The sequence below is a fragment of the Bos grunniens genome, chromosome 14, assembly GCF_055505025.1.
Source record: "Bos grunniens cultivar Pamir isolate PY7600 chromosome 14, Bosgru_T2T1.0, whole genome shotgun sequence".
NCBI classification, from domain to species: domain Eukaryota; kingdom Metazoa; phylum Chordata; class Mammalia; order Artiodactyla; family Bovidae; genus Bos; species Bos grunniens.
The window spans coordinates 56,974,472-57,551,187 of NC_141178.1; the positions used below are offsets into that span (position 1 = coordinate 56,974,472).

Genomic DNA, 576,716 nt, shown 5'->3' on the forward strand with positions numbered 1-576,716 from the left:
GTGCAGTGTTATTAAATGCAAGATCAGTAACTCTAGATTGATTGTCTATGTGTACACATATGTGAGATAAGAGATATTTGAAAATTTAGGATGTGTTAGCATATAAGTCTACATATGCCAGCAATCTGAAGCAATCTGAGCTATAATATAACTCTGAATTCAAAGTTTTAATCAATCTCAAAGTGCTATTTCAATAGTTTGTATTTTGGTTTTGTTTTTTTTATTTTCCATGTGCTTCAAATACACAACACAGGAAAGCCATTTAAATGCAACACAAAAACCATGCCTTAGTATAATTTGTGAATAACCAAACTTATATCCTTGTTTCAAAGCTATGGTGCCTTCTGTTCCTGGGCAATTTAAAATTGCCTTTGGGGGAAAAGGGTTGGGCCCTTTAAGTATGAGAATTAAGTATGGATATGAAACATGAATTCCATGTATATTAGCAAAGGCTACTCTATGTTTCAAGTTCAAGCCTCAGTTCCAAAAGGTTCAGAGCTGACCAGGAGTGAGCAGTACTAATACTTTCTCCAGGTAGAAAATGAACATCATTTTCTATGGATGTGCATATGGCATGGTCCTCATAGCACAGCATCATCTCATTTTAGCAAGGGAGAAGATTTAGGGGCTTTTCTATTGTCATGCCTACTTCCAGTGTGTGGGATATGCTTAACACAGTAAGTAATCTGAAGACACGTTTGGTAACTCATCTCACCCTCAATTGGGACTTGACCTTGAAACAAAGTTCCAGCTATGTCCCTCTCTGATTCTAGACTTGCACTGTCACATATGGCAGCCACATGTAACTACCGAGCCCATGATATGTGGCTGGTCTAAATCAACAAGCATCCTAAAGATAAACTGCTTCAAAGCTTGGTATAAAAAAACTTGAAAATATCTCAATTATTTTTATATATTCTAACTTTTAAATAGTATTTTTGAATGCATGGGGTAACCAAATATTATTAAAATTAATTTTATCTGTTTCTTTTTGCTTTTTAAATGTGGCCACTACAAAATTTTAAATGACCCATTTGTGACCTACATTATCTTTCTATTAGGAAACCTGTCTTTCTGTTATGCAGCATCATTCTAGGGTCTAAACTGGTTTCTCAGATTCTGTTCCCTGTACCACCTATATCAGAATAAGGGATGCTTGTACCCCCATATTCATCACAGCACTATTTATAATAACCAAGATATAGAAACAGCGTAAATATCCATTGATGGATGAATGGATAAAGAAGATGTGGTGTGTATATATATACATACACACACACACACACACACACACACACATATATACACAACGGAATACTACTCAGCCATAAGAAAGAATGAAATTTTGCCACTTCAGCAACATGGATGGACCCTAAGGTCATTATGCCAAGTGAAATGAGTCATACAGAGAAAGGCAGATACCATTTATTCTCACTTTTTTGTGGAATCTAAAACAAACAAATAAAAACCAAGCTCATCTATCCTTCCTAATAGATTGCCCTGAGAGTTTCAAACTGAACTAGCCAGCCCCAACAATCACATAAGCCAACTCCTTACAACAAATCTCTATCCTACTGATTCTGTTTCTCTGGTGAAACCCTAGCTCTGAGACACTAAGTATATAGCAATAAAGATGATTTGGGGGAAAAAAACAAAATTCTGCTCTCTCATACAGAGAACAAATGGGCAATTTCCTGAGGATAAGGGATAGAAGTGGGCCATATGGGTAAAGGGAGTCAAAAGATATGAACTTCCGGTTATAAAATATTTATTTCATGGGAATGTAATGTACATCATTGTGACTAGTTAATAGTGCTGTATTGCATGTTTTAAAGTTTCTAAGAGGGAGGGGACATTTGTGTACTTATGGCTGATTCATGTTTATGTATGGCAGAAACCAACATAATACTGTAAAACAATTATCCTCTACTTAAATATAAATAAATTTAAATTAAAAAATAAAAGTTGCTAAGAGAATAGATCTTAAAACTTATCATTGAAAGAAAAATCTGTAGCTGTGTACAATGATGGATGTTAACTAGACTAATTGTGGTGATCCTTTCACAATATATACAAATATGATCAAATCATTACATTGCATGGCAGCAGCTAATAAAATGTTAAATGTTAACTATATTGCATTTTTCAGAAAGGAGGAAAAAAAAGAACCAGGGGCGCTTGTTACTAATTTAGACAGTCAGACTCCATCCCAGATTACTGAAGCTCATCTTGAGGAACAAGTTCCCAGAATACGCATTTTAACTGGCTCCTGTGCTCATTCTTGATGTACTGGCTGTATATTGTCACCCTGCTTATTTAACTTCTATGCAGAGTACATCATGAGAAACGCTAGGCTGGAGGAAGCACAAGTTGGAATCAAGATTGCCGGGAGAAATATTAATAACCTCAGTTATGCAGATGACACCACCCTTATGGCAGAAAGTGAAGGGGAACTCAAAAGCCTCTTGATGAAAGTGAAAGAGGAGAGTGAAAAAGTTGGCTTAAAGCTCAACATTCAGAAAACTAAGATCATGGCATCTGGTCCCATCACTTCATGGGAAATAGATGGGGAAACAGTGGAAACAGTGGCAGACTTTATTTTTTTTGGCTCCAAAATCACTGCAGATGGTGACTGCAGCCATGAAATTAAAAGACACTTCCTCCTTGGAAGGAAAGTTATGACCAACCTAGATAGCATTTTAAAAAGTAGAGACATTACTTTGCCAGCAAAGGTCCATCTAATCAAGGCTATGGTTTTTCCAGTAGTCATGTATGGATGTGAGAGTTGGACTGTGAAGAAAGCTGAGCGCCAAAGAATTGATGCTTTTGAACTGTGGTGTTGGAGAAGACTCTTGAGAGTCCCTTGGACTGCAAGGAGATCCACCCAGTCCATTCTGAAGGAGATCAGTCCTGGGTGTTCTTTGGAAGGACTGATGCTAAAGCTGAAACTCCAATACTTTGGCCACCTCATGCAAAGAGTTGACTCATTGGAAAAGACTCTGATGCTGGGAGGGATTGGGGGCAGGAGAAGAAGGGGACGACAGAGGATGAGATGGCTGGATGGCATCACTGACTCAATGGACGTGAGTCTGAGTGAACTCCGGGAGTTGGTGATGGACAGGGAGGCCTGGCGTGCTGCGATTCATGGGGTCGCAAAGAGTCGGACACAACTGAGCAACTGAACTGAACTGAACTGTGCTCATTCTTCTACCCAACAAAGCCTAGAATCAACCACCTAAGATAAGCCTCAGATACTCTTTAACTTCCTCTCCGCTGGTCACAGGGCAAGCAGAATGATGAGTCCAGAAAAGGAACATTAAAAAAACACAAAACTGCCTTACTGTCATTAATCTTACCCATTTAGTGACTGCATACATGAAATGGCCCACAAAAGAGTTGGATGCTGAGATGTAGTGAAGTCTCAAAGCATCAGAACTACAATCACTTTCCCTGAAATGCTTCCAACCGTAGGCTTGGAGGTAATGTAGTATGTAGGTGGTGGGCAGGAGTGACTGGTGGCTTTTGCATAGACTTATCATGTAGATGTGAATTCAAGCCTCTGCCCCTCTAATCAAGAGCTGTTTCCACTGGGAATTGACACTTCCACTTCTGAGGCTCCATGCTTTTATTGTGCATGGGTTCTCAGTCGTGTCCCACTCTTTGTGACCCCATGGACTGTAGCCCAACAGGCTCCTCTGTCCACTGGATTTTTCAGGCAAGAATATTGGAGTAGTCATTTCCTCCTCCAGGGGATCTTCCTGATCCAGGGATCAAATCCATGTCTCTTGCATCTCCTGCATTGGCAGGCAGTTTCTTTACTGCTGTGCCTCTGGGGAAGCCCATGTTCATATTAGCAAAGCAGAGAAAGTAATGCCTACCTCTTAGCTGGTTGTAAGATTTAAATTAAAGCATATAAACAAAATGCCAGACAGATGTATAGTAAATAATCCAGAAATGCTAACAAATTTTATTATCATTAATGTAGATTACAGGGTGAATTTCTTCATTTAGTCTTAAACATAAAAACAGGATTAAATACAATTAGAATAAACAGTAGCTTTGAACTATTGATATTCAAAATAAAGATTCAGATGATACCAGATATTTATGCTTTAAAAATATTGCTCTAAATTGTGCATCATTTGTTTTAAAGTTTAACAATTATAACTGAGTATTCTCTGGACTTTACTGTTTGCATAAAATGTCTTAATTGAAAGATGTAGCTGAATGACTCGTATTAAATTCCATTTTATTTATCCACAGTGACATGAAAACTGACAATTCAAGTCATGGAAGCATTTCCAGTTTTACCCTTCATCTGGAATTAATTGACAAAAGTTTAAGCAAGTCTGGGGAAAAAAATAGTGTCTATAAATCTAACTTTGCTAACTAAAAGCAGCAACCATCATTATTGTATATATAAAGGAACACAAATCGACTTTTGCACTTAAAAAAAATGCAGTAGCATCCAAAATCCAAATTGAGCCTCAATTCCCTTTGATCTCAATGGAAGTAAAAGAGCCACAAAATAAACCTCTTCCCTCTTCAATCTAGATCAGCACAGCAACTGAGGTGTCAATCATAAAGGCAGGAGTTGTGAGACTCTAAAAAGTAGACAGGAGGCCAGGAGACTCACAGAAGCTTACTGACGGGAGAAAACTAAGAGTGAGGTCCAGGGGCAAAAAATAGACCTCGAACAAGGCCATGAAGTGTGATCTGGGGTAGAGGTGATGCTAAGATGGGAAGATGAATTGGGGTGGGGCCGGGTTGATAGCTTTGAGTCTGAAATGTTGAATTTTGTTACCTTTTGCAAATATTGGGTTGGCTGAAGCATTCATTCAGGGTTTTCCCATAACACTACAGAAACAGAACAAAAATTTTGCCCCGTCCAATACTATGTCTTTTGCCCAATTGATTTTAAAAAAACACTTGATCAATTGCATATGCCTTGTGTATTTTTCTATCCTTTTAATTTCTATTTCCTGGTAATTAAGTTGCCTCACCTTCATTCCTGCTGATTCACTCATTCACTTGTTCATTAAATAAATATTTATTTTGCTTACCTCTACTATTTTTTAGGTATTTTGATTGATGCTGGGGACATCAAAATAAATGAAACATGGTCCCTGTAGAAGAGAGTCATCGAAATACATGGAGTGGAGGCATGTGCAAGAGTTTACAGGAGCGCAGAGGAGGAGGTCTCTAGCTCTGTGAAAGGAGGCCAGGCACATTGAGATGGTATTTGAATTGAGTCCAAAGGTATTGGCAATAAAGACAAAACAGAACAAGTCACTCTACGCATATAATGCAGCAAGGTCAGTGACATGGAGACAAGACAGGTCAGAGTACATTCAGAGAAAGACAGATGGCTCGTGTGGCATCCGAGATGCACACAGGTGAAGGGACAGCAGGAATGCGGGCAATGGAGACACAGGAAAGATTCTTTCATATGAGGCCAGCTTATCCAGCTAAGGAGAGGGGCTTTACCCTACGCCAGTGAAAGAGTACAAACCAGAGTTAACAAAATGGAATTTGCATTTTAAAAGAATCACGTTTTTGTTCTACTGCAGAAACTAATACAACATTGTAAAGCAATTATGGGCTTCCCCAGTGGCTCAGAAGTAAAACATCTAACTGCAATGCAGGAGGCACAAGAGACACTGGTTCAATTCCTGGGCCTGGAAGATTCCCCTGGAGAAGGAAATGGCAACCCACTCCAGTATTCTCTCTGGGAAAATCCCATGGATGGAGGAGCCTGGTGGGCTACAGCCCATAGAGTCACGAAGAGTCAGACATTACTGAGCCATGAAACACACACACAAAGCAATTATACTCCAATAAAAATTTTAAAAAAAAATATACATGATGATATCACATATATATTGGAGGAGGAAATGGCAACCCACTCCAGTATTCTTGCTTGGCAAATCCTATGGACAGAGGATACTAGTGGGCTACAGTCTATAGGGTCACAGAGTTGGACATGACTTAGTGACTGAAGATGCATCACATACACATAAATCCTTTAGAAGAGAGAAAATGATTGTACATACACAAAACACATATTATTTAAATAATTTAATAGCTTAGTACATCATGCAAGTATTGGTCATAAATATGATTTAGTAATCAGGATTAAGTATTTGTGTCAAATATACTCTAAACTTGTCATTATTATAAAAAATAATAGTGCCAAATGGTAAAGACTAAAGAAGTCCTTTTCACTTAGTAAAAGAATGGATGGGGAAAAAAAGGATTATACTAGTTGCCGGTGATAATGAATCAGAGAGAAATGAAAACTGGAGAAAGAGAAATAGTTTAGTCAGAGGTTGTCAGAAGGATTTAGGAAAGAGTAGATAGAGCTCTAACCTATGCTGGCAGGAGGAGTAAGGAGGAGCAGAAAGTACGGAGAGATGTTTTTAAAAGTAGCCTTGACATGGAATGGGTAACTACCATCATTATCTATTTCCCTCTAAGATACACAGCCATGAATCCAAAGGTCCTTCCATATGCAGGACACTGTCATAGTTAAAACAGAGAATCAGGTGCATGCTTTGAAGAGAAAAGGCTAATAAGACTAAGGCAAACAGCAGTCTGGTTATGTTTTCTTAAATGCAAGGCAGTAATGGCCAGAGGACCTGGGGGAACCCTCACTGTTACCCACTCCGCCTTCACCTTGCTGGTGATGGGCTGGCAGCAGAATAGGAGGTGGAGGAGAGGAGTCTTTATGAGCTTGTGCATCAGTCAAGTGTTTAAAATGTGGCGTTATTCTGTATTGTGTATTTTAAGAGACAATAAAAAAGAAAATTGTTGTAAATTGAAGTTACTACTAAGAATAATAATGACTTACAGAATCCCAAGAAAAAACACCTAGGTTATTTCAAAAGAAGATATAGATTTATTCATTTGGGGGCTATTTAACAATTTCTTAAAAGCAGAGAAATTGATAAATTCTTAATATATTAATTCTAGAATCTTAGAAGCCCCAGGAATTAGGTTTCAAAGGATTTTAAAATATTGATTTCTTATAAATCATGTTTTATTCACACTTTTAATATACATTCTTTGTTAGCAAACTGGAAATTGAGCTGCTTTGTTTGAATTACACTGCCCATGAACCATTGCTGTAATAAATTAACAGCAGCATATGAAATTGGAGATGGATGAAAGGCTCATATTCACTCTTTTCTAAATACAGCAAAAGCCCCACATTTCCCATTTGATGGAAGACTGCTCCCTCTAAAATCCTTTGGCACAATGAGCCTTGAACCTTCCAGTTTCTCTCTCCCAAAGAAGAGGACTCAGAGAGATGGCCATGTGTGAATGACAGGGGTGCCATCCTCCTAATACCTTGCTCACACACATCTCAGGAGTAAAAGTACTGGCTCGATTATCAGCACTGGACACCTACACACAGGTAAACGTGTCTCTGAGAAGGAGGTTTACTTCCATTCTTGTTCTCTCACATCTCATGTCTTCTCTTTGTTGGCCACAGTTAGCCTTGTAAATATGGGTTAAAATTTTCAGAACTCATCAGTATTGAGTCCAAAACTATATGCAGACTGCTGCTTTAATGAATGACAGAACAGTCCAGACCAGGAGTCTTCCAAAAACATGACATTTAGTGGTTGAAGAGAATAACTCACAGAAGCATGTTTTGCCCAACTGGGTAGATGGTGACACCTACCAATTGCTAAGGGTCCACAAGGGAGGAGCATGTCTGGGGAGAAATCTTTTGTTTGAAGAGCTTGTAGTACCTGCCAAGTTGGATTCAGGACTAGAGGTTGAAAAAAACCTGGAACAAATATATAAATTGGTGAATTATTAGATAATGATTGAAGAAAAGGATGTGGATTCCACCCTCCATAAATTCTTTCAAAAAGGAGAGAGGGAAAATGTGGATCAAGGTTTTTCTTCTCTAAGCCTCAAAAGTAGAACATCTATTTCAGCTGGATGCTTTTGAATGACAACCAAGAGTAAAACTATTGTTCTTTTTTTTCCTTTGCTAACTTTTTAATGTGGAGATTTTGAAAGAATTCTTCAAAGCAATCAAGTGTGTGTCTCTCACAACCTCTAGGTTATATGTTCTTAGGGAGAAAATATTTTCTCTAAATGAAGCTTGGTAAGGCAAACTTGGAGAAGGCAATGGCACCCCACTCCAGTACTTTTCCCTGGAAAATCCCATGGACGGAGGAGCCTGGTAGGCTGCCATCCATGGGATCGCTAAGAGTCGGACACGACTGAGCGACTTCACTTTCACTTTTCACTTTCACTCATTGGAGAAGGAAATGGCAACCCACTCCAGTATTCTTGCCTGGAGGATCTCAGGGACGGGGGAGCCTGGTGGGCTGCCATCTATGGGGTCGCACAGAGTCGGACACGACTGAAGTGACTTAGCAGCAAGGCAAACTTACTGCAGAAAAAAAAAAAAAACCTATGAATAACTAACAGACACATTTTAGTGTTAGCCTGTCTACTATAGCAGACACATGTGACAATAGCACTCCACTAAGGACATGAAAGGGCTTCCCTGGTGGCTCAGACAGTAAAGAATCTGCCTGCAATGCAGAAGGCCTGGGTTCGATCCCTGGGTTTGGAAGATCCCCTGGAGGAGGGTATGGAAACCCACTTCAGTATTCTTGCCTGGAGAATCCCCATGGACAGAGAAGCCTCGTGGGCTACAGTCCATGGGGTCACAAAGAGTCGGACATGACTGAGCAACTAAGCACAGCATAAGGACATGAAACATCCCCCTTCAGTACCCTTAAATGCTTTTAACTCCAATTAAATTGTTAATATAACTACTATCCTGCTGTAATCTAAAAACAGTAAAGATCAAGCAGTCTGATCACATAGAGATAAGGTTAAGTTTGAGTTATAAGAAGCTCACCGTCTTGATGTAAACACTTCTCTGACCTCCTTTAACCAGCATCTGACTTCTCCCTCTAGAAATATAAATATCTTCAAGCAAAACAGCCAAAGAAGTGTCCTTTCTAATTACACTTGCTATTTTGCAGAGAACTAGTCTTTAAAATCATTTTTTAAAAATAAAAATTTAAAAATCCTTATAATCTCCTAAAACAAGAACCATAGCGATTCTGAGATAAGAATTGTTGTTGTTCAGTCACTAAGTCATGTCTGACTCTTTGCAACCCCATGAACTGCAGCATGTCAGGCTTCCCTGTCCTTCACTATCTCCAGAGTTTGCTCAAACTCATGTCCATTGGGTTGGTGATGCCACCCAACCATCTCATCCTCTGTCGCCCCCTTCTCCTCTTGCCTTCAATCTTTCCCAGCATCAGGGTCTTTCCCAATGAGATAAGAATGCTCTTGGCATTTCCCTGTGCTAAATGATGCATCTCCTGGAAAGATGTCTGTTTTGGAGTTGTTCTAAAAACAAGCAGAAGGATGGGAAGAGAGTGCTGTGATAGACTTTTCCACCAGCAAGGGATCACGATTCAGTGCAGAGCAACCAGAAGATCTCTGAGGCCAGCATTTCATTCACTCTCCCCTGACCAGCCATGAAGAGAGGAAGCAACTAGAGGAGGCAGATCAGCAGTTAGCTTGAGGGCAAGATTTGACGTCATATGGTTCTAATTAAAGTCCAAAAAAGAGCTGATTTCACAGAGTTTAAAAATCACACTAAAAATATCCTTTGAGACTTTTTTTTCTTGGCAGCTTGGAATTACTGCAAAATATTTAGTATGGCACAACACATTAAAAAAAAAAACAGTAAACATAGACATATTTTATTAACTAATAACAGACTCTAATATGTTTAAGCAGCCAATTAACTCTCTTCCATTTTCTTCACATCTAAAGGAAGAAACAAAGAACTTTGCATAAGAATTTGTGCATTTTCCTGGACAAAAAATTTTAATAATCTTTGTACTGGTTGCAGACAGGGTTCTTGGCAAATTCTACTGTATTCAATATCTTGTAGTAATGTATAATGGAAAAGAATCTGAAAAATATGTATGTATTTTATAGAAATATGTATACATAAGAAGAAACATATTACATATATACACATATACTACTATATATAGTAATATATGTGTGCATGTTCAGTCACTTCAGTCGTGTCTGATTCTTTGAGACCCTATGGACTATAGCCCACCAGGGTCCTCTGTCCATGGATTCCCCAGGCAAGAATACTGAAGTGGGTTACTGTGCTCTCCTCCAGCGGATCTTCCCAACCCAGGGATTGAACCCTCTTCTCTTGTCTCCTGCACTGGCAGGCAGGTTCTTTACCACTAGCATCACCTGGGAATCCCATAATAATAACATTAATTATATATATATGTCACTTTGATGTATTCTTGAAACTACACAATATTGTAAATATTGTAAATCAACTAAGCTTCAATTTTAAAAAAGAGAAAATACAAACAGGACTATTCCAAAGAGAGCCGTGTTATGAGAGGCCGTGTGTGTGTGTGCACCCATGCAAGCGTTTCTGTGCTTTCTTGCTCTTGCTCTGGGGATGATGTGAGAAGGACAGAGTCAAAGGAAGAGAGGAAGTATAGGGGACTGCATCTGCAGGGCGGACAATCATTTTCTCTGATGCTCCCTTTCCGAGAAGGCAGTTGGGTCCTCGGATCTGGAGGCAGGAGGCTGTGCTTTCATGGGCCAGATACCTTAGTGCTTAAAGCCACTCTGGGGAAAGGTGGAGGTGCCTGGACGTGCTACTCAGAGACCTATCATCTAGTCCCAAGTTCTCTGAGTTTCAGTCGCCCCGTCCATGTAAGTCAAGGCCACAAATACGACTTCATATGATTAACTTTAGGCACGCTGACATAGACTGAAGTGCGAGGAAGAGCGATTATCAAGTCTTCTTGGACAGAAATTATAATGGAGTCTTGAAGGTTGGGGTCACATTCATGGAGGGCTTGTAGGACACTGGGTGGCAGAGAGGTACGCCTGCTCCTGCCTTAAAATGAATGCAAAGAATGTAGATTTTTACACAGAGTCTGCATTTAACTCTTCCTCCTTGAAAAAAGGGGGAAAAGAGAAAACAAGACAGAAGGAACGCAGTGTGTCTCATTTCTGAGAAATCACCATGGTTCAGCCATGCATACTTGTGGTCAGGAGATGTCCCAACCTCTGTCACAAAAATGCCCCGTCACTGGCCCTTGCAGCATCTCCCAGGCTTGTGGTCCTTCTCAGAATGCACCAGGCAACAGGGTTTCAGTTATTGCCAAGCAGTCCCCAAGAAAAACGTTAAAGTGAAGGCCGCAGAGGACATAAAACTTTGAATAAAGAAAGCGCCTCACCTAGCTTGGGGTGGTGGAGGAACCAGACTGACCCAGAGGACTTCCTGAAAACTAGTAAGACATGGTCATTGCTTAAACCAGGAACTAGACTCTAAGACGTGACTTTTCTCCTTGGTTTTGTTTCAGGAAGTTCTTAGGGGAAAAAAGTCATCAACAATGAGTTCTATCATTTAGAATGCTTACAGTGACAGAAACTCCTCTCCAAATTGATTTTAGGATTTAAACAAAAATGAACTAGGTACCACAACCAAAAAAGATCAAAGATACAGTCGGCTTCAGGGTAACATGGCCTAAGGCACAAATATTGCTATTGTTGTTGTTTAGTCACTCAGTCGTGTTCAATTCTTTGCAGCCCCATGGACTATAGCCCCCCAGGCTCCTCTGTCCACAGGATTTCCCAGGCAAGAATACTGGAGTGTGTAGCCATTACCTTCTCCAGGGGGATCTTCCCAACCCAGGGATCGCACCCGCATCCCCTTCATTGGGAGGCGGATTCTTTACCACTGAGTCACCAGGGAAGTCCACAGATATTTTTACCAAGTCCCAATTCCCATCCATGAGAGCTTCATTTACAACAAGAGTTCCCTTCAAAGGCATAATTTCATACAACTACTTTATGCTTCATTTCCTCACATTCAAATCCAGTGAGAAACTATATTTCCCAGAACTGGCTAAAATTGCCTTTGCTTTACAAATCTAGAACAATAAGAATGATAGCAGTCTCTTATTTTGCTCCATTCATGACCTGTATAGGACTCACTCTAATATCACAGAGGCTCAATTATTTTTTATGTTGTAATACTGAAACTTCTTCTATAAATAAAATATGGTTCAGAACTGGAAAAGAAGTCATTATGAAGAGGCTTGCAAAACAGATGTAAATATTTCATTTATTTGCCTAGAAGCATACATCTCAGGTTCGTTTTTTTTTTTTTTTTTTTTGCCTGTTTGTCTAAACATTTAATCCCCCAAAATCTCCTCATTAAATCAGTGTTAAAAGTCAATGAAATTATTAAACCTTCATCTGTTTATTGAAACAAATTTCAGAATTTAATCTCCCATTTCAAACTATATCTCTAATGGTCTACTTGCTGTAAACATTGATTAAAAGCACAGTCTGAAAAGAAGGAATAAATTGGCTGGGGTACATACATTTGAGAGTCAAACTGTAGGAAAAATTTCCAAAGCAATCACTTATAATACCTATTTCTTTTAATATCTACATAATTGATGACTGATGGATCATTTTATGCATTACCCTTATGCTATATAATATCCTTGATGTAGAAAACTGTAGCTTTTTAAGATTACTATATTTTAAATAGCCATCTACAGTAATTATTTTCTAGCTGAATTATATACTATAACTAAATTTAAATAATAAATTAGAAAATAGATGGAAGTAGTATTTCAGATTCTAGAAAATTCTAACTTCAGCCTTTTATTCATCCTCCAAACTCTTCAAAGTTACCATTCAATACAAGGGAGCCACAAATATTTATTTCTATTTAACTTTATTTCATTTCATTCCCAACTAACTTCTATACCCTTCCACCTAGACATCTCATTTGAACCTCAAAGTACAGGTGCAAAATTTAACTCATATTTTACTCCAGGTAAGTTCTTCCTCCCAACTTCGTGATCTCTACTATTGGCGCCTCTTTCTTCCAGACAACTGGCTTCTATTCATCTTTGACTCTTTCTTCCCTTCCTGGCTTTCAAATAGTTGCCAAATCCAAAGAAAAATGTTTCTGACAAGATCTTTCACGTTTTTCTGATAGTTCTTAAAGAGATGAAATGTGGAATGCAATATGTTATTTTCACTATATGAGATTTACAAATATGGAGAAATAGCAAATAAGTCAGAGAATATGCAGTTATCTTGATATATTGGATATGCAATATTAAGTAAGCCGGATTAAAAATGGAAACTCATCTTGATAGTTGCTGTTTTTATAAACTCAAACATCTTTCCATAAAATAAAATTATCTCAATAAAAGAAAATTCAAAAAAATTTTTAGCCTGCTTCTATTATTACACACAGAGAACTATCCTTTTTGTGAAATTAATAGATATATAAATATAATATACTTATGAATATATGATATACATTTACACACCTGGAAAAGGTCAGTTTTCATTCCAATCCCAAAGAAAGGCAATGCCAAAGAATGCTCAAACTACCACACAATTGCACTCATCTCACACGCTAGTAAAGTCATGCTCAAAATTCTCCAAGCCAGGCTTTAGCAATATGTGAACCATGAACTTCCAAAAGTTCAAGCTGGTTTTAGAAAAGGCAGAGGAACCAAAGACCAAATTGCCAACATCCGCTGGATCATCAAAAAAGCAAGAGAGTTCCAGAAAAACATCTATTTCTGCTTTATTGACTATGCCAAAGCCTTTGACTGTGTGGAACACAATAAACTGTGGAAAATTCTGAAAGAGATGGGAATACCAGACCACCTGACCTGCCTCTTGAGAAACCTGCATGCAGGTCAGGAAGCAACAGTTAGAACTGGACATGGAACAACAGACTAGTTCCAAATAGGAAAAGGAGTTCATCAAGGCTGTATATTGTCACCCTGCTTATGTAACTTATATGCAGAGTACATCATGAGAAACACTGGGCTGGAAGAAACACAAGCTGGAATCAAGATTGCCAGGAGAAATATCAATAACCTCAGATATGCAGATGACACCACCCTTATGGCAGAAAGTGAAGAGGAACTCAAAAGCCTCTTGATGAAAGTGAAAGAGGAGAGTGAAAAAGTTGGCTTAAACCTCAACATTCAGGAAACAAAGATCATGGCATCTGGTCCCATCACTTCATGGGAAATAGATGGGGAAACAGTGCAAACAGTGTCAGACTTTATTTTGGGGGGCTCCAAAATCACTACAGATGGTGACTGCAGCCATGAAATTAAAAGACGCTTACTCCTTGGAAGGAAAGTTATGACCAACCTAGATAGCATATTCAAAAGCAGAGACATTACTTTGCCAACAAAGGTTCGTCTAGTCAAGGCTATGGTTTTTCTTGTGGTCATGTATGGATGTGAGAGTTGGACTGTGAAGAAAGCTGAGGCCAAAGAATTGATGCTTTTGAACTGTGGTGTTGGAGAAGACTCTTGAGAGTCCCTTGGACTGCAAGGAGATCCAACCAGTCCATTCTGAAGAAGATCAGCCCTGGGATTTCTTTGGAAGGACTGATGCTAAAGCTGAAACTCCAGTACTTTGGCCACCTCATGTAAAGAGTTGACTCATTGGAAAAGACTCTGATGCTGGGAGGGATTGTGGGCAAGAGGAGAAAGGGACGACAGAGGATGAGATGGCTGGATGGCATCACTGACTTGATGGACGTGAATTTGAGTGAATTCCAGGAGTTGGTGATGGACAGGGAGGCCTAGCGTGCTACAATTCATGGGGTTGCAAAGAGTCGGACACGACTGAGCAACTGAACTGAACTGAACTGATATATTTTAAACTTTATATAGTAAATAAACTTTATATATGATATTATTAAGATATCTCTTTAACATTTTAATTACATGTTACTGCTAAGTCGCTTCAGTCGTGTCCGACTCTGTGTGACCCCATAGACGGCATCCCACTAGGTTCCTCTGTCTCTGGGATTCTCCAGGCAAGAATACTGGAGTGGGTTGCCATTTCCTTCTCCAATGCATGAAAGTGAAAAGTGAAAGTGAAGTCACTCAGTCATGCCCAATTCTTAGCGACCCCATGGACTGCAGCCTACCAGGCTCCTTCGTCCACGGGATTTTCCAGGCAAGAGTACTGGAGTGGGGTGCCATTGCCTTCTCCAACTATATGTTATGTACATAATATTATTTATAAAGTTTGGTGTTCTGCATCCTAGTATACTGACAAATGGATGAGGTGGTAAAAGAAGGGAAGGGAATCAAAGATCCTGGAACTTCTTCCATTGATTCAATACAGGCTTTGCTAAAACACACCTAAAAAGTACGAGGAGAACAAGTGTGCCTCCAACAATTCCAGCCTTCAGTATCTTCATAAATCCAAGAATAATGGGTAAAAGTGATGTGTCAAGCAGAATAATAAATTGTGCGTATCTAAAAATACAAAGGAAGATTTAATTTTGCATCTCTCAGAGAAGAGATGATTCAAACCTTCTAACAAAGGTCCATCTAGTCAAACCTATGGTTTTTCCAGGAGTCATGTATGGGTATGAGTTGGACCATAAAGAAAGCTGAGTGCTGAAGAATTAGTGCTTTTGAAGTGTGGTGTTGGGGAAGACTCTTGAGAGTCCCTTGGACTTCAAGGAGATCAAACCAGTCCTTCCTAAAGGAAATCAGACCTGAATATTCATTGGAAGGACTGATGCTGAAGCTGAAACTCCAATACTTTAGCCACCTGATGTGAAGAGCTGACTTAATCTTTTCTAGGAAAGATTGAGGGCAGGAGGAAAAGGGGATGACAGAGGATGAGATGGTTGGATAGCATCACTGATGCCATGGACATGAGTTTGAGCAAGCTTCAGAAGTCAGTGATGGACACGGAAGCCTTGAGTGATGTAGTCCATGGGGCCGCAGAGGGTCATATATAACTGAACAACTGAACTGAATTGAATGGATTAAAATATACTTGATTATTTACTTTTAGTCTGTGATAGTTTTATATAGAGCTTTACTCTCACATATTTTGAAAAGTGAGGGGAAAATTGTATTATCATCGAGTAAAACTTTCCTCCTGAAACAGCCATCTCTATAATGGTAAAGACTTTGGTTTATAAAATTTTAATAAAATCCATCTGTAAGCCATTGTTATGGTCCACCTGGGAACAAAGAACAATGGGATTGGTTGAACGGTGCAGGAGCCTTTAAACACGTCGCTTGTGTTGTCACATTTCACTATTGAATTGGATTCCTTATGAGATCTGAATTACTCTCTTCACCAATAAAAATATGATTTTCTCTTCATTTGTGGTAGTTATGTGAGTATCAGTTAGGTTCTAGACAATTTCTAAACACAAAATTCATTTACTGAATTGAAGATAGTATGAATTTACACAATGTCAAACAACACACTTGACTGAACTGTTATCTGTTCCACCTGTTCAGAGGCACTGAAAAGCAGTCCAAATGTCTCTATTAAGAGTACTCTCATACCAAAATACATTACATTACAAAGTCTGAAGCAGGTGTTTCTGGGTTTATTAATAATTCAGCAGACTTGAATGGCCATTATATTTTGTATCGAAGACAACAAAGACAAACTAAAGAGGGCTGGGCCATACCTTCATGGCCATTACACTCCAGTAGTGGACACCAGTAGCATGAGGTTGACCAGAAAAAAGACACACCAAATCAACATGAAATAACAGAAGTCTACAAACATGTTATCACAGCAGAGAGACCAAGAGAAACCCCAAAAGCACGTGGAAGAGTGAGTGGAAATGAGGGGTGAGGGAACAGTCTAAGACTGCCCACAGGTGTTGAATCACATTTTGTGATGGCCGGAAGTTCATGTCTGCAAGTTCATGTCTGTGGATCAAGAGTCTGGGGAGGAGGGAGGAGTTGGATCTTGAGAAAAAGGGGAGCACTTGTTCAGGAGCAGACATGTAAGACTTCAGTTTAAAAGCAGGAAGAGGCACAGTAAGTTCTAGAGGAGGAAGTATACATGTATAACTTGTATTTAAGCGTGTGATTCAGGCAACCTTGTAAATTAATGATGATCTATGAGACATAAAACCCTTGAGTATATTTCCATAGTCCCAGTGAAAAATGAAACCAGTGAGAAAATGCTATCTTTTTCTATTGGGATATAATTGCTTTACAGTGTTGTGTTAGTTTCTGCTGTACAACATGAATCAACTATTCAGTTCAGTTCAGTCACTTACTCATGTCCCACTCTTTGTGACCCCATGAACCGCAGCATGCTAGGCCTCCCTGTCCATCACCAACTGTCAGAGTTTACCCAAATTCACGTCCATTAAGTCAGTGATGCCATCCATCCATCTCATCCTCTGTTGTCCCCTTCTCCTCCTACCTTCAGTCTTTCCCAGCATCAGGGTCTTTTCACATGAGTAAGCTCCTCACACCAGGGGGCCAAAGTATTGGAGTTTCAGCTTCAACATCAGTCCTACCAGTGAACACCCAGGACTGGTCTCCTTTAGGATGGACTGGGTGGATCTCCTTGCAGTCCAAGGGACTCTCAAGAGTCTTCTCCAACACCACAGTTCAAAAGCATCAATTCTTTGGTGCTCAGCTTTCTTTACAGTCCAACTCTCGCATCCATACATGACCACTGGAAAAACACAGCCTTGATTAGACAGACCTTTGTTGGCAAAGTAATGTCTCTGCTTTTCAATATGCTATCTAGCCTGGTCATAACTTTCCTTCCAAGGAGTAAGTGTCTTTTAATCTCATGGCTGCAATCACCATCTGCAGTGATTTTGGAGCCAAAAAAAATAAAGTCTGACACTGTTTCCATTGTTTCCCCATCTATTTCCCATGAAGTGGTGGGACCAGATGCCATGATCTTCATTTTCTGAATGTTGAGCTTTAAGCCAACTTTTTCACTCTCCTCTTTCACTTTCATCAAGAGGCTTTTTAGTTCTTCACTTTCTGCCATAATGGTGGTGTCATCTGTGTATCTGAGGTTATTGATATTTCTCCCGGCAATCTTGATTCCAGCTTGTGCTTCTTCCAGCCCAGCATTTCTCATGATGTACTCTGCATATAAGTTACATAAGCAGGGTGACAATATACATCCTTGACGTACTCCTTTTCCTATTTGGAACCAGTCTGTTGTTCCATGTCCAGTTCTAACTGTTGCTTCCTGACCTGCATATAGGTTTCTCAAGAGGCAGGTCAGGTGGTCTGGTACTCCCATCTCTTTCAGAATTTTCCACAGTTTATTGTGATCGACGCAGAATCAACTATAGGTAAACATATATTCCCTTCTTCTTTAGCCTCCCTCTCACCCACGCATCCCACACATAGCACTGAGCTGAGTTCCCTGTGCTATATACAGCAGCTCCCAACTGGCTATCTATGTTATGCATGGCAGATTGCTCACCTAGAGCCAGACATCCTGGAATGCAAAGTCAAGTGGGCCTTAAGAAGCATCACTACAAACAAAGCTAGTGGAGGCGATGGAATTCCAATTGAGCTACTTCAAATCCTAAAAGATGATGCTGTGAAAGTGCTGCACTCAATATGCCAGCAAATTTGGAAAACTCAGCAGTGGCCACAGGACTGGAAAAGGGCAATTTTCATTCCAATCCTAAAGAAAGGCAATGCTAAAGAATGCTCAAACTACTGCACAATTGCACTCATCTCACACGCTAGCAAAGTAATGCTCAAAATTCTCCAAGCCAGGCTGCAACAGTACATGAACCGTGAACTTCCAGATGTTCAAGCTGGATTTAGAAAAGGCAGAAGAACAAGAGATCAAATTGCCAACATCTATTGGATCATTGAAAATAGAAGAGAGTTCCAGAAAAACATCTATTTCTGCTTTATTGATTATGCCAAAGCATTTGACTGTGTGGATCACAGCAAACTGGAAAATTCTGAAAAAATGAGAATACCAGACCACCTGACCTGCCTCCTGAGAAATCTGTATGCAGGTCAAGAAGCAACAGTTAGAACTGGACATAGAAAAACAGACTGGCTCCAAATTGGGAAAGGAGTATGTTAAGGCTGTATATTATCACTCTGCTTATGTAACTTATATGCAGAGTACATCATGAGAAATGTTGGACTGGATGAAGCACAAGCAGTTATCATGATTGCCAGGAGAAATATCAATAACCTCAGATATGCAGATGACACCACCCTTATGGCAGAAAGTGAAGAGGAACTAAAGAGCCTCTTGATGAAAGTGAAAGAGGAGAGTGAAAAAGTTGGCTTAAAGCTCAACATTCAGAAAACTAAGATCATGGCATCTGGTCCCATCACTTCATGGCAAATAGATGGGGAAACAATGGAAACAGTGTCAGACTTTATTTTTTTTGGCTCCAAAATCACTGCAGATGGTGATTGCAACCATGAAATTAAAAGACGCTTGCTCCTTGGAAGAAAAGTTATGGCCAACCTAGACAGCATATTAAGAAGCAGAACCATTATTCTTCCAACAAAGGTCCATCTAGTCAAAGCTTTGGTTTTTCCAATAGTCATGTATGGATGTGAGAGTTGGACTATAAAGAAAGCTGAGCACTGAAGGATTGATGCTTTTGAACTGTGGTGTTGGAGAAGACACTTGGACAGCAAGGAGATCCAACCAGTCCATCCTAGAGGAAATCAGTCCTGAATATTCATTGGAAGAACTGATGCTGATACTGAAACTCCAATACTTTGGCCACCTGATGTGTATAATTTACTCATTGGAAAAGACCCTGATGCTTGTAAAAACTGAAGGCAGGAGGAGAAGGGCACGACAGAGGATGAGATGGTTGGAAGGTATCACTGACTCAATGGACATCAGTTTAAGTAAGCTCCATGAGTTGGTGATGGGCAGGGAAGCCTGGTGTACTGCAGTCCACGGGGTCGCAAAGAGTCAGACATGACTGAGGACTGAACTAAACTGAACTGAGTGTACAAATGTTAACCCTACTCTTCCCATTCAAAATGCTAACCCTCAAAAGCATGCTGATAGCAACAGTGTATATATGTCATTCACTCATTCATTCATTCACTCATTGGGCACCTATTGTTGACCAGTAACTCTGTGTCAGGAGCAGTACTTTCTGCTTTCAGGCTGCAAGGATACAGCAGCTGCAGGTGGATAAGGGGGAAAGTTTGGGCTACTGACCCAGCAGTGAACAACAGCCCTAAAACACAGTCCCCGGACAAAACATTACACAAAGAGATAAATAAGTATGCATTTATAAATTACTAAAGAGCATTTCAGGGAAAGACTGTGCCCTGAGAAAACAGAATGCAGCTCTGTGCTCTAAGCTGGAGGAAAGAGAATGAAGAAAGAGTGAGCCACAAGGGAGGGGCCCCACAGCAGATGGTCTAAAGGAGACAGGCCAAGCAAGCGGGAGATGCTGCAGAGACTGTCGATTATCCTAAGAGGACACCACCAAATTTAGAAGGAAGAAAGTGAATTCTCAGGTGGTGCTAGTGGTAAAGAATCCACTTGCCAATGCAGGAGAAACAAGAGACATGTGTTTGATCCTTGGGTTGGGACTATCCCCTGGAGGAGGAAATGGCAACCCACTCCAGTATTCTTGCCTAGAAAGTTCCGTGAACAGAGGAGCCTGGTGGGCTACAGTTCATGGGACCAAAGAAGTTGGACTGAGCACACATAATTTCCATACTATCCAGAAATCACACTCGTTGGAATTAACTCAAAAGCGTTGGAAACTTATATCCACACAAAAACCTGCACATGGATGTTATAGCAGCTTTATTCATAGTTGTCAGAACTTGTAAACAATCAATTGTTCTTCAGTAGGTGGATGGATATACAAAGTGGTATGTCTGGACAATGGGATATTTATTATTCAGCACTGAAAAGAAATGAGCTACGAAGCCATGAAAGGACATGGAGGAAACTTAAGTGCATATTATTAAGTGAAAGAAACCAATCTGGAAAAACTACATATTTGTATGATTCCAACTATAGTACATTCTGGAAAAGGCACAACTATAGAGACAGGAAAAAACATCAGTAGTTGTCAGGGGCAGTGAGGGTCAGGGAGATGGGTAAGGAACACAGAGGATTTTTAGGACAGTGAAAATCCTCTGAGTGATACTATAATGACGGATGTGTACTTAGTCGCTCAGTCATGTCCGACTCTTACAACCCTGTGGACTGTAGCCCACCAGGCTCCTCTGTCCGTGGAATTCTTCAGGCAAGAATACTAGAGTGGGTAGCCATTTCCTTCTCTAGGGGATCTTCCCAACCCAGGAATTGAGCAGGCAGACTCTTTACCGACTGAGCTGCATATCCATAATAATGGATACGTGTCATTGTATCACTGTTCAAACCCATAGAATGTGCACCAAGAGTGCACCAGAAGGCAAACTATGGACTTTGGGTGATGATGATATGTCCTTGTAGGTTCATCAATTGTAACAAATGTTGCCTCTGGGGATGCTGGTAGTGGGAGAAGCCATACATGTGCAGTTGCAGAGAGTATAGGGGAAATCTCTGTACCTTCTTGTCCATCTTACTCTGAAGCTAAAATCGCTCAAAAAAAATTATTTTAAAAATGCTAATTTCTGGAGCATAGAAGAGAAGGGAAAAAAATATAGTGAGGAAGTTAACATTTCCTGGAGACTTAATTTGCTCTGGAAACTAGTACTTGGCGCTCTGGTCCAGTGAAGTAACCAGAGGTGAAGAGAAGGTGAGAACAAAAGCTTAGACTCATCCAGTTTGAAAGATTGGAGGTGGTGGAAGCTGTCAAGACATTATTTTTGTGGGAAACTAGAGCATATTGAGGAGAAGGCAATGGCAACCCACTCCAGTACTCTTGCCTGGAAAATCCCATGGACAGAGGAGCCTGGTGGGCTGCAGTCTATGGGGTTGCTAGGAGTCAGATACAGTTGAGCGACTTCACTTTCACTTTTTACTTTCATGAATTGGAGAAGGAAATGGCAACCCACTCCATGTTCTTGCCTGGAGAATCCCAGGGAGGGAGGAGCCTGGTAGGCTTCCACCTATGGGGTCACACAGAGTCAGACACGACTGAAGCGACTTAGCAGAGCATATTGAGGAGAAGGCAATGGCAACCCACTCCAGTATTCTTACCTGGAAAATCCCATGGGTGAAGGAGTGTGGAAGGCTGCAGTCCATGGGGTCAGGAAGAGTCAGACACGACTGAGCGACTTTACTTTCACTTTTCACTTTCATGCATTGGAGAAGGAAATGGCAACCCACTCCAGTGTTCTTGCCTGGAGAATCCCAAGGACTGCGGGGCCTGGTGGGCTGCCATCTATGGGATCGCACAGAGTCAGCAGCAGCAGCAGCAGCAGAGCACATTGAAATGGCAAGGAAGAGGGCAAATGGAGGAACAAAGACATCAGATCAGATCAGATCAGATCAGTCGCTCAGTCATGTCCAACTTTTTGTGACCCCATGAATCGCAGCACGCCAGGCCTCCCTGTCCATCACCAACTCCCGGAGTTCACTCAAATTCACGTCCATCGAGTCAGTGATGCCATCCAGCCATCTCATCCTCTGTCGTCCCCTTCTCCTCTTGCCCCCAATGCCTCCCTGCATCAGAGTCTTTTCCAATGAGTCAACTCTTTGCATGAGGTGGCCAAAGTACTGGAGTTTCAACTTTAGCATCATTCCTTCCAAAGAAATCCCAGGGCTGATCTCCTCAGAATGGACTGGTTGGATCTCCTTGCAGTCCAAGGGACTCTCAAGAGTCTTCTCCAACACCACAGTTCAAAAGCATCAATTCTTTGGCCTCAGCTTTCTTCACAGTCCAACTCTCACATCCATACATGACCACAGGAAAAACCATAGCCTTGACTAGACGAACCTTTGTTGGCAAAGTAATGTCTCTGCTTTTGAATATGCTATCTACGTTGGTCATAACTTTTCTTCCAAGGAGTAAGCATCTTTTAATTTCATGGCTGCAGTCACCATCTGCAGTGATTTTGGAGCCCCCAAAAATAAAGTCTGACACTGTTTCCCCATCTATTTCCCATGAAGTGATGGGATTGTATGCTATGATCTTCGTTTTCTGAATGTTGAGGTTTAAGCCAACTTTTTCACTCTCCTCTTTCACTTTCATCAAGAGGCTTTTGAGTTCCTCTTCACTTTCTGCCATAAGGGTGGTGTCATCTGCATATCTGAGGTTATTGACATTTCTCCCGGCAATCTTGATTCCAGCTTGTGTTTCTTCCAGTCCAGCGTTTCTTATGATGTACTCTGCATATAAGTTAAATAAACAGGTGACAATATACAGCCTTGACGAACTTCTTTTCCTATTTGGAACCAGTCTGTTGTTCCATGTCCAGTTCTAACTGTTGCTTCCTGACCTGCATACAAATTTCTCAAGAGGCAGATCAGGTGGTCTAGTATTCCCATCTCTTTCAGAAGCGCAGGCGGCTGCGACGGGTGTGCTAAAGCGCAGGCGGCTGCGACAGGCGCAGCCGAGAGGAGCCACCTCACGTCCGAGGTCAGGAGCAGAAGCCGGGAGGACCCCATGCCCGAAGGGCGACGGCCAAGAGGAGTTACCCCACGTCCGAGGTCAGGGGCAGCGGCTGAGAGTACCAGACTGCGACGGTGCAGGAACGGCAGAGAGGAGCTACCCCACGTCCGAGGTCGGGGGGGCAGCCGAGAGGAGATACCCCGCGTCCGAGGTCACGGGCGGCAGGCGGGAGGAGCTACCCCACGCCCGAGGCCAAGGGCAGCGGCCGGGAGGAGCAACCCCACGCCCGAGGCCGGGGGCGGTGGCCGGGAGGACCAACCCTACGTCCATGGAGCCTTGGCTGCGCGGGAGCAGGAGGGCCTAGAGGAGCTATCCCACGTTGAAGATCAGAAGGGCGGCGGTGAGGAGATACCCCTCGTCCAAAGTAAGGAGCAATGGCTGCACTTTGCTGGAGCAGCCGTGAAGAGATACCCCACACCCAAGGTAAGAGAAACCCAAGACGGTAGGTGTTGCAAGAGGGCATCAGAGGGCAAACACACTGAAACCATACTCACAGAAAACTAGTCAATCTAATCACACTAGGACCACAGCCTTGTCTAACTCAATGAAACTAAGCCAGGCCCGTGGGGCAACCCACGATGGGCAGGTCATGGTAGAGAGATCTGACAGAATGTGGTCCACTGGAGAAGGGAATGGCAAACAAAGACATAAGAGCAGGAAATGTTTAGTCATACTGAGAGCTAACATTGGGGGAGCTGTTATTACTACCAGTCCTACTTTAACATGAGGACCTTGAGGTTCTAATAATTTAAGTGACTCTGAACAGCAAATGAACCATATCTTTGGTCTACAGTTAGATTCTTTGAGAAAATTCTATGTATTTTTCTTGAAACATTTGTTAGTCACTAAATAAAATTAAAAAAAAAAAAAAAAAGATCTCTCATGACTTGGGTCTGAGAAGAGCATGGGGTGTCATGTGTCTCACCCATGTAGATCTCTGAGCATCCCCAAGCCAGAGACATGTCAGCACAACACCTGGGAAGCCTCTGAAACTTGAATGCCCTGGGGAATATTGCCCGCAGATAGTGAGAAAGTATCCAGAGTTCCCCCTAATTGCCAAAGGGTCCTGCATCAACCCTTGTGGAAGAACAGGCCTGAAAGATCAGTTGGATTAGAAAACATCAAGCTTGATGAATATATGTGGGGGGTCTCTCTGTGACTCGATGGTAACTTTCCATCTAGTACATTTTGTCTTAGAAAGCACTTTATATTCCTAGTCCCCAAATACACAGTGACAATTGATATATTTGCTTATTGAAGTTGGAGATCACAATATATTTCCTGCCCAGCACCCTGTTCATACCATATGAAAATTAAATATATTCCTTAGAAATTGAGAAGCATTTAGAGCATAGGGAGTTAACATGGAAATACCTCCAATAGGACTGTGAGTGTGCAGTCCACTGAGGATGTCAGGCAAAACCATATAAGGTAGGAGGCGAGAGAAAATAATATGAGAACATTTTTTTGTATCACATTTTCTCTAAAGTATCCAAAATGACTCTGTCTAGAGAATGGAAGAGAAGAAAAACCTCAGTCATGCTCACCAGCCTTCTGCCAGTCTTCCACTAAACCTGACTCTTGTTCACAGAACAAAGAGTCAATCTGCTAAGTTCATTGGTCTCTCCAGTCAGTTAACCTGAACACTGTTCTGTGCTAGTACAGAAAGAGCCTGGAGTAGTATCCTCAAAAGATTTCAAAGGTCGTGAGGAGGATGCTTAGCAAGACACATAGCCAGGGCCTACACCCAGCAACCCCTCAAAAATTCTCATATAATGCAAAAGGAGGATGAATTAACCTAAGAGAAAGAGATTGCTTCTGTCTTGCTTACTCTGTGGCTCACAAAGTCTCCCTGAGTTATGGGGAGTTGAGTTCCTGGTTAGTAGCAGGGTTTTTGATGATAGTCTTTTGTTGTTGTTGTTCTTTATAGCTGTGAGATTACATTCAGTGTTACCTGCTATTGTAGTTACCTGTGATCTTCACTCTTCATGCAATTAATATCTAATCCTCTAAGTGCAATATGGTGAAGCAATGGAGGAGGTAATTCAGCAAACACAATGGAAAAGGACTGAAGAAACAGTGGGTCAAGTGCTCAACATAAAATGCATATCAAATATAAGAATTTGCAAAGGGTAAATTAATTTGCATGCTCTGAAAATTCCATTTTGCAGCGAGGCATTAATTTTTGACCTCAGGAGAAAGGTTTCTCAGAAAATGGAACTTAAAAAACTACTCGTTGTCTCTCTCTTTTTTTCTCTGCCTTTTTCTTCTCTTCTTTTCACTCTTCATTCCTCAACAAAACAAGAAAAAATAATCATATGGGCTTCTGGCACAGCGAAAGAAATGTGAGATTGGCTCTTCAGGGAATTTTTATTCTCAAGTGGATGTAAATGTATTCATCAATTCAAAGAAATGCATAGTGTGTTATATACACAATACATTAATAAATAGCCATGCATTAAAAAATAATGAGGTTTCCATAAAACAACATCCTGGGGTGCGTAGGGTCATAAAAAAGATACTAAAAGATGGAGAAAAGATTATGTGTAAAATCTGATTAAAATACAGAACCACTATCATATATGTAAGATGTAATAAATATTTTATTAGTTAACTATAAACAAAAGAACAAATGCAGTAGAATGTAATTAAAAATGTAAAAGTGAAGGATGTGATTTATTTCACTACAATCATATTAATATTACAAATGGTATGTAAATGGGGATCAAGCCTATATTGTAGAAAGAGTGGAAAGCAGCCATTCATTCTTATAATGAGATTTCATCTCTCTCTTTTTTTTTTTTGATTTACATTTGTTTAAATATTTCAAATAGTGAATGAATAATGTTGCTCTTAAACCTTACACAGCTTAGCACATTCTCAAATTTCCATCAGCCCTTGGACGATATTTGCATTTTGGCAGGCAGTTTCCAGGCAGAACAACTAATTGTGAAAATACAAGAAAATTGACTGGCAGAAACCAAGAGTATTTTTAGTGCTGTTGGCTGAATGAGTTTGGCTTTGAGTAGTAACCCTGACTAGTGAGTGTGCTGGAACCAAAACCAGCATTTTACAGAAGTTTCCTCAATTAAAACAGGTGAAAAGACCAAAAGGTAATATTCATCAACTTCTATTGGCTTAAAAACCATCAGGAAGTCTAAACTGCTAAGATTATGGGAACTGAATTTTCCTACCATGGCCTCCGAAACTGAGCAGAAAACCAGAAGCTTTAATTCAACATTGTTGAGACCCAAGCACACAAAACTACAAAAGATTCTGAGCCTTGAGGTATACCTTGTATTAAAAACCATCCCTTTCTCTGGCCCTCAAAGGAAAATTATATCTTCAGGGATTCTCTTCCACATCCCTGTAAAATCCATGCCATGTAAAATCGCCCTCAGATTGGACTACAGTTTATTATCAATAAATGTTATTTGTTTATAACTTTCCAATGCTCCCTATTTGAATAATTATTTCATCTCTTTCTTGAGGTGCATACCTCACAAAAGGTAATAAAACATCTCTTTTTAGACAGACAGGAGACTGAGCTTCAGAAAGGACATGAATTCACCAGCTTGTTCAGCTGGTATGTAGCAGCGTGAGCTTTGAATTCCAAAAGGTTTTAATTCCAACTTTCTGAACTTGTAGGCTCTGAGCTCTTACTATACCCCACTGCCCCAAATCTCATAACGTCCCCAATGGTTTTGGCAGGTTTCCCCTTTCTTTCTTAAGATGTCCCTGCTTCTGATCTGCCTGCCACATTATTTTTACCTAATTGCCATATTTCCTTGTCCTGTTATGAGTTGGACCTTCCTGTGGCCAGATGTTCAAGTTTTACATTGGCATGGGTCACTGTCCTCATCTCTGACATCCCATAACCCCTCCACCGGCAGATCCCAGAAATAAGCTCCTCTTACATTGCTTATTTTATCCCCATCTCCAGACAGCATCTGAAGCAGAACTGCATGTGGGAATTTCTTCTAATTCAAGTATCCCAGGTCAGTTCTCCAACTCAAAAATGATCATGAAACACCCTCTTCTCAGAGAAGCATTTCTGAATAAATCAAAGAACATTTGCTTCTCTGATCTATCAGAGTATAAGTCAAGAATATTTTATCTGAACAGGTAGAAGGATGTCCAGATACAATGGTTTATACCAATTTGTATTTGTTTTCTTATATAGCAAGATGCTCAAAAGTAAATAGTTCTTGGTTTTGCTTTTTCAGTTTAAAACTGTAAAGATCAATAGCAGTGCTTTTCTCTTATCTATCCTTCATGGTATTAAAATGGCTGCCGCAGCCCAGCCATCACCTCTACATCCGAGGCAAAGAGCTGGAAGAAAGCACAAATTCAGTGGCTATAGGAGAAAAACAGAAAATTTTCTCAGAACTGCATATCAGACTTCCCCTTCTCTTTCATTAGCTAGAACTATGTCATATGCCCAACACTAACTGGAAGTTGGCTAGAAAAAAGTTGGAAATGGTGACTTGGTTAGCCATCCAAGAGTGTCTGCTACTGTCATTGAACCAAAGTAACTGTGATTCCTCACTGTGCAAACATTGTACCAGATGTTTATCTGCTCACTCAGTCAATAAACAAAGCTAATTGAAAGCTTTTTATGTGCATGGCATTATGTTCATATTACGGCAGGTAGAGAAATAAATCAAACACAGATGCTACCTTCAGAGGACACAGTCCTAATAAAAAATATATAGAATATGACATATGTAACATTTAAGAAGTCAACTTTGACTACCTTAAAATCTAGATAAATACGCTGGGCCCTGAAGCATGGTAATAAATGAAGGTGCTTTTATTAATAAAACTAGCAAATATGGGACTCCCCTAACGATCCAGTGGTTAGGACTCCACATTTTCATTGCTGAGAGCCCAGGTTCAATCCCTGGTTGGCGAACAAGATCCCATAAGCTGCAAGGTGTGGCAAAACAAAAATAATAATGATCAAATAAAATATTTGAAAAAACCTAGCAAACAGATGAAGCAGTCTATTTCAAATACATACATACAGGTCCAAAAGAGTATAAAATGTAGATAAGGGGAAATTATAATGGAAAAGAGTCAGCAATCGAAGTTTTCTTGTAAGAAACAATGGGGAGATATCCTGTTAAGCCTAAGGAAGGAAAGGAAATAGAACAGTGGTTTCTGAAACAAATTTCATCAGAAATCCCTATTGATTAAAAAAAAATTGAGCATTTGAGCACTATTTGTATAGATAAGTTGTTTATAAGTTATATACATTCACCATTTTGCTAATATAGTATACATACAATAAAACACATAAAAATTGAAAATTTAGAGAGGTGAGATTCCAAGGTATCTCTGTATAAGATACTTGTCAATTACAGAGTAACCTGGCAGATGTCATCTTAAATAAATGACAAAAGTGAACATTACCACTAGTAACTGGTAGTGGTGTTGAGTCACTAAGTCATGTCTGACTCTTTTCTGACCCCATGGACCTTAGCCTGCCAGGCTCCTCTGACCATGGGATTCTCCAGGCAAGAATACTGGAGTGGTTGTCCTGCCCTCCTCTAGGGAAACTTCCTGACTCAGGGATAGAACCCGCATCTCCTGCATTGGCAGGTAGATTTTTTACCTCTGAGCCACCTGGGAAGCCCAGTAATTGGTAGGGGTATAGTAATACGATCTACCTTCTAAAGGACAATATCATTTACATGCTATTCCTGCTAAAAATGCATACCTTGATTTTAATCACAAGGAAACATCACACGACCTCAAATTAGGGAACATGCTGCAAAACACTGGGCCAGTGTAATTAAAACTAAGTCAAGACCACGATAAACAAAGGCAGCACCCTAATCTTTCCCATATCAGAGACAAAGTAGGAGAAATGGGCACATGTTAATTTCTTTGAATCTTGAAATTAAGCCTTGTTTTGAAGAAGATAGGGCATACAATATAGAAGCTTGTACAAGGGTAGGAGTAGACCAGCAGGCAAATATTTTATAGAGTTCCATTACTTTAGTATCATACTCATAATTTTTATTTTTGTAATCATGTGCAAGTTCTCCATGGTGATTGCAACACCATGATTGCAAACCTAAGAGCTCACATGGCTGGGGTGCCTATCTTCAGCACCAGGAAGGAAGCAGTGAGCTGAGGAGACTGTCCTTTCCCACCAGCAGGCTACGGGAGAACACACAAATCCAAGTGTGAGAGGCAGCTTGAAGGAGGAGACAAAGGGCAGCAGAGTCCCTGGGTCATGCCACCAGGAGGAGGTTAGAGCAGCAGGGCCACCCAAACCATGTGCAGGAATCCTATGTGTGTGCTTAGTCATGTCTGACTGTTTGTGACCCCGTGGACTATAGCCTGCAGGCTCCTCTGTTCATGGAATTTCCCAGGCAAGAATACTGGAGTGGAATGCCACGTCCTTCCGCACTATAGCCATTTGAAGGGGATGTGTCTGCAACAATGGAGAAGAAAATTCACATCTCATAACATCACTTACTGGTCTGACATTCTACATCTCAGTCTCATTGAGTCCTCCTTAATACTTTTAAAATAGAGACACATTTATTATGTTGTTACCTATTGTAGTGTTATTATACTATTATTTTAATATTTCTGTTACCACTAACTCAGTGAAGTGCATTTCACTTTTCATTTTTTTAAGACAATGTGTAAGAATGAAATTAAGCCAAAATTACTCCCATAAAGCCACTTAAATTGCACTTGTAATGTCTAGGAGTAGACACTTAAGCAACCATTATTAACTTCCTCTCTCTCTTTGCTTTCAGTCTAAGCTTTTCTTTCCCTCCTCCCCCGGCCCCCTCTCCCTACTCCTCCCCCTACTTCCTCCTCTCCCCTCTTCTCTCTCCATAGTTGTTTTTATTTAAGTTAAATGTACACATGAAGCAAGTACATTTTATGCACTGAGCCTCTCATATGGGCCAAGAACTGTGCTAGATATTTTGAACATGTGTTATTTCTAATGCATTAAAAAATCTGAAAACTGTGAAACTTTATCACAGTTATGCATAAGAGAAAATAAAGCTCACTTCCCAGAGGTTAAAAAATTCATCCATGATTGCACACCTGATAAAGTTCCACCCTAAGTTTTTCTGAAGACAAAACAGCATGATATCTTCTGGTCAAATGTGTTGGTTAGTGCAGTGACAAATATTGTTACTTTCCCTTCAAAATCTTGTTTCCTCTAAAATTTTGCAAGTGAAATGTCTTCTGTCGTTGTTCAGTCGCTAAGTCATGTCTGACTCTGAGACCCCATGGACTGCAGCACGCCAGGCTTCTCTGTCCTCCTCTGTCTCCCGAAGTTTGCTCAAATTCATGTCCATTGAGTTGGTGATGCTATCTAACGATATCTTAATTCATGGACCTAACAATCCAGGTTCCTAAGCAATATTGTTCTTTACAACATCAGACTTTACTTTGACCATGTAAAATTCTTCAGTTCTGAAATAAACAAAGCCTGTAATGTGGGTACATCGACACTAGGTGACAGGAGGTCTTCAATTGTAACTTCATGATCTGAATGGCAATAACCCTATGAATTTGAAAGACTCACCACTTGCTAGCAGTCTAATCTCACAAGGATGTAACCAGTCCAAGGCCTGACTGCCCTGTTTGAAAATGGAATAAAATTAGTACCAACTTCATAGATTGGGTTGGAGGATTAAATAAAGAGACACAACAAGTGTTCGGTGTATATTAACCTCCTGGAATACTTGACCTCCTTTTAATCCAATAGTTTACACAGTATTCCAGACTATTCTTTAACAAGGAGTATATTTCAGCCCTTTCTGCTGCTCTGAGATACTACATCCTGTTTGCCTGCCCATAAAATCCAGCCTCTCTCAGCCGAGTCCCACACTTTGCTGCCCACATTCCAGTTTCAAAATCAGATGTGTATGTATATAATTTATGTATGAAATATATGATACTATTTAGATGTTATATATCTAATATTAAATATAAAAGTGTTAGTCGCCCAGTCGTGTCTTACTCTTTGTGACCCCATGGACTATAGCCTGCCAGGCTCCTCTGTCCAGGGAATTCTCCAGGCAAGAATACTAGAGTGGGTTGCCATTCTTTTCTCCAGGGGATCCTTCTGACCCATGGATCAAACCCTTGGCTCCTGCATTGGAGGCAGATTCTTTACTGTCCGAGCCACTAGGAAAGCCCTAATATTTAAATACTAAGTCGTGTCCGACTCTTGCAACCCCATGGACTATATAGCCTGCCAGGCTCCTCGACCCATGGGATTTTCCAGGCAAGAATACTGGAGTGGGTTACCATTTCCTTCTCTAGGGGATCTTCCCGACCCAGGGATCAAACCTGGGTCTCCTGCATTGCAGGCAGATTCTTTACTGACTCAGCTATGAGGGAAGGCCAAAAATACTTAATATATATCTTTATATATACATATGTGTGTATGTATATATATTTTCACATATATATATAGCTGCTGTTGTTGTTGAGTTGCTAAGTTGCATCTGACTCTTTGCAACCCCATGGACTGCAGCATGCCAGGGTTCCTTGTCCTTCACTATATCCCTGAGTTTGCTCAAATTCATGTCCACTGAGTCAGTGATACCATCCAACTATCTCATCCTCATTTGGATTATAATATTTCTATGTATAATCCAAATATTTTCATATTTATAAAAAGAGCATTTAGAGAAACTTCTAAAGAAATACTCAGGATTATCAATATGCATGGAAGACTTACAGGGTACCTGGCGTGACACTGTACTAAGTCCTTTAGAAGTATGATTTTATTTCACTTACACTAGTTTCTAAAGTTGTTTCATAATAATAATATCGTTCCCAATATTATTTCCAACTTACATCCAGGAGATGGAGCTTAGAGGGGTTAACTAACTTGTGCAAAGACATGTAGTGAGTAAGAGATCAACTTCGATGCAAACGAGCAGGCTAACTGCACAGCCCAAGCCCTTCACCTCTCACCAGTGATATTATCCTTGACTTTACACCACTGTGTCTTGGGGAGCATTTCTGGAAAGCGCGGGAAGCTTTCCACACCCATGGAATTAGTATCTGAAGATCTTCATTTTCACAGGCAGTTGGGTTATGCAGACAGACCTTCAATCAACTGTGTTATACTTTTCTGCTTCCCACTATTAACAGCTAACTTGGGGCACAATTCTATACTTCTCTCACTAATCCTGAAATTTTCTCTCCCCTGAAAATGAATTCTAAATGTGCAGGGAGTTTATCCTCAACCCCCTGAAAGCCCATCTTGCTGCTTATCTGACAGAAATGCACCTCCCGCCCTCTCTCACTGTTATAAGAGGAATAACTGCCAGAGAGCAAGATAAAGAAACAGTTTCTCTTCTGTGGTTTCCTGTTCCTGGTCTACTGCATCTTTTTCTGCTACTCTGTCTTTGCACCGCTTGAAAGAAATAAAAAGAAAAAAGACAGAGTAGCATAATCACTTGGAGACCCCAAAATGGCCAGGGGTCGAGCATTTAGAAGATGGTAAAATAATTCTACACTTTGATGTTAAAGAAATAATCAAGTTGCCTTTTGCCATGCACATCTCTAGCTGGATATAACTTACTTACATTTGTTTAAAAATGATAATGATTAATGTCAACTTGTGGGCTCAACCAGTTTGCTTTACTAAAGGTCAGTAGATCATTCCTTTTCTGTCTTAGTTAAGGAGGTATTAGACAATATTTCTCTTCTCAGCAAAACCAAAGATTGAGGACCTGGTCCTACCTCAGCACATAGTCACATGCTCTTTGCTCAATGCACTTATATTCTCCAGACTTTCAAATTTTTGTTAAGTTTAAGGATTGTATTAGATGACTTCCAGTAGTCTCACATGTATGGATGTGAGAGTTGGACTGTGAAGAAAGCTGAGCGCCAAAGAATTGATGCTTTTGAACTGCGGTGTTGGTAAAGACTCTTGAGAGTCCCTTGGACTGCAAGGAGATCCAACCAGTCCATTCTGAAGGACATCAGCCCTGGGATTTCTTTGGAAGGAATGATGCTAAAGCTGAAACTCCAGTACTTTGGCCACCTCATGCGAAGAGTTGACTCATTGGAAAAGACTCTGACGCTGGGAGGGATTGGGGGCAGGAGGAGAAGGGGATGACAGAGGATGAGATGGCTGGATGGCATCACCATCCAGCTCGATGGACGTGAGTTTGGGTGAACTCTGGGAGTTGGTGATGGACAGGGAGGCCTGGTGTGCTGCAATTCATGGGGTTGCAAAGAGTCGGACACGACTGAGTGACTGAACTGAACTGAAAGTTGTATCTAATCCCAAAACATCATGATTTTATCATCCTAGAAAAATATGAACAATGTCCTTAAATAACTATTTTTCCCTTCAAGTGCTTGCGCTGGTACAGAGGAAGGAAGATGTGCTGATGTGTCAGAAGTTCTTGGTGGGAAGCACTTGGATTTTTAGATTCTTTTGAGCTCATTTAGCAGTGCTGAAAAGAGAAAGATATTCTAGGCTACATCATAAGAAGCACAGTTTTCAGATTAAAGGAGGTGAAAGAACCATCATACTCTGTTATTCAGATGATATTTTGATACATAGTTCTATCCAGTGTACTTTAGGAAGACATTGGCAATCTAGAGAGCATTCAAAGAGAGCCAAAAAAGAGAAGTCTCACAACCATTACCTGTGAGGAGCAGCTGAAGAACCTTAGAATGTTTGATTTCGAAATTCAGCATGCCACACATATGAATGATCTCCATGTGAAATTTAATTTGATGAAGTTTTAGAAAGTGGAAACAAATGTAAGGGTTGGAAATTATAGGGAAAGCAATTTGCGTTTGATCAGAAAGAATGTTCTAACAGTAACAATTATTCAAAAATAAGGGACTTCCCTGGTGATCCAGGGGTTAAGACTCCACCTTCCCATGTAGGGAGCCTGGCTTGATCCCTGGTTGGAGCGCTAGATCCCATATGCCGCAGCTAAGAGTTTGCATGCCAACTCGAGATCTTGCATGCCACAACTAAGACCAGCGCAGCCGAATAAATAAGAATAAATATTTTTAAAAAGAATTATTGAAAAGTAAAATGGATTTCCTTGAAAAGTAAATAATTCCATACCATTGATCATGTATAAGCAGAGGCTGTTTGCCCAGGTACCAGGGATTTCGTCAGTTGAGTTTCTCCATTTGGACCACACTCAATAAAGGATGCCATGGGTCCCTGAAAAATCAAGATTGTCTGAAAATAAAAGTGTGTCACCTCCCAGCCACACTGTGATAAAAAAGATACATAAGTCAATTATTTTGCTGAATTGAAGAGAGAGAGACGATAGAAAAATATCTTTTCCTGTTTTGTTCTGAAGAGTTTCTGATGAATATTCACCCAGTCTGAAAAGAGAGAGCAGGCCCATAAATTAACATCCGGTTCTAAATTTCTCAAAACTGTGTCCATGAGAGGAGGATCATGGTGCCTTTCTTCTCTTCCATGACTACACCTAATGTGTTCTTGATTCTAATAATTTTTTAATTTTTCATCAGATTAAATCCATAAAGTGATTTTCATAATAAGGTGAAGATCCCTTAAAAGTGAAAATTACTGTGCTAAAGAGCTACCCCATAAGCCAGATTCTTCAACATTATGTTTCAAGGACAATCTCTAAGAATGTGGAAAGATAAAGGTCAATTGGAATATTTAAATAAAATTAAGGCAGGAGATTAAAACAAATGGGCACGTACTAAAAAGTTGCAATCTCTAAGCGTTCGTACTGGCTTTAAAGGTATTGAATGGGACTTGGCCTCCTCAAGGAATTCCAGATCGTATCGGAATCTCTTTCATGTAGTTTTACTTTCTGCTTACTCTCAAGATGTTATGGGTGCTCCTGCTTCTGCCTCAAACCCAGGGCCACCCTAATAGTGATATCCCCTTAGGCAGCTGATGTACCCAACCTTGTTTGTGAATCATGCTTTCTAAATGACAAAGACAAAAACTGACATGCCTTAAGAACATCAATTAAGAATATAAATGCTCTTTGCAACACTTAAGAGGGCTAAGAGAGAAAAATGCTTCTCCCTTATAGGGCAGAAAGATTTCAAAGATAAACGAAAGCACACATTAGACTTTCCTGGTTTTGAGCACCTCTGGGTGAGTAGTTGGTAGTTGTTGGTAGGTGCTCGGTTGTATCTGACTCTTGTGACCCCATGGACTGTAACCCGTTAGGCTCCTCTGTCCATGGGATTCTCCAGGCAAGAACACTGGAGTGGGTTGCCATGATCCTCCTCCAGGGAATCATCCAGACCCAGAGTTTGAGCTAGCATCTCTTATGTCCCCTGCATTGATAGGTGGGTTCATTACCACTAATGCCACTGCACATTATATACCAATTATACATAAATAAAATGTTTGACATTTTAAAAAACCCAAGGCATTGTCCCTTCCTTCAAGGAGCTAACAGTCTAAATTCCAGCCAAGAAATTTTCCTGTTTATTCATCTTGTGATGGCAAACTTAAAAGTATAATGCACGTAGGAGTTTGCCCTGAACTTTACTGTTCTTTTCCAAGTCTGTGTATTCCAGAACTTGCAGGGCTTGCTTCTTTTGTTATATAATATCACGCAATGTAAATACCAATATAGCATATGGACAACCATTTTGGAACTAATGTTTATGCTTAAAGCTAAGATTCAGCCTTGGTCTTTGAGGATATTCCTGAAAATGGAAAAGCAACCCCACATTGTCTGGGATAAGTAAACTTAGTGGTCTCAAGTTGTGGATGATAAATCTGCTGCTCTTTGTTCAAAATACTCATATAAAACCACACAAAAAATCTTAATCAATCAAATCCTTGTCTTTTGAAGTCTAGAAGTCAGTCTGTTATTGATTATTCCTTCCCAATATGTATAAGACTAATAAAAAATCATAAATATGCCATTTGCAACAGCATGGATGGCCCTGGAGGGCACTGTGCTTAGTGAAATAAGTCAGATGGAGAAAGACAAACACCATGTGATCTCACTTATATGTGGAATCTAAAAAAAAACACACCTAAATTCAGAGATACAGAGGATATCTTGGTAGTTGCCTGAGGTGAGTGATAAGGGGTGAGCAAAACAGGTGGAAGGAGTCAAAAGCTGTAAACTTCCAATTATGAAGTAAGTAAGTCCTGGGGGCGTAATGTAGAGCATGGTGAATGTATGTAATAGTACTGTAGTGCATGTATGAAAATTGCTAAGAGAATAGATGTCAAATATTCTCAGCACAAGAAAAAAAATTCTGTGACTGTGTATAGTGATAAATGCCAACTAGATTTACTGTGATCATTTCAGAATATATACAAATATCCAATTGCTATGTTATATACCTGAAACTAATATAATGTTATATTTCAATTATATCTCAATTAAAAAAATCATAAATACAAGTATAAATATATATGACTCTACTTCTTTCTCTTTTTTTTTGTTGTTATTGTTGTTGCAAACTTCAGGCAAATGGACAGTGCATTGGCAAAGAGTTACTGGAGAGAAGTAGGCCTGCAGAGGCCAGGACCACACAACTGATTGTAAATATTAAGTGAAAAGTGAAGTGAAAGTCACTCAGTCATATCCAACTCTTTGAGACCCTGTGGACTATACAGTCCATAGAATTCTCCAGGCCAGAAAACTTGAATGGGTTGCTGTTCCCTTCTCAAGGGAATCTTCCCAACCCAAGGATCAAACTCAGGTCTTCTGCATTACAGGCAGATTCTTTACCAGCTGAGCCACCACAGAAGCCCAAGAATCCTGGAGTGGTTAGCTTATCCCTTTTCCAGCAGATCTTCCCAACCCAGGAATCGAACCAGGGTCTCCTGCATTGCAGGCGGATTCTTTACCAACTGAGCTACCAGGGAAGCCCTAGGTTGTAAACATTAGGTACATGGTAAATATCTAAGTATGTAAATTATTAAGTTAGAGTGCTAGTGCAAAGGTTTTTATTTTATTGCTTGTTTTGTTTCTCAATAAAGGCATAGCAGTCTTGAGATATCACTTGGTTTCCCGATTCAATTATTACTATAGTAATAATATCTTAAGTATCATACATATTGAAATATCACTTAAATTCACTTTAAATTTGGGAAGGCTACTGCTGTCCACTACTACTTCTTAACAATTTTACTTAACTCGGTTTAATTCAACAGGGATTTGAGTGCCCTACAAGCTTCAGCTTAGGAGTCTGTGCTAGAAAACGACTCAGAAAAAAAAAATAATAATAGTGAGTAATTTGTCATCTGTTGTCACAGAAAAAAAATAATCAATATATTGTGTTCTTTGAATGACCTAGTTACAAGTTCACATGTACTTAGAAATCAGTTTTGTTATTTACATAATTAAAAGTTCACAGATATTTCAAAGGCAATGTAAGTATAGAAATAGGATTCCTGTTTAACTCTATGTGGTTTATCTGCAGACCAATTTTACCAGACTTTTACTTCAAACCACCCACATTCTGTAATTGAGACTTGTCTCTCCCTTGGGTGGTCACCTAAATGTTGATTCTTCTTTCATTATGCTTCACTCTTCCTTTGATTTTTCTCCTCCAGCTTCAGAATTCTCAAGTTCAGCTCCCAAGTGGGCACCACAGGAAGTTACTTTACTATGATTATAAAGAGAAAGGGGAAAGTGTGCACTATTTTCATTCCTATCACAATCATTGTCACATGAATAGATTCTTGATCCGACATTTTCCATTCTTATGGCAATCTTTGTCACAAGAATACGTTTTTTCTTTAAAAATGTGTTTCATCCATGCTGTGAAAGCCAGTGGCCGAGACTCCAGTCCTGACCTTTCTAATGTTCTTCATTTGATTAGGCAGCCATTTCTCGTCTTTTCTTTTAGCACCATTGGTAACTTAGGAGAAAGAGACAGAATAGTGAGTCAATCAAAAGAAGACTGCATAAAAGGTGAAGGCAGAATAGTTTACTGCCTTTCACAGATCACACTTGCCATTGAGATTCTCATGTCTTGTTCTTGTGACAAAAAAAAAAAGCAAAGGGACAGAAAATGGCACGACGTGAATCCATTCTAATAACGACAGTTGTAACAAGAATGAGAACGAGTACAAACAATCTGTTTCTCGTCTCATCTTGAACCTGGAAACTTGTTGCTCTGTATGACGGTAGCTGGAGTTATCTTCCATTGACTCAAGACAATTTCCTTTTGAATGGTGAATTAATTTAAATGAATTCCACTTTGGGAAAATACCAACCACAGATGAATCATAATCATTTTATTTCCACTCATCTACCTGTAATTTCATACCCTTCTCTCGAGAGAAATCATTCCCATGTAATAGGCTAAATTCACCAAACGCCCCCCTACCCCCAAAATAAAGATTCAGAATTTTTTTCTTTTCTCAAAAGTAGATAGAAATAAAACATTTGACAATAAAAGATACCGCCAAGGTTGAATCAGTCTGGAGAGAATTATTGACTAGTTGGCCTGATTTCTCGACAGCCTATATAAATTGTGATTTGGAATGTCTTTGATTAGCTTAATTGATATGGACAGCCAACGCTGGTCATCACCTCTGATGCCCAACTCAGACTAGGAGACCTAGATGGTCTTCCCTGACTTTCTGGTCAAATTTATTGGCAATTCTTACCTTTATTTTTAATATATAGACATCATCTAAGTAATCTAAAGAGGCATTATGAGACAGTTTTAAGGTGAGACATTCAGCCATTGAAATATTTTTATTTCAAAAAAAATAATTTTATCTATATTTTAAAGAAAATCAGAGTTAACATTTTGATCAGATTTACTGAATTTATTGCATATTTGATACTGTGTAGATGTTACTTCCTTTCATGCATTTAATATGCATTCAATACAAGATGAGGAGAAGACTTAGTAAAGAAATGCTTAATAGCCCTTCTAGGGCATGGCTTCATTCTTAGGAAATGGAGCCAATTTCAAACCTTGAGCACTTAATCCAAGCAGTTGCTGGCTGAATCTAGCACACAGAACTCCCTACAACAAGGTGAAAACATTTGCTTTGATAAGTTCAGGGGATAGCTCAGATTTGGTCCTTCCTTGGTCTGCTGAACAGAATGCCAATTCCTGTTTCCCCATCATGGACTCTCAAAGAAGAGAGACATTAAATTCAACAAATGTTAACAAAACAGTAGCTGGAAGTATATAAATATGCCCTTTTGAAATCTTTGTTTTCAAAGGGTAACACAGGTGTTTAACCCCTCTGGTAACATTTAACTCATGTAGTTTCTTCAAATACTCTGAGGTAGAAGCTTCAAGACAGAGTTAATGTATTCTCTGGATGAGTGACATAAAGAAGGTCAAAGCTATAGCCATAACCAGGTAGATGAGAAATAAGGAAAAACCTTCTGTGTTAGAGAGAGCTCACATCAAAACTTTACAGCTGTTGTATAATCACTTGGGGTGTAGGATTCTTTTCAAGGGCCGTAATAAAATTAGTCCTTTATTGTAGCTGACTGGTGTCAGAGTTAATATCCTTTAGGTGTGTTATAAAAACTATGTCCAGAGAGTGGTTTTAGTTCAGCATTTTTCTTGTTCCTCTAGAAACACATACTCTCTTTTGAAGCAGTCTACTCTTTCCCATGTTATATTTTGAAATGCCTATGTGAATATATTAGTATCCATGTCACTTTTTATAGCTTTTCTACATTAAATGAAAAAGTAAACTGGTTCTTGGTATTTTGTTTGTCTGAATTTGAATTTGTCTTAAAGCAGAAACAGGAATATAAAACATTTGAAAAAAAAACACAAATGAAAAAACACAGTTTACCAATGCAAACTCATTTTGGAGGTTTCCTTTAAGTCCAAAGGAATCAAACCAAAGCAGAAAGAAAACAAGAGTGACAGCTGTATAATCACAGCAAAAGCAGGAACATTCTAGAATCAGAGCCCCCACTCTGCTGGCTGAGCCTCACCAGATTCCTGATAATATGATAAGGACCAGGGTCCCACTCTGTGCAGTGTGCTTGGGCTGAGTGGTGTTGCAAAGCTGTCATGAGTCTATGGAAAGATGGCCCCTTGTCATTGCAGGCAAGGGGGCACGGTGCCCTCAAAGCAAACTCGGACAGAGCTCCTCTCTGGCTCGCCTGTTGCCGTCGTCCCCTCTGGTTTGCCTCCATACCACCTGTGTGCCTTCGTTTCTGCCTCACCTTCACTTTTTTCCTGTCCTTTTCTTTTACCTAGATAACTTCCTTGGACTTTTCATAACTCACCCTAAATGTCATTTTATCATGAAACCTTTCAAGACTCTCTGCAGGCTCAGGTTAGCTACTCTTCCTGGTACCTCCTTATCACCTTGGACATCCCTAACCACCCCACTTTGGTATTATAATTGCTTATCCCCTAGTTTCCACTCCTACTGAGTTTGAACCTCCATGAGGGCAGGGGTCCAGCTATGTCCTGGTACCATGTTCTGTGCTCACCAGAGAGTATGTACCCAGTAAATATTTGTGGGAGAACAAAAGAACTTTGGAGAGAAATAATTTCTAACTATGCAGGTTAGCTTGGGTTACTAAAGATTAAGAACCATATGACAGAAGATCTTAGCCCTGAAGTCAAAGACATGTCCCATCAGCACAGATGTGACCATACAGGACACCCAGAAGAGGACGCTGGTGCATGAGCTAAGACACGAGGTTTGAATCTAATTCCCTAGTTGTATCAGAACATGTCCTTAACCTTCAGAGTCTGTTCTAGAATACATACATATTTGCTTAGTCGCGCAGTTGTGTCCAACTCTTTGTGACCTTATGGACCATAAGCATCCAGGCTCCTCTGTCCATGGGGATTCTCCAGGCAAGAATACTGGAGTGGGTTGCCATTTTCTCCTCCAGGGGATCTTCCTGACAAAGGGGTTGAACCTACCTCTCATGCATCTCCTGCACTGCAGTGGCTTCTTCACTGCTGAGCCACCAGGGAAGCCCCTGCTCGAGCATTGTAAATTGAATATTATCCTTGTTAAAGAGTGAGCTCAGAAACTTTTAACAAATTCTTTGTCATTTCCAAAAAAACCATCATCTTAAATCCACTTAGGTATTATGATAAAATGTCTTATAACAAGAAAGATGCCACTTGATACTCAGCCATGTCTGATGTTTTGCAACCCCAAGGACTGTAGCCTGCCAGCTTCCTCTGTCCATGGGACTTTTCCAGGCAAGAATACTGGAGCCGGTTGCCATTTCCAAGTGCAGAGGATCTTCCCAACCCAGGGATTGAACCCACGTCTCTTACATCTCCTGCATTGGCAGACAGATTTTTTACCACTAGCGCCACCTGGTAAGCCCAGCTGAGCTTCCCAGATGTGGAAAAATGATAAAAAAAATCATCCTTCTTAAAGAAAATATGCAAGTCTACTAGCTATTACAATAATTCAACATTCAAAACCATCCTCAGGAGTTTCTAAGTGATGATGATACAGTGTTATATTCCAGTTAGAGGGCAGTTACCCAAATCTGTGCATAAGATAAATTATATGGAACTATTAATCAAAAAATTCACTTTTGCAATCATTTTTGAATTGCTTTGTATAAATTTTTCATTTTTCACTAATTAAGGATAAATGTGATTTTTCTTGAGCTGTTTTCACTATTTTTGCCACTTCTTGTTGCAAAATTTAAAGTTGTAGAAATGAACTTTGTGATATAAACAATTACCTTAGTGTGTCCAGATTAGATAACTAGAAAAGCTAGCCGTTTACTCCAAGGTCACCCAGCTGGGGCACAGTTCTGCTGTGCTTTTATCATTTCAGCAAAAAACCTGCTTAAATCTAGTCTTCCAAGTAACCTATCAAGTACTATTTTGAAGGCAGTGGCACCCCACTCCAGTACTGTTGCCCAGAAAATCCCATGGATGGAGGAGCCTGGTAGGCTGCAGTCCATGGGGTCGCTAAGAGTCAGACACGACTGAGCGACTTCACTTTCACTTTCCACTTTCATGCACTGGAGAAGGAAATGGCAACCCACTCCAGTGTTCTTGCCTGGAGAATCCCAGGGACGGAGAAGCCTGGTAGGCTGCAGTCCATGGGGTCGCACAGAGTCGGACACGACTGAAGTGACTTAGCAGCAGTAGCAGCAGCAGAAACTTTGCTTTGGGAATCCCTGGGCAGTCCAGTGGCTAGGACTTTGCCTTCCAATGCAGAGGGCACAGGTTTGTTCCCTGGTTGGTGAGCTAAGATCCCCGACACCTCTGACCAAAAAACCCAAACATAAACAACAGAAGCAGTATTGTAACAGATTCAATAATAGACTTAAAAAAGGAAAATTTGCTTAACCTATTTGATGCTTTCTTCCAAATAGAACACACCTCTTTAGCTATGTCAATATCACAGAAACACAGATTATGCATGGGCGTGTGCGCACGCACACACACACACACACACACACAGTTCTATCTCCATGTTCACTGCCATCAAGTCAAGCAAAGAGTAACTTGATCGGCTTAATGGGACAGATCTAGAACCAGAGGAAATCAGAAGTTGACAAGGATAAGAAATCTCCCTCTGTGATTTTGGTAGAACAACCACACCCTCGGACACCTTAGTGGCGCCATTTACATATTTGGAACTGGAACTGGCATAACGGTGGGGGGGTGGGTAGAAAACTGAGACCGGAGAAGGATTTTTTTTAGCAGGATGCGATTCAGAAATGTGTTCTTCCATATGTTCTTTAGATAAGGCCAATTTTTTTCACTTTTACATTTAAAAATAATTCTATTTTTCCCCATCTTAAAAATTAGTCTTTATAAAAGTATATCAGTTCCAAATTTTCTGTAACATCTTAAGCAATTACCCTTCAGAAAATTATATAATTTCAAAATTTTCTGTGACAAGTCAGACACCACGTTTGCCCTCTACATAGGACACACTTACTTAGACAAAGCATTTGCTGAACCTAATACATCCCAGAAGACCAGCCCTAAATGTATGCAGTGGTGATTATTAACAGCCTCCAATCACTGTGCCATCAAAGGGAGACAATGCCAACAGAGGCAACGCTTGGCAGAGACAGGATGATGGCGTGTTTGTTTATCTTCAATGTTCTTTGCTTCTCACTCCCACTTGAGGTTAGGGCAGAATGTTCTAACGACTTTAGAAGGTACTGAAAATGCTCTTCTATTTTACACAGCCTTTTTTTGTTGTTTGTTTTTTCTGCTTTCCCTTTAAGGTCTCCAGTGTTGTACTTTGTTCTTTTATATGACTTGTCTCTAGAGATGTAAAACCCTTGCAATCTGGAGATGAGAACTGAGAAAAGCAAACGCAGTCAGTCAATCAGACTCAATGTGGTTAGAGTCAGTAATAATAATAGAGAGAATCCAGTATTAAAGCACCGCCTAGTGTGGCCCGATCTGACAATAAAAGCATGAACATTATGCTTTGTCACCCCTTTCTACTCCAGGATATCAAAATCTGATTTAAAAGGGTGCATCCTAAAAGTGTGTGCTCAGCTGTGTCTGAATCTTTGCGACTCCATGAACTGTAGACCACCAGGCTCCTCTGTCCATGGGATTCTCCAGGCAAGAATATTGGAGTGGTTGCCACTTCCTACCCCAGAGGATCTTCCCCAGCCAAAGACTGAAGCTGCATCTCTTGCCTCTCCTACATGGGTAGGCAGATTCTTTACCACTAAAGCTACCTAGGAAGCCCCCCAGAAGCATATCCCTTGTTATATATTATGATTGAATTATGTCCTCCTGAAATTCGTATATGGAAGCCCTCACCCCCACTGTGACTGCTTTTGGAGGTACAGCCTTTAGGGAGGTAATTGTGAAAGGATATCGTAAGGGTGGGGCCCTAATCCAATGTGACCAGCGTCCTTATGAGAAACAGAGATACCATGGCTACTGGCACGTTGAGAAAAGGCCACGTGAGGACACAGAGAGAATTCAGCATCCACAATCCAGCAGAGAGGCCTTCGGAGAAACCAACCTCACTGACGCCTTGCCTCAGACCTCTAGCCTCAGAACCACAAGGAAACAGATGTTGTTTTTTAAGCCCCTGGCCTGTGGTTCTGTGCTGTGACAGCCGAAGAAACTAATACAGCATTCATGATTCTACAGGAAACTAAAGTAATACATTTGACTCAGTTAATTCAATGAGATGCCTTCGAGGATGGCATCACCAATTCAATGGACATGAACTTGGGTGAATTCCAGGAGATGGTGAAGGACAGGGAGACCTGGCATGCTGTAGTCTACGGAGTCCCAAAGAGTCAGACAAGACTTAGTGACTGAACAACACACAATGACAATTCAAGGAGAATTTGTCGTACACTCAACAACTGTGATGGAAACCATCAGTGGAATAGAAGTTCAGAGAAAGGAGAGCTCACCAGGGCAACACAGAGAAACGCAGGAATGAGCACCTTTCTCTGTGAAGGGGCTGACAGAAAATCCGTGGGGCTCTTTGGGCCACATGGCCTCTGTAACAGCTGTTCGATTCTGCCATTAAGAGCGGCCACAGGTAAAACAGAAATAAATGAGGGTGGTGCGTTTCAATATGACTTTATTCATGGACACTGAAATCCAAATTGCATACCACCTTCATGCTTCATGAAATCTTAAATTTTGAGCTTTTTAACTATTTAGAAATATAAAATCCAGGAAGACTTCCCTAGTGCTGCAGTGGTTAAGACTTTGCCTTCCAATGCAAATGGCGCCAGGTTCATTCCCTGGCCAGGCAGTCAAGATCCCACATGCTTCACAGCCAAAATAACATAAAACAGAAGCAATACTGAAACAAATTCAATAAAGATTTTTTTAAACAATGGTAACTAAAAATTTAAAAAAATAAAAAACGTAAAATCCATTCTCAGTTTATGGACCATACACACAGGTGGAGGATCAGATCTGGCCCAGAGGCCACGGTTGGCCAGTCCCTGGTATAGCATATGCACGCATGCTCAGTCACTTAAGTCATGTCCAGCTCTTTGTGACCCTATGGACTGCAGCCCGACAGGCTCCTCTGTCCATGGGATTCTCTTGGCAAGAATATTGGAGTGGGTTGCCGTCCCCTCCTCTAGGGGATCTTCCCAACCCAAGATCCCCTTACACCCTCTGGTCTCCAGAAGGTGCCTCCCATTGGCAGAACCCAACTAGACACCAAGCACAGGAAACCCACTGATACCAGTTCATAATGTCCTTTGTAGCAGGGCACAAAGCAGAAAAGATAAGTCAACAGGAGGAAGAGAGAGGGTGGGGAATGAAAAGTATCAGAGATTATTCAAAGTATGGAAACTGGTATGAAGAGAGTCATGGTAGAGAAAACTCATATGATGCAAATGATCCAGTATGTTATTTAAAGCAGGGTCTGGGGCAGGCTGAGATGAAAGCAAGAACCCAGAATATTTAGAAGGGTCAAGAAGAAATATTTTCATCTCTCAGGATTCAAAATAGAGCTGTGCAGCCAACATGCCTCTAGACGTTTCTAGATCATTCCTCTTCCTCTTTCTAGGTCCACAATGACAAGCTTTGACAGTCAAAGTAAATACTTCTCTTTGCAGTAATGCCAGGCAATCCCTCTAAATAATTCAGTTACTTTCCCCTCTAAAGCCATTAGTTCATAGTATGCAAGTTTCCTAGGAATTGTTCACACCACATTTATTTGCCAAGTGTAAAGAGCCATTCAACTAAGACTACAAAACTGGTGCAAAAAATTTGTAAGTATTGATGTAGAAATGGGCTTCCCAGGTGGTGCTAGTGGTAACTGCTGCTGCTGCTGCTAAGTCACTTCAGTCGTGTCCGACTCTGTGCGACCCCATGGACTGCAGCCTACCAGGCTTCTCCATCCATGGGATTCTCCAGGCAAGAACACTGGAGTGGGTTGCCATTTCCTTCTCCAATGCATGAAAGTGAAAAGTGAAAGTGAAGTCGCTCAGTCATGTCTGACACTCAGTGACCCCATGGACTGCAGCCTACCAGAATCTGCCAATCCAGGAGACGGAAGAGACCTGGATTCTATCCCTGGGTCAGGAAGATCCTTTGGAGGAGGGCATGGCAACCCACTCCAGTATTCTTGCCTGGAAAATCCCATGGACAGAGGCCTGGCAGGATGCAGTCCATAGGGTTGAAAAGGGTCGGACATGACAGAGCATGCATGAATCATGCTGTAGAAATGGATATGAAAATATATTGAAATACATTTATACTTTAAGAGCCAGAACACCTTCCCATCTCCACCAATGACTTAGAAAGAAAAAAGGCTAAAATTAATGGACTCCACCTTTTTCTACATGTCTGTATACATATGGATACCATTCATCTCACTGCTTCCAAATAAATTTATCACCACCCACAGTATTTTTGGCATTGTTCCATATTAAATTATTGCCACACTTGGCAGAATAGGGGATAATTAATAAATATTTATCCTTTAAGGGAAGATTATCTAAGAACAGACTCAACACGCCTAAAGTTGGGGGAGGGGGTGGAGAGATTATTCTGTTGAAAACTAAATGTGCTAATGGTGTATATTAACAGCAAATTAAACCACAACCACCTCCACAACAAAATAGCACTACGTGCCATGGCTTTCCTTTCAACATCTCTGAATCCCAGATACATGTTACTTAAGCAGGGTTGCCTCTGGTGTGTATGGGAGCATATATAGCATTACTTTGTGGGGACTCTGCATAGACAATTTTGGTCTTACAAATTCTTTGCAAAATTCGTGGGCCCATGTGAGGAGTTGGGATTGACGGGTGAAGAATTTCAAATCTCCCTCTGCAAGAAGAGGTTGCAATGCCAAAACTCTCAGGAACTTGCTTGTATTAAAACAGTATCAATTTTTGTGTTTTTTTAAGTTCCTTAAGGCCACTTTTGACACTGTTAACATCAAGAGTAGTGATGGAGTTCTATTCACCCATTCATCCCAACAAGCCTTTGAGAAACTGAGACCCTCTGACTTGGACAGCCCTGCAAAATTAAATCACATCTTCAGATCTTCAGCCCGGTAACCACCACTAGGTGGAGAAATCCTTGCAATCTTCACATTTAGAAATTCCTTCTTTGTTTTTCTAATGGTCACTCTTAGTGATGCTTTTCTTCAATAATCTTGTGTTTGAAGACACATACGCATAGCAACAATGCTCTATGTTTGTGAAGAAAATGAAGGGATGTGTCCAAGGTGTAAGACTCTATAGTTAGTTACTCCAGCTGTGGAGTCAGATGTGATGTGCCAGGTCCCCCAAACATCATGATGCTGGAGCATCAGATCTCATGGACTAGAAACCCTGGGTTGAGGTTTTAAGCTTATTTTATATATTCATTCTTAGCTAACCAAAGGTACTGTAAGAATCGCATTCAAATATTAATATAAGGCATGACATTTATGGGCTTCCCTGGTGGTTCAGTCTGTATGTGCCTCAAGAGACTGCCTGCAATGCAAGAGACCTGGTTACAACCTCTGGGTCGGGAAGATCTCTTGGAGAAGGAAATGGCAACCCACTTCAGTATTCTTGCCTGGAGAATCCAAGGGACAGAAGAGCCTGGGGGGCTACAGTTCATGGTTTCCCAAGAGTCAAACACAACTTGGTGACTAAACTACCATCATGATACTTATACCAAGAAAGAAAAAGATATGACCATCAATACAGGGAAGGAAACACCATGGGAAGAACAAGTAGAGGCTGTCTACTCTGCTCAGATTCACCAAATGACTGCTCAGCTCTTGGACACATGTTAAAATTCAGTTTTAAGTTAATTAAACATGGAATGGAAGGGACAGCTTTATCAGTCTAGCCCCTGCAGGTATACTACAGGGTGGGCTTTAAGAGAGAGAGTTGTGGGTTTCCTAGGTAGCTCTGTGGTAAAGAATCCACCTGCCAATGCAGGAGATGCAGGAAATGTGGGTTTGATCCCTGGGTCTGGATGATCCCCTGGAGGAGGGCATGGTAACCCACTCCAGTATTCTTGCCTGGAAAATCTCACAGAGGAGCCTGGTGGGCTATAGTCCATGGGTTGCAAAGAGTCGAACACGAATAAGGGACTGAGCATGCACATGCACAGGAGAGAGTTATAATATGGAAAATTAGCTGTGGCCCAAATATAGATGATGAGCATACACACGTGGCCATGTCCCAGCCGTACCCAGGTGCCCACGATGAAGCTGAAGGGTCACTCAGGGTGGACTCTGAACCGAGACTACGTGCACCCAGACTACCGCCACTTTTGCACTTCAATCAAGATCTCTTTACATTCCCGGCTTCTCATAGAAGGTCTTCTGGGAAAGTAGTGGAATGCAAGCCCAGAATATTTCATCAGCTGTTCCGTGCCAGACCGAATTTCTTCAGTTTATATTTAGAATACTTAGGTTGGCAAGAAACGCTGAAAAACAACACTGAAGTAGTTCTTGTATAAATTACAGTACATCAGTGTCACACCAATCACCAAAACTAAGAAATTCTAAGAATTTTATTTATAAGTTATACTTTTAAAAGTCAGAAAATGGGAACACAGAGAAACACAGAGAGTTTTCGTGGTTGACTTCTCCCCTCTTTAAGTTGACGAGAGTTGAAAGACACTTTTCCATTCTCCTTACTAATTAGAAAAAATTAAAATGTGTCCATCTGTTTTTGGTATTTGGATTGATGGCATCTCTTTCAGGGTTTCTTCCTAGACTGGAGAAAAATCACAAATTTTTGTTTTCCAAGCATAAAGGTACCCTTTTAAAATATATTTTTCATCACATGCCATGAAAGGGAATATCATAGACTCCCTTACTTTATTGGCAAATATTCTTGTATTTCATCTACGCTTTCAAGTGCTTCATTGGCAATCTGTGACAAACTGTAAAATTTGCCACCTCTCCCCAGAACAGCTTATGAAATCTGTCAGCAATCTGTGTAATTTACAAGAGCCTTAATTATGAATCGGTGTTACGATATGAGTAGAGATGTTTGTCGTTAATACCAGCAAAACTCAGTAAGCAATGCCACTGTCCCCCAAAACATTGTTTCTCTGCCCAGCACTTAATTCTGGACAACCACTTCTGCAAATTGGTGCACACAGACTCTTTGCCTGATCTGATGGCCAAGTTAAGGGAAAATGATGCATGACCTAGGGAATTTTTACATTGCAAATAAGCAAGGATATTCTTACTGGAAAAATGAATGTCTCCTGAGACTCTTGGTGACTGACACTATATTTTATCTGCACACTGAAACAACACACTTATCAAATGAAAGAGAAGAAGAAAAATTACTTGAGATTTGATCTCCTTTATAGCTTCTAATAGTAAAATACACTGTATGATTAATGAACCTGTCAGTTGTAATGGGAAGAATATGTAACAAGTAACTGTGCATTGCTCGTTTGTGATTTTATCTTTTATAAATTCAGCCATGTGTAGTGTGATAAGATTAACTCTTTACAATTTTAAGGTAATGTTATAAAGTAAGTTGAAAACCGAGTCTGTTCTATTTTTGCCTCTCTGCCAATTGTTAATGTGACTTTTAAGAACACATTTCCGGCAATCGATAATTACTCAATTAGCAGCTTATTAAGTTTATATGTCAATAAATTTCATTACCAGGTGTTTGAGGAAGGGGAAAAAATGCTCTGGCACCCTTTGAGTATGCAATATTTCTATAAGAAAAATTATTTTTTAAAAGTGTTCTTTGCTAGATTTATTAGCCTATATAATATTCATAGAATTCAAGCCTAGACATGTAACTACCATTACTCAGAAATATGGGTGAGGCTTAAGTTAGTGAGCATATGGGAGTCAGAATAACATTTTATAACCGATGTGGAAAGAAAGAAAGGAGGGAGGGAAAGATGATGCAGTAACAGAGGCAAGGAGAGAGAGAGAGCACTAGACTAAGCAAAGGACAGAAGGGACAAGAAGGAGGGAAAGAAAGGGACAAAGGAAGCAGAGGAAAGAAGAGGGGAGGGAGTAAAGGAAGCTCTAAAGGCATAGAAAGCTCAGAGAAAAGGAGCAGAAAGAAGACTGAGGAAAGGGTAGTGTTATCACTGAAAGAGCTTATGAATCTATCTCTTTCTCTAAACTTCCTAATAAATGAGCAAAGTGGTCTCAGTTGCATTCTTCATGGAAAATGCTAACCCTATGTGAGCATCTCAACATTTAAGTCCTAAATCCATGACATGAGGATGTTGTGTTGTTTGTCAGATGCTAAAAAGCAAAAGAGTACACGAGCCTTCTCCACTCTTGATCTACTTGTCTCTCCCCAGTCCTGGAAACTAGCCTGAATTCCCACTGTTGAGCTATTTTAACAGACTACAGAGGTTGGTTGCAAAGAAAGAACTGTCGTTTTTAAAATGCATATATGTGAAGATGAGAGAGAGGGAAGACAAGAAGAAGGAGGATAATAATTTATGGAGCTTACTGTGTGTCATTTTGCATTGTATCTTTACATGAGAGTGAAAGTGTTAGTGGCTCAGTCGTGTCCAACTCTTTGTGACCCCATGGACTGTAGCCCACCAGGCTCCTCTGCCCATGGAATTCTCCAGGCTAGAATACTGGGGTGGATAGCCATTCTTTTCTCCAGAGTATCTTTCCAACCCAGGGGTCAAACCCAACTCTGCTGCATTGCAGGCAGATTCTTTACTGTCTGAGCCACAGAGGAAGCTATGTTCGCATGTATTGTCTTATCTTTATGTGTATTGACTTATTTAATCCTTCCATAAAAATTGTGTCAGTTTATTGTCATTTGACCCATGAGAAACAAGGCTTAGAACAGACATGTCAGTCGCTCAAGTTCACAAAGCTACTAAGTAATTGTGATAAAGCTTAGACTTAAATGAGCCACAGTCAGCAAAATGCGATTCAAGAGAAATCTAGTGTGTATCAGGAAAGAGAACAAGTCTGCAATAGGTTATTTCAAGTTCCAATCACAGAAATAATAAGAGGTAATGGGCTCCCAGGAAGATAAAGTGTAAGCCCTGTGGGGATGGTGGTGTTAAGCCTACTCCAGGGTGCTGTGAATAAAGTTTACTTACTTCTTCTTCAGACCTTCTTCAGACCATACTTGCTCACAACTACATGAAGTCACAGTTGGTTCCACCTCTCCCACAAAGGAGAATAGGTTCCATACTGCTCCCCAAGGGCACCATAACTAGAAAGGAGTTTGGACATAAAGAAAAGCCCTGAGTTGTATCCTGGAGGCTTCCCTTGTCTACTTGTGCAGGTTGTACCCTGCACAACTCTAAGCCATTGTTATTCTGCAAAATTATCATGGCAGCACCTAACCCTGGAACTATTCAAAAGGAGATATGTCACATTAGACAATGTATGTGATTACTCTGAACCCCAACTCCTCAGATGCAAAAAAGGGCATGAAAATTTCTACCTCATGGAATTCTCTGCAAAATTAACAGGTATTACATCTGGCATGGTCACCATGAAAGTGAAAGTTGCTCAGTCATGTCCAACTCTTTGCGACCCCAAGGACTATACAGTCCATGGAATTCTCCAGGACAGAATACTGTAGTGGGTAGCCATTCCCTTCTCCAGCAGATCTTCCTAACCCAGGAATCAAACCCAGGTCTCCCACATTGCAGGTGGATTCTTTACCAGCTGAGCAACAAGGGAAGCCCAAATTGGATGCATTGGCCAAAGAATTGATGCTTTTGAACTGTGGTGTTGGAGAAGACTCTTGAAGAGTCCCTTGGACTGCAAGGAGATCAAACCAGTCAATCCTAAAGGAAATCAGTCCTGAATATTCATTAGAAGGACTAATGTTAAAGCTGAAGCTCCAATACTTTGGCCACCTGATGCCAAGAGGCGACTCAATAGAAAAGGTCCTGATGCTGAGAAAGATTAAAGGCAGGAGGAGAAGGGGACGACAGAGGATGAGATGGTTGGATGGCATTACTGACGCAATAGACGTGAGTTTGAGTATGCTCTGGGAGTTGGTGATGGACAGGGAAGCCTGGCCTGCTTCTGTCCATGAGGTCACAAAGAGTTGGACATTACTGAACAACTGAACTGAACTGAACATCTGGCATAGAGTTGGCTGTTCAGTTTCTGTTATCAATATGACTGCTGAGAGAGTCTAATGTATCAGATTGAATTCAGCTGAGTTTTTTTTTTAAGATCTTCAAAACAAAGAAGTGGAAATTCAGTTTAAAAATAGGACATTCCTACATGCATTAAATTATAATTTGGTATTTATGCAATCGACTAAACAAAATGTGGTCCCACAGTATGAGGAGAATTATTTCAGATTATATTTTGACCACATAGTGAGGGAAGGGGTTTATCTGTAAGGTCAGGGAATATTTTAAGGATAAGATGGGATTTAACTATTGAAATGTTGCCAACTTATATCAGGGTTGGGAGGAGAGGTTGAATGAGAGCATGAATGAGTAAGTTGTAAAAGCCAGACAAAAGAAATCAGACAAGAGAACAGTGAATGCATGCAGTAAATACCTAAAGGATGTAAGGGGTACTCAATAGGGAAAAAACAAAAACACAAAAAAGCAGACTCTGGGGAGCACTTTTTTTCTGGATGGGAAAAACACCTTTGATTCTGGTCAAAATTTTTTAAAAGAAATGACTCACAAGCACAATATTTCTTTGAGCAAAATAATAATAATAACTTGATTTATAAATAACTTGCCTATATTTATAAATTATGTATATCTAATCTTATTTTTGGGCTTCCCCGGTAGCACTAGTGGTAAAGAACCCGCCGGCTAATGGAGGAGATGCAAGAGACACAGGTTTAATCCCTGGGTCAGGAAGATCCCTGGAGAAGGACATGGCAGTCCACTCCAGTATTCTTGCCTGGAGAATCCCATGGACAGAGTAGCCTGGTGGACTACAGTCCATAGGGTCACAAAGAATTGGACATGACTGAAGTACTCTTGCCTGGAAAATCCCATGGATGGAGGAGCCTGGTGGGCTGCAGTCCACGGGGTCGCTAAGAGTCAGACACGACTGAGCGACTTCACTTTCACTTTTCACATTCATGCATTGGAGAAGGAAATGGCAACCCACTCTAGTGTTCTTTCCTGGAGAATCCCAGGGATGGCGGAGCCTGGTGGGCTGCCGACTATGGGGTCACACAGAGTCGGACACGACTGAAGTGACTTAGCAGCAGCAGCAGAAGTGACTTAACACACATGCATGCAACTTTATTACTTATCTTGTGCATGCAACTTTATTACTTATCTTGTAAATATCCTACTATGGTATTCAAACACTAAAGAATTTTGCTTACCAGAAGTAAAAGAATTTTTAAGCCACATTCATAGAAGATAATAATAATAAAAACAATAATAATACCCCTCAGTGGGATATTAATTTGGGATTAATAAACTTGAGTTTAGTTTTACCTGTGATTACTATACTACCTGTGGTTTTAGTGCCAGAATTTCCACATTTGAGTAATCCATAGATTAAGATTTATCAGAGGTTGGTATGTGTGACATATAACATTAAGTTAAGAGCTCCAAACTCAAATATGTAACTTATGACCTTATCATTCCCCACAAGTTTATATGGAAACTACAGAAAACATTGCCAAGAACAGTTGCTCAGTGAATGATAACATTCCTATGCCAAATATCTATGAGCAAGTCAGAGCTTCCATGTGCTCATAATTGGTCTACCTGAGATTTATTATTGCACCCCCTGTGGTACCTGAGGATACGGGTGAGCTGTGGGCTCTACAATTAGAGGCTATAATTTACACTCAGTAGAAATCTTGATTCACAAAACAATTCTGCTTGGAGTCTTTGTTGCAGCTTAATGAGTAACATATGGAACACAAGCAGTATCTTTTTTAGCCTCCACTTATCCAAGTAAACATGAAACTATGGTTGAATAAAGACCATCCTTTTATTAAAACCCAATGTTTTCGATTTGAAACTGAACCTCCCTTTAGGACAAACTAGAATCAGGTTTCTTTTTATTGTACTTCCTTCCTTTTTCCTTTCTTTCCTCCTTCACCTCATTACCAAAGATTCTATTTTATGATCTTTGCTTACCTCCATTTTATACATAAATTAAAGTAAGAAGTATGCTGTTTAATTCCACAGGTGGAACAGTGATAGGTACTGCTTTCTCTTTTTATCAGCTATATTATTTGATAAGAAAACATTCTATTAGATGAAAGTATCAGTCAATATACAAGTCTCATGATTTCTAGGTATCTTTGTATTCCCAAGTGGTACAGTGGTAAAGAATTCTCCTGCCAGTGCAGGAGACGCAGCTTGGATCCCTGGGTTGAGAAGACCCCCTGGAATAGGAAATGGCAACCCACTCTAGTATTTCTTGCCTGGAAAATCCCATGCATGGATGGGTTAGAGTCCACAGGGTCACAAAAGAGTCAGACACCATTGAGCCATTGAGCGTGTGCGCACACATATACACACACACACACACACACACATAAAAAAAAAAAAATATATATATATATATATTTTAATGATGTGCTATTTTTTAAGGTTTATAACTTAGGTTAACAGATCTTTCAATTCTTTCACTGGTTTTTCCCCTCCTGAAAAATCTTGTGTCTTTCTCTTTTTAAGAACTCTATTCAGGTCTATAATTAATAGCAGTGGTTTTGCAATAAGTTGTCAGTTTCTAAGTTTGCTAAGAGATAGGAGTACATCCATAGAAACATTCAGTTTCTCAAGAATTTTAGCTGGTCATTTTCAGTTAAGTATAAACTTGATTTTATGTTTATTTACAATGAGCATCAATTTTTGATAATTACTCTCAGTTGGGGCAAGAATGAACTATGAAAAATCAGAACCATAGAATTTTAATAGTCTATATTACTAAATTCATTGTGCTTCTACATAAGAAGTAGTACTTTCCGTTATGGAAATTATACAAATAGGTTGTACATTTCTCTGAATGTGTTGAGCTTGCAAAAAAAAAAAAAGCTGTGAAAATTATGTCACATTTCCTCCCACAGAAACCTCTAAGCTCTTTACACCATGAAACAGTTAACAAACTCTTTACATTTAGATTGGACTGATGTTCTCAATCATAGAAATGAGTATACTTTTGTAAAGGAGAGCCAATCCTGGACTCCTAAACAAAATTTCCGGAGCAACAACATTCAAAATCTCTTATTCTGTGTTCACTTAACTTATGATGTCACGTCTATGAGAGAAGACAGTTAATTCGAGCTAATCCTTCTGTTAGGACACTGCTATTACTCAGCTTCATCAAACTATATTAATACAAAATTACTTTTCAGTTGGAACCCCAAATATAATCATTGTGGGATATTTATTGTCTTTTTTCCTCTTTCTCTGTATTTTCTAAATTTTATAAAGTATATCTCTGTTTTGAAATATGTTTTAAAACTTTTGTTTTGGATTTTAAAGAAGCCAGCAAGAACCTGAGAACTGCTTATAGGTAGATTTAGGAGGAAAACCGACTCCTGTTTGACATCTTTCACTAAAGATATTCTACTAAACTAATTCTTCCTCATGGCGTACAATGAGCCTGATTCGAGGGATCACACTTTTAAATCTGAATTTTCAGACAATTCAGTTTACAATCAAGTTAAACACTGCTACTCATTTTCTCATTTTTCATCTAGCATTTAAATGCCACTTTTACTCAAGATGAATTCATAGCATTAAAAAGAAAGACTGCAGGACAGGCATTCTGCCAGGGTTATCTTAATCACGACAGGACGTGAAATACTGCTTGGCAGCGGGCACTGTTCAAAGCATGCCAGACATGGACACAGCCTGGTAACGAAAAGCATTCTGATAAAAATAGGAGTGAGAAGAAAAAATAAGGGCCAGGTAGATAGGGGAACTGCAACACATAGTATCTCCTTCAAGGGAATACTTGTGTTGCCAAGAGAGATAAATCAGATACACGATCAAACTCAGACCTCTTAAGACTGACATTTCAGAATTAAACTTCTCCCTGTTCCCTTCAGCCTTTTCCAGCCCCTACCATCCTACAGCCAATCAGGCCTGACACCTACCCTAGCATCTTCCCTATTCCTGGATCACAGCAGTTAAAACTAAATTTAAGGCAGAATATGTATTGACCAAAAAGATGTTCAATATCTGTGACTATGCAGATTCCAAAACTTTATGTGCATGGTAATAGGGATATGTAAAAATATATATATTAACACAGACACACTGAAAAAAAATTGCTAATACATTTATACATAAACATGTATGTATGCACATATAAATCCACCTCAATTTGTGATAACATCATCTCCTGATAAACCCCTCATAAGCTGAAAATGCATTTAATGAAATAAACCTATATCGTAGCATAGGCTTGCGTACCTTAAACATGCTCAGAACACTGTGTATGTGCATGTGTGTATGTGTATTTAGTCGCTCAGTTGTGTTCAACTCTGTGTGACCCCATTGACTGTAGCCTGCCAGGCTCCTCTATCCATGAGATTTTCCAGGCAAGAATACTGGAGTGGGTTGCCATTCCCTTCTCCAGGGGATCTTCCCAATCCGGGAATCAAACCCAGGTCTCCCTCATTGCAGGCATATTCTTTACTGTCTGAGACACCAGGGAAGCCCCTCAGAACACTACATCAACATTTAGTTGGGCAGACTCCTCTGACAGGGAGCCTGTGTAATAAGGAAGAGTTGAATATCTATGTAATTTATTGAATGCTATACAGAAAGTGAAGAACAGAATGGCTGTCAGGGTAGTAGCTGTTTTCTCTTGATTGGAACTCACTTCCACCGCCCAGCATCAGGAGAGAGGACCCACCCACATATCCCTACCCCAGAGAAAGATGAAAATTCAAAATCTGAAGTGTGTTTCTAATGAATGCATATCACTTTCACACCATTGTCAAGTGGAAGATGGTTAGGTTGACCATCTAAATCAGGGATTATCTGTATTCATAAAAGTACATATGTGTTTTACATTTACTTTTATATAAACATATCTGTATCCATATATTTCTTCCAGGGGGTTAAATCTTCATGATGGAGTTGTGATGATTTATACTGTCCTCTTTTTCATTTCCCATAGCCTCCCCAATAAATGAAATTCACTTGTACAATAAGTAGGGGGAAGTCTATTGTTAATTGACTCTCCATTACCTTGAGATAAAATTCAGAACTTTTTGGCTCTCACACAGAGTCTTCAGGATCTATCCATGGCCACACCACACACTTTCATCCCTATCACATGTGCGTTCTTTCCTGCTTCACTAACTTTGCATAGGACTCTTTTTGTCTAGAGTGATCTCTCTCTACTTGGTTACCTAACATGCTCATTTTTCTCTGTTCATGACCCAGAATTTGCCAGGCACATCCCCTGCTTGGTTCCTGTGCTGACTGGAACAGTCATAGACAGTCATGCTTGCCTACTAGCACCTTGGCAGTTACCCGCCAGAGGGACTGTGCCTGTCACCTTTGCTTCACAAGTGCCCGGCAGTAGGCACTTAATAAGTGTCAAATAAATGAATGAGTGACTGATGAGTTAGTAGACTTCATAGGGTTATGTTGAAGGTTAGATGTAAAGTATAGAGCACAGTGCCTGGAACACAGCAAGTGGTCAGGAGAGAGTAGCATCCATTACCACAGTTACTGTATGCTCCACCCATCTGCTTTGCTTTGAGTGTTGACTCTCTGAGTTGCTCAACAACCTCCTTCGAGGCCAACATACCAGTATGTTCCATAGAGTCAGGAATTCTGCCATGGGCACTGCATGTTTGGTCTTAGGCTTGTCTGGGCACAAGCTAACCAGGGCAAGACATCTGATCAACAAGTTTAATTGTTCAGTTGTGTCCAACTCTTTTGCGACCTTATGGACTATAGACCACCAGGTTCCCCTGTCCATGGGATTTCTCAGGCAAGAATACTGGAGTGGTTTGCCATTTCCTTCTTCAGGGGATCTTCCCAACCCAAGGATCAAATAAATCTGTGTCTCCTGCATTGGCAGGTGGATTCTTTACCACTGAGCCACCAGAGAAGCCCATCTGGACAACAGGGAAGATCTAAAAATCTGACAATTCTAAAGTTTTTTTTAAAAGACTGAGAGCCTGAAGCTTTCATAATTAAACAATAAAAGGAAAAACAAGAAACAATGCCTTTAATTTAAAAGTGAAAGTGAAAGTCGCTCAGTCGTGTCCAATTCTTTGTGACCCCAAGGAATTCTCTGGGCCAGAATACTGGAGTGGGTTGCCTTTCCCTTCCTTCTCCAGGGTATCTTCCCAACCCAGGGATCAAACCTAGGTCCTCCCACATTGCAGGCGGATTCTTCACTAGCGGATTCTTCTCCAGCCAAGAATACTGGAGTGGGTAGCCTATCCCTTCTCCAGAGGATCTTCCCAATCCAGGAATTGAACCAGGGTCTCCTGCATTGCAGACAGCTCCAACTGAGCTATTAGGAAAGCTTTAATTTAAAACGTCTTCCACATATCACTTGTATACTCATCCTTCAGGAAGCAAATTGCCCATCTGACTAACTTTCCCATTCTTTTTTCCTTTAACCCTTCCTTCAGTGCACAATAGGTATGATATGTGTGTGTTACTATATGATCCACCAGTACCCACTCCCCCATCTCATATGAAGGCCAATCCTATCTAGAGTCCCTCAAAAATACCTAACATATACCAGCAATAGTTATCTGCTGAACTCAAAGAAAATTTGACAGGAAAAATAAAGAGTAAACGTTCAAGCTAAAGCTGGATAATGAGCTCTCACATGGTAGATATAAAGGTGCCTAATGTGTAATCTTAAAGCCTTTTCTTTAAAGCCATGGGTAAGATGGAGTTTTTAAAGGAAGACCCAGGGATATGGCACCATTCACATCATTTTGAAACAAGTGCTAGCATACCCACAAATATGCTTACAAAATACTTTTCCAAGATTCTTTCTGTCTGTTGTAAGTCATAAACGTATTCTCTTTTTTTACAGTTGCCTTTGGCCTCTCTATTTGCCACTGAATTCAGTAGCAGTTTATTTAGGCTCCGTTCTGATACAATCCAATTCTTAGAGGTCATTTATTTTAACATTTTTGCTGCTGCTGCTGCTAAGTCACTTCAGTTGTGTCTGACTCTACGCGACCCCATAGACAGCAGCCCACCAGGCTCTGCCGTCCCCGGGATTCTCCAGGCAAGAACACTGGAGTGAAGTCTTAGGATATTTTTCACTCATGGAAAGAATTTGTTTTTCTACACCAATTTTCATAAATGTCCCACCTATAATTTATCTACTTCTATTAATTTTCTTGCTTCTCTTTCCCCTAATTTTTCAGGAGTATTCTGCAATGTCTAAAACAGAAGGTATCTTTTATTTGGCATATCATTTCACAATATAGAGTCTGAAAAGCAAAAATCTGTAGAATATATTATCTTTAACCAGCTAGTTTTATTTTAAAGAAAAAACCAAATTAGATTAATCTGGAGAGATTCTCATTACGTTCTTCACATGCCATACCAAGGACATTGTTAATACTTGTGCGTGTTGATGATTGTTTTATGTAATTACTCATGTTGTTGTGTAAAAGAGCCCCACACCATCACTCTAATTAAGATTCTGACAGCATGTCCTTTTGGTTGCTGAAATGCTTATTGGACAAAAGTCACTGTTTTTCAGGCTAAATTCCAACAGGAACAAAAATACCTAAGTCACACATGTGATCAAGGTGAGATTCTCATTCCAAAAATGATTCTCTAGCATCTGTTTAAGGGCAATAAAAAAAAGTCCTGTACATACAGAAAGGTATCATCATTTGGATTGACACACAAGTAGATATGTGCATGCGTGAATGCTCAGTCGTATCCGACTCTGTGACCCCATGGATTGTAGCCCACCGGGCTCCTCTGTCCATGGGATTTCCCAGGCAAGAATACTGGAGTGGGTTGCTATTTCCTTCTCCAGGGGATCTTCCTGACCCAGGGATCAAACCCACATCTCCTGCATTGCAGCAGATTCTTTACCACTGAGGCACTGGGGAAGCCCCTCATCTTACCTACAGCCTCTCATAAGCTCACATACCAACCACAGAATATTATTCCTGGGAATAATAATATACATATAACTTACATTATAACTTATATATATATATATACTTATATATAACTTATAGCTTATACATATAACTGCAGAAAACAACTTAGTTACATGTTGAATCAAAAGTTAAGTGTATAAGTGAATTGAATGATTAAATAAATGCATGGTGGCTGGTGGGGGCAGGTTTTTCACTGTTGGAATGGGAATTTACAGGTTAGAAAAGACTTCCATACTGAAAGCTAAAGAACACTGATAAGAGAAATTTAAAACACATAAAATGCTAATTATACCTCAATAAAGTTGAAGAAAAGACAAAAAATTACAAATGTACCCGTGTTTATGGATTGAAAGACTGAATACTCTTCTGATGTCCATATCTCCCAAAATCAATCTACAGATTCAATTCAGTTCTTATCGAGATCACAATGGATAATGGTTGCAATTTACCCAAAACTGTATTACTTGTTTAACTATGTACATGGACAACCTGCTTTCTATAGATCAGTTAGACTGCTAACTATAGATCAGTAATTATTGGTTTCAATAAGCAAGAGTCAGCTTCTGTGTTACAGAATCTAATACTTGTGGTCTTCTCAAATATAATGAAAAGGAGATATACAGCTTTTGCTATCAGACAGACCTGAATGCAAACCTTAGAATTTCAGCCTGTGACTTAGTGCAAGTTAACTTTAACTCCAAATCGCATTTTCCCTTCTATAAAAGGTGTGTGATGACATGGCAAACTTATCTGGCTTTTTTATGTCGGACTATAAAGACTCTGACGCTGGGAGGGATTGGGGGTAGGAGGAGAAGGGGACAACAGAGGATGAGATAGCTGGACAGCATCACTGACTCAATGGACGTGAGTCTGAGTGAACTCCAGGAGTTGGTGATGGACAGGGAGGCCTGGCGTGCGGCGATTCATGGGGTCGCAAAGAGTCAGACATGACTGAGCAACTGAACTGAACTGACTGATACATACCCACAGACGTATACATACTTACATACACAGATATATAGATAGATATAGATTCAATGTATAGATAGATAGATAGATAGAGACGGAATGTATCTGCTGCTACTGCTAAGTCACTTTAGTCATGTCCGACTCTGTGCAACCCCATAGACGGCAGCCCACCAGGTTCCCCCGTCCCTGGGATTCTCCAGGCAAGAACACTGGAGTGGGTTGCCAGTTCCTTCTCCAATGCATGAAAGTGAAAAGTGAAAGTGAAGTCGCTCAGTCAGGTCCGACTCTTAGCAACCCCATGGACTGCAGCCTACCAGGCTCCTCCGTCCATGGGATTTTCCAGGCAAGAGTACTGGAGTGGGGTGCCATTGCCTTCTCCAGAATGTACCTAAGACATTATAAATACTCAAGAAACAAGTTGTGATTCTATTACTATCCATGAGATTCTTAAATGGCTTTGCTAATTACCCACTGACACATTTTAGTTCTAATTCTTCCCAAGTTCTACTACAAAGACAAGCCTTGTGGGTGTGCAGAAGGGCAGGTTTTTGGAAAGTATTATATATTTCTTCCATGCCTCCTACCAGGCAGCACATCTTAAAATTTTCCAAGCAATTCAGTGAACTGGTTCCCTTGATCAAAGGGCTTTGCAAGTACACATCAGTGTGAGACCACCTCCATCCTAAAGGCACAGGACCACCAGCCAATACTGAGCACTTCGGTTCTTTGGAAGGAAGGTTGCATCACAATCAAGTGATAACTGCCTGGGAGGGACGCCAGTTCTTAGTATCAGGAATACTCTGAGTACCTTTGCAGCCCAACAGGCTAACAAATGGTGGGCATCACATTGTAGAATATTGGAATAAAACAAATTCTGGTTCATCTGTGCCTATAATAATTCTCATAGTTCTAGTGGCCACAATTCAAGAAAGGTAAAAAGGAACTGGAAAATGTGCAAATATATATATATATATATATATATATGAATTTAAATGGTAAAGCAAAAACAAAGATTTGAAGCCAGAATTCATTAGTTACTGAAGTCAAAATAACCTTATTTTTAAGCATTTATCTCTAAGATAATCTCGGAGACTATGTTCCAGGGACCATTGCTAAGTGAAAATGCCATTAGAGGTTTAAATAATAGTGCATAAATACATTTATTTAGACAGATATGTCATGCTTAATTTATCAGGTTATTTTCAGATTATACCAAAAAATGGTTTTATGGACTTTTTTTACTGCCCTGCTTCTTAATTCCTATTGTGGTTACACTGAAGCCACTTAATTACTATGTTTCCACTCCACACATCTCTATACCACATCCCCACAAGTGGTCTATTAATAGACTTTTATAAACAGGATTTCTACTGACTTCCATTAATGCTTAATATTTATTTTCATTGTAACTAAATACTATAAAATATTAAAAGGAACACTCAGTAAGAAATACAAGGACATTTCTTTCTTTGTAGACACAAGCATATACAATGAACTGTACAAGAATAACTTCATCTCCAGAGAATTACCTTTGCAGCCTCACCCTGATGGTATGTATAGAGTACAGAACAACATTCTTTGGGAGAAGATCTTATTTTCTAGTATTATTTCACTCCTGTACTCCCTACAGATGACAAAGAACTTGCCTGCTTTCATAGTATATGACATTAGCATCACATATATGAGTACCATATCATTGAGGATTTTTCTTTCAATGGGCTTGTATAACCATTTAAAAATTCTATTCTTGAAGGTCAGTTCTTTAAGGTGGATTTCTTAAAGATCAAACAGCTGAAGGATTTAGCTTTATTGTTGCCTATTCCATGGTGAAAAAGGTAAGGGTTGGAGTCTATGACCTCCATTAAGATGTTAAGGACTGAGATATTTCTTTAGACGTGGCTGGATATCTGTAGAATGTGTAATCCTACGAGAAGTAAATTTCAGACCTAACAGCTTAGCACATGCCTACCAACTGAGCAGAGAACGTGGAAGGAGGCCAGTGCCTGGAAGAAAGTACTTTCCTACCTTAATATTTATTCATTCTCAAAACATCCCTTGAGTGTCTATGTTGCAAGGCACTAGAAACACATCATAATTTTGTAAGATTAATTTCTCCCACATGAACTGTATTGAAGCAATATTGAAATCTGACTTTGAAACATTATTTCTCCTATTTTTATGTGAAGACTCACGCTTAATTCTAGTCACCAAATTCACTCGCTGTCCTTAGAACTAGGGTCAAACATGCCCATGACTGCTTTTGCCAAGGCCGTCTAACAAGAGAATCATGACAGGGAGGAGCTGAATGAGGGTCTAGAGACTGGCCCAGTGTCCTCATTGTGCCAGGGACTACTTGTTATGTGCTGTATTTTGTAGCCTTGTAGATTCACCCTGGTTTGAGTCCTGTCTCTGTGGGGACATGAGGTGTGGATACAGGAAACAAGTGATTCTAGAAGTGATCTCTCAGGAGTTACTGGGGGAATAAATAGGAATGTCAGAAAAACGACAGCGCACAGCACATGGTCTAGGTTACCATATTCTTGTACGATCACTATTTTTATATTTCTATCATATTATTATCTGTATGTGATTATTCTTACTGAGAAGCAGAATAAAGCAGAGTTTAAGAGGAGAAATTCTGGAGCCATACTGTCCTGATTGTGATCCCTTCTCTGCTACTAACTGTCAAAGTACTTAACCTCTCTGAGCCTTGATTTCGTCACCATAAAGACAGAGATAAAACTAGGACCTCTGTAGAGGACTATATGAGGATTAATCTAATTAAAATTATTTTAAAAAGCACTCAGAAGCATGCCTGGCATATAACATGCACTATTTAGCGTTCGTCTCATCCGCATCCAGTCGCTCAGTCATGTCTGACTCTTTGCCACCCTTCACACTATAGCCCGCCAGGCTCCTCTGCCCATGGGATTCTCCAGACAAGAATACTGCAGTGAGCTGCCATTTCCTTCTCCGGTAATAAATAATAGCTATGGTTGGTTATAGGTGAGGAAGCTGAAGGCTCAACTGGGGGAGGTGACTTGGGAATGCTCAGAGATGACAACACTGGTCCTTACAGTCTTCACTCACTTTGAAGTCTTATTAAATAACAAAAATAGAAATGCTAAAACAAAGTAAGCAGCGGTATGAATTTACATGGCACCTTTCTTTCTGCTAGTGCCTTTCTTTCAAATTTACATTTCTATTTAAATTGCTTAAAAATAAAGTTTGAAATGAAGAAAAAGCACTCAGGGACAGATGATTTATGAAAATATTTACTAAAATATTTTATTTTAGAACATCCCTAGCAGTCCAGTGGATAAGACTCCAAGCTCCCAATGCAGGTGGCCCTGGTTCAATCCCTGGTCAGGCAAATAAGCTCCCTCATGCCATGCAACCAAAAATAAAAATATTTTATTTTAATATGAAATATTAAAAGCACATTTATCAAAATATGATTTGCTATTGTTGTTGTTCAGTCACTAAGTTGTGTCCAACTCTTTGCAACCCCATGGAATGCAGCACACCATGCTCCCCTGTCCTTCACTATCTCCCGAAGTTTGCTCCAACTCATACCATCTCATCCTCTGCTGCCCTGTTCTCCTCCTGCCCTGGATCTTTCTCAGCATCAGGGTCTTTTCCAATGGTTGGCTCTTCACATTAGGTGGCCAAAGCATTGTAGCTTCAGCTTTAGCATCAGTCCTTCCAATGAATATTCAGGATTAATTTCCTTTAGGATTGACTGGTTTGATCTCCAAGGGACTCTCAAAAGTCTTCTCTAGCACCAAAATTCAAAAACATCAATTCTTTGGCACTCAACCTTCTTTACGGTCCACCTCTCACATCCGTATATGACTACTAGAAATACCATAGCTTTGACTATGGTTTGTCAGCAAACCATATTTCCACTATTATACTCAATGTGGCAGTAACAATGTAATGAATTGTCTATGACTTTTGCAAATTGCTAGATACTGAGAACTAATTATATGAGCTTTTCGTTGTGTTTGCAATGAGTCATTATTCATTGGTGTCTCACCTTTCATGGTGGTCATTTATTTGATGGACTTGTTTTGCCAAAAGATAATACTTCATCAAGTAATTGTTCTCTCATTGCCTCAAACTACTCCTTGTCTCTCACACACACCCAGAAAGCTGTTGTTTTGATCTTTTTTTATTTGTGTACTTTATAGTGGAGTTGTAAAATCTAATAAAAATATTTGTAATATGTTTTGAAATGGTATTAAAAATTATATTAAAAATAGCATTAATCTTTTTGATGTAGCAGAACATTTTAATTCTTTTCCTTTTTTTGTTGTTTAGTTCATTTCATTTTTAGCTAAAGAAAAGAACCATATGTCTTCCAATGTTTTTTCTCATTGGCTTCCCAAGTGAAATTTTTCTTAAAAAACAGGTCAAATGGATAGAGGAAAAAAGTTTGTCTTTGTACTTGAGAAAATTATACCACTATTTTCTTAAAACACTCAAATTTCCAACTTATCTTTCTTAATATTTACTCAGCAATTTTTTTTTACTACTCCCACTTAATTGTAGCTTACAAACTATATAATACAAAATGGAAAATATCTGCTTTTTGAGTCATTTATTTATAGTCTTGTTGCTTTTATTGAATCCTTTGAATCTAGGCCACACAATAGTTTTGTAGAGAAATCAGTTTGCATTTCTTGAGAAAAATGCTTTGTTAAAACCTATTCAAATGTGTTTTCAGAAATTAAATACTTGAAAAGTAAAAATAGTTTTTTTTTTTCTAAAAATGTAATCTATGCCAGAAGCCAATCTGCAAAGGATCCAGAAAATTTTAGACTGTTGGTAAATATTCCAGTGACATTTAGATTAATCAAGTTACCAGAAAGAGGAAGGTAACATTGAAACAGTACTTAGGTAGGAGGAAAAAGGAAGAACAGCAGCTAGTTTCTAAAAAACATCTAATAAGAAAAAAAAGTGTCAAAAAGTCAAAGACACAGAAAAAGCACAAAGTCAAGAAACTTAAACCAAAATGGATCTTTTCTGTAATTGTTATACATCAAAAATGCTTAAGGTTTCTCTCATTCAAGTCAAAAAAAAAAGTTTTTAAAAATCTTTAATGGAAAAAAAAGTGTGAATAAATAGTTCATTATCCAGGTATGCTAACTGGAATGTTTGAAGCTTCATCTAAGCCAAAAATGATACACAGGAAGCTAAATTTATTCAAGCCTTGTGGGAAAACACATCTAGACTAACCAGTATTTACAGAATGTAACCATTAGTGGAACAGGTACTTTACTGTATCTTAGTTCCTTTATTTCTTTGTATCAAACTCCAACTTGGGTTTTATCTTCTTAAAATATAATAAATTAGTATAAATATAGTTATTTAAAATAACTATAATTACTTAAATATAGTTTAACTAAAATATAGCCATTTTAACAAAATACTATTTTAAAGACCATCAGCCACAACTAAGAAGTCATGGTACAATTTTGACTCAACTGATTATGCATACCTAAAAAAGTCTGTCTATTAGAACTGAATACTTAACCTGGCAGAATCAGCCACACCATGCCACTTTGCTACATTGCCAGCTCAGGAGGAAATAAATACAACATTGTATTGTTGGATTGTTGGCCATGACTTTTTGAATCAAAGAAGAAATGGCAGATATTAAAAATTCCATAAATTACTTGCTCCAGTGGGCCTTATTTGTGATCTATCTTCATAACAACAACAACAAAAAAATCAACTTCTTAAGGAACATGTGTGTGTCTACATCTGCTGAAAGATCCATCCTAGTCAGAGAGGAATATAACCAACTCCAGGTTTCCAATCAGGAGATTGAAGAAGTCAAATAGGTACCATCAGATGCTAATTTGGTAGCCACACAAGTAGAAACTCTAGTGACCATATTCTCTTAGACATATGTCACATGATGCCAACTTGGCACTGCCTTTACTATTATGCTTATTTACTTGATCTGAAATGGGCTGATTTTACTGGACCACATTTCTTCGTAGATGCTGAATTCCCAACTAAGTGAAGAACCCTTCTGTTTACCATTGAAGTTATCATCATTCTGTTTATCATAATGAAGTCAATGGGAGCTCTGCGCACACAAGGTATGAAGCAGCCAGCAAAATCAAGCCCTGAATGCTAGAGATCTGGAGAGAGGCCAAGGATGAACTGGCATGAAAACAGCATTGCCATCTTGCCTTTACAGCTGGTCTTTGAAAACGAAATGGGAGAGTATCAGAGAATGAGCTGCAGAAATGGTACCTCTGCATGGCATTCAGGCTCTGGGCAAGCAGATGACAGAAGTTGTGTTGTCCCCAATCTGCTGCTGGATCCAGGAGACCACTTTCATCAGTTCTTTATGAAATTAATTAATCAAAAAAATCAAAGTGGAGCAAAGCTATCTTTGGACCAAAAAAACGTGCATCTCATTAAAAAAAAATCAATAATTAAAAGGAAACAGTGGCTGAAGAGATGATCTTAGCCACATTACATCACGATGTCCCCTCCACCTCACCCACACCCACCACAAACACTCATTTTCTGAAGGGCAAGATTGTCTCAAGGTCTTATCAGCACTAACTGTATTACCAAAGCACAGAGAATACAATCAGATCTCTCTCCTTCATAATGTAGATGTTGTCTTTTTAAAGCAAGCTTGATTATATTCTGAATAGGTCAGTCTGTGTGCCTGACATTTCTCCTCAGTTTCCTGTGACCTTTTAATAAGAATGACTTGGTTTTGCGCTGCACAAAATGGAACTGTCCCTTTTCAATCAGTGAATATGAGAAGCACAGTTTGAACAGATCACATTTTCTGTACCAAGTTATTACTCATATGACAACAAAGTAAATGAAACCCTATCTTTCTTTAAAAACATGTGTCCTATTTGGCTTTAGTTTTTACCTTCTTCTGCTGCTCATTCACATACATTTGTAAATATTTAAACAAATGTGCAGTCACATTTGCTCAGGGAAAGTAACAAATTAATAAAGTCTCTGTTGAGCAAATCTGACTTTTATAATGTATGCTTAAACAGATGTCATCTTTGAATAGCACTGCAAAGAATTATTAACACGGTCCTTCCATGGTTAGAAAGAGACAATTATCAACAGTAATCCAATTTCTAAAATTTCAGGAATGTTCTTCTTTATTAAGTTTCAGTAACAGAAGATGCAACCAGACAGATCATCTGTGCCTTGACAAACAGGAGACTGGTTGCCACCTCAACTTGAAAGACTGTAACTGCAGCACCCTGGGGGCCAGCCTCCTGATCTCCTAGAATACCGATCAGTCTATGAAACCCACAGTAGGAACCCATTATATGCAATTTGGGGATGTGGGATCAGATTCTCTGCTGAATAATCATGTTATAAGGCATGGCTCTAGGCTTTATTCACACAGCTGAACTGGATTTCCTGATGTAGAAATTACTGGGGACAATTTAGAGGAAGATAAAGCAAAGATGGTAACTAACCTGTGTAATGCGAGCAGGGACTGCCCACCATAAATGGATCCATCAAAGTGAGCAGCAAGGATGTGTTCAATGCTCATAGTGGCAAGACACAGGTGAGGCACTGGGTTCTGTTCTTGAAGATTTTACAGGGATGATCCTGTTCCTTGTGGGGGCTGGAGGAGAAGCAGATGAACAGCAAGTAAATACATTCATTAGCTTATAATTGCAAATTGAGGTACATGATGTAAAGAACATCAAGAATGGGCTGGTAGGAAAAAATGATCTCAATCAGGAGTTAGCACATTCTTTCTATTAAGAAAAACGATAATAAATACTTTGGGCTTTGCAGATGACATTTGATCTCTGCCACATATTTTTATAACCTTTTAAAAACATAAAAATTAATCTTTCTTTGTTTAAGGGTCTTACAGAAGCACAACAAAAGCCAACCAGCCCGTGGGCCATACTTGCCAAACCTCTGATGGCAAAAGAGGACAGTGGCAGCTGGAGAAGAATTCTGTAGAAAGGCTCAAGGAGGAAAACCAAGGTGAGGTTAGGTGAAGTGACAGAGAGAGAGGCTGGGGAGGTGTGCTGGGCCCCGCGGTCACAGTGAGAAGTTTAAAGGTTATTGTAAAGGCAGTAGGAAGCCACCAAAGAATTTTGAGCAGGGGAGATGACACGATCCAATTTACATTTTTAAAGAGCCCTTTGCTCCCCATGCAGAAACTCAGCATCAGTTTTGTGGCAGGGTGGTCCCCCAGAGCCTGTAGAGAAGAAACAGGGCAGGAGAGAGGGAACAAGTGGGGAGAATGGGACAGTGGGGCTGAGAAAGATGGACAGGTGAGCTAGCATTCCTTGATCTCCACCCCTTCCCCACTTCAGGGGTTGGAGGGCCCCTTGCACAGAGGTGAAAAGCATGTCTCATCTGGCTGCTTCTAAGGCTCTGCTGGTTGAGCTACTGCTCTAAGACGTCATTTCTTTCAACTTCCAAGAACTCGATTTTGAATGAAAAATATTCATTTTTTCATTATTTTTTTGCCTGCTTATTTTTCGTCTAGTTATTTTAATGTGGTTGGTCCAATCAACCTTATTTTAAAAAGTAGGAATACGTCTGTTTAGGGGAAACCAGCATGAGTATGTCAGTCCAAATGAAGGAGAATGAAAGATTTAGGAGCTAACTGGTTGCCTTCTTTACCCTATCCTTTCCTCTCTCCTATAAAGGAGCATAAACTTGATTAGACCTGCCTGGACAGAGGAAGCAGAAGTGAAGTATCTGCTGTGTCCAGGATGTGACTCACCATTTCCACCCTCCTGCTCCCTGCCTTGCCTGGAGGACTTCTTAGCACACTTCTGCCAAAGTCACCCCTCCTATAACATTGAGCTCAGGACTCACCTTTTCCATGAAGCCTCCCCAGAAGACAAGAAGGACTCACCTGCTTTAACCCGTGACAACAGACATGCACACCTGCATTCTGAACCTCGGTCACGGATTCAGCCTCTCTTTCTGGCTTCAGGTTCTTGTTCTTCCTTTCCTGTCCCTACTTTCAGCCAGGAGCACTCACATATCTTAGCATGATGTTTATTCTACACAGTCCCCCTGAAAGGACTGCCTGGTTTGATATTAAGGAAAGTATCAGGTATGGGAGCAGCCTTGTGAACAGACCTCCTAAGTTGATTGGTCTTCCCTGGTGGCTCAGTGGTAAAGAATCTGCTTACCAGTGCAGAAGACACAGGTTTGATCCCTGAGTCAGGAAAATCTCCTGGAGGAGGAAATGGCATCCCACTCCAGTATTCTTGCCTGGAAAATCCCATGGACAGAGGAACGTGGCAGGCTATAGTTCATGGGGTCGGAAAAGGGTTGAACATGGCTTAGTGACTCAACAATAAACAGCAACAACTAAGTTGATAATGACTCAAATATTACAAAGGGAGAGTCTTTCCGATTATGGCTCCTACTCACCTCTCCAGGGCTTAGGAAAATCCCACCGCTTCATTAGTTTAAATCAACAATGTCCAAACTGTCTCATATAGAATACTATTCTCCTTAAAGGGCTCTAGAAAAAGGAATAGTGAGATGTGATCAAACACATCTGGAGCACTCTGCACACGAACGCTCCCCCTTGGAAACTCATAAAGCGGCTAGCACATTAAAGACTAGGACCCTGTTGAACTTCATTTCACCAATGGTTTCCACAGCTCTTTAATCACAAGACCTACTACTTATTGGCAACATGCCAGTTCCTCAAAACACTTTTCACCTGCAGAAATTAGGCTGCCCTCAGCAGGCCTGGGATGGTGTTGTGACCCCATGGACTATAGCCCACCAAGCTCCTCTGTCCATGGAATTTCCCAGGCAAGGACACCGGAGTGGGTTTCTGTTTCCTCCTCTAGGGGATCTTCCCAACCCAGAGATTGAACCGAGTTCTCTCACATAGAAGGCAGATCCTTTACTGTCTGAGCCACCAGAGAAGGCCCCAACTGGGTGTTGTGACTCAAGTCAAATAGTTCCTTGAATTTTGAGTTGGACTGAGAGGAGGAAAACAGTGTGTCCTACCCTGGACCATTTCCTGGGAAGGGAAAGCAGGGTCAGATGGTGATGTGTGGCCCTATGAGTAGACAGGTAACACCGACTCCACAGAAGGACGTCTGGTCATTCAAGAGTAAGCAAATGGCCGTGTCTGCGTGAGCCCCAGTCCTAAACTGAAAGGTATTGTTGAAAAGAGTGACTGGACTGCAGATCAAAACAATTAACTCACCTGGGTTTAACATATACACACCACTAAATATAAAACAGATAACAAGGACCTACTTATAGCACAGGGAATATACTCAACATCTTTTAATTTCATATAGATAAAGGGTCCGAAAAACAATATATATATATAACAATGAATATAATATACATAGAAAATGTTTTATATATGTATATATATATATGGAATATCACTTTGCTGTACACCTGAAACTAACACAACACTTTAAACCAACTATACTTCAATTAAAAAATAAAAAGCCTAATTCATTGCAGGGGGTGGTTTCTTAGAGTGGAAAGCACAGGCTTTTTGGTTCAAACAGAACTGGATTAAAATCCAGCTATACAACATGTCCTTTAAGTCTTGTTTTTTTTGTGTGTGACATAAGATGAATAATATTAATGTAGGATTTATAAAATTATAAAATAAACTAATTGTCTTAAAATAACTAATATATTATTTAACAAGTAGGAGAAACTACATAATAATCTCTGACAGAGAGTTTAGGAAGTGTCTTCATGGACATCCCTAAATTTAGCCAAACATCACTTTTCATCTCAGACTAAATTTTCTCCTAGTGCAAATTTAAATGAAGTATTGATTTCCCTCATCATGTCCTTATCTAAAGGTATATTTATCCCAAACACCTAATTTTTGTAACAGCAGAAAAAATATCTAACTGTATGTAAATCTTTAAAATTAATGACACTTTCTGGTGGAACTTAAAGATGAACCTCTGGCCCAAAGACACATAGATAATTACTGGCTTACTTTCAAAGTATTTGTGCATTTCTTAAATATAAAGCTTTTAAACTAGACATTGCTTCTATTTCATTTAGTTTTGTTTCTGTATATTTATTTCATCAGTAGGAAAGAGATGACACTTTTTATATAAAGTTAGACTTAAGATAGAAAGTGACTCAGTTTGGGCAGTGAAGAGATGAAGTGCCTGGTGGATAGTCATCAGAATTCTGCAGCTGCCCAAAATACTCTTAAAAGTCAGCTGTGCTTACAGTCTCTAATTCTGACGGTGAAATGTTTTTGGCCCAGATAACATAGTATTTGCTACACAAAAGCAAATCAAAACACATCTCCCATGTAAACGCCACTAAGGAAGGCATATTATATGGAGGTGTTTTGTTCATATGTCTAGCTACAGGCATTTTAAGTTGAAAAGAATCTCATTATCTCAGGCCTACCATATGTACATGTGTATATAAGTAAAAGGAAAACAAACTCGAAATACAGCCTCTGCTGGTAGGAATGCAAGGGCCAATCTCAGTCCTTTAACCGAAGTATTGCATATTAACTTTAATACTTCAGATACACATACTCCAAACACAGACCCTCATGTCAAGAGATGTGTGTGTGTGTGGGTGTGTGGGTGTGTGTGTGTGCTCAGTCCTGTCCAACTCTTTGAGACTCCATGGACTGTAGGGCACCAGGTTCCTCTGTCCATGGAATTTTCCAGACAAGAATACTGGAGTGGAGATACCTTAAATGATTATACTTAAAAATAATTAATAATTAAGTAAAGAAATCACAAAACAGAGTTGCAAAACTTATAGTTTAGTTTAAATGTTTGTATTTAACAAATTAATATTTTAACATAAAAATGCAATGCAGTATAAATATGCTTTCCACAGGATAGTCATAATATTCATTAAGAATCTATCATAGGGCTTCACTTATAACTCAGTTGGTAAAGGATCTGCCAGCAATGCAGGAGACACCGGTTCGATTCCTAGGTCAGGAAGATCCTCTGCAGAAGGGATAGGCTACCCATGCCAGTATTCTTGGACTTCCCTGTGGCTCAGCTGGTAAAGAATTGGCCTGCAATGTGGGAAACCTGGGTTCAATCCCTAGGTTGGGAAGATCCCCTGGAAAAGAAAAGTTAAGAATCTATCATAACTTACAAAGAGTGTGGTCTAGTAGTGAGAGAGGAAAAGAGCTCCATGGTTAGCACTTTTTTCATTTCTGTCATAGCTTCTCTGAGGTAGTATGTTTAACATAACTTGGAAATAAGGTTAAATACATAAATTTAAGACCTTAGTGAATATGAAGGCCAGGTGAACGTCCCTTATAGAGACCTACAGGCCAGGCTTTCAGCAAAACTGTTTTGTGCATTTATCATGACCTAAACAAAGCTAGTGGAGGTGATGGAATTCCAGTTGAGCTATTTCAAATCCTCAAAGATGATGCTGTCAAAGTGCTGCATTCAATATGCCAGCAAATTTGGAAAACTCAGCAGTGGCCACAGGACTGGAAAAGGTCAGTTTTCATTCCAATCCAAAAGAAAGGCAATGCCAAATGCTCAAACTACCGCACAATTGCACTCATCTCACACGCTAGTAAAGTAATGCTCAAAACTCTCCAAGCCAGGCTTCAGCAATACGTGAACCGTGAACTTCCAGATGTTCAAGCTGGTTTTAGAAAAGGCAGGGGAACCAGAGATCAAATTGCCAACATCCGATGGATCATGGAAAAAGCAAGAGTTCCAGAAAAACATCTATTTCTGCTTTATTGACTATCCCGAAGCCTTTGACTGTGTGGATCATAATAAACTGTGGAAAATTCTGAAAGAGATGGGAATACCAGACCACCTGACCTGCCTCTTGAGAAACCTATATGCAGGTCAGGAAGCAACAGTTAGAACTGGACATGGAACAACAGACTGGTTCCAAATAGGAAAAGGAGTACGTCAAGGATGTATATTGTCACCTGCTTATTTAACTTATATGCAGAGTACATCATAAGAAATGCTGGGCTGGAAGAAACACAAACTGGAATCAAGATTGCCGGGAGAAATATCAATAACCTCAGATATGCAGATGACACCACCCTTATGGGAGAAAGTGAAGAGGAACTCAAAAGCCTCTTGATGAAAGTGAAAGAGGAGAGTGGTGGCTTAAAGCTCAACATTCAGAAAACTAAGATCATGGCATCTGGTCCCATCACTTCATGGGAAATAGATGGGGAAACAGTAGGAACAGTGTCAGACTTTATTTTTGGGGGTTCCAAAATCACTACAGATGGTGACTGCAGCCATGAAATTAAAAGACGCTTACTCCTTGGAAGGAAAGTTAGGACCAACCTAGATAGCATGTTCAAAAGCAGAGACATTACTTTGCCAACGAAGGTCTGTCTAGTCAAGGCTATGGTTTTTCCAGTGGTCATGTATGGATGTGAGAGTTGGACTGTGAAGAAAGCTGAGCGCCAAAGAATTGATGCTTTTGAATGGTGGTGTTAGAGAAGACTCATGAGAGTCCCTTGGACTGTAAGGAGATCCAACCAGTCCTTTCTAAAGGAGATCAGTCCTGGGTGTTCACTGGAAGGACTGATGCTAAAGCTGAAACTCCAATACTTTGGTCACCTCATGCCAAGAGTTGACTCATTGGAAAAGACTCTGATGCTGGGAGGGATTGGGGGCAGGAGGAGAAGGGGACAAGAGAGGATGAGATGGCTGGATGGCATCACTGACTCGATGGACATGAGTTTGAGTGAACTCCAGGAGTTGGTGATGGATAGGGAGGCCTGGCGTGCTGCAATTCATGGGGTTGCAAAGAGTCAGACATGACTGAGCGACTGAACTGAACTGAACTGAAAGAAGAGACATAATTATGCACTTCAAATTTCACAGTTGGAGTTAATATGAGATATTATCTAATTCAATGCAATTTAATGACAGATGGGAAAACTAAGGCTCAGGAAGACTAAATGACTAAATGTAAACACAGAGTTAATGAGGCTAATAAGACCAAAATCTATATTCTTTGAGCATATTTCCAAAATATTTTTCTTATATCTAATTTTTAAAACACAAACTGAGAACCTGGAACTATTTCAGCATTATGAAGGAAATGAAAAAAATCTCAATTTGATAATTTAATAAAGTTACAAAAGAAATTCATAATTAATATTTAAATATAGAATAAGCTACACACATTTAATCAAGAAGAACTATTTATGTGTCATTCTAATCAAAGAAACTAAATGCATGTAATACAGTGAGATAAAAAGATATATCAAAACTTTCTAGTAAAGTCCAAGAGTAGTACCAAAAAAGTATAACAATATTTAACCTTGGGCAAGGGCCTGGTCATATATTAACCCAATGAAAAAGAAATTTACTTTGCATTTTATTATTTCTGTTCTCTTTGGAGTTTATAAACATGTGCTTTTCTTAATTTTATTTCATCAAAATTAGCCAAGCTATATTATCATATAAGAAACTTGCATGCATGTGTCCTCAGTCATGTCTGACTCTTCAGCTCCATGAACTGTAGCCCATCAGGCTCCTCCGTCCTTGGGATCTCCCAGGCAAGAATACTGGAGTGGGTTGCCAATTCCTCCTCCAGGAGATTCTCCTGATTCAGGGATTGAACCTGCGTCTCCTGCATTGGCAGGCAGATTCTTTACCACTGAGCCACTAGGGAAGCTACCTACCAAGATAGTCAACTGGAAATGTAAGCATAGTGTTCAGAGAAGTAGTCCTGGCTACATAGGTGAATTTGAAACTTAGAGCCTTGAGATTTGATGAGTTCACACAATGAACTGAGAGTGAGTCCAGATGTGTCCTGATGTGCAAACGCTGTAAAGATGAAGAAACAAATACTAAAGAGATTGGGAATAAAAAGCTAGAAGTGTGGGAGGAGACCAGAGAGTGGTGTCCTGGGATTCAAATGAAACCAGTTTCAAGAAGGAAGTAATTAACAGATGTGCCAAATCCTGCCTGAGAACCAGTCACTGGATTTAGAACCAGGGACTTCATTTGTGACCCAAATGACAGCAATTCAGGGTGCAGTGTAATGATGACGGGGCTCTGGAGAGAATGTCAGAAAAGAATTTAGAAACAGGAAGGACGACTCTTTTGAGGACATTTTCTGTAAAGAAAAGCAGAAAAAGAGGTCAGTAGATAAAGAGGGGATATGAAATAAAGGAAGAATTGGAATTAAATCAAAATTTTTACCTTTGATAGAATGACGACAAGAGGGTTTTTTTTAACCCTTATTTGATTTTGTCTATATTTTCCAAGTCCCTAGAATGAGTATATGGTGCTTTTATAACCAGAAAACAAAGGAAATATTTAAAAGAAGAAATATATGTTAAGTAATTTCTCCTCCCTCTTATGCATCATACTCCCCCCTACACAGAGATAGTATCTGTTAACAAGATAGAGAAGCATTGAAATACAAGTTTTTTTTAAATATCCCAGGCTGCTCCAGCAAGAGACAAGCTATAGATAGAGCTTCTACAACTGCATCAAAATTCAGGTGCCTTGGCTCAGCCTCCGGTGCCCCAGGCTATTACCAGAGGTATGATCGCCACCCAAGAAGCACTTTCAGAGACTGGGAAGCGTTTCATGCTAGTTTCCATCTGTTTGTTACTGTTCAGATTGTTTACGATCATTCTGGATTAGAAATTGGCTTTAACACAAAGTAACCCTGAATACTCATTGCAAAGACTGATGCTGAAACTGAAGCTCCAATACTTTGGCCACCTGATGTGAAGAGCTGAATTCATTAGAAAAGACCCTGATGCTGGGAAAGATTGAAGGCAGGAGGAGAAGGGGGCAACAAAGGATGAGATGGTTGGATAGCATCACCAACTCAATGGACATGAATTTGAGCAAACTCCGGGAGATAATGAAAGACAGAGAAGCCTGGCATGCTGCAGGCCATGGGGTTGCAGAGAGTCAGACATGACTTTGTGACTGAACAACAACAGTTTTGTTTCTTTTTCCATGTGTTAAGAAGCTATGGAGGTGGGAGGGAGGTTCAAGAGGAAGGGGACATATGTATATCTATGGCTGATTCATGCTGATGTATGGCAGAAACCAATGCTATACTGTAAAGCAATAATCCACTAACTAAAAATAAATAATTTTTTTAAAAAATAAAAAAAGAAGCTATGGAAGTAAAGAAAACAATCTCATTTGCAGTTGCATCAAAAGGAATGAAATACCTGAGAACAAATTTAACCTAGGAGGTGAAAAACACGAACACTGAAAACTTAAAAGATATTAATGAAAGAAATTGAAGAAGACATGAATAGATGGAAAGATATTTCATGTTCATGGGTCTGGGAAGATCCAACATGCCGCAGAGCAACTAAGCCCAAGAGCCGCAACTACTGAAGCCTGTTCGCCCTAGAGCCTGTGCTCCTCAACGAGAGAAGCCATCTCAATGAGAACCCAGGGCACCACAGCTAGAGAGTATCCCCTGCTTGCTTCAACTACAGAAAAGCACACACAGCAACGAAGACCCAGCACAGCATAAATGAATAAGTAAAACTATTTTTAAAAATAAATAAAAGGAAACATTTGATCATTCAGATATTCATATGACATATCACCAAAGTTGGATAAAGAAGAAAGAAAAAAAAACAAAATGCACGCTGCTGTTAATTTATAGTTCTTATAACAAAAATTAGGATAGGTAAACTAAAAATGTTGCATTCTTATGTAAATTATTGAATTACTCCCATTTTTACTTTTCTATGTTTTTCATTTTGCTCCTGTTTAGTACAGATTATTAAAAACTGTGAGCTTTCCTATTGTGTGACCAATAATAGTGAAGCCAACTAAGATGCTCCCTACATTTCTACTTTTTCCATTTGTCCTCAAAAATCTATACCCTGTCTATTCAGATTAAGCCATGTGGTTGTGCTTACAACAGTTGATTGCCATGTTTATTATTGTCATTAATATTTGTGAATCTGTGAATTTATGTCCACTGTTTTACATCACCCAAGGTAAGCTATTTCTGACCATGCCTCTCCTTCTGAAGTTGCTCTGAGTCATATTCACAACTTCTCCAGTTCTCAGCTTCCATGGAAGGTCCTGTCTACACCATGTCATCTGTGAAATGCCAAGAGAACTATCTAATCAATTCATGTAAATTGTTATTATTAATGAAAATATTTTCCCTATAGACTTGCACATTGTCTAAAATTCTTACTACTGTGTCTTTTTTATAATGGCTGTCCTTTGAAACGTTCTCTCAATGACTTCACCTGTTTAGTTCAGTGTTAATTAGCACAACCTAGGACAAATAGGATTCAAATAAAGGGTGAATAAATTTTGATGAAGATACAAAAAGGAAAGCAAAAGAAGCACACCAGTTCCAAGAATACAGCTCATAGTTGGTCAACACACATCCTGACCCCGCTATGGACTGGGTACTCTTAGGCAATGGGAATCATGTGCTGAAAAAAAGGAACTAGTTTCTGATCTCATGATACTGCTGAAAATAATTGGAAGGTCACCAGGGGAAGGTTCAGAGAGAAATGAAGGCAAGTTTCTTGTCTTCTAAGCAATTTCCTGAAAATCTCTAATCAAGTTTTCCAGAAACCTTGCTCTGTTTAAGACAACAGTGAAAACCTTCCATCTATCAGTTGCCTAAGAATGACATTGCTATGTGCTTAGTCGCTCAGTCATGTCCAACTCTTGGCAAACCCCAAAGACTGTAGCTCACCAGGCTCCTCTGTCCATGGGGTTTTTCAGGCAAGAACACTGGAGTGGGCTGCCATTTCCTTCTTCAGGGAATCTTCCCGACCCAGGGATCGAACCGGGATCTTCTATGTTTCCTTCATTGGCAGGCAGATTCTTTACCACTGAGTCATCTGGGAAGCTCTCAACAATGACATTGTCCCTCCTAGTAAGTACAAAAACTTATTCCTACTCCTGGAATATTATTTTCATTAATGTACTATTTGTATTAGTATAATAACATGGACTATAGCGCAATAATGCATCATGCAGAGAAACAAAATCTTGACTGTATCTCTCCCATGGAGGAATAATGGCATTCCATTGATTGTGCCTGGAAAGAATCAAGTACTCCGTGTTCTAAATGGTTTTGAGCTTATATAGTAATTTACAGGAAACTAATGTTGTGTACTCAGGTTAGAGCAGAGAGCTAATTCTGTAATACTGAAGTGTTTTTTAAGATATCAGTGAGTTGACTCATTTTAAGATAAACCACAAGCCAGTAGAGCTAATGTTGCTTAGAAGGAAATGATTTCCAGCATCACATTAAAGCTGCTGCTGAGACCAATTTAGGAAATTTTGAAAAAGCAGGTACTACTTGTCAGTTCTTCAGCTCATTTTCCTTAGTTTTAAATCCTGACTAAGTACTTGGAGGAAAAGACACCACTAGACGGAGGTCATAGAGTTGGGAGCTGGAGAGTAATTCGACAGACCGCCCTCACTCTCACTTTTCCCTTTGCATCATTTTCCTTGTTATGGCTGATCAAAAACTGCAAGTGGCTGCTATCACAGAGGGACCCTCTGTCCCTGGCCTGAGAATCCTGATTTCTCCCTTCTTTATCTGAAGTCATTCTGATCATAAACAGAGGAAAAATAGAAGTAAGAAGAAAGAGACAAGAAAGACTACATTAAACAAAAGCACCCAAGGGCACATTGCCCCACCAAAAGTAAACACACACACAAGAAATTAAATGTATGGAGACTTCTTTTTAAATCATGTCATTTCAAGTGGGGAGAAATAGGACACATTATTTTAAATATTTTTAAGTTGTGAGTCAAAAACTTCAAGTAAATCAACTTTGAGATTTGCCTCTTGCCGATGATTCTAGCCTGGAAAATACAAATTGGTTTGTGTCTTAATTGCCTTCTTGTTATTGTTTAGTTGCTAATTTGTGTCCAACTCTTTGAGACCCCATGGATGGTAGTCTTCCAGGTTCCTCCATCCATAGGATTTTCCAGGCAAGAATACTGGAGTGGGTTGCCATTTCCTTCTCCAGGGATCTTCTTGGCCCAGGGGTCAAACTCAAGTCCCCTGCATTGGCGATTACTTTACCACTGAGCCATCAAGGAAACGAATTGCCTTACTGTAATGGAGTAATTCCTTAGACTACTGATGTCAGGCAGGTTCCCAGTTACCTAGGGGACTCCTTGCCATCTTTTTTTTTTCCTTTTGACGGATCAGTGGTTGTTCTACTAAACAGTTTCAACCAGCATCTGGTCAGGCTACATTTGACACAAGAACCTAATTTTAACAAAGCCTAATTTCAACAAAATGTGAATCTGAAGGTTTGCTCAGTCTCCATTAGTGCATTTACTCCCCCTGTTTTTTTCACCATCTTTTAAGACTCACTTCCTATTTAATTTCTTGGGCAGTCCTCCCTTCACTTGACTCCTGAACCCTTGAGCACTTTGTGATATGTATTTGGTACCTATCATGGGATTCCCATAGCATGGGAATGATGCTAAAGCTGAAACTCCAGTACTTTGGCCACCTCATGCGAAGAGTTGACTCATTGGAAAAGACTCTGATGCTGGGAGGGATTGGGGGCAGGAGGAGGAGGGGATGACAGAAGACGAGATGGCTGGATGGCATCACTGACTCAATGGACGTGAGTCTGAGTGAACTCCAGGAGTCGGTGATGGACAGGGAGGCCTGGCGTGCTGCAATTCATGGGGTCGCAAAGAATCGGACACGACTGAGCGACTGATGTGATCTGATCTGATCTGATGGACTACATTGGTAGTTCTTAGTGCTTTTGTCTCCCCAACTTTACTGACATCTCTTTAAGGATAGAGTACCTCACTTCTGTGTCATCCATAATCCACACCATGATTCCTTGCATGATCATCATTATCTTTATAATAATGAAATAATGCAAAGTGCTTTCATGAATAAGATCAACTCACCCTGGGAACAATCCTGCAAGGAAACTGATAGAGAAGTTAAGCAATTCACTCAGGGTTAAATATTAGTAAATAACAACTATCAGCTCATGTATTCAACTGTTAACCTCCAATCAGCAATTCCTAATCATTACCCCATCACAGCACACATGTTTGGATGGCACTCTGGAGAAAAGGCAGCTGGTGACTGGGAGAACTGGCTGAGACTGATGGAAATCCACGTATTGGCTTGACCGAAGAGTTTGTTGGGGGGTTTTTGTACCATCTCATGGAAAAACCCAAAAGAACTTTTTGGCCAACCCATTATGGTGGCACATCAGCACATCATGGCCACTGTATCAGTTCTCGACAGTTCAGGCATAATAAGGAGCAATAGAAATTGTAAAGTGAGTACTTGTGCTTAGTTGCTCAGTCGTGTCTGACTCTTTGTGACCCCATGGACTGTAGCCCGCCAGGCTCCTCTGTCCATGGGGATTCTCCAGGCAAGAATACTGGAGTAGGTTGCCATGCTGTCCTCCAGGGGATCTTCCCAACCCAGGGATCGAACCCAGGTTTCCCACGTTGCAGGCAGATCTCTTTAAAATCTGATCCATGAGGGAAGCCCAGTGTGAGTACTTACATTTATTAATCTACTAGAAGGTGGGAATGGCAGGAAGTCAGCAAATTGAGGCTGGGAAAGAGAAGCCATCACAACTGAGAAAGTGACAATGGACATGGGAAATGTACAGAGACTGAATCAGGATTATATCACCCAATGGATGTAAAGAAAGCATTCTCTAGAAGGCAAGGGGGTTTGGAGCAAGTCAAAGAGAAAAGAGATCAACAGCATGGCCAGTGTTGACTCTAGCCAAGTGGATGTAGACATTTCTGGAAACAAGATGTAAAATCGGTTTTAACAGGATCATCGAGACAGATGATGAAGGTGCCCTAGATGGTTATTGGAAATGAGATAGAAAACTTAAAGTCATTGAGATTTTAATTTTTTTTAAAAAAAAGTCCTTACTTATATGTGGGAAGTAAATCATAGATTCCAATGAATAAATGATTAGATTCTCACCTTTTGTGTGAAAATATTCTCCAAATGTCTCCAAGGGTTGTGACAGCTCAGTCTGCCTGGCAACAACCAAAATTTACCCGTCTATTTACAGCTTCCCCGTTCTGTTTTGATGCAAATGTTTGTTTCCTACTGAAGAAAAGCTGCATTTTCTTTCCAATGATAAAGAGTCTTAGTTTATGGCAATCTGTGAAATGCATTAGGTGAAATGAGATTTTTTTTCCTGCTTTTTCTCGCCTTTTATGAAAAAATTCAATAGCTTCACATTATACGTGAACATTTTCTCACAACTTTCCTATTTAGAAGCTATTATAAAATAGTCAAATGGGAAGTAAATGTTCTCTTTATTTCACAAACCACTTACAGGAAGGCAAAAATGTACAGATAACAGATTTGAGAACGTGTGAGAAGAAATGCAGGGGATGCCAAGAACTGAAGCAGCATTAGTAACGAAGAGTCGCATCAAGGTTTACATTATTGCATTTAATTCCATTTAAAATGTCTCTAAGTTTACCTGTCTTTAGATGATCTTTATCTAGAGAAGTCACCTTAGTTCTTATATCTGTTGTCATCAGCAGAAAAAAAATATTGGCAGTATTTGACAACTCTGAAAGAAAAGAATTAAATTTGCATTAAAGAATGCAAGTTTTGTGGGGTGAAAGGTTTGGGATATTACTAGAGAGGTATCTCAAGCTGAAATCCAGCCTAAAATGGAGTGTACCATTAACAGAAACTGTGATAATGTCAAAGGTATGCTGCAGATTTTACTAAGATTGATTCTTGACTACTCAATTCCATGGCCACCCTACCTGATGAAATTTTATCAAAAGTTCATTTATTGTGTAATGAGGTGCAATTTAAAATACTGTACACATCAATATCCATCCTGTGTTTTGCATAAAAATTATCTACAGTTGTAGTCATAAATGCCCAGCGATATGGAATTGTTACCCTATAGTATATCCATACAACACAATACAATGGCTAATAAAAAAAACACACTGCTGAATAATATCTGATAATGTGAAATTGTTCACATTATATTCTTAAGTAGAAAAAAAGAGTAGGTTCAAAACCAGAATCGTTGACTTGATTCCAATTGATAAATAAAATATATGTGTGTACCTATAACAGACAAAGATATTGAGCAGTAAAAAAATAAATCATAAAAATAGTGTTCTCCAAACTTGTGAAATTTGAGATGATTTTTATTATATTTTTCATGTTTCTCATTGTTTTCCAAATGTCCTACAGTAAATGTTTATTAATCATTCTTAATACTGAATCCAAATGGTACAATATTTAATCTGAGTTTTTAAAAACGTTTTGTGAGCTCAAGCCTGGAGCTTAAAGAAGTTTGGAAGCTGACAGCCAGAAGTGTGGTAGTTGAAGGCACAGCACGGATGAGATGGATTGCCTGGGGAACCCATATTTCAAAAACTCTACTATTAAATTACTGCATCCAATTATCCTGGGTAAGCCCCCATTAAAAATTGAATAAGGACAGCAAAGAAAGGAATAATACAGTAAATGTTCAACAATTAGATATATGTCAAACTCTGTACACCTCTAATAGGAATTACATCTCCTTGAAAGACACTAATTTGGTAAAAAAGGCATCAGGCTTCAGCGTCTAGCACACCCAGCTCAGCTCTAGCACTACACTCTACTAAGATGTGATCTGGGCAGGGCACTTAACTTCCAGTCTATTTTTCCATTGCAAAAAATGTGTAGATTATCATTCTTACCTCGCTGGATTGTTGGGGATTAAATGACATAAATATTGGAAGGATTTTTTTATGGTGGTGGTGGTTTAGTTGCTAAGTCGTATACGACTCTTGAGACCCCGTGGACTGTAGCCAGACAGGCTCCTCTGTACATGATATTTCCCAGGCAAGAATACTGGGGTGGGTTGCCATTTCCTTCTCCAGGGGATATTCCCAACTCAGGGATGGAACCCAGGTCTCCTGCATTGCAGGCAAATTCTTTACCCACTGAGCCACCAGGGAAGACCTTTTTCTATGGTAAGTACTTCAAAATCACTAACAACCTTCTCCCCCACTGTCCTAATTGTCAAGTGTCCACAGATAATACACAAACACTGATACTGTATCATGCCAAAAAAGGAAAAATAAATAGCTTCAAAACACTCAAAAGTTATATGGATAATTGTCTCAAGATCCAGCATGATAAAATCGAATATTTCATGCATCATAAAGTACAAAAATTCATAAAGACATATTTCCCACAGTAGCAATTATTCAAAGAAAAATGCAAGGTCGCCTTCTAGAATATTTCAGGTGAAAATACTACAAATCTGATCACAAGAGATACAGGTAGAAGAAATTTGAGGAATTTATTTCTACATGGTTGAGTATAAATCCAATATTTTTTTTATAAGTAAAAAAATGTTTCCTATCTACGCTACCTCTCCTTTTACAAGTCAGCGTGTGTGTGGTGTTGGCCAGAGTAAGGGTTTTTAAAATTTAGATGTTTGAGTTGACGACTGAAGAATCACAATATTTTCCAGCAATCTATAGTTGGGCCACACCATTATTTCTAGAAATGTTGATGCTTATAGTAGGATAAAATGATTTAGACAGTAGAAAAATAATGGATGACAAATCTAGAAAGTAATTTTGCAGGTCAATCAATAATATAAAACTTAAATGGCAAATCTAATAATGGAAGGAAGACAAATCTAAGTTAAAATAAGAATGCAAAAGAAGATAAGATTTTTTTTTAAGATTTTTCTTGATGTGGACTACTTTTAAAGACTGTATTGAATTTATTACAATATTGCTTCTATTCTGTGTTTGGCTATGTTCTGTGTTTTTGGCTATGAGGTATGTGGGGTCTTAGCTCCCCAGCTAGGGATCGAACTTGTACTCCCGGCATTGGAAGATGAAGTCTTAACCACGACAGCCAGGGAAGTCCTGAGACTTTTTTTTTAAGTATTACCATGTAATAGTCGCACTTAATTTTAGTTACTCCTGCAAATGGTTTAAATTCTATAAAGTATTACGAAGTGTAAAAGTTGACAAGTTAAAATATCTATATGCTGCTGCTGCTGCTAAGTCGCTTCAGTCGTGTCCGAGTCTGTCGATCCCATAGACGGGAGCCCACCAGGCTCCCCTCTGAGATTCTCCAGGCAGGAACACTGGAGTGGGTTGCCATTTCCTTCTCCAATGCATGAAAGTGAAAAGTGAAAGGGAAGTCGCTCAGTCGTGTCCGACTCTTAGCCCATAAATATAAAAGAAATGGTGACACATTTATTAAAAATCAATATATATACCAAATATTGATAATATAAATATACCAAATATTGATAATTTACTAAATAGTTATTTGAGATGACAGAAAATAAAATATTTTAATCTTGGGTAATTACAAACACTGAAAAATAGTAGGAACCACTTATTTATTCAATGAGAAAAATATTAATACAAACCTTAAGCTTGATAAAAATATCAAACAAATTATCTATGAATATAATTAAAATTAATTAATATATCAAGCAGAGAAATATAGAAACAAGCATTTTAAATTCTAGAAAGTTAGAGTTAGCTTGTTTAAAATCTAATTTTTATTGTACTAGCTTGTCTTTTAAGAAAAAGGATATTAAAAAAAGGAAAAAGACGAAAATGTAAAAAAAAAAAAAGCAACACCCACACCTGTGTCTAGACTAGCTTGTCTTTTAAGAAAAGAGATATTAAAAAAAATTAAAAAAGGAAAAAGACAAAAATGTAAAAAAAAAAAGCAAGTAAAATCTAATTTTTAATATTGTTTCATGTGGTTTGGTTCAAGATGTATTTCATTCTTGTTAACAATCAATTTCTTATACCAATTTCTGTTCTGTGTTGTTTATAATAATTAAAAGTTAGGAAAAATACAAATAACTAATAGGAGAATGACTAAATAAATGATGGCAGAATGGAATACAATATGTGTGAGTGGATTTGCATATAATTATTAATAACTATCTTGGAGAAATTTACCCATTGCTCTGAAAACATAACCATGAAAACAGACCCCTATATACATTTGATATTCATTCCATGTTTGTAAAAAATAATAATAATAATGTGACTGTATGTGCACTGGAAAGAAAAATATCAGGAAAAGCATACAAGAAAATATTAACAGTGAAAGACTCTCTGTGGGTTATATCATCTTTTATTTCTGCACTGAAGAAAAAATGAAAATCTATGAAAAGACATTTAAAACACTATATAATTCTAAGTTTTAAGATTTTTAAAGCATTTTAAATTCAATTAATTTCAATTACTTATGCTTCTTTTCCTTTAAAAGTGTTTTTAATAATTTGCCATTTGCCAACAATTTCTTTTTTTTTAATTTTATTTTATTTTTAAACTTTACATAATTGTATTAGTTTTGCTAAATATCAAAATGAATCCACCACAGGTATTTCTTTTAAATTTTTATTCTCAACTAAAAACATACTAAATATTTTAATTATTTTATGTGAAACGTGTCATAAAAAATTTAAAAATGACTTACTGAAATTGATGCAGATTTGAACATTGACACTCAGGATAAATCCTACTTAAAATAAGAGTGATGGGGAATATTTATTTTATGGCTAATTTTATTTTCATGGACATTTCATTAATTGTTTATCATCAGATTACTTTCAACCAAACGCTATGTTATACCATGATCAAGAAGGTAAGTTTTATCCTAAGAATGTAAGAATGCTGCAATTTTAAGAGATCTATCAGAATAGTAGTTTATTCAAATACATACTCCAATTTTTTTTTAATTTTAATGAGAACAGAATCTTTTTCTTAACAAAGAATATCTTAAACCAAAAGTTCAACATTAAAAACTCTAAAAGCAATTTCACCAAATTTAAAATCAGCAACAAAAAATGGTACTCACTCATCACAATACCATGCATCATTAAAAAATTAGAATTCTTAATCTTGGGAAAGAAGACACAGTATTAAATTCATTATCGGATGACATTAATGTGTATCAACAGGAGCTGTAAGAATTTGTTTAAAAAACAAATACAGTAATAAAGCAGAGTGTGCACACTTGGTTAGTTCTTTGGGGTTGAGTTGTAACATTCTAGTTATACTGCTGATAAATATACAAAAATCAATATATTCTTCAATTTCTACATACTTGGCTGAAACACATGTCAGAACCCAAAAGGTCTTACTCATGGAAATAGGAAAAAATTTTTAAACATTTTAGGGATAATTTCAGGAATATGTATGACATTATAAAGAAAGTCACAATACTTTGAAGATATATAATTTCTGCTGAATAAGAAATAATATTATTTGATAACTGTTCTTAGATAAAATTATAAAATTTTATAAAATTATAAAATTATAAAGACACAAAATTCATTAACACACAGGAGAATATTTCTAAAGTTTATAAGGAAGAGCCCACAGGAAATGATATTTAAGAAATTCCTAAAGGAAAAATAAATGAGAGGAAATTGGCCCATGTAGGAAATATATTTCAAGACCACAATAATTCAAAGCATGAATTTTTCAATTAAAAATACACAAAAAATTGATTTGTAAGTCTGTTATTAATTCTGTGACTTGTACCAATTTTTAACCCAAAGAATATACTTTTAAATGATACCTCTAGCTTTGTTAACTTCTCCATGTTTACTAATAACATTTATCAATTAGTACTTATTCTATTTCAAAATACTTTACTAGGCTCATCACTGCTTCTTGTTTGCAAATGATGAGAGAGCTCACGGACTCCATCATAGGACTCAAGAAAGTTTCCTAATGGACGAGAATAATTCTGAATATTTTCCAAGTGCCGAAGAATTGATGCTTTTGAACTGTGGTGTTGGAGAAGACTCTTGAGAGTCCCTTGGACTGCAAGGAAATCCAACCAGTCCATTCTGAAGGACATCAGCCCTGGGATTTCTTTGGAAGGAATGATGCTAAAGCTGAAACTCCAGTACTTTGGCCACCTCATGCGAAGAGTTGACTCATTGGAAAAGACTCTGATGCTGGGAGGGATTGGGGGCAGGAGGAAAAGGGGATGACGGAGGATGAGATGGCTGGATGGCATTGCTGACTCAATGGACTTGAGTCTGAGTGAACTCCGGGAGTTGGTGATGGACAGGGAGGCCTGGCGTGCTTCGATTCATGGGGTCGCAAAGAGTCAGACACGACTGAGCGACTGATCTGATCTGATCCGATCTGATCTAGAACAAATGTCTCTCTAACCTGTGAAGCCATAGAGGATATCACGAAGGAAAACATTCTGAAAATTTGAAACATATTGAAGGCTTTTGTTTGTAAATATTTTACAAAGTCATTGGAAACAATAGCCAAAAGAACAGCTAATCCAAAATGTAGTTTTCAGATATTATTCATTGGTCCTCTTATGTGTATTTCCCAGATGGTTGTTTATGCAGAAGAAAGAGAAGTGGGAAGGGAAAGAGACTGGAGGGAGGTAGAAAGGAATGAAAGGAAGGTAGAAATGTATAAAATTATTAGCAATTATTTTGGGTCACTTATCTATTTGGCAGTCCCTATTTTCTCATTATCCAGGAGTGTAAATTAGTTAACCTAAGATAAAAGTACTTCTGTCCATCAACAGATGAATGGAAAAGTAAGTTGTGGTACCAAAAACAATGGAATGTTAGTCATAAAAAGGAACAAATTTGAGTCAGTTGTACTGAGGTGAATGAACCAAGAGACTGATATAGAGTGAAGTAAGTCATAAAGAGAAAAACAAATATTGTATATTACCACATATATATGGAATCTAGAAATTTGGTACTGATACCAAATTTGGTACCAAATCAAATATCAAATTTGGTACTTGTCCTGAACCTATTTCCAGGACAAGAATAGAGACACAGATATAGAGAACAGAATTGTGGATACAGTGGGGCAAGGAGAGGGTGGGATGTGGGACAAATTGAGAGAGTAGCATTGAAATATATACATTACCATATGTAGACTAGATAGCTAGTGGGAAGTTGCTGTCTAATACAGGGAGCTCAGCCTGGTGCTCTGTAATGACCGAGCAGGCTGGGATGGGGGTAGGGTGAGTGAGAGATTTCAAGAGAGAGGGGATATATGTATACTTAGGGCTGATTCACATTATTGTATGGCAGAAACCAAGAAAACATTGTAAAGCAATTATCCTCCAATTAAAAACTGACTTTAAAAAATTTGAAAAAAGACAAAAAAAAAAAAAAAAGAAGAAGAACTACACTTTTCTTGGGAAAGTAGCATGCCCTATTCTATTTTATACCCCAAGCTAGACATGTAGCAGGACTTCACATACTAGTTTAATTCATTTTCTCGGCCTGCTGCTCTTTTCATTAAAGTTATTTACTCTTGAATTTTCATCTTCTAGAGACCCATTTTTCTCTCATCTACTACCTATGAGGGAAAATGATCAAGAGAACTTGAACAGGACTTATGACTCAGACCCTTAAGAGAAAAGCTTAGTTGAAAGGGTTGGAACTTTGTGCTCCAGCAGAAATGTGTTTGTTTCTTTTCACTTTTCAGCAGCTGCATATGGGAGAAGTAATGGCAGCAACTCAATTGCCTGCCCTGACAACAGTGAATCAGGGTTCACCCGATTGTTGTTGCTCAGAGCAGGAGCTGTAACTTTATAATCCATCCTTTTGAATGACCCTTAAGAACAAGGACAGAGCTGACTACATTTTCTGAGAAGATTAAAAATGAAATCTATTATCGGTAAGAGCAGTCAGTACCACAAAGATTCCCTGTTTCATCAAATGGTTAATAGTTGAGGTTTATTACAGATAGAATTAAAACCACCTGCTTCTCCACTGTCTACCATTGTACTACTACTAATAATAGTATTGAATTTGGAAGTGGGAACTTTCAAAAGCTGCACTTTGTTGAGAATAAACAGTTCCTATAGCCCAAATCTTTAAAATCCAACTCTTAAAACTATTTCTTCCTCAAATCCTGCTTGATTAACCTCAGCCTACTCTGAAAACACTCTTTTTCCACTGTATTTCTTCTGTATTCCTTGGGACCTGTTGCTACCAACTGACACTTTTTAATTCAATGCCACTACTGTAATTAAGTCTCTTTCACATAAGTGTACTGGATACCCATTCATTTATTTATATAAGAACTGTTTCTTGAGCCGCTCTTGTGTGCCAGACACTCTTCATGGTGCTGGGGTTAAGGCACTGATCAATCACATACAAGATGCTCCTTCTTATGGAGTTCGAATGAGTAAATGGCTAAACCAATAACAAAATAGATATGCTTATATTACAATAAGTACTGGGAAAATAATAAAAGATGGTGGTATTATAGATAATGACTAGGAAGCCACTTTAGATTCAATAGGCAGAAAGTTAATCTTCCAACAAAGAAAACTCTGATTTGATTCTGTTCTGATTGACAGGTAGAAGTTAGCTATGAGAAGATTTCAGAAGAAAATGCAAGTATAAATGCTTCAAATTCAGAATGGACTTGGTCAAATCCAGGAATAGCGTTAAGTCTCACTCACAGAGAGTGGCAGAGATGAGCTCATAGAAGAATTAAAGGCAGTGATAAAGAGATAGGATTTTTTTTTTTTTTCCTAAATTCAGTGAAAAACAGAAGAGCAACACAACCTGATGAAAGTTTCTAGAGGATCATTCTGGCTTCTTAATAGGCCTCAGATTGTGTCAAAACAAGAATGAAAACTAGGGAAAAAAAAGGTAAGGAAGTTATTCAATTAAGCCAATAGCTCTTGGTGAAGCTCTAGACTCAAGTGGAATATGGGACATATTTTAGTGGTAGAGATGTATTTTTGGTAATATGTTAGATGTCAGGTGTGTGAATGAAAGGGTAGAAGAGGACAGGACTCCCAAGGCTTTGGCTTGAGTACCTAAGTGGATGGTGGCACCACTGAACTATTAATAGACACACAAAAAAATCCGGCTGGAAAAGTTTGGGTAAAGATTGTTGAATACATGCATTTGGAAATTACAGATATCCACATAAGTATACGGGAGAGGGCAATGGCACCCCACTCCAGTACTCTTGCCTGGAGAATCCCATGGACGGAGGAGCCTGGTGGGCTGCAGTCCATGGGGTCGCTAAGAGTTGGACACGACTGAGCGACTTCACTTTCGCTTTTCACTTTCACGCATTGGAGAAGGACATGGCAACCCACTCCAGTGTTCTTGCCTGGAGAATCCCAGGGACGGTGGAGCCTGGTGGGCTGGTGGGTCTATGGGGTCGCACAGAGTCGGACACGACTGAAGCGACTTAGCAGCAGCAGCAGCAGCAGCAGCAGCAGCAACATAGGTATACACTGAATCCTTTAAAAATAGAAACCATATCATTTTTCCCATTTGTAATAATTGCAGGATAAGGAGAAATGCATGAAAAAAGCTAAACTCTGATAAAAGTCTTCAAAATGTTGTCATTAATAACCATGCAATCAAAAACCTAATTCATTAGGTCTGTAAAGGCGGAGGTGGGGGTTTTGGGAGGGGGAGGAAATCTCTAGTCACAGTGGCTGGATCTTTTTATGCTTATATTCCAAGTATTGTGTGCATGTTTTGGAACAAAACTTCTTCACCAAATAGATAATCTGATTTAGAGTGACACTACCCCTAGAGATACACCCCACCCCCAGAACCCTCCTTTCTCACCCTCAATTCTGCTTTGTCCAACCCTCCTGATGAGGAGGGTTTCCTTAATCTCGGAGAGTAAACCATGTGTGTCATGACTCCCACCCCCAACTTAAGCCATGACACTTGACTCTTTCCACTTTCAGAGAACTTGCAGACATGATCAGGTTTGCCCACCTGAATGTAGAGATTGACAGCCTGGCTTGTACATTCAGATTCTATTTCAGGAGGTGTCTCAGGCCATCAAATAACCACTGCCAGACCAACAGCGGCCCAGAGAAGCAGGGATTAATAAGAAGCAAATTCTTTGGGCTTGTCATGGGAAATCTTCCCAACCAGGCATTTGTACGTGTAACTCAAACTGACCTAGGATTCATCTTGACCCAAATATCATCCACAGTTCAGAGACTGAGAAAAAAAATCTTTATAAATCATATCTCTCCTCTCTGTAAAAGATATGGAAATTTGCCATGTACCTCTCATGCTCCTTGTGGCTCAGCTGATAAAGAATCCGACTGCAATGCAGGAGACCTGGGTTCGACCCATGGATTGGGAAGATCCCTGGGGAAGGGAAAGGCTGCCCACTCCAGTATTATTCTGGCCTGGAGAATTCCATAGACTATATAGTCCATGGGGTGGCAAAGAGTCAGACACAACTGAGCGACTTTCACTTCACTTTTCTCAAGTTCAATAATTAAAAAAAAAAAAAAAAACTTAGTCCTGGTAAGTGAAAATTTTCTTGCTAAAAACCATATTGTGAAAAATAAAACAAATGCTAGAAAATGATTCACTGCCAATATCTTGTGGCTTCTAAGAGTTGCTACTGCATATGTGCAAAGTCAACAAAGAATTAGAAGGGAGGGGAAATTCCCTGACAGTCCAGTAGTTGCTGCTGCTGCTGCTAAGTCGCTTCAGTCGTGTCCGACTCTGTGCAACCCCATAGGACTCTCAATTTCCACTGCAGGGGGCAAGGATTCAATCCCTGATGAGGAAACTAAGATCCTGCATGCTGCAGTGGAACAACAACAACAAAATTGGAAGGGAGGGAAATAAAGGAAAGGGTGTAGATAGCTGCTATATTAGTTACATACATTTCAGGCTACTCTGGAGACACGACTGAGCAACTGAACTGAGCTGATCCAACTAGCCTGACTTTATTATTGAAATTACAGGTGCTGCTATAAGCTAAATAAGTAATTACAAAAATTACTTATTTGCTTGTTTTTCCAATTATATTCAAAGTGCAAAGAATGATTTATAATTTTTAAAAAGGCAAGATAAAATCATGCATTTGAAAGTAATTATTAGCAGATGTTGAATCCATATTGGGTTCTAGAACAGTTCTAAGAAGCAATAAACGGAGTAAAGGTAAAGAAACAAAAACTTCAAGTGTATTATCCCGTTTATATTACACTCCTGAGGAAGAGTTAAGCAGAAGGAGAATAAACATTGGCTGGGAGAAGATGAGAAATTAGTGCTGTGAGTCTGCCAACAAGCCACCTACCAAGAACATTGAAAAAACTGAGTGTGCTATAAAATAATTTGTTTCAGAATGTCAGAGACCTATCCAAGAAAGAAGGATTATCAAGATGGAGAACCAAAGAGATGTCTGCTAATGACTTGCAGCTTCTTTTTCCCTAAAGGCATTTGCTGATTCTATGTGCTAATAATGTGGGCTTCATCCCAGCAGAGTCCAGCTCTAGGAAGAGAGAAATACCAGTGCTTTGGGCAGTTTCATGAGGTGAGAGAGTCAACTGAAGATTGGAGAAGCATCAAACATCTGGCCATTTTTCCTTCAGGATTTTTACAAAATTATGAAGAAGTGCAGATAGAAGGCAAATAAATAAACTGAAAAAATAGGATTCAAGACCCCACTGTAGGAGGGACTCATTCATTGCACCATTTAGCCAATTGAAAATACTGGAGAGCTACACCCTAGAATCATAGCAGAAGCCAGGAGAAGACTGAACCTAACCCAAAATTCAATCCTGGACCGACTCCCACCATCCCTGATTGGATTAAGATCATCATCCAAGCTAGGAAAGAGGTGTTACATATCATCTGGAGCTGTTACCATTTTACATACCAAGAGACAAGACTAAATTAACCAAAATCAAGAGGGGGAAAAAAAAGATAAGAGAAACAGACTTACAAACAATCATGATGCTGAGGAGAACAAACAAAAATATTAAAATAACCATGTTTAACATATTCATTAAAATGTAGGGAAAGGTGAAGAAAATAAAATAAAGAGGGAGAATTTCACCAGAAGTCTGGAATAAAAGAAATGGATATTAAAAATTAAAATGTACCATATCTAACATGGATTTAACAGCAAACTGAAGAAAGAATGGCCAAAAACTTATTTATGAATTGTTGAGGAATATCAACCCCAGGTTGAAGAACCTCTGTAAAGTTCAGCAGGATAAGAACAAAACATTCTTCTGAGGTATCACAATATAAGAGCTGAGAGATGGGGCAGGTAGAAGGCAGAGGCAGAGACACAGACAGAAAGTGATGTCTTAAAAGCAGTAAGATTGTAAAGCAATTATCTTCAATTAAAGATAAATAATTTGTTTTAAAAAGCAGCAAAAAAATAAGGAGAAATTGCCTTCAAAGAAGAAACAATAACTTGGAAAGCCAAGTTCTCAATAGAAATATGAAAATAAAGATATTTTCAGATAAACAAAATGTGAGAAATTTTTGCTAGGTAGAAAAGCAAAACCATACTAAAAAAAATTGATGATGCTGATTTTTAATAACAAAATGAAGATACATTTAATTAAAATTTTAGAATGCTCCTTAGGAGACACATATCTTAAGTATAAAAAACAAAATATTTAAAAGAAAAGAGATGAAAAATACATGCCATGACAACACTAACCAAAAGAAATATATTATTTTTGTCTTAATATCAGAGACTACTTTAGTACAAAAAGCATTTCTAGAAAGAAATAGAAATATGTCATAATGATAAAAGCACCAATCCTCCAGGAAGTTATACAATTCAAAATCAGTATGTATTTCATAACAAAATGAAAATATATGCAACAAAATTAATGAATTAAAACAGAGTAGACAAATTCACACTTATAGTGAGAGACAAAATATTCGCAATATCTGATAGAACAGGAAGATAAAAAGATATAAATAGAAAACCTAATTAACAAATTAACAAATTTAAGTTAATTGAAATATACAGAACATTGCAACACCAACCACAAAATACATATTTTTCATCTATATATGGAGTACTTACCAAATAACCATATGCTGTATTATAGAACAAGTTTTAAGAATTTCAAAGGACTGATTTCACTCTGAGTATGTACACTGCCAATGGAGGAAATAACAGCTTCTGCTGCAAGGAGCCCAGCCAGACCTCCGGCCTTAGAGCTCTGCTCTCGTCACCCAGCACAGACAGAACTGGCCTGGTGTGCAGCCCTGCTTCCCAGCGTGCTTCCTACCCAGTCCTGTCTGATCCCCGTGGTGTGTGCTCAGTTGTTCAGTCACGTCTAACTCTTTGTGATCCCACGGACTGTAACCCACCAGGCGCCTCTGTCCATGGGATTTTCCAGGCAAGAATATTGGAGTGGGGTTCCATTTCATCCTCCAGGGGATCTTTCAGATCAAGGGATCAAACCAGTGTCTCCTGCATTGGCAGGTAGAGTCTTTACCACTGTACCCCCTGGGAAGCCATCCGATCCCCAGTAAAACCTTAATCATTTAAAACACGTGCACATTCAACACAGCAACAACAACAAAACAACCTTGGGGTTTTGACTGAGATTGCATTGAATCTATACATCAATTTGGAAAGAATTGACATTTTAACGATATTGAATCTTCCCATGATGAACATGGAATACCTTTCACTTAACATACTTTTAATACAAGTTCCTCAAAGAGAAGACACAGAGCGGGCAGAGGAGAAGACAACATGAAACAAGAGAAGACAAGAGAAGGGAAGAGAGGAAAAGTTAAGGTAATATTTTGAGAAGTATTGAGAATTTTCCAATAATTGATGGAAAACACCAATCTCTAGATTCTATGGTTTGTTTACAAACCCTAACAAAAAGTTCTTTAAAAATAAAAAAATTAATCTTAGATGCATGCTAGTGAAATTACCAAACACCAAAGATGATGCAAAAATTTTTATGCAGTCAGATAATACTTTTTAATTGCATTGAAAGTAATGACATCTTTGCTTCTCCATGGGGAAGACAACAGGGGAACCCTGGGGAGGCAAAGTTTTATTTCTTAAAGTGAATGGTAGTAACATGAGTAGCCTTTTCATAATTATACATTTAACCACACACACACATACACACACACATATATAAGACTGTTGCTGGGAAAGATAGAAGGCAGGAGGAGACAGAGGACTAGATGGTTGGATGGCATCACTGACTCAATAGACATGAGTTTGAGCAAGCTCCGGGAGTTGCTGATGGACAGGGAAGCCTGGCGTGCTGCAGTCCATGGGCTCACAAAGAGTCGGACATGACGGAGCAACTGAACAACAACAAATATATACTTTGCTTTTTCTATTTTATGTATATTTTACAATAAAAAAAGAGGAAATACGTGAAAGACTAAAAAGAAATTGACTGGTCCTCACGTTACGGGTCCTCATGTAAGTTAGTTACATCTTTGTCTGCATATTTTACAATGAAAGAAGAATCTTTAAAAAAAAAAGTTGACTCTACTTCTGCAGTGAACTTTTAAGTAAGAACTTCCAAAGCAAATAATTAACTTCCTCTCTTTGTGCCTTCAAATCTGTTTTCCTTCTTATAGTCCTTTCTCCCACGTGAACCTTGCCTGCTCTAACTTTCCTACTTGGCTCCCATTTCCTTGTTCTGTAGAGTCTCATTCTTTAGAGACCTCATAACACGTTTTCTTTCTTCCCCTTTATGATCATCTGTAACATGTAATCCACAATGTCTACTTGCATTTCCTCATCATGTAGCTACTCGGTAAGCCTACAGAATCTGGTTTATGCCATCACCAACCAACTGTGAAACTGAGCTGGAAGTTCAGTATTCTTCTGAAAGCCATGGTCAATAATTTTATTCGGCATCCTAGATCCTTGAGAGTTTTGGCTGAATTAACTTGGTTTTATTGTATTTTAAAAATACATAAACCAAAGCTTGCAATGGACACACAGACTGATATCATCAAGATAAAGAATAAGGGAAATGGAAGCAAAGATACTGTGGTACAAGAAGACAAAGGAGTAACAATGTGTGTGAATTAAACATAAATAAGGTTTAAAGTGAAATCAAGGGTAGCGTGCTGGACTTGGCCCTTCCCATATTTTTGCCTCATATGATCTCACTATAACCTGTGCTACAGGTATCATTATTCCCACTGTGTATTAGGCTTAGAGAAGTTAAATATCTTTCCCAAGATGAATACGGAAAATCATGATGATCACCAAGCCCATAATCTTGGTATCAGGGGTTCTCTGTAACTGAGGAAGGACACATCAATTGACAACCTGGAGAGAACAAAGGGAGCTACACAGCTTCAAATTTTCTCATCTTTGCTTTACTTAGACCACCTAACACACTGTCATTCATAAAGTAAGCATCCAATGACCTATAAGTAACATTTACCCAAGGGTCACATGGATCAAAAACATCTTACTCAGGACTTCCTTGATGGTCCAAAGGTTAAGAACCCGCCTTTGGATGCAGGGGATGAGGGTTCGATCTCTGGTTTGGAAACTAAGATGCCACGTGCTATGAGGCAACTAAGCTACTACTGAGCCCATGCACTCTAGAGCCTGTGCACCGCAACAGATAGGCCATGTGCTGCAACTAAGGCTCAATGCAGCCAAATAAACTAATTTTAAAATAACATGTTATTCGTTATTTATTCAGTCGACTATTGCTTAGTGAATATTTATTAAATACCCACATGTGCCAGATTGCAGACATTTTAGGATTTTATTTCATGTGAAACATGACTTACTTTTGGTGAGATGGAGAAAAAGAAGATCCTTCCATAAATATAAATTATATCATGATTATGGTGAACTTGTTTAGGAATATTACAAATCAGATAAGAAAAAGATACCCAGAGGTATCAGAGAAGGGGGATATCATTTACCAGTTGTCCTAAAATTTGATCAAGAGTGACTTATGTAAATCACGACTCACTGAAAAGTAATTTGAGGAGCAAGAAAGTTATTTACCATTTGGGATTATATTTGCACCTCTACTGTATTCCATTTATAGGAAAATCAGAAGTATTAAAAAGAGCCCTTTTCCACCCAGTCAATTGCTTTCTAAATTACATGAGTTATTATGTAAAATGGACTTAATCTTTTATCATCCATTTGAGATATTACCATTCATTTGAGACTGCAGTAGTTATTACATATCTAAAGTGACATTTTTATCTTCAATAATTTCTAATTCAGTTCATATATTATCTGAAGAAACACAATTTTAGTGTGCTTAATCAAAATGCTTTATGGATTCTTCCTTCCATACGCATAACAGTATGATGCTTTAACAAAAATAATAATTAAAGTATTCATTTGAATAACCACAAGGAGGCTTTTCTCTTCTGTCCCTTTAAGGAGAACCCGTTAATGGCGAAGCTTGTTTGGCAATTTCTACTCCTCAAAGGTGCCATGATAAAAATTTAATTATTTCATTAGTTTCTTAATTTTCCATTTTCTTGGAATTTCTCTCTAGGTATCATTTGGCAACTTCACTTTAAATAACTTCCATATAACTTATGGTTTCATAGCTAACTGATAAATGCACTTTTATTTTCACTCCTGTGAAAAATACACTTTTGTAACCCAACATTCATTTGATTTTAATATAACTGGCCAACAGATGATTAATAACAAGCAAAGTGTTATTTTAAGCCTCTAACTGTTGAAAAGCAGAGGGTACACCTTTCCATAGTTATAATGCCATTTGCACAATGGCATATTCTAAACATTTTGTGAAATGAAAATTAATATTTTATTTATATATTAGCCTTTACATGTAATTTTGGTATATAAGATTTATTTCCATCTTATGTATAGTTTTTGTTTAAATTTTCTTTTTTAAATTTTACATGCCCTTTTTATATTGATAATAATGGTCCTTCATCAAAGATTTACAACCTTCCCAATAACATCAACAGTGAGTTTAATGAACTCACATTTACTGCGTATATTTTTAAATCGAATTTTCTATCTCATCTTTCAATCTATTCACCTCCATGACCATATAACCACTAAAAGGTTTTTGTCTCTAAACTAACATGCCCCTTTGATCAAATTTTTAAAGATTCACTTCAAGGCTGACCTTTATCTACAGTTGGATGCTTAAATTACTTTTAAAATTCTCCACAAACACACACACAGTAGCAATAGTTTATCAAATATCCTCAAAAGTTTGTTTTACTTCTACATTCTTTTCCTGAAAACAGTTTTTATTCAGTAAATGGAAACCACATATTTAATTCTTCTCTGGCCCTAATAGAGAAAGTGATAATCAACCATACTCTTCTTCAAGAACTCAGATACTTGACATAATCTTTGAGGCATTTCTTTTTTGAGAAACCTTTTTATTTTGCATTGAGGCACACCCGATTAACAGCGTTGTGCCAGTTTCCGGTTCACACCAGTTAACAGTAAAGGGACTCGGCCATACGCATCCGCGCAGCCACTCTCCCCCAGACTCCCCCCATCCAGGCTGCCGCATAACACTGAGCAGAGCTCCATGTGCTATACAGTAGGTCCTTGTTGGTTATCCATTTTATAAACAGTAGCATTTACATGCCTATTCCAAACTCCCTAACTATCCCATCCCCCCATCCCCTCCTCCCTGCAACCATAAGCTCGTTCTGGAAGTCTGTGAATCTGTCTCTGTTTTGTAGGTAGGGTCATTTCTATCATTTTTTTCTAGATCCCACATATAAGGTATATCATATGATATTTCTCCGTCTATATCTGACTTACTTCACGTAGCATGACACTCTCTAGGTCCATCCATGTTGCTGCAAATGGCATTATTTCATTCTTTTTTATAGCTGAATAATACTCCATTGTATATATGTACCACATCTTCTTTATCCATTCCTCTGTCAAAGCACACGTTGGGTTGCTTCCATGTTTTGTCTACTGTAAAGAGTACTGCTATGAAAATTGGGGTGCATGTTTCTTTTCAGATCATGCTTTTTCCTTTGAGGCCTTTCTTAACCAAAATAATGATAACAGGACTGAATTTTGTGAAAACAAAATTCCCTATTTTTCTCAGTTCTTTTAGTTTGTTTTTTCCATTTAAAGCACGTAAAGTTAATGTTTATGTTAGTACACAAACATACTCCTAGTTTTGTTTTTTTGTCACACAAATGACATATATCCATTTTCAACTCTGAATCTCTTTTTGACTGTTAATATCATTTAGGGATACAAATTAAACTTCAAAATGAACCAGCTTTTAGTAATTTAGTTATACCTTAAGGCAATTCTTTCCAAAGTGTTCACAGAGGACTTCAGGCTATACAGCTGGAATATTTTATTTTAAAACATGTTTTGAATGTCCTGTCCAGAGCCATAAGCTTGAATTTTGACAAATACTTGTTCTTAAGTAAGGTAATTTCAGTGTTCATGTCTAGCCACTTTCCTTCAATCTTTTAATACTTTCAGGATGTCTGGGTCCAATAATAGTTTAAATTTTAAATACAGGTTTTAGCTACTCTCCATTGCATTAATCACTCATTTGAAGTATTTTAACAAGTAAGGAAATAAATCAGCATGAAGTGGAATAAACTAAAATCTTGCTACAGAATTAATAGAAAGCTGGATGCAATTTGGGGAAAATCTGCACAGACCCAAATTTGTTAATTATAAGAGAAATTGGAACATAGAAAAAAGCACATTGGTAAAGGAAAGGAAAGAATGTGAAAGAAAAAAATGTGTTTTTTATTTCTTTTTATAGCATCTTATGAAACTAATTGGACTAAAATATGTTTTAATATAGAAAATACTGTATCCCATTTACCTCACACATAAAAGTCATTTATAAGTAGTATATGGTGCATTTACCTGTATGTAGTTAGAATGTATGCTGTCTATTCATCATGACTTTGACCACAGTTACTGGATTCGTCTTCCACCATTAGCATTTCCATCATTCCATGGCCTTGAGAGAGACTGAAAAGAAAAAAAATGTTTATAAAACCAATTTCAATCTTAAGGAGTACAGTTTTTAGGATTAATGTCTTTTCCTTCCTTATATAACAAGACTATCATAAATTCTATTCTCATAAACTAAAGAGGTTGGAGATGAAATCCATATTTTTATATTGATGAGAAATCATAGTAGAATGTTAACTAAATTATCTTCAAATCTACATCTTATTTGAAGTGATGGTTTATAAGCTAAATGAATTTTTCTGGGTCAATTACTCCAATGCTCAGTAAAAATACAATTCTAGTCAATGGCAAAAGTTGAAATTAAGGAAAGAGAAAAAGTAAGAAACTCTCTGTATGATTAGTTGTCTACTCAAAGAACAAATTTATGGAGTTAATGTAATGAGCTAGTCTGAGATCTCTTCCAAGAACATTTGCTTGTCTAATTAGGTTTTTGGACAATTTGCCAACTGTAAATAAGTTACAGGAAAAATTTCTAGTTTCTGTGAGTAATATATTTTCCTATCCTTCTATATCATGAAATGTGACCTTTTCTCAAATTCCTCATTTACTCTTGAATATCTTTAACTGGTAATTACTCTTTTATTGATGACAGCATCATCTTTTTATTGCAAAATAAATTGATGGTTGACTGGCACCTTTTCTAGAACTACCTCTTTTAAAATGGGCTTCCAAGGTGGTGCAGTGGTAAAGAATCCACCTGCCAGTGCAGAGGATGCGAGAGACACAGGTTTGATCCCTGGGTTGGGAAGATCCCCTGTAGAAGGAAATGACAACCCACTCCATTATTCTTGCCTGGAAAACTACGTAGACAGAAGAGCCTGGTTGTACAGTCCTTGGGATCACAAAGAATTGGACACAACTGAGCACATATACATCCTTTAAAAATAGTTGTGGGTTCATCATAGATTTTTCCTGTCTGGCTGGCTTTCTAGTGGCCAGGGAAATCTAATCATGTGGGTCCTTTTAATGACTCAACTTTTCATAAACCTGAAAAAACCTGTGTTTGTTTTAATGGTTAACAATTATCAAAATACAATAGAAAATGAGTGAATGTTATGTAACACACCTTATTTAACTCAGCTCACAGTATTCTTACAGTTTCTTTATATACCATATAGTTTCAATACGCTTCCCAAACGGCCAAGAAGCAGTAAACATATGGTGAAGTACAAATTCAAATTTGTCACTTTATTTTGACATTAAGGATATGAAATACAAGTTATGATGGAAATGAGCATTTGTGTGTATTCACACTAAGTCGCAGTAGTGAAGATTTGATGCTTATGATCCTACTTTTGTTGCATAGGGTCATTTCAGTCTGTGTGCATTTGTAAAACAGAGGCTTTTCAATTTACCTTATAATTCATAGGTGGCATTCAATTAAATAATATACAGAGGATCTCCTGGTCCTTTTATTTACAGATAATAAACAAAACCTGGGTGAGCGAATTCTCCTCCCCTCCATTTTGACAAAGGAGGTTTATGGTAATTAAACATATTTTAACATCAGCTTTAACCAAGCTCTCTACTCCATGCCTAGAGGAGCCCTGTGGTCCTTTTGCTTTTCCCTGTGTTTATTTTTTCCCAGTTTCAATGAGATATAATTGACATATAGCATTGTATTCAAGTATAAAACATAATGACTTGATATTTGTATATATTGTGAAATGATTACCATAATAAGTTTAGTTAACACCCATCACCTCACAGAGTTAAAATTTTTTTGTGGTGACAACTTTTAAGATCTGTTCTCTTAGCAACTTGCAAGTATACAATACAGTATTGGTAACTATAATCAGACTGCTGGACATTATGTCCCAGAACTTATTCATAACTGGAAGTTTGTACTTTTGACAACCATCATTCATTTGGTTGCCAGGTTGCCTATCATGGCAACCACCAATCTGTGCTCTCTCTATGAAATTTTTTTTTCTTTTCTTTTTTTTTAGATTCCATATATAAGTGATATACAGTATTTGTCTTTCCCTGTCTAACTTATCTTACTTAGCATAATGCCCTCAGGTTTCATCCATGTTGTTCAAATAGCAGGATTTCCTCCTTTTTTATAGCTGAATATATATGTGTATGTGTGTATTTTTTCACATGTTCCATTCATTCGTTTATGAACACTTAAGTTGTTATCATGTCCTGGCTATTATAAATAATGCTCAGATGAACATGCGGGTATGGATACAGCTTCAAAATAGCGGTTTCATTTCCCTCAGATATATGCCCAGAAGAGGAATTTCTGGATCTATATAGTAGTTTTATTTTTAAATTTTTCAGGAAAACTAATCTTTCCCTTATCCTGTTTTCCACAGTGGCTGCACCAATTTACCTTCCCATTAACAGTGCGCAGGGATTCCCTTTTCTCTGCCTGCTTTTGTGAGGTAATTTTAATTTTAACTTCATGAGGTGGTAAAAATGTGGTGGTATAAATCTTTTTTAAGTAACAGTTAAACCACACTACACGCTTTTCTCACCTGCCACACCACACAGCAGATGTAGGTGAAAGAAAGGAAAAGAAAGTGGGTTAAAGCAAGGGTAAGCTTCTCAGACTTGGTACTCGTGAAGAGAGCAAGAAAGCTAGTCAGAGCAGGCTCCTAGGTGCCCAGCTTAGCTCTCTCCAGCTCTAAAAGAAATTTGAAGATCTGCATGAATATTTTAATGCATTGTATTTAGAGAGAAACTCATTGTCAGGGCTGTGCAGATTGAATGGGTGAATGGCGATCTAAAGATGGTTACACTTAAGTAATGCTGTGACAATGATCATCATGGCATGAGGAAAGGACCCTCCAGTGCAGAAGTGTTGCCAGTCATGTCTTGTTTTTTTTTTTTTTTTCCAGTAACCTGGAAGACCAGGATAAAGGGCAAGTAGTAATCCTCTCTCGCTTTCTCCCTTTTCCTCTCTCACCTGTTTTCCTGTTTCCTTTGAAATAGGCTTCTTACAATAAATACAGGCGAGCCATGTGATTATTTACGGGAAGAAAACCAACTAAAGAGGTTGGTGTTCTGGAACGTAAAGCTCGAGTTTCTAAGCATCTCCCCTGAAGGCTCCGTCCGCTTCTCCATCATGTGGTTAAATGATGCTAGTCCAGGCACTCATCACTCTGCTCGGCTCCCATCCTGGTCTCACCCTCACCCTCTTGCCATGTTAATAGTTCCCCTGAAATCCTATCACTTTGCTGGAGGATTGATGTAAGTCTCCAGCAATTAACATAATTACAAGCCTGATTATCTTCTAATTACATTATGAGTATTTGGTTATTCACTACACAAATTAGAGAAAATTAAAGAGGAGCAAGAGCCCGCTGTGTGGGAGACGAGCTTGCTAAAACAGTTATGAGCATTTGAATGCAAAGCAAGAACCCAAAGGTGAAGACCTTGTCATGCTCCTGTTGGCTCACAGTTGCTATGTTTCATTTTGGAGAAAGACAATTTCTTCCTTTTTCTCCCTTCTTCCTTTCTTTTTCTTCTTCTTTCCTTTTTTTTTCTTTTTAAATTAATGGCACACTAAGTTCTTCCTGAATAGTTTGTAACTTCCCTCCAAAATATCAAAACCATCAAATGAGATGCAACATCTCCATGCTGGTCCGTGTTGGGGCATGCAATAAGATAAGTGATTAAAAACTGCTGAATAAGTGACAGTTAAACGTACTCTTGGAGAAGGCAATGGCACCCCATTCCAGTACTCTTGCCTGGAAAATCCCATGGACAGAGGAGCCTGGTAGGCTCCAGTCCATGGGGTTGCTAAGAGTTGGGCACGACTGAGCAACTTCACTTTCACTTTTCACTTTCATGCATTGGAGAAGGAAATGGCAACCCACTCCAGTGTTCTTGCCTGGAGAATCCCAGGGACGGGGGAGCCTGGTGGGCTGCCGTCTATGGGGTCGCACAGAGTCGGACACGACTGAAGCGACTTAGCAGCAGCAGCAGCAGCAGCAAACATACTCTAGTCAGATATTTCAGTTGCAACAAAAAGCATCAGTAATTTGTTAGTAATTTTCGTCATCATTTCAGTTCAGTCGCTCTATCTTGTCCGGCTCTTTGTGACCCCATGGACTGCACACACCAGGCTTCCCTGTCCATCACCAATTCCCGGAGCTCACTCAAACTCATGTCCATTCAGTCGGTGATGCCATCCAACCATCTCATCCTCTGTTGTCCCCTTCTCCTCCTGCCTTCAGTCTTTCCCAGCATCAGGGTCTTTACCAAGGAGTCAGTTCTTCACGTCAGGTGACCAAAGTATTCAGCTTCAGCATCAGTCCTTCCAATGAATATTCATGACTTATCTCCTTTAGGACTGACTGGTTTGATCTCCTTCCTGTCCAAGGGACTCTCAAGAGTCTTCTCCAACACCACAGTCCAAAAGCACCAATTTTTTGGTGCCCAGCTTTCTTTATATTCCAACTCTCACATCCATGCCTGACTACTGGAAAAACTATAGCTTTGACTATACGGACCTTTTGTCAGTAAACTAATGTCTCTGCTTTTTAATATGCTGTCTAGGTTTGCCGTAGCTTTTCTTCCAAGGAGAAAACATCTTTCAATTTCATGACTGCAGTCACCATCTGCAGTGATTTTGAAGCCCAAGAAAAAAAGTCTCTCACTGTTTCCATTGTTTCCCCATCTATTTGCCATGAAGTGATGGAACTATATCCCATGATCTTTGCTTTTTGAATGTTAAGTTTTAAGCCAGCTTTTTCACTCTCCTCTTTCACTTTCATCAAGAGGTTCTTTAGTTCCTCTTCGCTTTCTGCCATAAGGGTGGTATCATCTGCATATCTGAGGTTATTGATATTTCTCCTGGCAATCTTGATTCCAGTTTGTGCTTCATCCAGTCCAGCATTTAGCATGATGTACTCTGCATATAAGTTAAATAAGCACGGTGACAATATACAACCTTGACGTACTCGTTTCCCTGTTTGGAGCCAGTCCATTGTTCCATGTTTGGTTCTAACTGTTGCTTCCTCACCTGCATACAAATCTCTCAGGAGGAAGGTAAGGTGGTCTGGTATTCTTATCTCTTTAAGAATTTTCCACAGTTTGTTGTGATCCACACAGTCAAAAGCTTTGGCATAGTCGATGAAGCAGAAGTAGAATTTCTTCTGGAATTCTCTTGCTTTTTCTATGATCCAATGGATGTTGGCAATTTGATCTCTGGTTCCTCTGCCTTTTCTATTTCCAGCTTGAACATCTGGAAATTCTCAGCTCACATACGGTTGAAGCCTGGCTTGGAGAATTTTGAGCATTACTTTGCTAGCATGTGAGATGAGTGCAATTGTGCAGTCATCTAATTTCATCATCATCATTCTGGGAACCCTCTTTGTAGTGAAGAAAATAAGGAGGCAAACTGCAGCACGTGGTCTTCATAGATTATGCTTCAATATCAGACTTCAGAGATCAAATTTTTCATTAACTGGAAGGCAAGAATTATCTCAAATTGAACAAATTTTGGTGGAGCAAGTAAAGTTGACTCTTCTTTACTCTTTCACTGTGTCCTAGTCACTTGCTTTAATTTTTACTGCTGTCCTTCTGTTTGACCACCCAGGAAAACACATCACTTCTCATATCATGCCCAGATCTGATAACTCATATCATAACAAACAAAAGAAAACACTGTTAAATAACTAAATTAGGATGTCATTTAGAGCAGGATGGCTCTAACACCCCAGCAGCAAACTGAAAACTCAGCCAGAGTCAATTTCTATAAATGCCTCCAGGCTGAGAAATCATAGCTGAAGAACAACCAATCACAAACAGCCAACCAGGCTTTCCCAGAGAAGGCGACCTGGCTGCAGCCAGTCAAATCGCCACCTGCTTTGTCCTGTCTATAAAAGCCTTTCCCAGACTCCTGTTGGCTGAGGCCCCTAACTATTTTCATTCTGGTGCTGCTTAATCTAGTCAATGTTTGCTCAAATAAACTCCTCCAAAATCTGAGTTACCCCAGTTTACCTTTTAACAACACAAAACACACTCTTCTGGGGTTCCTCATTATACATTTTGGACCAGCTGGCATCTTCAAAGTGAAGTGAAGTCACTCAGTCGTGTCCGACTCTTTGCAACCCCATGGACTGTAGCCTACCAGGCTCCTCCATCCATGGGATTTTCCAGGCAAGAGTACTGGAGTGGGCTGCCATTTCCTTCTCCAGGGGATCTTCCCAACCCAGGGATTGACTCCTGGTCTCCTGCATTGCAGACAGACGCTTTACCATCTGAGCTACCAGGGAAGACTTCTTTTCAAAGAGAACATCATTAAATGTCAACAGGGAATAAAGTGAAAATGATCAGAGAAAAAACAAATGTGGAAAGAGCCAAGTTTCCCAAATCTAGGTACCCAAGTCTATAAGAATTCTCCCAGCACTATTTAGAGTCTCCTCCGCCCATGGCTCCTTACTGACACTTATATGGTATGTGTTGACCTGTTTCCTGTCTCATAGACACCTTATTTTGGGTATCTTTGTGTTTTTCAAGTGAGAAATTGCACTCAAGTTTCCCAGAGCCTCTCAGGCTCTGTCAGTGAGAAAAACCATTTCCAGGGCCATTTCGCAGGACTGGGCGATTAATATGATGGCTTCCAACAAATCTCAATTTGCTACCTTACCTGGTTTTAATGAGATATGATGTGACCCTAGGCGGTCAGGGATAGGAACACCAAAATATTTATCCCTAAATTGTTTCTTCCCAGGAATCTCTAGCCTTTTACTAATACCCAGCCTGGAAGGGTGGTGGTAGGAATGTGATAGAGAGGATGTTTGCTGATAGCAGAGTCTTTGCTGACAGTAATAATGGCCTCCAATGGGGAGAACTCAAACATTGGCAATTGTAAATCTGCTTTTGACAAAACTATAGCACAACGCAACCTTTTTTTTTCTGGTAAAATAAGACATCTGCTTCATAAATCATTCCTCGCATAATAACATCCCTGGACTCAGAATTCCCATCCCACTTTGCTCACCCATTCATTTGACGCTCAGCCATTCACTCTATCAAGATTTATTTATTGAGCACCTATGAGCACCTATCGTGTGTTTGACACAGGAGCAAAGCAGATGCAAGCCTGTCCTTCTAGGGCTCAAGTAAGAGACACAGAGCTGTAGGTGTGAAGGTAGTGGAAGCACAGGTGCCCTCGGAGCTCATAGGAAAGGGAAGATTGGAAAGATACTAATTTCAGTAAGAAGAGCGAGTCAGGCAAAGGTGGGTGGGAAGTGGGGAAAGGACAAAAACGAAAGCACAAGTGTGCTGATCTAAGAAAGACAAGGGAGAGCATGTGCCAAGACCACAAGACAAGTGCCTGCAGTGTGGGCAGGAAATAAAAGTAACTTGCGATGGCCTCTGGCACATAAAGTGTGAAGGAAGCGCTGTTTTATTACTTATATAACATTCAGTTCATCAAAATTGTCATTGTTCATTTAGCGTTTGTCCTGGACCATAAGCTCCATAAGCATCAACACAGCGTCTGTCCTGTTCATTGTTGAATCCTCTCTCTAGCACCGTGTGGTACTTTCTAGGTGCTCAGCAAATATGTGTGTAATGAGACTGAATTGAGATGAGGTTGGGGACGGACCAGGAAGCAGAGCATGAGGTGAATCACAAGCCATATTAAGGGATTTGAACACTATTCTGACCACAGTGGAAGGTCAGCTAAAGGATTTGAACATGAGGGGAACATGATCCCATTTGAATTGGAAATGCATTCATTTATTAAGTTAATAAATAGTGACTGAGTTTCAGGCAGTGAGATGGTGTCTGGAAACACAATGGGAACAACATCAGATAGAGCCTTGGCTCTCATAAAATCGGTTTAGAGTCTGCAGAGGGTATGAAGGAGATAAATGCCGAGAAGAAAGAAACAGCATCCACTCAAATCAGGCAGCAAAGGAACCTGAACTAGATAGCTGTTCTAGTGCATCCTGGTTCATTGTAACCTGAATGTGGCTGCCAGGAACTTGGAACATACGAGGAAGAGAAGGAGGGTTAGCAGTGTGACAGCCCAGACAGCATGGAGAGCTGTGAAAACACAGGAAAAGAGGAAGTTGACCCCATTCCTCTCAAGCTCCTCCCTGGATTTCTCCAGAGCAGAAATAGACACAGGATCACTCGTCTTTCTCCTATGTGCTTCTTCTGTAAGCTAGAGGTTTGTAAAGGGAGCTTGAACAAGGGAAACGCCATCAACATCAGGAATCCAAAATTCAGCCTTTCAAAAGACACTATGGTTGTTTTAACAACTGTGTTCTTACCAGATCTGTTCCTGTGTCCTGTTACTTGCTAAGGTCTTGCTGATCACTGCACCTTTCCCCAAATTGAATAGCAGCACATTTTATTTTTAGCATGTAACTTTGATAACTTTTTTTGCCATGGTAAGTCATTTCTATGAATACCACCTTGGAACCAATAGTGATTACTTTTCATATACGAACAGTCTGAAAGTCTCTTTTTCATTTTTTTCGTTAAAGATGTTTTAAGATAATTGGGTACAAGGATATTGTTTTCATTTTAAACTTATATTTTGCTTTCTTTTATTACTATGCAAAAAAAATATAAATTTTTTCAAGCAATAGAGACTTCTTGAGTGCAAGTTTCAGATCTTCCCTGTTGACTGCCTGGGGCTGTGAGGAACAGGTGAAAAAATATAGTTATAAATATCTGAAAATGGCAAGTGACCTTACAAATTAAGCAGAATATTATTTTTAAAAATCTCTGCATTTGCTGGAGCACTTGGCATGGGACCCTGGGAAATCTGGATTCTAAACTATTGTTTATGAAACAAACTGATTATTTAATTAATAGCTGGATTTATGTACCCAAAATGTACTATAGTTTCATATACCATTTTATGCATTTATTATAAAATGAAACTTATAATTTCTGGGAAAATAAAAGTTACAAATTTTTCCATTGTAGCTGAAATGATTAAGCCATTATACCAAAGATGGAAAGCAAAAGAGACTTTGTTTATTAATTTTCCAGGGGAAGTGGTTTTATTTTATAATGTTCAGTGGAAGATTTACCATGAAGTTATCATCAGGTTAACTTTCTTTTTTAACAAACTATATTTTTTCGAGCAGTTTTAGATTCACAACAAAATTGAACAGAAAATACAGATTTCCCAAAATACCCCTGCCACTCCATGGACAAACTTGCCACCATCTACATCCGGTACTTGAGGAGTGAGCTCGTTACGATCGATGAACTTTTACTGACACATTATTTTCACCCAAAGTCCACAGTTTACTTTAAGGTTCACTCTTGGTACTGTACACACAATGCATATTAACAAGTGTACCCACCACTGTGGGGCTTCCCTGGTATCTCAGCTGGTAAAGAAGTGAAGTGGAAGTCGCTCTGCTGCTGCTGCTAAGTCGCTTCAGTTGTGCCCGACTCTGTGCGACCCCAGAGACGGCAACCCACCAGGCTCCCCCGTCCCTGGGATTCTCCAGGCAAGAACACTGGAGTGGGTTGCCATTTCCTTCTCCAATGCACGAAAGTAAAAAGCGAAAGTGAAGTCGCTCAGTCGTGTCCGACTCTCAGTGACCCCATGAACTGTAGCTTGCCAAACTCCTCTGTTCGTGGAATTCTCCAAGCCACAATACTGGAGTGGGTAGCCATTCCCTTCTCCAGGGATCTTCCCAACCCAGGGATCAAACCAAGGCATCCTGCATCACAGGCAGATTCTTTACCATCTGAGCCACCAGGGAAACTGGTAAAGAATCAGCCTGCAACGCAGAAGACTCCAGTTCGATTCCTGGGTCAGGAAGGTCCCCTGGAGAAGGAATAGGCTATCCACTCCAGTATTCATGGGCTTCCCTTGTAGCTCAGACTATAAAGAATCTGCCCATGATGTGCAAGATCTGGGTCGATCCCGGGGTTGGGAAGATCCTCTGAAGGAGGGCATGGCAGCCCACTCCAGTATCCTTGTCTGGAGAATCCCCATGGAAAGAGAAACCTGGCAGGCTATGGTCCATAGGATCACAGACAGACACAACTGAGCGACTAAGCACAGCACAGCATCCACCACTGTACTGTCATTTAGAGTACTTTCTCTGCTTTAAAATGTCTCTGCCTTTTCATCTCTCCCTCCTCCCAACCCCTGGTCACAACTGCCATTTAGCCAAACTTTTATACTAGTAACACAAGTTTTACAAAATGTTTTAAAATGCCTTTTTATACTTTCCCTATTGGTTACGTAAACGTCTCTGTGGCTGCTCCTCCCATCACCACAATCCCCTCTTCTCTCTCTCCTTTTGTTTCTAACATTTATTATTGTACAACATCATTTTCTGAAATAAAAACCTACAGTTGTTGTTGTTATTGGTTAGTCACTGGATCATGTCTGACTCTGCCACCCCAGGGATATAGCCCACCAGGCTCCTCTGTCAATGGGATGCCCCAGGCAAGAATACTGGAGTGGGTTGCCATTTCCTCCTCCAGGGGATCTTCCTGACCCAAGAATTGAACCCACATATCCTGCATTGGCAGGCAGATTCTTTACTTCTGAGCCATCAGAAAATCCCACAAGCATTAGCACAGGTAATATTATAAAATATTAAAATTAAAAAAACTGTGATGCACTCATTTGCTGGAAAATTATGAATTGAAGGCTTATTCTGAGGCATGCTCTTGGGACTTGGAAATGAACAAACAGGTGTAAGTCCATGCTCTCATACTACCTACTTCCAACCAAAAACATCTGGCACATCAAGGTTCTGGATGGTGAGTGGACTGGTACCTACTTCCATCTCTTGATCCTGCTTTTTATGCCAACCTTGAGAGGACAACAACAAAGCGTGAGAAATATAAGATTCTTTAGTCCAAAAATTCTCATTGCTACTGCTTTAAGAAATGTCACAATTAGAATCGGCATCCCAAAGAGGTTAGGGCTGAAGTGATTTTGTTTTCCTTGTATTATTTATCAAAAGGTTCCAAGTAGAAATTTCTAAGGTAGGTAACTGTAAAAAACAGAAATAGCTGAGTTTTCTCATTATTGCAGCCTACTCGGCAGTTGCAATAAAAATAACAGTTACTATATATGGGGGATGGGCTTCTCTGGGAGTTCAGTGGTACAAAATCCACAGGCTGCAGTCGAAGGGGTTGCAAAAAGTTGGACACAACTCAGGTACTGAACAACAACATATATGGAGGTTAGGCCAAAAGCTTCATATATGCACTTATGTAGGTTTATGTGTGTGTACTTCTATCACCAACTCAATGGATATGAATTTGAGCAAACTCCAGGTGATAGTGGAGGAAAGAGGAGCCTGACATTCAGTAGTCCATGGGATTGTAGAGTCAAACACAACTGAGCAACTCAACAACAACCACAATTTCTATCACATCCTTATAAAATAAGTATATTGCCCACATTTTACTGCCTCCCCCAAACCATGAATCAAAGCATACTTATTTAGACCAGCACTGTTCAAAAATGTGATAAATTCTGACATATGAAAAATATTAGATGCTACTATTTTCAAATCTAACAGTGATCAAGGTATCAGCAGGAAGTACTGCAAACACAGTCACTAAGTCATGTCTGACTCCGACTCTTTGTGACCCCACGGACTGGAGACCACCAGGCTCTTCTGTCCATGGGTTTTCCCCAGGCAAGACTACTGGAGTGTGTTGTCATTTCCTTCTGCCGGGGATCTTCCTGATCCAGGGATCAAATCCGGGTCTCCTGCATTGGCAGGCAGATTCATTACCATCTGAGCCACCAGTTAGAGGTAAATTTGCTAGTCTCTCTCTGACTTCCTCAGTCCTTTCTTTCAGCAAAGAAATAACAAATGCCCACTTTGTACCAAGCCCAGTGCTAATTTTAGGAGATACCATGCTAATAAGACATAATCCTGCCTTCCAAATGGACTGTCCAGTGCTCAAAGGCAACAAGTAAATAAGCAGTTAAAATCATGTTTGCTAATTGCTAAGCTATGGGTATTTACAGGGTGGTCAGAGAGTCAATATGCATATGAAAGAGATATTTTCTGCATATGTTCCTCCGACCTCCATCCAACTGTTAAATTCCCTTATGTCCCTCTGAATATGATGTTGGAAGTCATTATGGAAATCGCTGATAGTTATTTTTAAATCGTCTACTATTGTTAGCTATTATTCAGCCTTGAAAAGAAAAGAAATTCAGTCACATGCTACAATAAAGATGAATCTTGACATTCATCTATTATGCTAAATAAAATAAACCAGTCATGAAAGGAAGAATATTTTATGATTCCATTTATTTGAGGTACTTATATTAGTCAAATTTATAGACAGTCAGAGTAGAATGGTGGTTTCAGGGACTGGGGTAAGAGGAAATGAAGAGTTATTTAAATGAATATAGAGTTTCGGTTTGGGAAGATTAGAAAGTTCTTGGAAAGGATGGTGGTGATGGTTCCACAACAACATGAATGTATTTAATGCCACTGAAAGGTACATTTAAAAGTGGCTTAAATTATAAATTTTATATTACATATATTTTATCATAATAAAAAATATTTTGAAAACACATTAAAAAAATAATAACCACAGACAGATGTGACAATGCAAAGACTTATCTTTCATAATTGTGTCTTTGGACACAATTTTAAAAATTAAAAAAAGTTTTAAAAATACTTAACTTTTAAAAATTGTATCCAAAGACAATTTAAAAAATAAAATGTGCTAGAAGATTATATTCATATACATTAATAAATATATCATATATATAATGTGATGTGCCATAGGCTTTAAAATAACGTATCTTTTAGAGTCTTACAATTTGATCTTAAGGCCTTATAGTTTGGACCTAAAGCATTTTTGGAGAAGGCAATGGCAACGCACTCCAGTACTCTTGCCTGGAAAATCCCATGGACGGAGGAGCCTGGTAGGCTGCAGTCCATGGGGTCTCGAAGAGTCGGACACGACTGAGCGACTTCACTTTCGCTTTTTACTTTCATGCATTGGAGAAGGAAATGGCAACCCACTCCAGTGTTCTTGCCTGGAGAATCCCAGGGACCGGGGAGCCTGGTGGGCTGCCATCTCTGGGGTCGCACAGAGTCGGACACGACTGAAGCGACTTAGCAGCAGCAGCAAAGCATTTTTAAGACAAGGAATATTTAAGTAGGAACTAAAACAGTAATTGTAGGTTGACTATATGAGTTAGAAACAGACAATGATATTACATTTCCTTCAGTTCTAGAGTTGAAAGCTGATTTCCCTGGAGATATGATTCTCCCACAATAAAGGTAAAAAGTAAATAAAGTATAGCTCTGTTGTTTCATCACCTTATTAAGGAAGATTGACTCTGTGCTTAGCTAGCAGGGAAAATAATTTATTTCCCTGTCACTTTATTTATTCACCTGCAGCAAGGTAAATATAAGATGTTACTTGTTATTTATTTAGCTCTTATAAGACACCTACACCATGGCAGAAAACATATCCAGTTAGGAAAGCAATTCTCTTCTTCTGATTGTAAGTGTATCCGAATTATTTATAATAAAAGTTTTCTACATACAAAATGTTAACACTTCTAAGGAAATGTATGAAAACCCTAAGTAAAATCAATCAATGTGCAATATTCCATTATTTCAGTCATGTAAGTAATTACAAGATTCTTCCCTTATAGCTGAGTTAGTAAAGAATCTGCCTGCAATGCAGGAGACCCCAGTTCAATTCCTGGGTCGGGAAGATCTGCTGGCAAAGGGATAGGTTACCCACTCCAGTATTCCTGGGCTTCCCTTGTGGCTCAGCTAGTAAAGAATCTGCCTGCAATGCTGGGGAGTCATGTAAGTAATTACAAGAAAATCAAAAGCACAGGGCCTCCCAATACTTACATAACTCTGGCTCTCAATTTCACATGGTTTTAAAAGACGGAATAATTGTGCTGAGTCAAATAGATACTTTTGGAATACATGGGTAAGTACAGATTCAACTTCACAAAATTTTTGAAGGACTAGTTAACTTTAACAGTTTAGGTATAGTTTATAACCCAAATTGAATGCCATTTGAGGCAGAAAAAGAATCCTGCATATTTTTATAACTGAGACTCAGGTTCAGTCCCTGGTCAGGGAACTAAGAGCCCATAGAATTATATTTTCTGTGTCCTTTGCAAAGCTCTAATTTTAAAAATATATATGGAAATGTATATATGTACAAAGGGCTTCCCAGGTGGACCTAGTAGTAAAGAACCCGCCTGCAAATGCAGGAGAGGTAAGAAACGTGGGTTCGATCCCTGGTTTGGAAAGATCCCCTGGAGGATGGCACGGTAAACCACTCTAGTATTCTTACCTGGAGAATCCCATGGGCAGATGAGACCATGAGGCTATAGTCCATACGGTCTCAAAGAGTGGGACACAACTGAAGCAACTTTGCACACACACGCATACATATACAAACATGAATACATAATCCATATATAGTATATATTTTACATACTTATATTTTATATATTTATAATTTTTGTTTACCTACCTTATGTATTTTTATTGTATACACATATACTTAGGGCATCATCTCTAAGAATGCAATATTTTGTGGAACTGTCTCCATTAGCGGGGCTTCCCAGGTGTCTCAGATGGTCAAGCTGCCCTCAGTGCAGGAGACAAGAGTTCAATCCCTGGATTGGGAAGATCCCCTGGAGGAGGAAATGGCAATCCACTACAGTGTTCTTGCCTGGAGAATTCCATGGACAGAAGAGCCTGGGGGGCTACAGGCCATGGGGTCCCAAGGTGTTGGACATGACTGAGCGATTAGACACACACACACACACACACACACACACACACACACACTGACACTCCGTTAGCAAGGGCTTCCTTGGTAGCTCAGTGGTAAAGAATCTGCCTGCCAATGCAGGAGAAGCAGGAGATACAGGTTTGATCCCTGGGTGGAGAAGATCTCCTGGAGAAGGAAATGGCAACCAACTCAAGTATTCTTGCCTGGAGAATCCCATGGACAGAGGAGCCTGGTGGGCTACAGTCTGTGCTGTGCTTATTCTCTCAGTCATATCCAATTCTTTTTGACCCCATGGGCTGTAGCCCACCAGGCTCCTCTGTCCATGGGGATACACCAGGCAAAAATACTGGAGTAGCTTGCCATGTTCTCCTCTAGGGAATCTTCCCAATCCAGGGATTGAACCCAGGTCTCCTGCATTGCAGATGGAATCTTTACTGTCTGAGCCATGAGGAGAGTCCATGAATACTGGAGTGGGTAGCCTATCCCTTCAAACCAGAGTCTCCTGCATTGAGGGCTGATTCTTTACCAGCTGAGCTACCAGGAAAGCCTGGGCTTCAGTCTATGGGGTCACAAAAGAGTCAGACACAACTTGGTGACTAAACAATACCACCATTAGGAAAGATTGTATTTTTGGCTATTCACTGAATTTTCACATTCACTACATAGGATCTACACTGAGTCTAAATAACCCAGTATGTTTACATGAGTCTTTAATACTTTGTCCCCCATACGGTTTACACCACATTCCCAACAGTAAGGGTGCTGTGTCTGAACCCAACAGTCATTTAAAAGGGGTAAACCACCAACATACTTAAGTGATTTATTGGATCCGATGTTGTTAAACAGTAAAAACTCATTCAAATTGAAAAGATCGTCTTTGTTCCTTTCATTTTCAGAATTCATTAACTTTAATGACATTTAGAAATGCAGAATGGCCACAGAATTGGGCCATTAATTCTTCTGAAATATGAATTTTCAAAATTAACATTTGAAGAGGAAACAGTCACTATCTCACAAAAACCCTTATTTTGAGCTCTCAGGTTGCTGAAGCAGAGCCCGACTTATTTTTACAGTATTATAAAGAGGTGTAGGAAGTTATCCCTACAAGAATTCATGGCTAATTAAAAATTTCAAATTGTATAATCTGAAAATTAGTGTTTGCAGCAAAATCAGGCACTCAACCTTGAACATGGCATTCAGTGTGTGCAGCTCTAACGAGCTGCTTTCCTGCGGTGTGTGGTCCTTGACATTTGTCATAATCCTCAGACCACCCAAATATAGCACTCTGCTATTTGGAAGAGACACCCTACAAGTTTCTCTTTTCTCTTCTTAAGGCCATATTTTTAAAGAGCCATCAGTTACTTGTAGCCTTCAGTCATCATGCTAATGGCTTCTATAAATACTCTAACAGATCATTCTTCTCTAAATTGTCCAACAAAGAGAGGACAAGAAATGTGTCATCAGAGGCTGCAAAGGAGGCCATGAGCCTACTTCCCATCTCTGGTGAGTATGGTTAGAAAGGCACTGAAGACTCTACCCACTAGAATATCCCATGTGCAACAATGCACAAGAAATCCCAGGTGAAATGTGATTAAACATATGTGGCCACAATGGTTCTCCTGAATATTTTTTAGCCTTTCACATCACAGTGTTTAAGTGATGGGTTACACTGCATTTTTCTTGTCTTCCTCAAGAACTCTACTGGGATAGAAGGTATCTGCTTTATCATTCCTTTGGATAAAGCCAGGTCGTAGAAAGAGACAATCAATTAGCGCTTTCATCATCAATCAAATCTCAATACCTACACTCTCTTCTATTCAGAATAAAACTAGGAGTTCCAGTCACCATCTAAAATCTGAGTTTACCAGAAACAGGTAGCACGACTTTTGAAGTCTAATTTATGCCAATCATCTCAACAATAGGCAATAAAGTCATGGTGAATGCAAACTAACACTGTTTTATTTTATTTTTGGAGTATAAATGCTTTACAATGTTGTGTTAGTTTCCTCTGTACAACAAAATGAATCAGTTATACGTACACATATATCCCCTCCCTCTTGAGCATCCCCCTCACTCCCTCATCCCATCCCTCTAGATCAAGCTTCCCCACTAGCTAGCTATCTTACACACCAGTTCAGTTCAATTCAGTCGCTCAATCGTGTTCAACTCTTTGCGACTCCATAAACCACAGCATGCCAGGCCCCCCTGTCCATCACAAACTCCCAGAGTCCACCCAAACCATGTCCATTGAGTCAGTGATGCCATCCAACCATCTCATCCTCTGTCGTCCCCTTCTCCTCCTGCCCTCAAACTTTCCCAGCATCAGGGTCTTTTCTAATGAGTCAGCTCTTCGCATCAGGTGGCCAAAGTATTGGAGTTTCAGCTTCAACATCAGTCCTTCCAATGAACACCCAGGACTGATCTCCTTTAGGATGGATTGGTTGTATCTCCTTGCAGTCCAAGGGACTCTCAGAAGTCTTCTCCAACACCACAGATCAAAAGCATCAATTCTTTGGTGCTCAGCTTTCTTTATAGTCTAACTCTCACATTCATACATGACCACTGGAAAAACCATAGCCTTGACTAGACAGACCTTTGTTGACAAAGTAATGTCTCTGATTTTTAATATTCTGTCTAGGTTGGTCATAAGTTTCCTTCCAAGGAGTCAGTTCAGTTCAGTTCAATTCAGTCACTCAGTCGTGTCTGAGTCTTTGCGACCCCATGAATCGCAGCACTCCAGGCCTCCCTGTCCATCACCATCTCCCGGAGTTTGCAAAACTCACATCCATCGAGTCGGTGATGCCATCCAACCATCTCATCCTCTGTCATCCCCTTTTCCTCCTGCCCCCAATCCCTCCCAGCATCAGAGTCTTTTCCAATGAGTTAAGTAAGCGTCTTTTAATTTCATGACTGCAATCACTATCTGCAGTGATTTGGGAGCCCCCCAAAATAAAGTCTCTCACTGTTTCTACTGTTTCCCCATCTATTTGCCATGAAATGATGGGACCAGATGCTATGATCTTAGTTTTCTGAATGTTGAGCTTTAAGCCAACTTTTTCACTCTCCTCTTTCACTTTTATCAAGAGACTCTTAAATTCTTCACTTTCTGCCATAAGGGTGGTGTCATCTGCATATCTGAGGTTATTGATATTTCTCCCGGCAATCTTGATTCCAGCTTGTGCTTCTTCCAGCCCAGCGTTTCTCATGATGTACTCTGCATATAAGTTAAATAAGCAGGGTGACAATATACAGCCTTGACGTACTCCTTTTCCTATTTGGAACCAGTCTGCTGTTCCATGTCCAGTTCTAACTGTTGCTTCCTGACCTGCATACAGGTTTCTCAAGAGGCAGGTCAGATGGTCTGGTATTCCCATCTCTTTCAGAATTTTCCACAGTTTATTGTGATCCACAAAGTCAAAGGCTTTGGCATAGTCAATAAAGCAGAAATAGATGTTTTTCTGGAACTCTCTTGCTTTTTCGATGATCCAGCGAATGTTGGCAATTTGATCTCTGGTTCCTCTGCCTTTTCTAAAACCAGCTTGAACATCTGGGAGTTCATGGTTCACGTATTGCTGAAGCCTGGCTTGGAGAATTTTAAGCATTACTTTACTAGCTTATGAGATGAGTGCAATTGTTTGAGCATTCTTTGGCATTGCCTTTCTTTTGGATTGGAATGAAAACTGACCTTTTCCAGTCCTGTGGCCACTGCTGAGTTTTCCAAATTTGCTGGCATATTGAGTGCAGCACTTTCACAGCATCATCTTTCAGGGTTTGAAATAGTTCAACTGGAATTCTATCACATCCACTAGCTTTGTTCGTAGAGATGCTTCCTAAGGCCCATTTGACTTCTCATTCCAGGATGTCTGGCTTTAGATGAGCGATCACACCATCGTGATTATCTGGATCATGAAGATCTTTTTTGTACAGTTCTTCCATGTATTCTTGCCACCTCTTCTTAATATCTTCTGCTTCTGTTAGGTCCCTACCATTTCTGTCCTTTATTGAGCCCATCTTTGTAAGAAATGTTCCCTTGGTATCCCTAATTTTCTTGAAGAGATTTCTAGTCTCTCCCATTCTATTGTTTTCTTTGCATTGATCCCTGAGGAAGGCTTTCGTATCTCTCTTTGCTATTCTTTGGAACTCTGCATTCAAATGGGTATATCTTTCCTTTTCTCCTTTGCTTTTCACTTCCCTTTTTTTCACAGCTATTTGTAAGGCCTCCTCAGACAGCCATTTTGCTTTTTTGCATTTCTTTTTCTTGAGGATGGTCTTGATTCTTGTCTCCTGTACAATGTCATGAACCTCCGTCCGTAGTTCATCAGGCATTCTGTCTGTCAGATCTAGTCCCTTAAATCTATTTCTCACTTCCACTGTATAATCATAAGGGATTTGATTTAGGTCATACCTGAATGGTCTAGTGGTTTTCTCCACTTTCTTCAATTTCAGTCTGAATTTGGCAATAAGGAGTCCATGATCTGAGCCACAGTCTGCTCCCAATCTTGTTTTTGCTGACTGCATAGAGCTTCTCCATCTTCACCGTCGGTCGCAGCTGCCAATTTTACACATGGTATGGGGTTGCACAGAGTCAGACATGACTGAAGTGACTTAGCAGCAGCAGCAGCAGCAGTGTATGTATGTCACTGCTACTCTCCTAATTCGTCCCACCAAACTAAAACTTGATGATGCTTAGAATAAACCTACAATTTATCATCCTGATTTTTTAAATTGAAAGAGAATATATTAACAATTATTATAATAATCAAGTACTAACTAATATCATTAAGGATAAACACTGCAGGACAAGAAGCATAAGTCAAGCCTGTCCCTCGTGATGACCTTGGAGGTGCTATGCTGAGTTCAAGATGCACTTTGCCATATTTATTTATTTCACACTCGCAGCAGAGATGGAGAGCAGGTACTGTCATCCCTATTTGACAGATGAGAAAACAAAATCTCAGCAAAATTAAGTGATTTAGTAAATCAAGGAACTGGGGTTTGAACACAGCTGCCCATCTGGCTCAAAACCTAGGCTTTTCTTGCCATGTCGCTGCCTGTTATGAATTACAGAAATCGTGTCATTCTCTTAAAAATTGACAAAAGGAGTGTGCTACTCTCATGTCCTCCCTCCATCTGTCTTTGTCTCTCTGTACTGTAAGTAAATATAAGTACAGCTATAGAAAACAAACGTGTTAGAGGTCAGAGAGATGGAAGACAGTTTTGCATCTAGATAAGACCATATATTTAGAATTTCACAAATCCTTTCTAAACCAAGTGACACTATTGACTTCCGGTTCAAGAGAACTTTTCTTGGACCCCCTGCAGAAGCATTCTTCCTTTTGGAACCAAGGCATCTAGACAGCAGGACCTTAAGTAGCAGAATGAGAAGCAGAGCTTTTGCTAGTGGACACCGTGGTGTTACAGTGGGTGGAGGATTTCCATCTTCACCCCTGGATTCCGGATGCAGGACTTTTGGTTATGGGAGAAACAGCACCGTGTACTGGATGCCAATTTAGGTCATATATCACCTCTTGGAGGACACTGCCCCTCCCCCAACACTGTCACCTACTTGATGCCATCACTCAGGCTAGTAAAGGTTACTCCACCTGCCAACTGCTCCAGGAAGATGGGGAATATGGTAAGACCAGAAAAGCCCAGATCATGGGCCTACTGGCTCCCTTTTTTTTGCTGCAAATTAGTTCCTTACTGGGAAGTGAAAATGTGTGTCATGCTATCACAGTGAATAAGACATTCCAGTCACAAAAGGTGGGTTTGGCAGAAGCATTGCAGCAGAGGAAGCAAATCTATAACCAGAGTAAGAATCTATTCCAGCAAGAACAAAATGCTGCCCCTTCTGTGATGGAGGAGCTCCAGCATCATCATCCTGCACCTGAGTAGCTGGCTGGTCACCTGGGGAGTGGTGCCACACTGCAGGCTCTGTGCCGGCCTCTGCTGCTGGCAGACAGAGTGCTCAGCAGTGGCCGTGGCCAAGTTAGCCTTGGTGAGTAGACACCTATGTTGCTGTGCCCATGAGTACTCTTGATCCCTTCTATCATGGCCATTTTGTTAATGAGCCAATGGGCAGTAATGGGAGTAGCTAAGGAAAGATGACTGACAGCAGCAAAACCAAACCTGTTGTCCACTTTAGCCGACGTCATGTGGGACATAGCTGTCTTTACACTTTAGGACCACTTGGAGATATTTATCCACATATTTTCCCAAACATTGTTGTCACCCATTTTCTAATTGCCTTCCTTCCAAATCCCTAGATCTGCCTTAGGGTGAGAAAGCCAGGCCCTTGGGCACCAATGTTGATTAGTCATTGGAAGGAGATGTGTTCTTCAGGGAGGCCATTGTCTTGAACCAAGGCAACCCCAATGAGGAGCTATACAGAGAGCCCTCTTCCTGCAGCATTCCTAGCAGCCGAGGGAATAAGTTCTTCATTGATGAAGGGGTCGGGTCGGGGCAGTGCATCCCAGGCCATCATGGCATCCACCATCTAGATCCTTAACACTAATTGCTGAGCAATTTGACATGAAAATGAGAATTAGAAGAAACAATATTTAACATAAATTATTAAGTTGCTATTTATATGAACAAGGTCAACATCAGCGATTTGAATTATAAAAAAAAATTTTTTTAAGTCAAGTATCAGTTAATTCCTGTAATTCTTATCCTCTTATGTTGCTCAGTCTCCCATGCCAATCATCACTGGAATGCTGGCCAGAGCTTATTTTCCAGCCTTCTGACCACCACCACCCTGCCCCGCCCACCCCACCAATGGCAGATTTCTACAAAATGAAAAGACCTACCAGCTCCATTCTTGCCACCTGGGCTTCCTCCAGATAGCAATGATGGGCTGGCTTATTGTAAGAACCATCCCTCAGCTTCTTGAATACGCAGCAAATTCCCCCAACCCTCATGGTGTTTTGAAAATATCACACGTAGTAGATTGCTCTGCAGTTTCTCTGCAGCATGTACTAAATGTGTATGGTGGAATGATTTGCAACACTATTCTCTTCTTGAAATGATACACACACCCGAAAGATGCCTTTATTAACCAGATTAAATCTTAGTACGAAACTGAAGGCTTCTGAGATTCTCGGCCAGCTCAGTGGTGCTCTCCTAAGCTCTGTGTCCAAGAGCGATGTGCCTTCTACTCTCAACTCTTCATTGGAAAGGGGGTAGAACTGTCCATGGACAATATCCTGAACCTATTATTTGATGTCCATTTAGCACGAATGAGCCGTGTGTTCCTTTACTCAGTGAGCTCAATACAGCTTACTTAAATGCTTTTTAAGAGACGATTTTGAGGAACTTTCCTGGTGATCCAGTGGATAAGAATCCACCTGCCAATGCAGGAGACACAGGTTTGAGCCCTGGTCCAAGAAGACTCCACATGCCTGGGAGCAACTAAGCTCCTGCACCAAAACTGCTGAGTCCAGCTCTAGAGCCTGTGCTCTGCAGCGAGAGAAGCCACCACAGTGAGTAGCCCGAGCACCACAACAAACAGCAACCCCCACTCGCGCCACAAATAGAGAAAGCCTGTGTACGGCAACCAAGCCTCAGCACAACCAAAAACAAAATCAGTAAATTCGAAGAAAAGGAAGTGATTTTGAAAACAAATTGGGCTTCAGTAACAAGTATTTGTTATTTTATAAAACAATTTCCGACTGGTCTTCCAAAAGGAATCAATTATTTACCTCAGTCATTACTTTTATAGGATTTACCTTACAAAATCAGCTGAAACGTGTCACTGTGACTATATCCCCTTATACTCAAATTTAATTATTGACTGTCTGCAAATCATTAAACAGTGAATGTCCTGGGCATTTAAAGAGTTGCACCTGTAATGTATTTGGTTTATGGTCACAATAGGTTACAGGGAGAACCTGGGTTACTTCTCAGTCCCCAGCATTTTCTCAGGCAGAACTGCATTTTCTGTAGGGCCACTGGGTCTCTACAAACAGCATTCTTTCTGCCAGGCACTTTGTAATGTGCAATGAACGGTGTCATTTATTTTCATTTCCTCATACTTAATTGCATGCTTCTTGCTTCCAACATTAAGCCAGAAGGCAGGTGGCAGAAGCAATGAACTAAGCTGGGACTAGTGTCCTCATTATAGGCTCTGCTCCCTCCCTTAAAAGCAAGCCGACAGTTTACAACCCAGCAGAAGCCGGTGGGCTGGAAAAACGCTCCATTCCATTGCAAGCTCTGACTTTGTAGAGGCTACTGTCAAGACTAGCACCCAAGCAGGAAAAGGCACCCAACTGACTCTATCTCTCCCTAGTATCTACACAGAGTGCTGAAGATATTAAACCAAAAATAGACATCAAAACTAAGTAAATAACCTTCTAAACTACAATAGTTGACTATAGGTTGATGATGAGAGAATCAATTGATCAGAGTAGAACTCTCATTCAAATGATACACATCACTCCTAAACAATCTCTCTCCATAAATATTGAGCACAACTGCTTAAAATGGATCATCCTAAGGAACATGGTGAAGAACCAATGCAGGAGACATGAGAGACGGGGGTTCGATTCCTGGGTTGGGACGATCCCCTTGAGGAGGAAGTGGCAACCTACCCTAGTATTCTTACCTGGAGAATCCCATGGACAGGGGAGCTTGGCAGGCTACCATTCATAGGGTGGAAAAGATTCAGATGTGACTGAAGTGACTTAGCACACATGCAGCGAACAGGGTAAGTTAATTGAACATATTAAACATCAAATTTATATAATTATTTACAGATCATTCAGCAACGTAGTCAAAGACAAGTGATCATTTTCAAAAGCTAAGTGATATCTCAGTGCTATGCGATTTTATAGCCCCAAACAAAATTATTCAATACTGAATAAAGCTAAATCAAACTAAAATGAAATCAAAATAAAACTAGAAAAATTGTGTCCCTTTTTGCCAATAAATGCAACTAGTAACTAAGATTTATGGACATCTTTCTCCAAATGAAAAATACTCATCTTTTCTGTTACTGTTTTCAAGAAATGTTTCATGACCCATAAGTTGTGCTTTTTCAATGATGTCATCCACGTGTTGTTAATCGGATGGCCTTTAAAATTTGAGAATGCACACTGTTTCAGTGATAAAGAAGAACAAATGTCACAAGAATCTGATTTCTTAAGGCTTTATTCTCTTTCCTTAGGGAAAAAAGCAACTATATTGTATGAAATGCACATTTTGCTTACTCTCTATCATTTCCATACAAGCGTCGGAAGGAATAGAGTAGGGGCTCCCACTCTTGTTCCCTTGCAATAAGACGCAAATCTGGATTCTGGGTGCATATCAGGAATGAAAGCATTAATTATGTTTTTTTCTTAACCCTATCTCCATCCTTTCCTCAATCTCTATTCCTTCTCTATTTACCATTTCCTTCAAATTTTGTCTGTCATGACACCCCAGGCCCTCTTCTTTAGTGTATTTAAGTGTTTATTTTTCCACCTAGGTTACATATCTTCTATCCAGACATCCTCAATCTTTTCTACTCATTCTGCTGATATTCTACAGTTTGCTATCACTAATCATTAGGGTTTCCCGGGTGGCGTTAGCGGTAAAGAACTTGCCCGCCAATACAGAAGCTGCAGGAGATATGGGTTTAATCCCTGGGTTGGGAGATCCCCTGGAGGAGGACATGACAACCCACTTCAATATTCTTGCCTGGACAGAGGAGCCTGGCAGGCTAGGGTCCATAAGGTTGCAAAGAGTCCGACACAAGTAAAGCAGTTTAGCAAGCAGGCAAGTAATTCTTTGTGAAAAAATTAATGACTCAATCATAAATGACCACAAACTGATCCTGATGGCAGCATTACCTGTGGGTAGCATGATTTCCCAGAGAAGGCAATGGCACCCCACTCCAGTACTCTTGCCTGGAAAATCCCATGGACGGAGGAGCCTGGTAGGCTGCAGTCCACGGGGTCGCTCAGGGTCGGACACAACTGAGCGAATTCACTTTCACTTTTCACTTTCATGCATTGGAGAACGAAATGGCAACCCACTTCAGTGTTCTTGCCTGGAGAATCCCAGGGACGGCAGAGCCTGGTAGGCTGCCGTCTATGGGGTCGCACAGAGTCGGACACAACTGAAGCGACTTAACAGCAGCAGCATGATTTCCCAAAGTTAAACTGATCATTGATTAAAAGGTGCTGTGATCAAATACATTTAGGAAATTCTGTGCGCCAAATTTGAAAATTGAAACCCATGATGCAATCCCATAATAAAGAAACCTGCTTTATTCAGAAGCTCCCAAACTTACATGAACTAGGACTCCACATTTTCACGAAATGCCTGTTAACATTTCTTGGAACATTTTGAGAAACATGAGCTTAGTAGCTACAAGTTTAGGCAATTTTCAGATAATAATTTAAAAGCAATCAATAGTTACATTTATGCAACCACAGGGCTAATAAAGCAAATCAAGAACACATTCCAAGTATGATTTATGACATTAATATGAATAATGTATTTTAATAACCATTGAAAATAGTCACAAAGACTTGATTTGCTTATATTCTGAATTGCAAAATATAATTAGGCTGGAGTGTTGGCTTTTTATTTATGTCTCAGCATCAAAGACCTTCTATTTTCAGTAAAGTTCCTCTGATTTAGATTGGAAAAATAATGCTGGCCATTCACAAGTTTATTGTCAGTCTACATATTTTTTGTTTTCTGAATCTTTCTGTGATCTGTTAGACAATGAATTATTATTATTATTTGTATAAATAAGATCAAAGTCACTAATTTTTAACAATTAGAAGTTATCATTTTTGTATCTTTGATGATGATTTTAATTTTTTCAAATGGAAGATTCATTTATTCACTCATTTAAGAAATATATATTTAGCATGTATTTTGTGCCAGGCATTGTCTCGGGTTCTTGAATGCACCAGTGAACAAAACATGCTAAAATTTCTGCTCTTGTAGAAATTATATTTCTAGTGGAGATGGGAAGAAGGGGAGGCTGTCAATAAATAATACATATACTAAACAGACAAGTTATAGAGTATATTACAAGATTATAAGTTCAAGAATTTTCCAGGCAAGAATACTGGAGTGGGTTGCCATTTCCTCCTCCAGGGAATCTTCCCAACCCAGGGATTGAACACTTGTCTCCGGCATCTCCTGCACTGGCTGGCAGATTCCTGACTGCTAGTGCCACCTGGGAAGCCTCAGCATTTAGGTGGTTTTAAAGACATGAGACTAGGTGAGAACAACAAATATGTGAGTAAATATGTGAGTGTAAATGGAGAAGGAAAGAAGATCAAGAACTAAAATTAAGGTACTGTGCTACCAAGACATTGTAGAGCCCACTGGGGAATGGCTAAGACTAAAAGGGAGTAGCCAGTAGCCTGGATGAGAGCAGAGTGTGGGTGAGAATGGACACGTGTATATTTTGGCTGAGTCCCTTCACTGGTCAACTGAAACTATCACAACACTGTTAAATGACTCTGTGCATGTGTTTGCTCAGTCATATCTGACTCTTTTCTACCCCATGGACTGTAGCCCGCCAGGCTCCTCTGTTCATGGAATTTTCCAGGCAGGAATACTGGAGTGGGTTGCCATTTCCTACTCCAGATCTTCCTGACCCAAGGATCGAACCCACATCTCTTATGTCTCCTGCATTGGCAGGTAGATTCTGTATCCCAATACAAACTAAAAAGTTTTTCTTAAAAAAAGATTGACTCTCACTCTGTGGGAAGAAAATAAAAATTAAAAAAGGATATGGTTAGACAAGATGATTGGATGGCAACACCGACACAATGGACATGAGTTTGAGCAAACTCCAGGAGATGGTGAAGGACAGGAAAACCTCATGTGCTGCAGTCCATGGAGTTGCAGAGAGGCAGACACAACTGAGAGGCTGAACAACAAAGCCAATAACTTAACAAGAAAATAAAAAAAGACTGATGTCCTCAAAACCATACAAGTGTATCAGTTAGGAAGGGAATCACAGCACAGAGAGCTGACAACTGAATTTAGTTACATGGATATTACTAACCTTGACAAGAGCTCAATGGGCAGGTAGGAACAAAAGCCTGACTGGTGGGAGCTTAAAAGAAAATGAGACCAGGATAAATGAAGGAAAACATATATAAGCAACTCTTTGAAAAGTTCTCTCTCCCAAAAGAGCTGAAATATGGGAATATAATTTAGCATGTTGGTATAGTGATAGGAAGGTCCATCAAGTCCAAAAATATTGATGATGCAGAAGAGAAAGGAGAGAATTGGTGGGAGAGTATCCATGAGTTGGGAACAGGAAACGGGGTCTAGTGCAAGAGACTTTTCTAAAAGACTCAAAATGCCGTGTGTCACTAGTTTCCAGGCAACTTTTGGCATTTTCAGAGAAGTCTGTGTAAAATTAATGAACACACATAGATTTCTATGACATTTTCACTATTATTTAGAAGTTAAGAACTCCTTAGGGAATACATACCCACTACACGGAGTTTGGTTATCCCATATAGAATTAAAAATTAATAAATATTTATGGCTTCATTATTGTAGAGATTATAAAATAAGAATAAGAGAATTGTTGGTTATTCATCATTCTTAAAATCATGTTATATGCCCAGGGAGATAGTAATCATGAGGGTACTTGGCTAAATAATAAACATGTATTAGTTAAAATCTGGTAATAGCTGAAAATAACCAACTCAGTGTATTTCAGTGTGGACTGAAAGGATGGGGGATGGGTGATCCAATCCATTCAAGGTTGTTTCACATTGTATCTTCACTATCTTCATCATATAGTTTAAAAGCTGGCCTCTTTCCAGTAAGCTGGAAAGTGGTGGGAGTAGAGTTGATTGCGGCAGGGGTGGGGGGAAGGGGGGGGACCGTCACTGTTATCTCCCTTCGTCTAGAAGTGATTTATGTCACTTCTCAAACTCTGTTCGTCAGAACTATTCACCTGCTCCCCCTCCCAAATGTTAGGAAGCTAGGAAGTGCAATTTAACAGTTAACCATGTGCTCAAACTACCGCACAATTGTACTCATCTCACACGCTAGTAAAGTAATGCTCAAAATTCTCCAAGCCAGGCTTCAGCAATATGTGAACCGTGAACTTCCTGATGTTCAAGCTGGTTTTAGAAAAGGCAGAGGAACCAGAGATCAAATTGCCAGAATCCGCTGGATCATCAAAACAGCAAGAGAATTCCAGAAAAACATCTCTTTCTGCTTTATTGACTATGCCAAAGCCTTTGACTGTGTGGATCACAATAAACTGTGGAAAACTCTGAAAGAGATGGGAATACCAGACCACCTGATCTGTCTCTTGAGAAATTTGTATGCAGGTCAGGAAGCAACAGTTAGAACTGGACATGGAACAACAGACTGGTTCCAAATAGGAAGAGGAGTTCATCAAGGCTGTATACTGTCACCCTGTTTATTTAACTTATATGCAGAGTACATCATGAGAAACGCTGGACTGGAAGAAACACAAACTGAAATCAAGATTGCCGGGAGAAATATCAATAACCTCAGATATGCAGATGACACCACCCTTATGGCAGAAAGTGAAGAGGAACTCAAAAGCCTCTTGATGAAAGTGAAAGTGGAGAGTGAAAAAGTTGGCTTAAAGCTCAACATTCAGAAAATGAAGATCATGGCATCCGGTCCCACCACTTCATGGGAAATAGATGGGGAAACTGTGGAAACAGTGTCAGACTTTATTTTTCTGGGCTCCAAAATCACTACAGATGGTGACTGCAGCCATGAAATTAAAAGACGCTTACTCCTTGGAAGGAAAGTTATGACCAACTTAGATAGCATATTCAAAAGCAGAGACATTACTTTGCCAACAAAGGTTCGTCTAGTCAAGGCTATGGTTTTTCCTGTGGTCATGTATGGATGTGAGAGTTGGACTGTGAAGAAGGCTGAGCGCCGAAGAATTGATGCTTTTGAACTGTGGTGTTGGAGAAGACTCTTGAAAGTCCCTTGGACTGCAAGGAGATCCAGCCAGTCCATTCTGAAGGACATCAGCCCTGGGATTTCTTTGGAAGGACTGATGCTAAAGCTGAAACTCCAGTACTTTGGCCACCTCATGAGAAGAGTTGACTCATTGGAAAAGACTCTGATGCTGGGAGGGATTGGGGGCAGGAGGAGAAGGGGACGACAGAGGATGAGATGGCTGGATGGCATCACTGACTCAATGGATGTGAGTTTGAGTGAACTCCAGGAGTTGGTGATGGACAGTGAGGCCTGGCATGCTGTGATTCATGGGGTCGCAAAGAGTCGAGCAGGACTGAGTGACTGATCTGATCTGATCTGATGTGCTCAAAAAGAAGTAATGGGTTTGGTGAGCATCTATGCAGTCTACCATAAAACAGATACAATTTCATGACTTCCCATGAATTGTTAGACTTCAATTTCTCCTTTTGGCTCATATATTAGAATGAAAACCATCAGATATTATACCAACATTTGATAGTCTGCTGTAGCCATTGCCTGAAGATTACCCCATATCATTGTATAATAAGCCAGTGTTGATCACATTAATGATTCAGATTCTAAAAGTCATCCAAGAAAAAAATTTCACTAAAAAAAGTTCTAAGTTTTGATAGTTAATGTACTGGTTAATGAGGAAATTACACAAAATATATACAAAGCAAGATAGATCTTTTTTGAGACTGAATAAAGATGTGTGGATGGATATTTCAGGGACTTGGTATAGGATGGGGGAAAGATTGAGGTTAAAGAAGAGTGTGGGAAATGCAAACAGTTCCTCAAAGTAGGATTATGAGCAAGTAGAGGCTGGAGAGATATGCTCAGTCTAGATTACAAAAGCCTTTGTACACTAAGGAATAAATGTTTTATCCTGCTCTGGGACATCACTTTTCCAAATGAAGCATAAGCCCAAGATAGCACAAAATGTCTACTTTGAATACAGTGCTAATCTGCAGATAATGCAAAGATAATGTCTTTACATTCCAAACACGCCTGTCTCATCCTTTTCTGTCAAATACACATACAATGAATACTCACCCATATTACAAGATTTCCGCATTGCATATAAGGGATTCACAGCCCAGCAAAATTTAAGGCAATGGATTCTCTGACAAACACCTTCCTGGGAATCTGTACACTGACTGGCAGTGCAGATTCCTAACAATTGTAACGGGGACCTGAGAAGAGCCACAGCATTGGGAAACCCTAGTTCTCATTCTAGAGTGAGTATCACTGCTTTCCCCTCCCCATGCACCTGACAAAGTGGTGACTGATGACACTTCCCTTTGTCAAAGGAATCCAACTGGATTGGAACCTAGAAATGAGATGTTTCTTAATAACTCATTGTTACCCCATTCATGACCTGAGATAATGTCCATTAAGCAGAAGATAAATGGGATGGATCAAGCCCCCAGAACTACATTGAAATGACCCAGCCCCGACTGCTCAGGTAAGTAGACCCAAAGATTAGATGAATTTATTAGGTCACTTTAGAAGTACTTACCAGGTAGAACTTTCAGTTTAGACTAGATAACATTAAACCAGGTTCCCCTGCTCCTCTCTGCTAAGCATGAGTATAAATCCTTGATACAGTGCAAGAGACAACCAGAGGAGAACTCTAAAAGATGATAAGAGAAAGATGAGCTAAATCCATGGTCACGAAGATTTATCCATGTTTTCTACTAAGGGTTTTCTACTGAGTGGTGATGTCTAAAGGATATGGGATTTCCTTTTGGAACTGCGAAAATGTTCTGGAAATGATTGTGGTGATGTCTGTACAACAGTTTATACCAAAAACTATTGAATCAAATGAATTGCATGATGTATGAATTACATCTCTTAGAGCAATTAGCAAAAAAGGAAGAAAAAAAAAAAAACCAGAAGTAGCTACACTGATCTATAATAAAATAGATCTCAGAACAGAGAGAATAACTAGATACAGAGGAACATTACACAATGATAAAAAGCTTAGCCCACCAGGAAAACATTATGATCCTGTGTGCTATTTTGCTAAGTCACTTCAGTCGTGTCCGACTCTGTGTGACCCCTTAGACGACAGCCCACCAGGCCTCCCTGTCCCTGGGATTCTCCAGGCAAGAACACTGGAGTGGGTTGCTATTTCCTTCTCCAATGCATGAAAGTGAAAAGTGAAAGTGAAGACGCTCAGTCGTGTCCGACCCTCAGCGACCCCATGGACTGCAGCCTTCCAGGTTCCTCCATCCATAGGATTTTCCAGGCAAGAGTACTGCAGTGGGGTGCCATTGCCTTCTCCGAATGATCCTGTGTAGGTAGTGAAAAAAAGAGCTTTGAAAAACAAGCAGCAGGGACTTCCCTGGTGGTCCAGTGGTTGGGACGTTGCCTTCCAGTGCATGGGGTACAGGTTCAATCCTTGGTCAGGGAGCTAAGATCCAACATGCCTCATGGCCAAAAGACCAAAGCATAAAAACAGAAGCAATGTTGTAACAAACTCAACAAAGTCTTTAAAAATAAATCACATTAAAAAAAAATCTTTAAATAAATACAGAAAGCAAAACCAGATAGAACTCAAAGGAGAAACACATGAATCCACAATTCTAAGTCTTCCCAACCCACTCTTAGCCACTGAGAGAACTGCTAGACAGATCATCAGCAAAGGTACAAAAGATATGAACAATACAATCAACCAACAGCGTCTAGTTAAAATATGTAGAACACTTCACCAAACAGCCACAGAATACATATTTTTCCCCAAGAGCCCATGGAACATTCACTGAGTTGGAACACAGCCTGCGCCGTAAAACACACCTCAAATTTAAACTGAAACCAAAAAGCATGTGTTTTCTGATCACGGTAGGATGAAACTAGACATCAATAACTAGAGAGACAGGAGGACATTTTTTAACCCCTGGAAATCAAAGACACACTTCCAGTCCCCAGTCAAAGAGGGAGTCTCAAAAGAAATTTAAAAATACATAGAATGAAATGAAAATGAAAACAAAATTTATCAAAATATATGGAATGTAACTCTAGTGGTGCTGAGAGGGAAATTTATAGCAGTGAGTGTTTACATTAAAACACAGGAAAACTATATCAATAACCTAAGTTCCTACTGAGAAACTAGAAAAAGAGTAAAATAAACTCAAAGAAAGGAAAAGAAAAGAGCATAGATTAAAGCAGAAGTTAGGGAAACTGAAAATTTCCTATTAGGAATAGGAAATCCTCTATTATAAGAATATAACAAAGAATCAGGGAAACTAAAAGCTGATTTATGGGGGGGGGGGAAAATCAATGAAAAGTAAAGTCTCTAGCAAGACTATCAAGACCAAAACCGAAGAAGATATAAATTCCCAGCATCAGGAATTAAATAGAGGATATCACTATCAGTCTTGCAACCTTGAGAAGATTCATAAGAAAATACTATGTCCCTGGACTTACGGAGTTCATTCTATCTTATGGGTTACACAGTAAACAAGCTAACTGGTTAAGAAGCAAGAAATAATCAGGTAGCACTCTGGCTATGACTAAAATATTTCCAGGTGATGTGAGACAGTGACAAAGCAGTGACTTGAGATGGAGAAGACAGGAGACCCCTGTGCAGTGTTGATGTTTAAGCTGAGAGCTAAATGGAGAGAAAGAGACAGTTCTGAGAATCTCTGGACAGAAGGAGAATCTCTCAGGCAGGGGTGGGGGTTAGTGAAAAGGCCCTGAGGCATAGAAGAGCTTGGTGTGTTTTAGAATTAGAAGGTAGGTGTGACTGGAGTCTAGTGAGCAGGAGATGCTGGCTGGTAAGAAAGTTCACCAGGGTCCAGATCAGATGAGACTTTCCAGGCCAGGGGCAGGGATATGAGCTTGCGTTTTGGTGTAAAGGGGATATTAGGGGAAGTTTGAAGCAGGAAAGTGACTTGTTCCAAACCATGTTTTTAGATGACCACTATGGTTGCTAACAGAGGTTTCCTAGTAGCTCAGTTGGTAAAGAATCTGCCTGCAATGCAGGAGACCTGGGTTCTATCCCTGGGTCAGGAAGATCCCCTGGAGAAGGGAATGGCAACCCACTCCAGTACTCTGGCATGGAGAATCCTATGGACAGAGGACCTGGTGGACTACAGTCCATGGGATCGCAAAAAGTCGGCTTCCAGATGGCTCAGAGGTAAAGAATCCACATGCCAAGCAGGAGATGCAGCAGACACAGGTTCAATTTCTGGGTCAGCAAGATCCTCTGGAGGAGGAAATGGCAACCCACTTGTTTGTATTCTTGTTTGGGAGATCCCAAGGACAGAGGAGCCTGGCTGGCTACAGTCCATGGGGTCGCAAAGAGTCAGATATGACTGAGGGACTAAATGGCCACCACTTGGTTGCTATTGGAGAGTGGACAGTAGAAAGACAAGAGTGGAGGAAAAGACAAGTTGAATGACTCTTGCTGTGGAGGTGGTAGAGACTCTTGGCTGCAGAAGTGGAGAAAATTATATTCAAATAAATTTTGACAAGTGATAACTTCTTACCTCAACATTAAAATTTAGAATAAGAGATTCCACTGCTAAGCTTTTATTCTCAGTATAGACTTGCTAACAGTATAATGAGTGCTTCTGTGTTTTTCCATCTGTAGTTATTATGTATTTTCTTGACTTCATCATGAGTCATAGTGATACAGTCCCAAAAGAGAAGCAATGTAATAGGAACCACATTTATTATTACAAAAGAAAACATCCCAAAATGCTTGGAAGAACATTTCACATCTATACCAATTTCAGCACTCAATTTAAGTTGAAAAAGTTTGCTTTTACCAAGTCTGTATGTTTTTGGAAACATTTGCTTTTTTCCAGTTGGGTTGTTTAGTTTTCATCTTAATTCTCAGGTAGAATTTCATATGCTAAAACTAATATCACAGTCATGACAGTGTTTTTCACATCTAAAAATTTTTTTGGTTTTATCATTATCAACAAAGATTTATTTCATGTTCATTTGGCATCTGTATAAATAAAAAGAATTAACAGAAATTATTTTAGATGCATCAAAACTATGATTTTAAAGCAGATTCACAGTGAATACTAGCTGTGCTGAAAATAATACTAAAATCTTTTAAATGTCAGTCATTAATGGAGTACTTTTGGTTTTGACAACATGTGTATGTGTGTGAGTGTGTGCGTGTGCTCAGTCCTGTCTGACTCTTTGCGGCCCCATGGACTGTAGTTCGCTACACTCCTCTATCCATGGCATTCTCCAGGCAAGAATACTGGAGTAGGTTGCCATTTCCTACTCCAGGGGATCTTCCTGACTCAGGGGTTGAACCCACGTCTCTTGTGTTTTCTACATTGACATGTGGGTTCTTTACCACCTCCGCCAACTGGGCAGCATGAGATTTTGTAAGTGATCTGGCTGAAGACAAAAGTGCTAAAAATATTATTGAACAGCAGTGTGATCTTATTGAACAACAAGGTGTTTCTTAAGGTTTGGGCATGTAACTCTTCTTAGACCAAGAGTGGAGATTGTCTCTACTTCCTTCTAGGTCACGTGCTATCTTTCCTAACTGGGAAAGATATAAGGCAGGAGGAGAAGGGGACGACAGAGGATGAGATGGTTGAATGGCATCATCGATTCAATGGACATGAGTTTGAGCAAGTTCTGGGAGATGGTGAAGGACAGGAAAGCCTGGCATGCTGCAATCCATGAGGTCGCAAAGAATCAGACATGACTGAGCAACTGAACAACAGGTCAGTGCAGGCATGTATTAAGACAAGAGGGCTGAGTGCTTGTAGATACTCAAAATGATTACCTTCTACTGCCTAAAAGTGCTAGAAATTGGACAAAGTAACTGGCCTTCCTCAAAGCATGATACAGACCCTTTTATGCTCATGAATTCTGTCAGTTCCAGTCCTTTGATCCATGAAGACAATGACTTCTTGGAGCTTCACATCAGAGTCCAAAGCTTAATAAACTACCAAATGACATTCTTATTATGGTTTAAGTGCTTTCCTTATGCTTCCTAATTCAATCATGGTTAACAAGGGAAAAATTATTTCCTTGGTTGGAAGTTTTAATTAATAATTATACTGAAACAAAGCTTAGACTTTGATGCATTTTCACAAAGAAAAGTCTTGAAGTTGATAGAATTCTCCTTTTCATGTTTTTATTATCACTAGAAGCAAACTGTCTTGAAAAATATCTCAACAATAGGGCTTTGTGTTGAAGTGATACTGATAAGATATGACTGGAAAGAAAGAAAGAGTTGGCTGTGCCTTATACACATATTGACAATCTGGAACCCTGTAACTAAATTAAAGAAGAATCTTCATTTCAAAAATGATATTAACTCTTATATTCCCAGTCCACACTAGTCATAGGAAAAAAAATCAGGGCTCCTAAACTATCATTCTTTTATTTGTCAATTTGATGCACATCTATTGATATTTATTTACTGAAATATTATATGTCAGGTACTGTTCTGGGTACTGGACATACAGCTAGGAATGAAGCGAAGTCCTACCCTCTTGGAGTTGCCTTTGGAGAGAGTCCACTCGTATAGACCGGAAAAGGTCATGTTCTATAGGTGATGACTCCAATGGCAACTTCAAGAGGGTAGGACTTCGCTTCATTTCTAGATTCATTGTTTCATTCATTTCCTTCAACTTCCCCAATTCTCTCCCTAATTATGATCTTAGCTTTGACTCCTTTCTCTCAGATCCTCACATGACTGCCTCCTGCATGACCCATATCTCAGTTCAGACAGCACCTCTTCCAAGAGGGCCTCCTTGACCATAATATTAAAACCTATGCACAAGATACACTATATATTAGGTAGGATTGTACCACAATTCAATAAGTAGACCCCGCCCCCTCCTGACCCAGCCCCTCTCCCCACAGATCCCACTTCAGAGTAAGACTCTTGTCTCAGAGGAAAAAAATCTGAAAAATGAATTTAGTGGAAGACTTTAACCGCTTCTCTTGGTCTGTGTGAGATCAAAAAACAAAGGAAATAAATGAAACTGATGTGATACAGAATTTGCCCTTGTAGTGAACGTCTGTATTAAATTTTGTGCTCTTCAAATATTATATTTTGTTTTAAAAAGTCCACGGACTCTCTACAAATTATTAAGGAAGTGAACAAAATTTTGAAATTTCAATTAATTCCAGAATTATTTAAATAAGTAAAACTGTAAATTGAGACAGAACTACAAAATGAGAGGAAAAGATGGTGTTTAAAATTTACAAAAGCATGTTTTTTAGCATAATACATGCTTAAATTTTGTAATTGTTCTCCATGTTTTGATCTTTAAATGTTCATTCATTCAAGCTTGTGACTTAATGTTGTTTAAATCTTTTATATCCCCAATTTTTGTTTTGGCCAATTGTGAAAGATGGGTGTTAAAATTTCTCATTATAACAATTGATTTGCACTTTTTCCTTGAGGTTCTGTTGATTTTTATTTACTTTCACTTGATGCTGTTTTATTGAGCTGTGCTGTGCTTAGTCACTCAGTCATGTCCAACTCTTTGCGACCCCATGGACTGCAGTCTGCCAGACTCCTCTGTCCAAGGAATTCTCCAAGCAAGAATACTAGAGTGGGTTGCCATGCCCTCCTCCAGGGGATCTTCCCAACACAGGGACCAAACCCAGGTCTTCTGCATTGCAGGCAGATTCTTTACCAACTGAATCACCAGAGAAGCACAAGAATACTGGAGTGGTTAGCCTATCCCTTCTCCAGGGAATCTTCCCAACCCAGGAATTGAATCAGGGTCTCCTGCATTGCAGCCAGATTCTTTACCAGCTGAGCTACCAGGGAAGCCCGCTGTTCTATTCAGTTCAGTTCAGTCACTCAGCCGTGTCCAACTCTTTGGGGACCCCATGAACTGCAGCACCCAGGCCTCCCTGTCCATCACCAACTCCTGGAGTTCACCCAAACTCATGTCCATCGAGTCGGTGATGCCCTGCAGCCATCTCATCCTCTGTTGTCCCCTTCTCCTCCTGCCCCCAATCCCTCCCAGCATCAGTCTTTTCCAGTGAGTCAACTCTTCGCATGAGGTGGCCAAAGTATTGGAGTTTCAGCTTTAGCATCAGTCCTTCCAAAGAACACCCAGGACTGATGTCCTTTAGGATGGACTGGTTGGATCTCCTTGCAGTCCAAGGGACTCCTGTTTTATTAGATGCATACAAATATAATTTTATTTCAAGTCAATTTACTTAAATCAAATTTAGTAGCTATCACTAGTTATCATTTCTTCATTTCTGGCGTTAAACTCCTTTTATTTCCTGTTAACAAAGCTACTCTCTGTGATTTTTATGAGCAAACAAAAACATTCTTGTTATTCCAATCAGGTAATATTTAATCTTTAAAATTGTTTACACACGTGATTGAAGAGCTGAACAGCAAAGAGGGGCCAGTGAGGCAGCTTAGGGCAGCAGCAGCAGGAAGGTGTTAGCATCCCCAGGACTGGAAGGACAAGGAGAGGAGCAGGTGCTCTGGAGCCCAGAAGCTGGTTCTATCAGAGCAGTAGCTAGATCACAGCAGGAGCTGCCCATCAGGAGATGAAAACACAGGGAGGGGCTTTCCAAAGGAAGTTGCCGAGAAGAGAAAGCTGCTAGAGCACAGGTGAGAAATAACTCTCCCCCCATTCTTTCTACCCTCTTGTCCTGTCAAGCTTCACACTGGCCAAAACAACACAAAACCAGAGGGCAAGGGAACCTGGGAATAGTGGCTGTGTGATAAACAGCAGGGCAACGGAGTGAGGAGCAGATGTGAGAGCAAGCAAGCTGTCTCTTGGCACTGTTAGGCTTGCCCGGAATATATTTTTCCATCCTTTCATCTTTCTGTGCCTTCTGATTAAGATGCTGACTTTTTTTTTTTTCTTGCAATATCCTATATTGCCTATAATTTTGTTTTTGTTGTTGGTCTGATAATCCCTGAATGAATGTTTGTATCTTTAAATGTTTTTTCATGTGGTTATTTTAAATTTATTGAGTTTTTTTTTGAATTATCTGCCCTCACCCCATGTTTTCCTTATGCTAGTTTAGAAATATACCATCTTTCATCATTGTCCTTGATCCATCTTGAAGAATGTGTTGTTGTTTGGGCCTTTTTTTTTTTTTTTTTGGTTTTTGTGTGTGTGTTTATTGTATACTTGTTAGTAATAAATTCTCTTCATTTCTATTGGCCTGAATGTCTTATTTTACCTTCACTCTTGAAAGATAATTCCAGATTGAGGGTTATTTTTTCCAAGCATTTTTGTTTTGGTTTCTGTTTCCATTGAAAAGACAGTTATCTAGTCATCTTTCCTTTGTAGGTGATCCGACTTTTCTCTCCTGCCGCTTTTAAGATCTCACTACTTTTGGGTTTTGTCATCACATTAAGATGTTCCTACTTGAAGCTCTCTTCAAGAGACAGTCTCATATAAGTATTAATAGCATGAACTCAGCAGCCAGATTACTCCTACAATTTGTGAGCTATTAAACCTTGGCTATATTAGTTAAATTTTCTGTGCCTAAATAATCTCCTACATTGTGAGGATAGAGTTAATACACGCAAATTGTTTTGAATTCTGTCTGGCTTGTGTTAAGCAATCTTTCTTTGTTTGGCTTTTTAAGTCTTTTTAAAAAATCTTTTAAACCTCTTTTTCTTATGATTCACTGGGAGCCATTGAATTTTCTGAATCTGTTTCATTTATACATTTAAATAGTTCTTTTCCTTCATTCTTCCTGTTAGATTTTGAAACCTTGATGACACATTTATTGGAGGATCTCACTCTATCATACAAGTCTCTTAACCTCTCATTTTTTCAGCTAGCTCTTCCAGTTTGTGAATTCCTTCTACAACTGTTTCTAAATCACTGTTTAGTCAGTTCATTCAGTTTCTAATTTCATTTCTAGAATCTCTATTTACTTTATTTATCAAATTTCCCTGGTTAGTTTTCATAATCTCTTATTCCTCTGTCATATTTCTATGCTATCTTTTAAAAGACATTGTTTTATATTTCTATCAGATAATTCTAATGTTTAGAGATTAAGGATTTGATTCTGTAGTTCTTTGTTTAATATGACTTCATTTAGATAGCTTGGTTTCTCTGGTTTCTAGATATATTAATACTTTTGGAATTTCAGCTGTGGGTGGTCCCTGGGGCTGGTTTTAGCTGTATTTTTCTAGAGATGATTTGCTTTTGCTTTGTCTGGGAATGGTTAAAGTCTGAAATTAAGATTCAGTAGTATATACTGCCTTAACATCTGAGACTGGAGGGCATCAAATGGACGAATCACAACTCACCTTCCCTCTGTACTGTCTAGAAAAGGTTCTCTAGCTAAACAACCCTCCTTATGATGGAGACCAGACACAGTGCTTATTGATCCCTGAAAAGCAGGCTTACATTTCCCACCAGCCTGCAGAATTATTCAAACAAGCCAATCATCAATTCAATTCAGTTGCTCAGTCCTATCCAAATCTTAGCAACCCCATGGACTGAAGCACACCAGGCTTCCCTGTCCACCACCAACTCCTGGAGCTTGCTCAAACGCATGTCCATTAAGTCAGTGATGTCACCCAACCATCTCATCCTCTGCTGCCCCTTCTCCTCCTGCCTTCTATCTTTCCCAGCATCAGGGGCTTTTCCAATGAGTTCACTCTTTGCATCAGGTGGCCAAAGTACTGGAGTTTCAGTCTTAGCATCAGTCCCTCCAATGAATATTCAGGTCTGATTTCCTTTAGGATTTGCTCTCCTTGCAGTCCAAGGGACTCTCAAGAGTCTTCTCCAACACCACAGTTCAAAAGCATCAGTTCTTCAGTGCTTAGTCTTCTTTATGGTCCAACTCTCACATCTGTACATGACTACTGGAAAAACCATAGCTTTGACTAGACAGATCTTTGTTGGCCAAGTAATGTCTCTTTTTTAATATGCTGTCTAGGTTGGCCATAGTTTTCTTCCAAGGAGCAAGTGTCTTTTAATTTCATGGTTGCAGTCACCATCTGCAGTGATTTTGGAGCCCCCCAAAATAGTCTCTCACTGTTTCCATTGTTTCCCCATCTATTTGCCATGAAGTGATGGGACCAGATGCCATAATCTTCGTTTTCTGAATGTTGAGCTTTAAGCCAACTTTTTTTAACTCTTCTCTTTCACTTTCATCAAGAGGCTCTTTAGTTCCTTTTCACTTTCTGCCATAAGGGTGGTGTCATCTGGATATCTGAGGTATCCTCCCACAAAAACCAAGGTCCCCTCAGCCTCTTAATACCTCAGAGACGGCCTCTCATATCCCCTGTATGTTCACTCTGTTTGTAAGGTCAACCTCTGAATGAGCCTGCATGACGCGGTGTTCTCCTCCCCAAGGCTGTGAATATATGTGGCTACCCATCTTCACGTCCAGTGTTGAGTGTCCTATGTTCAACCACCCTCATATCCTTAAGGTAGAAAACTCTTATTCACCAACAGAATGAAGAGGAAGCAAATAAAACATGGGTTCTGAGGTCATTACCAACATATAACGCACTTCATCTAAGTTTAGAGATGCATCTTGTAATGTAAAGTGTTAGTCACTCAGCCATGTCCTACTCTTTTCAACCCCACAGACTGTAGCCCTCCAGGGTTTTAATGTAAATTCAGGCCCAAATCTCCAGTAAAGTGTGAGAAAAGTTTATACCTCTCTCAATGAATGTTTCTCTCTCTCTCTCCCTCATTCATTTTTCTTTTTCACTCAAAGATAGGATATACATACATTCCCACCATCTCTCTAGGGCATATTTTTTCCTATCTACCACTGAGGAAGGTGTTGTAATCCTTTAGGAATTTCCCTGTTTATAGGAGCTGCAATTTGACCTTTTTTTTGTTGAATCACTAACTCATGTCCAACTCTTTGTGGCCCCGTGGACTATAGTCCTCCAGGTCCCTCTGTCAATGGGATTTCCCAGGTAAGAATACTGAAATGGGTTGCCATGCCCTCCTTCAGAAGATCTTCCCAACCCAGGGATCGAGCCTATATCTCCTGCGCTGGAAGGTGGATTCTTTGCCAGTGAGTCAGCCTGCTCAGTCCTCAGGTTTATTTCTTAAGCCCCTACACACAAGACTTCTTAACACTAAGTGTAAACCCAACACTCGTGCTTCTTTACTGCATACTTTCCTTCTCTGTAAAATTCAGTTTTTAGATTCTGTGAAAGAATCCATTATCTTTTACAGAAGATTTATCATGCTTTAAGAATATTTGTTCATTTATGTTATATATCTGCACTTATTTTTTGCCTAGCGCAAGAGAGATTTTCTAAACCATCGCTCTCTTTCTCTTTTTCACACACACACCACCCCCCCACATATACACACAATGCAAACTTAACTTGAACTGTTCTGCATGTCATTAAATATTCTGCAAGCATGTGATTATTTTTGCTCCACCGCATTTAATCATAGAAATGTAGCATAATTTAGCTAACTCTATTTTCAGACTTTAAGATTTCAGAAATCTTAATATTTTTACAGTTATAAATAGTGCTGCAATGAATATCCTTGAATAAAAATCTTCGTATCTCTGATTGTTTCTGTCGAATAGATTCTTGGACGTGTTATTATCCTGACAAAGGGTATGAACTCTTTGAGGGCTCACAGTGCATTTTGCCAAATTGCTTTCTAGAAAGCTTGTAGCAATTTACAATTCACTGCAGTGTGTGATAGGTGAAAAGCAATGTATCATCGATGATTTAACGTGCATTTCCTGATTACTCATGAGGTTAAACATTAACTGACTGTGCTATATGTTTAACCAATTCACTTATAAGAGTATCAGGTGACTTTAATTATCCACTTTGGAGATTTGTTCATTTTTTCACTCAAAATATTTGTGAATCTACTATAAGCATAGCACTGCATTAAAACTAAGGATTAGCTCAACAGCCCTGCATACTTCAATACCCATGGAATAACTGGCATACAAGGGAACAATTATGTAATGATGTAAGGAATTGTAGCAGTAAATGAGAACTTCTACTCACCCAACCCTCTGTACAAAGGGAAAGGTCTTTATTTCACTGTTTTCAATAATCAGAATGAGCCTTAGTATAATCTCATGCTTTCTATTGAAAACGAAAACGCCATATTGAAATCTGACTTTAAATGATTTTTAATTTGGCTATTTTACAGTTAATATTGTTCTTCCACTCCAGAGTTGTTTTGGAACGATTCAGCATTCGCTATTTTCTGTACCAACATCTATTTCAATTCTATTGCTTGTTTCCATTATCTCTGGGAAGGGATCTGCTGATTGTTACCTAAGCAATTATATTCCAGTAAAAACTATATAAATAAAAATAAAACTGAAAATACTTTGAAATGAGCTACTCTAGCAAGCTGTTCAACGTTTTCTACCCATACCTGACTACATTTTAAATATATAACAGAGACCCCTTAGTACCTACTCTGTCTCATTTAATGTTTATTAAGTGTGAGTAATTATTTTAAAATTTAAAAAATGCATCTATAAAAAAACAAGGTAATTCTAAGATATTATTTAATGAACAATGTAATACGATGGTGAAGCCATTGGCTTTTTTTTTTTTTTTTCCTGGGTTGTATTCGTCACATTCTTATGAAATTAACCTTTTCCTTCAAAAAAATTCTTTCCATGGGCTACATCCCTTGGGACAGTCATTCATTTGTCTTCTTGTTGTATTACTGTTTATAATAATTTCTCATCCTAGTGAAGGCCACTTGTGAAAATTTGTCCATCTCAAAACTGTGTGATAGCCCCACCAGGACATTTCTTCAAACCCCAGATAAAAGGATTTACACCTCTTCATTCCCTTTACATCCAAAGACAAAGGGTCAGTTGAGCATGTATGCTTCAGGCAAGAATAAAAACATGCCCACACAGCTCATTTGTCTGTGTGACCAGCACCAGAGGACAAAAGGGAAATATATATATATATTTCCACTTCAAACACTAGCACCAGGTAAAATTGAATGCAGGGGAAAAGTAGAGTATATCTACTATGTCTAAAACCAAGAAGCTGTTTTATTTAGGACATATCTTTTGTTTTGTTAGGATAATTTTTACACTAATTTCCCCAGTGCACTAGCTTCATGAAGAATCCGTTTGCTTTGAAGGTTACAGAATTAAGAAGTGTCTTTCCTCATAGAGAACAGAGTCATGGACACAGTGGGGGCAGGAGAGGGTGGGACAAATTGAGAGAGTAGCATTGACATATATGTACTACCGTGTGTAAAATGATAGCCAAGGGGAAGTTGCTGTATAACACAGGGAGCTCAATCTGGTGCTCTGTGGCAACCTAGATGAGTGGAAACGGGTGGGGGGTGGAGGGAGGGAGGTTTAAGAGGGAGGGAACAGATGTATACTTATGCCTGATTCATGTTGATATATGACAGAAACCAACACAACATTGTAAAGCGTTATCCTCCAATTAAAAATAAATGTAAAAAAAAAGAGGAGTGTCTTTCCTACTCTCGGTCACTGCAGGCCTAATCCTAGTAGATGTGATGGGCTAGCAGAGTACGGCAATTTTAAAGAAAACCTTATATACATTGAAAAAGAAAGGGGTGAGGGGAAGAAAGATGTAATGGAAGGAAGGAAGTGGGGAAGGAGAAAAGGAAGAGTCTGCTGGCTGACCAGGCAGCCCTCCGGTCTCTGCTGGTGTTGCTAGTACATCTCGACTCAGTCCTGTTGCTCCTGTCGGGGTCTCAGCAGGCTAACCCGAGCTTCCTCTCATGGTAGTGGCGCAGTGACAAAAAAAAAAGATAATACATGCGTGCCAAGGTCACTCTAGTCCTAGTCTTGAAACTAGCATGCTGTAGCTGCCACTGTTTGTAATAGTCCAAAGCCATTTCAGTATTAATCCAGACTTAAGGAATAAATAAATGGCCTCCACCTCCTGAGGGGGCTTCCCTTGTGCCTCACTCGGTAAAGAATCCACCTTAGTGCAGGAGACCCTGGTTCAATCTCTAGGTCGGGAAGTTTTCCTAGAGAAAGGGAATGGCAACCCACTCCAGTATTCTCGCCTGGAAAATCCCATGGACAGAGGAGCCTGGCAGGATACAGTCCATGGGATTGCAAGAGTCAGGCATGACTTAATGACTAAACCATCACCATTGCAAAATACTCTGGATAAGAGAGAGGCAAAGAAACGGGGCAACTTTTAAAAAATTATCTACTCAATAGATAACAATTGTTTGGAATAAAGTTGTAAACATTAGTCTTGCTAATTTTTCTCAAGTTTATCACATCTTTAAGTGTAATTTTAATAAAAACAAATAATTTCCAAGTCTGTTATATAACTATGTGATAAGCATCTTTCTTCCCTGGAGATCAAATGGTAAAGAATCTGCCTGCAACTCAGGAGTCCAGGTTCAATCTCTGGGTCAGGAAGATCCTCTGAAGAAGAGAATGTCAACCCACTCCAGTATTATTGCCTGGAGAATCCCATGGACAGAGGAGCCCAGTGGGCTACATTCCATGGGGTCACACAAGAGGCAGACACAACTCAGTGTCTAAACAACCACAACATGCTAGCTGCTACAGGACATAACATGATAAGAAAGTAAGAATTTCTGCCCTCAAGAAGATTACAGTCTTTTGGCTGGATGAGAAGGGTATACAAATATGCCTAAACCATAGCCAAGTAAGGAAGACATCGTGAAAAGAGAACATACAGTCAAGCTGGGGCAAAAGAGGTGAAGACTTAAAGAGCAGTGTGTGTGGAGCATATTTAAACATGCGGCGAGCCAATAAAACATGTTAACTAACACTAGAGGCATGTTTATTGAATCCTCTCCAACCACAGGAGTTAAAAATAGCAACCCCAAGAGTATTCCTTTAATTCTTTGGCTGGTGATGCTTAAGGATAATATGAGAGGGGGGGGGAATAAAATATAAAAAAAAAAATTAACAGAAATGTTAAGAAAAAAACAATCTGAAGGAAAGAAAATTGATCCCCCTTCAGGCTTCAGGGAAAATCTCAGAGCAGAGCAGACTCAGCAAGGTGGCAGGGATGTAACTCTGGCGTCTGGGCTCCTCCTTCTCCCAGCACCCACCCAAGACCTGCACAGGCAGGTCATGAACTGTGAGACGCCTTGCCGCACAGCTCAGGAGCACTCTGTGAATTAAACGCACATGTGTCCACTTGTCCAGCAGGCACCATAAGTCACATTGCCCACGCCCATGAAAGACTAGCTTTGCTTAGTGAAGAATACACCTGTAGTACAATCGTGCCTGGGCCAGAATCCCAGCTGGCACTTCCCTACAGTGGGGTGTCCCTACTCAGCTACTTTACCCTCTGTGCCCCCATCTCTTTCTCCCTTACCTGTGTGCCTGCTCAGTTGCTTCAGTCGTGTCTGACTCTTTTCAACCCTATGGACTGTAGCCCACCAGGCTCCCCTGTCCATGGGATTCTCCAGTGAAGAATGCTGGAGTGGGTTGCCATGCTCTCCTCCAGGGAATCTTCCTGACTCAGGGATCAAACTGGTGTCTCCTGCGTTGGCAGACAGATTCTTTACCGTTGAGGCACCAGGGAATCCCCTTCTCCCTTGAATTGGGATTACTAATAGAGCCAACCTCATGGGGTAAGACATGAAGTGAGATAATATCCATAAGAAACTTTAATCAGTGCCTATGCCTAGAACATATCAGAATTACTATTTTACAGCCTTTGTGAGCAAGTGGATTCATTGGCAAAGACCCTGATGCTAGAAAAGAGTGAAGGAAAAAAGAGAAGGGAGCGGCAAAGGATGAGATAGTTAGATAGCATCACCAACCAATGGACATGAACTTGAGCGAACTCTAGGAGACAGCGGAGGACAGAGGAATCTGGCGCGGGTGCTGGAGTCTGTGGGGTGGCAAAGAGTCAGACACGGCTTACAGACTGAACAACAAAAACCACCATAAGGTATTTTTACTCTTATTGGGATCCTTGTCTTCAAGATGAGGAAATTGAGCAGCAAAAGATGGACTCAGTTGCCAGAGTTGGGCAAATAGCAGAACTGGCATTTAGACCCAGCTTGGTAGATCCCCAAGCACAGGCTCTTAATCCCCACAGCATCTTCTCATACCACCAGAAAACATGCACTACCCCAGACAGCAGAGGTTTTTCAAAACCTTTGGCAAAAAAAATTGTTGCTTGCATTGGGGTATTTTCAAGTTAAGAAGAAGCAAAGCCAAATCATGCAAACTAAAGAAGAGTGGAGGAAAAAATAAAATGTTTGCAATATATTCTCCCAAGCTTATATAATTATCCAGACAAATGAAACCCTAGACCAGCCTTTATTTGCCAGTTTCCACAGAGCAAATATAAGAGCGATCAAGATCAAGACAATTGCTGAAATTGTCTTGATGGGATCTTTCTTGGACTGAAGCAGGAGACCAGCATTCCTCCAAACAGCCCAGAAGCTAGTGCTCAACGGCCACTGGAACTGGACTCCTTGTGAGCATCCCACAGAGTGCCACCTAGCAATGGTCAGAGTGTCATTAGTTTTCATCCATACAATTCTTTCTCTGTCTGATCACTTGGCAATTGGTGTTGTTTAATCTGATTTACAGTCCAGTAGTCATGTATGGGATGTGAGAGTTGGACTGTGAAGAAAGCTGAATGCCGAAGAACTGATGCTTTTGAACTGTGGTGTTGGAGAAGACTCTTGAGAGTCTCTTGGACTGCAAGGAGATCCAACCAGTCCATCCTAAAGGACATCAGTCCTGGGTGTTCTTTGGAAGAAATGATGCTAAAGCTGAAACTCCAGTACTTTGGCCACCTCATGCGAAGAGTTGACTCATTGGAAAAGACTCTGATGCTGGGAGGGATTGGGGGCAGGAGGAGAAGGGGACAACAGAGGATGAGATGGCTGGATGGCATCACTGACTCGATGGTCGTGAGTTTGAGTGAACTCCAGGAGTTGGTGATGGACAGGGAGGCCTGGCATGCTACAATTCACGGGGTCACAAAGAGTCGGACACGACTGAGTGACTGAACTGAACTGATACTGCCAGAACCTCACATTCTCAAAATATTTTAGAAAGGAAACGACACAGTTATAAAGCAGAAAATCTTAAACTTAAGATATTTTAAGAGAAGGCTGCTGAACGGAAAGGCAGTTTTCCATCCAGAAGATGGTGGTGAAATGCACATTGATCTGAAACACCTACTGGTAAAAGTAAAGTAAACTCAACTGCAAATAAGGAAGAATTTCAACAGTTCAGGAGAATTTTGACTCAGCTATTGAAGGGCATTGTAAAATAATTTCTGCTGTTTCTGTCCCCCAGAAAAAGCCCAGCCACAAAGGAAAAATCAGTTCAAATATATCACCAGAGCAGAAGGGTAATTCATTGTTGCTTCATTGCTTCCCTCAGTTTTATTTTCCCTTCCTATTCTAAAAATAAATTCAACAGTGCTTTCTACTAGAACAAGTGGTTCCTTTATGTAGGGAGAGATTAAGTTGGTGTTATTTTTTTAGACTTGTTTTTTAAATTTTCAAGTTCCATCACTGAGATTAAAAAGATGTTTTGTAGATTCCATATTTCTTCCAGCATATTGAAGCCCCAAAACCCAGAATAAACCCCTGAATGCTAAGCCAAGTTTATTATAAAGCCCACATCCTTGGCTCCAAATACTCCTGTGCTACCTTTGAGCCACTGAAGTGCACAGAAGTAAACAGTCTTCCAACTGGGGACAGACAATCCGTTATTATGGGCACTTCTCTGATGGCTCAGTGGTAAAGAATCCACCTGCAATGCAGGAGATGTAGGTTCAATTCATTGGTCAGGAAGATTCCCTGGAGGAGGGCATGGCAACCCATTCCAGTACTCTTGCCTGGAAAATCCCATGGGCAGAGGAGACTGTTGGTTTATAGTCAGTCCATGGGGATTCAAAGAGTTGGACATGACTGAGCATGCATGCATAATCCAATATTATATAGTAAACTTGATAGTATCTATACATCTGTGCATTGTATCTATAGATCCTGAAAGAACTCAGAGGGATATCATAATAAACTTATGAAAGGAATGCTCTTAAATTGCTTTACGTTCCCATTCTGTGAAACTGGTGTCACAGAAAAATAAAATCATTTTTTGTCACACTGTCAGAGAAAATATGTTCAGTAGTATCAGGAAAACGTTTACCCTTTAATGATTAGAGATAAATTTTATAGCCAGGCCAACAATTTTGAATACATATTCTGTCTATTGTAGGGATAACAAAGTTGTAGGGGTTAAAGTACAGTGAGCTATTCATGTTCAAATCCTGGCTTTACCATTGAATGTGATTATGGACTTGTTATAATTGTTTTGTCAAACATAGTGAGGAGAGAGCTGTTTGAACATATTTGAATTCAATTCAGTTAAACAAATAGCTACTGAGTCCTTGTTATGGTCAAGAAATTGTGCTCGGCATTGCAGGCATCTCAGAGATGAACAGGGCACGGTAATACTGCCCCAAAAACTTATTGAGAAGGGAGATGGGATAAAATGCATAGAATGGTAACACAGTGGGTGAGAGAGACATCCCATGAAAGAATCACCAATAGTTGCTCCAGGAATGAGAGTAGGACAAGCCTAGATCGAGACAGAAGAATCAGTAGTAGTTTCATCGGGGCAGTGGCTGTTAAGAACAAAAGCAAGAGGGTGATGAAGCTTCTGGGAGGATGTGGAGGGCAGGACAGTGCTTAGGAACGTACACGCAGAAGCCAGAGTCAGGGCACATTAAAAAAAAAAAGGTGACCTGCCCTGGGAGAAATACAAAAATTGAGAGAAATAAACTAGAAGTAAGTAAGCAAGCCAGGGTCTGGAATGACAGGTGTGGAATTCTTGCTTAACTCCAAAAGCAATAAAAATGGGCAACATTCACCTATAATGTACGAAGCACCTCTGGAAGCTTCTAGAAAGAGATTAAATACTGGCTTAAACTCTAGATGCAAAGATAGTAACTCAATAGGAAGCAACCTTATGAGTTTTCTTGTGTGAAAATAGCAGATTAAACTTTGAATGGAAATTTATAAATTAATTTACAACTTTTAAGAATGTGTTGGAACTTTATCACATTTTACCAAGCAGCAGGCTTTCTGAAAGACCTTTTTTTTGCAGGAATTGAAATAATTAAATTGAAGATTTAGTGTACCTGTTCAATCATTTTATTAAAAAACTCATTCTGGTTTTCTCTGAGGGAGAGATAAACCACTGCTAAGGGAGTGGATAAATCTTTTTTTAAAAACTGTATTCACCATAAAATATATGACACTATTCCCAAATAACACCTAACAGAAGCAGGTCACATTAAAAAAAAAAAAAAAAACTTGCCGTGTCGTACTAGCCATTTGTACTCATTTCTATACCAAAGGTTAGAAGTATAAAGATGATTGAGATATAATCTAAAGCAGAAGAAAAATAGCTTATAAACTAATGATTACAACACAGTAATGGAATACACATCATGCCTGGGGCTGGGGGGGAGGTGGGTGGCGGGTAGGGAGAGAAGCAGGGCTTCACGTGGAGGTAATACTTGATTTGGATTTTGGAAGTGATGTGATTATGTGGCACTACTGATGCTTTTTCTAGACCAAGGGAGCACTAGGTGTAAACGCTTGAAAATAAGGCCAGTGACATGTGGCTGTTTTCGGGAGAGTTACCGGTTTGGTATATTTGGGTATCAGAGAGCTGGACCACCAGGGAGGTCCCAATCCTCTGGAAGTCTAGAGATTATAGGTGTTTATAGACACCACATCAAAAGCATAAATGGGTAAAGCAGTCAAGAGAGTGGAGGAAGAGGGGGAGAAGGAGCCACAAGAACTAACGTATTATTCCATGGGGACACTTAACATGTAAAGGGACCTTAATAATTTATGGTTTCCTTAGTTATATTAATAGATGATGTGCATGCTCAGTCGCTTCAGTCCGACTCTGTGTGACCCCAGGCTGTGTAGCCTGCCAGGCTTCTCTGTCCATGGGATTTCCCAGGCAAGAATACTGGAGTGGGTTGCCATTTCCTTCTCCCGGGGATCTTCCCGATCAGGAATCGAACCCGCATCTCCTGCACTGGCAAGAGGACTCTTTACCACTGTGCTGCTAGGGAAGCCCTAATTACAGGTGATATTCAAACGTAGTAATAGAGACAAGGCAACATAGATAATATAGTACAATTCTAACTCTTTCCTACTTGTCTTAATAAAATGGAAGTGTTTATATATTATGACATCCTGAATCTTTACCAATAGCTTCCTGAATTAAATCTCTCCAGACCAAGAAAAAATATGCTAAGTTAAGTTGTTTTCTTGCAGAGAGCATTTTTTAGGCATTTGATATTTGAGGACCATCAATCCCATCTAAAGAGATTCTGTCCCTTCCCTCCAGGAGCTTAGAATCAGCATCAAACACGTTAATACAGACAGGTATATTGGAATGCCACTAGGAACGAAATGGAAACATTAAAGCAATACATGGATAGACAGGTAATTGCATTACGTAAAGGTCAAGTGTAAAGAGATTTATAGTGGAAGGAAGCAGGGCGCACTTAATCAGGGCAGAGATCAGGGACTACCTGTGGAAACAGGGCAGGTAGAGGGTAGAGTCACTTTCCTAATCAACCATGGACGATTTCATGGGAGGAGTAGGGATTTGGCAGCCACCATCAGCCTAACTTGGAGCTGAAGAGTCTCTTGCTATCTTGAAAATGTGTGATTTTTGAATTAGTGAATTGAAGGCTACGCATTATAATCCAGTCTAGTGAAGCAGGAGGATTCCTTTTCTTTCATCTTTGGCTCAGGGATCATTTTAAAAGGCCATCTCTCTCATGTGAGAGTGTTCTTTTAAAAAAAGTAAACTTCTAAAAGTATATTAAAGATTGTAATGCCTAGTTTTACATCACATCTTAAATTTTGTCTACAAAATCAGATGTTGCTATTTTCCTTTGTGACCAACGTCCTTGACAATACTCAGGAACGAGAACTAACGTTAAAGAAAGCATTTTTCAGATTTCAAAGAGCCACGGGAGACATCTTGGTTCATTGTCTGGCTGAACTTTATCCTATCTAAAATTTATGAGCACGGAAACCCTTCAGATAATTAGAGCTAAGTTCAAACCCTCTGCCCACTGGGTCTTTTATAAAGAAGGAACATTTCAAGAAGAGGAGGGGTGTCAGGAGATGTTTGGGTGACTTGACAAGTATTCATTGGGTGCTGAGATTTTAAAAAGCAGTCCTAAGGAGAGCTCATACTCTCTTTTGGCAGTACATTCAGGATCACTGGGGGAAATTTTTTTCACGTGAGATGAAATGCTCACTGTTCTAGAATTACATACAATTCCTCATGTCATATCTCCAGTGGAGGTGTTGTCTGGTTGTTCTGAAAGAACTCTTAAGATACACAATTTGAAGATATTACATTGCCTCTCCACATTACCCTCTCTGGTCCTTTCATCTTTCTTAAAGATCTTATTTTCCAATCCTTTAATTATCTTTATGGTCAAAACTGAAGTGCCCTTCCATTTGTCTTGTCATGGAGGTAGGCGCTGCCTAGCGTTAAGTCCTATATTTATATTTCTCCACCCAAGGGCTACCTTTCTTGTTTAAATCAAAATGTTGCTGTTGACTCATCATATCTTTTGGAAAAGCAACAATAACAAAATGTAGCTTTAAACACATTTCAAAATAAGACACAGAGTGTACAAATGAACCAGAATTATCTTTCCTTTGTGTTACTCTGGTCCCCAAGTGGGCCCACTTTATGGGAAAGTAGGAGCCTTGATAATTCGTTCGCAGCAAAATATCACTTACCAAGGTAGTGATATTAACTCAGGTAAGCAAAATGCGTGTTCTTTTCATCTCAGCAATTCCACGCCTACTCACCTTGCAGTTGACTTTTTATAGAACATGTGTGCATTAAAAAAAAAATCCATTTAATTGCATTGGAGAAACACTTCTCTGCCACAATCCAGGCCGATACCATGTTGCAGCTGCTCCTATTTAAAGGATAATTGTAGCCTCCCTCTTCTACAAGGAACTAATTCTGATTTTGAAAGGATTTGTCCTCACAGTTTATCCTGATGAGAGAGGACTGGATTATTGCCGTGTGAAATAGCTGAATAGTCCTATTATGGCCATTATGCCACAAATGTTGTATATTGTTGAAGATCAAAGTACTGTACCAGACTCAATGGTGACATGTACAAGCATGGCGCACTTTCCATAGTATGTAAAAAATACTGCATTTTATGAGTCATTGAGTACCATGTGAGGTATCTGTGGACCCTCTATCATTTCCTTCAAACTTTCATCATTCCAAAAATCCTTTATTTTCTGGTTGAAAGGCTTCCAGTCTAGTCATTTCTCACCAGTCTCCCCAGGAAATAAACTTCAGTACTCTGTGTTCTCTTGTGGCATTATATTACGAACTGCATATCAGCCTAGTTTACATTTAAATTACTTTAGAAAAATAGTGAATGACTCTGGACAACACTAAATTCTAACTGGCAAGTTGAGAAAATGTAAACCTTTCCCAACAAAACCCTTAATGATGTTTTTTGAAACTTTAAGTAGGACTCAGGGTTGGTTAGGTTCTAAGGGGACAGGCACAGCTATTTCACCCCATAACCTTGTTAGGAAGGTCAACCTATATACGCGTGCATAATGAGATAGGTTAAAACAGAAGGTGGCCCAATGAGGTTCAAATGAATGGTCTTTTTAAAAAATGAGGCTTTTCTTCTATAGGAGAGATTGAGGCATTAGCTTTGCTGGAAAACTCACCCTTACATAAGAGGCCAGGGAAAGACTGAATATTAATTTAATTATAAAGTATGGCATACTTCCATTTTAGCTTAAAAATTTAGTATTTCAAAATGAATTCCTACAAGATGTTTTTCACAGTCTATCTGTAGAGGTAGTCTGCTGTGGTTGTTGTTGTTTAGTTGCTAAGTCATGTCTGACTCTTCTGTGACCCTGTGGTGGACTGTAGCCTGCCAGGCTCCTCTGTCCATGGGATTTCCCAGGCAAGCATACTGGAGTGGTTTGCCATTTCCATCTCCAGGGGATCTTCCTGAAAGAAAAACTAACTCCCCAAACTAACAAAAAATGTCCCTCAGGAAGTACCACTTTGTTGTTGAATAATTTCTAATAAAACTCTAATATATCATAGATAGGATGAACTTTCTAGGGGATATTTTCCCTAAAGTAACACATCCTGTGTGTAATTTGGAGATCTTACTCCAAGATTTAGGACTTAGCATAGTACAAAGAATCAGTAAACATAAAATGTGGTCAAGGAAAGCAATTGCAAATTTGAAAACATTACAATGTATGGAACCATAATTAAAATGATGATGGGTAATGTTTAGAGAACCAAATCAAATGCTAAGTGTGGTTTGTAATTACTGGTTAGGGTTTCCAATGTCATTTGTAAAACTAAATGAGACAGTGAAGTTAAATGTATAAAAATGAGGACCAGGTCTACAATAGAGGAGGCATTTTATAAATTGCAGCTATCCATGTTATTACATCAATTCTAGTGGGGAGATGTTTTGCTTATAGACACATATTTTCTGGTGCACAGGCTCAGTTGTTCAGTCATGTCTGACTCTTTTGTGACACCATGGACTGTAGCCTGCCTGGTTCCTCTGTCCATGGGATTTCCCAGGCAAAAATACTGGACTGGGTTTCCATTTCCTTCTCCAGGGGATCTTCCCAACCCAGGGATCAAACCCATGTCTCCTGCATCACAGGTGGATTCTTTATCACTGAGCCACTGGGGAGCCTATTTTCTGGTAATGAGGTATGTAAAATTCCTAGTTCAGATGACCAAATTGTAGTCTGGCTACACAACAATTTATTCATGTTTTGTTGCCACACTCAGTCTCTGAAAGGCAGTGCAGGTGATGGGATCCTGGAAGTCAGGGTCCCCAGTGTCTCCTTGTGATTTTCAACCCCAAGAAAAATGCAGCCAATTTTATTTACTAAAATATTTAACATTACCTCTCTGCACGTCTTATCTTTCCTTCTAGAACAATTGACCTCAATCTTTTTAAAAGTTGAGAGATTTTAAAAAGTCCTATGCCGAGGCCCTACCCCAAATGAACTGAATCAGATTCTTTGCAGGAGGATCCCAGGCACAAGTATTTTTTGAAGCTTCTAAGGTGATTTCACTGAACAAACAGTGCTGGAAACACTGCTCAATAAGACTCTAAAGTCATTTAAAGAAGAAAGTGTTTTGAAGTAATTTGTTTTTATATGTTAACCTACACACAACATACAGCATAGTGCTTTCCCCCCAGCTCATAAACCTTTGATGAAGAATGTACACATGTATGAATAAATGGACAAATAAATGAGAGCCTCGCTGGTAGCTCAGTGGTAACGAATCTGCTGCTAATGTAGGAGACAATGTAGGAGTTTGATCCCTGGGTCAGGAAGATCCACTGGAGAAGGAAATGGTAACCCAGTCCAGTATTTTTGCTTGGGAAATCCCACGGACAGAGAGGCCCAGCAGGTTATAGTCCAAAAGTGTCAAGATATGACTTAGCGACTAACAACAACAAAAAGCCATGACATAGAGTTGAATGCCGCAGAAATTGAAAAGTAACGTAATGACTGGGCCAGAATTTGGGGGAGATTGGATACATGTATACGTATAGCTGAGTTCCTTTACTGTCCACCTGAAACTATTACACCATTATTAATTGGTTATACTCCAATATAAAATAAAAAGGTTTTCTTTCAAAAGTTATAATGATCCTCTATTTTATCTTTCAAATCAATAAGATTTACTCAGAGGTCTTGCTTTTTAAATTTCCCCAAGTTTTTCTTGGTGGAAGTGCACCTACCCATTTGAGACATGATCATGACCAGTCCTGGGTGGAGCATTATCAAGAGAGTATTTTTTCCGATTACACGGAGACGACACTCCTGGTCTTCTCTCTATATATGAGTGATTAGAGTATAGAACTTAAAATTTTTTTGCCAACAGCTCAAATTTGCACCTGAGTTGGGAAAAACTTGGTCTGCTTCCTGTCTTTCTCCTTTGCTCTTACACTACTAGACACTCAACACTTCTGACGCCAGACGTGTGGGTTTTCTCCACATGAAGCAATTTTGTAACACCAGCTGGGTGTCCTACAATTGGACTCAATTCTGCCATTATTTACTTGGAGATAACATCAGAACTCACAGGATAAGGGCTCAGTCCCACAAGACTGCCCCCCCGCACCTCCCCCCTCCCCGCAACGCCAAAGACATACACACTTCCAGTTGCAAGTCTAGGTTGTTACTTGTGCTTCTCCTTTTTTTCAAACTTCAAACTTTTACTGTGTATTGGAGTATAGCTGATTATTTTCCTGTGGTCATGTATGGATGTGAGAGTTGGACTGTGAAGAAGGCTGAGCACCGAAGAACTGATGCTTTTGAACTGTGGTGTTGGAGAAGACTCTTGAGAGTCCCTTGGACTGCAAGGGGATCCAACCAGTCCATTCTGAAGGACATCAGCCCTGGGATTTCTTTGGAAGGAATGATGCTAAAGTTGAAACTCCAGTACTTTGGCCACCTCATGCGAAGAGTTGACTCATTGGAAAAGACTCTGATGCTGGGAGGGATTGGGGGCAGGAGGAGAAGGGGACGACAGAGGATGAGATGGCTGGATGGCATCACTGACTCGATGGACATGAGTCTGAGTGAACTCCGGGAGTTGGTGATGGACAGGGACCCTGGCGTTCTGTGATTCATGGGGTCGCAAGGAGTCGGACACAACTGAGCGACTGAACTGAACTGAACTGACGGCTGATTAACAATGTTTCGGTAGCTGCAGGTGAACAGCTAAAGGACTCAGCCATACATGGATATGTATCCCTTCTCCCCCAACCACCCCCCCTTTATCCAGGCAGGCACATAACACTTTAAAAAAAAATTATTTATTTCACTGTACCAGGTCTTAGTTGCAGCACACAGGATCTTTGATCTTTGTTGCGGAATGTGGGATCCAGTTCCCTGACCAGCGATGGAAATCAGTTCTCCTGCGTTGTGAATGCAGTTTTGAGCTACTGGGCCACTAGGGGAGTCTCTATTTACCTATGCCTGTGACCAATCAGTTATAAATCAGACGTTCCTATGGCACCTCCTTGGGGTTGCTTAATTTTCTGGAGTGGCTCATAGAACTCAGGAAAAGGTTGACTTACTGTCTATCACTTGATTATATAAGGGTATAATAAAGGACATAGAGGAACAAATAGATAGAAGAGCTACAGAGGGCAAGGTATGAGAGAGGCCAGCACCTCTACTGTTCACCACTTTGGAAGCTCTCTGAACCCTGATCTTTGGGATTTTTATGGAGACATCATCACATATGACTGATCAATCACTCCTTGAAGGACCTGGAAACACAGAGGTTCTTCTGAATCCAACAGAGAAAAATTCTTTTATCTTACAATTCTCTCTCCCTACAACAATTCGCACCGTGTTCATCTGGAGGTAGAGAGGAAGCTGTATTCTTGCCACTTAAAAAATGATGAGGGAAGAAAGAAAACAATGACTTAAGATGAAAATGATGTAAGAAATATAAAACAATGCCTAACAAAATGTTCCTAAAGGAGCCATGTATAGACCTCAAGGGATGTTCATTTTATCCTTCCTTATACTGTCCTCAGACAAACCTAGACAACATATTAAAAAGCAGAGACATCACTTTGCCAACAAAGGTCCATAGAGTTAAAGCTGTGGTTTTTCCAGTAGTCATGTATGGATGTGAGACTTAGACCATAAAGAAGGCTGAGTGCTTAAGAATTGATGCTTTCAAACTGTGGTATTGGAGAAGACTCTTGAGAGTCCCTTGGACTGAAAGGAGATCAAAAAAGTCAATCCTAAACGAAATCAACCCTGAATATTCACTGGAAGGACTGATGCTGAAGCTGAAACTCCCAATACTTTGGCTACCCGATGCTAAGAGCCAGTTCATTGGAAAAGACCCCGACGCTGGGAAAGATTGAAGGCAGGAGGAGAAGTAGAGGATAGAGGAGGAGATGGGCATCACTGACTCAATTGACATGAGTTTGAACAAGCTCTGGGAGTTTGGTGATGGACAAGGAAGCCTGGCCTGCTGCAGACCATGGGGTGGCAAGGAGGCAGACACGACTGAGCGACTGAACAACCACCACCACCACAACAACAACGCAGCCTTAGCCTTCGCCAACTGCCCTCCCTTGGGGTCCCTGGGACAGAAGGCCAGTTAGAGCGCGCAGAGGGTTGGCGCTCCCCGAGGGTTCCCGGCCCCCACAGCAGCGCAGGCAGGAGCAGTCACTTCCACCCAAGAGCGGGAACTGGGGTGGGGAGCGAACAGCTGGGTGGGGACGGCCGCGCGGCTAGAGGTGTTGGGCGCCAGAGAGAGGTGGGGAGGGCCGCGGCAGGGGCGGCGGGAGCGGGGCGGGGCCGGGGCGGGCCTGGGGGCGGGGCCGCGGAGCGGGATGCGCCACAGCGCCCCCTGGCTGCGTGCTCCCCGCTGGGCCCCGTGGCCGCCTCAGGCTCGGGCTCGCCGGCCCCTTTGTGTGCGTCGCGCCGCGGCCAGGAGAGCGCGGCCCGGGGCCCAGCCACGTTCTCCTGGTCCTTCTCCGCTCCACCCTCCTCCGGCCCCCGGCCTCGAGCGTTCGCCATTGGGCCGCCAGCAACCCGCGTCCCGCCGCGCACCCCACCCCGCCGGGCCCGGGGCGCTCACCGCCCCCCTCTACACACCACACCACACACACACCGCCCTGTCCCCCTCTCCGGTCCTCCCCACCCTATTCCAGGCCTCCAAGGTGGAGAAAATAAACTCCAAGCAGAGCAACTCAGAGACTTCAATAAAACGCCCAGGACCTAGAGCCCGAGCGCGTGTGCCGGGCGGCGAGGGGCGCGGGAGGCGGGGAGGGGGGCGCGGGCGGGGGGACAATGAGCGCATGAAGTTACCTGCCCGGCGGCGGAGCGGGCTGCGCGCTCGGCGCCGACGGGTGCGCGCCGCGGCTTGGGGGAGAGTTGAGCGCTTTTCCCCCCTCTTTTTTTTTTCTTTCTTTCTTTTTTTTTTTTTTTTTCTCCTCTTCTTCTTAAACAAACCACAAACGGATGTGAGGGAAGGAAGGTGTTTCTTTTACTCCTGAGTCCAGACACCTCTCTCTGTTCCGTCTAAGCTTGTTTTGCTGGACACTTTTTTTTTTTTTTTAAGGCACAGAAAAGGAGTTTGCTTGATGTGAGAGTGAAATGGACGTAAGATTTTATCCACCTCCAGCCCAGCCCGCCGCTGCGCCCGACGCGCCCTGTTTGGGACCCTCTCCCTGCCTGGACCCCTACTATTGCAACAAGGTGAACGCTCTGCTTTTGTTTCCGCCGCGTTCTGGCTGCTCGGTCCCGGGAGGGGGGCGGCGGCAGGCCCGCCGGCCGGCCGCGGAGGCCGGTCTCCCGGGCGCGCTCGGCTCGCAGCCCCGCGGCTGCCGGGGCGTGCGCTCGGGGAGTCAGTTTTGCGGAGCAGCTGCCGGCTTTACCCTGCACCGCGATAGTGCGGAAAGTGACGCGCTTTGCTCCATCGTTCCCTTCCCGCTGATCGCGATTCAGTAGTCCTGCCTAGGGTTGCCGCGGGCGCTGGGGGGAAAAAAATTAAGAAAGAACAGCAGAATACTTTGGGGGTGTGTCTGGGGTCCCGGAACGCAGGCGGAGAGTGAGAGAATTCCGTTGATTTTCTCGTTTCCCCTTCTCCCTCCTTCGTTCCTGTGCGGGCTGCGGGGGCTCGTGGTACCGCTTCCCGGCCCAGAATTAGTTGCCAGGGGAGCCGCTGGGAGTCAGGGTGCCGGGGACCCGGAGAAGCCCTCCGCCCGGGAACGGCGCTCCGCAACTCTTTTGTTTTCCCGAAGCCGATCGGCGGTAGAGCCCAGTATCCGGGCTCGGATCTGCAGGCCGGGGTGCCACGGGAGCGCGGGGTCCCGGGGACAGCTCCCGCCCGGAGGTGCGCGCAGAAACCGCGAGTTTGTTAGGAACTGGGCGGGCGCGCCGCGTTCACGTTCGGAGCAGCAGCACTCGGCGCGGGACGCGAGCAGGTCCTGGACTGGACTGTACCCGAAGCCCGGGGACCCCAGGTGCTCAGGCCGCGGGGTCCGGGGCGAAGCCGGCCGGGAGGGTGAGCGGGGCTTCTGCGGAGCTCCGCTTGTCCCAAGGATGGAACAGTCTGGGGATACATAGGAAGGGGGCGACTCCTGCGCTTTCCCGAACTCTCACCTCCCGGAGGGAGGACGCGTGGGGCACCGAGTCCGAGAGCAGCCGCAGGGCCACGGCTGTCCTCGCCTCGGGCTTTTTGGACATGTCTAAACAGTCCTGCCCGGTGAAACGTGGCGGGGAGAATTGAGTTCTCTGCGACTCTGGGGGAGCGGTTTAGACGCCCAGCTCCCGCTCGGTGGACACCGTGCCTCTGCCAGCAATCCCGCGTCGGCCCCTCGGTGAATTCCACTGGATAGAGCGTTGGGACTGGTAACATTTGCCCGGTGGCGAGTCATCATCAAGCAGCTATTTTACGTGAGCCGGAGGTATTTAGCGCGTTTCACCCTCAGCCCCGGGGCCCCAGCACGCTGCAGACTCGCAACTCAGAGTCTTGGTCAATCCAGGCGCGCGCCCGCGCGCATGCACACACACACACTCACACACACACACACTCACACACACACACACTCACACACACACGCACTCACACTCCAGACACCCTCCAGACACACACCCCACAGAGCTGTGAGTTATAGCATCCCGTGGAGAAGTTCCCTGATGCCCTGTGTATACAATGTGTAAGACCAACGTGCGTGTGTTGATGTCTAGGCAAGTTAGAAACCAGAGGAGTCTAGTCTTGGACAAGGTAGAAAGGCTTTTCATCCCGCAGGAAGCATCTCTGTAGCTAGGGACAAGTTGGAGGGTAAGGGAACTTTGACCAGAGAAGTTTCTGTGATGAAGTTTCATTATTTGTTGGTAACATAGCTCTTTTACTCTAAAGTCTGGTTTGCCTTAATAAGGAGGTGTTTTGTGTTTGTAATATTTTATTTTTGCTTATAACACGTCTACTAACAAAAATAATAGAAAGGTAGCAGCATTCTTGATAGTAAAGACCTATTCCGCAGTATTAATTGGAACCAAAAGGTCAGAAACATTTTGTCACTGAAACTGGACAAATCTTATTAAGTTTATCTGTGATTTTATAATGTCTTAGATACACATTTCACTCGTCATTCTAGTGATAGGAGGGTCAGATTTAATTTGAAAGTTAAATGCTTTGGAAAATCAAGAATTGCTCCAATATATTAAATCATTTTCCAATTAAGTGCTTTAAATAATTTTAGTGGGTTGTACTGTGCATTGAATAAATTAATTTAGAAAGTCTTCAGAATTTTTTTTTACTAGCTCATTGAAGTTCCTTTTAAGTCATCCAGTGTACGGGGAGCAAACTGTTCTTTTTAAATGCAAATCAGCCACCCTTTCTATAGACTGGATGCAAGTCTTCTATTTTACTTATTCAGGGAATAATGGATTTTTAAAGATACACAGTCATAAGATACACTTTTCATAGTAGGAAGAGACTTCATGGAAATGTTTGCCTCAGGATGTCTGCTCCTGCCCTTCTCTGGGTAGCAGTCTATCAACTATGTTTGTCACTCATTCTTGATTATATTTCGTGTACTGAGTAGATTTGCTAGGCCCCAGAAAGCCCCGGCACTAATGTTTTCTACTCCACCGTGATTAGCATTGGCACAAAATTTCTGTCCGGTTCCACAGTTTGAGCTGCTTACAGTGTAGTCAGCCAGCATTCATTTTTGCAGTGACTCAAGTAGATTTGCTGGGATCTAAAAGGTGGACAGAAGTTTGAAAGAGGTGAAATAATCTTTATCTACATTAGTAAAAACAAGTTAGCTCTGACTCCCCCCAAAGAGAGAAGACTGCAAAGTAAACCTTGTCTCTTTCAGAGGTGTCACTAGTGTGTAGTTGATTACAAGAAACAGTCACTTTGTCAGGCTATTTGTTTTCAGTAGGATGATAAGATCATAAATTACTAATTGTCTTTATTTGAAATCTGTCGACACTTTACTAAAGTCAGTGTGCTAAATCCCAGCGGAACCAGTATCTTTCTGTGCTTCAGCACCACACACTGTGACTAGACTTTCTCCAGTGACATTATTTTTTTCAATGTCAGGAGAGACCCTAATCCAGAAAATGAATATCCTCTTCCTGGAGCTTTTCTAAACTAAAACGAGGTTGTTTTACTTTGCTGACATTCTCCAGCACTGCTGCTCTATAGATTGCCAAAACACTACTTATATTGTTCAGTTAATAAACTCTGGAGGAGCAATTTTTTGGAAAACAGTTTAATTTAGTATCGCTCTGTTGCAAGAACACATTAGGTTATGAGCACATCATCATACAAAGTGGCCTCCATTTTCACGTAACCCATTGAGGGAGAAAAGTGAGAACAATGCATCGATGTTAGTTATGGCAACTGTGCGAAGCATCTCTTCTTATACAAACAGCCAGAACTGGATGGCATGTTGCTGTATATAGGTCAGCCTTTGAAATAGCAGTGTAACTCATAGACTGGACAGGAACCAGTAGGCTCAAAGTAACACTGTTTACCTCTGGCAACTTAAAGCATGGCTTTGTTTGAGACATTGAGAGATGGGTACCATACTGGAGTTTCATCTAATGAAGGCTATTTTAAGTAACATTGTATCCCTTAATTGAACTGAATGTTACCAAAAGAAATTGGATTATAGGCACTCCCAATTGGAGCTTAGTAGTAAAATAGAGTCCTCTTTTTTGTTCTAGTTGAAGATGTCAGAACATTAGTTTAAATATATACCCACAGAGTAATAACAGTTCCTTTCAGTTTCTAGTGCAGTGTCATTTCTGAAGATTGTTTTCACTGATTTTATGCTAAATTGGGACGAAGAAGTGGCACTTTTTCATTTCTGCAATGATGTGATGTGTTCAGTTATTGCTCAGTATCTGCCCACATAAGGAGTAGTAATACAATTATGTTATGACATGGCTAATGACAGGGATGCTGACCTCTGCCAGCAGTGGGAGAGGAAATAATGGTCTTTACTGTTCTCAGCGGTTGCTTTTGTGGAATCAGGCCCTGAATCTTTCTTTGACTGATTTAGACCCAAGGAAGTTCATAACACAAACCCATGCTTAATACTGGCTATATACAGAGTGAAAAATAATGGGCGTTTGGAATATTGGGCTTTTGTCATTGAAATGAGGAAGGAAAATGTATCATCTTTTCACATAAACACAGGAGGAAGAACCTGTTTGTGATGAACTCTGACTTAAAATGTCAGGGCTAACATTAAACATTTGATGACTTCTGAGGAAAACAAGATTCATTTTCATCTCTGCAGAATCTCCTTCGAGCTTATTTTCCTGTTTAGAGTATTATGTGTTTTCTTGAATGTGGCAAAACTCACCCTTCCTAAAATACAGGATTTGCAAGCACATTATGATGGAGTCATTATTTCTGCTTTAATACATGTAAGAAAAAGGAGGAGGGGAGAGAGGAGGGAGGGGAGGACTATAAGCAATTTAGAGCATCATGCTTGATTAGTTCCCTCCCTACCCCCAGAACTTCTAGGACTTTGGGAAATTCATAGTCAATACTTTGAACATCATTAGTGTAATTAAAAACTCCCATGGGAGTTTTATTAAGCTGGCATCTTTCGTAAGTTTTGAGGTCTTTAAATATGTTTTAAATAAATTTATAGGCAAGAGCTTTGAGCCAAGCAATCATATGGTTTTGGCCACTAAGTCAGATGTCATACAAAAACCTCAAATGTAGCTATTAATATCTTGATTTTGTGAGATATCTCAGTGTCATAAACTCCAATTTTAAATGTCTATGCAAAAATTTTAGTTTTGAGCTTTGGAGCTCATAATGTTATTTTTAAAATAGTTTACATTATTTACTATTCTCACATTTTACCATTTATTTTAAAGTTACTGAGTGATGATATTAAGGAGCATTTTGATATTTCTCTTAGCTGGGAAAACCAAACTAATATTTAAATATTATCTCATCAGCTGCTTATTGTTGTTTTTTTAAGTGACATGATTGCAAGGGGCTTAGAACAGAGAAAAATGTAAGGCACTTGAATCTGAAAGAAGTAGGGAAAGTTCCAAGTTAACAGTGGTTTTCTTAGGACCAGAATGGGTCTCAAATGTTGGTTTTGGTGTGTGGGGCTATTTCTTGTGGTCGTATTTTTTTGTGTGATGGGCTCAATTCAAGAAAGGGATAGGTTAGGGGACTGGGGCTATGGGCATAGAGGAAATCTTACCACGAAGGATGACTTATTCTCGTGCTTTCCAACATTTTGCTAACTTACTAGAAAGTTGAAAAAGACCCTGGGGATATTTCTCAATTACTGGAGATCCTCCTGTCTTGATGGAAGCCTACCCTCAGCAACTGGTCTGTCTGTGTGTCTGGTGCCTCCTCCCTCCCTCCTCCTCATCCCCTTCCCAAACACCCGCAATCCTGGAACAACTCCCCCTCCCCTGCTTTTCTCCTTCCCAGTCTGGGTCTGAACGTGGAAGGTCTATGTTTTCTCACCTGAACTTGCTCTGCTCAGATCCTTGGCTCACCATTGTGTTCATCTTGGCCACCTTTGGTGCTTGTCTTCATTGTCATCATTGCCATCATAGCCATGTTGGCAAGTCCATCCTTCTCCCAGTACTTGACCTTTCTTGGGCACAGAAATTGGAAACTTCTAGTCCGTAGGCCCAGGTCCACTTCCTAAAGTCCTCAACTAGGCTGCTATCCTTTTCCCCAGCTGAGTGAATGACCTAGGGTCATAGAATAATAGACTAAGAAAACAGATGTGATCCTGAGAGGAAAGCCATGGTGGGTATTTCTAAGCTCTCACTGTTCCTTTCTTCCAGCACATTTTAAGCACAGTGTATCTAGAGCTTGGGATCAGCTCCTTGAATATCCCTTATCAGTGAGAAATCTTAATTTAGACTCTAAAATAGTATGTAAGTGGGACTATGATCTTCTGATCTTTAGTTGCACATGGTAAGTTAGGTAGTTACATTTATAGTGATTATATGGGTTGGCATGTTTATGTGTTCTCATCAGAATATACATAGATAACTAAGATTGGAATAGTTGGAAATGAAGAACCTATTTAATCACTTTTAGGTAACTTGTCATCCTACATCTTAGCTTATCCAAAGGTGAATCTCAAGGTTTCTGAGAAGTCATAAGGTAGAATATTTAACTTATATTTCAAGGAAAAGTAATATACTACTTATCATGACTCGATGAACTGTTATGAACAATTGCATTTTTAAAATATTGGATCAACTGTTTAAGATAAAACTTACGTTGTATACAGCCAAATATAAGAATCTAACATGTATATCTTTGGGAGAAAACAACATTGTGATACACCATAATTATAAATACTGTGGGCCCCAAAGACATAGCTATAATCTTGGCTGCAAGAAGCTTCCCCATGAAGCATCTGAATATATGAAAGCTGCCTTGTTTAATTGAATTTAAACAAAATTTTAACATGGGAATGTTTACTTTTACCAATCTTAAAGATAGTTTCTTTTTTCTTATTTATTTCGATTTTCATGTTATTAATATACATCAGCTTTCCACGGGCTTCCCAGGTGGTGCAGTGGTAAAGAATCCACCAGCAATGTAGAAGATGCTGCTTCAGTGCCTGGGTTGGGAAGATCCCCTGGAGAAGGAAATGGCAACCCACTCCAATAATCTTGCCTGGAGAATCCTGTGGATGGAGGAGCCTGATGGACTAGTCTATGGGGTCGCAAAGAGTCAGACACAACTGAGCGTGCGTGCACGCAGCTCTCCATATATGCAGGTTCTGCACTGGCAAGTCATCCAACTTCAGATAGAAAATATTTGGGGGCGGTAGAGAATCCCAGAAAGTTTCAGAAAGTGAAACTTGAATTTGCTGCACACCAGCAGCAACTATTTACATATCATTTACATAGTGCCTACAGCTATTAGCATAGCATTTACATTGTTTTAGGCATTATAAGTAATCCAGAGATGATTTAAAGTAACGGAGGATGTGTGTAGGTTACATGCAAATACTGTATCACTTTATATAAGGACTTGAGAGACTTCAGATTTTGGTATCCGAGGGGAATCCTGGGCCCAGGCCCCTGAGGAGGCCCAAGAACAACTATTATTCAGTTGATCATTTTCTTTGAAGATGCACTTCCCAGAATCAGATAGCCTGTGGTCTCCAAGGGTTGACAGGACCAGCAGTAGATAGTGAGTTGTGTTAAATGGACTGTCCTGCTAGGAAAGCAGCCCACCAAGATGCTACAGCTTACATCTACCCTAATGAAGTGGAGCATTTTTTTTGTTTTAAACCATGCATGCCAAGTTTCATCCTAAAGAGTAATTTCTCATTAAAAACAGTTGAGTTATAAACTGCTTAGAAATGTGGTTTATAATGGAAGTGCCAACAGACTGTTAATTATAGCAGTTCTTCCATAATACTTTGAGACATGGAATTCACATTAACCTGAAATGAGTCTTTCCTGGTTATAACATGTTCCTCCCTATAGCATTCATTTTGAAAATGGGAACGTTATATTGCTCTGTGCCTGGATGCAGCAAAAAGATCAGAGGAGGGGTGATGCCAAAGAGAACCCCCCTGTTTTATCAAGAGGTATCAATATTTCCCTAGATCTCTTTATTTGATCTACAGCGAGAGTTTGCCTAACTTTTAAAATCTATCTTCAGATTTCCATTGTATTTATGAAACATCATCACTGATTTATTTTTATGCTAACAAAGGTCATGAAACCCATGTCACTCTCAATGCTTTTCTGTTTGTCCATTTTTCACTTTGGAGTTTTTAATGGTTCAGCTTTAGCCAAGTATTTATTGTTTTTCATTCTTGAGTTATGTGCTTTTATGAAGCTGTTTTGAAAGGACTCCTAAATAAACTAGTGCTATGGTTCGTTGATAAGAAGCTTTGCTAGTGGCCAAGAAAATATAAAGTGTTTTGAGTTACTATGTGGGCTTATAAGTTACATGTATCTGATCCACAGTTACAACACCATCAGTTGCTGCATGAACACTTTTCCATTCAAGTCTTTGAGCCCCTCTCTGGAAGTCAGTTACCTGGTAGAGAAATTGGCCTGCGCACATACACGTGCATGTGCGTGTGTGTATGTGTTGGGTGAGCACGTGTTTTACTGTGTTTCACATTGTCCTGGATATATTTCTTCCCATAAATGCAGGAGAGTTTACCGCAAGTGGCAGAATCAGTGTGTACAACAACAAAGGCAATCATACTAGCTAGCAGGAATGCCTCATTACCACTCCTTTTTAAGAAACTTAGCCGTATTTCACATGTGACACTTTTTCACAATGATAGGGCTTTAATTGGGCAAATTATACCTTAATAAGACTAAAGAACTGAATCTTTTCTGAGGAAAGCCCTAGGCCTCACTGAAGAAAAGACTTGCTGAAGATTTCACATAAAACCTGGGCTCTTGAACCTATGTTGACTTACCCCCTAGGCAAAATAAATATAACCCTGAAAGGATATGGTTCCCTCCACTTGTTTCCCATTCTGTTTAGAAGCCTGACTCTGTTCTATGTCTGGTAAAAGTTCTGATACCTAAAAACCTTTCATCCACCTGTGTCCCAATCTTGCCTGCATCCACTAGAGGAAATAACTTATGTTTGTATCAAGGCACCCTTTTGAGCCTCAAGGAGTCAACAGAGGTAGATTATTTTGAAACCATGTGAGAAAAGATGTTCAAAAATTCAAGCCATGGTAGACCTTAGAAAAATACTGCATTCTCAGCCCATTTCTTCTATTTCTGCTACCTTAGTGGAATGACGTTTTCTCCCAAAGTCATAGATTAGTGATTCTTTCAGGAAAGGAGCGAAAGGAATAACCTTTCTAGCGGGTCAGAGGTGAATTGGGGAAAATGAGGTGTGTGTCTGTACAGACTGTAATCTCCATCTCTCAGATATTGATAAGCCCCCAGGGAGTGTCTTTTTCGCTTTCTGCATTGTGAGTCAGTGCACCTAATGAGAGATGTTAGGATGGAATCTGTTATCTATGGGGCAGTGTAGGGAGATAAAATAAAGTTGAGAATGCCTGCTCCAGAGGGAAATGACCTCTTGTAGTTCCTGACTTCAGGGGACTAAGCTTGCCCCTCACTCCCTTCCTCTGATATATGGGCCAGAGATGGGCAATATAATATGCAAGATTAATTAAACAATGGACCAACTGGATCTAAAGATAGTCCAATTACACTGAAAGCATGTCTGCACACCACCTGATATTCTTAAGTCCTTTAACTCAATTAAATGGTTAATTTGAAAAATGATGGGTAAAGTGTTATATGCATTGGCATCTCCAAGCTCTTGTAAAAAACTAACTCTTTCCTTCTACACCAATATGCCTTCACCTAAAATGCCAGGAACAATTGTATAAAGAGAAATGTTAATAATAAAGAGGCAGGATAACCTTTCAACAAAAAGTATATTTTATCATTTGGCAGATGCAGTCATGAACATTAATCATAGAAACCTGCAGATAGTAGAAGCTTAATATCAAAGCTAATGATTTATTTTATGTTAATGACTTTCTGCCAGGGCATAAAAGACTGTTCATAATGGACTCTCTGCACGGTGTTCAGTTACTAAGGCTGATGGGATAATCTTTTTCTCTCTCCAAATTAAGCTTTTTGAAATACATTATGCCGTTATTTTTCAAGGTAACTCCAAAATTTACTGCAAAACTAATCTTTTAAGAACTGATTAAAGAAATAAAGAAGAAGAAAAATCCCAAAGCAGCTTTTCTAGTTCTTGAACAGTTTGACTTAAAGAGAGAAAGTTTGCATGTATGCTAATATCCCTGAACTTGGAATGCCAAACAGTTTTCAAGTCAGCCTTTGGTGACAAGGTCTGCCTTTTGGAGATTCAGTTCCCATAAGTACATTCCCCAACAGAACCTGTTTTCATCGATTACTGGCCAATAATGAACTGAATGGTAGTAAAACCTGGAGTTGTGCACTGGGAAGTTTTAAAAATTATGTTTACAGCTAGTTATAACCAACATTATATTTCAATAAGAGATAATTTGCCTACTAAAGTTCACATAATGTGCTAATCATGTCTAGTGGTTAATAAAGGCCTCCCACCTCACTCCCCTGATGGCTATAAAAGGCTATTATATTCATGGCAACAGTTCAGGTACAGCTGCTGTGTGTTAATAATGTAGCATTGTCCCACTAATCAACACAGCAAAGGTCAGCACCCCTAAGCACCTAAACTACCTATTCTCTCTCCAAAATATTTATTGACACCCTAAAAGATTATCTGACCTGAAGTTTTCCTTAACTTAGAATTAGTTAATTCCACACCAAGCTAATTGGGTGATAAAGGTTTTGTAACCTAAGCTAGGTTGTGGAGGAGATGAATATAGATTCATACTAATCTCCCATAAACATGTTTCCCTTTCTGAAGTCATTGACTGAATTAGTGTGAGGTTGTTAGAGCCATGAACCCCTTTATAATTAAGTAAATGTGTTCCAAAGGGAGACTGTTTTCAGATTTTACATGTTATTTGAAGAGACGTTTGGAAGAAAAACAACTTTTCAATAACCAGAAGCTTTTAAAGTAAACAGAGCGAATCGGAAAACGAGAAGGGATATTTAAAGTCTAAACAGACAGGAATCTGTGTTAGTTTATAGACCTGATCCAGTAGTGAAATATTATTTGCTTAATTGTTCTTTTGGCATAGGGAAGCAATAAGAGTAAAAGCTTCTTAAACCATATTTTCTGCACACAAAGAACATATTCACGTGGGATTTCCATTTTGCTAGAAAATCGCACAAATCAATAAGCCAGCACTTATCTGCATTAAAATTAGGCAGACAACAGTTTACAGGCATAGTGATAGTGTAGTTCTCTTGATACCCTTGGTTACTGTTTCAGATAATCCTTGCCTTTGTGTCCTCAGCAGCCAAAATGTTAAGTGAACAAGATCTCCTTTTCTCATCTTGTATTATTGTCTTCTGTTTTCTGTTACTCATTTGGATAGCTTTGTTTGTGTGCGTGTGTGAAAGTGTCTTCTTCCTTGAGGACTTGAGAACCTTAAATGTTTTCAGAAAAGAAAAAGAAATGAAACTCAACTGTGTTTCCATCACCAGGAGAAACGTGAAAGGCGATCTGTGGGAGGAGCCTCTGTGTAGCACATAATGTAGGACGATACATTTGTCATGCTTTAAATATATAATGCCTACAATGAAATATGTACAGGCACAGTTGTGATCTATGAAGTCCCTGGCTCCAGTGCCATTGTTTGTAGTCTCTACGGTTGTCATACATTGTTCTTTGCACATCATACCCTTACAGCAGAATTTGACACAATTTCTAGCTTTCCGTCCTGCACCATTTTTGTTGCACAATATACACGAGTTTGACAGGGTGTGTGGAGGAAAATTCTGGCAAGCAATTGATATTTTGAAGTGGCAAGCGTTTCAGCAGCTGCTTGCTTGTGAAAAAGGAATGATAAGATATACTGTATTGTTAGTTTCAGGGAAAGCATTAAGGTTTAAGCTCTGTAAAAATGTACACATTATTCGTCAGTGGTGAAGCAAGTCTTTTATGTTTTTAGAGCTTAGCTCGCTGGCTGATGTGAACTAGAATGACATTGGTCAGTAAATGAATAGGAGTACTTTGAATTTGAACTGCTGCCAATTTTGCACCAACAAAGGAACTGACAAAAGAAAGATTTTATGTGAAATGCAAAGCACACGCGATGTTTTGGGGGCGGGGAAAGGGAAGGAGGGAGAGAGGAAAAAAAAAAAAAAAAACACTCACACCAGAGAATATTCTTTAATACCTACTTGCAAAGATATCAAATAGTTAAAACGCATCCATTTTTCATGGCTCATCAGCTCCAACCTAAGCTGTTTTATCTAATGTTCTTTAAAAACCTGTTGTGTACACATAGGCTTCTAGAATCTGTTCATATGGAATTTAGAGTGTTTTCCAAAATATCACACAGTGGCCTGAAGGCCTGTTGGCAGAATATCAGAGTTGCCCATGCTGGAGTCCCCAGCTCTCTCTCTCTCTCTCTCTGGTAGTGGGAAATTGTAGTTTAATCAGTTATGGCACTTTCAGTGTGTAACGTTCATTAGCAAGGCAATTTGTCATGACTGCTAATGGTCAGAATGCATCTGCTCTCTCGGTTACAGAGCGTGATAAGTAAAAAGACAAATATTTCAATACCTGATAGTATTAACTTGTTTCAAATTTATAATCCAAGGTTAGTTGCTCAAAACAGACACAGCAGCCGATTAACAAGCATCCTGTATTCAATTTTAGTGGGCCCTGTTTTTATGGATTTATGACTTTAAAGCAAACTAATGTGCTATTACGAAGGGCACAGTCTTTGATTAGATGTTCAACAGAAACTAAGTTATGAGCAGAGTACCTTCTGGGTTCGTCTGTAGAGAATTTATGTGCATAATATTTTCTGTGGAGTGCTATAAATTGAAAGCTTTAATGCACGCAGTGTTTCTGACATGCCAAATATTCTTCTTTATAATTAAAAAAATGTCACTTTCCTATTGGTTTATAAACTGGTCAGTCACTTTTCAAGTGAGATAGATACCTGATCTCTTTGAAAAGTTTGAAAATTCTAGTAAAAAGCTTCAGAATGAATTAGAAACGTCACAGCTCTTCCCAGAACTCTGCTTTATAAGATCATTGTTCATTGTTCTACACAGGAAAAGTTAAAAGATTCCCCCCCGCCCAGTTGAAAAGGCTAGAAATTGTTATGTATCTCTTATTTTCTAGATATTACATCACATTGCTTGCTATACAAAATCTTGACACATTTTCATTTTTAATGAAAGCCCATAAAATACAGAGCATAATGATTTCTTAGAAACTGAACCCAATCTTGGTTAAAAAAAAAAAAAAAGAAAATCGTTCTTGCTAGTAACAAAAGCTGTTACTGTTTAAGTTCCTGTTGAGCGGTTAGTTGGTACGCTTCGCTGAATGTTGTCAAAAAGGCTTTCCTCATGATTGACAACCCGGCAGGAATGTGAATGGAGATTTTAATTGCGTATCATGTGTGCATATCAGAGCGAGTGAATTCATGACTCTGCTTAGCTCCACATCTCTGCAGGTCAGCTGTGCCAAAAAAATGCTCTTTTATGTGCAATATCTCCAAAGAGAAAGGTGTATGTGTACTGAAGTCATTCGTTATTCATTTCTGAAGTAAAGCACTTGTGTTCCCTTAGCCTTGGAGTTTGAAAATGGAACAGAAATCCATTTGGAGATTTCTTTCTTTTACTCTTTGCACTTATACTTGGATGATGTAAATTCTTTTCTGTTACAAGTTGGGAAAAGTGCCAGAACATATTTTTCTTATGGCACTTGTTATATGAAGTGTGTTTATCTTTTTTCTTTTTCCCTAAGGAGTACTTTGAAAAGAGAAAAAAAAAAATGTAAGCCGATGGAAAAATTTACTGAGGTCAATTGCCTCTCTCTAACTTGAAATCTTTAGAAAAAAAAATTTTGGGGGGTGGTTAGTGGAGGGAAGAGAAGTAAGGCTATGTATCTGAGAGGGGGAGGGACCATGAAGCTGTATCTGAATTTTGGTTAAGAAGAGCAAGAATACAGTGTTTATGGTAAAATGACATGAATGAATATATGAATGTTCAGTTCTTAGAAAAATAACTCCTAGACTGAGAACTTAAAGGTCAAAGTTTCATTTCTGCTATCACCTCTTTGCCAAGATGTAACAGTGGTGATAAACTATTTATCTTAGTTAGCTGTCTAAATCTAACACATGTGAAATCCTTGGAATCAAACTTACTGTGTGAGGTAACTGGCTACAGTCACCCCAGATTGATCAGGAACTCAAAGTAAAAACAAAACACTCAGCAATGGATATGCTATATATAAAATTTTTCATTTGATGTGATGTGAAAATTTGGCACTTGGGTTGTAAATTTAACACCTACCTACTTTTCTGTGTCATTTTGAATGGGTGAGAAAAAGATTAGTGCCAGGGTCATTTTAAATATAATCCTAGTAATAAGTAGGGTCCTGTTGAAAAGATGGTGACTTTATAGCCATAGGATATCCCATGGGGCCGTAACTTTATTCTAGGCTTATTGTGTTATCCCAACACATTTTAGAAGGTGTCAAATTGCAGGCTGATGACTCAGCCTTTAGTATAGAAGGCCGTGGGGTTCCACTGTGGCTCAGAGGTAAAGAACCCACCTGCTAATATAGGAGACACAAGTTTGATCCCTGGGTTGGGAAAATCACCTGGAGAAGGAAATGGCAACCCACATCAGTTTTCTTGCCTGGGAAATCCCATGGACAGAGGAGCCTAATGGGCTACAGTCCATGGGGTCGCAGGGTCGGGACTTAGCAACTAAATAGCAACAATAGTAGGCAGTACAGGGTTATGGCTCTGGGAAGACACTGCTGTACCTTTAAAAGGCTAAAGAAGAAAACTTATTTTAAAAAATTTAGCTTTATCTACGGGGTGACATTTTTCTAATGTTATGGAAAACTATTTTGTACTTTATATTGAGAGCTCGGGCAGGAAAAATCTATTTACAAAATGAAAAAAAGTACTCAGCTGAATGCATTTCACTTTTAAAGATGATATTCTGGTAATGAACTTTATCAAGCAGAGAACATTGCAGTAAAAGTATTAAAGTAGTTCCTATTTGGGTTGCCTCACTTAAGGCTGTGTCACTGTTTCCATTATAACTTCTTATTTTCAGGTAGCTCTAATGCAGTCCCCACACAGATATTTGCACAGGGATGAGATGAGGATATTCTCGCCTAAGAAGCAGACTTTTTTTTTTTTTTTTTGGACTACACTTGTAAAGAAGCTGTAGGCTTTGTTAATAAGGCACACTTAATTCATTTTTAGAAATGAAAAGCATTTACTGAACACCCAACTGTGTGCTGAGCCTTAGGCTGAGTGTTCCAGGGGCGGAGACAGGCACAAAGATCAGTAAGTACTGGACTCTGCCTCTGTGTGACTAGCCAAGAGAGGAATGCAAATAACTGTGGCCCAGCTCTAGTGTAACTGATGTGATGCGGATGGAGTCTGTAGTCAAAGTGCTGGTGGTATAGAAGGAGTACTAATGGATTGAAGTTCAGGAAATCCCCGTTGCTTCCTGGAGGAAATGGCATTTTAATTGGCCTTAGAAATCATGCAGCGAGAGGGGGAAAGGGACTCCTATATTTTGAACTATTTTTTAGACTTCCTACCTCTTTTCAAAATGACTTGAGGCAACTAAAAAAAAAAAAAGGCCAACACCTACCTTAAGGCTATTAGTATTAATGCAGATTATGGTAGCCAGAAAAAAAAGATGCCACGTGTTTCTTAGCTCAGGTGTGATCCCTATCTGTGCTTAGTCGCTAAGTCATGTCTGACTCTTGGTGACCCCGTGGTCTGCAACCTGCCTGGCTGCTCTGTCTTTCAGATTTTTCAAGCAAGAATACTGGAGTGAGTTGTCATTTCTTCCTTTTCTTCCTTCCCAACTTGGGGATTGAACCCGTATCTCCCACATTGGCAGGCGGATTCTTTGCCACTGAGCCACCTGGGAAGCCCAGATTACCCCAATAATCAGACATTAAGTTTGGCTCTTGCTCATTCATGGAGCAAAAAATGGAAACCCACTGAGTGACAGAATGCTGATTATTTGAGAGACTTGTGAACCCTAATCATTCATAAGTTTTCCTCTCATGAAAGACTGCAAAAGACATCAAATGAGGAAATAGATGGAGGTGTGACATCACAGGATGTCTGAGGCCCCACCCAATATGGTGCCTGAGTTGAGGCTGAGGTGTCGATAGTGAGAAATATGGGCCTAAGGAGGAGAGCTTCACTCCCAGGCAAACAGGAATTGCTTCGCAAGTCAGGCAGGTAACGGTTGCCACGTGAGAGAGGGTTGGGAGCAGTTGGGGTGGAATTCAGGTTCTTCCTGAAAGTGAACTCATGCTCAGCGCTTATAGGAATGTACCAGAGAAAACTGCCTGGAGAGGGAGTTCTGTGGTAAAATGAACCTTAAGATATTCACCTATTTTTTTGAAGACTTTGTCTCAGTTACGATGAATAAGCTTTTTTTAGTGACTTCCCAGGTGGCGCTTGTGGTAAAGAATCCACCTGAATACATTTGAATCAGTTCTAATGAGATGGATGAAACTGGAACCTATTATACAGAGTGAAGTAAGCCAGAAAGAAAAACACCAATACAGTATACTAACGCATATATATGGAATTTAGAAAGATGGTAACAATAACCCTGTGTACGAGACAGCAAAAGAGACACTGATATATAGATCAATCTTATGGACTCTGTGGGAGAGGGAGAGGGTGGGGAGATTTGGGAGAATGGCATTGAAACATGTATAATATCATGTATGAAATGAGAAAAAAAAAAAAAAAAGAATCCACCTGCCAATGCAGGAGACAGACACGGGTTCGATCCCTGGTTTGGGAAGATCCCCTGGAGGAGAGCGTGGCAACTGACTCCAGTATTCTTGCCTGGGGAATCCCATGGACAGAGGAGCTTGGTGGGCTACAGTCCATACGGTCTCAAAGAGTTGGGACACAACTGAAGTGACTTAGCACGAAAGCTTTTAGAGGCTTTATATGTCGGCCAAAAGATTCAGTTATATTAAATGTAACTTCTTGAGAGACACGCTAGAGTCTTATAGTCTACCTGCAAGTTCTTTTTTAAATTGATCATCCTGATAATTAGAAATTAATATGAATGTTTTGCTTTGTGTGTAGTTGCAGAAATGCACCGGCTGACTTAACTTCTAAAATTAGTAGTCGCTTTGCTGAGATTTCTTGTTTAGTGACAGATAGGCACACAATTATAAGTAAACTGGGAAAATACAGTGAAGTGTCCAAACATATTCAGAAATGTCTTTCAGCAGTTTTAAAGGGATCTCACAGTCTTCAAGTAGTTTTTCTACTGAGATACATTAATGGAATTACACCCTGAGGGGGTGGAGGAAGACTCCAGAAGTTCCTGTGAAATCTACGGAGTTATTAGAAGGATGATGCTTCATCTTTAAGAAATATGTAAATTTTATAATATTTTCCATATCACATTCCTTGTCTGTTTTCATGTTAGTATAATACTTTAAATGACTTACAGTTGAGTCCACTCTGTTCCAGAAACCAAGTCTCTGTTATTCTAAAGTTCTGCTGCCTTCATGTATCACTCTTTGCTCTTAGGGTTATGAATTTGGGGAGCATGAAATAGCATAACAGTCTTTCATTCTTATTAAGAAATAGACTGGAGGCCTTGTACAAGCTGATTTTGTTAGGTTATCTCTCTCCCAGAGATCAGAATATTTTGTTCACTCTTAATTCTCTTTCTGACTTCCACTAATTCTGTTTTTGATAAGAAAGCTTGACAAAGTATTTGATCTTGGTTTCAAATGGAAAGCAGTGTGGCTAGGGCTCAATCATTGTTGGTCCCGTGGGCATAGTGACCTTATGCTTAAAGGGAGGGAATGGGAAAGAGGGAGGAATAGCCCATGGTCGGGAAGATACTCTGGAGAAGGGCATGGCAAACCACTCCAGTTTCTTGCCTGGAGAATCCCATGGACAAAGGAGCCTGGTGGGCTGCAAGTCCATAGGGTCACAAAGAGTCGGACACAACCGAAGCAACTTCGCACGCACGAACGCAGACAGAAGAGAATGGTCCTGGAGTTCCTGGCAAAACCTGAGTATACTTAGTGATGGGAAAGGTGGTCAAATGTGGTACTATGCTGTTAGACATTAGTACATAGCCTCACCTGAGAAGAATTTGGAAAATTCAAGAAAAGAAAAGGATCATGAAGAATTGAATGGTTATGGTGATGATTTAGGGTGCATCAGGATGGAGCAAGACCTATAACATAACAGATGGCTGAAGTTTGAGTTCCTTTTTGCCCATCCTCCTTCCTTCCATTTCAGAGAATTTGTAAGATGACTGACATTATTTTCAAGATTCCTTTAGACTTACATTGTTTTACTTGTTTTCTCATCTGCCTAAAATGGGCTTCTGTTTTGGGGCATCCATCCTTGCCTGCCTTCTCCATCATCATTAGGATCCCCTTCTTGGAAAACAATAGTTCTAGTTACACAGGACAACATGGATAGATTTTACGTGTGTATGCAAGGTTTCAACAAATACTGATCTACTTGATGTCCACAGCATAGCATTAAGTCAGGCTTGGTTTGTTCATTTTCCTTAAATTCATTTAAGTCTTAACCTCACTTTGAAATGAGTTCTTTGTAAACCAGTCAGGCATATGTAAATAACAGCTATTCTCTTTAATGACAAAAATGTGTGTTTTCTTCTAGAAACTTCATTTAGGCAGATGAGCATTTTAGCTGTTTCACTTATCCGAATCAAGGAGCTTTTCCCTTATTTAACGTCCTTTTGAAGTTTTATCTGAAATGGTAGGCCAGGGGAATGAATACATGTCTGCAGTTTACACACAGTTATTTGCAAGGTCCTGTAAAAGTGGAACAAAAAAGTAATGAAGAAGCAGATTCCTTATATTCAGTTCCATTGCCTATTTCACCATGGGTTTCAGAGCCCATGCCACAGGCTTGCTATAGACCCAGCTTCCCACTATATGGCATTTCCAAATACTGGTTATTTTATTCACTAAATATTTTCCAAGTGGTTACTATGCACCACAAACTGTGCTTAATGGTAGGAATAGAAAAAAAAATTGTCACTTAACAGAGGTAATAATCTTAGATGTGATATGAATAATCCTATTAATAGAAGATGGGTGAGGTGAGAACCAAATAGACAACTTTCATATTTGACCTCGGCGCTATTCATATTAAGTGCTGAACATCCCTATGTTCATTCACGCATTTCCCTTCCCTCCTCCTTTTCCTAATTTTAGTCCAGATGGTTTGACTGAGGGTAGACCCAACATTCCTTGCCTGTTCTCAAGTCTTGCTATGAGAGCAACTGATAGCCTGTGGGATACGATAACCTGGTAACTTAAGCCAATAGTGATTGTTTCTGAAGTAGCCCAAGGAATGAATTTTTTAAAATTGAAATTCTAATCTTACAAATATTTAAATCTTTGGAAATGTAAACTATCTTTCAGAAATAAAGAACAAGATTTATGTGCAATTCTTTTTTTTTTTTTTAATCAGGGCTTTAAATGAGCTGAAATCAGTTGTTTAGTATTATCCAATACTACTTTTATATTTGAAGTTGCTTTTAAGTTCAGGGAGCATTTTTTTGAAATGGTGAACTAATCAATGTTCATTTAGTTCAGGTTCATCATAATGGATTTCCAAAGATAAACACTACTGTGTACTGAAAATGATTTTTCTGACAAATACTGCATATTCTAGGAGACAGTCATTGCAAAATTGCTTACAATATAATTCTGTGAATCTCGTATTTTCTTAACCATCTCATTCCTTACCCTTATATGGTATGGAAGCAGACTGCAATTACGCTTTCACAATTACTTTATTATATGGGTTGAAATATACTCCTGAAGCTCTTATTACCTTTTCCATACACCGTTTGCACAGACCTGCTGATGGCTGTCAGCCGTGCTTGCCTGGGACAATCAGCCATTCTTGGTGGTTGTGTTTGAATTCAGCACCACAAATAGAAAGCACCTCTCTCTGCTTGCCAATGAATTTTTAATGTTCGAGCATTTATAATAATTCAAAGGGCTTCATTATAACCACTTGCAGAATTAGGCATGTGTGTTTTAGGATGTCGGGATATTTATTTGTGGTCTTTGTCAAAAAGAAAGAGAAACAAAGACACACGATATCATAGTGTGTGTTTGTGTCTGTGGCAACAACCTCAGCATCATATCACCCGATGTTAGAGCTCCTTTTTCCTGAGAGGGGTTGTTTAAGATTTTCTACTTCAAATAATTCACTCAAAAGCTCTTTTCTCAGTAATTGCATTTTAGGGGGAAAAAAGACGCAACTCTACTCTATGTCTTTAAATGGAAACTGGAATGCCATGTATTCAAATATGGAATACATTTACATTTAATGACAAAATCAAGAACCTTTCTTTTACATTACAAAGAGAAATGTTCGCCTTAAAAAAAATGAAAGCCAGTTCTTAGGGTCTTTGAGAGTTATCCAAAAGGAGATTTGGTTGACTTTGAGAGCCATATGGTACGGTCTGTTACCATCTTCAGTGAAGTTTTTCTTTATCATTTTATTTCACTCCCAAACTTTACTTACATTAGAACAACTACATTAGGCCATCTTTTCTAAAGTTATGACATTTAAAATATATATACTAGGAAATAGTTAAAATATAATCACCTTATGTGTTTCCTGCTGTCAAATGCCACCATAGACTGATTGCTTCCCTCTCTGAAAAAATTAGAGAGATTTGAGCCAAATGCTGATACTCTATGGGCATGTGTGTTCATTTAAGTCTATAATGTCAAGTGTTCAGGAATACTCAGGTAACTGATTATATGCCTGGATTTTATTCAGTGATTACATTTATCAGTATAGTTTTTGAAATAACATAATTGTTCACTTATTTGGTACTAAACCATTTGATGTCTGTCTTCCAGGTAACCTCTTACATAATTCTGATGATTAGTAATGGTGATGAAATGAGTTGAATAAATGGTCTGTTTATAGCTTAATGTGGTAGAAAGGAGATGGACAAGGAATTCCAGGATGTAGATGCTAATTAAAGAGCTAACCACTCGGTGTGGGATACGTTACTAACGTCTCATCTTTTCTCCAAAACAAGGAGCTCCATCATCTGCAATATTCTTTCCTGCCTAAAATGTCAGGGATATCTGCTGATTTGTTACACAGTAAAGTCTATAATGGACTTCCTCAATGGCTCAGTGGTATAGAATCCACCTGCCAATTCAAGAGACAGGGATTCATCCTTGGGTCAGGAAGATCCCCTGGAGAAGGAAATGGCAAGCCAGTGCAAGTATTCTTGCCTAGGAAATCCCATGAACAGAGGAGCCTGGTGGGCTTCAAGTCCATGGGGTCACAAAAGAGTTGGACACAACTCACCAAATAAACTACAATAGCAACAAATTCTATAATATGAAGAGATTCTGTGACTAAAAGCAACCGGAGGCCTTTTTATCAGAGACATCAAACTTACAAACTTGATGGTGTTGTCCTTCATAACATACCATGAGGATTCATTAAAATCTGATCAGTTTAATAACTAAACAACACAACACAGTGAGTTTCCATTCAGCAGACCTTAGAGCTAACTTTGAACATGGTTTTAACCAGTTCCAACTTGACATCTTAGGAAAATGTCACTTTTTAAAAACTGAGGTTTCTTTTAAAAAAACTGAACCATCTGGGCTCAATGGGAACTTGAGTCTATTAAAGTGGGAAACTGACAAGCGTTTCTCTGATGCTTCATTGTATTAATAGGGTAAGTTAGGAAACGCATTTGATAATCACAGGCCAAGGAATCCCAGAGAGTTGGGAATGGTTGCTCAGATGGTAAAGAATCTGCCTGCAATTCGGGAGTCCTGAGTTTGATCTCTGATTCGGGAAGTTCCCCTGGAGAAGGGAATGGTAACCCACTCCAATTTCTTGCCTGGGGAACTCCATGGACAGAGGAGCCTGTCAGACCCTGCATGGGGTCACAAAGAGTCGGGCAAGACTGAGTGACTAACACTTTCACTTTCTTTCAGAGGTTTAGCTCAACCTGAGTGAGCATTGACATCTATAGTCAGGGGTCTTGCTGAGCTCAGTTTCTTGCCTGGCTCACACAGGCTTATTATCATCATTGTTATAGTTCTTATATCACTGGGACAAATCCTAGCTTTGCTGTTGTAGACTCCTTGAAAGTTCCTATTTTAAGTGGAGAGTGTGCAGGCTATCCAAATGGGCCTGCCTGCTATCAGTCTGCTCTCTCTTTAACCAATAAATTATCAGCAAGATTTAAGAAGGCAGAGTTCCTGACTTCAAGAAGTTTTTGGGTTGAAAAAGAAAAGAGTTTATACTTAAAAAATTAAACATTTGGAGAGAATAACATAAAAGGAAAATGTATTCTTAGGGCTCGATTTTCAGTCATCTTTAACCCTTTTGCTTCACATGTACAAGCCCATATTCTAGACTCTCAGATGCTGTACTTGAAGGAATGAGTAGGTCAATACCTTATAGACAAAAGTCTCAGGAAATTGAAAAAAACATTTTCTACAGCTCTCTTGGGCTGCCCTGGTGGCTCAGTCAATAAAGAATCCTCCTGCAATGCAGAAGACCCGTGTTTGATCCCTGGGTCGAGACGATCCCTTGGAAAGGGGAATGGCTACCTACTCCAGTATTCTTGCCTGGAGAATCCAATGGACAGAGGAGCCTGGCAGGCTACAGTCCATGGGGTAACAAAGAGTCGGACACAACTGAAGCAACTTAGCATGTACCTTAGCTGCAGTAAGGGGGGTGCATCTGTGCTGGTTGCTTCACGTGCTCTTTTTCTCTCAATGTGCCCCCTGACCAGATAGAGCCATCAGTAATTGACCTCAGCTAAGGCAAAGAAGAATTTTACACTTTGATCAAAATGAAGTAAACTGGAAAACTAAAATGTGCGTTGACAAACTGGTTTGACAACCAGTAGTTGAAGAAGTACCAAAGATAACTTTTATGTTTAAAAGACACATGGACACATACTAGTAAAGTCATATGTTCCTGAGATACAATGTTTACCTATTTTAAAACCCTTTAATTAGTTTATTTTCAATTCCTCAAGAAAGCACTAGAGCCTTTCAGTGTCAACCTGTCTAGCTATGCAGTCAAAGCCACAGCAGAAAGCAGAAATTGAGTAAGTGCTAACTGTGGATTTATTTGAATTTCATACATGGCTTTTCCCAGCAGCTCTAGTGTAGAACTGAAGAAGGAAATAGTAACCCACTCCAGTATTCTTGCTTGGAAAATTCCAAGGATAGAGGAGCCTGGCAGGCTACAGTCCATGGGGTCTCAAAGAGTTGGACACGACTGAGCGAATAACACACTGGTGTAGAATGTGCCCAAATAAGAATTCTAAGCAGGGAACTTTGTAGAGGCATCAGAGAACACTTAGGGCAAGTTTCTGTTCTTCTCTGGGCCTCAGTTTTCTCATCTGCAAAATAGAAGCAATAAGGACTCCTTGGGTGGTCCAATGGTTAAGACTCTGTGCTTCCAATGCAAGGGATGTGGGTTCGACCCCTAGTCAGGGAACTAAGATCCCGCATGCCATACCACATGTTGCAGTCAAAAAAAAAAAGCAAAAGTGAAACCATAATACTATTTCTTTTATAAAATTTATAGTAAGGATTAAATGATAGAGATTGTAAAACACCACCCTGCCAGCCTGGAACAGAAGTGTTCAATGAACATATATTGCTACCGCCTCAAAACTCACTCCGTCGGCATCAGCATGGCCAGAGGGCCTCATGTTGCTTGTAAACATCACTTCTGAAACTCATTAACTAGTCTCCTTTGGAGTACCTCAAACTGGTGTTGAAGCTGGCGGCACTGCTGTAAGATCACACAAGTGCCGTCACATGCGTGCACTTCTCCTCGTGGAGAAGAGGACTGTCCCAGACATGGCATCCTGTTAGGGACACCAGTCCTGAAGGTGCCAGCAGGCCTCCTGAACCCCAGGTGCTCCCCTACACGTGGCTCTGGGCACCTTCCAGCAAAGTCAGGTCCCAGAACAGAGGCTGACGACACAAGGGCTGCAGCTGGCCACAGTGAAACGTGTGTCTCAGCTGGGATGGTGCTTTAGCCTCATGCCCTGATACACTTGCTGAGATGAATGTATCCCATGAATAAACTGCCACATTAGGCCCTAAGAAGTCAGGCAAAGAAGTTCTAACCCAAGATGCCCCTAGAGTTGTACCAGTTGGGTACACCAGTTGGGTGCAGATGAATAGAACAGGAGGCCTTTCATGAAAAGAAGTGTTGCAAAGATACCAGTTACACACTTCGCCTGGCTCTTAGCTGTGTTTGCCCTGCCGTGGCCCCCGGAGGTGTCAACAAACCCACAAGGGTCGACAGGACACTCCTCCTCCTGTGATCTTCTGTGCCTTTCCCAATCTTTTTTATTTTCTCCGTAATTACCTCAAATGATATTATGACCATTATCTGCAAAGCGGGAGCCAGATTATCTTTGTTTTGGATTTCTAGTGGCGTTTTAATTTCTTAAATAAAGATTTGTAATTTGTGTGTGTGTGAGAGAGAGAGAATTTAGAGAACTATTTCTAAGATACTTTAGGGCAATCTGGGTTTCATTGTCACAGTTTGACTATTACACATTCCATGAAAGGTGAGAGGCACTCACTTTTATACCAGAGGAATGCACTCTGTGTGTGTGTTGTGACTTTCAGCTTTGGTATGAAGTTAGTAAAAAGTGAATAGACAAAAGTACAAGGAAGTTAAGATGGCTTAGTAATGACTTGCCTATTAGGGCTTGAACAAAAGCTCTCATACTCCTAATGTTAGGAGTGCTAATGGGTGTTAGAAAATTAAACTAATTAAAGTCATTTTTAAAACCACGTTTAGTCCATCTCACCAGGTGATAATAAGAGTGTGGAAGAGACATTACCATTCCATTTATACTTTTAAAGTAATTTGATAATGAGCAATTATCCTTTAATTGGTACTCTCCCTTATTGTTTTCAGGGCGTTTGTACATATATTTGAAATGTTTAACAATTCTTGGGGGCAGAGGGAGTTGGCGATCCCTTACATAGTAAAGGAAACTGAGGGTCAGAGCATTTAAGTGAAATATTTAAAATCATGTGGCTAGTAAATGACAGAATTGTGTGTGTGTGTGTGTGTGTGTGTGCGCATGCACGCTTAGCGGTGTCTGACTCTGCAGCCCCATGGACTGGGGCCAGGTCCCTCTGTCTATGGAATTTTCCAGGCAGGAATACTGGAGTGGCTTGCTATTTCCTATTCCAGGGGACTTTCTCAACCCAGGGATCGAACCTGTGTCTCTTGCATCTCCTACGTTGGCAAGTGGATTCTTTACCCCAGAGCCACCTGACCCAATAGGAATATACTAATAAGTGAGCTGATATAAATCCATCTCCAGACATCTACTCTATAGTCCACTGGTTCTGTTGAATTCCTGAAGTTAGGAGGTAACCAGCATGTCTGCCTAAACAGTCAAATCATGGTTCAGGGAGAACACTCAAGGAAATGCTAGTTTATTTCACCTTATGGAAGTCTTATTTTTAAAGAATGTGCAAGAATCTGCTTCTCTTTCATTATATTTAGTATAACTTTTCTTTCAGGGTATTCTTGGGAAAACTAACTACATGAAAAGTCAATAAGCTCCCCTTGAAGTAAATATTAGAAATCTTAAGTATATTCTTTTAATGTGCTAGACTATATCTCTGAAATATCTATGGAAAGCTAAAAAAAAATGACTTTTTGACTTTTAAAGTAAATATTTTCTTTATGTATGTAATTGCAAAATTAAATTATGCCCTAAAATGAGTGACCTCAATTACTTACCAAAACAAAAATTGACAAAACCATGGGAGGTACAATTATGATTAGATATAATTCCTACCCTTGGGCACTTAGAATATTATAGGCTGTATAAGATATTTGCATAATGAGGATATAAGTTAGTGATGGTTCTGTAAAAGAGATGCAAATGTTAGTAAATGGTGAATAATGGTATTCAGATATTAGGAAAATAAATTATGATCTAGTTTTCACTCATACCATTATTTGGGATACAGTGTAGCAGTGGGCTTTTTGTGCTGCTACCATGCATAGTGACATCAGTAAGACAAAAAGGCTCTCTGAGTGTCCTTTCTTTAGAAACCAGGATGAAAGGTGACTGAAATATGTGTTTCCCTTATAAAGTTGTCCGCAAAAATGTATACCTCCTTGGGGACATAGATAACTTTGAGGAATACTGCTCATTCTTCAGAACTGTCAAACCTGTTAAAAGTACAGTCTATGTATTTATTTCCAGATTCTGCACTGCTTCACAAACGCTTCTACACTGTGACTCATGCCAATTATTGGTTTTCTGTTTTAAAATTTTAATTACAAAGTCTTTCAAACCCAGTTATTATTATCACCCATAGTAATAATTAAAAATTTTATGATGATTATAAATCTTTCAAGCCCAATATTATGTAATAATTATACAACTTATTCTTGTGTTTATATTATAAATTATGCAAACATAAACAAAATAAAAGGTCAAAACATTTCCACTTTCCCATCCAATTCTACCTCCAGAAATAACCTCTGCCAACGTTTTAGGATGTAACTTTCCACTGTTTTTACTATTTTTATTTAAGAATAAATGTTTATATTATTAGAGACGCATTTAACATATATTGAGTACTACACAATCTGGAGAGTATGTAATTTTAACCAAATGGGAATCATGCTCTGTTATACTGTGTTTTAGTTTATCATAATTTTTCAGTAAATAATTTCTGATCACTTTTTTAATACTTTGATGTCATGATTATTTATCTTGTTTAGTGTAACAAGGCTATGAGTAAATGATGTGATATTCTCTGCAGGAGATTTTGTTATTGGCACTTAGCAACAGACCAATAAAAGTTGATCAAATCTATTGATTCCTCCTGAGTTATTTTTGAAAGGTTGAATTATTTGAAATAAAATAGGACTTGTAGCTAAGACATTCAAGTTACCACATAACTCTTTTATTTAATTAACCATATATATACTGAAGCAAGAATGTATTTTCAGGCAGACAAGTCCCCGTTGCAAGTGCAACTGAGCAGAAAAGTTTGTACCTTACAGTAGAAAGAAAAGACTTTATGTAGATTTTTAGACAGGGACTCCCACATTATGAAGGTGTACAGGTAACTGTAAATGTTTGTTTACTTAGCCAGGCTTAAAAGAAACATTTTTGAAGTAACACCATTCCCAATAGTTGACTCAAAAGCACTTTTAGCAACTGAAAAATGTCAGTTAGAAGTAATTGAAATATGACAGAGCACTTAGGCAATGGCAAGATATAATGAATATCATGATAATATATATGATAGATACAATGATAGATATATATGATTGATAGTAACAATGATAGATAATCATTCATTAGATGTTAACTGAGCATTTCGGAGAAGGCAGTGGCACCCCACTCCAGTACTCTTGCCTGGAAAATCCCATGGACAGAGGAGCCTGTTAGGCTGCAGTCCATGGGGTCGCGAAGAGTCGGACACGACTGAATGACTTCGCTTTCACTTTTCACTTTCATGCATTGGAGAAGGAAATGGCAACCCACTCCAGTGTTCTTGCCTGGAGAATCCCAGGGACGGGGGAGCCTGGTGGGCTGCCGTCTCTGGGGTCGCACAGAGTCGGACACGACTGAAGCAACTTAGCAATAGCAGCAGAGCATTTACCACCTTTGCTTGATTCTGTTAGGAATTAAAATAAGACTAAGACTCAGTTTGTTCAAGGACTTTCCACTTCTGTAAATGGTTGTATCTAAATTATTTCTTAGCAACTATGATAGAATGGACACAGTTACAGAGAGATAAAGCTCAGGCATAATAAATAACTGGTAGCTCGTAAGTGATGAAGCCAGGATTGGAAGGAGATTTTCCCCTTGGAGCCTATGTAGCAAGGACAGAAAGGTCTCAATCACAGGAGGTCTACTGTGACCCCATTCCATGCCCATGGAGAAAGTGCTAATAGGTCTTCTGGTTTCCTGACTTGGCTCAGAGGTAGCCTCCATCCCTCTTCTAGATGCAGTGATCACTGGTTTTGGTGACGTTACCAAAATGTGCTCACCACCTGTTTGCCGGTCCTGTCCAATGCTCTTTCTGCTACACCTGTTGCTTCTCAAGAATACACAGTTTATATTAGAACAACAGACATTTCTAGTATACTTATCTTGACCTAAGCATGGGGAGTTCAGGATAAACAGGATACAGTCATTGTCCCTAAAAGCTCACAATCTGGTAGGGTAGAGAGACACATAAATAGGTGATTATTAATACAATGTATTGTGGAAGATGATATAGTAGAACAATGCATAGGGAGGACAAAGGGAGGCCCTGATTCAGCCTGGACTTAAGAGTTCCTGGAGAAGAAGATGGGAAATGAAGAATCCAGTAAGAATTAGCCAGATGAAAGGTGGAAACTGTTTCCCAGATCAAGAGACCAACATAAACCGAGAATGTGGGTCATGCTGGAGGAGGGCATGGCAACCCACTCCAGTATTCTTGCTTGGAGAATCCCATGGACAGAGGGCCCTGGTGGGCTGCAGTCCACAGGGTCGCAAAGAGTTGAACACGACTGAAGTGATTTAGCAGCACTCACGTGGTTCATCCTGAGCCCTTGGGGAAGTGCTTGCAGATTGGTTTTGCTAGAACAAGAAGGATCGAAGCTGGGCTTAGACTCTGGCCTCACGGATTGTGTTAGAGAGGTTGACATTTATTTGTTGATATTTATAAGAAGCCATTTAAACGTTTTATTGAGGAAGTAGCCTATTCCATGTAGATTGTAGAGAGAGTACTCTGGCTTTAATGCAGTGAATGGATTTGTAAAGACAGGATGGAAAACAGGAATGCCAGCTAGTAATCTATCAGACCTGATAGACTTCTGACTTTTTATACCAACAAAAGCTTTTTTAAAAAGTATATACTGAAATTTAATAGAGTAGATATAAATAGAGGAATCCTAGGAGTTCTTGGAAGAAGTTTTGAAAACTATTGATCTTCAGGTAAATGAAGGGAGAATGAAGTGGCAACATTGATCTAACATGGCAGAAATCAATGGAAAGATTTGTGATGAATACAAGAGGGAAAATCAGATATGGACGATTGGTTAGATGACAGTGACTGAGAAAGAAAATCATTCCCAATGTGACAACAACATTTATTGATACCCATGTACCAGATATGTATGTATACTCTACATGGATTATGTAATTATTATAACAACCCTATAAAAGAGCTGCTATCATTTATTTACAGATGAAAAAACAGGCTAAAGAGCTAAGCAAAAAACTAAGTTAGATTAAAACCCAGACCTGTCTGTTTGTATTATCCAGGAATAGCTTATTGTGAATGAAGAATAACAGACCAACAATGGAATCATGGGGGAGCCCAAGTTTTAAGTGATGACCAGAGGAAGAGATTTTAAAAGAATCAGAATTAGGATAGAGGGATGTCATTGGAAGAACTGACGTTGAAGCTGAAACTCCAATACTTTGGCCATCTGATGCAAAGAACTGACTCATTGGAAAAGATCCTGATGTTGGGAAAGATTGAAGGTGGGAGGAGAAGGGGATGACAGAGGATGAGACGGTTGGATGGCATCACTGACTCAGTAGACATGAGTTTGAGTAAACTCCGGGAGTTGGTGATGGACAGGTAGGCCTGGCATGCTGCAGTCCATGGGGTTGCAAAGAGTCGGACACTGAACTGAATTGAATTGATGTCACTGAAGCCAAGAGAATAAAGAGTTCTAGGGAGTATATTGTCAATAGTGAATATTATAATAAGATAAAGATGGATAAATGGCCACAGAATTTGCCAATATGGACATTATCAGCAACTTGATGAAAGTAGTTTTAATAGAGTGATGAGTCTTGAAGTCAGATAATGATGGACTTAGGAATGAGAATAATTGAGGCTGTCGAGACTGAGAGTGTGGGTGGCTCTTCAATACATTTATCTGAGGAGGAAGGAAAGAGATTGAGTTGTGCGTGAGGGAGGCAGGCAGCTGGAGTGGTTATTTTTGAGTATATTTATATGGAGAAGGTAGTGCTGCTGCATAAGCAGAGTGAGTGGTGAAACGATGGAGCCAGATCTTGTGGAAACAATCTAAGGACCCACTGAGGCCAAAGTGGAGCTGGTTGGGTGCTGCCTTCAGTGGAAGAAGGGGCACCAATGCTTTGCCACTGGACAAAGCAAGTAAGGAAAAATATAGAAGGTGATTGATTTATTTTACAAGTCTCGAACTTGAAGATGTGCCCACCAATGTTCCTGGTTACTTAGTGAACAGAGCAGGGTCATATGCTCAGAGGGGTGAGATGGAGTTGGTTAGCAGCTTTGAAAAGATGAGTGAATAGGTGCAGTGAAATAAGGGAAGGAGCCAGTCAAGACAAGAAAGAGGAATTGTGGACAATGCTATGGACTCATCTAAAAGCAGTTCTAGGAATACCCCAATTTCTTCTTTAAGGAGCACATAACCTTGGGAAAGCTGTGTCTAATCCTCCTTGGCATCCAGGACCCTTCCTATCTTTGGAAAGGCTTCTGTTACTATCGGGTGCTCTTGGCATTCTCTGGTTTGACCTTGCAAATTTCATTAGAGATGCACAAAGGATACACAACGTCCATCTCTTGATGTAGATGATATTACGCACTGGAAACAACATGGGTACTACCAAAGACAGAGCTCTCAGATCTAGGAAAAACTTGAATTACAGAGCAGTAAATATGCTGATAATAACTTTAGTTCAGTTACCTACAGCAAAGTTTTCCAGACTATTGGCTGAAAATATGAGTGTTTTATGAAGTTTTTAATAGGTGCTCCATGAAAGAAAAGTTGTCCTAGGTGGGAAAAAAAAAAAAAAGAAAACGTAATTGCGTACATTCTCAAGAGATTCACTACATGTTAACTTATGAAAGACTGAGAAGTCCTGCTGGATTGTTATTTGTTTAACTTTGTGTAACCCAGTAGAAGATGTGAGGGGAAAAATGATATCATATTTGGCCATAGTGTACAGAAAGCACTTGATCACATCAATGGCCAGTAAATTGAGTCTGGTGGGATCTTCAGTTTGTTGTGCTATCACTGGAGCTTGCTGGTCATAGAGCCTTATATTCTCAGAGGGGATGGTAGTATTAACCATAGAACTTATGGTTAATACTTCGAATTAAGTAAGGCTGGTCTTGCTTCCCTGAGGCTCTTACGAGCCACCAAAGAGTGAATGGACTCCCCTGGTAATCACTGAATCTGAGAAGTCACTTGTGACACCCCAATTCTTAAAGTAGGAGACACCTAAGGGACTTTCAGGAACTCTAACTGAATCTCGACCAGACCACTGAAGAGCTGAAAGAGGTCGCTATGGTGGTAGCGTGAACTCAAGACAGGCTCCTAGTGAGGAAACTCAACAGGAAATTACGGAAGGATAAGGGCTGTCCCACACAACCCTCACATGCTACATCCTGAACACGCACACATGCTACATCCTGGGAATGTATAATACGTCCTGAGCACGCACACATGTTACGTCCTGGGCACGTATATTACGTTCTGGGCACATACACAGGCTACGTCATGCGCACGCATGCTACGTCCTAGGCGTGCATATTACGTTATGAGCACGTCACACATGCTACACCCTGAGCTCCTGCTGCGTCCTGAGTGAACTCGTTACCTTTCCTGTCAGCCTGAGGCACTCTTCGAAATCCTTCTGCAAAGTAAGTTCCCTCGAGGTCAAACTTTATTGCGATTTGGATTTCCAGTTTGTCATGGATACCAGTTGTAAGTTGTTTTTAGGTTTCAAGGTGTTTTATCTTGGTTTTGCCATCTATGTTTAGGGTGACCCCTCACTAACTCCTAACAGTATTCAATTCAGTATTATTTTTAGTTAGTGGGAGGCTCTTAGGGCCTCTTTAACCTGTGGATAAGTACCTGCTAGAAACAAACAGCAGCGTCAGAGCAAGGGTACCCAAATGTCATGAGCTTGTTTTGGTTCGCGAGGGTGATGCATTGTCTGTGAATGCCCCAGCTTTTCTTACACCACGGCTACCTCATTTGCCAAATATGGGGATGATCCTTTGTTCCCGTTAATTGAAAATGACATCCTTATTCATCATATGCAATTTTTTTAGTCATTAAAATTCTGTCCAAAGCCTACCCAACTGAAGGGAACGGCTGAGTAATACCAGGGCCTTGTTAATCTATTGTTATCAGCCTTCTGCTTTATCCTCCTGACATGAACAGCAACAGGAACTCTGAAGTCTACACTTTGCTTCGATTCTGCACCCAAAGTGTATTGCTGGAATAGTTATATTCATGATCTAGAAACATATTTGTGACCTAGCTCGTCCAGATAATGTCTGGAGGCTTTCGTTTTACTCAGAGGGTCAAAGACTCAGGCCTGATTATATTCCCATTGGAAATATAAATTCCTATGATAAATTTTCCTTTACGTGGCTACAGTTGAGCAACTTACCACTACAGTTGATTAAGATAGTGAGTGGACATGAACTTCTGAAAGTTAAAAAAAAAAAAAAAGGCTTTAAAAATGTATCTGGGTCTAAATTATATGGCTATAATCATCACCTGAATTAAGATAGTCATAGACTGTGTCTGTTTAATGTCTTATTCTTTCTTTGTGACCTTCTGAAAAGTAGTAACAAAACACATTAAAATAATTTATATTCGATGTCAGAAGTGTGTTTTATTTTTTTTCTGCAATAAAGGTTTCCAGACCTTTGATTAAATTTATGTTTATATTTGACACTTTCTTGAGGTGCATAAATTCACATGACAATGGAAGTCCACACACTCGCAGCACCCAGGGCCAGGTTGAGTTGAATTTGGACACATGACATAAATAAAAGTGGTTTTATGTTTCACCTTCATCTGGTAGGTGAGCACTCTACCTTTTCTTGTGAAACATAATCAGTTGTGACATGGCAAAATTAGATCCTGGCTATTTATTATCTTCTGAAATCAAACCCTATAACTGGGGAAGCATGTGGTAGGTCTGCAGGGGCAGCTTGCATGCAGAGAGGAAAAGGGGGGCTTTCCAGTTTTATAAGCTCAAGGTGATTTTCTCCAACATCTCGAGCATTTTAATTAATTACCCTGAAAGATTGAGTAAATTATTATTTGAATACTTTATGGCATTACATGTTAACTTTTCAAGGACAAAGTGCTGTACTTTGCTTTTCAATAATGCTTCATCTGTCAGAATATATCTTTGAAATTTATGTAGTTTGCTGCAGAGTGAAGGGGGAAACAGACCTGGAATCCTATGAATTATTAGGAGACATCAGAGTCAAGTGTGATCTATCCCACAGCAAAAGGAGTATTTATCGATATTTGATTTCCAATTAGAAATTAACAAAATGAATGGTGAAATTGATTAGCTGCATTTTCTCAGAACATGTTAAATAAAATTGGCTTTCTTTTTAGTGAAGTGAAGTTCTTCTATGTTTCTTTTTTTGGTAACCCTTGGCAGAGGTGAAAGGCTAAGCAAACACCTTCAAGTCAAAATAAAACAAATTTTACTATTAATAAAATGGATTTGGGCATGTCAGTTTCACCCTGTGTGCCATGTTTCACAAAGTAAGTTGTGAGAGGTGTCCTATTTTGTTTATGCTTACAGATAAAAGGTGTTTCAACTTGGATGTTGAAATCTTTAATATATGTGTGAAAAAGCATTCTTTGGCCTGCAGAAAGCCTCCATGCTGAGTTTGACAAAGTCTGTTTAAACGTAGAAAGTGCGTAATATGTCATAGACTGTTTAGTTGATCTTTGTAACCAGTAACAAGCTTCTCTCTGCAGATATAATCTTTCTTTCTCCATAAGGGCACTCAACCTTTTACTAACTTCATCCTACCATCAGTAGATTAGATTAAATCCCCATTTACTGCATCATATTAATATTTTCAATGGCACACTAATCCAAGAAATAAATGTGTCAGTTTCTATGGCTACATTGTAATGGGCATAGCCATCAGAGAGTGCCTTAGGCCACATAAAAGACTTAATGTACAGCTTGAATAGAAAGCACATTATTTATTATGAAGCTATCAAGTTGAGAAATTTAGCAATCTCATTTAAAAAATTTGCTCATTTGACCTGGGCCAATTTGCCTGACTGATAATATTGAATATTTAGTATCACAATGTTTTTGCAATCTTAAGGATAAAGTGTTTTGAACTAATTTGATTTGAAACAGTTGGCTGAATGGAATGATTTTATGTCCCTAAAATGTTTATTGATGCTTCTTTTTAAGTTTTAGTGACTAAAAGTTTAAGGGGAATAAGGTCTAGGCAGGCCTCTGATGAGGGAAGTCAATTCAATTAAGCAAAAACAGTACCAGAGATAGAAACAAACCCATTTGGCCTGATTCTGTCATCTGACATGAATAGGTGGGGAGAGATAAGAGCAGGGATGGAGTTGGGAGTGGAAAAATGTGTTCCCCACAGCTCCCCACATCCCAGAAGGCAAACGGATTTTATTCTCTGTGAGCTTTGGTGGAATGGTTTGATTCAACCTGAAAATTTGTAACAGGAGATTCAGAGGAGGGAAAATTTGTAGAGAAAATCCTCTCTCCATCTTGTTCTCCTAAACCTCACACCCTTAGTCTCGCTTCTGTAATAATACGAGAAGTGCTAGGATCATTTGATAAAATTGGAGAGACCCTCTCCCAACACAGAGCCTGCTGCCTTTCTTTAGTGTATTTCCATCTGCACTGAAAACAAAATGGAAAATGACAATTTCAAATTGGTTATTTTGGTGTTATATAATTAAAAAAAAAGAAAACCAAACATTTGACTGGATTTAATTTTTTCTGAAAGTGAGTGTAGACAAACATTTCAGTTAAGTGTACCTTTTGATGGCTGGTGGAATATATAATTGGAATCTAATTATTGTTGATTCATTGATTCATTCACAGATGTTTGCACATAAAAATTGAGGGATTGTTTTCCTTAAAGGTTGCTAGTAGAATATCTCTCAGATCAAAATTTGTCTTGGTTTTTGCTATCGTGTAGTATCTGGAGGAGCCTGACATTTTTCAGGGAGATGTGTAGGGCCTACTTCTGACTATCCTTTTTTCATATGTCATTGCTTACTTTTTTGTTTCCTTATTATTTGGCATGATTTATCATTTAAACAGATGTGAAATCTGGAGTTATTACTACAGTATTCATTGGCATATACAGTTACATTTATACTTGGCATTGCATTTGGAAAACTATATTTCAGTTTGGGATTTGGGTAGAAAATGCTTTAAATTTATGGATATTTTACTGTCTTCTAAAAATCTGTTGAAAGACAAAATTGTTTTCTAGTATCTCTTTATGCTTTCTTAAAAAGGTATTAATAACAGTGTAGACTGTAATGTTGACAAAAGCTGACATTTCTAGAATTTCACACGTCAATAGAACAGTGCAAGGAGCAGTGGGAAGACAAGAGAAAGGCAGCAGAGCATGGTAGTGGCTTAAACTGAGCCCTCCAGTCTACTGAAGTCTTAAACCTTATGTTTAGGAAAAGTCAGAATAACCCTCATGACACATTTGGTCAGCCTCAATACTAAGAAGCAAAAGATACTAAGAGTAGGTGGTTTAAAATTGAGAAGAACTGTTACCTAAGAATTAGCTTGAAATACAGTGTCTGCATGAATTGGTATATTTTTATTTTATTAGAGAATGTTATCTGTCCTTCCAGTAAGAAATGGCTAATACAGACTTGTGTGGCTATTTTCCAGTACAGAATTAGCACAATCATCCTCAATTTTCTGAGAAGTGAATAAGGGCTCTTTGTTCTTAAAGCAGCAGGTATCTCTATCTTTTGTTTCTATAGCATTTCGTTTATATTTTGATAATAAAAACATAGTATTTTAATACTCTCAACATTCAAGTACAAATACCTAAAAGGCCTAATTTAAAATAAATATATACTTTTATAAACTTACTAAATGGAATGCTCTTATTTTAGTAAGAGCATTCTGTGGGCTAGTCATATTAAAAGTTATTTAAGCCTGAGAGTAAAAAAAAAGTTCCTACCATAACATTTCTTTATAGGCAGAGCTTTAAAAGGATTATATGTATTGTATGCCTAAAACATTGAGTATATAACATTGTTTTCATAAAAACTTTCATATAGCAACAAGTGTCTTCTGTATCAACAGTATTTTTCAATTGACATTTTAAAATGTGAGTTTTTTTCCCTTCCTATTCTGCTACTGAGGCTTATTGGTGAATTTAGAAAGGCTAAATGTAAATATTCTAGCGTCAGAACATGTGAAAGAAAATTTCTATGGCGTTTTGCCCTCTTAGTTCCTGAAAGAGTGAGTTATCGTTTCTCTCTCGCATGGTCATTAATAATGACAGATGTCCATGGTGCGGAGTTCACGTACATTATTGTCAGTAACAGGGCTGGCAAGAGAATATTTATTACAAGAGGAGGAGGGACAGAGACATAATGTGGAAACAGAAGACAAGAGCAGAGTTCAGCTGTTTTTTTTCTATTGAATAAAATATAATCATTCCCTAAGCTTTCTTAATAGCGTTTATTTCTAAGCACTGTTATTACAAGTATATTTCATCTGCGTAAATGTTCCTTGTAGTGTTGGATTAAAAACTGAAATGATTAGGCACTCATTTTTATTTTATTTTTCCAGTAAACCTGTCTAATAACCAAATATATTGGAATGACTCTTAAAATGTCATTTGAGTTGTTGATCATAGGACAGTTTGATTGGTAAGCTCTCTTTCCCCGCCATGATATACAGAATTAAGAGGCTTTAATGTAGAGACAGCAGCATTTAAATACTTATTTAAAAATTTGCTTAAATAAATATAATAATAATAATTGTAGGTTCCAAGAGGAAGAGTTTACAGAATACATTTATACAGCCTCTCCTTGCTTCTCTGCCTGCTTTTCTGTTCTTTCATTCTCTGTCCTACCCCTCGTTCTAATTTTAGCCTATTAAGGCAACTATACTTGGAATTCCTTTCCTGACTTAGTCTGTTGATTGTCCATCGAGGTACAAAGGAAAGCCTGTACTGGAGTCAGGTTTTCTCTGCTTACCCACACTCCCTCACCCCAGATACAGCAACAGAAGCCCAGAAATAGCCTCTTAAGTGCAAATCTCTAACTGACTGTGAGTTCTTTTAAGAAAATAATGAAGGGGGTGGGTTAAGGAGAAATGAAATTGGATAAATGTGAGGTTCTTTTCCTCCCTGACTTCCGACTAAAGAAAGGGAAGGCATAAGGGACATAGCTTCTTTCTCTCATTAATTTATAGAGAAAGCATACAAACTCACAAGTATGGAGATATAGTAATGAAGATACATTAAAAGAAAACTTAAAAGCCTTTTTCTCACTTAGCTGACAAAAGTCATATGACTTCTCAAGATTATTCTTGAGGTGGTTGTAACAAAGATACAGTTTAAGGTATGGCACATAGTAGGTGTCCCACAAATTTTAGCTTTCTTTTCCCTTGAGGACAAGATCCTATATTGTTCATCGTTCTATCCCCTTAACAGTGACTGTTGTGCACACACCTAGGAGGCATTAAATGAATATGTTTAACAGTTGTGTAAAGGGTAGATATGTACAGGACATAGAGGCATTAATTAAATAAAATTCATATCCATAAATATATTTTAAGATAGTTTTAGTTGTGCGATCATACTCTTTGAGGCAACCCCCTACTGTTGGTTGTTAGTAGATTTCACAGTGCTGTTTGACTCAAGAAAACCTCCCAGCTTATGTCCTCAAGGTCTCGTGGATGAAGTCTGCCCAAAGTGACCCACTGACAAATGATACTTTCAATTCCCTGATTCTCTGTAAAAGATTTTCTTTTTTTTTTTAATTTTATTTTATTTTTAAACTTTACAATATTGTATTAGTTTTGCCAAATATCGAAATGAATCCAGACTTTTACAGCATTAGTGGTTTTCCTTTAATTAAAAAACAAAATATATATATATATGTACCTTTTCCAAATTAAAATCAATCTGAACAAATATAAATTGTTACAAAATAAAATTGAATATCCAAAAATTACTAGTTATGGGCTTATCAAATGGTATTAACAAGCGTAAGGCAAGATGAGAACTCAACTGAAATGATGTTGCTATCTCAAAAAGCTATTCTCATATAGTCACAATGAATCAAATCACTGCTGGGGTTGACTGGAAACATTCAGAGTAGAGAACCAAATTAAAATAAATCTCTTTGATTATTATGGCTCAAGGTAAAACAGTTTTATTTTTTCTCTCCTTTATAAATATTCAGTGATTTGATTTAAATTATGGGAAAATGGAAATAAATACATACACACTTTTTTGGTAAAGGTATAGAATTACAGTAGCCATGGAAAGCCTGCATGCAGTATTTGCCTTTTCAAATAACTTCCAGTGTCAGTTATCTGGCTTTTTAAAATAGGATGGAATTACCTGTTATTCCTTTGCCTCAATTTTATCCTCTCCTTCACTGTTGCTTTGAACATGATGCCAAAGGATGCTTCATTCTGCCTGACAAGCCACAGTTATTAGAGCTTTCCCAAGTAACATAATCAATACCTTCAGAGGTGTTGCATTCTACTTTTCTTAGGAATCATGTAAAAATATTTTTCCAAGTGCTACTTTTCACGGATATTGAATGGTGCTCTGAAAATTCAATCAGAATGTGGAACTTGAAGTCACCATAGATATTTTGAGTTCCTCTTCTATTGTACAATAACAGGAAAAAAAACAACTTAAGCAAATAAGGGTATAGTTTAAGGAGTTGCAGGAATCTTGTGTGGGAGCTAACCTAAGTTTGCTGTCTCAGCTCATTTGTGCTGTGATCCTGAATTAACTTGAAAACTCCTTTTCTATGCAAGAATCAGATTTCTTCCATTAAAAAACTTTCCAAGTGCACTGTCAAATGCAGCATGTAAAAATTTCTAATTTCCACCACATCACAGGTGTCCTCCTCCCAGTGGGAGGGGCTGCTGTCCCAGGTTCCTGGAGGAAGAGTGATGACTGCAGATATGACAGCCACTCAGGCCACTTGCTTGCTCTCTCTACTCTAGTCCCAAGGCTCATGAATTGGCCCATGAAACTTTACCAGTGCCCAAGCTTGGAATATAGCACAAGTAGAATTAGGCTTTATGATCCTTGGTGATAGTACTAATAGTTTTCATAATTTAACTGTTGTGTGGATACTACTTTTTCCTCCATTTCCTTTGTCTTCCTTTCTTTCCTTCTGAGTTGACTCACCTTCCACTGGCAATGACTCTAGGCATTCCCAAGTGCAACCAAGGCTGCCCTAGAAGGCAAAACTTACTATGTTTAACATTTGTCTTTACCATGAATTAAAGGGACAAAACGATTATTCTATATGTAGGATTGTCAGACTTTCAATTACCTCTATTCTTTATAGTCCAATAAGTACATTTTCTTTTTTTTTTTTTTTAATGGCACATTTTCTATATCATGCTGCTGCTACTGCTGCTAAGTCGCTTCAGTTGTGTCCGACTCTGTGCAACCCCATAGACGGCAGCCCACCAGGCTCCCCCGTCCCTGGGATTCTCCAGGCAAGAACACTGGAGTGGGTTGCCATGTCCTTCTCCAATGCATGAAAGTGAAAAGTGAAATGGAATTTGTTCAGTCGTGTCCGACCCTCAGCGACCCCATGGACTGCAGCTTTCCAGGCTCCTCCATCCGTGGGATTTTCCAGGCAAGAGTACTGGAGTAGGGTGCCATTGCCTTCTCCATTTCTACGTCATAGCCCTTAGCAAACAAGCAAGAATCAATAAGTATTGAACTTCATTATCAGCCATGTAAATAAAATGTCAATTGTTCAGGCCCTTAGTCTGGACATATTTTAATCTCTCATCAAGACTATCTAGAACCTTCCAATTCTCACCAGGAAAGAATCAGTGCAGGAGCAGTACTCTGTGCCAGAGTGATAGCACTTTTGTGCTTGTATATATTCTGTATGTTTGGGGAGCTCTATAAGTGGGGCTCTCAGAAATCCAGGGATCAGGGCCATGAGACACACATTCTTGAGTACCAAGCTTCATGCCTTTCCTGGTCACGTCCTAGTGAGGAAGTGAACGACCTCACTGTTACAGAGACTTCACGATGAAAAAGATCTGAAAGAGATACGGTCAAACTTAGATGGAGCCTCGAGAACAGATGAACTATCTCCATCCAAACTTTCAGGAGACAGACGGAGCTGGGGTTGCAGCATAGACACTGGGCCTCCGGGAACGTAGGAGGAAGTACGTGCTCACTGGCAGAACCAAGGGTACTCACTTCCATGGTTATAGGGTTTAAATTCAGGGGCATATTTTTAACTCCAAGAGAAGTGGTCATCTGTGACGGCAGTAGAATTCCTCAGACGTGTTCACCCCGGACCAGAACTGCCTTGAGCAATCGGTGGGTTTTTGATACCCTAGCTCCTGATGGTACAGGAGCTGTGTGACTCCGGCCCATTCCGACTCTCTCCGCTTTTGATTTGTTTGGGAAAAATAAAAAAATTCTATGACTTTTTGGACTGTTGTGAGGATTTGTTATTGTTGTTGCTCAGTCCCTAAATTGTGTCTGACTCTTTGTGACCCTATGAACTCCAGCACGCCAGGCTTCCCTGTCCTTCACTATCTCCCAGAGTTTGCTCAGACTCATGTCCATTGAGTTGGCGATGCCATCCAACCATCTTATGCTCTCTGAGGATTTAACTGTAAGATAATATATGTGAAATTGTTTTATAAAGTATGATACAAATGATATTCTAGTATTGCTCTTGATGGGGTCAGAGGTGTTGTTTTGTTCCTATTTGATTGTTATTTTTCTCCTTCCTGAGAAATGGAGCTCTGTCTCCCCTTCGCACAGACTCTTCATGACTCCTTAATAATAGGTAATCCATTTGACTTGACCCTTGTTAAAGAAAAGATTATTCTGAAACTTGTCAAAATGATAAGGAAGGCTTTAATCCAGACTATTGTGACAGGTGGAATCAAGACTGTTGCAGTGGGGAAAACCTAGGCTCAATTCTGAATACAACAAGAATAAGTGAGGATTTATAGTCAGGGAGCTAGCTTGCAAGAGAGATTGGAGGCTAGGAGATTATTAAGGGTAATTGTTGGCAGGGGTCATTCTTGTGAGACTGACCTCATAAAGGGTGATCAGATACAAAGGACAGGATGATGGGAGACGGGGAATTTTATCAGATATTGAGGATGGGGGGGATTCTCTCTAAACTGGCTTAGAAGAATTCTTGCTGAAACTGGACACTGCAAAGACAGAGCTTGCAGCTCAAGGTCGAGACATGGTTGGAAGAGGGCTCAGAGGAGTCTGACTAAAGTTTGGTCGAGGAGTCTTTGTCAGACTTCAACTGCTGCCTTTCTCTCTTTGCCTTTACTTCTCTAGTCGGCACGTCTGCGGCCATGGTTTATGCAGTGACTATAATGCTGACCAAAATTCTAACATCAGTAGACATAAAATCCTATGATTTTTATGTATTATTTTTACAGATTTTTTTTAGGCTAACATCTCCAGAATCAAACTTATCAACTCTCTTTCATCAGTTTTGCCATTATCATCTTTGTTCTTCTGGGTCCTGGCTAAAAATCTGGATTTCTTCTTTGCACACTTCATCACATCAGTAAATGCTGTCGATTTGTCTTCTTGGAATGCACTGGAATTCCTGTTTTCACCAGTACCATCTCATGGCTGTGTCCCTGAAAGAGCCTTTATCTGCTGTCCCTGCCTTCGGATCTGCTTACATGTAACATGTGATCTTTCTTAGTCACAATGTGATTTCCTTGTTCCTCTACTGGCTCCTTACTTTCTCTTGCATGAAATCTTAAACCTGGCATGGCCTCCACATGATGCTGGCCCTCTGCTTCCAAAGGCCTGGCATCTCATGCTCCCTCTGAGTGTTGTACATAAATTCTTGTGTCTCCATCTTTTCTCTGCCCCTCTCACCTCAAATGCTCACACTTGACCAGGTTTTTTGCTTCCTTTGGGGCTCAGGTTCTAGGGTCAAATCTTCCTTCTAAACTTTTCCTGATCCCAGTTCACCTTCACTTTTCTCTAATTTCAGTCTCTGACATTCAGAGGCAATCTACTATATTTTAGTTCTTGATATTGCACTATTTTTACACTATATTTCACTGTCGCTTCATCTATTTTTTTGTGTAAATAAGTAATACTTCAGTGATGGGGTACAGCTTTTAGGGGCTAGACATTTTTCTTCTGGATCCATCTGGATATCTTACAGCGTACATGGTAGATAAATGTTCGTTGAAAACTTATTTTTTGATTGATGATTAGTTTTCTTACCAGAGGGCTTCCCTGATAGCTCAGTTGGTAGAGAATCTGCCTGCAATGCAGGAGACCCTGGTTCGATTCCTGGTCGGGAAGATCTGCTGGAGAAGGGATAGGCTACCCACTCTAGTATTCTTGGGCTTCCCTTGTGGCTCAGCCTGCAGTTCGGGAAACCTGGGTTTGATCCCTGGATTGGGAAGATCCCTTGGAGAGGGGAAAGGCTACCCACTCCAGTATTCTGCCTGGAGAATTCCATACAGTATAGTCTGTGACGTCACAAAGAGTTGGACACGACTGAGCAACTTTCACTTTTACTTTTCTTACCAGGAACATGTTTCACTCTTTACCTGCTGCTTTTTCTCAATTCTACAAATATTCAGCATTTTGCTAAGATAGCAAGTGTAGGAACTATATTTTCTGGTTAGTTACCAATGCATTTCTTGGGTACCCACTCTGTGAGCACTTGAATAGCACTCTGAGCAGAAAACACCAGTTCTTTGCCTCTCTTCAGTGGAAGTTTGATAGATATTTGTTCAGAGAACTGATAAATGACATGTTTACAGACAGGTTTACTGTTGGAGAAATTAGGAATTGCGAGGTAAAGAGACTTGCCCAAGGTTACTTATTTCTGTGGCAGTGTTTGTTGCCATGATTGATGTGGAGAATTAAAATTATTATCTGGACAATTCAAGGTATAAAAAAAAGTGGAAAATCTATAAATAATAAGGGCAGTGAGGAAATAGGAGAATGGTTTATAAAGTTTGAGAATTAATGCTTTATCTTTGCGTAATAATATATACAAGCCATATTATTTAGGTGAAGGAAGTGCTTGATCACAACTCAGGGGTGTCTTTGGGGGTCCTTTGGAGTGTAGAGGGGTGAAGGGAGGAAGTTATGTTGTGTCATTTCTAGATGGAACACTTAATATTGTTTAAGTCAGGTCTTCCACATTTGTCCAAGGGAAGGCTTGAGTTCCATTAAGTAGATTTATGGAGACCATGAACATTCTTCTCTAGCTCAGGGATTTGTGTTTAATTTTCTGGGATACTGTCCAATGATAATGTCTTGAGGACTTGAATTCTGTGAAAGAAAAACTTAAGATAAAAATATTCTACTATCCATGCTGGCCTCAAAGTAAATCGGACCCTGAATACTATGGCCATGATCCCCACACCCTCACCAACCCCAACAGCTATTTGGTTTCCAACAACATATTTAGTGTGGTTTTGCTCAATAAAGTTTTGGATATTTGTTGCGGCTGTTGTTATTTTTATTCATTTTCTGAGGTTTTCTTGATGGTTTCTAGAGCTAGTGAAGGGATATTTAACAAAATGCAGAGGTTATAATGGTAATAGAAACTGATGAAGTTTATATGTTGCTGATCTCTGAGATGCTTCTAGCTCCTTCTAAGATTAAACAGAAGCATGGATAGAGGTTTGCATGTTCCCAGGTAGAATCAGTTAATGGGGTTGTTTTTTGTTTTTCAGCTTTTTTTAGTATAAATTTGAAAACTTAGTTTAGAAATTCAACTCTATTTTGTCATTTTGTCAGTGTAAGACACAATAGCTGGAAAAGATAGTCTGATGGTCCACAAAGATTTCAGTAGTTTCAAATTTTCTGTGATATGCAGCTCTGTGACTGTGTTCAGAGCAAGATACCATACAACTAATTCTTTAATCATTACTATGTAACTTGCCAATGATTAGCATAATTCATTTCTCTAAATGTCTTCTATGTAAGGCAGTTTATTCTTGAGTAGGAAGCCTTCCTGCATCATTGGTATGTGATGATGTCATTGATCTGTTACAGTCCAGCAGTGGCAAAACACCGTGATAAGAAACGAAAAAGAAATTCAGTGTTTTTTCTACCCGTAGGGCAGTATATTTAGGAACATTATTGCAGAGAGTCCCTTTTCTTTCTTTTCCTTTTGTGTCAGAATGCCTGATGATCAAGGAAGGATGCAGTGGAAACTGGTATTCTTGTATTGGTCAGAAATGCAGAAGTCTTATTTCTGTTTTAATTAGTGTATTGATTTATTTGTTTATATAGTTACAAACTAAAAAACAACAACCACCGTATACTTGAAATACCTTGGATTTCAACTTATTCAACAATTACCTGAATACCTATAATGTGTAATCCACTGGTTCCTGAGGAGAGTAAGAGAAAGGGAGGGAGAATACAAGAAAATCAGAAGCAGCTCAGACCTTTAAAGAGACACCCTGGGAAGAATTCTGACATGCTCCTTCTTTATCATCCTCTGCATCCAATGTGCTACTAACACCTCTCTGTTCTTGCAATAAATCTATCCCCTATTCACCACCACCTTTTCCTTTGTACTTCATCTCTCTGATGTCAGCCCTCATCATTTCTCACTGGATCACTTGAATATCCATCTTTCTTGCTGTCAGCTCTTTTGTGTGGCACAGGGGCCCTCCTGGTTGCACACCTGGCTTCCTCCCACGTATCTGCCCTCCACACTACTTCACGTTTACCATACCCTTGAACCTGCCAGTACCTTGCTATTCAAGCCATCATGAAATAACATGGGCTACTCTTCCTGCCTCAGATGCTCCCCTTTTTGTCTTACCTGGCTAACTGCTGCAAACTCTTCCCATATCACTCTCAGAAGTCATCTTTGCAGCCTCACCAGACTCACTTTAAGTTCGAAGTGCTTCTTCTGGACGCATTGATGTCTATAAATACCTTATACTAACCTTCAGACAGCAGGAAATATTGTCATTGTTGGTGAAGTCATCACAAACCTAGCGTCCACAATCCAGCTGAGTGGCTGGGTTCCAGCAGTCATGTCATGACAGCAGGTTAACCTCACCTGTCTATGCCTCAGCTTCCTGATCTTAAAGTAGAGATAGTATTACCCAGCATTTTGGGCTGTTGTTAAGATTAAATGAACAAAAATATGCAAAATACTTAGAATGCCTGCCACACAAAAGTAAGTTTTAACAAAACTTGGTTTGATTTTTATTTTTCCTCTTCTTTGCTTTTCCTTCCTCTCCCCTCCTCCTCTTTCTTCTTTTTATCTTCCTCTTTCTCCTCCCCTTGTCCCCAGTCCTTGTCTTTTTCATCCTCTGCCTCCTCTTCCTTTGAACCATCTCTCCAATCTGGCCTCTGTGGAAGCTCTGTGGATACTGGGACTATGCTGTATTCAATTCTGTGCCCCATAACCTATTGTGGAGAATACTTCTTATTGGACAGTGGGGAAAAATAACTGTGTTTTTTCCACCTTCAAAAATTATTTTCACTTTTCAGAGTTAGAAAATGTTTCATTAAATTAATGATTAAATCCAGAGGTCACTAGAAAACCTGTGTGAATACTAGATATCAAGGATGAGGTCCTAGGAATATTAGTAAATAACTGGGGTCTTTTTGTTAGTCATTGTCACAAATATTCAATATTATGGGATTTAACTTGTATTTGTTATTTGATTTTTGTGCTGCAGCTAGTTAAGATTGTAAACATTTAAAGCATTATTAATCTGTTCTCAGAAATAATGTCAAACATTTCTATATCACTTTCTGTGTGTCAGGAATGTATATAACTATTATTATATATAATAATATATTATTATTATATATAATAATAAAAATATATAACTATTATTATAATTGTACCTTTTCCTACTAGAAAAGAAATGACAGATATGATTTTATTTCTTGGAAAGTCAAAGAGAGAAATGCCATTTTCCATCAGTGAAAGATGTGTGGAAAACCTTTAGGTGTCTGATATGCAAATTAAATAGGTAAAATTAAGTCTTAACTTTTTAAACTAGTGCCCACAGTTCTAATCAGGGATGGAGTTTTTCTTTTTTAGCAGAGAAGCATCTCCATCTTTGGGGGCCTGATCCTTGGTGTGAATTCTTATGTCCAGCATTTACAAAGAGTGACATCGGGACAGCCAAGCTTGTGAAAACTGTAAGGTCCAGTTTTTCCACAGTGTCTTTAGAAATGGAGGAGTGTGTTTAGAAATAGTAATGTATTACAGTTATTATTGTAGTTTTAAATTAGAACATTAGATTAGCTATATCCTGGAGATTTTTTCCTTTTCCACAAATGAGAAATTTCAGGAAATCTGGTTTTCTGTGCTTAAATAAGTTCAGAAAATGGTAGCACACCAAACTCTGCTTCTTTTGGGTCTGCAGTGAGATTAACAGCTACTCAGAGGGTCTGCAAAAAGGCACTTGTTCAGTTGTTTACCTCACTATTTCTGGAACCCTATCCTCCCCTACCTCAATATCTACTAACATTTTCAGGCACAGTAGTGATCTGTGGGACAATCTGTGTAATATTGGTGTTTACCATTTGGGATGCAAAGATGTGAAATGTAGTGCATTATTTTTATTAACATTAAGTTTATCATATTTTAGTCATCGCTTACTCCTTGGAAGAAAAGTTATGACCAACCTAGGTAGCATATTCAAAAGCGGAGACATTACTTTGCCAACAAAGGTCTGTCTAGTCAAGGCTATGGTTTTTCCTGTGGTCATGTATGGATGTGAGAGTTGGACTGTGAAGAAAGCTGAGCAACGAAGAATTTTTTTCCTTGAAGGTACCTGGGCCCTCTGAGTTTAAATGATATTCATAATCTACATTACACAGAGCAGAAAAAGTAGTAGATTGATACTGAAAGAATCTTGGGAAAGGTTTGAAATGCAAAGAATTTGTGGGATTATAGAATTGAAATGTAAGACATAATTTCAGGGAGTATGACAAGCAATCCATAATTAGTAAAGAACAGGGCTCTTTTTGTTAGTCATTGTCACAGATATTCAGTATTATGGGATTTAACAGCATTTGTTTTTTTATTTTTTGCTATAGCTGGTAAAGATTGTAAATGTTTAGAACATTATTAGTCTGTTCCCCAGCAGCAGTTGTTGGGTTGCTCACTCACTGTACTTTGATTTGACCTAATAATGGAGAAGGCTGCTAATGAAAGCTCACTGGAGTTTCTTTTGTACAAGTGAAGCAAAGTTCCTACTTGTTTAGGCTTCAGCCACGACAAAGTTGTTCAGAAATTATCCTGCAGCACATGTATACAACTTGTATACAACTACTGTGAGTTTTTTAATTTGGCATAGTTATACCACGTAATGCTTTCTATTCTTCACAAGACTGGCATTCAGCAATATCCGAGAAGAAAGCATGTTGTTCCCCATGGTTTGTTATCCTTTCCCTCTTCAGTTAAATGTTCTTTCTTTTTCCTGTATAGCTTTCGCCACTGGGGTTTATCATTTGACCAATTGGGCCATCTTGTTTCTATGAGGAGTTTAGCGTTCAGAATTATTTTATCTATAGAAAATATTGCTGCATCTGAAGCTATCATTGGTAAACCCTGAAAACATATTCACGTATTGATTTTGTTAACACATGAAACTTAACTTGATTATTCAGCAACTTTTGTTCCTTTTGGAACATGAACGTTGATTCTCAGGTGAACTTTTAGAAGGAGGGAACCAGAAGTGGAAGAAACTGAACGTTAGTTTGGAATGGAATTTTGTTTCTACCATAATTCATATAGATATGCGCCATTTTCTTTTTCCTTCTACCATCTATGAAGGTATAAATGTTTCAGCTCTGAAAAGGAGCTATGCACTGGAAACCTGATGAGTTCCAGAATAATCTTTATAACTAACTGGCTAAATGGTTACAAACAAGACGTTTAACTTTTCTGAACGCATTTTGGGTGTGCTGACTCTTTGCAACCTCCTGAACTGTAGCCTACCAGGCTCTGTCTGTGGGATTTTCCAGGCGAGAATACTGGAGTGGATTGCCATTTCCTCCTTGAGGGGATCTTCCCAACCCAGAGATCAAACCTGTGTCTCCTGCATTGGCAGGCGGAGTCTATAACCACCGAGCTACCTGGGAAGCCCTGTTTCCTCATTTGTAAAAGGAAGAGGTTCCATGATAATATCTTTAGTCTAACATGCAAGTAGTAAAAATATATGATATGAAACCTGTACTCAGTTACTTCTACAAAATCATTAATAACAAAACTTGCTATCTACTTTGTATTAACTTTACATGGCAACAAAAGATAGTAATGGCTTCTGCATCACTGAAAACCACTGAACTGATGCACAATTGTAATCCAAATTAGTCACTTTTATTCCAACAATCTCATTACTCCTTTGCCCACTTTAAGTTATTCTGATTATATTTTGCTAGCTCTTTGGGAGAAATGGGTTATTTTTTTAATTATGAAAATGTTATTTCAGTAAATGTAATTTAATTAAAATGAGAATTTCTGCCAGCTGCTTTAAAATAAATACAGTATTTTCTCGCTAGTATGAAAGGAGTTACTATTGCTGTCTCATTTCCTCACTAATATGCTGGTGTATTTAGCTTGAACCTGAGCTGGTGGAAGTTTATTCTTAACCAAAGCAGTTCCTTTTTCATGTAAGTAGGTTAAATGTGAATTGGGCAGCCTCAGGGTGCTTTTTTGTTGTTGTTGTTCAGTTTTAAAAGTCCCCTCAAGAGGGCCCCTTTTGGAAACCTAGAATCATATGTTTGGAAAGTTGATCCAAATTAACATTAGAATGGTCCTTTTATTTTTAAAAATTATACAGACTATTTAAAATATGCTAAACTGACATAGACCGAAATAAAACTGAATAAGGGAAGTAACATTTCTTGTTTTATTCTTCCTTTGGGATGAAAGAACTGAAAACAGAAAAAACAGAGTGTGTGTTAAGTGTAGTACAATTTCTATCCCCAGAATACAAGAGGAAATGTATTTGTACAAAAGGTACAAATTAATGTCATTCATTTTCTTGTGACTTTATATGCCTAGAATGGTGTAAGCAGATCAAGAGTTTATATGTGTTTTGACTTCTGAGAAGTTGTTTATTTATTTTTAAAGAAATATTACATTAATAAATTACTAGAATTGCAATTTTAAATCATCTCATTGATAGAAATGCAGGCAGTTGATGAAGTATATTAATGTTTCTTCTCTTTTGCAAATTGTATAGCAAATTTTTCCAGAGTCAAGACTGTACAAACACTTTAATTTGTTGGAAAAGACTGAGCCATTAAATATGAGTAAAATTGCTTAAACTGATTTTTAAAAATACCCTGGAAAACTAGAGAACTACAAATTACGCTTTGGCGGTAATTTAAGTCTCTACAATAACCCAAGTCCCTAAAGGTCTTAAAAGAGTGACAGAGAAACCATGATTTTCAGACATGTGCATTATATATGCTAATGGCTTTCAGTGAGAAAGGTTTATATCCTTGTAATAGAGGAAACATTCATTTTTAGCATTTCAGACCATGGGGAACACAGTAATTACAACAGGCACTAATACCTGTCTCCTTTCTACCCTCGCTTTCATCCACCTCCCCTTCCATGTACTTGAATTATCTCAGCAGAGTTAGTAAAAGAACTTTAAACCTGTGTCATTTCCAAAGCCTTTTTTATTCTCTCTATAGTACGTTTAGTACAACATTGGTCCTCCAGGAATGTGTGACATACCTTATGTAGATATATATCATCACAGCTAAAGGAATTAAGGATATTTTTCTTTACTTAAAAGTGTTCATAGACATTCCCATTTATATGATTAACAATGATGATTTTCAGAAGCTCAGTACTGAAGTACTCTTTTATAGTTAAGTTTAGGTCTAAAGCAGTAAAAATCTGTGTCCGTCTTCAAGAAACTTTATCATTAGCTAGAACAGTCTGGCCAGTGTCCAGTCTTTTGGAATAAAATAAATCTGCCATTTTTTTTGTCAGATGAAAAATAGAAAAATAAGCAGTTAGCACTTGACCTGTGGTATATTCTATACAGGTTTAGTTAGCAGGCAAATCCTGTCTCAGCCCCATCAGAGACACAGTCTTGGCAGTGTTTGATCAAGATTCTGACATTCTTAATCCTCTATTAATTAGTACTTTTATTGAGGAATGAATATATAGGATTTCACTAGAGAACTCCTTGTAAGTAATATCAGCTAAAAATGTGCATTGTAAAGCTAAAAACACCTTTTCTAAAGAAGTTTTGCAAGTTTATTTTTACTAAAAACAGGCAAGAATAAAAATATGAAATAAATCCTTAAGTCTTTCCCCCTTTACTGTGAAGGATTCATATGGCTTAATTTTCCTGATAAAGGCATTAAATTAAATCATTTAGAGAAGTTAATCTATATTATAAGGGGGATAAAAACTAACTTACTGCAGCAGTCTTAAAGCTTGATAATAGGTCTGATTTCCTTTTATTCTCTAATCTTAACTCCTCTCTGTCTCTATCACACACAGGCACACACAAACATCCTTTATTTCTTAGAAATAATTGTCAGAGATTGTGTAATTTTTGAGGAAACAAAAAGTTATAGAGGGGGACTTGACTTCAATAGTAAGGGGCAAAGGTTTGAGGAATTTTATGGTTGTTTCAACTTCTGTAACTGGGGAGCAAGTATAAAACAAAAGCACCAGTTCTTGACTTTGTTTTATAAATGGAGAAGATGAGCAATCTGCAATATCCCTTTAAGCTGTATACTTAGAACAGGTAGTAGTCATCACCCAGAAGAGCCATTCTGGTAAAGCACACTGATAATAAAAGCTGAAACTGCCTCCTTCCTTATTCCCATGCTGCCTTCAAACTCAATTCATATTAAATTATCCAGTTAAATGTTCCGTATTTATAAAAGTATTATGCTTTCTTGAGTAATCACCCTGCTCCCCCTTGTGTTGATATTTGCTCTAAAAGCTAATTTATTTGGACATATTCTCCCTGGCCCACATGACAGACTTGTATTCATGCTTTGAGTCTTCTTTAAGGATTTTTTTCCCAGCAAAGCTTTGCTGGGGCTTCCCAGGTGGTTCAGCGGTACAGAAGCAGCCTGTAATGCAGGAGACTCAGGTTTGATCCCTGGGTGGGGAAGATCCCCTGGAGAAGGAAATGGCAACCCATTCCAGTATTCTTGCCTGGGAAATCCCATGGACAGGGGAGCCTGGCATGCTATAGTCCAAGGGGTTGCAAAAGAGTTGGACACAACTTAGTGTAACAGCAAAGGCTTTCCCAATCTCTGGGGAGCTAGGACATCCTTCTCCTCTCCACCAACCTCCATTACAGCACTTATCACACTGCTTTGTAGCTATTGGTCAAGTTGTTAAATCTTCCTGATGTGAATTCTTAAGGCTGGTCATATTTGTCATATTTACCCTAAGTTCCCCAGTGCTTGCAAGGTGCTTGGTGAGTGGTAAGTACAGAATGAATATTTATAAAAGCCTAGAGAAAGTGTTTGTGGTGGCATGAGCTGAGACCAAGGGAGAGAGGGAAAGAAGGAGAATGAATGAACCAGGAGGAGGAAAAACCACATTGCTGTGAGGGTATATTACTTCTATATTTTAGCCCCTTTTACTTTACTTTTGCATTTGAATTTTAACACAAAAACCTTTGCTTCTGTTAAATAAGGATCATGTGGGTACTTTGGTACCTTTTTCTGGGGTTGGAGGACATAATGGAAATCCCCAAAGTGCTGTATTGGGGGTAACTTCTAGATGTGTTTTGTTTAGGAAAAATAATAGTCCTCAAGGTGAAATTTTGAATTCGTAAAATATACATTAAAATAAATTAATAAAATTTAAGAAGTTTAAAATACTAACCCTAAACTAGAAAAGAGTTAAGAAAGATGAGGAAGAGCGATGCAAATTTGCTCTGCCATTGCTTTCCTGGCCTTCCTGACTGGGGCAGAGGACTGGAGTCTGCTTTTTGCCAACTCTGCCTTCTTTCTCCAGGTGATGTCCAAGAGGACCTAATTCCAGACCTCTGGGTTGCTTGTTGGCTAGATCCCTTGTTTTATGTAGGAAAGTGTCAGATGGTGCAATGGTCAAAAGTAAAGTTACAAGCTCTACTCAGGGACTCACTGTCCTCTCATCAGGTAGATGGATCACTCGGCCACTAACTATGAAACTGGTGAAGAATCTTAGAGGCCAGGTGGGAGTTCTGCTGGTAGTGGGAAACTATGGAGTAGGGGAAGAGAGGGGAATTTTTTTACCAGATAAACATTTTTTTTTGGTTATTTAAAAATTGTGGTAGAGGAAATTACAGAAGACAGAGACCATCAAAGAGAGGAAATGCCAGGTAATTACTAAACTTTTACTGCACATTATCTTTTAGAGATATGAGGATGTATCTCTGTTCACAGGAGGTAAAATGGTTCATGGTACTGTTTTCGTTTGTTTTTTTTTTTTTCCTTTATCAAATGCCTTTTCTCAAAGCAATCAGTACGAGGTGCTTTAGTTGCATTTATTGTTGATGATCCACACTGATAGTTCAGAAGCCGAAGCATCACCATTCATAATACCTTGATCCAGTCATTTAATAACATATTTTGATCGTACACATACTCAAATGCAGATTTGCTTTGCAATTTTGAAAAAAATTTTGTTTTCATCTTCTATTTTGCATTGTTTTACAATCTGTCATATTTACGGTACAATCGCTTGGTAATCTCCTGTAATCCTTGCTGACTCAGTTCTTAGTAAATCAAAAAAGATGGAGCTTTATGGTAGACTTTAAGTGGGGAGTGACAAAAGTGAAGGACGTTTAGTGTGAAAAATTCCATTGTGTTTTTCAATTAAGTTTTTCCCCCAAGAGTAGAATTGTTCACCAGCTAGTCTTGATAGGCTAGCAGTGGGGTAATTTCTCATCCTTAATATAGACAGTGAAGGAGACTAAACAGCACAAAGCAATTTGCCATCATGGAGGATCGGTCAGCACCGTGCATCAGAAAGAAATGTCCTCCATGTACCCATTCAGAGCTCTGTGACATTGGTGAATTATAGTCAGTCTCTCTGAGTCCTGGTTTCCTCTTTTGTAGCATGGATAATGGTATTATCTAATTGACAGTGTTGCTGAGAAAATAATATGCAAAATTTGCTTCAAAAAGTTACTTGCACTGAAAAAGATTTGTTGTTAGTATTATTGTATTACTATTATTCTATCAAATGATAGTACAAGGGACAGTAGTGAGATTGGGAGCCAGAGGGATAAAGACAAAGAAAAGAGTTGTATGTGGCGGGGGGCGGTTCCATAGTGGTCCTGTGGCCAAAACTCTGTGCTTCCAATGCAGAGGGCCTGGGTTCAATTCCTGGTCAGGGAACTAGCTCCTACATGCTGCTATTAAAAGATTCTGCATGCCACAAGGAAGATTGAAGATCTCACATGCTGCAACTAAGACCTGGCACAGCCAAATGAATGAACATAAATATTTTTTAAAGTTAGGGTAAGTAAACCTGTTGAGATAGACCGAGTAATCCATAAACAAAGACAGAGATACATGAGGATATCAAATTTTGCCTTACCAAAATTAAACACTATGTACAAGAAGTGGCAGTGCCACTTGAAACAAAGCTGAATGATAAAGTAATAACATCCTAGTAACAGGGGAAATGGTTACACGATTTTAGAATTTTAACAAAGAATGAAAGCTTATTATTTGTCTTTGATTATGGAAAAAGTGACTATGGTTGATCTTGGGAAAAAGATAAACATACATTAAGCCAGTACTTAATTACCACCAAATTCTTTGTTATTACCTAACATAAAGCATGGAAACAAGAATTCAATCACTTCCCAGCACTGCAATAAGAACTGTTTTCTAGATGTTCCCTACTCATTTCTGGCTACAATACTGAGAGTTCTTTTGAAACAATGCCACCAAGCAACACTAAATATGTTCTCTCCCACACACTGCATGTAAGTGAAATCAAGTAGAGAACAATTTCACTAACTGTTTGCCAAGGTCAACTTTTCTGTTTTACAAAGAGTAATGTGTTTTCCTTGACAAATAATGTAATACTTTCTGCATTGAAATATGGGCCTCCCGATAGGGAATTCTTCCTTGAATAATAATATAAATCCATGTTATCTAATTTGACAGTAGACTACTGTAAGGACATTTAAGAATCAATATTAGTGTTAATTTGTTCAAAGGAAATACATTTATTGCTAGTTCTTTCTTTTTCCACACTGTATTTTTACTAACCCAGTAATATCTTTTTCATAAAATAATTCTTTAAAACAGTAAAAAGATTCCTTCATTTTTTCCTTCCAGTTAAATTGTTTTCTCCCTATACCTGAAACAGGAGGTCTTTGGGGGCTCACCTTATCTTCAGTTGAGCATCAAAGATACCTTCACCTTCTTTCTTATTCTCTTAGGAAACCTGTATGTGTACTTATTCAATTTGATTTTGATTTTGGTGACATGGGGAAAGGGGAGTAAGAAGATACAATGCTTCAGGGAATTATATTCAATATCCTATAGTCAACCATAATGGAAAATAACTTTTTTAAAAAAGAAGATACTGCACTTTTGCAATTCTCTTCCTTTTATACTCCAGAAAACTACTAAGAGCAAACTGGCTCTTACTTCCCTAGTGAGCCATCCTCATTATTTAAAATTCCTCTACCTCTTCCTTACTACAAACCAATTGGAAGGCTGCCAGTGCACTAGAGCCAAGAGAAGTTCAAATCCTCTGGCCAGATTCCTCTTGCTGCTCTTAAGAGTGCTTTATTTCTTTGCCTCCTATGTTCTAGAAACACCCAGCCTTGCTAGAAGTTGACCTTCAAGGTATGTTTGTTGAACTAGACTGAAGGCCCAAACTCGGTATCTCCCTCCGTACCCTAAGCTCTCTGCTCAATTTCTGTTTCAGAGGAAACCTTGACTTCTTTAACTAATACCCCCTCCCTCTTCTGCCCAGAGCACGGACTGACCTGACTTTGGTCTACATTCTAGGGGGCCCTGTGGATATTTACAAATAATATTAAAAAACAATAGTTCTACTGTTGACCGATGAGAAATTAGGACATCTGGAATGGTGTAAGACAAACTTCTTTTATCTACTATGGTGCCTTGTAGTGCTTTAAGAAATAATTTGCTATAGTAATCGCTTTTACTAAAAAAGATTCTTTGCTGATATTGTTGGTAAATCATATGAAGCACTTAAAATTTCTTAAGGTTTTCACGATTTAAGTTTTTTGAAGATGTTTGAAAAATAAATGATTATTAAAGGCATACATATTACCTGTAGAAAATATAGAAAGTGAAGCTATAAAAATGTATAATTATACCACTCAGCATGCATTTTCTTCCAGCATTTATATGTGTGTAATATACAAATATATGTCATTCATATACAAACTGTTCATTTATGTAGACTATATGCTGAGAGAAAGAGAGAGGAAGGCGTCTATGTACTGTTTATATTCATGAAGAGTGCCGTTAGGAGCATAAGCTCTGGAGTAAGATGATGTAACTTAGACAAGTTATTTAATATCTCTGGGCCAGCTGTGCTTGTTGAGAGGATTAAATGAGATACTAGGAACTAAATACTTACAGAATGTTTTCAGTGTCCAAGACATTGTTCTGTTTTTCATATAATGTCTATTTTTAACTCTCGGAACAAACCCATGAGGTGTGTATTTAGCACTTAGTGTGTTGTCAGGTATAGTAAATGCTAGCTATTTGTAAAGATTTTTTTTTTACAAAATGTGGCTGGTTAGTAATACGTTTTGTAATGTATGTTTCATTTTGTGTTTAAATATTTCCCTGAATAAGGTTTTTATTTAAAAATAAATTGACTAGTTTATATTTTAAAGCTTAAATCTAAGGACATCATTCATACTCTTTCTTCCAGGGAGAAAATTCAGATTCCTACATTAGTAAAAGCTAAGGAGTAGCTTGTCATATATTATCTGTTGTTCCAAGTCAGATTATACTTTTTCTAAATATGTCATGATCTTATCAGTTCTTCCCAAGTAATTAGTTAAAATGTGGAAATGAAACTTGTTGCAAATACTCACTGCTTTGCCTTTTCCTAGTTGCTCCTCACATGGGAACCCAGACTGTGCACAGTTGGTGTCTTTATCAGATATGCCCCAAGCCGAGGGAATATGGCTTTCCAGTTAATAAAACCTGTGGTGGGAATTTCTGCACTGCGTGCATTTCCTTTATATAATAAATGACACACGACAGCAAACATTTCGAGGGGTTTCCATGAGATTTAGTCCTTTAATCAGGGAAGACTACCAGTGTTCAGAGATTGTTTTTCACCTTAGAGGTTGAGATTGAGGATAAGTGTAACTACAGTCCTAGGGACATTGTAAAGAGCATCACCTAATCATATTAGTTTCACTGTAGTAACATCAGTACATTTCTTGGGTCTCATGGTTTGGGAACATTTCCAATGAAAACTTTACAAATTACTCATTTTTCTTGATTTTTATAGGCTTTCTAACAAAATGTTTTGATCTCTTTGGCAAAAGAAATGTATATGAAGAGTGTCCTGTTTCATAGGGTCACTTGACAGTTACTTTAAGTAAAATTATTTTAAGACTTCTAAAGAATAACTCGAACTTTTGCATTTTGGTGCCAGTTCTTTCTAGGATGGTGTCCAGCAGCCACTGCTGTCACATCCTGAGATGGCTTTCTGGGCAGTCTGGTTAAAGTTGCAGGATGGAATAGACAGTCTTGGAGATTGGACAGTCCAGATAAAGTGAGCGAGTACTAGCAGTGCAGAGACCCAGGTGCTGACTTGGGAAATTCAGACTTTTAGAGAGAACTTTGTGTGATACTTAGAAAGGCCTTCCCCGCTGTACTGTACTTCCCCACTAACGTACTTTCTACTTGATTTTCTTTGAAATATTTGACTCTAATGATTTGTTTTTGACTAAGGTGTGGGGCAGGGATCTAACATTTTTCCCTAACAGCATTTTATCATGTGTTCAATTTCCCGCATGTAGTAGGATCAGCTTCTGGCCTTTGCGTTTGGTTCAATCCATTTAGGCTGAAACATGTGCTTCTCTGTGGTGGCTGCACTTGAGTCCTCATTTCCCATCCCTGGCCTCCTGGCTGCAGCCTTTCTTGTTGCCTGGAACTCTATACTGGACTAAGGCTAACAGGTTAAACAGAGGGGCAGGACACATTTGGCTCTTATTCTTTATTCTCAAGCTCAGACCTGAGAAAATGGCACGGTGGAGGGGAGTAGGTAGAGAAAGCCCTCCCCGGGTTTGCCTCGAGCCGAGTAATAAGCTCATCTGGTCCCTGTGTGCTACTGTTGATTCAAGAGTAGAGCTCCTGTTGGTTTACAACAGTGCTTGTCCCCAGGGCCTTTTTGCAGCTGATCTGAGCATGGCTCCCCCTTTGAGATCACAGCAAGCCTGGCGTTTGAATCAACTCCAGAGTATACAAAGTAAATCAGCAAACTGGTCATCGTATCAGCTCCGTGGGCATAATGCAATCCAAGAAATGTCCCTGGAAAACTGGAAAAGCTCTTACAGTGAAGCCAGTTAGAATTTTATTTCTTTCCTCCTTTTTTTTTTCTCACTATCTGTGAGCTTGTAGTGGCTAGTGGTATGTAGTAGAGAACATCTCTATAATTTATGAGAGAGTGTACATTTAGAGGAATGTATTTGGTTTGTGGTGAAGAAACTTCCTTTTGCAAAGTTTTAACAGGCTAGTCTTTAATATAATTCTCAGAACTATGTTGGGGTTTTTTTGTTTATTGTTGTTCCTGGAAAAGTTACTAAACATATTTCTGAAACAATGTATTTGTCTCTGTCAAAATTTTAATACCAAACCCCAAACCTTTCTTCCCTTTTAATTATCAAATACTGACAATGTTAAATTACATGACACAAGTCACAAAAGCCATTTCCAGGGAACTCATAACTGTAAGGATAGATTGGCAGGATAAAAGAAAACAGTTCCTCATCTCTGACATTTGGGAACACTGGACAAGGCTTTAACATTCTGGTGTAGTTAGAAATCTTTTCTTGTTTTCTTTCTGCTAGAGGAAGGAAAGAGTACCCCAAAATGGGGATAATGCCTGTATACTGATAACCTCTGTACTCATGCCTACTCATGAACTGTGTGTAAGAGAGTTAAATATAGCTTCCATTATTTATGCATATTATAAGTATTTGATTAATAATTAACATAAGATGCTATAATGCACATGTGGCTTTAAAACACTGGAGAGTTTTATTAGATCATTTTGGTCATTCATTTTCACAAATTGAGCCCTAAACACTGAACAGATGATTAACTTTCAAGTTAGTACAATTAGTTGAACTAACCTCTCTTTTATCATATGTTATTCTTTTTCTAATATGAATAAAATTAATCCTAGATTTCATATGCAAAGTTGGAAAACAATGTTTAACAAAAGTACACGTGGTTTTTTGAGATATGTGTGTATGTGTGTATATATATATAGAGAGAGAGAGAAAGAAAGCAAGAATATTGCTTGGTCTTGAATGACTGACTATAATTCTAAGAAAAGTGACATTAAACCATCATTAAAGAATCGTCTTTTTATTTTCCTTTCAAATGGAAATAGGTTAGGTGTTTGACTATCTCCAGACCAGTGATAGGGCTTCCCAGGTGGCACTGATGGTAAAGAACCCGCCTGCCAATGCAGGAAACTTAAGAGAAATGGGTTTGATCCCTGGGTCAGGAAGATCCCCTGGAGGAGGGCATGGCAACCCACCTCAGTATTCTTGCTTGAAGAATCCAGTGATAAGTTCTAAATCCTTGAACAGTGTACATGTGTTCTCAGTACCACTTACACATTGATCCGAATTCCCTAGATTCCTTAAGGGAAGCAGTTACTTATGAGTAATAACTCTTAACTCTAACGCCATTTGAAATATATGACACTTTAGAAAAATGGCATAAAAATGTCAGTACAGAAGGGAACATGTTATAAAGACTGCTTTTCTGGATATAAGACAACTGAATTATTAGTCTTATAAAACGAATGAAACAACAGTCAAGATTATGTTTTATGTTTTTTCTAGTTGAGGCAGACCAATATATTTCCCCAGGCAAACTTGCTGAGATAGAGGCCGTGCAGTGGAGAGTGGATTGCTGTAGAATGTGGGCAAATGCAAACCATGTGTTCTGTTGGTCTTTCCACTAGGGATTTTAAGTTATTACTGTTTTATGGACAAGGCATTTTTTTTATTGTAACATATTTAAATGATAGAAAGGGAGAAGGAATTTCTGCAATTTTTTTGGTCAAAATACTGAGCACTATGGTTTTTTATCTTAATACTGAATGGCTTAGACAATAAGTTTGTGCATTAACCAAAACACTTTTGGAAAAAAAAAACTTTTGAAAAAAAATCGTGGAATCAAACAATGGTTTGGTCGATAGTATATGTGATTTTTCTTCATTCAAGAAATGTCGAGGACAATCAACTATAATTCAGTTTAAAAAAAAGAAATGTCAAAGTCATCCTCTGAAACTAATAATCATCATTAGCTTTATTGTCACATGAATTTCAAGGAAGTGTTTAGGCTTGTATAAGTCTTGGTCTATTTATCAGTCATTTTCCCTTAATAGGTATTTTTAAAGCATCTGCTGAAGGCCCAGATTGTTTACATAAGTTTTTGAAATTCAAAAGAGATTTTTCTTTCTTTGCTAGGACTGAGGTTGAATAGAGATACTTAAGATTTACAAGGAAAAATGGTACAAAGTTTAACTAAAATGCAAATTGTGTTTGTTTTAAAGTTATCTGTTCTATTTATATCCTGAGGTTACCAAGCTCTGTAACTGTTTGAGGTGTCTGACATAATCCCAAAGTTTCTGTGGATTGTTTTAGAGTTACTAATTGTCCTCAATATTTTCTTAAATCAATCTCCTGCTTTCCTATACATTAACTAGAGCAAGCTACATCCTCATAAGACAGTAGGAAATTTTGTCATTGTCAAAAGGAGCCAAACCTGTCTCATTCTCTTCAGTATAATGCCCCCAGTAAGTGGTATGAAGGATCATTTTGTAGATGATAAATACCATCTGTATGTTGGTATCAAACATTAAGACTTTACTGAACCAGCAACCCTTCTTCCTTTGTTCTTGAAGTCATCTAAAATCATCCTGACTCTGCTGATAATTTTATGCCCCAAACCAGTAAGAATATATATATTCATCTTAATCTTTGTATGACCAGTTTCTAGTGTGGCGCCTTGCATATAATAGCTTCCCATAAATATTTGATGATGAGTGATTGATCTTGAAAGCAAAGAATGATTTAGTTCCTTTATCAGAAACAATGAAAAGATTTCCATATTGGTGAAATATTGCAGAATGCAACACACAGAATGCAGCTGAGCTGTTTCAGTTTTGCTCTTACAGATATTTCACAGCAAAAACATAAACAATTCAAACTGTCAAAATGAAGGTATAAAAGTAAAAAACACTTATGCTCCAGATGTTAAGTGAGGCAAATATAAGATCCAGAAGGTCAACTTGAGCTTCTTGCCAGATGCCCTGAGATTTAGAATACATTCAGGTTTTTATATTAATATAAGAATCAGAAGGAAATGAGAGCATCGGCTTTCCCTGTTTACGTACAGTGCTTTATGGTAAGGAAGAAAACTCAAAGATTATACCATTCTAATTTTACTTTATTAATCTAATGACTTTTTAAGTACTAGGTCAAGGAAATAAAAGTGTTGAGCCTAAGGAAGATGGAATACATAGGTGTTTTACTCTCTGGTTTATAATTTCTAATATTTGAGTAGTCTTCCGTTATTCTTGAGACACTTTCGCAAACGCCATCTATGACTGCACTCACATAGCCTGAAAGGGAAACTGAAATCTAGCCTGGCTGTACAACTCCAAGTCCAGTTCCACTGTCAACTCTGAGATGTTGCTTCCTTATATCTGCCTTCCTCATGCACTCACATTAATCATGACTATATATAAACTTTATAATAGGGCATAAGTTACAATAAATTGTCACAAAACATGAAATTCCAAACTCTCCTATATCTAGTGCAAGACTTAGGAGAGTGAGGTGATAGAAATGCACCAGGGGACAGGTTATAGCAAGGCAGCCTCCCTTGAAAAGAATCAGGGGATCGATACCAGGCTTATGAAACTATTCATGTCAGGCATCCCCCGGATGTGTTTTTTTTTTCCTTTTATTAGAGTGACTATATAATACAAGAACATATACTTCTTTGCTTTTAATTTTCAAAGCCCTCTTAGTATAGAAACCCCTACCACTCTACTCTGCTCTCTTATTTGACTACATTCCGCAAGAGAGGCGAACTTTCTAAATACTCATATTTCAAACAACTTCACTTTCTTTGGGGAAACTATAAAGCACTCTGTGATCCACAGAAGTGGTTTAACTCAGGAGTTCATAAAGGTATCAGTAGCCAGCAGAAATGTTCTTCTACATGAGTGTTTGAAAGCCATTGTTTGAAATCCTATTGAAATCTCTTTACAAGGGATTTAAAATAATTTATAGATTAGAAAAACAGAGAACTGGGAAGTTTCATCACACTGCTGTTTTCAGTAGGCTGAATAATTGCTTAGCTATTGGTCTGCTTTGCTTATCTTATTCAGTGAAGGGATTTTTTTTTCCCTAAACCTAGCTTCTAATACTTAATACTTTGTTATATTGTAGATATCATCATTAACACATAGAATTTAATCTGTATTGAAATGTTGAAAGACATTGGAGTTTCAAGTCTTTTCAGCCTAATATGTTGATAAAAATGTATGTTTTCTCTAGTTTATTTAGAAAAAGAGGAGATAAAACTTGGGAGTCTTTGTTATCTATTGAAGAGGAGAGCTCATTGATCAGCTATTTAATTGCCTTTGATTCTCTCAGTGACCACGTAATTGCCAAGTGAAGCCCGAGTAACATTTGTTATCAGTTGAGTGATTAATTTACTGGTCTATGATCCGCAAGTTGAAAGAGCAAACTGACTTACGAATTGAAACACAGTTAAGATGTTTAAGGTGTGTCTCTTCTTTTGTATCACCACCTGCTTTTCATTTCATTACCTGATAAAGAAATAATTGATAGGTAAATTAATTTGCTTATAACATCATTGAAAATAAGTCAATGGACTAGATTCTAAATATGTGAGAAGAGTTTATGATGAATTTTGTGTCCTTGAATGAATTCAAATGCTTTTAAAATGTTTTTATTTCTTTGAAATAACTATATTTCATGTATTAATGCTTCTGTTATGCTTATGCATACTCATGTAAGCATGAATAGTGGTATGTTGTATGTTAAATGGTGTAAATACAAATTATTTTTAATAGAGGATGTTAGTTAGGTGTTTAAATAATGTCTCCAGGGGAAAACCAACAATAGGTTCCATTTTTTGTTTCTTTTTTTTTTTTTGGCTCAATTCATTCATGATGGTATGAACAGTAAAGACAGTTCCAAGAAAGCTGTTTCCTTTGCTTGCTCTTTGGGGAAAGTTATATTAACTTAGAATCAGAAGACCAGAGATTTTGCTCTACTATTTGTAAGTTCTGTGTTTTGGGGGTGAGTTTCCTAGCCTCTTGATGTTTTAGTGTTTCTATCAGTAAAACAGAAAAATATCTACAGTATCCAAATGGTGAGTTTGCATGGAACTGTCTGTGGGGTGCAGACATGGGAAGGTGACTGAAGATCCAGGCAGGGAGCGATTGCTAAAGACAGTCCCACAGATTGGTGAGTTCAGCTGCTTCCTCGTTATTGCTTCTGATGATGACCAAGAACAGAACTTACCAGTTACCTTAGCATTGTAACCTGCCATCATATAAAGGTACTGTCATGAGCTATGAGACAAGACAGGTTGGCAGGTTGATTTAGAGTACTCTTTCTTACTCTGAGATTCTGAGGAGCTGTGACTTTATTTAGCCTTTGGGAGAAAGTTCATTTGACCTTGTGGACAGGAGGAAATAGAACTCATTTACTTCTAAGAAAGCAGTAATTATTTTCTGTAAAGATTTACTTCAGACTTTATTCTGAAGTTACATTACTGTAATAACAACTAATGGCTTAACAATTACTATTGAACTCATTTATATTCCTAATAACATTTCAGACTGGGACCGGGTATTTCATTGTGACACTGTATTGCAAAAACTCCCTGTTAGACATGGCACTCTCTTTTTTATTCATAATACAAAGAGGGGAATTCTGAATAAAACTTTGTCTTTAAATTACTACACTCACTTTTCTGACAACGTAATTAAGTTTGTTTATCATTTCATTCTGTGATGTTTTGAAATTAGTGTAGATGGTGTTTTTTAGGCTCCTTTTTTTTCTCAGAAGCCTCTGTTTCTAGGGCTTTTATTTGCAGCACAATCCTAAATTCTTTCTTAGGTTAATTGTGAAATTATTCAATGTAAACTAACCCATGGTTAAAAGACTGCATTTAATTAACTTGCACAGTGAGTGTGTGGCTGTGTTGTTCCAGCAGTGAGCAGAAATACGTGAAAGATGGAAACTCTTTCCTTCTCCTCCTTCCCCATGTGCACCTTTCTCCGCTAGCCTGGCCTGTACCATGAACCAGGGGATTATTACCAGTGAGTTGCCATGAAATACATACTGTGCCATTTGCAATTTTAAAAACATGATATTGAGGTATGGATGATGATCCAGTGTACTTAAACTCAGGTTCAGAGTATTGTTTTCCTACAGAAAGATGGTATTTATTCCTTCAGTGCCTCAATTGCTCCCTGTTTGTAAGTTATGAACCTTCAGCAATCCTGAGTTTCATTAACACCTAGGTTATTATTTAGTTGTCTGAAATTGCAACTCTCCCAGTAAGACCCTCAGGACTCAAAGTGTTGATGCAGCTTGAACACTAGGAGAATTTAATTGTCTTGAAATAATGAATAGGAGAATTAAAAAAAAAATCTCGATGAAATATTTAATTCATAAAAAGCTTCTGCATTGCCATTATTAATTCTTAGTTGAGTATTTAAAAATTTTCATACCATATGTAAATTATGGTATGTCAGTTGGCCTCGCACATAAATATGAGATATATGTTAGTATTGTTTGTGCTGTTATTGTCAAATGAATAAGCAAATGAAGTCATTCAACATGAAGGGGAAAAATCAGCATGTTTCTGTAATGCTATAGTTTCCTAAAAGTCAGCAGACACAGACTGTACAGAGGCCTGTGAGCCCAGATAATGGCCATCACCATTGGCTGTAAACATGGGCATGGTCATGATTGCCCAGGAAGGGAAAGATACACCAACTTAACCCAGATGCCTTGAGTGACTTGTTGGTACTAAGCTGGAGCCCCGTTTTACTTCTGACTTTCTGGTGAAATCTCTCTGAAGTCAAGAGCAAAAGAAGCCTTTCAAATATTTTGGCCTCATTCCATGATAGTCACAGGTATTCTGCCAGCACATATATTTTGAGTCCTCTCAAAGTCAGCTTCCACTAAATCATTATTTAATCCTTTCCTAAATTAGAAGAGATCAGTAGATTTTTTTTTCCTAGGCAGGAGAGAGGTGGAAAATGGAACACCAACCCCCAGAATTTTGCTTATCTGATTTGGATGTTTTGGGGGTACTCACTGTTCTTGCCTCTCACAGGAAACCTGATCGGGCCTCATTTTAACATGAATGACTGTTGAAGGGACTGAAAGTTCTCTAGAATTTGGAATGACCTTGCTATATTCTACAGACTTAACTGCTATGTGTCTAGATTGTCATTATTCAGATAGCAACTATGAATAGAAAATAGAATCCCAGCCATTCAACATCAAACATGATTCCTTTATGTCTGAGTAGCAGAACTATTTTTGTACCAGTTACAAGTCTTGCCTGTGAATTACTTTGAAAAATGAAATCTTGAACCCTGAGATTTTTGAAAAAGATTTTTGAAAAATCTTATTACCACCATCACATAAACATAGAAAGGAACAGATGTATACTATTAAAGGTGAAACTCTCCTTCACGTCTTAAAAGAAACACAGTGCATTTGCTTCTAAATATAGCTTGTTTAAATAATAACAGAAAAAAAAAGATGTATCTGCAGGTAATTAAGGAAGTAAAAATTAAAAAGGAGAATCATGTGAAAGTAGCAAAAAAATAGTTGAGAAAGAGAATAAAACTGGGTAGAAAAAAAAAAAAAAAAACCTGATTCTCATACACACAAAAGTTGGAAAATAATACAAATCTCCATCATTTTAAGATAATTCTATGTAAAGGTGAATATGTGCCATTTTGACTTAGAGGATTGATATGTATAGGGTTAAATACACTGATGGGCTCAGTTTCCTAAGCTATTCTGCTAATACTTAAATTTAAAATGAGTTTTTGATTTTTTGAAAGTAGCAAAACCATGTGATTAACCAGATAGGAAATTCCATGAACAAAGGAGTGTGGCAGGCTACAGTCCATGGGGTCACAAAGAATCCGACGTGACTGAAGCAACTTAGCATTTGGTTTTCTGAAAGTAGCAAAACCATGTGACTAGCCAGGTATTCATACATACTACAAATCTGTTAGTTTTTAATTTTAGGCTTTCTTGAATTTGATAAGAAGCTGTTGTATATATATATTTTCCCTAACGAGAAGGCAATGGCACCCCACTCCAGTACTCTTGCCTGGAAAATCCCGTGGACGGAGGAGCCTGGTAGGCTGCAGTCCATGGGGTCGAGAAGAGTCGGACACGACTGAGCAACTTCACTTTCACTTTTCGCTTTCATGCATTGGAGAAGGAAATGGCAACCCACTCCAGTGTTCTTGCCTGGAGAATCCCAGGGACGGCGGAGCCTGGTGGGCTGCCGTGTATGGGGTTGCACAGAGTCGGACACGACTGAAGCGACTTAGCAGCAGCAACGAGGACATTTAAGTGACACTGCTTATTCTTAAAACACATACACAAAGTTTGTCCAGTGTTTAAGTATGTGTGAAGAAGAAACTTGTGTTTCAAAAGAGTCCCCATGTAGAATTTCAAAACACTCTATTACATTACAATAAAGTAGAAATTTAGATATTTTTGTCGTATAGTCTAGATGAGAGAAGAATATATACCTGGAGAAATAAGCTAATTTAAATCATTAAAAAAATGTCTTTTACATGGAACTATATAAAATGCTCTGTGTATGTAAATATTCTGTTACCTTCTTTGAGTTGTCAGATGCACCATCATAGCCTGTGGAAATGTGGACAGGGAATCAACTCTGTGTAGTCAGTGAGGGACAGGTGGGAAATGATGTTTTCGAAAAAGAGGGCACTTATAGTAACAAGTTATCACTGTCAACTTTCACCTCTACCAAATGTGTGATTGGCTTAAGCTACTTATATTTTCAAATCTGTTAATTATTCACAGTTTTGGCAGAGCTGTTGGTTCACACAATGTTGGTGGCTGTAGTCCACTTTTTTTTTTTTTGATGAGTTTCATGAAAGGGAAATTGGAATTGTTGTTTTCCTTCCGAAACCTTTAATGGTACCACCATAGTTTTTCTGAATTCAGAACAGTTTTACAGTTCTGTTATGGAATGAGTGCTAACCTCCCAGCATAATTCTGCGGTTTTAAATGTTACACCAAAACTGGCTCAGGGAAGTAGCTATGTATGGAGGATTTGATGGGTTCCAGAAGAGAAAAAGGAACAGAAAAAAGGAAGAGTCGATTTTGTGGTTGTAAGGCTTATGGTTTAGGGTACTCCTTGGGGTTCAGAGCTGTGCAAAGACAGGAAGCATCCATTCATAAGTCTTGGTCCCTTTCTACTGTATTTGGTATCATAATTTAAATGAATTCAGGGCTGAATGCCAGCATCAGTCTGTTCTACGTGCTTGATCAAATTTCCATTCTTGCTTTCAGAAAGTGTACTTTGGTAGAGGGATGGTAGACTACTTTAAGGATCCACACATAGTGGAGGGAAGTCATAAAGTTGACTCCATGCTCTAAACATGACTGTGGGAATATAGAGATCCAAATACATGGTCTCCTCTTTAATACTACGCAGCTGATCCACAATTAGTGCCATTGTTTGAAACATGTTGAGAACGCCTCTTCTGTAACTTTTCTATTCCAGTCTATATTAGAACTCATAAGTAGTTATTTCATTACATTATTTACAGTGTCAGTCTGTTATCTAACAGCTTTCCCATTTTATTCACTAAGTTCAGTTCTGATGTTTTTCTCTACAGTTCATTATGGGAAACTTTCAGACATAGAGCCAAGTTGAAAGGTTTTAAAGCAAAGCTAGATTCTACCATAACTTTTTTATGTACTTGCTCTGATGCATAGGTGATTGACTCTTTGGTAGTTTTTCTTCATTTAATTCACCCTAAAAAAAGTTTTTACCACTAACACACACACATGAAGACACACACATACACACAAAAGTAGATTCTAAAACAAGACTTTTAAGATAAAGATAAACCCATAAAAATACTATCAAGCTAACTTCAGTACTTTAAAAAGGACTAGTAACTATTTATGGTTAAATTCTGATATATTTGCTTAAAAATTAGTCATACTACTTCAGAGTCACACCTCATTTATGGTATCAGTCATATGACTACTTTATTATAAGATTATATCTAGATCTACAAGCACATGTAAGTACATTTAAAGCCATGTAATAAAAACTATGTATATGGACTTGGCAGTCAGTAAAAATGAATTTATTCATACCTGTTATGTGATACTTTTGAGCCTTCATACCTTCTATAGTAATAAAAATGCAACTATTTTTATAGGGAAATAAATTGTTCTTGGTTGTTCCTCCATTGTTACATTATGGATTAATACTTAAATATCATATCTACCTAAAAAAAATCCTAAAGATTTCTCTGGCTTTAAAGTTCTTTCATTCAATCCTAAAGATTTTTCTGGCTTTAAAGTTCTTTCATTCATGAAGGTCTGAAATGCCTTTTATGACTTTGGTATCAAGTTTTCATACTTGGATGTTAATGTTGATGTGAATGATAGGAAATAATATTTGATTGACCAGCTTCTGATCCTTGTCAGGTAATATTTTGGGTTCCTTGACATGTTAAAAAAATACCCCTGAGCATTAAATTCCTATAATCTTGGGTTTGTTGGGCTCCAGACCCTTTACCATTAGCAATCAGAATACCTTAAGACCTAGACACAATTTGGACTTTATTGGAAATCCCTTTGACTGTGGTATAAGTGTTCCCATCTGAAAGAAGTAACATTTGATATGGCATGTGTTAAGGAATTCTGTGGGCACTTAAATGCAAGAAAAACTTTTATAATAATAGCTCTGAAGAATTAGAAATAAGCAGATTAGGAGAAAAATCTTAGAATTGTAAACATGGAAGAGACCTCAGAGAAACTATTCAGTTCAGTCCTCTCCTTTTTCATAGAAGGTGATACTGGATCACTCAGTAAGGTCAGCAGTTAGTGCTCATTTCATCGACTTCCCTAAGTTCATTCATTAATAAAAGACATAACCAATACAAGAACCCAAGACACTTCCACACTTACTGTTTTCTTACAATATGTCAAGAATTCCTAAAATAGGGTTTAAATTTTTAACTGTGTTTTATCCAGAGATACTGGGCCACAGAGATTAAGTAACTTGCTCAAGTTCACATAGTAAATGAGGGGCCGACCTGGGATTTGATTCAAGCTGGCTAGTTCTAGAGTCCACGCTTCTAGCCACAAAGTAGAATTGCTGAGCAAGTGAATGAGTATGTGGTAGAGGCAGAAAGGCGCTGTAACTCACTGGAGTTTGGGAAGGACGTGAGGTTGCTGTTAAATAATGAGTGCACATTTTCAAGGGGGAAAGGTAAGAGAGCATCCTAGGTACAAGACCCAGACTCCAGGAGGTGCCTGCTGGGTTTGGGAGCTCTGATGTTCTCTAATGAGGGGGCAGAACTGGGAAAGTGAAAGAAGGTGTTGGAGCAGCACAGCTTGATTCAGAGGATGGGACTGATGATGCCATACTGTGAAGTTTGAGATTACTCCAGCAGTCAAGTAAGAAAAGGGATGAAAATAATGTACCTTAAATACCCATTGTGTGCCAGGTGGTTTAATGCTTTATACTTGTGCAGGCATGTGCACACACACACACATTCACATTCATTCTGTCCCTCTTATGAGGCACTCCCACCATAGCCAGAGGTTTCACTGCCAGTAAGTGGCTGGAGCACAGGATAGTGACCAGTCCCCTCTGATGGTATGGCTTGTTTTGACCTCATTTGGCAAGGGGCCAATGGAAGTTTTGAAGCAAAAGGGTGGCCGGATCACATTTCTTTGCTTTTTGGCAAGAAGAGAAGAGACAGGGAGAGTAGAAGTGAGGGGAGAAGTGGGGTCAGGGAGATCAGCAAGGGCTATTCCAGTCCCAGAGGCAGGAAGAGCTCTTCCTGAGGCAGTGGCCATGGGACTCCAAAAGCAGTTCTGATTTGAGGTTCCTTTCAACCTACCCTTTCCTTGATAGTCAAGGAATGCTTTGTCTGTGTTGAGCTAACAGGACCGTGTGCCTTAGCAGCAGTGGACAGCGGGGTCTGTGGTACGTCAGCAGTTGGCCAGGGCGTGGTGTTGATCCGGTATGAACAGATTTTGGTCATATTGACAGTTGTACACTCAAATGGCTTGTTTATTTGATTCATGATTAGTGCCTTTCACACAGAAGATTAGCACTCAAATTAGTGTTTGTTGAGCTTGACAAAATGTGCATCACTGATGGGTGGGAAGTTACTGCTGTACCTACTACAGGTGGCCTCAACCTTCAGTTGCTGTTGATGGTCTCAGATGGCAAAGGACTTTCGCATTTCCTGAGACAGAAGGAAACTGATGGCTTCTCAGAGTCCAGTTGTGAGTAAATTATTTTTCACATGTGAATTTCTGTTAAGCTAAGGAACATTAAAATTATCTTGTTTTATGAGTTTTCTCATTTTCCCTTTACTGGATTTAAACAGTATAAACCAGAATAAAGTATCAATTTAGTAAATAATGTGCTGTTCTATCTTAAAGGATATAAATTTAAATGTATTTAAATTAGTTTTCCTCTGCCCCAAACTAGAAGGTAAATACATAGTTATAAGTTATAGCTGAATGTTTTTCTGAAAGAAAAAAAAAAAGAATCATTTTCAACAATTTACAGAAATGGTTTAGATTCTTTAATTTTTAGCCTAAAGGGAAAATTGGTGGATGCCAGAATGAGGTAGTTAGGGTAATAATAAGAGAAATGAAAAAAAATGGACAATGAAAGGACATTATCCTCTTAGAAGGATAATGAGACGGAATAAGAAAAAAGGAGGAAGGGAGCATTAATGAAAATGAACAAGGGAATGCATCATTTCTAGGCAAATAATGAGGACATAAACAAAAATCCTGAAGTCCTTTTTTCCCTCGTCTGTATGTATTTTCTTCACAACGTAAGGAAGTATAGAGCACTATTGAAAAGCAGGCAACTCAAAGCAACTATGGCAAGGAAAAAGGAAAGGAAAAAAAAAGGCCTACCACAGGAGTATTTTCCACTGTATAAACAGTCTTGTAGATTCATTAGAAGACAATTTGGAAAATATTTGATAATCGTTGCTTTCAGTCATAACAGGTATGTGCACAATACACTTTCTATTCATATCAAATCGGTTTGATTAAGGTTGGTTGAGTTTGACATTCTTTGCTTAATCGAGCTTGCTCATACTTTTTTAGATATGTCCCACTAATGAATGACTGATGTGAGTTGACATAATGTAGGATTACCGTAGTGCAGTTCTTAAGTGACTTCAGTGTATTTTGGGAATATTGTTTTAATTCTAAAGCAAGGAATGGAGGTCAGAGATCATTTAGCCCAACTGTCATTTCATAAATGAAGAAAATAAAATCTTAGAAAAGCTACATGCTTTTGCCTGTGGCCTGAGGCTGGTTGGGAGCAGCCTAAGAATTACTCACATTCCCCCAGTCCACTGAGATTTCATCACATCAGGCTGCTCCAGGATCTTGGGGCAATAGTAGAGAAGTTACATGAAGATTTAGAAAAGAATCTTCCCCCTTTTTGCTGCCATTACCAATCAACTTGTTACTGGCTTCAGAATGGAGCAAACAGAAGAGAAAACAAGCAAAACATTTTTAAGAGAACAAATTGCTAAGGGAGAGGCATGTGTTGTGGAAGGTTTAGCATCAGTGTAAGACCCCAGAGCCCCTCTCAAGGCTCCTGTTAATTAGTGAGCTTGGGCAGAGAACCATAGCCTCATTCTGGAGGGAGAGCAGATTATTCTAGTTATAAGAGGCAGAGGCAGGATCTGGTGAAATCAAAAGTTTCTTCCAGCTTTAAAATTCTGATGTAACTGTTATGAGTACCAGTGATAATCTCAACTTTTAAGGACACTTGTGGCTCATTCCTTATCAAAATGAGGGAAAATAAGTAATGTAATCACTCATAAAAAGCTACTGTTGTTTAAAAATGATACTGTTGGCTGAAAAATCTTAGATGGAATGTGAGAAACTTGTTGATACCTCACCTCTGCCCAAGGGAGGAGCTAGCATAAGCAAAATACAAAATTTTTATTGTAAAAAAAACAAAACAGAAAACTTGACCTTGTTGCTATTTAATAATCATCTACCTTCTTGGTCTGGCATAGTCAATTATCCAACTCATGAAAATTTAGAGCACTGCTACCTCAACTTTGAGCTCAGAAGGCCATAGATTTGTGAGGAGAACTTAAATAATTCTCTCTTTAGAGCAAAATATGTTAGCCATTATGCCAGAATGAAATTTAATATTCTAAAAGCTTTTGCTAACATAAATAACCTGCTGCTGCTGCTGCTAAGTCGCTTCAGTCGTGTCCAACTCTGTGCGACCCGAGACGGCAGCCCACCAGGCTCCCCCGTCCCTGGGATTCTCCAGGCAAGAACACTGGAGTGGGTTGCCATTTCCTTGTCCAGTGCATGAAAGTGAAAAGTGAAAGTGAAGTTGCTCGGTCGTGTCCGACTCCCAGCGACCCCATGGACTGCAGCCTACCAGGCTGCTCTGTCCATGGGATTTTCCAGGCAAGAGTACGAGTTTACCATTATAACTCTAGTATATGCTTAAAGCAGATACATAAAATACATTAGGCAATTCATACTGGAGACTTAATTCAGGATTTAACTGGTGTCACTATAAGTAAATTCTTCTACAGAGAATTTTTATATCTCAGAAGCCATAGACCACTGGGTGCTCCCCAAACTGTCTTGGAGTCCTCATATTTTATGGTTGTTTTCTGTAATGCTGCTATTTTGTGATCACTTTTCAGCATAAAAACAGAATAAATGAACACAATCTTACTATGCCTTCAGAATAGTAAGATTCTTAAGAAAGGAAAAGTGGCATGTTAAGATAGTCTGCAAAGAAGAAACCAATTTACAGAAAATTCTTAACAAAGAATTTGAAGAAATTTTTAGAGCCAAATAGAGGGGGAAACAACTTTTTAAATGGTTGTAAACACAGACTTATGAGTGCAGTAGCACACTCTTTTCATGCACTGTTTACTTTGCCTTCCTTTACTTGAAACTTCTGGTAGTAGTATCTTAACTGTTCAACACAAGGGCTATTTGTGATCATGAAACCGCACTGCAGGAGAGTTCCAACAGGTGGGAAATGGCTGGATGAAGCCTCAAAACCCCACACAGTCTAACCGTGGGTGCCTCTTGATGGATATCCTAGGTTATTTGAGGGATTGCAGACTTCATTTCATCTTAAAAGGATCATTTTTCCAGGCCTCTTCATAAAGTGGAGAAACACATCAAGACTCAGAAAGGATACAGAAGGGCCTGTGTGTTTTAAGGGATAAAAAGATGACCCTGGCAAAAAATAAAGCCATCAGTTTAACTTGGATCTTATCAGGACAAATAACATTAAACTTTTCCAGTCATGAGCACACACACCAGATTTATGAAGAATAAATTATACCAATTTTAATACCAGTATGAATAAAGTAATTTCATCCTGTAAATACTGGTAGCCAGCTTAAAAAGGAAAGGGTGGATGTAATCTGAATGTAACTTAGTTTCATTGATTGATTGATAATATTTTCATTAATAATTTAGGAAAGAGCCTCACTATTACACTGCACATGTGTGTGTGCTAAGTCGCTTCAGTCATGTCCAACTCTTTGTGACCCCATGGACTGTAGCCCACCAAGCTCCTCTGTCCATGGTATTCTCCAGACAAGAATACTGGAGTGGATTGCTATGCCCTCCTTCAGGGGATCTTCTTGACCCAGGGATTTGAACCCCCATCTCCTGCGTCTCCTGCTTTGCAGGCATATTCTTTACTGCTGAGCCACCAGGAAGGCCTTTTACACAGAGATGAACTTCTTATTCCAACAAATGTTGTACTCTCCAGCAAGACTATCATGGTCCCAAAATTATTAAAGTTTAAATGATAATTTTCTGTAAGATGCAGGATGAAGTACAGAGATAAAAAGACATCCCAGAATTGAGCAGGATAAGGGCCTGTGCACAGGAAGAGGCCCACCTTTCCAGGCTTCTCTCTCTACTCTGTGAAATGTGCCCTCAGGCCACAGCTGGGAGTTTCCGGGAGTGATCAGCTCTTTCTGGATTCCATCTCTTCAGATACTGCATTCCCTTTCCCACACCTCACCCCTGTCATCTAGTTGTCTTATTCACACCTAAACATTCAACTTAAAGAATAACTCCTCTTGGAAACTTCTCTAATACCCTACTCCCACCTCATAAGTCTGGCTTGCATTTCTTTCTTTGTGTGTGTGTGTGTCTTCAAGACACTGAACAGGACTGCTATGCGCACAACATCCTGAGATGGTTAGGGCCAAAGACCAGAGCTAGCGCCTAGGCCTGAAGGCCTGTTTACCCCCTGCTATCTGAATGACTGAGGGGAATTGGAATTGTGAGTGAGTTTTCAGCTCTCTGGGTCATTTCTTTCTTTGTAAAATGAGGCTTATAGTAACACCCTCATAGGGTTATTCTGATGCTGCAGTGAGTTCACATATGTGCAGCAATTAAAACAGGCACAGAGCAAACCCTGTAAGTGTGAGCTCTCATCAGCATCCTGATTTGCATCGTTATTATTTCGTCATCATTATTGTTATCATGATTGCTTGTCACTCACACTGTACTGTATTTCTGATTTCAGAAATTGGAGCTCCTGTCATGCCATATTAGGCTCTGTAGCCTCAGGATTGAGTACCCTTGGCACATAATATTTCTCATTAAATGTTTTCTCGAGTAAGAGAATAAGTAAGAGAATAGAAAAGAGAGTGGCTACTCATCGACTCTGAGAGATTATATGTCACAGTGGAACATATGGCATTTGTTTGTGTATATAAGCAAATGAAATATAGGAATGGAAGTTAGATGTAATCTGGGAATTACTGTTTTACTGTAGTCACTGTAACTGTTACTAAATTATTTATTCTAATTTTCAACTATGCACACATTTTTGTTGCTTAGCAATGGAAATCAATTGCTTTATTAAATTAAGTATGTGTGCTCATATTTTTATGGGGAGTACTAACCTGGTGACTCAGACAATTAAAGGAATCCACCTGCAATGTGGGAGACCTGGGTTCGATCCTGGCGTTGGGAAGATCCAGTGGAGGAGAGCATGGCAACCCATTCCTGTATTCTTACCTGGAGAATCCCCATGGACAGGGGAGCCTGGCAGGCTACAGTCTATGGGATCACAAAAAGTTGGACACGGCTGAGCAACTAGGCACAGCACAGCACTAAACTGTTTGTGTCTACAAGGACAGAACTGGAAGAAGGGGGCGGAGAGAGTTACGAGTCAGGGCTGTTTAGTGAATGTTCAGATGTGTGGGCCAGGGTCCACCCTCCACAGTGGTCGCCTGTCCAGGAGCTCTGCCAAGGAAGAGTGTGTTTTTTACTGTTTTTAGTATTAATATCATTGCACAGTCTTAACATACTTATTTTTTTCAGTTAAAATCTACTTAGGTAAATATTTGATTATTCAGTACTAGAGGAGGCTGTAGAGAATAGTGTAGCATTCTGTGAAATGGCCATTTGTGACAAGTGTGGGTGATTGGTGGATACAGTTGGTCAAAGGGCATACCACACCATTTTCCTTCTGTCTGTGAATATTCTGCCCCATGTACTTCCTCCGAGGTCCCTGGTCATGTTGCTCTCTTCCCTCCCTTCCTCCATTTCCTCCTTATGAGACTTTGAGTTCATAACTGGTTTGTAACTGTATGAAGTGTCTAAACTTGCACATCTATAAAATAGGCATCATGATTGTTTTTACCCCCTTGGATTGTGCAGCTAAAATGAATCCATCTTTGGAAGCCCCAGACAAGCAGCATTTGGCACAAAATGAGGTGCTACCCATGAGTATGTTGTTTTAACTGTTACTGCTTTCCTTTCTTTAACTTGCTGTTTTCTTCTTCTGCTCTAAAAATCCAAATGCCCAATGGTTGATTGTGAGCTGGTGGTATAGTACTGGTTGCGGGGTAGAAGTTCATGTCTAGATGTGCCGGGTGGAGTGTGCCGAGGGCTCTTCTTTTTGGCCCCATCTTGGCACTCAGCAGCAGGCCTGTCTTCTCAGATGAGGACATTGAACAAACCAATAGGACTGAGCCTTTCTGTTGCCATTTTTAAGGGGATGGGAGACTGTGTAAAGCATTGGTTTTCTTTTTAATACCGTTTAAGCATTGTGTTTTGCTCATCATTGGGGTGGAAACTTGGTGGGGAAGGGCACAAACATTAGGTACCTCTTGAGCTGTGAGTGGACACAGAACCTCATCACCTGCCTCCCACGTCAGAATTTGTGTCCTGGAAGTCTGTGTAGTAATTATAGTAGAGATTACTTTATAATAGGACTGGCATAGATTGCAATCTTATCTGGGAATAGTTAACTTATTAATGATCGTTCTGGCCTGTTGGCAGCCATGCTGTCTTTAAACTGTGAGAGAGATACCATCTCTCAAGCTGTGAGGGATAAGTAATTGGATGGGGACCATGAAGAACTAACTCCTGGGCATCAAGGATTCCCCATCAGACTGGAAGCACAATTCAGGCAGAGGGTTTGTAGGGCCCTTGGTAGGTGGTACACATACAAATCAAAATCTTGGCTACTTTGAGGTTTATTTGGGTATATTTTCTTCCGTATGCTTCCAGACGATGCCAAGGACTTCCAGTCTGAAAGGGCAGAGCAGCTAAGAAATTACTATAGAAATCTACACTGAGGGGCCTAATCTGCTGAGATCATGGGAGCAACTCTACCCTGTTCTTGCTACCAGAAAGAGTGCTCTGTAGAGTAGATATTTCTGTATCTTTTAGATTTAGCGTTTTTGTGAACTTTGAATGAAATGTCGTCTACGCACCTAGCTTGGTGCCTGTCACTCACCAATCATAAGTATGAGCTCCCACTATTGTTAAAGAAAGTGGAAATTAGCTAGAGGGTAGATATTAGGAAGAGTGGTGCAGTCAGAGGGGATGGTGTAGTAAAGGTTCAGAGGCATCTGACCGCACACTACGCTAGTGAAACTAAAAGGAAACAACCATTTCAGAAGTCTAAGAGAATATTCATAGAGCTGCTAATAATAGTAAATGATTTAAATATTATTTTGATAAGCAGCTTTTACTGTACAACAGCTCCACTTGTAAAATTAAAGTGACCGTAAGAGAATTCGAGATTTTTTCTTGAACTGTTCCTTCCCTAGTGTTTCCGTCTCAGAAGGAGATACCCAGTTATTTATAGCAACAGCCTCCAAGTCAACTCTGATCCTACACTTCTCCCCTTCACTCTCTTGTTTGCCTCTTTCTCTATTCACATCTGTTTCCATTGCTAATACTCCCACTCTAGCCAAACCGTGAACATAGTTGGCTTGGACTGATGCAGAAGCTTCCTAATAGTGTCCTTGATTTTCTGCTTACTCGTCTACCATCCCTCTTTCCCATGGAAAACAAGAGAAAAAACACAGATCAGATTATGTCACTGCTCTGCGAACAGCTCTCCAGTTTCTCTCATTGCGCTTAGGAGGAGAATCCAATTTCTTTTCGCAGACTCACTTTCATGAATTTTCCAACCCTTGTCCATCTCTCCAACCTCATTTTGTGTTTTTCTCTAGTTTGTTTATTTTTAATGTTCCTTACACTAGCCAAACTTCTTCCTGACTCACGGTTGCCATTGACCTGCTCTCTTAGGCTGGCACAGTCTTTTGAAGCTGACTCATCATTAAAATTTTAGCCTACGTGTCACCCCCTCAGAAAGGCCTTCCTTGACCACCCAATCCAAAATGTCCCCACCTTTCACTTTCTATGCTTAAGATCTAGCTTTGCATTTTTCATAAGTTTTTATTATTGGAAATTATCTCATTTGTTTGCTTATCTTTTGAATTGCCTGTCCCTCCCCACTAGAACTTACACACCTTGAGAGCAGGGATGTTCTTCATCTTTTGTTCACTGATACACAGTGGTTAGAACATGCCTGGAACATGATGTGTGCTCAGTAGGTATTTGCCAAATGAGCACAAGAATTTTATTAAAATCAACAAATGGTTTACTCGTGCCCCGACTATGTAAAACATGACCCAGTAGTGGGTGCTGGGATGAGAAATTTGTAGATTTCATCCTAGAAGTTTTTAAACTCAACAAAGTAATAAACACATAAATTATTTCAATGTGCTATGTATTTAGGCTAATGAGATAACATAACTATCCTCGAGCTATAGGTTTTATTTTCGATAAAACCTCAGCCAGACCCGCTTTCTCCAGTCCAGTTAATCTCTTCATTGTCCTTTTTATACACGGTGGCCTCTCTTGCTCTTTCTGTCAGGTTTAACTGGAATGTGTTTCTTACCCTGGAGTGGCCTCAGTTATTTCTTCTTTGCATCTGGTAAATGCATCTAAGACACACAGTTGATACTTTTATTGGTTGACTGATACTTAATATGAATGTGATTTTTCACATCAAATGTTTGGTTTTGTTTTTACAATGAAATTCTGACCTATTGATGCTTCTGATATAATGACGCAGGATGTAGAGTAGCTTTATAAAGAAAATGAGGGGAGATTCTTATTTAAAACACCCACAGGTAATGTCTACTTTTTCAGAAGTTCACAGAGGAAATCCTTGTGACCACAGTGTAAACATTGTAAATAAGCAATCTGTTATCAATCATGTTTTATTGCCATTGGAACATGTTGAGTGCTTTGATAATGACCTTGGGAGCCAATAGCCTCTGTAACCTAGATGTAACCAAGGAACTCTAGAATAGCTCAAAGCCTAAAACATTGACCTTCAACCTGCCTGGAAGCAGATGGAACACTGTGCACACCTGGCCGTGTGTAAATGTTAACCTGTTTACTCTGTGACGTCAGGAGCAGCAAACCAACAGTGTATGCGTATGTTTTTTCCATTTCATAGAGCTTCATGGTTTTTGTTAAGAAAAGTTCTTCAAATATTAAACAAAAGGCTGTGAAATATTAGATTCATTAGAAATGTAAAACTTAATGCTGCTTTTCTAGTGGCAACGGCGCAGCACGCGTAAAAGAAGTAACATTGACAAACATTACTTATTTCTGTGGTTGTCAACATTTAATTAAACAGGGCCCCTACATCTTAAGATGTCCCTGTTTTGTATATGTGCAGTAAAAGGTTCAAATTAAAATACTGTACAATTAGTTTGCATAGAAAAATGACTTTTGCAGACCTCTACAATAGACAGTTTAGAGAAATAAGCATTTTGTGTTTAAATTGTGCTCCTTAGTATTTCAAACAGATGGCAGTGGCTTTCCTCTTGATTATAACTTTGAGGCATGCTTTACTAAATGGAATCAGCGGGGTTCATTAAGGTCCCATTTGATGTATCAGTATTATAAAAATACCATGTTAATTATCCTCAAACGTTGCAAGTTACCTCCATTTTCCTGCAATCAGAAGATGAGAGAAACCCTGTGAAGCAAATTAGTCCTAATTGAAAGAGGACTGATTAATATTTAAATAAGGCATTGTGTGAGGGATTCTGCCATGAGAAAAATAGGCTGAACATCTGAATTAATTGCATAGCAGGTTAAATTAAATTTCATATAATGGGTTGGAAGATGAGTTGGCACAGGGCTTTAGCAGTGAGCACAATGGCTGAAATACCAGTCTTTTCTTTCGCTCTTGGCTGAATTCCATCGAGGTCCTTGTAGCCATTACCTCTTTGTTGTCTCTCTTTCAATGCAAACAAAGGTACTAACAGAAAATTGCTACCACATTTTAAAAAATGTTAATCCTTTTTGGGAGACAGCACCTGTCTACACATTTTCTCCATTTCTCTTCCACCTTGGCTGTAAAATTGGGAAACATTAGTATCTTTCTCCTTGCCAGGTTTAATGAGGATTGATGTCATAAAATGCTAATGGCTGGAATATAGTTAGAATTGTGCTATTAGTGGGTTATCACTGTCTGACATTTTCACTGCACTGGAGCATGCATGTGGAGCCTGTTTAAAGTGATTGGGTTACTTAAGGGTCCCTGTTAGGGATATTTAATCCAACATAAATTACTTATGCACTTTGTTAGTGTTCAAAGGAAGAGTGTCACGTTGTACATGCTGGCAGTTTTCCAGTCAAGAGCTGTTAATTACTGTACAGCAAGTGAATACATTTTGCAGCAGTGGAAGTCCTGGGGGTGTGGGTGGGTTCTGTATCTATATTGCATCTAACTAAGAATGAGTGGATGAGCGTGCAGAGGAGAAGAAATAGACTGAAGTCATTTTTGCCCTCAGGAATCATAGTGCCATTTGTTTTCATTCTGAAAATAAAAACAAATGACAGTATGATTCCCTCCAGGAAAAAGTGCTTTGGTTATAAAGCATTTCTGCCCCCAAACTAGCAATTACCTATCTATATGCTGTTAACAACGAAATACATTTGCCAGAGCTGTAATTCAGAATTTTACGTCTTTGTGAACTTCAAAATTTGTGAAGATATTATTTGCTAATCAAGCCAGAAAATACCGCAGTGATAAAGACACTTTTAAAAATTATGATTGGCATAATTATCTTTTAAATAAGCTTGGTAGCTCAGAAACGATCTTTTTAATATAACTTTGAAAGATCAAGTAGTCTTTGTTTACATTAATAACAGTTATGAAATCTGCATTATTTGAAACCTAATTGTGAAAAAGTAAAGTTCTTTAAAAAGACCTACCTATTGGCCCTGACTGCCATTGCAGTCAAAAAAAGGGGCCAACCTAATCTACATTTCTGGATTTGAACCTCTAGTGTTACTTAGAAAAGTGTCCACAGGTAATATACATATCAGAGATCTTCAGTACTATCCATGTACTGAAATAGCCAGATGCATAGATCATGAAATTTTTTGCAAACGATTCATTTTCTGTGTCAAAGAAGATACAAAAATGTATAGTTATTAAGCTTTTGTAAAATAATCCTTCATTCTGAATTATGACTCTGAACAAAGAACATTTCATTTTTGTAATTCTTATTATAGCCATCAGTTTTAAATTAAGAGTTGGAAATATGTGCCTAGCATATTTATAAACTTTCTTTAAAAAAAGAAAAAACCCTCATTTTCTTACTGAAGAATGATATTAGGCACAACTGTGTCAAACTTGCTTTTGTAATAACAGGAATAAAAATATTTTGATTGGCAGTATTAAAAGGAATTTCTTATTAAGGGGATCCCTCTGCTATTTCACACAAATCTTGGTAACAGATACAAATCCGTACGGTTAATTCTAATGCTTAGTATATCATCTATTAATGAAGTCATGCTTCAGAAGATTTCAGAGATGTTTCTGCTTTGAACAGAGTTGTAAGACCTGATGTTGGGGAGTTGATGACTAATAATTCACCAGGGATAACAGTGAAATCTGAAGCCTTCCTAAATGTAACTGGCTAACAAGCACGTGAACAAAGAGCAGTAGGTCACAGTTCTGCAAGATGGGATCTATTACCATACTCAAATACATAGAAGTCTGTATCCATCTTTTGATGAGGATCACATGTATATGCGTAACTCCTCGTAAGGCTAATGGCAGTTCACCAAAAATATTCTTTGTGCACTTCTGGGCGATGGACCAATCTCCTGAGTGTATCATGAGTGATGAGACTGTTTCAGTGAAGTTGATAAAATATCAGGGTGAGCAAAGGTAATAGTTCCTTCATAATTGGCTAATGATGAGAAGGAACATGGAAGATCTAAATCTGTGCAACAAATCCAAAATGTTTTACAAAGATGCTTAGACTCAAACCAATGAGTGCTGTCAAACAGGGTGATTTTAAAAAGAAACTGTTTCTGTATTTTGAACCATCTTTAGTTCATAGAAAAGTCAAAACAAAGTTGTTCACGTAACATAAAGATGTAACAAAAACAAAGACAATAAACTGCAAAATGCCTGCAAATCACAAACATTCCATCTTTTGATCTGCAGTGAAATTGAAGGATGACTTCATGTTTTATAATTCTAACATCTGAGATTAACAGGTATATCTTCATACTAGATAGTACAGAGATAGGTAATATTTAGATAGACAATTTTATATATTATGTGAAATTTTGACCTTCTTAGTTACATAGTCTTTTATTAACCATTTATTAACCATTAGTAATGTCCCTGAGTTTGCTGCTGCTGCTAAGTCACTTCAGTCGTGTCCGACTCTGTGCGACCCCAGAGACAGCAGCCCACCAGGCTCCCCCTGTCCCTGGGATTCTCCAGGCAGGAACACTGGAGTGGTTGCCATTTCCTTCTCCAGTGCATCACAGTGAAAAGTGAAAGTGAAGTCGCTCAGGTTGTCTACTTGAAAGTTATACAGTCGTGTCCTACTCCTAGCGACCCCATGGACTGCAGTCTACCAGGCTCCTCCGTCTATGGGATTTTCCAGGCAAGAGTACTGGAGTGGGGTGCCATTGCCTTCTCTGGTCCCTGAGTTTAGGACTGGACGATCTGGACACAGCTCTAACATTGAATCAAAAGCTAGAAGCATTTCCTTGTAGATTGCACCCAGTCTCTTTCTGTAACAGGTTGTAGATTTCATGGTGAGACCACAAGTAAAAGAGGTGCAGAGGTTGAAAGCAGGTGATTAGCCAGTGGAAATTGCTGTAATTGTGAAAGCCTTCAGCAATTACCACCCCACCTTCCAACCACCACCCCGTGTTTCCCTCATGCCTCACTTCTGGCCTAATCACAGGGACACTGTTTTTTTTGTTGTTGTTGTGTTTTTACAGCAATTCTATGGCAGTGTTAAATTGCTTCCTGTTCTCATGGAAATTTTGTACCAAATAGTTTGTGTTCTTGGAGCAAGAAAGGCAGAAAACGAACATTTGTTAAATATTGGAACTTAAGTGAAACATATTTCTGTATGGCAACTTGAAACTTTGAGAAGTGAAAGGATAGACTCCATCCAGTGCATAGTACCTGAATGTCATTCAAATGGCAAGTGCTGTTAACTGCATTTCTCAGTGTCCTAGAGTTACAGGCTTATCAGACTGACAATAAGAGTGGATTCTAGATCTTGTAAGCTTTCTTATCCAAACCCAGATTGCTAGAGGAAAATTGCTCGCTTATCGAATTGAAAGAAGACCTTTCAAGACTCTGTAGCATGATGCTATACAGAGAAGGTACAGCCTACAGGCTGAAAAAGTAGCCAGTTGAATCTCCACCTGTCTCCTTTTCTTCTTTTTTGCTGTTGAACAAGTGAGGTGCTCTTGGTCATGGCTTGCTAAATTTCATTCTTCTGTTGCTTTTTTGACACTTGCCTCAGTCTTTCCTGTTGGCCCGTGACCATGCTGGCCACTAAAACCATGCCTTCTTAAAATGTCAGCAGCACTCTGAAGTAAGCCATCACAATGACATAGAACCACAGAATGTCCTAGGAAAAGTACAGATTGAAAGTAAAAGCAGATATTGCACAATTTCAGTGTTGACTCTTGTGGGATCATTTACTTTGTTGAATGAATAACTGAATGAATAAAAGAAGTGACACAAATCTAAAACTCATCAATGGCCCTGAATGAGTGAAGATCGTGTGTGTAACCTTTGTCTTCATTTTTTTCACTTTTGAAACTTACACTTTGGTGGAGCTGTCGTCCTGAGTGTCTGTACCACACTCATTGATACATCTATCACAGTCAGTTCTATTCAGGCGATGTTTCTGAGGACCTGCTCTGTGTCTGGAACTCCACTAGTCCTAGAGGAGAAATTGGAGCAAGGCAAGGTCCTGTCCTTGATGAGTCCTTTCCTTGAGAAGGTGGTCATGAACACAGTGTGTTCCATAGCACAATAGGTACTGTCATAAACACGCGGGAACTCAGGTAGTCCTGCCAAGGGAAAAGAGAGCTGACTGCTGCTGAGAAGGTGATGTCTGAGCTGGGCCTTGAGGAGGGAGTTACCAAGCAGCCTGAGAGACATGGGTAAAGGACAGAAGGATAGCATGTCGGAAGGCGTGTACTGTATATTCTCTGCCTAGAGTGATTGAGTTGATGTGTTTAAAGTCCATCATTTATAGGGTTAGAATTGCTGTAGAGGAGACTAGGGAGGAGGCTGGGATTGTGTCATATTAGTGACCTAACACAGTGTTATGACAGTCAAAACTTCTTGACTCTGAAAAAATAATAGAGCCTTTTATCTGGAATACAGTGGAAAGAGCTGTGGATGAGTTCTTTACTATGCAGTGGTAGGACTGAGCAAATCCTGTAACCTTTAGGGTAGATTTCTCCAACTGTAAAATTAAAGAAGTGACTAGATGAAATACAAAAGTATTTTTTATCTGTTACATGGTTCTCAGATATTGAAAACTAGAGTCACAGAGTATTTTTAGGATGGTTTTTAATAAAAACATTCTATTCAAGTGGTTTCACAGTTCATGAGAGTCTGAAGGATCTGTGAACCACAGTTATTAAGATTATGGATTAGTAGGCAGGACATAGGTGGGACATTGTGTACTAAACTAGATTCATAAATTATTCTTAAATGGGTATAAAAGGCATTGAACACACATGAGTTAAACTGTGGGCTCAGAGGTTTTCTCAAAGGCCTTCTATTTCTCAGCAAGATGGTATCTCAAAGCAGATTTGCCAGACTCATTAGTATGAACTTCAAAAATTGCACAGTGGAAGTCATACACTGAGATTTCATAATTCAAACATAACAGTTAAAGGAGTTTGAGTTCACAGTATGACTGATTTCCAGCCATTTGGGAATGGTGCATGTGCTTTTCATAGGTGTTTTTTACCTTTCCCCTTAGACTAGAGTTGTCAAGGTCTCAATTCCAAACCCCACAATTAGCTGGGCTTTGCTGTCATGCCTCAAGGCAGTGACCTAGACAAAGTGAACCAACAGTCAGCTGACTGTGCGCATCAGGTCTGCTAGCCTCTTAAACCCAAGCCTAATTACTCATGTGTTTATTTCCACTTTGTGAATCATCTGTCATGCTAGTGACCAGTTTCTGCCTGGAAAGCCTAGTTGATGTCTGCACCCCCCAGAAGTTTACCAGTTGCTGCATTTTAATAAGCAGAAATAGATGAATAAAAAGCAAGTCAATCACCATGCACACTAAAGAATACTGTTATACAGTTTGGAAACAGTTCATGTGTGAGGCAGTGTGGTGTACAGGAAAAAGCAAGGATTGTGGAGCTGGAGGCACATGGATTTGAATTCTCTGTTGTGACCGGCTCTGCAAAATTGGGGATGGAAACACAAATCCTTTCATTTTTCATTTGTAAATTGAGTCCAGAAAGCCAACCTCTTACAGTTGTTGTGTGGATTAAATGACTGTATGCAGAGCTCTGGCAGGGGACCTGGAGTAGTTTTTGGTTGGATTTTCTACACTGATCCTCCCTGTTTATTAAGGAGACAATTGTGGGCAATTTCACCAAAGTGAAAATGCAGGTGACAGCCTGCAGTGCAGGAGATGTGGGTTTGATCCCTGGGTTGGGAAGATCCTCTGGCGAAGTAAATGGCAACCTGCTCCAGTGCTCTTGCTTGGGAAGTCGCATGGACACAGGAGCGTGGAGTCCATGGGGTTGCAAGATTGGACACGACCAAGTGACTAAACCAAAGTGAAAATGGATAAGTTTAAGAACTGAGAACATGCCAATGAAATTCACAAAATTTACTAAACTTAAGTTTAACTCTGTTTAACTTTATGATTAGAGTTTCTAAGTCATATTTAAGATATTCAGTCTAATTTAGAAAATCTAAATTGATGCAATGATGGCTCATAAACACCTTCTACATTTAATCTGGGTTGCAACTTAAATTTCCTAATTAAAAATGTTGAAACTTCAGATGGTGGATAACTGACAAATAGCTTCTGTAATGATCCCTTCTTAGGAAATGTGAGTTACTTTGTTCAGAAAATAACATATTACATGTATACTTTTTAAAATCCTTTACATAGAGACAGAGTAGATGATGATTTTCATGATTTTCCTCCTTTCTCTTCTATTATGGATCCATGGGGAATAGTGTAACATTTATCATCTAATAAAATTTAATAGAAAATTTTAGGAAAATTAAGAAAAAGTATTAGCCAGGCAAAATCACTGGAATTTCAACCATGATTTTGGCTCTCTGTATTTAAAAGAAAATGAAAATATATATGGTAATTAATAAAAGCTGCTTATGAGAGAGTGTGTGTGTTTTAGTCGCTCAGTCGTGTACAACTCTTTGTGATCCCATGGACCGCAGTCCACAGGCTCCTCCGTCCATGGAATTCTCCAGGCAAGAATACTGGAATGGGTTGCTGTTTCCGAGTCACTTTCTTTTAAAGAAGTATTTATTTGAGAAAACCAATGTATTGTTGTGCTTTGGCCATGTTCCAAATTGTAGTTTCCCTAGAGACCTTTTTCTCCTGTAGGATGACCTGCTCTGTTAAGTCTCAGGTATTTTTTTCTTCACTGGTAGAAAACCTATCGCATGGCAAAATTTCAAAAGTGACCTTTCTCTTCTGACAACAGATGGCAGTGTTTTCAGGGACGATAGTTGTGTATTTATTATCTACCAAGGAATCTTACACTGTGTTTCTCTCTAGAACCACCGCACTCCATCAGGAGCTGGTACACACAGGAGCACTTGGACTTCATAGGACTTTTTTTTTTTTTTTTTGTAATAGGAAAAGAGAAAGTTTGGAATGCATTGTTCCTTTGTTAGAAAGTTTTAGATATATTTTCTGCTGTTACATTTGTTTAGAGAAATTAAATCTATTCTTAATAAGAGGAAAAACTTCCTTTGTACATACATATTACCTCAGCTGTCTTCTGCAATTGAGAAAAGTGTAATACTTTAAGGAAAGCTGATATTTGTCAGAAGTTTTCACTATACACTTTATTACACCTATTTCATGAAGAATGTAGTAACACTTTCAGATGAAACTTAAAAAGAAATCCTAGGACATCTGATGGTGTAACTAGTTGATGCCTTTTTGTGGAAGTGCTTGGGAATCTAGGGTTTTGACAGAAACTGTATCTTAATTGGAGAAGGCAATGGCACCCCACTCCAGTACTCTTGCCTGGAAAATCCCATGGACAGAGGAGCCTGGTAGGCTGCAGTCCATGGGGTCGCTAAGAGTCAGACGTGACTGAGCGACTTCACTTTCACTTTTCACTTTTCACTTTCATGCATTGGAGAAGGAAATGGCAACCCAATCCAGTGTTCTTGCCTGGAGAATCCCAGGGACGGGGGAGCCTGGTGGGCTGCCGTCTCTGGGGTCGCACAGAGTCGGACACGACTGAAGCAACTTAGCAGCATCAGCAGTATCTTAAATACTCTATTGTATTCTTTTGTGTATGCATGCTAAGTTGCTTCAGCTGTATCTGACTCTTTTCAACCCTATGGACTGTAGCCGCCAGGCTCCTCTGTCCATGGGATTCTCTGAGCAAGAATCCTGGATTGGGTTGCTATTCCCTCCTCCAGAGGATCTCTCCAATCCAGCATCTGTTATGTCTACCTGCATTGGCAGGTGAGTTCCTGGGAAGCCCCACTATATACATTTAAAATGTATTTATGTTTCATAGCTGTGAGGACAGCTTGGAAGCTGTGCAGAAACATTGACTTGAAGCTGGGCCTAGAAAGTAGAGTACATTCTAGATGGGCAGAAAGAATAAGGAAGTGTTCTCTGCTGGAAGGAACAACATGAGTCCCACTAGGTGGGAAGACATGGAAATGATCAACAGTTCATTTTGTCCCAAGTGAAAGCTAAGGGGAAAAGATTGTAAAACAGGGTGGTACCCAATTGAGAAGATCCTTGAACCATAAATATGGACCAGCAGTTATCACATTCAAAATAAGAACTGTGTGTCCTTTTGTATAAATGACATTTTGAGTGGAACCCTAGTATAGTTTATGAAGTGAAGTCGTTGCTTTTGAAGGTTAGTCCTTAAAGCACCTCCTCAAAACTCAGCAGTGTTTTCCAAGTGAAGGGTAAAAACTACCATTGTAGAAACGTCTCATGGGCAAGATCTGCACTTGCTCATTTATTCATTCAGTTGTTTTGCAAACTGAGTGCCTACAATGTGCTGTGCAGTTATTTTTAACTGCATTTTGTTTCATCTTTAGACTTGTAGAGAGAAATATGATTCATTGCAGAGATGCAGCCAAAGTTCATTAGGAGAATACTTTGCATAGCAAGTCAACTTATGAGTATTGTATTGCCAGACTGTAGGACATTGTCACTATCCATTGGGTAAAATAATAATCTGTAATGATTCCAAAACAGAAAAACACATATTATGTATACTCACATTCCATTTTATGTAGTCAGATATAAATGCATATATACACACGTGCATAAGAGTATACATTTGTTGACCTAAACAATTACGTATCTATATGAAAGCAAGAGTGACCTAATTAAATTACAGCTTATTTTTATTTTACTTAGATACATTTCCTTAATATTTTTCAATTGAGACACAAAATAAAATTTCACTTTTGGTTCAGTGATCATTTTTGTATACTCTTCAACTTTCCACAGTAGTTTGTGTCTGCTGTGTAAAAAGTAAAATGACTGTCCTACTTCTGTCTGTTTCTATTATGTTGCTCTTTCTTCGCTGCATTCTTTTTCTCTCTGTGCATTGTGGGACGTTAAAGGTTCTATAATTATTTCAGTAAGATCAGGGTGTACACTTTTCTTGGTTTCACTTAGTTGTTTGCTAATAATCTGGCTTTAGTGCTGAAGGCTGTCACATACCTTATTTAACAATGCACATTTGAAACATGATGCTCTGAAGAATACTGTGGTTATTAATCTATTTTATATCTTTTTCCTAGATTATTTAATTATATCTCAGTTTTAGAAAACATATCATAATGTTTAAATTTTAAATACTAAAGAAAGCAAAAGGTGTTTTCTTGGTAAGAAAATTAATCGGGATCTACCTGAGAAAAAATTTCCATAAAATAGACACTATTGATCAATATGAAGTCCCCCAGATTTGAAGGCCCAGAATGAACCATCAGTCATGCCAGCCTTAATAATCAGCACCTTTTTTAATTATAATTCTTCTGTTCTCAATCTTGTGTAATCATGATGGGATTGTTGGCTTCACCCTGAAATTTGTTGTTTTTTTGGTTGTGTGTGTGAATGTTTTCAGCAAGAAAAGTGTTAATTATCAACATATTTCTAAAGTCAAGGGGAAAAGGCCAGAACTTCCTGGTGCACACTTGTGGAATTCACCCTGAGGAGTCCAGGATGAGTAGGTTCTTAAGTCCCTCAGTAGGAGCAGAGTAATTCAGAGACACCTTAGAGAGTCAAGAGGTGAGAAAAACACATGGAATAAATGAATTTAGAATCCTTTTGCCTGACTTAGAGCCCTGGGAAAGCTTACAGTAAAGCTCCTTAACCTTTGTTTAACCTGGCATGTCCCAATTTACTTAACCTGCTTAAGCATAACCTTCCATCATGCTGTGGAACCCACTTTGGGAAATGCTACTCTAGAATCTTCCTGATCCTAAACTTAAACATGAGGACTGAATTGCTAAGCTGTACTGCCAGTGTGGAGGGTTGGGAGGAGGACGGAGGAACGTTTCCCCAGAACCCTCCTGATTCCTTGTTCCCACTGGCACCCTCCTTTGGGGCACAGGGCCTTTTCTTTCTCACCTGGGCCGCTTTCCACAGAAGGGTTAAATCCACTTCTCCAAGAAGTTACTGTGCAAGTTTCAGAATAGGGCCTCAGATATAAAAATAACAGTTTATTTCTTCAAAATATTACCATGATAATGGTTGAAGACATTTTTTGAACAATGTGACATTATGAAACCATTCAACCTTTGTTTGAAATTTGTGGCCCTAAATGAAAATAAAATTTTCATAAGATTTAACAAATAAAGACTTTATACCAACAGGGAGTATAAAACGGTGCTTTGTATTTATCGCTTGCCTTTGTGGTTGTTGGTATAATGGAGAACATACACTCTCTCTTTCTCTTTTTGACTTGAACACATCAAGGTAAGCAGTTGAGGGAGACGGAAACCAACTGTTTTTCCATTCACCTTATTATTGAGCTGTGGTTACAGAGCTTCCGTTTTGTTATCAAAAGATCTTAACTAAAGCTTCAGTTAAGCAGAGAGAAAGAGTTAACATTTAAAAGTGTAGGAAAATAGTTCTAGACACCTGTTCTGAGTTTGTAGTATAATATTCAGAATAATATTACCTGGTGACTCACACTTTAAAACTAGTGTAAGAAATATATCTAATTATATTGTCTATCATGTATAAATATCATTGTTCTTGTTTATTTGCTTTACTTAGTTTCAAAGAACATGTTTCTTTCTTCTGCGAGATCCAGCACCTAATCATGGAATGGCTTTGAAAATTATCTTAAAGGAATCCTCAGCAAAGGACAAACCAGTCATTAACTAGGAGTTTCAGACAGACCTCCCAGCTTTTCTGTTGACCAGCAAGGCACGCTTGTTATGCTGTCTCCCTCTGGGAGAGGATACGGTGCCTCGGGTAGTAATACTAGGGAAAGCTGAAAGAGTTAGTGTAAACCTCTCTGATGCACAATGCTATTAAAAAAAAAAAAAGAAGATGAAAGAGAGGGATGGAGAGAGGGAAAGGAGAGAGATAGGGGCAGGGAGAGGGGAAAATAAAAGAAAAAATTCAAGGCACAATTTACATAAGCACGGCTTCTCCAAATTTCATTTAAGCATGGAGTTACTAAGCAATATGACAATGCCAACAAGGTATGTTTATTTCAGCCTACTTGAAGGTTTCCTCGCAAAGTGTTATAACACCAGCCTGGAGTCAGGTTGTTGAACGCTAGGCACTCTGGCGGTAGCAGCCTGGTGGAGGCATCATGCCTCCCAGAGGTGAAATGTGGACTCTTCAAGGAGGAAGGATGCCTTCCACGCCCGAGGAAGTGTCCAGGGCTCTGAACATGAAGAAGCAATAGAGACATCTTCAGCCAAGGGCTGTTAGCCTTCCTGCTAGAGGAGTGACAGATAATACTTGCACTGGGAGAATAACCTAAAGCTCTGCTTAACTCACACTCTACAAAGCCATAAAAGTCCAAAGTAGAAATAGTTTATTGAAAACTCAGACTCTTAGATAAAGCAAATGGAAAGGAATCATACAGTAAAAAATAATTTATTCTATATTCACACCCTGTTTTGTCCCATGAGCTTAAATAGCCTTTTCCTCTGCAGCTAGTTCAGATCCAATTGAACACCACAAATGTGACAGTGCTTGCGTTTCTGCTTTGTGAATATGAGCAAATTCAAAAAGCTAACTGATCAGTCCTAGTATTAGAAATATGATCACTATTGATGGAGTTGACATGATAAATAGGAGTTTTAACATGTTAATATTTATTTAAACATGCTATTTCAACTATTATGAGCATAAGTGGTTATAACCACTTATTGGCATTCAGCTTTTAGTTGAGCCATCTTTACCCTCAGTGATCTTTTTCTGTAAATAGACATTTGACACTCAATATATTTAATAATTGTATTTGTATATTTAGAAGTCGAAGTGTTAAGCAGAAAAAATTAAATTGATATTTAAAGAATAGATCACTCTAATTTGGGGATAAGTGAGTTAATGTAAATAAAGCTACTGCATAAAATAAATGGCCGAGTTATTATAAAAAAATCTGACTTTATTATTTTTACCAATAATGTGGAACCCAGCCATGCTTGTCTTCAAATTCTTGTGTATACTCTGGCATCCAGTGCAGTTGTTTGCATACAGTAGGCACTTCATATTGATTAAAAGAAGAAATATATTTCAAGGAAAGACCAATTTAGTGACTGAATTCCACTAAAAATTGAGGTCTTATAAATATGGATTTCTTTAAACTAATTTGTTATTTAGGTCATCAATATTAAACAGTCTGAAAATGGCCTGCTGGAGATTATCTTTTAAGAGCATAAAACTGAAAGCTGAAAAAAAAAGATTAGTAGTACCCAAGTATTTTCTGTATTATCTTTAATGCTAACGTTTAAAGAATGGCAGCCATAGAAAAATCTCAAATGACTAAACCATTAAAGCTTAGCCTCACCATGAAAAAATCTGCATGTCCTGGTACTTCTGTGAGCTACATAATCACTGTATGTGTTACGTTAAAAGAGTTGATTTTTTATTGTCTTCCTAGCTTTCATTTCACATTTTTACAATCATTTTTATACTGTTTGTTTTCATTTCAGGGTTAGTCAGCTATTTATTTCATTAGTATCGAGCAAAGCAAACCAACAGATAAAGAACTGTCTTTTTTATCTATGTCTTTTATAATCATTTCTTTTTTAAGTAATAAATTTACATTTTATAATCGTAATCATGAAATTGCAAATGAAATCAGTTCTAGAAAGATTAATTCAGTCGTGCTCACAGCTGTGAAGATTGTGGAAATAAATATCATTTTGCAATAATGTATTCTTGACAAAGGGCATAACAAAAGAATGATTTCTATTCAGAGATAGTGGGTATATTTATTTTGCATGTTGGGGGAGGGGCATTCAGCTCTAGCTTTTCGACCCTGACCTAGTTTTGTAGCTGCTTATTATTCAGCTATATGTTTGAGAAATCTCTGTAATTTAATTTGGCATCCTCTTCTGCATGTCTGCACCTAGCAGTAGGGGCTCAAGATATTAGCAGTGTCCCATGCTGAATCGTATTTATTTTAAAATATCCTAACGCACTCATAACTCAAAAAGAAAGTGTTAATTGTTACCAGGGAACTGCCTGATTACAGACTTGCTGTCCCGTCCAGGGCCCTGCCATAATTAGTAACCACTGTTGACATTTAGATTTAAATTGAATTTTCTTCTAATTAAACCCAGAGGGGGTTGATCCTCTCAGATGTACAGGTTAATAAAATTAGTCAGAAATTGTTAAACAGTAAGCTGAATTCTCCAAGAGAGCTGTCCCAATGTATTGTTAAGAATTCTGTAATTAATATTAAAGGCATTCATTAAATGTGAATTGTCTTTTTCTGATTTGAGTTGCATATGGTTTTGTAGCAGTTATTTCTTTAATTAGGATTGTTTCCTTTGATAACTATACTATTACTAATTTCTCTCCTGTTTGTAAATTTAGAATTATAAATACTATTCCCTCATTCCATTCTGCCATGCATAATTCACACCACCATTATTCTAGGAGCACCAATGAATAATAATAAATGCTAAAAATAAATACAGTTGTGGAATGAAATTTTGGTGCTCCAGATGACTCTTAACTGCTCTCTATTTGTCAGTGTCCTTGCAACAAAGATATTTAGGCTGTAAGCAGGTCATCAGCATTTCCCTCAGTGTATTTTTCTATCTTCTCTTGACGAGTTTTGACGTAACAGTTGCTTGATTTTGGATTGCTTTGTCTGGCGATAGGAAGTGTTTCCAGCTCTAGCTGCAGTGGAGATTCTACATATCAACATAGGCTTTGATTCCTCCTTTCCAGAGACTTGGGGAAAATACAGCTCAACTTCCAAAATGGAAACAGATGACAGGAACATTTCAGATTAATGCTGAGAGAGATAACGTGAACCTGGTAATTTTATTAATACAAGGAGGCTTCCCTTATTAACTTTCTGTAGGGTCTGGATTTAAAGGAACTTTTGTGAAGCAAATCTTTAGCTCCTCTTACCATTATTTTCTTTCTAAACTTATTCATTATTTCTTATGTACCCCACAGAATAATAACATATTGTCAACTTCACCACTGTATAAGTCTTATTTTCAGTATACCAATAATACTTTCATACATTAATACTTAATAAATAATACTTTAAATATACTGAATGATTACAGTTTTTTTTTTACATTATTCATTTCTAAAACACTTTAAGGTAACATATTTTAGAAAAAGGTTCCTTTAGCATTTGACAGTGTTTTAATGTTATACTTACTCCTCAAAAGAGAGGCATAGTTATTTTATAAACCACTGCTTAATTTTCTAATCAAAATAAACAGAAGAAAACAACATGACTGCACTTTTCTTGCTCAACTAAATTGAATTAAATTTAAAATGTTGCAGTTAAATTTAGGTGGGGGAAATTGGGGCCAGGGTATGCTCAGCACATAAATAGTTATGCCTCATACAAGACTATCTGAGAGGCAGAATTGAAAACCTAGAGTTTTAAATTATGGAATGATCTCCTTAACATCATCTGAAACTTCATCCTCAGGACATTATGGCTGGAGTACATTATTGGATGACAGCCTTATATGACAAAATCCAAGATAAAATGTTTACTTCACAGTCCTGTTAGACCCGAAAATCCAGGACAGAAGTAAGGTCCTAAGAGAAAAAGGCATAATAGGATAATAAATAAAAGCAAAAGCGTTTGATAATAAAACAAACAATTGTAGCATACTACAATTCCATGTGTAGTATGGAATTATCTCACCCCATGCCTGCCAGAAATCCTAGAATTAAGAACCGTAGTTGCGTGAAGAAATATGTACACACATGGGCTGATGGTTGTAAGCTGGAAGCACCAGCAGGGCTAGAATGCTGGCATATGACAAAGGACTGTACAGTACTCGATTAACCACAAGCTAGCTTATTTGTCACTAGTGTTTCCTGATTCAGTTTATTTTAGGGTATTTTTTAACCTATGGCAACAAATGTGGGCGCACCAAGAGTATACTGCCTGGGAACACGAGGTTTCTGCTGGTTCCTGCTGGTCAGCTGAGCACACTTGGGCCAGTCATTTCACTCTGTCTCAGTTTCCTTCTGGGTTAAGTTGAGAGACAGTAAGTCTCCTTACATCCCCATGATTCTGTGCTTCTTGAAGTCAAAGAGAAAGTGAGGTGTTTGCACAAAGATGATTCTTTTTTAAAATGTATTATGATCATGATCGATCTTTTATTAATGAAAGATACAATTATGAGATTAGTGTGAATTAATTTCCTAGTTTCTACTTTGTTAGTTATAATTCCAGAAGCCTTTTCTAGAGTGAAAATATCCTGATGCTGACTTTAAGATTGAATAGTGTTTTTTTCCAAGAAAAATGTAATTGGGACTTCTCTGACAGTAGTTCAGAGTTTGTGCTTCCAATGCAGGGGGTGAGGGTTCAATCCCTGATCAGGGAACTAAGATCCCATATGCTGCATGATGGCCAATTTTTTTTTTTTTTAATGTGATTATGTGTGAGTTCTGTGGTTGAAATTTGAAGCCACCCACCCCACCCCAACCCCATCCCCTGCCCAGGCAGGTCAGGTTCTCTGTGGGTACTTGTTCATTCTCACAGGAAAGCTAAGATCTCTAAAATCTCATTCTCCAAATACCCCTGCCTTGGGCCTCCTTTGTCCAGTGGCTCCTCCCTACCACCTCCTCCAAATATTCCTAGTGTGCCCCACACTTATTGCTAAAATATCTATTCCTTGAGTTCCCTTGACCCTTCTCCAAACGTGGAATTAGACTCTTGTTCAAAACTAACAATCAAAGGTACTCCAGTTGCCACTAATCCACACATCAGATTGCCTGTTGGTTCACTTCACCATGAAATTTCTAAACCTTAGAGTACTGTGTTTTTTCCTATAGTCACATTAAAGAATCAAAAGGTTGACTGCATTTTGTTGAGAGGAGGCTAGGGTGATGGGAAGGAGGAAGATTTGATGCTACCAGTGTACCCCTACTCCACCCAGGAATGATTTTACTATAAAAAATTAAATCAAGCCACATTGAAATTTAGCTCCTTCCCCTTTGAACTTGTGTATCCAGCATCACCTTGACCTTTCATGAATTCCTTTTTATGGCTTTTCTGTGGTCACTATGTTTCTTTAAGGAGTGGTAGTATGTTGAATTGCTGTTTGCAAGAGAAAGCAGGTGGCATAGGCCCCAGAGTAGAGGTGGCAGGAGAGAAGCTAAGATGTTGGGGTTATTATTGTGGACAGAGAGTCAGGAGTTTCCATGTGTGCATGTGTGCGTACATGCTAAGTCACTTAACTCGTCTGACTCTTTGCATCCCTATGGACTGTAGACTGCCAGGCTCCTCTGTCCATGGGATTTTCAGGCAAGAATACTGGAGTGGCTTGCCATGCCCTCCTCCAGGGGATCTTCCCAACCCAGGGATCAAACCCATGTCTCTTATGTCTCCTGCCTTGGCAGGCGGGTTCTTTACCACTAGCGCCACCTAGGAGGACTGTTTCCGTGTATAATCTTACTTAATCTTCAAGTAAACCCCAAAGAGAGGTAGTAGTAGTAGTATTACTACATTTATTCTCATCTTATCAATTAGGAAACTGATAGAGATGGGGGAGGTAAATTCCTGAATCAAAGTTCTTGACAATAAGTGACAGGGCCACTTATCTTTCAGACTGAAGTTAATGGAGTTTGAAAGATATTATGAACAAGTAAAGATGTTAGTAAGAAATCCAGGACACTTGAAAAAGGATTTGCTGAGTTTTGCCAACGGAGCCTGCCATGTCCAGAAGCCTTAAACACAAACATACGTACAGGGCTGTTTTCAGCAGACTTTCCTGGGTAGGGGTGCTTTGGGGGGCAGGGATTCTTCTACACGGGAAAGCTGCTCTTTGTGCTCAGGAGACAGAACTGAAATAAATAAGATTTTCCTTCAAGAAAAGGAGTTTTGGATGGATTGAAATCACATTGGTGGCAGGCTAATGCTTGGTCTCTTTGTTACCTTGGCTTTTGTTAAATAATGCCCAGTTACTACTTTTATCTTCATGGTCTTTAGATCAATTATGTGTAATTGTCAGTACTGACATGTTCCATGAGCCAAGTGAAAAGGGATCTAAAAATACAATATATCTGAAATTAGCTTCATGGTTTTTCTGTGAATTCTTCCTTTATCCTGGCAGACTTCTTTTCTCAGAGGCACTAGCTGTATTTCATTTCGGAGAGCAATTGGGAAACACCTTTTCTTACTGTCACTCCTGTTCCCACTGTGATTCAGCTATGCAAATGCACACACATTCCAGCAACCTGGACTTCCTAAGGGAGGCCAGTGGAGGGGACAGGCACAGTGATCCTTTGTCAAAACCCCTGCCAGTCCTTTCACTTAACTCATTTGTTTTTCATAGCAATTGTGTCTATAGGAGAAATATCCTGTGTTCCCTTAGTGCAGTGAACGCGAATGATAACACTTCGCCGATTATAAAGCATCAACAAATGTATTGTTATAGTGGATCTTCACAATATCTCTATGTGGTAGGCATTATTAGCCCAGTTTTGTTGAAGAGGGCTGTGAGGACTGAGATTCAGAAAGGTTAAATGACTTTCATAATCTCACATAGCTATCTGGTGATACAGCTGGACTCACAGTCCCATCAAAACCTATTGTACCGTGGTGGAATCCAGAGTGATTAGGGCTGGCAGAGGGTAACTGTAAACAAAACCTTTGCAAATATTACATCTTAAGTTTGGTTCACCCCTTCATTCTTAAAATTATATACAATAGTTTAATATTATCTTCCCAGCAGCTTCCCACCTAAAATACTTCAGCTGTCTTTTGCAATATTTAAATTCTTCCCTCATTGTTTCCCTGAAATAATAATGGGCATAATAATTGGTAACATATTTATGAACTGCTTTTTGAGTGTAAGGCAACTTATTAAACATTTTATTTGCACTGTTATCATTTAATATTTGCAGTAATCTTTTCATTAAGTATTCTTTGCATTCTCATTTTATTCCTAAGAAAACTCTGGCTTCTAGATTTTTAAGAAACTAGCCCAAGATTTTTTCCCCAAGATTTTATAACTACTTAAGTGGAAGAATTGGAAATGAATCCAGACCAAATTCTACAGCCAATACTCATAAATTCTGCACTATTTTATATCTTAAACATGAACTTTGAAGGTCATTTTTAAAGTCCAGAGTATAATTCTGATAAAACTCAGTAGCTCTTTATCTTCTTTTGATAAAACAAAAACTCTAAAGGAGACATCCTATCCTCCTTCCATGTTTATTCCAAATCTGTGTACAAATTACTGACAGCTGGTCAGATTTTTAAATACATATTTCATTTGCATATTTCTTGCCTATTTCACATCTCCCTTTGCTAGTGCAATGCTGCAGGTGAGATTAAATGGCAGCAGAAGGTGCAAAACTGGGAGTCACTCACTTTGATTGTTCTGAAATAGAGACTGGAACTTATAGTGGAAAAGGAAAGGATCTGAAAGAGAATACTCCACCTCCTGCAGAAAGTTAAGAAAAAGGAGATAAAAGAATGTGGAAGAGAGAAAGGGAGTGGAAAGGAAAGGGGAGAGAGAAGAACCAAGAGAATTCAAGATGGAAGATGAGAATGAGTGCTCCTGAGAGACTTGTACTCATAAAGAAAGAAAAAAGAGGAAAAGAAGGAAGAATTAATGAATAAAGAAAGGAAGGAAGGAGGATAGGAAGGAAGAAAGGAAGGGAGACCTGGAGGGAAGGAAGAAAAACTAAACAAAATTTAAGCCCAAAAAAGAACTAGAGTGATATACCTCCTGAAATCTTCTATATCCCACTTTTCCCCTTGTGCTCCCTAAGTTTATAGCGTTAATCCAGGTTAACTTCAATTCTGTTACGAAATTGACTCACCGATGGCCGCATTTGAGGCCATCTTTATAGCCAGACAGTGTGACTGACCAGTGAGTTTTCCAGGGGAAAATGCTACAAGGCCACCGCCATGAGAAACTGTGCTGCCATTGAGGAGGCCACCACACTGAGAGACTCCTCTTGGAACGTGTCATTCCCGCAGAACTCTTCCAAATCTCCTGTGATCTCTGGACCAACGACTCCTGTGTCTCTGTACGGAAGGACCCACCTTCCCATGAAGGAGCAGCCTGCCATACGGACTGTGTCCCTGCACACCTTAGGGCAGGCCTGGCGGACAGGAACACACATGGTCCGCCACCGCCCCTCTGACAGGACAGAGTTTCGGTGAGCACAGATTTTTTGTTTTTGTTTTTCTTTTATTAAAAGGTGGGTATAGGAAATGACAACCCACTCCAGTATTCTTGCCTAGAGAATCCCATGGACGGAGGAGCCTGGTGGGCTATAGTCCACGGGGTTGCAAAGAGTCTGACACAACTGAGCGACTTCACATTCACTTTCACTATAGTCAGTGGAGTACTTCTCTGATAGCTCAGTGAGTAAAGAATCTGCCTGCGGTGCAGGGGACAGAGGAAACACAGGTTTGATCCCTAGGTCAGGAAGATCTCCTGGAGAAGGAAATGGCAACCCACTCCAATATACTTGCCTGGACAATTCCATGGACAGAGGGGCCTGGTGGGCTACAGTCCGTGGAGTCACAAAGAGTCAGACATGACTGAGCAACTAAACCCTGCCACCACAGTCAATGGAACTCCCACTGTTTCTCATTTATCCATGAAAAATCTTATCTCACAGATAGTGATTTAAACCTATACAGTTTCTTTAATATGTTTCATTCTACCACTAAATTAGTGCCTCAAAATGTGGATGATTAAGATGACCTATAAATATGGATATAGAATAGTCTTCTCATTCAAATAAATGCACAGATAATTTAAGCATTCTTTTACCAATTGACCTGAGGAAGATGGAAATCACTCCAATAAAAGCTGTTTGCATTTGACCAAAACAAAAACAAAAACAAAAACAAAAAAAAACTAAGAGTAAAAAGAAATAATGTGTAGTATGCTTATTTAACTTATATGCAGAGTACATCATGAGAAACGCTGGGCTGGAAGAAACACAAGCTAGAATCAAGATTGCCAGGAGAAATATCAATAACCTCAGATATGCAGATGACACCACCCTTATGGCAGAAAGTGAAGAGGAACTCAAAAGCCTCTTGATGAAAGTGAAAGAGGAGAGTGAAAAAGTTGGCTTAAAGCTCAACATTCAGAAAACAAAGATCATGGCATCTGGTCCCATCGCTTCATGGCAAATAGATGGGGAGACAGTGGAAACAGTGTCAGACTTTATTTTGAGGGGCTCCAAAATCACTGCAGATGGTGACTGTGGCCATGAAATTAAAAGACACTTACTCCTTGGAAGAAAAGTTATGACCAACCTAGATAGCATATTGAAAAGCAGAGACATTACTTTGCCAACAAAGGTCCATCTAGTCAAGGCTTTGGTTTTTCCAGTGGTCATGTATGGATGTGAGAGTTGGACTGTGAAGAAAGCTGAGTGCCGAAGAATTGATGCTTTTGAACTGTGGTGTTGGAGAAGACTCTTGAGAGTCCCTTGGACTGCAAGGAGATCCAACCAGTCCATTCTGAAGGAGATCAGCTCTGGGATTTCTTTGGAAGGAAATGCTAAAGCTGAAACTCCAGTACTTTGGCCACCTCATGCGAAGAGTTGACTCATTGGAAAAGACTCTGGTGCTGGGAGGGGTTGGGGGCAGGAGGAGAAGGGGACGACAGAAGATGAGATGGCTGGATGGCATCACTGACTCGATGGACGTGAGTCTGAGTGAACTCCGGGAGTTGGTGATGGACAGGGAGGCCTGGCGTGCTGCGATTCATGGGGTCGCAAAGAGTCGGACACGACTGAGCGACTGAACTGAACTGATACTTTATCTATTTTGAAAGTCCAAACAGTCATGAGTTCACATTTGAAATCATTGGAAGTGAAGCAGGTAAAAGATAAATGCATGGAAAAATTGTCATGCCAAATTTGAGAGTAACTAGGGTCTTCTTAAGAAAGAAATATTTTCTTCAGTTAGGTTATCAGTGTCATAGCTGATAACCTTCCAGCTTCTCAAACTTCCCAAAAGTTGCTTATCTCATACATCAACTTTGTTATTACCCATGTAGTTTAATATCTTTAGGAAATATTTGAGTAACGTCAGCAAAAGATTCAACTTCATGGACAGAATGATTAATCAGGTTTACTGAAAAATGCCACTACTTTTATTTATTTACTTCCTTATTACCTGTAGTATCAATATTACCCCATTACTTATTATCTACTTAATACTCAGTTTCCAGAAAGAATTCGAAGAGGTTTTATTGTTCATTCAGAGTTTATTTCCTTCCTCCTGAAATTGTGGTTTTGTTGTTAACACGTTACGTTAATCAGATTTCATTATTCAAGTTTTAATCATTTATTTCTATCCCTGACTAAATGTTTCAGATCCCTTCATATTTTTTCTGAATACAGAGACCTGGTTTATATTTTGAGATGTACATTCTAAACTCTAGTAACTAGTTTGCAGCTCCCATGCATCATATAAAACATTACACATACAGTCTTCTACTGAGAAAGTCCATGCATTGCTGTTTATGCATTATTCCTCTTTCTACCAATTTTAGACAGTGTCCCAGTCGGTTAAATTCACTTTTCAAGAAAGAAGAATTTCATTGAACTGAGTCAAATGACAGCGTTTAATAATAACTTTTTAAAAAGGTTTCTTAATGGAAAAAAGTTGTGACAACTTGATACTTTGCTGCAGAGCAGTGGTGATGCTCTAAGAACAAGTGAGAAGTGGTGGTTTGTTTTGTGAGCACTAGGAGAATGCAACATTGGAGAAGGAAATGGCAACCCACTCCAGTGTTCTTGCCTGGAGAATCCCAGGGACGGGGGAGCCTGGTAGGCTGCCATCTACGGGGTCACACAGAGTCGGACACGACTGAAGCAACTTAGCAGCAGCAGCAGCAGCAGCAGCAGAATGCAAGGGGCTGGCAAGGCCTTATTGTCAGTCACAGGGGGTGATGCTAAGGCACTTCTGGTTTCTCCTAACTTTGGTAGATCAGGATTTTGCTGCTCAATTCCAACATCAGTCTATCCATTGGCGATCATGTACCTAAGTCCTGCCTGTACCCAGCACTATTCCTAATGGATGTGAGGAGAAGAAAGAAATGGATGCATTCTAGTTAGAAAGGAGATTTCATGGAGGCACTGGAATGTAAGCATTAGAAGACAGAACTAAAATTCCTGCATTTAAATGAGGTTTTCTTTTCTCCAAGAGTTATTTTTTGGCCTGGAGGTACACAGAAAGATCCCATTTATTATAAATTTCAGTCAACTTTTTGTAATTAGCTATTTAAAGTTAGTGTCTCAGGAATTAAGGGCTGGTGATGTGTCCAAGTCCCTATTATGTTTTAAGGAAGGTCGCCGGTATTGCAGTCACTCCATCAATATTTAATGAATGTTATCAGAGGGTAAAATATACATTAGGCCCTTTTGGAGAAATATAAAGTATAAAAAAGAAGTGATACATGTTCTTGATAAGATTGTAATCTAGTAATCCTTGACAATGGGGATAGAATTATAGGACTCAGATCAAAAAGATCTAAACATATACCTAATTACAACTTTTTTCCTCCCCCACCTTTCTTCCTTCTCTCAGGGAAAACGTCCATCATAATAGAACAGCAGCTACTTTTCCAAAAGAGGACATAAATCCATCAGGGCACAGGCTTACTTTAAAAGCCAGTGATAGGACTTAGTGAGTTAGGAAAACAGCATCCCAATTTTTCTGAAACTATGTCTTTTGCTCCTTGTCAGTAATCTCACAGTGTATGTTCCCACATATGTGTGCAAAGACCAGAGGCTTAGGAGTTACATGTCAAATCTTTTCTTTTACTAAAAGAAAGCAGCATGGACACAATGAATCTAATACGTGAATGTTGAGAGAACATTTGTTTTCTGACAAATGAAAGTTGAAATGCAATGCTGGGCTTATTCGAACATTAATCTGGAATCCATGCAAAACGTCTCCATAAGCAAGAGCATATGGCAGGGAGTGCTTTAGACAATAACTGTGTGCACACTTGGCAAACCGAGGCAGGAGGGCAGCCCAAGGCTGTGCCTAGAAAGGTCTGATAAGTACAGACCCTGAGGGTGCTGCTTTACTAGTAATAATAAAAAGATCTGAGAAGGAAAATGCACCCAAATGGCTAAATGTACAGCTTTAAATCTACCCAGGACAGTGGTAGATTCACCTTGGGCCAGGGGGCTAGTAGGTGACAAGATATTGGTCTTCGAGCTTCACTGCGGGACCTGGGAGAAAAATGAAAGACACTGTTTCAGTTCCAAGAAAGTTGTCAGTGAGCAAGTCTCTGTCATTCCCGAAACCAAATTGATTATTAACAGGTCTTTCCTCATTGCTTTATGCTCATTTGGAAAAAAAAAAGATGATAGAAACTGGTAATTGACGGCTGTTTAGAAAGTGAATTCTAGAAAACTAGCTATACTTTATTGTGATAGATTTTACTTTTCCAGGTTGTAATAAGTTATTATATAGAAATGCAAAAATGTGATAATATCCATATCAATATGTATAAGGTTCCATTTACCAGCAATTGTTGCTAATTTATATTACCTTCCTTTTAGCTCTATTCAGTCATTTAAACACACAGTACCTAGGTTTTAATACTTGCTATAATCATTTTTATTGTAGAATTTTAAAAAACCACTTATAATGATATTTTCATGTTACAATTACATAAAATTTCTGAAAATGTTTGAATATTAGCATTATTTGCAAAGAAAAATCAAAATATGATCATTTGTATTTTAGGTGTAGGTTACCATGTTGGAGTTCTTTTAATACTGGACTACGTGAACAAGCATTGCTGTTTACTCTGGCCACAAAAAAATGTGTGCTGTTTTATTGTACCACCAATGATGATAATAAAAAGTAACCCAACATTAATAACCATAGTCACCATGTTACATCAAGTATGTGTCAAGCACTGTGTTAGATATTTACAATGTCTCACTTAAATCTTTAAAACTGCCCCTAAATGATAAGAATTTTTATCTCATATTTTTCAGATGAGTTGCATGATTCCTTTAGGGGTTCAATAATTCACTTGAATTTTCATAGTTAACAAGTAGTAGAATCAGGAATCTTACACAAAGACCATGCTCTTTCATGTCTTATTTTAAATCTAATAAAAATGTCTTTTGCCAGTGGAATATAGGTCTTTAGTTATTATAATGCAAGCAAGTGCTAATGTCTCTCCCTTATTTAAAATATAAGGTTTATTTATGGATTAGTGTCATATATTAGCCCTTAGAATGATGACTAAAAACTTGACATACATAAGCAACCACAAAAATTGAGATAGTGTGTTGTGGATATTACTAAAAGTCACCTCAGTGGGGGAAAGATAAAGCTATAGAAAATTGCAGTTGACTGGAATCCTAACTAGACTAGTTGCTTACAATTGATTGTGTGTTATTCAACCACAAAGATAAATTAGAACATGGGCTACTGCAATAGAAAAGTGGTTTAGATGTCATAGAGACAGTATGACTATTTTTATCTTTCAGTTGTAAACCATAGCTTACAGTGGCTGAAATGACATTGAACTGTTTTTCTCTTTGATGATATACAGCCTGTATAGTGCATTTGTAAGAGCAGATGTCACATTTTATGTATTTCAAAGTGTCAACTCTGCTGACTTATGTCTGAAGATTCTGTTTCTGAATCAATAGAATGTAGTGATTTCCATTTTTTAAAGGTGATTTCCCAACATCATAAAAAACACATAGTGACTATTGGTCATTATAATGCTGCAGTTAAACTCCTATTTTTGGTCTTGTATTTTACATACATCATACTATTGATCGTTATTTTGTGAAATCTGACTTGAATGGACAGGGAAGATTCTAGAGAGCTGACTATGTTTGGGCTTAAGCAAATTAAAAAATGTTTGCATTTCATCTCAGACATAGCTGTCCAAAGTCTAAGATGGATTGAGCAAAGGAAAATGCATCAAGGTTTTCATAATAAAAAATTATTCCCAGAAAGTCCACATATACTTTATTCATCCCATATTTCAAATTGATTTTCATTTTACCATTTAGGGTGCAGTTACTGGTAGTCCCATCTTTTAAAAAGTCAAATTTGCATTTAAATAGAAACTGTTTCAATCATTTAACATCGGAACCCAAACATTTTATTCATTTTTCCCCCTCTTTTCTGCCTTTCCCTGTTGTTATACTTTTCCATAGTCATCATGAATTCTGTACTTCTATAAAGACTGTAAATTCCTTCTTCCTTTTGTCACTTATTAAAATTGAATTGCTAATAGATTTTTGGAAAATAGCCAGGGTCAGGTGAGAGCAGAGCAAAGTAGAGTGTAAAGAACCTCATAGCTGGCAAGTCATGGTAGTAGAATAATCTTCAATTAGATCTGAAAAAGAATACATTTAAATGATTATAATTAATAAAGTAATGTCAGAAACAAAGACGGGGGGGGAAGACATTCAAAATAATAACCATGCAAGTTGTCATTTTTTACATTGAAATAATAGACTAATTTTTTGTTACCTGGTAACTAAGGGTATAACTGTTCATGAAAAAGTATAAATGTGTAAAAATATTTTGAAAGTTGGTTTGATTTTTGTTTACTTAAAGCCATTATCATGGAAGAAGATGAACCAAAGGTCAGTTTTATCAACATATAATGTAGTCTCAAGTTAAAATTTTGAATACACAATGAAGCATCATTTTAAATGTAAAGGGAATTCTCCTTTTTTCGGCATTTATAGACATCTGTGTATCCCTTTTTATTCATTTGAGACACCATTGGTAGCTCAGCTGGTAAAGAATCTGCCTGCAATGCAGGAGACCTAGGTTCGATCCCTGGGTTAGGAAGATCCCCTGGAGGAGGGAACGGCTTCCCATTCCACTATTCTTGCCTGGAGAATTCCATGGACAGAGGAGCCTGGCAGGCTACAGTCCATGGGGTCTTAAAGAGTCGGGCAAGACTGAGTGACTTTCACTTTCACTTTTCAACAGTTTAAGAACATCAAGAAAGGGATTTATTTGACTTGAACTTGCAGTACATTCACTCTGCCACAAACCTGCTGAAATTAATGACTGATTCGTTCCCAGTAAGAAAGACCACTTCATAATATTTATCTTATTGCCCATTTATTGTCTTTTTTTCCTTCTGAAACAAAAAATAAACACTATAACTTTAATTCACCTGATAATATCATATATGTATTAAATGGTTAGAAGATATTTTAAAATACTAGAGTTTCAGTTTATATGTGCCATATTTTTAAATGAAGTATTTCAGTATTTAAATTGTACCATTTTCAAGGTAGTTTTTGATAATGAAGACATTTTCATTAATAAAGAGAAAACTGTCATAGCCAACTTATTCATAAGATGTAATAATTCTACTATGACTATTTTATTAGTTATTTCTCCTGGTCTCCTTTGATTAGATTTGAGCATGTGTTTGGAATTAATGGTGTAACATATATCATTTTGTCATCTGAAATTTATTTCTTACTATAATTGAATAGGATGAAACTTTCAAAAAAACACAAACCAGAGTTATTCAAAATACTAGTACTTTTTAATCTTTTTTGGTTTTGCTCTTCTAATGGATCTCTAGAGTTACTTCATACTCAGGTCTGTCATTAAAACTTACAAGGGCAACTCATTTGCATCTTACGTACTTACTTAAGTGACTTAAGGCACAAAATAGCAACTTCTCAATTGTGTTTGGTCCTGTCAATTCGAGTCTCATCAAAACTGACGTGTGATTTCTGTGAATTGCTAGCATCACTTTTCCATCATTAAATGTTGGCTTGTTTCTGAGTGCAGCTTTTTAGGGTGTGAATGGGAAGTATACATTAGGTAGAAGCCACGAATATTTAGGATTACTTAAATCAAGAAAACTATTTGTATAGAATTAGAAGAGGGAAGACAAAACCCAGATGTCAGGTGGCTCTTGATGTTTCTTTGATATGAGCATCATAGTCTACATCTGAAAGGATGTAACCTTAAAACTCAGTCTAAACACAAGGAATCTGGGAAACTCCTTTATGTCACATGGGAGGTTAATAAATTGAGGCAGATATCTTAGTTCTTGTAGATTTTTAGTTGACTCACTTCTGCTTGGAGACTGTTGCAGAGATTGCCTTTGTGGAAGAGACTACAGTAATTACCAATTGTACTAAGCTTGCTATCATAATTCTATTACCAGTCCATATTCTCTTTCTTGTTTAGAGAATATAGGTAAATTAGTGGGAGGATAGACACACCGACAATAAGATGGGAAATCATTTTTGAATTTCAAAATTGAATTGCCTGGTTTGAATTTAATTTCTTGAATTATTTCAGTATTTTCCTGAGTGTCCTGATTTTTTTTTAATGGGTATAGTGACAGGTGATAAAAAGAAAATTTTCTTGGTAGTGGAATTTTGATCTCTTTAGTGTGTGTGTTTCTGATTACTGAAATAATATCACTACACAAATGTCAAACACAGAAATTTTTAACTCTCAATTTCTATATTGTTGTTATTTAGTCACTAAGTCATGTCTGACTCTTAGTTAAGGAAATGCTGATCTAGAGCAAGTTACCTACCTAAGTAAACAGTAAATAATTTGAATCAAGTTATTAATATAGACTACTAGTAGAATTAAAAGATTCTTTAGCCAGACTGAGTATGTCTAAGCAAGAAAATTGTTATTGTTCGGTTGATCTAAAAACTACTTATAATGGAAAACTTTGGCTCAGTTACAAATCCAGCAGATAGGGCAATATCTAATTGCATTTTTTGCAACATCCAGCTCATTTTTTCCTATGAACTTTAAATAATATTCATTTAGCCTCTAGCACCTCCCTTTGTACAGGCTGGATATTCCCATAGTGTCTTCACTATAATTACTGTATTATTCCTAGAGTATACCACCATAGACGTGATTTTTCCTTCTTATCACTTTCTCTTTAATGTCACTTCTCCCTTGCTGCCAATCAATTTGATTTAGCTTTATTTTATAACTCCCTCAGCTAGTATCTATAAGAACAGAATATACACATTCATTCTTTTCATTTCCTCCAAAGAGTTTCCTATTCTTTTACCCTGTATATAGTAGATTTTTTTAGATCAAATTCTTCCTCCTGTAAATACATGACATATTTTTAAAGGGTATCCATTTATGTGTGTACACACACACATACACACATTTATATATTAGTATTTTAACTAAATATCCAGATTCTCAATTTCTTTTGCTCTTCCTATCTTGATTTCTAGGCTTGAAGAATTATGAAGAAAAATGCTTTTATATTATTTTGAGTTTTAAATCTGAATTTAAAACCAAGTTCAGCCCCTCTTGTGTCCACCTTGTAAGTTCCTGCATTGATCACACAAAATGGCTTGGCTGTCTCTTACACTTATGTCATGATAGAAACTCATGAAAGTTAATAAATCTGATTTTGTCTAGAAATCCCCAATCACATTGTGAATTGGACCCAGTAGCTCCCCATATACCTCTTTCTAAAAAATGTATCACATGCTGTTATGTCTGGTGTTTCCACCTCCGGTGGTTCTTCCTGTCACACACAGATGGGGATGGTCCCGCTATAGAGATTCATGAATCCATATCCTTCAGATACGTCCTCTGTACCAACATTCTTGTCTCAAAAGTGACCAAACCTCCATGAGTTTATTTTATATTTTATATAAAAATAGATTCTAGACAATCACTGACCCCATGACTCCACATTCTTTTTTCTTTCTCCTTCAGAGTATACAGTATTACACAAAAGTCTTGACAACTCCTGTTTTTTCACATTCAGAAACTTTGTTGACTTTACCTTTGAGTGTCTTTTTGTGTCTTTTGTTTCTCTTTTGACTTATTATACCATGCGGGAACTTAACTTCTTTTTCTGATCATTCTTTAATTTATTATCTTTTCCTAAATTATGTATTACTGTTCCAAAGACCAAAGAATTTAGCTTTCCTTTATTTTCATGCTTCTTCATCAGGTTCATTTTAAATGGGCTGGCCATTTGTCTTTATATTAGTTATTTTTGTTCATGTCTCTAATCTCAAAAGCAAAACATTTTGTTCTCCATTTATAGCAGTCTGGTTACCAATGAGAGCTGCCAAAATTCTCTGTAACAATTTGAATTTAATTTCAATTTGGTTATTGGGAAGATTCAGCTGCTCTTGGAAACTGGTGTCACCAAAACAAATGTTTTAATTTTAAAGTAAACATTTTGATTATAAACATGATGCCAAAGAAAACATTTGGTAGCTCTAGGAAGCAACAGATTGAACTGAATTAATAAAATGAATTAGTTACTGATGATTTGGGAGTGCACTCTGTTGGAAGGATTTAGGAAATTCACCTAATTTAGATCAAGTTCTACCTTTGGGCTTCAAAATAGAAAAATCTTCTGAATTTATTATGTAGTTAACAGAGTCTTTGTATGCAGTGAATTTTGATTATATGTTCCTAATTATTTGGGGACCAGATAACTAAAATGTTTTTAAAATCTTAACCATATGTTGTTATTGAGTCAAGACTAATCCTCTTCCTCATATTAAATTATTTTGTAAATATTCACCATTGATTATCTGATATTAACATGACCAAAATACTATATCTGATAATTATTGTCTATGTATTTATATAATATTTATGACCTGAAACTAAGCAATTTCCAAATTTATAATACCATTATAAATACTATGTATATTTTAGATGTATACTTTATGCTGACTCAAATGTAAGAAGTTGCTAATAAAATATTGGTTTGATTATCTGTTGGCTGTGACTCTCAACCTTTAAGATATTCTACATGCTGAATAAGATCTTGTCAAATAATGATCCCGTAAACACAATACTTAAATAGAATAGAGGAATAACTAAATTATTGACCCTGGCATACTTCAGCACTTGGCAGGCTGATAAACATAGTTGTTCCAATTGAATAGGATGGGAATCTATAACTCTGAAGCCTTGAGGCCTAGAAGTAAAGTCTTCTGAGGCCTTCTTGAGGCCTAGAAATAAAGGCTTACCTAGAAGTAAGTCTTCAGAAGTAAAAGACTCATCAAAGGCCTAGTCCCCCAGCATAAATGCACTTAAATTGGGTTCAGAGGTTATTTAACCCAACTGTGGATTCATGTCTTAATCCACTGGTTTCCAGCCTGGCTTTCCTTTTGCTTGTGTCTATTCACTTTTCCCATCTTAATAGTAAGTTTCAAAGCAGCCCTCCACTTTTTACCATTCTCATTCTCTGCTTGTGAATATGTGCCTTTTTCATGGGTTTCTGCAGCTTTCATATTACCAGCTGGGGGTAGAATGTCTGGGGGAAAGACTGTGCTCCTTTAGGGTTGTCTTGCATTGGAGGTAGTCTTACCTTTGTATTTCTTTAAAGCCTCTTTGAGAGTGTGCTGATGGAGGGGTCCGTCAGCCTGATTTTGGTTACTAGTCTGAAGATGTGTGTTTCATATTGTGGTGCAGTTCTAAAAATACTGAGGTAGGAAATCAACACCACAGTTGTGAGAACTTGAAAGAGAGCTCTTGGGGCAGGGCTCCAGTGCAGAGGTGCAGTGGGGGTTGCAGCGCAGTCATTGCACAGCTGGTAAACCTTCAGCGCATTCCCAACACCTCATCACCTGAAAGTCGGGTGGTGTGGTCTTTTCAAAAGACTTTGGCATGCCTAGTTCATTGTTGTTGTTGTTATTAAACAAAGAATAGGTTTTTACTGATGATAAAGGTAGCTATTATTTGCCTATAAATAAAAAAAAACTTTTCATATCGTCTTTTTGTCAAATTATATTACTGATATAATTCAGCACAAAAATTACCAGGTACAGCAAGGAGGAGCTTCCCAAGTGACTCAGCAGTAAAGAATCCACCTGCCAAGCAGGAGACGCGGGTTTAATCCCTGGGTCAGAAGGATTGCCTGGAGGAGGAAATGACAGCCACTCCAGTACTCTTTCCTGGGAAATCCCATGAATAGAGGAGCCTGATGGGCTACAGTCCTTGGGGTTGCAAAAAGAGTTGGACATGACTCAGCGACTAAACAACAAGGAGTCTGGCTAGAATTGGAGATATAGAGCAGTAGGTTATGGTTATGGGAAAGGGGCTTTGACCTCATTTTTTTCCCCTCATTATTAAATTACTTAATTACTTATTTGCTTTTCCATTATAACCCACCTTTTCCCAGAAGGAATGTTAAAGAAAGGGAAAGGATCAGAATCTAATCTGTGTGCAGGATGGGGACCTCCAGATTTCTGAGATGGGGGCTTGCTACTCCTCAGAAATGAGACCATGGGAGAGAAGACCCTTGAAATTGGACTTAAAGGTTGACTTGACCTCAGCTGGGTCTGCCCCAGTCACTCCACACTTGTTCCCTGCTTCACTTCCGAGTGTGGGAGAGATCCTGAGGCCTTTGTTGTAAAGACTAATTAAACAATACATGTAGAAAATTTGAACCCTAAAATATGTTTAACAAATGCAGAGCATTTTCAGGGAAGAGTGCATTGCTCCACATTCTTCAGAACTGAAAAGAGAGTGGAAATATGCTTGTCAGAAAGAGTAAAACTGCTATAAAAATTACAGTGTTCAAACTGGACGAGGAATAGATTTCCATATTTATTGAGTAAGGGGAGAGCAGGCCCAGTAACAGAGGGAATACCAACTAGATGAAATGTGGCATCTGGGACAAGTAAATTAAAATGATTCCCTGCCCCAGGAAAAACCCACTAAAAACAACTGCTTTTTACTCTATCTCATTACTGAGTGAGTCACCTCGGTTTTGAAATGGCACAAAGTAATCGAAATGATATTTTACCTGTTGGTAAGGATTCATTCAAGCAAGTACATCAGTCACTGAGGTACAAAATGCTATAGTGTATTTTTCATGATGGAAAAGATGACCAGCATATGAAGAGATGGGTCTAATTTCTCTTTTCCAATTCACCATATTTTTACAACATAAAATGAACACATTTATTTTTCTATTTTGGAGGTTATCTTTTGAGTATATTCCTAGCAGCATTGTTCAAATCATGCATTTTTCAGTCATACATGTTATCCAGAGGTGTGGTGAGATCTTGATAAATAGTGCCTGTGTACACTATGTATTATGTACACTATGTTCAATTTATATGAATAATAATATTCATTATAACATTAAAATGAAACAAGATGATTACTTTTGGCAATCTTTATTTTTCTCTTTAGGGAACTGTAGGATCATCAAGTGTTTGCAGTGCACTCTCTTAAAAGTAAAATCAGAAGAAATTTGTGACCCACAAACAGAAATTCAGAAATATCATTTTGTCTTTGAAAAGTTGAAGTAGAAAAAAGTCAGATGAGAGAAATTGGAATTTAAATAAATACTGTACTCTTAGATCTGTATCTCCATTGTCATAGCATTTATTCCTCAAGTGAAATTTAAATAAAGTTAGTGGAGAATGAGATACTGATGATGATGATTAGTGATGATTAAAAGTTTAAATAAGCTTTGTTTATTCAGTTGAATATACATAAATAAAGACATGTTCACTACTATAGAGACGCTCATAGTCTAGTAGGACAGATAGTTGTATAAATAATTTTTTGAATCTTACCAGGAGGTACACAAAGATAAAAGATGTATGATGCATGGAAGGGACAGTAACATGAAAGAGGGTTGACTGACGAGAAAAAAACTTAACTGAAATGACTGAAAAGTAACCAGAGCCATCAGCCCTTGGCATCTTCAGGGCAGTAGGCTACAATGCTAGCCCTGGATAGGTTGGCTGCCCCTCCAGTGATGTGAAGTGAGAGTCACATCAAGATGGGGGAGAAACCAACAACTGTCTCTGAAACAACTGAGTTTTGGGTCATTTCTGAATCATTAGGAGGTATTTTAGAACTTTTGCTTGATTTAATATTTACTTCAAATTGTATGGCCTTACTTTCCATGGATTCTCCTATCTCTGTAACATAATTCTACCATAGAACTTCTGCCACTGATTGTACTTAGAGGTTAGCAGTAGAGAATTAGCAGTCATGCTAGGAAAAAATTTAGCATTCCAGACAATAGGACTTTTCTACTACAGGGACTTGGAGTTCCCAAGAGCCCTAAGCAATTTAGTCTTTTGGTATTTTAAAATCTATAGTCTAAATATAGATATATGACTTTACTGATTTTTTTTCCTTTAATGGAAATGTACGTTTGTGTCCATTTTTATTCATTCCCTTATTACACAGATTTGAATGGACTCATCTGTACTTCCCTCATTACAACTAAGCTCTTATTTCCCTGAGTTCATCTCAGGCAATGTCAAACCATTTGACTGAGCTTCCAGTAGAAACTCAGACTTTTCTAGACTAAACATTAAGTTCACATGGGTCTTTGTAGAAGGACTAACTGACAAGGAAGGCCATTTCTAGTTATCCACGTTTGTTTTCTGGCTCTTTTAGACATGGCTCAGATCTCTAGAACCCCCTGATGAAAACTAACAAGAAAATGTTGTGGACTCAGGTTACAATAAATTATGCTCTAGTTCTGAAAAATTTTTCCATAGGTAGAATATTTCACAAAGTCCATACGTTATGCTACCATGGCAACTGGTTACCCTGCCACTTGGCAAATGCTGATCTCTGTATTCTCAAACTGTGGCAAGATGCTTTTCCCCTTAGGTCATCATAGAAGATTCTAGAATTTCCCAGAAGGTCTATTACAAGTAAATTGAGAATGCAAATTATGTGAAAGGACAAAATTGATGAGTCAACAGTAAAGGTCTGTGATCCTCACTTTAGAGGAATGTGTTCAGTTCAGTCTTCCGGTCCCTGCCTACACCCACCCCGTGGCTTGAACACTGAATAGCATGACTGAAAGGGCGTCCATCTCTTTGGCCCCAGAACCCCATGTTGATCTGGCCCCTGGCTGTCGTCACTGTTTTCATTTCTTCTCAGAAGAAGCTACTTTCTGATTTTCCATGGAAAGCTCGGCTGTTCCTGCACATTGTGGATGAAAAAGACATTTTCCCATCTGGCCCAGTGCTTTCCTGTGCTGGGTTTGGGAACATCCTGTGCTTATGTGACAGGTTCCTCAGTTCACTATTCCTGGTGGCACTTCACTTATAGTCATCAAAGAGTCAGGGGCCACTTGAAGAGGCTAGCGCCATAAATATCCCTTGGTCACAGATGCCCCCGTCTCCCCCAGGTGAAATCTATCCTCAGTTTAAGCAATATATGAGCTATGAGAACGTAGCTTCAAGACAATGATGCTAGCCCCACATACACAGGAATTCTGCAGTCCTTGCCGGGAAGTCCTTCACTGCCCTGTCAGCCTCTAGAGCAAGATAGCTGACTGTCCCTGAAGGTTCAGGTTCCCGCAGGCAGTGGAGTTCCCGCAGTCTGTCAGGTCTGCAGCCCAGTCCCCCGCCCACCTACACACACAGGTGCTGGCCTTTCCGACGAGGGGCCCCCCTTCTCCCGCAACACCTATGCCTGTGCTCTGCTGCTTTTCTCATCTGGGCGTCTGGGGGAGCTCAGCCTAACTTCCATTGTTGTAGTTTTACCAAATGGAAATATCTTACAGATGAGATAATAAGGTTATCAAATAAACACCATCACAGATAAAGAGAATTTCCTTACATTTTAATCATCCCTGCCTTCAAATTTAATCTGTAGGTAAATAGAGTTGAGGTGAAAAACATTAAGATGAGAGTTCTACTTCATCTCGGTTCAGTTCAGTCGCTCAGTCGTGTCCAACTCTTTGCGACTGTATGGACTACAGCACGCCAGGCCTCCCTGTCCATCGCCAACTCCCGGAGTTTATTCATACTCATGTCCATTGAGTTGGTGATGCCATCCAGCCATCTCATCCTCTCCTGCCCCATTCTCCTTAATCTACTGTCGCCCTGTTCTATTTAGTTGGCTTCAAAAAGTTGAATAATGCTTAATTCTAAAAATGCAGCTTTTACTTAGCAAAGTAAAAGGACTTTACTTACAAAGGCCTTTGTAACTTCAATAAATATGATTGATTGGAATGTGATATTTTTTTTCACTAAAGGAAGTGACCACTATTCTCTATGGAAAAGATTCTTAGAGTAAGTTCAGAAGATGACAGTGAAACCATCAATCCACATAGGTGAATACAGGGACTTTGCTACCCAAAGCATTGTCGGGGACCTAAAACCTGCATGTGATTTTAAAAGCTAAACTTCATTCTGAAATACTCAAATATGAATGTTTGTACATTGCTGAAGCAGACAGACATTCTGTGCCATGTAAGTAGAAGAAAAATCTATACAATATTATGGTGTTTCCATTTTTGAAAACACTGATTTATTTCTGCCTGTAGTGAATGGTGGTGTTCATAGACTTGACCCAGACATAAAGAGGAAACTTGAGCGGCTGCCTCCCCGCTGTCAGTCAACCACTGAGCAACTTACCTCGCTGGGATTCTCTCCGAATTGGGCCTGTGTTTTCCCTTCATCCTCAGTTGAGGTTTCTGCTTGCCACCCTTTGCCTTGCTTTCATTCCATTTCAGAAAACAACTGTTTTTACATAAACTACAAAGTCCCAGCCAGCAGCATGTGCCGCAGGGACACGTAGCCTGCGGTTGCCCGAGGACGTCTTGTTTTATCTCTGCGCAGACCCTGCACGGCCTGCCAGGTACAACTAGTGTAACGAGGACTCCAGCGTCTCCATCATAACCAGCAGCCCCGCCAGCGCAGAAATCCGTGCCCTGATACACGGGCTGTTTGGCAGCCCAGGAAATTCTGTAAATCATGTTGCTGCCATTGATTACAGTCTGCAAGGGCATTAACCCTCCTCATGGCCCCAGGATACACTTTCCTTCACCCTGTTACGGGGCCTTTTTGAAGATTAATTCATTGCTGGAGATAAAACTCTCTCACAAAACAAGGAAATTCAGAGCAAATCTTAGTATTGTCTGGCATATCTCTTTGAAACCATTTTTAAATTGTGGCCAATGTCATTTATGTTTTGTGATACTAGTGCAGAGAATAAAAGCCTATTGGAAAAGATACTCTTTTAAGCTAGATATTATGGTCCATAAACAGTGACAGGGACAGAAGTGATCAAGATGATTTCCTGAGTAACAACCCCCTTCACTCCAGAACTTATCGTAGTTTTTTTTTTTTAATTAATTGACTATGCATTTTGGGTTTGTGTAGGCACTCACTGTTGGGTTCTCCTAAGTAGGGCTGTCACCTTGGAAAATTGAACTTCCTCTAATGCTTGAAGAAGATGGAGATCACTCTCTTCTAGCTCAAAAGCCAATGCTTAATTTTCTTGTTAGTCGCATCCTAAATGAGCAATTCTCTTCAGCTTCATTAAATAGGATAATTTGGATTGCACAATTATAAACAATTTTTATCAGAATTACAGTTTGTCAGCACGTTTCCTGGTTGTCATCACCCACCACAGTGGGGACAGTAGGGGGCCTTCTCACACAGCCCATGTGACTGTCAGCTCTGGGACCCACAGCCTAGCTTTGATCCTAGCTGCACACTTTGTTTTTACCTCAGTTTCCCCATCTGTAAAACTTCATGTGATTTTCAAGGGACTTACAAGAACTAATAAAGGTAAAGCACTTCGAAGAGTATTCAATTTTGTAAGTGACAAATAAATGCTAGATTAAAAAGAAACCGAAAGCCTTTGGGCAAAGGAGCTGTCTTCAAGGGTCTAAGGAGAAAAAGTACCTTTTATTCTAAAGGATATTGTTACGGGACACATTCAGCTTAACTGTGGTCCACACCACAGTGGGAAGAAGCAAAAGATGGGAGGTTACCCTGAGAGGCCATGCAGGTGGGCACAAGCCTCACTGTGCTCCCATCACAGGCCCACCGACTGAGTGGTACAGAGATGCTGGGACAAGGGAGCTGTGAAAGGCATAGCTTTAATGATCGGCAGCAAGTGTACGCGAATCTACACCCTGCTTCTGCTGAGCTCCCCTGGCCCAGCCCTCCACCCCATCCCTGCCGTCTCACGTTACTTCTGTGTTGAAGAGTTTCGGCTTTGATGGTGGAAACTGATGGTGACTTCAGTGTCCTTCACATATGGTTTCTACAGGAAATCTTGTTGAGAAAAGAGAGGAGTGCTTTCTCTTCTATTAAGTTTCTTTTGGTTGCAAGTGACAGACGCCAACTCTGGCTAGCTTAAGCAAAAATGAACATTTATTAGGAGACTGGAGTATTTTATGGGATCCAGCAATTGAAAAAGCAAGTCTCTAAGGACAACAGGACCCCAAGTCCACTACAGGCCAGTTAAAGGCATGAACTCTAGACCTGAACCTCTCTAGTTCATACCCAGCACTACATCTTGCTAGCTGTGTAGTCATAGTCTGGTTCTTTACCTGATCTGTGCCTTAGTTTTCCCATCTGAGAAATGGACATATTAATAATAGTTAAAAGAGGTAGTCTGTAAAGGAACTTGGGACAGGGCGGGGCGGGGCGGGGGCAGTAATCTCTGCACGAGGGCTGACTAGGTTAGAACCATGGGCACTTGTGGACACCTCTCCCCCCTAGTTCTGGATCAAGTTGGTGTGGTTGTCACGAGATGTGGAGAGGGCACCTACAGGCCAACCTGTCTCCTTGGACTGGGGTCAAAGAGGTTGGTGTCCTGAGTGGGGCTTTGGTTATGAGTCCTCCAACCATAACATGTTCACACCTTCTGAGTTCAAAAGGAAGAGTGGTCATAGAACATTTCATTTGGAAATAGTTTGTATTAATAAGTAACAGGTTATCAAATACAGCTACGGAGCATACACTTACTTTTTTTCTGCAGACAGACCAAGTCTCCTACAGCTCTAATATTTGAAGGGCTTAATGAGATGCAAGTGAAATAGCATATGTTCTTTTGTTAACACCAAAGGAGAAACAATTACTCAAGTAGACATTTAGCTCATAGTTAGTGGGAACAAAACACTTGAGGCAAAATGTGCAAAGCTGCTAAACACACACACACAAATACTGGGTGTGTCATCATGTAGAGGGACACTTCCTTCTCTTGTGGCTATCCTGCATCTCATTACCCATTGGCTCTCTCAGGAGATGCTAGTTTATGCTGAGAAGGGCACTTCATACTGTAATGCACTAAGCTTAGCAAAAATAGTCTGTATTTTCCAAGGCTTTGTAATAGTGGTTTGAACTCTGCTTCACTCTCAGAGAACAATTTGATTATTTCTCTCTTACATATAAAGAACCTGGTGAGCCAGTAAGGAAATAAGTAACTTCCTTCCAGTCTTGGCAGTTGTACCCTCTTTTACTTCTTCCAGGTCTCACAGTTGTAGTAGAGAATCAGCCAAGGGGTCACTGAGACTACTGGCTCTAGGTGTACACTGCTGGTCAAATGAGTTTGAGAGAGTACTGCATAAAATTACACCCATGACAGTAACTTGGAAATTCATAGTGCATATGGCCTTTTTGAAAAAATAATTTTTCCAGCCTTTCCCAAACTTGTTGGTTTATTGAACTCATTTTCACATAATATCAACAATTCTTAACATACAAAAGAATGTGTGAGACATGGTTTGAGAATTACTCATGTGGATTAACAAATATGACTAGTTACTAACACCTTTAAATCTGCCCTGGTTTCATCATGACTTAGTTCATGGGTTGGCATATTTTTTCTGTAAATGACCTGATAGTAAATATTTTTGACTTTGCAAGGCAGTCTGTGTCACAGTTTTGTATTACAATAGCAGCCATAGCTATATGTCAATAAATGAGTATGGCTGTTTTCCTATAAAATTTTATTTATAAAAACAGGTGGCTGGGCAGATTTGGCCCATGGCCTTAGTTTATGGACCCCTGAATGAGATGAGTAAATTCATTATTTGAAATCTGCCTTTATTCCTAAAACCTTTTCTTTGGTAGTTTTTGACTCATTCTCTTTGGGTTTTTATAATTGTCTTAATTTCTTTATAGGCTTCCCCAGTCCTCAGCGGTAAAGAATCTGCTTGCAATGCAGGAGACACAGGTTTGACCCCTGGGTTGGAAAGATCCCCTGGAGAAGGAAATGGCAACCCACTCCAGTATGTTTGCCTGGGAAATCCCGTGAACAGAAGAGCCTAGCAGGCTACAGTCCATGGAGTCACTAGAGTCAGACATGACCTAGCAACTAAAGAACAACAACGACATTTCTTTATAGTTGTCTCATTTCAGTTTTGCAATGATGAAGTGGACGCTTTAGTTCATCATTTTAAGTTCCAGATCACTGTTCATACAATGTATGCCTTTCAGACAGTGTCTCTTCATCTAAACTTTGCATCTACCTGCTGTTTTTAATGAAACTGCATAGCATAGTAAACCCATCTAAGCCCTGGGGGTTCAGAAGACCTGGGTTGGGATTCCTGCATTACTGTCAACAAGTGTGATTTGGGCCAGTTTATTTTCTCTGAGCCCTCATTCACATATCTTTAAAATAGAGAGAGCTTCAGTTACAGAGCAGAAGTCTCCACTAGCCCTTGGGAGTGGGCAACCATCCATAGTATGTGTGTCTGAAGGGGTGTGGATTTGCCATCCTTTCTGCTAACCTCACTTCTGCCAGCCTCACTTCCAGTGCCTCTGATAATATGAGCCTGGCACTGAGCTGACTAAGATCTCTCTGACTAATGATACTTGCCAAAGGACCCCACAGTTTCTAAAAACAAGCCAACTATTTCATTGGGTACCAAGATAGAGGCTTAGCCATTGAGTATAATTCTGACTGTACCTATCATTTAACTTAGCACTGACTCAGAACTGGATCTTAATTCCAGAATTAGTACATCAATTAATCATCAATTAATTGTTTTTTACTTTTTCACATTTCAGTAGTTTATAATGCAGTGTCAAAATTGAACCTTATGCTGTCCGTGATATAGAGGAGGCAGAATATGGGCTTTTCTAGAGTCATTTAACAATCCCCAATTTCTGCTTTGGGGCACACCTGAGAACCTAAGCCCCACAGAAAGTGAACCTTTTCTGGACTTCCAGCCTATCTCAGTTCAGTTCAGTTCAGTCGCTCAGTCGTGTTTGACTCTTTGCAACCCCAAACCACAGCACGCCACGCGTCCCTGTCCATCACCAACTGTTGGAGTCTACCCAAAAGCATGTCCATCAAGTCAGTGATGCCATCCAGCCATCTCATCCTCTTTTGTCCCCATCTCCTCCTGCCCTCAATCTTTCCCAGCATCAGGGTCTTTTCAAATGAGTCAGCTCTTTGCATCAGGTGGCCAAAGTATTGGAGTTTCAGCTTCAACATCAGTCCTTCCAATGAGTATTCAGGACTGATCTCCTTTAGGATGGACTGGTTGGATCTCCTTGCAGTCCAAGGAACTCTCACAAGCCTTCTCCAACACCACAGTTCAAAAGCATCAATTCTTCTGCACTCAGCTTTCTTTATAGTCCAACTCTCACATCCATACATGACTCCTGGAAAAACCATAGCCTTGACTAGACTGACCTTTGTTGGCAAAGTAATGTCTCTGTCTTTTAATATGCTATCTAGGTTGGTCATAAGTTTCCTTCCAAGAAGTAAGCGTCTTTTAATTTCATGGCTACAATCACCATCTGCAGTGATTTTGGAGCCCCCCAAAATAAAGTCTCTCACTGTTTCCACTGTTTCCCCATCTATTTGCAATGAAGTGATGGGACCGGGTGCCATGGTCTTCGTTTTCTGAATGTTGAGCTTTAAGCCAACTTTTTCACTCTCCTCTTTCACTTTCATTAAGAAGCTCTTTAGTTCTTCTTCACTTTCTGCCATAAGGGTGGTATAATCTGCATATCTGAGGTTATTGATATCTCTCCCAGCAATCTTGATTCCAGCTTGTGCTTTCTCCAGCCCAGCGTTTCTCATGATGTACTCTGCATATAAGTTAAATAAGCAGGGTGACAATATAGAGGCTTGACGTACTCCTTTTCCTATTTGGAACCAGTCTGTTGTTCCATGTCCAGCCTGTCTAGTTTCCCCAAAACACATGCAGACCTGTTGACATCAAGCTGTAGGCTGCTTAAAGAGGCCATGAAATTCAGAGTCAAGCTCCCAAGCAGTGCTTCATTCACCTTTCCACGTTAACACCCAGGCCTGCCTTCACAGCAGGGTGACACAGGAGGGAAGCCTCAAGGCTGTGGGAGGTTAGGTAGCACTATGCCCTTCTCTCTTTTTTATTCAGCTCTTCTTCTGTCTTAAGATGTCTTCTCTTTCTGTACTCAAGGCAGCGAGTGAGTGTATCATTTTTCGGCTAATAAGTCGACTGACAAGATAGCCACTTCGTACCTAATTGTTCAATTTATTTATGTATTATTGATGAGCCCGAACTTGAACTCTCTTCCCTTGGAGACCGCTTGATAAATCTCTTGGCTAATCCTGAATCGCTGAATTACCTGCTGGATCATAATACGTGACATCGCTTTTACTTTGTGTTCCTAAAAGGCATTAGATACACATGACAGTGTCTGTGTTGAACAGTAAGAAATAAAATGGAATACATAATTCAGATTCCTCTTTGTGCCTTTTTTTTTTTTTTTTTTAAGAAAAGCGTAAAACACTTTCATTAAATCAGTTTCTGACTTCACTGCTTCAGGTTATTTTGAACTGTGCAACCAAATGCCAGACTATAGTCTCACTTGCTTTCCTGTGGTTTCAGTTGCAAGCAGTGAAATTGCAGACGAGTAACTGAGATTGGGTACTGGGAATCTATCTTCTCTTTCTGAATCGAATGGTAGTTTTCATGGATACATGGTTGAGACACCAGAGCCCAGCCCTGAGCACCATGAAGATTTCCTGGCTCTTTTATAGCATGTCCTCTGATTAGCAGAACCACTGGTGCTTCCCTTAAGTGTCCTCTCTGGTCCTGTGTTTCTCCTTCAGTAAACTTAAGTGATGACACTGAAGTGCTGTGTTTAAGAGAAGTAGTGAATATGAGCTTATTGAAGTGCACTGACGCTGGACCATAAGCGTTTATTATTATAAGGATTAGTATTTGAACAGTAATCAGAGCGCTTAAATTATAGATCAACTGTGAGGATACAAGGTTCCTTACAAGATTTATAAGTACTGATGAGTCATTAGGTGACCTTTGTGCTCTCAGATTCCCACTTCCTCACAAACAGAAGAAACGGATGTTTTAAAAATGGGAGGTCTCCTTGCATACTTCGGTCATGTCTATTCCCGGTAAAGTGCCAAGGGTGGGGGATGTCTGCCTTCCCGCAGGACCTGGCAGACACGATTCTACTTTCATTTCTGTGAGTTTGGTTACCTTACATACCAAATATAAGTGGAATCATGCAGTTTGTTTTTCTGTTATTAGCATATATCACTTAATGTCCTTAAGGTTTATCCATGTTGCATATGTCAGAATTTCTGTCCTTTCCACTGTTGGATAGTATTCCATAGTATGTATGTACTGCATTTTGTTAACCTATTCATCTGTTGGTGACACTTCGTTTGCTTTCACCATTATGAATAACGCTGCTTTGAACATGGGTATATAAATATCTATTCCAATTCCTGCTTTCAATTCTTTGAATATGTACCTAGACATGGAATTGCTAGATCATATGGTTATTCTATGGAGAAGGAAATGGCAACCCATTCCAATATTCTTGCCTGGAAAATTCCATGGACAGAGGAGCCTGGTGTGTCCCAGTCCATGGAATTTCAAAGAGTCAAACACAACTGAGCAACTGAGCGCACACACACATAGGTAATTCTATGCCTAGTTTTTGAGGAACTGCCATATTGGTTTTCCATGGCAGCTGTAGCACCAGCTTAGAATATGATTCTCTCTGCTCAGAAAAAAGCTGAGCTAATTAACGTGGAGGTAAGATTGGAAAACACAACTGCATAATTTAATCAATCAGTTCAGTTCCATGATTGACTAGGAAAGCAAGGTAGTGGCATTACTGCAGGATTGGGGAAGTATAAGACAGGTAAAGGGGGAAAGAGTCAAAGGCATCAAAAAAATGGAGTAATAGAGCTTCATTGAAATGGCCAGCTCTGAAATCTAGTCTACGTCTTCTTGGAGTCAATGAAATCAAGATTAGAAGGAGGCAGAGTTATTAAAGGTAATTGGAAGAGTAGATAGAAGTTTAAAAAGTGAAAGAAGTAGAAGAGGAAGAAATTCTAGTCAGAACGAGGAATTTGATAACTCAGTATCCATACAGAGCATTCTGATGGAGCATACTGAGCATTATGATGACAAATCCACATTGCTCCAGTGCCTACAGGAAGCTGAGGTTTAGTCATTCATTAAAACTGGAATAACAGCAATCAAAAAATGAAGGTAACTTTGAAGAGATCAGCAACAGAGATATTGAAGCCAGCAAAGGTAATTAAAACAAAGGGAAGGGAAGTAGAAACATCCTAGGAAATGGCAGATGAAAACAATTAAGACAAAAAATGCGGGATCAGAGATGATGTAGAGTCCAGAAGAGAACAAGTTAGAAATGGCAGTGGAGTGATGTTCTGGAAGGAACCAGTTCTGATCTCTACCTCTTGACCTGTGAGATGAGAGAGAAGGATTATCTGCATTGGAAATGAAAGGTGCTTCAAAGAATGTTCAAGATTTTTTTTTAACTGGGAAAACAGTGTTTAGATTTAAGAGGGGGCGTATACAGATTTATTAAACCACATTAACAACTATGAGATGCTTGAGGGCAGGAACCACACTATCTTGGTCTTTTTCTCCCTCTACCTTCCAGGAATATGCTTAGAGCATAGAAGAAGTAGAGTAATAAACACTGAATTAAGGACTGAATCAGTGAACAGATTTTTAAAATCATAAGTCAGTGAGATAATGAAAGTGAGAAAATATTTGACTTAGTATAGTTCATTTGTTCTCGATTTTAAGGAACAGGGTTGCCGGAAATGGAAAGTTTAGGAGTAGACTCAAGACACATTCTAAGCAGAGAAGTAATTCTTAGGCCTTTTCAAAGTTACCTCTCAGTGCTGGAGAGTGGTTTCTGGGAGGTCATGCTGAGAATCAGTGCACAGCAGGCAAGCCATGAGCTGCTGTACCGCTGTAGTAAGAAACAGTTCACACAACAGGAGAGAAGAGAGGGGGCAGGCTCTAGGTCCCTCGCATTTCACTCTTCCCTTCTCCCCCATGCTTCTCAGTTCTTTATCTCAGCCTTTATAGCTCAGTAACCTAATGGTATTGCGTTAATAAGTCTGGACAATCTTTATTTTGCCTCATTTTTTAACAGTTTTATTGAGGTGCCTTTTACTTATGATGAAATTCACCTGTGCTAAATGGACAATTCAATGATTTTTATTAAATTTACCAAGTTGTCCAGTTTTAGGACATTTTTATCATCCCTGAGAGATCCTTAATCGGTTAACCAATCTTAATGATGAGATTACGATAAGGATAATAGTTACATTTATTCAGTGCCTACCATGATCTGAGCTCTATTTTAAGCACTTTATTTGAACTGACTCATTTGATCTTCACAGTGATCCATAAGGTAGGCGCTCTCATGTCCCATATTACAGATAGAAAAACTGAGCCATTGGTCACATATATAGTCAAAGGCAGAACCAGCATGTGAATTCAAGCATGCTGGTTCCAAAGCCATTGATTGTAGCCATGATATCATATTGCTTTTTTAATATACTTTTAATACTGACTATCCAGTGTTCTTGCCTGGAGAATCCCAGGGACGGGGAAGCCTGGTGGGCTGCCGTCTCTGGGATCGCACAGAGTCGGACACGACTAAAGTGACTTAGCAGCAGCAGCAGCAGCATTTGAGATGCAGCATTTAAAAAAAGCCATAACTGTCTGTGTTCTTTCTGTGTTCCATGATACTTTATCAGTATGAAGTGAGAAATACAGCTTCAATGCAAAAATATCCATACGTTTCCATCCAATACATTTATCCATACATTTCCCTTAAGTAGCTGATATCAGAGATGCTAAGAAATTGTAATTTTATACAGAACAGAATGAAGTTGGAGTCTTGGCAGTTATCTGGTTAACAGAGTAGATCATTGAGACAAAAAAATTTTGTTTGGTGGTTTGAAATAGCTGGTATGGCTGTCCACGTTCATCAAATTAACAGGATAATTGCCAATTCTCTACTTTTTCTGTATCAACATAGCCTGAAACACAAACGGAAGTTTTTGCTCAAATGGTATAAATTTAGTCAGTTGCAACATTCCCGGTCACTAACCTAGAAAGACTGTTGGGGCTAGTTGGAAATGTTCCCAGAAATTCAGTTTGAATATGAGACAGTAGAAGTCTAATTGTGGTATTTGCCTCTTTGCGAAATCAACTACTGACATTTTAATCCATGAAAAATCCTGAATCTACTTAGAGATATTTCTGGAAAGATACTATGTCAAATGAGCAGAGCATTAAATAGGCATATCATTTTCCATAACTCCTCCTTAACGTTAATTTAAGAAAAATTCAACTCATTCTTAGTGTACTAAGGACTACCAGTAGAAGCTTAGACTAGGGTGTTTATTTTTATCAACAGTACTTTTTGGAGGTAGATAGAGGCAGTACTGGCTAAAAAGAATCCTAACTCCAATTGTACAGACAAAAAATGCTGAACAAAAAGGAATCAATATAGCTCTTTTTCTGTGTAATCCTGTAGTGGTGGATACATATCATTGTGCACTTGTCCAAAATTATAGAATGTACAACACCAAGCATGAACCCTTAATGTAAATTGTGGACTTTGGGGGATAATGATGTGTCAGTGTAGGTTCAACAACTGTAACAAATGTACCGCTGTGGTGGGGGATATCAAAAATGGGGGAAGCTGTGCAGGTGTGGGGTCGGTCTCTGGGCGAATACCGTGTGCTTTTTACTCAATTTTTCTGGGAACTTAAAACTGCTCTAAAAAGCAAAGTTTATTCATTTTAAAAGCTAACAATATACTGTTTTTAAAAAAGCAAGACTATTAATGTATACTTTTCTATCTGGGATGCAATAGCAATAAATATTTATAAACATACAGGTAGTTTATTTCCTCTTAAGATTATCAGAGCACTTTGCATATATATTCCTTGCCTTCTTCATTAAAGTTACTGAACCAGTCTGCTAGATGGGCCCCAGCAGCAGAGTGTTTACCATTTTAAGATGAGGGAGCCAGACCAACTCCTCCCAGAGTTTTGCCTAATGTAGATGTTTTCCCTGAACACTTCTGATTCTGACCTGCTCTGTCTTCTGATTCCACTCAAACCAGAGTAGCCCTGGGTTGTCCTTTCTGACTCCAGTTGTCCACTGCACATCCACTGATCATCTTCTTTGGAATTGCGTGGAGCCATCTAAAATCCCGCACTGACTTCCCGTAACTGCTCTGAACATCCCTGAGACACCTCCCTCAATGCCTAACACCACATCAAGTGATCAAAACTCATAACTGTAGTAACTAATTAAGTCATGTTTGGGAGGTAAACATACTGCCTAAAATATATGGAGTACTTACAAAGTTAGGAGGACTTATTAACTAATTTTAGATTATTTGCTCTTTCTTTTTAAGAAGATAACCTGGTCATGGACTCTCCTTTCTTAGAAAAATTGAAGAGGTGGCTTTATATTGTTTTAAAATATAACAGTATTTGGGGAAGACAGGGTTTGGCAAATTGCATCTACACTCTGCCAACAATATTATATGCACATATTATGTACATATATCTCAAAGAATACTATATATGCCTACTTGATATCCAGGAAGAATGCTTGAAAAATAATGAATACTATGAATTAGATATAACTGCTTTGGGTTAGTATAGAGAACTGCCCCTTTTAGACAGATAACATCATGTGGGAATATTCATTGTCCTAAGAACTGCATGAAACACAGTGTTGAAATTCCATTTTCATTTATAAAACGAGTACTGCCATTTACTCAGAATATTAATGGTTTTAATGAAGATGCAACATTTTGCAAGCAAATAATTAGTTTCGTGCATGAAGAGATAAACAGAATTCTAAGTAACAAATCAGTAATTTTTCTTGGTTTTAGATTCATGACAAGTGGAAGTTTTAATGTGTAGTTTGAAGAATTTATTTTTGTTATTCTGTAGTTACTTACAGTAATTATAGCTCCAGAATTTAAGTAATATGGCATATGTTTATTTTGCAGTAATTGAATTGTAAGCATGGAATGATGAGGGCTCTTTAACTCTTGTTTTGAACACCATACCCAAAGTGCCTGGAATATTGCTGTCAGCCCTGTACGAGTTGGGCAATTATATTGTATCGTACAAACTCTTTCAATCAGTTCAGTCACTCAGTCTGACTCTTTGCGACCCCATGGACTACAGCATGCCAGGCTTCCCTGTCCATCACTAATTCATGGAGTTTAGACCATATCTAAATGATTATTTTTAAGACTTGTAAATTGATTTAGGATTTGAGTTACCTTTGTTACTTTTAATGAGTCATTTTGTAGTGAATCTTATTTCTCATGTCCAGTTTACCATGAAAAGAACCAAAGCTTCAAACTCAACCAGGGTAAACCAGGGTTCTCGAGAGCAGTACAGTTGACAATGGGGCTGGATAGTTCTCTTCCATGGGCTGTCCTGTGCATGGCAGGAGGTTCAGAGGTATCCCTGGTCCCTCTCTGCAACCCTCAGTAGCAACCCTCAGTCATAACAGTAAAAAAACGGGGACAGAATTGCCCCCAGTTAGGAACTACCCCCCATTCACTGTGTATCTATCATATTATTAAATAGAATGAACCAAGCAATTGTAAAAACAAAATCAAAACAAATGTTGAATACAAAAATATCCGAAGAAATGTCAAATAACCATCTAAATAATGGAATTGCCAAACTATATGGTTGATGTCGTTGTCATTATGGAGAAGTTCAAAGTTCTGTCGCTCAGTCGTGTCCGACTCTTTGCGACCCCATGAATCGCAGCATGCCAGGCCTCCCTGTCCATCACCAACTCCCGGAGTTCACTCAGACTCACGTCCATCGAATCAGTGATGCCATCCAGCCATCTCATCCTCTGTCGTCCCCTTCTCCTCCTGCCCCCAGTCCCACCCAGCATCAGAGTCTTTTCCAATGACTCAACTCTTCGCGTGAGGTGGCCAAAGTACTGGAGTTTCAGCTTTAGCATCATTCCTTCCAAAGAACACCCAGGGCTGATCTCCTTCAGAATGGACTGGTTGGATCTCCTTGCAGTCCAAGGGACTCTCAAGAGTCTTCTCCAACACCACAGTTCAAAAGCATCAATTCTTCAGCCCTCAGCCTTCTTCACAGTCCAACTCTCACATCCATATATGACCACAGGAAAAACCAAAGTCTTGACTAGATGGACCTTTGTTGGCAAAGTAATGTCTCTGCTTTTCAATATGCTATCTAGTTTGGACATAACTTTCCTTCAAAGGAGTAAGCGTCTTTTAATTTCATGGCTGCAGTCACCATCTGCAGTGATTTTGGAGCCCCCCAAAATAAAGTCTTACACTGTTTCCACTGTTTCCCCATCTATTTGCCATGAAGTGATGGGACCGGATGCCAGGATCTTCGTTTTCTGAATGTTGAGCTTTAAGCCAACTTTTTCACTCTCCACTTTCACTTTCATCAAGAGGCTTTTTAGTTCCTCTTCACTTTCTGCCATAAGGGTGGTGTCATCTGCATATCTGAGATTATTGATATTTCTCCCAGCAATCTTGATTCCAGCTTGTGCTTCTTCCAGTCCAGCATTTCTCATGATGTACTCTGCAAATAAGTTAAATAAGCAGGGTGACAGTATACAGGCTTGACATACTCCTTTTCCTATTTGGAACCAGTCTGTTGTTCCATGTCCAGTTCTAACTGTTGCTTCTTGACCTGCATACAGGTTTCTCAAGAGGCAGGTCAAGTGGTCTGGTATTCCCATCTCTTTCAGAATTTCCCACAGTTTATTGTGATCCACACAGTCAAAGGCTTTGGCATAGTCAATAAAGCAGAAATAGATGTTTTTCTGGAACTCTCTTGCTCTTTCCATGATCCAGCAGATGTTGGCAATTTGATCTCTGGTTCCTCTGCCTTTTCTAAAACCAGCTTGAACATCTGGAAGTTCACGGTTCATGCATTGCTGAAGCCTGGCTTGGAGAATTTTGAGCATTACTTTACTAGCATGTGAGATGAGTACAATTGTGCGGTAGTTTGAGCATTCTTTGGCATTTCCTTTTTTTGGGATCGGAATGAAAACTGACCGTTTCCAGTCTTGTGGCCACTGCTGAGTATTCCAAATTTGCTGGCATATTGAGTGCTGCACTTTGACAGCATCATCTTTGAGGATTTGAAATAGCTCAACTGGAATTCCATCACCTCCACTAGCTTTGTTCGTAGTGATGCTTTCTAAGGCCCACTTGACTTCACATTCCAGGATGTCTGGCTCTAGGTCAGTGATCACACCATTATGATAATCTGGGATGTGAAGATCTTTTTTGTACAGTTCTTCTGTGTATTCTTGCCACCTCTTCTTAATATCTTCTGCTTCTGTTAGGTCCATACCATTTCTGTCCTTTATCGAGCCCATCTTTGCATGAAATGTTCCCTTGGTATCTCTAAGTTTCTTGAAGAGATCTCTAGTCTTTCCCATTCTGTTGTTTTCCTCTATTTCTTTGCATTGATCGCTGAAGAAGGCTTTCTTATCGCTTCTTGCTATTCTTTGGAACTCTGCATTCAGATGCTTATATCTTTCCTTTTCTCCTTTGCTTTTCGCTTCTCTTCTTTTCACAGCTATTTGTAAGCCCTCCCCAGACAGCCATTTTGCTTCTTTGCATTTCTTTTCCATGGGGATGGTCTTGATCCCTGTCTGCTGTACAATGTCACGAACCTCAGTCCATAGTTCATCAGGCACTCTATCTATCAGATCTAGGCCCTTAAAGCTATTTCTCACTTCCACTGTATAATCATAAGGGATTTGATTTAGGTCATACCTGAATGGTCTAGTGGTTTTCCCTACTTTCTTCAATTTAAGTCTGAATTTGGTAATAAGGAGTTCATGATCTGAGCCACAGTCAGCTCCTGGTCTCGTTTTTGTTGACTGTATAGAGCTTCTCCATCTTTGGCTGCAAAGAATATAATCAGTCTGATTTCGGTGTTGACCATCTGGTGATGTCCATGTGTAGAGTCTTCTCTTGTGTTGTTGGAAGAGGGTGTTTGCTATGACCAGTGCGTTGTCTTGGCAAAACTCTATTAGTCTTTGCCCTGCTTCATTCCGTATTCCAAGGCCAAATTTGCCTGTTACTCCAGGTGTTTCTTGACTTCCTACTTTTGCATTCCAGTCCCCTATAATGAAAAGGACATCTTTTTTGGGTGTTAGTTATAAAAGGTCTTGTAGGTCTTCATAGAACTGTTCAACTTTAGCTTCTTCAGTGTTACTGGTTGGGTGTGGTTGGGGCATAGACTTGGATTACTGTGATATTGAATGGTTTGCCTTGGAAATGAACAGAGATCATTCTGTCATTTTTGAGATTGCATCCAAGTATTGCATTTTGGACTCTTGTTGACCATGATGGCCACTCCATTTCTTCTGAGGGATTCCTGTCTGCAGTAGATATAATGGTCATCTGAGTTAAATTCACCCATTCCAGTCCATTTTAGTTAGCTGATTCCTAGAAAGTCGACATTCACTCTTGCCATCTCTTGTTTGAGCACTTCCAATTTGCCTTGATTCATGGACCTGACATCCCAGGTTCCTATGCAGTATTGGTCTTTACAGCATTGGACCTTGCTTATATCACCAGTCACATCCACAGCTGGGTATTCTTTTTGCTTTGGCTCCATCCCTTCATTCTTTCTGGAGTTATTTCTCCACTGATCTCCAGTAGCATATTGGGTACCTACTGACCTGGAGAGTTCCTCTTTCAGTATCCTATCATTTTGCCTTTTCATACTGTTCATGGGGTTCTCAAGGCAAGAATACTGAAGTGGTTTGCCATTCCCTTCTCCAGTGGACCACATTCTGTCAGATCTCTCCACCATGACCCGCCCGTCTTGGGTTGCCCCACGGGCATGGCTTAATTTCATTGAGTTAGACAAGGCTGTGGTCCTAGTGTGATTAGATTGACTATTTTCCTGTGAGTAGGGTTTCAGTGTGTCTGCCCTCTGATGCCCTCTTGCAACACCTACCATCTTACTTGGGTTTCTCTTACCTTGGGCGTGGGGTATCTCTTCACGGCTGCTCCAGCAAAGCACAGCCATTGCTCCTTACCTTGGACAATGGGTATCTTCTCACCACCGCCCTTCCTGACCTTCAACGTGGGATAGCTCCTCTAGGCCCTCCTGCGCCCGCGCAGCCACCACTCCTTGGACGTGGGGTTGGTCTTCCCAGCCCATCATTATGGAAACCATTCATTAAATCAGCCTCTCACCTTAAAGAACATTTGACTGAAAACAGTAACTGCTAATGGATAAAAAGCATGGGGTCTTATTGGGTTTCCTAAAAATGCACATCCACAAGCCTTTTTCAAGAATCAGAGTGAAAATACACTGTTTTTAAAAAGTACAGTTTAACTTTTATGGACCAGATGTTTGCCCTTCTTCTCTTCCTATGAATTGCCTTTTTCCCCTTTCAAGCCCTAGATCCATATCACTTTTCTTAGCTCTGGGTGGTGTGTAAGTCTCCATTGACTGCCTTTGAGTCTCATATCTTTGTGGAGGTCCTATACATATATACATAAGTAATTAAATTTGTTTTTCTCCTGTTTAAAAAAAAAGTACAGGTTTAAAATTTTACATACAGGTTTGAGTGTACATTTTTTGAGAAACCCCATTAGGTTTTAGAATCACTGATATAAATGGATTATTACAAATGCAGTTTCACTGCCCAAAAATGGTATGCTATAAGGATATTGTAAAATACGGATTTTAAATATTAGATATTGGATATTTTCCTGTCATGTGTCCAAAGAGCTTTGTTGCCTAAATTATGTGGAATGGGGAGTAGGCACTATAATTAAACTTTCTGAGGAAAGTTGGGTTACCTCTGAAGAAAAAGCAGCATCATTCTGCTTTAAAATTAAAATCTGTTAAATAATTTGATTTGCTGTAATGTTTATTTTCCATCCTAGTCTTATTTCAGTATATGTTTAAATTATTTGTTTCAAGTTTAATGTCTCAAGTAACATTGAAGGATTTCTTAGAGACAAGACTCATTACATATATATTAATATAAAATATGTACATTCTGCTCAGAACTATTAAGAAGGCATTTCAAACAAAAAATCCTGAAACTACTTAATCTAGCATTAATATTAATTTACTTAATGGTTATAAAAATATATTATGCCAGAATTTTTCATAGCAAGTATGAAATGTGCAAAAGATATTAATAATGTAATGCTTCTTACAGAAAGTGAAATTAAAGGTTACAGAGTAGTAGAGATTACATAATTTCTTTGATGTGAGCATTATAAAGAACATTAACTGATTAGTGAAACAGATTAAATATCTAACTGGGTTATGCAGTTGTTGGACTAGAGCAGAAATTGTTCTAGCAGCAGCAGTTCCATAAAATACAAGCAGTTGTTATCTTATGGATAATTAAATGTATGAAGCTAATAAGCTATGGAAAATAAGATGCTATAGGAAATCTATAGCATCTTATATCATACTATTATATATTTAATATTTAAGTATAACGTATTTTTATGCAAAAAACTGCCTGAAATTTTCATTTTATGACAATAAATCTGCCTGAAGCAATTTTAGTGAATATGATATGATATAGCTTACTATGACTGGGTAATATTTTCTCTATGAATTAAGAGAACAATTCAGTAATGCTTTGCATTTTCAGATAGTTTCTCCTGCAGTTTTGTATAGCAGTTTTTGATATATTTTACCATAATAGCATCTCCCTTATGTAGCCTAAAATAAATAAAAACCAAATAACATTTCATGTGAAAAATATTCTGTATGCAGATACAATAAATAAATATGTACATTATATAAAAAACATGTGTGTGCATGTATACTTGCACATACATACACATGATGCTCTACAAAGTCTTCATGTATTTGGTAATTACACTATTATTTACTGTTTTACACTCCTTTGCTTCTCTTTTACCTAATATTTAAGGTAGGACTCTGCCCTTCCTTATATAGTGGTAAAAATAATGTCTGCATATCATCTTCCATATTAAAGACCTTTTCATAAGTTAATTTAGGGCATATTTATCGTGATTCTGCACTCTTTCTGCCTATTGATCTTTCCAGTAAATGATGAAAGCAATCACATGAACTTGCCATGAGAGGGGAAGTTCTGTAATTTCCAGACGGTAGCACAGGGATTGTATGTTTAGTGCTTTAAATTTACAAATGCTTTCCCAATCTGAAATAATTGCACAAAGAAAGTGTAATTCTTACTCTCATTCCCCTGAAGAGTCTGCTAGGAAGTGTCATAACCAAGACTTCCATCTGATTCTTCTTATTTCAAATCCAGTTCATGGTGGAATCTCTTCTAAATTCTGCCCCTATTCTGCCGTACCTGCAAGGGAACAAGAGACTCCAATTACTCAAAAACCACATGGTAAAAGGGAGGAATGAACTGCACTCTGTCTGCCAGTCCAGTCAGCTTTTCATTAGCTCACTGGTATAGATTAGGGCTTCCCTAGTAGGTGAGTGGATAAAGACTCTGCCTGCAGTGCAGGAGACCCAGATTCAGTCCCGGGTCAGGAAAATCCCCTGGAGAAGGAAATGGTAAACCACTCCAGTATCCTTGCCTGGAAAATCCCATGGACAGAGGAGCCTGGTGGGCTGAAGTTCATGGGATCACAAAGAGTGGGGCACAACTGAGCGACTAATCTTTTCATAGATTTGGAGATGCAGAGAGCAAAATGTTCATCAGCAGCTTGACGTCAGCATGAAAAAATAAACTAGCTTGATCTGGAACAGCATGGGCACAGCCTGCTTACCGGAACTGGGCAGTTTGGTACCATGAAAGTTTTCTCTGTTAGCTAAGTGCTCATAAAATGAACTTCTTTTCACGCTAACCAAACTAGAGTGACTGAAAAAAAAATTCAGTCCCTATAAAACAGGAAGAGATGGAAAACTGAAATGTGGTCTGGTTTACAAAAGCTTTTTTCCAGTGCCCCTGGAGGATCAGTTATTTTCATGGATAGAAATTGATTTGGAAATGAAAGCACATGGAATAAATATTACTGCAGAATAGCAGAATGGTGAGATACCTAAAATGCTTTCACTTCTCACAACATTGCACTGAATTTTTTTAAATCATTTGTTTAGTGTTAACTTAGTAAATTCTGTGTGCTTGACAAGTGTTAAGTACTGGGGATAGAAAAGTAAATAGGAATGTCCCTGCCCTCTAATAGTTCATAGTCTGATATAGGAGTCAGGTAGCATAGAACAGTGCCCACACAATGAGATACAGCCTGCAGTAAGCACATGATGCTGTAGTGAACTTACTGAGGCACAGAGAAGGGACCCTAGATCATAAGTGGCTTTAGGGAAGGCTTACCTTCTGGTGGGAAGATGCTTCTTGTCTGAGAGAATCACATTTATGCCTGCTGTTCAATCATAATTAGTTTTAGTATGTCCCTCACTTTTAGAAGTGTTCCAAGTTGGCCTATCAATTCAGTGACCATCTTATTACTAGAAAATAGGACAAGAACTCACATGGACTGGGAGATGGAAAGGTATTCCAGGCAGAGGGAATGAGTGGGAGGAACAGAGGTGGGAGTTTGCTGGTCGTATGTCAGTAGTGACAAGAGATGTAGACGGGAGTGGTGTTAAAAACATTTAACACTGGCATGGCACTGGCACTGGCCATTTAGAGTTGGGCACCATCCATAAATAAGTGACATCACTGTTCATATCATGAAGGACCTTGTGTTTTGAACTAAGTAATTGGAATTTGTCTTGAAAACCTTATGGAGCATTGAAAGTGGAGGAGAAGAAAGACCAGTTTAGTATACTCAGTCTGGCTTAGTCTAGCAGTGAACAGAAAGGTAAGGGACTAACTTTGAGAATCAGTTAGTCATGGATGTTGTACCAGGCATTTCCCCTAGCAGTTCTGGTCTTCACAACAATCCTGTGACACGGCCACTGAAGCTCACAGAGGCTATGCCTTCCTACATTTACAGCTCAGTTCAATTCAGTTCAGTCACTCAGTCGTGTCTGACTCTTTGCGACCCCATGAATCGCAGCACGCCAGGCCTCCCTGTCCATCACCAACTCCTGGAGTCCACCCAAACCCATGTCCATTGAGTCAGTGATGCCATTCAAGCATCTCATCCACCGCCATCCCCTTCTCCTCCTGCCCTCAGTCTTTCCCATCATCAGGGTCTTTTCCAATGAGTCAGCTCTTTGCATGAGGTGGCCAAAGTATTGGAGTTTCAGCTTCAACATCAGTCCTTCCAATGAACACCCAGGACTGATTTCCTTTAGGATGGACTGGTTGGATCTATTCGCAGATATTGAGTGGCAAACCTGAGTTTCGAACCCTGCTCTGAATTATTCAATTCTGTGGGGCTTCCCAGGTGGCGCTGCTGCTGCTGCTGCTAAGTCGCTTCAGTCGTGTCCGACTCTGTGCGACCCCATAGACGGCAGCTCACCAGGCTCCGCTGTTTCTGGGATTCTCCAGGCAAGAACACTGGAATGGATTGTCATTTCTGTCTCCAATGCATGAAAGTGAAAAGTGAAAGTGAAGTTGCTCAGCTGTGTCTGACTCTTTGCGACCCCATGAACTGCAGCCTACATAAAGAACCTGCCTGTCAATACCAATGCAGGAGCTGTAAGAGACACAGTTTTGATCCCTGGGTTGGGAAGATTCCCTGGAGAAGGAAATGGCAACCCATTCCAGTATTCATGCCTGGAGAATCCCGTGGGCAGAGGAGCCTGGTGGGCTACATTCATAGGATTGCAAAGAGTTGGACACGACTGAAGTGACTTCAGTTCAGTTCAGTCGCTCAGTCATGTCCTACTCTTTGCAACCCCATGGACTGCAGCATGCCAGGCCTCCCTGTCCATCACCAACTCTCGGAGTTTAGAAGTGACTTAACATGCATGTAATCTTCCTAATACACTTTCTGCCTCTAGTAACTGTTCTGATCCCATTAGAATTGACTATGGAATAAAGTATTCCATTGTCATTAAGTGAGTATTGTCATTGAAATAATGAAGTCTGCTGTCCTGGTAGTTGTTGAATTGGTTTTGATATTCATTAATTTTATACTCACATTGGGTTACCAGAAAGTTTCATGTTGATTGATCCTCTTCTAGTACTAGTACTAGTAAGTATTTTTCTGTCCTCAAACAGACCTGGAATTGAGCCTCTGCTCTACCCCTTCCAAGTGACCTAATTCTTTAAGGCTCAGTTTCCTTTTTGGTCAAAGGACGTGAATACTCCCTGCCTCACAGAGTTGTTGGAAGGATTCAGTGAGTGAATGCATGTGTGCACCTAGCACACAGTGAGTATAAAGTAGGTGTTAGCTGCTGTCACTGTGAACGGGGCCTGGCACACAGCGGGTGCAAAAGGAGCACTTGTTGAATGATTGAATGAGTGAGTACCACATTTTTGTCTGGGACTGTGTTGATTACCATTACATTTACTGTAACAGCAAGACCATGCTAGATGGTGCACCCCTGACTGTCTTGTGTGACTGTCCATGTGCTGACTGTCTTGCAATTTTTCAGCAAAAGAGCATCATATGGTGCCATTCAGAAAGTAAAACAAGGGAAACCAGTCTCTCCTCACCATGCAGTATAAATAAGGCTTTGAGTGGAAGCAGACTTGGAATTTCCAGCAACAAGACTTCCTGTTTCGGGTTAGACATGTTTCTGGCACTGTATCATGCTATAAGAAGGATGTTGTCCAAAGGGAGGATGAACTATTTGGGAGAATGCTACCATAAAAAAAAAAACAAAATTCAAATGGGAGTGGGAATATAACCTAGGGGGATAGTTAGAACTACTGTAAACATGAAGACAATAAGAAAACTCTATAAATACATGTAATGAATATGCCTTGGGATGGGCACATCTTATGCATGAAGTCTTAAGCTAAAGCAAGGGAAATTATGTCATAATCTTCATAACATATGATAAGTCAGCAGGGAGAGCTACATGGGATCATGGGTTAAATATCAAAGAAGATAATATAAAAATAAATATACCTATATAGTATTTGAAATCTCAAAGAAAATTCAGAAATTCTTCTCCTTTTTATAAAACAAATGGATTGAGTAACTTTTTAAGTTCCTTAAAGTGAAAGATCCAGAGCTTTGTTTCCATTCCTAATGGACAGATTTACACTCAGTGACTTGAAAGATTTAATCCAGTTCTTTAAAATGTCAGTATGTTTTCATTCAGAAAATAGAAACTCTCTGGCTGGAGCCTGAAAAAAAATATTATATATGATCTCAAAAGAAAAATGGAGTATATCTAAACTGAACTTCTTATGTTTTTAATCGGTCAGGTTTACCCTGAATATACCAAAATATATTTCAACACCTGTCCTACCATTAGGAGAGTTTAATGACCAGAAGTCTATTCCTGTAACATCATTGTTATATTTAGTCTCAATGTTATTTTCTGAGTAATAATAATAGGGAAGTGAGAATCTCCATCTTAATAATTCTGTACCTTCCTATTTGTATTTTTATTTGGTTCCCTCACTTTTAATCTAAAAATTATTCAATAATTGTTTGACTTCAACTCTTTTTTAAAAAAGTTTTCATCCCACTCAATTGTCACCTAAGCAGTCTAAATACAACTTCTCTGTTAATCTTTTTCTACATCTGTCGTTCAAGTCTCAGAACCTTCTCAATGTTCTGAACTTCTGAGTCTCACATTTTTCTTGTTTTGAACAGAGCATGTTCTTCCAGACCAGACATGTGTGAAAAATAGTCTCACCTTTTCCTCTATGTGTCAGATACTGAAGAATGTTCACTGTGCTTTAAAAGGAATACTAGAAATAAAAGAGGCAACCCCCCAAAAAATGACTTTCATACTTTTCATTCCAGGTCTATGCAGGATTTAGGTACTGTGGTGAATGAGGTGAGAGCTGATACGATGTGGAAATAGTGAGCTTAGGTAAGGATTGCCAGCAAGTTTGAATGTACTTCTCAAGTTGTTCTCTTAGCCGATGGATTCAGAAAAACTTGACTACAACATAAGTCACAGGAATGTTCTGAACCAATCATTTGAAAGTGCACTGAGTTTCAGTGACATGGTATAGTTTTACAGCTTTTTGCTTTATAGAAATACAGAAATTACTTGGAAATTCATTTTAAAAACAAGAGTTCTACATGGACTCAGAAATCATTGCTCATGATTTTCTGATATCAGACACTAGTGTCATGGATCAAGTGTGTTTTCATGATTTAGTTAAAAGTTATTTCCACTAAGTGCACCAGGATTGATTTGGAGTGATAGCTAAGCTTCTATCCACACATTCTTTTCTTTCTTAAATAATGTATAATGAAAATGGATTTCTTTTGGGATTAATGAAATTTTCTCAAAACTTGCATGAAAGTGAAAGTGAAGTCACTCAGTCCTATCCGATTCTTTGTGACCCCATGCCAGGCTCCTCCGTCCATGGGATTTTCAAGGCAAGAGTACTGGAGTGGGTTGCCATTTCCTTCTCCAGGGGATCTTCCCAACCCAGGGATTGAACCCAGGTCTCTGTCATTGTAGGCAGATGCTTTTACCGTCTGAGTGGTATTTTCATGATATTGAAAAATCTTGATTCTTCTGTTTATTACTATTTCATAAATTTGTTTATGTCACTGCATAGACATTTAAAATAGAACTAAATGACTCAATAATATAATGGAAGCATAATAAAGACAGTAAAGACAGGATGAAATGTAGCATTAGTTAAGAGCTGTTACTTACTAACCTTGGGCGACTCACCTGGCACTGTCTTGGTCCAGGTGCCCTGGAAAGGAGAGCCCATAATGAATGCTTGCATATTAACACCGGGAGTGCAAGTCCAGGGAATCCAAAGTGAGGGGGAAGGACCACGGCAGGGAGGTGGGAAGAACAAAACATGGTGTGTACTTCCAAGCGTAGTAGCTGTGCAGCAGATCACTGCTGCTTGTTAGGCCAAAGGGTCTTCTCTGAAGAGGCCACAGGGCCTGCCATGGGCCAGTCCTCTCCACTGGGCAGTACCTACCCAACTCTTGAGGTGCATTACCAGCTCTTCTGGTAATTGAGAGGCGGGGCCTCTCGATGTCAGTTGGTGTGGATTTAGGGCACCTCTAACTGTACTGTGGTGGCAGTACAGAGAGCTGGGGACTTTTATTTCCATGAGAACTGTGAAATTAAAAGCCAGTGGCCAAGGCCTGAGGGTCAGGCAGGCTGTGCAGGCCTGGGGGACATGTGATTGGATCCATCACAGACAGGTTACTTAACTCCTCTGTGTCTTAGTTTTGTCGTCTGTAATGGGATTAACAGTAGTCACCATATTACAGCTGTTCCAAAAACTAAATGGCTTAATATGTGGTTGGAAAGTGCCCATAGAGGTTAAAAGTGTTTTGAATCATAATGGCATGACTTAAGTGTGGAGCCATTAAGTGTGACTTTAAGTGTGCCACTTAAAATAATACAGAGTACATTTGCATTAATAAATTTGGTGTGTTGCCTAAAAAAGCAAACAAACATTGCATTGTAACCATGCCGTTAACAGCAGATGGAGATAGTTGCTACCATGCCACTGGGCCTTGGTGTAGGACAGCATCTATGAGGATAGGATCAAGATAAATGCATAATACTGTTACTGAAAATGTCAGTTATTAAAGTTAACAACGGAAACATGATACACAGTTCTTCCCCAAATAAATGTATCACTAGGACAAAGATGAGAGTATAGATTCAGTTCCTAAACACAGCTCAGATTCTCAGTGGTGGGTCCAGTGTTGCACTTGTGGAAGTGATATTCTCTCTTTCCCCCTCCAGTGGCCAAGTCATCAAGCTCCACTCTGCCCAGATCATATTTCCTCTCCATGCCATTCAGATCTGCAGCAGAGTGTTTACCACTCAAGTTCAAGTGACAGGAGCCAACCAAGAGGGGTCTCTCTTTCGTGGTTCAGCTCTGTGTGCTCCCAGGTTGTCACGCACATCCATTCAAAGCACCGGCAGTAGTTGTTTCCTTTTCTCTGGGTGTTGACGGGCTGTGCTCTGCAGGTGTCCCTTCAGGGTCCGTGAGCACTTTCCAGGCCCCTTTGCACAGTGCCAGTTTCATTCAGTCTGGCTCGGCATGGAGGCGGACTGCCTCAGCCCCTCTCACATTTCCACGGTCAGCCTTGGAACTGGAAGATAAATAAACACACACTCCCTCTCCAGTGTCTCCTGACCTTGTTCCTGGAGAATGGAGGATGCCTAGGAAGCTTGGAGCTCACCTCAGTCTATTTTTATTGGCTACACGTTACTCTGCGTGTGAACAGTGGTGACAGCTGTGCTCAGCGCCTGTTCCCACCCTTCACATTATGCTGTAGCTTTCAAAACGCTTTGCTCTACATGAAAGAGCAGAAGTCTTTGATTTCATTGACCAAACTTAAACTATTTCTTTCATTACCAAAAAAAAAAAAAGAAAAGAAAAAGATAACTTTTAATCTCACATTGAGCCAAGTAATACAAAACTGGATATTTTATTTTGAGGATATTGCCCTGTCTTATAATGATTTATAGTCTTCTAAGAAATGTCACATTAACTCCCTGTTATAAACATTTCCATTTTTAGCTTCTTTTAAAAAAAAAAAAAAAAACAAAGTATCCAATATTCCTCCAGAAAACACCCAGAAATATAAGATTTTCACTTTTACAGGGGATACAATGCAATACTGTTCATGAATCCCATGAGGCCCCCATTCTTCCCCAGCAGCAGTTTTCTGGTTTTCTTCTAATGGTTTCCCTAAAAAGATTCCATTTCCTCTACCAGTGCCAATGATTGATTTATACTTCATATTCTATCTTTGATTTTTCTTATGTTTAGTGGTTTTGGGAGCCTAATATTACTCATTTCTGCTCATCGTTTACTCTGTTCAGATGGTGTTGGATGTCTACTTTCAGTTTTAAATAGAAGAAATAATAACTACCTAGTTTGAAAAGCTCTTTGGGATTATGGGTTTGGTTAATATCCTCTGAAAACAATTTTTAAAAACTGTAGTGGAAGATTATGAATGACTTTTTATGTGATTGCATCCCCTGGTGCTTTGAAATAAAAACACGAAAAAGAGTCTAAAGCACTTGGTCAGAAAGGCTAATCCCGAGTTGATGCCGTTTACATTTAGATTTAAATAAGTCAGCCTATTTACTCCTTCAAACTTTGCTTCAGGTTTTAAATTGAGAATACACAGAAATTAAAAGTCCTAGGATGCTTAGATGTATTTTGAAAAGTTATAATGCCTAAATTCAGCTGAATTCTAAAAATAATAGCTGTGACAAATGCAAGGAGTAAGGAGATGCAGTTAGTTATTTTTAATAAAAGAATATCATTGCAACAATTATGAATAAGGTTTATCTAATATGTGGTCCAGATGAAGTGAACTGGGGTCATTCGTGTAATAACTCAAATACTTTGCCTTTTAGACTGTGGGGCATGCAAACAAGCCACACACAAAGCATTGTGGATCTGGTCCCCCACCTATTATTTGTGATGGAGTTTAAAACAGTAGCCGTAGAGTCTAATCCCTCACTTTTAATGGGCAATGGAGTATAAAGCAGCATGTCATAATGAAAAACTCTTCTACTAGAAATCTAGACTTTGATTCTATACCCAGATGGACTGCATGACCAATAAAAAGTCTGTTTCTTAAGTCATAACCTCAGGGGTTCAGACATGACACCTTTGAGGACCTTTCCAAGACCGAAATTCTGGGACTCTATCCACTATAATTCAACTTCAGATGGCAACTAGATATAAACCCAAGATACAGATGCATTCTAAGAATGTTGCATCAGCAGAAGACCTGTTGAGATCCCTGGAACCAGCTTCTGGACAGGGTGTGGTTGGGTGGAGCTATAAAAAGTACAAGGATGATGTTAACCTGTTGGGGTCTTGCAGGGAGACGGTGAGCTGGGGCACTGGAATCTTGGCTTATTTTTCTTCTTGAGCTCAAGAGTTTGTCCAGACACAAAGAGGAATGACCAGGCTTGTTTTGACATATGTGTATCTTTATTTGGTAACTTATAATTCTTCAGAAAGAGACCTTAAGTTAATTTACAGTGAGATCTCTTGATTCTTAAAAAAAATCTGCATGTTTTTTAATTGAATAAAAATCTTGAGGAAGAACAGGTTCCAGCATTTAAGTATTGCTGTCTTGGCTATTTCTGTACCTTTTTTTTTCTTTGTAAGAGCTTCTGCTCCTATTGTAATTCTGCTCCAGTTTTAATCTACTGTAAGACTATGAATTGTGCGCATTTAAAAGCCTTCAAATCATTTTCTAAAAGCTGAATATTCTCCCTCCTGTCAAGTCAATGCCTTCTGTAGGAAGAGGATCTATGCAATCAAGCAAATACAGTTTAATTTTGGTTAATTGTACATTTCCTGAGGACTTTTTATGTGCTATCCCTAAGCCATAAGGACACTAAAGATTACCAAGATGTGTACTGTCTTCTGGTAGCTCACAGCCCTAGGGAGTTAATCCCCCAATAACAAAACCTGCCTGGAACCAGAGGGCTACCTGGAGGACCCCAGAGGCTAGAGACAGCCCAACGCTGACTAAGGGGAACTGAAGGATCTAAGAAACATTTCAAGAGAAGGAAGACAGTCTGGACAAAGAGGTGTGGATGTATGTGACATATACTGGGTCACAGGGAGTGGTTGTGGTGAGGCCAGACACTCATAGCAAAAAAATCAAGGTCATCTCTTTCTGCATCTCTACATTGCCGGTCTTCCAGAGATAAGCTTTCAGAGGAGTTGTGAATATCTTGATAGTAATAGAAGTGGTAGGGGAAGGAAGGGAGGATTTATTACAAGGAGTTGTGATTATGGAGGCTGAGAAGTCCCCAGATGTGTAGTTGGGAAGCTGGAGACCAAGAGTTTTTTGGGGTTTTTTTCTTCATTAAAAAATATTCAAACAATAACAAATGATATAGTTCCCATCCAAAAGCTGGCAGGCTTGAGACCCAGAAGAGCTGATGTTTCAGTTTGAGTCTGAAGGCAGGAAGACAGGTGTTCAGGTCAAGCAGTCAGGCAGGAAGATTTCCCTTTTACACTCAGGAGTGTCAGCTTTTTTGTTCTATTCAGACATTCAACTGATTGGATGAGGCCCGCCCACAGTAAGGAGGGCAATCTGCTTTATTCATTTTTACCAATTGAGATGTTAATTTTGTCCAAAGACCCTCATAGACACACCCAGAATATTTGTCCAAACATCTGGACATTGGTGGCCCAGCTAAATTGACACATAAAATTAACCAGCAAACCACCTCCCTGTCTTTTAAGGCTTACTTATAAAGCATCCAGGAATATTCTCCCAGCCTGATTACTAAATTGTCAGCTCACTGGGACTCTTGTTCTTTGAAAGCTGGTGGCTCAGCTGTTAAAGAATCTGCCTGCGATGTGGATGACATGGGTTCGATGGGTTGTGCTAAGATCTCTCCCTGGGTTGGTGAGATTCCCTGGAGAAGGGAATGGCTACCCACTCCAGTATTCTGGCCTGGAGAATTCCATGGACTGTATAGTCCATGGGGTTGCAAAGAGTGGGACACGACTGAGCAACTTTCACTTTCACCATAGAAATTCTGTATGATATCTTAACATCATTGAGATACTGTCATCAGTCTTTTCTGATAATATATTGGCATTATTTTCAGAATTGATAGCTAACTCATCATTTATGGCTCAGAATATATTTATATTTGTTTTGGGAGTTACATGCATATGTTGTAAAACCAGGCTTCTTGGCTTTGAATCCCAGCCCTGCCTCTTGGTAGCTGTGTAACTTTGAGCATCTAGCTTTACTTCTCTCTGCCTTTACGGGTAATAATAATAATACCTAACTCTTCGTTGTTGTGAAGATTAAATCACTTAATACATATCAGTTAATGCGTGTAAAGATACAGGTAGGTTGTGTGTGTGTGCTAAGTCACTTTAATTGCGTCCAATTCTTTGTGACCCTATGGACGGTGGCCCACCAGCTCTTCTGTCCATAGGGATTCTCCAGGCAAGAATACTCGTTACAGATACATAGGACATACTTGAAAAAAATAGTTTTTCCTTTAGCAAAGTATCTTTTACTTAAAATGCTGTTTCAGCCTTGGCTCAATATTACTTAAGTGCTGATACTTTTTTGAGGAAAGAGTTCTTAGGAGCAGTAAGTTGAATATACTCAATTAGCACACATTTTGGATAGACTAAAACCAAAACTTCAAAGCTTTAGTTGGCTTGAAAATGACACCAGATTTAGAAAATGAGTAAGAGAAGATGAAATAGAAAGTAACACATTTATAGAATATGCATAGGCAGTGGAGTGTTTGATTCACTTCACTACTTCTGTTCAGTTTAGTTTGCTACAGTAAGAGAAACTGTCCATATTTTAAATGATTCTTTGGCATCTTAACATTAAAAACATTTATAAACAAACCAACAGTGGGAGGGGGTGGAGAAATGCTAAATGATGCTCTTTGTTAGGTTTTGAGCTGGTAGAAGTGACAGGCGGATCTCGTGAGGCTAGACTATCTTGGGTTGAAGGCGTTCACCTGACTGATGGAAAACCAACTGTGGGTAAGTCAATCGGACTCAGGGCTCCTAAGCCAGATGACAGAGCAACTAAAATGTCCAGATCTTCTTTTCTGGGTGTGCTATTTCTGATTTGTCCTAACAACCACATCTTTCAATGAGTGATATCAGATCTGTTTAGATACGTCTATTCACATAACATGAAATATAAATATTTTCAAGATGATGCGTGAGGAAATCTTTTGGTTCTTTGAACTTAATGAGTGCCTCAAGTGTCCTTAGGGAGGTCTTTCTATACAGCTCATGTTTATGTGGATCTTCAGGGCAGTGTTGCAGACTACAGTTCAGAGCCAGTTCCAGAACTGAGGCGTGTCCATTTTGTTGCTAGCAGCTCACAGGTGGTGGAATGCTGTGTCTATAATTATTCTCATGCTGTACAAGCATGTCCACAGCACTGCACCTTCTACCTCCATCACTAACTCTATTCTGTCTTGAAAAATAACCTTCCAGATATTCAAATTGCCATGTCTGAAATAGTCTGGCAGTGAAAGTATATTCAGACTCAGCTCTTTGAAGCTGGCTGTATTAGTCCGTTTGATTATTTCCTTGGGAAAATTCTTCCTGTAACTAAAAGGGAAATGCTTTACCCATTTATCAAGTAACTAAAGACAGCACTTTTAAGCTGAGGATTAAGTCTGAATGGAGTGATTACTGCTTTCAAAAACCCAAATAATGAAAAGTTTGTTGTTGATGTTGTTACTGTTATTGTTGCTTGAACTCTTCTACAGTTTTGTATGCGAACTGCCCCCAGAAATTTTCTCCTCCCATCTTGCTCCTAACTTGTGAATTTGTATATGGATTTCTATGCATTTGTAATACATTAATTCTATGTCTTTGAAAATCTTCCGAGAGGAAAATGTGATCATTGAGTCTTATATTTATATTGTTATCCATTGTTATTACCATTCTTAGACATGCTTGTAGTGTCACGTGCTCTTCTCAAATATTATTATCAAGTTAAAATTTTTTAATCATAAGGCTATTGTGGTGAAGCCAATTTTAGTCTATTATGAAAACTCTGCACTTTTTCATTTTTGAGAACCAAACTCAGAATGTGTTGAGCTGTGCCTTAGTATATTTTCCATTATTCTTTTCTTTCAGAAATCATGCCATCCATTTAATACTTCGTTACAGCTGAACTGCAATATGTATATATGTGGTATGCAGAATGAGCCATTTTGTTTTAAAACAGATTGCAGATGAAAGGAAACCATTCATTTCTTGCTTGCTTGCTGTAATTACTAGAGCACTAATTACTCCAAATCACTGACATCCAGGGTCAGGAAAGATGACAACAGAAGCATCAAAGAATAGACATGGTTCTCTTGCTGTGACAGATTTTCCATATTTCCAACCACAGTATTTTGTTTTATGGCTACTGTTTTCCAGTTTGATGGTGAAAAAAAAAACAAAACACAAAAACCAACAACAAACATGCACACAGTCAAGATTGCTGAATGTTTACTATTATTTCATTCGCAGTTTGACGGTGAGAACATGTATATGAGCATGACAGAGCCGAGCCAGGACTATGTGCCAGCCAGCCAGGTGGGTTAATTAATCTTCTCTGCCTTGTTTCAAATTGTAATTAAACAAATTCAAAGAGTTGCATTGCAAATGAGTAGCACTATCAGTAACTGCCGCAATCAGGAATAATCATAATTTATAAACAAAGCATTTAAGCCTTGTTTCCAGTTAATGAGATCGCGCTGATAAAACCCCAGAGTTGGCATTTGTTGAAAGATAATACCTTGTTTCCTCTCCAGAATGGCAAGCAGCTGTTTTGCCAGCATGATCTTTCCTAAACAGTTGTTTTACCTTTAGGAAATAAAGTCTTTACAGGTGCAGGTTATTTGAGCTTCTGACTGTAGACGAGTTAATCATTATAAGCTACACATGTCACAGATAGCTTTAATTATCAACTATTGGGGCATTTCAATAAAATGTTACATTGATCACCAGAATCCCACAGCCAGAGAGTGCTCTATGGCTGCTTTCAAGCCAAAACACCGTGGTATTATGGAAACATTTCAAGGGCACATCTGTATCCATTTCACTGGGAATGGTTGACAAGGTGTTTAATCATGAGAAGTGACAACGAAAGTCCAATGAAAATGTAAATGGTTACATTTATAAAAGTGAATGTTTGGCTATTTATTTTTAGATACTTAAGACCAGACCTTTTGATCCAGAGCCGGTATTTGAAGCAAAATAGTAACTGCCCTCTGGGGCCACTATAACATGATATGTAAGAATACTGTAAGTAAAAATAAATGAATGAATAAATGAGAGTGAGGAAAAGTTCACAGGAGCATATTGTGGACTTGAACATATATTTTCTGGAAGAGTGAAAACCACGGTAGCCTGGAGTTTCATGTGTCAATAACTATAATGTAAACTCAAACATTGAAAACAGTTGTTTTCAATGCCCACATATCCGCCCAAATACATTTGATAACTGAGAGGGGTGGGGAAATAGAGAACAAAAATAAAACTATTTTTCTTCATGGTGGTTGTCAGTGAATTAAATCTAATATATATGTCAGGGGTGCACTTCACGGGGCTTTAAAATTTCTCTAAGAACAAAATGTCTCAGGCTTAACTCAAAACAGAGGCAGGCCTGCCTCTCCATGAACTTTGCATTTAGAAGTCATTATGATCACTGCCTTCTCTGGTAGACATTCTGGAAACTATACAGTATTGTTCAGATGAGAAGGTCATTATTGAGTTCAAATACCCAATCTACATTTCCTTCCATTCAACAGAGTCAGTCACTCTCAGAATACCTTTGGAAGGTTGGGCTTCGTGTTTAGAATCATTACTTAAACTGAATTCATTCAACTAAGTAGCCGCCAAGATCCATAGGTAGTTCTGAATAGGACTGTTTGATTAAAAAATGAAAAATGTTACTATTAATTTTCTTCTAACCATCAATCCCAAAACTGTACTGACAAGTTTAGTATTACTATTAGATGAAAGCAACCTGGTATCATCTCTTTGGTGCCTTTAGGGTTTTGAAGTGTAAGGGCTAATTGAATTTGTTTGAAACAGTAGGAACACAAACTCAATAAATGATTGCTGTTATAAAGCAGCTGCTCCCTTTCGGAGAATCATTATGTCCGTCTTAAAGACTTTTGGATAAAGGATTGGAAATTCAAAGCGTATACATCATAACAACTTGGCTCTTCAGATTTTTAAATTCAAGTACCATGAATTCTATTAATCCCTGACTAAAATCAAACAGTTATTTTTCTTAATATTTCAGTCCAGTTACCAAGAATGTTTTAAATACCAGTGATAATTTATGGAGGAGTCAGGAGCTCCAAATACTTTATGTGCTTTGTAAAGATATGACAGGTTTGTGTGCCAGAAGCAAACTATTTTTTAATAATGCAGCACATATTAAAATGTTTTTAAAATGTGCTATTGAAAAAATTCGACTAATGTAAGATAATACATACCATGGCAGGGAATAAGCTTCACAAATTATATAAGTTGAATGGCCTTTACTAAATTTTACCCTTAACATTCCTTTTGTTTACTGTAATATGGTGTGTTCAAGAATTCATTACCAGGTATTCTTTTAGGGAATTTTAATCAATTTACCCCTTTCGGCAACAATAAATAAGACTTTAGTCATCTGCAGGGGAAAAAAGATATATAGTTTTGTTCCTTTTCCTACACAATATACAATATCAAGCATCTGCATAGTTTAGTAATCCAAGCTTACTTAATATCTCTCAACAATTGTAATTCCTATTCAATTTTCAAATCAGTACATGCTTTGGGACTTACAAACTAAGTTGCTAAGTAGCAGCATATGGTACACTACTGCTCCTGTGATGTTGCTACAAGCAAATAGCACAATTCTAAAGAAATGATTTTTATAGAAAGCCAGTGCTGGAATGGCTCCAGAAATGGAAGTACACTGTAAAAATTAACGATATTCTTTTAGATAGTCCCAAAGGGCTCTCTGGCACTCATCTACTGCATGAACTCTATACCTCGTAAGTCTAGTGTATACAAACCCTTAGAATTTTTTGCATATACTTTTGTAATTGATAGACAGCTTTTATATCGAATACACCACCCTATAATAAGCCTGCTATGCTATGCTATGCTAAGTCACTTCAGTCGTGTCCGACTCTGTGTGACCCCATAGACGGTAGCCCACCAGGCTCCCCCGTCCCCGGGATTCTCCAGGCAAGAACACTGGAGTGGGCTGCCACCTCCCTCTCCAATGCATGAAAGTGAAAAGTGAAAGTGAAGTCGCTCAGTCGTGTCTGACTTCTGGGTTCATTCTTAAAATATTCACTGTTTTCTCCTATAATAGCCCTAAGTGTGCTGGCCATTCAGGACTTCAAACACCATTTAACTTTTTCTTATTCTGGATAGAATTTGAACCACACAATGCAAGACTTATTTGTGGGTTTCTAGACTCTGGCTAAGGAGGCCCATGCTGCTTGATACCTCATGAACTTACAGGTTCCCTTCTCTATAGTTAGGGGAGAAAATGTGAGCAGCTAATGGAAAGGAAGCCAGAAGTAAGGAGCAGCCATCGGCCATCACGAACTCCTTTCTCATTCTTAATCTGACGTGTTTGATTGACCACATGCCGAATGGCACAGCACAGAGGTGGAAGGGGACTGGACTGCCCACCGGAGCTCTGCCCCTTCTCCAGAATCACCCAAGCCTACTTAGATGCTCATGCCAGGAAATCCTTCTTTTTCCCTGAAGTACCTTCTGTAATTCCTTATATGGAGTCAATTATACTCAAGATAAATGTTCATTTGAATTAAATACATCAAAGGAAACAGGAGTCTGGGTTTCTTGATAGGAACTTTGTATAGCACCAAGGTCATTTATCTATCCGTTTATTTATTTAGTTTCCTTTTCCTCTTTCTTTTTCTTCTATAGAAGTTTCAAGAGTATCATTTTCCACAGCTACTTATTCATTCCATGCTTTCCACCCACAATGGTGAGATTGTTTACCAGTTCCCTGGATGTAGGAACTCTTCACTTCTCACCCCTCAGTTTGGGCTCTGTGTGGAAATGATTGAGAAGTACTGTTTTTGCCTTTTTTTTTTAATATATACAAGAAATAATTACCTGGCAGATTTTCCTGACAGAGGTGATGGAGAATCTTTGGTTACTTGATTAAACCATGTTTTCAATAAATCACTTCCTCCTTGACTCCAATAAACCATTTCTTTCTGCTTGTTTTCCCTCCCTATCTACTTGCTTCCGTCATTTCTTTCCTCCCTCTCTTGTTTTTCTTCCTTCCCCCTTTCTTCCATAATTTTTGTTGTTAATTTGAGCATTATAGTAAACCCTAAGTATTAAATGTCCTGACCTAAGATCCTGTGTTACATTATTTCCAGGTTGTAATCAGCTTTCTCTCTGCTTCTCTTTTTCTTCTCCCACTGGAATTTCTCTTACCTGTTTCCTCAGATCTCAAGATTAAAAATAACTGTGATAAAACATAGCAATGTTTTTCCTAGAATCTTACAACTAAGCATTTAATGTACATTTTATACCCTCCATCTTGAATGGAAAAGTTGAAAAGCATCTAGGGCAGCTCTCATGTGAGTTTCAGGTTTGATTTCTAACCTCCCTGGGCACCTGTCCTTAACAGCAGCTCAGACTCAACATATCCATTTGTCAAATCGAAATTCATCACCTCCAGCCCACTACCTTACCCCAAACTTCTTTTTTTCCTATGTTGCCTATAGTCGTGAGATTGAACACCACTCCCCAGTTACCCAAGACAGAAACTTGAAGAGTCTCCCTTAAAAGCTGAGCTCTGAACTGATTCCAGATAGTACTGATTCTACTTCTCTGCATCACTGTTGAATCTGTCTCCTCTTTTCCATCTACATTATTACGGCTTGAGTTCTGGACCTCACAGTTTCTCATTAACTCAGCTCATCTTACCTCACTTTCATCTATCTCTCCTCTTGCTATTGCTGAATGATCCATGTTTCTTCCTTATGCACACATGTCCATGCCTCTCTGGTTGGAGTTATTGAGACACACACCTGCCCTGCTGTGGTGTATTGCATGACTGCAGTGGGACTCGCCCTTCTTTCTCTCTGGATCTCCTGTGCTTCAGCAATGCTTGGCACATTGGAAATGTGCAGCTTTATTTTGTGTACATGTTTTACTTACATTAATTCTTTGAGTCTTCTACTCGCAGTAGTTTTCAGCCCTGCTGTGCAGACATTTAGCAAACCTGGTCCTGCCCGTTCCATTCGAGCAGCACCCCTCCACCTGGGTGTCAGTGTCTCACATGTTAACAAAAGGCACAACACTCTTAGCACCTCAGAGAATTATTTCAAGTCCAGGACTCCAAGAATTAATGTGATAATAAACTATATAGTAACAGGCAGTTATTCTTACAGTAATATCGTATTGCTATTTGTCATACACAGTACAATGGCAGCAGAACCAATGGGACTTCCCAAGTTCTTTTTTGTGCAATGTTCTCTTATATATACTGTCAGAATTGTAATATTTAATGTTTGCAAACTTATTAATAACTCTATCTGTATTTTAGTTACAGATGAGAAAATTCTCAAGGTTAGATACAGTATAAATGAGGTATGACAACAGGGCCTGGAAAGTATAATATTTTTAAGAGCACTTTTGAAAAAAAAAATCCCTTGACTTAGGTCATAAAATTTCCATGATTGTGACATAAATTTGAACTATAAATTAGGCCAATTACTTTTAGATTGGTTCCTTTTGGCAGAAATTTCAGGAGTAAGGTCAGCTTGACTTTTTGACCATTCACCCAATAAAATAGCAAAGCTGCCAGGCTTTGAGTAATCTAGTTAGTCCAACAAAGTCTGGCATCTTAACAAGCCCAAACTAGTTACTCAAACCAGTCTTCAGTGTAACGTTCAAATGATTACTCTGTGCAGTCCCAGAGGTATTCATTACAGACAAAATTGCTCTTGTTGCCTTGCATACAAGCTGAGTTTTCAATGGGAAATGAAAGGATGCCTGGAAAAATAGGCCACCTAATTAAGTTAAACTACTCTAGCGTTTGGCTTGACATCTTCATTACTCAAAATTAAAAAGATGCTTCACTTGAGCACACAAGTTACTATTGTTTATGTTGTTTTCTTCCTAAATTGGCTTCTTACATGGAAGTCTGTTTTTCAGAATTATATCTTGAAATAGCTCACATATTTCTTACAGTTTATAAAAATGTCTTAATAACTGTATGGATACTGAATACCAGCACCATACAAATATTAATATATATCTTAGAGCTCCTGATACTCAAGCACACATTCGTTTTTCTGCATATTTTCTTTATCATTTACACTTTGATAGGGTTGAAATTTAGATGATTTTTTTAACCACCCAATCTTTATTATTATTATTGTTGTTTTTGTTATTATTAATTGGGTCTTGACTCTGTAATCTATAAATGATCAGTTATATGAGAAATGGAATTTCTCAAAAAAAATTCAAATAGAGCATAAAGTTTAAGCTGAAATTCATTTGTCCAGTAAAAGTGTTTAATATTAACTCCTCTAAGAGAGCTATTTTGGGAACATTTTAAAACACAAACACAGGTAGAGCACACCATCCACTGATTGCCAGTTCCTACTCATTGACACTAATGAGGCTGCTGACAGGTTAAATGTTGTGTATCATATACATTTCCAAGCTGTGGGATTTGCAAATATAAGACTCATTTTTTATTTCAGAAAACGAATGTTGCTGAGTATGTTTAAGAATTTTATTATAGTTATCTGATAGTATATATTTTTAAGCATTAGACAAAAGCATTTCAATGATAGAAATTATGAAACTATCTGAATGGAATAGCATGTATGGCAAAAACAGATTCTGAAAAAGCATCTAGCTCCATGTGGAGGATGGTTTGCTCTGTGGACAACTGTCAAGTGACACCAAGACATTTTGGCACTGGCCAAGGGGCCATGACTCTAGCACACAGCCTGACCAATTTAGTTGATTTTGATACATTGTGAAAACAGCCCTTTGACTTGTTCATGATGGTATTTTTTGCAGATGTTTTGCTTTAGCATATGAGCAGTGATGAAAAACTAAATGATCCTTCCTGTTAAATTTTGGAATATATATATGTGTTAGATTTTTTTTTTTTCTATAACTTATAATAAACTCTTTGCAACCCTATGGACTATGCAGTCCATGGAATTCTCCAGGCCAGAATACTGGAGTGGGTAGCCTATCCCTTCCCCAAGGGATCTTCCCAACCCAGGGATCGAACCCAGGTCTCCCGCATTGCAGGCAGATTCTTTTCCAGCTGAGCTACCAATGAAGCAAACCTGTCACTAAATAATGTCTAAATAATAGGTATGGCATTCAAGTTAAGAACAGCAGTATGTTGAATGATATCATCTGTCTCTGCCAACTCCACTTCCAAGACACTTAAAAGATTGTTCCAAACAAACACTAAAATTTCATTATGCCAATATGTCAAGTAGAAGTGATATCACCCATTTTTAGTATAAGAACACTGAGGCTTAGAAAAGCTGTCTTTCCACCTATCCCTCTCTCTTCTGAGACCACCCTCTTCATATCTTCACCTGCCACCTGAACACCTTTAAAAAAATGTCGTTTCCCTTCACAATTTCAGTTCCTTGGTTTTAGATCATACTTAGGCTGGACTTCCCAGAAACACAAAGAGGGTTTCAGTTTAATCTTTATATTCATATTTTCTTTCTTTCTCCTGTGTTTATTCTGATCTATGTTATTTTGCAGTTTGGACCTAAAAATTTCTAACTACAATCCTCATGGTTTGAGATTAATTGGTGGCTGTTGTGGAAGATGCTCTGCATACATTCCTTCCTTTTTGTACATTATGATCATTGATCCTGTTGCAAGCAAAATCAGACAAATAAATTCTTAGTTTTGGCATCAGATTTTTCAACTAGAACAGCCTGGTCTGAAACTCACCTGGGTTCTGAGGGTCATGATTTGAGACCAATAGAGAAGCCTTCCTTAGATGTGTCTGGGCCCCCTAGCATTTCAGGAGAAGGCCCACCTTCAAGAAGAGCTAAGCCTATTGTGAGTAGTCATTTTCTGAACTCACAAACCAGAGTGGCCTTGGAGGAGTGGGAACTGGGGCAGGCCACAAGATTGCAGGGCTGGAGCAGGGCCCACAGCCCTGGACAGCAGTTGCCTTCGGAGAAGCCCAAACTTACCTGTACCATGAGCACTGAGCTGTTTACTTCTTATACTCCAACTGCAGTTAAATGTCTTGCTTGACAAGATAATGGTAAGTTTTAGCAGGAAACTTCTGCTTGACTGGAAGTTTAGGTTAGCATTCCCCTTACCCCCAAGATAACGAGTGAAGTCAGTCCATAACAGTAATAACTGTCAGTTGACAGCTACCTGTATCTGTAAGGAAATAAGCTAAGGCCTTGCATGTGTTATTTCATTGAATCATTGCAACAGTCCCCGGAGGATGAAAGTGGTAGAGGGAGTGACCAAACATCAAAAAGACAGTACATGATCCAGTTCCAATTTTGGCCCGGAAAGGCCTAACGCCCAAGTCAGACTGCATCCTTGGGCCACAGGCCACACTGTATTTTAGAACTTTAAGGTCAAAATGTTTATGTGCTAATCTCAGTACTTGTTAGTATTTGCATAACTACATGTGTTACCTTGTGTGGGGATACTCTGAAAAATAGCAGGTCGAACCAAATGAAATTGCAGATATTTGACCATCTTTTCCCTACCAAAGCAGCAATTTCATATTTTGTTCAAACACACATTAAAAACCATGCAGAGGTGTTTATTTGCAGTGCCTGGCTTCTTTTATCCAAAACAGTGATTCCTTTTTTCCCCTCTTTTCCATACGTTGGCAATCATAGTTGTCCTCATTTCCTGTGTATTTTCTGCTTTTCTTGTCTGGGTTGAGGACTCTTCTTGGAGCTTTTCCTTTTCTCGACCAAAACGTAAACAATGTCTAGAAGGTCTCGCCATCAAAGATGTCGTCCCCCTTCTCCAGCTTTCCCAGGGATCCAGCTTCTGCGTAACTGAAGGAGGAAGAACTCTAGCTTCTTTAAACTCAGAAAATTATCTCCAGTTGTTCATCTTTTTTCCCCCTTGCCCCTATCTTCAACTCCATTTCAGCAGAAGCTTTCTTGGAAGTAAAGACCGTGGGAAGTGAGATGATCCTCAGATACCTAGGGATCCACTTGTAACTGCTTCCTGGGGAAGGATCCAAAGAGTAGAAATTGCATATCAGAGAATGATGATCTTTCCTCTTTCTGTCCCGCTTAATTGAAGGAAGACCCAAACCAAGAGCAGAGGCCATCTATTTATCCTCTGCTAATTTGGCTTTTGAAGACAGTCAGTTTACATAGCCAACATTTACTGATTTCTGTACAACAGGAAAAATGAAAAGAATGACCATAAACACATGTAGTTTATATTTTAAATTTTACATAAAAATATGTACATATAAAAATAGGCCAATCCTGAATGCTCAAATCCATGTTGGCTGCCTGTGTATGTTTTAGCAAGAAGAATCTGACCATAAGCAAAATTCAGTTTAGCAGAGGTTTCTTAAAAAAGAAAATTTTATTGAAGCTCAGAGGCCATTCATGCTTTAAATAGTATATTAAACCCCATGTATTTTATTCAATTATTGAATGTAAAAAAATTCTATGTAATGATGCTATGAGTTTTCCCTGTGCTCAACTGGCTCTCTAAATACAAGCAAATCATTTTAACCTCTTTACTCCTCATTTTTTTCATCTACGGAGTGAAGGTATAGTCTCTGAGGTCTTCTCTCAAGCAGGCATTCTTTAATTTCATTTTAGCATAAGCATAGGATTCTAGAACATTATCCTAAGGAAAAAAATACCTAAGGTTATTCACTGCAATGTGATTCATAAAGGAGAAAAACTAAAAATACCCTAAATACACTAAATGTTTGGTATAAGTTACTGGAAACTGGAGTAAGTTCCAGAAGATGAACACAATGACATAATATGCAGTTGTTAACAATAATGTAGATGCTATTTATAGGCATGAAAAATATTCACAATCCATTTTAAGTGATTCTATGATGGTATAATAATGCAGCTGACATTTATTGATAGCTCTTATGAGATAGTATATTACTCAGATTATTTTTCATTCAGTTCAGTTCAATTCAGTTGCTCAGTCGTGTCCAACTCTTTGTGACCCCATGGACTGCAACATGCCAGGCCTCCCTGTCCATCACCAACTCCCAGAGTTTACTCAAACCCATGTCCATTGAGTCAGCGATGCCATCCAACCATCTCATCTTCTGTCATCCCTTTCTCCTCCCATCTTCATTCTTTCCCAGCATCAGGGTCTTTTCAGATGAGTCAGTTCTTTTCATCAGGTGATCAAAGTATTGGAGTTTCAGCTTCAGCATCAGTCCTTCCAATGAATATTTAGTACTGATTTCCTTTAGGATGGACTGGTTGGATCTCCTTGCTGTCCAAGGGACTCTCAAGAGTCTTCTCCAACACCACAATTCAAAAACATCAATTCTTTGGCACTCAGCTTTCTTTATAGTCCAACTCTCACATCCATGCATGACTACTGGAAAAACTAAAGCTTACATTATCTCATTTATCTCAGTTAACCCTGAGGCACCCTGAATGAATTGAATATTATTATCATCCCTACTTTATAGATTTGAAAACTAAGGTTTAGGAGAATTAAGTACCTATATCTGCTAAGAGAGGACATGAGTACTGGATATAGCATTTCTAGCTCCAAAATCAGAGTATTATGATCTGACTTTGGTTATTAAAAATAAAACAGAATTCCAGAACAAAATAGCAAATGTGGACTAAAAAGAATCTTGAAAGAATGTGAGTTTTTCATGTATAAATTTTCTTTTCTTTATTCTCTCTCTCTTTTAACATGGATTATTTCTAAAATAAACCAAAAAAAAAGTGTAGAACTGAATCTCAGAATATATGAACTCAATGTGAGACTTGAAGACATCTGGAAAACTATAAAGAAGGATAGGCAGTTTTTGTACATGAAATTTATACTAAGCAATGAAACTTTAAATGTTTTAATTATACCCTTTAAACACTGAATGTAGAATGATGACCTGTTCGCAGAACATCCTTGGGACCCTACTAGGGTTTCAGAAGTAACTCTCCCACATCAGTCTGCTCTCCCTAATCAGCACCCCTGTGTGGTTGGGAATATAGGGGAACGGGTGGCACATTGTTTGTTTCACAGAAGCTTTATTTTTCAATCAAGGAGAAGGTCCTTATGACAGCAGCACACAACACCTGATTTTAAAATGTCCCCTAAAACTACAGCTCAGAGACTCATGTAGGCCCCAACCCAATTCTGAGAGGAAATAAATCTCTTCCCACTCCAGCATCCTTAATGAATTATGGCAAGAGAAACACCTGTATGTAAGTGCTAAGGACTTTTCTGCACTTTTCTTGAAATCCTGTAGAATGGCCCTAGAGCAGCAGTCATGACACCCAGAAGAGTGTTGGGTTTCCCTACCCCTCCCACCCCTGCTTTGAGAGTGCTTAGCCCACTGTCCTGACCCCACTAGATCCTTAAAGCTTCAGCCTGTGAACCCCACCTCAAGGGTCAGAGTTCTCCCAAACCTGGCCCCAGTGTCAGAAATCATCTGGGGCGGCCTCACATTAACCCTGTTTTCTGATTTCATTCAGGCTTTGCCCCCCACCCGTTTTTAATAATCTGATAAAAATGAGTCCCAGTAGAGGCTCGCACTGGGCTCAGTACCCCCAAGTTTGTTTGCTTAATGGGCTCAATCTTGCCCTTGAAGGTTTCTTAGAGATTGAAGACCTGACCTCCCTGATGAACCTTCTTGCTGCATTGCCTGGATTTGCTTGTCAGTTTCGTGGTCTTCCCTTCATCACTTACTGCATCTGAGCAGAAGTGTCTGATCTTCAGGTCCTGTTATCAGGGTAAATTTGCTTGTAAGAACCTTCCTGCGCCCGTCATCCCAGCTTCAAATAATTCTTATTTCATTTACACCCAGATACCACTTAGCTTGACAATTGACATGCTGTTTTATTGGAAGACGAAGTTTTTCTCTCTTGTCTAATTTACTTCCTCTATAACAAACTCTTGCAGTTCTTTGTATCTCAAATCCCACTTTGCAGAATGCCTTACACATAGTAGGTACACAACAAACGCTTCTAGGACAGATGAAGCACTGATTGCCTTTTATTTAAAGAGGTTACAAAAACTAATGAGCACAAATAAAATAAATGTAGTACGTTCTACCCAGAATTGCATTTTGATAACTGTTGCTTGAAAAATTAGTGCATTGTGTGTTTTTAAATGAAGATGATTTATTGCTATTGTCTAACATGTGAAGAAAGACAAAAAAATTGTTTGCAGGATCATTGGCTTGAGCACATCAATGGCACTGTTGGACAATTCTTGCTGAGTGTTCAGATGATTTATGTAACAGACCGAGGCTTTCCACAGTAATACATTATAGTTTCAAGCTATCAACCCTTGTTCATGCAGAGACAAAAGAATCTGAAAAATACCTACTTCTGAAGGTCTTCTCAAAAGAAATTGGAGATAATGTTGATGCTATTTAAACTCTTTTGAGAGAAAGCACCGTTACATGCAATATCTTAACTTCTGAAAACATACAAAGGAAGTTTATTATTTCCTAATGAACTCAATTTACTTTGCTTTTCATTCAGTTATTTAAATTATGCAACAAGAATTTTTAATAATACAAGGTGAAACATTTTTAAACACAGGCATTTTTCTATCCTGAACTTTCAGGAATTATGTTATAGATTAAAAATTAAGGCATTTCATATACATTTGATGGCAGTGCTATTTATTTATCTTTGAAATAAAGATCTATATGGGAAACATATTTTACAGTATTCTAACTACTGCCATATTTTTAGTGTGTGCATGATCACATGAAGCCATCACATAATTTAAAGATACGTACAAGATGATATCTTTTGAATTCTTCTGAGTTATGGGACTTGTCAACCAAAGATTGAACACTCTGTATAATGAATACAGTGTGTGGACAGAGACCCACAAATACAAGGCCCTCTGGTAGAGAAACTAGGTTTTTAGAAGAAAAGACAAAGCCCAGAAGAGATTTCCCATTATTTGTTCCTGGTCAGCATTTATTAACCCTCTTATCTAAACAGTCCAAAAAAATATAAATTCTCTGTAGTCAAAAGAAAAATCAGCTTAATTTATCTATCCAGATGTAATAATTCAGAATAAGAACAAAAATTAAGGACAGACTGTAGTGAAAGGAAGTGTGGATTGTAGAATGAGAAAACAATGTAAACAGGATACCCAGGCTATGGAATATGTAAAGCAAAACGATGAAAAAGAAATGTCATTTAACAGGCAGGGGAATGAGATCTTCCAGAAATCAGGCGAGAGATTTTCCTTCTTTTTTCACTGGATTGGAGATGCCAGGGGTGGTTGGACATGGGGAAAGACAGTGGCTTTAGTCAGGTGGCTAGAAAGTTTCCCCAAAGATCAAATCAAAACATATGAGAAGGCTCTTCTGTTACTTTCCTAGCCAAACTCTTGATTCTTGTCTCAAAAACAAACCATCTGATTAGCAATTTGACCACAGTCTCCAAGGGAATATGGTCTTCCTTTGGACACAAGACAGTATGTTAGAAAATACAGCTTTTGCTGCAAACTTAGATACTGAAATTCTGCTTCACAGATTCATCCGTGGGTTAGTAGGTTGGAGCTGTCAGTACTGATGGGTGCTGGCCTGCAGCAAAGTTCTCTGAAGAATCAGTTGTGGCCCTCTGTACTTGAGGTCCTTGTTGTCTGAGCTCTTCAGCATTCTTCACCTATTCACCATTTCCCACTGTCTTGTTATTCTTTAATTTCAAAATTGCAGTTTAATTCCTATTAAAATAAAGACAAAATATATTTATAGGGAGCAATTAAATGAACACATTACGTACAAATGGGGCAACACTTTGCTTCAATGTAAAGTCTGATCAATGATAAATATACTGAAATTCCTTTATTATGATGTCTAATCCTCTCCTGTTTGATCTGTACTTGTTTGTTTTCTCAGATATGACCCAATTCATGGTGTACGTAAACCCATTTTACAATAAGCACAGCTATGCCAAAGCTGCCATTTATTAAGAACTTTCTATGTGGCAGACATATATTATTAGGCATTTACCCATCTTATGTTTCTGTTTTCATGCTCCTAAGAACCCATAAAGCAGGTTTTGAAACAGAGGCTCACCAGCAGTAAGAAAGCTGCCCCAGAACCCACACTAATAAATGCTTCTGAGAGCCTGGAGCAGCACCATCTGCTGGACTCCAGAGGCTCCAGTCTTTCCAGCATACCACATGGCCTTCTTATCAGTCTCTGAGGAGGCATTATAAGTACTCTCAACCAGTCCAAAATCTGTCTCCTCTTCAGAGAAAGATATAGCACTTTATAAGCTAAATATGCAAATACCAATGGTAAGGTTTTAAGAAATTGACTTGAATAGATACTGGATCTGTTATTTAGGACCATAGAAATAGTCTCTCAAGGATGATAATATTTTGGAATTGCTACTTTAATGCTCCCAGCAATTCCCTCGTGGCCTTGGAGAAGTTCACGTACATTCCAGTGGTAGTCAAGTCTTGTACTAGCACTGCCCACTCTTCCCACGTTCCGTGACCTTGACTTCTGCCCCCTAGATACATGGGGACTCACGGAGCCCACCCCCCACCCCAACTCTAGGACAGAGCCATGTCCTAGAACCAGCAGTAGAATGAATCACCCCTTTGTCTGGGACCAGTGAGAAGTCCTGGGGTCAGGAGAGTTTGGTTAAGTAGCAGTGATCGAATTTTGAGTTATTTGAAATAATTTGGATCATGCTAACTGGCTATGGTTTAGAGCAAATCACTTGGCATGAGTCTTTGATTCCAGTTCACCATTCATTAACTTGGTGAAGATCCAAGGTAAAATTAAACATATTGGCTTGAATTTCATACCTTTATTTAACTCAGTACTTTCTCTTCATTTGTGGAGATGGTCTCCACTGATTTCTGTCATTTCTTGGGGAGGAGGCAGCTGCATGGCTCTGATCTCTACACAGGGAGGAGTGAACGGCACTATCAAGGCTGATCAGGAAGATGATGCCACATTGAGGGTCCATACCTGCTCTTCTCCAGCACTGTACCCTGGAACTCAGCCCTCTAGATTCTTAGAGACCATGGATTGATCCTTGGTGGCCTCTAACTCAGGCTGAAAAAAAATACATAGCCCTAGGTCTCATGGGGATATGCAGGGTCTTAGGATCAAGTGATTTTTGGTGTCAAGAAAATTGGAGGATGAAAGTTTTTTAATACCTGGCCTCACTGAGACTTGAAGGAAGAAAATAAGCCTGAGTCAGAAAAGCATCCTGAATTGGTAGGAAGTGCAAGGAATGACGTTCACTGAAGCTTCTCTGACTACTCAGCCCCTGGTATCATCATTGGTGTCCAGTTTCTATGCTCAGAGCACGCTCTCATGCCCTCTATGGCCAACCCCTTGGGATCCTGATGTGGAACTGAGGCTTCCGCCTGGTCCTTAGCTGCACTGGGGTTAGGTCCAACAACTCCTGAGAGCCAGAAGCCCCAAACCGCCCTTAGGAATCCTCTGGGGCTTCTGTGTTACCATGGGGTGGTAAGTGCAAGCCACTTCAGAGGGACAGATGAATAAATAGCCAAAGAGGCACACCAAACCACCCCACCCCAGCATTCTCAGGCTGCTTAAGCCTTTACATCTTTCACAGGATATAGTACTTTCACTTCCCAACATGCTGAGCAGTCAGCATTCCATACCATGTGGTCATCTAGCCAGTGCATTCTTGGGAATACAGTGTATTTATTCATGCCCATGCCATAGCATGGGTATATTCATAAACTTCATGCCTTTGAAAAAGTCATCTTCTCCTTCACTTACTCTTGAATGCATTCGTTTAGTGATTCATTTGTTAATTCATTCAACAAACATTGAATGCTGACTGTAACCAGGCAGCTTTGTGGAGAATGAGGGAAAATACTGAGTCATAAGCAATTGTTACATAACCCCCCAAACTGCAAATTGCCTCTAACATATAACTTACTATGGTTAAGTCAGACTTACTAGATTTCAAGAAATCAAAATAAAGTCGTGTCATGGAAGTCAGTGTTGAAGAATTACCTAACTCTTTTCCAGATTTAAAAAGTAATTAGTAATTAGTCTGGCAGTGAAGTTTTTCTAAGTTCTGTGACATTTTGACATTTATGCAGTTACCATGATACTTTTATATGGCATCAATTTACACTGTAATAGGCTCCTGGCAAATAACCATCTCATGACTTCTAATGTAAAGAACAGAAACTACTAAGTAACCTTTTGTTGTTAAAATTCTTGATCCACATACTACCCATTACCGGTTAAGTTGTGGGATCTGTGGTTTTGGTACATAAGTGCATGGATTAAATAACCTTAATGTCTAATTATGTGAAAGTAAACCATGTAGTTTAGTTAAATTGCAGTACAATTGTTATCACTGGATGTAAAGTGATACCAATTAAATTCCTTTAAAACACCACAAATTAAGATTTAACGACTGGAGACATTCTAGAATGTAAGTTATAGTACACCATAGGTAGAATATCCCTGGGTATTTTCAGTTGTTTAATGGCATTTATGAAGTTAAAAACATCTTTTTCCTTTATGACTGGAATTAATTGTACCTTATTCAGGCAAGTTTCAAACAGACATCAGATAACTTCTTAAAAGACATGTATCAACAAGTTCAGCCTTTGAAATATTGACAAAAAGACAAATTATGAATACTTGTGCTCTTATAGAGTAAATATTAGATTTTAATGGGATGGGCATTGGGGTAGAATTTGGGACCAGGCTGACGCTAATATAAACTCTTAAATTGTAAAATTTTATCAATCAAAAACAATTGAGTATTAGCAACTTTGTATCATTTAACTTAACAAAATAATGGAAATGAAAAATTACACAAGTATTAGAATTAAAAATACCTTCCTTCTTCTTACATTCATCCCTCAAATGTTCTGATTGCTTGCTAGCTAAATGAAAGTTATTTAACTTTAGCCTCTCAATTTTTTCTTTAGGAAAACGGTAAGAATAGCCACACAAAGGATTATTGTAAGGATTAAATGAAGACAGCATAGTCAAAGGACTCAGTACAGTGCTTTACACAAAGTCAGCATTGATAAATGTGCTTCCTCTCCCCTCCCCCATTTTGCATCTTTTATGTTTACTTATATGAGTACTTGTACCTGGAGCTGATGGTTTAGATCTACAGATTCAAGGTCTAAAATATTTTAGGCAAGTGAGAATTTTAATCAAACTTGCAGTTTTCACACAAAGCACTAATATATTTTTCAGTCAGGAGACAGATATTGTAAACAGGAAAATTTGGAAACTTATGATTGAACTTTTAGAGCTGGAGATTTTTTCTTTTAGCAGAACTTTAGATACTTAAGAAAAGTTACCTGCAGAGATGAATCAAATCTTTCCCTCATACACCCCAGTCTGTAACCCACACATGCCTCTACGTGACCAGGTCTCCATGCCAGATGTTCCAAGTAGCTCTTCATTTAATCATGTCTTCTGACAAAACCTAAACAAATATATCAAAACTTGTACAACATTTAGCAAGTGCAACTTGAAGATTTTCTTTCTGTTAGACAAATAGACGCCATCTGGAAAAAATAACCCCAGGCACTTGGAAGCAGGAGTATGCAGCTTATTGGCTGAACACCCCATGAATACCTTAGACTACTTTCTTTGGCTCCTACCCTCTGCCTGCTCATTTCAAATCTTGCACACTCCAGCAGGCGTGCTTCTGTCAGACAAGCGAGCCCTTGTTACCCATGCGCCCAGACACTAGGAAGACTCGCTTACTTTGAAAGATAGGCTTGCAGGAGTTATCTGGACCCCCTTTGTTTCCTTCACATTATGGCACCTGCTCTCTAAAGACTGCTGACTCTCACTGTGTTCTGATATGAATTGGTAACAGCATTTTACTAATCAGTTCCGTGTTTACCACATTCTATTTTTAAGCAGTAGTGTCCTGGTATGCTTTTTCCTTTCCTCTTTGCTTCCTCCTTTCCTCTTTTATCTAAAAGCTACTTTCTAAAAGGAAAAAGCCACTCATATGTTGTTACTTATTTTACTAATTGACTTTTATTCCTCAATTAGTATTATAGTGATATTCATGTTATTTTGCCTTTCATAATTAGCCAAACTGCATTTCAATGATTTTGAGTTTGTCATCTTCTAGAGGAAAATCAAATAAATGTAAATAGTCAGAAATCAAGAAAACCATCTTAATTTTTATTTTGATGACATAATCTTCACGATAAAAATAGCTTTTAATGGCATAGTCTTCATATGTCAAACTTTCCCTGCAACCATACTTACACAACATATTTAAGTTATAGCTTTACTAAGTTTTTGTCTTTTGTCAGTTGTGAGCTGGTAGCACTTCAAACCACAAAAGCAGTCACCTCAGAACTTCTGGAATTCATTTTATGACATCTCATGATCTGAGCAGTAGGGAGCCCTACAAAACATGTTTGATCAAATATTAATTTTATAAATTGCTTTTCCTTCCCCACAATTCCTATGAAAAAGGTATTCAGCTAGATTAAAACTCTGGAAAATTTTAATGGGACCTTTGAAATCTGTTTGAGCTCAGCTTCTTGGAAAAATAAAACTGCCTAATGGAAGCACTCTTTATACGAGAAGTGGTTATGCCTTTGAGGCAATTTTCTTCCATGCATAATAGAGAACTTGCAACGGGATAATCTGAGTATTAGAAATGTCTTTGCCAGATCTTTAATGCTGCTTGTAATACTATCTGAAGGGGTCCTGTGTGCTTGTTCACCATGATGAGAAGAAGGGGATGGTAATTTGCAATAATATCACCTTGTCTTTTCAGTCCTACCCTGGCCCAAGCCTGGAAAGTGAAGACTTTAACATTCCTCCCATCACTCCTCCTTCCCTCCCCGATCACTCTCTGGTGCAGCTGAATGAGGTCGAACCTGGTTATCACTCTCTGTGTCACCCAATGAACCATAATGGCCTGCTACCGTTTCATCCACAAAACATGGACCTACCTGAAATCACCGTCTCCAATATGCTGGGACAAGACGGAGCACTGCTTCCCAACTCCATTTCTGTGGTAAGAGTCTGCTTCCTGATTTGTCTTGGGGAGTCGGGGACCCCACACTGACAAGGCCTAAATTCATGCGAGGAGCTTTCAATCATCATAACATGGCTTTCTGAAACTAGAATAGTTCTCAGCCATGGAAGATGTTCTCCATTAGTCCTGTAAAATCCTAATACAGTTTTCCATCGTATATTTAAGTCAAGGCAAAATCAATTAACCACACATTTGATCACTTATATTTATAACCCAAAGTACTAAATACTGTTTGGCACTGAATGTCCAGTCATGTGGTCAAACTGTCTTACTAGCTTTTAGATAAAAATTATCATGAAGGTGCCATGTCTCATCTAGTGCAGGATTTCTCACCACAAGCAAGATCCCCCACATCTTCTGGGAACTGCTATGAAGGTTGGTTTCACCCCTGTTTTCTGCTCTCAAATCCCACAAATTTATATAATCAGAAAGCAAGAAAACAATTTTCATCTTTATTTTGAAGGTATGATTTGGGTGATCAAAATTTGTCTCCACTAAAATGTTTCTGTATCTTGGACTTTGTTGTTACTCCGAATCTTCTAATGTTTGACACTTCTCAAATTTAGTAAGAATATGTTATCACCAGAAAACTAGCAAAATTTAAATTCTTAGCCCCACCCAAAAGTCCAAGAGTCTGTATTTTTAACAAGCATCCTGTGCTTGAGAATAGGGACATCATAAAATCTTTCCTTCTGATTGTTACGTCATTTAAAACCTTAGTAATTTCTCTGTCTATATCTCACGGAGTGAAAGATATTATCGTCAGTATATGGCCAAGGGCAGAGCTTTCTACCATGTCATGAAACTCTCTGAGGTTAATAGAAACTTCTAATGAATGACAGGTGGGATGTTAAAGTCTTTACTTTGGTTCCGTTGTTCAGTCACTTAACAGTCCAACCATCTCTGTTGTCATTTTCATAAGTCACTGAACAGTGCTGCCATATTCCCAATGAACAAATCGATTAACTTGTTTATCTTATGTTGTTTCTGATAGGAAAGTGTTTGATGTTATCACTTATCTAAATCATTTGGATGTATCTCTAACTTGAGTGACTTCACTGGAAGGTTTTGCTGTTAACCATGAACATAAAGCGAGGAGATGGACAGTGGAAAGAAATCTATTTGTAGTTTGGGGAATGAAGTCCTGAGCCTAATGCCACAGGGCATGGTAGGGTGTCGGATTCTCTGCAAAACTGGCAGCTAGCTGGTTGGCCTGAAGGAGAGGACTTATTCCCAGCACCAGCAGTAGCAAAAATCTCTACACTATTGTCTTGGTTTTTAGATGATATTACACTATATAAATTTATCCTAAGAGTATTAGTGTGACTTCATAAAATGGAAGATGGATTTTTTTTAGAAAATACGCTGTGTAAATCTGAATAATGTTTTACTTCAAAGTAGTGACCTTGAAAAATCATGTGCCTATTCCTCTTTGGGGCTAAGGTTCAGACCCAGTTCAGGAGCCAATAAGGCATCCAGGTCATGCTTTCTAGGCTCCCCTATTCACTGAGAAGAAGAGGAAGGATGAATACAGTGCAGGAAGTACCAGCTTTGTCCTCCTCACCTCATCCTTGTGTGCTCATGAGGTTGAGCCATAGAAGGAAGTGAGATCCTCAGTCAGAGAGTTTTAGTCTCAAAACCCTTTTCCTTTCATATAATTTGCCTTCTTAGCATTCCAAGCATGCACTGGAGAAGGAAATGGCAACCCACTCCAGTGTTCTTGCCTAGAGAATCCCAGGGACGGCAGAGCCTGGTGGGCTGCCATCTATGGGGTCGCACAGAGTCGGACATGACTGAAGTGACTTAGCAGCAGCAGCAGCAGCATTCCGAGGACTCTCCCAATTCACCATCATTCTTTAAGAGATGAGTGTATAACCTCAGTGTACACTGACCTGGAGTTTGCCCAGCTTTGCTGTTCTTGGTCACTCTGTCCTCAGCTAACAGGCTCAGGACTGGCCCTGGTCCCAGTCATGAAGCACCACTATCTAGGCCATTCCTCTACAGTGCTTCCCTCTTTGCTTATCATGAGCTTCTCTCATCTTAATTCTTCATGCTCCTTTCCTCTTAGAAACTGGACTTTGGTGTTTTCCCCCTTAACATTGTGTTTGCACACTTTACAAGGCAGAGGGATCCTGTTCAGCCTAAGCTAAGCAAGTGAAGCTCTGATGTACTATTCCAGTTCTTGGCACGTGAGTCTGTCAGGATTTTTCATAGGACAGTGAGACATCCCAGTACCTCCAAACCGTATTCTGAGGTGGACATCTGCCCTGCCTCCTCACAGAACTGGTCCTAGAATTTTATGCTTTAAGTTAAAAGCTGCTCCAACAAATCCAATTTTGGCAAGACTTCGGACAGGCTTCAGCACAGTCCAGTAGAACTCTCTGTGCTGATGGCTTTTTTATTATCCATGCAATCTAATAGCAAGAGTCATTGGCTATTGAACACTTTAAACATCGCGAGCATGACTGAAGGACTAATTTTTATTTTATTTCATTTTAATTACATTACCTAGTGGCTACTGTCCTGGACAGCATAAATCCAGTTAATTATGTTGATTTAACATTAAATCTATACTAAACTCATTTTTTAAGCAAGTGTGGTCTTGGAGAATGTAGATTTGGAGGTGAAATTTGTTTTTAGAATTCTGTTTCAAGGTTTGGATCTCTGACTGTATTCCAACAGCCAGAGTCTGATATACTGCAGAGTTGCAGTAGAAATCTAATACAGTTGGAAAGATCAACTTTATTGGAGTTTGCTAATTCCTTTGAGAAACAAGAGGCCTCTCCCGTTCTTATTTTGAGCTATTATGTGTTTGGAACACCACTCATCAGTGTGTACATTTTAAATGCTTTCCCTGCTCTAAATGTTTGCAAGGGGTCAAATGATTGATAAGATACAGTCACTGTCCTTCAGGAGCTTGTAACTCTAGAAAAAGCACAACTAAGTATGAAACAATTTGAGTCAAATGTGAAGCAACTAGAGACAAGAGAAGGGTAAACAGTTTCACTGACTGTGGACCCAATAGGAATCCTACCTAGCAGAACTATAGTCATCTGGCTTGGGTATTGTATAAACTTAGTGGAAAAGGTATGATGGCAGTCCAGTTTTGAAAGGTAGTTTTGATTTGGACAAACAGAGAGGAAAGAAAAGGCATCCAGGAGAGAGCATCTGAAAAGCAGGTTGGATACTGTAAGTGGGGAGATTTGACCAAAGGTTTCAAAAACCACTCTAAGGACAGTGGACTTGATATGATGGATTCTAAGAAACCATTGGCTGTTTTCACTGAAGGCAAAAGCATTATGAAATCAGTGTCATAGGAATATCCTTCTGGCATCTCTCTGGAGGGACTGCAGTGGCAAGAAACTGGAGTTGTGTCGAGTCTGGGAGCCTGTTATAACTCAGGCAAGGAGTGTTGAGACACAGGGTACTGAGGATGAGAACAGAAAGATGAGCTCGTAAGCTGTTTGCACATCATTCCCATATCGGCGGAGCTAAAGATGAACAGCCCTTCATATTGCCATGTTTTATATTTTAAAAGCACTAAGTATTATCTTCCCTGAAAGTAACTTTAGGTCTATATGATACTCTCTTCATGCATGTTTGTATAAACTGACTAAAACTCTTTTCTAGCAACTTTGCTCATGTATAATGTGATTGATTGGTTTGCCAGTTGTTGACATATATGTAAGACATATGTATGAAATGGAATAGTGTACGATTTAGGTCATCAGTGCTCATACAGATGAGGAAATAATGGCTACAGAATCAGGATGTAAAAAAATCCCACCTAGAAATTACAGGGCTCTTTCTATAACTTCTCTTCTTTCAAGGTCTCCTCAAGTTTGGAAACAACTAATTAAAGCTAACACTTGTGAACTCTAAATAATTACTTGCTGTCAATTTTTACATCTCATGAATATGATCCACCCTAGGTAGATTTATGTGTAGAATCAACTATCCACAACTTAATTTTACAAAAGCCCTCCAGTTTTATTAAAGCTGAGCCTTTTGCTGTTAGTACGATGCTCAGATCTTTCTTTAAAATATAATTTATTTCTTTTTTTAATTGAAGGATAATTGCTTTACAGAATTTTGTTCTTTTCTGTCAAACTGCAACATGAATCAGACATAGGTATACATATATCCCTACACTTTTGAATGTCCCTCCCATCTCCCTCCCCATCCCACCCCTCTAGGCTGATATAGAGCCCCTGTTTGAGTTTCCTTAGCCATACAGCAAATTTCCATAGGCTATCTAATTTACACATGGCAATGTAAGTTTCCATGTTACTCTCTCCATCCATCTCACCCTCCCCTCCCCTCTCCTCATGTCCATTAGTCTATTCTCTATGTCTGTTTCTCCTTTGCTGCCCTGTAAGTAAATTCTTCAGTACCATTCTTTTAGATTCCTTATATATGCGATAGAATATGATATTTATCTTTCTCTTTCTGACTTACTTCACTCTGTATAATAGGTTATAGGTTCATCCACCTCAATAGAACTGACTCAAAGGTATTCCTTTTTATGGCTGAGTAATATTCCATTGTGTATATGTATCACAACTTCTTTATCCATTCATCTGTTGATGGACATCTGGATTGCTTCCATGTTCTAGCTATTGCAAATAGCGCTGCAATGAACAATGGGATATATGTCACTTTTTCAATTTTGGTTTCCTCAGGGTATATGCCTAGGAGTGGGATTGCTGGGTCATATGGTGGTTTTATTCCTAGTTTTTTAAGGAATCTCCATACCATCTTCCATAGTGGCTGTGTCAATTTACATTCGCACCAACAGTGCAAGAGTGTTCCCTTTTCTCCACACCCTCTCCAACATTTATTGCTTATAGACTTTTTGATGATGGCCATTCTGACTGATGTGAGATGATATCTCCTTGTAGTTTTGATTTTCATTTTTCTAATAATGAGTGATGTTGAGCATCTTTTCATGTGTTTATTAGCCATCTGTATGTCTTCTTTGGAGAAATGTCTGTTTAGGTCTTTTTACCACTTTTTGATTGAGTTGTTTGCTTTTCTGGTATTGAGTTGTATGAGCTGCTTGTATGTTTTACAAATTAATCCTTTGTCAGTTGTTTCATTTGCTATTATTTTCTCCCATTCTGAGGGTTGTCTTTTCAACTTATTTATAGTTTCCATTGCTGTGCAAAAGCTTTCAAATTTAATCAGGTCCCACTTGTTTACTTTTATTTTTATTTCTGTTACTCTAGGAGATGGGTCATAGAGGATCTTGCTTTGATTTATGTCATCGAGTGTTCTGCCTATGTTTTCCTCTAAGAGTTTTATAGTTTCTGGTCTTACATTTAGGTCTTTAATCCATTTTGTGTTTATTTTTGTGTATGGTGTTAGGAAGTGTTCTAATTTCATTCTTTTACATGTAGCTGTCCAGGTTTCCCAGCACCATTTATTGAAGAGGCTGTCTTTGCCCCATTGTATATTCTTGCCTCCTCTGTCAAAAATAAGGTACCCATAGGTGCGTGGGTTTATTTCTGGGCTTTCTATCTTGTTCCATTGGTCTGTATTTCTGTTTTTGTGCCAGTACCATACTGTCTTGATGACTGTAGCTTTGTAGTATAATCTCAAGTCAAGAAGATTGATTCCTCCAACTCCATTCTTCTTTCTTAAGACTGCTTTGGCTATTCGGGGTCTTTTGTGTTTCCATATGAACTGTGACATTTTTTGTTGTAGTTCTGTGGAAAATGTTGTTGGTCTTTTAATAGGGATCGCATTGAATCTGTAGATTGTGTTTGGTAGTATAGTCATTTTTATAACATTGATTCCTCCTACCCAGGAACTCTCCATCTGTTTATGTCATCTTTGATTTCTTTCATTATTGTCTTATAATTTTCTGTGTACAGTTCTTTTGTCTCCTCAGGTAAGTTTATTCCTAGATATTTAATTCTTTTTGTTGCAATGGTGAATGGGATTGATTCCTTAATTTCTCTTTCTGATTTTTCATTGTTAGTATATAGAAATGCAAGTGATTTCTGTGTATTGATTTTGCATCCTGCAACTTTGCTAAATTCATTGATTAGCTCTAGTAATTTTATGATACTATCTTTAGGGTTTTCTATGTACAGTATCATGTCATCTGCAAACAGTGAGAGCTTTACTTCTTCTTTTCCAATCTGGATTCCTTTTATTTCCTTTTCTTCTCTGATTTCTGTAGCTAGGACTTCAAGAACTATGTTGGACAATAGTGGGGAAAGTGGAAACCTTTGTCTTGTTCCTGATCTTAGGAGAAATGCTTTCAGTTTTTCACCATTGAGAATAATGTTTGCTGTAGGCTTATCATATATGGCCTTTACTATGTTGAGGTATGTTCCTTCTGTGACCATTTTTTGAAGAGTTTTAGTCATAAATGGGTGCTGAATTTTGTCAAAGGCTTTTTCTACATCTATTGAGATGATCATTTGGTTTTTAACTTTCAATTTATTAATATGGTGTATCACATTGATTGATTTGCATATATTGAAGAATCCTTGGATCCCTGGGATAAACCCAACTTGATCATGGTGTATGAGCTTTTTGATGTGTTGCTGAATTCTGTTTGCTAAAATTTTCTTGAAGATTTTTGCATCTGTGTTCATCAGTGATATTGGCCTATAGTCTCTTCTTTGTGTTGTCTCTGTCTGATTTTGGTATCAAGGTGATAATGGCCTCATAGCATGAGTTTGGAAGTGTTCCTTCCTCTGCAATTTTTTGAAAGAATTTTAGAAGGATAGGCATTAGCTCTTCTCCAAATGTTTGATAGAATTCTCTTGTGAAGCCATCTGGTCCTGGGCTTTTGTTTTTTGGGAGATTTTTGATCACAGTTTCAATTTCAGTGCTTGTAATTGGATTGTTCATAATTTCTGGTTCAGTCTTGAAAGATTGAACTTTTCTAGGAATCTGTCCATTTCTTCCAGGTTATCCATTTTCATGCCATACAGTTGTTCATAATAGTCTCTTATCATCCTTTGTATTTCTGCACTGTCTGCCGTAACCTCTGGTTTTTCATTTCTAATTTTGTTGATTTGATTCTTCTCTCTTTTTTTCTTCATGAGTCTGGCCAAAAAGGTTTGTCAATTTTGTTTCTCTTCTCAAAGAACAAGCTTTTAGTTTTATTAAAACTAAATAATCTTTACTCTTTGTTCACTGTTTACATTACAGTTGTTTCTTTCATTTTCATTTATTTCTGCTCAGATCCTTATGATTTCTTTCCTTCTACTAATTTTGGGGGGTTTTTGTTCCTCTTTTTCCAGTTGTTGTAGGTGTCAAGTAAGGTTGTCTATTCAATGTTTTTCTTGTTTCTTGAGGTAGGATTCTATTGTTATAAACTTCCTGCTTAGAACTGCTTTTGCTGCATCCCATAGGTTTTGAGTTGTCATGTTTTCATTGGCATTTGTTTCTAGAAATTTATTGATTTCCCTTTTAATTTCTTCAGTAACCTGTTGGTTATTTAGAAATGTATTGTTTAATCTCCATGTGTTTGTGTTTCTTACAGTTTTTTCTTGTAATTGATATCTAGTCTCATAGAGTTGTGGTCGGAGAAGATGCTTGATCTGATTTCAGTTTTCTTAAATTTACTGAGGTTTTATTTGTGACCCAAGATGTGGTCTAGCCTGGAGAATGTTCCATGGGCACTTGAGAAGAAGGTGTATTCTTCTGCATTTGTATGGACTATCCTGAAGATCTCAATAAGATCCATCTCATCTAATGTTTCATTTAAGACTTGTGTTTTCTTATTTATTTTCTGTTTTGATGATCTGTCCATTGGTGTGAATGGGGTATTAAAGTCTCTTACTATTATTGTGTTACTGTGACTTTCTCCTTTTATGTCTGTTAGTGTTTGTCATGTATTGAGGTGCTCCTATGTTGGATGCATGGATATTTACAATTGTTATATCTTCTTCTTGGATTGACCCCTTGATCATTATATAGTGTCCTTCTTTATGTCTTATAATCTTCTCTATTTTAAGGTCTATTTTGTCTGATATGAGGACTGCTACTTCAGCTCTCTTTTGCTTCCCATTTGCATAGAATATATTTTTCCATCCTCTCACTTTCAGTCTATATATTTCTTTAGGTCTGAAGTGAGTTTCTTGTAGATAGCATATATAAGGGTCTTGTTTTTGTATCCATTCAGCAAGTCTGTGTCTTTTGGTTGGAACATTTAATCCATTTACATTTAAAGTAATTATTGATATACATGTTCCTATTGCCGTTTTCTTAATTGAGGTTGATTTTGTAGATCTTTTTCCTTCTCTTGTATTTCTTGACTACATAAGTCCCTTTAACATTTGTTGTCAAGCTGGTTTGGTGGTACTGAATTCTCTTAACTTTTGCTCGTCTGAAAAGCTTTTTCTTTCTCCATCAATTTTGAATGAGATCTTTGCCGGGTGCAGTAATCTTGGTTGTATATTTTTCCCTTTCAGTACTTTAAATATATCCTGAATATGGTGCTCAGATCTTTGTGTTAGTATTTTCACATGATGGAATTTTAAAATTTGAATGGATCAAAAAGGTGAAAATATTTAGTTCTCCTTTAGATACTGTATATACTTTAGTGGTTATTATATTATTTAACATATATGCACTATTTTATGTTATATATGTTGCTGTTTTATGTAATACATAATGTTTTCTGGAAATTTATTTTAAATGTTCTTATATCTATCTGTTTTTTATCTCTATTGGCAATGTAAGTGATACAATTTTACTGATTCTAAGCATTTCCAACAAATGTCTAATATATTAGATGTAAAAAATTTAGTTCATAATTAGAAGTCAGTATCTGAGTATTACTATCCCAATAGTATGAAAAATGGAGGTTCAGAGTAGTTAAGTGACTTGCTCCATAGCTCAGCCAATGAATACTCCAGCTTCCTTATGTGAAAAACAAGGATAATGATCGTCCTTATCTTGTGGAGTGAAATGAATATTTAAGAATTGCTTAGATCATTGGTTGGCACACAGGAAGCATTATTATGTAAGTTTTCTAAATAAAATATGAAAAGCAAGAATGTATATGTATAACTCCTTTGGAGAAGTTAAAATACATGAGAGAGAAGATTTTTCAAATGAGCTATTTATACTTAAATCCTTAATCTTCTTCACATCTGTCCAAAAAAAAAAGCAATAAGCCTGCCATCACCAAAAAGTCTTTACTTTCTACTGAGTGTCCTTATATATCATTGTGATTAACCCTGGTGTCTTTTGACCACAAGATGTCTTTTGACCTCAGTTCAAATCCTGGCACAATAACATACCAGCTATATGACACTGAGCAACTTGCATAACCTTTCTGTACTTCAGTTGCTTTACCTATAAAATAGAGATAAGACACTTATTCTCATATTGTTGTGAGCATTAAAGTAATTAATATCTATGAATTTAGGGCCTGTCAAACAGTAGGCACTAGATATATTCAGTGGTATCCCCCTTTTTTTTTTTACTCTAATTCATTTTTTAAATTTTATTCATAATGTTCTTGCATATTCTACAATAGATTTCTTTTCTGGAATTGTTAGATACAATTTCCCAACTAATCCTTCTTTTTTAATTTTTTTTTCTTTTTTTTTTAACTTTATTTTATTTTTAATCTTTACATAATTGTATTAGTTTTTGATAAAAATGTCACTAGGGTAGAATATCTAGCTTGCCTTCTGAAACTTGCCATAAACATATACAGGGGTGAAGCATACATAGGGTGACTTTTTTCCTTCCTTCTCCAATTTCCCACCACTTCCGTTTTGTATATTCTTGCCTATGCCAATTTTATGTGTTAGTAGTCAGTCTGGACTCTGGCAAAAAGTTAGATTTCTGGCACTTGAGAAAAGATTCCATTTTCTTAAAAGTCCATATTTTCCAAGACCAGGTTATAAAAGAGTGTAGAATTTCTATTAGTATATACTGTCAAATAAGTGCCAACTAGTTCTGATTTTCAAGGTCCAAGCTAAACAGTCATTCATGACCCAGTGTGTAAGAGTTCCATTTTTCTCAAAATTCCCTTGAGTTATTTTGATAGTGGGTAATTGAACAGTCTGTGCTTTTCCAGGAGTGAAATCTGGTTAGAAGAGCACTGGAATGAGAGTCTGGAAGGCCAGGCCCTGCCTGGGTTAAGCTTGTTAACCATGGACGATTCACTGTACCTTGGCTGTAACCAGCGGGGTTGGACTAGATCAGGCGGAGCCAAGGGAAGCCAGAACGGAATCAGCCAGAACCACGATGCTCTTATTCATCTCACTTGTTCACATTTCTCGTAAAAAATGCCCTTGAACTTAGGATTCTACCCCCCAAGAAGAAGGAAAACCACAGGACTAGTTGAGTTCTGAGATCCTTTCCAGGGCTGACATTTTCCTGTGATTCATTCTCTATCGACCACACAACTGTGATCCAGAGTTGCAGCTCACTCAGCTTGTCACCTTAGTTACTTAGTCATTTTTCCCACCATCGCATGGGCTTTCTCAGTGTTTTACCCATACCCTCACCCTAAAGCCAAATCGATTATTAAGCTGCTTGAACTTATTGGACAGAACGTTTCTTTTAGCTGGAAAATATTATTATGCCATTAAGAAGAAAGTGATGTTGTTTTCATGTTGTTATATAGAAACTACAGAGTTGTTTGGGGAGAAAGGTAGAATAAGAAAATGTCCATATTAAGTATTCATGGTCTAAGAAAAATCCCTTGATTCCTGCAAACTGAAATCAGGAGCCTCTCCTTTTCCCCTTCATCCTGGCACCCTCACTGCTGGGTTTCACCATGGGCTGGTGGAAGGCAAAATGCAACCTTGTATAAAGTCATTCAAGGCTCCTGCCTGGCCCTCATGTGGTGATTGCTTGTTCTTTGTGCAGGCAACAGAAGCTCTTTCATACAAAGAAACATCGTGCAAAGTTTTAGAATGGCCTCACAGAAAGGATTCATTTAGAACCTGGGCTTTTTGTAGAGTATGGTTCCTAATGACATAGTATAGAAAATTTACAATGAGAAAAGCAACAAAGGAGATTTCAGTTTCTTTGAATACTTCAAATTTCCAGTTCTGGAGTTTAAAATGGAAAAAGATGTTAAAAGGCAATAAAATTGGGGGGTTTATTTCCCAAATGCCTTATTTTTTCCGGGCAACAAAAGCAAGCGTGATGTATATACTCAGATGTATTGTCTTTTGAAGCTTTCAGTCTGGCACACTTTGCATTCAGAGGCCACTGCACAGCTGTTTTGCCAACCATCACTTGGGTAGGTGCTGTGCAGGACACATGCAGCTAAAGCAGGGGTGCCCCTCTGGGTCTGTAGGGAATGCGGTACATCAAGGAAGTCCACTGTATTAGAGCAGCATGAATTGCTAATATGTTGCCATTATGGAAAGGACCACTGGCATATTGAATAATGTAGCTTTCAAAGCCAAGCAGAAAATGTGATTACATACAATTTGATTGCTGTTTTTAAAATAAATATTTTCAAAATCAGGAGATATTTTATTTCATGTAATGCATAAAGTATGTAATAGTGGACTGGAGCTAAGTAAGTATCTTTTAGGACATGAAGGAGCTGATGATGTCAGCCCCATTTAGACATGAAATAATAGAAGCATTAGTTTAAAATGGAATGGATGTCACCCTGGTTTGTTTCTTTCTTTAAAAAAAAAATAGGAGCAGAAAAGCAGTAAAAAAATGATTTTGCCCACTTTGACAGAAGAAAAAAGACAAAGAATGATTACTTAGCATTATGCCACAATTCATCAAAAGTTTAGCAATTTCAGCCATTTTTTCACAAATTATCCTTTTTTTAATATTGAACATGAGAGCAATTATTAAACCATTGTAACAACTGTGAAAAAATGGACAGGTTTTTTATTCTTATTTTTGACCATATATAATAATAAAAGTGTGTGGTTTGGGGTTTTTTTAGTGTCAAATTCCTAATAAGGCTAAAAATGAGCATTGTTTGTAGTGAGTTGGTAAGCTCCACTTAAGCCCTTTCTTTGCTCAAAACAGATTCTACTTTGAATATGGTATTGTTCAGAAATTCCATGAACTCAGTATGCTAATGATTTGGGACTATCTTTTAGTTCTGTAATAAAATATTGCTCCAAAATAGACTCTCCTCAATAGTGTTCAGTAAAGGAGCCAATTTAAAAATAACTCCTCTCCATTCTTATGCCAAGTATGACAACTCAGGATTCACTTTGTGTATAAGGGTTGCTGTACTTTTTCTTCACCCCTAGAGTTCATATGGATTAGTGCCTAGCCCATGCACGGAAGAAATTAAAAAGCTATAAGACCAGTTATATAATATACTATAAGCAAACTTAAAGTTATTCAATCCAGTCTCTTAATTCCAGACAGAAGTAAACCTAAACCATTTAAGATATGCGGTTTTCTATCTAAGAGCCAAGATTCCACAACTTTCCTTGGTAGTCTGTTTGTGTTTAATTAACCTTGTAACATTAAGTTAAATTGCACTGAGAGATTTAGATTCCTTCCAGGAAGTTGTTTATTAAAGTTAAACTAAAAAATCTTAACTGCAATTTCATTCTACTTTGTCTCCTTCAGACATCTGAATGCTTGAGGAACAATTGATTGAAAGTATTTGACATTTATTAAGTCAGTCCTGCAGTTGTGTTTTACCTGGTCCAAATAACCCCAGTTCCTTTAACCTTTCCTCAAAGGTCATATTTTTCAACTTTTAAATCAAATTAACTTTTTCTTTTCTAATTTGTGATTTTAAGGAATGCCAACCACCGTGGAAGGCAGAGCTCCAGACAGAGCCTGGGGTTGCAGATTTATTTCTGAAGTTTTCAAATAATTCTATGCCCCTACATGGACATTTTATGATAGGCTCTTTAATAGCATCATTGATTGCTGACATATTTAATTTTTGACCCATCGGTCACTCCCACGGCATGTGTCCCTTGCTATATTAGTATCTAGGCAGCGGTTCCCCATCTTATTTCTGTGTAACTCACTTCTCATCCTAAAGGCAAACATCTGGGAAGGACATCATGGCGTTACTCCTCTAGGCATTTTTTTTTTTTTTTTTGGCTGCGTATCCATGATTTAAATAGCCTTTGGCAAACAAAGAGAGGGAAGAAAAATATTGTTACGTACTCCTAATTGTCCTTGGACAAACAGGTGCCAAGTAGGCCCATAAGTAAGACTTCCCAGGCCTTGGCAATAAAGTTTCAGTCTCTAGCTGCACCCTCCAATTGTTAATAACATGTTTCCTAAAGTGTTGAGAGGGCGTTTGGGAAAAGCAGCACAGAATCTGGATGAAAAGAGGTGGGAGCAGGAAGAATAAACAGCTGTTCAGGAGAGAAATCGTGTACCTGAGGGCTCCGTGGGACGTATGCTTCCTGCGTGTGGCCCCCTTGCCTGTGCCTTACCCCCTCCATGCATGCTGTCTGTGTCTCCTCTACCTTTGGGTCCATCCACACACCTGGACCCTAAGTAAGATTGTTAGCGCTTCATCCATCAAGTCCTGAACAGAAGTCAGACTCTGAGCCGAGCACTGCCCTCGTGTCCTTCTGGCTCTGTCTTTCCTTCCTTGGCCTTTGCTTTAACGCTCAGGACATAACCCCATTCTCACCACACCATGCAGAGAAGTCTGCCTCTCACTCTGCCCGGTGAGCTCTTTACGGAAAAGAGAACCCAGACCCCCAAGAGCTTGTTTGGTTTCATTATCAAGACTTCCACACGGAAATCCTTAATAACAGTGTTACAGGGCGTGCTTGCACAGAGTAAGACCTCAGTAACTATCTCTGATCTAAGAAATGAACTCAGTTATCCCTGATGGAACCCTTACAATTTTCCCCAAACAGGTACAGGATCGTTCTTGCTTTGTTTTTTGTTGTTGTTGTTGTTGTTGTTGTTTTCCTGACACTTCTAAGTTGTATAGTCTTCTAAAATAATACCAGTTTTCCGACTTTTAAAAAAATGTAATACCATGTGTTGTGGCATCTAAATGCATCGAGACTGCGGTAATACTTTCCATTTAGCTAAATTAATCTGAGCCCTAACCTTACATCTATTTTGTAGTTTTAACACTTAATCAACTTACTACTAATTATTCCTAACCCATACCACTATTAAATTGATATGTTTGACAATTAATTACAATGTATAGTTGATCTTTTTCAGATGTGTAGTTTTATTTTCTGAGTAGAGCTATTTTTGTAGAGAAAATTTGTCAGCAAAATTACAAGATACCTAAAGGAACATATTTGTGCCTAGTCCTCCAAAATCTTAGGGGCAGAAGAGGCAATGTAAAGAATTAATGTTTGTTAAAGATTGGCTCATATGACCAGTGTTGATTTTTAATATACATATATATATATACACATATATAATCACAAAATGATTCAATCTTTGACTTGCTGTTGCCTTGATTTGGGTGAGTAGATTATTAACATTAAAATGGTGCATTATAAATCCATTTAGTCATGGAGTCATAGGAGAATTAGTCTAAAATGCTTTTCAGGAGAACAATGAACCAGTCTCACTCCAAGACACCGCTTCCTTCATTATTCATTAACTGTTCTTATCTCGAGCACATGGGAACATTCTAAGAGCAGGTTTTGTTTTTTTTTCCATTTCAGTTTTTTTCCAGTTTGAAAGTTCTGAGTTCTCTTATGTGGACAAGCAATACCTACAGGAACATAATGTTTGTCTTTTTATATTAGTCATTCATATATGTTTCTCTGCCAGAAGCAAACACACTCCACTGGAGAAAAGGCATAGAGTACTGCAGTCTTTTACCATTCTGGACAGTAATTAAAATACTAGATTCAACCTTCCTTTTCTCAGTCATTTAAAATATCACAAATGCCATAATAATTCTGAGAACAGGTCTTTTCTTCTTCACCTAATGAATATATTTAGTGTTTTAATAGATATATAATAACAAAATTGATAGTCAGATTTCTCTGAATTTAATAGAATATACAAATTCCCCAGGGAAATCCATGTATCATTTGACAGAAGGGTAATTAATTATCCTTTTATAATTCAGGATAGGGGAAAAACTTCTTCAAAATTTGTTACGTTTGAAAAATACTATTAACATTTAAGGGATTTTGTGTTTTTTAATCAAAATCATTATTTTCTTCAATAAAATAGTATTCAAGCCCCCAAAACATACTGCACTATTAACATTTTTCATATTTTTATATGCAATGCATAGTTAATCACATTTTCTACTAACCAGCAGACATAAATAATGGCTTAGCAGGTCGAGCTAGGACCAGTCCTTCATGCATTATGAAATTTGAAAATGATGTGGCTGAAAAATAAAGTCCTGCTTTAATTAAGATGGTAAATTCATAAGGACTATTGCTAAAAAACCATTATGTTATTAAGACTATCAAAAGATAAAAAACTATTTGCATTTTAATGCATTTTCTTTCTGTTGTGTGGTATACACATCTACAGTGTTTGAAAAATTAACAGGACAAAGAGACATAACTTTATTCACATAGAAAAAAATTAAATTGTTTGCATCTGTATTTACATATCTCTCATCTCTCTACATAAATGTATGCAGTTACACATGTAGGCCTCGATTGTGTGTTAGGAACTCTTTTCCCATCGCCAGAGTACCATGGTGCCAGTGGCCATTCCCCCCACAAGACAGATGCAAACTGGGACCTTTAGGCAACAGCTGTTTTCTCGTGTCTGGGGTTGTTTTTGCTTTCCCCAAACCAGCCCCATGTCTAATTACAGCAACCCACGGGGCTCAGGCCATGTTTCCCAGCAGACAACAGACAAAGCCTTTTCTGCAGCCAGACTGCGAGCTCGCGTTCCACCCCACTCTCACATGTTTGTAGGGTCTTCATTGTGCCTCCAATCTACCAGGTGTGACAGGCAGTGAAGGTTAGAATCCAGGAGCTGACAGTTCACTGGGAAAGATGAGGGCTACATATATGAAACTTGGAAAATGTGAGACTGTGGAAAGTCAGATTCTCAGATCTGGTGCCCTCCTTAAGCCATCCAGGGAGTGCTGGCCACCTGCAGAAATGAACCCATGGCCTCGGGGTCTGGAGAAGCAGTGCGGGTGGTGGGTACACCAGCTGGTTCAGGGGTGAGGCAGCCCAGACTTGACCCCTGCACGTGGTTGTGGGCCAATGAGTTCACATGCCTCGCTGTCCTTGGTGGTGAGGCTTCAATGGCTCCAGGTGTCTGAAGCCCTCAAACGGCACCCGGCAGATGGGGTGCCTCATGTTAGCTATTTGTTCCCTACTTGCTTGGAAGCCCCACAGCTGCTTGTCTGGGTTTTCCTCACACTGTCTGTCATTCCTCTTCCAGTTATTAGTGTCCACCCTACCTGGGCCGTTCTAAGAACTATTGAGCTGACATTTACTGAGCATCTGCTTTTGCCAGGTCCTGGGCAAAGTGTTTTCACAGTTTCTTCCTAAATCCCCACAGTTGCACCAGGAGAGGGTGGTGTGATCCTTTCCTTGCCCGGAGCGGGGGCGGGGTGGGAGGGCACTGAGGTCACAGGCAGGTTATACAGTTGGCAGCCAGTAGGTGGTAAGCAGCCACCCTGCCATTCCTGAGGAGGCAGAGGCTGTGCCTCTCATGGGGTGAGGCTCGATCACACTGCACTGAAAGCCTTACTGGGGCCCCTGTTCCTTCCATTCTCCCCATGGAGGTTTCTGATGGACTTGGTTCCATTCCATTCATGCTGCCCATGCCAGACAGAAACCTTCCCAATTCTGTTCTCTTGTTTTTTCAACAAAATTAACTCACTTTATGTTTACATTGCTGAAATAATATAATCAGAGAACGAGTAGAGGAAAAGAGAGCTCTTATAATCCAGTGAAAAAAAAGGGTGGGCTTGGAATTCTTGCTGATGACTTTGACAAATCACTAGGTCTCTCTGACTCTCAGTTTCCTTTGCTGTAAAAGGGAAAAAAATGGTATGACAACAATATTTACATCACTGTGTGGTTTGGGGGATTAAGTGAAACACAAGATTAATATTTCTAGTACCTAACAGTTTAAGTACATTTTCCAGTCATCATGTTGAATAGATTGGCATTCCAGCTAATGATAAATGTTAGCTCTTTGCCAAAAATCCAAAAATTTAAATTATTACCTCCTCTATGAGGAAGGCAGTGTTACTTCTTCAGGCGGCAGCAGGCTACGCTAGTAGACAAGTTCTTGTGCCCGGTAGCTGGGTTGTCCACCCTTTGTCAGGACACCATTATCAACCAACCTCAAGATATTCTTCCCTCTCCATCGTTAGGATACAAAACTTACTTTTAAAAGTGAAAAGATATTTAAATTATTTTATAAATAAAAGAAGTAAAAATTCTGGGCAACTTGCCAAGGATAGCAGATCTGAAATTAGGTCAAAATGTTTCCTTTTCTTTATTAAATTCCTACTACCTTTTCTAATATGTTTGTATCAATTTGTCTCTTCATAATTATTTGAATGTTCTGTGTGACAGGGAATGGATAAAAGCCAAAGAAATGGACAGTGAATTACGACTAAACTTTAGGTTTTCTTCATTCCTGTCCAATAATGATGAATTAATGTAACCAGGGTCACAAAGCCTCTTGACAGGACAAGTCCCAAAGGAACAGTGTGCTCAGATGCCCCCGTGGACTGAAGGCCCTACCCAAGAGCCCAGAGTGTGAACGAGGACACACGTTGTGAAGAATGGTGGGGCCCGAGAGTGAATTGCAGAGCTCCCCATGTCAATGGCTTCCTTCTTCTCATCAACCTACAGACACCCCAGCTCCTGAGAGCAGTGCTATGAGACCTCTGCATGGGACCGTACACTGACTGGCCCACTTACCCTGCATACAAACGCCACACACAGTTATCGCAGAGGAGGAGCTGGAAGATTTGAACACACCAGCACTTAGTGGGATCTTCATCAGTTCAGTTCAGTCACTCAGTTGTGTCCAACTCTTTGGGACCCCATGGACTATGCACTCCAGGCTTCCCTGTCCATCACCAATTCCCTAAGCTTGCTCAAACTCCGGATCTCCTTACAGTCCAAGGGATTCTCAAGAGTCTTCTCCAACACCACAGTTTAAAAGCATCAATTCTTCGGCTCTCAGCTTTCTTTATAGTCCAACTCTCACATCTATACATGACTACTGGAAAAAACCATAGCTTTGACTAGACGGACCTTTGTTGGCAAAGTCTCATCTCTGCTTTTTAATATGCCATCTAGGTTGGTAATAGCTTCTCTTCCAAGGATCAAGCATCTTTCAATTTTATGGATGCAGTCACCATCTGCAGTGATTTTGGAGCCCCCCAAAATAAAGTCTTTCACTGTTTCCATTGTTTCCCCATCTATTTGCCACAGAGTGATGGGACCAGATGCCATGATCTTCGTTTTTTCAATGTTGAGTTTTAAGCCAACTTTTTCACTCTCCTCTTTCACTTTCATCAAGAGGCTCTTTAGTTCCTCTTCGCTTTCCTCATCTGCATATCTGAGGTTATTGATAGTTCTCCCGGCAATCTTGATTCCAGCTTGTGTTTCATCCAGCCTGGCATTTCCCATGATGTACTCTGCATATAAGTTAAATAAGCAGGGTGACAATATACAGCCTTGATGTACTCCTTTCCCAATTTGGAACCAGTTTGTTGTTCCATGTCCAGTTCTAACTGTTGCTTCTTGACCTGAATACAGATTTCTCAGGAGGCACATAAGGTAGTCTGGTATTCCTATCTCTTTCAGAATTTTCCACAGTTTGTTGTGGTCCACACAGTCAAAAGCTTTGGCATAGTCAGTAAGGCAGAAGTAGATGTTTTTCTGGAATTCTCTTGCTTTTTTGATGATCCTGCAGATGTTGGCAATTGATCTCTGGTTCCTCTGCCTTTTCTAAAACTAGCTTGAACATCTGGAAGCTCACGGTTCACATACTGTTGAAGCCTGGTTTGGAGAATTTTGAGGATTACTTTGCTAGCATGTGAGACGAGTGCAATTGTGCAGTAGTTTGAACATTCTTTGACATTGCCTTTCTTTGGGACTAGAATGAAAACTGACCTTTTCCAGTCCTGTGGCCACTGCTGAGTTTTCCAAATTTGCTGGCATATTGAGTACAGCACTTTCACAGCATCATCTTTCAGGATTTGGAATAGTTCAACTGGAATTCTATCACCTCCACTAGCTTTGTTGGTAGTGATGCTTTCTAAAGCCCACTTGACTTCACATTCCAGGATGTCTGGCTCTAGGTGAGTGATCACACCACCGTGATTATCTTGGTTGTGAAGATCTTTTTTGTACAGTTCTTCTGTGTATTCTTGCCACCACTTCTTAATATCTTCTGCCTCTGTTAGGTCCCTACCATTTCTGTCCTTTATTGTGCCCATCTTTGCATAAAATATTCCCTTGGCATCTCTAATTTTCTTGAAGAGATCTCTAGTCTTTCCCATTCTATTGTTTTTCTCTATTTCTTTGCATTGATCACTGAGGAAGGCGTTCTTATCTCTCTTTGTTATTCTTTGGAACTCTGCATTCAAATGGGTATATTTTTCCTTTTCTTCTTTGCCTTTCACTTCTCTTCTTTTCTCAGCTATTTGTAAGGCCTCCTCAGACAGCCATTTTGCCTTTTTGCATTTCTTTTTCTTGGGGATGGTCTTGATCCCTGCCTCCTGTACAATGTCACGAACCTCCATCTGTAGTTCTTCAGGCATTCTGTCTATCAGATCTAATCCCTTGAATTTATTTGTCATTTCCAAAAGGGATTTGATTTGGGTCATACCTGAATGGTTTAGTGGTTTTCCCTACTTTCTTCAATTTAAGTCTGAATTTGGCAATAAGGACTTCATGATCTGAGCCACAGTCAGATCTTGTGGGGTTTTTGGTTGTTGCTGTTGATTGTATAAAGCTTTTCCATCTTTGGCTGCAAAGAATATAATCAATCTATTTTTGGTTTTGGCCATCTTGTGATGTCCATGTGTAGAGTCTTCTCTTGTGTTGTTGGAAGAGGGTATTTGCTACGACCAGTGTGTTCTCTTGGCAAAACTCTGTCTTCATAGTGATTCACAATCCAAGTTTCCCTGGGCACTCAGCTGCCTACAGAGGGATTTCCAAGCAGGACCTGGTCTCAGATGTACCTACCAGGATAGTTATTTAGGCTGAGTGCTTTTATGTGTCACATAGCCCATCCCCACAGCCACAGGAGAGGGACACACTATCCTTGTCTATTTGGATGAGTGCATGCACGCAGCATTAGCTTCTCAGTGTGAGAGAGCGTCAGCTATGGAAAACAGTCCTCTAAACGTGGTATAGAGGTATAAAAGAGCTACTTCTTAGAGCATAGAGTAGTTTAAAAGATAGAATGTTGGCACATTTCATTGGTACAATGGAAAGAGTACTGAAATCAGGAATGTCTGAGGGTGGAGAATCCCAGACATGACCTCATGAAGTTCAGAGTTCCATTCTCATGCAGTAGTTACGAGAAGATAGGCCCTTCCTAGCAGGACCTGTAACAGGGGACTTCAGCGTGTTCCCCATTTGTGAAATGCAGGTAATGACAGAGCGTGTTTCCTCTTGTTGTGAAGATTAAATGACATAGTACAAGTAAAGCCATACCATAGGTTTACACAGTAAATTATAAACAGCTACTTCTTTTGAATGTACCTTAATATTGTTGTTCTTTAGTTGCTAAGATGACTCTTTTGCAACCCCATGGACTGTAGCCCCAACAGACTCCTCTGTCTGTGGGGTGCTCCAGTCAAGAATACTGGAGTGGGTTGCTACTCCCTTCTCCAGGTGATCTTCCCAACTCAGGAATTGGACTCACATCTCCTGCGTTGGCAGGTGAATTCTTTACCACTGAGGATTTCCTTAATTTTCATGTGAGGTTTTATTAAGTTAATTAAATTTGATATTATATGTCATATGATTTGCAAAGTAAAGCTTTCTTATTTATATTAATTTAAAATTTTGGCTTTTTAAAATTAAAAATAGAGTAGATTAATAGCCAGTATTTTATAACCATAAATGGAGTATAACCATTAAAATTGTGAATCATTATACTGTATATACTCATAACTTACATTGTACATCAATTATACTTCAAAAAAAAAAGAAGAAGAAAGAAAAAACAATAGATTCTAATTCTCTGAGGCTTTTAAGCATGGTTACTTTTAAGAGTTTGAATCTTCTCATCTGACCTGCCATTGAAAGTTGCAGTGTTCCAGGTGAAAGGGTAGAGTCCTGGGCTGTGGCTGTGGTGGGAGGGGGCTGGCCCTCCTCCACGTGTGTCTGCCAGTAAAGCACTGGACAGCAAGGAAGGGGAGGAACCTGATTGTCCTCACAGGCTCTTACATCATTCTGTAATCATCATATGATGCGAAATGAAAAGAAGGTGAAATTACTCCCAAAAGCACAAGCAAACAGAAAAGAAATGACTAGGATACACAGCTTCCTGCAAAGGCCAGAAAAGACGAAATTAGGACTTAAATCTCCCCAGGCAATCTATCAAAATGTTGAGAGAAACACATTACTGATGAGAAAATATCATCTACTGGGAGACAAATGCACGTAACTCTGAATCGTGGATCACAAAAGGGTTTCCTCAGGCCCCTCGATGACAACTTTATGATGCATAAAATCATGAGTTCTTATTACAGTTTATTGGATAAGCACCTGCATGAATACAGGGCTGCACTCTGCCCAGGAAAAGAAGATTCTTGCCCAGAGCACTCTTGGTCCAAGTTGTGAAGGAGACGCCTCTCAGGCATGAAATTTAAGAGATGAGAAAGTGATTAGGGTTATGTCCATGAGAGAGCAAACAAATGTTTTGACAAGGAATAAACCTGGTTATACGTCCTTTTCTTTGAGAATATTTGAACAAATATTTAAGACAGTAATCCTGTTGACAGTTACCAGGGAGTTTCATTTCAAACCTTTCCTATTTCTGCTTAGTTTAAAAATACAGAGGTGATAAGAACTCTAGCACATACTGTACAAGCTTGAAACCCCTTATTCTTACATCTTTTGCAATTTCATATGTCAATGGAAAATCACAGAGTCACCATACCAAATGTACACTTACCTAAAATAGCAAAATGTTTGAGGCACAAAGTTCCTCGCGTATCTGCAGTTCATCATTTTTCTGTCTCCTCTTTGTGGACAGACAGAGCTCACATCTCTGCAGTACCAAGTGTCTCTGCTTTTTGGTTGGATTCTTCATCAGCGATTCTTGCTTGTGGACTCTGCTGCTGCTGCTACTGCTAAGTCGCGTCAGTCGTGTTCAAGTCTTAGCGACCCCATGGACTGCAGCCCACCAGGCTCCTCCATCCATGGGATTTTCCAGGCAAGAGTACTGGAGTGGGGTGCTATTGCCTTCTCTGTTGTGGACTCTAGCCAAGTCTAAAATTGAACCCCAATTTTTCCTCCTTGTGTCTCATTCATATACACAGGCCTTGAGTTTAAGAATTATTAGGCAGTATTGGGCATCTATCATCTGGAGGATTGCCATATAATTTATCATTCAAACCAACACAGTTTTGAGAGTGAAGCACCTAACTAATGATGATTAGCCTAAAATTGGGACTCTCCTGAGGACACAAATTTAAGTTCCAGTCAAGACAGAGCATGTTGATGGTGATGCCAAAGGTTTGGTAACAACTCCTGGTCTTGAGTGTCTAATAAGGCAAAAGAGTTTTGTACTTAAAACATCATCAACCATTTCAAAGCATGGCATTTCCTATCACAGAGTTTAAAATGATGTGAGAAATCAAGGAAGGCTCCCTAATAGGGATGGAGTTAGAAAAGGATCTCAATAAATGACTAATTATTGACAGGGAGAAGTAGAGAAGTGTGTTTGGAGTGAGGGAGTTTCACTGAGTATGTATCATGTGAGTTGAATCACTGTCCACCCCAGATGCTCAACCTAAAACTTCATTCATCTTTTCTTCTCACTCCCTCATGCTTGCAGTCTGTGTACATAGCTTGCTTCTTCACTGCTCCCACTGTGGTCCACAGTGCCATCTTCTCTTGGGATCCTCACTGGCCTCTCCTACCTCTTGTCCCTCCATCACTCTCCACACAAGCATCAGTGTGCTCTTAGCTCATTTACCCTTCACTGACTTCTCATTGCTTCTGAGACAAAGGAGAAAAAGAAATTCCATGTTTCTTAGCATGATATTCAGGGCCCTTCTGAGGCTACTGACCCTGCCGCATACTCTTCTGCCCGTAACTGAGCTGCAGTCATGATGATTTTCTGTCACTCACTTCTCTCCCACCCAGTGACCTTCAAGCTTTTGGAAATACTCTTGATTCAGATCTTCATACTCACTGCTCAGCTCAAATGTTACCTCTTGGAAACACTGGTCTAAAGTGGCACTGTCCCTGCCACCATCACCACTACTCACCTCACATCACATTGCTGTTTTTTTTGGAATGAGTTAACACTGCAGAGCTCACATGAAAACAAAATGAATGAATATTGTCTTTGTTTCTGAGTTATCTAGTTTACTTAGTGATTTGCCTTCCACTGCCTTTCTCTCTGTGAGAGATGGAAATCTTGGCTGTCTGATCCTTGCTCTGTCCTGCACATCTTGAAGAGCAGTCATAGGAGGCACCCACTTGATAGTTGTTAAGTGAATGCCTATTCAGTCAGCATTATATCTGATGGAATAAATAAGTTCTTAAGCAATTCAAGACTCTAGGAAAGGTCATAAGGCACCCCACTGACGGAGGAGCCTGGTGGGCTGCAGTCCATGGGGTCGCTAAGAGTCAGACACGACTGAGCAACTTCCCTTTCACTTTTCACTTTCATGCATTGGAGAAGGAAATGGCAACCCACTCCAGTACTCTTGCCTGGAGAATCCCAGGGACGGGGGAGCCTGGTGGGCTTCCATCTATGGGGTCGCACAGAGTTGGACATGACTGAAGCGACTTAGCAGCAGCAGCAGCAGCAGCAGGAAAGGTCATACTTCCTATTTTAATATAACAGGGATTCCATAGCAACAGGTACAAAACCTTGGTATATGTATGTCCTCACACACACATTATATATACACACTCTAACTGTGTAAGTGTGCTCATTTATAATGATTAAAATGTATTTTATATTTTTGCCTTCCTTTCTGGCTTCTTCCTCCTAAACTTCAATCCTGAGAGCCTTAAATTTGTAAAGCGCCTAGTCAGGACAGTTTCAAGAGAACACACATAGATGTCTGAGACACCAAGAAGACTGATGTATAAACCATATATATTTTCCTATTGTTAATGGACACTTACATAACTCCTTCATTTAGGAAGATCCTAAACTAAGAGCAGGGTTTCTCTGGTGGTTCAGCAGTAAAGAATCTGCCTGCCAATGCAGGAGGCACAGATTCAGGAAGATCCTTCAGAGAAGGAAATGGTAATCCATTCCAGTATTGTTGCCTGGGAAATCCCATGGACAGAGGAGTCTGGCAGCCCACAGTACATGGAGTTGCAAAAGTCACTACTTAAAGTCACTAAACCACCAAAACAAACTAAGAACAGTTACTGTTCCCAACTCAGATGCCTTAGACAGCGATGCCTGCCAAATTCTCCAATCCAGCAGAGAGGAAAATGAGGAACCAAGAGAGTGACACAGAATTCTCCCCATCCCAAGGTGTCTGATTCTAGTTCCTCAAGATGATCAAATCTGGGGATGTTTAGCTCATGTAACATCATAAGAATGAAAGTTATGTGGTTGATTGGACTTAAAACATACTTTCAAAGTATAAGCATTAAGGTAAAAAAATATATATATAGAAAAGTAGCTTTGAAAACTGAAAACACTCCTTCAGAGATTTAACGAGGCCAAGACGTGTTTAAAAAGTACTTTAGTGACATAATATTGAAAAACAATTAAAATTTTAACATTAAAAAGTTTTGATGAGATCTGATAGATTGGCAAATAATTTGCAGAAGTATTTACAAAATGTATAGAGAAGGCCAGAAAAGAGTTTGGAATTTTTTCTTTTTCTTTCCCATTTCTGCTTCTAGGAATCTAGTCAGGAAGAGAATGCTTGTGTAGAGAAATTCATTTTGGAGTAATTAGAGATACTGGGAGTATAAGTGAAAGAGCCTGGCAAGTTCTTAACTTACCTGGGCCTTCACACCAAATGTATTCTCATACCTATTTTGGTTATGACATTCTATAACTATAGGTAACAATTTGGGCTTTGGAAAACTGTCATATAGATTTATGTCTTAAAGAACTATGAATTGTAGACCCTGTCAACACCTATGTAGGTTGAAATATTAAGTGGATATCTTCTTTGAAGTTGTTCATGGACTTTTCAGTTCAGTTCAGTAGCTCAGTCATGTCCAATTCTTCGTGACCCCATGTACCACAGCACACCAGGCCTCCCTGTCCATCACCAACTCCCAAAGTTTACTCAGACTCATCTGCATTGATTCAGTGATGCCATCCAACCAGTCTGATCCTCTGTCATCCCCTTCTCCTGCCTTCAATCTTTCCCAGCATCAGGGTCTTTTCAAATGAGTCAGTTCTTTGCATCAGGTAGCCAAAGTATTGGAGTTTCAGCTTTGACATCAGTCCTTCCAATGAACACTCAGGACTGATCTCCTTTAGTCCAAAGGGACTCTCAAGGGTCTTCTCCAACACCACAGTTCAAAAGCGTCAATTCTTTGGCGCTTAGCTCTTTATAGTCCAGCTCTCACATCCATACATGACTACTGGAAAAACCATAGCCTTGACAAGATGGGCCTTTGTTGGTAAAGTAATGTCTCTGCTTTTTAATATGCTGTCAGAAGGCAGTGGCACCCCACTCCAGTACTCTTGCCTGGAAAATCCCATGGATGGAGGAGCCTGGTAGGCTTCAGTCCATGGGGTCGCTGAGAGTCGGACATGACTGAGCGACTTCACTTTCACTTTTCACTTTCATGCACTGGAGAAAGAAATGGCAACCCACTCCAGTGTTCTTGCCTGGAGAATCCCAGGGACGGGGGAACCTGGTGGGCTGCCAGATGTCTATGGGGTTGCACAGAGTCGGACACGACTGAAGCGACTTAGCAGCAGCAGCAGCATGGACTTTTAGGAGACTTCATTCTTAACTTCATTCTTACTTTATCCTTAATATCAATATAGATTAGTAATTAAATAGCCATTATAATAGCCAATTATAATAGCCATTATAAATAACCATTATAGCCATTATAATAACCAGTTATAGCCATTATAATCAATTACTAATGTAATTTTTCAAAAATTAAATATAGCTAGCACATCTTGAAGAGATGGTGGAACACCTTCAGCCCTCAGGCTAGATTTCCTGTCATATGTGGTATAACCCTAGTGAAAGGCACTTCACAACTCTGGTTTCCTCTCTTGACTGTTTGTGTCTTCACAAAGCTGACTTATATCTTAATAGGTGGCCCCACAGGTAACAGATCAGTCCACTGTCACTCACCATGAGTCATGGATGCATTTTTAGAGCAATCTTCACAATCTTAACTCAAAGGAATGATTAATGAACTGGGAATATCAGAAACTTTAAAAATATTTTTTTCTGGTTCTAACAAGCATACACTGAGCTCTTACTCTGTGCCCAGAAATATAGATGCCAAGAAAACAACTTCTCACAGAGAAGTTATTATCTAGCTTACTGTCTGGATCAGGAATTCTTAACCTTGACATTTTGGGTTGAATAATTCTTTGTTGGGGAGGGGGATACTGTTCTTTGCATTGTAGAATGTTAGCAGCAACCCTGACCCCTACCCACTAGATGCCAGTAGCACCCCAAACTTTCTCATTGTTGCACCTGAAAAATCTCCAGATATGGCAAGATGTCTTCTGAGGGAAAAATGCTTCTGAATGAGAACCACACTCTAGCTAGACAATTTCTGTAAATGTGGAATGGGTATGATCAAAGATTTGCCCAAGTCTTCTCTTAAAGGAACACAGCAAGAAAAAGTGCAGTGAGATTCTGCCTATTTGTAGTATTAGTCTTGCAAGAACAATCAGAATTGGAGATTTGAGCTGGAAGTTATGTGGATCACTAAGCAGAATCCTTCATTTGACAACTCAATAATTAAGTCAATCCTTAGGGCCGTTCAGGACTGCCTGAGTTTTTAGAGCTACCAGAGGCAAGACTAGACCAGCCTCTCCTGACTTGGTCTTTAGGTTCTTCCCATCATAGTTCATTGCTTCTGGATAAAGGAGCCATTGATATTGACAGCATGCTGTTTAGAACTATAACCTTCACCGTTTTCCTTGGGTAACCATTTTGACAAACGCACTTACACCAGTTTCCATGATTTAGTCAACTGCAGAATGAGGCCAGGTGGGCTGCCTGTCACGTACAATCCTCTCCACTCCACTGAGCACACTCTCAGCTCTTTCTCCATTGTCATTCCAATAACCATGACATGATTTATTTTTTTTTTGAAAAATGGCTAAGTGAAAGCTAACTTTGAGCAAAATTCAGTGATACTTAAATTCTAACTTAAATAAATCCAAATTGTCCTTTTTTGGCAAGCATCTTAAAGTCCAACAATAAATTTTTTCACACTTTCAAATAGATCTTAAATATTCTCATACTTTTAGGTATTGATAATAAAGATAGTTACAGTCAACGTTTTGACCATGCATCTACTAGCTTCAAGGCAGAATGCTACCCTTGTGAAAAATGTGGAAATCAGTGAGATACCTCCTAAGGAAGCAAGACATGAATAAATCAAACTAAGCAATAGTTACAAGATGACTTTACTATGAGACTAAAGGTAAAGACAAAGAATATGAAGAAAAAGAGGAGAGAAAATAGAAAACTAGCACTAGTCCAGAGCATGCTATATGCCAGACACTGTGCTAGGTGCTATACAAACGTTTATCATGTAGTCCAGTAATTTGAAATGGGGAATATTTCCCACACTGACAAAAATACAATGTATTGGGAACAATGCAAGTGAAGGCATACGTGAAGGAAAGCAAAAGAACAAAGATATTTCATTTCATTACATCATAAAATGAATGAACAGGAGAGATGGCATGTAAAGTGGGAGTATCTTAGATAATTCCTGGCGAAGAACCATATCTCATCAAACATCAATAGAGGAGTACAGATAAAAGAATGGATAGTAGGCTGGGGCCAGTTCATGCAGATCCTTGAATATGAAGGGAGGTATTTGAACTTCATTTGTTATATAACAGTCAGTGAGAACAGATGGAGGGTTTGTAATCAAAGGAGGCATGGTTGGAGTTGAACAGTTTGCCATTCTTTTCCTGAGTCACTCCGTGGATTTCATGTATAGACATGGAGTTCTGCATAACATTAAAGCATGACTGAAGTATACTGGGAAGGCCCAAGGTTAACATAATCATCATGCGCACAGAGAAAAAGGAGAGGGTATGTTTATTTGACACAAATAAGATCATGGTGATAGATAAAGAGAAGCTGTGTTCCCATGCTGTGTGCCCCTGCTGGTCTAGAAAGGTGAGTTCATTCCTGAGCCGTGGGCAGTCTCAAGGTGCAGGGCAACAGCAGTATCACTTGGGAACTTTTTAAAAGGTAAATTCTTGGGCCCTACCTCATACCTTCTCAGACTCTGGCTATTGGTCCCAGATTTCTATCTTTTAACTAGATCTCTGGGTGATTCTGTTGCACACTCAAGTTTAAGAACCACTGTTCTAGAGTAACTTAATTTAAAACAAAGAATACTATTCTTTCTCAGCAGAAACAAAAGTAAGTCTAAGCATCCTGCTCTTAAAAAAAATACAAAAATCATAGGCAGAATTTAAACTAGTTATCTTTAAGATATAAACTAATCCAGATGCAGACTGTTATATATAGAATGGGTACAAAACAAGATTCTACTGTGTAACACAGGGAACTATATTAAATATATATATATGTATTTGTCAATATTCAGTATATATTAAAAATATTTAGATATATATCTGAATCACTTTGCTGTACAGTAGAAATTAACACAACATTGGGAATCAATAAAGTAATTTTTTAAAGATATAAGCTAATCCTAGCTAGTAAAATGAGTTAAACCCAGTCTTCAGTTGCCTTTCACCTGTGAAAGAGCAAAACAGTCTATTTGAAAATCTTATTTAAATTCATGAAAGAAACAAAGTAGATCACACTTCTTTGATTTTCAAAATCTGAATTTGTTAAATTTAGGAAAAATTATGATACAATCTGTGGAGACAGACAGATAAGATAAAGTTCCATAACCAGAAGGAATCATAACAACCAAAGTCCATTACAAAGATACTTTCTGGAACACCAAAATTCCATTATTTCAGCTCAAGCTTGTGACTTTAACTGGAGTGGTAACAGGAGAGTTAAATTGAAAAGTAACTGAGCTTGAGTATTATATATTCTTCTTTTTTTCTGTTCTGAGATGACTTGATCTTCCACTGCAGTTCAAAACAACCAGCCTCACTTTGCCGTATCAATATTGAACCAATGCTAAATAATACATACCTTTCAATTTAGGCTTATCTGTGGTCTAATAGTTTATATAGCTGTGCATTTTATGAATTTAATCCTTAAATTACTAGAATAGAGTAAATTTATCAAGAAAAAGTACACATATTGTCAATATATTTGTATGTACATATATATCTACAATAAGAAAGAGAAATAATACAGGATTAAAATAAAAATTAGAGCAGAACTAGATATTTCTGTTTTTATTTACATTTCCATTCTGCTTCACATATTACCATTGGAGTGTCTGGACATTTCTAGTGATCTTTTCAGCTGCACATCCAAGATATTAAACTAAATAACTACCTTTGATCCCAAACTCAGAGTGACCCATTTAAAGAGTTCCCATTCAACACGTTCAAAGGAAACTGCTTAAAATGGGCCATCCTGTAATAAATGATGAAATAAACTCCCAAGGGAATTTGGGAGACATCCAAGAGGTTGTGCAATTTGTCAGTGAAAAGGAAAAAGACTACAAAATACATAATAGGGAATAATGCTTCTCTGAAGAACAAACTGAGGACTGGGAAATATTTCACCAACCAATTGAATATAGAAATATATTTAGGAATAGAAATATATTTACATTTAGGAAAAGAGATGTCTTTGTAGTCAACCAACATTTTGACCATGATTGTGTTTATTTGCAGCTGTTCTTTGGACCTCCTTGATAAACACCAGTGATGGGTGTCCAAGCCTAGAGCTAGGGCCCAGGGAAGAGGATACACAGCTAAACACAGTAATATAATAAGCTCTCCACAAGCTCTAGTTCTTTGTGCCTTCCTTGGACAGAATTTAACAGGCATATGCTACTAAGGAAATAGGTCCTTTAAAAGATATTTATAAAATGCATTTTGCTAAATCAAATCGTGATCGTCAATTAACTTACTTTATAATATCAAAATTGTATTCCAGAAGAAAGAAATAAGTTCCCAAATAATCTAATTCATGTTGTCACAACATCCTCCAGCAAAATGTGAGCCATGTACTAAACATAAGAAAGTATCCTCTACTTTATAAAGAGCCAGTTAAGTGCACATTGAAACCTCAACTTATTTCTGTTTATACAGGGTCCAGTAAAAATCTGCCCTTTCTTTGACAGACTTTAAAATGTTAGCTCTAGTAGGTTCCAAACTTTTTACATTTTAATTTCAAAACTTATCAAATTCTTCCAACCTTACAGTAGTCAAACTTTCAAGATTTGTTGATTTTAAAAATAGTTAAGTTCCCAAGGATTCAGTAGTGCTACTAAGTTCATTTGTATTTTATGATTCTCAATAGTATCTGTATAAACTCAGGAAAATTTTGTTAAATACATTCATACATTCATATGATCTGCATGTGGATTCCTGGACCGTTGCAGTGACCCTGAAAGATCCTCAGTGAAATTTGGGTATTATTGCACAATGTGTGAGGCAGCTAGGACGATTAAACTTGGTGCTAGCCTGGCCTCTGAGGCTGGGGTCAGTTTCTCCTGCCTCTACCACATCACCACTCAGAAACATGATCTGTTCCCTGATGGACAGTGTGGGAATCTGAGATCTAAATGAGATTTAGATTTGAAGTTTCTTCAACTTTAATGTATATGCGAATCATTGAGACCCTGTTAAAATGTAGAATCTGGTTCTGCAGGTCTAGGTGGGGCCTGAGAGGTGAGGCCTGGCCTCTAGCCCAGGGCCCCCCATTTAAGTAGCACGAATTCTATTGTCCAAAGTGCTCACCAGCAGGCAGAAGGCACTGAGCCCCACCCAAAGCCATTCGATCTGTTTGTTCTGGGATGGAATCCAAAGAGTAGTATTTTTTCAGAAGTCGTCAGGGGATTTTAATGTGCAGCCAGGGTTGAAAACCACAAAGCTACAGCTTTTCTAGGTTTCCTGAGAGTCACTAATTTGTAAACCTACTAGTTCTTAATGAGGGAGTATAGACAATGTCATCCTGTTAATGAGAAACTTTGGAGGACAAAATGATGAAAAAAGAGAGAAAGCTGCAGGCAGTTTTCAACTTTGTAAAATAAAACATTGTATAAAATAGAACTGCCTATGCCTTGAGCAGGGTGCTTTAGGCTGGAGTCATTTTTATCCCTAAGAGATGGTTTGAGACAAGAGGACTGTCTCTCAGGAAAGGATAAATAAGACAGTTGGATTATCAGTCAGTATATACTGAGTGTCTTCTGTGTTCCATGCACTGTGCTCAGCACAGGCCTTGCAGTAAAACCATTTCCCTTGACTCTGATATCACATAAAAGGCATACAAATTATACAGCATGTTATGATCATTGTTTTGGAGGAGATATAAACAAATTGGGCTTCCCAGGTGGCTCAGTGGTAAAGAATCCACCTGCCAATGCAGGAGATGTAGGTTTTTGATGCCTGGGTGGGCAAGGTCCCCTGGAGGAGGAAATGGCAACCCCCTTTAGTATTCTTGCCTGGGGAATCCCATGCACAGAGGAGCCTGGTGGGCTACAGTCCATGGGGTCGCAAGAATCAGACACGACTTAGCGACCACACACACACAAATTGCATATGAAACATAGAAGAAATTGCTTATGAATCTTCCAGCCATATTTAGTAATGGCCTTCAAATGTCTTTTAAAGCTGTTGGAGGAGTGAAACCCAGATGAATAAGCAGAGCAGGCTCTCAGGGCGAGGGACAGCATTATCAGAAAGGGGCACGGAGGTCAGAGTGGCACGTTTGGGAGCCTGGAGGTAGACATAAAAGGGGAGCCGAGGCCAGTCCGGGGGCAGGAACCCCATCATAAAGGCCATGCTTAGGTTGCATGTGTGGGTTATGTGTAAACGGTGGGGAATATAACCTCTAGATTCCCCACTAGTGTGGTCACTATAGAGTTCTATTATGAGGATGTTTTAACATCATGTAATTTTCTCATGTTGAACACATCACAATTCTTCTTCCCAGTTTATAAGTTTGAATCTTTCTGTATTTTTGATGACATATTTGAGACCATTGAATTGGGTTCATATTACTTGCCTTGTGTAAACTTTCCATATAAAACAAAAAACCTAAGCATCAAGTTTATGCTCTCCAGGAATTGCCCTGGTTTTATTCTAAGTTGATGTGATTTACTAACCTGAAATAATCCAAAAACTTATTAGAGAATATCATCAAAGCCGGAGTCAGTGTTCGGACAGCAGGAAAATCACCGTCAGCCCCTTGTCCTAAGCTACCCCAAGTGCTCTCTTTGTGCCTGAGAAACACGTCTGGCACTCCTTTAAATGGAGTCACTTCTCTTTCACTACATGTTAATTAAAGCCATAATTATGATTCCCAGAATGGCAGAGTATCAAGCATGATCATCCTTGAGTATCTTAGGAGAAGGACTTGCTGGTTTGCACGTTTATACTAAGATGCTCAAGGGTGATCATGCTTGATACTCTGCCCATTCTGGGAAGCCCTTCTCCTAAAGTGGACCCTAAAGGGGAGGAGGCAAACAAAACATGCATGATTTGATATATATTCAGCGTTAGGCACATTTCCATGGGGTGTTTGACAAGTGCCCGATCCCAGGAAAGGTGAAGTCACTGAGTGCCTGGGAAGGAGATGGGCAGTAGAAACAGACAGGGCTTGAGGAGACGTTGGGAGGATCTCAGAGGAAAGCCATCCAGGTGACCAGTCTCCTCCCTTGTGGCTTCCAGCAGCTTGTTCCTGCCTGTAGCTGCAGAGGATCCCTAGGCCTTGAATGTCAGAATATAATTAGAAAAAGAGACTCAGATTTGTTTTTAATTTTTAAATTTATTTACTTTTAAATTTTTTTAATTGAAGGATAATTGCTTTACAGAATTTTGTTGTTTTCTGTCAAACATCAGCATGAATCAGCCATAGGTATACATATGTCCCCTCCCTCTTGAACTTCCCTACCACCTCCCTCCCCATCCCACTCCTCTAGGTTGTTACAGAGCCCCAGTTTGAGTTCCCTGAGAGACTGAGATTTTTATGGTTGCAGACTGAAGGAATTTCATGATATCCCAGACAATCGCAAACAGTGTTGCCAGAACAGCCAAAAACTGTTGGGTTGGTTTTTCCTTTTTTTTTTTTTTTCGTAATCTCATGCCAGGAGAGAGGGGGATATAAGCAAATATTTTTATATTTTGAAAAGGATGTTTTATTTTATAACATCTTGATGGAAAGAAAGCAAACAAGCCTGGCTAATGCCTTTTAAAATGAGAGAATATGTTTTTCCTAGTTAACGACAAAGATTTCACTGAGATGGAGGAAAAAAATGTAGCGTTTATAAAAATGTTGATGTAGATATAATTAGATCCATTTTAGGACCAAAAGTTTTATGCAGAAACTGACAGAAGGATACACAATAATTATAGTTTCCTGACAAGCTGAATAGAGTTTTCTTTTTTTATCTTATGGTTTTAGAAAACCAAACTGTAAATAAATATGCAGTTTGACAGATTGTAATTGCGATCAGCAAGGCGTCTTTTCATTTAATCAGATGGTGTTATTAAAATGGGGGCACAATTAAACATTTTATAATGTGACGTAGAACTCCATTAAAATTCTTCAGCAAACAGCAATTTACATCTGATGCTCCAGAATCCTTTTTCTATTTGCAGAAACGTTATTGGCTGTGACCTTCCACTGGATGGGTCTCTGTTTTTATTTTTTCTTCTTACTTTGATAAATGATATTGAGAAGCTGCTTTCTTCTGCTCGTTGCACAACTAAGATATTAGCTTTGCATGCTCTTCTTGAGTTATCATGACCCTTACAGTACACGTACTGGACCAAACAGAAAGTTTGAAAAAGCATGTTTACTTGAAAGGAAATTCATTTTTTCTGTTTATATAATAGTCATTCCCATCAGCTTCCAATTAATATTGAACTCACAGTTAAATTTGTTTCAGAAAAAGATTAATAGGAAGCTTTTGCAAAGTGTAAATATCGGTTAATATTTTATATTCCCTAGAAAAGTACATCCTTAAACAAAGAATGAAAAGGTGTGAAATTGAATTTGACAGTAATTAAAAGGAAAATGGCCTCAAAATTCTGGCAGGGCGTAACTATGAGATACTTTACTATTCTTGCTCAGAGCCTTTGACTTGACTGTGACAAAATATAGCCTGATCTTGGTAAAGAGTATTCAGAAATGTGACTAAACATTGCTATGGGATCCAAATCGGATGGTTGGATAACAGAACATAGTGGAAGAGGAAATCCAAATTGTAACTCTACACTTTTGACAGTACAAAGGAGTAGTGCAAGCTGTGGTGTATGTTGGGAACTTGCTTTGTGTAATCACTGAAAATCTGTCCCCATGCTTTGCATGGGGAAGACTTGGGTTGATTCATAGAACAAGAAGAAATTCAGCACAAGCTATAGGAGACCTTCTCAGCTTATTGTTGACCCAAAAAAATCCCCACCTATTCGTCTTATCCAGCCAAGATAACAAAGATTACTGATAATGACCTTGGTCATCTTCTGGCAGCATAATTATTATTTTCCATTTTTAAAACAAAGCAAAGCATCTCTGATAAATTGTAATTAAATATTTTTTCCCCCAAAGGACAGCTTTCAGATTAGGAAAGTTTTGAATGGGAAACATTGTCTATGTGAGTGAGACCTTTCAAGGTGAAAATTTTTTAGAAAAGTGGTCATTCAACTAATAAAAATAATTGTTCCCTTGTGGTAGTGCAAGAAAATAATTTCAAATTATTCAGTGGCCAGTTACCTACTTTAGTGTGATAAAGACATGTTCATCCGCTGCCAGACTTCCAGTCCCTTGACTGTCTCATTGCTTAGCCCCAGGCACCACTGTCACAGGGTGAAGGGTTTGAAAGTCAAGCCTGTCGGTGCTTTCAGAGCTGTGGACTGACTTGTTGATGCTTAGTCACTTCCCTCCCATTTTACAGATGGGGAAGCCCCAGTTCTAGGACATTAAATGGTTACATGAAAAACCATGCATGAGGACCAGAGGCTGTCCCTGAGCCTCCTTCTGTCTTCTCCATTCATTCACATTTGGTTGTTTTATTTTTATTCATTTGTCAGTAAATATTCATTCAGCTCCTACTGTGGGACAGGCATGTTGAAGTCATGGTGAGCTCATGGAAACTTTGAGAATAATTCATCATCAGCTAGCAAAACATGGGAAAAGAAAAAGTAGACAATAGGGCCTTACCATGTTAGGCTGCTGCTGCCACTACTTAAAAAAAGTTAGTGAAAAAGAAGTGACTGTTGGAATACAGCAGTAATCTAGGAGCCTGTGAGGAATCCGGATGGAACTGGTAGTTTTGTTTCAATAGAGTGCCAGCAAATGTGGACTACCAGAGCTCAACCACAGGTGGACATGGTTCTCCAGTGCCCAGCAGGCTATGAAGTGGAGTGAAATCATAAATGTAAACTTGGAAAACCCCTAAATAATGTAACAGCAAATATTTATTGTGCCCCCTACTTGGCACGAGGCTCTGTGCTTTAAAACAGTAAATAAAATAGTATATATATAGTCCCTACAACCATGGTGTTTACAATCTAATAGGAAAGATAGATATTAAATACACATACCAAAAAGTCACACATTTAACAACAAAAAAAGCATTTTGTGTGTTGTTACTGTGTAGCATTTTGTGGACCCAGAATCTGTCTCTTTCTTGGCAAAACCATTCAAATCAGTGTGTTTGAATATTTTTCTCATTGAAATACACCGTACATCTCCTGATAAAACAGAATCTGACACCCGTTGCCTAAACATACGTTCTTACCTAATTGCTAAAATAAGGTTTTGGTGTCACTTGTTTGGTTCATTTTTAAGTTAACTTTTTTTTAGGGGTGGGGGGCCACACTGTGTGGTTTGTGGGATCTTAGTTCCCTGAACAGGGATTGAACCCAAACCCTGAGCAGTGAAAGTGCAGAGTCCTAACCACTGGACCACCACGGAATGCAGTATGGTTCATTTTTTACACTGCTGCTCATCTAACCTCTACAAACAGGAATAAGAGAATCCATTTTATTAGAAATATATAGAAAACCCAAAATAGAACAGTGAAAAGAGCCCTGGCTGATCAGGCCAAGGTCCAGGGTTAAGAGTTCTGGATCTAAAATCATGTATTTGTGTAATGTCGGGCCATTCATTAATTAAATATTTCTAAGCCCACATACTATACCCTGGATATTTGCTAATTTATTGGCAATTCAGTTTTCTTCCATGAATAAAGGATGCAAGACTCGATGACCTCAAGGTCTCTTCCTGTTCAGAAATTCTATATTTACCATGTGCCCCCAATTTGGTAAGAGTGTTAATAATGTAAATATTAGCCAACATTCAGAAAGATCCCTTATTAAACTTGGAAAGCAGAGATGAACATTCCTGAAATTGATGGAAAACCCATCAGAGTCCAATTCTAAATACCATTGGGGGTAAAAATGCAGCAGCTGTTTAGTAGTGCAGAGAAAAGCTGTGTCTGAATTTTGGATTAGAACTGAAAAATACCTTCTCTAGTTGAAACTACACAGGGAATTGAGATAGGATGTAATTACGTAGCTGGAATTTGTCCAGACTTTTGACTAACGCGCCTCCTTCTACAAGAAGTACATTCACCGTGGGATCTTTAATGATAGCATATGATCAAGACCCTCAATTTTAACACCCCATCTAAAACAAGAGTCCACTACACATTTGTAATATAGTAAATTCCCTTAACACCCATCTTGGAGCATTTGTTTAATACTGTGTTTCAACAGCACCAGTTCTTACAAAACTGTCTTCACTCCAGGGCTTCTGGTCTCACTCTGCCTGAATTCTGCAGTTCTTAATTTCTGTGATCAGTGCCTGGATGGACCATATGAATCCTATTTGCTCAGTTAGTGCTCTTCATAAAAGGTTAAGCTTCATTCAAAGACATATTTTTTTAAAAAGTAAACAGTATTTTAAAATTTAGGACAGTTACTTTCATTTTCATGCTTCAGACTGGGCCTCCAGCCAGCAGTTAGTGAGAGCAGAGGGTAGTACAAAGTCATTTTAAAGCTTTGTAGTGGGGGTGACACAGAGAACTAGTAGAGCTGGCGTTATTCTAAGCAAGGGGATACTGAGTAGAGTTCACAGGAGTTCATGAAAAGATTGCTGGATTTTTCAAATCCTCACAAAGGCTATTCAGCATTATTTTTAGGCATAAGGATGGAATGAGAAAGAAACAAAGAGCCATATTTTACTGTGAAGCAGTAGATGTAATTCATACAGCTATTGAAAGAAAAATGAATTTAAATAATCCAAATGATCAGAAGACAGAAGGTCTTATGTCCCATTTTTGACAAAATAACATGGTCAACTGCCTCATCTTTCCAGACAGCATGTAAGATATATCCTTATAATCATAAAAGTTCACTGATACAAAACAAACCTAAAACAGTACCCAAATTCTACAACTGGGGAAGCCGCCAGACTTAACATTGATAACTCAGCCTGAGTTTGAGCCCTAATCTAGATTCTTCCCCCACCAACACCCATTTTCCAGAGACTGATTCAGTATGTCTGGGTGAGCCGACCAGTTCTCTTATAAGAAGCCCCCTATAGCTGCCACTAAGAGAGAACCACATGTTTGGATTAACATGTAGATGCTGGATCAGATTGTTCATTTCTCATTAACACACGAAGATAGTGGCATGGTTGTTCTCTTTCAGTCCAGAAATTGACGGTGACCAGATTAAAAGTGGCACCTATTAGAAAAATGTTGCTATTTTTGCACTGGAAGAAGTATGTACCCCATATTAAGGAGAAAAGAGGAAAAAGGTCACATTTCTTCTACTGATGATTGCCCTATGTGGAAACCCTAGATTTATTTTTTAATGCAATAAAACGAATCTATAATGTAAAAATATAGATATGTTAGTTGAAAATATTAAAACAATGTTTAGAGTTAAAGCAAAAATCATATGCTATACAATGAATACAGCTACATATTAATATGTATAATTCCTTGTCCGTTTGACAACAATGTGAAAAGTACACATGATGCATGCATTCCCAGTCTTAATCAATAAAACTTGGACTCATGAGTGGTACTAGTTGTGTATACCTATTTACGAAGTTGGCCTGGATTGTTTTAAAGCTTGTAGTGTATTTCACCTATTCTTTTATTTTTACCTTTCAACTTATATGTACCACACATTTATAAACCATTCTGATCAAGCTTGAACCAGCTTGATTACTTTTGATTTGTGCTGTAAGATTTCTTCATTCTTCCTGGAAATTTCAAGACATTTTATTCTAAACCTATTCTTTCTTTCTTTAGATTTATTTACTACCTTTAGAAGTAGAAAAGTCCAATTTCAATCATGTTTGAAATAACTCATTTTAGACAAGTACGTGCTGCTCTGCTTACAAAACATATATGAGTGGAATATGCAATTACTACAACCCAGTTTCCTGCCACAGAAACATTTCAGCATTATAGCATTACAGAAATAGAATGACATGCATAATGAAAGATTTCAAGATTCACCCAAGGCATTTATTCTCTTCACCTTAATGTTCTCAGCAGTAGCAGAGTATCCATTAAAAGGTACTATGAATTATGGTTGCCTAGCAACTGGAAGGAGCTTGTAACAGCACCAAAGAATGAAATGGCTGGTTGATAAAATGAATTTTCTCTGAGCATTAGCCTGTTGAAACTGCCTTTTCTTGTGGAACATAAAGTGCATTTATTTGTCTCATGCATTTTTTATTAGAAAATTATTTGAGTTCCAGGGACTTGAATCGTTTTGCTACAGGAGATATTTGATTTTAATGTGTTGTACTAAAATAAGTAATAAAAGACACTTTCTTCAAAGCAAAGTCACCAAACAATTCTATGTGGATTTTTGAAGGAAGAAATAAAATATTGGATAAGCTATTCCATTACTGGTTGCTAATTAAGAATGGCCTTAGATATAACTCAAAAATCTACTGATGCTGTAAAAGGTATAAGGTTAAAGTGATTTATTTTTGGTTGTGTGAACTGTAGAAACATTATGTTGACAATGAAATGCAAGAGAAGAATGGAGTTTCAAAATCTTACTCATGGCTATTTGTAAAATTCATTTTAACAAAGGTCTAAATATTTACTAAAAACTCTACCAGTTATACATTATCTTCAATTTAATTTATTTAACTTTATTGTTTTAAACATCTTCATCTTACCATGCTGTCCTCATGGAGAAATATATATATTTCTCTGTCATTACTGGGCTTTCCTTATTTGCAATGATTAGATTATGGTCTGTATAGTATTGCCTTGCAGGTCTCTTGCCCCAAGAAATACACTGGTATGACAGGAATAGGTGGTGTCAGAAGTTACTATAAGTACATATTTGAAATTGTTGTATTGTATGAGCATTTTTTCAATTTAAAGTAATTTAGATCTTCTGCTTAGGTTCATAGAAACTGTAAACAACAAAAAAATTGAGGAAACAAAAACGTCTTAAAACAGAAACTATTAAAATGGGAGCTGAAACATCGAGTGTGATTTTTCTTTTGGGTACTCATTTTCTGCATTCCTATATTATCATTATGTGTATATCTAGAATATTCCATAGTCTATATTTATCCTACTGAGCATAATATAGCATCATATGTGTTCATCTACTCATGTATGTATGGAAATTATATTACTTAAATACCAAGCATTACATTTTTAATTGCCATTTTGTGTAGTGTATTGCTTCTAACTGTTCAGTACGTGATTCATTTTTATGATAACATAATCTCTGGTTGAAAAAAGAGCTATGTTGGACCAATGTTTATTCCACTGGGTGAATAGTAGGTACTTCTTAGTCCTTAGGTATCTATTCAGTTCAAGCCTGGCCCAGGGCAGAGCAAGGTAGTTTCATGGGGGGTGGGAGGCAAATGAAAATATTATTAATCACTGTAAATGGAAAGAATTTTATACAAGATAATTACTCATATTGATAGCAACAAAAGGATCATCACTTAAAATGACTGTCTTGGCACAATCTTCACAGACCAACTGAAAGAGCACTGAAAATGTATTTGTTGAGACAGATCTGTGTAGGCAAACAAGTTTGTGATTTCAGACATTAAATTCAGTGCTAGTACTCCTCTGGAGCCTGAGTTTTCCAACTGACATCCTCAGACCTTCACTTCAGTGTAGGGCTTAGCTTATCTTATGTTATTCCCTTAACTAAAACTAGGGTAGTGGTATTTCCCTCTCTGCAAATTCTACAGTTGACTCAGTTTTCTCATTTTCAAGGTAAAGAAGTTCACATTTGAGCACTCTATCACAATTGTGTGTGAGCCTCAGACATCGTTTTGCTTGCACAAGTCTCAAAGTGCTGATCAAAAGAGAAAATTTATGTTCTTTTAAAAAGCTGGCGTCTAAAGCACAGATTCTCGCCAAAAATTGAAAAACGAGGGAGTCTGTTTATATTGATTATTAGTGTTTTGCCTAAAGAGACTGTCTCTGAGGTCTGGGTCTTCCCTGGTCGACCATAAGAAGCTGATGCTATTGTTAACCAGTTAGTGGGAGATAGGAAAGTAAAGATGAGAAATGACTGTTAGCCTGTACTTTACAGCTCTATGTAGCTTACAAAGAACTTTCCTTTACCTGATCTCATTAGATTTACACAACCATTCTGTGATATAAATAGGACAAGCCCTGTCATTAGAAGATGCACCGTTTATGGCAAAACACATCAGACTTGGAGTGACAAGACCGGGGTGCAGATCAGGGCTGTCCCTTAACCATGTGTCTCCTTGGCCAAGTCCCTGGACCTTTTAGAGCTCAGTTTGCTTCAAAGGAGATGATACTGCCATCCTCAAAGAGCTAGTCTCAAAATTAAATGTGTAAAAGCACCCATCATGTAATAAATACTCAGTAAGAGAGAACAGGGCTTCCCTGATAGTTCAGCTGGTAAAGAATCAGCCTGCAGTGCAGGAGTTCAGTTCAGTTCAATGGCTCAAGTGTGTCTACCTCTTTGCGACCCCATGGACTGCAGCACACCAGGCCTTCCTGTCCGTCACCAACTCCTGGTGCTTGCTCAAACTCAATTCCATTGAGTCGGTGATGATACCTAACTATCTCATGCTCTGTCATCCCCTTCTCCTCCCACCTTCAATCTTTCCCAGCATCTGGGTCTTTTCAAATGAGTCAGTTCTTCGCATCAGGTGGCCAAAGTATTGGAGTTTTGGAGTTTCAGCTTCAGTATCAGTCCTTCCAATGAATATTCAGAACTGATTTCCATTAGGATGAACTGGTTGGATCTCCTTACAGTCCAGGGGACTCTGAAGAGTCTTCTTCAACACCACAGTTCAAAAGTATCAATTCTTCAGTGCTCGGCTTTCTTTATAGTCCAACTCTCACATCCACACATGACTCCTGGAAGAACCATGGCTTTGGCTAGATGGACCTTTGTTGGCAAAGTAATGTCTATGCTTTTTAAGATGCTATCTAGGTTGGTCATAACTTTTCTTCCAAGGAACAAGCGTCTTTCAATTTCATTGAAATTGCAGCCACCATCTGTAATGATTTTGGAGCTCCCCCAAATAAAGTCTCTCACTGTTTCCACTGTTTCCCCATCTATTTGCTGTGAAGTGATGGGACCGGATGCCATGATCTTAGTTTTCTGAATGTTGAGTTTTAAAACAATTTTTTCACTCTCCTCTTTCACTTTCATCAAGAGGCTCTTTAGTTCTTCTTTGCTTTCTTCCATAAGGGTGGTGTCATCTGCATATCTGAGGTTATTGATATTTCTCCCAGCAATCTTGATTCCAGCTTGTGCTTCATCCAGTCCAGCATTTCTCATGATGTACTATGCATATAAGTTAAATATTCAGGATACCACAGCTCAGTTCCTGGGTCAGGAAGATCCACTGGAGAAGGGATAGGCTACCCACTCCAGTATTCTTGGACTTCCCTGGTGGCTCAGCTGGTAAAGAATCCGCCTGCAATGTGGGAGACCTGGGTTCCATCCCTGAGTTGGGAGGATCCCCTGGAGAAGGGAATGGCTACCCACTCCAGTATTCTGGCCTAGAGAATTCCATGGGATAATCCATGGGATTCCATGTATAATCCATGGGATCGCAAGGAGTGCGTCATGGCTGAGCAACTTTCACTTTCACTTTTCAAGAGAAAACAGAATCTGAATCTAAGTAACAACTGTGCAACATTGAGTCTTAGACTGACCTCCCAAGGTCAAACAGTTCCAAAGGCTGGGGTGAGGCTAAACACCTCTAAATCCTGCCTGGTGTATCAGCAGACTCCACCCCTGCACTTTCCATTGCAGAGGAATCATGTGAAGGAACTGGATTGGGAAGTGAAGGGACAACTTGGTTTCAAGCCAGTGTGTGAGCCCAAGTGATTGTTATTCACTGGTGTGGCCCAAATGCTGCCTTTATCCCCTGCACCAGAAACCTTTTTCTTGAGCCTCCCACTAGTATCTCCTGAGACTTTCTGGCATGATGCTATGATAGTAGATCGCAAATACTTTGCACTTAGAAACAACTTGATTTGCTTTCCAAAATCAAAAGTTTTGTAATAACAGAATACATTTTGCTTTGATTTTCAATGCATTAATAGTTACATACCACAGTTCATGATAAGCTACTAGGACTAAAATGTGTTTTTAGCATAACTAAACATAAAAGAATATAGCATTGAGAGGTAAGAGGCTTTTTTTTTAATGTGTAGCTGAATAATCAAACATATGGATAAATCAAATATTAATCACTGCTAATATTTTGCAAAGGTGTAAATTGAAATTCCAGAGAGAGCTTGGCTGATTTGATTAACATTGAATCTAATACAGCAGAATCCCACTTGAACATAAAACTATTACACTTGTAATAATCCTATGGAGTTATCGAGACAGCCAAATTGAAATTCCCTCTAATATTTGCATAGAATTATGAGATACATTCTGTTTGTATTTACCATGTGCTTCCTAGCAAAAAGGACTTTTAATAGAGAAAGGTGCCTGAAAATATTTTTATGTTTGTATCAGATTTATTATCAAATGTTTTCATATTGCTATAGTTTGTGTGTGTGAGTGTGTTAGTCACTCAGTCGTGTCCGACTCTGCAACCCCGTGGACTGTAGCCCACCAGGCTTTAAGACCCTATTATTAGTTTATCTTACAATTATGGGAAACCAGTATAACTATTTTAACACAAAAAGTATTTTATTTAGAAATATTTTCTTCACAAGACATCAAGAGCTGGACAATCTTGTGATGGATTGCTGAGCCACTGGTAGAATTAAAAAAAAAAAAGTATAGAAATATCCAGGGTAAGAGGGCAAACAGGATTTATCATTCATGAAAATTACATTCATGGTTCAACCACAATTGTTCCTGACTCATGTATGTAGGATGTGTTAGAAGAAAAAAAAAAAAAAAAAGACTTCTATTTAAATGAAATCCCACTTCTACCCTCATCTGTGAAAAAGTGGCAGAATCTAACATTTTAGTCTTGGAATGACTATAGCCTCATGAATATTCCATCACTGACAGTTGCCAAGATCTTCAAATAAGCAACAACAGAAGGTCAAAAAGAAGCAGGGAACACATTACTGAGTTTTAGTTGATGTTACACTTTGATTTCGAGTGATAAATTTTTCCGTACAGTGGGTTCCTATCTGCCTGTGGTTGACATGCATTTATGATATATAGTTTATGCTCTACTGAATGTATCCGAAAGCCGCTGTCCACACAGGATGTTGTCTTTCTGACTTGTTAATTAATTCCATAGTACCCAGGAGTTCTACATTAAAGTAATAATAATAACTACAGTCTTTTTGTTTATGAAGATAGACTCTCCTAGTATTTTTCTTTGTTTTCCGGTCATATTTTAAAAATAGGAGGAAGATTGCTCAACTAGAATCTAATAAGATTGCAAGTAATAAGAGCTCTAGCATACTCAGAATTGTTAATTACGCACCTATTAGGAAAGATAAATGATTGATGTGTTAGTCTCTTAGTCGTGTCCAACTCTTTGCCACCCCATGAACCATAGACTGCCAGGCCTCTCTGTCCATAGAATTCTCCAGGCAAGAATACTGGAGTGGGTTTCCATTTCCTTCTCCAGGGGATCTTCCCAACCCAGGGATCAAATCTGGGTCTCCCACATTGCAGGCAGGCTCTTTACCATCTGAGCCACCAGGGAAGCCCAAATGAATGCTAAATGAGGCAATATCTGTTTTTTTTTTTTTTTTTTTTTAAGAATACATTGTTATATCAAAGCTGATGTTAATTTAGTTTTTTCTTCTCACCGTTTAAAATCAGTATCAATAACGCTCAGCTCAACTTCTTCCATGTCTTGGATGACACTTAACTTCACAGAGCCTTTATTAATTAATCTGCAAAGTAAGGATAGTAGAACTTCCCTCACTGAGCTGTTTTGAGAACTAAATGTTGCCATGTGTCTATAGTACCTGCCCAGATCACTGCAGAACTGCAACAAGGTTGGCAATCAACAGAGTCACTGAATGCAAATCCGATTGGCTTGTAGTACAGCAAGGGGTTCAGTTTTCAAAGCAACTTTGAGTTATGATCATCATACTATTACTTCAAAGAACTTGAGTGCAATTTAGCAAAGGAAGCAAGCTCGCAAATCAAGTTTGCAGTAAGCCAAAGACTGACCCATTTTACTTTAGGAAAGACAATTTATATTCAGTTAAAAAGTGATCCTTAGATGAAAACAGTGCATCTAGTTTGCAAAGGGATAGTGAATGTCTCCCCACCGTAACTGGGATAGTTCTCAGATTTACCTGTTGATTAATAAGCAGGGCATATTGTGAATTTGCTACGTCATGCATTTATACTTAAAAGTCTTTTCATTCATTTTACATCTGCATCCTTAACAGTTTTAAGGTACATACTGATGTTCAGTTGTCTCTTGAAGGAAAGTTTTTGAAAGCTTTTGTTACTTTCTGCAAGTAAAACACAGGCTTATGAAGATAATAATTGTACTGGATGTGTGGCAAGTTAAAAAATTTATATAAACATCTACTAAAAATAATTATGGACTAAAGATTTTTAAATCATGTGTTCTCTATTGAAAAGACTGTGCAAATGCTGTTTCTAGGACATACGATACATGTTACTTAGAAACCACTGCAACAGTGAATGTCATCTGGAAATGGGCAAAATTGGGAATGAGCATTGGTCTGACAAAAGAAATAAAGATAATGTCTTTGAGGGAAATAAATATTTTCTTCAAACTGAAGATAAGAGTGAAATTGTTGAGGACTCAGTTTTTCCCAGTATTTATACTAGTGCATGCTGAGTGTGTGTAAGTAACTGGGGGCCATCTGAAGGGTAAATCATGATTCCTATTTAAAATTACAACTTTACAAAATTACTATAGACACAAAGCAGTTAGATTCTGGGTTAAATGGCAATTGGGCAAAATAAATAAAGCAACTTAGTAGAGTAATACAGACAATGTTTTTGCACTTAAACTTTTATTTGACCTGAAGCATATGGCACTGGACCAACAAATTCATCTGCTTCTAGTTATTTCTAAGATTCAGTAATTACGTAGTTCCATAGCATTTTATCAGAGAAGGCAATGGCAACCCACTCCAGTACTCTTGCCTGGAAAACCCCATGGACAGAGGAGCCTGGTAGGCTGCAGTCCATGGGGTCGCTAGGAGTCGGACACGACTGAGCGACTTCACTTTCGCTTTTCACTTTCATGCATTGGAGAAGCAAATGGCAACCCACTCCAGTGTTCTTGCCTAAAGAATCCCAGGGACGGGGGAGCCTGGTGGGTTGCCGTCTATGGGGTCACACAGAGTCGGACACGACTGAAGTGACTTAGCAGCAGCAGCAGCAGCCACATAGCATTTTATATTGTGGTTGCTGACATCTTTGCTATTCTAAATATTTAGTCCTCACAATTGCTCTAACTCTCCTGAGCAGTAGGGTGCTCCACTAGATAGTTAATTGAAGTGGGGAGCTGTGAGATTAAGTGACTTGCCCACAGTCATACAGAATTAATGCATAAATGAGGCTAAAAACAATGAGAAGCTGATTCCCAATATAGCATTTCTCCAGAGACCACCTTGTGGAAGCAATACAGTCCACACAGTTAGCCAAGAACTGATGTGCATAGGCTGCATCTGAATCAAGCATAACCAGTGTGTGTGGTTTTGCATTCTCTCTCTAACTCAGTACTTTAAATCCTGCATAAGCAGAGTTCTTTTGGCCATGTGACACTTCAAAAGGAACCTAAAAGCCATATCCATTCATTTTTCATCAGTTTTAGTACAGTATAGGTAACATCCTTCATGCAACTCTAATCCAAATGAATTTCAATCTAATATCAGGATAGTTCAAGTTTATGTTTGTTTAGTTTAACTGTTGCAATGCCCACCAGAAAAATGCAACCACCAACCACCAGGAAAAGCAGTTTTATTGTAAGTGGAGAAGGAAATGTCTCCTATTAATAAATCCTCTATGTGTCTGTCTGTTTCTCCCACCACCACCACCACCACCACCGCAGATCTGCCTCATTCAGAATGTTGTTCATCCTGGAATTGACCCATCACTGAGAGCCTTACTTTGCACTTAGGAATGTTGTAAAATGAAAGAACACTGAGAACCAAAATGTTAGGCTGGATAGTGCCTTTCAGCATAGTAGCAAGTGGAGCAAAGCAATTATAACAACAGTAAATTGTTGAAATTTCTGTAAAGCTTGATGAGTAAGCTCTTTAGAAATGGCTCCCACCCAGGAATGGTGTTTTTTTTCCTTCTCACACAATAGCAGTCTCACTATCTAATTCCATCTACAGAGCGCTATGAATACGAATGGTTTAGAAAGTGTGCTGGGTGGCAGAATCCGGGTGACTTCATTTGAGGACCAACATATGTAAATAAAAATGATGGCCCGCCATAGCTCTCTGTGGAACACTATTACCCAACACAGAGCCCACCCACTTCCCACGGCAAAGTCTGCTGAAGCAGAAGAAAGGCACTGCCTGTCTCACGTGCAAAACATAGCCCTGCTCCTGTGTTTAAAATCGTGTTTGAATCAAGTCCTCCCGTCTCTCTAAGCTCCCAGCTTTCAGTTCAACGAGGGAGCTGAACTTCATATCATGAAGGAATCTTAGTTCTAGCACAAACTCTTTCCGTGTGGCGTTTCCCTTCCTAAGTGTGCTCTCTGTATCTGTTTCGTCTCCCTTTGTAGGCCTCAGGGTGAGATGATCAGGAGGGAGGGAGGAAGACTACTTTGGTGGGGAGCCCTCCTTACTGGGCACCGTTGTGAGAAGCAGGTCAGCGTGCACAATGCTCTTGGCCTTCGTGTTCTTGAAATTACATACTACACAGGGCTGAACATTTAAAGCACAGCATGCCATTTTATTCCTCTCATTGGTCCTTCCCTTTGGCTCCCGAGGAAGAAGCCACTCCTTCCTTTTTTTTTTTTAAGATTAGCATGTCTAAATAGCTTTACATCAATTATTAATATATCTCAAGAAAGCTGGGAAAAAACTCAACATGTCTCAATGTATACTTGGTCCTCCCATACTCCTCCTTATCTTTAAATATTGGGTATCTCAGGGCTTCTCTGGTGGCTCAGACAGTAAAGAATCTGCTTGCAATGCAGGAGACCTGGGTTCGATCCCTGGGTTGGGAAGATCCCCTGGAGAAGGAAATGGCTACCATTCCAGTACTGTTGCCTGGAGAATTCCATGGACAGAGGAGCCCAGCGGGCTACAGTCCATGGGGTCACAAAGAGTCAGACACAACTGAGTGACTACCATTTTCAGTTTTCACTGGGTGTCGTACTTTGGACTAACCTCCTGCTTAACAAATGTGTATAGGTCTCCTATTTGCTTAAAAGAGCAGTTGTTCCAAAGGGTTGCTATTTACTCATGTACTGCCCATCTCTCCTCTCTTCTTCACCCCAGACCTCAAAGGTAGTCTATACATCTCCTCCTATAAATTGATGGAAACCGCTGGTCTCGCTTTTCTCCCGTCATGACCCCAGTTTGCTCAATTGGAAAATGTGAGGAAGGGAAGATCTTAGAGATCAATGCGTTTAAGGGGAAAATACTTTGAGCTCTTAGATCCTTTTCTGCTTGGACGTGAGTCTGTGACTCCAGGTTGTCACCGGCCCCTTCTCTCCTGCCAGTCATCCTGTGAGCACTCCCCACCCCAACCGCCACCATAGTGCCGTGTGTCTGAATCCCTGTGATCTCAGCCAGCCCTGCAGTTTCCACCACAGCCACATTTAGGAGATGGACAATTGGTATCTCCCACGCTATTCTCATTTTCAGCCTCTATTCCATGACTTCAGATGCATTGTGAATGCCCCCCGCCGCCGGGTGGCAAAAAGCTAACACCCCAAGTTCACAGTTTCCTCTCTATACTTTGTTCCTCCTCGTAGCTTCACCTGAGCTACTGCTACTCTCCTAGTTACCAAGACCCGAAACCTTAGTATCACGTTTTCCACACCCTAGCCTCCAAAAGCCTATTTCTGTCTCTTCATTAGCATTCCAAGCACCAGCATCCAATGTGAGAGATTTCTACCCATTCCAAGCAAAGGAAAGTAAAAGATTATCTCTTGTTTGGAGTAATGTTAAGGTCTTAAACTATTTCTTTTACACCACTCCTTTATTCACATGCCACGTGGCATGGCTTAAAAAGTTAAAAAAAAAAGAGAGAGAGAGATAAAACATGAGGATACTTCTTTTAAGACATAGGTTTGTTGTGTCATTTCAGTGCTCAGAAGTCTTTGATGGATTCCTCATTGCCCATTAAAAAAATACATACCCCTTGGGCAGAACCGCCACTTTTGGCACATATCCTCTGGATCGTGCAGGACGGTGGCCCTGTCTTCCCTGAGACTTTGTGTGAACTATTGCCCACCCCCCCTCATAGCCTTACTTCTCTTTAGTCCTCAGCTTATTTCCTACCTTGAACGTGGTCTGTCTCCTGCAGCTGTACCCTCAAAACATTGTGGAGCTCTCCAAAGATGGTCTACTGCATTACACCTCCAACTGTCAAGGAGTCATAGGACCTCTTGTTGTTGTTTAATTACTAAGTTGTGCCCAACTCTTTGTGACCCCATGGACTGTAGTCCGCCAAGCTCCTGAGTCCATGGGATTTCCCAGGCAAGAATAATGGAGTCGGTTGCCATTTCCCTCTCCAGGGAATCTTCCTGACTCAGGGATTTAACCCATGTCTCCTGCTTGGTAGGTGGATTCTTTACCACTGAGGCACCTGGAAAGCCCCATAGGACCTCCTCTATACTGTAAGCTCTCTGAACATCAGAGCTACATTAGCCTCTTCCTTGAATTCTCCACAGTGTAGAGTGTCAACCTTATCTTGTACATAATAACTCTCATATTTATCAAGTGAATTGAAGTATTATCAAATATATCTTATGTTTAATTGGAGCCCCCCAAAAGATGATTGTCAAAGTTCTGGACGTAAAATGTTTTATAAAATGTTTAAGACAATTATACCTTACTTCTCGGATTTTCTACCAACATAATGATTTAAAAATATTTTTCTATTTTCACACCCATCTTTGGTGAGTACAGGCATGCTTGGGAGACACCATAGGTTCAGTTCCAGACCATTGCAATAAAGCAAATACCATAATAAAGCAAGTCACATGAATTTTTTGGTTTCCCAATGCATATAAAAGTTATGTTTATACTATACTTAGTAAGTATGCGATAGTATGATGTCTAAACATACAGTATACATACCTTAAGTTAAAAGTACTTTATTTCTAAAATTGCTAATCATCATCTGACAAACCTTCAATTTGTAAAAAATGAATTATCTGTGAAATGCAATAAAGCAAAATTCATTAAACTGAGGTATGCCTGTAATACATAGCCATCTGGGAAAGTGTGAGTCATATCTCATAACATGTAGCACCTCTAAGCTTTTAAAATTGGAATCCTTGTTTTTACAATGCTGTTAAGAGATTACTTCAGTCTTAGTTTGAATTTTGAACTCTTGGAAACTAATAATGTACCTTTAACTGATTTTGAAATACACATTTAGTAATATTAATTAAAGTAAATGTAAGGCATTTGAAGATTGAAACCTTTGCTGTGACATTTTTTTTGGACACAGAAGTTCACTTCTTAAACCATGATTTCCACTAGATAAGCCCCCTCTTAAGATGTAAAATCTTACTCCAAAATATCTACAGGAGATTCATCTATTACTGATAGATTTTTTATAGTATAATTGTCATTTTTTAATCATTATTATTTTTTGGCCATGCTGTGTGGCATGTGGGATTTTAATTCCCTGACCAGGGATCAAACTCGTGCCCCCTGCATTGGAAGTGCAGAGTGTTAACCACCGGACCACCGGGGAAGTCCCTAATTGTCACTTTGTATTGCTATTAACATTTTCTTCTAAATATAGCTATTTGAATGATTAATAAAATTCACATAATTTAACACGAAGGATGCTCCCTTAATCTTCTATCTTCCCATTTCCCCCATCATCAAAATAAATAACCACTGACGTTGTTTCTTCCATCTTTTTCCAGGGTTTATAGATCCTTATTCCCTCCCCATTTCTTCTTTTTACAAAAGATGACATACTACTCCCTTCCTCTTTTTCACTTGGAAATCTTTCACATAAGTACAGAGCTGCTTCATTCATCCTCATGGTTGTATAGTGTTCCATTGTGTAAAATTCTTCGTAACTCAATTAACCAGTCTCCTGTTGCAAGGTGTTCCAGTTTTAGTTTTTCCTATTGCAAACAGTGTTTCACTAGGGAGTCTTGTACAAGTGTTTTGTATGAGAGCAAGTGAAGTGGAATTTCTGGATTTAAAAAAATGTAGCATATGCATTTGTAATTTTAATAGATATGCCAAATTGCCCTTTATAGGTTTTGTAACAAGTTACTTTATCATTGTCTAAATGTTAGTGTCTGCTTCATTCTGTCAGATTTTGGTCAGTCTGTCAAATGAAAAAAATCTAAGTATATTTTTTCATATAATTAAGAGCCATTCATATTTCCTCTTTTCATAAACAGTCTGTTAGAACTTTTCCTGGTGTGAGTTAGGAGGTATGGATACAATTTAATTTTTGTCAGTTGACTCATCATATATTGAATGGAAAATCCATTTTTAATCCACTGGTTCGAGGTGCCTTTTCTGTTTAACAAATTCATGCATATAGTTGAGTCTTATTTCCAGATTTTCTATTCTATGATCTTTCCGTTCCTGTACTAATATTCTGTGGTGATTTTTTTCCAGTGTTTTAATGCATTGTGGTATCTGTTATTGCTAATCTTTCCTTATTGCTCTTCCAGGTTATTTCTGTTAATTTTTTCTATTTGAACTTAGGATAACTTGACCAACCTCATGAAACAAAAATTTCCTAGTATTTTTAAATTGGTATTATACTATATTTCTAAACTGACTTGTAGAGAATCAACAGAAAAATGATACTAAGTTCTTTTCTTCAAGAATATGTTAAGCATTTCCATTTCTTCAAGGCTTCTTTCATGGCTTTCAGGAGTGTGTTAAGGTTTTTTCTTATATATCATGATGCTGTTATAATTGGATGTTTTCTTCTATTATATTTTCTATCTGGTTGGAGACTTTCTAAAAATATAAAAATGAAATATGGCATATCAGAATCTATAAGCTATGGCTAATGCTGTGTTAATAGGAAAATTCTTAGCCTTAAATACTTATGTCAGTAAATATATAAAATGTATTTAAATGAAATAAGTAAGTTAGATTTAAGAGATAGGTAAGTTATAAAAGAAGAAAATAAGAATACTGCCCTCTCCTAATAAAATTAGCAACATGCCTAAATGGCTGTAGAGGAATTCAAACAAATATTTAAAGCTGTTAAAAACTGTTTGAAGCATCAACATAGAAAGGAAAATTGCAACATTTTTGATATGAAGTGAGTACAATTTTGGTACCAAAACTTGATGAGAATCACACTAAAAACTACTCTCACTGATGAGTATCAATGCAAAAGCCTAATTAAAATATTAAACAGAAATCAGGAGTAAGAATACATCTTGACCAAGGAAGATTTATTCAGGGATGTAAGAGTATCTGTTTTTCATTTAGGAAGAAATCTGCTTCAGACACATACATATATGCACAGTCCATATGCATCTCTGATGGCTTTTCATCGAATACTGTGATGTAGCTGTGGTTTCAGACTATCAATTACTATCATTTAGAGCAGAAAATAATAGGCTTAGGAGACAATTTTATAAAATAACTAGAATTAGCTGTATTTTTAAAATTAACGGCACTCATATCTACTATAGTCTTTCTTAGTATCTGATACTGTTGTGAGAATGTTAAGAATGATAAGGATGGGAGGTGACAGGCTAGGGATTCCCAATCCTGCTCAGTGGAGGCTGAGTCCATCTGAGAAAGGCTGGATGGAAACAGACACAAATAAGAAGCTCGCTGTCTCCTCCAACTTAGGGTCTGTCCCTAGTCTAGGCTCGGCAGTAACAATCAATTGGTAGAATTCACTTTGGGATAATCATCAGGAATAAATTGTGACACACAAACCAATATTTGAAATTGTTGAAACCTCAGCATGCAATTATATGCAAGGTCTCCATCTCAAGAGTATGTTGTCAGTGAAGTCATGATTCAATACCTCAGCAAAACACAGGTTAATGCAAATATCCTACTCTAGGGCATCACTTTGATTGAAGTTTCAGGAAATATTATATGTGCATTCATGGAATGACAGCCATATTACACAATATTTTAAGGCTTCATTGAAGCATAGACTTTGTGACTTGCTTATAACAATGAACTTCTGAAAATCCACTCATCAAATGCATCAGATTACCCTTTAATGTTCCAGGGCAGGATGCTGTTTTTAAAAATGGGCTTGATCAGTCTTTGTTACGAAATGACAAAAAAATCCTGTAAACAGCCAAGGACAGGTGATAAGGAAATCTAGATTGAAAATCACTTGGGGATGTATTTGACATTTTGATTTTTTTTTTAACTAACATAGTAAAACTCTTCAGAATGCCAAATAAATTATTATTCTTATCTGAATAGCCTTATTTTGTAAGAACAAGTTTGTTAGTGACGACTAGAGAAAGGTGATAAAACAAGAGGTGGGATTTCATACGTAGTTTAAAGTACTCTGAAAAGAGATTGTTCGCACGTAAGCACACTTGTTCTGATTTCCCAGTCAGGAGTAGCAACAGGTAGGTTCTAATGGAACTACTATAATCGGAGAAAATTATGTTAGGTGATTCATTTAAAATGGCTAGGAGCAGCCATGAAATTAGTCCTTTGGCCATGTTTCCCAATAAACATAGGGGCAACAGAGGATAAAACAACTTTTTCGTTAAGTCCACACCCAAACTAAAAAAATGGACATCATCTGGAACCCATTTCTCTGTTGTAATGGTGAAACTACCCTTACCATCAGAAAGCCCTTCCTGTTTTCCGAAAAAGGTTAATACTGTTTTATCTTAAGCTTATTTTCCTCTTTCTCTGCAGGACAAATAGTACCTGCAAACACATCTAACTCTTGAAAGCATTATAGGTATATTAAAGACATATTGTTACACATGTTTGGAAATAAACATTTCAGCCCATGTTCAGCTATGAATCACTTCATTACAGTGTTAGTTCATAATGTTAAATGGTTGAGAATGCTTTACTCTGCATGTTATTATGCATGCAAATAATCTTAAGGGAATAATTGCAACTAGAAATGCTCTAAGTAGTATTTGGTGAAGCTAAAAAAATATTCAATTAGCAGGAGTCACAATGAACCTTTGTAGAATAAACAAAAATATAATTTTTAAAACTTTTGTAAGACAGTAGTAATTCAAGGCTGTGCTGAATTAAAACTTGGTTTTAAACGAACAAGAAACAACCATAGGTATAGTGTATTTTGTAGTGTTAGATTTGGTGCTGGTGTCTAATTACTGTAAGCCATCACACTTTCAGTAAAACAGCAAGAGCCTTCTTGTGCCTGCAAAGCTCTGTCTATTGTAATGCATTTCAACCATCTTATAAATCATTTTGCAGAGACTAATGATTTATTACTGCTGTAATGAACTTCACAAGCATCAATACATTAGTATCCACTTTGAAAAGAAACTTGTCAGGTCCCATTGGAATGATGATCAGTTTACTATTGTTATTAATGACCCTGATCAGCTCTTTGGATCTATGAATAACCTTTTCAGATGACAGAGGTCTTCCATTTGGGAGAAAATCAATGCATATGTAAAATAAAAGTATGTGCTCTTCTTTTTCCAATCCCTTTATCAGTGCCAGGGCGTCTTGTCAGCTGTCAAAACTTGAAGCTTCAAAATTATTTTAAAATCTACCTAATTCAACCTTATCAAAATGCTGGTGAATGCATCCTAAAAGGATATTGCCATTCCAATTGCTTGTCTCTATGTTACTAAATTATGGTGTTTTCTTTCCTGCTACTTGAAGTCTTAGCTGGACCCTAGTGGTTTGACTAAAATAGAAATTACGATGTTAGGGCTTCTTCTTCTTCTCTTTTTTTTTTTTTTAATGTTCACTGATGTCAGACATTTGACCTGTGAGGCTTTTAAAACTGACCTTGTTGCTTCTTTCCATTCATTAAACTACAACCTTTGCTCTCTTGTCAGAAAAGATAAATGAAGATTCACACAATCTTTGTTTAAGAGAAGATTTATTGTTTACATTAATGTAGATTAAGTGGAAAGATACCAATTATTTTTCAAGTCAATCAGATGTCTTCTTTGAGGTTTCAATTTGTGGCCTGTTTCTCATTATAACAATTTCTGCAGACTCAGTGGACCTTTTTCAAAAAGTAATAATACAGATAGAAATGCTACATTTCATACTTTTTCTATTTAGACAATTTCTAACGTGATGTTTTTCCATGAATGATTAAAATTGGGCTTTAAAATGGTAGTTTTCATTCTGTAAGGCTGTCACAATGATTAATGTCCATATAAGATGAAAGCTTTGGAAAAAAATTTTTGAAACCAGAGTGATTATTTATAAACTTAGAAAATGGCTTCTAGGAAGAGCCATAATATCAAGTTTCAGTATTGTAAAACTTCCTAAACATTTTGATCATTGGCCACACACTCAACCAAATAGTGAAATAATTTTTAACGTAAAATTTTTTTAAAAGTTTTAATGGCCAAATAGGAATATGGAATGAAGTAGATTCCATATAATGGAATAAAGTAGAATTATTTTAAATATTTGATCTGAAAGGAAACAAACAGGTCCTGTAATCAAAGTCCTTAGTTTTACTGGTAAGAACACTGAGGCCTGACAGAGTTTAGGGCATGTCTTCCTGTCAGAGATCAGAGCCCTCTGGTGACATGGAGCCAGGAGCCAGGGGTTCCTGTGCTGACACGATATAGGACATCAGATGGGAACCTGGAACTCTGCAGTGGTTGTAACCCCAGAGCCCAGCACTGTGCCCAGTCACTGCTGAGAGAGTCCTTAGGATACAGATTGCTGAGAAAACTGAATGAAAGACAAAAGCCCAGAACAGGCGGGTTCCCATGTGTGACCTTAGAGCTTCTTCTTCTTCACCTCTCATTTGAACACTTCCACCTTTGTCTCATGGTTCACCTTATAAGAATTTTATTCATAAATGGATATTGACAAGTGAGACACTATTTTTCTTTACCTTAAAAGGTGGAATCTCCAACTTGGGTGGCTATTTCTCTCATGAATTCTAGATCCAACAGTAAATAAAACTTGCATGGGACACTTTGAAGAATCTTGGAGTTGACAGTGACACACCCAGGTACCCCTCTCCCTGTGTAGTAACCTGCCCTACAACAACCCTCTTGTGTTGTTATCAATCTTTACATTAACGTGCTCCATGATGGGAGCTGACTTTCTTGCATGGCAGCCTGTTCTGGTATCTACAGTCTGTTGTCAAAAGGTCTTTTAAGGAAGAACTTGAAACAACTTTTTTTTATTTTTTCAAAACTGTAGTGTCATTGGTTGTGTGTTCTTAGAGTCAGTTCTTAGGGTCAGTTTCTAGTGAAATCAGTGTGACTGCATAGACACTGATGCCCTCAAAGACCAAGAAGGTTGCAGAGCACAGCAAGCACCAGCCTTAGAAGAACTCATTTTATCAAGTTCTCTTAGGACAGCTAGAGATGCTAAGAAATCAAAGCCTCAGCTAAGGAAGTTTTGACCACCAAGGAATGATTCTCAAGCAGTCTTTGAATTGCGTTCCCATTGTCCAGTATGACAGTAGCTGTATGTACAGGGAAAGATAAAGACCATACAAGCCAGGTGTAAGATGGGTCAGCCAGTTCAGGGAATTAAGATTTCACACAAGGGCTGTGCGTTATGACCATCTCCTTACACCATACGTATGCAGCGGCAGTCAGCCAGCATGTGCTCTTTCATTGTGAGATGGCTACTGGAGTGGGAAGTGAGGCTCTAGTCAGTTTCTCAAGTACATCAACCTCAGGCAAGTGATTGCACCTCTCTGAGTAGTGGTTTCCTCTTCTGAAAAAAGTGAGCACCATGCCTTCCCTATCCGCCTTACGGGGTAGTTAAAAAAAGCCCACAGTAATTATCTGTTGAATAAATTATCACCAAATAAATCATTTGGTGATATGTTACCTTTAGAGGCTAGCTGGTATATTAGTCACATTTTTAAGGTAGCTGGTCATAGATACTTTCAGTATGTGCAAATGAATTGATCAAAAGTAAGACCCTCCTTATGTCCAATAAATCTTGTTGCTTCTTCTCAAGTAATGCTACATTAAATCATAAATAACTTAGTAGGATAGCACAGAAATTTTATTTGTAATAAGATTCAAAGACAATCTTAGGTCCACCTAAGTACTTTTTCAGCTCATTGTTTTGCTATGTGCTCCTTCAGCATCCCAAGACATTCACAGCCCTATTCCTTTCATTTCCTTTGGTATGTTTAGCTTTTAGTCTTTATTTTAAAAAGAAAGAGAATGCCCACATTCCCTATCATTTGTTAACCCATCTAATATCCACTAAGAAAATATTCAGCCATCACCATTCTAGTCTTTTCTCATCATTATTCCCTGCAGGTAGAAAAAATAAATAAATAAACTCTGAAGTGTGTAAAAACACACAGCTACCAACTGTAATAATAGTAGTCATCCTTTGTTATGATCTAAATATATGCTGGACCTTTTGCACATATTATTTACTCTCACAGCTCTATGCCAGTGGGTCTTACTATCCTCCACCTTACATTTTGGGAACTCAAGCTCGGCAGCGTTGGATAACCTGCCTTCCCTCTGCAATGCCTCCAGAGCAGACAGGAGCAACTGGCACGTCTCAGTCTTCCGCTCTGTCTTCAGGGCTGCCTGTATCTACCTTTACAAGCCTCCCAGCCTCCAGGAATAATCTCATTCTAGAACAGCAGCTGTGTAGGCTGCTCTAGTTCTCTTCAGAAATCAGCTTCCTGGTGAACCAGTCATTCTTTTTGAATGTTGCCAGATTGATCTGAACAGTTTTAAAAGACACCAAAGATAATAAAACATAATAACCTTTTACTCAGTACTGTTTGTTACAACAAAGAGAGTAAAAAAAGAGAAGTGTAAGAAAAGGATCCCCCCTCTTTCTGTCATCAAGTATGCCTAGATGACATACTAAGTGTGGTGACACTACAATTTTTTTTTAATTCTTGGAGATCAAATAACTAAAATACGTACTCTGAGATTTGCCAGAGAAAATTGGTTCAGTAGAGCCTAATTTGTTTTGCAATTTGATCAACCACAAACTTAAGATTTTGTTTTGTTTCCTTTCATTTTGCTTTTAAGAAATTCTTTGTTTGGTACAAGCCAGTCCCCTCATTTTTGCAAGGAATGAATGTGGCATTTCCCAAAGGATTAGTCAGCCACAACGAAGAATTTATTAGGCAGCTAGATTACATGGTTGATCACTCCTGGGGCACATATTTTTTTCATTTATAATAAAGTATATTTGCCTGATGTAATAACTATGACAAAAATATGTTGTTCCACATACTCCCTGATACACAAAATTGGGTGATCCCTTTTGGTTTTAAGTAGGAATTAGAGAAGTTTTCTTGAAATAAAGCAATGCTCATTTGGAGAAAATCAGTTTTTATTCTTTGGGGAGAGCATCTGACTTTTACTTAAAATTCTGAAAGACTTAAGTGTAATTTCTAAATTATATGCACTAACTGACATTTCATTTTAGCTATGATGGCAAAACTATCTAAAATAAATTAACATAGAAACAGAAATTCTTAACTATTGTGCCAGTTGTGTTGTATGACTTCTGAACCAAATATCAAAGCATCATTGATTTTATAGAACTCTAATTGGAGGTCTTTGCACATGAATGTAGCTCTTAATGGAAATGGAATTTTATTCACTTTCTTTTTTTTAATTTACCCAAACACAATTCTTATGTGAGGCTCTGTGTACTGGCAAAGAATAAAATATTCTCAACAAATGCCTTCTCAAAGTTTATTTCCTTTTCAGCTGAAAGAGACCTGGAAGCTACAGAAAGGCACAGGGAATGTTACAGGATCCCAAAATGGGACAGAAAAATAGAATTACTATCAAAGATAAACCAAACTGTGTTAACAGGCCAAGAGCACATTGCTCTTGTGTCATTGCTGTGAAATAGATTTTGATTGATGATTTCTCTATTTTTAAATGACCTGGTTTATCTCAACATTCGTCCAAGAATGAAGTAATTAATTATTTCAGAGAAAAAAATGAATAAACCCCAATGAGTTTAAGGATAATTGAGAAACTGATAGAAACCTAAAATTCTAAAATTTCTTTTTGACTTACGAAAGATTTCTCTGGATATTTTAAGAAAGTATATTATACAAGCATAGTCTCTACAGAATATTGTTTGGTTTTGGCCATGGCACTACTCCCAGTTCTTCTGATAAACTTGGGGAGGGCAAAGAAGATTCTCGATTTTCTCTTTCCCTCTAAAGAACACCTAACTCTGCATCATTGTTTATTTCCTATAAAGAAGGAGAAAGAGCTCTTAGTGAAGATGGACTAAACCAGTAGTTGATGGCCCTTCTGGTGGAGCATTTCAGATTTGAATTCTTCTGGAATCTAAGAGGGGATTGGTAGGCACCCTGGTTGCTGAGAACGTCTGGACACCTGGTGTTTGCTTGAGAGTCTGTACTTGATCCTCTCATTCAGCTTTCTGCTACAAAGTAGAATGTCAGGCAGCACGGGTGTCATCCTCTTACCCTGAGCAATCAGAACAGGGTATTTAGTGCAGGCAAAATCAACTGCAGAGTTTTCCTGCCACTCTTTTGTCTAATGCTGGCTTTCCCCAAATGCTCGTGTACTTCTACAGTGAAACGGAGCTGTGGCAGGATTTAAAAAGTGTTTGAGAGGCCTGCAGCTGTCAGTCCATGGCATGACTTCATATGTACTTTGGATGACAGACATACATTTTCTTTCTGCCTAAAAAGACTGTTTGTTTTGTGAAGTACAAGTTAAAAGAGACTGAATCTAATGCGGAGAATGTTCTTTCAGATCCTTGATTACATAGATCTTGACTGGTGTGAGCCTTATTGGATTATATGCAGCACCGTGGTTCCAGTAACCGTGTGTGCAAACAGCAGGCAAGGTTGGGGGGTTATTAGAAAGCCTTGTCGATTCTCTCCTCCACAAGATAGGGACAGTGAATACCTTCACTGTGATTAGGGCAGACCAATGCAGAATCAATCAAGTTTAGAGGAAGTCATGCTGAACTTCTAGCATGACTATAATTAGCAACATCAGGGCTTTTCTTTTCTTGAGTAATGCATTTACTATGTTAAATGGCATTCACCATTTCACCGATGTTTTTTTAATGTTCAAAGGCTCCATGAAGATCTGCCACATGTTTATGGAAGAATTATATGAATATAATGTATAATACTGCTACAGACCATCTAGACACATCATTGTAATAATTCATAAAAAGAAGACATGGAAAATTTTTCATAATGAAAAGCACAGTTGTGAAATTTGGTTTCAGCTTTGGCTCCTTCTGTAAACTGAGATCTCAGAAACTAGGACGTAAGTCATTCCATAGCTGAAATCCTTTAGTCAAAATAGAGTCTCCATAAATATTTTAGCAGCATTTGTGATGCTTTTAATTCTACATCATTTCACTGTAGTTCACTTCAAAGTTAAATTATTAATGTCTCTTCCTAAAAGTTCAAAATACAGTATACCAAAGAGACTTTACTACTTGGAATTCAGAATAGCCTCTGAATATCTGAAAGTATATTGTTCATGTTTATTTGCATTTCTAGGAGAAAAATAGAATGAGCTAGGCAAGACTGTAACTATCCCCTTCCACTCAGCACAGTACCAGGCATGTAGAGGGCACTACATGAACAGATGTGGAATGAAAATTCTAAAACAGGAGTTTTTATTCCAGCCTTTGAAACGTCTTTCTTTCCTGCTCCTTAAACATCTAGACCCTTTCACACTACCCGCTAGTTACACGTAGCTGGGCATCTGTCTCTCTTCTGCCCCTCCCCCAATGTGCTCAGTGAAACTGATCATAAACTCTAAAAGGAAAGCAGTCAAATTAAAGTAATTCAAACAGAGATGTGAATGATTATGGCTGGCTCCATATATTTACTGTTGCCCTTTTCTCCCTTGTTTTAAAAGTGAAAAATGTTAATCCAAACTAGTGATTGTGAAAGGGTGCATTTTACCCAAGGTTCTTTGAGTGCAGGGAGCTGATACAGACCTCCTCAAATCATAGCACATTCTGTGCTGCCCACCAGTACCCAAGACTGGCCTGATTAAACTACTTTATTCAGGCTCATAAATTCAGGCTGATAAAACAATATATGTATGTAGTTCCTATCATATATTATTAAATAAATATATTTTCACTTGAGGTTGTTGTTGTTCAGTCGCTCAGTCATATCTGACTCTTTGTGACCCCATAGACTGCAGCACATCAGGCTTCCCTGTCCTTCACCATCTCCCAGAGCTTGCTCAAACACATATCCATTGAGTTGGTGATGCCATCCAACCATCTCTTTCTCCTATTTGGAGGCACTTACGTATTTTGTGGAAATGTTTATGTTTAAAAATATTTATCTCTTTACTTAGTTTATGAATGAATAGTATCACCTGACAAAAAATGAGGCATACTTGGAAGTTTTATCAAATATTTTGGGTTAAGTACACAAAGAAAAAAATACTCTAGAAGAACTGGAGAGCCAGGTCTGTCTGTTTTAAGCATCACTTTTAAGTTCGATTTTTCTGACCTAAAGCTATTCATTTATTGTTTTGTAACTCACACAACATCCATTTGCTGAACTGCAGTCCCAAAACAGGAAAACCTAAGGAGTCATCTGGTCACACCCCTGTATTTTAGAGAACAAAAACTGAAGCTTAGAGACGATTTGTGATTTTCAATTGTGGCTAACCTAGAGTTGAGTCCTTTCCTTTGATACTTCCTGAACTTGCCAGATGTGAGTTGGGGGCGCTTTCACTCCTTTTTCTCTCATTGAATACAAAACCAATTGCCAAAGACTTGTCACTAAAAACACGAAACACATTTTATCAGAAGTCTTTTGTTTTAAGTTATTCTAATGGACAGCCAGGAGATTGTAAATCATTGTCTTTTTAAATATTAATTCTCTATTTTAGATTGTTTTACTATTCTAAGAGGAAATTTCTTTTCTGAGTCTGCTCTGAGCAAAAAAACAAAAAACAAAAAACACTGAGTTTAGAACGTCTTTGAGAAACATAATGACAAAGAGCAAATGCAAAATATCAGTGGGTTACTAGACTAGTGCTTTCCTCACTTGGTGGACAATCCAAGAGTTACGTTCATCCTTGAGGTCTTTTAAGCGACTTAAGAGTTTCTGAATAAGACAAATTCTTGACTCATCAGAATCTATGAAGTGCATGCTTGCTCACCATGTTCGAAGCTACTGTCTCTATTTTTGCAAAAAATAAAAGAAGTGTCTGGGGGAAAAAAGATCTCTTTAGTAGGTTTCCCACATTTGACATGGATGCAGTAACAAAATTCACCACCAGAAAGAGCTTGTACTTAGTCCCAAAAGCTGAAAAGTACTATCAGAAGGCAGTGTGAGCCATAATTTGTACTCTGTGCACACTGACTCCTAGGACAAGTGAAATGCAGGAATCCTCCTCTGAGTGCTTGGATAGAACCTTCAGGGTGAAAGAGATAAAGACACAGTCTACAAGGGTATCAGTGATAACAGGGATTCCAGTCTTCTGGTGTTGGACACCCCACAGGTTTTTGCTTTGGCATCATTTGCAACACCTTTATCTCCTCCTAAATATTTTTTTTTGGTGGCACAATATCTGTGTTTTAAATTTAAACGGATTAAAATTAATTTTGTCTTCAGCATTTTGTAATATCTGTTGAGCTTTTTTAGACATCCTTTTCTGGAGACTGAGTCTTAATACAAATAGACTTTCTCCTCTCAATAAATGGTACATGATTCTCATCTTTGGCTCCAGTTTTCTAATCTTGGCTCAGAAATGCCTCAAGTAGGCAAATCCAGAAGCCAGAATTACCTTAGTGCTCTCAGTCTTAGGAAGCCAAAATGTTCTTGGGAACGCATATATTCCTACCACTGTCTACCCGCACACACTCAAAACAGCCCTCAGACTCTTCCTTCTCCAAAGCAAAATAAAAATTCCATCATTCTGAAAAGGCACTCTTGTATTTCTGTGGAAAGTAAAAAATTTCCTTAAGGAAATTTCAATACCAAAATTCTAAAAATCCACTGCTGCTGCTGCTGCTGCTAAGTTGCTTCAGTCGTGTCTGACTCTGTGCGACCCCATAGACGGCAGCCCATCAGGCTCCCCCATCCCTGGGATTCTCCAGGCAAGAACACTGGAGTGGGTTGCCATTTCCTTCTCCAATGAATGGGATAACAAAAACATGCGTGGGCTTGTTCACATAGTTCCAGCACTTAGAAATCTGGGGAGTATATGCCAGGCACGCATAGATGAAGACCCTTATAGTAGACTCACCAGCCAGGTAAAAGGAACGCTCTAGAAGTTTGTTTGTCTTTGGTATGGTTAATGATGGGGCCCAGCTCCTGTCACACTTGACCAACAATGGGTCCTCATCCATCTTGATGACAAAAAGTGCTGGCGTTCAGGTTATGTATTCTTTTCAGAAGGGACAGGTCACTCAGGAAATATCTTGTCACTGCCCTTAAACAGATTGTAGAGGGGAAATATCCAAAATTAATGGAACCTTTGGTAGCTAGACAGCTAAATATAGTATCCTCCATGAGCAAAGACCAAAGGTAGTCAGGGATTCTGCCAGCATTCTGGCATACCCAATACAGTACAAGTTTGGTGCCTTCTTTTTAAACAGTTCCATCACATGCGAGTCCAGTGAGCACTTGGAGAATGACAGAAATCCAGTGCTCATTTTTTAGTCTCACGTTGATCCATGCATGTGACATTGTGGTATACAGAGAACTTTCTACATAAAATGAAAATTTCTAGGCTGTAGTAAGAAAGGTCAGAACACAGTAGTTACTTGGTTAAAAAAAGCAGTTAAGCCTGTCAATACCCTGTCATTGAGGATGAGACCAACACTGCCGTAGTGTTTGCATCCAGGCTTGCAATCCTGTGCAGTTTTTGTAATATGAACAACAGCCATAAAAACTTTGTCTATGAATATTTTCTCTTTATACCTCTTTAAAATTGTGCAAGAAGTTAAAAAGACTTATGAGGCAATCCAAAAGAAAGTTCTTTATGGATTTTTACAAAATTTTTCATAATCTTTTATAGCATCGTTAGGTCATGATTAAGCAGCAAGTTTTTAAGTAGACTATCTTTATTCAGCCTTTCCGAAGCATTAAACTTCATGTATATAGAAACAATTCTCTTCGCACACATGCAGATTTAATCCATTTATATGCTATTTGAATAAATGTTAGCAGTTGCATTAATAAACACAACTGGCATAAACGAGTTTGGGAACTAATATACCTGATTCTTGTTTAGCTTATAGCTCAACTACTGGGAGTAAAACTGGGTCAGCTTTTTTAAATAAAGTTTTTATTGGAAAAAAGATTTAGACTTACAAAATTATTGTGGAGATAGTTCCATGAGTTCCTACATACCTCAGACCTCATTTCTCTATTATTAACACCTTCCGTCAGTATGGGACAACTGTCATAGTTAATGTACAAATATTGATACGTTTTTCTCATCTGAAGTCCATACTTTATTTAGATACCCTCGGTATCTAAATGAGGGCAATGTCCATTACCAAAATGGTAATGTCCATTTTCCATAATTTCCATTTTCTGTTCCAAGATACTATCAAACTATCCTATATCTTTAGGCTCCTCTTGGGCTGTGGCAGTTTTTCAGACTTTCCTTGTTTTTGATAACCTTGGCGATTTTAAGAAGCGCTGACAGGTATTTCGTATTTCCCTTGATCAAGATTGGTCTGATGTTTTTAACTATGATTAGATTGGAGTAATGTAGTTTTAGGATGAAAACCATAAGGTACCATTCTCTTCATATCATATCAAGGGTCCATGTTAACACGATTTCTCACTGTTGATGTTAAGATTGGTCGCTGCTCGGAAGTAGTGTTTCTGCTTTGTAGTGTGTCAGGTTTCTACACTGTAAAATTACTCCTTCTTGTTCTCCCTTTCCATCTCATACTCTTTGGAAGAAAGCAATGGGCAAGCCTGCTGCCCAGTCTTAAATTCTGATAACATTCTTTGGAATAAAGGAAACAGGGCTTCTTGGAGAAAGAGTGGTTCTAGGACAGGAACAAAAATTATACAAGAGAAGACGGGAGTATACTGCAGTCTCAAAAATTAAGCAGTTCAACATGCCAAAGAAAAGCCAATACATTTAAGGAGTGGGGAGTTATAGTGCCCATCCTTGAAGGTGAGGAGTATCTACAGAAATTATTTGAAATTATTCTGCATTGGAGACTTACTTGTTCTCTCCCATTGATTTATATACTTGTCTGTTCATAGAATCATTTATCTTTTTTAGTATGGGCTCATGGGTGTTTATTTTTAATCTTTGAGTTATAATCTAATATTATTTCATTTATCTGTCTATCTCAAATTATTCCAGCTTTGTTGATGAGGGAACTTTTTCAGTTGACTTCTTATATATCTCTGGCACACACCCATCACTCTGTGTTGTGTGTGTGGAGAGTAAGGGGATATGGGTTTGTTTTTTTTTTCTGGTATTTTGAATGTTTTAATTTCTGTTACTACAATGTACTCCAGACTCCTCTTGTAAATTTTCTTTTTTTTTTTTTTATCTGTCTTCTTTTTTTTTTAATTTTATTTTATTTTTAAACTTTACATAATTGTATTAGTTTTGCAAGAAGCCCTGTTTCCTTTTTTCGTAGAATGTTATCAGAAATAAGATCTAAGCACCAGGTATGCCCATTGCTACTGGGGCTTCATTGCTCCTAGGACCTCTCACCTGGCAGAGGAGGGGGATATATGCATGAATGCTAACTTGTGTACATACATATACCTGTAAAGACTCTGTGTGTAATCTTCTGTGTCTATTTTAGGCTGAACATGAATTCATACTATGTCCTCAAGTCTAATCCACTGTCACCTAACCTTTGACCCTTGTTTATCTGTAGCCTCTCACATCAGCAGTGAGAAACCTGACTACTACCATCCACCATCCATTTACTTCATTGTTTATTCCAGGAAACCTGTATCATGGTATCAAAATTGTTAGCCCCCATTCCTGTGGGGGACAACTTTATGGAGCAGGATATGATGCTTCTACATAGTTCCTCTACCTTTAGCCTTGTAGACTCTACACATTTCCAAAGTCACAAAGGTCAGTAACTTATTACCCATCTCCTTTAATGAGACTGTTTCATACATTTTCAATACATTAAGATTCTTTTGTCATGTTCTACCTTTCACCTTGAGACTCCCCAATCTCCTATATATTTTTTAAGTTTGCAACATGATTTACTTCTTGTACAATAATGTTCTGTGGGTTTTGACAAATTCTTAGTGTCTTGTATTCATTACAGTATCATACAGAATAGTTTTACTACTCTGAAAAATTTTTTGTTTTACTTATTTAACCACCTCTCCCTTCTGAATGCCTGACAGTCAAAGTTTACTATCTCTCTAAGCAGTGCCTTTTCAGAATGTCAGGTAGTTGGATTTGTACATACTTGTAGCTTTTCCTGGCTGGCTTCTTTTGCTTAGCAATATGCATCTAAGATTCATTCATGTCTTTCCATGGCTTGATAGCTCATTTCTTTTTATCACTGAATAATATTTCATTGTATGGATGTACTTGAATTTATTTCTCCATTCACCTATTGAAGGACTTTTGGGCAATTAGGAATAAATCTGCTACAAACACCAGTATGCAGATTCTTAGGTAGACATAAATTTTCACATCAGCTGGGTAAATACCTAGGAATGTGATCACTAAATTGTATGGTAAGACTAGGTTTAGTTTTGTAAGAAGCTGTCAAATTGTCTTCCCAAGTAGCTGTACCGTTTTACATTCCCATCTGTGTTGAATGAAGGATCTTGTACTTTTTTTCTTTTTTATATGGATGTTCAATTGTTCCAGCGTCATTTGTTGAAAAACTATATTTCTCCATTGAATTGCCTTAGTTCTTTCACCAAAGATCAGTGACTATATTGGTGTGGGTCTATTTCTGAACTCTCTATTCTTTTCCATTGATCTCTGTGTCTATTCTTTTTCCAATACCATGCTGTCTTTATTACTGTAGCTTTAAAGAAAGTCTTGAAATCAGGCAGTGTACATCTTTCCAACTTTGTTCTTCTTCAGTATTATGTTAGCTATTCCAGGTTTTTAGCCTTTTCATATAAACTCCAGAACCAGTTTGTTGAAAACTATGAAATAGCTTTCTGAGATTTGATTGGGATTGTGTTGAATCTATAGATCAAGTTGAAAAGAACCACCATTTTAACAACATTGAGTCTTCCAATCCATGAACACAGAACGTCTCTCCATTTATTTAGATCTTCTTTGATTTTTTTAATGTGTTTCATAGTTTTCTGTTTATAGGGCCTGTACATGTTTTGTTACATTTATGCCTAAGCATTTCATTTTTGGAATACTATTATAAATGGCATTTTTTTAATTTCAAATTCCAATTTTTTACTGTTGGTAAATAGGAAAGCATTATATCCTGCATACTTACTATACTTGCTTATTATTTCCAAGAGATGTTTGTTGTTGTTGTAATTGATTCTTTAGAGCTCTCTCCATAGACAACATGTTGCTTGCAAATTGAGACAGCTTTACTTCTTCCTCTCCAAGCTGTTTTGTTTTTCTTACTATCTTACAGCGTTAATCATGACTCCTAGTACAGTGTGGAATAGGAGTGGTAACAGGAGACTTGCTTACCTTTTTTCAGTTCTTCAGGGAAAACATCCAGTTTCCTACTAGGTATGATGTCAGCTGTAAGATTTTTGTACATATTTTAAATGAAGTTGAGGAAGTTTCTTCCTGTTCCTAGTTTGCTAAGAGCTTTATCGTGAATGGGTTTAGATTTTTCACATGCTTTTTCTGCATCTATTGATATGATCATGTGATTTTTGTTCTTCAGTGTGTTGATGTATTGCATTACACTGATAGATTTTCTAGCCTTATACTAGCCTTATACACACCTAGGATACACCTAGGATAAATTCTTCTTGTTTGCAGTGTTTATGCATTTTTAGATTTTTTTATGCATTATTAGATTCAACTTATGAATAGTTTATTGATAGTGTATTTATATTTATGTTCATGGGAGTTATTAGTCTGTGATGTCTTTGCAGTATTTTTATCTGGTTTCTGTATTAGTTATTTTGGCCTCATAGCATGATTTAGACAGTGTTTCCTCTGCCTCTAATTTCTGGAGATATTATGGAGAATGTCATGACTTCTTCCTTAAGTAGTTGGTAGAAACCATCTGGGCCTGGTGACTTCTTTTTAGAAGGTTGTTAATTATTGGATAATTTATTTAATAGATACAGTATTATTTGGGTTATGTTTTTCTCTTTGTAGGGGTTTTTGTAGTTTTTTAATTTTAAGGAATTATTCCATTTCATCAAAAGTGTCAAATTTATGGACATAGAATTTTTATGTTATTCTTTTATTATCCTTATAGTGTGCTTGAGATCAGTAGTGATGACTCCTCTTTCATTTCTAATATTGATCATTTCTGTCCTCACTTTTTTATTGGTTAACCTGACTCAGTTCAGATCAGTCACTCAATCATGGTCCAACTCTTTGCGACCCCATGAACCGCAGCACGCTAGGCCTACCTGTCCATTTCCAACTCCCAAAGTCCACTCAAACCCATGTCAATTGAGTTGGTGATGCCATCCAACAGTCTCATCCTCTGTTGTCCCCTTCTCCTCCTGCCCTCAATCTTTCCCAGCATCAGGTTCTTTTCCAATGAGTCAGCTCTTTGCATCAGGTGACCAAAGTATTGGAGTTTCAGCTTCAGCATCAGTTCTTCCAGTGAATATTCAGGACTGATTTCCTTTAGGATGGACTGGTGGATCTCCTTGCAGTCCAAGGGACTCTCAAGAGTCTTCTCCAACACAACAGTTTAAAAGCATCAATTCTTCAGCGCTCAGCTTTCTTCACAGTCCAACTCTCACATCCATACGTGACCACTGGAAAAACCATAGCCTTGACTAGATGGACTTTTGTTGACAAAGTAATGTCTCTGCTTTTCAATATGCTGTCTAGGTTGGTCATAACTTTTCTTCCAAGGGGCAAGAGTCTTTTAATTTCATGGCTGCAGTCACCATCTGCAGTGATTTTGGAGCCCAGAAAAATAAGGGCAACTACTGTTTCCACAGTTTCCACAGTTTCCCCATCTATTTGCCATGAAGTGATGGGACTGGATGCCATGATCTTAGTTTTCTGAATGTTGGGTTTTAAGCCAACTTTTTCACTCTCCTCTTTCACTTTCATCAAGAGGCCCTTTAGTTCTTCTTCATTTTCTGCCATAAGGGTGGTGTCATCTGTCTATCTGAGGTTATTGATATTTCTCCCAGCAATCTTGATTCCAGCTTGTGCTTCCTCCAGCCCAGCGTTTCTCATGATGTACTCGGCATATAAGTTAAATAAGCAGGGTGACAATATACAGCCTTGACGTACTCCTTTTCCTATTTGGAACCAGTCTGTTGTTCCATGTGCAGTTTTAACTGTTGCTTTCTGACCTGCATACAGGTTTCTCAAGAGGCAGGTCAGGTGGTCTGGTATTCCCATCTCTTTCAGAATTTCCCACAGTTTATTGTGATCCACACAGTCAAAGGCTTTGGCATAGTCAATAAAGCAGAAATAGATGTTTTTCTGGAACTCTCTTGCTTTTTTGATGACCCAGCAGATTTTGGCAATTTGATCTCTGGTTCCTCTGCCTTTTCTAAAAGCAGCTTGAACATCTGGAAGTTCACAGTTCATGTATTGTTGAAGCCTGGCTTGGAGAATTTTGAGTATTACTTTACTAGCATGTGAGATGAGTACAATTGTGCAGTAGTTTGAGCATTCTTTGGCATTGCCTTTCTTTGGGATTGGAATGAAAACTGACCTTTTCCCATCCTGTGGCCACTGCTGAGTTTTCCAAATTTGCTGGCATATTGAGTGCAGCACTTTCACAGCATCATCTTTCAGGATTTGAAATAGCTCAACTGGAATTCCATCACCTCCACTAGCTTTGTTCATGCTTCCTAAGGCCCATTTGACTTCGCATTCCAGGATGTCTGGCTCTAGGTGAGTGATCACACCATTGTGATTATCTGGGTCGTGAAGATCTTTTTTGTACAGTTCTTCTGTGTATTCTTGCCACCTCTTCTTAATATCTTCTGCTTCTGTTAGGTCCCTACCATTTCTGTCCTTTATTAAGCCCATCTTTGCATGAAATCTTAATGATTTCTGAAAGAACCAGATTTTGGCTTTGTTAGTTTTTTTTCCTATCATTTTTCTGTTGTCCATTTCATTTATTTCTCTTTAATTTTTATTATTTCTTTTCTTCTACGAGGTTTAGAATTAACTTGTGTTTCCTTCTCTAATTTCCTAAAAGAAAAGCTTATGTTTTTTAAGCTTTTTTTTTTACATCTTTCTTCTTTTCTAATATGTGCATTTAGTGATATAAATTTCCCTCTAAGCACTGCTTTTGATAATAGCCCAGGACCTGCCAGTAATAATGTTCTTATCAGTCCACCCACAGAAAAGCCAGATCAGAGTGCCCCATTGTCAGCTGGCCAATCTATACCATAAACTCCCAGCATGAAAATAAGCAAAGAGATCTACAAAGGATAGACACAACTTGGGAGAGCTGGGAGCTTTACCAATGGGTTCTCCCATTCAGTTTTCTGCTGCATGATTCTCCCTGAGCCCCGTTCTTCAGGGGACCCAAGTCTTGCACTGAGAAAGGGAAATAAACAAGGCAGGCAAAGAACCCTGCACTCATAATTCAGACTCTGATTTTGTCACAGATCTCTGTGACAACCTAGAGGGGTGGGATGGGGTGACAGGTGGGAGAGAGGTTCAAGAAGGAGGTAACATACATATACCTATGACTGACTCATGTTGATATATGGCAGAAGCCAACACAATATTGTGAAGCAGTTGTTCTCCAATTAAAAATAAATACTTTTTAAAAAAATTTAAAAAGTAAAAAGAATTCAGAGTCTGGTCATGGAAGTCCATTACCAACACACCTGTTAGAGCCCTGCCACTCAAATGTGGCTTTGTGTACTGGCGACAGTGGCACCACCTGAGACCTTGTCAAGAACTATTGAGTTTTCAGTTCAGTTCAGTTCAGTCGCTCAGTCGTGTCCAACTCTTTGCGACCCCATGAATCGCAGCACGCCAGGCCTCCCTGTCCATAACCATCTCCCAGAGTTCACTCAAACTCACGTCCATCCAGTCAGTGATGCCATCCAGCCATCTCATCCTCTGTCATCCCCTTTTCCTCCTGCCCCCAATCCCTCCCAGCATCAGAGTCTTTTCCAATGAGTCATCTCTTTGCATGAGGTGGCCAAAGTACTGGAGTTTCAGCTTTAGCATCATTCCTTCCAAAGAACACCCAGGGCTGATCTCCTTCAGAATGGACTGGTTGGATCTCCTTGCAGTCCAAGGGACTCTCAAGAGTCTTCTCCAACACAACAGCTCAAAAGCATCAATTCTTCAGCACTCAGCTTTCTTCACAGTCCAACTCTCACATCCATACGTGACCACTGGAAAAACCATAGCCTTGACTAGACGGACCTTTGTTGGCAAAGTAATGTCTCTGCTTTTCAATATGCTGTCTAGGTTGGTCATAACTTTTCTTCCAAGGAGTAAGTGTCTTTTAATTTCTTGGCTGCTTTCACCATCTGCAGTGATTTTGGAGCCCCCCAAAATAAAGTCTGACACTGTTTCCATTGTTTCCCCATCTATTTCCCATGAAGTGATGGGACCAGATGCCATGATCTTTGTTTTCTGAATGTTGAGCTTTAAGCCAACTTTTTCACTCTCCTCTTTCACTCTCATCAAGAGGCTTTTTAATTCCTCTTCACTTTCTGCCATAAGGGTGGTGTCATCTGTATATCTGAGGTTATTGATATTTCTCCTGGCAATCTTGATTCCAGCTTGTGCTTCTTCCAGCTCAGCATTTCTCATGATGTACTCTGCATAGGCCCCTCCTAAAACTCCCTGGGTCAGAATCATATTTCAGAAAGATCCACAGAGGATCCATGTGCATGTCACAGTTTGCAGCATCCTGCCCCAGATAACTGTGGACAGTGATCATGCTCTGAACAAGGTGCCTGGGACAGGATGGATGGAGGTACTGTGGTAGGCCTGTCAAGGCAAGTCTCTGAGGTGGCTGCCCTTGAGAGGCTGTAGGGTAGAGCTTTATTCATCTTGACCGCCCGCCACCTTTTCTTCCGCCCACCCCACCCAATCCACGCCACACCTGAGTGCGGGTCACACACAGTGAGCATCCAGTGAACGTTTTGGGGAGGAACAAGGCAAGGAACATAAGACCCCCAGAAGCTATCTGCCTGTTTCATTAAAAAAAAGAACATGAAGGGCCTTCCCTGGTGGTCCAGTAGGTAAGACTCCGTGCTTCTACCGCAGGGCGGCCCTGATCTGATACCTGGTCGGGGAGCTAAGATCCTGCGTGCTGTGTAGCACAGCCAAAAAAAAAGAAGAACATGAAAATATAAATATTTCTAGTCTTCAACTAAAATACCCCTGGCCTGTGAAAGAGGAAATGAAATGTAATGTACCTTTTAAAGAGTTCTGACTTCTGTCTTTTCCAAGAGCATTTTTTTCTTCAGAAAATAAATTGCAACTGGAAATCTCTATTAGCTTTTATGAATGTAGATGCAGAGGAATGATCAGATGGTTTTAAATTTAAAAACTGCTGGCTAGATATTCTTTCTTGTTCCCTTATAATAGGCTCTAAACTTTAATGGTGTAAGTTTTTCTCTTTCCCTTTGGTTGATCAGTGTAGTTGAGATTTTTCCCATTTATTGGATTGTCATCTTGTGGTCATATAATTATGCTAGAGATATTAAATATGTTTCAGACACAAAATTGTAAATATAATACACAGGAAACATGAGCTTATTTTCATATCATTAAACTACATTTTACCCAGGAGCAAAGTGCATTTTTCATAACTTGCAAAAATTATCTTGCCTTGCAGCAGCACCACATATTTAACATTCTTTTAAAAGCCACTTGATTTGACATTGATATTTGGATTATTTTATTATCTGGGAATAAGGGAACAGCAGAATTGCAAGTATCAATATATAACTGACCAATTAGTAAGATTCTACTACTATTCTAAGTGGCCATTCTGCCAGTTAACATTTATTCTGGGTACAGGTTATAATTTTGGAGAACTGTTCAAATGTAGATTCTCCATGTCATTGCTTAAGCATAGAAAGCATAAATGTTGCTTATGTCTCCAAAAGTAAATTTAATACAGCAGTTGTCCTTATCAGTTACTTTTTTGCAATTAAATTTTCATAACAAAGAATGCTCCTGGTTTTATTCTGGTGGCATTGAGACATTTTGGGTTTATCAGCTTAGTAATTATGCAAATTTTAAAATAATTTATCCTTTCCAGTGTCCACAGCTATGTTCTTGTTGGGCTTTCCTTTTGAACCAATGCTTGAAGAAATGTCAGTATTCTGACATGTATACCTATATACCTTCTCGTATAGCAGTCTCAGTATGTACTAGATGCAAGTAAACTCTTTTACAATAAGGATTCCTATTGTTTGAATAGTTCTGTTAATATATGGGTTTAGCCTAAACATGGGTTTTCAGGCTTTATCTAAGGTGATAGTAGTTTCTTTTTTAGTGTTAAAATACATCAATGCTATTACTAAAATTTAGAGGGTGGGAGTAATAAAATAATAAAGTGAATATAACTTCTAATTTAAAAAAGAAAGTTCCCCTGGCAGATTTCCATTAATGTGAGTCCTCTCAAGCAAACTTTTCAGCTCATGAATACTGTATTTTACTTTTCTTTTTGTTGCATAGCACTTTAAGGATCAGAAAAGCATTCACTGGGAAGGGTGTATCCACAAATCAGCAAAATATTAGTTCATATTCCAAAGCCACAGAACTGCAAAGTGATAATTGAGAGGAAGATCCATGCTCTTGAAACTCTTCAAGAGTCATGATAAAAAGAATGTGGATTACATTTCATTTAGAATTAGTTGTTAAACTGGGGGAGAAAAGTGGGCAAGGGCAGCTAGAACAGTTTTTAACCAGAATTAAACAAAAAACCAAGACACTAAATTAAATTAAAATTACATTCATAGGGACACCCCCTTTCCTGGGAATTTTTAAACATTTTACCAAAATTATGTTACCCAGATTAGGGACATGACTATTCAGAGATGCTGCTACTGCTAAGTCACTTCAGTCATGTCCAACTCTGTGCGACCCCAAAGACGGCAGCCCACCAGGCTCCCCCGTCCCTGGGATTCTCCAGGCAAGAATACTGGAGTGGGTTGCCATTTCCTTCTCTAATGCATGAAAGTGAAAAGTGAAAGTGAAAGTGAAGTCGTGTCCTACTCTTTGCGACCCCATGGACTGAAGCCTACCAGGCTCCTCCACCCATGGGATTTTCCAGGCAAGAGTACTGGAGCGGGGTGCCATTGCCTTCTCTGCAGAGATGCTGCTAATGTAAGTGAATTCTTATTCTAAAATAGCCTCCCTGTCAGGGCAGGGGCCACGTCAGAATCATTGTCATCAACACATGTGCTCATCACCCTGCTATGGATGGACCCTTTGCAGACCACTTTTACACTGGGTCCCCTTTTACTGTGCTTCAGAGTCAGCAGCTCCCCAGTGTCCCAGCCATCCACCACTTTTTCCAGGAGAGCAGGTGGAAGAGACCACTTAATGATTAATCAGGTGGAAAAGTTATCTTCATCAAAAATTGAATGTAATGTGTAGAAAGCACTTCTTTTCTGTTCAGAGTTCCTGATACCAGCTCTCATAAACCCATCAAACATCCATTTAGCTAACGTTTGCTATTAAAGAGAGGAAATTTATTTTTTTTAAGCAGATGATGTCCACTCAGTGCTCTTTCCCCACAAAGAATCTGTTTTATACTTCCTGTACTTTCCATTTTTGTCTTAAGAGATCTTTAGCTTTCATATCACTTATCCATGAGCCCAGCCTAGACCCACAGCAAGATCTGTGCACTTATCTCCATTCAAAGTGTTCCGCCTCTTTCTTCCTTCTGGGTAATGTACTTCACTCACAAATGAATGGCGCTGATTGACAGGTGGGGCAATATAAAGAAAGGTTTTGATCAACTTGTTCTGTGAGAGCATAATTTATGTGGCAGCATTTTTAGTTAATGAAGTGAATGTTATAAAGATCCAGATGAAAATGATTGGTGTTCATGTGCCCATAAATACTTTTTAGAACCCAGTGAAAAATCCCAAGTTCTTTTTCCAATGTTAGGTCCATATTTGGGGTCAGTTAAAGCAAACTAATAAGACAGAGGAGCCTGGTGTGCTATAGTCCATGGGCTCACAAGGAGTCAGACACAACTCACCAACTCAACAACAACAAAACAGTCTCTCAGCTTATGTAACATCAAATGTTAATGTGTTTTATTGACTTCTTTCGGTTAGCACAACTTGATACTTCAAAATATATTCTGATTTATAGCCTTGAAACTACAAAATGTCTCTGGCATCCTAAGATTCAGAAGATAAAGCATTTGAAAATCAAATTGCTAATTCCCAAACAGATATCAAACTATTAGATTGCTTTATTTTTAAAAAAATATTTTGACTTGATTGTGCATTACATTTTTAAGATTTAAAAATAATCCTTCAGTGGAAAAGCCACATAATTATTTTATTTTTGTTCAGTTCTATCTCACATTATCTTAGACAAATCATTACTTTCCTGAAAATACAGTGGATACAGTGACCCTCCAACAATCAATTGGTGTGTCTAGTGTCAATAATACAGCCTCCAGGGGTAATTTCTACTCATTTCCATTTTCCAAATGTCTTCTTATATTGAAAAGCACTCTCAATTTTTAGTTTTGCTCACTGAAGTCTCAGTGCAATGCAGACAGATTGCCTGTTGCAGCATTATTTGCGCTTTTCAGAACCATCTGTCAGCCATTAGTTCTTTGCGTGGAAGTCACACGCCTTCCCCTGCAGTTTTGTAGTAGTATGCTTTCAGTTACAGAAATTAATCCCCTCTGACTTGTGTTACAGCATATCTCCCAGCACTGGGAGCTCTTCAAGCTCAGGGACAGTATATCTATGTTTATTTCTCTGAGGGTCTCTGATTAGTACCTGGCTCAGAGTAAATACACAGGAAAATATTTTGAACTGAATTTCCTACCCAAGAAATCAGTACATTAAATTCAGTCATTCGCGGTTCTAACTGCATCTTCCCCAGTAAGCTCTTTCAATATTACAAGGACACCTGTAAGCATCAAATCAGACACAGGGTCCTGTATCTTTGCCATTAGGCAGCCTGAGAGCAGTTCCAGCTGATCCACCCACTGCATAACTGAAGAATCCCTTCTCTGGGGCTTCAGGAGTCTGACAGTCTCACCTTGTTATTGTGAGGGTTAAATAGAGCTGTGCTTATCAGCTTCTTAGCACTGTGCTTGGTATATAAGGTAGGATCAACAAGTATCAGATATTAATAAGAGAACCTAAGACTACAGCTACCAAAGGCTGGCACTGAGCAGTTGGAGAGACTGATGGGTAGACAGTTGCCCACTTGGGTATGCGCGCGTGTGTGTGAGCTCAGTTGTGTCAACTCTTTGTGACCCCATGGACTGTAGCCCTCCACTTTCCTCTGTCCATGGAATTTTCCAGGCAAGAATACTGGAGTGGGTTGCCCTTTACTTCTCCAGGGGATCTTCCCAACCAAGAGATCAAACCTGCATCTCTTACATCTCTTGTATCTCCCACATTAGCCAGCAAATTCTTTACTACTACACCACTTGGGAAGTCCTCTTGTTAGGTATAGCCTTCTTGTTCAAATCGGTTGTACTAAGTTAGTTTCCCAGAGAAATAAATTTAAACTGTGAAAGGTGTGTTTGCTATTTTTTATAATGGATATGTCAAAAATTTTATGCCATCATCAAACAGGGTTATAATCATGCAGAACTGTGATTTTTTTTAACTCTTTTGACCATAATTAGTCTAATTTCACCATATATTTGGTAGATGTTAAACCTGTAAATGATAGATAATTCAAATTCTTAACTTTAGTGCTTTAAAATTAGCCACCATTAAAACCTAATTATTGGTTAAGTGAGTCTATGTTAGCGGACATTGAAAGATCGAAAAACTTGAAGATATTTGTCCAAATTAAAATTGGAATATGTACCTCATATATTTTAAATGAACATGTGTGCCTCTGTAATAATAATTTTATTATCACCAAGCTACAGGATAGAGTTTTAATTATGACCTTTCTATCAGTAGAAGCCATGTATTTGGGATTAAAAACCTATTGCTTTAACTAGTCTAGTTAAAGACTATAGCTTGATACATTCTGGGCTCCAACTTTTATAAAAACCAGAGAATACTTCTAATAACACTTTTCTAATTTCATGGTTCAGTGCACAGTCAGTAAAGATTTAAATAATTCAGAAAGAAAGCCTATTCTCTTTCTTTATTAGAAGTTTGAGTCATGCAAATTCTTTGACATTAAATAGGTTTTTAACCCTTTTAATAACTTTTTATAATGAAATTTATTGGCAGTTGTTTTAAAGAAAGGGTTTTTATATTAGCATGAATAGCATTCAGTAGTTTTATGATTAGAGACCTTGACCTTATGTGACTCAAAGTGTATAAAAGCATAAATGAGCAAGTAATGTTAATATTAACTAAATTAGGTATACTCAGAAATATAGAGACTGTATATAACTACATTCATCCCATTATCTAACATGCTATAAAATTTTGGCGGACAAATATTTGAATCTTTTAATTGTTTTAAAGGAGCTTAAGGTCACTTACCAAGTCAGACACTTTTAAGGAACTGAAAGACATTGTAATTTTCCTAGACCAATTTTACCAAGTCATTAATATTATGCTCAATAGGAGAGGATTTCCAGCCTCTCCTATCTTGGTTTCATGCTATTTTAATGTTTTATAATATATTATTAAAAGGATTATTGGAAGATTTCCATAATAACATACTAATTTTAAAATGCACTTTTTTCAAGTCCCCAATAAGTTGGGAGCATACAAATATTCTGTATAGGAAAACTATCTGGGCCAAGCAGAATACAGGTTTTAATTTTGCCTCTTGAGATGTACTTTTAAGGGAATGTCATGTGTATTTAATGATTTAACAGCCTCTAAATGAACTCAAATATCACTTTTCTGAACTGATATTAGGAAGTCAATATTCCACTTGACATCTCCACTTTTACTAGCGCCCCATTAATATTCCAGTGGAAAGTATGAAATTCAGTTAAATTTTCAGGTCTGAGTATAGTATTAAAAAACCATTTCAGCGGACTTGTGATGCTATAAATACTCGGAGCAAGTTCTCATAGAAAAACCACAGCTCCCACAGGGCATGTCTTATAACATTTCCCAATTTTCTTATCACCTATTCTTCTAATCCATTCTTTTTGTTTCAATGCACACAATCCTTTGAAAGAGTTCTGAAAATAAGGCACATTATTCAGTCCCTTCTCTGAGAACATCAAAGCAGAGGAAATGTGAACAGACATTAGCATGTTTGAATACACGTTAATATAAGATTATAGCCCTGTGAACAAAGCACTGCCTACACTTTGTAGTACAGATATGAAAGACAGGATCTGTACAAATAAAGGACTTCACTGACTAATCACAGGTAGGCCCTAAGCAGACTCACAGACTCCTAGCACCAGAGGTGGACAAGTGTGTAGGAACTGCTAACTCAACTGTTTGGAGAACCAGAGTCCCCCAAACCCTTTTAGATAAGGCAGAAATTTCAGTCTGTGAGCTTTCGTGTCCTGCCTTTAATTAGAATTATGAGAGCTGTCCTTCTCACCTAAGAGCCAAGCTCATCCATTGCACATCTGTGGGTCTGCTTTACTTGTGCTGGGTAGAGGAACCTATTCAAGGCCCCCTGAAGCACAGTGTCAAGCTTGGTAATACTGAAATGTTGATGGTATAACCATAACAGCAAGCAACAAAGAGTGTTGACATGAAACAATAAAAAATGCAGTGCCTCAATCTGAGTAAAAAAAAACATCTTTCTAACTGTGCAGTTAGAAAGTATCAGTCTATCCCACAAGCTCCCAAACATCATTGTGATCCAAAGGAGAGATTATATGCACAGAGTTGATGGGAAAGAATGGTACACTATGAACTGCAACATATTTTTATGCATTAAAATTTTTTTGAACTTTGTATCTCCCAGTTAGCCTATTAGCACTGATCAGGGACTATTTACTTTCTCACAGCAAACCCCTGTGCTGTGTGACATGAGCTGCCCAGCTTTTCTCAGAGAAAGTCTCTACAGATGCCAGCTTTGGGCTGCCAGAATGCTTGGTCACAACCATGTTAGTGGTTCACCATGAACTAGAACTAGTCAGGGAAAGCAACCCAAGGTTGATAGCAAAAGATAAATAGCAGCCTCTTCCACAAAAAGGAATGCATGGCAGCATCAACCACAGAATAAGTTTACATTTGGCAAAATGTCTTCATGGTTTTTATTTTAGTTAATCCTCAAAATTGCACTTTGAAACAAACATTTAAAGTCAGCACATTTCTCTCATATTGGTCTCTTTACAACTTAACCTCTATCGAACAAACTACACCTCACACTTTTTATCACATTTCCTGCATTAGTAAGAGCTTGTAGGGAGGGATTTCTGTGTGCTTCTCACTGTTGTTTACCTGGTACCTAGAGCAGTGCCTGGCACAAAGGAAGCACTCAATCAATAATTGTTGTTGAAAAATTGTTATCCACCTATTTTGCAGAGGTGGACAATGAGGGCCAAGTAAATTAAAAGTAGGATAACTCATTAGAACATAGCTAGTCTGATGATGTCATGAGCAGGGTTCCTTCCACCGTAACACACTCCCTCCCATCTGGGAAAAGGAAGAGAAAGAAATCAAAGAAAATGGTATAGAATTGCTTTTCCAGTTTATAATAACGAATCCAGATGCATACACTAGTGCAACTCAGGTGTTTCTTTCTGCACCTAGGGGATGTAGAAGTCGAGCCCTGTCGAGGAGGGTCAGTACCTGGCAAGGACACTGAGGACATTTAGAGGTTGAGGGTTCTACCTCCTTCTGTGGCTTTCTGTCTTTGACATTTGATCTTTGGTTCATCCCTGGAAGAACACACAAAAAATTAAGTTAAAATTTTTTAATTAAAAAATTTAAGTGCTCTTTAGCCAGTGTAAATTTTAACCATGATGTTTAAAAACTTTTGATGATGTTTTCCTCTATCATATCAAGCCCCTTGTGTAACAAGGGTCCTGATTCATGGGAGAGGCTGCCATGAGAGAGAGACCCCGTCTGAAGGAAGTAGATGGTCTGGTGCAGTGGGAGCGCCTGTGGACATGAGCACTTGGTTTCCAGGGTGGTTCTCATCTTCCCCAAGGATTGTAGTCCTGGAGAGTACTATGTCTATCCTTTTGGCAAATGTCTAATGAATTATGCTTCAGAGTTTTTGCTTTCTTGTAATAATTAGTTTTCTGATGACTATCCTAACTAATGGAAACATCCCCTAGTGGCTCAGACAGTAAGAGATCCACCTGAAGTTCAGGTTGAGGGGCTCCCTAGGTGGCGCTAGTGATAAAGAACCCACTTGCCAATGAAGGAGACACAGAGATGCTTGTTCAATCTCTGGATTGGGAATATCCCCTGGAGGAGGGCATGGCAACCTACTCCAGTATTCTTGCCTAAAGAATCCCAAGGAGAGAGGAGTCTGGTGAGCTACAGTCCATAGGGTCACAAATAGTCAGACACGACTTAAGTGACTTAGCATGCACCATCCAAACTAGACTACAGATGTTCCATTCTAGTGCATTGTAAAGAAACATGAATCTATGCATCCATATTGTCTATGGGAAGAAAAGTAGACTCCAAAACAGGGTTTTTTTGGAACATCAAAGTTGAAATCAAGTTATTCTGGTCAAATATTGAGGATAAAAATACATTTTCATAAAAATCCTCAATCTTTTTTTCAAACTGCATTTTTCCTCATTTTAAAAAATTTAACATGTGCTATACATATGTATTTCCTAGATTTCCCCTCTTCTGATGTTAAATATTGGTCTTCAGAGTCAGAAATCTAATAGTCAAAAGTGTTAAAGCTTATTTAAAATACATGTTTTTAACTAATAAGTAGATCACACAAGGAGATCACATAGAAATGATTTAATTTGTTTGGACAACAAATAATTTAGCTCTCTCTTGGAAATGCATTTAGGAAAATAATAAATTTGATTATTAAATTTACCCATGCATTTGTTCGGGTGTATGCATTTACATATTAATTGAATCCCTGGCAAAAATATGTAATCAAATTGGAGACTTAAATAATATCAACATTTACATTCTTCTCATAGCCTCTTAGAGTGCATTATTCCTAAGAAAAATGGAAACGCTTAGCCTTCCTGGCCTGATTAATCATGCAGGGCTGGATGGAGTACCAAGAGTAAGGCTCAGAAGCTTTTCTTTGGATGCTGAGAACGGTGTATGTTTGATAGTGTGTATTAAAGGGACCGAGAGTAAGCACTTGTCACAGCCTAAGCCAGAGGGGTCTCCTCATGGTGCTGGGAAAAACACTCCACAGCAAAGGGTGTCAAATGCTGACAGACAGGGGTAAACGGAAGGGCTTCAGAGATTCCTCACGTTCTCTTGTTCCTGCTGCAACTGGCAAACTTCCAAGCCTCGCCTGCAAGGCCCATAGAAAGCAGCAGCTGGTGGAGCCGCATTAGCAAATAAGGCCTCAGGGCTCCCCATGTTCCAGGCTCTGTTCACCAACTGCTGTTCACTCAAACAGCTGGATCAGAGCAGAGAGAGCCAAGACGTCGTTCGAGCTTTATGTGTACAACTGTTTTGATACGGATTGTCTGCTGGAGGCAGTGATAATGATAGCTTTCAAGGCTCGCACGTTGGACTCTGAAGGATGCTGATATTTGAAAGAAGAAAACAGACTCTGAAGGATTGGGAAACACACAATTTTAAATACTGAAACTTGGGCCTTCATTTGTTCTGATGCCATTCAAGTGTGCAATTTTAACACCCTTTAGTTACTAATACAACTAATGTTTTAAGGATTTTTTTTATTAGTTATACACAAAATGTTACTCATTTTTTAAAACAATAATCTGAGCTGAACAACCTGGGTATTATTTCCTTTTCCTTTTCAAAGAGAACCCAAGAAAAATCACATGCAAACGTGTTTAAATCTGTATCAGAGTGGGCCCACAGAGTCCTTCTCCAGCTGTTCCTCAGCCTGGCACTCTTACACTGTAGTTGTGGGCCAGGGGAGAAAAGAATGTTATATTAGCATCAAGCCATGGATGTAATAGGCAGGTCAGGAGGGGAGAACACATGTTATCTGCTTTGGTTTCCTAATTGATTTTAACTGAGCCTTTGCTTTCCATTAATTGGAAAAAGGTTTTGAAGGAATTCATTGAAAATCTCTTCATCATCATAATCCTCCTCCATTACTTTAATTGACATTTTTTAGTTTCTATAAAGAACAATATTAATCCTCAACAAAAACCTGTGAAATTTAAGGAAACAGTTCCAGTTTTCAAAAAAGTGAAATCTATCCTCTAAGTTCAATGGATCAGGTTTCCCCAATGGGGAGATAACTATTAAGAGCCATTCAAGACTGAAATGCCAATGACATGCCGGACTTTCAGTCAAGAAAAAAACAAAGTTCACTGGGCTTGAAATAAACAAAATGAGAAATGCACACACAAGTTAGAAAGCACCTTGAGACATTTGAGTCCTAAGAATTTAGCAAATGAAGTTCCCAAAAGATCAAGGATTTTTAATATTATTTGTGTAAAGCCCAAGTCATCAGTCCTAAATATACCCGAGCATCTATTTGATGGAATTCAAGATATATGTGCTGAGTATCTACTATGTGTCAAGGTCTGTGCTAGATATGAGGGCTACGCTGGTAAATGAAGTAGATTTCTATCCCTGCTTTTTTGAATTTATAATCTATTAGGGTGTATCAGGCAAGATTAGTTCTGCTATGTACAACAGAAAATTCAAGAGGACTGAAAAAGATTGACCTTTACTTCCCTTCCACATTACATACTCCCATGGTAGGTAGACCGTCCGTGGTCTGGTGTCTTCATGATAGTCAGACACTCAGGCTTCTTTCCGTGAGTCCAAAAACATTAGGGTGCTGCCTCTTGGTCCAAGACATTTTCCTGAGCTCTAATCACCACACCCACATTATTTCCAGCAGAAAAAGAACAAAGGAAAGTGAACCCTTCCTTCAAGGAGATTTCTTGGAAGGACCACCCAACACTTTCATTTATATTTCAGTAGCCAAAACATGGTCACATGACCATAAAGCTGCAAATAAAGGAGGCAGTGTCCTCTGTGAGCCAGCTTTTTGGCTCGACAAGCTAAATACCAGAGGCTTGTCCCTCTGGACCAAAGTAAATGAGGATCAGAGGGTACAGCTTGAGATTTCTGCCACAAATGGAAACAGACATTATTCATATTTTCTTTTCATCTTGGGACTAAAGCTAGATGAAGTTCACAGGAAAAAAATAAAGATCATCATACTGGCTAAAGTCAGTTTGTACTTGTAATGTTCATTTCTTCATTTATACACTGACTAGGCAAGTGTTTTTAGAATACTTGAAATGCCTAATTTAACTAAAAGAGATCTCAGGAAGGATTGAAAAATGCTTTTCAGTTCAGTTCAGTTCAGTTCAGTCGCTCAGTCGTGTCCGACTCTTTGCAACCCCATGAATTGCAGCATGCCAGGCCTCCCTGTCCATCACCAACTCCCAGAATTCACTCAGACTCACGTCCATCAAGTCAGTGATGCCATCCAGCTATCTCATCCTCTGTCGTCCCCTTCTCCTCCTGCCCCCAATCCCTCCCAGCATCAGAGTCTTTTCCAATGAGTCAACTCTTCATACGAGGTAGCCAAAGTACTGGAGTTTCAGCTTTAGCATCATTCCTTCCAAAGAAATCCCAGGGCTGATCTCCTACAGAGTGTACTGCTTTAGTCATGTACAAATCAAGATTACCTTGTAGAAATACATACACATTTAAGAAATTTAAAAGTATTGCCCACAAAGAAAGTATAAGCAGAATGCTTTAGCAGTTCAGAATAAGGAGGTTCTTGAAGCTTTGTAGATGAGCTGACTTTTGAACTTTAAAATTTATTCAGTGTTTGGATATGTGAATATGATAATGGCATCATGGAATTGTGACAAGAACACAAACATGTAAAATAAGCGTATTTTTACTCTAATCTTTGTTGGTAGAGAGAGCTGAGACCATTTAAGCTCTACCATCCTCAGTAAACTTGTGTAAACAGACGTTTCTGCCTCAAAGGGGAATTATAAGGCCCAACAGGTGAAAAAGTTCTGTGCAAACTGCAAATCACAGAGCAAAGTATTTTTTAACTGTTTTTCAAATTTTCAAACAGCAACTCCTCAGAAAGTGAATGCTGAAAGAGCAGCATAGACAAGGCACATGTTCAAGGGAGAGAGAGAGAGGCAAAGAAAAGCAGTTAGTTGGGTTTAGTTGAATAATTAGGTGTTTGATGGACACATAAGGAATAAAGTTTATTTGGAGTCTTGAATAGCATGCCAAAGACTTTGGATTCCATTTTGGAGGCAGATATCACTGAGAAGTGTTTGAGTCTGACTCATGGAGATTAATTTTACAGCACTCTTTGGGGTGGATGTGAAGATGTTCTTTTTATTAAACGTTAAGTAGCTGTTGCAAGTGAAGAGGTAGTGAAAGCCTGAAATACGTGAATGGTGTGGGGTGAGAGAAGGTCAGATGGGAGGGGTATTTTGGAGCCGACTGAGTGGAACCCACCAGAGTTTGATAGAGAAGGAATTAACCAAAAATTACTAGAACATTTGGAGTAGAGGTGATGAAGAGGATGAAGGTGTCATCAAGAGAAACTAGACACAGAGTACAAAATAGTTTTGAAAAAGAAAACTTTGTTCAGTTTTCCAGCAGGGGTGATGTCCAAGTAGTGATGTCTAGCAGAGTTAGACCCAGAATTGGGGCCAGAATTATACATTTTGATTTAGAAATTCCCCACTAACAAAATCGTGATGCATCTTAGCTGGATGGAAGAAATGTGACTCAGAATGTTAGGGAATCTTTTAGGGGTGGAAAGTTGTAAAAAGAATAGAAGTCAATGGCAGAGCCAAGAGGAGTCAGAATAGCAGTTGAGACTAAGCATGACTTAAGCGAATTATTCACAATATGTGGAAAATACTGGAGAGTAACAGGAAATAATATTTTTCAAGTTGATGTTTCATATTTCACATTAAGATCTGTAGTCAGTCACTATCTTTCTAGAAGGAAACCAGTAATCAAAACATTTGCTTACATTCATGAGCTGACTAATTATTTTTAGTTTTCAGTAATCAAGCTCCCTCCAGTTTAATTTGCCCCATGTTATATATTAGGCAGTGATGAACACTGAACTGACTCCTATGAAAGCAGGCTGGAATGAAAAAACTCCTCCTAATTCAGAAATGTCACCAGGGGTGTTAAGATCTATTTCTAAGTGCATCTGAGGGCTAAAGAGATGAATGTGCTCTCTAATTTGTGCTTGCCACCCTCCACACAGGAGAAGTGGTCTTTGATTCAGTGTTAAAGCTGCTGTCTGCCTGGCCTAACACCATTGGTTACATGATATTTTGAACTAATGATAAGTCTATTGAAAAAGTGGTATCCTGTTGAGTGCTTCATGGTCCCTACCCAAACTGATTCCTTACTCCCTTTCACCATGCCCACTTCCTTCTACTAAAATTACGAAGGTGAAAATACAGCTTTAGTACTCAGAGATCTACTCACCACACTAATTAGCATGGGAGAATAATAATTTTAAGAAAATATTACAAAATAGTGAAAGAGATAGGTGCTATGAGGTGGAATTTGTAGGCATAAATCTGGAAACTCTGTGTGTAGGTAATTTAGAGATCACTTTCCGCCATGTCATGTGAAAACCACAGTGTTGCTGAAGGAGTGAGAAGTGAGCTCCAGATAAGTTGCACACTGTTCAAGCTTGTAACTTGGGATTTCTGTGAATATCAATTAGTTACATACTTTTGGGAAAATAATTTAAAGTATGAATCTGTTAGTAAGCATTTTTAATTTACAGGACTCTACAAAAAAGATATGTTTGAATATGCATGTAACAGCTTTGTTTGGTGTAGGGTTGAGAGAGGGAGCTGCCCTATGTATAGAACAGTACCCTTTATGGGCTCCCATTAGTCGGTGGCCACAATGAAACACCAGTTCCGCGTGCTAAAAGTCTAAAAAAAAGCACATTATGACCTCAGGACCTTAGAGTACGGGCCTGAAAAGAGACTCAGTGGCACAACTTCAGGATAACCGTGAATGCTAGTATTGATCAGATTATAGAAGTTATATGAACAGTTACACAGGAACAAACACTATTTTAGTAAACATGAGTGGAGGCAACATGAATGGACTCAATAAAAACCATGGATTTGGGTAGACAGTTTGGACAGGTGTGTTTGATTATCTTTAATTAACTATAACTATCCCTTTAGGATACATAAAATATTGGATCAGCTGCTTAATACAGTAGAAAGTATCAAAGACTGGAATTGAGAGATGTAGGTTTTCACTCCAACTCTGTGATTTGGGTAAATCGTTTTTTAAGATCTCCAGGTTTTACTCATTTATTTATATAGTTCTTCAACAGATATTCAAAACCCCTCAGTCTCTTCTTTTCACTGAGAACATGGCACTAGGGCCTCTGCAGAGCTAACATATATCATTGAATAGTAATAACTGCTTAATGAGGGGTTTCATAGAAAGGAGAACTGTGAGCTGCTTTTGGAAGGTTAGAGGGACATGGTTTAAATTATGGGGGAAAAAGTTGATTTGAACCAGGAAAGCAATGCCTATAAAAGCATAGGGTCAGCCTAACCCATCTCCTAGGAGAGCCAAAGACTAGGATACGTAGAAGTGAGTCTGAAGATGAAGCAGTAGCAAGAGTTGGAAAGGTCAGAAGGGGAGTATTGACTAATATGATGACTTATGGTGGAGACAGTGAACCTAATACAGAGAACAGGGGCAGACACCTCTTCAGTCACAACTCCTGTTTCAGACGGGTCTAACTGGGTTGGTAAGATGCCTAGAGAACATTGGTAGAAAATGATTTTATTACCAAAAGAAAAAAATCCTATGACTAAGTTACCTGTTGCCCTTTTCATTATTTCCATGTCATGGTAACATTTGCAGATGGGTAATTACTAGGCATTCTGACATTGTATGGGGTTTTTTTCATAATGAAATAGAGAAAGGTAACTTTTATTTTACTTTTTCCATTCCCAAATGTAAATTTAACGTATATCTCTTCATGTTAAAAAAGAACTGCCCTTCTTTTTTCCATTTCTTTTTTCTCTCTGTTGCTTTATAAATCTACCTGCATGAACTCCCCAGTACCCTTAAGCAAGAACAAAACTGAGCTGCTTCTGTAAGCCTCACAAAATATTCCCATTATTTTAAGTTTGAAAATGCCACAGAAATATTAAGTGAAATTCACCACACTGCTCTTATACAACACATTTGACCTCTAGATGCGTTAAGAGCTTCATCCTCCAATGCTTTTAATTCTAATCCTTGCAGAGACAAAATTCACTGCTTGAATTATAAGAGTGAGTCTCATTAAGGCTAAAAAGCAGTGACCCAGATAGCATAATGGATTAATATCGTGACCTTGCAACTTTAGAGCTTTACTTTCAAATCTGACTAGGTAGTCAAATCATTTCAATAGTCAATTAATCAATTGGTTAATACCAGCCTGTAAGTGTTCTAAGTCAGAAGTTCATAGATCATGTGGCCAATACTAGCCTATATAGAATTAAGCTGAGAACCATCGTATGCTTAACTTTCAAAACCTTTTTTAATTGATGAGAATCAAAGAAATGGATTTTCATGAATTACTGTGAATGCTGTAATAGTAGTGTAATGTTAATTGCTCAGTCATCTCTGACTCTTTGAGACCCCATTGACTATAGCCCACCAGGCTCCACTGTCTGTGGGATTTCCCAGACAAGAGTACTAGAGTGGGTAGCCATTCCCTTCTCCAGGAGATCTTCCTGACCCAGGGATTGAACCTGTGTCTCCTGCATCACAGGCAGATTCTTTACATTCTGAGGCACCAGTGAATGCTGTAATCACTAATAATTATATAATATTGATACACTAATAAACACCAGTATTTTGAAACTTACACTATCAGTATCTGTTAATGATATATGTTTGCATTTCACTGCAGTGTAAAGAAGGACTGTAAATATAATTAACCAGGTCTTGAGTAATAAAATGTAATGTCAATGGATTTCCAACATTCTGTATTTTAGTATCTTTAGGGTGATACATACAGTTACGATTATCCTTCTCTAGGAGAAGGGTGGAAATGTGTATAGTTGACCAGGAGTTTAAACTTAAAAAATGGAGTTTTAAGGCCTAGGGATTTTTTTTTCCAGAAACAAGTTTTGTGAAAAATTATTCCTATCCATTTTTTGTAGATGCAAGATATACGGAACCCAGAAGGAACGCACTATAGCTCCCATCCTCAGATGGCAGCCATGAGACCAAGGGCTCAGCCTGCAGACCTCAGGCAGCAGCCGGGAATGATGCCGCATGGCCAGCTCACCACCATCAACCAGTCACAGCTCAGCGCTCAGCTTGGACTTAACGTGGGAGGGGGCAGTGTCCCCCACAACTCACCATCTCCTCCTGGAAGCAAATCTGCGACACCTTCACCATCCAGCTCAGTGCACGAAGACGAGGGTGATGATGCCTCTAAGGTAGGACTTATAAGAAATGCTTGCTGCCTAAAAAAAAACTGTTCATTAGCACTTCCCCTGACTTCAGGTGGATGGAGGTAATATCATCCAAGTGGGAAGCATTGTGGGGGACTGAATGAGTTAAATCACCTGCTTGTCCAGTTACATTTTTAAGTTCCTAACAGATCCTTTCGGAGAAGGCAGTGGCAACCACTCCAGTAATCTTGCCTGGAAAACCCCATGGACGGAGGAGCCTGGTAGGCTGCAGTCCATGGGGTCACTAAGAGTCGGACACGACTGAGTGACTTCACTTTCACTTTTCACTTTTCACTTTCATGCATTGGAGAAGGAAATGGCAACCCACTCCACTGTTCTCGCCTGGAGAATCTCAGGGACGGGGGAGCCTGGCGGGGTGCCATCTATGGGGTCGCACAGAGTCAGACACCACTGAAGCCACTTAGCAGCAGCAGCAGCAACAAATCCTTTAAATGAAAATGTACTAAACATAGGAGTAGGTTGCACCCACACAGTACAGGGTCTGCTAGTGAGTAAGGGAGAATAAACAAACATCTAGGACTCAATATCCAAAGTCAGGCTTAATTCACTGCTCATTCAAAAATATCTTTCAATTTAACTGCTTTATTTTAAAAAGGCAATATCCCAGGGTTATAATGATGGGTCTCTGTGTGTGTGATGGTTAGAGAAATCTCTGAGATCATCTGATCCAAACATGTCATATTTAGGATGAAGAAAAGAAGGGTCAGAAGTACTAGATGATGCCCTTCCAGAGAAAGGAGCCTGGGTGCTTCTTTACTTACCTTTTGTTAACGCCAGGCCATTATGGTTGTCTGTCTGCATCACCTTAAGTTATCTGTATAAAGATGGGTCTTCGTTGTCCTTATTTTTGGAAAATTAACTACAAAAGTATTTAGCTCTTTAAAGTACTCAAGGCACCCTTGTCAAATGATTGTTTCATAACCAAGTATACTCTCAGTCAAGAACATCAAAATCATCTTTTTATTGCCTTGGTTATCAGTCAGGCGGGCTTCCCTGGTAGCACAGTAGTAAAGAATCCACCTGCAATTCAGGAGAAGAGGGTTCAATCCCTGGGGACAATCCCCTGAAAAAGGAAATGGCAACCAACTCCATGTCTTTGCCTGGAAAATCCCATGGACAGAGGAGACTGGTGGGCTACAGTCCGTGGGGTCTCAAAAGAGTCAGACGTGACTTAATCGACTAAAGCACCACGTCACTAAAGCATCTTTCAAATATGACCCCTCGAGGACTCTTGTCCCTGGTTACTGTGGAAAATACTGGTGGCTACATGCATACTTCATATTCCTCCTAATTTTTAATGCACTAATGAATTGTCACTTGTGTCAGTCTTTTGTTTCTTTTCACTTTGTGAGAATTTTGTTTTGGGGAAACAGAAGGCAATACCATGGGATTCTGATCTATACAATTAACCTAACAATTGCTAGCTACACTGGAGAAGGCAATGGCACCCCACTCCAGTACTCTTGCCTGGAAAATCCCATGGACTGGGGAGCCTGATAGGCTGCAGTCCATGGTGTCGCTAAAAGTCAGACACTACTGAACGACTTCACTTTCACTTTTCACTTTCATGCATTAGAGAAGGAAATGGCAATCCACTCCAGTGTTCTTGCCTGGAGAATCCCAGGGACAGGGGAGCCTGGTGGGCTGCTGTCTATGGGGTCGCACAGAGTCGGACACGACTGAAGTGACGCAGCAGCTGCTACACTAATCTTTTAACAATCCAAATAGTGACACATAGATTTATTCAGCCTGATGTCAAAAGACAAGGCTGCTACGTTGACATTTTATTATTTTCAGTATTCCTGAAGCTCTAACATTTAGGGCGTTAATCCTCGAAGCACCACCAGGGTAGCTAATTCCTAGAGATGGTGAATGACTCCCCTGTGAGCACATCTTTGATAGACATACCAACACATCCAGAGCCACACCCAAGTCATCTCCTTCATCAAACTGTTACACACCATACCAATACCCCTGCCACATCTCCCCGGAGGACCAGCTATGGACAACTAGGGAACACCTTTAGAGCAGAGCCCATGGAAAACTGTTCAGACCTTCCGGTCCTGAGCTGACTCGGCCCCTTCCTTCCTTCCCACAAAAACCGCAATAAGGACTCTGGCCTTTCCCTGCCCTCTCCCATCTCTGCCTCTTGACCCTGTATGGCATGCTGGGCCTCCTGTTTCTGGGTTTGTGTGAGTATAAACTTCTTCTTTCGTGACATTCATTTCCATGACTGCTGTCTGCCGTCCCTGATGAAAACAAATGCCTGATACGTTTTACAGCAGCTACACAGCTAGATATGAGCGCCCATGCTGATCCCCTCTATCCCATGGTCTCTCCCTGTCAGTGAGCCATCCTCTCATGAGGGAAAGAAAAAGAGAAGGAGACTAACTGATAGGACTTGAATAATGTATCAGGCTAGTGAAAGCCTGATCTTTGGCTGATCACTTCAAGGGCAAAATAAATTTTTAAGAAAATGTGTGTTCTTCTAATGGTATCTCCAGCCAGTGAGCACCAGGATCTAAATGTGAACGCCAAGAATCTCTTTGTGGTCAGTGGTTTAGGTGTCGGATTATGCATGGATGATGATTCAAGTTAAATTTCTTAACATAGGTGATATGTACTACATTGCAAGGGGAAAAAATTCATGTTCTACTCATAGGAAGGATCAGTTTGTGCATCTGGATTAGATCTTTATCAGTATTCATTGTTTACATTTCAGGAAATTAATGCAAAATTAGCACCTTCTGACAGTAGATTTAATGCAGGATTATTCTTACTTACAAAAGCATTTCCTACACTCTTCAATTTATATGTGTAGCACACTGAGTAGAAATCAGAAGTTCATAGAATTAATACTGATAGATTTCGCCATTTTCTATTGACACATCAGGTCCATATCCTATACTGTTGCTGAGGTATGAATTTGTATGTTATGAGTTTCCAGGCAGGTGTGAAACTTTGCCAGTGAGTATCCTAACCAATCATTTAACTTCCATATCTCAGAGTAATTTATAGCTCGTTACTAATGACCATGTAAATGTTGTGTAGTGGAATATTCTATAGTGGTATATTCTTGAATAAGCTATGATGTAAAGGTGGATTTCTCAAGAATGCCTTCATTAAGGTGACTTTTTGTCTACACAAATGCTGTCAAGTTCATGTCTAGTTTAAGTGCATTTTCCATCTCAAAAGCTATCTTCCCATTCCAGCTATACACACTATCCTTCACCTTCTCTCCAGTTCAGAATTCCCCTGCCCATTTTTCAACTTATTTTTATTAAATGATTTTAAAAATTCCTCCGATGAAAGTGTTCAAGCATTCTTCATCACTGCCAATTAAATCGGAATTTTCCTTTATGTATGAGAAGGGTTTATGAGGAATGTTGTACTGCAACAGCTCCTGTTAAATGTGAAGTACTGTTTAGTCAAAAGGATCACTTAAATAATTTCTAATAAGAGAGCTAAAAAAGAATATTTAGTCTAACACCTGAAAAAGAAGCATTTAAACCTTCCCTCTTAACACTTTGTGCTCTCTTAAGCGATTGCATATTAATTCCAGTTTATCTAATTGAACAAGTAAATGAAATAACTTTGTTTTGACAGACAGAAATATTGTAAATACATCAGTAAAATAAATTATCACCTTATAAACACTCCCCATGGCCCTGATTGCTATGGAGCTGTGTTGACAGCCTGAAGTCATAAACTAGACATACAGTCAAACATCAGAAAAATATAAACTTGGGTAGCTTATGGTATAAGCCTGTAATCCAGTACGTGTAACACAACAGACACTTTAAGACACTTAAAGTATCTGGCATTTCAGCAGTATTTTTAGCACAGTTTTCCCTTTAAGGGAATTATGGGCTAAGAATCACAATACATATTTTTCCATCCTTTTACTTTCAGCTTCTCTGCTGAAAGGATTGTATGTGTCTCTTGTCAGTGGTATATAGTCAAGTTTTTACTTTCAAGTGAAACTGACTTTTAATGACAAAAGCGATGTAATTGTTTTGGTTTTAATTATGTTTCTTATGTTTTACCTAATATATTTTGCTGTTATGTTTATTTCTGTATATAAAACCATGCCTGTATCATGTCAAAAAAAAAAATGACACTGACCTCATTTACATACATTCACATATTGAATAAATGCTAAAATACTTGGGTTAATTTCTCCATTTAAGTATGTTGCTTTCTATTTGTCTCACATATGTCTATGTTTCTTTTTCTCTTTCTTACCTTCCTTAAGATTGATCTTACTTTTCTCATTTCAATATTTCCCATTTTAAAATCGGAAATTAAATTTTATAATCCTTCTCTTTATTTAGTAACTACTCTTAAAAATGTGTGAAAGTCTAAAATTAACATAAAAATGCATGAAAGTCTAACATTGATCAATATCTTTACCCTTCATAAATTACTTTAACTCTGAATACCCTTCTTTCAATTTATACTGGAGCAGTTATTGCTATTGTTTATCTTGATTATAATTTAAATTATAAATTATCTTTGAATTAAATGTAATTTTATGAACTTCATAAAATGCTATTTTTGTTGTTTTTACAGTCTTTTTTCTTTAGATTTATTCACATGTAAAAATTTTTTTTTCATCTGACATCATTTTCCCTATGCCTTTGAAATTTTCTCTCATGATGATCTATTGGGAACAAGATTACCTTAAAAACTACTTTAACTAGGAAAAATAATTTTAGATTGATGGTGATTCTCCATTATCATTTGAAGATATCTTACTCCATTGTATTCTGATTAATTTACTTACATCAATTTCCCAGTTCATAATTCAACTTTCAGCTGTATCAAATCTGAAATTAATGCTCATATATTGGGGGTTTAATTTCAATTATTTTATATCTCTAGTTTTATTTGGTTCTTTCTCAAATCTGTTTGCTTTTTTTTTTTTTTTAGTTGCTTGCTCTCTATCCATGGATTTAATCTCTTTTGTTCTTTAAGCATTTGTTAATTCCAGTCTGTGAAGCCTTTTGGGGTCTGAGTCTGTTGTCTATTGTTGCCACTGGCCCTTGGTTTTAATGCCTTGATTCATTCTGCTTTTTTTGCTTTTGGAATAAGAGCTGATATTCTTTAGAACTTTATGAGAATTCTATTCGACCTGGTTTGAAAGTGGACTCCTCTAAAGATGGTTTGTGTTTGCTTTTGCCAAGCGGCTTGGACCATTACAATCTAGAGCCACTTCAGGCTTAAAAGTTTTTCAGATCACTAGAGTCATATGTGTTCAGGGTATAAATCTTTACAAATGCTGGCTTCTGTTTGTGAATTATCACAAAAGATATTCTTCCCCTTGCCTTCAGAATCATCCTTGCAGGTATTGGGAGGGAACGTGCCAGGCAAATCATTTTATTTCACCCTGCTCAGAAAGTCTAATTCTTTTCAGTCCTGACTTTTAATAGGAACTCTCCCATTAAACATCCCACTTTTTTTGGTCAGTCATGGGCTTTGTCCTCTATCTGCTGTAACTTTGACTCAATTTCACCAGGTTCAGCAGCTGTCTTCAAGACGAAAGTTGGCCTTAGTACTCTGCTTGCTTCTCCGGGTTCTTGCATTTGCTTGTTTTTGCTTTTAAGAGTTTCTTACTAATTTGCTAGGTCATCTAGTATGCATTACCACACTGAACAGAAAGAGAAGGGTTTTTTTTTTTTTTCCTCAAAGAAAATAGGGTGTCGCTAGAGGAACAATTAAATAAGCCTTAGAAAAGTACTTTTTATTTACTACTGTTCTGAAGGCTAGAAGATTCTACAATAAAGTAAAAATGGTAGGCAGACAGAAGTGGAGTGAAATCAAGCAGTGCTGGAACCAAATGTCAAGTCACATTGTCTAGCATTAGGACAGAATATTTAAAATTGAGTTTCAAAAGCCTGGTATTTCCCACGTTGAACTGTATTTATCACACAATTATTAAACACTTCACATGATGTAATATGTATGATACTTTTAAGAATTTCTTAGATCCAAGCAACTAATATGTACTCATTTATCAGAAATAAAGTATCCCAGTGGTTAAGACCGGAAAAGGCAATGGCACCCCCCTCCAATACTCTTGCCTGGAAAATCCCATGGATGGAGGAGCCTGGTGGGCTGCAGTCCATGGGGTCGCTAAGAGTTGGACACAACTGAGCGACTTCACTTTCGCTTTTCACTTTCACGCATTGGAGAAGGAAATGGCAACCTACTCCAGTCTTCTTGCCTGGAGAAACCCAGGGACGGGGGAGCCTGGTGAGCTGCCGTCTATGGGGTCGCATAGAGTCAGACACGACTGAAGCGACTTAGCAGCAGCAGCAGCAGCAGCAGTGGTTAAGATTGAGCTTATTAGTGAAGCAGTTTTGGGGAAAATAGTGTAATTCAGTCAAGCAGCCAGTTAGTACTCAATTCCAAATAATAGTTCCTAAAATCCATTTAACTAGCTAAATTATACTACAATGTGGTGTTTCCTGGGTGTAAATGTTCTTAGATGATTGAGCATACCTTGATTAAGTCATGGAATAAAGTTCAAGTGAGGCTACAGTGAGCAAGCTCCGGGAGTTGGTGATGGACAGGGAAGCCTGGCGTGCTGCAGTCCAGTGGATCGCAAAGAGTAGGCACTACTGAGCAACTGAACTTAACTGAGGCTACACACAGGTGCCTACCTGGCATTTTATTCATGGGAACTGTGTATCAACAGCTTGTGCATTCTCTGTGAGGCAAGAGGAATTTTTAACCTAAAATAAGTAAATGTATCATCCTAGAAAGGTAAATTTAGAAAAGACCAAATAAATCTAACAAAACCAATAAACATAACTAACAGATGTATGTAGTTATAGTCAAATCTTTTCTTCACTTTAAAGTGATTTTTCTAGACAGTAGCCCAAATTTCTTACCTTATATGAGGCCACTGAGTGTTTTTGCTAAAGTCATCCTAAAACAATACCAGAATCAAAAATCCCTAAAAATGAATCTGTTTTACAAGCTATGAAACCTATACAATGCCCTCTGCTTGTGAATCATCTCAAGAGTATAACACTTTATATATAGCTTTCTATAACTGATGTTTTGAGTCATTGAATTAGTTATTATTAATGATAATAATAAACCCAATTGTAAAATGAAAGAGGTATTAAAGCCTTACTGATTTCACAGTAACTAGATGACTTACTTTCCATGCTTATTTGAATTTATTCTCGTAAGGGGATTTTAGATGGCATAGTTTAGAAAGAAAAGAGAGAATGAATTTAAGTAGCAGAATTTTTCAGTTACAGTACCATCACAAAAAGTGCTGTAATATGCCCTGTTTCTATGGCAAAGATTTTATAATATTTACTTTATATGATAAGAGTTATAAGTGGAGTTCTATGTTGTTTGTTCAGCCTATTATGCAGATGGTGCTTGATTAAAATCTATTTTAAACTACAGCGATTACTGCAAGATAGTGTGCATTAAACAGCTCTCCCGGCTCCATTAAAGGCTTTGGGACCGCGGCAGTTTATTTTAAATATGCTTATAGATGTTTCCAACTTCTCCAGGGACATTTCAATATCAGTGATTCTCTTTCCTTGAGTCTTAACTCTACTCTGTATTCTTAAGAAGTGCTATCTAAGTAACACCATTAACACATTGCTTTTTTAAAGTGGAAAATTATTGTTTTATTGTGATAAATAAGTTAAATATATCACTTTAATTAAGCAATAAGATATGACCAGAGGTGGATTACCAAAAGCATAAAGACAACCCTAGGGATTTGGGAAATAGATATCAGTCTAAAAGTTAATACAGGAAGCACAGATATCTTTGTAGAGCTACTGTGAGAGTAGTATGTCTATGCATTTTTGTATGTTTTTATTTTTTCCTGGGAGCTTTAATAGAACATGAAACAAGTCCATGGGTAATAAGGATTACAGGTAAGGCCTCAGTCCAGACATATTCTTAGTTGCTATGATTTTCAAACAACTTTTGTATATGTTTCAGATGTCCTTTTCCTTGTCATTCTAAGCCTTTGCCCACCACTGTAGAATGCAGGTGGAAACATGTGGTGACCCACTGCATGTAAGACTCCATACTGATGTTGTGAGGTTGGAAAGATTAACAGGACCTTGTTCTTACTCTCAATGTGCTTGTCATTGTGGAGACTTTATATTTTTGCATTCTATGGTCCATCTGTATTGTCAAGATCATGACATTGGAATTAAATTTAACTCTTCTAGTCTTAGAACCCAAGTAACTCTAGAAATGTTATACTCTAAAACAGTGTCCTGTACGTGATGCTGTACAGTCCTTACAGTAGCCACAAGTCCTGTGTGACTGTGTACATTTAAATCTAATTAAAATTAAATTTAAAAATCTAGTTCCTCACTTGCTGTAGCTTAGCATACTAAGCTACACGTGGCTAGTGCCTACCTTCAGACAGTACAGAGAACATTTCCATCTTCCTAGAAAATTCCATGAGATAGTACTGCTCTAGACTACAGTAGTCAGTGTCTCTGGGAAAATTAGGCCATAAAATTATAAACTTTCATCCATTCAGACAATACTCAAAATTAAGGTCCAGGGACATATTACAAATCCATTTAGCTCATTTTCTCACCACAATCGTATTTATCATCATTGTGTTCATTCCAAATAGTTGATGGTCAGAAAGGCCAGGTGTCCTTCAAAATGCAATCCATTCCTGGCATGTAAGTGGATCCAAATTATAGCAGCGTATCTTTCTTTGGGGAGGTTTTGTATATGAGAAATGATCGTGTGGTTTTCAAATACGTGATGAAACTACAGCCAGAAAGTAGGCCTGACAAATTCCCAGTTCATTATACAGTCTAAAATAACAGCTCACTTCTGTACCTTTCCAAATACAAGTCAAATGCAAAGTGAAAAATAAGACCTCCACAATTAGGTGGTAATGCCCAGTGTTCAGACCCCCCCGCCCCCCACCATATCAGGTGGTAATGGCCAGTGCTCACATGGCAGACAGCCTTTCACTTCATACAGTACTGCCCACATGTGTGGGTGCATTAGACAGCCAACCACAGCAGGGGATTTGTATCCTGTTTTATTGCTTTCTAAAAGCAAAGACATTATACATACCCAGTAAGCCTTTATGCAAGGAACACTGAGCAATATAACAATGATTCCCTTCAAAGCATATTTTATTTTTTAAAACTATTTCATACGTAATTTTTATTTTTGTGTTCTCCTCTTACACCAGCTTTTGGTGAAAGGGCATTATTTTAAGCCATAGTTTGGTTCTATGAGGGCAGTTTTATAAGTGGTCAGAATATTATGATCTAAGAATACAGTTTTAGTGAGCTAATTGAATTACTGAAGAAAAGGTGGTGATCCTTAAGAAATAAATATTTTATGTGTGCCCTGTAGATTAGTCCACTCAGATGCCAGTTTTCTTGCATGACAGATAATTCAGCCTAAGATTAACCATGAGTATTTAAAAGGAGAGTGTAAAAAAATTTTTTTAATAAATAAATAAAAGGACAGTATATCAACACGCTCTCACTTTCAGAAATCACAGAGACAAAGCTGATGTAATGTTATGAGATTGGCCAGTGGTCTGGCCATAATGGAGGATGACACCCCGGCTTCAAGCTTGGTGCCTCTCAGGTACACTGTCAGATACACAGGTGAAGCCTCGGGGTGACCCTCCATAGTACATAAATGATGTCTGCTAAGCCTTGAAAATAGGGAGGCAGAAATCATAAAATGCTTGTTTCTTCTAAAGGAGAAGACTGCATCTGGCTAACCCTGTTAATAAAGACAAGCCAGGAAAATAGGGGAAGCCTCCAGAAAGCCAACCAAATTGATTGGCTGCATGGACTTGTTTAGAGATTCCTATAGGGTTGCTATCAAAACAGTTATATGTGTTGTGTCAAAACAGTAGCTTGTGGTTTCTGTATGCTTGACACTTAGAGCATCTATCTCACTGGCCATAGCCAGTGCTCCTGCTTCTGCAGAGACTCCCTAGAAAGGAGGGCCACGTTTTCCAGTAGTAAGTTAACTGTCCTACCTGCTACCATGGGTGTCACATGAATCCAGCAGATCTGAAACGTGCCCCATGTCATCCAAATACTGATTCAAAAAGTAAGTAAGACAGCCTCTTCAATAAATGGTGCTGGGAAAACTGGACAGCTACATGTAAAAGTGAAATTAGAACATTTCCTAACACCATACACAAAGATAAACTCAAAATGGATTAAAGACCTAATTGTAAGACCAGAAACTATAAAACTCCTAGAGGAAAACATAGGCAGAACACTTGATGACATAAATCAAAGCGAGACCCTCTATGACCCACCTCCTAGAGTAAGGGAAATAAAAACAAAAGTAAACAAGTGGGACCTGATTAAACTTAAAAGCTTTTGCATAGCAAAGGAAGCTATAAGCAAGGTGAAAAGACAGCCCTCAGAATGGGAGAAAATAATAGCGAATGAAACAACTAACAAAGAATTAATTTCCAAAATATACAAGCAGCTCATACAATTCAATGCTAGAAAAACAAACAACCCAAGCAAAAAGTGGGAACAAGACCTAAACAGACATTTCTCCAAATAAGACATACAGATGGCTAACAAACACATGAAAAGATGCTCAACATTGCTTATTATTAGAGAAATGAAATCAAAACCACAATGAGATATCACCTCACACCAGTCAGAATGGCCATCATCAAAAAGTCTACAAACAATAAATGCTGGAGAAAAGGGAACGCTCTTGCACTGTTGGTGGGAATGTAAATTGACACAGCCACTATGGAAGACCGTATGCAGATTCCTTAAAAAACTAGTAATAAAATCACCATATGACCCAGCAATCCCACTCCTAAGCATATACCCCAAGGAAACCAAAATTGAAAAAGACACATGTATCCCATTGTTCATTGCAGCACTATTTACAATAGCTAGAACATAGAAGCAACCTAGATGTCCGTTGACAGATGAATGGATAAAGAAGTTGTAGTACCTACACATAATAGAATATTATTCATCCATAAAAAGAAATGCATTTGAGTCAGTTCTGATGAGGTGGATGAACCCAGAACCTATTTTACAGAGTGAGGTGAGTCAGAAAGAGAAAGATGAGTATCGTATTCTAACACACATAGCAGAATCTAGAAAAATAGTATGGAAGAATTAATTTACAGGGCAGCAGTAGAGAAACAGACATAGAGAATAGATTTATGGACATGGGGAGAGGGGAGGAGAGCGTGAGATGTATGGAGAGAGTAACATGGAAACTTACATCACCATATGTAAAATAGATAGCCAGTGGGAATTCTTGTATGGCTCAGGACACTCAGACGGGCTCTGTATCAACCTAGAGGGGTGGGACGGGGAGGGAGATGGAAGGGGATATAGTATACCTATGGCTGACTCATGTTGAGGTTTGACAAAAAACAGCAAAATTCTGTAAAGCAATCATCCTTCAACAAAAAAATAAATTAAAAAAAAGTAAGGAAGCATAAAGATCAGCCGTTCAAACACAATTTTAGACAGTGGAATATGGAAACAATTTAAATTATTCAGGGGAAATCTTTTAATAAAAACATTTGCAGTGAGTCATAGGAAATTTCTCTATGTAACTGACAATCAATTATTTCTACAAAGATTGATATAATCTGCAGTCATGGAGATTTCAGTGTGTCAGATCTGAAATCTTGAAAAGTGAAACTTTTTCCATTAAAATTTATAGGGAGCCCAGGTAAATATTCCATGTGGATAAGCATTTATTTTCATACACTGTGTCCCCATTGTCTACATATTCCAATCCTTGATGAAATATGACCTCCAATGTCATGATCCTTTCACTTTTAGCATTCTTCATTATGGTCTTTCTTAAATCCTTTTTATTTCTCTTCTTGATATTTTATTGTTTTGAATATAGAAATAGTTATGTTTAGAAAATTTGGAAGTTATAAAGCATACAAAGAAGATAAAGATGTCAAATAGCAATGGTTTTTATGCATTCAAAATTCAGAGGAAATGAACTTGACAGTCATCCACCCACAATTGTTACTGGAAACCCTGCATCTTAAGAGATTCCCTAAATAAAAATTCACAGGAGAAGACAGTCTACAGCAAAAAAAAAAAAGTCAGGTACACTACCAGTTAGTGGCCAGGTAGAGGAGGATGGGCCTAAAAATGATTCTAGAAACAGTGAGGAAGGCAAGGTAGGCATAAAATCCGAAGACTATGATGAGCTTTGGAAGAGACAGGACACTCGCAGTGAGAAATCAAGTCAGGGGAAGACTGAAAAGTCCCCTGGATTTATCTTTGTGGTCCTTGGTGACCTTTTTGAGAGCCTAAGTGATGGGAAGGCACAGTGAGTTGCCTGCAGTCAGCATAACCACTTGGAGGAGTCTGACTGTGAAGAGAAGAAAAGCTGTGGCTCTGTGTAGCCTTGGGGCAAAGAGAAGCTTTGCTTGTCTGTTTGTTGCATGTCTGAAGTATCAAAAGGCAGTTGGAGGAGTAGAGTTAAGGTGGACTAAAGCCAGTGTCTCCTGCTCTTAGACTCTGTGATGTAATCAGTATAGAGCTAAAGCCTGGACATGAGGGTATTATTTAAAAGTTTCCCAGGTGATTCTAACATCCAACCATTGAGAATGAGCATCGAGGTCGTATTTACCTACGTGTTTAGTTTAGAGCCGTTACCCCAGTTTGCCCAGTATCCGCTCAGTCCAGTCCCAGCATTCTTGTCCTTTGGCTCATTAACCTGAGGACCAGTCATCTCACAGGATCACCTGAAACCCTTCCTGGGGAAGTCACTTTCTAGTGTTGATCTATGTCAGTCTGTCTGCTAGGTTCAGAGCCTCCTGTCCCCAAAGGGTTGTTTATCTACTTCAACTGACAGTTTTGAAACAATAATCTATTCCATAGTTTTTTAACTAAAGACAAAGCCAAAGAATTCGCTTAGTTTTTTTTGTTTGTTTGTTTGTTTTTCCTGTCTCTGGTTCTCAGGGCATATCTTTTAAGCCATGACCATATGGCATCACAAATTAGTGTTGAGGTCATTTCTTTCCATTCATTCAGTAAAAAGTTATTACTGTGTCATAATTAACATCTGAATACCATTTTAAAATTTTGACCATATTACATATATATCATCTCAGTAATCACACAATGGCATTGCAACTGATTTGCAGTAGAGGAAATGGAGGCCCAGAAAAATAATGTAGCTTACCAAGATTTCACAGCTAAACAGCTAAACAGAGGACGTGAGTGTGGATCTTCTGATGTTACATCCACCAGCCTCTCAGGAGCTCACACTTCGTATCCAATGGTGGCTGTTATTTCACACAGATTACCTTGCCTGGCAATTTATCTGAATAAGATACATATTGCATGTTTGCCAAGAAGAGAAAAGCAACAGCCATCACAGCAATAGAAGTGATGGTGCAGAACCTCCCTGATAATGGTGACTTCATCAGGGCACAGTGCATGGGGGCCCTTGTGCTGGTGGGAGAGGCAGGTGGAAAGAGGATTCCTCCAGAGACAGCACTACTCAGTACTCATGTAGACTCATATAATTCTAGAACTAGAAAGAAATTGTAGCCCAGACATCTCATTCTATAGATGTTGATAAAGTGACATCACATATTAACTAGTTAGTATCCAAGTTCAAATGCAGATGTCTAAAATACATTGTATTTTTTCCCACTTGCATCAGAATAACAATTTAGATTATCCAGATATTCATACTCAAGGACAATGGGAAGAAATGGAATCTTTCCTTAAACTGAGTGTTAAAGCTGTGCTAGAAATGTCTAGATTTGAGAGTCTAGTTTCCAGAGATGCACTCTCCAATATGGTAACCACTAGCCACATTTAGCTATTTAAATTTAAAGCAATTAAAATTGTATAAAATTTAAAATTTTGTTTCTTATTCCTGCTGGCTGCATTTCATATGCTCATTAGTTATGTGTCGCTAGTGGCAACTATATTGAATAGCACAGATTTTAGAACTTTACCCCCTTAGCAGAAAGTTCTGTTGGACAGCACTGACCTAGGGTCTGGATTATGCCATTCTAAGCCATGAGCATTACTAGGATTTCCCAGCAGCATTCCACAGACCTAAGTGCAACACCAGGAGCCAGTCAAATTTATTCATTGGATATGTTGCCCACTATCATTTAAAAATCAAAATTAGGGGCATCCTTGGTGGCTCAGTGATGGAGAGTCTGCCTGCCAATGCAAGAGACACAGGTTCAGTCCCTGGGCCAGGAGGATCCCACGGGCTTCAGAGCAGCTGAACCGGTGGGCCACAACTACTGAGCCTGTGCTCTGGGGCTTGGGAGCCACAACCACTGAGGCTCGCACGCCTAAGAGCCCTTGCTTCCCAGCAAGAGAAGCCATCACAGTGAGAAGCCCTCACATCGCAACTGGAGGGTGGCCCCCACTCACCACAACTAGAGAAAAGCCCACAGTGGGAAAACCCAGCCCAGTCAAAAAAAAAAAATCATAATTAGGAACAAAAGGATAAACTCCCCCAAAGAAAGCAGGTTGGATTGTTCATACAGTGGGGTTACTACAGGAGGAATCTCCTGCTGACTATCACAGTGCTGCTCGTCATTCAGTTCCTGCAGGAGAAAAAGGCAAAGCTGAGAGAGTTAAGGTATAATATCTAACAGTACAATAGTATTATAAAGAGAATCAGTAAGATTGTGTTAAAGCTATGTAAATTAGGCTGGAAGAGGATGAATATGAAAATTACATGAAATAAGAAGTTTTACTTGAAAAACAGAAAAAACAAAACCAAGTGGCCCTTAGAAATGTCTGTGTTTGTGTGATGTGTATGGGTGAGTATACCTGGGTAAGTTTCAAGGAAGAGCAATCTGCCCCTAAATTTGTTTAGTTCTTCTATAATTCAGATTTTGTTTTATTTCAGATCAATGGTGGAGAGAAACGACCTGCCTCTGACATGGGGAAAAAACCAAAAACCCCCAAAAAGAAGAAGAAGAAGGACCCTAATGAGCCACAGAAGCCAGTGTCTGCCTATGCGTTATTCTTCCGTGATACTCAGGCTGCCATCAAGGGCCAAAATCCAAATGCTACCTTTGGTGAAGTTTCTAAAATTGTGGCTTCCATGTGGGATGGTTTGGGTGAAGAGCAAAAACAGGTAAGAAAAGATACAAAATGGATGATTCAACATGATTTGAGAAAGTGTGTGCATCCTAAAGAAATGGCTTCTGAGGTCGTTTGGTGTGTGCTGGTGTGTGTGTGTGTGTGTAGTAGCTCCAGTCATGTCCGACTCTTTATGACCCTGCGGACTGTAGCCTGCCAGGCTCCTCTGTCCATGAAATTCTCCAGACAAGAATACTGGAGTCAGTTGCCATTCTGTCCCAGGGATCAAACCTATGTCTCTTATGCCTCCAGCACTGGCAGGAAAGTTCTTTACCACTAGCACCACGTGGGAAGCCTGGTCATTGGGTGAATTCCTCGGATACTAGAGCTAAGGCTGAGAATGTGCCCCACCAGAACCAGACTTCAGGGGACTCTGACATGGTTTTACATTCCTTTATTGCTGTTATAAATAGCATCTTAGTTCCTTTGTTTCAAAGTTTATATGGTGTAGTTACTTTTGGAAGGGCTTCTACATATCCAAGCCAGAATTACCTCATTCCTTAACGCTGCCAATGTGATCCTAAAGACAGAAAAAAAAAAAAACCCTAAAAGCATTTTGAAAACTGTCCACACCTCTCTTCAGCACTTAGTATTTACTCTTTTGTCATCAAAACTCTCTTTGCTCTTTGCTAAATGAACCTTGAATTTAAGGATCTCTACCCTTAGCCATTCCCTAAAGACTGCTGGAGTATGTTATTCAATCCCTCTTGTACCATATTGCTAGGCTGTATTAAATGGGCCCAGATACCTGATTATTTTCTCCTCTTGTGGATTGCCATGGTGTGACTGAGGACCACACTGGTGGGGAGCAGGGGCATGAGACACTTTGTATCTCAGCCACAGTGTAAGTCATCCAGAAGGTCTTAAGGAGGATGGGAATCATGGAAAAGAGTCTTATCCATCTCTTTGCGATTCTGTGGACGGTAGCCCGCCAGGCTCTTCTGTCCATGGAGTTCTCCAGGCAAGAATACTGGTGTGGTTAGCCATTTCCTTCTCCAGAGGATTCCCAACCCAGGGATCAAACCCGGGTCTCCTACATTGCAGGCAAGTTCTCAGGCTGTCTGAGCCACCAGGGAAACCCATGTGTAGACAGAACCCACTTCAACAAAGAAGCAGTATTGATCGCAGATTTCTAGATTTCCAGGACTAGATTGCCATTGTCACCATCTAGAATTTCATTATCATGAAGGAAAAATTAGACAAGCATTATCATTAAAGTGCAGTCACTGGATGTGGATGAAGTGGATGCAGCTTTAGCTACTACAGAATACTGAACTGCATTCATGATGGGTTAGTCTCATATTGGATTCTTAACAGAGACTTTTACCTCTCCTCCTCAGGTCCAGGGAAGTATGTAAGAAAGAGAACATCTCAAACCTGTGTACATCTCTAAGAACCTATATACCGTAGTATCTGTCAGCATCTACAATGTATACTGTGTTTTATATTCTAACAACAGTTTTACATGATTTATTTCATTTGTTCAGCACAGTATTCATAGATGCTGTTTTCTGAATTTCATAGGTTATGAAATGGGGCCAGATAGTTAAATTCAGTCACTTATCCATTCAACAAAGATTTATTGAGTGTTTACTGTGTGCCCCAGGCACTTTTCTAGACACTGTGGGGGCGAGCTGAGAATAGACAGAGTCCCATTCGTTGATTGATTTGTCTAGGACTACACACCATGACTAGAACTTATCATTCAACCTACAGTTCTTTTCTAACCAATTTATAAAAACAATTATAGCTGTAATGGTAAAACCAGCTGCTAACAAAACATTAGCTGAACCTACTTCTCCAGTTCTCTCCAACCCCCCTTTACTGTAAGTCAAAGCTGTCCTGTACAGTCTGAAATCTACACATTATGTCCTTTTCAAGATTGCCAGTCCCGGCAAAGGGCTTCACAGAAAAGCACAGCCCTGCCGTGTGGAGCTCTGCTACAAGAGTCGTCTCTGAGGATGGAAACCGTAGCACAGAAATGCTCTCTGTGTGTGAGATTAAAATACCCAACTCACAAATAGATTGGTTGACACTATGTTTTGTGATTCCACTGAAAACCTAATGTAGTTTTTTGAGACTTCAGAGCTGGTTTCTATCCTAACTTGGATCAGTTTGCTCTCACACTCCCAAAGCCAAAGTGTGGCTCCCCACTGACGTTGGAGACACACGGTGGAATTCTACGCCGGGTCTTATTCACGGATTGAGAAACTGAGTGCACCTCCACCAGGAACCCCAGCCCACCCCTGTCCTGCTCTACCCTGGCCTGGGCACCAGCACGTACCTCCCTCCCTGCTCAGACAGCCCCTGTGTGTAGTCGTGGATAGGGGCCAGGCTTCAGTGCTATAAACTCTTGCTTTGTGAGATAGAATTTGCCAGAGGAGACATCCAGAATGTGATTGCCTTCCCTAGTGACTGTGATGGCAACTTGTAATCAGAGGACATTAGTGATCCCTTCTGTGACCTGGCAGCGAGCTGGGGGTGCTGCTCAAAGGCTCACACGCGCTCCTTTGGTTTTATGTCAAGAAATTTCAGTTGCCAGTGCTACCACCGATCTGACTCCTCTTACCTGTTTTTCTAACCCTGGATATCTTTTCCTAATTACTTCCCACATTTACTAGAGGAGCTTAAATGGGGGAGGTCTACACAGCTCTTTCCTAGCCCACGATCAAATCCTTTACATTATCAATTCAAGGTCAGTGCCTGTACCCATGTTTCTAGTGGAAAAGAATAATGTTCTTATGATGAAAACTGGGTAGTTCCTCAAGGCAACAAATATAAAGCTTCAGAATTTCCCCACTAATTCTAATACGGTCTTTTATTTTTATTATAGCAAGAGGGGAACACTGAGATAATATTCCACATTTTTGGTCTGACCAGGTAAGGTCTTTACAGACCCAAAGAATATGAGAGTCACTATTCTCCAGTGTCGTGCTAAAAAGAGAAATGACTCCCATTCTCCCATTCTGCCTTTCAAACTCAGCTCTGAGCCTTTCTAATGGAAGTAGGATCACAATTATGACATAATACTTAAGGCTTTTTAATTGTATATTGTGATAACAAAACACTTTCCTCTTTCTCTTTTGTTTCCAATTTAATATGTAACTTGTAATGAGTCTGTCTTTGGGTTCTCTCTTAACAGAAATAGTTGGGGGGTTGAAGAATGTGTTTTATAAATAAAAAATGAGATTATATAATAGCTGACCCTATTTGGGGGCTTCCCAGGTGGCCCTAATTGTAGAGAAACCACCTGCCAATGCAGGAGACCTAAGAGATGTGATGTCGATCCCTGGGTTGGGAAGCTCCCCCGGAGGAAATAATGGGAACCCACTTCAGTATTCTTGCCTAGAGAGCCCTGTGGACAGAGGAGCCTGGCTGACCATAGTCCATGGGGTCACAAAGAGTTGGACACAACTGAAGCAACTTAGCATAGCACAGACCCTATTTAACTCACTGAGTATTATAAAGCAATTTCCATAATCAAAGTGCAGTTGTTTAAGAAAATTATTCTAAGATTACTTAGGGAGATATATTAATAGAAATAACTTTTTCTCTTATGGAGAAGTTAGTATTTTAACACTCAAGCACCATTACCAAAACAAGGTACTGGGATCAGTTTGAGTCACTTGAGATAGTTTGTCCCCATGCCTTATGTTCCTTTGACTTGACAGGGGTTCAGCATAGTTTATCCTTTCCTCTTAAAAGATGATCTTGCTTAATAAAGATAGAGTATGTCAAAAAGGGTGGTTTTTGACATATACAGGTGCAAGTCTGTCCCAGGGACAAGCAGGGAGAGGGTTCAGTGAGTGAGAGCAGATGCCTCGCTTATGGAAGGGACATACTGCATCAGCTGGGCCTGCCGTGCGCCACGTGGCAGCCCCTCTCTTACAGTTTGCCGGGAATTGCCCGCAAAGCGCACATGCCCACCTAGAATGCACGTTTTGGGCATCAAGAGAATTTCAGCAAAATATCCAAAAGTGTTATTATGGTGTTTTACCACCTGTTCTTCCCCTTTATGTTGACTCATGGTGCCAACATAATATCTCTGTTTCAAACTTAATTTAATTGTATTTTACTCTCATTTAATATTCAAATTGGAGAGCACACATACTGCTATGTATTTTTAAAGGAATGTTACTGGAGCCAGTTAGAGGCAGACCATTAAACTTCAAAATTTAGGACAAATGTGCATGTTGCAGAACAGCCCCCACGTGATGCTGCTGGCTTTGTGTAGGCAGCTGGTTCAAGGAGAAGGCTAGGATTTCATGCACCACCATTGTTCAGAAATCCCGTTGTCATAATAGCCCACAATTATGAATAGCTCCAAATATAAACACAAACTGGGGAAAATGGGCAAAATTATTGATGACTTATTAGGGGCTCAGAAAATTACAATATTTAAGGAAAAACAGCTATTAGTGAGATTACAATTGAATGTTTTCTTGCCAGCCAGAGGGAACAGGACTAATGGGGCTGCTGTGTCTGTGTGTGTCACATGCTTCCTCTTTGTGGAGTCTAGGCGGGGCTAAGAAGCCACTGCAGATGGGCAGGTCTTTATTTTCAGAAGCCCTGGAAAGGGAGGAACTATATGTACTTTGATTTCTGTAAAGAATCTCTCAAAGAAGAGAAATCAAAAGGAAGCTAAAAGAAGTGATAAAAATCCTCCAGAAACACAAAACCTCCCTTATGAGTTGTTCCTACCAAAGCCACTAAACAAACTTGACATATCAGTGTCTCCATTTGAATACTTTCGAAGATGGGGCTGAATCTGGAAGGGGAACGGGATTGTGTTTGGGATTCCAACAGAAGGTTTTAAATGCTAACAGATCCTACGACAGTGGAGAACCTGGTTCAGAGACATAGTAAGTCGTTTCCAAAAGGCACCAGCTAGAGAAAAGGAAATAAAACATAAGTGTGACGGTGATGTTGGTCTTCGCTACTTATCTTTCATTGACTGGAACCTACAGAGAAAGAAAAATAATAATGTAACAAGATCATTCCCTTTATATGAGACTCCTTGGAGTTTGAGCAACCCTCAGCATCTTTGTTTATGAAGGTCCAGCTGAATTTCCTATATTTCCCTATTATTCTGAATTCTGTGATTCTGGTCATCAAAGTCAAACCCCACTAAATTAAAGAGTCCGTCCAGCTTTGAAGCAGAAGGGATCGGTCCAACGAGCTATAAAGCATTCTTGGTTCCTTTTTAGCCGCGGAAAGTCAGCTCCTAAGTGGGAAAGGAAAGTCACCTTAAATCAGAACCAGATGTAAATTACTAAATGAACCTTAAGTTCCTAATTGGAGACACAGTTGGGCTGTAATACATTTAGCAAATTACAAACAAAATGTTCTTGTTTACATTACATTAAATGGCTTTAAAGCTTCAGCCAAAGAGCTAAATAAACACGCTGTTAGGCTAAAAATGGAATGGAAGGCCTGTTCAGGGTTTGGTGTATTCAGGAGAAACCACAGCCCATGGTGCCCAGAGAGCATATTTTTGTAAATGCTGCCCTGTCGTGGGAGAAGAGAGCAGGTTTACCTTGAGATCCAGAGCCTAATGAGCAGATATCACTTGCAGGGCAACTGTTTGAATATTGTAACATATGCCTTCTTTCAGGATGCATAATTCATATCCAAGGATATTAGCCATAGCAGTTCAGCTCAATAGCAGCACCTCATTATTTCATCCCTCAGTATTTATTCCTATGTTTGACGCCTCATGAAATTACTGTTAATGTGTTTATATAAGGGCAGGTCTGACACAAGTGGGAAGAATGTAATTTCCTGCTCATTCTTTCCTGCTGCTGTGTCCTCTTCCCCTGGTAGAAGTGGCAAGTGTAAATAGTTAATTTGCTTCAATTATGAGCCTGTCCTGCTAAATTAGAAGCAGCAGGGATATGAAGAGCCAGAATTATACTTACGAGGCAGCTGACAAATCCTCTGAGCCCGCGGAATCAAATCATTTACTCCTCATTGGTGCTCAAATACCCACTACAGAAGTGCTGCCGGGGCCTTCCCCCACACCCGCCCTGTATCTTATGATAAAATTTGGATTTTATGTCAACAATACTTAAGGTTAACTAAAATCCTGTTTTACCATAGCATTCACACATGTGTTTATCTTGGCCAGTTCCTTATAAACATTATGCATTTTCTCCAATTTTTTGAATGCTAGGTGTAAAAGATATATAAAACAATTGTTCATTTAAAAACTGTAGAAGGTGAGGCAAGTTTATATTAATATTCATAAAAACTTGAAACAGCAGTTGGAAATATTATATCCAATGGTGAACATATTTTATTTCTAAATCACAGGTATATATACCTATAATTAATTGGTACACAAATGAGGTTGTGGCACACCTTCCTGGGTATAAATACACAGAGCACACATGGAAATACTCCATGCTGATATACAGAGAGCAGACATTTCACTTGAATGGTTCCATGATGTCAGAAGGGAGAGAATTTGAACATAATACTCACTCAAGTCCATTGGGCTTTGTGTATTATTAGTAAACATGTTTCAGGAGGGCAGGTTACCTCTTTGTATACCAAATCCTCTGTCCCCACTGATGCCCACCCTAATTTAAAAGATGCAGTTTGGTGTTCTGCCGTGAGTACCACACCCATGCTGACTCACAGAGGAGAAACCTGAGACCAGGGATTATACACTCTATCACAGGCATTTCCCGAGCACCTGCTATGTGCTGAACTGCCCTGCTAAAAGGGCTGCCCTGTGGCTGGGGGTCTGAATGAGGTATGCAAGGGAGATCGCATGCAACCAGGAGGGGTTGTTGCGTAAACAGAGATAAATCTCAGATACCAGACCAGTTTGATTAGATATATGTATATATTTGCCTGACACAAAAAAACGCACACAATAGAAGCATATTTTAGTACTTTTTTTGGTTTTGTAGCTTCTGTTCCTCACACCATGCAGGCCCATAACAGATACTCACTATATTGTTAAATATAATTGAACGACATTACACTCTCTCATCCTCATTTAACAAACTGACAGATGTATTTTGCAGCCATATTTTCAGATGAAGAGCTTGCTTCTGATCTCTACTATTCCAGAAACAGGTTACCCCATTATTGTGTAGACCATGTGTTTGCATTTGATGGATCCCAAAAAGAATCGATAGCAAAATTTTTGTCATGTTGTATAATGTTTTCAGTTCTCTGAATACCACTTTATAAAGTTCTCTGAGTTCTGGAATGCTTAAGAAAACGCTGAGCAAGTTACACAAATGGAAATTTAACTGCATTTAAGGACTAAGTTCTGTGTAAACACAGATGCACTTGCTCTAACTGTCCTAAATAATAATAGCATTCAAAGATGCTGCAAACGTTAATTTCTCAAGTACTGTATATTACAGGGAAATGAGATTAAATTATTATTTCTTACATAACCATGTTTCTAAGCATTTTCTATAAATATGAAATTATACTGGGGAAAAACTGCATTTGAAGTTAACCAAAAAGAAAAGTGCCTTTAGTTTTGTAGTGTTTGAATAAAATCCAGAATTAGAAGAACTGTGTTTTTTCTTATTATTACTGCAAAGAGTTGAAATAAACTACAACTAGAGATTAACTAAGGACCAGAGCCAAAAAGAAGGAAGGAAGAAGGAATTAAATGGTATTTATAAGATTTTACTTTTCTATATAAGTTAGATGGATTGTTTGGGGAAAGAGCAGAAAGTGAAAAAAGCAAAATGACAGGTTGTATTAGAATGTTTTCTGTTTGAGTGCATCCATAGTCACTGATACTGAACTGCTGATTTTAATTAGAGATTATTCGCTTATAAAAATGTGTATACATACTGGAATATAGTGCAACTTAAAAAATGATTCATAGAATCACTAGGTTACATGAACAGAATTTGGATTCTCTAGAACTGCCATTTGAGATCTGTTTTAGTTTAGCCATTATATATGTTTTAACTTAACCACTGAGATGCAATCCTTAGATAGGGTATGGTAGCTTTCTTAGAATAACAAACCACAGCAACTAACTAAGTTAGGACAGGATGAATTCAAAAGTGTTTGGATGAGCTGGGGAAAATGATAAATGATGTATTATGATTTTTAAATCCTCATCTGGCCAACTTTGCACTTTATTTCAAACAGCTGTAGACCATTTGGAAGCCATTTTGTAGTTCAGCTGAGTACTAATATTTACTGTGTGAATCACATTTCTTTAAAATATTTGTCTTTCCCTGAGAGAGAGGGAGAGACCATTTCTTTCCCAAACTTAACTTTGATGTAAATCAGACCCATCCCCTAGGTTAGAAGGTTTGATCATTGCAGTGGACTGCTCATTGCAAATGCAGTCAGCGTCATCTTTGGTTTCTGCAAGTGAAAGACTTTTCTCCATCCATAAATAGAGCTTTGAAACGTTTTTGTGGAACTTTCTACTGATGATTTTTAATTACCTGTTCTAAAGGAAGAATTTCAGTATGTGGAATTCTTACATGTTTTTTATCATTCTCATATATTTGAGGTCCTTCTTCAGACATCTGCATCAAATACAGGATTCAGAAAGCATCCTTGTGCAATTTTAGAAGGTAGCATCACAAGGACATACAGGGTGAATAATATTTGAGCCATTAGCTAGTTCTCAAAGGTGGAGGTTCTAAATTACTGTAGGGGAGGCCACCTCAGATTTTAATTCTGATCCAGGGCACCCCCCTTTAGACACAATTACAGAAACATACATCCTGAAATCACCACCCTTTAAATCCTCCCTCTGAAGATCTGCAGCTATTCAGGGAAGAGCAGACCCATCAAGCCGTGTAATGTGACGTGATGAGTTTCCTCTTTCCTAAAGTAGTATTTAGGCACGTGTAGGATGATCCCACATAGCCGGTCATCAATAGCCGATAGGGAGCCATCTGGAGGAAACCGGGTGCTCTGAATGCTAGTCAGGAATCCCATAACGACATCAATCTCCCCTGAAACCAGGGGGCATACATCCAGCCTGAAACACATGGAGTTGCCACCTTTCTCCCATGGTTGTTAATACACAAATTTCAGGAAAGTTAACACCTTGTGGGATGTTAACCACTGGGAGCCCCACTGTAGTAACGCTGCTGTTTTTTCTATAGAAACCAAGGGCAAGAAGGATGATAGATGTTACAGTCAGGCCATCTGAACACCGTCTTACCTGTGCTACGTAGAAAATGAGGCTTCAGGCAATGCTGTGGACCCACATGTGTAATATTTGCCTTTGGAAGCTAAATGAACCCCAGTTAGCTGCCCAAGGAGGTCACCTAGAGTAACATATGAATAAAGAACGTGATAGAAATGCTTCAAGTTTACAAAAGTGTACTACCATCGAAGATATTTTTGTTAAATATTTGCTTCAAAGTCCTGAATAGGATTTCTGTCTGTGTGGGAGAAAAACCCTCTTGAAACAGTTTTAAGGTATGAAAAGTAAATGTAAACATTGTCAGTTTAAGGTCATTCATAACAAAAAGTATGTCTTGGGGAAGAGATTGGAGGGAGAACTACAAACAGAAATCTGTCTTTGAAGAAAGAAATAAATCAATCAAAAAGCAAGAGAGCTCCATGTTTCTCATTCTGACTGAACCAAAGCATATGATATACATGAATCATACTGTTCAAAGACATTTGCTGGAATTTAGTGTGTGTTTGTTTTCATATATGGGTGTCTAAAAAAGAATCTGAATTTGACTTCCAATAAAATTAGCTCAGTAAATTAAGAATTTTCCTGTAATTGAATTAATTTTCCTGTAATTGATTAATTGACTTCTTACTAAAAAATTTCTTTTAAATTTCTTTAGTTCCATGTATTATAAAGATGACACAATGATTGTGTGATACTATTGTGTGAATTCATAATTGCCTTATTATAGTTGCCTTTATTATAATATACCAAAATGCCAAATATGAAAGACTAGGCTGAAGCGCTCCCTAAGGGAAAACAATGAGCACATTCATTTCATAGGGTCCTTTATAATTCTGTTGACAAGGTTACTCATTTGTTTACTTTAAGTAAAATGTTCTGCTTTAATTAAAATATTTATGAGTAGGTAATATTTCTCACACCTTAAATTTCACAGTCGGGGACCGGCCTCAGCAAACCACCTTCCACATCAGAAACCATAAATTGACTTCTGCTGCCAACTTTGGTAGATATTTGGTCTTTACACATAATTTATATTTAATACTTTGACTAATTCTAAAGCCACTTTTCACGCTGGCCTGTGTCTGGTTTTGAGCTCAGCATTACAAAGTAGTAGCCAAGCCTCATTCCTTGCTGTAAAATTCAAGATGTGAGAAATTTAAAATAGTCGTATCGATGAAAATGCATCCAATGGTGAAAATATTTTGTTCTTTTGGGCTGGTTTCTAAAGATTGACAAAAACAGGCTCAAAGCCTTGAAAGAATTACCTTAATGGTAGCAGACAAGGTGTGTTCACTTTGCTTCTCTTTCATTTTCGACTCTAATAACTTTTTTTATGTTAGCTTAGCGATGTGACCTTTAGCCTACCAGCAAGTTGTTTTTCAGTACTTTTGCTCAATTTAGGATGATTTTACTTGTATTTGCAAGATGATTTCCTCTGAAAAATGAAAGCTGCTGTAAATTGAAACTCAATTCAGAACACTTTTACCTTTTCACATTGAGGCATCCACACATCCATACCATCCACTGTGTTTTTTTGTGTTTTCTGGAAAGGGCATGACCAGAGCAGGCTGCGCGTCACGGCACACGTGCAGTCCGCGGCCACTCAGGCTCCCCAGCCCACTCCCAAATGGGACTTCAACTGCCATCACTGATTGCTGAGTCTTTGTTTTTTTTTTTTTTAATTTTATTTTATTTTTAAACTTTACAATATTGTATTGGTTTTGCCAAATATCGAAATGAATCCACCACAGGTATACATGTGTTCCCCATCCTGAACCCTCCTCCCTCCTCCCTCCCCATACCCTCCCTCTGGGTCATCCCAGTGCACCAGCCCCAAGCATCCAGTATCGTGCATCGAACCTGGACTGGTGTGAGTCTTTGAAAATAGAACTTCAAGGCACAAAACTTTAAAATAGTGATGAACCTGCAAATTCCATAACCGTTTGTGTGATTAGCATGTTGAACTTTATTGATCATCTTTGAATTCTGTCCTTGGTTTTGTATTTAGCAAGGAGATACACGTCAGGATTTGAGTGCACTGTAGCATTACCTGCCCCTTATATAAGTACGAATGGCTTCTTTACTCACATGTGATTCCCTGAGAACTTGCAGCCATAGTATCTTTCACAGATTCTTTACCAGATGAGCTACGAGGGAAGTTCTATATATGTCAGGATTTGAGTGCACTATAACATTATCTGCCCCTTATATAAGTATGAATGGCTTCTTTACTCACATGTGGTTCCCTGGGAACCTCCATCCATAGTATCTTTCCAAACCAACTGCCTCCACTCTCAGACTAACCCAGATATATCTCTTCATATGCTTTATGCAAAATGGGAAAATTTACTATTGTTAATCTTTTTATTATCTAATCTCTTGCTATACTTCTTAAAAACTTGTTTCAGTAAGAAAACACTATCTATGGGGAGATACGTATTATTGTATCATGTCTGTGTGTGTGTGTGTGTGTGTGAACACACATAATTGTCATTCTGCATTGCACTTCTCTGGAAACAAAAGCAGATGCGCTTTCTAATTTAAGACTCTCTGTTGTTGCAGGTCTATAAAAAGAAAACAGAGGCTGCGAAGAAGGAGTACCTGAAGCAACTAGCAGCATACAGAGCCAGCCTGGTGTCCAAGGTAACATGCAACCGTGTGGTCTTGGGATGGGTTATGGCCATCTCGTCTCAGACCATGATGGTCATTAGAAAGCACAAAAGATTACTTCAGCATTTCTGCACAGTCTCCTTTGCTGAAAAAGTAAATCCTAAGCAAAGCTGTATGTTATAGAAATATTTGTTCGTACCTAGAGGACCAGAACAACATCCCTTGGGCCTTTGGTGTAATGTTGCCTGCCTGTGGATTACTTGTTTTGTGGGTTAGTTGCAACACGTTCTTAATCCTGAGCCAACTCTGTTTCACCACATTCCACTCTTTAAATTTCTTCCCTCCCAGCACCCCGACCCCATCCCATTGGTCTTTGCTGAGGAGATGGCAACTGTCTTTAATTGTAGCCTCATTACAACATCATTAGGATGTATGCCTGCCAAAATAAGCAAGCAGATGCGGGGAAGATGCATCATTTCATTTGAAAATGAAAGCACCCCTTAAAAATATTTTATGCTTTGGAATATCTCAAATATGAGGCCTTGCTGTAATAAAAACTCAGGAGTTAACTCTGTTTGGTATTGGGTTATTAAATCTATATTTCCCTGTATAGATTTCTCGAGGAGTAGTCTCAGAGGCTACTGAGGCTGAGGCTGTGAAGACTGGACACTGTGTCATCCTGAGTCCAGATGTGGCTGGTATTTGGCTCAGCATTGGGTGAGGCTCTGGACTTTAGTCCATTCACCCACGAAAAATGCTTTCTTTTATCCACAAATACCCACTCCCCTTCCAACAACTCTAAAGTAATTATGTAAGTTAGTTTTCCTTGGGGAATATGCATACTGAATATATGATGTGCAGAAGAAAAAGGACCACAAAATACAAATGCATAAGAAATTTCATCTCCGTTGGTCTCACACAACCTGTTCCACTTCTAAAGTATGACACTGTGGGAAAACTGAATATTTATTATTTAACCTTAAAATTCCTACCTTATTTGTATTACCTCACAATGGATCTTACACTTTCTAATTTTTCTAAATCCTTTCAAAGCTATTTGTATTTTCTGCTGATACCATTACAAATTTCTATATAATTAAATAATTCATAGCATGTATGTAAAGTTAGAGCAGAAAAACAAGGTGCAAAATACTATTTGTTGTTGTTCAGTTACTCAGTTGTGTCTGGCTCTTTATGACCCCCTTGAACTGTAGCACACCAGGCCTCCTGTCCTTCATTATCTCCCAAAGTTTGCTCAAACTCATGCCCATTGAGTCACTGATGCTATCTAATCATCCATTGTCCCCTTCTCCTCTTGCCCTCAGTCTTCCCCATCATTAGGGTCTTTTCCAGCGAGTCAGCTCTTTGCATCAGGTGGCCAAAGTATTGGAGCTTCAGCTTCAACATCAGTCCTTCTAATGAATATTTAGGATTTGATTGGCCCAATACTACTAGGTTGGTATAAAAGTAATTGCAGTTTTGGACCATGAATTTTAAATTATTATAACTAGGCTCAAACACATCTGTGTTAATCAAAATATTAACCATTACCATCAACACATTTTTGCCAAAGAGAAATAAGTTTGTTTATTCCTGTAGCATAAAAGTGCGTGTTTCGGGATTCAAAAGACTCTCGGAATGCATTTTCCGCCTCCTGCTGGTTGTGGAAGTTGTTTTCCTGACAAAAAGTTGTTGAGATGCCCGAAGAAATGGTAGTCATGAGAACTCAGGGGAATAAGGCGGATGAGGCAAAACGTCATAGCCCAATTCGTTCACTGTTGAAGCATTGGTTGTGGGATGCGCAGTCGGGCATTGTCGTAGAGAAGAATTGGGTCCATTCTGTTAACCTGCTGCAGATGTTGCCATTTTCAGTGCATCTCATTGATTTGCTGAGCACACTTATCAGATGTAATGATTGTGCCAGGATTCAGAAAGTTGTAGCAGATGAGACTGGCAACAGACCACCAAACAGTGACCATAACCTTCTTTGGGTGAAAGTTTGACTTTGGGAAGTGCTTTGGAGCATCTTCTCTGTCCAGCACTGAGTTGGTCATCACCAGCCGTCATATAAAATCCACTTTTTATTGCACATCACAATCCAATGAAAAAACTGTTCATTGTTTTTGCATAGAATACGAGAAGATTTCACTTTAAAATGATTTTTTTGCCTTGTGGTCAGCTCATGAAGCACCCACTTATTGAGCTTTTTTACCTGTCCAGTTTGTTTCAAATGCCAAATGACGATACCATGGTTGACATTGAGTTCTTTGGCATCTTCTTGTGTAGTTGTAACAGGATCAGCTTCGATGATCCTCTCAACTGCTTGTTGTCAACTTCTAGTGGCAGGCCACTGTGGTGTTCATCTTCAAGACCCTCCCCTCCTTTGCAAAACTTCTTGAACCACCACTGCACTGTATGTTAATTAGCAGTTCCTGGGTAAATTCGTTGTTGATGTTGCTAGTTGTCTCCACTGTTTTACGATCCATTTTGAACTCGAATTTAAAAAAACACTCAAATTTGCTTTTTGTCTAACATCATTTCTATAATCTAGAATAAATATAAAATAAACAGAAATTAATAACTCATTAGCAAAAAAACATAAAGTGAGAAATGTGCATTAAAATAATGTATAACATAACCACATTTACTTAAGAATGTATTCCAATATCAAATGGCAAACTTGAAAACCTCAGGTACTTTTGCACCAGCCTAATAAATCCATCCAAAAATTGGGTTATATAGTCACTTGGTATCATGCAGATTAATATACCCAAGATGTAAGTTCAGTTCAGTCACTCATTTGTGTCCGACTCTGCGACCCCATGAACCACAGCATGCCAGGCCTCCCTGTCCATCACCAACTCCCAGAGTTTACCCAAACTCATGTCCATTGAGTCGGTGATGCCATCCAACCATCTCATCCTCTGTCGTCCCCTTCTCCTCCTACCCTCAATCTTTCTCAGCATCAGGGTCTTTTCAAATGAGTCAGCTCTTCGCATTAGGTGGCCAAAGTATTGGAGTTTCAGCTTCAACATCAGTCCTTCCAATGAACACCCAGGACTGATCTCCTTTAGGATAGACTGGTTGGATCTCCCTGCTGTCCAAGGGACTCTCAGGAGTCATCTCCAACACCACAGTTCAAAAGCATCAATTCTTCGGCGCTTAGCTTTCTTTATAGTCCAGCTCTCACATCCATACTTGACTCCTGGAAAAACCATAGCTTTGACTAGAACTTTGTTGACAAAGTAATGTCTCTGCTTTTGAATATGCTATCTAGGTTGGTCATAACTTTCCTTCCAAGGAGCAAGCATCTTTTAATTTCATGGCAGCAATCACCATCTGCAGTGATTTTGGAGCCCAGAAAAATAAATACAGCCACTGTTTCCCCATTTATTTCCCATGAAGTGATGGGACTGGATGCCATGATCTTAGTTTTCTGAATGTTGAGCTTTAAGCCAACTTTTTCACTCTCCTCTTTGACTTTCATCAAGAGATTCTTTGGTTCTTTTTCGCTTTCTGCCATGAGGGTGGTGTCATCTGCATATCTGAGGTTATTGATATTTCTCCCAGCAATCTTGATTCCGGCTTGTGCTTCTTCCAGCCAGCGTTTCTCATGATGTACTCTGCATATAAGTTAAATAAGCAGGGTGACAATATACAGCCTTGACGTACTCCTTTTCCTATTTGGAACCAGTCCGTTGTTCCATGTCCAGTTCTAACTATTTCTTCCTGACCTGCATTACAGGTTTCTCAAGAGGCAGGTCAGGTGGTCTGGTATTCCCATCTCTTTCAGAATTTTCCACAGTTTATTGAGATCCACATAGTCAAAGGCTTTGGCATAGTCAATAAAGCAGAAATAGATGTTTTTCTGGAACTCTCTTGCTTTTTTGATGATCCAGCGGATGTTGGCAGTTTGATCTCTGGTTTCTCTGCCTTTTATAAAACCAGCTTGAACATCTGGAAGTTCATAGTTCACGTATTGCTGAAGCCTGGCTTGGAGAATTTTGAGCATTACTTTACTAGCGTGTGAGATGAGTGCAATTGTGCAGTAGTTTGAGCATTCTTTGGCATTGCCTTTCTTACGTAAGGGGGCATGTGAATTCTTCTTGTTTCATCCAAGGTAAGTTTCTTCTTGAGCATTTTAAAGAGAAGTTTTAGTCAGGACATTTTACATACAAGAAAATCAATACATAAAGTCTTGGTCCCAATACAAAACACTCTAGTTAATATTATGCAGATTGCCAGAATGCTATAGTACTGACTAAGCCTTTACTTTCAAAATAAGAGTTCTCAGATTTGCTCTTAGCTGCAACTTTTCTTACTATTCATTCTCGGAGTTGCAACCCTCAGTACGTGGCAATTTGAATAAATGCTGTGAATTGCCATTTCCACATTTAAAAAACCAAGCACTTTCTTTACAGCTTACTCTGACGTTTTTCTTCTCTTTGGCAGCAGGAATTTTGCTGGAGCTGGTGAATGTCTATTTATGTACAACTATCTATTGTATCAATATGTATATAAATCGAAGAAAAGTTATAAACACCTTCTCTAGGTTAGAAAAATGGCCGTCTGGTGTTGGATATGAATGGGCTATTTGCAGTATAACCTTGCATGCACTCACAGAAAATTTACCGGCCTATCCACTGATTGCATGCAGAAGCTTATGTAAAAACCTATTGCTTTTCCATTTAAAATTATCACAAGGAAAATAACAGCCATTCATATTTACATATATATTTTCCTGTTTTTTTAATAAGTTATAAATTTTTTCTCTATTTTGAAAGAGCTAAGATCCACATGAGCAGTCATAAAATGCTACATGATAATAACAGTCACAATTCCAAGTAACTACAGTGTGCCAGCCAAGCTCTGTCTTTCCCATTCACTCATTCATGCGATCATTTGGTAAATTTCCTTGAGCACATAGTCTGTGCCCAGCATTGGGCCAGGCTTAGACGACACCTGGACACAGGAAAATGGGCAGGTGCATCCCGCGTACTTAGCTTTCTTTTGTTCAGGGAGATCACTAGTGAAAATACAAGTTCATAAATGACTGAGATCTTTGTGAATCAAAGCCTACTGGGAAATAAAGGAAGGCATCTACCAGAATGGTCTACTGAGCCCTCTGCAGATGTGACACTGGAGCTGAGACAAGGGACGACAGGAGCTCACAAGACACAGAGGGCCCAGGACAGCTGGTCAGGCAGTGCAGCACAGGCAGGCTCTAGGGTCAAAAATACCTCCTCAGACTAAGGAAGTCGGTGAGGCTGGAGCTGAGTAAACAGGGGAGGGTGGTTTGAGATGAAGCTTGGCTGGGAAGATGGTTAGTGGCCAAGTCACACAGGCCCTGCAGGTCAGTGAAAGGAGCTGGGTTTCATACTCTGTACAAAGGGACCCCACTGAGTGGGTTCCAGTAGGGGATGGCTTGATTGGATTTATATTTTAAAAGATAACGTGGCATCCCTTCTATGTGGAATCTAAAAAGAAATGAGCTTACAAAACAGAAAGAGACTCATAGACTTAGAGAATGAATTTATAGTTGCCAGGGGAAAGATAGAGGGAAGGGATAGTTAGAGAGTTTGGGATCAATATGTATACAATGCTACATTTAAAATGTATAGCCAGCAAGGGCCTACTGCACAGGGAATTCTACTCAATGTCATGTGGCAGCCTGGATGGGAGGGAAGTTTGGGGGAGAGTGGATACATGTATATGTGTGGCTGAATCCCTTTGCTGTCCACCTGAAACAATCACATCATTGTTACCCAGCTATATACCCTAATACAAAATAAAAAGTTAAAGGAAAAAAAAAAAGATAACTTTATGTGAATGACTTCCCTCACCTCCCATATCTTATTCCTCAAAGTAGGCCTGATTATTAACATTTCACAAAAGAGGAAAAGTATCACATAGGTAGCAATTGCCCGAGCCCAGCACTTGACCTGCCTCCATCAGTCCTCATGCTGGGCCATTCTGTTCCCAGGTCCTAACTGTGCACCTCACCTGCTTCCCTGAAACATGCCCTGCCCAACAAGTCAGGTGTAACACCTACATTCTCTCTTCTCAGCTCATGTAAAGCACAGTCTATGTACAATATTGTGTTAGCTTCAGGTATATAGCAAAGTGATTCAATTATGTATATTTCTCAGATTATTTTCTATTATAGGTTATTATTGTTCAATCACTCAATTGTGTCTGACTCTCTGAGACCCCCCATGGACTGTAGCCTACCAGAATCCTCTGTCCATGTGATTCTCCAGGCAAAAAGCCTGGAGTGGGTTGCCATTTCCTTCTCCAGGAGATCTGCCCAACCCAGGGATTGAACCCACGTCTCCTGCATTGGCAGGCAGATTCTTTACCACTGAGCCACCAGGGAAACCCATTATAGGTTATTGCAAGACATTAAATATAGTTCCACTTTATATAGTAAATCCCTGCTGCTTATCTATTTAATGTATAGTAGTTTGTATCTATCATTCTCAGACTTGTAATTTATACCCTTAACCCCCACTCCCTTTCCCCTTTCCCCAAAGTTTGTTTGCTATGTTTGTGAGTCTATTTGTTTTGTATATAGAACCATTTCATTTTTTTTAGATTCCACTTATAAGTGATATCATACAATATTTGTATTTTTCTGGCATATTTCACTTAGTATGATACTCTCTAGGTCCATCCATGTTACTGCAAATGGCAATCTTTCATTCTTTTTGTAGCTGAGTACTATTCCATTTATATATATATATATGTGTGTGTGTGTGTGTGTGTGATATATATATGTAATGGAATACAAATCTTCTTAAACCACTCATCTGTTAATGGGCTTTTGGATTGTTTCCATGTCTTGGCTTTTGCAAATAATGCTGCTGTGAACACTGGGGTATGTGTATCTTTTTTCATTAGAGTTTTCATCTTTCCCAAATATATGCCCAGGAGTGGGATTGCTAGATCGTATGCTGGTTCTATTTTTAGTTTTTAAGGAACTTTCACATTGTTTCCCATAGTGACTGCACCAATTTACATTCCCACCAACAGGTCAGGAGGATTCCCTTTTCTCCACACCCTCTCCAGAATTTATTATCTGTAGACTTTTTGATGATGGCCATTCTGACTTATGTGAGATGATACTTCATTGTGGTTTTAATTTGCATCTCTATAATAATTAGCCATGTTGAACATCTTTTCATGTGCCTGTTGGCCATCTGTATGTCTTCTTTGTTTGTTTTTTATTTTAATTTATTTATTTTAGTTGGAGGCTAATCACTTTACAATATTATAGTAGTTTTTGCCATACATTGATATGAATCAGCCGTGGGTTTACATGTGTTCCCTATCCTGAACCCACCTCCCACCTCCCTCCCCATCCCATCCCTCAGGGTCATCCCAGTGCACCAGCCCTGAGCACCCTGTCTCATGCATCGAACCTAGATGATCTGTTTCATATATGATAATATACATGTTTCAATGCTATTCTCTCAGATCATCCCTCCCTTGACTTCTCCCACAGAGTCCAAAAGACTGTTCTATACATCTGTGTCTCTTTTGCTATCTCGCATACAGGGTTAACATTACCATCTTTCTAAATTCCATATATATGTGTTAGTATACTGTATTGGTGTTTTTCTTTCTGGCTTACTTCACTCTATATAATAGGCTCCAGTTTCATCCACTTCATTAGAACTGATTCAAATGTATTCTTTTTAATGGCCGAATAATATTCCAATGTGTATATGTACCACAGCTTTCTTATCCATTTGTCTGCTGATGGACATCTAGGTTGCTTCCATGTCCTGGCTATTATAAACAGTGCTGCAATGAACATTGGGGTACATGTGTCTCTTTCAATTATGGTTTCCTCGGTGTGTATGCCCAGCAGTGGGATTGCTGGGTCATATGGCAGTTCTATTTCCAGTTTTTAAGGAATCTCCACACTGTTCTCCATAGTGGCTGTACTAGTTTTCATTCCCACCAACAGTGTCAGAGCGTTCCTTTTTCTCCACACCCTCTCCAGCATTTATTGTTTGTAGATTTTTGGATAGCAGGCATTCTGACTGGTGTGACATGGTACCTCATTGTGGTTTTGATTTGCATTTTGGTAATAATGACTGGAGAATGCCAGGGACGGGGGAGCCTGGTGGGCTTCTGTCTATGGGGTCGCACAGAGTTGGACACGACTGAAGCGACTTAGCAGCAGCAGCAGTGATAATGACTGATGTTGAGCATCTTTTCATGTGTTTGTTAGCCATCTGTATGTCTTCTTTGGAGAAATGTCTGTTTGGTTCTTTGGCCCATTTTTTGATTGGGTTATTTATTTTTCTGGAATTGAGCTTCAGGAGTTGCTTGTATATTTTTGAGATTAGTTCTTTGTCAGTTACTTCATTTGCTATTATTTTTTCCCATTCTGAAGGTTGTCTTTTCACTTTGCTTATAGTTTCCTTCATTGTGCAAAAGCTTTTAAGTTTAATTAGGTCCCATTTGTTTATTTTTGCTTTTATTTCCATTACTCTGGGAGGTGGGTCATAGAGGATCCTGCTGTGGTTTATGTCGGAGAGTGTTTTGCCTATGTTTTCCTCTAGGAGTTTTATAGTTTCTGGTCTTATGTTTAGATCTTTAATCCATTTTGCATTTATTTTTGTGTATGGCATTAAAAAGTGTTCTAGTTTCATTCTTTTACAAGTGGTTGACCAGTTTTCCCAGCACCACTTGTTAAAGAGATTGTCTTTTCTCCATTGTATATTCTCGCCTCCTTTGTCAAAGATAAGGTTTACATAGGTGTGTGGATTTATCTCTGGGCTTTCTATTTTGTTCCATTGATCTATATTTCTGTCTTTGTGCCAGTACCATACTGTCTTGATGACTGTACCTTTGTGGTAGAGCCTGAAGTCAGGCAGGTTGATTCCTCCTGTTCCACTCTTCTTTCTCATGATTGCTTTGGCTATTTGAGGTTTTTTGTATTTCCATACAAATTGTGAAATTATTTGTTCTAGTTCTGTGAAAATTACTTTTGGTGGCTTGATAGGGATTACATTGAATCTATAGATTGCTTTGGATAGTATACTCATTTTCACTATATTGATCCTTCCAATCCGTGAACATGGTATATTTCTCCCTCTATTTGTGTCCTCTTTGATTTCTTTCATCAGTATTTTGTATGTCTTCTTTGGAGAAATATCTATTTAGATTTTTGCCCATTTTTTGATTGGATTGTTTGGGTTTTTGGTATTGAGTTGTATGAGCTGTTTATTTTGGACATTAACCCCTTTTCAGTTTCATCATTTGCAAATATTTTCTCCCATTCTATAGATTGTCTTTTTGTTTGTTGGTGGTTTCCTATGGTCCCTTTGTCAGTGAAATACTGTATTAGCCAAAACTCAGTGTCTATTTTACTAAAATGTTGAGGCAAATTCGATTTCAGTTCAGTTCAGTTGCTCAGTCGTGTCTGACTCTTTGCGACCCGATGGACTGCAGCGTGCCAGGCCTCCCATTGACTTGGTGGTGTCATGCAACCATCTCATCCTCTGTCATCCCCTTCTCCTCCTGCCTTCAATCTTTCCCAGCATCGGGGTCTTTTCAAATGATGAAGACCATCCCCAAGAAAAAGAAATGCAAAAAAGCAAAATGGTTGTCTGAGGAGACCTTACAAATAGCTGTGAAAAGAAGAGAAGCAAAAGACAAAGGAGAAAAGGAAAGATATACCCATTTGAATGCAGAGTTTCAAAGAATAGCAAGGAGAGATAAGAAAGCTTTCCTCAGTGATCAGTGCAAAGAAATAGAGGAAAACAATAGAATGGGAAAGACTAGAGATCTCTTAAAAATATTAGAGATACCAAGGGAACTTTTCATGCAAAGATGGGCACAATAAAGGACAGAAATGGTATGGACCTAACAGAAGCAGAAGATATTAAGAAGAGGTGGCAAAAATACACAGAAGAGCTATACAAAAAAAGATCTTCACAATTCAGATAATCACAATGGTGTGATCACTCACCTAGAGCCAGACATCCTGGAAGGCAAAGTCAAGTGGGCCTTAGGAAGCATCACTATGAACAAAGCTAGTGGAGGTGATGGATTTTCAGGTGAGCTATTTCAAATCCTAAAAGATGATGCTGTGAAAGTGCTGCAGGAAATACGCCAGCAAATTTGGAAAACTCAGCAGTGACCATAGGACTGGAAAAGGTCAGTTTTCATTCCAATCCCAAAGAAAGGCAATGCCAAAGAATACTCAAATTTGATTTACCCCTCCTTGATTTACTCATGCACATTTTGGTAGCAATGTTCTATGCAGTGCATTTGTTTCATCCAGCTTGGCTTTGCATTCCTGGGCCAGCAGCTCTTGCCCTCGCTAATGTACAGCAGCATCAGGTCAGCTACTTCTCAGTGCTCTCACTCCAGGCCCTACTCTGCAAAGGAGCCAGGGATGCACGACACCTGCCCCACATCAGGCACAGGGCTCGGTGGTGAGAGCCCAGCGATGAGCACAGCAGATCAAAGTAAAGTATTCCATAATACTTGAGAGGCTTGAAACTATACTCACTAAAATTAGCTGCTTCTCACAGAACATAATCAAAAAATAGAAACAGCCAGTGAACATTGGCTCTACCCATGAGACTGAGTCACAGGATTAACAATGTTCCTCTCCTCTCAATTACATTTTTACTTAAATGAATTATATACCATCTAACCCAGCATACTAGTTAACATGACATCAGACCTGGACAAAAATTGAAGTTAACCCACAAAAAAAAAAAAAAAAAGAACTCAGTTGTAGTAGCATATTCTGACCTTCATACTTGAAAATGACAATACAGACACACTGCCAGCTGGACACCAAATTTTCTTCAGGAACAAAGATACAAATGGCACCTTGCTATCAAGTAGATACTATGTGACACATGCTATGCTCGGTATTTTACATATGTTTCTATTCATCATCACAATAACCCTACAAAGTAAGATTTAGCCCCATTTTCTGCACAGTCTCTAGGCAGACTATATGACTTGAAGTCTAAGAGACCAAGGAGAGGCTGGTGGTTGCAGAGGGAGAGCTGAGACCCCTCACTCTCTCATTCCAAAGCTTGTAGGCTTTTCTCTACCCTGAGTGACTATCAAGTTTTATATCTTTAGACCTGCAACCTCTTATCCTCAGCAAAATTCTATGCCAACTCTTACAAATTAGCTAGCCAAGAGTAAAGCTGTTCTGGTTAAATGAAGCTGGGGTTGAGGGACAGAAGGCTGCTCACCACCAGAGGCTGGCCCTAGACCCTCAGAGGACTCTGGGGCCTGCAGAATGTTTGAGGAGCTCCCCTCTGTGCCATGCTGTTTAGCTGCTCGCATGCTTTGCCTGGTCATGTGGAACCAGTGACAGACCTTCCCGCAGTTAGATCTGCTCGGTGACAGGCCACTCTACTGTGGAAAAACATGCGTATTGAGGGTCACAGGAAAGGGATCATTGGGTGCTGCAGACATAGGCTGGATTAGACCTGGATGAACTAACTTTTCAGTTTTACTCTCTATAAAGAGAGAAGTTGGAGATATTTCAGAGGAAAGAGTCACCAAGCGGTTGAAAGAGAGGGCAGGAGATAGTAGCCGCAAAGAGTGAATTTGACATGAAAGATATGGGCATGTTCACCCCATGACAGGTGTCAGGCATGGGCAGCGATTCCAGAACAAGAATGGAGATACCATGTCACCCTAGAGGAATTTAATCTGAACAGGGAGCATTACCAAACTCTTAGATTGTTTAGGCAAACAATTTCTTTCCAATGAGAAATTTAAAAGCAGGAAGCAAAGGTTTATAAGTAGGTTTTGGAGAAGATCGTGAAGGCTTCTTCAGCATCTGTGCTTCCACAGGCACCAAGGGGAACATTAAAGAACCTCTGAGGCACCACCAGTGTTGCACAGAAAGAGTCCTCAGAGGGCAGAAATATCCCCAGGCACTCAGGGCAGCTCCATCTGGGTTCAGATTCCAGATTTCTCACTTCCTAACTGCTTGCCTTTATGCCCGTTTTTCAGCTATTTAAAGTCTCAGTTTACTCGTGTATCAAATAGTAGATAATGGGACCCACATCATTAGCTTTCCATAAAAATAAAATAGGAAACTCTTATATAAACTGCATGGTTTGACATCTTGAACACAGGAAAGTACTTAATAAATACCAGCAATTATTATTATTATTATCAAGTTTATTTTTAACATTATTGATAGGTGCACAAAGAACCAGGAAACTTTTGTGTATGATTCAGGATTTAGCTGGATCATATTCTAGGTGTCTACACAGCTGCTTTGATAAAAAGAAAAATTTTAAGTGGCATTAACATAAGAAAAATTTGCTTCATAGATATATTCTTTTATAAAGATAAAAAATGATGTAAACATTTTTTAAAATCACCTATGTGGGTTCCTTAATTGAAATGGTCTTTATGACCCTTTAATCGAGGAAGCCTTCAAAGAGTCTGAGGACTAAGAATATATGCCATTGTGGAGCCTATGGCTTCTGGGCTGGAGTGGTTTTACATGCTATTTAAGGTCATTTGAGGACTTCCCTGGTGGCTCAGATGCTAAAGCATCTGTCTACAATGCAGGAGACCTGGGTTCAAGCCCTGGGTTGGGAAGATCCCCTGGAGAAGGAAATGGCAATCCACTCCAGTACTATTGCCTGGAAAATCCCATGGACAGAGGAGCCTGGTAGGCTAGTCTATGGGGTCCCAAAGAGTCCAACACGACTGAGCGATTTCACTTTCACCTTCACTTAAGGTCATTTGGGGTTGGTCTAAGTAAAGCTTGCTATGCTATGCTATGCTATGCTAAGTCATTTCAGTTGTGTCCGACTCTGTGCGACCCCACAGACGGCAGCCCACCAGGCTCCCCCGTCCCTGGGCTTCTCCAGGCAAGAAATAAAGCTTAAGGAATCAGTTTTTACATAGACTCAGAAACTCCTCTACCTAAGTCTCAACAGATTGAAAAACAATGTATAACTTTAAAGCAATTGGAACTAGTTTCATTTTACCACATAGACCAGAATTAATATTCCCAAAATGAGTGTTGCATTGAAAGGTGTCACCTAGGGAGGCTACAAACTTATTTTATTATTGCCCCCAGAGTTCAAAAGATTTTTGAAACTTCTCTTTTAAAACTGTACTCAGCAAATTATAAGCCACTAGCAAATCAATCTTGTAACATTGTTTTAACACCTCATTCTTTTTCTCAAATATCACCCATGTACATCGCACAGACTTGGCTTCCAGTGACTATTAGCTGTTTCCAAAAAACAAATTCACCACCCAAAGACAGAGAGCTGGCTAAGGATATGTAAAATGGCGTCTCATGGGTGCTGGGAAGAATCCTATAGGGAAGTTCCCAGATATTTATTCCAAGTAAAAGCAGCATTATTGAAATAAGCATACAGCTGCTCGGAAGCCCCAGCCTGGAAAGAGACAACATTTGGACAAGTATGTTCTGGTATGTTCAGTATTAAGTAATCAGATTCATGACTTCGTCACACATCAAGTTGGAGGTTTTGTCTCTGATTTGAGCCAAAACTTACAGAGTTGATGGAATCTTTTTATAATGTACGGTAAAGGACAATGTTGAACTAAATCTGATAGAGTGCCTGATGAACTATGGATGGAGGTTCGTGACATTGTACAGGAGACAGGAATCAAGACCATCCTCAAGAAAAAGAAATGCAAAAAAGCAAAATGGTTGTCTGAGGAGGCCTAACAAATAGCTGTGAAAACAAGGGAAGCGAAAAGCAAAGGAGAAAAGGAAAGACATATCCATTTGAATGCAGAGTTCCAAAGAATAGCAAGGAGAGATAAGAAAGCCTTCTTCAGTGATCAGTGCAAAGAAATAGAGGAAAACAATAGAATGGGAAAGGCTGGAGATCTCTTCAAGAAACTTAGAGATACCAAGGGAACATTTCATGCAAAGGTGGGCTCAATAAAGGACAGAAATGGTATGGACCTAACAGAAGCAGAAGATATTAAGAAGAAGTGGCAAGAATACACAGAAAAACTGTACAAAAAAGATCTTCACGTCCCAGATAATCACAATGGTGTGATCACTGACCTAGGCCAGACATCCTGGAATGTGAAGTCAAGTGGGCCTTAGAAAGCATCACTACGAACAAAGCTAGTGGAGGAGATGGAATTCCAGTTGAGTTATTTCAAATCCTGAAAGATGATGCTATAAAAGTGCTGCACTCAACATGCCAGCAAATTTGGAAAACTCAGCAGTGGCCACAGGACTGGAAAAGGTCAGCTTTCATTCCAATCCCAAAGAAATGCAATGCCAAAGAATGCTCAAACTACCGCACAATTGTACTCATCTCACACGCTAGTAAAGTAATGCTCAAAATTCTCCAAGCCAGGCTTCAGCAATACATGAACCATGAACTTCCAGATGTTCAGGCTGGTTTTAGAAAAGGCAGAGGAACCAGAGATCAAATTGCCAACATCTGCTGGGTCATCGAAAAAGCAAGAGAGTTCCAGAAAAACATCTATTTCTGCTTTATTGACTATGCCAAAGCCTTTGACTGTGTGGATCACAATAAACTGTGGAAAATTCTGAAGGAGATGGGAATACCAGACCACCTGACCTACCTCTGTGGAAAATTCTGAAAGAGATGGGAATACCAGACACCTGACTTGCCTCTTGAGAAACCTGTATGCAGGTCAGGAAGCAACAGTTAGAACTGGACATGGAACAACAGACTGGTTCCAAATAGGAAAAGGAGTACGTCAAGGCTGTATACTGTCACCCTGCTTATTTAACTTATATGCAGAGTACATCATGAGAAACGCTGGGCTGGAAGAAGCACAAGCTGGAATCAAGATTGCCGGGAGAAATATCACTAACCTCAGATATGCAGATGACACCACCCTTATGGCAGAAAGTGAAGAGGAACTAAAAAGCCTCTTGATGAAAGTGAAAGTGGAGAGTGAGAAGGTTGGCTTAAAGCTCAACATTCAGAAAATGAAGATCATGGCATCTGGTCTCATCACTTTATGGGAAATAGATGGGGTAACAGTGGAAAACTTTATTTTGGGGGGCTCCAAAATCACTGCAGATGGTGACTGCAGCCATGAAATTAAAAGACGCTTACTCCTTGGAAGGAAAGTTATGACCAACCTAGATAGCATATTCAAAAGCAGAGACATTACTTTGCCAACAAAGGTCCGTCTAGGCAAGGCTATGGTTTTTCCAGTGGTCATGTATGGATGTGAGAGTTGGACTATGAAGAAAGCTGAGTGCCGAAGAATTGATGCTTTTGAGCTGTGGTGTTGGAGAAGACTCTTGAGAGTCCCTTGGACTGCAAGGAGATCCAACCAGTCCGTCCTAAAGGAGATCAGTTCTGGGTGTTTATTGGAAGGACTGATATTGAAGCTGAAACTCCAGTACTTTGGCCACCTGATGCAAAGAGCTGACTTATTTGAAAAGACCCTGATGCTGGGAAAGATTGAGGGCAGGAGGAGAAGGGGATGACAGAGGATGAGATGGTTGGATGGCATCACTGATTCAATGGACATGGGTTTGGGTGGACTCTGGCATTTGGTGATGGACAGGGAAGCCTGGCGTGCTGCGGTTCATGGGGTCTCAAAGAGTTGGACACAACTGAGCCACTGAACTGAACTAAAATAAGAAAGTTCTCAGTCTGTTGCCATGACCCATAATAAATACAATCTTCAGTTCAATTAAAAGGGACTAAATTCAAAACAAATCATTTCTTTTTACAAGATGAGTGTAACTTATAGAATTCATGCCAAGGAGAGCTATTGAGACACTGAATTTGAAAATAGAATGGATCAATTTATGACTGTTCACATAAAATTTGCAGCTCTGTAAGCCCAGACCGTGATTTAAAGATAATAAAATCTCATGCTTCAGGGTGTAAGCTAATCACCTGCAAGTACCAAGAAGAATTTTCCTTCCAAAAGTAACAATGTGCAATTGAGTAAGTGCATAAATTTTGTTTAATTTCCAATGCATCATGTATTGGTCAGTGCTGGAAACAAGAATCAAATTAGATGGACTATTAATCTGATTTGGTTCAGCAACTCCTATATTGTTGCATCCACTGAGCTTTATGTCTTATGTTTATGCTTTGCTATTTTAAATAACAATTGCTTTGTCAATCTTTCATTTTTATAGCACTTATCATCCTAGAAAGGGAACATTTATACACTATGCAATATTATCTTCATAATACAAAGTAAATGGGATTGAAATTATCTCGGACAATCAACAACTTGATTAATATGAAGTAGTTTGGTGTTTATAGAGTTGTATCCTTTGTGAAAGACTACTGGAGAGACCCAAAATGTCTCTCCTTGCCCCCCTCCCTGAACACACACACACACCATTTTGCTTATAGAAAACATCTTTTAGAATCAGTGGCCCAAAAGAAAGCAGGAACTAGAACTTACTCATAAACCAGTAACAAGTACACACTCACCCCCATGAAAATGCCACATTCAAGGGCTGATTTTCAGTTGTGTATACACTGATAGGATTACACTTGGCAGGTGACTGACACAAAACACACACCACTGAGTTAAAGTGGTTAATGCATTTGGAATTAGAAACAAATTGAAATGATTTCGTTTGAATGAGAAAGTAATTCTAGTTTCTGAATGGAAGGCATAATGATCTTCATATACAGTATCGTTATTTGCAAAATGAGATCGCAAAAGAATCTGACACGACTTAGCAACTAAAGCAACAACAACAAGCCTTGCTTTCATAGTTTAATTCAAAGAAAATGATGGTGCGAGTGTATTAAACTTAGGATTTCTTCATATTTCCATTTAATCAGGTTATGCATTCATGACACTTTGCTATGGAAAATGAACTTGTTTTGCCTGTCTTCCAAAACAGTGAAACAACTCTGTGTCTGTTTATTAGTCTGAGTAAGAATTAATGAGAAGTGAGGCCCAAGCAAATTTTTTCCCTGCCTAAATGAGTGGATCTCTACATAAAGATACAAATTCTCAAGATAGGGGTGAAACACAGTAAGCTTCCCTGCTTCCTGCCATCCATCCCGGCCCAGTGGGGAGCAGAGCCCACGGGATCCAACTAAAGAGCAAAGCTAGGCTTGTAATCTCCCACTTCTTCCGAAAGGGTGTGGTTCACGATGAGAGCAGACAGTAAAGAACAATCTGATATTCTGTGAGTTTTCAAAGATTTGAAAACCTACTCCCTAGAGGAATGGTATGTCTCATCAGGAGTCTCAGCAAGGGCAACAGTGACTGCTCCCAGTATTGTTCAAGGACAGTCATTCAGTCACTCAGCAAATGTGTTTGTTTTCTCTGTACTTGGCACTGAAACAGACGCATGGGACACGTAAGATTCCAGTCCCAACCTTTAAACAGTCCTTTCCTGGGAATTCCCTGGTGGTCCAGTGCTTAGGATTCAGCACTCTCACTGCCAGGGCCCAGTTTCAGTCCCTGGTGGGGGAACTAAGATCCTGCAAGCCATGCAACCCCCCAAAAAACATCCTTCCCTGATGGTGCAGGAAATTATGGTGAAGAGAGAATGCAGGAAGAGAACCCCCAATGGAGTGCCTGCCATGCTTAGGCACATGGCTAGTTTCATTATTTATCTTGTTATATTCAACGACTTCAAAAGTGTAGGGAAAACATGTAACTTCCCAAAAATTTTTCTCTGTGTGTGTTAAAAATTGTTTCAAGTGTCTAAATCCTTAGTTTGGGAAATCTGTTTGACTTGTTATAGTCCTTGTAGTGATTAAAAAATACTACTCTTTCAAAGTAAGCTTAACAGTACTGATCTCTTCATGCTTTAGAATGGAGAAGACAAATGACAAACAAATGGCTGTATAGACAAAATGTTTGGTGTTTCAGTTCAGTTCAGTCGCTCAGTCATGTCTGACTCTCTGCAACCCCATGGACTGCTGCACACCAGGCTTCCCTGTCCATCACCAACTCCCAGAGCTTACTCAAACTCATGTCCATCAAGTCGGTGATGCCATCCAACCATCTCATCCTCTGTCATCCCCTTCTCCTCCTGCCCTCAATCTTTCCCAGCATCAGGGTCTTTTCCAATGAGTCACTTCTTCACGTCAAATGGTGAAAGGATTAGAGTTTCAGCCTCAGCATCAGTCCTTCCAATGAATATTCAGGTCTGATTTCCTTTAGGATTGCCTGGTTTGATCTCCTTGAAGTCCAAGGGACTCTCAAGAGCCTTCTCCAACACCACAGTTCAAAAGCATCAATTCTTAGGCACTCAGCTTTCTTTATAGTCCAATTCTCACATTCATACATGACTACTGGAAAAACCATAGCTTTGACTAGACAGATCTTTGTTGGCAAAGTGGTATCTCGGCTTTTTAATATGCTGTCTAGGTTGGTCATAACTTTCCTTCTAAGGAGCAAGTATCTTTTAATTTCATGGCTGCAGCAGCATCTGCAGTGATTTTGGAACCTAAAAACATAAACACTGTTTCCACTGTTTCCCCGTCTATTTCCCATAAAGTGATGGGACCGGATGCCATGATCTTAGCTTTCTGAATGTTGAGCTTTAAGCCAACATTTTCACTCTCCTCTTTCACTTTCATCAAGAGGCTCTTTAGTTCTTCTTTGCTTTCTGCCATAAGAGTGGTATCATCTGCGTATCTGAGATTATTGCTATTTCTCCCGGCAGTCTTGATTTTGTGTTTAGTTACCATGAGAAAAGAGAGTCTTCTCAAAGTTGGCAATGAAGTATCTCAAGTAGGTTTCTGTCTGTGTCTGTGTGTCTGTCTTTATCTCTACACAGTTTAGAAAGTGAAATTCAGGAGAATTTGATTCATGGTTTATTTTGAATTTTGCCTTACTGTGTCTGAAGAAAAGTGAAAGTGTTAGTTGCTCAGTCATGTCCAACTCTTTGCAGTTCCATGGACTGTAGCCTACCAGGTTCCTTTGTCCATGGAATTCTCCAGGCAGGAATACTGGAGTCAGTTGCCATTCCTTTCTCCAGGGAATCTTCTCGACCCAGGGATTACACCTGGTCTCTTGGATTGCAGGCAGGTTCTTTACTGTCTGCGCCACCAGGGAAGCCCTATGCCTTAGCAATTCTAGGCTACAGTTGAGAAGTTACCAATTTGCTAATTCGTTCAGGAAATGGTGTCACCGTTCTTGGCCTAGAATATGAAATTCTCTATACAGATAGTATTCGGTAAACATGAAACAAAAGATAATTTTGATATTACACCTAGACGGATGTAATTTAAGTATGTATTTGGGGGCAATACAAATTAGTTTATTTGAGGCAAGAGATATGACTATTCAAATCGAAATGTATGTTCTATTTGTCATTTTAGATATGTTTGTGTAATTTATTAATTCATCTTCTGAATTAGTTTCCAATTGAAGACTATTTCAGTGAAATTACCCACTGAGGAAAGACTTCTCTGGTAGGTCCCTCGGAAATTCACAGTGTGCATTACACACTGAAGGCTCTGACAAGTCCCGCAGGAGAGGAGCCCTCCTAACCTCCCTTGACCCAGTGCTCTTCCCACACATATTTTGTCATGGAAACTTGTTTTTGAAGGACATTTATTTTTCCACAAACCCCTCTAATACAGTTTGGAAACTGTGTTGGGGGCAAAGTCCCTAAATCTTTTTTTTGTCCCTAAAACTGCTCACCAGGACTGACTTCTGGTCCATGAAGCCAGCCCACCTTCTTGCTGAGTGTCTGTACCTACTACAGTTAGTGATTTCTAAATGTAACATAGGTACTGGCCTGGCCAAAAATTCATTTGGCTTTTTTCCATAAGATGGTACCTAAAAACCTGGACAGACTTTTTAGCCAACCCAATATACTGCCTTTAGGCTTGTTTAAATATTGTTGGAATACCTAAGATGAATGTATGAACATATCTGAACATGTCTTTTTGTCTTCACATACACACACGTGTGCACACACACGCTCAGGATACCTGTCTACTGCTCTGTGTGCCTCATGTCACTAGATAATGATGTGATTATTGGCTCTAGAAATAAAAAGTGAAAACGTTTTACAACGACATATATTTTATAATTTTGATAGTATAGGAATTGTGAGTGATTTTTCTTCTGTTTAAAAAATTAAAGCAACTATAAAGCAAAAAGGAACATGCCCTAACATGTATTGATTTTTGTAGCTCTCTTGGTTGTTGTGTGATTGTTCCTTTCCTATATGAAGTTGGCACGGTGTGTGACTAAATATGAAATTAGCCCTTCCACAACTGGGAAAAGAAGTGAGAATGCAACACAATGAAAACACTTTCCCACATGACTTAAACACAAAGACAACAAGTACATAATCTTCTTGGCATATATGGGATGGTTTTTGAGGCATATCACTGCAGTCTGTGTTATTCTGATGTAAAACAAGTCACTGTTTACACAGCCTGAGTTAACCCATTTGACCTTTTCCTTTAATTGTTCACTGCTCTGCATACCAGCAATAAGAGTTTTTAAATGGAAGAAAAAGAAAGAAAGTAAATGACTGAAGTTTTTTTTTTTTTTTTTATCAATTGAAAGTTCCTTTTAGGTACTACATTTAGTAAAACTCTTTTGATCCAAAGCCTTCCCTTGAAAATTTTCGTGAACAATTTTTGACCTGTTTCATGTTAATGCAGAAGACAGGGAGTCAATGTCTACTCCTGTTTCAGAAAACTGCATCACTACTGACACAGAAAAATATAATGAGAAGGTTCTTTGGAGGAGCTTGAATTCTTTAGGGCTCACCTTACTCTCTACTCTGCATGGAGTAATCAGGATCTCGCAGGACCCCACATCTCCATGGTTGATGTATTTTTAGAGACGTCATTCAGGTCATTCCTATGACCTGAGTATGAGAGAGTATGAGAGGCCACCAGTCCAGCACCCCAGCCTGGCCTCCTGCAGTCAGCACACATAATACATAACCGCTCATCCTGTGGCTATCACTCAATCCCCTACACTGTGGGGAGGAAACGAGTTGTGTTGCTGGCTGACTTGTGCAATGAAGTCCCTACATGGAGTTTCCTGTCGCCATGTGTGATGAACCAGGCTCCTGAAAGTGCCCGAGCTACACAGAGACTGAGCAGGGAGAGCCCAGGAAGGCCCTGCTGTGCTGGGTAACAAGAGGCTCGTGTTGACTTATTGGTGGAAGAAGCATGACATCAGAGGCACTGAATAAGGGCACAGATGCATCTTCAAGATCTTATTTTGACCAAGTGACTTTTTTCTCCAGAAGGAAATTTGGGCATCTTCTTTCTCCACCTGGTTTCACTACTTACCATTTGTTTTGCAGTCTCTTCCTCTCAGCAAAAGTAGGAGGCAGGTTCATGCCCAAGAAGAAACAACTTGGGGTTCACTCTTGATACTTGTCAACTTCCACTGAAATATCTAGTTTTTAAGTCAATTAAAAAGATATTAGGAAATGACCATTTGAAGGTGTGTAAAAAAATTCAGGGAAAATTATGTTAATTTATGATGGAGTCTAAAATTTCTAAGAGAGATTATTTTTATCCAGTTCATTATTGAGGACAATTCATCACCAACTCTCTTTAAAAATCAAGATGAGTTCTACGGTTACTTTGAAGATACATTAATGTGGTTTTATATGACTTCAGAAAGGTATTTTTGAACTCTTTCTTCCTTATCCAGTTCCATTAACCAACATTGTTTTCTTTGTGCAATATCTAATGTCAAGGTTCTTTGAGAATATAAAAAGGAAAAATAAAAGCGAAGCATGTAGTCAACAGATAAACTCCCTCACGGACTTCCCTTCCAAGTGAGCCACACGGGTAGTTCCCGGTAGGACACTGACTGCATCCGCCGCACGCACCCCTCATTTTCTCATCTTTGGATGATGAGAAAAGGCACCAAATTAGAGCTTAACATTTAAGCAAAGAAAAAATGTCAACGTACCTTGTTTTAGATTTCATAAAAGTGGTGGAATGGGCTCAGGCTTGCATAAGGTCATGTGGCAAGTGACGATGGAAGAGTTCTTGGAGTCAAGAGTAGGAACAGGTACTGATCCACGTGACCGTTCACAAGTGAACTCACAGAGCATCTTGCTAAGCAAAAGCAGCGCCTGGGTGTCCGCCTCTTAACTCGGTTCCTGTTTGTTTCTCCACAGAGCTACAGCGAGCCTGTTGACGTGAAGACGGCTCAGCCTCCACAGCTGATCAATGCCAAGCCGCCGTCAGTGTTCCCCGGGCCCAGCCAGGCCCACTCAGCTCTGTACCTAAGTTCCCACTACCACCAACAACCAGGAATGAACCCTCACCTAACCGCCATGCATCCCAGTCTCCCCAGGAGCATAGCACCCAAGGCCAACAACCAAATGCCAGTGACTGTCTCTATAGCCAACATGGCCGTGTCCCCCCCTCCTCCCCTCCAGATCAGCCCCCCTCTTCACCAGCATCTCAACCTGCAGCAGCACCAGCCGCTCTCCATGCAGCAGCCCCTCGGGACCCAGCTCCCCATGCAGGTCCAGCCCGCCTTACACTCCCCCACCATGCAGCAGGTATGTGCGGGCCGGGCCCTGGGCTCCCCTCCAGAGGTGCTGGGGGGGTCTGTTCCTCCAGTGGATTGGGTGGGGGTCCCATTCTTTTCTGTAAGTGGAGAGAGAATGGGAGATCTCTGCTTCCTGAAAATTAACTTGCATGGGTGAGTCAGGCAGCCTCACAGGATCACAACAGCTTCTGCCTTTCATAATCCCTGACTTCTTCCCCACAGTACCCATCTTTCTCGTCACTCTCCCTGTTTTCTGCCTTTAAGGGAGGCAGAAATTTGTTGTTTTCAGATGCCACTACTGCTTAAGATCTTTTTGGGGTTGAGAAGTCTGCCATATGTACATACATACACACACACACACACACACACATATATATATACACATATACATATATAATCAGTATATTATTCAGAAATGAGAAATTCTTGATGATACGCCTGTTGAATCCAACAAATCCTGCAAGATGAAATCAGGCCTACTATTTCTGGTCAGAAATATCAAATTTGGTACAACCTTAAGAGTCCTAAGAAATGAAAATGTTAACCTAACCAGAGTTTTATTTTAAAATGGATATCTGGCTTCTACATTAGAAAACACAGGAGGTTTAGAAGCCTCCATGTCTACCCCACAATTATGGAAACCATTTGTGTGCAATCTTAGCTTAACTTGTCTTTGAAATAATTTTCCTTCTGGATTTTAGTGTTATTTTAAAATTTGAGAATTAGGAGCAAATGATGTAAAGTAAACTGAATATAAAGCATTTAAAAATCCTAAAAATGTGTTTTTAAAAAAACAGGTCAAGGTAGAAACTACAAAGCATATTAAATTAACCTATCACTTTCCTAATCCAATGACTTATTCCCAGGTCTATAATTAAATATGCAGAGTCTTCTTATAAGAGTGATATAGGAGCCCTCTGATATAGTCTATAATTGGCCACAGTGGGGTGGAGGGGAGGCAGAAATAGGAATCAGATATACATAGTCCCAAATCCATTTTTATTATTGTTATTATAGACAGGATTTCCAAGAGGTGACAATTACAAACCTTAATACATTACCTTACCTCCTCTTTAATTTCAGAAAACTCACAGTGCAGGTCCTGACCTTGTCTTCATCTCACAGGTGAGGAGACAGAGCTCAGCAGAGTTGACTAACTTGCCCCAAGGTCAGAGCTAGAATTCAAACCTAGCTCTGTTCAGTAGTCAGATCCTGGACTCTTTTTTTTTTTAATTGAAGGATAATTGCTTTACAGAATTTTGTTGTTTTCTGTCAAACCTCAACATGAATCAGCCATAGGTATACAATATCCTCCCTTGATTCTTAAATGCTAGGCCTGCTGCTTCTCACTGTTAATCGTTCTTGTCAATTCTTAATAGTTTCTCCTAAGACTTGGGAGGCTCTGTAAATCCTAGTTAGTTCTGAGATTAAATGATCATGGAGAGCAAAGGACTCATCTCTCTACCGAAGTCTTTGGTCCCCAAGCCAAGGATATTGATAAAGCTCAGATGACTGACTTACCTGTTCAACAGACGAGCTGTAAACTCACTGGAAAAGACCAACCTCCTTGTCTACGGCAGGTTTGTGACGAGTGAGTGACATTAATAGGGCCATGTTGTCCTTCTTTCCATCAGACATTACTCTTGATAAAAGAGACATTCGTGGGTTTCTTGCATTTTAATGAACCAATAGTGTTTGAAGAGCTGAGAGACCTTTGGTCAGGTGGGTTGACTTCTGCCTAAGGGTACTATCCAGTTGAGGGCCCATGTTTTGCTCTCAGTGCTGTAGTGAGAGGTGTTTTTTCCCAGAGGAAAAAATATAGAGTATGTGGTCCACTCCCCAGGTTGGGGGCCAGAGCTCTGTGCAGAGAGAACACTTTTTATTAATCTATCCACTCAGAGACAGTTCATTGTCTCTTTATACTCTATACCTTAGATGAGCTGTGACCCTGAAGAGTTTTCAAACATTTCTGAATTATATAAGGCCACATTTGGAAACTCAGGAGATGTGTCTTTCCATATAGAATCTTAATAGGAAAAAATAGGGCAGATTACATTGGACAAGTTACTCATCAATATTTAAGTGAGTTCTATTAGTGTATCTCAGAAAGTTTTCTTATTGAGATGGTAGGGCTTGATTTTAACTGACATTAATAATAGAAGACAAAATGGCATGAACCCAAAATGGAGAGTCAGTGCAGCTGCAGAGACCTTGGTAACTAAAATCACTATGATGCTTGATCATTGTACGTAGTCAATAAAATAACTACTGAAGATACAAGTTAACAAATGAAGGATTAAAAAAATGAGTTGCAGAAGCTTAAATATTAGAAGAAATTACAGGCTAGTTTGTAGACTCTCAAATCCTTAAAAGTTTTAAAATTTTTCATTTATTCAAAAAAGATTTGTTGAACCCCTTAACACATGCCAGACGCTGGCTGAAATTGAGCAACTTCTACCCCCATGGAGCTCACATAGAGTTGGGGGTGGAATGGAGAGGGGGAGCAGTGGGAATAAGATAAACAGGTAAGTTATTAGGATCCCATGGGGAAAATTAAACGGGGACAAACTGCAAGATGTGTGAAGGAATAGTAGGCCTTTGGCTGGGATGGATAAAGAAGGCATCTCTCAAGAGGAGGCAGCCTCTAGGAATCAGAGGGTGGGAAGGGAGTGGGGTGGATACTAGCAGGGAGCATAGCAAGGAGAAGGGACTCCTCTGGCCTGGAGGGCCAACTGGGAGGAACGTGGCTTATCCAGGACATGGAAAGGAGGCCAGTGGGGAGCATGGTGAGGAACGGAGAGTGATGGGCAGTGAGGTCAGAGTCAGGGTAGATCCCTGGAGAGAATCCTGCAGGTTAAGAAGACTGGAAGTCTCAACGAATTGATAATCCTAAAATCAGATCCAGAGTGTCCGTCACACCTCCATGTCACTCAGTTTATTACAATCACAGTGGTCTGTGGGGCCAATGTTCATGTCATCAAAGTGCGTTGTAGAAAGCTTATGGCTGGAATTTGACCTGTTGGATTCATCATCTTTATCAAGAAGGTGTTTGCTTCCTGGCCATGTTCCCATTTTCAAACACCAAAAAAAGAAAAAGAGAAAGAGCAAGAAAGTTCATGGCTACTGTATTTTTACAGTAATGTTTCATATTTCAGCATTACTTTAGCTATTTTATTATCCTTTTGAAAATGAATGTATCCTAAAAATGATCGTATCATCCACTAGGAGTAATAGTTTTTTTTTTTCTAGAATAATATTTTATACACTAAACCCATAGACCTGGGGTTTATTTTTCAGTCCAGTTTTCTTCCTTTTTTTCTGTTCACTATATTGCCGAATGAGGTCAAGAGAAAAAAATCATTAATATCTGTCAACTTCCTTTATAACCTCAAGAAAAAAATCTTTGTATGATATCACACAGACAGATTTTCAATTTCCTTGTGTAATAAACAGCTGCTTTAGGATTTGGGTGTAATTTAAAGGTTTAAAAAAAATCACATTGAGATTGATGAATAAATCAGTTGTGAAGACAAAAACATTGATGCCTGTTGAAAAGACCTCTCCAGACAGGCAGGAAATGAAATTAGTTCCCAGTAAAGTGTGGATACGAGGATCACGGTTTGGTATTGCTGCAGGCTTTTTTAGGACTTGATATGGTGGCACAACAAAACTGCTAGGGCTACAGAAATCTAATTAAAGAGCAAATGTCCCTTCTGACATCAAATTAATCTTTATCATGTTTCCTATTTTTATTTCAATCTGGCACCAGAAAATGAAATTTAAAATTCCAGGCATGCTACAAAACAGTTGGTGATTTTTCTCTTGAGCATTAAAATGCAAAACATTCAGTCTTGCTTAATTAGATCACTAAGCAAACATTTTTTCAAAACTTTCTATCGTCATTGTTGTTTCATACTTGCAACAATAATAAAAATACCGTTATTTCTGGGTTTGACCTCAGCATCTCTTAATACAGTCGTCAGAAGAAAGCTTCATTTTCTAAATTGAAAGCAAGTAAAATTATGTTCTTCAGGCTTTGCTTGTCTTTTCCTCGGTCCACAGTTGTTTTAATACTAGTGATCTTAAATGTAGGCATTGAAGTTAGCTAAATTTTAAATCTTTGAGCTTCGTAGATAACACATCATTTTGGTTTTATAAACTGAAGTTACCCATTTAAGTCTTAAACTGATCACTTAAAAGTTAATGTTCTCCTGATAACTCTCTTTCCCAACTGAGGGGCCATGTTCATTGGATAGAAAAAAGCAATGATCATTTCTGTTCTTTGATTGTGTGGTGTTGGATAGAAGCAGGTTGGTTTGTTTTTACTTATTTTTTGCTTTCTCATATGTTTCCATACCTTCACCTAACATGAGATATTTTCAACTGCTCTAGTTTTAAGACTTATTTACTTTTAAGTTATGTTTTGTTGACTGTGCAAAAATCCAATGTGGAGAACTTTACATTAAAAAGATAGGAAAGCCTTGGTATTTACACAGTTATATTCCCCAGGCCTTTCGAAGAGTAGCATCAAATAGTTGATGGTAAAATTCATTTATTGGAAAACATGATTTATTGAGCCACTACTATGGACTTGACCCTGAGAATATCCAATAAGCAGCACACTCTCTGGTCACTGGGCAGCCCTGATGAGGGGCTGAAATAAAAATCAGCCTGAGGTTCCTCTCCCTGGGGACTTTTTCCTGCTCGTCTGCCTAGCATTACACAAGACACTTGGGAAAGAGGTCCAGAAAACTGGACAGTAAGCCCCATTAAGACATTACAGGACCATCCTGAAACTCCACGCATGACAGAGATACAAGACGGTCTAGAGAAAGAGTGGACGCCAGCCTGGAAAGCGTTGGAGTGCCAAACATCCAGTTATATTCCTCTCACTTCTCACGCCCCCCTGCTTTGGAAAATGTTTACGGCTGGAGCTGCAGGTGGTATCTACGTAAACAAACTTCCGTCTCACAAACCAGTTGTTAGTTTAGGAAACACTACTCTTTCTAGCTGTGTGAGGTCAAATAATCAAGCTGACTGAATACTCCACTTTTCAGTGATTTGTTTCCAGTCATTCAGTGCTCTGTCTTTCATGAGCAGCTTTGTTGGGAGTTTGCCTGGACATTGGCTTGAAGTCTTTATCCCTTGAATGGAAAATAATTTAATACCTTAAAGCCAATATTGAGAATTGAGGACATCTGATAATAGATGTCTTTGAGTCTTTACCCAGGGTACTTGCAAATGAATAAAAGTCCAAGGAAATAGCCTTAGTTCAAAATCAATTCTCTGATCATTCTGCTGAATTTTTTAAAAAGATAAAATCTCAACAATATTATTCCTTCAAAAGAAGCTCCCTGCAAGTCAATAGAAAATGATTTGTTTTTAAATCTCTTAGTTTTTCAGTGGGTAAAAACCATGTATGAAATCTGCTGCAAAAACAGACAACCATGAGATTAATTAAGTTGCTTTTTTTGGTCATTTCCAGCAAAGCTTGCTTATGCAGCTCTTGAATTCACCAGATAAGCTAAAAATAACTCTTAGCGTATAATGCTTTTTGTTTACCAGATATAGCTATCTACTTCAGAGATTCTGTCCTTGAATTTTTAATAGCTCTGCAAGGATTAAAAGTCAACACTTCACCACACCAGTGTGTTAAAAGAACCTTCCTGAAGTCTGATTATTATTTGCCAGTTAATAGACTTTTCAATTTTAAAATATTTTCTCTGCCTTATACTTTTCCTCCTCTGTGTTTTCCAGTGGCAAGTTGTTTTGAATCTCCTTCCCTATATTAGTCCAACAACTGTTAAAAAGCTTTGGTTGAAATTTTTAGCTGAGAAAGAAGTACAAATAAAAGAAGAAGCAGATGGTCCCTTTGTGACTGAATGAAGAAAAAGGGTTTTGAGAACAATATGTGAATAGGTGTAGTCTAATAAAACACTCAGCCACCTGCTGCCTGAATCCTTCGGAAAAGATTCTGTTGCATATTCTGGGGATTAACTATTAATGTATCCTTGGGTTAGACAGAAAACATAAACTCTGAGGGGTTTAGGGCCTTTTCTCTTTGTTTTGGTTGAGTTGGCTTTTCTAAATTTTACATTGTTTCTCAATTCGATGTATCTGCTCAAGAGTACAAGTCAAGTAACACATGGCTAAAGGAAGGAAAGGTAAGAAAGATGGAGTGTGGGCACTTCTTTTCCATCTTTGTTTTAAGTTTTCATGGTTCTTGGGATTAGCTTGCCCTTGCAGGGGCACAAGCAGGAAGGTAGTAGTGTTTGCAAACAGTGGCTAAATATTTAGGTGCTTTTCTTCTTAACAAGGCACTTTGATCCTCATTTGTGGACTTGCTTTGCTTTTCAGGGATTTAATCTTCAACCCGACTATCAGACCATAATCAATCCTACATCTACAGCTGCACAAGTGGTCACCCAGGCCATGGAATATGTGCGCTCCGGGTGCAGAAATCCTCCCACCCAGCCCGTGGACTGGAATAACGACTACTGCAGTAGTGGGTAAGCGGCCGGCCACCGCCACCTGGTGGCAGACAGCTCTCATAACAGGCATGTCGTGAAAAGATACCTTATTTCTTCCAGCTTTCCAAAAGATAATCTGTAACGGTTCCATGTTCGCAAAACCAGAAATTTTTAAGCATTCCAAGAGTAAATGCCTTTAAACCCTGTTGGCTTTCACTGTGCATTTTCCCCATGTCCAACCCCATCCCTCAAGCTAGAGCAGACAGACATCCCCCTTGGTCACCCGTAGCAAGGCTGTCCTGTTAACACCGGTTGCTTGTCTATTTTCTCTCCACACAGGGGCATGCAGAGGGACAAAGCACTGTACCTTACCTGAAACTCCAGACACCTCTTCTTTCCACTGAGGCATTCAGGGAAGTCTTTTCACCGTGGATTGCTTTGTACAGTCAAGGCAGTTCTCCATTTTGTTAGAAAAAATACAAGTTGCTAAGCACTTAGGACCATTTGAGCTTGTGGGTCACCCACTCTGGAAGAAATAGTCATGCTTCTTTACCTTTATTATTTTTTTAATCCTTTATGGACATTGTTTTTCTTCTTCCCTGAAGGAACTTTGGACCATTCAGATTTTATGTTGGTTTTTTGCTGTGAAGTGCTGCGCTATAGTAACTGCCTTAGCAACTATAGATGTCTTGGATAAAAGTCCTGGATTTTCCATTGGTTTTCATAATGGGTGTTTATATGAAACTACTAAAGACTTTTTAAATGGCTTGATGTAGCAGTCATAGCAAGTTTGTAAATAGCATCTATGTCACACTCTCCTAGAGTATAAAATGTGAATGTTTTTGTAGCTAAATTGTGATTTGAAACTGGCTCATTCCAGTTTATTGATTTCACAATAGGGGTTAAATTGGCAAACATTCATATTTTTACTTCATTTTTAAAACAACTAATAGTTCTATATTTTCAAAATATTTGAAAAAAACGTACTCCCAAATGATTTTAATTTAAAAACAAATTGGCTTTGTCTCATTGATCAGACAAAAAGAAACTAGTGTGAGGGGAAGCGCAAACACCGTTTATTTTGTACTGCAGAAAACTTGCTTTTTTGTACCACTTTTTGTGTAATGGTTAGTAAATGTCATTTAAGCCCTTTCATGTATAAAACTGCCAAATGCTTACCTGGTATTTTATTAGATGCAGAAAGAGATTGAAAACAGCTAAATTATAACCTTTACATAGGGCTCTGTATTATTGTTTCTTCATACTGTGTCTGTATTTAATCTTTTTTATGGAAACTGTTGCGCCTATTTATGAAATAATAAATATAGGTGTTTGTAAGTAAATTTGTTAGTATTTGAAAGAGGTTTCTTTGATGTTTTAACTTTTGCTGGCAAAAAAAAAAAAAATTCACGCTTGGTGTGAATACTTTATAATTTAGTTTTTACAGTGAATAAAGCCAAACCTACTTTTCATTTTAGCAGCAAATTTAAGTAACCAGCCTCTATTTCTATATTTCTTTGGTTGACGCAAATGAAAAACTGTGATATTTAAGAATTTCTTTCTTCATACAATAGAACAGAAGATTGCCCTAAAAGTCACACAGGCTCCAAGACTGAACAGATGAGCTCCCTACCTGAGAGGAAAAGGTGGCTTCTTGGTTCTCAGCTGGTTTTAGTCAATTCTTTAAACTTCTCAGCTGATTTTAGTCATTTCTGTAAACTTCCTCCCTCTCCCCCTCCCAAAAAAGAATTAAAGTCAAATCAGTCAAATTCCTCAACCTGCATGCTTTTCACAAAATCCAGAAAACATTTAGGAATTAAACTAGGACAGGAGGAAAGGGAAAGCACACTGTCCAGAATATCGAAAAATGAAAGGTGAGTAACCAGACAGGAAAAAGGAGACGCGTTCCCGTTTGAAATTTGATAGAAATTGAGGATCTTGTTGCCATTTGTGCCTCCACAAGCTACTCTCTTTCCAGAACTCCTGGGTCTTCCAAGAGAATTCTGAGGGTACTAGGGATTTGCTAAAGAACCAAAAGCATTGAGAATCTGGCTGAAGGCTGGCATAGCTTTTACATCAGAAAGAGCAAATTATGCCCTTACAGAGTTATAGCAAGAAAACCAGTCTGGTTGGAAATTAAGAGAATGGCTGATGTCTTTTTCATGGAGTGTGTGAAATAAACTTAGCAATTTAACTAAATACAAATATATGCATTATGTAATCCAGTCAGAATTCAAAAAACAAAAGGTATGCTTGCTTTGAAATGATTTTAGGCCTTGTACACCCTTGAATCAGTTGAGCATGTAATAACTAATAAATAATGCAGATCCAATGTGATTATTAAAATGACTGTAGCTGAGAGCTCTAATTTTCCTGTCTTGAAACTGTATAAGAACTCATGTGATTAAGTTCACAGTTTATTGTTTGTCTGTTTAGTATTTTAGAAATATACCAGCACTACTAATTACCTAATGTCTTTTATTTATTATATTATGCTAAAGTAACATTCTCACTTGTGTCAAGTCTAAACTGAGAAACTAATTATCGGGATGAGAACAACCAGCTTTGACAGGTGGGTTCCACAGAAAAGTACAATGTTGTTTACAGTTTTTCTAGAGCAGGTGTGCAACCAGGGTAGAGAGAGTGTTGATACTCAACACCAAAAACAGTGGGAAAAAATGTAAAGAAAAGAAAATACATCATAAATAAAAACTCTTATGATGCATGACCGTATTCTATTTGAATATCCATCAGTCTCTGAAAGACACACCCAGCCAGAGGAGAGATCCCAAAATCCATGGCAGAAGTGATTAGGCCCAGAAGCGATGAACCCCAGCCACAGGTGTTCCTTCCTGAAACACTGAGAACACCCTCTGTCAGATGTTGCCCGAGAAACTCCACTTTTCAGGAAGCCAGAATCCAGCCTGGGCCCAGCAGCTCCCAACTTGTAACCATAAGGAACAGTGATGGTGTCCACCGAGTTCTCTGTTATGTAGCTCTCCATGGGATTCCCAGACTTCCAGGAAAGGCATTCTGAGAGACTTGGCGATAGTGCTGAACATAGAATATCTTTCCCAGCACACCAAAGTCACAGTTATAACTCTTTAGAAAAGAAAAGAGAAAAAAGGTCTGACAGCAGCTAGGAGAAGGTTGAGTTGTCTAATGTCCACAAGAAAAAATAATCCAAAACCCCAACTGCCATTCCATTGTGAGTGAGTTGACAATGGAAAATCAGTCACAGAACAACTTCGAGTTTGTCAAACTAGCGAACATGGCTAAGGATTAAAGCTGGTCTCTGGGATCATTTTTACCTTGTTGCCTTAAAGAGGAGTCCTTTCTGATCAAAGCATCAGTGACCCACCAACGGCTATGACAACGAAGAACCGTGTGTCCTGACTCCGATTCACTACTAAGAAATTGTTTTTGATTTATGAATTTGAAATTTAAGATAAGCACATCTACAGTTTTCCTTTCCTGTGGACCTCTTGTCTTTTGCAATGGCAACCACTCCAGTATTCTTGCCTGGAGAATCCCATGGATGGAGGAGCCTGGGGAGCTACAGTCCACGGGGTCACAAAGAATCAGACATGACTGAGCGACTTCACTCACTCACTCACTCACTTGTCTTGTGCAAAAGAGTTGCCGCATATGTTTGAAAGGTAATTAGACTGAGCCATATGAAATTGACTATATATGACTCTTTTACCTAAAAAATGGCAACTTCATATAGTTCCACCCAGTATGTTTGGGAATTAAAGATGATGGGGTTTTAGCTACAATGTCAGTATAATTTCAAATGGACTTAGAAGTTCTTTACAAAATCTGAGGTGAAAAGACCCAGAGAAGTAATGTTGTTTGTCTACCAGGTTCCCCACTTCCAGTCAGTCCCAGACAGCTATGTTTGACCAAACAAAGAATATTTCAAATTTCCAGATTCTAGGAAACCCCAATAAACATCCTATTTCTTTGTTATAGTAAAAAAATTAAGTGGAAATTGGTAATAAACAGACTATCTGCTGGAACATGAAAGTTTTGTTACACATAGATGTTCTCTTAATGTTTATTTGTTGAAAGAGGACGTGATCTGCATTTTCTTATTCCATTCATAACTCTCATTTTAAGGTAACTACAGAAACAGAGAATTCCACCTGTTTTGCTGATGGCTGAACATTGAAATGATGGCAAGGCAAGGTACAGAATTCACATCATAAATTTAACCCTCAGACACTTACTACACTGAGTCACCCAATGGATGAATTCATGTGAGTCACCCAACAGTACAGATCCCTCTGTTTTCCTAAAACAGAGTGAGTTCTTGACCTCCAAAGCAACTTGGAATGTCATTGCATGCAGTGCTAAGTCACTTCAGTAGTGTCCAACTCTCCATGGCCCACCAGACTCCTCTGTCCATGGGACCCCCCAGGCAAGAATACTGGAGCGGGTTGCCACCTCCTTCTCCACATTGTTCATAGTAGGTGCACAATAAATGCAATGCTAAGTAGAAGCACCAGCGGTCCATCACAAACTGCCCTCAACAGCCATTATAGGATGTGCCCCTGACGATTTTAAATATAGAGGGCATTAAATATTGTGGATAAGAATTGGGAGGTGAAGAAGAATGGAAATTTTTCATTAAGAGACCTAAGGTTACCAAAAGAAAGAATTTCGGAATGAGTTATGCTATAGTCTTTTGGTCTGCATAATCAAACCGGAGTTTCTAGTTACAAAAGTACAAGATGGAATATACTCTAGTCACATCGAGAAAATGAGAAGCCAAGGAGAAAAAAAAGGTGTCAGACAAGTAGGAGTGTTGAGAGCAGGAGAGAAATTTCAGGAGCCAAGTTTATAGAATGCTAAATTAAAACACTGATGAATAGGACACTGAGTTGTTTTACTAATTACCAAGTGCAAATATGACTTGATGAAACCAGTAAAAGACTCCGTTTCCTTGGCTCTACTTAAATTACACCAAGGTAAGAAGTCCTTTTTTAACTTAAAAAAAAGAAAAAATTATTGGAGTATAGTTGATTTACCATGCCTTGTTAGTTTCTGCTGTACAGCAAAGTGAATTAGTTATACATATACATATATCCACTGTTATACATATATCCCGTAGAGGTCATTAACAGAGTGTTGAGAAGAGGTCCCTGTGCTCCACAGTAGGTCCTTATTAGTTATGTTTTCTTTATAGTGTGTATATATGTCAATCCCAATCTCCCAATTCATCCAACCTCCCCACCCCCGCTTTCCCTCCTCATAACCGTCGTTTTTTGTTTTTTTTTTTGAAGATGCTCAAAGGAGATTTCCCTAGGTTTATTTAGAACCAGGTCCCAGTATAGGAGCACCTTCCCTCACGATTTCACAGTCCTGAAGGAGGGAGGCAGGGAATGCGGGGAGGGAGGTGTCACTTCTAAACCAAGATGTATAGGCTCTGCAGCACATGTCTGCAGAAACTTGAGACTGTTTTCTCTTTTCCTATGCAGCCAACATCTTGTCCTTTGTATCCAGAACAGGATTACCTTGTAGGAGGTAGGAAGTGAAGACAAATTCTTGTCCTGGGACCCGGAGACCACTGAGGACAGTGGCCTGTTACATGTCAGCACTGGTCGGAACTGTGCCCTGTTAGCTGCACACACCAGCACGCCTCCTCCAGTGTCATCATTGCTCATTGTATTAACAGCTTGCTAGCAAAGACATTTGAAAGTGAAATTTCATTCACGCTGACATGAGGCCAGAAAAAAAAAAAAATAGTAACTGGAAATGAAATGGAATGACTTATAATTCTATGTACAGAAAGGAAAAAAATCACTCCCAAACAGAGACTAAAAACCAAACTACAGTATTTTAAGGCTGCAGTGTCCCTGTTTGACAATTGTGTGTTTACAATAAGCCTAAACATAATTGCTCTGATGGGCTGTCAGGGAAAAGATTAATTTGGCAAAGATTAGTATTGACTTGCTGTTTATTAAGCCTTTTAAACAGCTGTATCTGGCAGCATTCCTGTAAGTGCCTGTCATATCTGAAAATCAGCCTCACACCCTGGTGCTCGCCAGCTGTTACTAAACAATCTTCTACCACTTTCAATGTCTTTCTCCAGGCCAAAAAAGCAAGAGCGAACTACTGCCAAATGAGCCTTTTTCTCCTCCTGTCACTTTTTTTTAAAGGTGGGGGTAGGGAGCTTCTGAGCACTGAAATGTCAGCTCGTGGCCGATGGCTGGGCTGATAAGAGCTGCCGGAAGCCGGTAGGTGGTTTGGGTGCTGGGTGAATACGTTCCCCACACAAGACTGCCGGCGCTGTTAGTCACCTCACACAGACACAAAACCACAGCGTGCAACTGTTGGGAGGCTGAAGGTTTTCAAGACAGTTAGAAATCAGCGATCAAAGGCTTAGCACCACCAGATTTCCAAAATAATGTTGGTCTCCTCAGACTGGCCTATACACCTTATTAGCCGTAAGGCTGGGGAGAGACTCCACAGTGGGACCCTGAGGAAAAGCTCCCCCCTGGCCAGCCACCTGTGCCCTGTGGCCTGGGGCTCCCCGCTGGAACTCTGAAAGGTGACGAAGCCACTCAGTAGAATACAGAATGCTCCTCACATCTGGATTCAGTGGAAACCTGTAGGATAAGGCAGACAGGGATGTTTTAAAGTTCATAAGAGAAAGGGCAGATTGAGATTTGTACTGGAACAAGACCCAGTAGTTTCAAATCCAAGTACAGTCATAACGGCAATGGAAAGAATAACATTCCAATGCAGTTAGACATCAGGCTATAAAGGGCCCAGTGTTATGGTGAGAGTCACATTCGTCTTTCCAATATGACTGCTTTTACAAAGATTAATCTCAGCCTTTTCCAGTTGCAACAGGCAGAGCAGATGCAAGAGGACAATGTCATCTCTTAACCCTTCCTCTGCTGGCACTTTCCATTAAACCGTGTGTGTGTCGGGGGGTGGGCAGGGAGGAGCTGGCCTAGGAGCTAAGCTTTCAGGATGGGCATTTAAAGCAGGTGTTTGTCAACATGTAAGCTCCAAACAACTCTCTTTTGAAGTCTCTATTATTGATATAGTCTAATGCCTGACATTTGAATTGCAATCAAATCTGGTCAAACTCCCAGGCATAGACAAACACATCCTACTGGTCAGCTCTAAGATGGTGCCATTCCTCCATGGCCATCCATGAACCCTGCCCCTAATCCACACACCCCGATGGTGGGTGGAATAATACCCACTCGGCACTCACGTAGAGGAATGGAGGGACTCATGTTGAGAACAGAAGGCAGCCGTGTGTTTCATGATTCCACGGGACCCACCAGGCCAGCTCAGTGCTCAGAGTGTTCATTCCTGGGGGTGCTGATGCCCAGGCAACGGTCAAAGGGAAATCTGATAGCAGAGCTCACTTAAAAATTAATCTATGGCCATAATCACCGAGTGTTCTAAGTCCTAAAATAGCCCTAGACTTATGGGTTCTGTTGCCACTTTCTAGCATAAGAGCTGCTGCTGTAGGGACTGCCCGCCCAGAAATGAGGCCACGCACTGACCTGTGTGGAAATGCAACCACTCTGCCTGGTCCTATGGTTCCTCACCCAGAAGGGGTGGCACCATCGCTGGAGTCAAGGCACCCCTTGTTGTTAGTCACTCAGTCATCTCCGACTCTTTGCAACCCTATAGCCTAGCCCTTCAGGCTCCTCTGTCTGTGGGATTCTGTAGGTAAGAATACTGGAGTGGGTTTCCATTTCCTTCTCCAGGGCATCTTCCTGACCCAGGAATCGAACCCATGTCTGTGTCTTCTACATTGCAGGTGGATTCTTTATCACTGAGCCACCAGGGAAGCTCAAAGCACCCTGCTGCAGATCAAATGAAGCTCAGAGACTACAGCATCAACCTTTTAGTTCAAAAAAAGTAATATCATTTCTAGTAGAATCCAAGAAAATCCAGGGTGAGGGCAGGGGCAACAGGTCACTTAAAGCATGTTTTGCAGGAGAGCATTTGGCAAACTTTTCTTCATAGTTTCATAGGTTTCGCTCTCTCCCATCATATGAGTAAACAGTATGGAAGGTGAGGAATAAACTAACTCAAAGATTAAAATTGATGAAGCGGATGGTGAGGTGAGGGCCCAGTGCCTTGTCAAGGACTCTGCTGTGGTTGCACAAGAACCAAGGAGAACGGCACAGGAGAGAACGCCGTCCACCCCAGGGTGCTCAGTCCATGGATAAGGTCATTGCAGAAACTCAGCATTATTGGTGTGCTGCTCAACCATGCACATCGTACCTTATGAAAGCTGTTTGCACCAACAGTCATGGATTTACCTCTGACCTAGTTTTATCCAGTTTCCAAAGTCTGAGGAGACCACTTAGAATCCATCCCTCCGTAAATTGTAACCAGTTCCATGGAGTATTGTACATTTTGTTTTGTTTAGTTTTCTCATCAAGGTAGACCCACTGAAACCTAAATCTGGTCCTGGCAAGATCTTCATACAAGAAGGAAGGAAGAATGATCTATCTAAATGAAACTGCAGTTTCCGAGTAGTATTACAAAATACACTTATCTACAAAGCCATTCTCGCTGTCGAGTTGGGTCATTTTTAACACCTGGTTTCAAGATGTGGTTTCAGCAGACCAACACAGCAGAAGTGTTAGATAGGGTTTCTCTCTCCCTCTCCCTGTCTCTCCTTCTCTCTCTTTCTCTCTATTCTTCCTTTCCTTACAGGGCAAAGATTCTGCTACTCTGTTTAACCTGCCAGTTTCTTGAATGGTGTCTGGTGTCGCATTTTCAGAACGTTCGTCCTCTTCACATGGACCACCAGGGAGCCAGGTCGCCAGCTGCCAGCACAGGTTGGCCTCCACCATCACTTTGCCCCTTATTTTGTGAAGTCTCAGATAGATGGAGACAAGCTCCATGTGCTCTCTCCCCTCTTCTTACTGAAGTAAAGCAAACAGAAGTCTCTCAGGACCTTTCTATACAACTTCCCATTCCACACTGCAGATGGTTTCAATAAAAACGATTAGTTTCATCTATTCAAACAGCTTCATTTCACCAAAAGGAGTCTGTTTTTAGCATTTTGCCTAAAGCATTGTGTTTTCCCATTTTTGTAGCTGTAAAGGAGTTTACTGGTGTTTCAGCCATTAATCATCATCATTCGTGCCACCCAACAAGACTTCAGCACTAGAGTGAAGTTGATGAGTGCTCTATGAGGGTGTTTGTGTGTATGTGCTCGATTGCTCAGTCGTGTCTGACTTCTTGCAACCCCATGGACTGTAGCCCACCAGGATCCTCTGTCCATGGGATTCTCCAGGCAAGAAAACTGGAGTGGGTTGCTGTGCCCTCCTTCAAGGGATCTTCCCAACCCAGGGACTGAACCTGCATCCCTTACGTCCCCTGCATTGCCGGGAGGATTCTTTACCACTAGTGCCACCTGGGAAGCCCATGAGGGAATTTATGTTTTCACAAAGTGGTCTTAGAATCACTTTACAAGTTAAACTCACGTACCTTTGCTGACAACCTCTGAGCATTTGCCATCTTCTGTGAGGTTAGTTCAATCATTTCTATTTCACTGTAAATACTGCGGATGCTGCCAAGCATAATAACGCTGGTGCTTGATCTTGGTCTTATCTTGATGTTATTACTTTGGAGAATATTTCCATTTGGACAGCACACATACTGAAAAAAACACTTCTTCAGAATGCATATTCAAAGAGAGAAACTACAAATAAACAACCACAAAACTTTATCCACTCTTGGTTGTTGTGCAGAGTCAACATAAACTACTTGCTAGATGTTACCTTATGTTCCTGGGTTAAAAGAAGAATTTTTTAAAATTATCTGTTGTTATTTAAGGATTAAAATAGTGAGTAGAAATATATAATAGTCTTCTCTAGTGACTCAAAACAAGAACTATATAGTGTTGTAAAGACTTGACTCATTTCTCAAAACATACCTGGTGTAACTAACCAACTGGCTGGCTTCCAACTCCAGCTTCTGTCCCCCCATTTCCCTTTGCTCTATGGGGATAGTTCTGACTGTCTTCCCAGAAGTATCATGGGGCCTGTAGGCTCAATGGCCAGGGAGATTTGAAGATTCAGTCCTTTGCTTAGTCCCCTTTGATTATTCAGTAGCCTCACATTCTCCCATTCCTTCAGAGTTTCTACAGTCACCAAGGACTGATGCTTTATAGGATGAAGTTAGAGCATGACAGCATCCAAATCTGACTTTCTTGACCTGTAGACTTTTAATTGGCCCTTTAATTATTTTTAATCCATCCAAATATAGGTATAACTCTCATCCCAGTATAAGAGAGACAAAGTCACTTTCCCTGGCTGCCCATGGTTGTGGGCATGCATGACTACATGCGTGACTCTGAAAGTAGTACAGAGGTATCATAAATTAAAGCTGTATTTCTCGACCTTAGTGTACAGTCTGTATAGTCAAAGCTGTGGCTTTTTCAGTAGTCATGTATGGATGTAAGAGTTGGACCATGAAAAAGGTTGAGCACTGAAGAACTGATACTTTCAAACTGTGGTGCTGGAGAAGACTCTTGAGAGTCCCTTGGACAGCAAGATCAAACCAGTCAATCCTAAAGGAAATCAATCCTGAATATTCAATAGGACTGATGCTGAAGCTGAAGCTCCAATACTTTGGCCACCTGACAAGAAGAGCTGACTCATTGGAAAAGATCCTGATGCTGGGAAAGACTGAAGGCAGGAGGAGAAGGGGGGTGACAGAGGATGAGATGGTTGGATGGCATCACTGACTCAATGGACATGAGTTTGAGCAAGCTCCGGGAGATGGTGAAGGACAGGGAAGCCTGGCGTGCTGCAGTTCTTAGGGTCACAAAGAATCAGACACGACTAGCGACTGAACAACAGCAAAGTATATTAAAAGATTCGCGGGCTCTGTTCCCAGATAAGCTGATGTAGTTAGCCTAGAGTGGTGCCCCTCAGTTCAGTTCAGTTCAGTTCAGCTGAAGTTTCAGCTTCAGCATCAGTCCTTCCAATGAATATTCAGCACTGATCTCCTTTAGGATGCACTGGTTGGATCTCCTTGCAGTCCAAGGGACTCTCAAGAGTCTTCTCCAACACCACAGTTCAAAAGAATCAAATATTTTATCTTAGTTTTCTGAATGTTGAGCTTTAAGCCAACTTTTTCACTCTCCTCTTTCACTTTGATCAAGAGGCTTTTTAGTTCTTCGCTTTCTGCCATAAGGGTGGTGTCATCTGCATATCTGAGGTTATTGATATTTCTCCCAGCAATCTTGACTCCAGCCTATGCTTCTTCCAGCCCGGCATTTCTCATGATGTACTCTGCATATAAGTTAAATAAGCAGGGTGACAATATACAGCCTTGACGTACTCCTTTCCTGATTTGGAACCAGTCTGTTGTTTCATGTCCAGTTCTAACTGTTGCTTCTTGGCCTGCACACAGATTTCTCAGGAAGCAGGTCAGGTGTCTGCATTTTTACAGCTTTCACAAGAGGTTTCCATGGAGGCATCCACAGGACAAGGATGCAAAGCAAGGGCAGGCCAATCTTGCCATCAACTTTGAAGACTCAGATTCTCTGTTGCCAATGCCCGGGGTTAATCCCAGCTCGAGGAATCAGCTGCTGGTGATAAAATCACACCCAACTCATATCTCTAAATTATCTAATGCATGCTGTTGGTCTTACACAGCAAGAACTCTCTGGACAGAGAGCCCAGAGCCGTCCATTGCTCAGCGATGCCATATTCCCCAGCATCCTGAACATGGAGGCATCCCTCCCCATTCTTGTGGCCTCACTTGGTGTTCTAGGAAGTCTAGGAAAGAAGGAGGAAGAGCAAAGAGAAGAAGTAGTGTCTAGTAGGACACCAACACTTCCCCAGAAATCCCCAGTAGATTTCCATATACATCCCATTGTTCAGAAAAATCAGACATGGCTGTCCCTGAATGCTCATTGCTCCCTAAATAAAACCCAAGTTTTGTTGCTGAGGAAGACTGGGAGAACAGATAATTGCAAAGAAATGTTCAGTGTCCAACACACCAGGCTCCACTTATTTAACCAAAGCCTCTTCTGCTGCCTTGTTACTAACTTTTCTTTTGACCAATATCCTGAAGGGTCCCCTGACAGCAGGTGCCTTGTATTCTGAATTCATCTTCCCAGGTTTCTCTGCTGCTTTGAACAATATTGAAACCCTCCCCCAAGTCTCTCCTTTCGGTCCTACTTCCTCTAAATGCCAGGCCATAATTGCACTGACCACAGATGACTCCATCTGGTTTCTTATGAGCACTTGACATGAAAAGTTACCTAAACCAGATTCATGACCTTCCAACAAAGACTCGTCTGTCTTCCCAACGTCCTTTCCTTGGAGGATAGCATCTTGACCTACCTGGCCTCGTTAGCTAGGATTCTTTTGATTTTTAACTTTTTCTTCCTTTCATTGCTCACAAATATAGGACCATCTTTCTGTTTAACAGTGGTGAGTCCTGATGTGTTCTCAAATTTCCTGAATTACTTTCCTTCTATCCTCCCCACCTCCCTCAGTTCAGTCCCTCCGCATTCTGCCTTGGAGCACCACCACAATGACCCAAGTGATCTCCAGTGTACACGCAACTGCTGGTCTGGTTTTTTTTTTACAACCCAGATTTAATATTATAATGCTTTCATTTTTTATATTCTTGTGGGTCCCCATTGATTATAGCTTAAAATTCAAACAGCTGAGCCTGGGGCATACAACCACGCAAAACCTGGCACCAGTCTACCTTCCTTGTTACTGCTTCTCAATTTTTCCTTCCAAGATTCTGAAATCTGGCCACCAAATTCCTTGCCAATCCCAACCACACTAGACTCCCAGGCTCTTGCTGCTATAGCAATTATTCTTCCTGCTGCTGTCTCTTCTCTGAAGCTTTCTCAATAAAATTAACCTTCTTTTCTCAATATTTCCACAGCACTCTGTTTCATTCTTGGAGGAAAGTATTTTAAAGTACTGTATTTGTTTAAGGGTTTATTTCCCTGACTAGATTGATTGTTCCTTAGATTCTGTTCATCTTTGTGACCATTCCAGCACTGAGTACAGTGCCAGGTAAACATTTAGGAATGTGATTGTTGAAGAAATGAACAGTGTATTTTATTCTTTAAGATAAAAATCTCACAATCACATGATGATTCCCTAGACCAAAAGACATAAAATCATTGTTCTCTGAGTTTTTCTAAAGGCACGGAGAAATCAGATTCCTTTCGCAATCACAATCACCTTCTAATGGGGCTGGGTCCTATTAAGAGAGGTTGATTCAGTTGGTTTTGTCTCACAGAATGCCATAACAGAATTACACATGCAAAGATGAAACGAGCTGAGTTTAGGTGCAAGGGCTATAAAGAGCTGAATTGACCAAAAATAGAAAGTAGATAATTTCAAGTGACAGAGGATATTTTATACAAAAAAAGTGGTAGAAACAAATTAAAAGGAAGAAATGTCAGAGTCAGCAAGGAATACGAGCCTTGAGGCTCTGGGAGGAGGTGAAGCATCCATTGGTGGCTCTCAGGATTGTTACAACGGAATACCATATGGCTACCAAGGAATGAACCAGAGCTGTGTCCATCTACACTGGATAGGAAAAAAAGCCAAGCTAAGGAATGTTATATACAGTTCAATCATGTGAAGTTAAAACCATGAAGCACCATCATCTATGCTAATTATTGCTACATATATGAGTAAAAGTATAAAAGCAGCCATGAGAATAATAAACAGTTTATGAGAGCAGCAATGTAATGAAGGAAGAAAAGGACCAAGATCCGGGAGGGACTTGGACTGGAACCTTAACTGTATCTATAATGATTTATTTATTTGAAAAGGATGTATCCAAAAAATGAACGACAGGAAGTTAAGATTTGTAAGTTTGGGTGTGGGTATATTGGTTCTCATTATGTTACTAGCTGGGCTTTCCCAGTGGCTCAGCAGTAAAGAATTTGCCTGCAATTCAGGAGATGCAGGTAGACACGGGTTCAATCCCTGGATCAGAAAGATCCCTTGAAAGAGTGCATGGAAACTCACTCCAGTATTCTTTCCTGAAGAATCCCATGGACAGAGGAACCTGGAGGGTTACAGTCCATAGGGTCACAAAGGGTCAGACATGTCTGAAGTGACTTAGCACATATTATTAGCTATGTCTGCCTGTATATTTTGAAGATTAAACAAGTTGAATTTTCTCAGTTTTAATCCTAAATGCAAATAATTAAGTCCAGGAACATTAAGTCTATACACATAAGGATTTATATGCATAGTTTTTGTGGCTATCACAGAAAGGAGCCAAGTTCCACATTGGTCAGTGCAATGGGAAAGAGTGACAGCTTGCATGAAATGACAAGATTATCAAAAACCTCCCAAAGTCAGCGGAGGTGGGAACCTGCAGTAGGAGCACTGGTGAGGTATGAGAACCATCCTCCCATCCTCTCCCCAAGAGTGGATTTCCGTGGGATGCAGAAATCGGGCTTTGAGTAGATTTGACCAGGTCTTTGGAACAAGTAAATTTTAGACAATATGTGCATGCGCCATCAACATTACATAATAAAAACAGAGTCTCAAAATCTTCGGGCAAAGTCTAACTATGGCTTTAATAGTCAGATTTGCATTCTTCCTTCTCTTTATTTCATTACAATATTACATTTCCCCCTTGATATATCATGATTGGGCTGAAGAAAAAAAGACAGGAAATTTATCAGATTGTTGTTTTCTATCCCAAGAAAAGTTTTGACTCCAGCAGTCCTTGCTCTGGATTTCACAGCATCTCGAATGGGACCAAGGTGAATCTTCAAAATAATATAAAAGAAGGATGCTAAAAGAGAAAACAAAAGATAGGGCAGCTGCTTACAACCAGTTTGGAATTCTTTACATCATAGTTTTGGACATATTATTCTTTTTTTTTTTTCTCTAAGATGGCTTGTTCCACAGCCAGGCACTCGGGAAAAGATCATCTGAAGCTGTCATGTCAAAACAGGTGAGTGAAAGTGTAAAGACAAGTCTTTGATCCCAACTAAGGTGCCCTCTGCATACACTCACCTCTTGCTCTTTCCCAAAGGGTCCAGCTGGGACCAGAGGACAAGATGGCACAGAATAGGTTGAGCTCATGAATAAGGTAATAATGTCTGTTTCACACATCATCTAGTAATTTGTTAAGAGCTGGAGGGGATGGTGGCGACTGAATTATTTTAGGTGATCACGTGCATGCATGCTAAGTTGCTTCAGTCATGTCCAAATCTTTGCAACCCCATGGACTGTAGCCCACCAGGCTCCTCTGTCCATGGGATTCTTCAGGCAAGAATACTGGAGTGTGTTGCCATGCCCTGCTCCAGGGGATCTTCCCAAACCAGGGACAGAACCTGTGTCTCCTGTAGCTCCTGCATTGCAGGCAGATTCTTTACCGCTGAGTGATCACTGGTCTAACCAATTCTGGTGAGACATCACTCAGAGACAGTTTTCCGTATCCATGGCAAGCTTAACCTGAGACCTCACTCTTCTCCTGAAGCCACCAGGAAAGTAATTCAGGAAAATAGCAACAGTTAGTTGACCCCTCCGTTCTTTTCTTTTGGCCTTTCCAATGCTTTTAATTTTCAAGTGAGTCATTTATTTAATTGAAAACTGTCTTCTGAAGCTGTATAGGAAAGCATGCTTGGAAACCAAAATGACAATCCATTGTTTTTATTGAAGGGTAAGTGGCATTTTCTGTTAATTTCTAAACCTGAGACAAGAAGGTTACTAGCTGGCTTTGCGAGGGCCTTTCTAACCTTTGGCTTTTACTTTTGGTGTATTTGTTAGTTAAAATTGGGAGCTTTCTAATTCTGCAAGTTAGCTGGTATATTTTAAGACAAAGTGAAAATGCAAAAGAAACTTGGTTTTTTTCCCACACACATAAAAGAGCCTAGTGTCCCTCTCTCTATTCTTCCCCTCCACCTTGCGCTCCTTCTGTCACCACAGTAGGTTAAAAGTTCACTTATGAAAAAAAAACTCTTTTCTCCTTCACCATGTGATGGAGAAACTATTGAAAAGCATGATCTTAAGGGTTTTTTTTTCAGAAATTCCTGTCTCTTTAAGACCACTCAAGTTAATTTAAACTAATTGTAACCAGAAAGCCTCTTTGTTTATTCCATTAAGGGCAGGTGGAGGGGGGAGGGTGCCATTTTGAATAAAAAACAGAAATCTATGCTCTCTGCTGAGCTTCCCAGGTGGCACTAGTGGTAAAGAACCCACCTGCCAATGCAGGAGACTTAAGAGACATGGGTGCAATCTCTGAGTCAGGAAGATCCCCTGGAGCAGGGCATGGCAACCCACTCCAGTATTCTTGCCTGGGAAATCCCATGGACAGAGGAGCCTGGGGGACTACAGTCCATGGGGTCACAAAGGGTTGGACAGAACTGAAGTGACTTAGCACACAGCATGCATGCTCATTACTAGGATAAGCCTCATCTCTTCTAGGCGAGACCTCAGAGGAGTTGTAGGGCTTCTCTGATAGCTCAACTGGTAAAGAATCTGCCTGCAATGCAGGAGACCCCGGTTCAATTCCTGGGTCAGGATGATCCACTGGAGAAGGGACAGGCTATGCACTCCAGTATTCTAGGGCTTCCCTTGTGGCTCAGCTGGTAAAGAATCCGCCTGCAATGTGGGAGACTTGGGTTTGATCCCTGAGTTGGGAAGATCCCCTAGAGAAGGGAAAGGGTACCCACTCCAGTATTCTGGACTGGAGAAGTCCATGGACTGCATAGTCTATAGGGTTGCAAAGAGTTTATTCTAAGTGGGGACGCAAAGAGTCAGACATGATGGAGTGACTTTCAAGAGAAGTTGTCCTAGTTCCTACAATGAATAGATTTCTGCCACAATCAACTAGTTCCTCTGAAATATGTCCTATCAAACTAACATAAAGTAGTTTTTTGAAGTCATACCCCATCAAGGGGCTTACAATCAAAAAAGGCTGGCTGACTCAAGACTCTTTGAGGGAGGGGAATTCGTGAGACGTTTATCTGTGGCTTGCAGTGCTGTTCTCTCTCCTGCTGTGGAGAGGCTGATGCTGGTACATTTCTCACTGTTGAGATACTCTCCAAATGCCAGCCTCATGCCCACAGCTGCCACCAGGAGAGCACCAGCAACACCACACTGGCAAAGCAGGCCGGGTTCTCCCCACTGGTAGCCGTGTTCACAGTCCTGTTTCCTGGGAAAACACCAAGCATCTCACTGGGCAGATGGTTGAAGATGACTTTCAAAGGCTAAACCGCTAATCCTCTCCTCAGACTGTATGAAAGTTGCTCAGTCGTGTCTGACTCTTTGCGACCCCATGGACTGTAGCCCACCAGGTTTCTCTGTCCATCGGATTTCCCAGGCAAGAATACTGGAAGGGAGGGTTGCCATTCCCTTCTCCGGGGTATCTTTCCAACCCAGGGATTGAACCCAGGTCTCTGACACTGCAGGCAGATTCTTTACTGTCTGCGCCACTAGGGAAGCCCATTATAGCTCCTTTATAAAAATCAGCACAGAGAGAACAAGATGGCGGAGGAGTAAGTGGATGTGGAGTACATCTCTCTCCATGGATACATCAGGAATACACCTTCAGACACAGAAGCACATGCAGAACACCAGCTGAGAGTGGACAGGGACTGCGGAAAAGAATATATAGACCCACGCAAACCTTGGTAGGATGAGGTACTAGGGGGAAAAACAGGAGTGTTAGTAGGACTGGACCTGCCCTCAGCGGGTGGGGGAACTGAAGCAGGGGTCCCATCCCCACATCGGGGGATTGTCTGAGTCAGAAGAGAAACATTTAAGGCTTGAGAGTGAAACAGCTGATCTGTGGCAGCCTAAATGGAATGAGAATCAAACGGTCCTGGCCACAGCCATACATACCCCGGACAGGGATGTAGATTTCCTGGAATGTGCAGTGGCTGGGAGCTGGAGTTTAGGGATTGTGGCGCAATCCCAGGGCGAGGGCTGCTGTTGACTGCAGAGAGACAGATCAAGGGGATGTGAGGGAGGAGGTCGTGGTGGGGAATGCCTGTGGAGGAAAGCCAGGCAGCAGTTGAAGCAAGGCTATCGCTGAGTCACGCGAAGGGAGTGGAGCCATCACCATAGCCTCCCTCGCCCTCAGGCCAGCCTTGGCAGATGAACAATAGAGAAGCCGGCCCATCAAATGCCTGACGCACTGAACTACAGAGTAGGACCCCACCCAGAGTGCCCCTTTAACTGCCTGACGTGTGGATCTACAGAGTAGGACCCCAGCCAGGAGGGCCCCTCTATGTGTCTGATGCACGAAACAACAGAGAAGGACCCCAGACAAGGGAGCCCTCTCGGTGCCTGAATGGGCGAAGCTACAGAGAAAGACTGGCCAAAGAGGCCTTCTGATCAGCAGCTACAAGAGGCTCAAAAGAGACTCTGATAGGGCCATAACTCCTGCAAAGAGGCAGTCTGTGTCCGTGCGCACTTGGCACTACCAGGGTCCTCACAAGCCAAGCAGCTGGGCCACCTTCACGCTCAACTCTCACTGGGGCAGAGCTGCCACAGGCAAAAAAAAGTCTTGTGCCTAGGCACACATGCAGGGTCACTTCGGTAGTGTCTGACTCTCTGCAACTCTTTAGACTGTGGCTTGCCAGGCTACTCTGTCAGGGAAGGGGTTTCTCCAGGCAAGAATACTGGAGCATATTGACCAATACTGGTTGCCCTACCCTTCTAGAGCACTATATTTCCTGCTGCCCTAGCCACCAACTCCCCTGAGTACCTGGCGCTGCCAGAACCCCTGCAACCCAAGCAGCTGCACCACCTCCACACCTGGACCTCACAGGGGCAAACCCAGTCCTCCAGGGCAACCTCAGGAGCAAACCCCAGGGGACAACCCACATGCAGAGGTGGAAATAAGACTACAGTTGAAACCCAGGGGCAGTGTGACTAAGGAAGAAGACCCAAAACCTTCCCATCAGCTGTACAGGCTGCAGATTAAATCCACATGATCAACTAGGCAGACTCTGTGTCTATGAAATATATAAAAGGTCATTGAGAGCTCCCACAAAAGAAAAGGCACTAGTTCTGATGGTGGACATTGGAGGCAAGAACACAGAGGAGTAGGACCAGATTAGAATCTGAGCTGCCCCCACAGCAGGTCCAGAGATCAGCACAGTGCTGGAGGGCATCGCAGGGAGGGGAAGTGGACTGTGATTCCCAGCGAGGGAAAGGACACTGACAGCAGTGACATGAGAAAAACATTCATTATTATGTTTTGATTTGTTCTGTAGATTCTTTTGGATTTTTTCCCCTTCTCCTCCCCCCACCCCGGGTTGTAGTTGTCGATTATATTGGCACTGTGAAATCTAGTTAAGCTTTTAAGCGTTTTTTGGGTTTCTTTCCTCAGTCACATTTTTTATAGTTATTATAAACCTCTGCCTCTACGTTGGGCTTTTGCACTTCTGGGGAGTTTTCCTTTTTTTTTTTTCCTTTTTTCTTTACTCTTCTGTTTTTGTTTTTGTTTTTGTTTTTTTCCTCTCTCTTTTTTATAATTTTAACTTTTAATTTTTTTAACCTATTATATTTTTTCTACATTTATTTGTTTGCCTTTCCTACTGCTCTTTTCCTCTTGCAGTTAATCTTTAATGTATATAAATCTTTTTCATCTACCTCTGTTTAACTTTGCATATCTATTCTTTCTTTCTTTTCTTTCTTTCCTTTCCTCTCCACGTACTTGTTAGTTTTATTTTCATTGCTTTATTCCCCACTTGGCACCTTGCTTTAGTTTTGTTTCCAGTTTGTGCTTTAGTTAGTTTTATTCCAGTAGATATGCTTTTTGGTTTCCTTTGTTACCCAGGTCAATCTATTGTACTTTATTTTTGCTGGACTGTTTGATTTTGCTTATGGGTGTATATGTATATGTGTATATTCAGCCACATTTTTTACTGTTGTTATAAACCTCTGCATCTATGTTGGGCTTTTGCAGTTCTGGGGAGTTTTTCTTTTTTTCTTTTTTATTTCATTTTTTTTTTTCTTTTCTCTTTTTTATAATTTTAACTTTTAATTTTTAAACCTATTATATTTTATTCTACATTTATTCCTTTGTTTGCCTTTCCTACTGCTCTTTTTCCCTTGCAGTTATCTTTAATATATATAAATGTTCTTCATCTATGTCTATTTAACTTTGAATATCTATTCTCTCTTTCTTTTCTTTCTTTCCTTTCCTCTCCACATATTTGTTTTCCATGCAAATTGGAAGCAAAAGAAAGCTGGAGTAGCAATCCTCATATCAGAGAAAATAGGCCTTAAAATAAAGATTACAAGGGATAAGGAAGGACACTACATAATGATCAAGGGATCAATACAAGAGGAAGACATAACAATTGTAAATATCTATGCACCCAATATAGGAGAACCTCAATACATAAGACAAACACTAACAGACATAAACGGAAAAATTAACATTAACCCAATAATAGTAGGAGACTTTAACAATCTACTCACATCAATGGACAGATCATCAAAACAAAATAAGGAAGCACAAGTCTTAAATGATACATTAGCTGAGATGGATCTGACTGATATCTTCAAGGCATTACATCAAATGCAGAAGAATATACCTTCTTCTCAAGTGCCCATGGAATATTCTCCATGATAGACCACATCTTGGGTCACAAATCAAACCTCAGTAAACTTAAGAAAATTGAAATTGTATTAAACATCTTCTCTGACCACAACACTATGAGACTAGATACCAGTTACAAAAAAAACAACTGTAAGAAACACAAATAAATGGAGATTAATTAACACACTTCTAAATAACCAACAGGTTACTGAAGAAATCAAAAGGGAAATCCAAAAATTTCTAGAAAAAAATGACAATGAAAATGACAACTAAAAACCTATGGAATGCAGCAAAAGCAGTTCAAAGAGGGAAGTTTACAGCAATACAATCCTACCTCAAGAAACAAGAAAAACATCGAATAGACAACCTAACTCTACACCTAGAACAACTAGAAAAAGAAGCACAAAACAACCCAAAATTAGTAGAAGGAAAGAAATCCTAACGATCCAAGCAGAAATAAATCAAAAAGAAATGAAAGAAATGATAGTAAAGATTCAGTTCTGTTCAGTTCAGTCACTCAGTCGTGTCTGACTCTTTGCACCCCATGGACTGCAGCACACCAGGCTTCCCTGTCCATCACCAACTCCCAGAGTTTACTCAAACTCATATCCATTGAATCTGTGACACCATCCAACCATCTCATCCTCTGTTGCCCCCTTCTCCTCCCACCTTCAATCTTTCCCAGCATCAAGGTCTTTTCCAATTAGTTAGCTCTTCTTATCAGGTGGCCAAAGTATTGAAGTTTCAGCTTCAGCATCAGTCCTTCCAATGAATATTCAGGACTGATTTCCTTTAGGATGGACTGGTTGGATCTCCTTGCAGTCAAAGGGACTCTCAAGAGTCTTCTCCAACACCACAGTTCAAAAGCATCAGTTCTTCAGTGCTCAGCTTTCTTTATAGTCCAACTCTCACATCCATACATGACTACTGGAAAAACCATAGCCTTGACTAGATGGACCTTTGTTGGCAAACTAATGTCTCTGCTTTTTATGCTATCTAGGTTGGTCATAACTTTCCTTCCAAGAAGTAAGCGTCTTTTAATTTCATGGCTACAGTCACCATCTGCAGTGATTTTGGAGCCTCCCAAAATAAAGTCTGACACTGTTTGACTGTTTCGCCATCTATTTGCCATGAAGTGATGGGATCAGATGCCGTGATCTTCGTTTTCTGAATGTTGAGCTTTAAGCCAACTTTTTCACTCTCCTCTTTCACTTTCATCAAGAGGCTCTTTAGTTCTTCTTCACTTTCTGCCATAAGAGTGGTGTCATCTGCATATCTGAGGTTAGTGATATTTCTCCCGGCAATCTTGATTCTGGCTTGTGCTTCATCCAGCCCAGAGTTTCTCATGATGTACTCTGCATATAAGTTAAATAAGCAGGGTGACAATATTCAGCCTTGACGTACTCCTCTTCTTATTTGGAAACAGTCTGTTGTTCCATGTCCAGTTCTAACTATTACTTCCTGACCTGCATACACATTTCTCAAGAGGCAGGTCAGGTGGTCTGGTATTCCCATCTCTTTCAGAATTTTCCACAGTTTATTGTGATCCACACAGTCAAAGGCTTTGGCATAGTCAATAAAGTAGAATAGATGTTTTTCTGGAACTCTCTTGCTTCTTTCAATGATCCAGCGGATGTTGGCAATTTGATCTCTGGTTCCTCTGCCTTTTCTAAGACCAGCTTGAACATCTGGAAGTTCACGGTTCACGTACTGTTGAAGCCTTGCTTGGAGAATTTTGAGCATTACTTTACTAGCATGTGAGATGAGTGCAATTGTGAGGCAGTAAAACAATGGCAACCCACTCCAGTACTCTTGCCTGGAAAATCCCATGGATGGAGGTGCCTGGTAGGCTGCAGTCCATGGGATCACTAAGAGTCGGACATGACTGAGTGACTTCACTCTTCACTTTAGCATTCTTTGGCATTGCCTTTCTTTGGGACAGGAGTGAAAACTGATCTTTTCCAGTCCTGTGGCCGCTGCTGCATTTTCCAAATTTGCTGGTGTATTGAGTGCAGCACTTTCACAGCATCATCTTTTAGAATTTGAAATAGCTCAACTGGAATTCCATCACCTCCACTAGCTTTGTTCATAGTGATGCTTCCTAAGGCCCACTTGACTTCACATTCCAGGAACAAAAAGAATTAAATATCTTTAATTCGCAAGACACCATTGCAACAAAAAGAATTAAATATCTAGGAATAGACTTACCTAACTAAGATCATGACATCTGGTCCCATCACTTCATGGAAAATAGATGGGGAAACAGTGGAAACAGTGTCAGCCTTTTTTTGGGGGGTCTCCAAAATCACTGCAGATGGTGACTGTAGCCATGAAATTAAAAAACGCTTACTCCTTGGAAGGAAAGTTATGACCAACCTAGATAGCATATTCAAAAGCAGAGACATTACTTTGCCAACAAAGGTCCATCTAGTCAAGGTTATGGTTTTTCCAGTGGTCATGTATGGATGTGAGAGTTGGACTATGAAGAAAGCTGAGAGCCGAAGAATTGATGCTTTTGAACTGTGGTGTTGGAGAAGACTCTTGAGAGTCCCTTGGACTGCAAGGATATCCAACCAATCCATTCTAAAGGAGATCAGTCTGGGTGTTCTTTGGAAGGGCTGACGCTAAAGCTGAAACTCCAAAACTTTGGCCACCTCATGCGAAGAGTTGACTCATTGGAAAAGACTCTGATGCTGGGAGGGGTTGGGGGCAGGAGGAGAAGGGGACAGCAGAAGATGAGATGGCTGGGTGGCATCACCGACTCGATGGACAGAAGTCTAGGTGAATTCTGGGAGTTGGTAATGGACAGGGAGGCCTGGCATGCTGCAATTCATGGGGTTGCAAAGAGTTGGACATGACTGAGTGACTGAACTGAACTGAAGGAGACAAAAGAACTGTACACAGAAAATCATAAGACAGTGATGAAAGAAATCAAAGATGACATAAACAGATGGAGAGATATTCCATGTTCCTGGGTAGGAAGAATCAATATTGTGAAAATGACTATACTACCAAATGCCATCTACAGATTCAGTGCCACCCCTATTAAATTACCAATGGCATTTTTCACATAACTAGGACAAAATATTTCACATTTCATATGGAAACACAAAAGGCCCCAAATAGCCAAAGCAGTCTTGAGAAAGAATACTGGAGCTGGAGAAATCAACCTTCCTGACTTCAGATTATGCTACAAAGCTACAGTCATCAAGACAGTATGCTATTGGCACAAAAAAAAAAAAAAAAAAAAAAAACCAGAAATATAGACCAATGGAACAAGATAGAAAGTCCAGAAATAAACCCTTGCACCTCTGGTTACCTTATTTTTGACAAAGGAGGCAAGAATATACAATGGGGCAAAGATAGCCTCTTCAATAAATGGTGCTGGGAAAACTGGACAGCTACATGTAAAAGAATGAAATTAGAACACTTCCTAACACCATACACAGAGATAAACTCAAAATGGATTAAAGATTTAAATGTAAGGCCAGAAACTATAAAACTCTTAGAGGATAACATAGGCAGAACACTCAGTGACATAAATTAAAACAAGATCCTCTATGACCCACCTCCTAGAGTAAGGGAAATAAAAACAAAAGTAAACAAGTGGGACCTGATTAAACTTAAAAGCTTTTGCACAGCAAAGGAAACTATAAGCAAGTGAAAAGAAACCCTCAGAATGGGAGAAAATAATAGCAAATGAAAAAAATTGACAAAGGATTAATTTCCAAAATATATAAGCATCTCATACAACTCAATACCAGAAAAGCAAACAACCCAATCAAAAAATGGGGAAAAGACCTAAACAGGCATTTCTCCAAAGAAGACATACAGATGGCTAACAAACGCATGAAAAGATGCTCAGCATCACTCATTATTAGAGAAATGCAAATCAAAACCACAATGAGATATCACCTCACACCAGTCAGAATGGCCATCATCAAAAAGTCTACAAACAATACATGCTGGAGAGGGTGTGGAGAAAAGGGAATGCTCTTGCACTGTTGGTGGGAATGTAAATTGATACAGCCACTACGGAAGATGGTATGCAGATTCCTTAAATCACCATATAACCCAGCAATCCCACTCCTAAGCATATACCACAGGAAACCAAAATTGAAAAAGTCACATGTATCCCATCATTCATTGCATCACTATTTACAATAGCTAAAACATGGAAGCAACCTAGATGTCCATCAACAGATGAATGGATAAAGAAGTTGTGGTACATATACACAATGGAATATTACTCAGCCATAAAAAGGAATGCATTTGAGTCAATTCTGATGAGGTGGATGAATCTAGAATCTGTTATGCAGAGTGAAGTGAGTCAGAAAGAGAAAGATAAATATAATTCTAATGCACATATACAGAAATTAGAAAAATGGCACTAAAGAGTTTATTTATAGCGCAGCAGTGGAGAAACAGACATAGAGAATAGACTTATGGACATGGAGAGAGGGGACAAGAGGGTGAGATGTATGGAAAGAGTAACATGGAAACTTACATTGCCATGTGTAAATTAGATAGCCAATGGGAATTTGGTGTATGGCTCAGGAAACTAAAACGGGGGCTCTGTATCAACCTAGAGGAATGGGATGGGGAGGGAGATGGTAGGGAGGTTCAAAAGGGAGGGGATATATGTATACCTATGGCTGATTCATGTTGAGGTTTGACAAAAAAACAACAAAATTCTGTAAAGCAATTATCCTTCAATTAAAAAAAATTAATTTAAAAAAATCAGCACAGGTCCAAATGAACTTAGTCTAGAAAAGAGTGCAAAAGGGCCTTCCCTAGGTTTACTAGACCATTAATACTAGATTAATGACAACCTAGTAAAAACTGGCATCTCTCTGCTTTATACCAGTGTGTCTTTGGGTTCTGACTTTTGTACTCCTGTATGTTTGAGAAAAAAAAAAAAACCTTAGTGGAAAATATGTTCAATGCCAGTTGCTCCTGGTCTGTCTTTCGGAGAAAGACAGGAGACGCGGGCAGAGCCAAGGACATTAGGCATGTAGACGGTACCATTCCAGATTGTTTAGGCCACGTACCATGGACAAGCTCCACCTCCCTAAGGCCATTTGCAAGGCCTTAGAGGAAGCCTGTGAGATTTGGTGTCAAGAGGCCTCAACTCAAGAACCAGATCACACATCATCTGAATTAAGAAATTTGTGTAGATGAAAAGGGGTGATGTTCACAATTACACCAGAACAAATGGGGCCACATGAAACAGACTGGCAGGCCGAGAGCCATGCAGACCCTGGACATGTGGGTTTAACCTCACAGAGCCTCATCCTCTTCCTCAGTAAATCAGAAAGAATTCTGGCATCTGGGGGGTTGACAGCAAGCTCTGGGCAGATCTGAGGGCCTCGTCTGTGACAAATATTTGGAAATGGGTCATTCAGGGGCTAGACCAAGGCTGTGTGCTGTCCCCCACAGAACAGCCTCTAGAACTCGCCAGCTCCTGGCAGCCGACACCTCAGAGCCAAGAGATAAGATATGTGTTTCTCTGGTCTGAGAGCCCACATCCCTGTCCAGGCTCCACAGATCCACCACAAACTGCTCTTAGAGTGAAAATGCTCACTTATCGTCCTGTGGCTGCGAACACTTGGGATCCCAAGCCTGGCAGAAGACTTTAAATCAGATACACTTTTAAAACTCATTTCAAAAGCACCTCCCCGCTGGAGGCTTTGCATGCCTCTGAACACCCAGAAAGGCCCACAATATGTGAGCACCCCAGCATAGCACACTTGGGTAGATACAACCACAGATCATGTGATATGGCAGTAGATATGGATATATGAAAGCTGGATGTGTCACACACACACAAACACACACACTGCATAGAAAGACTAAATAAATATTGGTGGGAAATGAAGAGTCCCTTGGGGAAGAGCTGCACCAGGCTTTGCAGAAAACTGAGAGCCAAACGTTGGTTTCCATGATGCACCGCCTGGCCTCCCCTGCATGACTCCAACCTCACTCTCTAGCTGCGGAGAGGGTTAGCTTCTGGGCTCTCAGTCAAGTCCCTCTCTGGGAATTGCTCTGCCTCACCTGAGTTCATGACCCCTGCCCAGGGGCAACGCATATCCACTGGCTGGAGCCTGTGTTCTTGCCTCAAGCTAGAATGACCCTTCAGGACTGTCCCCACCCTGGAGCTCCCCAGGGTCAGCACCAGCTGCAGCCTGTTTGGTGGATATGTTGCGGTCCTCCTTCATTCATCCTGCACGGATCCATGGAGCTCTCCCCTGCCATATTCTTGCACACGAGGCTCTGTTCCAGGGGTGGTTTCCTAGGAAACCCAACCTAAAACAATGCATCGTTCATCTTCTTGGTTTCTTGGATGAAAGATGTACTAATAAATAAAAAGAAACTGTGTTAAAGATGGAGCCTTCTCAGGAATAAGCCAACCTTCAGCCATGCTAGATTCAAAAGAAAACCAAGGCACCACTCGCACCCAGAATAAGGGCTTGTACCTGAAAGGCTTTTTCTTACTAACAATCACTGAGTCATTTGACTCTTTTTTTCTTCTTTTTGACCATTCTGTGAGGCACACAGGATCTTAGTTCCCCAAGCAGACCCGTGCCCCCTGAAGTGGAAGGGCAGAGTCATAACCACTGAACAGCCAGGGAAGTCCCCATTTGACAGTTACTTTAATAAAGTCATTAAAAAAAAACAAAGCTTAAACATATAAGGCCGTATTTTTTTAATTGCCTATTTTGTCTTTCCTTTCTCCAGGGGATCTTCCCAACCCAGGCACCTAACCCAGGGCTCCTGCATTGCAGGCGTTCTTTACTCTCTGAGCCACCAGGGAAACCCCTCCAATTATCTGACATCACGTTAATCATGTCTGAAAATAAAATCTATCCAGTTATTATCAGCCACCTGCTTCTTTAGGGAAACCTACCTGGGATCCCCTGGTGGCTCAAATGGTGAAGAATCTCCCTGCCATGTGGGAGACCCAGGTTCGATCCCTGGTCTGGGAAGATCTCCTGGAGGAGGGCATGGCAACCCACTCCAGTATTCTTGCCTAGAGAATCCCATGGATGGAGGAGCCTGGAAGGCTACAGCTCATGAGGTCACAAAGAGTTGGACGTGACCGAGCAACTAACACCCGAACCACAAGTAAGTCTAAGGAGGAAACGTGTCTCTCTGGCAGTTTTGGAACACAGATATTGGAGTACTAGTCCTGGGTCCCAGAACCCAATTCCAGGCGCTTCTCTTCACCAGAGTTCCCCACTCACTCATTTTCTTGGCTGGGCACTGCTGCGGAGAATGCACCTCGTATTTGACCTTCTGTCTTTCTACACACATCTGTATAAAGAATCTTGCCAGAGGGTTTCCCCTCAGGCTTCTGGTTGGCCCAAAGTTTTACAGTATGATGACAGAAATGCTCTAAAGCTGATCAGAAAGCTCGCCCTCTGCACAAGGCAGAAAGTACCTTCAAGGTCTAGTTTCTCATCCTCTCCGAAGCCCTGTGAGCTGACGGGCAGGAAGATGCTACAGAATAACAACTCCTGAGTCCACTTTTGAAACTGCACTGTGCATGTAAATCCTTCCTTTTAAATGATGAACCACCATCCATTTGTAGTGAAATCGAAACTAGGTGAGTGAAATTCAGGGGTCGGAAATTATTCCATAGGATTTGCCATGTGGGATCCTGGTCTGTTTGAATACCTAAAGGACTGTGAACAAAAGCTTCACAGAAGCAGTGTTAGCACCAACCCCGACCCCACGGGTCTTGTGGCCACAGATGTAAACCCTTCCCTTTCACCCACAGGCCTGTACCTCCAACCCAATGGCGAGTGCAAAACCACAGGCTTCAAAGGTGGACCGCCCTGGCCTCCCCACCGACCCCTACAAGCTGTTCAGGGTGCCTCCCCTCCAAGAATGGGTTGAGAATTAACGTTGTCTGCTCCTGTCCTGTTAACCTTTCGTGTGATTGATGATTTCATTTGATTAGTTAGTTTGGTACAAGCTAACCTCTAAGAGCAACATGGAGGCCTCTCACTGGCGGCCTGGTGCAGCCCCTCCCCAGATCCATAGCCTTTTGTTGTTGTTCAGTCTAACTCTTTGCGACCCCGTGGACTGCAGCACACCAGGCTTCCTTGTCCTTCACTATCTCTCAAGGAGTTTGCTCAAACTCATGTCCATTGAGTCAATGATGTTATCTAACCATCTCATCCTCTGTTGCCCCTCTTCTCCTCCTGAACCTTTCCCAGCATCAGCCCAAGAGACACACGGCAACTCACTAGTGACAGAGCAGAGAGAACAATTCGGAACGCCTGCTTCTTACTCTGTCTTTTGCTATTTGAGTCCAGATGACCTCTGTCCTGCCCTCTCATGTCTGGTCCACCACCAACAGATTGTATGCTGCTGCTGCTAAGTCGCTTCAGTCGTGTCCGACTCTGTGCGACCCCATAGACGGCAGCCCACCAGGCTCCCCAGTCCCTGGGATTCTCCAGGCAAGAACACTGGAGTGGGTTGCCATTTCCTTCTCCAATGATGAAAGTGAAAAGTGAAAGTGAAGTCATTCAGTCGTGTCCGACTCTTCGCAACCCCATGGACTGTAGCCTGCCAGGCTCCTCCATCCATGGGGTTTTCCAAGCAAGAGTACTGGAGTGGGGTGTCATTGCCTTCTCCGAACAGATTGTATACCATATTTCAAATCTCTCTGGTTAACCCAACATAAAAATATTCACTAAATTCATTTTTGTCTTCTGAAAAAAAATTAAGGAGCCATATTTTTCCAGGATAATATCCAGTGAGATTAATGAAAACCAAAAATATATATATAAATATATAAATATATAAATATATATATATATATATATATCAGTTGAATTCAGTCTCTCAGTCGTGTCCGACTCTTTGCGACTCCATGAATTGCAGCACGCCAGGCCTCCCTGTCCATCACCAACTCCTGGAGTTCACTCAGACTCATGTCCATCGAGTCAGTGATGCCATCCAGCCATCTCATCCTCTGTCTTCCCCTTCTCCTCCTGCCCCCAATCCCTCCCAGCATCAGAGTCTTTTCCAATGAGTCAACTCTTCGAATGAAGTAGCCAAAGTACTGGAGTCTCAGCTTTAGCATCATTCCTTCCAAAGAAATCCCAGGGCTGATCTCCTTCAGAATGGACTGGTTGGATCTCCTTGCAGTCCAAGGGACTCTCAAGAGTCTTCTCCAACACCACAGTTCAAAAGCATCAATTCTTCAGCACTCAGCCTTCTTCACAGTCCAACTCTCACATCCATACATGACCACTGGAAAAACCATAGTCTTGACTAGACGGACCTTTGTTGGCAAAGTAATGTCTCTGCTTTTCAATGTGCTATCTAGGTTGGACATAACTTTCCTTCCAAGGAGTAAGTGTCTTTTAATATATATATATATATATATATATGTATATATATATACATACATACATACATACATACAAGAGAACCCAAAACAAAAAAATTTTTGAGTCTGTTAGTTTCACTACAGCAGCTGAGGTTTTATGTGCCTGGGGTTTCTATTATGTAAATATAACTCAACCAATATGGGTACTTTCCAGGTTTTTTGGCTTGATTTTCAAAACCGTTCTGCATTCACACTCTCCCTGAAACATAACCCCTGCTACGGAAGAAGAGAGGTAGTTTTGTAGGGATACAAAAATCTTTCATTAGAACATCTGCTCCACATAAGAGTTTGTTTCAATCCTAGAAATTATTCCAGGAACAATTACAACTGAGTCTGGAGAACTGAGTCATTTCTACATTAAATGAAGGCCAAAACTTCTGAGCATCGGTTCAGAGACAGAGTTGTTCGCAAGTGGCCTGTCATGGGCTGTCGGATGATTGAATCTATCGACTTTTCACTTATTAAACAACAACAACAAATTATTCAGTGTGTTTTTAACACTGGGCTAAAATAATGGCCATATGTTCACTACTTTAAATCTCCAAATTCCATTTATATGATCTTATTTCCTTAGAGTGACTCTTAAACTACATGAAATTTTTGGCAAGTATTTCTGGTAGGGTTGAGTGCTCTTCCTAATTGGAGTTTAACCCTTCCTCTTTCTGAATTCCATTCAAAATTTACAGGAGACATACTATGAGGAAGGAATGATTTTAAGTACTAGAAATATACAATATAGCTTTTAACTGCCCCCTCCCTAAGCACCACGACCTCACCCCCGCCCCAACACACACTCCTTTACCTGCATCCTTCATTGGTAACACCTGTACCTCCCTTCTCCACGTGGAAGTTCCTCATCAAAATGTAGCTGAATTACCTTTGCCAAGAAACCATCATGACTCCTGCTCTCCCTGCCCTCTTCCTCTCACATAATTTTATTGTGCCATTTACTTCAGTGCATTTAAACCATTTTCATCTCTCTCCCACACCATGTTGAAAGTTATGTGAAGGTAAGTTAGTTTTTGGATTTTCTCTGTATTCTTAGCATCTACTATAGCACCACATCCCATGTATATTAATAATCCACTCTCATGAAGCAATGGCTAGGGGAATGCTGATCTTCATCCTCCTCCTAGTGCAGTAGCATTAGCACAGCTGATTTCCGATCCTTCTAGAATGTTCTAGGTGTGTGTTCTCTGAAACACTTTTCTTCTTATCTCCCCATACCTCTCTGGACATCCTTTATCCAGATCCCCTGATAATTCCTATTCTTTCTCTTATTCCTGTAATAGCTGACATTTTAGTGGTTTCTACATTGGTTCTTCTCCTCCTGCATCCTTCCCCTGGATGGTAAATCGAGACCTTTGCCTGTGAACATCAGTTCAGTTCAGTCACTCAGTCGTGTCCAACTCTTTGCAAACCCATGAACTGTAGCCCTCCAGGCTCCTCTGTCAATGGGATTTCCCAGGCAAGAACACTGGAATGGGTTGCCATTTCCTATCCCAGGGGATCTTTCCAACCCAGGGACTGAAACCATGTCTCTTTCCTCTCCTTCATTCGCAACTGGGTTCTTTACCACTAGTGGCTACCTGGGAAGCCCTATATAAACATTCAGTTCAGTTCAGTTTAGTCGCTCAGTTGTGTCTGACTCTTTGCGACCCAATGGACCACAGCACACTAGGCCTCCCTGTCCACCACCAACTTCTGGAGCTTGCTCAAAATCATGTCCGTTGAGTTGGTGATGCCATCCAACCATCTCATCCTCTGTTGTCCCCTTTTCCTCTTGCCTTCAATCTTTCCCAGCATCAAAGTCTTTTCCAGTGAGTCAGTTCTTCACATCTGGCCTGTGAACATTGTCTGAGATGTAATCAGCATTACCATCAGCCAGAAGCAACCAGCCCTGAAGCACAACTTCTCTGATGTTTCTGTCTATTCTCAGAGGTGTTTCTCCAGCAGTGAGGTATGTTTTCAGTCATTTGTGGCACAATGAGTATCTATATTTTTATATATATTCTAGATTGAATGAAATAAGTATCTTTTGTCATTTATAAGGAATCAGTAAATCGAAGGTCTAAAGAGATTTCAAGACCAAAATAACCATGGAAATAAACAAAGCCTGTGTACATCAGAACCAAAAATATCAGGGTGGACCTAAGAGAATTCAGACAGAAAGTACAAACAGGTCACCTTACTTTCTATTTCTATTTAGGAGGCCATTCATGGCAAATTGTTGTGATTACTCAACTCTTAGAATGATAGTTCAGTTGCTCAGTCATGTCCGATTCTTTGTGACCCCATGGACTGCAGCATGCCAGGCCTTCTTGTCCATCACCAATTCCCAGAGTTTACTCAAACTCATGTCCGTCGAGTCGGTGAGGCCATCCAACCATCTCATCCTCTGTTGTCCCCTTCTCCTCCCACCTTCAATCTTTCCCAGCATCAGGGTCTTTTTTAATGAGTCAGCTCTTTGCATCAGGTGGCCAAAGTATTGGGGTTTCAGCTTCAGCATCATCCTTCCAATGAATACTCAGGACTGATTCCGTTTAACATGGACTGGTTGGATCTCCTTGCAGTCCAAGGGACTCTCAAGAGTCTTCTCCAAAACCACACTTCAAAAGCATCAATTCTTCATGGCTCAGCTTTCTTTATAGTCCAACTCTCACATCCATACATGACTCCTGGAAAAACCATAGCTTTGACTAGATGGACCTTTGTTGGCAAAGTAATGTCTCTGCTTTTTAATATGCTGTCTAGGTTGGTCCTAACTTTTCTTCCAAGGAGCAAGCATCTTTTAATTTCATGGCTATAGTCACCATCTGTAGTGATTTTGGAGCCCCCAAAATAAAGTCTGCCACTGTTTCCATTGCTTCCCCATCTATTTGCCATGAAGTGATGGGACCAGATGCCATGATCTTAGTTTTCTGAATGTTGAGTTTTAAACCAACTTTTTCACTCTCCTCTTTCACTTTCATCAAGAGTCTCTTTAGTTCTTCTTCATTTTCTGCCACGAGTGGTGTCTCCTGCATATATGAGGTGATTTATATGTCTCCCAGCAATCTTGGTTCCAGTGTGTGCTTCATCCAGCCCAGCATTTCTCATGATGTAATCTGCATACATGGAGAAGGCAATGGCACCCCACTCCAGTACTCTTGCCTGGAAAATCCCATGGATGGAGGAGCCTGGTGGGCTGCAGTCCATGGGGTCGCAAAGAGTCGGACACGACTGAGTGACTTCACTTTCACTTTTCACTTTCATGCATTGGAGAAGGAAGTGGCAACCCACTCCACTGTTCTTGCCTGGAGAATCCCAGGGACGGGGGAGCCTGGTGGGCTGCCGTCTATGGGGTCGCACAGAGTCGGCCACGACTGAAGTGACTTAGCAGCAGTAGCAGCAATCTGCATACAAGTTAAATAAGCAGGGTGACCATTTACAGCCTTGATGTACTCCTTTCCCGATTTGGAACCAGTCGGTTGTTCCATTTCAGTTCTAACTGTTGCTTCCTGACCACATACAGATTTCTCAGGAGGCAGGTCACGTGGTCTGGTATTCCATTCTAAAATGTGAATCCTACTGCCTTGGCCTTACCTAACTGATAAGGTGTGAGGGCTTTCATTGGAGTCCAGAGTCACTTGAGGCAACAGCTTAATTCTGGTCGAGATAAAGCCTGTACAACACTTTCCTTAGAAGACTCTCCTGGGAAGCCAGAAGCCAGTGTGAATCCTGCTCTTGGAAGGGCAAACTTCACTCTGGCAGTGGTTGAAAGTTTTTATAGCTGATCTTTTGCCAGCTTCTCTGTTTGTCTTAATGGGATTAGAGAAAGCAAGGCTCATGTTCACTCATCACTCAACTCACAGCCTTATCATTGGCAATTGTTTTTATATTTATTTGGCTGCATCAAGCCTTATTTGTAGCATGGAGGGTCTGTACTTTGTGGCATATTGGCTTCTCTCTAGTTGTTGTGCACGGGTTCAGTATTTGGGGTGCACAGGCTTAGTTGGCCTGGCAGCACATGGGATCTTAGTTCCCCGACTGGGGATTGAACCCATGTCCCCTGCTTTGAAAGGCAAATTTTTAAGCCCTGCACCACCAAGGAAGTCCCATCATTGGCAGTTTATTCAGCTGTGGAATGGCACCCAGGTCTTGGCCTTAACAGGGAAAATTTTAGGATCTGAAAAAATAGTGCTTATTTCACAGTTCAGTTATTTCACCTGATGGATAGAACACAATTTACCAAAAGTTCTAGTATTTTATTATGTGTTTGTGTCTGGGTTTGAAAGGTGTGATACAATCTTGGTCAAAGAAAATCTGCTAGGGGCAGTGGTGGCGGTTTTTCAGAAAGGTTTCTTTACTGATAAAAAGATACATACATAGATGTCTTGCTTTTCTCCTGGTGCCTCATGTGATATGACATTTATTTTGTGATATATTAGAAAGATAACAGACATCAATAGACATGAAAGTTACAACCTTTTGGCAGTGATCATTTGAAGAGACAAGAACTTATGTGAAATAGACATGTCTATTTAACATTCATTATTAATATCTTTGACTAAAACTAGCCTTTATGAGGTTTAAAAATTAACTGGAAAATTTAAATTTACAGAATAATAATGGGTCTGTGTCCTGAAGATTAAGTAAAAGAGCCCCTACACAGGAGACTAAAGGATCCTCCAGCGTTGACATCCTGGTTGATGGTGTGGGAAGGAATAGGTCCAGTATCCCAGCCTCAGGACAGATCTGATTCTGTAGCTCCCCAAGTGGGTAAAAATCACCCACAGTAAAAAAGAGCCCCAGTGTGTGACGAGCAGGCCGAGACCCCAAGCAGCCCCATGGTGAACCCTCCATGACCTCACTTCTCTTAAACAAAGGGTTGAACTTGTTGGTTCAGAAGCCCCTTCAGTTAGAGACCCTTCACTTCGCTGGTGCTGACTGGTGGCCCCCATCCCAGGAAGGGGTCCCTGGCTAAGGCGTTCAGAAACTCAGGGGTATGAGAAGGGACTTCCTAGACCGTCTCGTTCTTTTCTTCTCTGCAGGTAAAGATCTAATGGAATGTGCTCCTCCTCACACTCTGCTCACCCCCCACATCTGTCCTCTTTCCAGGCCCTGCTGCTTCTTGGCCAGCTGTATTCTCTCTGCTCAGGACAGAGGCAGCCTGGGTGTCCCTCTGCCCAAGCCCTCCTTGAGGCCACTGACTCTCCCACATGGCAGGTCCTGTTTTCCTACAGAGGTTCATCACCCCAAAGGCCTAAAGGCACCAGACCCTCTCCCCTTTCACTCAGTGACAGTCCTGCTTGAAAAGAAATTACACCCCTTGTGATGATGATTAATGTCATGTGTCAGCCTGGTTAGGCCCTGATACTCAGTTTCAGGTCAGACAGCAGTTTGGATGGTACTGTGAAGGTATTGGTCAGGTGTGATTAGCATTTAAACCAGTAGACACCGAATAAAGCACATCACTCTCCATAAAGTGGGTGGGCCTTGTCTAATCAGTTGAAGGCATTAAGAGTAGAAGACTGTGGTACTCTGGTGGTTCAGATGGTAAAGAATCTGCCTGGAATGCAGGAGACCCAGGTTCAATCCCTGGGTCGGAAAGACCTGGAGAAGGAAATGGCTACCCACTACAGTATTCTTGCCCAGAGAATTCCATGGACAGAGGAGCCTGGAGAGCTACAGTCCATGGGATCACAAAGAGTCGGACACGACTGAGCAGCTAACACACCCCTGGAAATAGGAGTTCTGTCCCCAGATGGCTTTCAGACTTCAGCTGCAACATCAGCATTTCCCTGGGTCTCCAGGGTTCCTGACTCACTGCAGATTTTGGACTTGCCAGCCTCTACAATTGCATGAGCCAATTCCTTCAAGTAAGTTCAGTCTCTCTGTGCATGTGTGTCTGTCTGTCTGTCTTTACACACACAGACACGCACACACACAACACAACACACCCCATTGGTTCGGTTTCTCTGGAGGACTCTGACTGATATACCCTCAAAGCACAAATCTAAGGCCCTCCTAAAACTGAAGGAGAATCAATAGAACAGCCTCTTTTCTGGCTCGTCAGTGCTTCACCTGGCTTTTATGCCCCACCACTTACACGGACCTCTTTATGAATGATCATCCACAGGAATTTTAAGATCTCCCTGGAGGAACCATGTGATTATGAGACTAAAGGAGGAAACTTGCTTTTATGTCTGAATTAAATTTTCAGATACAGTGATTTACTAAAGCAGCTTCCTCTCTCTGGATTGTGTTTTTGGTTGTTTTGTCTAAAATTCGCGTTCTGTTTCTCTGTTCTGTTGTAAGGAACAATTCTTCCTGTCTTTCTGTAGAATCACCCTGGTTGGTCTCAGCGTTTTGCCTAGTGTATGGCACTCTTTTCCATTTTTAAGTCTGGTATTAACGTCTGGCACACAATAGGATCTCAAACTCTTCTAGCGCACTGACCACACCAGGTTAGGTGTGCCTGGTTAGGTGAGATGGGACAGTCACCTCTGTGCTTGCCCGGCAACCCCTCAGACTGCCCCTCCTCATCTCTTCTCTGTTCTTCTCTGCAGCTGTGGGTGCTGCGCTCAGCTCCTCTAAATCTATCTGCTTGGGAAATACCAACAGGAGAGAAAGGAAGGTACAGTCAAAAGGAAAGGAAATTCTAAATGTAAATTTTAATTTCTGAGCACTTGAAATTCTCTCTCTTTTCGCCCATTCTTTAACAAATAAGTAGGTGATTTTGTTTAAGACCTGTATCAACCTTAAAGCAGCAAAGAATTGCTGAGGAAAGAGAAGTGTTTACTCTAGATTCCAAAGAAATGGACCAGTGACTTGGGGACACAACCAAAATGAAAAAAGGATTTTTCCCTCAAAAAGTCCAGAGTCCAGAGGAAATAAAAACAGGTACACCTTAAAAAAAAAAAAAACAAAAACATGGGTTACTTGGGATATATTGACAGGTTAAAAGGATAGATGAAAAATAAATCTTTAGGAAGGTGTAAAGTCTTGATCAAAGTCTCATGTTTCAAAGATGTCTGAAACAGAGATGGTCCCTACTGGGGGAATAATGGTAGATTTATGCATAAATCTACCATTTGCATAAATGTAGTCAATATGCATAAAACCCATAAGCATATTTCCTTTATCCAAGCAGCTTTACTTTTAATCACTTGTCTTAAAGAAATAATAAGATAGGGTGGAAACATGTGTATGTAATTCATTTGATTACAGTGTGGCATATAATGCAAAAAGCTGGAAACACATTTGTAAGAGACTGATTAAATTATGGTGCACATATATCAGGTCTTCCCGGGGGCACTAGTGGTAAAGAACCTGCCTGTCAATGCAGGAGACATGAGATGCAGGTTCGACCCCTGGATCAGGAAGATCCCTTGGAGGAGAGCATGGCAACCTGCTCCAGTATTCTTGCCTGGAGAATCCCATGGACGGAGGAGCCTGGCGGGCTACAATCCATGGGGTGGCACAGAGTCGGATACAACCAAAGTGACTTAGCATGCATGCACACACACACATATAAAGAAAAGCTATGTAATGATTGTAAAAGATAAGGCAAAACCATATGGGTTGAAATGTAAAGGTATTTACTATTTACAGTGAATGATAAAAAGATTACTTATATATAGACTATACTAAATTATATATCGTATTAAATAGAGGGGGTTTGAGGAATTGTCAGTTATTGTATCATCATTATCATTGTTACCATCTTTGTCATTTGGGGTCACATCCTAAGTATCAGATGATTTACAAATGTTACCACATTAAATCCCCATGACAACTCTCTGTCAGAATTTACATATGAAAAAAATAAAGTATGGAATGCCAACTTGCCCAGGGTCTAACAGTTAGTGAGAGGCACAGCTGGACTCAAACATCTCTGCCTGACTTAAAAGCTCTCACTCTTTCAAGACACTGTAAATACATAAGATACACTGCCCACTTCTAAAAAAGTAAGTTTATAATCTAATGGGGCAAGAGGAGAGGAAAAAATATGTGTAACTAAGGACGATGGTGGTGATAATGACGATGATAATTACTGAAGCTAATTTAGGTCTGTTTGCCAAACTCTATTCTAGGTGTTTTATATTTAATCACATGTGTGAGCTTCATGGTTACTATGGTAACTATGTGACAGGTATGACTATTATCATACTTTACAGAAAAGAAAACTGAGGCCCTAGGTCATACAGTTGTAGGACTGGCCGTTTAGTTACTCCATTTACACCACCACCAAAGGTAGCACAAGGAAAGAACAAGTGAATTTTCACGAGACATCTAAGGACAGTATTACTTCCAAATAAGGATTTATAAACTCGTAGGCTGGGAACCTCATCTGCCTGTGTTTTCAGGACCTAAAACAGAGCCTGACAAAGAAGACTGCCGTAAACGTCCACTGGCTGGACTAAGCATTCTAGCCCAGGCATGCTTAGTCCAACCAGAGGAAGCTTTTTATCAGGACCTTTCAGAACTGTGAGATTTGGGTGGGAGGGTAGGGGCCGAGGAGTGGGAAGGCCCATGAAGACACAAAATAAACCCTGTGAGTTCATACTCAGTCTGTGAAGGGCAGGTCCCAGAGAGAGAAAATGGAAAAGAGACGTCTGGTGAAAGTTCAAACCCATGAAAGGGCCTGCGGAAGATAAGTTTGGAAGTTAGATGAGCACTAGGTGACAAAGGGCCTTGACTGGCAGGCAAAGGAGTTTGAATTTTAATTAGTAAATAAACCCAGATTTATTAAGAAAAAAAAAAAAAATATATATATATATATATTTTTTTTAGCAAAAGCTTGACAGACACGGGATGGCACATCAGTTAACATCCAGTAAGATCAAATGAAAGGGAGAGAAACTAGGAACAAGAGACCAGCTAAGGGCATCATCCAATAGTACAGATAAGAGACTGAGAATCTGAGCTAATGAAGTCATAGTGAAGATGGAGAAGAGGAAAGGATGTGAGAAAGGTATTCAGAACGGAGATGATAAGTCCTTGGATCCTGTCTGTAAGCATGCATTGTGCTTTTTAAAAAATGACTGTAATTCTGCGACACTCCTCCTACTGGAGCTGGGGTTTATGCCTGCCCTACTTGAACATGAGCAGAGTGAGTCAAAAGAGACACCATGTGACTCCCAGGGCCAGGTCGTAAAGGCCCACGTGGCTTCCAACTGGCCATGCACCACATTAGAGGTCTTACCACCCTGAGACACCCTCCAGAGGGGCCACGAGGGCACCAGGCAGTTATCCCACTGACTCCTCTCTCAGCCTCTCTGCTGGAGTCTGGGAGGAGAGTCTTCTTGAGCCCTCCTGCCAGTCAACACCACCAACAGCTGCCCTCAAGACAAACAGATGTACAAGAATCGACCGTCTGAGCCTGCATGAGTGCCTGACCTATGGTATCAGGAAGTGTATTAAAACTGTGTGTGTGCTTAGTCGTGCAATCATGTCCGAGTCTTTGCAACCCATGGACTGTAGCCCACCAGGCTCCTCTGTCCATGGGATTTTCCTGGCAAGGATACTGGAGTGGGTTGCCATTTCCTCCTCCAGGGGATCTTCCTGACTCAGGGATCGAACCTGTGTCTCCTGAGTCTCCTGCATTGGTGGGCGGATTCTTTACCTCCAGTGCCACTTGGGAAATTATTGTTTTTTTAAGCCGCTAAGTTTGGGGATGGATTTGTTACATAGTGATCACTAACTGGTGATAGGGGAGTGCAAGTAGGTGTTAGTAATTATGGCAAAAGAAGGGCTCACATGGGATATGGTTATCCTATCTGTAACTTCAGTATTAGATCAGCTGCACCTAGCATTGTGCATAAGCACACCTTTATTGACTAAATAAATCAGTTTCTTCTTTCGTGCTAACATGTAACCTCAATAAAGTTTACAAATCTCAAGTGTACCGTTCAGGGAGATTTTAAATATACATAGGTCCACGTGACCACTACCCAAATCAAGATTAGACTATTTCCATCTGTTTGGAGGTCTCTCTTATGTCCCCTCCTAGCCTATATTCCACCCAAAGGTTCTATTGTTCTTTTTTATTTGAGGACAATTGCTTGACAATGTTGTGTTGATTTCTGCCAAACAATATCGTGAATCAGCCGTAAGTATAAATATGTCCCTTTCCTCTTGAACTTTCCTGCTACCCCACTACCCTATCCTACCCTGCTACCCTATTCCACCCCTCTAGGTTGTCACAGAGCACTAGGTTGAGCTCCCTGTGTTTACAGCAACATTTGTTGTTGTTGTTGTTCGGTCACCCAGTCGTATCCAACTCTTTGCAACCCCATGAACCACAGTTCGCCAGGCCTCCCTGTCCCTCACCATCTCCCAGAGTTTGCACAAGTTCATGTTCATTGCATCCATTGGAGGAGGGAATGGCAAACCACCCCAATGTACTTGCTATGAGAACCTCATGAACTGTATAAAAGGCCAGACTTCCCATTAGCTGTCTATTTTAAGGTAGCATTATTTTAGTCTCCAATGCCATAAATCAGTTTTATCTGTTGATAAACTTCATCAAGATGGAATCCTCTCGTATGTACCCTCTGCAGTTGTGAAAGTCCTTGTGCGGTCAGACCTCTGCAGATGACCATCCTCTCATTCTCTCTAGAGTCTCAGCTTCACCCACATGACTATCCAAATCCTCTTAATTATAGGGCTTAATTAGTCCCTGGGAACTGAGTCTTTCTGACCTCAGTTCTGCCTGTAAATGGTAGCCTCCTTCTCCCCAAGTAGAGAAGACTGCTCCACGTCCAATCTGCTAGCTACCTGCTGTAATCGGGAGGGTGTCACTGGGAGATCTGGGTGAGATGTCCTGTTCAACAAGCCATTCCTGTCTGTGTTGTTTTCTCCAGGCTCTTTCTTCGGTCTCGAAGCTGAGCAACCACAAAGCTTGCCAGTCTGCAGTTGCAGCCCAGTGGGCGTGTGTGTTTTGTGTAGTGATAGCTTGCTTTTCTTCACTGCTACGTAGCATTTGCCTGTACCACTGCCACAATTTATCCTACTGTTGGTGGAGCTTTGGGTTAGTAACTCTGGGTTATTATGAATAATGCTGCTATAAACGTGTTTGCAAATCTCTTTTGATCTATCCACTGACAACCCAATTACATCCTCCTTTTTTTCTAACAAGATTTTGGAAACCACTAACTCGCTCATTATATTTGTTTGCTTGATCAATATCTAGGAAGAATATCTTAAATTTTTTTACTGATATACAATAAGTGATTATTAATTTACCTGCTACACTTTCACTAAGAGGCACATTTTAGCCAAGTATTCTCAGAAGGGGGGAAGGGAATTATAATAGCATTATCTTTAAAACATCTTTGTCAGTGTTAGTTATCCCAAGTTAATGATGTGTAGAGCCTATGTTTCTTGCTCAGGAATGCCCCTGAGGTTTGGATGGTAGGTTTTATGGTCACCTGAGCTTCTCCCACTCCAGGTAGGATTCACACTGTGTGGGAAACATGCCCCTTTTTACAATAAAAGTGGAAGAAACATGATCACAACTGTGGAAGTGATTTATATGTGTGTTCTCATGAAAACTAATTTTAAGAAAAAGAGCATATGTAGAAGTCAAAGATCTGCATGTTGATTCCTTTAAAGTGATTTTGTCTGTGGACCACCTGGAAAATCTTTTCCATCCTCAGAAAGTACTTGGATCCCAATTTCAAGACAGTTGGCTCAGTTCATCCCAAGTGGAACTCACCTGGAGATCAGACAATTGAATTTACTAACTAAAAAAATTAAATTAAATTAGCTGTTCAAGAAAAACTCATTAAGCATGGAAAAAGAAGTCCTGGTACAAGATCCTTTGTTCAGTAGTTATACTTCTCAAAGTCACTCATTCATTTATCCAGCAAACATTTCATGAGCACCAGGTGTGGATCAGGCATAGAACTAGGCTCTGAAAAGACAGCAGTGAACAGGACCCAGTATATCCCCACATGCAGAAGTCTACAGTCAATAGAAAATGTTGCAAATAAAGGGAATTGATGAAGAGTCCTACAGAAGGAGCTCTGAGAAGAGACCGTGAAGTTGATCTCAAAGGACATTTTCATTGCTTTGGTTTACAACTTAAAAGATGTGTCATATGCACGTGTATATAAATGTGTGTTTAAATGTAACTTACTAATGAAAGCCATCAATCCTATAACCCCATGTGACTCAGACAGTAAAGAATCTGCCGGCAATGCAGGAAACCAGGTTCAATCCCTGGGTCAGGAGGATCACCAGAAAAGGGAATGGCAACCCCCTCCAGTACTTGCCTGGGAAATCCCAAGGACAGAGATATAGTCCATGGGGTCACAAAAAGTCGGACATGACTGAGCAACTAACACTTTCACTTCTTTCAACCCTATAGCAGATAGAACAGAACTAACCCACGCGGACCTCAGAGCCTGCAATGTCATTGTTTGGAACCCTGTTTGCATTTCTATTGGTGTCTCTCATTGGGTATTGCCACCTGTCAGTAAACTTGATAGACACATTCAAATTTCGTACATTTTACTTTCAAACTTAGAAAGAGACTAATAGTTTACATATTAACACTTAAAATCAAAGCCATGGTGGTTTATTTAAATTTACACATTATGATCCTTCACAGAGCTATGAACAGAACTCTGGTTCATTAAATTGGTAATGACTGCTCCCTGCAGAGAACATTCATTTCTATTTAGTCCTGAGCCACAGCCCATGCCTACCCACAAGCTCAGGGACCTCGGGTAAGCTGTTATCTGAGGTTTGCCAAAAAGTTTGTTTCAAAATAACTGTCCCTGTTAGGCTGCAGAGTTCCACAAAGGAACCAAAACTGCTATTGTGTTTCCAAGAGCCAGCGATTCTGAAATCACCTAACATAAACGTTTATGAAATCTGAATAGCAGATAAAAGATTCCTTTAAAGTTGCAAATGTATTAGTCAGAAGATCAATACATTAAGCTCTTATCAGTCTAAGTGAGATTGTGTTAATATTATTTAACTGTCCAGTTGCCTAATAAGGAATCAAGGAAGTGGAAAGAGTAGCTTTTGCCCTAAAACCTCTCTGCCTTAAATGCCACAACCCTGATTAGAAAATTTAAGAGGAAGCTGAGACAGTTCAAGGTATTTGAAAAAAAAAAAAAAAATCACTCATTTTAAAAGCCCCATAGACCAGAGCTGCACCTTGAACTCCCCTTTTCCAGTCCCCCAAAGTGCTAGAGGACCAAAAACAGTGTTGTTCTCACCAAAAGTCTTTCCAGTCATTTGGTTCCTCTGGACTCAGCCGAAACAGATTCCTGACCACCTCTGGGCTCCGTCGGTGCTGTGATCTATTAGTACTGTCTGCCGTGGGTGTGGCAGGGAGGACAGGCAGGACAGATGGCATGTATCTGCCATTTCTGAGCCCCACAAAGAGGTTTCTGGCAATGAGCTGGGTAAACTTCAAAGTTCAGGAAATGAAAACCATCATCTCCCTGGTAAATGAGATTAGATGATTAGATGGATCATTTAATGCCTCACCCTCTCCTTTAGGTGAGTCATCCAAAGAACAATTTATTCACTGTAACTGCTTTGGGTATTTTCTTCCTTAAATAAGCCTGCAACATTTTTAATGGAAAAAAAAACTTAAAATTTAAGTGTCTTGTAGTTTTTTTAACTAAAGTCTATCAATCCAAAGTAATACAATTCCACAATTCAGAACATTTACTTAAAATACCAATTCATACAATGTAAACCATAAATTAAACAGCAAATTGATGAACTGGCTGGTTACATTCACATGTATATTCCAGCCAGCCACTTAGTTTCCTTCCTGTTTCTTTCAGTTCCATCCCCTATAACTTTAGGCAAGTTGTTTAAATCCTCTAAGCTATGTATTTCCTTATTGTAAAATGAGTTTATAATAATTCCTTCTTTGCAGGTTGTTTTGAAGAAATACTGAGATAATCCTAATAAAGTACATATGACACATTGCATGAGTAAATATCAGCTCTCATTATCACAGTTTAGAAAAACCTGGAAGAAGGCTGAGTTTTTAGCTCATTCAATAGCTAAATGGAAGTAAAATTAATTCATTTGTTACATCTCTTCTTCCTTCCATGATCACAAACCACTGACTTCTGATTTTGAAGGTTTTATATATGTTTATGTTTAAGAATGTTCTACATGTGGAAGGTCCTATAAGATCCACATAAATAAAGTCAAAGGGAAGTAGAAATTAAATTATATTTGAGCACAAAACACATCTGCAGAGACTGTAATGTTTGGAAAAACTTCTCAGATGTGTGGGATTTCTCAGAGAAACTCTGTAATTCCACAAGCTATCATAGAGGCACAAAGAAGAATCAGAAATACGGCTCTAGTTACTCTAAAGGGAATAACTATATTAAAGGTAACTACTCAGTTGCCTGGTAGCTCCCACCTTGGCCTTTCCCGCACATTTTATCTTCCTCTCCTTGTAACTATGAACTGGCCTGATGGTGGATTAAGCTGTTTATCGTCTTAGGATTGTTGTTTAGTCACTAAGTTGTGTATGACTCTGTGACCCCGTGGGCTGTAGCCCACCAGGCTCCTCTGTCCATGGGATTTCCCAGGCAAGAATACCGGAAAGAGTTGCCATTTCCTTCTCCAATCATCTTAGGATATGTATGTGTAGCTCTTCTTTCAAACCCATTGATCATGTCTACATTTACAATGTGGGAGTAACATACAAATATTAACGTCTGATCATACTTGCTTTGTATAAAAATGTTTACCTGAAGTACAAACACTGCAGCTTTCATAGAGCAAAGGTTCCTATTCATTTTGTGATATTATTTTTAATGTTTGGTTCTTTTGTGTGTGTATGGGTTGTGTATGTGTGTGTTTCTTAATCATAAAAGACCTTAATTTTCCTGTTTAGAACTCCCACTTGTTTTATTCTTCAAATATAATGGCCTTCATCATTTCACTAAGTAACTTAAATACTTGTTCACTCATGTTTAGAAATTAAAGAATCAGTTTACATTAACCTTAATAGTATCTTTTTAATTTTGTGAATCAATTTAATTGTGAATCAATTATACTTAAATTTTTTTTAATTTTAGCCTAATTGATTCACAATGTTAATCAAATGTATTAAACATAATAAAAAAAGTATTAATTTTGCTATAGAGCAAAGTGATTCCATTATATATATATATATTCTTTTTATATTCTTTTCCATTATGGCCTATCACAGGTATTGAATTTAATTCCCTGTGCTATGCAGTAGGCCCTTGTTGTTTATCCATCCTAAATATACATAATAACTTGCATCTGCTGACCCCAAATGCCCACTCCATCCCTCCTCCACCCCCATTCTTAATAGTATGTTGATATATGTTGCAAGTTCTATTCTCTGAAATCAGATGCTGAGATGGAATTTGGGTGTAAATTTTTTTATTAGGAATCCATACCCGTGAAAGGAAGGAAGTGAAAGTAGACTCAGGCAGAGAAAGAAGCAGAACCGCAGTGCAGGCCAGACAAAACCTCAGCCGCAGGGCAAGAAAGTCTGGAATGAGGGCGCTGACCACCTGTGCCCCACAGCCAGCTAAAAGGGCCACACTTTCCCCACCCATCACACTCAGTCACCAACACTCAAGGAAGGCCATGACCCCGGTGAGGTGGCTGTTCACAGCAGGCAGGTCCCAGGGTGGCTGGCAGCAGGCTGTCCAGTGAGCACACTGCCGCAGTGACATGTGCCCTTCCTTACAGGGAGCTGGGGGTGTGGCTCTGTGTGCATCACGGTCAGCCAACGGACATACTGTAAAACTGGTGGCCTCCAGACCGAGGTAGTAAAACTGATCCATGGAGACAGGAAAAAAATTAAGAACTTGAATGTATCTTCTACTTTATCTTCTGTTATTATGATTTGTTGTTGTTGTTGTTCAGTCATTAAGTCATGTCTGATTCTTTGCGACCCCATGGACTGCAGCAAGCCAGGCTTCCCTGTCCTTCATTTTCTCTCAGAGTTTGCTCAAACTCGTGTCCATTGAATCAGTGATGTCATTCAACCATCTCATCCTCTGTCGCCCCCTTCTCCTCCTGCTCTCAATCTTTCCCAGCAAGTTCTTTCACACTTCATGATATCCATTCTTTATTAGTCATAAAATTGTTAGGTCATAATGGAAAAATAAGATAACCTTGTAAGGCTTTTTTCAATGTGAATATGCATTATTTATTTAAATATTATGCTAGAATGGACATAGCATAAAGCTTAACCATTTAAACCATCTTTAAGTGTACAGTTCAGTAGTGCTGTGGATATTTACATTGCTGTGCAACATATCTCCAGAAAGTTTTTCATCTTCGAAAACTGAAACTTTATTAAAACTCACCATTCTCCCCTCCCCCCAACTCCTAGCAACCAACCTTTCCCCATTTCTATAAACTTGATGTTCTAGGCAACTCATGTAAGTGGAATCATAATGGCATTTGACTTTTTGTGACTGGCTTATTCACTTCACATATTGTCCTCCAGGTTCATCCATGTAGTAGCATGTGGCAGATTTGCCTTCCTTTTAGAGGCTGAATAATATTCCCTTGGATGGATTGACCACATTTTGTTTATCCATTCATCCACTGGTGGACACTTGGGTTGCTTTCACCTCCTGCCTAGTACGAATGATGCTGTTCTGAATATGGGTATACAGATGTCTGAGTCTCTGCTTTCTATTCTTCTGCACATGCATCCAGAATGGATGCTGGATCATATGGTAATGCTACTTTTAATTTTTGGAGGACCTCCACACTGGTTTCCATGTCAGCTGTACCATGTGCCTTCCCACAAGCGGGACACAAAGCTTCCAACTTCTCCATCTCTTCGCCAACACTTGTGATTTTCTGCTCTTTTGATAATAGCCATTCTAATGGCTATGTGTTGATATCTCACTGTGGTTACTTCGTCTTTTTAGCTTTTGTCTGTGATTGTAATACAAATGCTCTATTTCTACAGTGGCAGATGCATGAGTTCACTCACTCAACCAGGAGTTCTGAGCAGAAGTAAGGGCCAGAGAATGTACAGCCTTGCAAGTCCTGGGAAGGGAGTTTCAGCATCTGCACGCCAACCTGGAAACTGTTGAACGATCAGATCAGATCAGTCGCTCAGTCGTGTCCGACTCTTTGCGACCCCATGAATCACAGCACGCCAGGCCTCCCTGTCCATCACCAACTCCCGGAGTTCACCCAGACTCACGTCCATCGAGTCAGTGATGCCATCCAGCCATCTCATCCTCTGTCGTCCCCTTCTCCTCCTGCCCCCAATCCCTCCCAGCATCAGAGTCTTTTCCAGTGAGTCAACTCTTCGCATGAGGTGGCCAAAGTACTGGAGTTTCAGCCTTAGCATCATTCCTTCCAAAGAAATCCCAGGGCTGATCTCCTTCAGAATGGACTGGTTGGATCTCCTAGCAGTCCAAGGGACTCTCAAGAGTCTTCTCCAACACCACAGTTCAAAAGCATCAATTCTTCGGCGCTCAGCCTTCTTCACAGTCCAACTCTCACATCCTGCTGAACGATAAGTATATAAAAATATATTGGGATGGTGATGAAATATCTTATCAATAACATTAGAAGATCAAAAGCTTCTAGGCAATTGTTTTAAGGGAAGTTCTTTGGAGCTCCAAAAAACAATCTAGGCTCCTGAGACAAATGCTTGCTTCCTGGTTTTCAGCCAAAAACACACATAAAATTATTATTTGGCTTGTACAACACATATACACATTAAGACCTAAATTAAAATGTGCAAAATTCATACTTTTGGCAGAGTAGTAAAAGTTGCATGCATAGCAATAAAACGAAATAAAACCGAAATACATTTAAATTAATGTTAAAGAATAAAACCAAATAAAACTCAAAGACATTTAAATTACTGATTGGAAGAGAAGCATCTCTCCTTAGCTTTCTAGTTGTTCTCAAAAGCAAAAACCCAAGTTGGCACATACAAAATGTCATTGTTTAGGTGTTTGAGGCAAATTTGAAATTATCTGCACAGGATTACCCAGTTTTTTGGAGACTGGAAACTCAAATGACTGCATACCAAAAACAGCCCTGCAAGATGATAACAAAAAATAAATAGAATCAGACAGTCCCATTAGACACAGCTCTCTTCCACATGAGTTTACCTACTGAGTGAGTATCAGAAGACACCAGTGTGCAAAAGAATGTTCCAAAGGTTCTCTGGTGGCTTTTGTACTAAAAGCCAAGTCATCTTTTCCTATCCAATTCCTTTCAAACATTAGAAAAGCCTGAGCAAGATTGAAAGCAGATAGATTTCAAAGAGATACTTGGAGAGCATGAATGTTAGATATAATTATGAGCTCCTTAGGGCTTCCCTAGTGGCTCAGATGGTACAGAGTCTGCCTGCAATGCAGAAGACCCAGGTTCAGTCCCTGGGTTGGGAAGATCCTCTGTAGAAGGGAATGGCAGCCCACTACAGTATTGTTGCCTGGAGAACCCCATAGACAGAAGAGCCTGGCAGTCTACAATCCATTGGGTTGCAAAGAGTTGGGCACAACTGAGCAACTTTCACTTTCATGAGCTCCTTCTAAAAATACAAAAGACTGATATGGGTTAATCAATTACTACATTAAGTGCTACAGAAGAGTTACATTTATTCCACCAGAAAGCAAAAGGTGACTTGAGACCAACAGAGAGTGAACCAGTGATGTGTTCCAAGAGAGACCTTGGACTAGATGGCAGCCATCACAGCCTTTCAAGATCTGATCTGGCTCTTACAGGAGTAGCAACAGTGAAAGAAAGCACTAACAAATCTGCTTTCTAAGGCTTTTATTCTTGTTGCTGCTTAGTCGCTAAGTCATTTCTGACTCTTTGTGACCCCATGGACTGTGGCCTACCAAGCTCCTCTGTCCATGGGATTTCCCAGGCAAGAATACTGGAATGAGTTGCCATTTCCTTCTCCAGGGGATCTTCTAGACCCAGGGATCAAACCTAGTCTCCTGCATTGGCAGGCAGCTTCTTTACCACTGAGTTACCAGGGAAGCCCTTTTCTAAGGCTGTATTTGCATATATTTCCCATATATTTCCCACATGCTTTACAAACTCAGCTAGCTCATATTATCTCTAACTCCTAAAAGTCATAGAAATAAAGTACTACCAGTGAGGCCTGGACCATTTATGAGGGTCTAAGTGCCTGAAAACTACTCAGAGTTAGTGAAACCCTTGTAATAGTAACCTGGACGTCACCTAGGGTGCGGGCCCAGGTGTGTTATTCTCCACACTACCAAACGCAAAGCCAAATGTTCCATCTTCATAAAAGATGCATCCAGACCTGCCACATATTCATAAGCAATATGTGCAGGCATGAATTTTCCATTTCTTGTCATAATAGAGCTATGATAAGGTAGTAAAACAACTCTCCTAGACGACGGTTAAAAGAAGATAAACCTTTACAATTAACATCGGCCACTTCCCTGAGATAAGGGAGGTTTTGTGGGTTTCTTCATGATTAAATTGACACAGTGTGAAAAAGCAGATATAAGCCCCCAAACTGAGGTCAGTTCCATTCCTCATAGGTGATCCTGTCATGCTTAAAAAGATAGGTTGTTTAGCAGTGATGATTTTATGATCAGATTGTTTCAATCCATTCTATAACAGTAGATAAAGTTATTTAAAAAGAAAAGCAGATTTTAAAACTAGTCTGAGAGCACTGGTGTATGAATACTAAGAAGAGGGCCTTAGACTTTGTTGTGTAAAATTCAGCTAACTTGTGTGCTCTGGGCCCCTGCTAAGGGCTGTTAGCTGCCAGAAGAATCACAGTGGGCACTGCCTAGACCCACAGGGTGCCCAAGCCTAGAGCCTAAAGGACATAAAGGACACACGAGGGTACAGCCGCTCTGGGTTTAGAGTCAGATCTCATTTACTAAGGGACCCAGATGTCATATATCCACTTTTTAATGGTCACAATACGGGCTTCCCTGGTGGCTCAGTTGGTAAAGATCTGCCTGCAATGCGGGAGACCTAGGTTCAATCCCTGGGTTGGGAAGATTCCCTGGAAGAGGGCATGGCAACCCACTCCATTATTCTTGCCTGGAGAATCCCCATGAAAGAGGATCCTGGCAAGCTACAGTCCATGGGTCACAAAGAGTTGGACACGGCTGAGTGACTGAGCACACAATGGCCACAATATAATATCACTAATGATGACTTCATTTGTGTTTTCTTTTTTAGTATGTGCTCATCAATAAGGCACTGTGCTAAGCACTTGTACATATGGATTATTTTTTTCAGTTTAACTCTTTAAAAAATATGAGGTAGGTACTATTACTGTTTCCATTTGACAAATGGAGAAATTGATACATAGAAATAGTAACTAGGAGGTAAATTTTATTATATTATTCATCTATTTAAATTTGTATGTTGTAATTAGGAAAGAGTCACCAGGGTCTGAAGCCTGGCAGCCTGGCAATTAAAGCCCCAATTTTCAAAATACCCCTAGGAATGGAAGTGTGTGTACACTGAAATATATATATATATATATATATATATTATATATATGTATGTATGTATATGTAATTCTTTTCTTTTGGCCCCACTGCCCGGCTTGTGGGATCTTAGTTCCCCAACCAGGGATTAAACCTAGGCCACAGAAGTGCCGAGTTTAACCACTAGACCACCAGGGAATTCCCTGAAATATATATTTTTACTAAATGTATATTCTTTTCCCCCCTGCAATGTCTGGTCATAAGGAGAAGTTCCCTTTAAAAAGAACTGCCAAAGCATCTTGAGTTAACCTGGGTAAACCTTTCATTTTGAAGCCTAATGAACATCTTAACTCACTCTTTCCTTTTACCATAAATCTTTCCAGTTTCTCATGTCCAAGCTGTCCTTTTTTTTTCTGAGGTATCAAAACACACGTGGCCAAATCAAACAATAAATTTCCAGGAGCTCTGAATTTGCAGAGCCCTGTGGCTGGGAGCAGACTTGCAGGGCTGCAGGCACAACCCTGAACCAACCAGGCTCCTTCCCACATTTCCAGTTCTTATACAATACACACAGGCCCCGTCTCTGTTACTAGAAGAGTTAGAGGAATTGGCAATGTCCTTCCAGATAGACCTGTTTGTCTACTGGCTACATCTTGAAATGAGCTTCACTTAGATCCAGTGGAAAAGTCCAACAGAGGAGAAGGCAGGGTTCTGGCTGAAGAGAAAGCCTTGGGTTTCCTGTCTGCAACCTTGGCAAAGCTGTTAAATGTCCAGGGATGACAGCAAAGAGTGCAAGGAGAATTCTGAATATGACAGCCAGTCTGCCAGCTATTTCATCTACACACCACAGGCTTCACCCACTGCCCAGAAACACTCATGTCTACACAGCAAGAGAGAACCCTGGGGCTGGGTGCTGACCAGGGAGGCAGCCATGGTGTCATCAGAGTCATGCCAAATTGCATCTGGGACTCAACCCATTGTGGTTTTTAACAGTGTGGGGGCCATGAGGCAGAAAGCTGGGTTAGAGTCTGTGCTCTCACTACCACACATGTGATTTGGAGAAAATAACCTGAAACCTCACTTTTCTCATCTGTATAATAGGGATACGTCTCCTTCTCAGGTTTTCTGACTATAAAAGCAGACAGTGCATGAAAAATTAATAGAAATCCTGGCATGTGGTCAGTCACTCAGTCGTGTTCGACTCTTTGCGACCCCATAGACTGCAACACGCCAGGCTTCCCTGTCCATCACCAACTCCCAGAGCTTGCTCAAACTCACGTCCATTGAGTTCGTGATGCCATCCAACCATCTCATCCTCTGCCGTCCCCTTCTCCTCCTGTCTTCGGTCTTTCCCAGCATCAGGGTCTTTTCCAATGAGTCAGTTCTTCTCATCAGGTGGCCAAAGTACAGGCATTTCAGCTTCAGCATCACCTTAAAAATGTTACTTTTTCTTTTGTTTGACTTTGATAACACCAGCATTGGTATGTTTTTCCCTCAGTAAATCACACTGGATGCTTTGGTATCATCACAACAGACTTTATCTTCCCAACACAACTGTTTAGTGTCTCTTATTGATGTTTAAAGTAGAGATCAAGTTCAAATATGTTTTTTAATAAGGAAACCCCAATGGTAATAATTACTTTAGTCCTGACTGTGGAATAATTTCTTACAGATAAAAATATATATTGAACGTAATATAACAGCAATTCTATTTTTTAAACTCAAATATTTAAAAATTTAAATAAGCCAACCAGCTTTTGAAAATTCTGCAGGAAAGATTTTCTTCTCTAAAATTGATAAGGCCCTGTTAGGTTACTTTTAGCTTTTCAGAAATAGGACGGCATGAATAAAAGATGTTCATCTGAAATATTTTTGTCCTTGAGGGCAAAAAAAGAGAAATCACATCCTAACTTGCCTGCACCCTCCTCTGGGACCCAGTGCCTGGTACCAGATACTGGCCTGTAGAGGGCGCTGGGCAGTGCCCCCCACTTGCTCTTAACTGCCATGCCACCAAACACCCCACCTTGCAATTTTATCTCCCCAAACCTATTAGCTTTCCAAGATACTCTCCAATAAGCCTTTCCCTGCTACTGAACTCACTTTCTTCAGCTTCTACAACTTTTACAGTCTAAGCACATAGTGCTCTGTCAACCACTGTTGATCTCAGCAATTCAGCTTTGTCATCCCCAAGCAGGTTATAAATTCCTCCGTGGTCGAGACTTCTTTTAACCCCCACTGATAAGCTGGAGTAATTGTTCAGTGCCTGTACTCTAAAATGGGACAGTCTGGGTTCAAATCCCAGTTTCCCACTTGGTAACTGTGACCTTGAGCAAATGGTAGGAATAATAAGAATACTTCGCCTCATTGGGATGTTGTGATTTAATAACATGAAATCTTAGGAAAGGGCCCAGCCTGTCTTAAGTGCTGCGTCATTGCTAGCATTTGTTATTGTCCTGGGCCACATAGTGAAATCTCTTGGATCTCTGTATCAGTGAACGTGGGAAGCTGCAGATGAGGCCAAGTATGGGATGAAGAGATGGTTCTGCACAGAACACGTGGGACACAGAGGAGAAGAGTCAGCCAGGCATTTACGGAGTAGAGAGTGCACCTCACGAGCTGTATGAGACTCATCTCTCTCATGGTCCTGTCTGTGGCACATGGAGGGTATTCAATAGATGCCTGTCGAATTAGGCGATCACTAGACTACCAAAGGAAGCCCATTTGGTAGATGCCTCCAAAGGCACACTGCTGCTACATGATGGTCCAAGAACAACTGTAAAATGAGAAACCTTATTGGACTGAGAAACATGGTGGTGTTTGAAAATGGGCCAGCAAATTCATCATCTCACCAGGTCTTGCTTGGCTTCATTAGTGTCCTTGGATTGGCTTCTGAATAGACTCACTGTTATGAACTTAGCGAGCTTGGAGCATCATGACAGCAGCAGCAAAGATCACAGAAACCACATTATAGGATCACAGCATCACACCTTCTCATCACCCCGCCCACCACCAGGCTTCCCTACCTGTGACATCTTCTAATTGAGACCCAGCCTGGAGATGCCGTCTCCATTAAGTCAGCTAGGACTGAGGACACAGCTAATGAGGTTCTGAGTTGAACCTCATTAGTTGAATCAAATCAGATTTGATTTCTGAAGTCAGTTGTCCACACACCTCTCTCTCCCATGTGTCCCAGTCTCAGGAAATAATACAGAGACCCATCTCTCAGAGCTCCTCCCCCACTCTGGCAACTTCTTCCTTCTTCCTGAATCCCGCCCATCCCAACCCCTGCTTCCAATGGGGAGGCCTCTTTCCTGAACCCCCGTCTGAATCCTACCATTGTCTTTGCTCTGCCCACCTAAGAAGACACACCTGGATCCTTTGGTGCTGGTTATTGACAGAAACTATGACTGAAGGCTGAGTTTTTTAGATACCATGCGACCTGAACCTCTACTTTTACCCAGGCCGCTCCCAAGCATTAATGGCAGTCCAGCAAGTGAATCTCATGAGAGGTCATAGCTCCTTCCCCATATTCCTGCCTCAACATGGAATCCCAAGATGTCACAACTAGAGCAGGGTCCTACCCCGATCGCCCCTCTGCTAAAGTCCCAAGTGTGGAGAACGTCCAAAAGCCCGCTCACGACTCATAGGCTGCTCACCATGAAAGTCATTTCCCAAATGCCATCCACAGTACTTTGTTTTTTGTTTTTTCAGTCATGCCAGTTAGTAAGAAGAAAATGGTGCTGAGAATGATGTAGAAAATTTTTTTTTCAAGCTTATACCATATACCATCATACATTTATATATGAATTATCTCTGGATGAATATTTTTATTGTTTCCCCCAATTCTTATTGTAAATTACTCTGCAATAGCCTTTTACATACAAATTTGTACATGTGTCCATTTATTTCCGTAGAGTGTATTTATGAAGGCAGAATTATGGAATCAATATCATTTTTAGGGCTTTTGATATATTGGATACGTATAGTCCTTCAGAAAGATTTTACCTTTCAGAATTCTGTTGAGTATGTATGAGTCATAGAATTCTAAGACTAATAGGAGCCTTGGGAATCACCTGCCTAACTTTTACTTTGAAGATGTGGCTATTAAGACCAGAAATGGTAAGCCATTTACCTAAAGATGGAAGTCAGAATGTAATTTTCGACTTGTGCATTTTTATGACATTTTTCCTTGCACACTGCTTGCATAAGATTTAAGCAGCCAAAATTGTGAACTTAAGGACTTAAATTTAGACAACACATTCTGTGTTTTCACCATTACTCCTATTTCTAAGTCTTAATATTCCATGCCACATTATAAACTCATGAAATAGAGTTTCAATATTCAAGGAAGATCTCAAGCTTTCAATTACCAAGAAGGAAATTCTACTTGGAAAAATGCCTGAGTTTAATCCATGGTCCAGCCTTCTGGTCTCTCTTTCAAAACCATCTGTTTTATTGATGGACAGAGCTGGGCTCAGAAACCAGATGTGTTTTCCAAAGAAGTTGCTGTTATTCTAGAGGACAGAATGTCTGACTCATGACAAAAGGCAGGAATTTTCTTGTTTATATTAGTTGTTAAATGTGGAACAAATCGACAATATGTCTCTTCTTAAAAATACTTTGGCAGGCTGTAGCTCTTTTCTATTTACAAATCTTTGCTAACATAATTATAAGATTGCTTGCCTTAAATATCTTTCTCTGAAGTTTGCTAGCCTGTAGCTCCCACCACACAGCCCAGAATCCTGTGTGCTCTGTGGAAATTTTCACAAACACAGCACTAACAGCAAACAAATGTGCCTTCTCATTTTCGTTCTCACATAATAGGGCCCAAGGACAGAAAGATTGACTGGATGCAGAAAGTTTCTAATGATCACAAATATTTTAAGTTTAAGGCAATAGAGGAAAGGTAACTAGGCTGATCATTCCGTATGTTAATTCAACAAATATTTATTGAGTCTTAATTATATATCAAGTACTTTGCCAGACAATAGAGCTAAAATATGAAGGTGAACAAAACAGATGTGAACATAACAGTGATGTTTTCTTTGGGGGAGGGTTTTGATTGCTTTGCTTAAGTCTAATTTACAAAGAATCAGTTTAGCTTTGTTTCCTTGTAAGTCCAAATATAACATCTTAAACCTTCAATCAGTCCTCAGTGAGGTCTGTGCTGGATCTCTCTCTTGCAGCCTAAAAGCTTGAAAGTATCATGCATTTTTCCTCTGTCAGGTAGAAAGTACACAGGGCTTTAGAAAAGAACAGATGTGACAGTTTTATTTTCCCCCGAGTCTATTCCAATAAGATCGACAATATCCCATTCATTGATGCCAATCTTGATCTGCATAGAATGGAGAATCCATTCTAAGTTAAGATGGAGTCTTGGTACGATGATTTGGCTTATTATGCACTGCCAGGAATCTGTAATTCCAAAATATGTTCAGTAGGTCTTGGCTGACTCATGCTTTTTTAAGTTCTAAAATTTCTTCTAAGAGATCTCTCTATCACTGTATTAAGTTGTTTTCTTCCACAAAATGTCCTTTTAAAAGTTATTTGCACTCTTCAGTTCAGTCACTCAGTCGTGTCTGACTTTTTGTGACCCCATGGACTGCAGCACGCCAGGCCTCCCTGTCCATCACCAACTCCCGGAGTTTACTCAAACTTGTGTCCACTGAGTAGGTTATGCCATCCAACCATTTCATTTGCACTCAGGCAAATCAGTAAATGTTTTGCAGGCTCAGGTTAAGGCATAATCATGCAAATTATTCCTTAACTTTAATCCAGAAAATTTCATTTTGGCATATCCTTTAAAAGAGCTAACAAACTCCCCTCCCCACCCCCTACCCCCCCCCCAACACTGCTCCAGTAAATCCTTACAAGACAAACAGGATTCTAGGTCTGAAGAGTTCCAGAACCTTCCTGACCCTCTTGTCTCCCCTCTCTCCCTGCAAATCCACTGTTAAAGGTCATTTTTCAGTGTTCCATTTCTTTTCATGTCTTCAGGTGTTTCCTATGACTATAGGAAGACTAAGTCTTCATTCATTCATTTTCCATTTATTCAACAAATATCAGGAGGGAAAATTTTAAATATCTAGCACTGTACTTCCTTTGTAGTGTCCAGAGTGATTTAAGAATCGCTGTCTCGTAATAACCTATAATGGGAGAGAATCTGAAAAATACTCTATATATGAACCACTTACACCTGGCACTAACACAACAGTGTAAATGAACTAAGAAATCAACTGAGAAAAAGAAAACGGCTAACGTGTCCACAGAGCTCACCTTGCTACAGGACAGCACACAGGCTCAGACTCTGCGCAGATGCCTGTGGATTATGCCTGTGGATTCAAGCTTTAGTAATAATGTCAAAGATACAGGTCACTGTGAGTCAACACGCACAGCAGAGTGAGGTCCATCACCCTCACACAGTCTCGGGGGTCTTCACAGCCATAGCAGGCCTTCCCTGGCCACATTAATTCAGAAAGCCCCCTAAGAGATGTGTGTCACTGACACCGCGGAGCGCCTTCTCAGGCAGGACGTTTTTCCATCAAAGGTAGGGAGTCGCACAGCTTATGTGAGGAAGTCCGGGATTCTGGGGACACCGTGCCCCACAGATCCCAGCTTTGTTTCCCACAAGCAGTCAGTCCTGCACAAACGATACCACCTAAAAAACACTGAGCTTGTTAGGGACACCACTAGGGTGTTTGCACAAAGCTTACGAAGAGATCCCATGGGAGGAGAGAGAAGGAATTGCAAACCTACTGCTTCGTTTATAAACTTCGCATTACCCAATGTGAGACCGGCTCCAAAAGGAAGACGGTGTGACCCGCCCCTTCCACTCTGGCCCCAATTAAGGTCCTCCTGCCCCGTGTCTGTCGGCAGCAATAAGACGGTGTGACCCGCCCCTTCCACTCTGGCCCCAATTAAGGTCCTCCTGCCCCGTGTCTGTCGGCAGCAATAGGAGACCAAAACTGGGTTTAGAAGCAAAGGAAGGCTATATTCTTTGGTTAAAGGATGAACAGGTGGGAGCTCTCTGGCTGGAGCACAGGCTTTCCCCGACACAGGTTGCGGGAGAGGCTGCTTTAGAGGTCAGAGCGGTAAGGGGTGGTGTTCTCCAGGGAAAGACAGAGCTGTGCCGTTCACAGCCCCAAATCACGGCATCTGGCATAGGCCCCTCCACTCAGTTCACTGACGCCATCTTGGATCCAGGTGCCGTGTGCAGCCCTGCTGCACTCAGCTCGCAGATGCCAATGCCGCCATCTTGAGTGGAGATGGCATAGCCTCCCTTTGGCACCAGGAACTCCAGAGGGAAGAGCCTGGGGTAAGGCCTCCACGCAGCATCCCAGGAGCAAATAAAGCTGAACTAAGACAAAGGAAAAAACAAGGTAAGACTTTATTATCTGGGCTCTAGCTTTATCCCATGGGGATTGTTAATGAGCTCTGTGGTGAGGATGAAAGACCAACAGAGACCTAGGGGGGATAAGAGTTGGTGATTTTTGTCCAGCATTGGCCTTGACAAGTCAAACTGAACCATTGTGTTAGTTGCACAGGAGTTGAGAGGGGAGAAACTGTCCACTGTTACATTTCATGGGGATTTTGCTAAACATTTTTGCAGCAAGGGTCCACCCGCCCCAGCCCCCCAACCCATGCCCCACATTCCCTTTCATGTCTTAGAACAGACACCATTTCCACCGCAGCTCCTGGCATGGAGGGTCCCTGCAGGGCAGGCCTGGGGCTGAGTGTTTGCAGGTAGCAACTCATGGAATTAACAGGCCTGAGGGCTGGTACTACTAACCTCTCACCACCTCTGAGCTCCTGAGGCTCTGAGAAGTTACACCCTCACTCCAAAGCCTGCCAGTCTCCACCCAGGCCAAGGGCAGGGTCTCAGTCACCACCCTCCTCCAAGTCAGGGTGGGGGACACAGGTGGGGGTGCCCCAGACGCTTCAGGGGCCCTTCACTCTCCTGAGGCCCCAGAAGCTGTAGAAGAGAATCACCCCAAAGAGCCAGCTCTCTTTCTAGACCCTTCTCTGGATTGGGGGGAGGGTGACCCACATACCCAGCAGCCCAGTTTGCTAGGGAGAACACTGGTTAAAGTGTTCTGTAGAGCACAGGGCCTAGATGGGAAAAACACTTCTTGGTCTATACCAATCATGAATCGTGACTCACCTCTGAAAGGTCCCAGAAATGATTCAAAACTTTCCCTATTCAGGCATCTTCTAAAGTTTATGATAAACTGTCAATTATTATTGCAGTTACTATGTTGCTGCTGCTGCTGCTGCTAAGTCGCTTCAGTCATGTCTGACTCTGTGCAACCCCATAGACGGCAGCCCACCAGGCTCCCCCATCCCTGGGATTCTCCAGGCAGGAACACTGGAGTGGGTTGCCATTTCCTTCTCCAATGCATGAAAGTGAAAAGTGAAAGTGAAACTGTAAATTAATCCAAAGACTTCAGTGTTGGAGGAAACTGACAAGGCGGGGGTGATTCCTAGCAGTAGAGTATCTCCTGAAAGATGCTCAAGGAGACACTATGTTTTGATGGCCTTGGCTGTACACATGAGCAAAAATTGAAGCCTCTCCATCCCTATTCCCAGGGCTAGTGGTGTTTCAGGAGAAGGCAGTGGCACCCAACTCCAGTACTCTTGTCTGGAAAATCCCATGGACGGAGGAGCCTGGTAGGCTGCAGTCCATGGGGTCTCGAAGAGTCGGACACGACTGAGCAACTTCACTTTGACTTTTCACTTTCATGCATTGGAGAAGGAAATGGCAACCCACTCCAGTATTCTTGCCTGGAGAACCCCAGGGACTGGGGGGGAGCCTGGTGGGCTACCGTCTGTGGGGTCACACAGAGTTGGACACGACTGAAGCGACTTAGCAGCAGCAGCAGCAGTGGTGTTTCAGAGCATTTCCTTGAACTCAGAACTCTTTGTACTGAATGAACTCATGTTACACTGCAAAAGGCCCTTCTGGCATTGTTCTTAAGTCCTAAAGAACAAAATAAGTAAAGATTTTTTGTGGCGATAATACTTTTCCAGGAGTAAGACACAAAAAAAGACTTTAATCATATCAATTTTGTAATTGAATTTGGGTATTTTTTTCCTCCTGCTGTAATGGAGACAATTTTTAGAAAGAAATTGGATGTATGCAACCAAGACAAAGAACATTTTGAGGCAACACACATCTGTGGCTACTGAGTGCATGTTTTGAATTACATTTAAATTGCCTGAAGAGCATTTGGCAAATGGAAAATTTTAAGTTGGTTTAAGCTTTTCCATGGACAATTTAGGTTTTGTACTGTTATTGTTATATCTGTGCTTTTGCATTCAAATCTTTTCAACCAGCCTGGAAAAGAGAAAAAACATTGTGTTAAAGGCTTTTTAATGACATAGTAACTCCTCTTGACAAACAGTGGATCTGTTCCATTATCTTATCTGCCAAAAAAGAAATATCTTCCAGGAGAATAATATGTGCTTAATCATGAAAGCTTTCAGCTTTGAAAGCTTCAAATGATAGAATCAGCAACAGAAATAAGTACTCTACATCCCCAAATTAGATGTGTTCTTTTGATTATCTTGCAGTAACATCTGTGGTAACAATACTTTCTGGAAACCACTGCTGATATACTCAAATAGCTTTACTAAGTTGGCCTAGTTTGTCATATGAAAAATCAATGACTTAAACAAACATGGGATTGCCCCTCCCCTCACCATTTGCCCTTTGGCCTCTCTGCTCCACTGCTCCATGGTGGGTTTGGGGGTGGGGTTGCCATCAGCACCAGCTCTGGAATGGCATTCCTCAAGTTCAAATCCCTCGCCATGGAGGTGACTGGAATCTCAGGAACAGTGAGGCCAGTCAGCTCCAGTGAAGCCATATTTATTTTTGTTGCCTTGAGAATTGCAGAATTATTATCAAAGCACAATTTATAAATTAGAAAATGCACCCACCCAGAGTGGATATATTGTCCTGCTTCTAGACCACTCTTAGTAGACCTTTTCTTATCCCCAAGATCAGGCTACTTTGCAGGTGAGAACTCAGGTTCAAGAGTTCTAAAGCCCATCTTACCTGGGTAGGCCCAGATAAGGGGTAGCACAGATACATGGCAGTCTGGCAGTCTCTGATCATGAACAGGAAATTCTATGATTTGACCTCGTTAAGAAGTAGTTCCTGGGGACTTCCCTGGCGGTCTAGTGGTTAAGACTCCACTTAAGTGTTTCCACTTCAGGGGGCATGGGTTCAATCCCTGGTCATCATTGTCATTTGGTCACTAAGCGGTGTCCAATTCTTGCCACCCCATGGCTGTAGCTCGCCAGGCCCCTCTGTCCATGGGATTCTCCAGACAAGACTACTGAAGTGGGTTGGGAGAACTAAGATCCCACACAGACTGTGACAGGGCCAAAAGAGGGGAAAAAAGAAAAGAAATTGGGCCTGTTCTCCCTCTGCGTCTGTAGTGTTTTGTCCTTTGGTTGTACATTTACTGGAACGACATTGTATATTACAGTACTAGAAAAGACAGTCTCCGTTTGGAGCAGTGTCAGGGTTGTGTGGTGCTGGAGGGTAATTTGCTGATTTGAGGAGAGGGTGAGTGGAGAACTGATGAGAAGATTACAGAACTATCAAAGTTTTGGATACAAATGTGTTCTTGGTTGTCAAATGGATGATAACAGAGGCTAAATTTCTGAGAAATGTTGAACGTTTCATGGGAGACTAAGAATGGGAGACTAAGGGAACGCTGAGAATTTCCACGCCATTGCCTTAGGACTTTTCATTCCTGGCCCCACTTCACCCCTCCACATGGGAGAACCTGTACTGAACAGCAGAATTGGAAAGAAGCCCTCAGCCTTCCAGAACCACCAAGTAGTCTATTATTCATGATCTGCATTAGCCCCAGTAGACAGAAAAAGCTTCCCTGTATCTTAGGTGAAATATTATCAGTGCCGAGACAGAATCAGGGGATTTGCTTTCACAATGTTATACTTCATATGGAAAGTGTAGAAACAGCAAACCCTGAGCAGATGATATAATCTGAAAATAAATTTCATTGACTCTGCCTCTTTCTCCAAAAAAATAATAATAACACAATCAAAATACAGCCAAACAATATTATCCACGAAAAGGATTGCTGTATTCTTACAAATGCCTCATTGGTAAGATTCATTATAGCTCGTCTTACAAAATATAAGAACTTTAATATAAAATCATTCTGATAGTCCATTAGGTCTTTAAGTAACAAACAAAATTTGGGTTCTGAGTATGCTTCTATGTGTTAAAAATAAGTTCACTTTACTCAAATTATTTACGCATGTGTAATGCAAGGAGTTTAATGATGGTGATGGTGGTGATAATGTTTGGAACAGCTGTGGAAGTAGATTCATACACTGATTTGGTCTATGTGACAATCCAGATGCAGAAAGATTCCACCCAAACTTGGGGGAAAATGTATGGCCATTCAAAATGAACTGAAACGCACTTTTTTGAAAAGCATATTAATAACAATGCAAATGCTTTTTCTATCTGAATTTTGAAAAGCAGAATAAAAATGAAACTCATTAGAGAGTATGTGTGGAAAATTTAGATGTTAAAAACCTGACTTAATTGACTGAAAAACAAAGACTGCTGAAGTGAATGTGACTTGAGTTAGGGTTTATTTTAATTAAGAAGGAGCTAGCAGTCCTAATGACTTTGAAGGAAACTATGTAATTCTCTGCACTTGAGCGAGGCTAATACGGCCAACTGCCAACATGTGTGCCTTTCTGCAAATGGGCATTTTAAGCAGCGCTTTACTGCAGTGCTTACAGGGCTCAGCTGAGTCAGTCACAGTTTGGTTGTCTTTTTCTTGGTTGCCACAGAGGCCAATCACTGCTAAGTCGATTCAGTCGTGTCCGACTCTGTGGGACCCCATAGACGGCAGCCCACCAGGCTCCCCCGTCCCTGGGATTCTCCAGGCAAGAACACTGGAGTGGGTTGCCATTTCCTTGTCCAGTGCATGAAAGTGAAAAGTGAAAGTGAAGTCGCTCAGTCATGTCTGACTCCTGGCGACCCCATGGACTGCAGCCCACCAGGCTCCTCCGTCCATGGGATTTTCCAGGCAAGAGTACTGGAGTGGGGTGCCATTGCCTTCTCCAGAGGCCAATCACAGCATCCTTAAATTACTCTTAAAGGTTAATTTGATAGGAATGCTAAATTATCTGGGCTAGCCATATTGTGGCTCAGTTATTGTGATAATTGGAACTGGGTGAGTTGTGTGTTGATATAAACAACTGTGCTACCATTACCCTGAAAATGGTTGATCTCAGAAGCTTTATACACATGGACATTCTCATCCCACAAATCAGGAGTGTGGCTGAGTTGAGGCTGGTCAGCTCCAGAGTTCTGAGAGATAAGCTAGTTTCTCAACTTTCCACAGTTTTAAAACCAATCAAAAATATTTCCTAGAAAACTTTCTGACTAAAGCAGTGAAACTAGTTCTTGCTTATTGAACTGACTTAGAAAAATGCCATAGGGCTGAATGTTAACCTGCCCGTTTTTCTATTATTTCTGGTACTGAAACAGGGGACTGATTTCAGGTCATGTTAAAATTCCCCACACACATTTACCACCATCTCTGGGTGTGTGGCCGGAGAAGGCAATGGCACCCCACTCCAGTACTCTTGCCTGGAGAATCCCATGGACGGAGGGGCCTGGTGGGCTGCAGTCCATGGGGTCGCCAGGAGTCGGACACGACTGAGCGACTTCACTTTATTTTTTCACTTTCATGCATTGGAGAAGGAAATGGCAACCCACTCCAGTGTTCTTGCCTGGAGAATCCCAGGGACGGGGGAGCCTGGTGGGCTGCCGTCTATGGGGTTGCACAGAGTTGGACACGACTGAAGCAACTTAGCAGCAGCAGCAGCAGCTGGGTGTGTAGCAGAGGAAGGTGAGAATTCACCCCAAAACAAATTTTTACTGCCACCCACATTGTCCCTATGGTAAGCCTGGTCAGCAGGGTAGAGATGCAGTCATCTGGAGAAAACGTAGAAACAGGAAATCAATCCTGAATATTCATTGGAAGGACTGATGCTGAAGCGCCAATATGTTGGCCACCTGATGCAAAGAGCTGACTCATCAGAAAAGACCCTGATGCTGGGAGAGATTGAAGGCAGGAGGAGAAGGGGATGACAAAGGATGAGATGGTTGGATGGCATCACCAACTTGATGGACACGAGTTTGAGCAAGCTCTGGGTGCTGGTGATGGACAGGGAAGTCTGGCATGCTGAAGTCTATGAGGTCGCAAAGAGTCAGACACAACTGAGTAACTGAACTGAAGTACAAACAAAAAGCAAAAGATAGTAAAAGTATTAGTCACTCAGTTGTGTCCGACTCTTTGCAACCCTATGGACTGTGGCCTGCCAGGCTCCTCTGTCCATGGGATTTCCCAGGCAAGAATACTGGAGTGGGGTGCCATTCTCTTCTCCAGGGCATCTTCTGGACCCAGGATTGAACCCAGGTCCTCCTGCATTGTAAGTAGATTCTTTATTCTCTGAGCGACCAGGGAAGCCCAAATAAAAAGTAACATGCCAGGAACTCTCCTTTCCTTGGCCCAGAAGGAATTTTTAGGCAATGACTCAATGAATTCTTCTCTCATTCTTGTCCATGACAAACTAAGCCAACTGCAGACACAGGGTGAGATCTGGTTTATCCTCTTTGTTACATTACACTCACACAGAGAAACCGTCAGAGTTAAGAGACATTCTACCGTTGCTCCAGAAGTCATGGTAAAAGCCAACCTTGGAATTTGTGATAAAGAAGGAGCATATCTTTAGAGGAATGAAATCTAATAGCATCTTTCCTCCACAGGACAGGCAGTCAATCAAACCATATCTAAGCCCAGCGTGGAGTGGAGTACAGAGACACACTCTAAACTCACTCTAAAGCCACTCCTGTGGCTCATCCTGTTTTGTTAGATAGGTTCTTAAGGAAACAATGAGTTAAGCTTTAAACTTGGTGCTCCAAATTATTGGTTCTTTCCCCCCCACTTTATGTATATCTGTATACACATACATATCTTTCATCTTCTGTTTTTTCTTACGATTGTGACTGTGTAGTTTAGATAAAGTAGACATATAAATTGGATAAGTCAGGTATCTTTTATTCTCCCTTAATTACGCTATGCTCAATCAACATGAAAAAGGATAGGGAAATTTCAGTGTTGAATAACTACACAGTTAAACAGAGTGAATGGTGGCTGTCTAGTCTGATAAAATAACCCCCTGAGAACTGCCTTCTTATAGAGAGGCTCTGCTGTGGTTCTCAGGGAAATGTCTGAAACAGTGAACGCTTACTGGAAGAAGGAGCACAGTGTGAGGGAAGCCTTTCTCCTGAAATTGTTCACCTGCTGTGTAAGAGGGGGATGGTGACTAACATTTATTATCCCTGAGATATGGAAAGCCAATCTGGTACTGAGAACAACGCAATAATCTGTCAAAAATTGAACACGCTCTGATGTCCTGGTTTCCAATTTTCCTTATTTATCAAGTGTATGGGGAAAGGATTGGAATAGATGAGGGGACAGAAAAAGTGCTAGAAAGGGGTTTTCACACATTCATGAGTGGATAGATTTACAGAACAGACCTGGGTCTGACTCTGTGCCTTGTCCTGTGTTAGGTGAGTCCTGGTTGTTTGACCCAAGGTGTGTCTAGCACATAGAGAAGAGTGTTTGAATCAGAATTTATCTCTTGGGAGGAGAATTGGTTCTAAAAAAGGAATTCATCTGGAAGGAGGAATGTGGTACTTAGCTCCCAGGTCGTCAGACATCTAAGGAGACATCCTTGTCTTGGTTCATATCTGGTGTGGTCAGAGATATGAGTATGTGAAAGAGGCAAGTCTACACCTGTGCCCAGGAAGGAGTATTTTTTGTGATCATACAGAGACAGTTCCAGAACGGAAGTGTATTCGCAGAAGCTGTCTGGTTATGGAGACCCAAGGCTAATTATCCTAAGTAAGTGTTCATAAACTAAACTGACTGTATCTTCTTTGGGGCCTGAGGAAAGGTCTCAGCATGGACAGGTAGCCTCTCCTATTGCAGACTTCTTATTCTGCTGCACGTTTCATGGAGAATGTGACCCCTATGGACTATATCACTGAAGCTCCTTGCCTGCCAGTGGATCTGCCAGTAGGAGGCATTAGCAGGAGAAATAAGAGGTCCAGATATTTCTCTACTTCCTCTCTGGTGTCCCAGTGCTGGCAGTACTTTTTTCTATTGAGTACTTGAGTTCTTTTTATATTTAGGATAGTAATCCTATTATTTATGGTCTTTCCTATTTGGTAGGTTGCCCTTTCAATTCACAGATATTTTCCCCTTTGCTGTGCACAGGCTCTTTGGTTTGATATAGTCCCACTTACTCTAGCTCTTGTTGCCTGTGTTTTTGTGTCTTACTCAATAAATAATTGCCAAGACCAATGTCAAAGGGCTTTTCTGTGTGTTTTCTTCTAGGATTTTTGTGGTCTCAGGTCTTATATTTAAGTATTTGATCCATTTCAAGTTCATTTTTGTCGAGGGTGTAAGATGGTCCAGTCTTATTCTTTTTCATGTGGCTATTCAGTTTTCCCAGCACCATTTATTGAAGAGGCTGTGCTTTCCCTATTGTGTGATTTTGGTCAAAAATTAGTTGACCACATACATGTGGATTTATTTCTGGGCTCTCTATTTTGTTCCATTGATCTATCTGTCAGTTTTTATGCCACTGCCATGCTGTTTTGATTACTATAGCTGTATAGGGTAACTTGAAATCAGAAACAAAGCCACTTGCTTTGTTCTTTCTTAGGATTTCTTTAATTATTTAAGGTTTTGAATTTTTTTCTACTTCTGTAAAAAAAAATTGGCTTTGGGATTTTGTTAGGAATTACATTGAACTTGTATTAATAATATTACTTTGGGTACTATGAACATTTTCACAATATTCTTCCAATCTGAGAAAATGGGATATCTTTCCATTTATTTGTGTCTTCTTCAATTTCTTTCATCAGTGTGTTACAGTTCTCAGTGTACAGGTCTTTCATCTCATTGGTTAAGGTTTTTTCTAGATATTTTAATTCCCTTTGATGCTGTTATAAATGGGATTGCTTTTTCTGTTTCTCTCTTTCAGATAGTTTCTTATTAGTGTATAGAAGTGCAGCTGGGTTTTGTGTATTGATTTTGTATCCTGAAACTTTGCTGAATTTATTTGGAACCAATTTGTTAGGCAGCCTCATTTTGATAAATTTAGTTTTGTGATAAAGAGCACAGATGTGGAGACTTCACAAGTCTGAAACCCCCTGTCTAATCTTGATCTCAGTCAAGATTTTGTAACTCGAATCATATGTAGATCATATGTCAAATAATAGTGATAATAATAGTAACTGTCTCAGAAGCTAATGTGATATTTTAATGAGAAAATACATACTTAGCACAGCAACTGAACTATGGTGAATTTCAGTATATGTTCACTACTTCTACCCTTTCCTTCACAACCCCACCACCACTGAAAATGTTCCTTGTAGCAGAGGCCAGAAGACACAGACAAGTAGTTAATTTATGCATCCATAATGAAATTGCCATGACTTCTCATATTTTCATACATATGTGACTATTAGAGTGTCAGCAGATTTCCTAACCTGCCCTGAGCAAGAGTCTTATTTCATTCATTGTGCATGAATCTCATACATAAAGAGAAGGAGGAAGAAAAAGAGGAGTGGTAGGAAATGGAAGAAGGTGGAGAAGCCAATAAATAGCATAGGGGAAGGAGAAAGTCACTTGCATCTTCTTAGTCTGCTTTTCCTAGAAAAGGTTCGGTCAAATAAATACTATGTTTATCTTCCAGCTAAAAGGTCTCTCTCTGCAATTCCCATTGCAAGAATAGGTAGATGTGGGGAGCTGGCAGAGCCCTGGATTGGTCTATGGAATTCAGATTGCATAAGCCTACATATTCTCTTTTTATTTTGCTCACATCTTTTTCCCATTGTCAACATTTATTATAGCTATCTTTAGCACCTCTAGAAATTGAAAGAGAAACATTTAATATCTCTTTATTGAGGAAACAAAGCACAATATGAAAAAATTAAGCCACTTTTTTCTTGAAAATTTGCATTAGTGTGCAATTAGAAACTTTATCACCACTGCTTTAGTATCTTCTCATCAAACACACATTAAGAATTTGAACTTTTAGAGCAGATTTTCATTTTTCCTTGTCAATATAAGTGTTTCCATTATATGATGGAGCCACATAATGATCTCTAAGAAGGTAGTGGAGGAGGTGAATAGGAACATGACGTACTTCTCGTTTAGGGGACGGGTTTCCATTAAACGTGCTATTCAAGTGAGAAGGGACGGTTCAGATGATCAGTAATAGGCCACAAAGCTTTTCACCTACACGTCAGTGGGTCCAGCATCTCTGTTAGAAAGGTCTGACCATATGACAAGTTTTCAGTGATGCATAGATATAATTCCAGTAGGGGTCCCTGTAGAACAGCCCATTCTCCAAATGACACTGAGAGGAAAGAGCACTAGATTAGGAGTCATAAAACCTGAATTCTAGTCTCAACCATCACTATTTTATAATTTCTAGCTCACTTAACTTCCTAGGGGCCTCTATTTGTGTCAAAAGAACGTATATTAAAGCCCTATGAGTGTCACAGAAGCCCTATTAACTTCACACAAGAGAGGTGCTTTTAAAGTGCTGTGGAAAGTAGTCGTTGCTATACAGACTGTAATCCTGTAATCCCAGAGCAAGGTGACTCTGGTCAGCGCCACTTGTCCCTGAGGTTGTGGGAACAACCACCAATAGAACATAGCCCACGTGGGCCACGAAGGTGACTGCTGTCTCTTCTACAAACCTGGGGAGCCTGGAGCACACCTATGTACACAGCGTCTCTGCCACTTCCACACCCACAACACGATGCCTTGCATTCTTCTCTCCTCACTGGGATGCTTTTTAAAGTCAGAGTCCTAGTGATTGTATCTAACTGATGGGAAATAGATCATAACCCTCTCAGCAAAGTCTGGGAAGTGTAGTTTTTAGTTTTTAGCATTTTAAAAGGAAGTTGGGATGAATATTGCCACAGACAAGAGTCAGATTCTACCATATGTGCCTGTAAAATTCCTGGCACATCAACAGACATTCTTGGACTGAATTCAATATAATTAAAGAAAACATTATAAAAGCAATCAGGCAACAAATAGTAATTGGATTTCTACTATGTGCAAAAGACATTCTACCCAAGTGAGAAAATCTGAATTACCAGAACAGGAGTCCGGTACAGAACTGCCTGTACTTTCTCGAGCACTCCATATTGCTTTGTGTTTCTAAGCTTTTGAGCAAGCTCTTTCCTCTGCCTGGGGTGACCTCTCCCTCTCCTTCATCCTCCAGGATTGAATGTCTTTGGTCCTTTACGGCATTACTCAAGCATCACTTCTTTGGGTAACCTTCCATATCTGTTAGTGTACTTTTGACTTCATATAATGGAATAACTGAAAGTGGCTTAAATAATAAGGATTTATTATCTCATTATAACAACAACAAGAGGGAATTCCCCAGCGGTCGGGTGTTCAAAACTTTCTCTTCTAATGCAGGGGATGTGGGTTCCTTCCCTGGTTGAGGAGCTAAGAACCTACCTGCCTCGCAACCAAAAAAAAAAACCAATAAAGACTTTAAAAATGGTCCACATCAGGGGAAAAAAATAACAAGAAAAGATAGAGACGGCAGATTCCAACTTTGTAATTTAGCAACATGATGATGTCAACAAGGACCCAACAGCTTCCCTTATTTCTGTTCTTCAGTCCTCTGAAGAACAGCAAGGCTGTCCTTTCATGATGAGAACATGAATGACACAACTCAAATATCACGAGGTCACGTGTGCATGTGTGCTAAGTCACTTCAGTCATGTCTGACACATTGCGACCCTATGGACTGTAGCCCACCAGGCTCCTCTGTCCATGGGACTCTCCAGGCAAGAATACTGGAGTGGGTGGCCATGCCCTCCTCCAGGGGACCTTCCCGACCCAGAGATCGAATCAGCATCTGCATTGTCAGGCAGGTTCTTTACCACTAGCACCACCTGGGAAGGCCCAAGTTGTCACACAACTGTGAGCAAAGCCAGAAGAGAGGTTTCTCCTCGCAATGGTTCCTTCTGTCAGGAGAAAAACCTGTCCTGAGACCCATCTGTAGAATTACTTCTGCATTTTCTTTCTGGGGGTGTCACATACCCTCATCTAAAACAATCATTGAAGATGAGCATAGGAGTACAGTGATTGACGGTGACTGAGTTAGACTTGTGAGCATTCACTTCCTGGCCCCACCAGGGAGGAGGAGAGGGAATCATCAAACCAGGGCTCTTCCAAGAAGGAAGGAGGAGGGAGAAGGTCAACCACAGCATCAGCTACACCTTCCCACCTGCAAACATCACACTCGCCTGGGCTGTGTGAGGTGCCCCACCTCTGTGCTCTCATAGCAACCGGTAATTAGTATAATTGCAGTACTTACCACATTGTCAACTTGCTTATCAGTTCTGCCTCCCTCTGAGCTCCTCGGGGCAGAAGCTATTTATTATTCATTTCTGTCTCTAGACTTAGCTCAGTGCCTAGCACATAGAATGTATACAGTAAACACTGGATGAACTCAAGTTAGATTACATAGATCATAATTCCGTCCATGTAAATGGATATTAGCCACTCAAAATAATTACTTTATTACCCAGCTAGATCACATTTAGACAGATCACCTCAAGTATTCTTGCACAATTAAAAGTAGTTATTTCAAAATGCCAGTAAAGCAACTAGTAAGATGGACATTAATAAGTAAACCAAGAGCTGTCTTGCTTATCTTGTTCTTTATCTTGCTTATCCTGTAGAGTAGCTAATCTTTGTAGTTAATCATTTCACATTCAGCCCTTTCATTTATATCATGTCTATATAAACAAAAGTTTGGTAACTTGACTAAATGAAAACAATTTTGAATTAAGTTCAAAAACATGTCAACAGCCACTAAATTTGTGTGCTAATATGTGGAGCCACAAGAAGGGAGAACAAACATTTTATGATCTTTTATCCATCACATTCTGGTCTCACACCGCCACAATGAAGAAGCAGAAACGGGACTTATCCTCCACCTGAAACAGCCAATAAACAAATACGTATGAAGTATTGGCTCATAACACCAAGGAAGGCGACAAAGAACAGTGGTTCTCTCAGAAACAGACAAGTGAGATGAGCCCTACAGTTGTCCCAGCTTACTGCCCTGAGAGACTTTCCAGGCACTGGTGCAGGATGGGGGTCTGGTTGGAACCCAGAGGACTTGCTAGATTTGAGATGAGGCTGAAGGCTGGGGAGACCAAGGCAGCTAGTGTTCGTAGAACAATACTAGAAAAAAAGAACGCTGTGCAGTGAGAGATCAGTAGAGGTCCTCCTTAAATATTCAGCTGAGTCCAGATCAGAACATGGGGAAAAAGGGAACTCTCAGGGACTGAGAAAAGAACCATCCAACAGACCAGAGGTAATGGAGTCCAGCACTTGCAGTGGGCCAGGAATAGTGCCTGTTCCCACCAGCCAGACTGGAAAACCTCATATCCATGGGACTTCAAGAAGAGTACCTGGAAGGGTCACATCTCAGTAGAGAGGAAAGTTATTCCTAGGCTGCTGCTGCTGCTGCTAAGGCGCTCAGTCGTGTCCAACTCTGCGCGACCCCAGAGATGGCAGCCCACCAGGCTCCACTGTCCCTGGGATTATCCAGGCAAGAACACTGGAGTGGGTTGCCATTTCCTTCTCCAATGCATGAAAGTGAAAAGTGAAAGGGAAGTCGCTCGGTCATGTCCGACTCTTAGCGACCCCATGGACTGCAGCCCACTAGACTTCTCCATCCATGGCATTTTCCAAGCAAGAGTACTGGAGTGGGGTGCCATTGCCTTCTCCAATTCCTAGGCTGAATGCTGTTCAAATTCTGCCTGACAAACATTAAAATCAAGACCTGAAAGGATTCACCTGTTTCTAAGGAATTTAACTGTCTTCTGTTTATAAGAATAGAAGAATTTTACCCCAAAGATAAAATTTGAAATGTCATCCTTCTAATCAAAAAGTACCTACAGATTGAAGACAATCCCTATAAAAATTTCAGTGGCATTTATTTTCACAGAAATAGAATGAAAAATCCTAAAATGTATGTGGAACCACAAAAGACCCCAATAAAGCAATCTTGGGAAAAAGGACAAATCTGGAGGCATCATACTCTGATTTCAAGCCATATTACAAAGTTATTGTAATAAAACAGTATGCTATAGGCATAAAAATAGAACAATAGAGGAGAATAGAGAGCCTTGAAATAAACACATGCATATTTGGTCAACTAATTTACAACAAAGAAGCCAAGAATATACACGGGGAAATTCTTCAATAAACAGTGTTGGGGAAACTGGACCCCTTATCTTATACTAGACAAAAGAATCAACTCAAAATGACTTAAAACTTGAACAATAGACTGAAACCATAAAAATCCTAGAAGAAAATATAGGGGGTAAGATTTCAGACATATATTTCAGCAATGATTTTTTTGGATTTGACATCAAAAGCAAAGGCAACAAAAGTAAAAATAAAGTGAGACTACATCAAACTAAAAGGCTTCTGGGCAGCAAAGGAAACCTTCAACACAATGAAAAGACAACCTACAGAATGGGAGAAAATATTTGCAAATCAAATATTTAATAAGATGTTAATACCCAAAATATTTAAAGAACCCATATACTGCATTAGAAAAAAAAAAGCTAGTTTAAAAATGGGCAGAGGACCTGAATAGATATTTTTCCAGAGAAGACATACAGATGGTTAACAGACACATGAGAAGATGCTCAACATCAGTAATCATCAGAGAAATGCAAATCAAAACCACAATGAGATATCACCCACACCTGCCAAAATAGCCATTATCAAAGAGACAACAAATAGTAAATGTTGGCAAAGGTTTGTAGAATAAGGGAACCCTTGTGCACTATTTGGGGGAAGGTAAACTGGTGCAACAGGTATGGAAACCAGTACAGAGGTTCCTCCAAAAATTAAAAATACAACCACGGTAATTCCACTTCTGGATATTTATCTGAAGAAAACAAAAAACATCATCTCAAAAAGATATTTGCAGTCCTGTGTTTGTTGCAGCATTATTTACAATAGCCAAGACATGAAATGATCTGAGTGTTGATCAACAGATGAATGGATAAAGAAAATGTGGTATATGTCTACAGTGAAATATTTTGGGAGCATAAAAAAGAAATTCCTGCTATTTTTGACAATATGGGTGGATCTCAAAGGCCTTATGCTTAAGTGGAAAAATCAGACAGGAAAGCTGAATGATCTCACTTTTATGTGGCATTTTATGGACGTGAGTCTGAGTGAACTCTGGGAGTTGGTGGTGGACAGGGAGGCCTGGCGTGCTGCGATTCATGGGGTCGCAAAGAGTTGGACATGACTGAGCGACTGATCTGAACTGAACTGAAAGTTAAAAAAAAGAAACACAAACTCATAAAAGCCAGAGGAGAAATGTGAAGGTGGATGAAGTGTAACTGGTGAAGTTGATCAGAAGGCATAAATTTTCAATTATATGATAATAAAAGCTTGAGAATATAATACGCAACATGCTAACTACAGTTACCAATAGATTACTAAATATTTGAAAGTTGCTAAAAGAGTAAATCTTAAAAGTTCTCATTACAGGAAATAAAAAGTTTAGCTTTGTGAGGTGGTTGTCTGTAACTAAATTTGTTGTAATAATCATTTTGTCATATATACATATAGCAAATCATTATGTTGTACACTTTGGACTAATACAATATTATATGTCATATCTCAGTAAAACTGGAGAAAAACAAAGCAAATAAGGCAAGCAAGAATTCTGTAGATAAAAGAAAAAAGAATTCTGTAGATCAAATGCTTTAAAATTCTGAAAGAAAAATTGTAACTCTATAATTCTATTTCTTTTCATTCTATTTTCTTTCAAGAGTGAAATCAAAATAAAGACATTGCAGATATACAAAAGCTGAATTAGCATCACCAGCAGACTCACACTATAAGAAATATTAAAGGAAGCCCTTTAGGCAAAATGAAAAGAATACCAGATGGAAATCTGGATCGATGCAAAGGATTTTTTTAACCAGGCTGTCCTATTTTATTTTATTTATCTATTTTTGGCTGCATCACACTGGCATGTGGGGTCTTAGTTCCCTGACTAAGGATCAAACCTGTGCTCCCTGCAGTCTAAGCGTGGAGTCTTATCCACTGGACCACCAGGGAAGTCATCAATCAAGAAGGATTGATGAGCACAGAAAACAGAAAAGAAGTTTCTGTTATTTAAATCTCTTTTCAGAACAATTGACTATTTAAGTAAAAATATTAGGAATGTAGTATGGGATTTATACCATAGGGAAAAGTAGAATGTATGATAAAATAGGACAGGACTTGGGAGGGGAGAGATGAAAGTACACTAGTATAAAGTTATGCTGTGTGGAAGGTAACCAACTGCTTCAACTGACCTGGGACAGAGGACCTTCTTAGGACACCAGACTTTCAGTGCTGCACTGAACTGGCTCCAGGCAAATTGAGATCATCAATCACCCTCTTCTATCAGGCCCATAATGTCACAGAAAGGTAGCTCTGCCAGAGCCAGACTGGTCTCTCTGCTTGACCTCTCTGTGCCTCAGTTTACTCATCTCTAGTCTCAGGAGCCTTAATGCCTTCTTATCATTGTTGCTACAGGAGTTTAATTATGTGATGCATGTGAAGTTTGGCACATACTAGGGATTAATAAATATTAGCTCTTATTATGACCTGATTTGCTTTGGAAAAAAATCAAAGTTATATTGTAGAGAATGAATAAGAGAAAACATGGACAACAACCAAAGAGATAATTTAGTAGGCTAGTGTTGGAGAAGACTCTTGAGAGTCCCTTGGACTGCAAGGAGATCCAACCAGTCCATCCTAAAGGAGATGAGTCCTGGGTGTTCACTGGAAGGACTCATGTTGAAGCTGAAACTCCAATATTTTTGCCACCTGATATGAAGAGCTTACTCATTTGAAAAGCCCCTGATGTTGGGAAAGATTGAAGGCAGGAGGAGAAAGGGACGACAGATGAGGTGGTTAGATGGCATCACCGACTCAATGGGCATTAGTTTGGGTAAACTCCAAGAGTTGGTGATAGACTGGAAAGCCTGGTGTGCTGCAGTCCATGGGATTGCAAAGTGTCAGACACAACTGAGTACAGTAAACAGACCAGAGATGATGAGAACCAGAACTGGGACAGTGACTTTAGTGTGGAAGTAAGCAGAAGGACTTGAGAGAAAGTAGCACCCACCATGTGGAGTGGCTCCTTCTTTCAGTAAATACTCATTGAGCTCTGACTGGGTGTCAGGCACTGTGCTAAGGCAATGAGGGCACATGTCCTGAACAAGAGACTTTTATCTGCACCAAATATTAGTTTATAGACTCAAACAATGAATACCTTTTCTCCTCTGTGTGTTAAATTTTTTTTAAATATAGAAACAGGCAGCATTTAAAGTCAAAATATGAAAACATTTCTAAAGCAAATTAGAAAGACCCATATGAACCATTGTCTTAGCAATTTTTCTTATATGATAAAATTATTGTATTTTTTTATTCATAAAGCACATGATAATATTTGATATTGCCTGTGAAGATTTTTTTCTACATCAAGAGAAACTGTCATTAAAGATAGGATTTTTTTTAATATATACAAATAGAGCTTATTTACAAAATTGAATGGACTCACAGACTAGAAAACAAACTTAATGGTTATTGAAGGGGAAAGGGGGCAGGGAGGGGTAAATTAGGAGTTTGGGATTAGCGGATATACACCACTGTATATAAAATATATAAACAAGGGCATACTGTACAGCACAGGGAACTATATTCAATATCTTGTAATAACTTATGATAGAAAATATGAAAAAGAATACATATATGTATGAATCACTTTGCTGTACACCTTAGAGTAACACAATATTGTAAATCAACTACACTTCAATTGAAAAAACAGAAGATTTTTTTATTCATAGCTTTTAAATTACATATTTTTAAATTTTAGGAAATATACCCTGTGATCCTTTCCTATTGTTCTAATACTTCAGAGAATTTGTATAGGCCCATGGGGTCGCACAGAGTCGGACACCACTGAAGTGACTTAGCAGCAGCAGCATGAACACAAATTTGGTTCACAGAGCTCTGCCTGCCTGAATTCAGGTTATAATTAATATCCTACCTGTGTATAATATTGCTTTTGGCATTTTGACAAATGCTTTATGATTCAAGAAATATAAAGATTAAAAGGATCAGATTTTGTGTGTCTTTTTAGCCTGTGTTGGGTTTTTTTAAGTCCAAAAGACCTACTTATTTTTAAATTCTTATTGTTCAAATACATTTATTTTTTGTTTCTTACAGGATATAGTTTATTGTCAAATAATGCTGAAGGAGTGCTCACAAACTTTTTCAATTCTTGAGGGAAATAAATGTTATCTGAAGTATTATGGACAAAACTGCTGGTACTTTGCAGCAAAAGAGGAAGGAAGTGGTAAGGAAAGTGCAGAGTGGGGCTTTATTTTTAAAAATGTATAGCATTTAGATTTAAAAGTATGCACACAAAGCATTTCGTTTTCTATCACATTTTCTACCTTTAGGCTGGGATGACCTTACTTCATATATAGACACGCTAGACAACCAGACCTTCACAGGAAGGAAGGAAATATAAGATCAGATGTTAGATTGAACATAATGACAATCCAGTTGTCATATTCATGTTTATTGAGCAGCCATCTAAGTCATTGGGTTTTCTGCTGCCAGGACTAGAGATAAACATAAGGCACAGTTCCTTCTCTCCAGAAGCTTCCTGTCTCCCCGGAAACAGAGCCCACCATCTCCTGAGGCTGTTGACAGGCAAACAGCACCCCGAAGTCTTCACACAGAAGGGGGATTCTCTGCAGGATTTTTAAAAAAGCACTTAGATGAACTATTTCACTTTATTACAAGTCAGGGAAAGGACCAGTTACAGGTAATGTAAGAACAGAGATCCCCATAGCTCTCTTTTAGGGTCACTATTGATGCTCCATGCAGCACTCACAGGTTTCCTGATTGTTTTGCAATATCATACATTGATACACGTAAAGCAAAATTATTTCACTCAGAGAAAAGTGGGACAGTTTCTTTCTTTACAGCCATGTGTACTGTGAAACTAAAAGTCAAGACCACTTAAATTACTCTGTTTTCAATAAAGGCACCCAAAAGGAGCAGTGCACTTAGTCTGACTCTGCGACCCCATCGTTACAGCTGTAGCCCGCCAGGGTCCTCTGTCAGTGGGATTTTCCAGGCAAGAATACTAGACTGTGTTGCCATTTCCTCCTCCAGGGAAAAGGAGCAGTAGCCGCTCCCATTTCTTCAGTGTCCCAATTCTCTTCACCAGCAAAGAACCACTTCCCACTGCTTATAGATGAGGAGTCATAGCAAAGAAGCCTTATTCTGCTTTAAGAGCCAAACAAAGATGTTCCTCTGAGAAGGAAGTTGCAGAGCCTAAGCCTGTGAAACTGCATCTTCAATGCCAGGGTGCAGAGGCTCCACCCCTTCCTGTGTCTGCTATGCAAAGCGTCCTAAACAATGTTGGTGTCCCCCAAGATCCATGTGCTGAAATCCTCATCCTCTCTGTGATGGCATGGGGGGACGGCAGGTCAATGGGTCATAGGAATGGAGACCTCATGAATGGGATTTGGGCCCTTTTATAGAAAGTCAGGAGAGCCTTCTTCCCTTCTCTCCTCTCTGCCATCTGAGGGGACCTGCAAACCAGGAGGCAGGCCCTCACCAGACACTTGGTCTTCCAGCATCTTAATCTCAGACTTTGCAGCCTACAGCGCTGTGAGAAATAAAGGTCTGTTGTTTCAGCCCCCAGTCTGTGGTAGTCAGCCCAAGCTGACCACGGGGGCAAAATCATCTCCATTTCATTCTCCTCACAAAAGAATTCAGACTGTAGTGCTGCAATGCATGTATATCTATCATGCCATCTAAGAGCAATGGTAAGGGTACTTCAGTGAGCCAATGAGATCTGATTCTAAAATCTTACAGCCCAAAATTATTTATTTCTTCTTTCTAGGGTACATAATTTGGAGATGTGGGAAAGGCAAGAGTAAAGAGGACATGAAAAGCCCTGTTTGTCCTGAGACTTTTAATGTATCTTTCTTTAATGCTCAAAACCAGCTTTAATTCTTTAAGAATTTTTAATCCTTTTTTTCCCTACTGAATGTATTCAAAGCTCTAAGTCAAAAAAGACCTTTAGATTTCACAAGGTCTAAGATTATGAAAACACATTGAAAACACATTAATGCATCAAATGTCTATAGAGGATTAGTGCACATCCCGTGTTAGTTTAGTGCCATCAAGTGGACTAGCTAAAGAAGTACCATCTCTGAATGCTTTCATTACAGTCTGATTTGTAGACACTTATGCCTGGAGGCCCCCAGTTTTCAGCCCCACTTACGCCTGGAGGCATTTACTGAAAATGGAGTAAATTAAGGAAAATCTTGACTTTTAGTTTCACAATACATATGGTTATAATAAAAGAAATTGGCCCACATTTTCTACAAAATTTGATTAAACAGATTGTCATTGTCAACAAATTTTGTGAGGAATCTTTCTGTCTATAGCACTTATGGTAAAAAAAAAATGACTATCAAACTTCAGAAAAGTCTTAAGTATTTATGATTCTAAAAATTAAATACTTGAACACACTGCATCATTAAGTATTTTTGTGTCACTCAGAAATTGTCATTTGCCCAAAAGCAGGCTGTATGGATATCATATTCTTTCTTTTTTAAATAAATAAATGTATTCATTTAACAAGTTATTATAAAAGTTATGTGACCACTACCTACATTATGAAATAGAATATTCTCTGAACCCCAAAAGGCCCCTGGTTGCCCTTCCCTTTTGTTTATAATTAACTTCAAACTGAGTATCCTTAAATAAAATATTAAAGTTTTCCCTAAATAAAATCACAAGATATGTGGTATGTGTGTATGAGATTACCTTCTTCCCCATAACCATGGATTTTTAAGATTGTTCTACATTGAAGGGTATATAATGATCCCATTTTTGTTGCTACATAATATTCCATTGCATGAATTATTTATCCATCCTGCTGTTGGTGGACATCTCAATGCTTCCAAGTTGAGGATACTGTGAATAATTCTCCTTTGAATGTGTTCATTCATGTGTTTCAGTGCCTCTCAGCATACAGTTCTGAAGATGTACAGGAAGGGTGTACACATAAGAGAGGGTTTGCTTTGTCTCGGAGGATATATATGTTCAGTTTTACTAACCAAGTGCCAACAGGTTTTCTTCAGGAGCTGTATAAATTTACACTTCCACCAGTGATATGAGGCTTCTTGGTGGTCCATATCCTGATCACAGTTGTTATTGACAGGTCTCTTTTTCATTTATTTTGAACAGTTTGCTGTGAGCTTGTGATTATTTCTTTTTGGTTTTAGTTGGTGTTTCCTTGATTATCAATGTGGTTAAGAGTATTTTCATGTTTCATGACCATTGTGATTTCCACTTTTTCAATGGTTTGTCTCATGCTGGTTTTTGGAGTGCTTCACATATTCTGGCATGACCTTTGTCACATATATGAGTGGATATCTTCTATTTTGTGATTTGCCTTTTCAGTCTCCTGTGGTATCTTGATGAGTAAATATAATTAATTTTATTATAGTTTATTTTAATGATTTCAGTTTCATATTTTGTTTTTAAAATTCCAAAGTAATGTCTTATCACCAGTTATGTTTGACTTAAGCACTTGGCTAGGTGGATGTCTGCTGGATTTTCCACTGTAGTTACTCCCTTTCTCACTGAACAGGGAATATCTTGGGGGAGATAATTTGAGACTAGGCCTACTTCTCCTCAAAATTTTGTCAATCAATTTAGCATCCAGCAGTTTTCTTGTCTGTGACATGTGTTACTGTGGTATTTGCCTACTGTGATTCTCTATTTCCCACTTTTTAAAAAACTTAGTAGTTGGAATTCTTCTGTGAGAAGAAGCTGTCTCCTCTTCGATTGATTAATTCAATTGTTTATTTACATCAAAAATCACTTTTGTTATATTGTGCTTGTTAAAGAGAGTGACTAGAACCAGCCCTCAAGAGGAGGAGATTACACAATGGCATAAATTCCAGGAGGGAGGGTCAACAGGACCCTCTTCAAGTTGCCAAAAATGCCAGATATCCCTTTAAAAAGTACCCACCATATTTGACCTTTAATATTAATGCCATCTGAAATAACAATTTAAGAACTACTGTATTAGTTAGTAGTCAGTACAGTCCTACAATCAGAAATCATTTTTTATACCTGGGGCACCATATAAATTATCTTTTTTCCAAATAAAAACCAAACTATGCACAAGTAAGTTGGTAATAGCAATCATTTTTAGTCCAGCACAGGGATTAAGAGTTGGATATAAGTGGATTAAAATCCATGTTCTGCAGTCGGTACAAACTAGTTAACTTCTCTATACCTCAGATGTTCATAAGTCAAGTAGGAATGCTATTAGAATGCTATTAGGATCTTCCTCTAGGGTTATTGGGTCTTTCCAGGTGGCTCAGCGATAAAGAATCTGCCTACCAATGCAGGAGACATGGGTTCTATCCCTGGGTCAGGAAGATCCCCTGGAGGAGGAAATGACTTCCTACTCCAGTATTCTTGCCTGGAAAAATTCCATGGACAGAGGAGCCTGGGCTCCTGTCCACGGAATCACAAAGAGTCAGACATGACTGCGTGACTGAGCACACACGCACACTAGAGTTATTGGACTGGGCATTTGTCTTTTGGGGTATGTCTAACATCTATGTTATTTCTATTCGAAGGAATCCTGTTGTTTGTGGTTCTGTATTTACCCTCGAGAATTATTACTACTACAGTCTCAAAAAACTTTTTTTTTGCCCCATTTTAAGGCTGTTGTGGGAGAAAGCAATGGCACCCCACTCCAGTACTCTTGCCTGGAGAATCCCATGGACGGAGGAGCCTGGTAGGCTGCAGTCCATGGGGTCGCTGAGAGCCGGACATGACTAAGCGACTTCACTTTCACTTTTCACTTTCATGCATTGGAGAAGGAAATGGCAACCCACTCCAGTATTCTTGCCTGGAGAATCCCCGGGACGGGAGAGCCTGGTGGGCTGCCGTCTGTGGGGTCGCACAGAGTCGGACATGACTAAAGCAATTTAGCGGCGGCAGCAGCAAGGCTGTTGTAACTTATTCAGATTTCCATCTTCCTTTTTATGTGTCTGTCTTCAATGGGGCAAGGATCTGATTTATGTCCACAACACTTGGGAAAAGCCCTGGTTTACAATTATTGGTGATCCCTATATTTTTGTTAAACAAGTGAATGAATGAATAAATGAGGCAGAAAGCATAGATTTACTTCAGTGTTATCTGTGTCAGCATCAGGAGCAAACTTTGAATTGAAAACCAACCTAAAACATTTGACCTTTTCGGTGAAGCACAAATATACATAGAACAGCATTTTGTACCGTATTATAACTGAAACTGTTAGACCATGGCACATTCTCTTGTCTTTTCCCATTCCCACCAGAGCATGGAGGCCGAACTTCTCGGCAGTTTCCCACAGCAGCACTGAGACCAGACTGAAACACGCAGTCAGTTTTTGTTAAAGTCCTGAGGAAATTACAGCTCAGAGCAAAACTCCCAATGACCTTTTGGATGTGGTCACTCTGCTGTGTGAACCTGTGGGCACGAAACCTTGGGTACTTGAGGTCTCCAGCTGGCCTGCCTTCTTGCTGCTATACATGCACGTCCTTGCTTAGAACACAGCTCCCTCCGTGAGGAAGAAGCCCTTGTTTCTACACCAACCAAGAATGTCCTCAGTGACATGCAGATGCCCCAGAGTCCAAGCCTGAGATTCCCAAAGACGCGAAGGCGACTTAGCCAGCTCAGAATCAACCTCCAGGGCCTCACTTCTGGGTCAGGATATTCTAACTCCAAAGGTGGCTCACAGTAGGAACTTCATTTCTCTTCAGTGGACACCCAAGATGAACAGGGTGGGATCTTAGTTTGTGGATTTGAAAGGACAATTTTCTCATTATCATAAGAGCCAGCAGTTACTTAGGAATGCTGAGACTTTATAGACAGTAATTACACTTACTCATCACAGTAACTTTGTGAAGTCAGTAGTATCCTGCCATATACTCAGATAAGGAAATGGGTATGCTTATTTAACTTGCCCCAAATTATATACATAATGAGTAGCATAAACGTGTATCTGATGCTAAAGTCTAACTTATTGCCCAACATTAATGCAAGGGCTATACCCATGAATTAGCCAGGCCTATAAGATAGTCAGAAAGGTCTCATTTCATTCCCCTGAGGTATCAGGGAAAACCCCTAGAATTGGAGCTGGACACACCTGGTTCAAATCTAACTGTAACTTACCAAGAGTGTGGTTATGCTAAACAAGATACATAAACTCTAGCTTACTGTGTGGATTAAAAGAGATAGTGCAAGCAAAGTGCCTATAGTGCTGGGTCAGCTGTGGGTATTTAATAAATGCTAACTGTAATGTTATAACAGAATTACTTCCTGATTTCTGTTCTCACCGGGCCCATCTGCATTTCCACACATTTGGAAAAATTCACGTTTAATATACTTACTGAGAAATGTGTAATATAATTTTAAATCCATAAAAACATGATATTTTAAATTATGACACAATCATATTCTTATAGGTCAGGTGACCTTATAAATTATTGTATAAACTGAGGCACCTAAGAGCAAAAGAAAGCTTTATTACACTGATATAAAAAAAATACTTGCAGTTACAGGCTATAAATATTTTCCTGTTTTTGGAATAGGCAACAATAAAAAGAAAAAAAATTAATGACATGTGCGTAGTGATTTTAGGTAACTATACCCTTACTCTGGCAATAATATATCTATATATGGATGAAACAATGTTTGTTTGAGAGATTTGTAATCAAGTCTTGTATAAATATCTACACTTCTCCCACATACTCATCATAGCTACCTTACATTTCTAAGAACACACAGGGTTTTCTTCTTTGTTCTTTTGAATATTCTTTATAGGTTTAATGACATTTTTGCTGTAATAACCTATAATGGAAAAAATCTAAAAAAGAATATATACACATATACATAATTGAATCAGTTTGCTGTACACCTGAAATTAACACAACATTATAAATCAATTGACATATATTTATATGTCAATAAATTTTTTTTTAATTTAGTGACATTTTGGGATGAACTAGATACAGTATTTCCTTCACTCTTCACCTAACACTTACCCTTAGAAAAAAGTGCCCAGACACAGATAGCAGGGGCTTATTGTTCCAGTCAAGGAGTGGCTTTAAAACAGTCTTAATTGCTATTAAGAAGAAAATATTCAGATAAACTATTTCAAAGTTGTACTTTCATAAATATTGTTTAACATTTAATGGGTTTAAAGCTTACTATCTATTCTGTAAAGTATCCTACTTACCAGGATTTTCCAGCCAGTTAATCTTTTTAAAAATTTTTTATTTTATATTTGAGTATAGTTGATTAACAATAGTGTGATAATTTCAGGTATACAGCAAAGTGATTCCATTAGTATCTATTCTTTTTCAAATTCTTTTCCCATTCAGTCTGCTACACAACATTGAGCAGAGATCCCTGTGCTATACGGTAGGGCTTTATTGATAATTTTTAAATATAGGAGTGTGCCCATGTCTACCCCAAACTCCCTAACTATCCCTTCCCCCTAGTAACCCTAAGCTCATTCTCTAAATCTGTGAATCTATTTTGTAAGTGTGTTCATTTGTATCTTTTCTTTTTAGTTTCTGCTATTAAGTGATATTATACAATATATCTCTCTGACTTATTTCAGTCAGTATGAGGATCTCTGGGTCTGTCCATGTTACTGCATCTGGCATTATTTCACTCTTTGTAGTCAGGCCAGTTCATCTTGCAGGGCACACTAGGTTGTGTCATCCAAAATTACACATCTTACTGAGTCTTTTACTGAGATTATTTCTTTATGAAAGTTTAGATTCTTGCTTAAAATTTCTTTGAGAATTCTTCAAGTACTGCAGCCACATTCTCTGAGATTTTTGATTGTGTTATAGCAGAAACAAAGTAATTTATTTTTCTCAATATAAAGTTGATAGATACTCACTGTAGAAAGTACTGATGTATAGAAAGAGAAATTTTCTAATATTTATAATCCCACCAAGAATAACTGCTTTTTTTGGAATATTAATTGCTTTACAGTGTTATGTTAGTTTCTACTGTACAACAAAGTGAATCAGCTATACACACACACACACACACACATCCCCTCCCTCTTGGACCTCCCTCCACCCCACCCCCATCCCACCCTTTAGGTCATCACAGAGCACTGAGCTGTGCTTCCTGTGCTTTATAGCAGCTTCCCACTAGCTAGCTATTTCATATATCATCATGTCAATCCTCATCTCCCAGTTCGTCCCCCCGCACCTCCTGAGTCCACATGCCTCTCCTCTATGTCTGCATCTCTATTCCTGCCCTGGAAATAGGTTCATCTGTACCATTCCACATAAATGTGTTAATATGCAATAATTTGTTTTTCTTCACTTATAACACTTACCCTTACACATATTTTTCTATGTATGTAAAAGTATTTTATAAAATAGGATCATATCTGTTATTTTATAGATTGCTATTTTTATTCAACAAGATATCATAAATATCATCCCATGTCAATAAATATTCACCTACTAAAACTATTTTTTACTAATTAAAGAGTATGTCATAATGGGTCACTTTTAGTTTCAGCTCCAACATGTAAAAGTCATCATTCCTATTTTTTTGAAAGAGCTTTGTAGAGATACAGTTTATACAGAAAATCATCTGTTTAAACTGTACAATTTAGTAATTTGTGATATGTTTACAGATATGCACAACCATCACCACAGTAAATTTTAGAATTATTTCTATCACTCCAAAAAGAAAAACTCTTTAAGCTTTAGCTGTCACACTCATAACTCCCTAGATTTCGTTCCTGCTACCCCACACAGTGGCACAGTGGTCAAGAATCTGCCTGCCAATGCGGGAAACACAGGAGAGATGGGTTCGATCCCTGGGTGGGGAAGATCCCCTGGAGAAGGACATGGCACCCCACTCCAGTATTCTTGCCTGGAGAATCCCATGGACAGAGAAGCCTGGTGGGCTACAGTCTATGGTGTCTAGAGAGTCAGACACGACATGCACACACACACACACACTCCACACAACCAGTACCACTAGCCATGAGCAACCACTAAGCTACTTTCTGTCTCTACAGATTTTTGTGTTCTGGCCATTTCACAGAAATGCGATCACATAATATGTGATCATCTGCTGAGGACTTTTTTCACTTTTCAGCATTCGTTCATGCACGGCATGTGTCCATACTTCCTTTCTTTCCATGGTCAAGTGATACTCCATTCGTGGATGCAACACATTGTGTTTATTCATTCATCAGTTGGTGGACACTGGGGCTGTTTTCCCACACAGGTTTCAGTTGGATATGTTTTCATTTCTCTTGAGTCTATACCTGGGAGTGGAATTGCTGAAATCATATAGTAACTCTATGTTTAATCATTTAAGGAACTGTCAGACTCTTCCAAAGTGGCTGCGCCAGTTTACATTCCCACCAGCTGTGTATGAGGATTTTGATTTCTCCATATCCTTTCCTACACTTGTTATTATCTGATTTTTTGATTCTAGATATCCTAATAGGTATAAAGTAGTATCTCACTGTGTGTTTGACTTGCATTTTCCTGATGGCTAATGATGTCAGGCATCTCTGGATTGTGCTTATTGGCCATTTATATATCTTCTGTGGGTTATTTACCTTTTCATCATCAAGTTATAAGGGTCCTTTATATATTCTAGACACTAGGCCTTTACTAGATACATAATTTACAAATATTGTCTCTCATCTGTGGGTTGTCATTTTACTTACATGATAGTGTCCTTGAAGCACATGGTTTTAATCTTGGTGAGGTCCAGTTCATCTAATTTTTCTTTTGTTATTTATGCTTTTGTTGTGATATCTAAGAATCATTTGCCAAATTCAAAATCATAAGTTTACCATTGTGTTTTATTATAAGCATTTTATAGTTTTAGCTCTTACATTTAGGACTTTGATCTGTTTTGAGTTTACTTTGATATGGTGTAAAGTAAAAATCTAACTTTATTCTTTTACATATTGTGTTACCCAACACCATTTGTTTAAGAGTATTCTTTCCTCATTGAATAGTCTTGGCACCCTTATAGAAAATCAGCTGACTATAAATGTATAGGTTTATTTCTGAACCCTTAATTCTTTTCAGCTGATCCATATATATGACCTTTCTCATGTCAGTATCTCACTGTCTTGATTACCATTGCTGTATATTAATTTTGAAATTGGGAAGTATGTGTTTTCCTTCTTTCTTCTTTTTCATAATTGTTTTTGGCTATTCTAGGCCCTTTGGAATGTCACATGCATGTTAGAATTACTTTGTCAATTTCTAAAAGTCAGCTGGAATTCTGATAGAGATTGCACTGAATCTGTAGATCAGTTTAAAGAGTATTCTCATCTTAACAGTAAATCTTCCAGTCCATAAACATGGATGTTTTTCCAATTGTTTGGATACTCTGTCAGTATTTTCTTTCAGTAATTTTCCTTCAGTATGGTTTTATTATAGTTTTCAGAGTATATGGTTTCTAGTTTTTTTATAAATTATTCTGAAGTATGTTCCTTTTTGATATTTCAAATGAGATTTTTTCTGAACTTCATTTTATTATTCGTTGCAAGTATATAGAAATACAACTGATTTTGACATATTGATCTCATAACCTGCAACCTTGCTGAATTTGTTCTATAAGCTGAATCTTAACAAATTATTAAGGTTATTAAGAAAAATTTAAGTATAATAAAGCATATTTTTAAGCTTTTCATACATTTGCTGAATTTCCGTAGAGAAGTAGTACACTAGTTTGTACTTTCACCAGAAATCCAGTCCATCAAAATTAAGTTTTAACTTGTCTTCTTCTTTACAAATTAAAAAGGTAAAACAGTTTCTAATTTTTATTTAAACTTGCAATTTTTAGATTACATCTGTACTCATTGGCTCAACGGTAAAGAATCCTCCTGCCAATGCAAGAGACAAAGGTTTGATCCCTGGGTCAGGAAGATTCCCTGGAGGAGGAAATGGCAGCCCACTCCAGTATTCTTGCCTGGAAAATCCCATGGACAGAGGAGCCTGGTGGACTACAGTCCATGGTGTCGCAAAAGAGTTGGACTTGACTTAGTGATTCAATGACATCAATACTCATTTAAGGGATGCCTTCCAGAAAATAGGAGCCCAAATGAAATCAGGAACACACAGTCTTCATAGCATGGTCCCCCTGACAGCACAGTCCCAGCCTTGTCAGTTGTTCTTTTTGGTGTTTAAAAGCCTGTGTTATCAAGACAAGCTTCCTACTATAACTCTTCTATCTTTTATATAATTTTTGGACAATAATACAGACTGTAATGATATTTATGAGGCTTCTCACAGTGTCAGTAGATTTCCACCAGTCCCTAACTGCACACCAATCTAGTCTTTCTGTATTATCCATTGCTGCTTGACAAATTAACCTCAAAGTTTAGTGACTTCAAACAGCATTAATCACCTCACAGCTTCTGAGGGTCAGGAATGCGGGAGCAGCTGGGTGGTTCTGTCTGTCTCAGGTTTTCTCGTGAAGTTGCAGGCGAGCTGGCCGCGTGGATTGCAGTGATCTGAAATCCATTTCAAGGAGGCTCACTCAGGTAGTTAAAGCTGGGATGCACAGTTGCTGCTGGGTTGGAAGTCCTGTTTCTTCCCCACATGGCCTCTCGTCGGGTTGTCTAGTTGTCTTTAAGACCTGGCAGCTGGATTCCTCCAGAATGATGAGTGATGAGGGGTTGGGGGTTGAAGCGGGGGGGGCAGGCAGAGAACTTGAGATGGCAGCTGCAGTCCTTTATAACCTGACCTCATCACTTGTGCTCTATGTTATTGGTCACAACTGAGGGAACTAAACAAGGCTGTGAGCACTAGGAGAGGGGCCTCACCGGACCCCTGTGACAGAAAGAATCGTGCCGCTTATGAATTGCGATTTATTGCTGTTCGTTGCTTAGTCATGTTGGTCTCTTTGAGACCCCATGAACTGCAGCATGCCAGGCTTCCCCATCCTTGCATATCTCCCGGAGTTTGCTCAAACTCATGTCCATTGAGTTGGTGATGCCATCCAACCATCTCATCCTCTGTCACTCCATTCTTCTCCTGTGATTTATAATCAGAACATTCATTTAGTCTTCATCCCTATTTCTGGCCCAGAGCTCCTAAAACCCTTGGAATTTCCTAAGAAGTGCCGTAAAGGTATCTTTTGTTCTGTTCAGGCAGTGACTTTTGGAAAGCCCCGAAGTAACCTAAGCATGAGGGCTGGTCACCAGAGGAAGCAATTATGTTATTAGAGGATTGGAATTTATAGTCACACCCCCCCCCCCAACCCTTCCAGGGAACAGTCAGGCAGATCGAACTGTTATCAGTGGCCAGTGGTTTAATCAATCATGCCTGTGTCATGAAGCCTCCATAGAAACCCCAAAGGACAGGGCTGGTGGTGAACACATGGGCTTATGGGGAGAGTGGACTGCTCCACATTCCTTTCTCCATATCTTGGGCTATGTGTCTCTTACATTTGGCTGTTCATGAGTTAAACCCTTTTATAATAAACTGGTGACCTAGTAAGTAAAGAGGGATTTGTTGGAACCCTCAATGGCTTCCCTGATAGCTCAGACAGTAAACAATCTGCCTGCGATGCAGGAGACCCATGTTTGATCACTGGATTGGGAAGATCCTCTGGAGGAGGAAATGGCTACCCACTCCAGATTCTTGCCTGGAGAATTCTGAGGACAAAGGTGCCTGGCAGGCTATAGTCCATGGGGTCACAAAGAGCCCAACATGACTGAGCGACTAACACTCTCAATCTATAACTAGTTGGTCAGAAGCACAGGTGACAACCTGGATTTGCAAATGGCCTGCAAAGTTGGGTCAGTGGTGGGATGGGGAAGGGGAGAGTCTTGTAGGGCTGAGCCCTTACCCTGGGGGATCTGAGGCTGTCTTTAGGTCAACAGTGTCAGAATTGAGTTGACTTGCAGGACATCCAGCTGGTATCTGAGAATTGCTTGGTCATGCAGAAAGAAACCATGCATTGTGATTGGGGTCAGAATCTTGTTCCTCATCAAAAATTTGTTTCTGTTCAGTCACTCATTTATGTCAGACTCTTTGTGACCCCATGGACTGGAGCATGCCAGGCTTCCCTGTCCTTCACTATGTCCTGGAGATTGCTGAAACTCATGTTGTTTGAGTTGGTGATGTCGTCCAACCATCTCATCCACTGTTGTCCCCTTTTCCTCCTGCCTTCAATCTTTCCCAGCATCAGGGTCTTCTCTAATGAGTCAGCTCTTTGCATCAGGTGGCCAAAGTATTGGAGCTTCAGCATCAGTCCTTCCAATGAATATTCAGGACTGATTTCCTTTAGGAGGGACTGGTTGGATCTCCTTGCAGTCAAAGGGACTCTCAAGAGTCTTCTCCAACACCGCAGTTTGAAAGCATCAATTCTTTGGTGTTCAGCCTTCTTTATGGTCCAAAAACTAGCAAGTCCTAATTCCTGGAACCTGTGAACATTACCTTATATGGCAGAGTCTTTGCAGATGTGATTAAGTTAAGAATCCTGAGGAATTTCTCTGGTGGTCCAGTGGTTAAGAGTTGGCCTTGCAAAGCAGGAGACACAGGTTCGATCCCTGGTCAAGTAACTAGGATCCCACTGCAGGATCTAAGCCCACACGCTGCAACTACTGAGCTGCACACCACATGAAGATCCCAAGTGCTGAAACTAAGACCTGATACAGCCAAATTAAATAAATATTTTTTTTAAATCCTGAAATGGGAAAATTATTCTGCATATTCCAGGTGAATGACACAAATAAATTCGATCACAAATATCCTTGTGAGAGAGTGGTAGATGGCATTTTCACAGACACACAGAGGAGAAGGTAATATACATATGGGACAGAGACAGAGTTGAAGATGTGGCCCCAAGTCAGAGTAAGCTAGGAGCCACTAGAAAATGGGAGCGGCAAGGAGCGTGTTCTCCCCAAGAGCCTCCAAAGGATGCATGGCCCCACCAACACCTTGATTTTGACCCAGTGATACATTTCAGACATCTGGCCTCCAGAGCTATGAACAAATACATTTCTGTTTTAAGTCACCAAGTCTGCAGGAAATTTTTTTAACAGCCACAGAAATCTAGTATAGCCATCTTAGAAGTTGGCTACCACACATTCTATATCCTCAAACATTTTCTAAAAGATTCTTTAAGCAACTGTTGTGAAATTTCCCTTTAAGCATTTATCTTAGATTACGTGATTCAACACTACAACTTGCGTGCATTTTTCAGCCATTATAAGTAAAAATTATTTTCACACACAAAATAAATATCTTATAGGCCAAGCAATAAGTATCACATTCAGCAGAACATATTTAACTTGGCAGAGCACTTGCTAGTTTAGAGTACAGTTTGGTGCATCAAAGCTCAGGGTGCAGAGCAGGATTGATTCTGCTTCTAGCTGGTTTCAACATTTGAATTTTGAGGTGATATAGTTGAGTATATAACAGCATAATCTGAAGCTGACTGCCATTGAGTACTTATGGAAAAAACTGAGCACTTTTCTATTCCTCCAAATGAAATCAAATGATAGAAATACATTAAGATAATATTTTATAATAGCAATGAGCATGAGAAGTATCAACAGCATATGAGAGATATCAACAAATCGGTGGACCATGTAAAGGGAGGGATCATATTGTCAGGTGACACAGCAGAAGGATCAGCCATCAGGACTGTGCTCCGAGGATGCCGCAGGACAGGTGGAAGCCACATGCCTTCTGGAGCTTGGATGAGTCTCTAGGCTCAGAGTCAGAAGACTTGATGGAGGACGGGAGTAAGAACCAGGGAATTGATAAAAGGTCTGGTACACAAAGGATGGGCTTCCCAGGTGGCTCAGTGGTAAAGAGTCCACCTGCAGTGCAGGAGACCCGGGTTTGATCCCTGGGTTGGGAAGATCCCCTGGAGAAGGAAATGACTACCCACTCCTGTATTGTTGCCTGGAGAAGTCCATGGACAGAGGAGCCTGGCGGGCTACAGTCTATGGGGTCGCAAAAAGTAGGACACAATTGAGTGACTAAACACCACCAACCACAGAGGATATACCCTCTAGTTCACCAGCCTACCTAACCACTCAAAGTATTTAGGAAATTTAGCATTTAATTCTGGGGGAAAATCCAGAAGACTACTAAAAATATGAATGTTTTCTGGAGAGTTTTAAAGTTTCTAGTGTGGATTTTGGCTGCCTAGCATAAATATCTAATCTCATTTTGGCTTTTGGGGGTCCTTAAGCCTTCTCTTGACTTCCCTGGTGGCTCAAATGGTAAAGTGTCTGTCTATAATGCCGGTGACCCGGGTTCAATCCCTGGGTGGGGAAGATCTCCTGGAGAAGGAAATGGCAACCCACTCCAGTATTCTTGCCTGGAAAATCCCAAGGACAGAGGAGCCTGGTGGGCTACAGTCCATGGGGTCGCAAAGAGTCGGACACGACTGAGCAACTTCACACACAAGCCTTCTCTTAAATAAGAATGTCAATCATGAATCACTAGAAATAGGAGAAAACCCAGCAGCATAAAAATCAAATATAAAGACAGAAAATTTAGAAAACAGAAAGATTTATAAATGCATTTTTAGTATACTCAGGAAGAACTGAGATATTATAACCACAGAAAAGCAGAACAGTATGCTATCAAAGAGAATAATCAGGAACAAAATAAGAGCTCTTGGAAAAGAACTTCAATGTTAACAGTAAAAGCCGAATTTGTTTTCAAAGAGAATAATCAGGAACAAAATAAGAGCTCTTGGAAAAGAACTTCAATGTTAATAGTAAAAGCCGAATTTGTAAAGCATAATAAGTGGATACGGATATGCCCATAAAAATAGAAAATGAGAGAAAAGAGGCATAAAGGATCAATTGACTATGGAAGGTTGGTAAGTAGAGAAAATATCCCAGGAAGTAGAACAAAAAAGACTAGAAAACAGAGAAAAAATATAAGAAAATTAAAGGATCATTTCCTTAGGCTTAGCATCTGAATAATAAGTCCAGAAGGGCAGGATTTACCAATTGAACAGGTCCGTGGAATAAGGGGAAAACATCTACACACAATGCTGTGAAATTTAGATCATGCAGGATAAGAGGTCGTTTGAGTTTTTCCAAACTTTCGGCCAACCCAATAGTAAGTGCCTCTGAAGAATGAGTCTAAAGGATGGGGAGGATCGGGGAAAATTGTTGCTTGTGTCAAAGCTGTTATCTACTATTTGATACTGTCCATGAAAAATTAGCCAGCCAATCTAAGAAATAAATGGAATATTTTATTGGAGCCAAGTTGAGGATTATAACTCGGGAACAGAGAACTCAGAACTCAGAAAGCTCCAAGAACTCTTACACCCACAAGAGATCAAGAAACAGTTATATAATTTTTCTGAGACAGAGGGCTATACACCAAATGACGCATTATTGACAGTTTACAGAATCCAGTCCTGGCCCCTTACATGATCAAGAAGGAATGTTTCCCTTTAGGTGATGGCGTGTTGATGCTGGCTGAGCAGGTATTTCTGCCCTTGGGGGAGGCTCGATGCATAGTGCAGACATACAATGCACAGCGGTGGGGAGAACCAAAAGGGAGAGGAAGTATTTCATGTTTAAATTTTTCATGTCTTACCACAAAATGTGAACTTTATTTCACACTGCTTTACCATGTGCGTGTATTATTCTGGGAGACCTTCTAAAAATATTTACAAACGTCATTGAGAAAAGCTATCTTTGTGGAGGATACCTGAAGGACACAGTCTAACCCTTCCGCTACTCGTATGGCTGGACCAAGGTCAGAGTGCCCTAGTGTTGGTTATGGTGGCCATGTTGCTTAGGCTCCCCACCCAGAAAGTTACTCACTGAACTGTGATGATCTTTCTTGAGATCTTTTCTATAAGAGGCAGCCCTGAGTAATTCATTATTGTGTTTACAGTAGGCATTTTTAAAGACATTGTTCAGTCCACTGCTCCTGTCCTCCTGATGAGAACCGCCAAGAAAACATTTTCTCTGGACTTAGTGCCGAAAATAAATGTGCTTCTCCTAAGCCCTGATTAAATCTTCTCTTATGATCACTGACTCAGCTAAGACACCACATTTCCTTCCCTGTGTTACCATCTCAGAGTATATTTTTATAGTCACAGCATTTGCTAGAGTGATTGTAACCTGCCCCCACAGAACTTTCCTGTCCTTTGTGGACAGTCACACTTTGAGTCATTATTCTTCATTTGTAAAGCTGAGCATCATTCTGCTGCAGTCTATTGCAAACAGAACTTCTGTGATTGTTTGGGTTAGCAGGTCTTAGCAATCACCGCAAGCTGAAATGGATGCAGAGGCCACAGATGAATGTGTCATAACAGCTTTAAACCACCAGGAGGAGCTCTAAAACAGACTACTGGGGACTATTAGACCTTCTGGCAAGGAGGGGGAAATAATACATTGTCTACATATGGAGAGTTTAAACCACGTTAAAACTTAATAAAGAATTGCAGAGGGGTTGAGGGAATTATCACACTAAAAAGTCTCCAGAAGACAAAATACAGGTGCCTAAAGGCATTAGGTTAGTTCTGTCTTTGGATTTTTTGTTTTTAAGAGAAAAATATACACAAGAAACTGATTCAACTAGTGAAGTCAAACAAGTCATGAGATTGTAAATGAGTAAATTTACACAGAGCTTCTCAACCCCTCCATCTGCCAAAATATTTCTTTCAGTGGAATCATCCTTTTGGATGAGTTTTGGAGAATGATTCAAAAGATGCTGAAAGTTTCCTTAACTCAGAAACTCTCTTCTGATTAACTCCTGGTACCTGACATCCTTTAAGAGCTTTAATTATGTCTTAGCATTCTTAATGTCTTTGAATTAAAGGCTTTACCTCAACTTGGAGGGCCCATATTGATGATTGCAAAGATTAGCTTGAATGGCTTAATCTTCTGCTTTGCATCACCATGTGGTAGGAAGGAAAGGCTTTGAAGATTAACTTGACAATGACTTTTATTTACGGGAGAAAACCAGGTGTAGAAAGCTCTGGGTGTAGACAGCTCTGATACAACCCTACAACTGGAGGCTTGTATCGGGAAATCTGCCAGGAATGGGGGCATCTGTGGAAAGAAAACAGTCAACCACAAAGAAACAGCAAAAAAGAACACCTCCCAAGGGGGCTTCTTTGCTCCAGGCCGACAGACAGACAAAGCGCCGCAGACAGACAGCTCAACTGTCAGAAATAGGTTTCCTCACGGTTCTGGAGGCTAGAAGGTCAAGACCAAAGTGTCGTGCACTTCTGATGCCGCCTTCTACCTGTGTCTTCACGTGTACATGTCTGTGTCCAAATGTCCTCTTTTTTATTATTATTTTGTATTGGGATATAGCCACTTAACAATGTGATAGTTTCAGGTGAACAGCAAAGGGACTCCGCCATACATGTACATGGATCTGTTCTCCCCCAAACCCCTCTCCCATCCTGGCTGCCACAGAATATTGGATGCTCCATTAGTTTTTGACCAGGGAATGCACAGGGACCAGAGAGTATCGTATCTCACTTTATTTTTTTAATTATGAAAGTATGATAACACATTTACAGGAGACTTGGAAAATACAGAACAAAGTTACATATAGTTCCACTATATACTACAATTACTTTATTAAATAGGTAAATTGGGCTTCCCGGGTGGTGCAGTGGTAAAGAATCTGCCTGCCAATGCAGGAGATGCAAAAAACTCAGGTTCAATCCCTGGGTTGAGAAGATCCCCTGGGGGAGGAAATGGCAACCCAACTCTAATATTCTTGTCTGGGAAATCCCATGGACAGAGGAGCCTGGTGGGCTATTGTCCATGGAGCTGCAGAGTTGGACATGCCTGAGCAACTGAGCATGCATGCATGACACAGACAAAAAACGTAAAATCAAGATTTTTAGTTGGAGTTTCAATATCAAACTCTTAAAAATTAATAGAACAGACAGAAAAGTAGATGGATATAGTTGACCAGAAAAGCATTATGAACCAATTCAACATAATTATGATTTATACAGTTTTCACACAACAGTAGGATATGCATTCTAGTCGAGTTCCCATAGACTGTAAACTAGGAGACACTGGAACATATCCAGGGCAAATGTCCTCTTTTTATGAGGACCCTGGTCATGCTGTTAAGGGCCTACTGTACGCACTCATTGTAACTAAAGACCCCCATCTCCAAATATGTTCACATCACAGATAGTAAGTGTTAGAACTTCAGATACTAAATTTGAGGGGCTGCAATGCAGCCTGTAACACTGCCCTTCTCTCCAGTGGTGCCCAGTATTTCTTAAAATTCTGCGGGGCAGTGGAATGGCCATAGGCAGTCAGTGGAGGGGGCTTGAATTTGGGAGTCAGGCCTGTACTAGTCTGCTGGCTTGACCATTTCCAGCAGTGTGAACTGGGGAATTATTTAGCCTATTCTTAGCCTTGGTTTCCCCATTTGTAAAATAAGGCTAAAAATACTCCCCTTGGCAGGCAGCGGAGAAAAGAGGACAGAGATGATTAATGTGGAAAAACGGTCACAGCGATTCTCAGGTGTGGACCAAACCCCTCTGAGGCCCCCACTGCCCTGGAAAGAGGAGTCCAGTCCTGCCACAGCCAACAAGGCCTGTGTGATCGGCTCCCAGCCCCCAGCAGAGGTGAGAGGGGCCCAGTGCCTGTGGGATGTTAGATGCTACGAAGAAGAAAGCCCCCAAAAGATAAAATGGGGAGTCAATGGGCATGTTCACTTAATAAACCGATGCTTTAAATACTCATGTACAGTGCAAGTGTGTGCACAACCTCAGCTGGAGCTAGGTATCTAAATTTGAAGCTTGTGTGAACTTGAGGCCACAGATCCCCACAGGGGATGTGTGTCTGTTTGGCTCTTCTGTCCACTTTTTGATTGGGTTGTTTGTTTTTTGGGTATTGAGCTACCAGAGCTGCTTGTTTATTTTAGCAAAATAGATAGCCAGTGGGAATTTGCTGTATGACTCAGGGAATTCAAACCCGCGCTCTGTGACAACCTCGAAGGGTAGGATGGGGTGGGAAGTGGGAGAGCGGTTCAAGAGGGAGGGGACAAATGTATTCCTATGGCTGATTCATGTTGATGTACAGCAGAAACCCATACAATATTGTAAAGCAATTATCCTCCAATTAATTGCTAAAAAGAAGTTTTCTGGACAGGTATCAGGAATTCGGAGAATCCGTGCCTGGAGAAGCAGAGTTCTATGGACAGGAGCCCAGGTAACTAGAGAACGCGAAAGGCAGGAATGAAATGGGAGTGAGAACAGCTTTTCCTAGTTTGTGCCTCGAATAAATCACTGAAGCCGTTCTCAGTTTCTGGCTCTCTAGTCAAGATTTAAGTTGCATGGAAGGTGCATCAAGTTTGGGTCATGTGCCCAGCCATCAGCTTGGCAAGGCAGAAACATCTAACAAGTTCCACCAGATTCAATTCAATGGGAAATGAGATCGTCCTGAAAAGGCAAAGAGTATTCTATGGCAAAGAGGCAATGGATGCTGATTGCCAAAAATCCACAAACACCTTCTGCGTTTGTGTCCTCAATTATCTGGAACCCAACATCGTAATGATTGTTATAATGCAGTTATTATTAAATCATATGCTTTTTCATCCATAGCTTCTCACTCAGAGTAGACCACTAATCCAATTTTTTTAAAAACAAGTTTTTGTATTTTCTCTTAACTGCTAACTTATGAGACAGTAGATATGCTGTGACAGGGCTTAAGTGAATGAGCATTAAAAAAAAAAAATGGCCAGTGGTACAAAGACATCAGTGAGTTCCAACCATCAGCCTCCATCTGGATCACCATCAAGTCGGCATCCTTGCGGCTGAAGGGCGTGCAGCGATGGAGTTATTCAATAGCCCTTTTAGGCCAGCGCTGTGTTACAGTCCATTGAGCTCCTGCCTGTAGCTAGTGAAGCCAGAGTGTTGAGGGAATCACCAGCTCAATTAACTAGCATTAAAATACTGTACCTCTAGAATCATCTTCAGGGGAATGTGATCATTTACTCTGGAAAATATCTGAGATATTTTCCCTGCTGGATAGAGAGGGGAAATTAAATTACCTGAAATGAATTCCCAGTTCTCCATATGTGAACTCTCTGTATTACAGATTGTCAGTTTAAGGGCTGTTATTTGTCACCATGGCCATGACCCAGCTAGTGGTGACAAGGCAGCTGAGAAATTATACAGATAAAAATTGTTTTCTCTGGTTATCTACACTGATGTTATACTTTATAAAAACTACAGGAATACAGAATGTTTCTTGACTTGAGGTTTTATTTTAGCTGACATATTACCCTTGTTTCAAATATCTCTTCAGCCAAGTTAGAGATTCCAATCTTTTCTTGGTATGTAATTCTGTTTATTGCAGAGTTTATATCTTCTTTTTTTGGCTGCATGGCATGTGGGATCTTAGTTCCCCAACCAGGATCCAATCCCATGCCTCCTGCAGTAGAGATGGGGAGTCCTAACCACTGGACTGCCAGGGAAGTCCCTATCACAAAGTTTCTTAGTGGCTATTTTCTCTAGAACAGCTCCAAAACTCTTACCTTCTAGTATCCATTTCCCTTCTTATTTTTTTTTTCTCCTTTCTTTTAATAAAGTACCATCTTCTCCTGAAGCAAGGGATCAAAATCTTTCATACTTTTGCACTTTTTATTACTTATAGGATAGGAAAATCTCTTTTATATTAAAGTAATTCATTTACAATTCAGTTTATCACAACAACTAGAAACCTTAGAAGCTGCGTGGATAACTGGAACTGTTCTTAGAATTGTGATTTTATTTATTGATTGATAGGTGCACTGGGTCTTCATTGCTGCATGTGGGCTTTCTCTAGTTTCAGTGAGCTCGGGGCTGCTCTCTAGTTGAGGTGGACAGGCTTCTCATTGCGGTGGCTTCTCTTGTTGCGGCTCCCTGGCTCTAGAGCACAGGCTCAGTAGTTGTGGCTCGGGGCTTAGTGCTCCATGGCATGTAGAATCTTCCTGGATCAGGGGTACAACCCATGTTGCCTGCATTGGCAGGTGGATTCTTATCCACTGAGCCATGGGGGAAGTCCGAATTCTAATATTCTTAACCCTTCCTGAGACAACATGTGTGTCAAATAAATAAGACTCCTTGCTAACAATTTTTCCATCTCTCTGTCAGAAGTTGTTAGAGTCTAGAACTTCCTAATGGCTTATTTAGCCATTCTCAGACTTCCTCTCCCAAATCCATTTACACCCTTAAAAATTACTGAGAACTTTTATGTGGATATTTACTATCTTAGAAATTGATAGCTAGATGTTTTTAAGATATTTTTAAATGACAGTAATAAATCTACTGCCTGTTAAAATAAATATTTGCATAAAACATGTTTTGGAATAAAGTTAATTAGAAGAATGTCATTGTTTCATACTTGACAGTTTCTTTAATGTCTGGTTTAATAGAGGAAAGCTGGATTCTAGCAGTATCCTGGGCTTGTAATCCCTTGTGATATGCTGTTCTGGTTGAAGTATCCGAAGAAAATCTGATCTCAGAGGGATATTTAATTAGAAAAGGGAAGGGTATTTAATAGTCTTCTCATGTAAATGAACTTTCCTCTTTGGTTCAACAGTAGCTCAGCAAGTCGTAACGTCTTAAAGGCTGGTTGAATGGAGAAACTGAAACTGTATCAGTGAACTTTTCAATCCATCAATCTGTTTCCCACTCTGAAAGAATCTTTCACCCACATGTGATTTTGTAACTTCCAAATGTTGACAAATCTCATTATTACTACGTTTTTAAAAGAAATCACAGTTGGTAATATCCACACTGATTCCATCAAGAATATTCTTTTGAATATTAGGAAAATATAAAGCTTATAGTGCTATACGAAGGTTTTTTAAAATTCTAATTTTTGATTCACAGATGTGTGTGTGAGTGTGTGTGTGTGTGTGTGTGTGTGTGTGTGTGTGTGTTGCACCTCAGAGTATTTAGAAAGAGAATTTATTACTGACTGGAAAACTTGGTCTTGGGTCATGATTTTCAGTATGAATGACCTGAATGACCTTTGAACCAAATCTTTTTGCAGTAAATAATTTCTTCTTTTGCTCACTTCCATTTTTTTTTTTGTTAACATACAAAGTGATATATATTTGTTGTACAAAAATTAAAAAATCTAAGCAAGTATATGGATAAATGGATAGGGGAAATATGTATACATGTGTACAGTGTCCACCGTCATCTGTGGGGAATAAGTTCCTCCAGCTGCCAGTGGGTGCCTGAAATCATATGTAGGACCAAACTCCATAGATACTGTTTTTCTCTTAGACATGCATACCTATGATAAAGTTTAGGTTATAAATTAGGCATAGTAGGAAATGGCAATAGGCATAGTAAGAGATTAACAATAATAACTCATAATAAAATAAAACGGAAAAGTATACTGTAATAAAAGTTATATGAATGTGCTCTCGCTCAAAATCTTTTATTGTACTGTTCTCACCCTTCTTATGACAGTGTGAGAAGATGAAATGCCCATGTGATGAAAAGGAGATAAGTCAGTGGTGTAGGCAGCGTGTTAGGTTACTACTGACCGTCTATCGGTGGGTCAGAAGTAGGGCCTTAAACCTTGGGTTGACTGTCAGGAGCTGACCATGTCTGTGGCTGGGACCCCACGTAGGGGCGTGGAACTGGACAGGAAGATTGCATCACACTGTTAGGTAGTTAGAATAGGAAAAAGGAGTCCAAAATGGCAGTGGCTAAAAGACAAGGGAAAAGCCCACAAAAGTAGAACAAAGGAAGGTCTGAGGACTGGAGTGAAGACCTCAAGTAAAACAAACAGCCCTCCTGGCTAGCCCAATTTACATAGGGTAGGATGGAGGAGAAAAAGCATATAAAAAGAGGAGCCAAATTGAGCCAGGGACTTCTCTTCCCATCTTTTGGGTCTACTTGCCCTCATGCCTCAAGGATATATTTTCCTTTACTTGCCAATAAAACTGAGCTATAACACTGGTCTGTCCGTCACTTCAGATTTTTGCTACGGCAGAACAGAACTGAGGAAATTACACACTCCTCTGACATATATGGTGCTGTTTCTTGGATTTAACCTGGCTGAAACAACCTCGGCTTGGCCCCTGCAAAGTGGAGGCCAAGCACAGCAGAAGCCCAACTCGGTGAAGCTCCTGTGGCAGAAGCTGAACACAAAGAAAACCCAGCACAGTGGAAGGGACAAGAAGCCCAGCGTGCTGGAAACCGGGACAGCAAAAACAAACTCAGCAGAGAGCTCATGCGGCTCAGTCTCAGATTCCAGGAGACCTCCTGTTCAGGTAGGAATCCCTCATTCCTATGTCTGGAAGGACATATGGCTAACAAAATCTTAATTCCTTTACAATCTCTCATTTCTTGTTTCCTTGAACCCCCCGCAAACAGGCCAATGGCAGTGGGTGCAATTGAGTGACTCTGGAGAGGCTACTCCCCAGTGTGTCCCAAAGGCTCCATTATCCTTTGCGCTCTAGTAGCTGTTGCCCAAGTGGGTGGGGGTTCTTCTGTCCTTAATCTTCTTTGTGCCAAGGACCAGGCCAATGAAAACTGTGAGCATAGGTCAGGTATTTTTAGCAGATTTTCCAGCAGGTTATGAAGGGGATTCCTCAGTACATTTTTCCCACTGCTTTTTCCTCCCGTCCTTCAGTTCCTCTCTCCATCTATGCCACTGCTTACAAACTATTGGGCAGGTCATCATCTTTTCATTTCTGAAAGTTGTGCTTGAAACCGTTGGGACTCAAACCCACGTGGCAGGAACTCTGCTATGTTTAGTCACTCAGTCGTATCCGGCTGGGACTTGCGCCTGGCCGGAACCCACAGTGCCTGGCTTCAGGACCTAATGAAGCTCAGGCTCTGATGTCTCATTGCAAAATTTCTGTGAGAGACACAACAGTAGGCAAGAGGTGGATTTGTTTGGATTCAGAGAGAAGCACACTCCACAGGGTATGGGCCATCACAGAGGAGGGTGCAATGCCCGTGGAATGTGGTGTGGTTAGTTCCCACCCCCCCAACTGGGTGATTTCATATGCTAATGAGTGGGAGGATCATTCCAACATTTCAGGAATCACCCCCTCCTCCCTCTTTTGACCTTGCCTGAACTGTCCTGGCACCTCTGGGTGTGTCATTAGCTTGCAGATTGAGGATCAAGGTTTAGTTGAATTTGACTTGTCATCTCGGACCCATTTGATTTTAATCAGCTTGTGTTATGCCCTTGGGCTATGTTATTCTTTCAAAAGTTGTGCCCAGTCCCCTTCCCTCCTGTTTCTTGTGCTTTTCCTGAGCCCCGTCCGGGCCCACAATGTTGCCTCTACAATCTTCTGGAGGGTCAACCAGAAAATAGCTGACCTTTGGGAGAGAAATGCCTGGGGTCCCAGGAGGTCGACCTGCCTAGGGATCCAGTCCCCAGGAGGTTGTTACCTCTCAGCCTGCTCAGGGATCCACCAGCCTGGGGTCCCAGGAGGTCGACCTGCCTCAACCTGCCTGTTCCCTGGGAGGTTGTCACGCCTCAACCTGCTCAGAGATCTGCCAGTTCAGGGGCCCCAGGAGGTCAACATGCCTCGACCTGACCAGGGACCCAATTCTCGGGAGGCTGACATGCCTCGACCTGCTTGGGGATTCGATCTCCAGCAAGTTGTTACGCCTAAATCTGACCCGGGGATACCTGACTCTCAGGTTGCAACAGTACTGGGTAGGATACGCTTCAGAAAGACTCCCCTCTCAAGAAGTCCACCTATGGAAATAGAAGGAAGCCTATTAGCTGTGGGACTACTCCTGGTCTCAGCAATAACTCAGGAGTCCAATGAGAACCCCATTGCCTTTCTGGAAAGGCTAAAAGAGGCCCTCCAAAAGTTTACCAATCTGGACCTAGACTCTTATGAGGGACAGGTGATTTTAAAGGACAAATTCCTGTCCCAATGTGCCTCAGATATCGGGATAAAGTTAAAACCGCTACAGCAGCAGGACCCTGCTGCCTCTTTAGATGAGATGGTCCAGACAGGCACCAATACCTTTTATTACAGAGAATAGGATAGGGAGGCCAAGGCCCAGGAAAGGGAGAAAAGGAAAGAGACAAGGCATGCCCAGATGCTGGCTGCCCTCCAGGGAAGCCCTATGGCAAACCCCAAGTCCTTAAAGGACAAGGCACAAGGCAAAAGCCTAATCTGTAGATAGGCGCAACATCGGGCCAAAGAGTGTCCAAACAATGACAAGTCTCCTAAAATAGCTTGCTACAAATGCCATCAATTGGGACACTGGGCAGCACTCTGCCCTCAGGGCCCAAGAGCCTCGAAGTCAGGTGCCAAGCCTTTCTTCACGATGGTTCAACAGGACTGAAGTGGCCTGCTCCAGCCATCCCGCCTGTCACATATAACCATCACAGAGCTGGAGCCAAGGGTGCAACTGGATGTGGCGGGTACGTCTGAGAATTTCTTGTTGACACAGGGGCTACCTACTCTGTCCTAACCTCCTACTCTGGAGCCATCTCCTCCCAAACCTGTACCATTTTGGGTGCTACAGGAAAAACAGTTAACAAAAAGATTCACCTGAGCACTTCTTTGTTGCTGGGATGGACAAATATTTTCCCACCAGTTTCTGGTGGCCCCTGAGTGTCCTGTTTTCTTATTGGGAAGAGATCTTTCCCTGCCTTTGAAATCTTGTATCTATTGCAGTCCTGATAGAAGATGCTTTAAGACTCTCTTTTGGGGGCAAACTATTTTTACCAGCCACCAAGTGAAACAACTCCTGAACGGGAGAGGCCATTTATGGATGTGTGATCAAAGAATCCTCAGATATCAAGTAGTGCTGATGGAAAATCCAGGCCTGAATATATCCCCTTGTGAGGTTCTTAACCCAGCTACCCTCCTGCCTACCCCCTAGAGCTCTCTACCCTTTCACTCTTGCCTAGAAACTTTGGACCACTGGACAAAACCCCGAGACGGACTGTCAGAAGATCCTCTGACCAATCCTGAGGAAATCTGGTACATTGACAGAAGCAGCTTTGTCTTGGATGGAAAAAGAATAACTGAATTTGCTGTAGCCTCCAATTTTGAGACCATAAAGGCTAAACCTTTGCCACCAGGTACTTCAACCCAATTAGCTGAGCTCATAGCCCTGACTCGAGCTTTAGAGTAAGGAAAAAGAGTAGCCATTTACACTGACTCCAAGTATGCCTTTCTGGTGCTATATAAACTGCTGCTATTTGGAAAGAAAGAGGCCACTTGACCATCTGAGGGACCCCAATCAAATGTGGTGATCAAATCCTTAGGCTCTCGGAGGCAGTTCCTCTGCTCTCTGAGGTTTCAGTCTCCTGTTGTAAAAGACACCTAAAAGGGAGCATGGAAGTGGCACGAGGGAACCAAGCAGCTGATCAGGCAGCTAGGAGAGCAGCATTACAGAACAGTGACCTAATAGGGGTTGCCACCTTAGTTCCACAGACCAATTTGCCAGAAACTCCTTCATATCCAGAAGGTGAGACTCTTAAAGCTACGAGAGAGGGCTTTCAAGGTCATATGGCTGGTTCCACAAGGAGGGACTCCTTTTTCTACCTGGGAACCTCCAATGGAAGTTGGTTAACTCCTTACTTGCCACCACTCATTTAGGGGAGAAGGCCCTCCAAAGATTACTAGAAAGGTCCTTTAGAGGAACAGGCCTCCAAACGACTATAAGGCAAGTGGTCTCCTCTTGTCCCACTTGCCAATTAACCCCCAAGGAGCTCAAAGACCCCAGCTGGCCCAGCCTGTCCAGTGATGTGGGACATGCCCAGGAGAGGACTGGCGTATGGACTTCACCCAGATGCCAGTTTTTCAAGGGTATAAATACCTGTTAGTCATGATAGATATATTCACAAGATGGATAAGGCTTTCCCACCTAGACTGAGAAGGCTGAGGAGGTGGTTAAAAAAAAAACAAACTGCTCCATGAAATCATTCCAAGATTTGGTCTGCCCAGGTCATTACAAAGTGGCAATGGGAAATCATTTACTTCTAAGGTCACGCAAGGGGTCTCTAAAGCATTGGGCATTACTTATCATCTCCATTGTGCCTGGAGGCCTCGGTCTTCAGGAAAAGTAGAAAGAGCCAGCCAATTATTAAAATTGGCAAATAAAAAAGATAACCCAGGAGGCCTCCCTAGGATGGAAGGAGGCTTTACCAATAGCTCTCCTCCACACCCATATTGCCCCTAAGGAACAGGTTGGTTTTAGTCCTTCTGAGATGCTATATGGGAGACCTTTTGTTTATGTCAATAACCTCTTCCTAGATCCAGAGGCTCAGACCCTCCAGTCTTATACCATGGCCATTGGACACAGTTCCAACAAGATATATACTTTGGGGTGTCAACCAGGACCCAAAATATTCTAAAGAGCCACCACTATATGCTCCAGGGACTCAAGTCCTAATTAAAGTCTGGAAGGATGGGTCCCCAAAGGCTCAACTCCATCCCACATGTGAGGGCCCCTATCCTTAATACTTTCTACCCCCACAGCAGTGAAGGTACAAGGACATGACTCCTGGATTCACTACTCACAAGTCAAGCCGTGGAAGAAAACAGAAGAGGACACTCAATACACCTGTGAGCCCCTGGGAGATCTCAGATACCTATTCAGGACTGCAAATGAGTGCCAGTCTAATGAACACCCCCAAAACTAAGTTTCTGGGGATAAGATTTCTCAGGATAGTGCTAAAAAGCCAACACAGCTTGGCAGGGGTTATACTCTAAAACAGACAGGAGGTAGATTTCCTGATCCCTGAATGAGGAGGGGCTTGAGTCAGCTTGAATGAGACATGATGCTTCTGGGTAAATAGCTCCAACTAAGTTAAAGAAAGTCTCACAGTCCTCAAGGAAAGCATTCAGATTCTACAGGATCTCAAAAAATGAGCTGGAGAGTTCTCAGGGTGGCTACAGTCTCTCTTTGGGGGATCCTTCTCCTGGCGAGGGGAATTTGGAGTTGACTAATACCCCTACCAATTATCACCATATTGATGCTGCTTATGATTGCTCCATATATTTTCAATTGTCTAACCTGTTTTGTCTCTGCCCAGGTCAACAAGCTATAACATGCAGTGCCAGTTCAACAAGGATATATAAAACTACAGCCAACCACAGAAAATATCACTCATCCTTAGATGGACACCACTATAAGGACTCTGAGGCTTAAGACTAGCAAGAGGGGGAGGCCCAATGCCCCTCACCATCCCAGTTCAGCAGGAAGTAGCCAGAAAGACTTCTATGCCCTTATTCCCAAAGAATTGGGCCTCCCATCTCTTGAGGGGGGAATGTTAGGTAGTTAGAATAGGAAAAAGGAGTCCAAAATGGTGATGGCTAAAAGATAAAGAGGGGAAAAGCCCACAAAAATAGAACAAAGGAAGGTCCAAGGACTGGAGTGAGGACCTCAAGTAAAACAAACAGCCCTCCTGGCTAGCCCAATTTATATAGGGCAGGCTCCTGGGGAGGAGAAAAAAACATATAAAAAGAGGAGCCAAAATTGAGCCCAGGACTTCTCTTCACCTCTTTTGCGTCTGCCTGCCCTCACACCTCAAGGATGTATTTACCTGCCAATAAAACTGAGCTGTAACACTGGTCCGTCCGTCACTTCAAATTTTTGCTGTGGCAAGACAGAACCTAGGAGATTACACACTCTCCCGACAACACTACTGAGAATGGTATGCAATTTAAAACTTATGAATTGTTTATTTCCAGAATTTTCCATTTAATATTTCCAGGCTGAAGTTGACTGTGGGTTACTGAAACCACGGAAAGTGAAACTTCAGATAAGGGGGATTGCTCTACCCATAATCCCACTATTGAAGCAATACTGTGAACATCTTGGTGGATATTGTGCTGTCTTTTTCTCTGTTTTAAGTGATCATCAGGCCTGTCTGGAAAATAATGATCAAAGATAATTCATGTTCTCCAGTCATGTTCCCCATTTCCATCTAAATTATATACAACTCTCAGCCAGGGTTTCACTGGGTTGGTTGGTTTTTCTTTCTGGAAAGCCATTCCATCCGCCTTACAATACTGTCTTGTTTTGGTTTCCTATGGCTGCGGTGTCAAATTACTATGAACTCTGTGGCTTCCGACAGAGCTGGAATCTCACTGAGCTAAAACCAAGGCCCTGCTCCTGTCTGGAGGCTCCGGGGGAGAAACTGGTTCTCTGCTTTTTCCAATCTATTGAGGGCGCCTGCATCCCCTAGTTCGTGGCCTCTGTCTTCCAGGTTAGCAAGTGTGACTTGAGTCTCCCACTGCCATCTCTCGGGTTCTCTCTTCTGCACTCACACTTCCTGTGACTACAGCTTGGAAAGGACTCATGTGATTAGAGTGGGCACATCTAGATGATCCAGGATAATCTTGCCCTTTCAAGGTCCTTAAATCAGAATCTTTTTGTCCATGTAAGTTAATATTCATCCTTTTTGACGTGAAGTTGTGAACATCTTTGGGGAGCATTCTGATGAGGTTTCATTATTTTCAAAAGCAATTTATATCATTTATAAAGCAATATGCCGGGACTCTTAGCATGGCTAAGACTCATGCTCCCAATGCAGGGGGCCCGGGTTTGATCCCTGATCAGGGAACTGGATTTCACATGCCACAACTAAGACCTGGTAAAACCAAATAAATAAATATATATTTTTAAAAAGCAATATGCCATATAATGGGTATTTCCTGGTGGCTCAGACAATAAAGAATCTGCCTGCAATGCAGGAGACCAGGGTTCAATCCCTGGATCAGTAAGATTCCCTGGAGTAGGAAATGGCAACACACTCCAGTATTCTTGCCTAGAGAGTTCCATGGACAGAGGAGCCTAGCAGGCTACAGTCCAAGGGGTCACAAAAGAGTCGGACTCAACTGAGTGACTAACACTTTTTTTTAATGCTATATATGCATATTCTTCATCAGATATCTTATTCATTAATCTTTGCTAAAGTAGATTTGGATGTTTTGTGTTGTCCTAACCATGACTGTGTTCTAATTTCCACACTCTTTATGTATCTAGAAACAGGTAATCTGTCTATACCTTGTCATTTGTCAATACCCTCTAAATAAAGGATATATATGTTAAAGGTGGCAAGCCACACAACAGTGATCATAAATCTAGTCTACTTTGCAACTAAAATCTCTTGAATGTTAAGACCACATATAGAGTGATATTTTCCACTCATTCACGCAGTGACAACCAGGCCCGTTTTCAGTCAACGTTCCAAGCTGATTTTAAGCCCTAGTGAAGAAATTAAGGAATAAAAGCAAGGTGAAGCAAGGAATGCTTTCTGAATATTGAAACAAAAGGAGTCTATACTCACTTGGGCAAAGAAGGGCAGTTGAAGTGACCTTAACAATGGAGGCGAGAAGCTTCATTGAAAGAACAAGCCACCAAGCATGGACACTTGAGTTTATCAGGATATAGACTCACACAGCACACAGGATTCTATACTGCATGAACAAGATGACATGGATTTGTTAGCTATGCTCAAAGTACTAATGGAAAGAGCATGCTGTGAAACTTGAACAAGATAAGTACAATAAATAAGAGGAAGTATGGTTTCATGAAACAGGTAACAGGCCAATGGAGTTGAATTTCTATGCTTTCTATCAGCTTGTGTTGGTAAGATATGCATGGGACTGACACCATGAATTGCTATGATTGCTGTAGATCAGAAATGAGTAACATAATCTCTGTCCTGAAGGGGCTGTTATGAGAGCAAGGTAAACAGAAATGTAAACAAATAATTACAAGAGGGGATGAGCTAAAATTAGACTCTGAACTGGAAGCTGCGAGAATCCGGGTGATTCAAATGTCTGCTCTTTTTCACTTAGGGTGTGGGTAGGTACAACTGGTGACTGGGGAGCTCAAAGAGGAAGTGAAATTTGACTTGTATCATGAATGGGAGGTCAGAGGACAGGGAAATTACTGAGTCAGAACAGCTTTGCAAAGGCCTGAGTGTGTGGACAGGCACGTTGTTACACCTGGTCAAGCATCCCTTTCAGGCTTCTGAAGCTCAGAGCAATCACAAGTGAGCAGAAGCCAGAAGCCAGAGAACCATATACTCAGGACCCAAACTACAATTTTCACTATCTGTCCTCCCATTTCTCACCTATTTACTTCTGTTATCATCAGTAGCCCAGCTTCTCCAGCTGTTGACTAGGTCAGGACACTCACTCTGAACTTCATCTCCTCTCCACCCCTCTCCTCCCAACTCTTTGGGAGTTAACATAACAGCCCCTTCAGGACAGAGACTATGTTACTCATTTCTGATCTGTAGCAATCATAGCAACTCTTAGTCCTTTGTCCTGTGTAATCCTGGGTTCTTAAACCTGTGCACCTTAGGACCGAGAGATAAGCATCTTCCTTGCTTCCTTTTGCTATATTCACATGATATATTTTTCTCCTTCAGGAACCAGAATTCCTTAGAAGTTAATGACATCAGGCTTTATCATCTATTGTCCTGTTGGGAATGCACCTGATTCATGAAAGGCTTTGACTCTGGGCTAACCGAGTCCCTCTTCCCTAGCCCATCATTAACCTTGATGGCATCTGTGCCCACGTGCCTGACCCAGTTATCTCGCAGCCTGTTATTCTGTGACCTTCTCACCTCCAGCCAAGTTTTTCTGTGCCATATGGCAGCTAGTAGTGTCATCTCATCTCTCTCTAGCACTCATGGTTTGCGATCTTTTTTTTTTTTGGCTGCACCATGTGACTTGTGGTATCTTGTATCTTACTTCCCCAAACAGGATTTGAACCTGGGCCCTCCACAGTGGAAGTACAGAGTCCTAACCACTGAATCTCTAGGGAATTCCCTGCAATTATTTTATATTTTGGTTTGTTTATAGTCAGTTTTACCCACTAGATGCTCTGTAAAGACTGGAATCTTCTCTGCTTTGTTTATATTTATCCCCAGCTGTTAGCACTGTTTGGGTGCATAGATACAAATTTGTGTCAGAAAATATTTAGAGATATACAGTGGGAAAGATAAAGAAAGGCTCCTAAAAAGTATCAGTGCCATGCTAGGAGCTGGGCTTTACCTTGGGAACACATGGGAGCCTCCAGGAGATGGCCCCTAGGACATGGGAGAAAATGTATATTCTAACAAAGATGTGTTCAGTTCAGTTCAGTCGCTGATTCGTGTCCGACTCTTTGCAACCCCATGAACCACAGCACGCCAGGCCTCCCTGTCTATCACCAACTCCCGGAGCCTACTCAAACTCATGTTCATTGAGTCGGTGATGCCATCCAACCTTCTCATCCTCTGTCATCCCCTTCTCTTCCTGCCTTCAATCTTTCCCAGCATCAGGGTCTTTTTCAATGAGTCAGCTCTTCGCATCAGGTGGCCAAAGTATTGGAGTTTCAGCTTCAACATCACTCCTTCCAATGAACACCCAGGACTGATCTCCTTTAGGATGGACTGGTTGGATCTCCTTGCAGTCCAAGGGACTCTAAAGAGTCTTCTCCAACACCACAGTTAAAAGGCATCAATTCTTCCGTGCTCAGCTTTCTCTATAGTCCAACTCTCACAACCATACATGACTACTGGAAAAACCATAGCCTTGACTAGACAGACCTTTGTTGGCAAAGTAATGTCTCTGTTTTTTAATATGCTGTCTAGGTTGGTCATAACTTTCCTTCCAAGGAGTAAGCATCTTTTAATAAATTTCATAGCTGCAATCACCATCTGCAGTGATTTTGTAGCCCCCAAAAACAAAGTTTTTCACTGTTTCCACTGTTTCCCCATCTATTTGCCATGAAGTGATGGGACCAGATGCCTTGATCTTAGTTTTCTGAATGTTGAGCTTTAAGCCAACTTTTTCACTCTCCTCTTTCACTTTCATCAAGAGACTCTTTAGTTCTTCTTCAGTTTTTGCCACAAAGGTGGTGTCATCTGCATATC

At 39.5% G+C, this 576,716-nt stretch overlaps 2 protein-coding genes and 4 long non-coding RNA genes across 15 annotated transcripts; 3 read left to right on the forward strand and 3 right to left on the reverse strand.

The window, feature by feature from the left end:
* Positions 1–87,025: 87,025 nt before the first annotated feature.
* On the reverse strand, positions 87,026–125,889 carry LOC147359462 (uncharacterized). Of its 3 annotated transcripts, XR_015140829.1 has the most exons (5): positions 125,615–125,889; positions 111,756–111,846; positions 100,971–101,078; positions 99,882–100,043; positions 87,026–91,594 (listed from the first exon to the last, which is right to left on the reverse strand). It is a non-coding gene; the product is annotated as an uncharacterized LOC147359462 (long non-coding RNA). The 3 variants fall into 3 exon arrangements; XR_015140828.1 differs by lacking the exon at positions 99,882–100,043; XR_015140827.1 differs by lacking the exons at positions 99,882–100,043; positions 111,756–111,846.
* A 32,710-nt stretch (positions 125,890–158,599) lies between these two features.
* On the forward strand, positions 158,600–469,629 carry TOX (thymocyte selection associated high mobility group box). 5 transcript variants are annotated; one of them, XM_086336890.1, is made up of 10 exons: positions 158,600–158,977; positions 303,651–303,716; positions 322,139–322,381; positions 410,995–411,276; positions 426,211–426,441; positions 438,163–438,243; positions 460,313–460,702; positions 461,776–461,817; positions 467,050–467,201; positions 467,502–469,629. In XM_086336890.1, the coding sequence occupies exons 1-10, from the start codon at positions 158,876–158,878 to the stop codon at positions 467,536–467,538; spliced, it is 1,626 nt and encodes a 541-aa protein (XP_086193016.1). In that variant the 5' UTR covers positions 158,600–158,875; the 3' UTR covers positions 467,539–469,629. The 5 variants fall into 5 exon arrangements, with proteins under 5 accessions (XP_086193016.1, XP_086193017.1, XP_086193020.1 ...); XM_086336893.1 differs by lacking the exon at positions 158,600–158,977 and adding an exon at positions 159,873–160,188; XM_086336892.1 differs by lacking the exon at positions 158,600–158,977 and adding an exon at positions 302,048–302,153.
* Positions 469,630–473,106: 3,477 nt separating this feature from the next.
* On the reverse strand, positions 473,107–476,813 carry LOC147359464 (uncharacterized). Its single transcript, XR_015140831.1, has 2 exons — positions 476,643–476,813; positions 473,107–473,776 (listed from the first exon to the last, which is right to left on the reverse strand). It is a non-coding gene; the product is annotated as an uncharacterized LOC147359464 (long non-coding RNA).
* A 4,896-nt stretch (positions 476,814–481,709) lies between these two features.
* Positions 481,710–510,510, reverse strand: LOC147359465 (uncharacterized). Its single transcript, XR_015140830.1, has 2 exons — positions 510,345–510,510; positions 481,710–481,955 (listed from the first exon to the last, which is right to left on the reverse strand). It is a non-coding gene; the product is annotated as an uncharacterized LOC147359465 (long non-coding RNA).
* Positions 510,476–514,866, forward strand: LOC147359466 (uncharacterized). The gene is made up of 2 exons (XR_015140832.1): positions 510,476–510,630; positions 514,073–514,866. It is a non-coding gene; the product is annotated as an uncharacterized LOC147359466 (long non-coding RNA).
* A 9,885-nt stretch (positions 514,867–524,751) lies between these two features.
* On the forward strand, positions 524,752–572,414 carry LOC147359467 (uncharacterized). 4 transcript variants are annotated; one of them, XM_086336902.1, is made up of 7 exons: positions 524,798–524,935; positions 562,308–562,471; positions 562,998–563,057; positions 566,828–567,123; positions 569,742–569,915; positions 571,318–571,404; positions 571,875–572,414. In XM_086336902.1, exons 4-7 carry the CDS (start codon positions 567,084–567,086, stop codon positions 571,988–571,990), a joined length of 417 nt encoding a protein of 138 aa, XP_086193028.1. In that variant the 5' UTR covers positions 524,798–524,935; positions 562,308–562,471; positions 562,998–563,057; positions 566,828–567,083; the 3' UTR covers positions 571,991–572,414. The 4 variants fall into 4 exon arrangements, 3 of the variants coding, with proteins under 3 accessions (XP_086193029.1, XP_086193027.1, XP_086193028.1); XR_015140835.1 differs by lacking the exons at positions 562,308–562,471; positions 562,998–563,057 and adding an exon at positions 569,165–569,249 and having other exon boundaries at positions 524,799–524,935; XM_086336903.1 differs by lacking the exons at positions 562,308–562,471; positions 562,998–563,057 and having other exon boundaries at positions 524,752–524,935; positions 571,321–571,404.
* Positions 572,415–576,716: the final 4,302 nt, after the last annotated feature.

Bases quoted from the DNA above. Each gene is read 5' to 3' on its own strand.
- TOX (XM_086336890.1), top strand. From the start codon at position 158,876: ATGGACGTAAGATTTTATCCACCTCCAGCCCAGCCCGCCGCTGCGCCC. The intron at 322,382-410,994 runs GTAAGAGTCTGC...CATTTTTTGTAG, and splicing joins TTCCCAACTCCATTTCTGTG to ATGCAAGATATACGGAACCC. The intron at 426,442-438,162 runs GTAAGAAAAGAT...CTGTTGTTGCAG, and splicing joins TGGGTGAAGAGCAAAAACAG to GTCTATAAAAAGAAAACAGA.
- LOC147359467 (XM_086336901.1), top strand. From the start codon at position 567,084: ATGCGGCTCAGTCTCAGATTCCAGGAGACCTCCTGTTCAG. The intron at 569,916-571,317 runs GTACTTCAACCC...CTACCCCCACAG, and splicing joins GGCTAAACCTTTGCCACCAG to CAGTGAAGGTACAAGGACAT. The intron at 571,405-571,874 runs GTGAGCCCCTGG...GTCTCTGCCCAG, and splicing joins AGAGGACACTCAATACACCT to GTCAACAAGCTATAACATGC.